The sequence below is a fragment of the Chlamydotis macqueenii genome, chromosome 15 (genome assembly GCF_036417535.1).
Source record: "Chlamydotis macqueenii isolate bChlMac1 chromosome 15, bChlMac1.mat, whole genome shotgun sequence".
Lineage (NCBI taxonomy): Eukaryota > Metazoa > Chordata > Aves > Otidiformes > Otididae > Chlamydotis > Chlamydotis macqueenii.
The window spans coordinates 4,436,555-5,006,805 of NC_141570.1; the positions used below are offsets into that span (position 1 = coordinate 4,436,555).

General features: G+C 39.6%; 3 protein-coding genes and 1 long non-coding RNA gene across 4 annotated transcripts; 2 read left to right on the forward strand and 2 right to left on the reverse strand.

Moving 5' to 3' along the window:
• Positions 1-13,712: 13,712 nt before the first annotated feature.
• LOC104477935 (cytochrome P450 3A12-like) lies at positions 13,713-23,258 on the reverse strand. Its single transcript, XM_086760096.1, is given in 10 exon segments — positions 13,713-13,811; positions 16,021-16,169; positions 17,634-17,859; positions 18,071-18,142; positions 18,145-18,236; positions 19,559-19,662; positions 20,990-21,042; positions 22,158-22,203; positions 22,205-22,249; positions 23,188-23,258. Coding segments are annotated over 10 exon segments (957 nt in total).
• Positions 23,259-31,602: 8,344 nt separating this feature from the next.
• Positions 31,603-440,054, reverse strand: SDK1 (sidekick cell adhesion molecule 1). Its single transcript, XM_086759378.1, has 44 exons — positions 438,427-440,054; positions 324,006-324,165; positions 318,957-319,063; positions 314,775-314,922; positions 247,267-247,400; positions 192,966-193,077; positions 191,784-191,974; positions 183,604-183,687; positions 177,374-177,568; positions 176,061-176,177; positions 175,634-175,801; positions 173,477-173,579; positions 171,704-171,880; positions 162,904-163,040; positions 156,070-156,217; positions 155,083-155,223; positions 151,333-151,514; positions 143,151-143,266; positions 139,893-140,085; positions 136,567-136,665; positions 131,134-131,325; positions 129,216-129,337; positions 121,136-121,245; positions 118,564-118,714; positions 116,423-116,660; positions 110,578-110,693; positions 110,112-110,301; positions 108,003-108,101; positions 99,283-99,477; positions 95,109-95,310; positions 93,030-93,133; positions 91,202-91,272; positions 86,441-86,576; positions 82,409-82,510; positions 67,728-67,843; positions 66,115-66,301; positions 65,011-65,148; positions 61,766-61,927; positions 60,458-60,583; positions 51,115-51,279; positions 46,889-47,026; positions 44,811-44,931; positions 44,472-44,601; positions 31,603-37,823 (listed from the first exon to the last, which is right to left on the reverse strand). The coding sequence occupies exons 1-44, from the start codon at positions 438,890-438,892 to the stop codon at positions 37,551-37,553; spliced, it is 6,762 nt and encodes a 2,253-aa protein (XP_086615504.1). The 5' UTR covers positions 438,893-440,054; the 3' UTR covers positions 31,603-37,550.
• LOC147598829 (uncharacterized) lies at positions 78,992-82,019 on the forward strand. The gene is made up of 2 exons (XR_015260175.1): positions 78,992-80,296; positions 81,504-82,019. It is a non-coding gene; the product is annotated as an uncharacterized LOC147598829 (long non-coding RNA).
• Positions 440,055-504,939: 64,885 nt separating the features above from the next.
• On the forward strand, positions 504,940-551,312 carry CARD11 (caspase recruitment domain family member 11). The gene is made up of 25 exons (XM_086760152.1): positions 504,940-505,027; positions 505,372-505,497; positions 525,966-526,178; positions 526,802-526,939; positions 527,539-527,864; positions 529,129-529,308; positions 531,273-531,425; positions 531,518-531,643; positions 532,136-532,333; positions 532,829-533,008; positions 534,043-534,097; positions 535,331-535,446; positions 536,624-536,727; positions 539,434-539,486; positions 540,286-540,418; positions 541,008-541,209; positions 542,028-542,154; positions 543,274-543,514; positions 543,926-544,022; positions 545,096-545,191; positions 546,134-546,266; positions 546,813-546,992; positions 548,157-548,281; positions 549,121-549,236; positions 549,791-551,312. The coding sequence occupies exons 2-25, from the start codon at positions 505,485-505,487 to the stop codon at positions 549,993-549,995; spliced, it is 3,510 nt and encodes a 1,169-aa protein (XP_086616278.1). The 5' UTR covers positions 504,940-505,027; positions 505,372-505,484; the 3' UTR covers positions 549,996-551,312.
• Positions 551,313-570,251: the final 18,939 nt, after the last annotated feature.

Sequence of the window (570,251 nt, forward strand, 5' to 3'; positions counted from 1 at the left end):
ATCTAAATTGCATTTCTCAGCACTGTTGAGAAACACTCCCCCTTCTTTTAAAGGACAGATGAAAGCAGAACTCCTGTGATGTCTCTTCCCCTCATCCCTTCTCACACCTCCCCACCACCTGGGAGCTGCTCTCTGCTTCGGGAGCCTGGCAGCTGCCCAGTCACCAACCCACCGAACACAAATCAGGCTTTTCCCTCAGGACCACAATCACTGGTTTGGTAATATTCTGGCCTCTGCTTTGGCAATGATGGGCTACTTTGAGATCCAAACATGGCTGCTGGCATTTTTAACCCCATTCCAGTCTGGCACTGGCTTTGAGGGAGGAGGATATAGGGAATATGCTGTCTGCATCATCCTCTTCATCGGGTAACGGAGCTGTGCTGCATTCATCCATCCCTTAGACAGAGAGTGTTTCACCAACTGATTTAATTACACAAAGCTTATGCAGGAGTTACAGAAGGATTATCTGGGTTTTATCGTGGTTGTTATAGAAAATGATTGTATTGTTACTGTTACAGAGTTACAAAAAGTAAAGAGGAATCACAGGAAACTTGGCAAGAACTCATTAGCAGTGTGATGCAGTCTGCAGGAGCTAATTAAAAACACCTATACCTCATAATAACCATTTATCTCATCACAGCCTCCATTCCCTACGTCTCTTTCTCTAGACAGAGTGAGAGGGAATGATCTCTTCTCACCGGTGAATGCATGTCTGGCAATACATACGGAGAATAGCGTAATACAAATGGTTTTGTTCCGGGATACAAAGCCACCAGCTCTTTCCTTGCCTGCCTGAGCTGCGGGCTGACTGTCCTTGCCTTGCACACAAGGCCACGTGAGATGCTCAGGGATCTCCTAGAGTCACTTCCAGAAATATCTGAGCCAACCATGCCAGGCTCAACATGAGAAGATGGAGACTGTAATCCCAGAGGAGATGGTGGGTGGGAGACTTGAAAACAGTATTAAAGCAGCATAATAAAACCAGCACGTGCATTTACTGTGCTCAAAGTCTTACACAAGTTGCTGGTACCTCTGCTGTCTCTGTTTCCAGCAATACGTTGGTCTGACTCCCTTACCAGGATGGCAGGCTTTTCTCAGACAACACTCGTATCTCTTCTGTAGGATTGCTTCTTTTGTATGATTTCAAAGAAACAACAAAAAATGACACAGCTTGCAGTTAATCTGTGTTATCTGGAAAGATGAGATCAAGGTGAAATTCAGTTTCTCAACAGGGGTGTGAATGCCGGCAGGCGATGAGTCGGAACAGGCGAACACTACCTGTAGTATCACGCAACAAGTCGTTTCTCACACTCGTGACACCTGGATGCGGATGGATATTCTTGAGATGACATCTGATGAACTTGTTTTCTTTTGGGGTTTGAATTGGAGGGATCTGTAGGAAAAGCAAAGAAATAAATCTCAAAAGCCATGGTGGTTGTGATACCATTTTCTGTTCTGCTCCATGGTACTGGCCAGCATGGAGGAGACAAGAGCCGAGAGGCACAGCCAACCTGCCTTACTCTCCAGGGAAAGGAGGGTACTTACACTTCTTAATTCATCCCGAAATATCAGTCTCTTGGAAACAAGTCCCTTGTCATGTTTAATCTTTGATTTTCAGTAAAGCAGATGGAGTGGGTGCTGAATAACGAAGTCCTTGATCTTGCTCTAGCTGAAGTCAGATAGAAAATCAACCTCACCAGCGCCGAGATTATGCTTCTCGTGACAGCAAAGACCAAGTCTGCAGTCCATTGGCCTCCAGTGCAACCCAGCTGATCCTCAGTCCTCCAAGACATCGCTCCTCTGTGCAAGAGCTTACAATCTCTTGGCCGACTAACAGCTCTCCCGCTTCCCAGCCATCTCTTTGACACCAGTTGACCATGGTTTTACTGTGTGTCTATGACCAGATGGAGTTCATAGCCATAACCTCAGGCAGAAGCCAGAACCATTTTGCCCCAAACTATATTTTTTTTTAATTTTTCCATCCTAAGGAGAACCTCTGTTACCTCTCCTATTATTATTATTATTATTATTATTATTATTATTATTATTATTATTATTATTATTATTATTATTATTATTATTATTGCATGTGAACACAGATGATCAGATGAGTAGTGCCTACTCTTAGCTGGCATATGCAGCCTTGGCAACTGGGAACACTTTTTCTCAAAATCAAGCAATTAAACATCACCACTATGCCCATCAGCAGACCTCTCTGACACTCAGAAAAGTAAACCATGTACTGAAAATCCTGGCACTTCCCCCAGAAATGTCACCCTCCTTTTGAAAACAATACGAGAAAAATCAGGATTTTGTTCCTGCAACTTCTGCGCATTTTCCTTTTTTCCACTTTTCCTGCCAAACTCCAGCCTCAGATGCATTCCTGCCTGAACTGTGTTGTATCAGCCTGTCTCCCAGCCATCCTCTGCTTTCACAGGCGGTTTCAACAACACGCAACAGCCCAGCAGCTGCCCCAGATGGGGAAATCTCTTTTCACAACAGCAGCAATCAGTGAAGCTCTTGGTGGATGGAGCAACCCATGACTCACTTCCATGGCTTTTCCAGGAGATGCCGCAGACCGAGGCGGGACGTTGAACTTAACCGAGATTTCCCCACACAGATAAGAGTCGAAGAGCTGTTCTATTGTTTGTGTGGCCAAACATGAGTCATTTCTAAACTAAGAAACCCTCCCCCTGAAATCCGATTATCTACTAAACCAAACCAAAACAAATATTCCTGATGAAATAAAGCTGGGTTAGCTTTCCTGAAACGAGGACAGTTATGAAGAGCATGAACTTATCTCCCCTTTGAGTTTATCTGTCCTTGTACCTGGGACCAAACTGAGAAAAGAGGTGGGAGAGAGCTCATATCCCATCAGTCCCCGTTCTCTGAGAATGGCCCTGGGAACCAAACAGGGATGCAATGCTGCAAAATCTCACCTGGAAAAAAACCCAACCCCAAAAGTCTGGTGAACAATATAGATTTTCTTGTGGTAAATTACTAACACGGTAATTAAATGAACTATATAAGTTGTCTTAGAATTAGCAGGGACAAACATAGTGGTATAAACTGTAATCTTCAGGATTTTATGTGCGTTCAGTGCATGTAGCATGAGGTCTTGGCGTACATGTAGAGGGGAAATCAGCTGAAAGGAAGAAAGAGCACTGAGTGGTGAGAAATTAAGGGCAGAAAAGAGGGAGGGGCATTAATCAGCATTAGTGCTGCTTTTGATCACTGGGTTCTCTGTAGAAATGAAATGGCTTGACTCGTACCCAGTTACCCATTATCAATCCATGCCGTTGCTTTCGTTCCTCGCTTTCCTGGGCAGACGGCGGCAGTGCCCTTGTGTTGCAGGCTTGGCTGCAGTGTAAAGGGGGTGATTTGCTCTCACTCCCCGTCTCTTTAAATATAACTCATAAATTTGATTGTTTGCTTGGTTTTATTACAATAGCTGTTGCTCTTCTGGAGAAAATACACCTTGCACCAATGCGCTACAGTTTCCCAAAGTGAAGTTTAAGCCTCCTTCAGCAAATGTAACGGTCACAGGGTTTAAACCTTACGATGAGGGCAATAAGCTATTATTTGCCACAGCATAACAGCAAAATACAGGCCCTCACAATCCGCAGCTCCAAATTATGGATGTAACATGACAAACATATGTATAAGTAATCCTTTGTGTATCTGTCATATGTTACATAGGGATGGTACTCGCATACATCTGAATATGTATAAACACATACATATACATAGAGCTGAAGTGGCCACCAATGATATCCAAGAAAAACAAGTCTCTGTTTTTCATTACCACCTGGAATTCCACCTCAGCTCATTACTTCTTTCGCTGAAGTAATGAATAAAGCAATAATTCTCCCTAAAAGCTGCACTGCGGATTTCACTGCTGGAGCGCCAGCATGGCACATCTGTGGAGTGCGGGAACGGGCATTAGGAGTGGTTAGATCCAGGTGGAAGAGCCGAACTTTCCTCTCTACTCCAAGTTAAGAAGAAACCCAGCAGTTTCAGGAGTTTAACATTTATTTTCATGCTCTAAGCCAGACCAAGCTGGAGCTGGGTTTATTCTTAACCCCACTCCTAATGCCCGTTCCCGCACCCCATGGGTGAGGCTGCAAGCATCCGGAGGTCTTCATGAAGCCAGCTCTCAGTACGACCTGGGAACTTGGCCTTGTGTTCCTAAATAAGGCAAAAATAGTTCATCCATGGGGACTAACTGACCTCCGTGCCCCCTGCCTAACTTCCTAACTCCCTTTCTAAAATACACAATTTTATCTGATGAGCTTCAAGGGATTTCCTCTGATTATTGCAGATGCCTCTGGAGATGCATTCAAAAGGATCCTGAACGCCTGTAAAACCTCTCCCTGTGCAGTCAGCCTGCGGGAAAACCTCACGGAGGAGATGTAAATCTTGGGAGGTTTTATAGCAGCTCCTCCAGCATCTGTAATTCCTGTATCAGCAAACACTTTACACATTGCTCTGGGAGTGGGATGGAGAGAAGAGAGAGTTGTTTCAGAAAGCAACTACTTAATATCTACAGCTCTACATAACAGAGAAAAAAATGTAATCCCAAATAGCTTTCCTAATTCAGACTGTATTGCAATGTATATATACATATACACAAAATAACAGCATTTCACTGGCACGGTCATTTTTCACTGGCTGGTCATGGGTAAACCCTCAATCACGTCCAGACCCTGCTGTGCTACCATGAATGCTGGAATAGTTAAATAATTAAATACTCGTGCTGACTCTCTTCTAGTGGTTTTCCTTCCTAAAAAGAGGAAAATGATGGTGTTGGTTGGAGGATGTTGGTATTTTGATAGCATACTTATTCTGGGCCAGAATAAAAACTCAGACTGCTTTGGTTGCAGTGAGGTCGTGGGTTTGTAACCTATCCTACAAAACCTGGATGTTTTGTAAAAGGAGTGCGACAGCAATGAGAGGAATCAATACCGAGACGCCTCTGCGTGTGCGTGTTTTATATTAAGACTTAGTTGATAACTTCTCATCATTTGAAAGAAATGTTCAGCCTCAGTGCTTGAAATTCTCCAGCTGCAGCATTTTCTACTCAATCCAATCTCCAGTTAATTTGATCCTTCATTTATCTTGAACAAAACCTCCTAATAAAAACATTTGTATTACAAATGATACATTTGATCAATGGGATTGCTTTAGGCAAGTATTTGATAATTTGAACACTAGCTATAAAAAGTTCTCATTTAATCAACGTAGCTGGCCAAAATTTGGAGCAAGAGAAAGCCCCAAACCTGTACATCACTAAACAAGCCAGACTATAACTAAATACCAAGTTATTCAGATGTTCTTACCAACATTATTGTTAGAATTGGCTAGTGTAATCTGTGTGATATTAGCCCTAATTATTTTCAGTAACACGATTAATTATTTAATTCACTCAAAGTGACAAGACTGGAATGAATCAAAACAAGAAGCTGGCTGGGCACACAACTATTAATTTTCTTTCAGTCCTGTAATTCCTTTGGTCAAATCAATGAGGCAAAGGCACAAATGGAAAATGCCAATGATCATACACATGAACACTATCCAGGTCCCATGCAGGTCAGTAGACAGTATGAGATGTTTTGCAGGGGCTGGGAGGCTGCCCTTGGGAGCATTCAGGTCCCAAGGAGATGTTTTTTTCCAACATATGAGTGCTTTGAGGTCACAGGTTGCTTGGCTATGGGTGGTACGTTCTCCCCTCCCAGGCTTGGGTCTGAACTAGGAAACATTATCCCTTGGCAGCCAAAGTGGATTTCTGCTTTATTACATCTGTTGCTATCCCTGGCTGCTTTGAGAAGCAATCACGGTGCTTGGAATTTTATCTTGCATTTGTTTTCATTAATGGCGGTATTAATCAACATTTTCTTCTGGTCTCCACAGACCACGCAGGGAGGCACTTGGAAAGCAAAGGCAAATTCCAGGTCAGGATTCCTATTGTTTGCTATTATTGTAGGTGAAAAGTGAAACCGTTCCTCTCTTTGCTCAGATTTGTGCATGAACACACTGCAAAACTTCCAGCATCCCTCCTGCACCCTGCTCGAAGAGCTTTATTTTGACATGGCTACCAGCAGATGTATTATTAAAAAATTCAGAAGGTCTAAAAGATGCTCAGAGTGTACATCAGGATATTTTATTTGCTTTCTCCAACCCTTTTAAATTGGCATTTTTAGGACTTCATACAGAATGGAAGCCCAGGAAGCAGTGCGGTGAGGACTCTCTCCTGTCACATCGTGCATTGAGTTGTACAACACAACAGCCTCAAATCTCTTTCAATCCATCACTTATTTCCCTCTAGAAACTTCTTTTCTCTGTATTGTCTTTGACTGTTAGTTATTTACTTGCTTAGTTGACTTCAAGGGACATTTCTCCTGGCTGGATAAAGACATTTCGCAAACAAATGCACGGAAACATTTTTGATAATGCTGCAGAAACAGCCGGCACGCTGGGTCCCCGTGGGCAGGTAACGCTTTGTGTCATTCAGCAGCCACCGCTCTGCGCGATTAAGGAATGGTGGTTTTCACAGCCGGTGCGGCTGCTACAGCAACGGGCCCCAAGCAGCAGCCAGGACCAAAGCAGGAGGAATTAAAGGGCTGCTTGAGGTTCCAGAGGGCTTGAAGGACACCTCGGGGGGGGGGAATAAAAAATTAGAAAGGGCTTTTGTTGGTGAGGATATGTTGCTTGTGCTTTGATAGGTGCACAAAGGAGTGTAATTGTAAGTATGGGGAGGAAGGCTCTCCGTGGCTGAAACTATCATTTGTGCCCTGTCAGAGTGAAAAAACACCTCAGCTAAGAACCTGGGTGGATGCTCTGCCCCTTGTAATGTTTTACAAGCCACCTCAAAAGGCCCAAGGAAGGGCTACTGAAGAGGCAGAAAGGATTTATACAGCAGCAATAGATAGTGATTAATTTTCCCCCCATTTCACGAGCTCCATGTCTCTCAGAGCACCCCAAGACATCCAGAGGGAAAGATGTGCATCACCATCAGCAAAAAGTATTCTGCAAAAAAAACACCTTTGGGTGAGTCTGCGGCTGCCGAACGAGAGGCAAACGCAGCAGAGGCATCCGCTCAGCATCTGGAGAGGAGAGCATCTGCGTCGAGACGCCACGACGTTTCCTTTGAGTGAGGAATCGTCGCTCTAGCTGCAATACTTCACAAGCGAGACATATCAAGTGAATGGAATCCACACAAACGAGGTCGTTAGCATAACCGAATACTCTCTTCATTCTTTCAAGAATGAAAAATATGAGTAATTCCCTGGCAAGGCCCAATTACAGCCTGCCAGCACTAGCACATGGGTTATATCTATTATGAAATAATAAGATAACATTAATAAGATTCCCAGAAAGAACATTAGACAGCAAATCTCCCAACTGCGTACAACTGGCCTAACAATTCAGGCTGTCTCCTGCCTGTGTATCTCAACATTCGCCAGGTCTTTTTTGTCATCTTTGGTGGGAGAAGTTCAGGTCTACCAGCTTTTAAGCAGGAGGCTCCAAGCGGGAAATGGGGCAAGAGCTCTGGGAGCGCTGAGGAACACTGGGTAGCTGATCACTTTTAAGGAATTTCAGTATCAAACGTAAATGTGAGAGCTACAGCAAACAATCATACTGCTCATGAAATGTTACTGTAGGTACAGAGCAATGCTGGCAGCTGTATACTGGGCCATTAACTTGAGTGCACAGGCACAGCTCAGACAGGTGCTGGCAGTGCCTCCAGCCTCTCACTCCAAAAGCAGCTGAATAATCCTTTTTTTTTAGCCCATTTCCTTGCATCCTGAGGCTCACAACCCTGCATCCAGACCTGTTTCATGGGTGTATCAGCACAGGCAAGGAACTGGGCTCATGGTCTTTGAGATGAACGTCACCCCACGCTTCCTGAAATACCTATGGAGGTAAGCATGGGGAAAAAAAAAAAGACACACACACGCACAAAAATTATATATATCTATCTATATAGTTGAGTGTAACCTCACACGTTGCTCAGAAGCCTGGCAGGACAGGAGGCAGCTGTGATCTCCATCACTGTAATTTAGCAAGATGCATCTCGGGCACCGGCAAGGAGCATCCAGCTCTCCAGGACCAAGGGCACGTTGATACCGGCTGTCAGACACTGCAGGTTTGGCAGGAGGCTAAATTGGCTCTACAGCCTCCCTGGCCCTTGGCGGGGAAGGGAAGATGCTGAGTCTCAGCACAGAGGGCTGTAATGAGGATTAATAAGGCGTGTGAAGACGCTCTATAATTGTCCGGCTGGCTGTTTCCTTTGCACCTTATGTTATCGTTTATGCTCGTGCAAAGTGGCTGTAAAATGCTCCAGATCTGATTCAATGTAACTCCACAGACTCTTCGTACAGGGGGAAATTGCGCTGTGATGTTTAGCGCAATGTCTAAGTGCAAGCTAATCTGATCATCTCTATTGTCTTTTTTTTTTTTCCTTCTGTAAACTTCTCTGCAGCCAATTGAACATTTTAATGCCCAATAAGCAACAAAATAACAGGTATTTCATGCACGAACCTACTCTCTAGAAACAGAATTTGCAGGGCTGGGCCCAAGGAGGGCTGGAGCTGCGTCAGGATGCCGCGGCTGGGCCACCAGCACCGTGGTCCTGTGGGCTGGCCACACAAGACCAAGCAGAGGAACACTCACATCATAAACCTCAGGGGCTGGCGCACAGCGACATCAACTCTGAACCCAGGAGAAGCCACAAAAAAAATGAGGTAATGATGTAATTTTGGAAGGAACGGACAAACAACAATGCCTGACCCTGGCCAGACATAGGCAAAAAACATCTGCAGACCTACGGCAGCTGTAAAATGGGCCTGAACTGAAATGTGTGAGCTGACATTACAGGGAATAACCCTTAAGAGGTGGAAGGCTTTAATAGACGCACTCCTACAGGTAGCTTCAATCCCTGGCAGCTGCAAGGCTGCAATAATGAATGTCAGGCTGCCGGCCAGCTGCGAGGGGAATAAACACCTATTTGCCTTCAGTGGAAGGAGCATCAGTTTGACATCTGACATTCAAATGATATGAACTTTAAAAGAGTGGTTAAATGACTGCTGTTTGACTGGAAACCTCAAATCCACCGAAGCGGTATCGCAGCCGTTTACCTTAGCTCTGTGGGGGATTGAATTGCTGGGCTTAAAAATGAAAGATAAAGTGTTTCTGCAAATTCAGCCCACAGTATGTCGCGTGTCCAGCCGACAGCGTACGTGTGCCTCAGCGACGAGAGGGATAAAGATGAGCCCTCCCCTTGGCGAGTTCTTTGACTCTGCAGATGACTGCTGCTGGAGCACACGGGACTGTCTCTGTGCGGCTGGCAGATAGGGAGAGGGTGGCGGGGGGCGGGAATCTGGGGCCATGGGGTTGGAATGGCATAAGCAGAAGGAGTTCTCCCTGCCTGGTCCTGTCCCATGATCCAGCATCGCTTCGGGTATCCTCTACATTGTCTGTGCATCCTCCAACTCCTCCGTGCTGCTGGGCTTCTCTTCGAGGCCCTTCTGCATTTTGCCTTGCACGATGCCAGCCCAGTCCGCGCTGTGTCCATCACCAACTTGTTTTTGAGTTGTCCAAGAATCACAGAATCATAGAATGGTTTGGGTTGGAAGGGACCTTCAAAGGTCATCTAGTCCAACCCCCCTGCAAGGAGCAGGGACATCCCCAACCAGATCAGGTTGCTCAGAAGCGAGTGCTGCAAAGAATTTACCTCTCTATTTTAGGAGACCTTGTAATGCAGTTTTTACATTAGCCTGTCAGCTTAATACCAGCAGTCATAACGCTTTCATAACCTACCTGCTGAAGTGCTTCTGCTTGCAATCCTCACACTGAAACAAGAGCTCGGGACCAAAGCTGCTGCAGGAAAAAAAATCACTGCTTCCTGACCTTTGGGCAGACTCTGTGGGCTGATTATTCCATCGATTTTAACTGAATCAAGCATTCAATAAAGGTGTCTGGAGGCCAGTCTCTCTTCAGCAGCGGGTCCAGTACAGCACCAGCAGCAATAATGCAGACAACCTCTATGCAAGCCTAGGTCAGGGTCAGGAAACCTCCAAACGTCTTGCAAATTGTGGCAAGAACAACCAGTCTACCCGGGACCGGCCCAGGGACCTCTTGCTCACCGGCTCGCGCAGCGACTGGGAGGGGACCGACAGCCAGTGAAGCATGCGAGCACGCGTTAAGCCCGGCAGCGATACCACTTCAGTGAGTGAGCACCGTGTTGGGTGTAAGTGGGTGCTCTTGCTTGAAAGAAGCCTAAATTATTGAAGCAGGAGTGAAAGGGGCCACATTTGAATGATGCAACTTGATGGTGGACTACCCTTCCGGAAGGAGCTGCTGCTAAGCTGAAGCTGCGCTAAAGGAGGGGGATACGCAGAGCGAAGTTGATGCTGAGGGCTCTATGTTCATCCTATCTGGTTTTTAGGGGGAGTAGGGGACCTGCTTCAGGCTGTCAGCAGCTGGAGCATGTTAGATGAGCTCCTGAAGTGCTTCTGCTTTAGTGCCATCAGAAAGGAAACCTATTTGCTCACTCTGTGACTTTGCTGTCATCTGAAAGCATGGCATGAGGTGGACACAGGTCAAAGTTCACTATTGTCTAATTGTAAATTATAATAAAAGAAATTATATGCATGTAAATTGAGGCACGTGGCTGTTGAAGAGCACAGCTTTATTTCCCTCTGGCTACAGAGGAGCGGTGCATGCTCATTACCCCTGGAAATCAGACCAGAAAGGGCTGACACAGAACATCCCCCAGATAGCTGCTCAGTCTGAATGAAGCCAAGAAACGGCGTTCCGTGTCCTGTGCCTGCTGGAAAACAGTGTCTGAGCCATTCCTCACTGCAAGGTCCAGCCCAGCCACTCCACAAAGCCAAAACCTGATGACGAACCTCCCTCTAAGACATGTAGGAAATGGTGAAGGTGTGCACTCTCTGCTCTTAAGCACAACCTAATTCAGTGAAACGAAGACGAGATTTGGCACCCCTCAGCATCATTTTGTCCCTTGCCAGGATCCTGCAGAGGTACCAGGGGATAAAGCAGTGCAGTGCGTTCGCTGGCTGGTCCCTCCGCGGGTACGTCGGTGCTGCTGGTCACAGCAGCCTGCTTGTTCGCTTCATCGGTGTGGGGTGCCAGGAGATGAAGATGCCTTTGAACAGAGACGAGAGGCTGAAATTCTTTGACACCTGCAAGTGAACTGTATATTACTAAAATGTTAAGCAGCTTTGTGAGAGAGATTATCCTGAAGGATGTTTTCCATAGTGTTGACATTTGTATGTGAGTGATTAATTCCAGCACAGGCGTGGAGCGAGGAGGCAAAACCCTTCCCTCGCTGCCACCGGGCAAGCTACAGCCTTTGCTCTGGCAAGATTATTAATTCATCCCTGACCTGTGACACAGTCTGTGACTTCATCACCCTCATCGTCTCGATCACCTCTCAAGGCAGAGACCTGAGAATTTTCCATGCCCCTTTTTGTGAACCGCCGTGATGGTGCAGTCACTTTTTGGCTGTTTGTTCTCCAGGGCTCTGACCGCTTCTATATTTCGTCGTTCTCCCCTGAGATGTGCCATTGCAGTCAAATGCAGTGCCGTGGCTTTAAAAAAGGGGACAGCAAGAGCTGGAAAACAAAGACGAATTGTCACTTTTGCACACTGGTGGCAGAAGGGAGCTGCACTGCTGAAGGTGAGGAAGGCGGAAGGGGAAGCCATGGCTGCCCCAGCCACTTGGAATTTTCTAACCCTCTCACCCAGCTCATCGGGGACTCTCTAGAGGAGCAGCCTTACTCTTCCCGTAAACTTCCAGTCCCAAGTGTTTTTCACTGGGGATTTTAATCTGCTGCAGAAAGGTTGTTATGTCTCTTTTGGGGTTTTTTACTCTATTACTAAAAAATACAGAAAGAAAGTATAAAAAGAATATATAATAATAAGATATTATATATATATATAGATAGAAGAATATAAATGAAATATAAAACTTACTCTGTAGTGAATAAACTTCCTACGCCCAATTTTGCAATAGGAACCACTTTACAGCATCAATGACTCTGCTCAGCCATTTATTTTGGACTGTTGTATCTCAAACTCCATGTCTCCAGAAGCAGTTCTTAACTACTGACGATCCACATGAGGATTCATTCAAGACATGATGAGTTTTCTTCTCCCAGGAATCCAAGCAGCATTATATATGGTAGTGACTGGGTTGGATGCATATGCACATGCAAGTATTTCACCCAGTGCCGAAATTTGACAGCTTGGAAGCAGAAGACATCCTCCTGTGAAAGGGTACAGCAAAGCAGGTGTACGGGGTGTTTAGGAGAGAGCACGGAAAGCACTTTGAACCCTGCATGAGGACAGCTGGTCTGCAGCATGGAGCAGATGCTGGAATCACAGAAAGACAAATGCTTGGCTGAGGCTAGCAAGACCACAGCCTCAGTAATTTGTGGTGCTACAAGGTGACAGTGGAAGAACAAACTGCAAAAGAGACCTTCTGTCTCCACTCCATGGCACTGATTTTTGAGGATTTTTTTTTAGGATCCCATCAAAGAAAGAAGTGAGGAAGCCCAGCTGGGAGAGATGATGGGGCCACATCATCGTCTGGCCCATGGCTTATGAGATCTACAGATGGATTCACATGTGTATGGAGGAAAGAGCAGAAACAGAGGGTGGCATCAGTTGGTTACAGAAGAGGTAAGCGAGCTTTTTATTGCAGTTAGCCCTCCAGTAGCAGTTTCTGGAGAAATAATATGAAATGTGAGTGTACAGATCTTCTAGAGTCTAAAAAACACGACAAAATCTAGCAAGACTTTCCTGTTCTCAATGGCCAAAGGCAACACCCATCTTCCAGGACATCTGAAGGCTCTTAGTGCTGCACCCAGCATCATTATTAGTTCGGTTGAGTTGGTCTTACAACGGCCTAATATAAATCAGAGACTAAAAGGTGTCATGGTAGCAGTATAGATGATGCCTGTGTTGACAGTCCTTGCTATGGGAGATGGCTCCACGCCTGTGGTAAAATAAGCAAACAATAAGGAAATACATGCGGGGCACTTCTCTTCCACTCTGCAAATCTCCAGTCATCAGGGGTAACTGCTTGTCTCTGGGCTCCTCCAGTTAACTCGTCTGCAATCTGAGTCACGCAAAAGCCATCTAAAATCGCAACAAAATCTAAATAAATCAGCATCAGAAAATTTCCCGCAGGCGTTCGCTCCTGCAAGGATGTGACCACTTTAACACTTGTCAGGGTCATAGCACACAGCTGAGGAAACAGCCCTGGACAACTCCACATTCCTAGGAGAGTAAAACCAGAAGACATACAGAGTCCTCCAGCAGGCAGTAGGAGCAGGAGCAATGGTAGCATTATTTAACTGTGTGCAATTTGCTCTCCCTGTCTTGATTTAAATTACACTGCCAGAAAAGACTGACAGTGTCTGGAATCAAATTGCTTAGCAAAGTGCCTCTTCAGAGGGAGAGAAGAAAAAAAAGCCTAAATACCTTGAGTGGAAATGGTCTTGCAAAACGCCTCTTGTGATTGGGGACAGCGGGATCTGGGGCTCCTGTTCATTAAGATAATGTTCACATAATTATGCTGGGCCAAAGCCCTACGTCTTGTTGTGAAATGGGGGGGTTGTACCACTGACATTTTTGCAGCGCACGCGGCAATCTAGGCGTCCTCTCAAGAGTTAGAGGAGCCGTCATCAAACACAAGTCTCTGATCTGTTCCCGGGGTGGGCTCTGGGGACCATCTTTAGGATGATGGGCTGCATGAAACCTTCTGTGTCCAGAATCACCGGGATCTTGAGCAGGAGGAAAAAAGCCAAAATAGCCATGTAAGCTGGGAAAAAGGACAGCCATGACACTGACAGGGCCCCTACAGCCCATACACATCTCAGCCACCCCTTGTTTTCAACACATTTCCTAACTAACAGATGTACTTACAGCAGGGCCATCACTATTGCTCATGCAAACCAGCTACGAGCTGGGGTTTAGTAGCCCTCAGCTCCTGAGTAAACTGGTTAGTGAATTCTGACTTTCACATGGCATGGTAGGAAGAGCTGCACCAACCAACAGGCTGCACAAATCAACGTGGAGGGAAAAGCAGCCAAAAATCCATCCGAGGAGCCGCAGCTAAGGAGGGGCACACAGTGCCGTTTTTGTCTAACGCTGAAGCATGTCAGCACTAAGGGGAGCTGGATCGTAATGGGAGCTGGAGGAGCAATAAGCTCTCTGGCAAGAACAAAACTAAGATTGCTGCTCAGACTGAGTACCACAGAAAAACCATCCTAACACAGAAAAGTGATGGGCTCCCTTGGGGTGGGCTGGAAATCTCAATAAAAAGAACACTTAAAACTGGTGTTGGAGGGACTCATCTTGTAGGGGAGGGAGGAGTGTTCTACCAAGTTTCCTCCATCAATCTGATGCTGCTCGTACCCCAGCTCTCCCTCTCCCCATCAGGACAAGGGCAATACACCCCCAGCCTGACGAGACACATTAAAATCCCCGTATCCCAGTAAGCTTCGTTTCAGGAAATTTAAGCAATATGGCTCGGAGCCCAATGTGCCATCAGTGGAGGAGCAAGAGGAGGCTGCAGCTTCCATATACATATTCCAGAGGGACTTTCCAGCATGAATTTTTCCCTCCTGCTCTGATCTGACGTACACGACATGTTGTGTAGAAAAAAAGGGCCGAAGGAGTCCCATAAACCTATGGGCACCAATAATACAATACATATTTAACCTGTCTCCTTTTAATTAAAGGCAGTTATAAAAAGAATCAATTTTATGGATTGCAGAGGACTAGAAAAATGTCATTAGAGTTGGGGGAGGGTGGATAGGTCACTGCATTGTTAATGGACTATTACATTCTTTCACCTCCAGGTTACTAGTTGAGTTGCAATCTGAATCTTGCAGCGATTCCAGCTGAGCACCTGTGCCAAGTAATAATTTAATAAGGATTTTTCTGCTCCTTACAACAAATGTCCTTTGAATACACTTGCTGTCCCCTCTGCTCTGATTTCCCACGCTTGCCTCGGGAACAAAATGTATTCGTGGCAGAGCCTTTTGTGGCAGTTGGTGCAGAAAGCCAGGCTGGGGCTAACACCAGAAATAGCTCTACCTGCCTCTGAGTCACAAGGGTTTACCATGTTTTCAGGAGGGCTTGCTTGACATGTAAGTTCCAACAGCCATCACATTTACTTTACGTCAAACAGTCCCGTCTTGCAGCGCCTGTCCCATCAAACGCCATGGGATCTTGGGCAAATCCAAAACCTGGTGGGATCCTTAAAAGGGGAGGGGGTCACCTATTCAAATTTAGCTCTGATTGCACTTGCTTCCACCAACATTAAATTTGCTTCTGCAGAGGCTTTAAAAAAAATGTATCAGTAACTTGTGCTGAACCATTTAAATTAAGTGAGAAGATTTAAATACAGCTATTCCCATATGCCTCTCTAATCATAGAATCATAGAATGGTTAGAGTTGGAAGGGACCTTCAAAGGTCATCTAGTCCAACCCCCCTGCAAGAAGCAGGGACATCCCCAACTAGATCAGGTTGCTCAGAGCCCCGTCCAGCCTGGCCTTGAACGTTTCCAGGGATGGGGCTTCTACCACTTCTCTGGGCAACTTGTTCCAGTGTTCTACAACTCACACTGTAAAAAATTTTTTCCTAATATCCAATCTAAATCTACCTCCCTCTATTTTAAAACCATTACCCCTTGTCCTATCACAACAGGCCTTACTGAACAGCCTCTCCCCATCTTTCTTGTAGGCCCCCTTGCGGTACTGGAAGAATCCACAGTGAAATCTCCCTCCCTGATCTCCATGTGAAGTAGGAAAACCCGAGTCTGCGGTCAAGGTCCAGTGGTCTCTGAACTCCTCGGGGAAGAGAGGGGTTTAACGTGCCTGACAGACTGCTCTCTTTGTCCTGAGATGCAAACAAAACCGAGCGTGCAGGACCATCTCGGTGGGACTAAAGGGCAGATCGTAAAACATGCCATCCCATATCCTCACCAAGGTGTCTTTGCAGGTTCTAAACAAGAAGTTTTGCAACAGGACCACGATGAGGAGGGCGAACCTCATTCCTATGCAGTTTCTGGGGCCAGCCCCAAATGGCAGGAAGGGGTAGGGGTGAATAGACTCTTTGTTCTCTTTACTGAACCCGATTACAACCAAAAAAAAAGAGTTAAGAAGAGCTACTGTTCCAGCATGTGTCATCTTTCAGATCTGAAGTGATGAGGGGTCTGGGAAAGCAAAAGCTTTTTGTGTTTCTGTGCATGTTAGAAGAACTCCGCACAGTCCCTCATTTCTGTCTCAATGTGCCTCTGCTTTTATCCTGCTGCTTGGAGTTGTCTGTGCATCTCCGGGTGCATCAGGTGAGGTGTGAATACCTGCAATATGCTAATGGATTTCATCACTACTCTTTTCTCAGAACTCCCTCTCAGCTCACAGACTGAACCCAGATCTCAAACCCTAAAAGACACAGGTCTACAACTTCACATCTTCCCTTTACATCAAAGGACTGAGTGAAGACAAAGATGTTCTCCCCCTGCGTGACCAAAAGGAGAGTTGCTTTTGAGACATGCCAGCCATTCCTCTCCTCATCATGAAAAATAGGGAAGAACAATCAGCTTCACAGAGAAATTTGCTGCTGAGCATTTTCAGTAATACTTCTTAGCGATCAGTTAGTTTTCATGTCAGAAAGCTTTTCATCCGCAGTGCATGAGGTCCAGGTACAAACCTCAGCCATGCTAAGTCAGCAGTGAAGTATCTCGCTACTGAGACACCAGCACATCTCTCTGATGAACTCCCAGCAAGGCAAGTGATCCCTAAAGAGCTCCTGTCCAGCTAACCATGCCCAGTTTGTCAACTGGAGTAAGGATGTAGCTACTGGAGCAAGTGGTGTAACCTGTCCATTGCCAGAGTACTTCCTTTTGGGTGGTTCCTTTTGCATTCAACACAAGGTGACCCTACAGGTCCACAGGTGATTTCAGCAGCTCCCATCTCCCTCCCTAACTTCTGCTTGATACTGCTGCCATGTTTTGCCCCAAAGGTCACCATATCCCCACATCGGGGTTGGCTTCCAGGGGTATTTCAACTCCTGGTGCAAGGGCATAGATCTGGCCCTGGTCTCTCTGGACCAGCCCTCAACGTCTTCGCGGCTGCCTGAAGACCAGCAGGCCCAGGGTCTCTGAGGTCTGCCTTGGACTATTGCCTTGTTTCTAAAGGTCTGATAGAGACTCCTAAGCAAGGATTGTTTCATAACTTGAATTGAAAAATTAAGCTTTATTTCCTACCCGTCTTTGCCCTTCCACTGCTGATTTGCACGGCATCGTGCCAGTCACCCAATGGCTCCTGTTATAATATCTGGCCATAAACCCCTCAGTGTTACAGCTGCTGGGAGCTGCTCTCACTGTCGCTCCCTTCAATGCAGTTAATTAAATTCCATGCACAGTTTATGGATGTAGATCATAAAACTCCCCTCACGGTAATGCTGAGACTAGATGTCAGATAATGATAAATGCCTAATTTAAATGTTATAATCATGTATTCCCCACTTTTGCTGCCATTTCCACTCCCAGGGCTGAGGTGGAGTGTGGAGCTGTTCCCCCCGACTGGCCCTCACCTCTCAGGCCAGTACTCCTCTGGCTCTGGCCAGTACTCCAGGTCACGATGCAGCACGTAGGCTGGGATCATGACCACCATGCCCTTTGGAATGGTCGCATCATTGAGCTCCACTGTCTTCTTGCAGATCCTCTGAATCCGGCCCCCAGGAGGAAAGAGCTGGAGGGATTCGTTCACCGCCATATCGAGGTACTCCATCTGCATGATGGCGTCGTACGTGGGAGTGGCCTGGGGAGAGGAAGGAGGATGGCTATGCATATGGGACTTCAACCTCCACCCCAACACCCCCCAACACTCCCTTCAGGCATCAGAGACCAGAGGAGGGGAAATCTCAGTGCCAGCACTTCCTCCAGTCTGTTTTTTTTCCAACCTGGCTTTTGGCTCAAGGTCTACAAGGCACAGGTGGGAACAACCCCAGCATCTCCCCACCCTCCTTTACCTTGTTGGGCAGGTTTGCATCGATTTTGTCCTGGAGTCGCTGCTGCACGTCAGGGTGGGTGGCCAGGTTACACTGGTAACCAGGTAGCTGAGGTTGGAGCTCGTGGTGTCATAACCAGCAAAGACAAAGATGAAAGCCTGGGCCAGCATCACCTCATCACTTAATGCTGAAAAGATGTGTAAAAACACATGCAAGAAGCTGAAACCTACAGTGATCCACCCTTGGGAATTCAGGATCCCACTCACCAATCTAGGTAACGCTATTCGTAACTACTTAACACATCCAGCTCACCCTCTGGTACCGCAAACAGGTGGGTCTGGCACTGTTGTACAGCCACAAAACTGCTGTCAAGATCAGAAGTGCTACACTTCTGTCTAAGAGCAGAATCAAAGTATGTAAAGCCTGAGCCTGATTCAGAAAGTCTTCTGGGACCACGCTCCTGGCCCAAAAATAATAAGGGTACACACCAGGAAAAGTTAGAGATGAAGAGATGTCCATCAGCTCTTCTAAGCCATGAGGTGAGCCTTGCGTGGCAGAGGCATTAGCGGCCCTGATCAAAATGTGGAAGTGGGAGTAAGGACAATATAGGACTTAATGCTGGTACTGCAGTAGTGTCCAAGCTCTGCCTGGGTGAGCCTGTCCTGACACCTCAGAAGTCTACAAGCATCCTGACTTAACATAGGTTTGATGGACTGGGACTAGGCCTTGGCTGAGCCATTATTTTCTTACTCTAACAGTTTACCTACAATGAGGATCAGAGACGAGCCCACAGATGAGCAAGGTATGTGCAGCATATGTGCTTTGTGTGCTTTATCAAATACAGCCAACACCGCTAGCCTTCGAAGAAGATAAAATAAGAAACAGGAGTAAGGAGATACTCACTCTGTTTACTCATTGTTGCACAAACAGACCTCAGGATTTATCTCACGAAATGGGATATAATAAAATACGGCTGATATGTGATAAGCATCATTACAGCCCCACTACTGAGACCTTGAATCTCCGGTAGGATTAATGACTAAAATCCTCTCCTCCTTCCTTCCTCTAACTCAACAAGGAACTACCATCCCACTCAGACCGAAGTTCTGCAAGGGGAGAATTTTACAGCAAAAGGGACACAGTTGTACAAAGGAGATGGGTGAAGGTTTCCAGCCCCCTTCCACATGACAGCAATGCAGAAATACCTCCAAACCACTATGGAGTGTTGACTTGGTCCCTGAAGTCATATCAGCTCTACCTCAACCAGCAAACAACAGAAATGAAAACCAAAGCGTAAGAGTCATAAATGACATCAGTCCGAGGGTACGTCCTGGCTGACGTCCCAATGTCCCAGCCAGAGTGGCCTCTACACCTCCCTAGCAGAGTTTCTTTGTTGGTACCATCAATAAACTGGGGCACAACAACTTGCTGAAGGGTCAGAGGAGGAGAACAGAAACCAAGAAGAAACTCTTTCTTGCTTCATGCACTCTGTACTGGAGAAAGCAACACCTGCCCGGCGATTGCTAAAAATGGTATAGCACTCTTCCACCAGGATGCTTTTGATGAGGACGGGGTCCAAACCAGCCAGCACAGGCTGCCTGCCATCAAAAACCATAAGCCAAGATAAATCCGCAGTCAGTCCATCGCTCAGGGTCAGCTGGAGCAAAAGCGGCCGACTTTGTCCGCGGCCAGAGCCAGGCACATTGACTTCTGGAGCCCAGAGGGTTTTGGCCAGAGCGGCCTCTGACAAAACAGCCGACGGAATGAGGCTGAAGCTGTTTTATTACGTAGTAAAACAGGAGAAAGGGAAAGAAACTGCCAAACACAGACAGCATGAGCGTTTCTAGCAATCGTCTGCGGTACTGAAGAATTGCCAGAGCAGTGTGGGTTTAGATAAAAGGCAGCTTTTGCCACAGCGTTGGTCCCCTGTGCTCGGGCTTTCTGAGCTCTGCCTCTGCAGCTGGTAGCTGGAGTCAATAAATCCACCCCAAATAGCCTACCTGTGGGGTAAAGAGGTGTCCCTGCCCAGCCCACAAGGCAACGAGAGGGGAAAAACTCATCTGTCTCCTCCATTTTCCAGTGAAGAGAGACAGAAAAACTTAAAAGCCGTGGTGTGGGCTAAAGGGCAGGGAGCCTTGGGCCACATCTGAGGGAGGCTGCGATCTTCAAGAGGCTGGAGAACATTTAATCTTTCGAAAAAATGTGCCAGGTTTTGTGAAGCCTCCCAGGATTTTTTTTTTTTTTGTGCAACGATTTTGCTTCGGTTTGAGAGGTTCTCAAAGGAAGCATGATAAGAGGCCCCTGCGCTAAACCAGCGCTGCGCAGGGAAGCGGGGCGGCAGGTTGAAAGGCATCGCGTGCCCTGGCGCTGGGAGAAGCAGGGAGCAAGATGAAAAACACCGCGGCAGCCGGTGGCTTGCTTTCTGCTCCAGACAGACGGAAGAGCAGCATCAAAGGCGTGAGGGCTCAGTTTGAGACCAAGCAGCGGAGTTTTCTGGGCAGGCTGCGTGGTCGGGAAGTGATTGTCGCCTTCCCTCGCTCACGCATCTGGAGCTGAGAGATAAAGGGTCGGCCGCGCCGATGCCGTGGATGCTGGAGGGCGAGGGGAGCTCCCTGGGCTCTCTGGTGCAAGCTTCCCCGGCCCCGAGGTCGCTAACGCTGCTGTTTAGTTTTTAATGCTCCCGAAGGGGAAAAGAAAAAAGGTTCTTTTCAAAGCTTATGCAAACAAATGACGCCCCCAAACTGGCTGCCATCCTCCCAGCAGGAGAGAAGCCTTGGCGGGATGGCTGGAGACTTTCCCACTGGTGAATCTGGATTTTTCCAAGCTGTCACTGCTGGAATTACCGTGCTGAGATGTGGTGGCAACATACCTTTCCCCATTCAATTTTAGGGCTGCAGAGAACCCCAAACAAGCAGTTTTGTTCTGCAGAAAGAAACTCACCCCCAGATTTTGCCATAATTTTCAAAGCACGCCTGGTCCAAATTCAGGACTCCCTGCAAAAAGAAGAAAGGAGGAATGAACACTTTGCCAGCAAAGAGCGATCAAAGTAGATCACAGCCAGCAGCACAGTGCATCCCACAGACCCTTTTGAGCGGCGGAGGTTGGGGGGTGCGTGGTAGCTCTTAAGAGTCACGTAGACATTTGGACTGGAGGGGAAAAAAGAGAGAAGAGAGAGAGAAAAAAAAGCACTTTCAACTTCCACTAGCCAACCCGAGCTAAAACTGTAATGAATACAAGGTATGACAGGATACGTGGCTTTCGCGCGAGCAGAACTAGATCCCAGGGCGTCCTTTCATCTTCAGCTCAACAAGTTAGAGCTGCCACTGCCACGTCCTCATGAGATCTTCCACTGCAGTCACTGAACCAGGGTGATGATGGCTTTTTTGTTTTGCTTTGTTTCCATTAAGGTTTTAATTGATGTTACATGTAAGGATGAAACTTATGGGACGCATAACACTCGCCATGCATCAACCAAAACATTTGTAAGACACCACATTCATGCTGTAAGGCCAGCAAACACAAGCTAAAACACCTCTTTCCTTGAAGCTAACACATTTTCTTCTGCATTTGCAGTCGGTTACCTGGGACAAGCTACTACCTAGTTATTTAGGAAGGTTTGGCAACTTTATAATATTTGAGTTTTATTTAGAAATCTATTTGTCTAGCTTAGTCTAAGGCTGGCTCAACAGCAAGTGGCTGGACTGGGCACCGTTGGGGCTAATTCAGCCTCCTCGTGGGGATGAGACAAAGCACAAAGAAACACGCAGTTCTCAGAAGTTATCAGTCTTGGGCATCTCTCCAATATTATTCTTCTTTGCTTCCAACAGAACTTCAGCTACTAGGGAGCAGGCAGAAATCCAAGAAGAAACCAATAACTTGAATTACAAAGTAGTTTAAAAACACAGCACACCTTATTCAGGTCAACCAGACCCTAGAAGTAATTTTTTTTTGGTTCTCTGTGTGTCCAAAGAGCTTCCTACCTGAAAGCATCATTTCCATCTGACCGAAACAAGGGCAGAAGAAAGAGATGCCCAAAGGATGGAAGAACCAGCACCAGCTACAAGTCAGAATCTAAGGCAGCTATGGAGCAGCCGCTGCTGGTACTCACGTGCCGGTACTCCAGTAAAGTTCCCAAAAACGGCAGAGGCCGTGGCTGGAATGCCTAGCTTCTTGAAGGCCTGGATGGGCCATATCCCATAGCTGCCAAGTAAAGAGCACGTGAGATGCATTTAGACAATGAAAAGAGAAGGTTCCTCATCCTGAGCACAGTGAACAGCTTAAATAGCTGATTCTTGTCACCCAGAGAAAGCCGAAATTATGCAGGAGACCTGTTGAGGACACTCTTTTTGTAATAAATGCAGGATCACTTAGGGTGCAAGATAATTCAGGGTACATTTTGATACAAGGGCTGAAAGGAGCTGCAGCCCAGCCTAGGCAAACACGGTGTACGTGGGTAGCTCAGCTCCTTTATTTTTCCAGATCAGAGATCTGTGACTCAGGTGACCGAAGAGAGGTCTCGGAGGGATTAAGTTCTCAAGCTAAACCTGCCCTTGTGTTTGTCTTTGCAAAGACCTGCTGCAATACTCAAGTGGTGGAGCCTCAGCAGGGACATAAATTATAACAGCAAAATTAAGTTTTTGCCCATATAGCTCGCTACAGCTCCCCTGAGCGACATAAGCAGAAAGGCAATTTTGCCAACATAACTATTTGAACAGGGGCTTCTGCCGACACAAGCAGACGGGCGAACAGACATCACCCGCTGCCCAGCTCCCAGCCCAGCCAGGGACACGAACCAGAGCTGGCTGCAGTTAAAAACATGGAAGTCACTTCGCCTTTGGATCTGCTGAGAGAAGAAAAAAAAAAATTTAAAAAAAAAAAAAAAGTTGCTTTTTATCTCCTTTCCCTCCCAGTCCAGCTTCCTCCTTCCCTTCCAGCTGGCACAGGGGAACCCCACAGCCCCTCATTTATCATCCCTCGCCTCTGCCTTGAAGGTAACACCAGAAGACCAAGGAGGAAGGTTTTTTTAACACTAATTCATATACCTGGGCACTTTGTACCCAGGGTGATAGCCCAGCCCCTCCCAGCTGCAGGCAGAGTGTTCTCCTCCTCATCACCTTGAGGGACCAGCCTCTACTTGCAGGGCCAGGAGGCTGAGGAAAAAGATAAGGAGCAGCCAAATGACAAAAGAAAAATTTGGCAAGAGATCCATCATGTCTCCCAGCCTCCCCTGAGAGTACCTGCCTCCTGCGAAGCTGCAGCCTTGGTTTATGATTCTTGTTTTTCTCTCCCCTGACCTTAGCAGCAGCCACGCTCACACGACACCGAAGGAGTTGTTGTCTTGTTTGCTCAGTTGCTCAAATCTTAACCCTTGGGAAGGTCTCTTCCTGGGTTGGGATGTTAATAAGATGCCCAGCCCCACACATCTTGAGATTTGAAACTGCTGAGAGGACAGTTTTTACAAGGGGAAAAGATAGCAAAGGGCGTCAGCTTCCTCAACCCCGTCCTCCTGCCTCTTGTTCAAAAGCCGTGAGGTTCATCTGGGGCTGTTCCCACAGCAGCAGCGATGCTGAGCCAGGATTGCTCCCCCTTAACCTGTCCGGCCTTGCTTTTGCTGGCTTCATCACTTTTATTGAGGGATGTAATCACGAGGGAACCGCTGCTGTCCCCCAACCCAACTCCCAGGGGTTTTCTGGCTGTGCATTCCCTTGTGCCTCCCCCTCCCAGCCCTATTTGCCTTGCCCTCCTGCACCTCCTCTTTAGGGTTTAGGAGGGAAGGGACTTGAGGAGACAGACCTGCTGGAAAACACTTCCTCAGGACTGAAAGGGGGATCTGTCATCCTTAGGCAGAGCCCTCTGGACCTCAGGCTTGGTGAAGAGCACAACCTGTGCACGCACCGGAGCCGATGGGAGTTTCTCTTGATGTCCCACTGCACAGCTTGGTGACTTTGCACTCGTTTGTCCCACACGAAGCTCCCTGGGCAGGGCCATCCAGGCAGGAGGTGGCTGAGGACCGAGCAATCCACTGGCATGGTGAGCACCGCGCTCGCAAGGAGGTCAGCCAGTGCTAACACTCCCCTGCCATGGCATTTCGGGATGGATTCCCATTTCACTTCTGCCCCGACTTCCTGTTTGCTCTCAGGTGTGGAGTTGCACAAGAAGACTTCTGTTGTTTGGCTTTAGGCAGCTCTATATCTTCCCCAGACACACACGCTGAACTGGCTGCTTTCTACCAGAGAAAAAGGGAAAATGCATTATGCATATGGGCAGACTGCGCAGTGGAGCCTCTGGCCAGTTTAGCTACAGGTGTGCAAACTCCCCATGCTGGTGGGCTGTGGGATGGGTCAGGACATGGTCTCCTTTGCCCCCATCACACCAGGAAGGATCATGAGTCTCTTCTTTGGTGCAGTCCAGTGCAATCCCCCTCCCTCTTTCCCCTGAGCCCACCAGCAGACTCACATGGCCAGGGGGAGACGAGCCCCGGCTGAGGAGTCCACGTGCACCGTGGTTGCCTGCATGGTTCCCATCACTCTTCAGCCTTGGGCACAGTCAGCCTTGAAGAAACCCCAGTGCTTCTGCAATTATCCACCAGTCAGCAGAGGCAGAAGGTGTTTGGCCATGCCCAGAGGCCAGCAGTGATTTTTGCCTCTGCCTAAACACTTATTTTGCCTCATAAGGAACACGCGGTGGGTGCCAAGCCGTTGGCAGTTCCAGGGGTCAGCTCCACATCCATGTAGAAGAGCCAAGCGGCAATGCTGCTATTTTTGGTAGGAGGACATCTCAGACATCCTGAGCTTTGCATGGCCACGATGTGCTCGATGACTCATGTAATCAGGGGCTGGCAGTAATCAATTAGCTGGCTTATGGAGGCACGTGCCTGATCCCTGATTCTCTGCACCGAAGATCTGTACCCCGGCAGCGTTCTGTGGCAGAGGGCTGCGGCAGGAACCTTATTCTCCATTTTATGGGGTGTCCGCATTCTAAGACACCTTAAAGGAACAGTACCCTGGGAAATACCCTTTATTGTTGCATTCAAAGGCCATTTCTCCCCATCACGGGGTCCCATACCAGAAGGACATGAAGGACTGTGGTGAGACATGAGAGGAGAAACCAGGTGCCAGGGCAGCAACTCCCTGGCCAGGATTAGCTTCATTTCTTCCCTCACACAAACCCATTGGTTTTCCGACAATCTCTGCTAAAAGGTGTTGTGATTTCCCAGCAGGAAGCAAGTTTGTGGATCAGTGTTTTCTCCTCCCTCAGACAGAATCTGAAGCAAAGTCAGACTTCAGAGGAGAATGAGGAAGTTAGCTACACCTCAAAAAAAGGAAATATACTGTCCAGCAACTCCACGTGTAAGGAAATCGCTCGTTTGTCCAAAATAGTTTTGAGTGGGGGCAACCTGCTGATCCAGAGGTGACACTCTAAGGAGCAGTCAGGACGCAGAGCCTCATCAAACCCGTGATGCTGCTCCACGCAGCCGGAGGGGGAACAGTGACACCAGCCTCTTGACCCATTTCCTATCAGGAACGCTTCTCTTCCCGGCAGCGGCACACTCTGCTCACCGCCCCGCGACCCCACGAGGATGAACACATCGTGGTCAGGAGGGGAAACCTGTACGGCTGGCAGCAGCAGGGATGTCACTGCGCAGAGCTCCCGCAGCCGGGCTTTACAGCATCCCTGACCAGAGTCACATCCGCGGGGTAGCTGGTGAACTTCAAAAACTCCTTATTTATCTGATTTTTGTTATGTTTTGTTTTTGCATGTCTCTCAGAGGACCATTGTCTCCCTGGCTCCACAGATTTAAGAAAATCATAGTTGATAAAAATTCCACCTCCCAAACAAAATTGCCACCACAGGTCAGAGCTGCAGGTGGGGTGATCCTGAACACTCATAAATCGCATAATGTTACACAAATTGAATGTATTAAAGTGATGCTTTTATAGTCATGCAGCCCTTTGGACCAAATGCACTGGTAGAGCATGTACTTACTGAGGCTATTTTTTTAATGTGAATATCACTGAAATGGCACCCAAGAGGGATAAAGCATATGGGGAGGCTCTCCAGATCAGGTTTTCTGGCAAAATTTAAAGAGTTTTAGCGCTGTGGGCAAGCAAGCCACACAGCAGTGCTGCAGGTGAGGCTGCTGCGGCATCCCAACATGTTGTCTAACGGAGAGGGAGAAAGCTGCCCAGGTCTGGGCTGGGATCCCTCCACAGCTCTCCTCTGCCCAAGGCTGGAAACACGCCCTGAGGTACTGAAAGGGGGAGCAGTGAGTGCTCCCCACCGCGCCCGTGCAGCAGATGTGCTAAACCAAGAGAAAAATAACAGCAGCAGCAGACTGCACCGAGTTGATGTGAATGCTCCTTTCTAATTTCATCTGTGTTTCCGATGAAACACAGATTTCAGGTAATAACTTATTTAATAGGAAATGTCTCCAAGAGAGCTGTTAAACCGCATTGGCATGAGTCCCACCAGCAGCCAGCAACCTCTTCAACACACAGTTTTACATCAGAGAGGGTTTACAGCCCTAGCGATGTTTCTGGGATTAATTATCTGTACCCGTTGAGGACGCAGAGTGGTCCAAAAGGAGCCTCCTCCTCTGGGTCACGAGCAGATGTGGCCCCAGCCCCTCCGGCATCGCCTTTCTCACTGACAGCACACAGTGCCATTGCTTTTCCCATTAACAGGAAAACCTGAGGACCCTAAAGAGGCGTGTGGGAGCCCTGACGATGCGCACAGTGCTATAAAAAGACTATATATTCTTACATCCTGGGGTGACGAGGAGTGGCTCAGCGTGAGTCCTGCTTCCCCCCATGGCAGGGTCTCCCTCAGTGGCTTTGGACACCGCTGAAGCCGTGGCCCCGCACGCGGTCCATCGCACTGAGGTGGTGTGTCTGCTCGTGCCGCACCACCCTGGTTCAATTTTAACTCACGTGCTGTCTACCTCTCCTCATCACAGCAGTGGCAGGGTGCTTGGCTTTTGTGCCTTGGATACTTTCCCTGCATTTGTGTTACTGTCATTCCGGAGCACAGCATCCTTCCACTGCGGCCAGCACTCCTCTCCTTTACGCCAAGAGGTGGCCAAACAAAGTAGATGTGGGGATTCAAATGCTGACAGTCACCATGGTTAAGAGAAACAGAAGGTGATTTGAGCTGCGATAGTGTCATAGCTGTTAAAATGGGACAACACATCTCAGAGCAACCAGGGAAATGATGACCGAATCGATGGGGCATAGAAGATGATAATAAACATCCCGCAGAACTTCAGAGGAGCAAGGCTGACAAACAAAAACCCCTTCTGTTTATAAGAATTCTCCAAGAGGCAGAAACTATTAAACTACCTAGTCCTCCCCGGGGGAGAGGTGGTTTTATTGCTGTCTGGTTGTCAGGACTGAAAGAGGCCAAGGGGAGAGAAGTCCTGTGTGGACACAGACCATCCCCAGGACACACGTGCTCTGCTGCATCTCAGGCTTTTTCTTTAGCGGCTGATTGTAGACCCAAAGGTTTTTCTTTCCTCCATATGCTATGGAGAAAATCACATTGTAACACACAACAGCCTTCTAATGGACATAGCAAAATGTCAGCCTCATTAAAAACCAGGCTTTTATTCACTGATTGTCCCATCTTTAGCAATTCTCTTCTTATGTTCCTCTCATCCCACAAATGGGATCACAAGCTGTTTATTTCTGGCTCTTCCTTACAGACCTTGCTCTCAAATGAGCCTCTTGAAAGGACTAAACGGGAAAGCACCAGATCCTCGAAGAGCTCCGGCAGCCGGGGAATGACCGAGGGCTGGCACTGCTTTCTGCCTTCCTTCTCTCCGAGCCCCAGCCCACGCAGCGCTTCGTGCCTGGGTATTTCTGCGACCTCTGCAGAGCAAAAACCCCACGTTGCTCCTTTCATCCAGCAACGCTGCTGAATGCTCCTGAAGCATCGACAGCTGAAACCCATCTCCCTTTCACTCCTCTGTAATTTCCGAGCAAGAACAGAAAATTATAAGCTGCAGCCAGCGTTACAGCGTAAAACCAATTACGGAAAGCAGGGAGGGGCCAATGCTGCATGCACTCCCCGCGCACTCGGACACCACCTCCAAGGACAGCCTCTCCTTTGCCCATCTCACGTTCTGCCAGAGAAGAACTCCTCTGTTTTTTCAGACCTCCCAGCTGGTAGCTCGGGCTCACCTGATGAAGCAGCCAATGCTTTCCAGAAAGTGAAGTGGCGTTGCCACCATTTGCAGTGGCCTCAATTTCTGCCAAGCCACTTCCAAATCAGAAGTCAAGCCAGAAACAAACAAAAATCATGACACAGCCCTGAAGACATCGGCTCTAAACACACAACATAAGGCTCTTTCTGCTGTGATCCCCTTTCCTCCAAACCCACCACCCTATCTCACGAGGACACACGTTAAAAACAGCCCAGTGGGTGTAATCCATTTTAGAGCGGGATCTCTGCTCAGCCAGACCCGGTGCTCAGAGTGGCCTTGCTGCTCAAGGACAGATTTTGGCCCATCGCTTCTGTCTCCAGCAGCACCAGTGCCTGGGCCGTGTTTTTTTTGGGGTGCGCCCTGCGCGTGGGCTGAGGGCAGGAATGCTGCTGTCTGGCTCATGATTCATTCAGCATTGCAGGCTCCCTATCAGCGGGTGCTGGATGCGAGCCATCTCGAGCATTTTAGGACACACTTCTTCCCAAGGAACCCAGCTGGTATGGCTGGAGGGTCTTCACCCACCTCACTGAGAGGATTTTCTGTAACAAATAAAGCCAGGCTTTGACTGGTTGGATTAACCCTTACTTACTTCACGAAATGAGCTTCATTGAAAAAGAGCATCTTTTTCTTACCTCTTTAATTTCTTCTGTGGTGCAGAGGTAGCTATGGATCAATGAAAGTGTCTTCATCGATCACTCTGGATGGTTTTTGCTGGATGGAGGATTGAAGTGCTGAATGCTTCCTCTGCCAGTCTTTTCCATGGCAGGGGGTAAAATATTTCCTAATTTCCATCAGGTTACGTGAGGTTTAATCCCAGAGGATACAGTCTCCCAGCAAATTAAGTCACAGTCTCATAAACCAATCTGGAAATTTGCCCTGCTTCATCCCAAATTTTCTATAGCTCAGCTTCTCTGATAACTCCAGTTGCCCTGCTCCTCCCCTGCCCCCACCTCTGGGGTGCTTAGACCAATCAGATGCACTTGTATAGACATAAAAAATAACCCAAAATTAAAACCCAAAGTTTGTATTTACAAGTTGAGTCTTGTACCGTTGGAATTAGACTCTAATTAGGTCAGTGGTGTTCCCCTGGTAGGGTGTGAATGATAGTGCTGGAAAACAGACAATTTAGAGACCCAAAAATAACTCATCCTGCTGTTTTATACGAAAGATGTGTTTTCCTTGCCCTGTGCTGAGGACGTTTGCAGTCGAGGCCACTCGGGCAGACCGACACCGGTCATACACGCCGTGGCTTGTTCCCACAGGCAAAGTTGGCCTGTGCCTCAATTTCCTCCTACCAAGAGAGAGATATTAATCCTTTCCAATTTGACAAGGCTGCGGTGAGGTCACCTGTGTTTGTAAGGCATTTTATCACTCTTGGCACGAGGCCCCAGCCTATATTACATATGGGTTTTTTTTTAGACTTGCCTTTCAGCCTTATCTGCACCATCTGTTTTGGGGCACAAAGTGCACGCGTTGCATGAACTCAGATGATCAAGGATCAGGGTGAGGAACAACAAGTCCACAGCTTCACCACTGTGTGCCCTGTTGCTTTGTGAGGGTGCCCATCCCAACCACAAATGGTGAACTAAACTCCCTAGAAGTTGCACAGTGCAGGGAAGTACCTTTGAATGCCACTGTGGGTGTTGGTCGCTTCCTCCTCTGACACATTACGGTCACCGACACGCAGTGAGAATTTGCGGTTTGCTCGTTTCTCCATATGCGGGTGCGCATTCTCTGATTGTGCAAACGATTTCACCGGTTTCAGCCCTGCTGAGAAATTTCCCTTGTAAAACTGTGCAGGATGACTTCATACATCAGACTCATCTGACTTAGGAATATCCTAGCTCGTTAATGAATGGTGATGAGTTGCCTACCTCATGAAGGTCTCTACTGGCGTGGGAAGCCAGTAGCCACATTGCCTTGGCTTAGAGTGACGTGCCCTGCATTTCCAGGGAAGCAAGACAGCAAAGCAAAAGGATTCCTGTTCTTGGGCCATAGTGGAAGCGAACAAAAACCCAACAACCACATGCGTTCAGATAAAGCTCCTTTTGATTTTGTGGGAAATACAGGTTTGAAATGAAAATAATTGATGAGGCAAGAGGAGGAGAAAAGAAAATTAAGAACAAGAGGCATGCTTAAAAAAAATGAAAATAAAATGAGCAAGGAGAAAAATAAATAACCCTGGAGCAAAAACGCAGAGGGAAAGAGAGGAAACAAATGAGAGAAATAGCAGGAAGAGGGTCAGTAATGAAAACCCAGATTACTCGATTCAGCCAAGGCGTTGTTTGTGCCGTTCAGGGCAGGGCGAGAAGCCAATCTGTTTTCTCTGGTATTGTTTAGGCTACAAATGCCATGGCAGATTTCCCATCCACTGCTGTGTTTGTGTCCGTGCTCCACTCCTAACCACAAAAACACGTGTGGAGGAAACGCGCCCTGAGAAGAGTAAGGGCTGGGAGCGGGAGGATGATACACTTCAGAGCTGAATGACCTCAAAAAAGCATTTCTGCATGTTATGGCAATTTTGCAGAATAATGTCTCATTCAAAAAATGCTACGGCCTGAGGATTTTCATCTTCAAAATGGGTACATTGCTACCTCTGGGTTATTACAAGCTACCAGTCACAGAAAGCTGCCTGTATTTATACAACACTGCATTATTTATAATATCCCTTTCAGGAGCAGAAGAATATGAGTTATTTCCTTCGCAGTTTGACTTTTTTTTTCGCCCTTTCCCACTTGGAAAACATTGATTTCTCACCCTCATTTCTCCCACCAAAGCTGTAGCTGACCTGACTGCGTTCAGTTTACTTCTCCAGGCCAGATGCTCAGCTGGCGAAAGCACCAGCCACCACCCTGGAATGAGAGCGCTGCCCTGGATTTCCACCCGCTGGGATCTGGTCCAGCCTTCCCACCATCAGCAGGTTTGTGGGAACCGATTAACAGCTGTGACAACGCTGCAGAGGGAACAAATGTTATTTGGGAGCGGACGAAGGCATACCAAATGGTGGCCCCGTGGGTCTCCATTTCTGAATGGGTTTTGACTCTCCTGTATTAAAGATCTGGAGGAAGTTTATCACTGCAAAATAACAAAATCTTTAAGGCTGATCAAGTTTTGGTTGGAAACTATTTGAGAATGTCATTTTAGTTGAAAAGCAGCGGGGGATTATAAGATCTTACAGTCCAGAACTAACAGCGAGGAATTTCAGCCCGTGTTACATTTTCACCATCCTGAGCTGTTAACTCGTGAACACGCTGGCAAGGTACCCAGAAACTTCTTCAATCCAAAATAATAGAAGAGGCTGAAAAATATTCCCCCCCACACCCTCCAAATAAATATACCAAGGACAAACACGTTCCAAAAAAGGGTTCTTTTAATTAGAAGCAAGTTTGCAAAAGAAGAAGTAACTTTCTTGTATAAAATAGTGGAGTGGTGAAAGTGAGACTAACAAGAGGTGCGGAACAAAAATCCAGGGCAAATCCCTACGGAGACAATGAAGTAAAAGCAACGATCTGATAACCGTAGTACACCGAAGGGTAGCTCAGACACAGCTGTGTAAGGTGGTCCTACCCCTAAACTGACAGCAGATACCAAACCAGAGGACGGCCTCCATCCCAAGAGTGGGAAAGTGACCAGCAACAAACTCACCATAATATGACATTCTTGCACCTTTCTGCTGCCTGAGAGCTCCCACTGCACCGTGACAGGTCCCAGCTCTGCCCAGGAGCTCAACAACACCAAAGGGGTAGTGCTGGTGGCACTTCCCAGTGCCCCACCTGCAGAACACCATCACGTTGCAGTAGCAGAAAGGTGTTGTTCCCAGATATAGAGAACGTAGACAGGAAAATACTTTGATATAAAGCTCTGTAACTCCATTCCCGTCTCTATATCCAGTGATTCAAGCCCCAAGAAAGTGCACAGTGATCAAACATCATCAAAATAATGAATTTCCTGCCAAGTATTGTGGCTCCAAGGCCATTTAAAATGGGCAGGTGGCAGCTTTGAGAAGATAAAATTCTGAGTCAGAGCCTGAATCTCAAGTCCCAGTGGTATTTCACTCCATGTTCAAACATATCTCACCTGTCCCACGTGTCACGGGTGTGCTTATTGGTTGTGCCTCTCTAACACCGGGGACAGCAAATTTACACTTTCACAAAGTGCAAGCCAACCGTATTTGTCTGGGAGGGCAGGGTGTGGAGATGTGAGGGAGAAGAAAAGGACTACAGAAACACAAAGAACTGAAGGGACTTGTCAAGTGGAGCCGTTTAAGGCCTGTGCCCAGCCCAACATGCTCAGTCTTGGGGTGAATGTGCTCCTAATTCAGGGGTGGCTTTCCGTAAGGAGGTTTTGATGGATACCGTACAACCACATCGTGTGGCTTTGTGTACACACCACAGCAGCATGCCTCTCCCAACGCAACCTCTAGTAACACCGTGATGATGTATGGACTCCACATACACTGGCAAAAACCTATAAAAACAACCTAAGAAATGTGGTTGAACTAGCAGGAATTCCAGGTCGAACGAAGCTGTTTGGAGTACAACCTGCCCATCTAGCAACTGTTCCGTGAAGGCTTTTCCTCTCCAAATCTAAGCCCTCATTGCACGTGCCCTTCGGGCTGCTGTTCATGAGAGATCACTAAAGATGGGATCACAATCAGTCTTACATGGCACAGGTTTCTAGGACTTCAAGATTTCTTATGGTCCTGACAAAGGTTATCTTTCTGGTGGGGTTTTTTTTTGTGTGTTTTGGATTTTTTTTTTTTAATTTCCTGATAAATTCCTTTTCTAAAAGGATCTTTCTGAAACAATTTGCCCTGCTTATCTGAAAACAGCAACTGGGAGAAGATGTCAGTGCTCTGTATGTATAAACAGCTCTCTCTCCTCCCTTTCTGGAGAGCAGATTGGATAATCTTTGGATGACCCAATAGATTTCTTGAGGGAAGCAATGACAAGGATAATAAATGTATCCCCACATCAAGACAGACCTGGATATTTATTCTAAACAACTGCTACGGCAGCTTCTGACAGAGACCTGGGTATAAGCAGGAAAAACAAGATCTTGGCCCATCTGCAAAGCATCACTGGCTTTAACACTCAAAATGAAGAGGAAAAAATAAATCCTTTTGGGTAATGAATTAGTTTCTTTTTCTCTATGTTTTTTTTTTTTCTTATTTCCAGTAATGCCGACTGCTTCCAAAAGTGGGATCACTGGTCTTGGTGTGATTCCTTTAGTAAATGCTGTGCTCTCGCTTCTCCCTGCCCTCCCCTTGAAAAGGTTTCACACGGAGTGATTCCCAGGGTGGGGAAAAAGAGATTGTCACTGATGGAAGTAACACAGTGCCCTCTCCTGTCCCTTCTCACCGCTGCCGCTCGCACCCGAGCAGCACTGGTCATGCACCAACATCGGAGCATTAAAAGGTGAGAATGGAAAATATTCCACCCAAGGGTGTGGGCTGTGGTGGGGGATGCACCACCTGTGATAGGACTTCTTGGGGGATAAAATTCTCCACGTAGAGTGGGCTGGAACAGCACAGCTCCTTCACTCATGTGCACTTCTGTAGGTGATTTATGACAGGGACAACCTGAAGTTCAGTGCCGTTGGGAGCGTCGGGAGCATCGCTGATGGTGGTGTCTGGTGTCATCTCAGCCCTGGGAGGTGGGTGAAGACTTTGGCACTTTTTTTCCCTGCAGGAAATTGGATATTTCCATGGCTATTGTATGCAAAATGAGCTCTAATTAAACCATTCCTTGAAATGTTTCCCTTGGTCATTTCATGATGCTGTTTTTATTTTTTAATAACAGCCACCAAGAGACCTGAGAAACATGGGGAAGTAAATAAATAAATAAAAATAAAATATCCCAAGAAGGCATTTTAAATATAAGCCTTCATTGTTCAAGACTGTTCTAAACAGAAAGATGGAAACAGAAGTGGATTTGATGGGTGAAGTTATTGTAACATGACAACTAATGTTTAAAAGTCGTATTTCAAGGCTGTGATTCTCAGAGATTACAGCTATGAAATAGAGCTTTCTTGCTAACTGATGGAGTGTTTCCTTCCAGACAGAACAATTTACCTGATATCTGAAGTAAATAAAACCTACCCATTAATCATATCTTATAAGTACAGCACGTTAACAAGAAGGAACAGGCATCATGCATGTAGGATCCACACAGGATCGTGGGCAGCAGACCACACATCCTCTGCTCATCTTAGGGGTGAGCAGGGCAGGGCGCTTCCACACTCTGCAAGTGCCTCAGTAGAATAAACCCAGGTGTAAGAAAAGCCAGCTCCTAAACAAAACATAACCGAGAGTGACAATAGCGTGGACTGGGATGGAACAGAAATACCTTTGTTCGGATGAACAAGTTCTAAAGGAATCACACCTAACCTGTTATTTTGGCAGCAGTCAGAAGAAAAGGGCCATACAGCCACCCCAGCAGGTCCTCAGCAAGCTCAGGCATTTTAGTTGCAGATGGTTCTGAGGAAAAAGAAAGTCTCTTCTCCTCGCTTTGTATAGATCGTGCTGCTCTCTGTGTTGTCCTTCAGTGCAGCAGTGGCCACAAAGTCCATTTCCTTTGTTCCCCATGGTTTCCTTGCTTTTTTGCTCAATATGGTATCAGATCAGCTTCGGGGAGTAACTGCACCTTACACCAAGTCTGGCAATATTCAGGAGATACGGAGCTACTCACACTATGCTTTCCTTTGGAGAAAACTCTTCAGTGTTTGATCTGCTTTCTACTAACCTATGTAGCTACGTCCTTAGTGGTCCTTGAAAGGCCCCTCCTGCAGCACTGCCTCTCAGACCTGTTGGATAAGCGCCATTAATATTCCAACAGCAATTGCATTGCTATGTCACATGTATATAAAACAAGGCGTTTAAAAATATGTAATCTGATGCAGGAAATAACAAAGGAGAAAGAAAACAAATCAGGAAGTCACATAGATAATTTCATCTAAGAAACAAAAAACTCAGACTGCAAACAGTTCGGTAATTAAAGCAAAGTCCATATGGCTTAAGAGAACAGTCAAAGTGCACAGAAGGCAGTGGGGTTCATGTTTGCTTTTCATTCCTCTTCGCAGTAAGCTCCACATCATCCTCTTTGGAGCCCCTTCTCCATCCCACACACATCCTATCCAGGTGCAGAGAGAGGGATGGCTCACAGGTTTTTGGCTCAAGCCTGTGTCTTTGCATATCCCTTGCCATCTAATGAGCTGTGGATAATTATCCCAAACTCAGAAGCCCTTAAACACACCCACTGGAGTTTTTGGTTTTGAACTTTTTCTTTCTGGAGCCTTTGGAGAGGAACAGCAATCCCATGCCAAAGCTATCCAGAATCTGTATGCACCAAGAGCAGCAGTGCTCAGAGGCAGTGACAAAGAGTAAAAGCAGTTCTGAGATCATTTGCCCTGTCCAAGAATAAAGGTGACAGCAGGGCTGAGCTTGCCCTTGGACCTCACCTGTTCAGGTGAGGTGCCACCAGGCTGCTTCTAACCAGCCACCGTGGGCAGGAACAGGCAGACACCATGATCAACGCTGGGCTGCTTTCAATAACCTGCCTTGAAGACACCACCACCCAATGCCACAGCTGTCCCACATCCCTCCAGATAGGACAGGGACAATTTGCAATAAGTAACAATGTCCACACATGCCCTGACCGGACATTAGCAAGCAGCAGGATACCAATTTTCCCGGCTGACCTTTCCTAACTTTCCCATCCACCCGGGAAGAAATGCCAGACAGTGGAGTGGGAAGAACTTGCCTACTTCCAAATCCACCTTTCAAACTCTCGCGGTAAAAAAAAACTGATGATCCAGGACTGTTGGTAGGTCCAAGGGCTGGACTTGGATTCTTTAAACCCCTGACAACTTCCTCGTGAGCAAACAACTTGCTGCTAAACATGAGACTCGGGAAAAGGATAGAAAAGAAGAAAACAAAAAGGGAGCTACACAAAAGGATGGAAAATAAACTAAAAATCCCCTCTCTTCTTTCCAAAGGCTGTAGCTTCAAGTGCACAAAGCAGCCTGTAAACGTGGACAAGGTAATTCATGAGCTTAATGCTTGAAAAATCTGGTTAGCTTTATTTGGAGACACTTTGCTGCTTCTCCCAGATACGAAGATAAAGGATCAATAAAAGGCACCTGTGGAGACCAGAACTCACCCAGTTTGCGTGATGTGTCTTTGTACTGAAAAAATAAAATCAGATCCGGCTACCATGTACTTTTTTACAGACCAGTAAGCAGCACTGCAGAGTCTGGGCGAGAAAGGATGCTCGACTTCCATTGTCTGGGCAGGATAACTTTGAGGATCAAAAACCTCATCAATTAGTAGACTGTCTAGCTTGTCACTGTAATCTTAATTGAAAGATTCCTCTGGCTTGCTGGGTTGTGTCCTTTGACTTTTAAAAAATGACCGATTCAAATGGCACACGTAGTCCACGAGGGAGGATTAGAGCCACACCAAAAATAAAATGACCTTGCATCTGAATACTTCCCTCTTGCTTCACCCACCACTGCCTGCAGTGCTCTTTTGAGCCATCTCTTCTTCTAAAGGCCCTGGAGTTGGAATATTTAAAGAATGCAGCAGGTCCCATTCGAACAAGAAAAATAGCAAGTCAGTAATTCAGTATAGATACACCAGTAGTGAGCCTACAGCAGACACATCTGAGCCTAAGTTGACCAGCCAGTGCTCCTAATGTGGGAGCAGCAACGAGAAGAGGAGAGAGCAGAGAGGAGGTGTCTGCTTTTCATGTAAAAATTTGTCCCTTTTCTATATTTTCCTATTTGACCTTGATGACAGGGAAAAAATAAAAAGAAAAAAAATAAAAGAGTAGAGAAAAAGGAAGAAAAAAGGAGCCTGGGAGGTTTTATGTTTTCTCTTCAAATCACATCACAAAGTCACTCATTGCATCTAGGGAATTCACCTCCTTGTTTGGGAATGGGGGGACAGGAAGGCAGAGAAAGAAAGAGGGAAGAGAAGGGCATGGGAGCTGCTTCCTGAAGCAGTGTTACAAAAAGCAGTTAAAAAACCCCTACTATTCACAAGTGGTTAAAATCATCACTTTTCAGAATTCCTTTTTTTTTTTTTTTAACAAAGGTTTAGCTAGTTCAGCTCCATTTTTTTAGAGTTGATTGTCTTCAGAAAAAAACCAAACCCAAACCCAGCCTCATTCGTGTTCCCATCCGTTTCTACCCTGATAGAGAAGTTACCCACAGTTCACCACACCGGTCACGCACACACAGTCACTGCGCCGGGTCCCTCCCAGTGCCGCCGGCGGTTCGGCTCTATCCTCCAGCCCCGTCTCAGACGAAGGAGGAGAACCCTGTCACTGGAGTCCGGGAGCCGGGCGCAGGCTGTCCCGTTGGGGTGTACACCCCTCCTGAGCTCTGTGTCGTGATGACAGTCTGGAAATAGGGTTCTGCCTCGCTGGCGGCGCACTCCTCGTATCTATAGGACGCTGGGTGCTTCACCCCTTTCTGCTGCCGCTTCCATGAGTTGTAGTAGGTGGGGTCGCTCATGTAATGGTTCACAAAGGAGTGCTTTGGCAACTCATCTTCATAATCCGAGTCAGTGGCCTGGAGCACCAGGAAAAAAAAAATTAAAAAAAATGAGCCATTAGCATCTATTATTTAGCCTGTTCCACTCAAAGACATTAGAGACAAGTTTAATATAAGCAGCTGACAAAGCTGTACTTTTAGGGTAGGATGGTTTGTAGTCCAAGTGCAATGCGTGCTGCACTGTTGAAAAGCACTGTGCTCTGGGTTTGCCAGGCTTTGCTGCTAGAGGGAGAGTCCCCCAACGAATGCTGGTGAAATGCAGAGAAATCCCTTCTAATTCACCGCAGAACGCTGCAGCAGGAGCTAGGAGCTCCTACTTTGACATAAGAGGCAGGGAAGCGTAGAGACGTCACAGGGAAACCAACAGCTTTCAATCACATCATCAACAAGATTGCAGTTGCAATCGAGAATCTCCCTCCTGACCCATGGAAAGAAGGGACGTCTTCCACGCAAACGCACTGAAGTTAGCCAGACGTGCTGCTGTTTGTGGCTGTCGGACTGGGCCACCTGCGTGGTGCTCTGCATTTGGCTTGCAAGCCCCGTTAAGTATTGAAAATTAGTTATATCACTGAAAGGGAATTAAGCAAAATCATATTGTTTTCAGGCAAACAACTCTATCTGTATGTTCCAGTTGACTATTGGTGGTACAACAAGGCGCACAACCAGCGGCGATGGAAGAAAGAGAATATGAAATCTGGAAAAGAAGAAGTGCCAGGCAGGAGAAGTTGCTTTCTTGGGATGGCTCAGGCACAGCCCTGCGTTCCGAGCAGATCTTACCCCTTGAAACATTTATGCATGGTGGCTGGAGAGCTTCAAAGCCCACATCAATATCGAGTGGGAGCTCTATTGAGACGTAACCAGATAAGCTTTGTGCATCTGCCCCTCCTCTGAAGCTGCTGGGGTACAGCTGGAGGAATCACAGAGGGCTCGTACATCCCCTCTGAGTCCAGGGACCACGGCAAAGCCTTGGCCACGGTATCTAAGCGCACATTTTCCTTCTGTTCCTGCTAATGTTCCCGCCAGTAACAGCCATATCCCATAGAGCACACAAACGTTTACCAGTCATTTCCATATCTCATGCCTTCCCTCAAAATCCCTGGTTCAAGCATGCAAAAGCTTTTATTCTGTTTTTTTCCCCTGATAATCTGCACAGGCAATTAAATATCAAAGTAGTAGCTGCCTAAGATATACGAGAGGGAAAGGGGTGAGCGCAGCTCGTAACTGTTAGTTGCTGCAATTAGTTTCAAAAGGTTGGTATCGTTCTGATCTATGCCACCACACAGCAAACACACATCCTTCTTGATCCTGCCTGCCACATAGTCTCTCCTCCTCCAAAGCTCCTTTTTAATGGTCTCTGAAGAACAATCCTCAAATGCCTTGCGAACCATCATTGGAAAAGGACACCGCATTCATCATAACACTTCTTTGCTTAGATAGCTGCTTCGATACTATTTCGTGCCTGTTTCCCAGCACAGAGGGCGATGGACAGGGCTCAGAAATTTTTCCCAAAGTTTTCCAAAAGTCTGAGCAAAGCAGCTTTTTACAGGGTTGCAAAATTTCCCTTCCACTGCTAACCATGACTTGGCTGTTTCAGAATTAGGTACTGTTTGACTGTTTTAAGAATGCAAAGCCTCAGGTGCCTTGACACGTAATTAATATTACAACAAAACCCTACCAGCATTTAATAATTATTCCAGAAGGAACTCAGCAAGTCTATCTCCTAGAACACCAGCTGCCAGCCTCAGGAAGCCAGCATCCGGCTCCCTCCAAAGACCTTCCGGAACAGGTGGTTTTTGCAGCATGCCTGGAATACCCCCAGGTTTGGACCGCTTCACAGGCAGTGGGTGCAGAGAGCAGCTCCAGAGCCTTGGCACGGCTGCAGGGAACGTCCTGCCAACACTGCCCTGTCTGTTTTTGTAAGGGGCTCCAACAAGAGTGCCTCTGATGACTGCAGATGTGGCAGCACGGCAGCAGGCAGTGATAGCACGGGCGAGTTGGTCCACAGCTGGAGAAGCAACCAACTTTACCTGCAGACCAAAAGATCAAGAGTCAAGGTGTTCCATTTTGCACCAGTCTACATCTCTGAGCATTCTGCTGCAGCTCCATCATCTAATGTTATGGTAAAAAGTGCCTGGGAAGCTGAGGGATGATGTGGACATCCAGAAGAAGTCTCTACAGCCCGAGCAGAGGTGGGTGGTTATGGATCACTCAGCAGAAGCGGCGCCTGAAGGTGTGAGCTCCTCTCTCCATTAAAGGCACAACACCACCACTGCCCTTGCCACGTCTCCCAACTCCTTTCCCCGTTACCATTGCTCTTTCTAACTCAGATACGCTCAGCCACCCCGCAAAGAAAAAAGCTCCTGCCGAAAAGATGGATCACAGCTGAGTTGAGGTGTCATAAGCATAAGGACAAAAAAAAACAAACCACAAACTTCTAGTAGCTCCTTAGTGCTCTTCCTGATGTCCCCACGGACATACAGAAACATAAAGACAACTAAAAGCCTGGAAGGTCTAAGAAGAAAAGCTGAGAAGCAGCTGTATCCAGAAGACCAACACCTGACTTGATAGGTATAATAATACTGACGCAGTCACTTGATTTCTGTCCATTGCTAGCAGAAAAATACTCGCCCACAAAACTAATATAATTTCTGTACCTAAGCCAAGCTCTTTCGAGATTGCCAGAAGTCAACATAATAAAGAGGAGAAATACTGGGAATGCTTTTAGATGGACTGCTGCCATTTGAAATACAACGTCACATGGACTTGCCATGAACAGAAAGAGGAATTTAAAACAATACCACCCGCTGATAATCTGTCTACTAATTAGTCCATTATATCAGCTGAAAGAAAACACTAATTTAGTGTAAATAAGGCTAGTCCCTTTCAGAAGCAACTTTCATGAAACATATAGCTGTTCTAACTTCAGCCTTTCGCCACCGTTAGCACTGGTGCTGGAAAGGATCACCTACTCGTTAGTGTCGATACGTGTTTTCTTTGTGTTTCCTTCAGAACAGGCAGGAACTGACCATTCCATCCATCTTTCTAAAGCTCTGCTTCGAACAAGGTACTAATAACCACCCTAACCAGGCAAGGAATTCTCTAAATTGCCATCCCACATCCCTCTCTGCCCTAATGAAAACCAGGGAGTAGCAAGATAAACTTGTTTTGCATGACAACACAGACAGCTTATACTAGAGGATTACTTTTTAGTGGTTTTTAAATTATTGAGTAAATAGAAATTCTGCAGGGCTTTTTGCTTTGTTTTCGGTTTCCTGCCTTCCTGCGACTGTGACTTTGTTACCTTGGAAACCTCCACAGACTGGGGCGTGATTGGGTGTGTGGTGACCTTACAGACTGTCAACCAAAGGTGCATGGAAGCCTAAGAAACAGCAAGTACAGAAAATTAGAGGCTATTTAAGCATTTTATTGATAGCACGAAATGCACAAGTGCTGTTCAGAGGCAAGCCGGCAACCAGACTTGGCTAGCTTAGTCAATTGGAAATTTGAGAATAGTTCCAATTATCATTTTTTTTTTTTTTTTTTTTTAAAGTGACTGCCTAAGAAACGACTTTATGAGATTATTTCTAAAAATGTAGACGGCAGCAGTTTCTTTTGGTCAACGTGAAATGAATATGCTGTAAAAGAGACAAGGTAACCTACTAGGCAAACAGATTTCTCCAGACACGGGAACCCTTGCTTATTTAATGTGTCACCTGCAGCTGGTTTCCACATGGTGCCCAACTTGTCCAAATCATCGGAGAACTTTATGAGAAACAAGTTAAATCATATTTCCTGTTAAGTGTTAAGTGGAAATTTACAATATCTTCCTACTGAGCTGAGAAAGTAAAAGTCAGTTAGACTGCAGAGAGCAGCTGGGAAAACCAGAGCATCTCCAGCATTCAGCACTGACTGATAATGTGTGCAATCTGTGAGAATATTATCTCCTGAAAACTGTTTTTGAGAGACCACAAGGACATGTGAGGACAAACCAACAAACACCACTCTCCCCTACTCTCCTGTAAAACTGCTCTTCCATGGTTGGATGACATCGCAGATATATCATCTGTACATGGTGAACACCAGATTTCTTGAGATTATCTGTCCAGAGCCTCGTCCACTTGACTCATTATCTAAAAGCCTATTATTATTAATCATTTAGAAATTACACTCTTAGCACTCTCTTGCTCCATACCTGTCAATTAAAGTACTTTAACCTCATTAATAGTACTGGTGCTTGGCTTTCATGACATGGAGTGAGTTAACCACTTGATTTATGAATATTAAGAGTGCTGCTTGGTCTGCTTGATTTCTTCTTTGTTTCTCTCTTGCTTTCCTCATCAGGCGGGAGCTCGGAGGAACACTCCCAGGCAGTTGTGTCATAAGTGCAGTCAGTCAGCCTCCGAGTTTCTCACAGACTTCTTCATGTTCAGTAAACCCCATGAGACTTGAAGCCAGTGAGCTTCCTTATAAAATCTTCACACCTCAGGCAATGGGGGTAAGACTAATCAGCAACAAGATGACAGCAAAAGCGTAGTTTTTGGCCCTGCCAGCCCTTATGTGCATTGTATTAAGTGGTATTTGAGATCCATGCAAAGATGTACCACAGAAAAACGGCATCAGGACTCCCCTTGCTGCAGAAGACCAAACCTGCGTAGAGCTCTTACATAAAAAGATATCTGTAACTCTTCATATAACGAAAAACATTTCTTCCTGCTAAGAGAGATGGAAATTCTGAAATTCTCAGAAAACAGAGCTTGTCTGTTAAGATCTCCTTTGAGAACAGAAGCAAAAAGAAAGGAAAAGACAAACAGGAAGAGCTAATAGGTACAGGAATGCTTGAAAAATGTGGTCAAACATCTATACCCACCTCTGCCCCAGCCCACCCTCACCTCCTCTCTGTACCAGCCAACATAAACAGCATTTTCAGAGTGATCAAAAGGCAGCATCTCCTACGGTAACTTCTACTGGGAGCATATTAACATTTCATGCCTAAAAGCACTCCCCATCACAAAAAAAAAACCAAAACCCAGGCATCAAAGACATGATACAGAAGGGCTGCATATCTAAGCCCCAAGGAAAAACAGGAGGCACATTTTGTTCACATACTCACATGCACACAAAGATTCACAAAAACACTAGAATCTCAATTGAGACCATCGGGCTCGACTGCAATACACAGTAAATAAATAATATTAATAATAGCCTGAGAAAAAGAAACAAGCCCCACTTTCTTCTCTGTTGTGCAAACAGTGCATATATAAGGCAGTAATGACACCCTGCAAGTAGACTTTTGCGCATCACCAGGAAACACCACACAGGGCACCGAAATTAATGTCAAAAGGTGTCAGCGCTAAATTCATGATCATGCTCAGCAAACGGCTTTAATGACAGGTTTAATGCTGGGCTGTTAGAGCGACGTGACCAAAGCACCACGCGTCTAATCTGGAGGGTAACGCTTGTGCACTGCATAGGCAGCAGCTTGAGCTACACTGAGGGAAGCTGCCTGCACCATGGGTTGGCCACAGGGCAGCAGGAAGCAGCAGGCTGTCCGTGGTAATTAGCAGGAGGTGAGAGCTAGGTAGCCAGGAAAAGCAGCTGTAGCTGCAGGTGCAGAAAAGCCACAGATGAAAACTGTCATCTTCTTTCACTACTTGCTGCTCCTGATTTATTCTTGCTGGAAGGGTCAGGTTTGGAGTGGTTTGGCCCACTGCTCGCTTCTTGCGCTGTCAGTTCAGATTTGTCAGGATCTCAGCTGACAACACACGATTTTAGAGACAGGTTCACCTTTCTGGTTATCCCTTTAAGTCTGTCTATTCACCCCTGGCCACTGCTGGGCTTTTATAGACCACAAGCACTTTTTTCCTTCTTAAAGGGGATAAAAGACACAAGACGGAGCACTGCCAGATGGATACCGCCAGCATACACCCACCTTCCCCAGAGAACAGAGTCTAAAGGCAACCCAAGCAGAAGGTTCCTTGTGAGTTAGACTAAGGCTGCGGGCCGGGGTGTTCAAAAATCTGAATGCTGGGTTCTCACAGCCGTGGCCATGTGCTCCCTGGCAGGTTACTCATTCCCCACTTACTCCCTCTGTAACAGAGGCAGCAGTTATCACTGCTCAAGACCACTCTTCCAAATCTTGGTGTTCACCGTGGCTGTCTAAGAAGGGCACTGTGAAAACTTCCATACTTCAAACATCCCATACTTCAGCCAGTGAAAGAATCCAAAGTGTGTCCCACCTGCAACCTCATCCAGACAGTAGCTGCAGCCAGTTGGTTATTCTGCAGCTTATGTACATTTTCCCAGAAGTGCTCCAAGTTTGCAGCCCACAGGCAGAAGGGGATGCGCAGCCCCTTCCAGAGAGGTCAGCACACACTTGCCTTTCTATGTAACACTGGAAAATTCTGGGTATCTGCCAACGCTAGGCCTGGAATCTGCCCTGGCTGGGTCCTGCTTGTCATTTTTTCCTTTGACATTTTAATTTGAAGATGTGACATGAACACAGCTTGGTGAATCAGACATTTTTAAGTCCCCCAGACAGACAAATAATGACAAAACAGTATAATGCACATATGGGATTGGGACATCAAAGACTCGCCAGGATTCAGTGGGGAAATTGATGTCTGCAGTGACTGGGCAATATTTGGCAAAGCAAAGGGAAACTCTTACCTCTGATTCCGACATTTCTAGGGGCTTCTCGTTCAAGCCCAAGCCCTCGGTCAGCACAGCTCCGTTGTACTTGTTACAGATATCCTCATCAGAGTAGTGCAGTCCCCCTGGGCTTGGGCGAGGAGGAGACCTAGGAAACGTAAAGGGTGAGTGTATGGGACGCTGTCAATTCTCTGAAATGACACAATTAAATCATGCTTAGAAGCCAGTATCACAGCCTAGGGCACTGAAGTCCTCCATACATCCTCCAGACAACAGTCTCTTCCCTTTTCCCTATTTAACAGTTGCTTGAAGCTAGATAAAAAGCCGTTTCCTAGAGTGGTGTTCCCAGCTTCTTACCTGGTTCCATTCTTCTTTGAGAAGGTATTCTTGATGTTCAGGTGCCTGCTGTTGAGCTCCAGAGCAGTGAAGCCTCCGTTATCCAGGGTGACCGACTCTTCCACATTGGAGATGGTTTTACCTGGAGCCAGGCAATGAAAATTCAGCTGAAACAAAGGCACTTTCCCCCCAAATACAACTGTAAGAGCTAACTTTTCCTTCTGTGTGTTTTATGACACCATTAATTATTTGAAAATCTCTTTACCTTTCTTACTGGCACATGAGAACAATCAGAGTGGAGGAGAGGAGCTTGTCAGGAGTGTGAACTGGCAGAAGGAGCCAAAAGAGAGGAAAGGAGGAGTCATGGATAGATGCATTTCATTTGGAGGTAAGTATCTAAAACAGCGCAGATGAACTGTGCTCCAAAAGTGCTTATTCTTGTCTTTTGACTATAAATAGAAACCAGGTGACTAATTCAGGTGGCCATTGAAGCAAGTGTGAATCCTGTTCATGCTGACTGAAGCAAAGCAAGAGAAAGTAAAACTAGGAAATGCAGAAAAAAAAGGAGAAGTAAAGGGTGCGGGGGGGGACAGGAAAGAAAGCAAGAGAAAAGGTAAGTGGATAGCAAATGGCAAAAAGATGTCAGAGCAGATGTAATGAGGATAAGCTATAGGTGTGAGAACTCACTGGACAATGTAAGGCAGGGAAAAAGGCAGGGGACTAGCAGCAGAGGGAAAATACAGCAAAGTATATTATTTCTTGTGATCAAATATAGCAAGAGCTTATTCTCTCTCATGCTCATTCTTTGTAATCCCAAAGGTGTGAGCTCAGCGTGTCCCGGGGAGAAGGACCGGTTGCATATTGCAACTTTGCAGCAGACAGGTACTTTATCCTCAGCTTCAATTTCAGCGCTACATTAAGACCCAGTGTGAACACTGATATCTGACAGTACAGGGCAGACCTGCCTTTTCATATCTGTCCCCCAAACACAGAGCAAAACTAAGATGATGAGAAGCTTCCTATGAGCTATGAATATAAATACATAATAGTATTAACTTGGTAAAGTGCCACGGTATTCGTACATCTTGTATCTCATGGGACTGAAATCTGATTTTCTAATACTTGTTAGAAGTGAATTATAAAGAAAGAAAAGATCTTCACTTTGAGACTGAATTACTAAATACTGCCTGGAAGACTTCTTCATTACATTAATCCCTAAGAACGGGTAGTGCAAAGACCCATCCACCTCATCCTACTCATTAATGTGCCTTTTTTGGCACCTCCTGGCATCAGAGCAATTTCTTGCTGGAGGCAGAGGCGGCTAACAGAGAAATACACATGTGAACAACTCTTCCAGGACTTTATTATGTCAGGAGAAGAAAAGGTAAAAACAATGTTCAGAGTTCAAGAACCAGGCGTTTTGAAAGGGGACTGTTTTAACATTCCTAGTAATAGAGCAGGTAGCTCCTGTTTCCTTTCAGAAAGGAGACTGGTGAAAATTGTAACTAAAGGAAAATTCAAAGCTCGATGCTCATTATGCCTTCAAGTCTAACAGGTCCAGACAACCAAGACACCTCCTAGCTGCTTGGCCCCAGCCCAGCAACTGCAGCTTGGCTTACGGAATGGATGCGAGATGCAGGGCACTATTTAATATACAGCAGTTGTGATATGGTCCTCACACACACAGACCTAGAATATTCGCATTGGATGCAGCTGTGGAAAAGCATCATCTTTCTCCTTCTTCCCATCTATCAGGGAATAAAGACAAAGCTAAATGAAGTCTCAGCTCATTCCTTTTTTTGTGGTTTTCTGCCAAGCATTTGACCCAGACTGCTTGGCTTTTGCTACAGCTCCTGGGACTTCCAGATGCTGTCCCATCCAAGCCCATGCCTGGTTAGTGTCCAAAACCTGATAAGATTAGGTGCTTTTTGCCCAGTATGGCTATGGGCAAAAGACGTTTCTATCAAATCAGGCAGCAAAAAGATCTGGGTCTTCTGCCAAACAAAATATCTATAAAAAGAGTCCACAGTGAGGAAATCAGGGGTTCTAATTCCCACATCTCTTGAGAGTGTGTGCACAGCATGGAGCTGATGTCTTACCTGCACTGCAGTTCTTGTACTTCTTGCTCTGGCCATGCAGGACCAACGCAAACACCACCAGGAGAATGAGGATCAGACTTGAGAGAGCCATCACCAGCAGAAACCACCACTCCTCATAGAAAGGTGCTTCTGTTTGTGCTGAAAGATCAAAAAATGAATAACAATTCCTCTTTATGCTCCCTCAGAATTTCCCCTTCTGCCCCACAGCATCCATAACAGTGTTCAGCAGAGAAGGGTGTTCAAAGGAGGTAACATAGTCCACCGGGCAATCAGACTTTCAAGAGGCTTGCTGACACGTCTAGATGGCAAAGAGAACCAGAGCATATCATGGGTCTGACATCTCCATAAGCATCTTTACGCACCCAGAGCAGCGCTCCAGAATCCCTTAGCTAAGAAGTTATCACCAAGCGAAGAGAGAGAGGTTTCTTCCCACAGCTCCACTTGACTGCTGCAGTATGCTTAATATTCCCTGGGTCAAAGGAACCGCTAATATATCTGACACGACCCATGATTATTCCACTTTTTAAGAAGCGTGCCCCGCCAAAATGCTGCTCAGTGGCTCTCTGAAAAATATAGCCAGGGAACAAAGTACATTTGGTTCAGTGTCTTTCAGTACCTCCGATAACTCTAACTACAGTATTCACTGCTACTCTATATTGTTTCCCCACCAGCTTAGCCAAGCCTGATGTGCAGCACATGGGTATCAATTCAGTTGCCTGGATTTTGTGCGACTTCAAGTCATTTCACCCCATTTGACCTCAACTGGAGACGCAAAATGATACCAGCTTCCCCCTTCTAGAGTTATCTTGCTAGCCTTGGTTTAAAGTAATAAGTATTGTTATCTTCTTGCAGTGATATTCTCTTTGTCAGCATCCCTCAGCTTTGTGAAAAAAAAAAAAAAAAAAAGCTACTGCTGGAGCGCAAGCCAGAAGTTGTATGCAATTTCCCTGTAGTCCATGAGGTAGAAGAACAGCTGGTAGGAATGGGCGATGCCAGGAGACTAACTTCAACCAAACCCCTCACTATCACTGAACGCAGGCGCTCTCTTTCCTTGACTGTCCTGAGCCCTGGATCTCAACACAAGTCTGTCGTAAGCCTGACGAAAAGAGCTCTGATTTGTTCCAGATCACTGGGTATTCTGCAGCAGTGAAAAGCAGCCACGATCTTTCTTTGCTAGGAGGCCAGTCTGGGCCAATAAAGTCCTGAAGGCAAACTGCACAAGCCATGCTGGGCTGAGCAGATTCTGTGCAATTTATACCTCCCTGCGCTAGCTGAAGTGGCCAGCCTAAAATGCTTTATACTTTTATGACTGTGAATCTCAACGGAAACCTCTTACTTTCATGCAGCAATTTGAGATGAACACTGAAGCATCAAAAGAAGGTGAATTAAATAGTTCTGTTCAAGTGCAGAACTTACAAACAAGCGGTTTATTTATCAAAAGCTGCACAAGAAGCTGCATGCCCAGCTCCAGAGGAATAATGTCTTCCAGGAAAGGAAAGACTGACATGATTACTGACCCTTTACATTGTGTTACAGCCTCTGTGAAACCACAGATAGGAAAAACACTGACTCTTGGTGTGTTTGAAGTGAGTTGTCTATGCCCTTGTCCTGAAGGAGAAAAGCAAGGGTAGCACTCACGCTGAGATCCATAGACAGCTCTCTCAGGCTAAGTGGTTAATTGTGTAAGGACAAACGCAGCCTCAACGGTGATAGCAGCATTTACTATACTCTTGCCTGCTGGGTAACTGTTGAATGGTGTTTATGCTTTTCACTGGAGGACCAAAGAGATAAAAGCCACTCCAGATACTGGAGCTCTGCCAGGTTCTCAGGACTCTCCAGAATTTTGAATCACAAAGCCGCTTTATCAGGTTCTTTTATTTCCCTTGTCTGTCTTTGCTGACATAGCAAGGATGAAACCTATTGCTCAAAAGCAACCTGGAGAACAGCTGTCTCTGTAAGGGCAAGAGGAGCAAAGCTTTCACAAGGGCAAACTCTCCCACTTCACAACAGGCCGCCGAACTCAAGCTGCCCAGACACGGCAAGCTGAGTGGAAGCTGCTTTTTGAGCTACTGAAGTTCCATCCCAAGTGCCAGGTTGCTCAAAGGGATTTTGGAAGCATGTTTAGGCTGTAGGACCTCTTTAGTGGGAATAAGCACAAGAGAGCAGGGAGGGTGGGAAGAGCCCGAGAGCATCGCTAATGAGCTGTTCTGATGAAGGGAGACTGGAGGCACCACATCGTACTGGAACTGCCAACATGGAGGATATCAGGAATAATTTTGTGAAACTACACTTTGATATTTGAGAGCTAAATACAAAATAGCACAGAAAACATTTATCAGAGAACCTTGGTGTCGTGGTTTTGTTAGTGAGGGGGGGCCTAAGGTGGTAGCTTCTGTAGGAAACTGCGAATTACGTATTTAAGAATTCTAATTAAAATACACACACATCAACAGAAAATAAAAAGAATTCCCCGCACCAAGAATCAAATTAATATCCTCAAAACACCAACAATGAATATACCATGCAATTTACACACAATTCACCACTTATCCCTTCACCACAATCAGAACATAAATTTCCCCTAATCATTTTGCTCTTTTGTCAAGTTCAATCCCTGTTTTGCCCGTTACCGCTCCCAATTACACTCAATCCTTATCTCAGATTCCTCGAGCCCCACGTTGGGCGCCAAAATAACTGTCGTAGTTCAGCCCCGATCGGACCAGACTATGCAGTCTCTCTCTCACTCCCCCCACCTTCCGAGAAAACAGGGGGAGAAAATATAAGGAAAAACGACTCGAGGTTTGAGATAAGGACAGGGAGAAATCCTTAAAGTTACCGTCACGGGCAAAACAGACTCGACTTGGGGAAAACTATTCATTTATTACTACAAACAGCAGGATAATGAGACAGAGAACAAGATAACCTCCATCCACCCCTCCCTCTTCCCAAGCTTAACATTATCTCTACTACCTTCCCTCCCCGAGCGGCACAGGGGGGGGGAAGAGGGAATGGGGGTTGCAGTCAGTTCATCATACGTTGTTTTACGCTGCTGCTTCATGGTCGGGGGAAGAACTCCTCACATTCCTCCCCTGCTCCAGCGTGGGGTCCCTCCCACGGGCCACAGTCCTTTGTGGAACTGCTCCGGCGTGGGTCATCTCTTCCACGGGTGCAGTCTCTCCAGAACAGCTGTCCCAGCGGGCCCTCCACGGGCCACAGCTGCCTTCAGGCATCCACCTCCCCCGATATGGGGTCCTTCACGGGCTCCAAGTGGATCTCTGCTCCTCCGTGGACCTCCATGGGCTGCAGGGGGACAACCTGCTCCACCATGGTCGTCACCACAGGCTGCAGGGGAATCTTGGCCAGGAGCCGCATTACTCCTCCCCCTCCTTCTGAACTGACCTTGGCGTCTGCAGCTGTTCCTCACAACAGGCTGGTGGATGTCTCTCAGGATCTCTTTTTTACATCTTATTCACTTCTCATCTCCTTTCCACTTCTTGCAGCTGGGCCGGACCGAGTCGGGCCCAATCGGCTGCCTGGCGAGAGGCCAGAGGGTGAGGCCTGCAAGGCCCATGAGGCCTGCGCCTCCCCCTCTGCGCCTCTGCCCCCGCTCAGCTTCTTCACATCTTCTCTCCTCTCTTTTTTTCTGTTTTCCCATTCTTAAATACGTTATCGCAGAGGCGTTATCACGAGACATTCTGCTACCAATCGGCTCGGCCTTGGCCAGCAGTGGGTCCGCCCTAGGCCCGGCCGAGTCCCGTGAACAAAGGGGAGCAACTTCTAGCAGTTTCCTACAGAAGCTACCACCTTAGGCCCCCCCTCACTAACAAAACCACGACACTTGGAAATAAAAAGAACAAAGCAGAGTAAACAAAACAACAGACCAGGAAAGGAAAGGACAAAAAGCAAATGAATTGTAGACAGTGTAAATTAGTCTTAGGGCAAAATATCTTACATATAAACACTCATGAAATTCCTGACAATGTTCTTTGTCAAATTTAAAGATGGTACACATGCATTTTTTCCTCTTGAGAGTAAAGCATACTGTTATAACAAGTCTTGATTCACCACCATATTACTCTGGTTTTATCCTAAAACAAGTGAAAACAAGCTGCAACTAGAGAATCAAGGTGGTTGTTTTTTTTTTTTTTCTCTGCTCTTCCTCCCTCCCAACCCCAAGAAATTCCATTGGAAAAGATATTAAAAAAAGAAAATAAATCCATGATTACCTGATACTGCCACAGAGGGAACACTTGGTTCTCCATAACCAAATTCATTGACAGCCACCACTCGAAATTCATAGGTTACACCCTGTCTGAGTTGGTCCAGGCCGACTGTGTAGGAGGTAGCACTGCGCGGGATGTCCTTCACAAACATATCCCACAGTCCTTCGTCTAGGAAAGCAGCAAGGAGAGAAATGGCATGAGCTCTGCGACTTGGCACTTCCTTCTGCCCTGTGACAAAAATGGTTGTTAATTGTGTGTTTCAGGCACAGGCAGTGGACGTGCTTACCTGAAGGCTGCTCAGTGATACACACCAACGTCAGAATGCTCTGCAAGACCCCATCTGTAACAGCACTTATTCGTGATGGGGGTCTTATAACTGCCCAGATGGAAGAGGTCTCCTCTAAAACCTGCAACAGCCCCCACAGTGATCTGAGCTGGAGCAGCTGCCAGTCATCTGAGTCCCTCCTGATCAGGTAAGGTCACCGCATCAGCATGCCTGTTACTTGACAGAGCAAGCAAAGCCCAAGCAACCTGCTACACGAATAACTCCCAATTGCACTGGTTTTGCCTTTTTTTTTTTCGCATTGCAAAGCCCACTTCACTACACAAGCGCATAGGGTGAACTTTGCAAACTAACGTAAGATCTGAGTCTTGGTGGGAAGTACTGTGGCCTTGCATGAACTGGTGCCTGGTGGACTGGTGTCACTGGAGTGCTGCTTGCTTCACAATATCGATAGTGATACGTCCTTCGCATGCGCTGGCCTGCAACGTGGCACGGCCCACAGGGCGAGACAGCCGGCACCGCTCTTCCATGCCATGCATTTTTAAACAGGAATGAGTTTTTGTTTGTATCATAAACCTTTCAAAGTTGCTAAAAACACAATGCCATTCCAATGAGAGTGTTTCACTGTGTTCCGACGAGAGTAGGGCAACCTCAGTTCTCAACAGCCACGCTGACATTGATTCTGAAGCTCATCCTGACCAGGCACCATTCTGATCCCTGATCCATACCTGTAATCTTATATTCACTTGACCACAATGGAAAGAAGTTTCAACAAGATGGATGCTGTTACCAGTAAGAACAAAACCAACCGTAATTAAAAATGTCAGTCAATAATTTTGAGTGCAGGAATCAAACATTAATCTCACCAGACTGCTTTTCAGTAACAACTGGAGGCCAGCACTTTCGCTGACAAAATGGAGTTACTGTCGACGCATGGGGCCTAAGCCAGCGTAGCTCATGCAGATCTGACCTCACAAATATCCCATTGGGCTTTTACTTTTAGTGATCAAAGCTGTTCGAGCAATGTCTGTTTTTCTCTGCATGCCCCACAGCAATGGGAATATGATGATAGCCTCTGCACGGATACGACTCCAGCACGGGAGCTGCCTGCTGTAAAAGAAAGCCCTCTGCACTGTGAGATGTGAGCATCAGCATGACTTCTGTAGCTTGAGGTGTTATCAAGGTAACAATAAAGCAGGAGCCAGCAGCACGACCCTCAGCGACTTGTTCCGCTGCCGCAGTGTCAGGCAGGGGTCTGTTCTCATTTGCTTTGCGTTTACCTGGGTGTAAACTAATTGGAGTCACCACAGCGATTCCAGAATTGTGCTGGTGTAACAGAGCAAAATTTGGTCCTCAGCCTACTTTCATGCATCGGGGAACAGCGGCAAAGATGGATTGATTAACACTGCAGGTGCATTTCCACGTGAATGATTTAACTTTGGCATCAGTAAATATTGGCGCGGTAATTTGTACCGTGCTGCACGTCTAGCAGCACACACAATGGCTAACAACCCCCAAACCACATCTTTTCTGATCATGAGGACTAGCAGTCTCAGTGGATGCAAAAAGCAGGCTGAAATGTTATTGTTGCAGCTACATTTGAGAAATACCAAAGAACAATAAAAATAGGTAATTTTTCTGTCACGCTTAAAATTCAGACCAATACATTATTCACCAGCACAATCAGAATATAATGAAGTTATCATAATGTACCATTGTTATGTATTAGCTGGATATTACAATGGCTATAAAACAAGAGATAAAATATTGACTTCCCTTTTACAGGGCAATAGAAGGCTAGATTATTTCTACCACGTAAACTTACAATACAATAAAAAAGGAGCCTGGGATTTAGTTTCTTGGAAGAGGGTGGGGCGAGGGATGCATTTTCAAAGTTAGATGGTTGCAACCGCCAATACACTAGGAAGATGCATCTCAGACTATAAAATATTGCCATAATTGCTAGAATTGCCTGAGCTTTCATAAACACTTTTGTAAACAGCAATAAGAGAATTTGAGCCCATTGTGAATTGTCTGAAAAGCAATTTGTTTGCATTGAAAGCCACTTAAATGAGGGAAGAAAAGGCAACAATAAAAATGAATGTTCAACACTCATTGCAACAAATACAACTGTTCACACACGCACTTTCGCACTCATTTTCTCAAACCTATGAGGGTGCACAGTACTGCACATCCAACAGACCAAGAAGTGTAAATTTAACCACTCTGTATAGCTTGTAATAAGTTGGGAAAGCTACCCTTGAGAAGTCAACGTTGCATTTCCACCGCTCTGTCCCCTTGGCGACGGCGGCCATGGTGTGGGGCAGTAAAGACTGCTGGTGAATGTTTCTTCGGAGGGGGTCCTGTCTCACGGGGACTCAGAGATGCTTCTCATTCATTGAAAGAATCTCTGCCCAAACCTTTTATCTGGGGTAGTGTCGTGGTTTTGTTAGTAAGAGGGGGCTTAAGGTGGTAGCTTCTGTAGGAAACTGCTAGAAGTCGCTCCCCTTTGTTCAGTGGACTCGGCCGGGCCTAGGGCGGACCTGCTGCTGGCCAAGGCCAAGCCGATTGGTAGCAGAATGTCCCGTGATAACGCCTCTGCGATAACGTATTTAAGAAGGGGAAAACAGAAAAAAAAGAGAGAGAGAAGAGAAGATGTGAAGAAGCTGAGCGGGGGCAGAGGCGCAGAGGGGGAGGCGCAGGCCTCATGGGCCTTGCAGGCCTCACCCTCTGGCCTCTCGCCAGGCAGCCGACTGGGCCCGACTCGGTCCAGCCCGGCTGCAAGAAGTGGAGAGGAGATGAGAAGCGAATGAGATGCAAAAAAAGATCCTGAGAGACATCTACCAGCCTGTTGTGAGGAATGGCTGCAGACACCAAGGTCAGTTCAGAAGGAGGGGGAGGAGTAATGCGGCTCCTGGCCAAGATTCCCCTGCAGCCTGTGGTGATGACCATGGTGGAGCAGGTTGTCCCCCTGCAGCCCATGGAGGTCCACGGAGGAGCAGAGATCCACCTGCAGCCCGTGAAGGACCCCATATCGGGGGAGGTGGATGCCTGAAGGCAGCTGTGGCCCGTGGAGGGCCCGCTGGGACAGCTGTTCTAGAGGGACTGCACCCCGTGGAAGAGATGACCCACGCCGGAGCAGTTCCACAAAGGACTGTGGCCCGTGGGAGGGACCCCACAATGGAGCAGGGGAGGAATGTGAGGAGTTCTTCCCCCGACCATGAAGCAGCGGTGTGAAACAACGTATGATGAACTGACTGCAACCCCCATTCCCTCTTCCCCCCCCCTGTGCCACTCGGGAGGGGAAGTTGGTAGAGATAATGTTAAGCTTGGGAAGACGGAGGGGTGGGGGGAGGTTATCTTGTTCTCTGTCTCATTATCCTGCTGTTTGTAGTAATAAATGAATAGTTTTCCCCAAGTCGAGTCTGTTTTGCCCGTGACGGTAACTTTAAGGATTTCTCCCTGTCCTTATCTCAAACCTCGAGCCGTTTTTCCTTATATTTTCTCTCCCTGTTCTCTCAGAAGGTGGGGGGGAGTTGAGAGAGAGACTGCGTAGTCTGGTCCGATCGGGGCTGAACTACGACAGGTAGGAAATAGGGCTTGGCCAAGATGGGACCCAGGGTGTGATCCCTGGGATCCCAGAGAGGTGCTGATGCAGCCGCAGTGGTCAGAAGTGCTGCAGGGAAAGAGGGATGTCCTCACATCTTCCTCACTTCTGGCTCCAAGCAAATGCCCTGCACAGCATAAGCTCTGGCTTCCCAAGTGCTGGCAACAAGGTTTTTAGTTCCAGAGCCTCAGTTAATTTCTCTTATCTCCACCAGGAACATCCAGGTCCCTTTTTGTACACAGAGATTGCAATCAGATATATCCAAACTAAAAAAGCATTCTATTTCAGTGGTGAACTCTGCGATTAAATATTGAACACACACTTGTGAATTCATTCACTGCATCTCTTGCCCCATCCCTCAAAACTAGGTTTAGCTCTAAATGTTAGAAGTTCAGCTGAAAGAGAATTCATTAGAAGGTCACCTGTGATAGCAGAGATTGGCCTTTAAGTTCAGCAGAAAATCATTAGTCCACTGTACACAGTATTTACCAGTCAGTTTAAGGAGGAAAGATGCGCGTGTTGTGGTTGGGATATCAACGGGGTATTAACTCACAGAAACCGTCAAGGGAAGCAAAGGAAGCCGCACATCGGGCTCCCGCAAAGGGATGCGAGGCTCGTCCAGGCCCAGTCGGCGTCCTGAGGGCTGCACTCGCACTGCTCATAAATGCTTTGCCTTCAGTGACACCTGTCCCTTTCTCCATTTCACATTGCCTTTCACTGGACACTCAGTGTCTTGAAAAAGGCCTAAACACGTGTGATGGAAAAGGTAGGGCTCCTCAAAAAAAAAAAAAAAAAAAAAAAAAAAAAAATTTTTTTCCTTTGCTTCTTGTTTCTATCAACATTTCGCCTGCCCCAGCCTTATTTCCTGCTGACGTGAGATTTGATCTTTATCTCCCAGCCTTAACTCCTCCAGCCAGTTTGGGAGTGAAACACATCCATGGGGAGATGATCTGAATGACAGGGGAAGGTGAAACCACCTCCGATGTAACACGATGTCCGGCCTGCCCCAGCCACGAGCAGCACTGCGGGCCGCAGCCATCCATAGCACCCACGGGCCAGCCCGGCTTTGCAGGCAATTAATTGGGGTCTCCATGCTGAATAAAACTGTCAGTCACTAACGAAGGCTCCGGCTCTGCTAACTCAGGCCACTAACAAACTGCTGCTGCGCTGCGGCTGGGGAGATGGAAAGCTGTCAGTTATTTAGGTCTTAAACACCAGCTCTCCCCTTTTGGAGTAAGAGGAGATTTGTGCCGTAAAACTTTCTCCTAATTACACATTAGGAGGTTTATGAGGGGAGAAGCAGCTGAGAGTTAAGGGCCGGCTGAACACTGGTAGTGTTCCTTCTACAGAGGACAAAATTAAAATATGGATGCGTTTGTTAGAGGCAAAGGGCTGGGTTATCATGCAAACTAGCGAAAGGACAAGAATGGGAAGTGAAGGCTGACAAACTGTCAGCCTCGGCATGTCGTTCACGAGGAGAAGCGAACCAAAGGCCCCATGGCAGATGCCGGCAATGCAGCTGCACCCTTCACTTTGAATTTACTGACTCTTGCTGGTTTGTGTCCATGTTTGACACTGCACTCCCTCATTTATTTAAAAAATAAATAGAAAAGGAAGAAAACATAAAAACATTACTCAAGACACCAGAAAGGAAACTAAAGTGAGATCTGCCCTTGGGGTGTGGAAAGTGAAAAACAGCATTTCTGGGAAGGGTAATCCTCACTCCAGATAGACAGGTCCTTCCCCAAAACGTCTGCTGCCTTCATGGAACAAATAATCTTGGGGAGCAAAATAAAACATTTTCCTGACTTACCTATGTCCTAAGCTCATGATTTGTGGCTCATCTGAAGCTGAAGCGGCTCGTTCATTCCAGCCAGAGTGCTAAAAATATTGTTGGAAGCATATTAAGATGCAATTCTCTCCCACTGGGCTTAAGTCATCCCCTGCTTGGGAAAAGCAAACAAGGAAAACCCAAAACACATCACGGGGAGAGGAAGCAGAAGAGGAAATCTGTATTGGCTTGTCCTGGGTCAGAGGCTTTTCCTGAAGCGATGCAAGCCATGGAGCAGATTGACCCAACACCCACAAGGCTGCCCTGCAGCTCAAGATGAGTCAGGAAGCAAACAGATGTGCGGAGGTGTCACGCTTGGCAGCGACGGGCCCACATGCACTCCTGGCACTGTGGATCCCTACGGCATCATGCAAAAGACCTGCTCTGTGCGTACGGGACATTTAGGAAGGCGAGTCTGTGCGAGACTGCTTGGTACTTTGCAGGCCACGTGCCCACCGTTAGAGCACAGTTCAGAGAGGAGCCTTGGACGTGGCCTGGGTTTGGGAAAAGAGGGGTGAAACCAGCTTCTCCACTCCCTTTGGCAACCCTGGGAACCTCATAATTGTGCCATTTCTGTCTTTTCCTCTGCAGGTAGAAACCGAGGACATGATCTAATACCCATTCCTTAGCCAGCCTAGTTGATATCTAGGGAGTGCTTACAATGGCAGTGACAGAGGCTGCTTAATTACATTTCTCGTAATGCACAAGGAGGTAAACTGGAATCCATTTCCCAGGGGACAGAGGAGTTGAAGGAAAAGAAAAACTCTTCTGTTTCTGTAATGTCTTCCTCTAGCACAGATCACTCTGGGAAAAATATCAGTTTGCCTGCTCCATCCCTACATCTGAATATATTCAAAATGCAGAGGAGGTAGTCAGCCTGGTCACCTTCCATAAATCCAGGCGAAAAATGAGGAGATCAAATGAACAATCTCAGCTGCCTGCTGCCACCGTTGCTAAACCCAGTAGGGCAGCTGGTGCCCCGGGAGACGCAGCAGGGCACCAAAAAATTCAAAGGGAAGTGACAAAAGCGGGTAAGGTTTGCCATTTCTGACAGAAAGCCACCCTCCTCCTCTGATGGAAGAGTCTTGGCAGGGAGCTACAGCAGGGAAAATGAGATGATACAGCGTTGAACGTTTGGGGTAATGAGGCCTATAATAGATGACACTTGAGATGTGAAACACTAAGGTAGCGGTATTGCATTTAAATATTGGCAACAAGCTAAAGCTTTTCATCTGTCTGTTCAATGCCCCTTTTTTGATCTCAGAAGGATGAATCTCTTTTTTTTTTTTCCTTGATTTTATGTGAAGGGCACAAGTCAACTGCTCTTCTCTTGGACAACTACTCCCTAAAAACAAAGGTTGCTCCAAACCACACTCTACTCCCCATATAAATCAACATGCAGAAGCAAATTCTTAGAATGATATTAAAACAGAAGCTCCTCTGAATGACCAGCCCTGACAGGAGGAATTAGTTCCCTGCTTTTGTTAAGCTCGTAATTCAGATTTCAAACTCCTCTGTGCAGAGATGAGGAAGAAAAGCAGCACAGAAAGGAAGGTGGTGCTTGGGTGAAATAAGTAAACGTTCCAATTAGTCTGTCTCCTCTCCTGGATCACATTTCACGCTTCCTACAGCTGCAACCAGAACGAAGGATGAGAATCCAGCATACAAATGACTAGTTCGTTTGCTACAGCAGCATGAATAGGATTAAAATAATCTGAAGAGGAATTAAATGCCTCAACAGTCAGGTTGCAAGAGCAGGAGAATAAGACCTCTTCTGTGTGTTTCCAGGACCAGTGGAGCGGGGCCAGCAGGAGTGACCCAGGGTTAATGTAGTTCAGACCTGCCTTGGAGGGACTATTTTTTTTTACTACTAAAAAAGAAAGGGCCACAAATCCTACATCCTTAGCCATGAACCGTGTAACGTTGGTTCACATCCACCGGTGAGACAAACCCAGGAACACCGGATGAGTTTGCAATGTCACCACTCACAAGAGTTGAATTTCCAGCTTGCAGACAATCTGTACGTGGGCTGCAGGTTTCCCTCTAAAATACTCTTACTCAAAAACTCTCTTTGGGGAAATGCAAGCTGGTAAGCGAACTTCAACGGACAGTTTCAGTTTAACTTGCTATCTAAACAATGCTGTTCAAATAAGAGAATTTTCTACCTATGAAGAAATAAGGGCAGAAATCAATAAGTTTATGTAAGGGAAATAGAAGCACAGTGATGTCCGTGTCTCTCATTAAAAAAACTCTTGATCACTTTGGGAAACTCCAGTGCTTTGAGAAAGCACACATTTTCCTTGACTTTGAAAACAGTTGTCAAGTTAAACGACAGAAATAAGGACAAAATTTTAAGGTCACAGCAGAGCCTCACTACAGAGCAAATTCTATCAGATGCAAGTATGAAAATCTGCATCTTCAGTGATGACCACAGAAATGCAGACAATTTTGTTACTGGCCTGGTTAAATGTAGCCAAAATAATTGGCTTTAAACACAACCTTACATTCAAGACATGTACAAGAAGCAGTTAGGATCCTTTATATAATCAAACAGATAAACATTCATTTAATCAACATATAATCAAGCAATGTGCAAGCACCTAGAAGTAAAAAAGGAAAGAACAAGCAGCCAACACGGATATGTCAAGTATAAATCATGTCTAATTTCCTTCTGTGACAGGGTAGCAGACCTTGTCAATAGAGGAGAAAGAGCAGACATCATCTATCCTGACTTCAGCAAAGCTTCTGACATTGTGACATTCAAACACGGCCTACATGAAACAAGTGTCTGGTAGATGCATCACCAGCTGGAAAACTCTGCCCAGCGAATGGCTATCAACACGCACTGTCAGAGGGGAGGGAAATTATCAAGTGAGATTACGCAGGGGTCTGGCAGCATCCCCCGTTTTTTCTTAATGACTTGGTCACCAGAAAGTGTCCGCTTATTGAATTTGCAAGGGGTACCAAGCTGGGAGACGCTGCAGACAGGCTTCAGCATATTCCTACACTTAAAATGACCTTGTCCAACTGGGTAAATATTCTGGAAAAAGCAGTGAGCAGCTTCAGTAAGATGCAAATGCCAGAAGCAAAGGAGCTCTGAGAAAGCACCAAGAAAAACTGTGGCGATGAGAGGATTCCTTTCCCTGCTAATGCCCTCTCTGCAGGACAAATGGTGAAACTGATGTGTATGTGGTACTACTAAAATCCTGGCCCTGTTACCCTCAGTAAAACAGTAATTAGCTGCTGTATTCTGCTGCAGAAAAGGACAGATTTTCAAAATACAGTTTGCAAGTACTTATTGGTCCTTGCGCATGAAAGATACTGTAAGCATTTAAGTGAGTTTTAATTATTAACTATATTAGCTCATCAGCTGGATGATTTACCAGTGCAGCAGTACCAAAGCACCCAGGGTAATTTTCTGTGACTACTCCTAAACAGGAGAAAATCTATTAAACCACATAATAAACCACCAACAGTTTAATACTGGCTGGTGACAGCATTCTCTTACAAAATCCCATTACAACACTGGGATGACAAACCACCTCTCCACCACAGGGTGCGTTTCAGCATGGACTGAAGGAAGGGAACTCATGACACGAACCTGTCCCTATTTCTCACGGCTTACCTGAGGGTCGTGCCTCTATAATGTACCCAGTTGTGGGTTTTTCTCCTGAATCTCCCTCAGTCCATTGTAGTGTCACCCCAGAAGCAGATTTTGTCACTAGAATTTCCTGAGGGGAGCCGGGAGACCCTGAAGGATGAAAAAAGAATAGCAAATGGTGGTGGTAGCACAGACAGACTGCAGTATTCATTTCTTCTACTGATATAGGGGAAAAAATACCTAGAAGTATTGGTCAACATATATGCAACATAAACCAGCTCAATGGGCAATTAATTTTTCACTAGTTCTAGTACCAGCAGTTAGATATCAATAGTAGAGTTTTCAGGTACTTATGTTAAAAAGGAAAGAGAAAAAACACTCTAATTTTAACCATTAGCATATCTGCAGCGTTTGCACATTGCCATTGCTATTTCTGACTTCGGAGGTGAAACCAGCCTCTGAGTTTCAGGGAGAGACTCCTGGGGACCATTCACTTGGGAAGATGCCACAGCCACGTCAGGATTCCTGCTTTATACTGTCTATGGTGGGGCACGAGAATTAGGCTGCGGATCCACAGCGCTGCTGGATAACGGCTACAGAGGGTACTGTGATAAAATGAAAGCTTGCTGGCACCCAGAGGGTTGAACTGCCACATGTGGCTCTGATAGAGGGAGTAAATATTTCCCTGAGCTGGAAAAGAAGCAAAAAACCAGAACTGTGACCACTGCAGTGATGTTCTGATTTACTGGACAGGCTGGTATCATTGGAGGGCATTCACCTTATTAGATTATCCATTCATCAAAATCACCGATCAATAAAAAACCAACTCTTTTGGTATGGACATTGAACCAAGCAGGGAATGCTGATGTTCAGCCTGTCGCTCCTCTTGGCACACCAGGAAATTTGCAGACCAATGCATAAGCCAAAGAGTCAGCAGAGAGTAACTGTAAACTCCTTCTGGTTTTACATCCAGGAACCTCTGCTGGTTTTGGCAGAGCTCTTCCAGTTCTGACTCCACTGCAGAGTGGCACAGTCAAAATTATGCACTGCACTGTCAGGCTGCAGCTTTGAAATCCCTGGCCAGCCCATTTGCGTTATGATTTACTCACACTGTTTTGTTTATTCACATCAAACTTCTAGGTTTCAGGAAAAAAGGAAACATGTTTTTAATGGGCACTTGCAAAACCCACTGAATCACATCCTGAGCTCCTGTGACTCAACTTCTCCTTGGCTTGGAAATTCACGTTAAGTCCTGAGTGCACTATTCCCTGCTGTTGGACCATGTTTGTGTAACCAATCTGGCTCACAACGTGGTTTTATGGATGCACTTACCTTCTGCTGGCCCAGATGTGACATTGGCTTGCAGTTCAGGTCCATAGGCGATGGTTCGGGCTTGCACTCTGAATAAATAGGTCACGCCCTTGGTGAGATCTCGGACTTTCAACCAGCGTTGCCAGTTCCCTTTAATGTCCACAGTCACCACCTTACTCACCCCTGGAACAGTCACGCAGATAAAAAAAAAAAAAAAAAAATTACAAGAGAAGGTTGCAATGCAAAAAAAGAAATCAAGTGGAGCTTATTACATCTAGATGGTAAGTAAAATTATCTAACAGTTTGCTAAGAAAGTATTTCTTACAATTAGCAGGAGTTTAAGTAGTGATAATAGCCAATTTTCAGCACTGATAAGTATAATTAGAGTTTAAGCTTGATAAGTGGGTACTGACAAGAAAAAAACCTTACAACACAACTGGGAAATTACCAAGACACTACATGCAACATCACTAATTACTCTGGGAAGAAAGGAGGAGGTAAACGAAGAGGACTGCACATTGCAGATTGCTTCCTAAGCAAGCATTTCTCCACTGCTTCTTTGCCAAGTGACCGGCAACATTGCCTGGAGGAGGAAACAAAGGCCAGGTTCTTTCCTTTCCTCTCCTCTTGTCACTTCCACCATTACTAAGTGAATGCAGAATGAAGGATGTGTATCTCACAGGTAACTCGTGGCTATAAATGCCACTGCAACAGGGGATGCGATCAAAGCACTCTTAGCTTGGACAAGGCTGGTCATGACTTGTGTTTCACTCTTCTCACTCTCTAAGAACTTTTCTTACATGGATGAATTAAAATAATGCAGTATGCTTCAACAAGGTTCATAGCTAGTTCATATTTAGGTTCTCAATTCTGCACAAAGGGCAGAGCAGCAATGAGTGCTTTGAAAACAAACAAAAAATGATTATTTTTCACTGAAATTTTCTAAAAGTAAATTGAAAGAATTTTATTTATAAAATATTTTACACAACAGAAAGTTCAAATTTACTGAGTCCTTTTGGCATTTTTCTGGTTCTGTGGATGGAGATAACACATTTCAAACCAAGAAGATAGGAAGTGGAAGAACGTTTTCCCCTCTAGAGAAGGCTGCTTGCTAGCTTAGCTTTCCAGAAAAAAATGCAAGAGGAAAATGCTTTTCAATCCAGATACTTATTTTATGCAAATCAAGCCGATGCTTTCAATTTTTATCAGTTAAATAAATAAAGGCCAAGCAATTTCTGTTCAAAGTTTTCTCCCAGATACAATTTATAACTCAGGGAATCTTTCCTTGGTTAACGAGGAAGCAGTAAAAGTGCTCCCTCCTTCCCTAGGTGTACTATTTCATTTCTCTGAGACAAATCAGGATGCATTTGTAATTTTGAAGTTACGTTCCAAAAAGAAAGGAACTGTTAAAAAAGGCTCCAGGGTAATTTTGTTGTCTATTACTGTGTAAAACACAACACTGTAAAGCTTAAACAATAAAAGGTCAAACAGGGGGAAGACTGTGCTAAAGATTAGATTGCTGTGAGAAAGTTTTGCAAAATGCGCAGGTTTTAAGCAGTGGCTTGCGAGCGGGAAGGCAGGAGGTGTCACAACAGCGAGGATGCTCAGCCGAAAATCACAAATAGGTGTAAAGTCAAAAGATGCAGGAAAAAAGCTCCAGGGGGTCTGGTCCATCCATAGTGTGGCATTGTAGCGCCTGCCATGGAGGAACGTGAGACCTGGGGTGGCAGGACTCTCCAGGATCGTGGTTCTGGCAGCTGCCAGCCTCGCCGCCTGCATTCAGGCTTTACCTTGCTCCCTAAATCAAGGAGTGTGGCTTTTCTGTCGGAGGAAAATGATGGCATCAAGGGACAGATTACTTACCATGGCGAGAGAATAAATATGTTTGCTGAAAGAAAAATGTTGGCACAAGAGCAAATGGGTAGAAACTGGAAAATAAATTTAGGCAAAAATTTAGAATCTGAGGAAAAGCCCTCCATAACCTCCCTGCTCACATCAGAAATCTTCCAGAGGGGAAAGAGACACAAACTGGAAGGAGAGACAGCACAGGCAGAGGTGGGGAAGAGAAGAAAAGGAAACAAAGACTCTGAGGATGTTAAGTCAAATGCATGCAGAGAAAACATGATCTGACACTTCCATATTTTCAGGGGAAAAAATGTTTTCTTAAACCTTGTGTAGGAATGAATAAAAGGCAGGCAATGCCCAAACAGCCCGAACCTCCTGCATACCCTGTGCACATTTCTTGGTCAGAATTAGAAATGCTTTCTGCATTAGCTCTTTGTGCTCAGACCTGCCAGCCATAAAGGCTGAAAGTGCTTTTATTCTCATGTTTTCGCTCCTGAATATATCGTTCTCAGTGCATGAGACATGGATATTCAGACAATATAGATCTTTATTCCTTACAGAAGAAGCAAAGACAAGTGATTGATATCCTTACTTCTTTGGAAGAGTTTAAAATGGATTGGCAATGGCTGAAATTAGTCTCCTTGCTGTCACTCTGTCAAAGTTGGACATCCTACTGAACTATTGGCGATCTACCAGGAACATAAGAACATTAATACGCCCATCCACAAACTTGGTAATTTTTTCTAATTCACCTTTGGAAAGAATTTACATTTGTTTTCAGACAAACTGCAAAATCGTTCTCTGTTGTTGTTCTAGCAAATTAAAGAAACATTTGTGGCCACCACATTGTGGGGGTCTAGGTTAAGTCTAGCGTTGGGTTAAAAATGTTGCTTGAAAGCTCTGCGTAAGCAGACACAACTAAATCTTTATCAGTTATTCTCCCCTGTCAAAAGCAGCAGCGGTACCAGTGATGACTAGCACATTTGATGCCCGGGCAATCTTTGCGATAACAGAAGTGACACATGATGTGATAAGCAACACAAATGTGTCTGACGACTATTCTGGGATGGAGCCTACTCAGCAATTTCCAAGTGCAACTCACAGAGACAATCAGGCGCTCTCAAGCTGAGTTTCCTCTTCACCCATACCAGGTAATGATGGCAGTAAAATGACTTTTCAAATCACACAGAATATAGTTTGTGCAAGAAAATGAGAGAGGACAGACAAAAGCTATATTCCACAATATTATAGTTTGCTGAACAGTTTTTTGGCAAAAGTGGAATTGTTTTACTTACCCTCTGCCACCTGGCTTATCTTGGAAAACGGTAGAGAGCAAGGAGGAAATTGGGCAGAGATAAAAGATACTACAGTGCTTTTCTGTCATTTCCCCATGAATATGTATGATCGGAGGTCTTTCTTACCCTGGACGGGAGCCAAAGGCTCATAGACTACTCGATAACCCTGCAGGACTCCATTTGCTGCTGTCGGCTCGCCCCAAGACACATTGAGTGTAGTGCAAGTGATTTCAGAGAACGCCAAGAAGCTGGGAGCACTGGGTGCTGAAAGGATTACAAACAGATTGAATTGCAGTAGGAGTAGTCAATCTGATATACATATATATTATAAAACATTGGTTTATTTGCCCAGCCTAAATCTAAAGGAAACAAGCTGAGAATGGGATTTGCCAATTGTATCCAAATATCCTGTAATCAATCAGAAACCCAGCCTGTCCTAAGAAAAGCAGCTGCTCAGCTGCAAAGCTGAACCTCAAAAGCAAGCAAGGAGACAGGACACAGAAGGAAAAGACCCTCACAGGGACACTAAGTTTGCCCTTTGCTCTCCATCTAGCTGCTGATTTTCAAAAAGGTCGCAAGATTTTAACATTTGTTATCCCCCATTATCTCTGGTGGAAATGTGCTGCGGGTGCTGAGATGCAGAAAAGCAGCTGAGATGCAGGGCTAAAAGAGAGAAGGGTGCTACGCGAGCACACAGCCCCAGTGCACGCCTTCTCTTCAGAGCCACCATCGAGGGCATTGCTTTCACCCCATGCTGGGGTCACCACCATGCTCACGTCCAACAGAAGCAGCTCAGTCTGACTGACTGGTGGCTTCAAAAAAAAAAAACAACCCCAAAACCAAGGAGGAATTATAAAAAGCACAATACTTCCCTCACAGGATTGTTTGGGGAATTTCCAGGCACTGGAAACAAGTTCCTTCAAGTTTTCAAGTGTGACAGCAGAGACTAGAAACAGACCCACAGACAGCTTCCTTCTGGGACAGCTTGTGAAGGGATCAGTCCTTCTGCCACTCTGTTCTGATTTTCACTGTACCTCTCACTTTCCCACATGGTCCACTTATTTGATCCCTTTTTTCCCCCCACCAAGACCATTAAACAATGTAATGACCCACCCAAAAGTTAAATCTAAACACCAGTGCCCTCTGACACCCATTTCCCTTTAACCACTGCCCAGTTATGTGCTGGTCATCACCAAGCCCATGCTTTGAGACAAGACAATGGTCCTGTACCCGCCTGGTGCGTCCTGCCCTGTGATGGGCTGCTCCTGGGGCCGTCCCCGGCTGCGTTGAAGGCGGAGATGCAGACCATGTACCGCGTGTGGCTGGTCAGGTTTTTGAGCCGGATGGTTGTCTCTGGGAGGAAGAGGACCTTCACTTTCTCCGTGTCATTTTGGATGTCGCTCTCCCAGTAATAAATCTGTTGAGACAGTGAAATGTTTTAGTGTATCCCACACCTAGAAAATCCCTGGGCATTGCAGCTACAAAAGATCAGCAAGGTGGCGCAGTCTTGCTCTGGACTCCTCCATTAAATGGGATGCTGAGGCTTTTCACCACATGCCCAGTCTTTTCTCTTCCTTTGGCAAATTCCCCTGAGTCCAGCACTGTGTAGCCGAGTACATCACTCAAAAATAGAGCACAGGCAAAGAATATGGCCTAATGACAGCAGATGTGAGCTGCCAGAGTTCAGCGATGAGAGGTCAGTTTTTAAATTCTCCCTGAAATGCTAGCTGCCTGTCAGCACTGGCATCCTGATACGATGCTCCATAATTCACCTCCACACACACACAATGGTTGCACCATTTGTGTTCACGGGACAGCTAAGCAAACGCCTTCCTGAAGAGGGTAATAAAGACTTTCCCTAAAGATCCTTGAGGTATTTTTCCCCATTCTTCTCTTACATAATTTTTATTCTGATGCCAGAAAATCAGGCTTTGGAGACGTTGTTTCCAAGAGGAAAAGTGGTGCCAGCCCTACTTATTGGACAGGCCTGGCAGCAAGAGCATTACAACAGGCCAAAGCAAGCCAGAAAGTTGAGAGAACGAGCCAAGGCAAGACTCCACCTTGGCTCTACAAGCCAAGCTGTTAGAGCCATCTATATATGTACAAAAGGAAAAGAACATGAATTGATATATAAGGATGCTTGTTACTGCCAAGAAGGGATGCCAGATTATTCACACTGGCTTGGCTTTTCTTCGCTTATGGACCTAAATTCACGGGGAGAGGCAGAGCCAGACATTGAACGCAAGCCAAGCTTCAGTGTTTGTAGACTTGCCCATTTCCACTCTCTGAGGGTCCATTCTCATGCTGGGGAAGCTAAACATCATGCCTCTGCAACGTGCTCATCTCCTATGAACCAAATGCAATTAATAATTTGATTTAATTTTGTTAAAGTTAAGGAAATGAGGTAATTGTTCCGAAAGCTGACCTGGCTCAGCCTTCTAGCTTGGTGAAAGTTCTACTTTTCCTAATGGCTTTCAACATTTGATAGATAGAAAGCTCAGTTAATTTTTTTGAATACATTTCTTGCCGCTAGCTCTTGTGTGTCTGTTGCTTTTTGCAGCAGATATGTTGCTTGCATAAGAAAACAGCTCCACTTATCTGTGCACTCTGTTTCCCCATGCTCTCCTCCTCCACAAATAGAAACACACTTTTCCTTTTCTTCCCTTCCCAAACCTCAGTCCCTTTCTTCTGGTTTTGGGACTTAGCGCCGTTTCCGTACTGCAGTCAGAATGCTGTTTTCATTTGCCTTATGCAGCGAGGGCAACTGTAGTTTGTAAGCTATCTCAGGAGTAATAGCAATGCCAAGCAAGATAAACGAAACCAGAGGAAACAGGAGGATTTGCCTTGTAGCCTTGGATGTTCCCATTTTGGCTGTCGGCAGGAGGGGGGTCCCAGGTGAGCTCCAGCTGGCTTGCAGAAAGGGAGTTCACTTGGATGTTCTGCGGGGCCAGCGCTGGTGCTAGGGAGAAAGGAGGACAGAAGAATTAACAGTGACAAGCAGTCCATATCCGAGTTGCAATTTGCCATTTGCGGGAGGACCCAGGACAGACTCTGTTCATGGCACAAGCTGGGTACCAGCGTCAGCCCTGGAGGTATCTCCATCACTGAGGAGCAGCCGAGCCTCCGGAGCTGGTTCTGTTCTGTCCCACGCAAACTGGGTTAGACACTGAACCAACTCAATCCTGCCATCAGCTTTGGAAAAGAAAGGAGAGATTTGTCTTTGTTCCACAGTCACATTTGGGGCTTGCCTTTGGCAGTGATGCCGCGCTCCTGCCCCACCACTCCTGAAATCCTACCTGGGAGCAAGGCAGCCCCCGTGCCGCCATCAGCCCGACTTCCCACTCAGCAGCAAGTCTGGATTACAGCCTGTGCGCACGGCTCTGGGACTCAGGGCCAAAGCACTGCCTACAGTTACCTCCCAAACCAGCCGGACGCTAATCAATTGAACTAATCGTTTATGTACAACAAAATTACTTTCAGTTTGCTACTTGTTAGCTCTGCCCTGATTATTTTTATTATTATCACATACACATGCTGGCCCTCTTTGGATCCTGATGGTATTTCTTCTCTTCATTGTGCTGTGCTAGAAAACTAATCTTGGAGCGCACCTGGGTCACGGCATCCGTCCCTTTGTCGGGATCCAGCTCGGTGCAGGTGGACTTTCCTTCCCCAGCGGCTAGCGGGGACGGTCTGTCTTCCAGACCGGCTGTCTCTGCCTGCAGCACATCTTACCAAACCAGCACATGTTCTGTTTACAGAAAAGGTGCCCAAGCGTGTCCCGTGCAAACTCCAGAAGTCAGAAGAGAAAGGCAGGGCAAAGGGTACGCTTCTCCTTTCTCCATGTTCACAGTGCCGTAAGCCTTCACCCTGACCACCTGAGAAGGCTGCCTCTCTTCTCTCTGCCCCTTGGTGGGCCATAAATAGAAGTGATAAAACATTCACTACTCGACTTAGCCCCACTTATCTGCTCCTCCAAGACTTCTTTCTTTAGAGAGAATGACCTTCATAAGTCACACTTTCCTACCAATACTCCCTCCCCCCAGAGTTATAAAATAAAATAGTAATTAACACCCACTCAGCCTGACACCAACTATTTATTTTGTTCTAACTGTGTGGTTTCCATATTATCACTGCCCACCCTGCCGTTAATGGAAATGTTAATAACCAGCGCCAGGTTGTTGTGACAGATGCTTGGGCTCATTATCAGAAATTCTTATTTACCGCTCCATTAAACGACAGAATCGCACAAAAAAACAATTCAATCAAAACTAACTGGAGGAATTTTAACAGCCACATTAATAATCCAAAACATAAATAAAGTTAATGTCTTTTGCATGTTTGCCATCGGCAACTCTATTGCGAAATTATTGCTGTACAATTAAAACGTGAAAGGCAAAATTGAAAATAGCCTTTATCCCCAGTGCTCAGTTAAAACTATTTGTTTATTATATTTTTTTGTGTCATTTTTGGCTGGATGTAGCGAATGCAGGAGGTGACAATGACCATCAGTAAAATACAGCCCGTTCACAGGGGTGCAACTCATCTAATTGCCGCCCCGTCCTCTCCACTTTGCCTGAGGAGCGGAGGGAGCAGCGAGCCGGCTGGCTGGCGGTGTTCACTGCAACACAGTGCTGTTCTGCTAAGGAGCAAAAAACTCCAGATTTTGAGACTTTCACAGCACACATCAGAGTGCGAGGCCAAACTGATCACACAGTACAAACCTGAAAATACATCTTGGAGATGTGCAGGTGATGACACACTCAGGGAAACGGGAATACGTACAAGCGCAGAAGAAAATGGATCCCTTCAGCAATGTATTGTCTCTCCAGGCAGTGACACCACTGTCTGTCCTGAACTGACAGCGTCAAAGTGCTCTCAATACCCAGGTCTGAAGCAGCGTCTACAATAGCGTTTTCCTTTGGATCTCATGTGCCAGCCTAGAATAGCCGCTTCCGAGACGCGACCATTAAAGAGCCGCTGCACACAGCCTGCTGCCAGAAAACGACCGCTTTTCCTCAAACCCTTTTTGGAGCACGTCTAAGAAACACAATGGTTAAAAACTGCCAGCGATCAGTCTCCACTGACACACTTGCTGCCAGAGCTGCACTTTTGCTGGCACGGCAGTGGAAAATTTGATGGGAGGGGAAAAAAAAAAAAAAGAAAAGAAAAGATGATGTGGAAAAAGACATTTCTCTTCACTACCCCAGAGCCTTGACAAGATGCAAATTGTTTGGTTTTGTGCCCCTGAGTCTGTCCCTCTGTTCAACTTTCAAAGGCTGATGTGCCCCTCCTCTTCTAAGCATAGATTTCTTGTTGACAGCAAGGGACAGCAGAAAAGCGCTGTGGATGCTTGATGTGGCTCTGTGCAGACAGCACGTTACACTAAGGGTGAAATGAAATATTTTAAAAAGAAGGAAAAACATCCCTAAGGCCTCTACCTGTTTGAAACCCCAAACTGTTCACTGAATGTATGGACAGCCCGTGCCAATAAAAGCAAGTACATTTTAAAGGTGAATTCAAAAGCGCCTTTTACCTTCTAGGAATGCAGTTCAAGATTCCTGAGCTCTCAATTTTTTCATGGCTGTTGAAATCACGAATAAATCACATAAAAAGCAAGGTTAAAGCTGCATACCTCACGCTGCTTTAGGTGCTAGTGACATTATCAACTAGAGCAGCAGTGACACAGACCCCTGAGGGTCCAAACGCAGCTCTTGGCAGGTGGAAAGCTTTTCACTTTCCCCCCAAAAAAATGTGTGTATTCATGAAGTCTAATTCTGTGCACATATCCTGCCTTTGAATATCATGCAAATATATGTAAACATTTATTTTCTTATCTGATTTCAGTTCACCTTTGAGATTGTCTCCTTGAGACTCACTCTCAGCCAAAAAATAAGGAGAAAGGCTGTACAGCAATTAGTAGAAAAATAGTAACATCTATGGACCAGGATGATGTTGGCAGGATCATGCAAAGACAATAAATCTATCATGAAATGGAAGAGAGTGTCAAAATGAGCCCATGAATAAAGTCACACATCTAAATCCACATTTAAACGTATCACTGCCCTCATTTTCCAGTCGTACTGAACAGCCTCTGCTCACACTGCAATCAATTTGAGCTTGCAAATGCTTATAACCTTTAAAGAGAAGGTGCTTAAAATCCCCAGTGGCCGGCTCGCACCGCAGCTCCGTGCATCGCAGAAGGTTCACCTCAGTTTTTCTCACTGCTTGCTTGGGATATTTGCTCTCTGGTCTGTGTGGCACCGAGAGCTTTCCATCAATATGAAACTACTACTCCTTTTTTTAGTGACAGTTGCCGTGATGCTCTGTAGCACAGGTAGGCTACAAATCCTCGCGATTCATTGGGTAAACTTAATAACTTCTTACGAAGCATTCCTTACTGCTCTTACATCTGCTCCAATTTCTGGGTAGCAAAGGATTTATTCTCTGCTGATTTTCTAATTATTTCTATAATGCCAGTATTATGTCAGGAAATTCACAGACAAGTCTGGGACAAGATTCTCTGGTATTCATGCCATTTAAATAAACATGCAGGCAAAAACAAGCAGAAAAATGCAGTGAGAGAGACCGAAGATTTTCTGTGCATCAGCTTGATCCCACAGTTCCAAACAATCCCAAGCAAATTTCTGTTTTGTAAAGACCTCTGATCCTTTGGTATCTAGCAAGCATTTTCTCCTCAGTTCATCAAAGCATCCTTTTGCTAACATGCCTGCTTTTATTCCCTGATAATCAATATATTTGCATTTGGTGTTAGCACCTAGAGGCTAGAATCTCATTGCACAATGTGTTGCATAAACACAGAACAAAGAGACAGCTCCAGGCCTAAAAAGCCTCTTATCTGTACGTCTACACGCTACAAGGGCGGGGTGGTTGCAGCATGTTCTGACAGATCAGCTGTAATCTTATCTACCTAGTCAGTAACACCAAGCAAGAAGACACACCGATATTCCATGTAGCATGTGCTGACAACTACAGCACGCACACCCAGAACCTCCAGAAGTTTACGCACGGGTTCCTGGCACACGTAGTCATGGAAAATAGAGCTGGGAAGGATTTGGAGAGGGCTGAGACATCCCTCCTCCTACGTCACCCCGGGATCAGCTCAGCCAGTCAGATGTTTGTGTAATCTTTCTGACCTCTTTCCAGACTCCCCTGCCATCCCCAGACAAACTGTGCCAGCATATCCCTATTCTATTAAATCTTAAAATAACTCCCAGGTTACTGAGTTTTTAAAAAACGTTGAGCCTAAACCACCCTCACCAGATTGAAGCTCTGTCCCTGCAGTGGCATGGAGAACAAATTGGTTTTTTCTCCCATTGTAGGCACTGCCCTAAAGTCATGGTATAGATAAGCAACAGTTAAGTGGATTATAAAAGCCAAACACAAGACGACAAAGAGAAGGTCACAAGACAAAACAGCCAAACTGATCTGCAGAACGGGCAAAGCGAAACCCAAGGGGTTTTCTTGCAGTGTGGGCTTAGGGAAGGAAGGCAAGGATGGTACCTCCAGGAAAGAACAAAGCGGTGAATCTGCAGATGTTTGCAGTCGCTCTTTCCATGAAGGAAAAGCAGTGGGAGAGAAAAACGTTTGGTGTTTATTGGCCATTTTCTTACAGCGTCTGCCAAAGAGAGTTGGGAGCGAGGAAGGCTTCCCCTGCGCAGCGGTACCTCTGCGCCATCAGGAATGCTGCGTGAGCGATGCTGATTAGTTCAATAACAATTAGTTAATTGTGCTTCAAACCCAGTTACTGTGAAGCCGCTTTCCACTGTGACAAAGCAGCACAAGCTATATATAGAACGTAAAAGATGTTTCCCACCAATTTCTGGCTGCTTTAAACTAGGCCACATTTTGTGATGGAAATATGCGCTTTTTCCAAGGACTGGACTTCCTGGGGTTGCTCAGATGTGTTTTTGATACAGTAAGACAGGCAGGGATGTTGATAGATGTGATACATGTGTTGATTTACATGGTTGCATAGATCAGCATCAAAGAAATTGAAACATTTCCTAGCGTACAAGAGACCAATGGAAGTCAATGCAAGAAGAAGTTGAACAGCATCTCTCTCGTCCTCATGAATACTGGTGCAAAAATAGAATGATAAAGAGACAAACCTACCTTGGTAGAGAAGAAAGGGTGGGGAGGAGAAAGAGAATAGCTGTTCGGTTGGGGACTTTGGGAATCCAGCACACTTGCAACTGCTTTACTCTGTGCCATGTTATCCAGCTAGGCAAACACTTGGCTCCCTCCCTGTCTACTACACTTAGAACAGTAGCTGTGTTTTGCCACATCAATTTTTAATGGGTATTAAAGTCATGAAAAAGCATAAATAACAGCAGCTGCAAATGATACCCAAATGAAACATCTCCAACTTCTTTGCTTAGCACTGGGAAGCTTCCCAACATTGACTAGGCATGTCTTCAGCATCTGCAGAGACATGAGAGGGAGGCGGGGGTGGAGGGTGGAAGAAAGGAGAGATGACATTCACTGCACACATTGGAATATGACTGAAACGAAACAAGGACTAGAAATGGAGGATCATTTCCACGGACCCAGACTCTAGGAGATTCTGTGCCAATGTCACTTTTTTGAACTGGGGAGGCAATCATGTTCTGAGGAAACTTCCATGGATATGACTTACTCATGAAGAACCTTTGTAAACTTGGGAAGTGACTCAAGCAGAAGTAATTCTCATCCTGTCCCTCACCATCTCTTCCAGCGGTGGTGAAAACACTGTTGCTGTAATTACTGATTTTTTGATATGGGGTTCAGATTTCCCAATGAGCTATGTGCAATCCAGGATTTTCCTGGGACAGACACATCTGAGCAATGAAGAAAAAGTTACCATGATTGCATTACGATGCTTGCAACTGAGGCAAAGCTCACGGAGCAGTACTGTGAAATAGAGCTTCTAAACAAAAACTATACACTTTCCTTTTGCTGAGTCCCACGGTTCTACTTCGCTAATACAAACCTAAAATAGGCTATCACACTGCATACTGAGATTATCCATCAAGGGACCGAGAGCGTCTGGCCTGAAAGTAAAGCCCTTACAGAACTGTCAGACTGCCTCTGGAAAGGGCATACGGGTGGTTAAAACAGGAAGGGGGAAAATAATAAAATGGACTTTTTCCTCTATTTCTTTTGTGTCAACGAGGATATGATCACACACAAGCAGGCAGCCTGTCAGTCAGCGGAGATGGACCCACGAGCAGGAATAGCAAGAGTCTGACAAGCATCAGGTATGCGCAAACAAACACACAGGCATAAACCTACAAGCTGAAATCTCCTCTCATGTCCATGCAAATTCCGGTTAGCTCCACAGAGCTCACCCAGCGTGAAAGTTGTGCGACTGAGAGCAGTGCCAGCTCGGAGGAGCACAGGAGTCACCCCTCAGGTTGTTCAAGGGTGCAAGGGATGTGAAGAACTGCTGAGTGTCTGATCCTCTGGCCTGATCCTCCCTCATGTGCACTGGGAGGAGTGGGAGCAGCACCATGTGGGAAAGTACTGCTCTCAACTCCCTTACAAAAGAAAAATCTACCTGTTAAAGGCAAAATTACCTACTTCAGCCTATTTCCCCAGGCTCTCCGGTTCCCAAGACCTCTCCTCCTCCATGTAGTCATGTTCCAGTCGTTATAATTTGTTAATCCCACACTCTAATATCACAGTACCACAAGTTCACGGCAGCCAACAAAAGCACCCATTAAAGCCTAATAAGCACCGACAACTCTTTATGCTCTGCTGAAGCCAAAAGAGCATATCAAATAATTAGGGTGAATCTCCACTGGGTTTGCCATATACCAAATGTTAAAAGCCATATCGGAAAAAAGTCAAACTGAGCAGGTGAGATCTGCCACTGCGATAACCTTTCACTGTGATTTTAATGCAAGTTTGGGCAGCAGACCCACATGAGGGATTAATTTTGGATTTACAGACTGCAATGGTCAGGGAACCCCAGGAAGCCCATAGAGGGCTGTGATCTTGTGCTCCTGAAGAGAGAGAGATTAAATTTACATTTTCTTGACTCAGAGAGAGATTTCTTTTTCTTTGTTTATTTTGCAGGCATAGCATCCCTGAGTTCATCGCTGTGGTCCTATGCCCCCATATCATCTCAGTGTCCAGGTTGCCATGGCCAACATGTTTTAGAATATTGCAAATTCATACTTTCATAAGAAAAAATGGCAACTTTTTTTTTTGTTTTCAGTCTACAACAGGCAACCTGAAATGCCTCCAGTTCCATGATTGACGATGGATACAGCAAACAGATGTCAGAAGAGAAAACCAACTGCGTTTCTCTACAGCTGGCTTCACAGCAAAGGCGTGCAGAGGAGGCAAAGCCACGGGAGTTGAGACCCCTATGAAAATACTTACAACATTTTGCTCACATATCCCAGGATGACTGAATACAAGCAGAGAAGGACTGCACAATTAGAGGAAATAGAAAACTGGCTGCAAATATAACCCTTTATAGTCATCAATACTCAAACTCCAGCCTGTGTCTGCTTGAATATGAGTTATCAGCCAGGGGCTTCCCCACTTCTTTACCAGTGCAATTTATGGCCCGTTTTACTTTACTACTGATTGCTCATGTTTTTGAAAGGAAGGTTAATTCCTTTGCTTTTAATGGAGTAGCTGTGCTGTCAGCTCAGCAAGGCTTTGCATACGCGATCAGGCTTCTCATCCTTCCGCCCCCTGTGTACTGCGCAGGGATGTCCCTGCATTCGGTTCTTCACAGGCCATATAACGCCGCGGCAGAGCGGCTCATTTGTCCTACCACTCCCACCAGCTACAGAACAAAGACAGGGGTCCTGACGATGAATTTGAGTACAGGGAGTCTGTCGGTCTCCGGCTACGGTCAGTACTGAAAATTGACATCAAGTTGTTGGGTTTGTGAGTTGGAAGTTCATCATTTGAGCCAAACATCACACGACAATTGCAGCCCAACGCCACCCACATCAGCAATAGCAGCGGCAGGGATAAACAAGCACAGTTGATCAAAAACCGATGATATTTTTGCTTGGACAGAGACATCTTTCCTACATTGAGACGTGATAAAAAGAGGCAATTACACCAGAGCTAAGCAGGAGCTGCCGCACTGTATAAAGCATTGTGCTGTACCAAAGGCTGCTTATGACCAATATTAACAACTTAATGAGTTGTTAATGAGGCGCGCATTCAGCTTTTACTTGCAGCATGAAAACATTGCAAATCATTTTAGGGAGCTTCTGGCTTGTCAATGGAGAATTAAAGATGTCAAATAAGCCCATCGAATCTATGTCTCAATCTGGACACTGCTTTCCAGTGCATTCTCTTAAAATTCCTTTTCCTGTAATGGTAGAATAACTTGCTTTGACAGCAGTATGACTCTCACTTAGACTTTGCTTCCTTCTGCCTTGACATCAGATTTCAGTCTCCAGAGAGCTGCGGGGATGTCTTTTTGACATGTTGACATTAAGGACACTTCTTCCACAGACTCACACTGGCACAGTTTCTATTTTACCATTATAAGAGCAGCTACTGAGCTAAGCTACTAAACTTGGAAGTTTAATTATAAAACCTTTGTGCTTAACTGTAAACAGATTAAGAATGTAAAACTATCCTCAACAAGAATCGCCAGTTTGAGCAGGAAAGGGAGCCAAGGTTTATACAGAAAATTCATATCCATAATTCCCCAGCAGTACCAGTAACACACAAGCAATGACTAATGCTCTAATGTAGGCACCCTTTAGTTTGTTATTTTTTACTATCCTGTCACAGCCCGGCAGGGTTAGATAACGCAGCCGAGTGCGATCTACACTGCTATTACCAGCAGCGGAGCTGCATTCATGGGAACAACAAATCCAAATTGGCCTTGCTGCAGACCAGCCCCGAGTGGAAACCATGTACAGAGAGTCTGGAGGAGCTTAAAATCCCCCAAGAAATACCTGTGAGAGGTACCCAGTGGCTGATCCTGCTCTCAGAAACGGAATGCTGTTGGGATACATGTGTAATGGTTTCCAGTAATGCAAGAGAAACTGAAAAGAGGTTTCTTTCCCAGTCTAAACAGGAAATGTCTCCTAATTTTCTTTTTCCTCTCTGTCTTCCTATACTTTCGATTTCTTGCTCTGCTCTGTTTTTACTCTCTCTCAGTGCACTGTTGGAGAACATGGCTTGGATATGTATCTCTGAGCTCAGAGGAAAACTTCTCCTTCCTTAAGGAGAAAGACACCGGGGACAGGATGAAAACCGAGCGTCAACCCTGGAGCAGGACCACTGTGTAGAGCTCATTCACAATTCACCATGATATTGGAACAACTCTGCAGACTCTTTAAATTTAAAGGTGGGGCCGAGGGAAGGAAAAGCAACATTTCAAACACCCTGCCACCCCCAAAGTAGCCTTTTGCTGATGTTCAGAAGCATGAACAATTAAAAGACAAATGCCTTGGCATTTCAAAGGCTCGGTGCTTTTAAAGTGTCAACGAAGGTCAACCCCTTTGTTTAAAGTTTGAGCAAGTAAAACCAGTAATTTATTTATTATGCTACTTTCCTCCATCCCCTTTTTTGTTTATCAAGGGAAGATGCTGTCCCCAGGCTGACAGGTTTTAGACTGCTGCAATGTGAAATGGCCACGATAATCCTTCTCTTCCCTCCTCCAGTGGCATCTGGGATGGAAATGCCCACCCAGTTCTCCTAGCTCCGCCAGCAGCAACGCGTTCCCTATCTGCATACGCGCAGTCAGCCACTCAGAGACACGGCCCACGTGTCCCAAACTGATAGGAGAAAACAGCCAAGGGGGACACCGCAGACTGATTGGAGTTGCCAGCTCCAACGCATTGAAATGTTGTCATTCCTCTTGTAGGCTGTTAACAAGGAGGCACAGGGGACTTCTCTGCACGGCATCTTCTCAGCTACGTTCGGGGCAGGGGAGGAGATAAAGCTGCTGTGCTGTAAGAGAAAGGGGGGCCCAAGGTAATGCTGAGGGACTGCCTTCTCCAGACAGCGACCTACGATGCGGAGGTGACACTGCGTAGGGTGTTTTGTATTAACACATGAAAAGAGTGAGGCAAGCAGAAAGATGAAAACACTCAAGGACAAAGCAGCCTTGTTCTGACAACTTTTTCTAGCGTTAGGATGAGAGACAAAGGAACACCGCCTGACCAGAGATAACCAGGTAAGAAGGGACAGGAGCTCTTTGCCAGAAGCATATTATGAAGGGGAGACGAGTGCCTGGAGTCAAGCCTTTCCTTCCTTCCGAGGCTTCTTTCTCCTTAGCAAGGCTTCTCTCTATTTGGTCTTCTCTTTCCCAAACCTAAATCACTATTTTTCATCTTGGAGCTTTCCAGATGGTTTCTATTTCTCGCCTGCAAAATGCTGGAGGTGGCTAGGCAGTGTCCCTCCATGTGTCAGCTACAGGTGGACAACATAAAGTTTGTGAACTCCATGAACACCTGTGGAGCTGCAGGAAGGAGGGCAGATGAAAATAATTGCAGGTCACAGTGGGAGGTTTGCTTTGGAGTCTGCTAGCTTTGCACCCAGAGGTAGATTCAGGTTTTTTTAAGACGGTAAGAAAAGAAAGATAAGAAGTGATCATCCCTCTGTCCCACTCCTGTTCCTTTCAGTTTCACTTGGAAGAAAGTGAGACGGCCAGGAAACCTTTTCTGAAAGATGATGGTACAACCAAGGCGGCATTTCAACAGAGGATTTCTAAGAAGGGGATCTCTGTAAAAAGAGCTCTCTTTAGTCCTTGCCTATCCCATTGCACAGCCAGCTCTCAGAAGTCATTATTAAAAAGAACAACAACAAACCAGCCTCATCAGTTCTTGTGAATTCTGAAGGTCACCAGTGTCACCATCAGTTACAACGACACACATCGCTCCCCTCTTCACACAAATGGATTTAAGACCTGTTTAAAGGCCGGTGTCTCTGGGTGCACCTCACTCCTATGCTACCTCCTCTCCGCACACACGCGCTCTCCCGCAGCAGCAGCAGCTGCTGGAAGAAATTATGAATTCCATTATTTTTCATCCAGAACAGCTTTGCAGTATATGGGAGAAGCACTGGAGACTGCAGGCTCATTAGCACAGGATTTGTGTTGCTGCCTTCCATTTTATTCACCTTCCCAAATTAGGTGAAGCATGCCTGCCCCAAACATGTGATTTCTGTTTAATTAAAATGCAGGTACCGGAGTCTCCTGAACTCCAGAGCCCACCGCACTATCAGACAGTGACAGCGACCTGGTAGAATCATGCTCTTGATATAGTGGCTGCTCTAACAGAGACTTAATTTCAGCTGAGCAGAACAGCACCTCTGGTAGCAGCTGCATTTAGGGCTGGGATGAGTACCAGTACCCAGCCTTTTGCTGAGGACTCACTGCCTTCCCAATCAAAGCCGGCATCCCTGACAGCTGAACTGTTAAATGAATTAACAAGGCGAGAAGGGGGCTTGCCGACGGGGCTGCGACTCCATTCCTAATTTCTGCAAGTGGCAGCTTTCAATTTTTCTGTCATTTGTTGGGAGATGCACGTGGTTCTCTAATGAGCGGGGCAGAGCTGCAGCCAGCTCTAAAAAGGCGATGTTACGAGGATCTTCTGGTCAGTGGAGGAGAGGGATCCAGATGCTTAAGGCAGGTCAGGGCTACTATAACAAGAAAAAGATTTTGCTTCACCTCCACCGAAAGCATCCCCCCAAAAACCCAAAACGCTTGCAACCAGCTCCCTCATTCACCAGGCAAGTCAGGATACAGAGGTCTGTCCTTGTGTCTGGCCCGTTGCCTACCACCAGGTTCTTCTCTCCCCAGCTTTCCCCCTGCCCATAAGGCAGAGGCAAGTCAGACTGGAATGCCTGGGCTGCCAGAGGAGGCTGTCGGCTGGGGTACAGCTCAACAGCTCCAGGGCTTGAGGCAAACTCCCCATTCGGGTGCTTTTTACTCATTTGATTGGCAAAACTGCCAGAAGGTTGGTTTTAATGGTCTTTTTTTTTTTTTTTTTTTTTTTTTTCGCCCCCCTCCCTCCAAGTTTGTCAGGGGGCTCCATTGCCTACTGGAGCTTTTCTTGTAAAAATCCAGGTATGATGACAGGAAAATCTTCAAATCTAAATCTAACAGGGGAGAGCGCAAGAGGGAAGGAAGGATTTACAGACACTCCTCCTCCTGCATTGCTCGTTTGGCTGCCCCAGACATAAAAGTTGAACAGTACATCAGCTGTCAGGATTATCTCCAGGTGCCCCACACTGTGTGAAATTCCCACCAAGACTGCACAGAATTGAGTATTTTGGCTGAGCTTGCCCAAACCCAGCACATTTCCCCCAAGGCACGTGCTGTATATTCCTTTTTACAGCCGAGAGAGGAACGTTCTTGTACCTACCAGAATTTACTGCAACCCTTATGGCAGAACGAAGCACCGTTTAACAGTACTGAGACGTAAGTTATCTGGGGCCTTCAGACTGGGGACTGGTCCCCTTCAGTCATTTTGTGTTCAGTGCCATGCCTGTGTTTTCAGGATTTGTTGTTTATTGGGAAGGTTTTCTCTATTTTTAACATGGATGCCCATTGCTGAGGCTAAGCAGACCCATTTTTTCCAACTTGCTGCTTAACTGCTTTTACCATGGGTAAGAACATCAAGCAAACAATAACAACAAAAACTCGTATTTCCACAGCACACTAACTCAAAGGTGTCACAAATCAATTTAAAACTTAAATTGCAATACCAGCTCCAATCACTTCACTCACAGCGTAAATCGCAGCCAGTTCTGGAGGTGGAAGAGGCAGTTATATGACAAAGCTTAATAACTTCACAAAACAAGAGTGAAAATCGGCAGGAAGATCCTGTGTTCATCATTTCTACTGTATGAACCTGGATTGTCCCTCACCAGAGGTAAATCCAGTATCTCTAAAAAATCTGAGTCACGATATACCAGCCTTGCCTGCCTCTTAAATAAGGTCTCCTGCATGTCTCAGTTTCCTCCCAAATTTGGCTCCTTCCATTGCCCTGTTCCCCGTCTGAGTTACGATAAGGAAGACCTGGACCATGGGATTAAAAGACATGATATAACAGCATTTCCTCGTTTTCCCCAGCTGATTTTCTGTGCTGTGTACAAATGCATGTGCTGGCTCCATTTGCAGCAGTGAGATATTTAGCTCTGAAACAAAAATGTATTTAGAAGCCAGATACAGTTGGCTCCACTTGGGGCTTTTCTTTGCTGCAGTTGCAGAAGTAAGTTGGAGCAGCAGCAAGCTAGAAAAAAAAAAGTAAATATTGCCAGCTGTCTCTCCAGAACCACGCTGCTCTGATTAATTTATGATGTTTTCAGAGAAAGATATGAATGTTACACCATATTTGAAATGAAAAGGTTAAGTAGAGTTTAAAAAAATGTGCAGTAGAGTTTAAAGAAATGTGCTTTTCTTGGTTTTGAGCAATAGAATATTTAATGAATAATAATAAAATGAATTAGCGCTGGGTTTGATAGCTTCTACATCCTAGCTTGGAGACAGAACAAAAGCGCAATCAGATTCGTTCACGGCAGCAGACTGAACAACAGGAGGGTGCGTGCTGCCTATTCTTGTTCTAAGCTTCAAAAGATGCTGCTGCAGAAATTGACACCATAACTAACAACTATTTCGGTGCCAGCCTCTCTCTCCAGCTGGGGTCACCATAAATACGGCACCGCCGTCGCGGCTGTGAGGAAGACGTCAGCCATTCCAGTTCCGCACTTCTCAGCCAGAGTAACTGGGAAGAACAGACTCAGCTGAAGGTTATCTGGGCTCTGCAAAATCACCTGCTTCACAAAGCACTCAAAGAAGTGTCAACTTAACTTTCTTGTCCTGATTTCCACCTCCGGCCATCCGATGAAGGGATTTTACAATGATCAGTAAGTTACATTTTGTAACTACAGCCTGGATTCGTGCGCTAGATCCATAATAAGCAAAGGCATGAATGGTGCCACCGACCCTCAGCTTCTGTAGAGGCTGGATGCAGTTAGAGTCTGCCGGTTCCTGACAGGAACCATCACCTGTGCCCCCACCGCCAGCATTAAACTGGGCACAGTGGCTTCTTGACTTCAAGAGCATAAAAACACAGCAAGGTGTGGTGCACAGGCAATATCTCCACACAGAGAGCTATAAAATAAAATAAGCAGCTTTCCAAGTCTCCCTTGTTTTGTAGTTTTGTTTCTTTTCCCTTGTGGCTTTCCTGTGCTCCACTTTTCACTTCTTTAACTTGAGTCAATTTTTCCCTCAAGCGAATTTGGTATGAACAGTCATCCTCCTGCAACTCCAAAAATATTTTCTCTTCTTTCTTTCAAATGCCCTTTCTCCCCTTATTCATGTAGACCAACTGGCTTTGAAATGGCAAGAAACTGTCAGCGCCAACCTATTCCAGGAGAGGACGCTACCAAAAACTGTTAGCGATCGTGACTGGGGAATCTTTCAAATCATCCCTTTCCTGGACAAATATTAAATATTATCAAGAGAATACTAAAACATGTCAGTAGTTAAAAAAAAAAAGAAAACCAAGCTAATTTTCCTTTTACCTACCGGCTTCACCCACAAAGACTTCCACTGGTGTGCTGGTAGGGCTTTCACCAATTACATTGTATGCTGTCATTAACACTTCATATCTCTTGTATTTCTTCAACTCTGAAAAAGTAAAATATTATGTTACATATAATTATTTATACTATATTATAGATATTTTTTAAACTCCATCACCTCTTTATCACCAGACATCTCTCTCACAAAACACAGCATTAGAACCCTACAGTAGTGCAATGTCTACTTCCATCCTTCCTTAATTCACACATCAGAGCAGGATTTGCATAATTATGAAAGATCTTTGCAATGAAATGGCAGGATTTTCCAGTGTTTCCTCACAGTGTTGCTCCAGCAAGAGGAACAATTCCTGATGGGTAACTAGCTAGAGGAACATCTCTGCATCACTCTTACTGACAGAAAAAGGCAAGACTTTGCTTTGAATGTTCAACATATGGGCTCCTTTTGATCTCTACTGGTAGGAAAGAACATGGCCTCAAGCCTTTGCCTAATCCTAGGGACTTTCATCTAGGGAATCATTTAGCAACTGCACTGCTCAGCAACGTCACTGCTGGAGCAGAGCGCTGACGATCTGCAGCGAGGAATCTGGAGTCCTGTTCCAGTACTGCTTGGGGGTCTCTTCTTCAAAGTGACCACAGCCTGGACATCAATCACAAAGGGAAAGGAGAACTCAAAGTCTGGACTCCTGGCTACCAGGCAACCAATTTCTTTGCTGATATACAGAAACTACTCTGAAAGATGAGGTGGGAGAGCAAGGGCAGTGTGAAAAAAAACCTAGAAAACCCAATTGCATGAGGGTAATTAGCAGATGCAAACAAGGGTGGAGCAGAATCATGTCAATGTCATTAGGGGAGGCAGCGCCTGAATAGTTTCATTTCAGACATTCAGGGTGGAAGAATTAATCCTTCCACAAATATTTATCATCTAAAATATTTAACAGTGAAATTAGAGTAAGAGAGCTATCAATAATATAAATCGCCGTATTTAAATGAGCATTGAATTGATTAAGACATGCATGGCCGGAGGTCCAAATTTCTCCCTTTGCCAGTAATTTTCTCTGCTATCTATGAATCACACAGTACTCTTAACTCTGTGACTGACAGTATGCTGTCAGATTGGTAAGGTTCAATAACCCTAATCGGACAGGTTCATCTAATTTCTGCCTCATGGAAGTGTTCGCAAGTGTTGTGCCCCTATATCTGACTCAGAGTCCAGCATCACTCCCCAGTCTCAGGCATACTGTAAATAATATCCGATACATCACTGACTTTTTGATGTGACACCACTGATCTCAGATGAGCTACAAAACATGTAGCAAGGAAATCAGCGATAATGATGCTAAGTTCATAAACAAATAAAAAATACTAAGTTATATAGGATGTAGTACTGGGCAGCTTGTACAAGGAAACTTTAATTGCTGCTGTGAAAAACCACAAGGGAGATCTTAGTGTTAACTGGATGTAGAAGAAAATGGAACACATGAGAGTTCACGCATGCAAGTTTCAGTGGGGATAGGGCTTCATTTTTTTTTTTTTTTTTTAGCCCGTCACAATCTGTGACTCAAAAGCCCTGGGCAAAACCTATCTAGTGAACCATCATCACCACAAAGCAACTTGCCTTTTAACTCTGTCGAATGCTATTTTATTCATTTCCAATTGAAAACACCTCTGGAGATGCACATAAATTCATTGGGCCCTCTCTAAACTGGCCTCCTACTCCATGGAGTGCCCGAGCATGGCAATGCTTGAATCATGGCCCTAATGATGTGATACAGCTAACCTCAGACAGACTGCAAAATATGTGGCAAGTGAATCAAAATTCATTTAGCATCAGCAACACTGGATTGTTACAGGCGATAATATTTCACCTTCCCAGCAGCCACATTTTCACAACAACTACCTACTTGCATCGTCAACGTCTCTTGATGTGGGGAAAGCAAAGGCTTAAAGAAAAAGAAACTCAAGAAAGCAGAATCACTAATCTGTGTTGATTTCTGCTAGATCCACTGAGGAGAGCCATAGGAGTTTGCCTGTAGTGTATCTTGAACCATTACAAAGTCTCATCTAAAGGCAATGTGCACTTACGTGTTAATTCATACGTCGTTAATGCAGAGCTGCTGTTCACTGTCTTGAAGCTGCTTTGGGCTATTCAGGGTAAGCAAAGCAGAAAGCTTGTTACAGTGCAAGGAAATAGTTACTGCAAATGATGTACAGCAGAGACAGAGGCAAATGATGCAGCACACACATACACAGTTTGAGCTGTAGGACTATACCTTGAAGGGCAATAAAATCACATCGCTCTCTTGTAACGCATCAAAAGCATCTCACTCACACGGGCCCTTTTCATTTCCTCCTCAAACAGAGGATCTCACAAATATACAACACAGAAATGTTCTGACTCCTAGATTAAATAGAACAAATGAATAAAAACGAAACAATTTCTAGGGGGGAATCTCTCGACACTGTATTACATCCTTATTTCTCAACATGCAAAATTTGAAACCTGAAGAGCTGCAGGGTAAAGACGTGGAACACAGGCCACAAAGAGGGAACACTTAAAATAGGAAAGGACCTGCTTTTTAAACGTGTGCTTGATTTCCCACAGTTTCACTTACAGAATACAATATTCCTGCTGTGAGCAAATTGTAATAATATGCTAAGCTGTGCAGAACCACAGGTCAGGGAGGAACAGAGGTGTACTGAGGTGAGAATTGCCATATGAGGAGAAAGAGGGAAATTTCTCTTAAAATACACTTGTTTCCACCCCTTTCTCTCTCTCTTGACTCCCTGGAGAGGCACAACACGTTTTTTCCTACTATACAGCTATTGGGAATATAGCTGCAGGGCCAAGCAAGAAGAAGGAAGAGAAAACTAGGAGGTTTCAGAGGCTCCCTGGCTTGTGAGACTAGAGAGCATCCAAAGTCATTATTTCAATATAATATACATAGTCATTCATTCAGCTTTTACCTGCAGAAGAAAGTCTTATGTACACCTACACCTATAGGAGCTTTACATCTCTACACCATCCTAGTTAAAACTCTGCACAGTCTGAGAACTCTCATTCAGCACCGATGAGGTCAGAGTTAGGTGCTTATGTCATATTTAAAACATCCACTTTTCCCACACTCCCATAAAAATCACTTGCTTTCGTAGAAACCACTTTTATGAGTTCAGGAAAACACGGAAGACAATTTAAGATATTAAAATAGTCTCACTGAAGCGTATTTTGCTGCTCTTCGAGTGAGTATTATCTTATTCTGAATATTCCACTGACATCAAACAGGACAAATGCTGGTCCCTCCGTGAGCAGGTCTCATTACTGGACCATATCTGTCAGGCTACTGAGTGTTCACATCTTTGCCTCCCATCATCTTATTCTGCTTATTCTTCCCTCTGATTTCCTTTCTAGCCTTTCTCTAAAAATCCTTCTCATTTTTCTATTATTCCTCTCCCTCTCGATCTTCTTTCCATGTGAGCCAAAACCCCCGGTGACTAACACAGCAAGCGTGCACCTTAAAATTCTTGCTCATTTTTGCTATTTTCTTCCAAAATTGGGACAAGCATTATGAAATTGTAAAAATTCTGTTTAAAATTTCTCCTCAGTTGTTTTCTTATACTGTAAAAAGAAAAACAAAATGTCAATTACAAAAACTGTTAAAAAATAGGAAGAAAGAAAAAGGTTCCCAGCTGAGGAAAATGAAGTGCCTCTCTTTTTTGTCTGATGGTGGAACGTAATCATGAAATGAAGGTAGCAGAAAGCAGGAAATCAGAAGATACACAGGGGACAGAACATCAATTCAAGCATGCTGGCGTAGATTAGAGCGTACCATTACAAGCGATGCTGATCAGAGTTATTAGCATTGTTCAGCATCTTCACCCTGATTGTGTAAAAGCTAAATTATCCCCAGCACTCAGACACAATTGTGAGTTATTTCCATGGGGCAAGAAAGCACGCAGTGTCTGGTATAATGACGGATTACCATTCTGGGATATTATAGAGTCCAAAACACAGGCTTACGTGTGAGCTCTGCTCTTAAAGCTGAGGGGTTCTGGATAGTTTTGGATTCTGTTCCAGATCCGGTGTCGTAATCCAGCTCGCGATAGTAGATCCGGTATCCCAGCAGCAAGCCGTTGAGACTCTCGGCTTTGGGTGGCTGAAAAACATTGGCACAAAGAACAGGATTGTTAAGATGTGTGTCGCTACAAACATCCGTCACAGTAGGCAGTGGCTTACACCCTATTTCACCACTATTTCACACTCTGGTGAAAATAGCCATTAATAATATATAGGGTCAAAAGTACTGAAATTTGAAAAACGCAAGTTGAAGGCAACTTTTATGATTTCGCTCAGCTGTGGCAATTACAAAAGGCTCTTTACTTAAAATCTGACACCTGATGCACTACACTAAGGGTTAAGCTCCTCTCCTTCTTGGTCCACAGAAACTCGCATGTGATAAACAAACATGTCCCTGAAAATGCACATTGCTGGCCACCAACAGTGGCATAAGCAAACCAGGATTTTATTTCTTCTGAGATGAAAATAAACAAATTATTTTGTCAGAGACAGAATTTCTTTAGCGGCTATTTTCCTTGGGGACAAGTTCATAGATCATTCTTCATTTGGCATCATTTTACTGAAAGATTGATGAGAAAATACAAAGCACTGGCATATTCTGGCTTTAATTAGGAAGAAGAAAACAGGTCTAACAGCCTCAGAGAGGCATTTAGAGAGCAGTCACGGTACGATGGACTTGGTGTGTTGCACAGGTCCAGTCCCATAGGCAAACCCAGGTCTCCTTGTAACAGCCTGTAGCAGTACGGGGGGTATGGCCGTTGGGCCGGCTCAAATACGAGGTTTTTTTCCTTCTGTAACACGCTGGAAGATGCTCAAAGACATTGTGCCTCAGCAAGGATTCTTCAGCAGCCCCTCACATCTCCCTTAGGACACAGACACACAGCCAGCACACTGAAAAGGAGATTCTTGTCCGAATGGCTGCTTAAATAAGGGAAAATAAATTACTTTCATGAGTCTAATACAGGCTAAGAACTGCAGAGAAGAAAAGACGCCCCTGAGCCATTTATCTTCTAAAGATTCTTGTACTGAAATTTAAGGGGCTGAAAGTATAAAAGAAAAGGATTTTAATGATGATCTCGCCTTTAATCCAGGAAGATCCCTAGCAGTCTTTAGAACTTTACCAAAGAAAATCGTCTGTCCTTTGTGCAAAAATCAACCACTGGTGTGAAACACTGTCACAATAGAAGGTAACGCCACATGTAATTTTAATGAAGAAAGTAAGAATATTTTTACAAGAAAAGGAGGAAGATATTTGGTAATAAACTAATATTCCACTTCCAGAAATGACAAGAATTTTCCATTACTTCATTATGATGGCAAGAAGAGAGAGAGGGCTGTCCTGCCTCAGTGTAAAGGACTTTGCTTTGGGTGAGGGCTGACGGAATTAGCTAGGAAGATTGTAGTTTATGGAAGCAAAAAAAGAAAGGTATGTGGAACCAGAGTATAAGAAAGCTGCAGAAGGTGCTCCTGCAAGCAGCCTGCTTCTTTTGCAGTTGTCCTACCCAGAGTCTGCTGAAAGCAACCCACATAGTCCCAAGACCTTGCTGTATTTGTTCTGCATGGTTGGAGAACCTCATTCATCATTACATTCATGCTCATTACAGCTCTCCATCCTTTGGAGAAGGTCTGTCCGCCTTTCACTGTTGTTTAGCATCTGCCTTACAGAAGGATCTAGGAACACGGGATTGTGAGGGACCTCAGGAATCATCAGAACTAGGCCCTTCAGACTGCAGAACCCAGCTTCTTAAAGTCCTTCTCACAAACAGAGCAAGCTCCACCAGAAAACAAGCTAATTTTTCTGCTTCCCAGTATTCCTACTGGAAAGCTGTTCCAAGCCTCACTACTTGGGCGGTTAGAAATCTTCATTTAATTTCTAAACTGAATAATTCATAGCTAGTTTATAACTGTTTGTTCCTGTGCTAACACTGCCTTTTGGGTTAAATTGTTCTTCTCCCTATGGGGTGTTTACTCCCGTAAGGTATTTTAAAAAGGGCAATCTTACTCCCTCTCAGACTTCATTTTAGAACGCAAATAAATCAACCTCTTGCACAACAGCCTTTCCCAGTCTCAGGCTGAGCCCCTTGTTCAAGGAATTGAGCAGAGACCAAACAAAGCGACAGTCTTCTGCAGGGCTGCCTGGTGACACGGTTGTTCATGGACCAGCTGAAACCGTCTCCTCTGCAAGGCGAGGAAGATGAGATATGGTTTACTGGCAATTACTAGTATATCTGTCATAATCTTATTTTTTTATTTTCCAGTCTTCTTGACTTGCCTCTTTTGTTTTCTCTATTATGCTGAAGTTGGATGATGCCCTTGCAGAGAAGGGCTCCGCAGCACGGCGGTGTCCTTGCCTCCCTCTGTCCTGGCACAATGCAAAGCATGGGGACCGGCTTCTCCATAGGCAGGGTGAAGGGAGGCACTGTCCGGCCAAGATACATCTTGAGGGCATCACCACAAGGGAAGAGAGAGGTTGCAAGAAAACAAAGCCTGTCCGGTATGGAAATAAACTTCACGCAATGAAAAAAAACACCGTGAACATTACATGGATTTGTATCTCAGTTAATTCTTATCTAGAAGGATATCTGACTTGTTGATTGCAAGCATTGTTTTTGTACGCTTTCATGCGATTTTCCATTTTTTCCTTCCTTTATATTTAGGACAGGAAAGCTCAGAAAATAAATGGCTTGAAATCCGTCTTTCTCCTTGCCATGGAAATGATGATTCTTTCCTGAAAAGGGTACTCTGCTGAAAGGTCAGGTCTTCCCCTTCCTATCTGTCTTTCCTGGACAAAACTCTGCTTTTGATGTAATGGATTATTTAGGATTTTGTAGGGAGGCCCGAGGGATGTGTTGAAACAGGTAAAATGATTATGAGTGGCAGCCCCTAGTGTTGCACAGAAGGAAGAGAAATACTTTTGTGCTGTTTAAAAATAAAATAAAAAAAAAAAAGACTAAGATGTAAGTCTGAATAACTGTTATCTCTAAGTCAGAAGCAGAACAGTGCATGATCCTGATTGTTAACTGTACCATCCTCCAGAACATTTGAAATAACCTTGCATTATTGATACAACAGACCTCAATGGAAATTACTTATTTTCTTCCCACTTTAAATTTAAAAATAATGGACTGATTGGATCAAGCAGCTGAAAGCACAGATAGTGCATCTAGAGTTTGTTTTGTGAATTATTAACACAGCTCCAAGTTAAAAATTTAACTTTGCTTGGAAATCCACTTTCCCATTTAGCTTGACCACTGTTTTCCGTTTACATTATTTCTTAGACACTGCTGTGAAACTTCCTCTTAATTGGAGGCTATTGTGGGACTTGAAGATTTTTGTTTATTTGAAAAAATATAGTACGGCTGAATTACCAGGGCCTATTAATATACATGTAGTAACAACATATAATCGCCCACAACTCCCTTGAGATGGCTCCAGCACAACAACCTCATTTCATTTTCATGAAATAAAAAGCATCCAATTACCTAAACAACCACCTATTTCACGTTAACTACACACCAATAATCAGTCAATTGGGAGAATGTTTACTTCCACAGTACATCATGCCTCACGTCCTCCTTGTCTACCATTTCTCCTTCACCATGGGCTTTATTTGTAGGTGGGGCAGTAGATTCACGTATCTCCATAATTCCTTTGGTAAAACTGTTCAACATGTCTTCTATTTGTTCAACATGCTGTAAGCAATGATGTTGCTTAGTATTATGCTACGTGAACTTGGGCCAGCAACCCAGCAGTACAGCCAGGCGTATTTTTAAAGTGCTGCTGCATAGCAGTAAACAGACTCTCATAAATATATTTTTTTCCAAAAATGCAAGGAGCCCCATCTGTACTGTAAAGGCGTATGTACATTTTTCACCATAATGCAATCTGTCCAAAGTTATCCTTATTATATGTGTGGGATATTGTTTCAGGAGTGGGATGGGCAGAGGCTTTCCAGGATAGGTTATGGACAACGTCCAGTACCCCACTGGGTTCCCTCTATTAATGCTCACTCTGCAAAAAGAAGCCTCAGGCACTGGGTCACAAAATGTTCCAGCGTCTCCCAGGAGGCCAGTATTGAAAGATAAAGGCAGGAAGACGAAATGCCTATAGAAAACGCAGACTTGGCATGAATGCTTTCACATCCAACTCAGAGATATTACGGAGAGCTCAAACTTCCTTTCTATTCTCTGAAGAAATTGCAATTTTTAGCACTCAAAGAGCCAAAAGGGCACGTGGAGTTCCTCAAAGGTACAAGCTAGATCTCAGGCACGGCGTACGCTTCTGATTATTTCAGCAGCTGAAGGAGGCAGTACGCGATGCAAACGAAGGTGAGCTTTTGATTACCTGATCCTTACCAGTGCTGCACTCCGTTGAATGTTTCAATGTAAAGATGCACATCTATCGACATCAATAAAAGGATGGGAGAATCTGTACAAGTAATGATCTCTGGCATCGCTACAGAAACTCCTTTACCTCCCAAGCTTTCCCTCTTGGGGCACAGAGTAAAAGCAACTGCCAGACACTTCCATGCATTACTAAAATATATGCCTAGATCAGGAAAATAAGGAAGTAGCTGCAGTCCTTCAACTTTACTGCAATACTTCCAGCTCAGGAAAACATCCCTTGCAATGTACCATTAATGTCAACAAGTCAAAGCAAGGAAAAAATTGTTTGAGAAACATCAACATTTTGTATTTTACCTACCTGCCACTGCACAAGGACAGATGAAGTCGTGTGGGGAGTCACTAACACAGAACTGGGTGGTTCACCTGGAACTAAACAAGAAATAAAGGTAATCAAAGCAGTTATAGCAACAGGGTGGAAAACAGGCAGCTTTTATTCATCAGATTTTCTTTCTTTGATGCTGAAGAAAATCTTCTATCCCAGCTGCTACGTGGCAAGTCTCAAAAGCAATGTGGTGGATGTGAATACCGCAATCCAGGCAAAAGCCAGGCACTTCTCTTACATCCCTTGCTCCACCTGTGGCCTTGGCAACTTGAGCAGGAATCAGAGAAAAGCTGAGGGCATAAACCTGGAGGAAGCTGAAGCGCGCCAGCCGCTCACAAAAAACTGGATACACATTTGAAAAGAACTTAAACCCGCTGCGTGCGTGCTTGGAAGTGTGAGCAAACCGCTCCCAAATTTTCCATGATGTTTTTGCCACAGTTAAGGTGAGCCCACCTTGGTTTTAGGAGTCTATGTCACATAGTCATAGACTACTTCAGTTAGAACAGCTTGATTTACCAGTGGTTAACCCATTTCTGTCCCCATGGTGCGCACACACACACATGATAGCAGGTGAAATACGGAGGAGGGAAGGCTTATCAGGAGCTGACAGCCCTCCGCAGTGCAATGCTCTGGTGGCAGCACCAGGTTTGCTCAGCAGAATAAATGTTCAGTTTGTTAAGGAGGTGAGAAGCTTTCACAGTGTTTTCCCACTGTATTGTGAGGAGGCCAAGCCCAGCTCCAGATTCACTGTAGATAAGTTCAAAGAGAACTGGAAATAAAATTTTAAATTCCGAAACAGTGAGTCAGTGCTGCCTCATTAGTACCAGTTACAGCCTGCACTGATGGGGCAGCTGTCGTTCAGGAAGGTGGAGAGTCAGAATGTCTTTAGGAGGCTGGTAGGCACATTTTTTTGTTAAAAAATATTAGATGGGTTTTTGTTTAACTTAGGATATTCCTGAGTTCTGACCTCTGGTTTTCAGATTTCAAGATCACATTCTTTAAACATTCCTTTGCAAAACTGTTTCCTATTTTTGTATCTCAATGCCATATTTAACTAGTCATTCCTTGCACTGTATTAAATACTGGCTAATTTCTAGCACTATATATATATATATTTTCCAGTATTACCCCATTTCCCAGCCTAAGGGTAAAACTGATGCTTTTCCATACTTTGCAGAGTTCCTTTCTCCATTCAAGACATCAGAGCTACTTCTGCATTCAGGCATTGACTTTATACAATCAAGGAATTAGAAGCTAATCTTTAAGGCTAAAAATAAAAGCCTTGTCAATGTCATTCACAGTTTATTAGCCCTGATCTGCAGGATTAAATGCTCATGTTTCCAGGAGCTTCATACTCTTTCTTACTTATACCTCAGCAATTTTGCCATATTGCAGACTGATGTGGCTTGTGAGTGAAAACAATTGAAGAAACTTCTTCAAATGTATGCATGATTCTACATTTATTTTTAATGACCTCTTGTAAATTATTCAATTTCTGCAAAGATAATGGTTAGTGCAGAGTTTGGAAGCCAATCAAACGGAGTTTAATTCCATTTTGAGACTTCTGAAAGTATGATTCATTATCAGAGGGCACAGCAGGACACTTAAGGCTGCCTGTTATTAATTCAGCCACATCTCATTACTACCTGTATCAATCTCCTCTGAACAAAACTGCATTGGCTGTTAAATTTTCACTCCACCGTCCCAGTGGAAAGCACATTGCAGCGGGTCCAGCAAACCTGGGAGCACTGGGGAGCGCCCATCCCACAGCGATACCCCCAGCATGCCTCTCCTCCTCGCTTACCGTCCTGCAGAGTTGTGATTGCGTCGGTCTCCGCACTGAAGTCGCTGTCTCCGATATCGTTGGTTGCTTTCACTCGCAGTTTGTAAGAGGTGAACGGGTTCAAACTGTGGAATGTAAAAAATAAGGCTGAGGGACAAAATCTCCCTGCATCACCACGGCTTGCCTCAGAACAACTCTCTACAGAGAACCTGGCAACCAAAGTCATTGAGCAGTTTGCCTCTTCTCCACATCGCCTTTTCTTTGCAGCCTCCCTCAGCTTCCTCACGACATGGGGGTGTTTGCACCCCTGCTGCCATCAGCAGCATTTCAGATTTCCACTGGCCTGAGGTTCCTGAAAACACACACGTATTCGCAGCTGAACCAGGCTCCAGAAAACAGCCGTGAAGTTGCAGTTCACAGAGCAGCCTGCGACTGGGGCTTGTTGGAAAGGACAAGATGTGAGCTTTGCCTGAGACTGCCTCAAAACTGGTCCACGGGTCAGCTCATCCTCACCGCGAGGATAGGGATGACAGGTAGAGAGGAGGCAGGTGACGTGCCCAGGGTTGGCCGGAGCGCAGCAGGCACTGGAATTCAGATCACCAGCCTTCCGACTAATCCTCCAAACCATAGGGTTTGATCAGTGCGTTTTATCCCTACTGAATTTCAAATTAATGCTATTACCTGGATTATTTAATAAAGCCAGTAACAAGAGGTTCCCTGCAGCTCTTTTATCTGAGCAGTGTTTTAAGATATGCAAAGAGTGATTTCCAGCTGACATAACGTTTGCAAAGATTCTTCTGTCTTGGCTTGGCAGGGAAAGGTGTGGGGGAGGCTGCCTTCTGAGTCACATGCAGAGGCTGGAAACGTAGAGCTGTACGTTATGGGGGATTTAGCTAATTAATTGGTAGTGTCTAGCCATCAGCTGGCAGATGTAACACTGACTACAAACCCAAGTAAAGGTACTTGTAAGGAATGATTAAGCATCAAGGGATAAAACATTCCGATGGGCAGCACATATGTACTACTCTTCCGGACTTCCACAGGGAAATGCCTTTCGCAAGGAGGAGAAAAAAATCTTTTCAGTAGTTCTACCTTATTAGGACACTAATACTTACCTACAGCAACTTGAATAATTTGAAGCATCTTTCTTGATCTTTTGTTTTCAGTAATGCCAATGTCAAGTCTAAACAACATAGTTGGTTTCCTTGATTTTACAGGTTTTGACTGGAAAGACACTGGGTATAATTCAGAGCGGGTATAACACCTCCAAGGTCAATGAATCAGGTACCTATTTGTACCTATAATGGTAAAATTTTCTTTTTTTTCTGCACAATTAGACAAAAGAATAGCAATGTATCTGTACCTTCTGGCCCATGACCAGTGAGTTGCCCTATACCACAGCCACTGATGTTTTCAACAACAGATCTGAAAAATCTGTATCTGGATGCTTTGAATACTTGATTCTCCAAAAGCTCAAAGCCTTTGAGAAATAATCTGATTTGTACTAGCTGGTCAATAGAGGACATGGACAGCAAAACAAGTACCTTCTCATAGCCATTCAATTGCTTTCGCAGATGTTACAAGGACTTTAATTACAACAGCATCGCTGAGGATATAATGAAGCCTGGATAGCAAAGTTTAAACATTCTGATGCTATCTATAAACTTCAGTATGGAAAATACAGATAAAAATGGTTCCCATTTCATCTGGAACAGCTTGTAGAGAGATAATTGCAATGCAGCATTGAGAGTGGATTTTAACATCAGTCACTACTGAAAGAATTTTTAACTAGTTGTATTTTACAGAGCACTGTGTAGCTACATAGGGTTTAGCCTGAGTAGCATTACCTACCGTGCTGAGCTTTCAGGAAGGGCTTCAAAAAGATGCATTGCAATCCAACTTTAATTAGATTTATTGCATGACCTTCAGCAAATCTTTCAACTGCTGTTCATAACACCACCTCTAAAATGGGAGCAGCGACCTCACTTAACCTCTCTCCCCCTAAAAGACCGTGAAGCTGAGTGATGCTTCCTTCGGCTTCCTAACTGTTGGAGGTGGAAAGTGTGGGAATTTCTATGCTAACCTGGGATCATATGGTACCTTTCAATAACACAGGATCTTGCCTCGTGGCTGATGGAAGAGGAATAGGTTTGCCAGTCTCCGTTTGGCAGTTCTCGCACTTGTACTGTAAAATATCGTATTGGTGAAGATCCGTCACTTCCAGGGACCCACTTCAACAGCAGACTCCGTGACGACACGTCACTCTGGGGCGTCATCAGCTGTCTGGGAGGTGCTGGCCGATCTGCAATTAAAATAACATAAAATGTGACAGCCTGATTGGATTTTCATAGTGGTAATGCCACACGAGATTGAACTTTGGGATTTGCCACATGAGGTATACAAGCCATCCCATTTCTTAACCTTCTGCTGTAAAGAAGGGCAGTAAAACCGGGTCTTATCTCCCTGCATAAAAGGTCACCATTGAATATACACTTTCCTAGCAACAGACCTCAAAGCTTGGGGGGTCTCAGGCTGGCAGGTGAAGGAAGAATCACTAGGACCAGCAGCCAAGCAAACCTTGAATGAAACTCAGCTGTGCTTCCAGTTGCAATTGCTCTTTTGAGAGAAGCTGCCTGTAAATTCATTCACTTTTTAACCTGTGCTTACTTCTTGGTGCCATGGGACTACATTCTCTCTGCGCTACACAGCATCCGCTTCCACCAGGAAGGGATGAGCTGGAACAGGCTGGTTCTGTAGCAGGGTTCAAGCGCACGACTTACAGTTGATACTGAATTCCCGCACCAGCTCTCTCTGGCAGGCAACCAGGAGCCATCAGCAGCTCCTGGTACTCAAGCTGGGGCTGGAGTACCTGCTGCAGTTTGCTTCCAGGCCTCCCTGATCCTTCCCTTCATACCCACTCACCTTGAACCTGCAAAGTCAAACCAGCCAGTGGCAAGGCTGGGGGAGATCTCTCCAGAGTAATCAACTGTACGCCTTTTAGACGAGGCAGGGAACGGTAATGCAGGTGTAAGCATGCCAGTCCCCAACTGTTTCAGTATAGATCTCCTCTCCCATCACTGTGTCTCCACACTCCATTGATTTCAATAGAGAAACTCTATAGAGTGAGGAATAATTGTTTAATTGTTTATCATGAAGATTATTGATTGTGATTAAAATGTGTGGCATGTAATAAAGCAGAAATTGATTGGAGACACCACAGCAACTCGCTTTTGAGAAGCAATTCGATTCAACTTCATCAGCACTTGTTTCCATAAACACACCTCTGCGTGCCTGCTTCCTCGCAGCTCTGCATGGCGAGCACTCCATTTCCCTGCCATCCTGTAAAACCATTTCCTCGATGTTTTGGGATTTCTCTACAGTGTGCTCTTGCTGACATCAGTGCCCAAAGATTTGTAAGCTATCAAGCTGTAGGAAGCCCTCGGTGCCAGGAGCCTGCGAGCCGGAGTGCAATGCAAAAGGTCAATGCCTTACACTGACGGGCTGAGACAGGTATTCAGGGTTATTTTATCAGAGGAAGCAAGTGGCGTGCGGGGATTTGATACTCTCTGCTGATGATCTTTAACCAGTCAGCAGTTTTGGGCAGGTCAGATCTTGCAGTCAGTCTTACATGATTGAGTTGCCTTCTGCTGCTAACGGGAGATCTTAAAATCTCCTGTGTTGCAAGATACACGTCCTGACTGTTGGTACAAAACCACTAGCACAAAGAGTTTATTTGTGGGAGTTTAGCCACAAGCGAATGCTGAGGTGAATGTTTGTGGAGGAATGAAAGGCCAGGCCATATGACTCAGTGGACTCCTTTTAATTTCTTGCTACATTTACGTCTTTTGACTCAGTTCTGCCCTGATTGCTGGTGTTAAGTATTCTGAAGGGTATCATACCACTGTGCAGATTCCAAGCATTACAGAAGAGCCTCTGCAGAATACAGCTACAATACAACTTGGGATCTGTAAATCACAGGTGGCATTGTAAAATGTAAAGATTTATATTGTGATTATCCAACAGACTTAGAAGGACAAGAGTGACCAGTTTTGCTAATTTTCAAGGGAATTTTTGTGCCTGCCTGCCTGCCTTAGTATCAAGGACTACAAGGTTGTTAAATGCATTAAATACTTCTCCACTCTAGAATACTTATTGTCATGCATACCAGTTTTAGGTTTCTTTGTTTATTTACTTGTTAGCAGAATAGCTGCCCTGGATAGATTTCTTTATCATCTCCTCATATCAATCTTGCTGATGGGAGATTACACATTTTTCTCTCTACACGTTACATACGGGATCACTTCAGTTAACTCTCAGTGCCTTGGGACTCGGTTCAAGAGCACGCACAGAGACACAGTAGAGTCATCCATCAAAAAAAGAAAGGGTTCGTTTTATACTACGACTTGCCTATTCAAGATAACCCTAAAGCATTGATAGCAACGAGGGATCAGTGTTCCCGCAGCGGAGCTGGGAGTTCTGCCTTGAGCTATTGTGTAGCCAGCAACAGCTTGTGCACCAGCTGGGAAATCTGAGCACATTTTATTGAAAAGGAGAGGCTCCCAGCTTTGAGTATTCACTTTATCGGGCATGGTGGGTTTTTTTTTTTTTTTTTTGAAACTTCCACAGGTTGGACTTTAAACTTCCACTTTGACAGCAATCAGACAGGAGTGGAAGAAAACTTGAGCTGATAAATCTCTTTGATGGACAGTATCTTTAGCAGAGGCACTTGAAGTTTCCTAATACAGTGCTAGAGGTGCTGTCCCTGAGGACTGCACTGTTATACACTAGGAAGACTGCACATGACCTGGAAAGCTGTGCCAGCGAGAATTTTAATACCAACCAGACAGGCCAGAAGTAGTGGAAATGCATCCCACAGGTCCTTGCTGCTGGTGGTTGAACATCTGGCAAACGTTCTCTCTTCTTAAAGGTGTTGTAGAAAAATAAGAAGAGAGACATTGTGGGCAAATAACAGGGGAAATCCTTACTCTTGCACCAAATGATTTGCAAGGTGTAGAAAGGACTTGAAACAAGAGATTGCTTAGCGGGTACATGTTAAGAACTAAAAGTAAATAGAATGGGTTGTGTTACAGTGCAACAGCAGGCAGTCAAGCACGTGCAAAAGTGCTAACAATAGCTGAAATATGTCTGTGGAGGTTCTGCCCTAGTTACCTGCTGGAGTGTGCTTCTCTCTGAACTGTGATTTTTATAAACACTTCTAATTTCTGAGGGAGAAGTTTTCTTAAAAATTGATATCCAGACGGCACAATGGGCCAGAGTGGCACATGGCACAAAATCCAGTGATGCACAAGGGTGATGCTGGTTAAGTTACCCTGGCTAGTTTTGACTGTGCCACCCCAAGAGATCAGATATCTGCTTTGCAGTGGAACATGGCATACGGTACAAGGTCAGAGGAAAACCTACACTCCTGTTCTCTACCAATGTATTCTCTTTTAGCTCTGAATTTAAAAAAAAAAAAATCATGTACAAGTAGAAAACACAACTTTTCTAACTGGCAGCTCTAGAGGTCTGTTCTAAAACTGGAGAATCAAGCAGTTACTTGACCCAAAGGATAAGAAACAAGCAAGGGTGCAGAGCAGATTCTGTAAACCTTACATGTCTGTCACATTTTTGTATGTTTGGTATCTTAGCATCTGGTTTCATTTATACACATGCAACTCCTGCTTTCTTCAGGTAGGTTCCCTACAGAATAGAATTTGATTGGAGAATCAGAATGCGAATAACCATTTTATGGCTGATGCAAGAAGCAGAAAAATTCTGGGCAATCCAGATGCAAACACTCTGCTCAAGTGCTGGGCAGTGAAAGGCCAGAGTAATTACTAACACATTAGGTCAGGCCTGAGGTACAATGGAGAAGTCGTGGAGAAATGCTGCAACATCACTGCCTCTCATTTTGTGCTCCTTAATCAATATAATTCATCCATCACTTACTTTCTTAAGATTGCAATCTTTCTAGAAAATGAGAGAGCTGAAAAAAAAGATCTGACTGCAAAAGGAGGCTGCATATGGCCAATATAGCAGCTGATGGAAAAATCAATCTCCAACAGCCCGGCAGGTTAGAAGAACTGTGTCTCATAAAAGTCTGTCTTGCTCACCAGGTTTCTCAAATCATGATGTTGCTATGGTTTGGGGCAAGTTTATGGGGTGAGAGGAGGAGGTGTGCAGGCTGTAGCCTGTTATTAAAATTCCCCTAAGTGCAGCACAGGCTCCAAGGCATGTAACAGAAAGTACCTCAACCTGTGGCTGCAAGCATTACCTCTTTTTTCTGTTGTGATCACTGTGGCTTCCAGAGGCTCCCCCCAGCCCTGCCTGGTCTTGGCAGATGTCCGAAAGATGTACGCTGACTCAGGGGTGAGATCTGTAGCAGTAAACTGCCTGACTGTTGAGCCAACCTCCACCGTCGTGAACTTGTTGGGGCTGCTGCTGGCCAGACGGTAGGCAATCTGATACCCTGAAATCACAGCATCCGCAAGAGAGAGAACAAGCGTTAGGATTTTTTTTTCTAGCAGGGACAAAAGAGCACCAAACCTATTAGTTTACCATAATTACTTGTTTATCTGAGACCAGAAAAAAGCAATTTTCTTTCTCTAGTGCTATAAAACTCTGCTGTATGGCAGCCCTCGCCCAGTCAGGCGCTGTATCTTCTGAGGGAAATCACACGGAGCAGCGCACACAAGGGTTTACTCAAGATTATCTGCCATGAAACTTATTTCACTTTTCATCCTTTATTCCAACCTGATACAAAACCAGTTTAATCTTTCCCAAGCATAATGGTACCTTTTTGGAAAGGCAAAGGAACAAACAGAGTCTGTGCAATTAATGTCACCTTGTTAAGTCGGTTCAAGACAACACACTCTGTTTCAGCTTTCCACCCAAGCACACACGTGTACGCACGCACGCCCACTTGCGGATTTGCCCTCTCACAGTTTCAACATTGGCTCCAACTAAAGGTTCTTCAGCCACAGAGCAGCTGAATTGCCCAAACTGCAGCCTTCCTAAAGGCTGCTCCTGCTTTTTGCACTTGCCTTTTTCTCAGCTCTCCCGCTCCCCTGTAACTGTACAGCGAGTGGCAGAACTGTCAATAGAAGCATCCTCCCTCTGTCACTCAACATCGCTGCCTGCCCACAGCCCAAGGAAGAAGCCTGCAAGCTGTGAGGTCCTGCCTCAACCACGCGGCACTTAATAATCAATTTGGTGGATGCCTGTAAGTGATAACCCCCATTCCAACCTGCCTGACAATTAGGAGTTCGCAGTTTAGCCTGTATTATTAATGATCCAACTGCGAAAGGAGGGCTTCCAGAGCTCTCATGCACCACTAGCAACAACTGTCCCCCAAAGAGGATCTGCCAAATGTTCAAATCCATTCTGTACACCCAGCAATTGAATCAGGCTCTCGCTTCTGGAGCTCGACGGTAACTTTCAGTCCAGCTGCCAACTTCCAAAATCAGTTAATACCAAAACTAGTGTGGGGCTTTATTGCCCGAGCTGAATACAGTTGTATGATTAAACGCTTCATGGAGTTACGCAGGGCAGAGGGCAGCCAACAAATTCAAATCCAACCAGCTGAAAACAAAGCAGTCATGACATGATTGTGCCAACCCTCTGCTCATCTTCTGAATGATAAAAGGGTCTGCAGCACCTGAGACCATCTCTTTCTCTTGGAATTAATATCCCAGCTCGAGTTGAATTCCCACCGCATTTTGGCTGTAACAAGAACAAGGGAGCCAAACCTGGCGTGCTTCAATCGTGAAGGTCAGTGCATGAAATCCGCGGTTTTTATCTTACCTGTGACTATTAGACAAAAATCAGTGACACTTACTTCCCACTGTGAATACGCAACAATTGCCGCACGCCCACTCACAGAAAAGGCACAAACAGTTCCTGCACTCTCTTGAATGAATGCCACACTCGTGCGTGGTGCACGCTGTCACAAACAGTGGAATTTAACTGGGATACAGATGGTGTTAATTTTGGTGTGCTGACTCTCACACTGCTGTTGATGATGCACCAGCATTTCCTTGTCCTTTTTTCTTGAGCAGCTGCTAGGGGATGTGGGGCAACAGCCATAGCAGCCTCACATGGGACAAATTTGATTGCACCAACATCTCAAGAGGGTCTTGGCTTTTCCAAGCACCTGTGACTCCAGGCTGAGCTCCCACAGGCTGTGGTTACAAACAGGTTTGGGTCCAGAGCCGATTCCCTCAAGCACCTCAACGTGCTCTGGGGTGCCCTCCCACTCCGTGGCAGTTGGTGTCTCAGGCACGTTCCTACAGCAGCATTTTCACTGCTGGGTGGATAGCATTAAACTAGTAGATAAAACGTAGCCTGATTTTTCAGAGCTCCTGAGCATGCTGAGATCCCAGCAAAATCTTAGAGTGTTACACTTTGAAATTTTCATTTTTCCACCTGAAAACTACCTCCTTTTATCCACGGCACCAGCTCTTCCGTTACTGGTCCAATATATTTCACCAAAGTATTTCTGTATCTTCAGTACTAGAGTATTTTGATCTTTTTTAAAGTCCACAGAAAGACAGATAGCAGTGGGGAGAGGGAACTGATATACTACAATCTTTTTTTGTTTATACAGATGTGAAGAACATGGGAGTGAAAACCCCAGAGCAGGATCTCAATAAGGGGGGAAAACAGGCAAAGAAAAACACTGGGGAAATTTTTACAGGAGCAGAAAAGATGAAGGAAGAAGCAACAAAGATGGGTAAAGAAGGCTGATAAAGGGACATGAGACATAAAGAATAAGACCTGGAGGGAAACAGGGAATATTAAAAGAATAGAAAAGTTGATTTATCTAGTTATTAAAAGATAAGTCTGATAGCTGGGATACATCCTTGTTGAGCAATTTCCTCTCTTTTCCAAACCTTTGTAAAATAGAAAATGCAGTTAAAATGTAAGGAGGGAATAGAAAGATAACTATTTACTGCTAAATGGCGGTACTCGTGCTGGAAAGCCAATTACAGGCACGCTCAGATTAGGCAAAGGAACAAATACGTATCTAGGCCATTGTAATAACTTACAGAAGAGTGGATCCTTGGCTAGTGCAAAAACTAATTTAGCCATGAGAAAGAAGAAATCACTTGTCACAGCCTGTCTCTCTGACAGGCTCCGCAAACTCCCTTTCAATGCCTCCCTATGAAAAATAGTATCAGCCTTCACTGTCCTCTCCTACATCTGCCGTGCGGGCTGACAGTCTGGGTAGATATCTGTTTTCCTGGATATCTCAGGCAGAGTTTACACAACCAGAGCTGTCACCTTTACATATTTCCTCAGAAACTCAACACTTCCCTCCATCTGATCGAAAGGTACCTATGCAACCTCTGCGCCCAAACTCAGCTCGCTCTTATTGCTACCTACAAACCACAGGAGAGATACCCAGTATCTTAATTTTGATCCCCTACATCACCTTCTCCCATCAGATAGTTTGGGACAGCTAGACTACATGCTGGCATAAAAAGCATCGCTTTCCTTTTTTTCCTGAGTGACACAGTATTTAAACCACAGCTTGGATAATAATTAGGGCTAACACAAGATCAAAAAGATAAAATTATTAAGTTGATGAATTTCAACAACAAGGGATGGGAGAAGACAGGAAATGTTAAGTGAAATCAAACAAGGCAAATCAATAGAGGTAAATGGAAAGTGTTCAAAGAGAAATTAATGTATGCTCCAGGGCTGTAAGAGGCAATAACCGCAATTGCTGCAGCGGAGGAATAAGGAAGCTTCCTTCCCTTACTAGATTATGACAAGATGATGTTACAGATATCTTAGATAATAAAAAATAAAAGCAAGAGTTATGAATGAAAGTAAAATCTTTAAAAGGTGTTCAGAGCAAACTTTTGGGAAAGGAATATCTTACAAAATATGAAGTATTTGGATAGTCAAGCAGATGACTTCTTATTGTTTTTCTTAATTTTTCTTATTTTTCCCCATATAGTATTAGATCCCAAATCTCTTCTGCTATTGGAAGTTCTGCTGTTCACTAGGCCAAAACAGCATTTAAAAAGCCATGAAAGATCAACTGCTCTTCAGGAGTTTATTTATTCATTGAAACTACGCTTATTTTTGCATTAGCATCTTTTACAGTATTTTTTTTTTTGCAGAACTGCAAGCAGTTTCAGGAGCCACGCTTTCTGAACTCAATAAATGGCAACACTCTGAACTGCCTGTTAAATGTCAGGTCATTGTAACACCACCAGTGGATTCCCCAAAGCGAACAGGCAGGAAGATGACAGCACCCCGTGAATATAAAAAAGCTTTCAAGCTCATCACCATACAAAGCCCTTCAGAGCCGCCAGCACCCGTTCACGCAGGCCATGGTGCAGTGGAGATACAAACACTTATTAATTTGTCACAGAACTTCGGAAAAGCCAAATGATTTTGGGAGGTTACGGTCTGCATCGTGCAGCAGCACTCCAGTTTGTTGATTTTACTGCTTATCTGTTTAAGGGCCAGTGGGTGTGCAAATGCAGCCTCGGATCAAAATATGAATTTGCAAACATGGATTACATCCTATTTTGGTTCTAATTCTCAGCAGAGTTCTTACAGTCTTTTGCAATGAGCTTCAGGTAAATGCTAAATGCAAGGCTGCTCAGCCTGGAGAAGAGGAGGCTCTGGGGATACCTTACAGTGGCCTTCCAGTACCTAAAGGGGGCCTACAAGAAAGACAGGGAGAAACCCTTCAGTAGGGCCTGTTGTGACAGGACAAGGGGTAATGGTTTCAAAATAGAGGGAGGTAGATTTAGATCAGATATCAGGAAAAAAAAATTTACGAGGGTGGTGGTGCACTGGCACAGGTTGCCCAGAGAGGTGGTGGATGCTCCATCCCTGGAAACATCCAAGGCCAGGTTGGATGGGACTATGAGCAACCTGATCTGGTTGGAGATGTCCCTGCTTCTTGCAGGGGGCTTGGACTGGATGGGCTTTAAAGGTCCCTTCCAACCCAAACCAAATGATTCTATGATACCATGAGGAATACTAACCAGGGCCTCGAAGGATGCTGGCTGAGCTCCAGTTTTAAGGGGAAGCTCATAGCTAGAAGTGCACGTATGCACATTAATCCATCCATTTTTCTTTAGTAGTATTTGAAGAAACTATGTTGGGTGCTAGCTGAACTGAGCTCAGAAAAGAAGACAGCGAAGCCTCAGATGGTTAGCATAACATTCCCAGAAGGAGAAATGGAAATATCTAGCAGTCTTCCACAGTAAAATATTTAAACAAACAAACAAGTAGTTTTCCCTCTTGGTGCCCGCCAGTATTTCATCCTGTTAAACTCTCTCTGAAATGCTAGAACATGTTTTGATATAGATTACAAAAATGTTAGCTGCAAAGGTGCTTGTATACTCAGAGGACAAAGCTAGCAGAGCAGGAACATTAGTTCAAAGGCTCTCAATAGAAGTTGCTCTTGTAAAGCAAGTATTTTTTCTTTCCAGCTCCACTAGTGAATAGAAGGGCACCATGCAAAATTACATTAACTTATTTTTTCCAAACAGTTCTACTTGAGTGCACTTGATCATGGTGGTTACGAATGTGTTTTGAAAATTCATTACAGTAATGAGATTTAAAAGGTGTACAGGAAAAAAGAAACCCAAAACATCTCATGAACTTTGAGTCTTTTCTTAGAATGCTACACATTTTTTTTAATCTATTTTTGAAGCACTCCTCACTGCTTAGGAAAGATCACAGAAGTACCCAGTGTGAGCAATTTTTACTTTTTCCTCTTTGACATTGGCAGCTAACTACTTCCTCCATGAACCTCAATGTTTCTACTATAAAAAAAAAAATAAAGGAGTGAGAACTGTTGAATAAAGACAACGGACTTCAAAGAGGTGGACTGGGGCAATTGGCAGGTAACGTCCCCCTGGAAGGAATTCTAAGGGAAAAAAAGAATTCAGGTTAGCTGATAGTTTTAAAAGAGACCAAAAAAAAGGTACAACTATCACAATGCAGACAAAAGATGTTAAGAAGCCAATATGTTTGCATTCAAAGCTCACTAATGACCTGGAAAATCAAAACAGAATTGGACAAAAGTTGAAACAGGACACATGTCTAAGGGAGTGTATAAATAGACAGGACAAGCATCTAGGGACAAAACCAGAATGGCTGAAGTGCAATGTGAGTTATAACTTAAAGGGCATCAAAGGCAATGAGAAAGATTTTATAAATACAGTAGAAAGCTGAGAGACAGAAGGAGGACAGGCCAACTACTGTGAAGAAAAGATGTGCACAAGACAGGTGAGACAGAAAAAGAACGGAAGGCTGATACCCCCATTGCTTCATTTTCACACACAGAAAAAGTTGACGCTGACTAGATACTTAACACAAATTAAAACTGACAACAATATAAGTAGGGATGTAGGCTAGAATAGCGAACAGGTTAACAAATATTTAGTTAAGCTAGATGTAATCAAGTCAGAAAGGACGGATGAAATTTGCCCTGCAGTGCTTACATAACTAGCTGGAGCCATCTCCAAATAATTACTGATTATCTTCAAGAACTTGTGGAGGACAGGTGACATTCCAGAATATTACAGAAGGGTAAATAGAGTACCCTAGCTTTTAAAATGGAGAAAGAAAAATCAGAGGAATTACAGACAAATCAAGCTAAAGTTCAACACCGAGAAAGATCCCAGGAAAAAAAATATGAGTCGATACATAAGCATCCACAAGGATAATAAAGTGCCAAGTAGTAGCCAATATGTATTTGTCTGGAGCAAATAATAAATATCAGATAATCCATTGCCCATTTTGACAGTGTAATCGGCCAGATGGGAAGAGTAGATACCATTCACATTGACTTAAAGTAAGGCTTTAATACGGTTGCACACAGCTCCGTCAAAAGCAAACAAGAAAAACAGAATCTAAGAAAAATACTACGCTTGAACACTTGAAAAGAAGTCAAAATGTTGTTATCAGTAGTTTGCTAACAAACTGGAAGGACATATTAAGTAAGGTCTCACAAGATCGCATGAATGAGCCTGGTTCTGTTCAATATGTTCATTAATGACCTGGCTGATGGAATTGCAAGTCTACTTGCAAACTCCAAAACAGAAACCACATTGTGAGTGGCTGCGAGCCTTTTAGAGGAGAAGAGTGTAATTTAAAGTGATCTTGATAATGAGGAAAGATGGCCTGTAATCAATAAGATGAAATTCAATAAAGGCATCGGGAAATTACCACACTTGCAAAGAAAAAGCTTAATGTACATATAAAAGAGGGACTGACTGACCTGGAAGTGTACTGCAGAAGAAGGGTAGGAACTAATAGTGGGTCATAAACCTACTTAGTTACACCATCAGTGCTGCAAATAAGTCAAGTCAGGACAGTATCAATTATCCCGGGATGTGTCACTGGGAATGCACTATGCAAGACATCAGAGAATAGTCTACATGCTAACAATGCCAAGCGTTCTTCACAGGACACCCTTCCCCTTTCCTTCCACCCCTGCATTTGTGTGATTTTACCATCAAGGTAATGAGTAAGCATCAACTGAGAAGGGGATGCATCGCACAAAGCACTGTGCAAAGACAAAACAAAAGACAGTTCCCTCTCCACCGAGCTTGCTGCTGCAGCAACAAGGCTGTCGGAGTGCGGCAATGTGAGACACTGGAACACAGTCAGGAGAGCAAAATCTCTTTTTGTACTTTCTCACCATTTCTGTCAAATGATTTTTCTTTTTTTTTTTCCTCCTTAACCACATCCTGTGATTCAAATCCCAGTCTCTACTGAGAGCAAGTTCTAGTACACACAGTTCCTTAAAAAAAAGCAACAAATCAAATCCACAAGAAACCTGGAAGCCAAGCTTCCTTGAGTTGCAGAGAAACCCTGCGTGGATCTGTCTCTGGCAGGTAACCGCTGCCAAGCTTCACGCAGACTCCTTCTCGTGCTCAGAAAATTCCTGCAGCGGCTGCCTTCGGATGATTTCCCTGCATCTTCAGGTGTCAGGATCACTTTGGGAATCTACACAGCTAAGCAAACACTTTGAGTTTTTGACTCAAGATTTAAACACAGTGCAAGACCAGTCCTTTATTTAAAGGGATGCCATCAACGCAGAAGCATTTGAAGTAGGCACCTTCCACCCAACAGTGAAGGCCTTAGGAAATATTGCTGAAGGACTACAGGCAAGCCTGAGCAGTGGCAGTAAAATTAGAAGCAGAAAGGCCTGGCAGACTGAGAATTAAATAAAAACCAAAAGCTTTTGCTTCTGTTTTCAGAATTGAGAGATAAATCTTTACTCACCATCTAGAACTACCGTAAAATGTGTTTAACATCAGCAAAGAGCACAAAATTGCTGGGTAACTATTAGCTACTGTAAATTTAGAGGCAAGAATGGATTCTTACATTGTAGAAGTCTTCATGTTTTAAGTACAAGTAGTGGCTGGTGTACATATTTGCAAAGGCAACCCAAGATTTACAAGAGCAGGAAGGTAAGAAGGTTTTTCATGAATTCCTGTCGTGCCTTGCTGCCTCTATTTCCCTTCATGAAAATCCAAATATGAATTAACTCCTTGCAACCTGTCAGACAGTATTATTCAAAGGAAGCAATAAAATGGAAGCACACACAAAAATGAAACATTTGGCATGCCCAGTAACAGCAAGTCAGGGGAAAGAGGGGAAAATCCAGCTCTCCCCTGCTGCCAGTCTCCAGGAATGTTGCCTAATTCCTTGGGTTGCCTACAAACCCAAGTGCAGCTGGGAAGAGAGATGAAAATTCAAATGCACTGCTATGAATGACATGTAATTCTGGCTCAGGAAAACACACACCATGGAGCCGGGCAGACTTTTCCTCGTCACCACAGGGTACCACATCTCTCAGCTGACATCAATGTATTTTATTTTCTTCAGCCACGGGTTTGCTTACATGTGGTTTCTAATCCAATGTGCAAGGGGAAGGAAAATCCAACAGCCAGAACTCGCCCTGGTCTCCAGCCCTCTCCTCCCAGCCCTTGGTTTGCTGCTGCCTCTTACCCAGAATAATTCCGTTGGGCTCCTCTGGCGGCTGCCAAACAATCCGTACGGATGTCAGCCTCACCTCGGGGAACACCAGCCTCACGGGCGGCCCAGGGGCTGGAAAGACAGACAGAGATCGCGCTAGCAAGCATTGCATGTCAGAGGAATTACAAGTTCTGTGCTCACCTTGCACAGAAGGCAGCCCAAGCCGTATCTCACCAATAATAAGCAGATGGTTAGGAGCACTTGTGTACATACATAATATAAATTTATTCTGAGGAATCTTGTCCATCGCCAAATGCCTCCAGTACCCACGGACACCAAATACGGCACAGAACCAGCGTATCCTACAGCGTTTTGCCCCACCTGTGAAATGCATTTAGCGGGATGCTCTGACCTCTGGAAGTCATCTCCCAGCAGCATAGTGAGGAGCCCCAGCACCGCTAGGTAACGGATTATACCCTGTGAACAAGCCACTGGGATGCCTTTACAGTCATGTGTCAGCTTAATCGGCTTCATACCTGTTGGAATTGAATAATATCACCCCTCTGTCTCAACAGCACCAGCTTTGAACTGCCTTCTGATTTTACATGTGCATTTTAAACGCTCGGGTCTGAGCAGGAGAACCTGGGGCTGGTGAGATGCACATTAACACGGGCGGCTGGTGGCTGCATTGACCATCTCAGGTTCACAAGGTGAGGAGATGCTAATTCATACATTAGCATGTGCAAAATTTCCCCTTCAGCACAAATTCCACCTGCATTACCCCTGATGATACTTTTAATTAAGTTGAGCCCAGAGGAGACACAACAGATTTATGTCGGGGTATGGAGATGGAAGAACAATTTGTATCATTTGCCAACACACACTTAAGGAGGGAGCTGCTGTAATGGGGTTGCCTAAAACAAACAGTTTTAAATATTTCTCATTATAGTCCGATATGTACATTTCAGTGAGCGCTTTTTCTCTCCCTGCAGAGTTCTGCTAACTGTAATTTCTCTCTGTTTCTTTTTTTTTTTGCTTAGAAAAGCTAAGTCCCCACAAAGGCAATGTGCTGAGAAAATGGTTAAAAAGATGTCAGGGAGCTGCTGTCCCTGTTCCCATCCCCATTCCCGTCCCTGCATGCTATTACTCCTTCCCTGCACTCCATAGAAAATATATTGTTAAGCCAGAAGTCTGAATGTGTTTTCAGCCCAACCAAATTACCTTAATGAAGTTGCTTGTAGAAACCAATATTTATTCCATTACTACTAAAAAGATTTTGATGAAAAAACAGAGAGGGTTTTAATATTCATCTTCACTAGGAATAATAAACAGAAGCCTCTCACACTGACATTAACCTTCATTTAATACTGAGGAGATAATGAAACTAAAAGAAACTTTGGCATTTGCAAAGCCAAAAAGATTTTAAGAGTTGAATTAAATTTCTGTAAAACCCCACCAGAATGATGCTCCCACCACACCAATGTGTTCAGAGAGCACCAGGACGAGGGCTCACCCCGGTCCTTCAACCCATCAAACCACACTCGGGAGTCCCCGAGTTCATAGGAAGCACTGGAGGCAGTTGCAAAAGCAAGCTGGTATGATCATCTTCCAGGGTCAATGCCTTATTCTTTTGGGAAAAACTGAGAATGGATTACTGAAGTTGCAAATTCTGTATCTCTCCTTCAGTCCAATCTGGCCCAGATTTGTTTATCGCTTTCAATTGCAATACTCTACTTTTTTTTTTTTTTTTTTTAAGCGCATGACTGAATTTCAATAGGAATTTATAATTGGACTCTAAAAATGGTCTTCAATAGAAATTGTCTGTACCGAGCTTCAGAGTACAATTTTATAAGTTTTTTTCCTCTTCATCAGCTGCAGAGAAAGAAGAAATGGGGCACTCTGTTTTTCTTTGGGTTTGCCAAATCCTCAGCCCCTGACCAATGGAATAGCGCTGGGTTACAGTAGGGAGGCATCCGGTCCTTTAGGTTCAAAGTTGCAAAAAAAAAATCCCCCAAACCCAACAAAATCCAAAGAACAAATAGCCTTAGTTTGGGCTGTTGTCTACGCTTGTATCACTACAAGAAAGCAGTGTTAAAAGGTTGCATCAAATAAGATACTTATTTTGGTAATCTGTAAACTTACCATCATCCTTGGTTCTTTCTATAACTGCCGGAGAGCTGGGGACTCCATCTCCGATACGAGTGAATGCCAACACCTGGATCTCATAGCGCACGTATTTCCGCAAGCCAGACAGCAGGAAAGACTGAGTGTGGTTACCTCTTACTATTTGGCTCTTTGGTTCAGCGTCTAAATCTTTTGCTTTGAAGAGTATCTACAGAAGAAATGTATATGAAATACAGAAATAAAAAGATTGGTACATGAGGACTGAAAAAAGGAGTATGCATTTTAGATTCCTCCTTTTTACAAGATATAAAAGGAGATCATATTCACTGGTCACCCCTTTAGAAAACAGCACACTCCCTATATCTTCTCCAGCTGATTTATGAATAATATAAATATCCCACAGGTGTCTAATAAATAACAAGTGCAAAAACATAGCCAGGTAATGCATTCAAAATTAACTGGGCATGAAACTCCAGTTGCGTACCTTGTAACCCAGGATGAGACCATTCTGCTCGGACTCGGGGACTGCGGTCCATGTCAGAAGGATCTGGGTTGAACTCACAGCTTCAGCAGAGACATTCTCAGGAGGAGCAGAGGGAACTGGAATGACACAGCACAGGCAAAACCAGAAATTGGTAAGACTTGCTAAATCATTTTGTTCCATTCTCCCTACCTGCTTGGGATTGTTCCATGATCCCATAGCAGAGTATTCAAATCCAAAAGGACTGCAGTAGGTTTCTAGACAATCCCTTCTTCTCTTGTATTCATTTTGCATCTTCTTCATATTTCAGCCTCCTTCACAATTTCTTGCCAGTTCATCTCAGAAATCAAACTAATTGTAAAGAGCTAAACATTTAATACTAATCAGTGTCTACAGACAGACAGTAAATACAGACAGATACAAATAAATTTCAGGTTCTCTGTATTTTCACAGTAATTAGAATCAAGTTTAAACTACTGGACTCCTACAGAAGTCTATCTCCTAGTATTTCTTTCCCACACATTTTATTTCCCTATGCCAAAAGCTAGAAATCTTCCCGAATGGGAGTTTATCTTACGGTACGATCTGTTCTAACAAGAAGTTTTATGTCACCTATATTATCTGAAAGGAAATTATAGCATCTTGTCTAGCGTTAGCAATAATTCCAACCACTGGATTGCACTCCCGGTTCAGTAAGAAGTTCTTTAACCTCTAAGCCTTTTGATTATGTGATAGTGCTCAACATTTGCAACACATCAATTACAGACGGATACATTAACACAAGGTGTATTTTCAGGGACTGATATGGTGTAAATGAAAGATATGCCTACTTCATTTATGTTACAAAATTGGCTCTTATGAAACGAGAAACATCATTAGAACTGATGGCACAGGAACACTGTAATTTTCTCTGACTCAAGAGCAAACTTGCATTTTCTCATGCCATTAAAACTCTAACCACTGCAGAACCCCCGCACAACTGCGAGCTTTTGTAGGCAAGCTTAATAGCATGCCACGCTACGCATGCAGAATTTAAGGCTATTTTTAAGAGTTTACATTTTATGCTGCCCTTTTGCATGTTTTTTTTTCCTGTACCATTTCCGAGATCTGAAGGGTACAATCTTTTCTAAAGCACGATACACCTGTCAGACCTCAAGAGAACATTTCACCAAGTTATATTACACGAGCACTTATGGACAGTAAGGCTTGATTAGGTCCTGAATATATCACAAAAAGGAGCACAAATCTCTGCCAAAAGTAATGCTTTCCTGGCTGTCCGAATGAAAGAACAGATCTGTTGTTTTGAAGGCGAGCTCCTGAAGCTCCTAGCAACATGAAAGAGATAATGAGTATGACACCAGAATTAATATAAATTGAAAAAAAATGCGCCGCCCTCCACCCTTGTGCACTCAAGGTTAACCACAGCGATAGTCATTTCTGAAACAATTTCCCTGTTACCAATTATTTGGGACATGTGAAACAGAGCACCATCACACAATAGTGCAGGAGACGAAAATCCTTTTTTTTTTTTCCCCCTCCAACACTGAAGTGCCTTTCTTAAAAAAAAAAAAAAAAAAAAAAAAATCTTCTCCTAGATTTATCCCCCACAAGGATATAATTACGTTAAAGGAAAATAGATTGCCAGGAGCCATGAATGTCTTTGGATAGCTGCCATCACTTTATCTGTAGATCTTCAAAAAGAGCTACTCCCGTATGAATCACTTCTGGAGAGAGAAAGGGTGGAGGTGGGTCACAGGAAACCAGGATGCGTAGAGGAAATAAGCCCTTTCCAGCCACACTTATTTTTATTTTATCTGGTTTGAAACCTTTCAAGAGAGAAAAAGTTTCTTTGTTTTACAAATATTTCTTTTTCTCTTTGATCAGTAGCCACGAGATTTCCCGAATTCGCAAAAGGTGGGGGCTGTGCCCGCACTGGCCCTTCGTGCGCGCTGGCTTTGAGGGGTGTGTACGGTCACGCTGCTGGCAGGGCGACTGGAAAGCTAACAAAGGAGAGAATGGTCTCTCTGAAGACTTATTAGCCCAGACTCCTCTTAATTCCCAGTGACAACCAGAGCGGCTAAACGTCCCCTCGCACTGGAAAGAAATCTAAGCTCAGTGCTTAAATGGTAAAAAAAAACCAACTTGTGTTCATTGAGTGCACTTTAATTCTCTAGTTCTCATGGTAGCATTGAGAATTTTATTTTAATACAGATGTATAAATTCAGGACCTGCAAGGGATATTATGGATCTCATTGCTGGCAGTCTTTTATCAAGTAGCAGACTTTGATTGACCCTTTAAGAATGAATTGAAATGTAACCTTCATTTCTCCGACCCCTCTCCTCTCTCAGGATACAGTGATTCAAAGAAATTAGAGTTTGCTAAGACTAATTAGTGGCTTGAGTGAGGCATATAGATCCCTCTTTCCTCTGCAAGCTCCCTTCTTTAATGCTGATTTCCTTAACTGTTGCACTGAAGACTTTGTTATAAGCTCCAAAGCTGGGTTCTCATTAGCAACCTGCAAGAACAGTACAGAAGCCAAGCAACAGTGTCCAAAAAAAATCTCAGAGCTTTAACAAAATGAACCGGAAACACTGAAACTGAACGATGAGCTAATCCAGCAAACTGCCAGCAGCACGCTGTACTTCAGAAGATCAAACGTAGGAAATTATAGAGTTACTGGCACTTTGCACTGGAACTTCAGTAAGAACTCAACTTTTAAAAATTATCTGTATTGGCATCTAAGATCACGCATCCTCTTTCTACATCTGACACAGCCATATTTGATATATGTTTTATGTCTCGAACGGGGCCCAAAGCAGCTTTTAATAAGCTAGCCTGTATTCGGGTTTCTAAGAAAGTTAGATAATGGGATGCAGTGGTTCTCTCCACTTTTGCAGCTCGTTTTAGTTGAACATCCATCACTGTTATTTTAAAGTAAAAATTAAAGTTGCATATTGTACCTCTGATATCAATTAAGAAGTGCAGATTTAGAGCAAGGGTTGTGGCAAAAGTAGCATAGCTGCAGTACACAGTCATCTTGCCTACAAAATTATATACCACAAGTCAAATTCTCAGCTTGTATGAACTGACAAATCTCTGCAGTGACATTGGACCATATCTGAATTATCAAGTGATGCTTTATCACACCACAGTAACCGCTTCATGAAGGTCAGCCTCTGAAACACCAGGAGATTGATCCTTCCCGTGGATATGTGACCGTGCCTGAAGAGTGGCTGATTTTGTAAGACAAGTATATGCATTCATGTAGCTGAATACTAGCCCAAAAATATTAAGGCATTAGGTTAGGTGTATTTGAATTGTTTGAAAACAAGAGGGTTTATATTTGGAAGGAAGCAGCCCTGTCAAGGCTGTTCTAATACATTAGAGGTCTTCGCATTTTCTTGCTTGCTCTATATTGTACCTACTAGCATTGTCAATTTATTGAGTGGAAACAGAACTTGTAACTCTGCAACTATTTTACACTGTAACATTTAATGAGTTATTTAATTTCTAATATTATAAAAACATTTTGGATTGATAAATCCTGCCCTGTCTAAAAACCCTAGTTCATACCCCTCCATCTTCAGCTGCTTGCAACCCTATTCCAGTTTCTCAGTTTAGGGTTTCCCAGTTGTTTTTTTCAAGCCTAGGTTACCAAAACCTACAGCATTAATTGTTCTCACATGGTTTCTTTGGTTTCAAGAGCTTCAGAAACTGGAGACTACCTCGAATGGCACACTCCTTTATTGTTAGCATGTGTGCTCAGCTGTTAGTGATACGATCGCACATCCTAGAATAAACAGAAGTGCTCAAGTACAGCTTTATTTTCAGTATAGGTTTTGGACTCCAGTGGCCATGCTGTCATTGGATACCACAAGCTGATTTAGTGCCCGAGCTCTAACTTCAGCTCCTTGGATGGTGAAAAAACACAGAACCGCGAGTTCTGCCAATGAACCACCATATGATTTTGGCCCAGGCACCTCTGGCCAGCTGTGAGATGTTCACATTCTGCAGCACCAGGTAAAACTAACTTTCCTCAGACTCTGTATTTACAAAATGAAAAAGATATGTTTAGATATCTTTTATTTGCTTTTAAAGCCCATTTGACTGTGCTTTTTGACTGTTAATTGCAGATTCCCTAAAGTTCTCTCACGCAGCTCACCACTATGCCAGCATTCCTTGTGTATTCTAAACGTAAGAAGATACAGCCAAGAGTCTGAGCCTTGACTTGCTCTATTCAAGAAATCAGATGTTAGTATCAAAGAAAACACATGAAAAAAAAACAAATGAGTCCTTATGGCCCAGATCACAGCTTTGTGTTATTTTGATCCTGGTTTCTATGTGCCTCCTACAATCAGTTTCAAGTCAACCTTCTTTTAATACTGCAAGAGAAAATGCCAAATACACACATAACCTCTGATCTTTAGATGCTGAGCACTATAATCCTAAGGTTTTATGAAATCACTTAATCTTCGTATTTACTACATTTCAAAAGAAGTGTTTGAAGAGCAGCAGAAAGGAGAAAGCAGAGAATGCAGTATCTTTTTATTATGATACAGAACACTTCAAAACTATTTCATCTGGGTCACGCTATCTCTAACTCCAGCACAAGCATGTCGTGTTTAAAATACCTCTGGCAATAGCTTTCCAATTACTGCTTCCCAAAAAGCAGCACATTAATGGAGGGGGACGATTTTGTTTAGCTTTCTCCTTGGCTAGTTCAAAGGACAGTTATCTGAACCAGCAGACCAAACCCCGCTGCGTACAGCACGCTCACACTTCCCACCAAGTCACGCTGCGCACTACAGAGTGCAGAGACACGCATATGTGTGTCTACAGGGGTAGGATATGCAGAGGATTAAATTCCAAAACATTTTTAATGAAGAAAAATATGAAAAAAATAATAAGAAAAAATATCAGTGATGAACCTTGCATAAATACAGGCCACAGAGTTTTTATTATTAAACTTTTAAACGTATATGTCATCCAATTTGTTATTCATTTGCAATACAAATTTTAATTTATAAGATGCACGCAGGGTAGGTTTGGAAATCTGTTTTGAGGAACTTAACAGCTAGAGAGCAGCTTTTCAAGATCTGTCTTTACAGTTGCTATGAAGCTAACAATAACTTACTGTTGCCTGAGATTGAGAGTTTGCTTCTGATCTTTGACGTCTCTATGGTAGTACGGACAATCCAGCCAGACAATACAGTACCTGTACTCCAGGTCTGCACGCAGGTTATGTCTACATAGCCTTGTACACATAATTTTAGAAGGCAGTTTTGAAAATGTGTAATCAAAAGCTTGGATAATTATTTTATTTCTATATGGGTAATCAGCTCTCTAAAATAACTCGTGCCCTTTTAGAAATATTTGGTGCTTGAAATTAAATTTGAGATAACCACGACTGTAAGAAAATTTGCCCCAGCCTGAAGGCAGAGGTGAAAAGGCGGAGAACAAGGGGCAATGGGGTACCAGGGAAGGAGAGGAAGCACACGAGACGTGCTCAGCAAGAGAAGGCTGTATGCAAGCTGCTTGCTGTGTTGTCCACGCTGTTGCCAAAAAGGGACAGGAATGGAGAAAGGTTGTTTTGTTTGCTTGAAATAAATAACCTGCAGATTTATGCATGAAAGCAGGGTAGGAATAAAATAAGTCCCTCAAATGCCTATACATCTTTTTGCCTTCAGTGCAACTAGAGATTGTGGGTTTTATTCTTTCATTTTAGATTTAATGGATCAACAAGCAAAAAAATGCCAAACAAAACAAGAAAAAAAATTGAGCAAAAGAGCAGAAAATGCTGAAGTTCTCAAACATGTTCTTCACAGCAGACATGGTGCCTTGACTCACCTGACTCGCGTGTCCGACCTCTCACTACTTCACTCCATGGTCCCGCCCCGATGGCATTGAAAGCCTGGATCTGCAGTTCATACTCTGTCCACTCCTCCAGATCTTCAATCGTGTACTCTCTTTCCAGTCGGTCCTGAACAACCTTCATCAAGGCGGGAGACTGCAGATCTACACGCCAGAACTTTATCCTGTACCCCACTGACTCCGGATTGCCATTGTACTGCGTGTCGGGGAGGGGCTGGCAAACGACACAGAGAGAAGCAGAATATTCCCATACAGAACACATTGCCATGGTCTTCCAAACTATATACCAAGGCTGTCTGAACTTATACAGGGCCATAAAAAGGAAAAAAAAAGACTGAGAGGTTGATTTTCTGTTTTATTTATGTTTAATGATATTTAAATTTCTGTGTTGCTTGAAATTTTCTTTTAATTTTTACCTTAATTTTGAACCAAAATAGATTTGCTCACAGAACTATGCCATTTGCCGTGGGTGTTTCAACAGAAATGATATGAATACAATATATTTCAGAACTTTGTGATTAATTATGGAAATGAATGATAAATTGCTGAAGCATGTGACAAATTAATTTATCGTACTTTTTTTTTTTTTTACTTTTTTCCCCGACTCTCTGACTACTCATTTATCAGCAGAGATTTATTCTAGTATTCTAACTCCCCAAGCAATTTTAGAGATTAAAATATGAAATAATTAGCCTACTTCATGAAGTTTTGAGTTTTTCCCCGTAAAACTAACTACATGACGCCATGGATGGCTGAGATTCAGTTCTGAATCACTGGGAAAGTTTGAGACACATTAACACTTCACAGCTTAGAAGACTGTATCCTGCAGGCAAGCAGGGCTAAAAATGTGACCCTTATTTTGCAGGAAGGAAAGAATTCCCAGCTCCCGGGGGACACAGATTCATCTGCAGGTCTTGAAAAAAAGAAATTAAACACTTTCAAATACTGGTGGTGTTAAGCATGAAAAAGGTGCGCTGGGTCATTTTTAGCTGTGGCTGTTGCTCCTCCTGAGCCCTGCACAGTTTGAATCACGGAAAACAGGCTTCCAGGTAGCACAGCAAGGAAATACAAACTTAAAAATGTTTTAAAGTTTCATAAAACAACCTTAAGTTAATTTTGAGGGAAGATATGTAGGTCTGGCTATAGTACATTGTGAGTGTGTTATTCTCACGATAAAGCCATGAGTGAGTTTTGTGGGTCCTATCAAATGATCTGCAATGGCTTTTCTATGGATACTGAGGTGACACCTTCAAGTTTGATGCTTTGGTCTCTCAAGGTTCAGAATTAAGTGCAGTGTTCCATGGAGAAACTGGAATGACTCCTTTCTGACAGGAGAAAAACTCCCTTGTTTCTAGCCTGATTTTGACTCCCAGCTATAACGAGTTTATGCATGGAAAAGCTAACATTTGGGCAAAAGGAAACCTGTGCTTCATCAACTTCACACCACAGTAACCCCAGTGGAAAATTCTGTCTAACAGGGGAGAAGAAAAACCATTCTGGAGCAGGTTAATTGCTGGGTAAATCCCAATGTGGGAACTCTGCAGGTAACCGAGACAGTCAAAGGGGCACAACAATGTCATCAATCACTGCATCTTCGCAATTAATCATTTCTTTCTACGTTTTATCACTTAACTTCACACCCTTCCACATAAATATAATCTTCCCACAGGAGCGTGACATGCAAACCCTGCTGCCTTTGAACCACAGCTGCTCAGTACCTGCAGGACAATTGCCAATGGTGGGTGTGCATCTTCTGGGGACTATTCTGTACAGAGCAAGCACCTGAGCCCCAGGAAAATGCAAATTGGCTCAAGTATTGTGTTCCTGTCCCACATGTTGACCCAGACTGTGAAACTAGAGAGTCTCAAAAGCCCAAGTTTTACACACAGGCATATATTCCCCTGATGAAGCAGCAGAAGTAGTGGCAGTAGGCAATTTAAGTGATTAATAAGGCACTTAAGGTAAGTCTCAGATTTCCGACTATTCTGAAAAAGGAAATAATTTTGCTGTTACTCCTTTACACCGAACGCAAGGAAAAAGCATTCTTGAGTGCTGGCCTGACTCCCTGGGGAAAAGCTGCATCCCAAGCCCCCCACCGTTCCTGCTGGCCGGCTCACCACCCATCGCAGCCACAGGCTGGTCTCACTGGCCGTGCGGACGGTGACGCTCCCGGGGGCCACATCTGGAGGAGCCTGCAGCGTCTGGATGACACGGGAGGGCTGGCTGAGCGGGCCAGGGCCCACCACGTTCACCTGCCGCATCCGGAACCTGGCACGGAGGAAAGATGCAGTACAGGCTGTAACAGCTCAGTGAATTTTACTTTTCTTTCCAGAAGAGGAAAAAAAGATGGGGAAATACAAATTAGGACTTTCTAAATGTTCCACAAAGGTCATTGCATGCAGGTCCCCTTTGTATTCACTGCTGAATGCTTTATGGTAACGGCTTTCAGATCCTCTCAGGTATTAAAAAAAATGAAATGAGATTAGCTTAGGGTCTATTAGAAACTTAGGTATTTGTGTGAGAAATTTATGTTAATTATACCAACCCTGATGAGCTTATGCTAGCAGTAAGTGATTTTCTCTTGCGATGCTTGTACAATACAGTCAAAAAGGTATTAAAATATCAAACTTTGGATATTCTCATTCCCTGTCAATATAAAAAATACACTAGTGATAACATTTCCCCTCAATTACTGGTTGAAAGAAGCTGATTTATCCCTGTGCTGCATTTTCAGCCTTCCTGCACAAGAAAGATTAAGCTATTTAATATGGATATGCGTCTTTAAAAAATACCCTGTCTGCTTAAAACCATCTCTTCTACAATAGAAATCCCTACTGGGTAACAAAAGATTTAGAGAAATCTTTTTTCAGGAAGTACAAAATAATTAAGAAGTCCTGTACATTTCAGATACTCTCACCTGCCACAAGCAGTTGGAGGTATCCAGCACTTGCACATAAATACATGACCTATTTATACTAAATACTTAAATTTTGGACCTAACAACTGAGCTTGGAAAAAGGGTGAGCTAGTCAACACAGCAGGGTTTATTTGTCTGCTCTGATGTCCCTAGAAAATGCATTAAACAAATACTGTCCTTGATTTCACTCTCAAATATTGGCACAAAATACAGAGAAGAAGCTGGCCGCTAAAGATGTGGTCCGATAATTAGCTCTCATGATGTATTTCCTCAGTGGGCAATGACCAAAGCTGACCAGAGGACCGCAAATCCATCTGGCAACAACTCTCTGCATTGCAAAAAATTATATAAAATTGCTCTACACTGAAATAAAATTAAAAAAGCCCACAACTGTACATGCATGAGAGAAAAAAAATCTAGGCAAAATTTGAGAAGCTGCTTCAGTGTACAAATTACGATGAAAAAAAATCAGAGGAGAACTGGAAGTGAGAAATATCTAAGCATAAACGAGGTCACTCCAGAATTCAGTGGGAACAAGAGACAAATTAGATATAGCAGAAAACAAAACAAAAAGTTTAACAATAGGAAAAAAAAAACCCAACCACCTCAAATTTGTCATATACTTCCTCATTACTTTTTATCCTGAAGACATTTCTCCATACACCTGTTAGGTGTGCAAGCCTTTCTTACTTTGCACGGACACTGAACATTGACCGTGGTACGACCTGCACTTTACGATTCACCTCTGCCTTTTCAGCTTCAAGGATCCACCTTTATGAGGAGAGCAAAATCTTCTCAACCTGAAAATAATTTCCCTAAACCTCTGCACCAGAAATCTCTGCTCAAGTTCAAAAACGTTCAAGGAGCTTTCAGTAAAATGTTTAGCTCTTGAGGATGAGGTGTAAAACACTTCAGTGGAGAGTTTGTGAGAAATTCAATATGTTCCTAGGCTTCTAAGGGAAGAAAATTAGTGTACCAGCACTGAGCGAGTTGTAAATTATATGAGCTTTACTTTGTTGCACCTGCTACTAGATCACAACAGCACTTGGGCTAGCCAATAAGCCCTTTAAGCAGGGCAAAATGGACAAGTTTCTAGAGAGCTGATTTAGCACTTGCCACTATGACTCCTTGCAGCCAGCCTTTACATTAGCAAGCTATTTCATGAAAGTATTTTTCATTAGGACCAAGTGCCTCGAATTCTCAAATCTTGTCTATACTAAAGCAACGTATCACTTGAATTGAATTGATTTAAAAATCAATCTCATTTAACTGGGCTGCACCCATAAGGTAGGTTCACTTCAATTAGTTTAAGCATTGCATATATCTATTAAGCTTAACTTGCTAAATTCTTATAAACAAAGGCTTCATCTAACTGATGTTACCAAATTAAGCTAAATCAATGAAACGATGTTTAAACTGATGTAAATATGTAATTACAAGTTTGCATCAGTTTAACTACAATTGATTTGTCATTGACTGCTGCTACCCTGGTGCACCCTTTAGATGAGGGAAGTCACAGGGTATCAGTTGCTCATGAAAGCATTTCACTGTGCACTTGGATTTCCTGTTTAATGGTATGAACTGTATTGTGTGTAAATTACAATTAACAATATCAGATGGGTAATTTTAAGTCTAAACTATGAAATCAGCAAACCTTTTCCCTTTTGTTCAGATTATAAAACATAGCCAGCTGTTTCTGATTAGGAAAGCTGTTCCATGCTGCTATTTACTCATTTTTTTTCATGCCACAACTAATTACCTGCTGTTCTTACCTGTAGTGAGTGTAAGGAGTAAGGTTCGGTACCTCCAGCATCTGAGCATCAGGTTCATTCTCCACCTCATGAAGACTCACCCACTCTTCTTCGTCACCCATTACACCAACCTGTACATGGAGAAGGTAAGAAGGAATACAAAGCAGATTATACACATATACAAAGAATTATATATATAAAATCTCTTTTGCAATGAGTGTCATCACAGCAGCGGAAGGATAAATGCTTTTAAATACATACTATCGAGTTCATTTTCCTTTTTATATGTCAAGGCATTAGTTATTTGTAAAGTAACAACACAGCCCAGTTAGCCAAGTTTCCTTGTACCTGTTGGGACTTCGCTGGAATCCTCTGATAAGATCTATTCCAGAAAAATACCATGAGAGCATTAATACCTGTTCAGTCTCGCTGCCACAACACAAAACCATCAAGTGGTAACATAACAAAATGAAAAATAGCTGTGATAGTAACTTGCAGAAACTGACGCATACTAAGCAAACCTCAATGGAGGGAAAACGCCACAGAAATGAAGACAGAGAAACAAGAACAAAGTCAAAGAACAAAAGTGTTTAAACCTCATGTACTGGTCTGCACTTAGACCAGGCTTTTCCATGTGCAAACCTATGTAGTAATTACTTGCAAGATGTTGCCCAGCACAGTGCCTCAGCTATGCCAGTGTTAGAAGGGACAAAATGGTGATGAGAATTGAGAGCATTACTTTGTGTACTTTCCAGAGGTAAAATGAAGATGAATCAGGACTTAAAAGGAAGTCAACAAGGCATGACAGAAAGGCCAGACTCTGACCTGGGACCCTGGAAGATGGCAGCACCAGTAGGCATTCACCTTGGAGATTCACAAGTGCTGAAACCTCGGGCATCTTAGACAAGACTCCCTGGTATAACTCCCTAGCACTGCGCTCATTTACTCTGGTGTTTCAACTCCAATTCCCTCGCCCAGCCCTGCTGTATCCACAATCACGGATACCAGAGGGTGCACAGGCAGCTATTCCCTTTAGTAACCTGTTTACAGACTTCATATCCATGAAGATGCCTAATCCTTTTTTAACCTACTGACACTATCTACTCCCACAGACTGCTGTGGCAACAAATTCCAGAAGCTCACAACCCACTGTGTGAAGAGCTATTTCCTTTCATCTTTTTTAAACGGATCCCTTACGAGTTCTGTATACCAGCTACAGCCAGAGACACTGTCAAAGCACTCCATAGGCAACGTAGCCCAAAGTATTGAGCACACCCCCAGTACTTCAAATAGAAAATTAGGTTTCATTCACTCTTCCCCCAACCCCCCCCCCCTTCAGGAGAAGAAGCCTGATTTATTTATAGATGTTTTAGTTCTTCGCTCACCCAGGACTTGATGTGCTGCATATTTATGTTTGTGCATGAAGAACTGACACAAGGAAAATTAGGCCAAAGAAATAAGTTCTGCACTGCACTGTGAAAAGAGGCCTCTGTGGTCTTCCTAGCAGAGGACTGCTCTCACGGAGGGATGTGGTTGCACAGGTCTTGATAGGCCTTTCAGTCTTGGTGGTTATCAAGGACACTGCCACACACCAAACGCATAAAACAGATGTCAGTGAAGATTATGAGCCTTTTAAAATTCCCAGTCAGAACGGAGCTCCATAAATTTTAGTAAGGTCCATGGATGCAGAAGCTTAAAAAAAGCAAGGTGAGACAGGTCTGTACGGTAAAACAGAACAGCCCTAAACTGAAACCAGAGGGTTCATTTCAGTCAAGGAAACAGAAAACACTTTTAATAAAAAGAGTTTTTAATTAATATGGTAGCAAGTATATAGTTAATGCTTATTTTTGCAAAACTCCTTGCTCTTAACAGCATCACTTCAAAGTGCTGCAGTAATTGTATAGCAACAATCTACAGTGCTTTGGAGGCTGCAAATAATCTCCAGTAGGGAATTAGTCATCTTTTTGTATTCTAAGAACAGTAAGAGCTTTTTAAAATATTTCTTGCATGAAAAAAAAAAAAAAAAAAAAAAAGGACCACAGGTTTAAATTGCTGGGCAGCGGCAGGCAGGTCATTAATACACATTAAGGACCACATGGTTCAGACCCAGAGGCCCACAGAACTGTGAACAATTGACATTGACTCAAGCTTGAGAGGTGTCCAACCCCCCCCACCTGTTTTGCAGCTAGACAATCACCAGCTGGCTGCAAAAGTGGAAATATTAACCATCTTTTACTGATTGAGAAGCAGCAAAAGCTTCTATGTGCCCAGGACTACAGCAAGCCCCTGGAAAGCCATCCCAGGAGACAGCTTTCCAGTTGTGAATGATGATTCCCTGCTAGGAATGATGGGTGCTACCCACAAAGAAATGGCAGATGCCAACCGAGCCTGGTGCACTGGTTGTTCCCAAGCTCAGGAGCCAGCTGGTAAACAGGTGGCCACTACCTGTACTGGGAGGCTGGGGACCCTGTGCAAAGCAGCAGCACAGACAGTCACAATTAACTGCTTTTGGACTCATTTTCTGCCAAAAGGTAGTGACAGAGAGACAGAAAAAAAAAAAAAAAAAATTGACCACCGGCAAAGTTCTGCGATTCAGCAACAGATTTTAAGAAAAATATATCGGGAGCTTGCTTTAGTTAGAATAATACTTTGTAATGTTCTCAGGATCCAGTTCCTGTGTTTGAGAAACTAACTCTAAGGGTTAGATCTTCTACTGAAATCAGTAGTGTATTTTAACAGAGTACTGCTTCGGTGGGGAGTTTTTCCAAAATAAGAGGATTGAAGGGAGAACGGCAGCAGGGTAGCTTGGTGAACAGCCTGGGGACTTCTGCATGACCTGTGGCTTGTGCAGCCAAGCAATTCTAGGTCAATGTCACTCAAAACAAGTTTCATTTATTTAGCAATAATCTCAGAAATGAGTCTCAGAAGAAAGCCTTCAGTGATGGAGTTCTATATTTTTAACTTCTGCAAGATCTATAGTAGATTCCAAGTTTCAGGCTCTTGAAGGAAAAGGAAATTATTTTTGCTGAAACACTCTGATGTCAGATCAGAGGAAGTGTATCGGTTTCAAGAATCAGAGTACAAAGAGATTCCCACAGGGCAAAACGAACTACGGGCAGTGGTGAGGATAAAAGAGTCCTTTGAGGGGCAAGAGAGTCCACTATGGGCCTCTCTGCATAAAATAAAGTTAATTTAGAGACTTCTTTCTTGTAGCTGTTTTTTGGATAACAGTGTAGGCAAACTTCAGAAAAGGATTATGTTTGTTGACAGAAGCACACACATTCCTGTGTGCATTGTTTTAGGAGGCAGATGAGAACATCAACTGCTTTTGTGTTACCGTCAACATAAAAACTCCTTAAGAAATGCGCTCTGCATCTTAACTGTTCTCCGTACAATAGAGTCACAATCCTCAGAAGGTCCCAGGACTACCATAATGAAACCACGTATGTCCACCAAGACACTTGATACGATTCTCGATAACGATCAGCCATCACAAGTTACCACATATTCATTCCCATCTCTCAGCTGTTTCCAAGGCATTACATTCAATAAAAGGGCATATTCATTTATTATTACAGAAATGAGACATTATAAAACAATACTGGAAGTGATGTCAGAACCCTTCACTTCTCTACGCATTAGAGTTTCTCGACTTCTAAAAACAAAAATGTTACATATCTTATGAAATGACTTAACATTTTCTGATGGAATGCACTATGTGAGCAAAGTCACAGAATTTTGACTCAAAAGAAACCAAAATTAATTAAAATTTGGAATGAAAAAATAATTCACTGTGATATTTTGTATAAGATAGCAAAGCTTCCAGAATTTTGAATAGTTATGAAGTACTAACTGCAGGAAAGGAAAACACAATGTTTCTGTACATTATAGAAGTATCCTGTATTCTACTGTTGTTCAAGATATATCAGAGTTTTCATTACAGAGGCCCATAACTCACACATTTGAAATCACTTTGGGAAAAATTCGGTTCACAGGATGTCAGGCTGGGTGCAATTTTTTTTCTTACAAAATCCTTAAATCGATTCAGCCATTTTTGATTTAAAGATTGGCAAAGGCATAAAATTGTCAGAGTTTCAGACACTTTATTTATCAGCTCTAAAGTAAAAACGACACCAAGAGAATCACCTCGTACAATGGATGAATCCTATCTGGGTCACTGGCTCAGCCCACAAAACCAGATAAATTCACGGTTAAAGTTACAACGTCTTTCCCAACTCACAGTTTTACAAGCGAATAGAGTGATAATACTTCAAAGGTTTTACTACTGTTACTTCTCACCATGATATTCATACAAAAACTCTCTAAGACCAGCAGAAAAGCTTTAAGCAAAACCTCTCTACGTTAGCCCATCTACCCACAGCTCCATGACTTGCAACACCTCTTCGTAAGTGGCCTTCAGCCGTTCCACAGGTCTGCTGCTGTCTGCACAACATTAATCACCAGAAAAACACACCGAACTCAGAAGCTAGCCCAGCTTCTCTAATCAGCCACTGGAAAGCTCGATGCTGTGGACTCAGCGCCTACCAAGGCACAGTCATGATGGTATCGTTTATGTACTTCTCTTGACAAAACCCCAGGAAAAATCCAACATGAGAAAAATAAGCTGAAACTGGATTGCAGCAGATAGAGAGTGCAAACACGAAATCATGTGAACAACAGCAGGGAGTCAGTGCCATTCTTGGCTGCAAATTGCCAGAAAAAAAATGTCTATAATATATACTCTAACTGCATCTGAGAGTACAGGATGATTGGAAGGATTTACTGAAATTCTTTGGGGATGAACTTGTTATCTGTGTGTGTCAATGCTACAGGACAGTTACTGCTGGTCCTTCTGAACAAGTGTCAGCAGAACATATATTACATTAGACCCTCTTCTCTCTAGATTATACTGTATGTAATGGAAAAACAATGTTAGAAGTACTTTTTAAAATGGTATTAGTACTTTTTTTGTAGTTCTCTGTTTGGAAATCTAGTTTCCTCCAGTCAGGAGTCTAGATAGAAAAATGGAGGAGAAACACCTTAGCAATTTTTCAGAAATCCCTTCAGAAGTACAGAATGTAGCTTCACTAGAAACACAGAAATGGGATTTTTAACGCTTGATATTTCAGTACCTACCAACACTAAAATCCTAAAGACCTGATTCTCCTCTCATGTTCATTGACATAATTGAGAATTAGTTCCACAGTGGCTCCTGTGAATTTATACCCCAGCACATAAAGCAGAAGCCAAGGCCAGATGTACAAAATTTCACGTCAACTGGAATTCCCAGCTGTGTTTTTCATCCAAATTGTTCATGAAGTATCGTGCTTCAAAAATGGCACTCAGCCAAAGTGGAATACTTGGAAGGTTTTCTAGACCTCACCTATCAAGGAAGCTTTGTGCCACATAAAGGAACAAAGAAGAAAAACATGTTGATGGCAGCTCATTTGTGTGAGTGAATATAAAATAGCCTGGCTGTAAGCACTTGTTATTCAGAGTAAAAGGTATATTCCCAGTAGAGATGGAAGAGAAGGCACAACATATAACAGAATCATAGAATGGTTTGGGTTGGAAGGGATCTTTAAAGCCCATCCAGTTCAAGAAGCAGGGACATCTACAACCAGATAATGTTGCTCAGAGCCCTGTCCAACCTGGCCTTGAACGCTTCCAGGGATGGGGCCTCCACCACCTCTCCAGGCAACCTGTTCCAGTGTTCCACCACCCTCACCATAAAAAATCTTTTCCTTATGTTCTCCCTCTATTTTAAAAGGGACTTCCAAGGCAAAGCCATCACCCAGTTGTACAAACAGAGGGGGAACACAGATGAAATCCACAACAGTACCATGTATTTGTTGGTCATGCTTTGTCATGAACCCACCGACAGAATTACAGCCCAGAGGGAACAGACCTGTGTAGGGACACTGGCCTAGTCCTCCTCCTTCCAGGCGAGATCATGCTCTACAAGGTCTTAGTAAACTCCAACATATTTTTTTTCCCCCAAGCTATCAGCTGTTTTCAGCTACTCTGCATGCTGCTGCAAACTTTCAGAAAGACTGATGTTCAAAAAATTTGCGAATGGATGGAGATGTAGGCCCTGTACCTGCCTGGACAGATCCTTTATTCTCTAATTCAACTGATTAATTGAAAAGTACACTAGAACATATAGATTAGTGTTTTATAGTTAAATGTGATCCTATCACTCGGCAATACCACCTGTTTTAAAATCACAGTGGGCAAAACCAAGCCTCACTACCATGTTCTCAACCCCCACACCTTGCAATGATGCTCTTCTGATTGCACACAAAGGCTGTGCAGGGAGTCAATCTGTCTGAAACTCATTTGTTCTTGGCTGGATAAAGGCTCATAGCAGCTCCAGGTACCATCAAGCCAGAATCAGTGCATGTGGAAGGCAGGAGTAAGAAACTCTAAAGTAACAGTGAAGGGGATGAGGAGATGGAACGGGAGCAGGACAAGGAGAGCTCTGGTTTAGATTGGCTAAAGGTGCTGTGAAATTGCACTTTAAGAGAGAGTTTGAGTCGAGCACTGGCAGAAAGGGGCTGTGAACAAAGGATTATATTCAGCTGTCATCCTGGAAACAGGATTTCCTATATCCTTAAGGAGTCACCAATTTTTCTGCATACCTGAAAAGATTTTTGTTAATCACATGAGCAATAATTTTTTTTTTTTTTTTTTTAAATCCACTTGGAACAAAATTTCTCGCGTCAAAGCTTAACATTGAGGTATGATGCAGAAGAAACCTGCAGGGTAGCTGTGGTGAAAATAACTGCCCAGAGTCTGCAAAGACTTTGGCTGTGCTCCTTCCCCAAATGGAGCAAATATTCCTGGATCAAGGATCTATCAGAACCACTAAGCCCTTGACTTTTCTAGCAATGCATCAGATGTTGATGCAGGTTTGTGAACAAGAAAGATCCTCCCTTCCATCCCTGCACACCAAGAACCATTCAACCACTATCTGTCTCCAGGGCTCTTCAAGGATGCAGATGAACTACATGGTAATTATTACTGCAGTTTTGAAGCACTCAAATTTATTTCTCTTCAGCGGTGTTCTGAAACTCACAGAAGTAGCAAATTCCTAGCAATATATCTACATGGTGCTCCAGCACAAAAATGCTTCTCAGATTGTGCCAAGCCATCATATTATAGGATTTCAGTGTTTAATTCCGTAATATGAAATAATGTGTATATAAACGGTACAAAATGTACCAACTCATTCACAACAATCTCATCGCTAAGTGAAGTGATTGTATCAACATGTCTAAGTGGTGATGGTGATTTAAGAAGTCCAACATTTGGTCTTAAAAACAGATTGTATTATTTATAAAGATCCGTGGGTGGAAAGGAAGAAGCAAAGCTCATCTGTCAGGAGAACAAACGAGGGATATATAACTCCTCCAAGGCATAATGACAGCAGAAAGAAGGATATTGTTTAAAGCTGATGAAGAAGAGAATTCATCCTATTTTTATCTAGAGGCCTGGATAGAAAACCTCAGTCTATTCCCTTACAAGACAGAACAAATACACTCAGTCTTATGAATAATGGTATTTTTACTGTTCAGTGTAATTCTTCCTGTACTTCCGACTCTATCAGATAACACTTCCAGTTTTGCATCTAGTTTGAAAATGCACCTAACAGAACCTAAACACAAGCTTCAAACCCTTTTTTAAGTAAATGGATGGACTTAAGTTCTGCTGCATGTATTGCTTATGATGCATCTGGTCATCTTCTGAACATAAGCAAAGCTACTTTACAAAAATCCATGTGAATCATTTAAAGGATAAGCATTCTGTCATATATATATATTATTCTAGAATATTTTTCATTTGTTCCTTTGAACAGAATTGACAGCATTCATATGACCCTTTCCTCCCTGGCTACCGCATAGATGTTTCTCAGCTAAGCCTCTCGAGCTCCCTTGCATTCCAGCCTTCCCAGGATGCCCCAAACAGCTACCACCAGGCCATTTACTGAAGAGCTTTGATCCAAAGGTAAATAAAAACTGTAATCCAAACAGCAATTCACTATTTAGACCCTTTTCAACCCCTCAGAAACTTCATTACGAGTTTTTTGTCAGGGACATACCTGGCCTTCAACTATCCACTTGGAGATGGAGGTTTTGCCATCGTACCCTGGCCGGAACTGAAGGGTGGCAGAGCGAGGGCTGATGTTGGAAATCACCAGGTTGGACGGAGCACCTGGAAGTTCTGAAGAAACAGAAATGTAAATGAGCGGTGGAAATGCTCTTTGTCTATGGCCCAGTACCACAGGTAGACATGCAGTGTTTCAACACATAAAATACCCAGGTAACAATTATAATGGAGCAAATAGCTGTGGGGTGGTTGTTTTTTTTTTTCTTTTTGGCAGAGTATTACATACAGCATTACTATTTCTGCTGCTCTGAACGTGCACCACATTTTTACAGATCAAACGAGAGAAGAAAGAGCCCATCTACAGAATTACAGCTAGTGTTTCAGAGAAGCTGCATAACTGACAAAGCGCGGTGGCTCGGGGGGAAGGCGCTTCCCAGCTCCAGATCTGCCAGTCACTCGCCAAGTCACCCAGTTCCGCTGTACTCCTGTTCCTCCAGAATTAAATGACAATAAGTTTTACTTACTTCTTAAAGTACATACAACTTTAATATATTTAAAACAGAAAAGACTATTTTTTGGGTACTGTACATGGAAGATTTTGTGATTCTTATGTTGACCCATAATAGACGGGTTTTAGAGGGCACTTCTGAGGCCTGAATAAAGGAGATGAATTTTTTTAAAATTTCTGTTGCAAATAAAGAGGGTGACCTTCTATGGGGAAAAATCTGCAGCCCCAATCAGATCTTTGCCTCACATCAGTCAAGCTTACAGCAGCATTTACATTTTTAATATTATCTGAATTATCAACAAAAGCAAGCCCAGCAAAGAGATTAAATATAGATTGTTTAGAATAAATTCCCAGTAGCACCTGCACTCGTAAGTAATGAAATTGGTATTATAATCAGTAATCATTCATTATGTTGTACTTTGTGCAAATGCAACAGGCAAAAAATGGGCAGCTTTTTGGCATACATTTCACATATGCACGAATATACAATATTCCTTGACTTTTACCTCACATTTTTGGAACTATGATCGATAAACTAACCCTGAACAAGCAGGATAATGCTGTTATCTGGCTAACAACAGGGAGCATGGCATTGATTTGGTCTACAGTTTGTCACAATTACCTATGATTAGGGAAGAAAAAGGCAAGCATACTTTAAGATATACAGGAAAGTTCAAAAATACCGGAAAAAGGAAAAACTGGATTACTGTCAGTGATGTACACTAACTGCTCCACTTCAGAAAATTCTGCTTGTATAACCTATAAATTACCTGGAACTGCTTATTTGAAGTAAGAATTGCCTTTTTAGTTTGCTTTCTATACCAGATAAATGGAAGTGCAGAACTTAAAAAACAAAATGCAAAAAGGTCAAATTCACACGTGCCCAAACGGTGACTCAGACAATGCAGTACCTCCTCCTAAATCTTTCTCAGGTCACAACTCCCATATCTTGTAAATAAGACTTTAGTTTCATTACACAAACGTCCTCTCATAGGTGACATAAGCTGCACTACTTACAAATGGAAAAACCTTTCCCTTTTAAACAGCATGCAGACTCTATTTTTGCCCCACAACAACTGTAATTGATTCAGGCTTCATTCTTATGTTACCTTGCAAGTGTCAAGAGATTCTGTATTGTATCCACTTCATTACTTTGTCCATTCTTTTTGTCATCCCTACAACTTTTTTTTTGTATTTGTATTTTTACTAAACAGCCTCAACTTCCTGGTAATTTCAAATTGCAACTGTGTTCATGTGAAAGTTTTAAACTGTTCTAAAAATTAAATTTAAATTATGTAGTAAAGAATTCCAATGCTTTATAAATAAAGTAATTTGAGATCTTTGGAACATAGAAAAATGAAGAATCAGTCCATTTTTATTTGTTTCAAGGAGTTTTACCAACCTGGGGGCACACCGGAAGAGATGGTGGAGGACGTGACCCATCCGCTCCCTTTTGCGGTCACAGCTGCCACCTCGATTGTGTAGGTGGTGAGAGACGACAGCCCCGTGATCTTGTACTCCAGCGTTGTGTTGGGCAGCGCGCGGGCAAGACGAGATTCATTCCTGCCATACACCTCCCAGGAGATCTGGTACCCTGAAAAACAATCACACAGAGGTCAGGGGGCTGTAGCAGTAGTGGGGTGTAGTTTTCCTTCTAAAGCATCGTTACACAGTAACTCGGAAACTGGTAAATTCCTGCTCTGCAAGACTTGCCTGTGGTCAATGGTGGCATGACTTCTTTCCTACTCTGCTCCATTATGGTCACCTTTTATAAGCAGGAAAAAAAAAAAAGCTGAAGTAAACACTGGCTAAAACACCCAAGTATTTTTCTAATATTGCTATTTCCAATGAGCAATTGACGTAGGTATTCCATGGGGTATCATCTGCCCTTCAGATTACAGACGAGGGAGGACATGGAGTCCCAGCAGTCTGTCTCTTTCTAAGACTGCACAGTCTTTGCTATGAAATGACTAAGAAACCTGGGGATAATCTCACAGAGGGTGGACTTCCATTTTGTGAACTCTACGAAGCGAACAGGAAGAAATACTGGAAAATACAACATCATCTCAACAGCTAGAATATCTAATTAAAAATCTATATGGACTTAGTAGGGCTAGTCCCTTTCCAGGCTGAAATAGCTTCACTGCTGTATGTCTAGAAAAGATTACAAATCCAACAATAACAATCAGGCAGGAACATTGTGGGAATCTTCTAGGAACTGAAAAACCTCTACTCCCCACTGCTTGTTCCTCGCACAAATCCTTCAGCAGGGTGAATCACTACCCTTTCTTTCAAAACCATAGTGTAGCCAATGTATTGTCCAAAACTGCACTCCCCCTGACCTCCATACTATTCTTCTATCATAACCAGGCTTTCCTTTTTAGCACTTTTATCACCATTTGCCTTCCAAGAACTTTTGAAACTTTCTACTGTCTGATTTGCTCAATTTTACCTCCAAATCTCCTTGTCCTCCTCCTGCCCAGTGCCACTTTATTCTCGCTTGTACCCATTTGAACCTTACTCTGCCAAGTCTCTAGAGAGCGTGTCTGAAAAGTCTGCTTGATTGCAGCTTGCTTTGTGATTCGACTCAGGGAGGGGGGGAAAAAATACACATAGCTTTTGAATGCCGGTGGAATGGAAGTGAGTGAAAAGGACTAACAGAAAGGAACCCCACTGAGTGAACCGTGCACGAGGCAAGCTGGCTAGAAACTCCCTACTGGGTTCCTGTTCCCATCATCTAAGATAAGGAATTCAGACCCATTGTGGGGCTTGAGGATTTTTCCCTTTTTTTAAAAAAAAAAAAAAAGAAAAGAAAAGAAAAGAAAAACAAAACCCGAAACACGATGAGCTGATTAACATACACAAATTGCCGTAGCAAAATACCTTATGGTATTGATCAACAGGCAAACATCATTTCATGAACTAAAAAACATGGTGAGATAAATATTTCTGCGAGCGTTTGAGAGGTGTGAGACATTACCCTTCGTCTGGTGCTAGCTGCCGTCACTGACAGAGACCCCTGTTAGCCTATTTTTGCATGAAAACGGGTTCAGAGTACTCACAGAGTCACTAATTACATTTCAGGTGAGGGAGCAGTGATAAAGAGAGATGATACCTCAACCACTCCAGCTACACTGCAACCTTTTGTCTGACTCCGCACTACCTAGGGAAAGGGGAAAAACTCCTGAATGCTCATCTGGAGCCCGTTTTCAGTAAGTGTCTGATTGGGAATTAATAAAGTCAGTGATTTACTGATATCTCAGAGACACTGTGGTGTTTTGATGCTCTCTGAAAAGGCGTGAGAATCATTTACCAGCGATGAGAGTTTAGGCGGCACAGGCAAGATCGTACTCTGTGTGAAGATTTTGACAAAACTTGAAGACTTTATTGCCTTTATTAATGGAGAGCAAACAGAAAGGTGGAGGATGACTATCCACTCTATTTGATGCTCGGTGAAAAGGCACAAAGGAGCTGCAAACAGAATGGCCATCACAAACACCCTTTCCTTCCAAAAGCCATGGATGCTATGTTTGCTCCAGGCAAAGCAACGTGGAAGAAGGAGAAAGAGTTGAAGGAAGGTGCAAACGTGCCTCTCCCCACTTCCCAGCAGAGGACACAAAATTAGCAGCCGTGTTCCCAGCAAGCAGAACATCCATGTACAGCCGGGCTGGAACAGAAGATGGGCAAGGGCCATGCCGCGGCTCATGTGTCTGCCCAGGAGCTGGGGACGACCCTGCTACGCCTGCTTTGAGCCCTACACAGGGTCTGGCAGAGAGAATCAAGGAGCATCACCTCAGAATAAAATAAATCAGGTTGCTTGAAGCAATAAATAACCAGAAGAAAATAAACAGAGGACTTTTAATGCTCCCTCTATCCATTTGTTATTACATACAATAGAAAGTTTCATCCACCACGCACTAGGCAATCTTAAGCGACTGAGATATCTTCTCTCCCACCAAGATAAGCTTTGGAGATATATCAAATGTTGATGATTATTCTTTGAACACGTTATGTTTTCTCCCTTGTGACTATAGGCATGAGACCCAGCTTTCCCACCCATTAGGCAGATAGTCTCTCTGTGAAAAGATGTTCAACTGGGAAAAATATCCTGAGTTCACATGCAAACTGAGGAACAAGCAAAGAGGCAGCATTTACTGTTGGATATTTCACTTCCAAAATTCTAGTCAGATAAAATACAAACTGAAAAATACATAAATACTGAGCAGACACAAAGCCAAATATAATCATGCATAACAAAATTAGGTGAAAAAACTCTGAAGGAAGGAACAACTGTACCCCGACATAGCACTTAAGCCACAATGACTGACAGATGGGCACAAATTTAGGACATGTGGTTGGTAAAGACGCGCGCTCTGTTTTACAGACACCACTGCCAGAAACACGCACGGGGGAGTCAGCGGCCTGGGCCGAGAGCGTTTCCTCTGGCTTCAGAGTCAGTGAGAACAGGAGAGGTGCCGCAGAGCTTCCCCGCACGCTTTGCCACTCCTCAAAACGCTGCCTAACAGAAACTAACGACCAGAGGAGTTTCAGAAATAATTTTCCGTTGATCTGGAGTAAATTCTCTACAAGAGAGCAGTACATCCAATCACAAACTGTCCGTCTGCATCCAGGCCCTCATAAATCAACGTTTACGGAGAGAACGAGGAAGATACCGAAATTTACAGCAAGAGTAATGGGCAATTTCCCAGAGCAGGCTGGCTGCCCGGCACCACCCTCCGTGCTTTCCTCCTCCCGGTGCTCGTGCACAGAACAAGAAGGACCAGTAAAGATATCAATGAGAAATGATGAATAATTGCCTCCCTAAGCACTCAGATCTCCAAGCAGCCCTCTATAAACCTTCGAGGTACTCAGGGGCATGAACAATTTTGCTATTCTTTTCATCTATCCAGAATGCAATTTGCATCGTTAAGGACATTTATTTTTCCTTATAAACTTTGCGGTGCATTCTTACACTCGTGTTTCTTAATAAACAACAGAGCTTCTTGAGTTCATTCTTTCTGAAACAATTTGCCCCAAATATAACATGGTCCGTCATCGTGCTCCACCAAGTTTCAATCCATTCTGGGAGGCAGCAGCTTGTTTCTAGCAAAGCAATTCTGCAACACTAAGCATAGTGAATTAACTCTTCAGCAGGGCCTGTTGTGATAGGACGAGGGGTAATGGTTTTAAAATAGAGGGAGGTAGATTCAGACTGGACACAAGGAAGAAATTTTTTACACTGAGGGTGGTAGAACACTGGAACGGGTTGCCCGGAGAGGTGGTGGATGCCCCATCTCTGGAAACATTGAAGGCCAGGTTGGACAGGGCTCTTAGCAACCTGATCTGGTTGGACACGTCCCTGCTCCTGGCAGGGGGGTTTGGCTAGATGGGCTTTAAAGGTCCCTTCCAACCCAAACTATTCTATTCTATGGTTCTATAGTGCTGCTAACTTATGCTTAACAAGGATGAGTATTATATTGTCTACTTAGATACCTAGACGTGGATTTAGGTACCTAAATTTAAGCAATCGGGCTTGAAGGCTTTGGCCATCTTCACTGAATCAATACTGCTCTGCTTTCAGAAGTCATTAATTTCTGTTCTCAAACCACTTCAATCAATACATATTTCAGGAAGCTTACTATGGTATAAAGGCATATGATGATCTGCATAAGGACTTCACATGTACTATAAACAGCACAGAAAACACATGTACAAGTGGTCCTTGTTACATATACACAGATAAAACACTGACAAGTGCAAGTCCTATCAAAATACTTCGACCTATCAAAGGTCTAAGGTCTAATAACTTAGACCTATCGAAGTTAAAATGCTTCAGAAAATTAAGACTGATGTAACATTCCGATGTTCAGGGGCCAAAAAGTCTGACTTTTTTTTTTAAAACTCCTAAAATGCATTTCATTTTTACAAAATATAATATAATTCAAAAAAAAAAAAATTAAACATTTCTGTGTCAATGCTCCTAAACCAAAATATTTTGATCCATGTGAAATGATCTTTTCCCTTCCCAACTATGATATTTGTCTCCAACAATTTAAAATTTGGGAGCTTTCTTGCACTTCGAAACCTTGAAAGCCTTTTTAAAATGGAATGTCCATCCTGTGGAGCTGTAATAGTTTCCCGTCTGAAAACAATATTGCCTCTGTTGATAAGAACTAGAGTTTTTTTCTCAACTATTTATAGCTTACTTTATGAAAAATAATGAAGTTGCTGATGTTGTACACTGGCATACAGTAAACAGATAAATAGCTTGTCAAATGGCAAGCTCAAAGAGAAACAAGGGAGTTCTGAACCCTTGTGATAGTTTATACAAAATTAAGTAATGACATGCAAATTCTGCCCTGCAGTCCACAGCCACACCACTCGATCACACATGAAGGATACTGCCGATTTCAGGCTCGGTCTTGATTGCAAGTCTTAGCAACGCTAATCCAGATTTTGCAGCTGTAAACTCCAAGCAGCAACCCCCCCACCTTTGAGGCAAAGGCCAAACACCATCGCACCAAGTTTCAGAAATTTAGTAACACAGGTGGAGGTCACGGAAGACTTAACAAGACCAGGAACTCCATGGGGAGTTGATTTCTAATACAGGCTGCCTTTTCTGTGGCCACAATCATGAGCTGCCTGTAATTGGACCGTACTTTCCGTAACGTGCCCTACCTGACATTTCAATTACCCAAAAGAGGGACCACGAAACCAGTGCTCGCAGTAGCCAGTTCTCCCTAAATGCTCTATTACGCAAACATCTTTTCACTGCAATGATACACACTCTTAAAAAAAAAAATAAATTAAAAAGGAGATAGTGTCTGATACTTGCCTGTAATTATGCCATTTTTCTCTACAGGTTCTTGCCAGCTAACCTTGAGAGACGTGTCCAGAATCTCAGTGAAACTCAGGTGTCCCACCGCTCCTGGCTCTGGCAATCAGAAAAGGAAATCTGTTAACAGGAGAACCCCACTTACTTTTGATCTAATTCACGTGGCAAGGTTAGGGCTGAAGAAATAAAACACTGAGTCAGGGCCAAGGCAAGCCTGCTAGAAACATCAGTGAGAGCTGCAGGGGAGAATGCGAGGTGTTGAGAAGCATTCTGGCTATCATCACACAAATTATTTTATCCCGTCATCATCCTAACTGTGCAGAGAACTAAACAGAGTGGCAGCAGGAGACTTGCATGCACCTTGTTCTCTGCCTCTCTTCTTGATCTAATTTAATTAGAGCAATCAAGTTGGCAATCCTGGAAGCGATTGCGTTTGCCGTTTTCTCTCAACGACAGCGTGCAGCGTTTACTGGTGCCGCCATGCGTAGCTTATCCGGCCTTAGGTCTGTGGGAACACCACCAGCACCCCCCTCACCCAGAAAAAGCCTTGTGCCTATGCAAGGTCAAAGCAAGGACAGAGTCACCGAGCCACTGCTTGGATAGATTCTCTCAAGAAAACTCTAAAAACATCCAACATAATGGCAACTGTCTTCTGTAAAATGAATACAAGTGTGTGAAACTTTTAAAGGATTTTTATGATGTAGCTCAAGAGCTCTTAAAAATTTCAGCTCCCTAGTGTGCAATGAAAGAGTATAAAATGGAATGACTGTCAAGAACATGCCATCCTCCCTCAATTTTGATCTTCAAGGAAGACATCCTGACTGATTTTTGATCCAACTGCTGTTCTGTCTTCAATCGATGTACTGGAAAAAGGAGTTTTTGTTCACTTTATATTCACTGTGCTTCTGTTATTGGATCCCTGCCCGAGTATCCTCCAGCTCTACTGACATCAGTTGTCAATTTCTCATCTGCAATTTCATATTTTGTTTCCTCTTCACTTTAGTCCAGCTTCTCATTCCCCTCCAGCTATGATAAAAAAAACCCCTGCCAGTAGGTCGGCTACAACCGCATTTGCAATTCTGCAGTCCTAGTGAGGAAAATTTCCAAATCCATTCTGCGATATCTGGTAGTCAAAGCATTACAGAAAGAACTGCTGATCCGGTAGCGATCTCAGGAATATCCAACAAGAGCACAGCAATTATGCCCGAGTCGGGACCACGTATCCGCATACTCACAAAGCTTTACTGCAATTAGCTCCTGCAGTTGAAGTCCAATTTTAATGTCATAATGAAAAACAGGTGCAGGTTACTCCAAGCCAGGACACATTGCTTCTGACTGGATGTCAGATTTTATTTGACCTACAGTTCATCAGCAAACAGATCTGTTTGCGCTATTTTTTTTCTAAAGGATTGCCTAACTTTGCTACACAGACAGAAAATTACCACCTGAGACCACGAATGACAGTCCTTTCGTATCTTTTTTCCCTACCACATAAATCCTGAAGCAACTTAGATCCAATGAGTTCTTCGCAAAGGTGCACTACACCATGCTGCACTTAACTTCTCAGCCACCATGAAAACCAAGGAAAGCAATTGTGAAGGATCAAAAAAAAAAAAAAAATTCTGCCTATCTGTGCTGGTGAGGCTCCTTGCAGGACATAGCTGCACATACCAAGAAATGTTTTAAATGTTTTACAAAAACACAAGTCTGGCTTTCTCTCATTTTATGTTTCACAACGGAATTTTCTTGTTTGAAATGGCACACGATCCCCACAGTTCCCTGAGATACTCCCAATGCCTTCACTGCACCCCTTCGCCCACTTTGCTCAAAGTCATTAATGCTCCTTTCTGCAGCCTTTCCTTCAGCAGAAACATTAATTGTTTCTTTCCTCTTCCCAGCTGATTAATTTTCACGAAATCTTAGGAGCCTCATATCTTTGGCTTCTTACTCTTCCATACTCACTGAAATTAGCCACAAGGTTTAAATGTTGTTGGAGGGAGAAAGACAGATGGACCTAAGAGAAACAACTGAACACATTTACAAATCAGCATTGCCAAAAGTCTCAATTTCCTCAGTGTAACAGGCAAAAAAGTTAATACTACACACCTAATGCATGTTATTCTTCCCTCCCTGCCTTTTGCTTTAACCCCAGATAGACATGTATGAGTTTATATTAGTCATTCACATAGATTTCTGGTAGTTAATCTTTGTGATCTTCTAGTTTAAGTCTACAATCTGCTGTTGAGGCAGAAGTCTAGCATATGGAAGAGACTAACCACAAAAGGAAAATCCATGGGAAAATGCTTCATTTTCTTCATATCCTTTCAAGAGTATCTCATGAAAAATTGGATTAGCACTTCGAGACTCACTTCTCTGAATGTTAATGATAATCAGATTTTTCTTTACGGGAACACTGACTAACCCAAAAGATCCCTATTAAGGTAAAGCAGTATTTCTAAAAACAATACCCTAATGGATGTATTAGACACTTCTTAATTCTGATTTGGATCTTAAAATGTGCAGCAGTGTTTATGATGCTCTGTGGCAGGAAGATACTGAAGTGCTGGCCAGAGCCAAGATCACTGTGGACACACAGTTACCTCTGAGGGCCACTGCACTTCAGTTATCTGCATCAGACACGTGCTAGGCTTGTTAGTACCAAGTATGTCTTGAGCAAACACTTCTAAGGGGTCACAAAAGGGGTCCAAAATGTTTTCTGATGCAGGAAATAATTTATATGCTAAACGATCCAGCTCATTTTATTTCATCCTATGAATTTGACTCCAGTTTTGCAAAATAAAAGTTACTGCATTGTTACGATCCTGGTTCTTTTATAGAAACACTTGCAATATAATATAGATAAAAACGTTTTCAATAATTGAATAACAGAAGGAAACAATTGTAAATTAATCATTGACCTCCACGGGAAGTTCAGTGCTCAGTTCCTAAGAAGATAAATTCATATTTATTTGGATGCCTGAACATGGATTTAAGAGCATAAGAGTTCACAGACATAAACAACGTGTTGTGTGTTAGCTGAACCAGACTATGAAGCTTTCAGCTTATGACTAATGTAAATAAATTCATCTAGGTTTAGTCCGTAATGAAAAAAACCATTAAATGTCTTTTGTTCGCCACAGGCTAGAGAACACACAAGGACAACTGGCTGAGGTCATTGTCTGATGCAAAGTAACTTGACAAGAGATGACAAACTGTTTATGAACCTGAGATCCAATTTTAAGTGCTTAGATTTGAAAATTCTGACTTTTATATCCAACCAAACAGAAGTGGAGTCCTGAGATTCCCTACCAGTGCTGACTACTCACTGTCTTCAAGGGTACGCAGGAGCTGGGGTGTGCTTCGTGGTCCATCGCCAGGTGTGGTGAAACACAGAACTGACGCGTAGTAAGCAGTGTATTTCTTCAGGTTGGTGATGCAGCCACTATGAACCCCATGAAAATCTGGAGCAATGGTGACCACAGTCACAGTCTCTGGAGCATCCACTGGCCACGCTAGAAGCTAGAAAGTTTAAACATGGAAGAGCTCTCATTAGAAGCTGTGTCTATTTGGAATCAAAGTATCTTTGGCAGCCAAAACTATCTTAATCGGACTGTAAAAAAACCCCAGCAATGCTGTGAAACCACTGTCAGCTCTGATGCTGAACAGATGGATATAACGCTGTTACTACGATAACTGGACGGGTGTGTATAATAATACTCACTAGTGATGGGGGATACATTGACACCATGGAGGTATTGCAATTCCAATAACTGCTACTGAACAATGCCAGAATTATTGCCAATGATTATTTGTACGACATGAGTCTTTTCTCTCTCTCTGGGCTGCTCTGACCAGCCCGGACAGCCTCTGCTGCTGAAAGGAAGCTGAAGGAAGAAAAGTACTTTCAATGCGACTCTGAGCTAAATATTATTTTGGGGTTCCTTTAAAGATCCCACTGGCTGGGGAGGTGGGTGGGATAAGGGGCAGGAGGGATGGTGGTAAATCCTCCTTCCCCTCCCACAGCCCCCCCAGTATCCCATCGACCTGCCTGGCCCAGTAGGCCAGGAGTATTACAACGGTCGGTGGTTTGGGGATATCCATGCTGTGAATGATTCAGGTGGTTCTGGAACTACAGAAAGAATAGAAAATGGTCCTAAAAGATTATTACTAAAATTTTCAACACCTGGGTCCCAAAAGTTATACTTCTAAAGACATTTCCATGCATTTAAAATAGTGTGCTTGTTGAATGTGCTCAGCTCTTCCAGGTTTCATTCATCTCAGTGGATCTTCTGAGTGAACAATATTTTTTAGAGTGGAGTACCTGATGTGTAGATACCTAAATGAGGATCTAAAAAAATTCATTTTTGGCAAATGACTTGGACATTTTAAAACGATTTTTGAAATTGCCTTAACGGCTTAGGAGTCTAAAGCTTTAAAGTGCTTATGAAATTTTTATTTTATCCAAAAATCCTTATCATGTGGCTTATATAAGCATGTTGAAATTCTAGGCCTTACTCAGCACCTGTGTAAATTGTGCTACTTGTATTGATTTCAGGCTCATAAACATGAATAGATGCCTGAAATTAACGAGCCATATTTGACACATTTAGCCAACACTTATAGTTTCTGATAATCAGAAAGCACAGTTAGAGGACTATAAAGGAGTAATTCTGTTAGGAATATTTCATATTTTAAAAGGTGCACTTTAAAACTTCTTGAAATGCAAATAAATTTCAAAGAAAAGATAAAAGTGGAAAACGGTTGATGGAACAGTAAATTTTATTTTCTTTTCTAAATTACTTTTGTGGACTACAATTGGCATTTATAACTTTGGAGAACTGAACTTCTCTTTTTGGAGCACATTTCATTGCACAGTCTTCAGGAAACATGTAGATAATAAATGTGAACAATTCCATCAGTTAAAGGAAAAAAAAAAAAGAGTTTAATCATTAAGAAAAGCAAAGGCCTAGCTTTGACTACTAGTAATTTATAAATCATAAAAAAACTATGCTATAGAAGTAACTGACAGTGTTCTTACAGTCTTTGTACTGCAATTCACAATCCCTATGAGAAACAGAAATGGTAAAGCTGTTGCAATCTACTGCAATCAAAGAAATCCAAGGGAAGAGAAATTTTGACCATTTCAGAAGTTTTCAGTGACCACTGATAGTTACAAATTGTAAGTGTAGTTATTGTATACCACTGCTAAAGAAACTGAAACGTAAATGATAAGTAGCTATGCGATGAAACAGAGAGTCTTTAGACTGAAACTCTGTTGGAATAAGTCAAAGAATAAAAACCTGAAATACGATTTTCGCAAATCTGACTGAGCTCACCATGCTTGGACTTACACCAGAAAATTATAATGCACTGCAGTCCACTGAGCCCCCCAAAGTGCTTTTATTCTCCAGAGTCTGAACAGAAGCCAAGTACTACTTCTGTATTGAGGCTTCAAGGATACGCTCCTGCAGCCCTGTCAGTCACTTCGCCTTGAGAGCTGATTCTGTCTCTAGGAAGAACATACCCAGAGACTACATGTGTATAGTACTGCAGCAGCGGGATTCTGAAACAATCACTGTTGTTTATGATAAAAATATAGACGTGAAAAATACTAAAACTCCCACGCATACCTCTGTCTCAGTTTCTCCATCACTTTGAAAAATTCTCACAGAAGGATCAAGTCTTCCAAAACTTCTGAAATGCACCCACAATCTCTCAATTCACAGCTTGTTTCTGAGCTACATATCCTTCTCAGCTCACCCAACACTCAAATCAACCCTCCTCTTCCCTGCTCATAAAAGACACCCATCTTCCCTTTTCCTGCTCTGTGATTCCTACAAGATTACTCTTTGTTCTTTCCATGAATGTTTTTAAACCCTTCGTTTATTATGCCCCTGCTGTCAAACCATTGAAGGAGTCTCTATTAAGCAGTCCTTCCTGAGAGACAGAAATAAACCACTCCAGCTAACTCCTTAGCACACACTCCACTGGTCAAAGCACCAACAAGTGCTCCGTTAAGCACTCTCTACTCTGCGTGCTGTAATAGATACCGTCAGTTGCCCCTTCAACAGGGACTTATCATGCTAACTCTGTGTCATCAAGCATGATTAATAAATTTTACGTTCTTACATCTCCCAAATCATCACAGTGGGAAAGTTAAGATAAATATTTAGCGTGATGTCTTGTTTCCTAAGGAAATGAATGGGAATTTTGCATTAGAGTAAATAGAAATCTCAAGGTTGATTTTCAAGTGGCACGGTGACATATCTCCTGTGCTGACTTTCCAAAATGCTTGACACTGAACTGTTTTTTGGCTTTGGAAATTCTCCAGGTAAATGACAAAAGTATTCGGACTGGTAGCCCATGACATATTTCCTTTTCAGAACTCTACACAAATCAGCAAATGTTATGTTAGGAGGCACAACTGCTCAGTTCTCTCTTCATTTTACTCATGTAAGATAGCCCTGAAAATATACAGTCACTTTGGAGATTCATGGATTACTAGATTCAATTTCTAATTGTTATATACCAGGACTGTTACAGCAAACCTCATTTGAAGTTACAGAACTCTTGTTTCTGTTTACCTTATATCCTTGGTTAATACCATTGATGAACTGCTGCGGTGGAGGGTTCCAGAAGAACTGGATGGTTGTGGAGTTCACGGCTTCAACTTGCACATTCTGTGGTGGAGCCGTAGGCACTGCTCCCAGGCAGCAGAGACAGGAACAAAATAAAACAGAGCACAGGAGGGATGAGGGGACAAAAGAGAAAGATGAATACAGACGCTTTCACTGCTACTCACGAGTCACAAATAACAACAACCTTGAGAGAAGGATGAACATCTTGTGAAACAGTAACCAGCAATGGTTTGGAAAGAAGAGTAATTGGGTTAATTTCTCATTCTGTATTGGAGATTCTTTCAAGGGGAAGGGATAAAAGGATTTCTGTAGCTTATTGTTCCAGAGATGGGTTGCTCATAAAGACTTGAGACAGAAGGTAGGTAATGATAGGTGAATGCATCTCTTTCAATTACCCATGACTGCACAGAAAATGAACAGTTTCAGAAAGAAATTTCTTGAGTCTTCTAATACTGCACAATTCTCCAGATCAGACAAGCAAATACAGAGTCTGCACAATTAAAGTTCTAATTGCAAATTATAATCTGGCAATAGCATCTGTTTATTATTTACTGCTGCTTAAAGAATTAGGACCAGTCATATAGCATGCAGTAAAGATTCTTCTTTGGAATTGGAGATGTTCTTGTTTCCTCTTGATATGATATTTATTCATGTCTATTGAATTGATTATATATATTCTGAGCCAATATATCCTCTAATCTACTAAAAGTTGGATAAACATTTTCTGCCAAGTATTTAATTAGACAGATGTTTTCTCAATACAAAAGAAAGTATAGAATATAAAGGCATACTGCTTTCAAACAACAAAAATTAACACCTATATATTTTGCCATTTAATATAATGTATAATATATTATTATATATATTATATATATAATATATCTTCCAGGCAATTTCTCCAACTCATTGTTTTAGGTTGTCATTTCTATAGTTCTCAGAAGAAACTATACTAACAGACAGGTCTATTTTTCTGAAATTACCAAGCCCATAGTAAGATTAAGAAGAAAATTTATATTTAATTATAAAAAATGGACTAACACCTTTTGAATCCTATAAAATAAGTTCAATAAAGCTTCAAAATGCTACTATTGACAGCCACATGCATTTGTATTTTACGAAAGAGGAACTATCCAGAAGTGGTTTTGAAGTCTGGAAAGCTTTGTTCCTTCTGCTTCCAAGGGAAAATTTCTACGAAAGCCCAATGACCTACGCTTCTAAAAAGTATCCACAATTCCCACTGAGAAACAGTGGTTTGCTCCATATTTTTCAAGAACAGGTCCCAAACTTTTAAAGCTTCAAAGTATTTTTGGAAGATGAGTCTTAGTATGGAGAAGAAATCAAGACATTAAGTTCAAAAATATAAAAATGCCCCCTTTTCCATCAAAAGCTTTGTTTGTTTGAAAGATATATTACATAAGGCCAGAAAAGGAGCATTATTCTTAACTGGTTCACAAGCTATAGCGAGACTGCAGCCAACAGAGCAAGGACAGTGTACACTGCACCAAGACATTCACAACCTGGAAACATCAACACAGAAAAGAAGAGAAATGTTCAAGGATGTCAGGTTTGAAATTACAAGAACATCCACTTTCATGCCCTGTGTCACTGAAACTCCCTGATGTTCACCATGGCTTGACAATTCAGCTCTCCACATTTTTTTTTAACCTCAGAAAGTGCATATTACTCAGAATTTTCTTGCCCTGATTTAAAACTCAATGTCACAATTTATGAACTACGCATAATTATTGAGTTCTAAAACCAGAATTTATCTGATACTACTCTAAATTTTCATTAGAATCTGGACCCTACTTCCTGCCATATACCGTAATTCCCTATATGCTTTTGGAAGGTTATAATATTATCTTAATGACCTGCAGACATCATAAAGTTTTTGTAGTTAAGAGATCCACCAAATCATCCTGATATACAGTCATATATATTAAAGTCACTCTGCAGTCATAATGAGCTGGTCTGGCTACATTCCCCTACTAAATTCATTTTTTTAGTCATGTTCTTTGATGAAACTGTTTATTATGAGAGCCACAAGTTGTATTTCAGTTTGCTTTTGTGTGCAATACTGTGTGCAATTAACGGTTAACAAGATTAAGTTTTTTCTAAATCAAAATTCTTACTTTCTTGCGTATTTGCATATTCAGATATTGTAACTGCCAGAGATTTGTTATTGCAGAAGAAAATTGTATCAGAAGCCTTCAAGTTAGTTTGCTATCAGAAAGTCACCTGCATACCATCGATAGATTAATCTCCTTTTGTCATGAGGGCTAAATCAGCCAAGCATTGTCCTCTCCACTCATTCCTCTTCCTTCTGTTGAGCTGCTACATTAGGACTCTATTTATACGTGCTAGCCTGATTTTGTAACACAATTATTGTACAGAAAATCTACATAGAACCCACTGACAGCCACACTTGAAGAAATGCGGAACTTCGGCAGCGGTAAGAAGAGGCTGGTTTTTCCAGAGCATAAGAAACGCATACCAGTGACCTGAGAGCTAATGGCACCAACCCCAGCGGGACACTCCACTGCCTTTGTCATTTTCCTGAAACACGGATTAGCACGCGCATTGCTGCTTCATTTCTGTGGGCATTATTTTCTTTAGTGGAGGATCCTATGGATGCTGTACAATGAATAGCAAATTCCCAGTGATTTCCAATATCACAAGGATTTTATCATAAGGGTCTGATGAGTCTTTTAGATACCATTCAAAATATTACAATCTTTTTTTTAAAGAGGAAAAACATCCATCAGCAAGCTCCAAGTTTTCATTTTTTTGCAGTCCTTACAGTCCTCAAAAAAACCCAGGCAAGCACTTTCAGATAGGTTTACTCCAGTTTTAGAAATGTGGATAACCAAATGCATTAGTTATTTATTTTAAAAAGGGAGCTATTTTTCTTTCATTAGGAGATAATTTCCTGAAACAAGAATAAACCATCACGGCACACAAAGTACCTGTTACAAGAGGGAAAATGGTAAAAATTACGAACAGAAAACATAAAACCTTCAGAATGTTGGAAATCATGATTTATATTACAATTCCTCTTTGAACATTTTTATTGAAAAATCAACATTTGCATCTCAATGAATGCTTTTAAAAATGGAAAGAACATGGTCCATCTGATATGCATAAGCTTAATTATTATGCAAAAGTTCTAATATAATACATTTTAATCATTTTAATCAGTAAAATATTGGCATTATAATCTCAAATTTACTTCAAAGTGCCAGCATAAAGTTCTCCTTTTATGTCCTGATATTAAAGACTTTCTTGAGTATCTGAACAGTTTTGCATTTAAAAAAGAAAAGAAGTTTGGCAGAAGCTAAATCAGAATTGACCTTCTGGTCACTTCAAAAATCAAATACTTTTCCAAGATCACGGTTAGTAACTTACTGAAACTGTGACTGTCCACACAAAGGATTTTCTAATTTAGTGGTAGATATCTATCCTCTTCCTACAAGTTCCTTGTTGTCAAGCGGTACAGAAGCTATCAATGTCAAATAGGTGTTTCAAGAGTAATTCCCAAGTATTTACACACTCAGTTTTTAAACCTGTTCTTCATCATGTTTGCAAGTATTCTTAAACCATCTCACAGTGGAGACCCATCTGGGAGTCATCTCAGATCAAACTGGTCAGACAAAACCAACTGTTACTTTCCTCCCAATAAAGTTCACATGGTTGGAAATCTGTTAAGAGCTCAGCCCCCGGGACTGGAAGTTAATGCACAGCATTCTAAGTAGAAAAGGTCATGGAAGCACTCTAGATAAAAGCCATTAAAAGGGTTTGGCCGACGAGATAATTGAGAGAAGAGAAGGCACTAAGGTTAAGCATGTGTACATGTAATTATTCTGTCTCTAGCTATGTGCAAATAGCATGTAAACCCCACAGAGATCCTGACAGCCAGACTACTGGTCTCAAATATAGATCTTCAACAGATGCTTGTAGAAAAGTCTCCTATTCCTCCGGAGCTCCTGACCTTTGAGGTGGCAGCTTCTATGTCTCAATAAGGTGAGCTTGGAGAACTGCAGGTTTTCCTCTACAGGAAGATTTGGTGGTTCCCTTTGCACTGGCTTCAGGTGCTAAGCTGCACATCCCTGGTGGGAAGGGTGGGGAGAGTCCGCGGTGGAGGCACGGGATTCCTCCTGTGAGGCCTGTTCCCCTGGGCTCCCGGCCGACACCCTTTGCTGTGCTACGAGAATTGGCACTAACTGACGAGTTTTGTTTCTTGCAGCTGGGAAATGCCTTTTTCCTTTCTTGCATGCCTCTCATAAGGCACTACTTTATTAAGAACTGGGAGTCAGTTCACCAAGACGACTGCTAACATAGCCTCTGTGAATCATTTAAAAAAAAAAAAAAAAAAAAAAAAAAAAAAAAAAAAAAGCAGTAGATGGCAAATGACACCTAACAGTGATAAAGCTGAGAGATATAAAATCCCACCAGTACAACTCCAATCTGCTCCTGCACAGGAGCAGCTAGGCCCAACATGTTACCAGGGTTGTTGGTAGGTTCCCCAAAGAAAAGTGGACAAGGATCTTCAAAATGCTTTTGCCAGGAAAGCCTGAAGGAAAATTGATGGAAATCTTTTCACTGAGACAAAATTGAATGCTTGTAAAGGACACTCCTTATTAAGAGATTCCTGTTTCAAGACTATTTCCTACATAAAATAGGAAGTTTTCAGTTAACTGGGTTCTCTCCAGCTCTTTTCAGTCCTTATACATTTCTCTGATTTATCCACTACTGCCTAGGAAGAAATCTCTTTGGACCTGGCTGAAGAGGCTCATCTTGCTTTTATCCTTCTCTCCCCACCATTGAGACTCACCAGTCTGGTGACTCTCCCACCTTTTTATTCAGAAGGGTCTTTTGCTCAGACTTTCGTGGCCTTTCAAGGTGTCCATGCACAGCACAGAAGGAAAAATAAACCGATATTGAACTACATGTTGAGACCTATGAGCTTTAGGACGTAAGATTGGCTTTTGGGATATGCATCAGAAGAAAGATGTAGCACCTAAAGCAGGCACAAAAGTTGGTTAATGCAAACACCAGGAGCCCAATGAAAGCCATCTCTTATAAATCTTGCCTTGCCTAAATCTGAGGAGTGGTGGAAGTTTTTCACAGAAAGAGAAGTTCAGCAGTATTCATGCTAGTGAGATAAAAGGGACACGCTCAAAGTGAAAGATGGAAGCTTCTGTTTTCTCAAATCAGCCTGCAGGAAAAGGTAAACATGTCCAATATTACAGAGCAGAGACATCATCACCATCCAGAAAGATGTTTCTACATCTCACAAAGCTACTCGTATATGAAAAGGTATTAGGAAACTTCGTTTTTTCATATGGCAATGAAAAGTCCTGCAGGACACTGTTTAAATAAGTAAAAATTGCCCTATGCAGAAGGCTGGCACAAATCCCTGTGAAAAGTAACATCAAAGTAAGGAACAGCTGGAGAAACTCTGATGAAGAAAGACCTATATATACAGAGCATCAAAGGATTAGGCTGAATACCATCCTGAAAAGACTTTCGAGATTTAGAGACAGTCAAACTGTCTGACCCTGGTGCTAGGATATTCAGTGCCTTGCCAGTAAGTCTTTCTGACATTTTATCTCACTGACATTATGTGCCAGTTTCTCTACAAGTTTAGATCTTTGCAGGTTTGACTGCATTCTAGAAGGTGGTGATTTTTGAAGAGCTTTGAGTAGCTGATTAGTTACCAGTGGCCAAAGCAACGCCAGTGGACTAATAAGGGATTAATAGACTAGGCTCTGGTATAAATCCACATGGCCAGTCAATATTCCCGATGACAAAGATATCCATGGGCTGATCTGCTCCTGCCAATGGGTTGATCATCTCCCAGGGTTCATTTCCTGCCAGGCTTTGACTGCACAGCACATTTGATTAATACGAGGTATTTCAGGTATTTTTCATCTGCAGACAGACAGGTTCTTGCCAGCATAGCTCACATCATTTAATGCGTGTCAGAATAGAGGTGGCGATGGTGGTAGTGGTGGAGAGGGGGGTGGAATATAGATGGAAGCGTGTGTCTTTGACATTTATCTCTGCTCATATTAAATTCAGAATATGATTTACAAGGCAGTTTTACATATGGCTTTTTCTTACTCCTGCTGGTTTGGTTTAGGAAGGACATTCTGGAGCAAGGAACAGCCACTGGCTTTTCCTGTCATTTCCCAACTACAAGAAAGATAAAGAAGCAGAATTTCAGACAGTAGAGCATTACATATGGACACTTGATGTTAATCCAGTTTCAAATGATATGGATGCCAACCAGCCTCCCTTTTCAACTCTAAATGTAAAAAGGCTTCAAGCTCTTTTCAGATCGGACTCTATGCCTTTGGTGATTTGCACAGAAACCCAGCAAAGCATTCGTTAGGCAATGGCAGCATCCGTTAAGTAGTTAGTTACTGCTATTATTAAATACTGATATAAAATAAATAAGAAATATCCAGTTTTTCTTCTATGTCTACTCACCATTGAGCATTTAGGAACTACATGGAGACAAACAGGACACTGCAGGTTGTCCTGCAGTCTAAACACTCTTGCTGATTAATGTGAATGCAGGACTGACTACGCTTAATTTATAACAGAGGATTTACATCCTTATAAATGACAACAGACAGTCAATCAATAAAGAATTATAATAACAGCACATAATATTAAGGGAAATTAGAGTCAACTGCAAGGTTTAAGAAAGTGTGTGAAGTGCAAACCTGAGTCTTAACAGATGGAAGGTTAAGGTGCATTTGCTTAAAATGTGCAAATAAACAAAGTAATGAATTACAAGCATATTCACAAAAAGAGATTCAAACTCTCTGTGCAAACCAATTCTCAGCAGAGATCTGGTCTTCAGTGGGATACAAAACATTAATCCTGGCTGCAAGGAGAAGACTTTAAGGAAAACATTTCAAGGGCTGCTATAAATACTTCGGGAAAGAGGTTGAGTGTGTCTAGACTCCTCTAAACTGTAAGACTTCACATGCCCTAAGACAAAATACAGACAGCTTCCTTCTTTAATTGTTGTGGTTCATTAATGTTGCACGTGAACAATCTCTTCTTAAAGATTTCTCTACACCTCAAACTGTATCTAATCATGTTATAATGTACTCCTAGTAACAATTAACAAACAACTGCATGTTCTTCACTGATTATAAATTAACTGATGTACTGTAAATCTGCATGTTTTAAAAATAGTTTGGTTTATGACCAATAAAGTAGAGACCATGTACTGTCCAGTGCTCAGAATCCAGCACAACTCTGCAATTATGGGAATATATGAAAGCTTTAAGGGCCTGGTACTTAATTATCCTATGGATTTTTATACCAATCCAGAGGTGTAAACATGCCTTGCACAGGTTGTAAAAAGTAATTACATATCCTTTTGTTGATGTAATTTATACTCTTCTTAAAGCACTTACCAGAAAGGTGTGGAGGAGCTGTAGCATAAAATTCAGGGCTTTAATGATCATTTTATCTTCCTCTTTGCAAATGTCTGCACCATTCCTGAAATGCTACAAAACACTTTTTCCACAGGTTGTATTTCTCTCCCTACAGTTTCCTTACAATTTATTCCATATTTCTAAAACAAGGTATCCTGTGATTACCAGAACTAATGCAGCTGGTTTACTCAGCATTTGTCTCCTGAATTGCGTATGTGGTGCATCACATATCTCTACTGCAATAAACCCAATCCCCTGCCATATTCTCTCTGTCTCACCTACCAGAGTAACCTCAGCCCCTGCCTGCCCCGCGTCCTATAAATCCATTCCACGGGACCCTAGCTCTCTTCAGCATCTGTTCATTACTTATGCTGCAGCAGACTCTGACCTGCAAGTGTGGTAAAATGTCATCAAGAGGGTCAACAAAAATAGATAATTTTTGAATTCACTCACAGCGTTTTCTAGAACAGAGATAGTAGCAGAGTCTCACCTTGTCTCTACTTAGGCATTTGAAATTTGTAGGTGTCTCTTTCCCCAAGCTATCGAATTTGACTGAAACGACCATAAATCTTACAAGTTGTTCAGTGGGACTACCACAGAGTGCATCTCCTCCTTAGGAAACTGCATTATAAACTGCAACTATAAAGGATACATTGGTTGGATTTGCTCACCTCCCTGTAAAGTGTACTCTGTCACAGGTCTGCTGAATGCTCCCAGCCCAGCTCCATTGTAAGATGCCACCTGGATTTCATACTGGGTCCAAATGATCAGGTCTTTCACTAAGCAGTAGTTAATTTCTGCACTGGTGATGTTCTTATACTGGTATTCTCCAGGGAGGCCAGCCAGGCGATACCTACCATATGGGAAGAAAAATTGCTAGTTAATTAGATTGTATCAGCTATAACAAATACCCCGACTAACAAAATAGCGTCCTTTATGAATAGGCAATATGCAAACTTTTATAGCAGAATTATAAAAAGAATAATGAAAAATAATCAGAAAGAACAGACTAACTCCTGATAAGACCATATCGTGTTTGACTGCTATAGTATTTATAATCTGATCTCACTCAGATTACATGCTCAGGGCTAAACAAAACGAGTATTTTATCCTGTTTTACGGTCGCAGAAAAATTACAGCTTTTTAAATGTGGCTTTTCTAGTAAAAGCTGTGATTTAGTATAAAAAATAGCCCAGATGTGATTTTTATCAGGGTGCTGCCATAAATCAGCATGAGAAATGTTTTTTTTTTCCTTCTCCTCTGAATTCTGAAAAGGAAGAGCTCAGAGGGCTCTGACCTTCTAGAGTCTCAGGCATTGCCATCTCTGGCTTCCACCAGGATTTACTTCACAGAGCGATTAAAATAAGGATGGAATATAATTGAGACTGAAGGACTGGTTAAGCACTGGAATTCCTGGAGAAGTGCTGTACCAAATACAGATAAGTGGTAAACATCCTGACAAACTTTCTGCTGAGACATGGAAAGCTGAAACAATGAATATATTTTCCCATGTGAAAACAGAGCCCCTTTGATGTGTCTCTTTAGGCCAACAAACTATGGAGAAGAGCTAAACTACAGAAAACAAACCAACCTTGCAAATCAGTGAATGTGAATTACACTATTTGTTTTCTCTCCTTTAGGAAAATGGTACAATGGATGCTTATAATATGATAATTCACAAAAAAAAAAAAAAAAAAAAAAAGAAAAACAGTGGACAAATAAGGGGCACAAGGCATTACTACATTACTATTCCATGAAAGAAAAATATGGAAACATTTGTATTTTTATTCACCATACAGGTTTTATGCACTCTTATTCATCTTTTGCTTCACAGTAATCACCAAAAGCTTACTGACATTAAACAATTTCATTGACATCTTACAGTCTGATTTTAAATTCACCTAAGCTAAATTGGTGCAATTTCTATGACTAGACAACTCCATGCATTTCACTCATAGATTTTCTTCTAAGGTCTTCTTACAAAGAGATCAGTTCCTAATCACTGACAACCCCATTATTTTCTGCTGTGGAGCTGCTTGCCTGACCATACTTTGGCATGATTAGTATTTGTAATGCTACACTGGTGTGGCTCCATTTAAGAAATACAAACAGAAATAAAGAAATACCAGCCCTCAGCTGAGTTTCTTGAATGTCTTGGTCTTTTTCTACTTTATGCAGCATCTACCTTTTTCCTTCTTTTGTCTCCTGGGAAGGGTGCATGCTTCCTGGCAAAGTCAATTCTTTGTGCAGCAATGTTTTGTCTCACACCTAGCAGACAAGGTGTAGAGTGCTCCTGTGATTTAATCTACTATGCTGTTAGCATGGCAGTCCTCTAAATGCAATACTGCCAGTGAGAAAAAGGGCAGAGGAAGGAGGCCAGTTCAGAAATGTCATGTCTTCATGATTTTTCTCACTATGGACTTTGATGTATACTCCATATGACTTGTGCAGTGCACCTTTGATTTTAAAGATCAGGTGTTCCATCAATTTAGTATCTTGCATGTCTTGAGCATTGGGTCTCCGGGATGCATGCTGGTTTTCATTTTGTTATATCCTAATTCTACAGAAATCAGTACAGGAAGGTTTTTCTTCAGTGCACATTGCTGTGACCACACAATTTGACTTGAAAGAACAGCCTGGCATACTACCTGGAACAGTTGTGCTTTTATATTGTCATCTTAAATTCCTGCTGAATAAATAGTTTCACTGCCCTATAGTCAAGACAAAGCACGTAGACATCAAAAATGTTCACAGACTGAGCATAATGATTATGATCACTCTGTATCAAAATTGAACGAGATGTTACAGTGAGGACAGGGATCAATTATGCTGATAGATGTTGCAGAAAATACTTAAGTTAAACATTATTGAAAATGCTATACGGAGAAAACAGAACAGATTGCCAGAAGTAGGAGGCTATGGGATTGCTTTCTCAAAGGACTTAATGCTGAGGCCAGGTAAGACTCGCTGAGAAGAGCTAAGGAATTAATCCCCTCATCGAGCAGACCAGTTTGAAGAATAAAAACTGTACAAGCCATACTTGCACCCTGTGTGAATAGGTACCCAAGTCTCACAACAAGGTTCTAGCTATAGACAGAAGTTAAAGCACCTTTTCCCACCTATCAGCGATGACCAGCCCAGCTTTCAAACTGAGTCCAGCTCTTAAAACCACAGGCACTTGCACAAGTGGCTCACCACCGTAATAGGCTCTGTGCAGGTGACAGGGAGATTAACAGACTTCAACTCTGCCTGCAGAGAGAAGGAACTTTCCAGCACTATTTTGGGAGCTCACCAACACTCTTAACATCACAAAAGCATTTCCATCCATGCCAGCAAAAGTAGGAGCACAGCATGAACAGGATGCCGACATCTGAGCTGTAGCATTTAGTTATCTTTGAGCAGGTCTGGAGGGCACTACTAAAAATGTCAGCAACCTGCCTACAATAGGCTGCAACCATCACTTGGAAACATGTCAGTGGTGGTGCAATGCTTGGGAGTTTCCCACAAAAGCTCTAATTTAGATAATGCCTCCCTCACTAAAGGTGCGGCCCTAGCTGGCTGCTAGCACTGCAGGATTTGTAGGATGCCAAATGAGCAAGTGAGCTGTAGTTGAATTGGGTAGGAATGAACAACCAAGTCCCAAAAAAATTACAAAAGGGAAATGCTCTGTAAAGTCTCTCAGTGTGGCAACACCCTTTCCAACACAATAAATCCTGTGTGAGCAGAAAGACTGAATGTATTCAGGATTCCCAGTCACCTGCCTGAATCTGTTTCTCATTAAGAAATACAGAGGGTGCTGAAAGAATCTTACTCAACCGACTGATTTTCAAAACCAAATCAAGGTCTGCCATGAAGCACCTGACCTGTCATTCGCTTTCTCTATTTTGTTTGGCACAAAACTGAAGTTTATTGATTCTGTTCTTCCTCTTCCGTAGTGCAGGAGCCCTGTTGTGTCTTTGATAAATTTAATTAACCTTTCTAGCAGGAAGCTGAGATTGTAATAAGCAAATACACATCTGCGATGCATAGGCTGCACTGTACCAACTTCCCATGTTAACACTTTTAGTACTCGGTGTTTCACTTCACTATGAAAATGGAAAAAAGCTATCTGGATGTTGAGTCTCCATAGGGAGCGAAGCCACTTAGGCAGTCCATTCGGAGCAGCTAGCAGAGACCCCAGCTCACTGACTCACTAATGTAGACAGGATAGAATTTAAGTGCCTTCACCCTTGCGGCCACTTGAACAGAGGTGCTTTCTCATCATTAATAAACCAGGGCAGCCACAGCATTTATAGATAATAGCTACTACATTTAATGGAATTAGAAATGGTTGTTAATACACTCTTAAGTCACACCATTTTGAATTCCCTCATGCACACAAGGATCTATCTCCAGACTTTTCAGGTTAGGAAATTGCTTACCTTAGGATGTACCCATGAAGAACTCCGTTATGTTCGCTCTCAGGAGGAGGTTGCCACTGGACCATGATTGACTGATTGGTACGGCCACTGGCCACAATGTTTTTAGGTGGGGCACTGGGGGGCTCCTCAGGTAGCATCAACCTAAGTACAAAAGAATGTGATGGAGGTGGGCATTGAAATAAATGATAGATAACATTTCTATTTCATGTATCCACTCCATGTGAACCAGTTTCGTTTATCAAAGTCTGATGACAAGAAAGAAATATAACGCTGATCAAACTGCGGAAGACATGCATGAAATAGTTACAACAAATCAACATAATAGGAAATCAGTTAAGCAAGCAACAAGACAGACAGCTGAGGTAACCTTATTCTCTCTGAACCACCCAGGCTGCTACAACTCTTTAAAAAGATTACAAGCCTGAATGAGTTAGAGCTCAGGTCCAGTGTCTGTGACTCCTTCCAAATTGTTTCTTTCAGCTCTTTCAATATTTTTCATACCAAACTCCCACATTTTGAAAAAGCCATTTAGAGTTCAGCTGTTCTGCAATTCAAGCTCACAGCAAGCTTTGGTTCACAGAAGAAGGGGGATGCATTTGAAACCAAATTTGATGAAGCCATCCTTCTATGTCGCATCTGGGTGAATTCCAGAAGTGACATTGCAATGATTGGGTGAATGCCGTACTCCTTCCCGGGCTAAGTGCTGTGGCTTAGCACAAGATTCGGCTCAGCTGATGCTCTGGAAATATGAGGGCACCTCTCCCATCGTGTGCTGATATCCTGCATTGCCTAATTGCCATTATCACCAATTACTGACAGCTGCAGAGCACTCTCCAGAGGCCTGGGTAATGCTAACTGCTCCGTTCCCCAATTATTGTGCAAAAGACAACTTTATTTTATTCATTCACAAACAATCAGCAGTTTTTTTGCCACCAATAATTTTGGGTTATCATATGTTTGAAACACATATATTTATTTTTACTGTACCTGCTGGTCTCAGAGCTGTACTGGCCCTTTCCCACCTGGTTAACCGCACACACCCTAAACTGGTAGGTTCGGGCTGGAGTTAATCCGCTCACAGTGACACTGGTCATCTTTGGGTCAAGATTTGATAGGTGAACCTTCCAGGGAGAATCTGTTGGAATAATTTACATGTGAAAAAAAAGCTAAAAGTGCTTGTTAAAAGCCCTGTAGGAGTGAGAAAACGCCTCTGACTGCTCAGAGCTCTTTGTGCTTGTTTTCCTGAGAGGAACTTCGGGAAGAAGTTTCTCTTCAGCAGAAGAAACCTTCCTGTCAGCCCACACGGTTATGCAGATTGCACATTTGTCTACTGGAAAGTGATGCTGCACATGTCATGGCATAATAAATAAAAACTATATTCATTAACATTTTAATAAAAGAGGAAACAAGCATGATAAAGACAGATGGGCTGTGTATTTCACAACCCATCTGTTTGGCAGGCCATTACACCACCACACCCATGAGTGGCTCTGGTGGAAGGACTGTAATGAAATTTGCAGGCAGTTTGGAATATCTTCCTACTCAGCTTGCAAGCAGGTGTAGAAGCGTAACTCTCTCTGCCAAGTCAGTCCTTTGCTGTGAGACCTGAGAAAGCTTCTGCTGCGGATTCTACATGTCTGCAATTTTTTTTTTTCCTAGAGACAGTATAAGGGATTCAGGCTGATAATTTCCTAGGAAGATTCCCTGGTACACACAGCCCCGGCAGCACTATAAAACCCTCCCTGTCAGTTCAAATATTTGACATACTGAGCTCCTCTGAAGCCCAAATTACATTTTCAAGTTTTCAAAGAGGTCAGAAATGAAACATGTTGAAAATTAAATATTCTGAGTTCTTTTCTTCATAGCCTGGTGTCACACATTCTCCCTGAAGTCATGACTGAAATATTCAGGGAGAGGTGACATTTGGTCTGTGTTGCAACAGTACAGCAACGGAATCAGCCAATTTAAAGATTTGTTCAGTTTTTAAATAATACCAGCTGTTTTCATGCTCCCTGCTCGAAATTACTAACACTTCTGGAAATTGCTGAGGAGCTAGCTGTAGATTTTGGCAACGTATCTGTGCATGTTGCTCATCAGAAGTGCATTGCAGCTCCTGGCAGGTCACCTAGACGTCTGCCTGAAAATGAAGATGAGATGTCCCAAATGTGGAAGGCTGCTAAACTTCACACCAAGATGTAAATCACTAATTTAGTGTTTTTCTGGCAGATTTCTTAGCAAGTTTAAGTCCTCTGGGAAGTGATGCCAGTTGGGCTATAAACACTGCATCTTCAAATTATTCAAAGCATATTTATTCCAGTAAAGGCTTCCGGAGAACAAAGACATTTTAACAGGAAAAATGACACGGCAGAATACTGGGGGTGCTGGAGAGGGACATTTGCACAGCAGTCAAGTTCTGTCCTTGCCAGTTGTTAATAATTTACCAACAGTCACTTCTGCTGCAAGATCTTGAAGGCAATTCATCTTAGCTGAATGTTGAGCTTCTTTTAGAAAGACCTTAGAGGAAGCACACCTATGCTATCTAGAAAAGCACTGGTTAGGAGTTTTTGGCACCCGAGTTCTTTCAGCATTTTATCAAGCTTCTCTTGAGACTTCACAGACAACTGTGCACCTTGTTCCAGCCAGAGCGCACAGTAACAAATCACTGCAAGCTGAAGGTAAGGTATAGCTGACTCAGTACATCGCCTGAAGCAGCTTCCTGAGGAAAAAGGAAGAGCAGACACCAACAAGTGAGTGAAATACCCTCGTATGAGCTACTTGGGTAGTGGTCCATTTCCCAGAGCATTTCATTTGTTTACTGCCAGTGTAAACACCACCTGAGAGTGCTTAACCCCAGCAGCTCAATGTAGTGAGCAGTTTGATTCAACAACAGGGCCTATTAATCTCTTCAGCACCTTGGGGCTTTGCTCTGTTTATATGCTGCATCTGTAGAATACTTTATTTATTCTTTTTCCTCTCCTGGTGGAAGATAAAAGATCTGGCAGGAAGAGAGATTAAACTGAAAACTAATATAAACGAAGCCTATTCATCTCCTGGGCACTCTGATTCGTAAAGGAAAGTGGTTTGGGGAGGATTTGCTCGCGCATGGAGCAGTGGATACAGTGAGTGTGCAGAGTATCTTTAAAATTTAAATGTCAAGTCTTTTTTTCAACAATCAATAAACCAAACATCTCAAAAGGCTGTTCTCCCTTGTTAAATACACAACAAAACCCAGAATTGGACAGGAGCTCGTTTTACTGTAGAGAAGAGCATCAGAAACATGCCATAAAATTTTCAACGCCGACTCTCTTCTCCTCCAGGGATGACTGTCACTCGCCGGTCCCAGGAAGCCTGGAGAAGCTCCATGCTGACAAAAGACTTGCCAGGTCACACTATTAAATAAGCCTCTGTTAGATTGAACAGACTGTACTAATCCTTCATTTAACTTAAGCTGCCCAGAATGTACTCTGGGCTTTGCTTGCTTGCTCTTCCTCTGTAATTGCTACTGTCTGAAAAACTTCCATGTTTAGTGATCGTCTCAAGGATATTGGCTATTTTGAATCAGCTGTGATTGCCTCTCGAAGTTAATTTATTGGAAACAAAGAATCTCACAGGCTACTCTCTAGGTTACAATGCGATTTCGGGGGTTTTAGAAATTATTTTTGTTCTGTCAAGAATTTTTGGATGCACTTGTGATATGTTTCATAACACTAATTACTCACCAAGAGGCGTTTCTTCTATATTTCCCTATCCACCTTATAATTCATATATTAATAGCAAATTCCTCAAAAACCATTTCTAATTTGATATTATAGATTAGATCTATTGCTGAAAGCTGGTTTTTGCAGGTTTTGAGTACACTTCCACCTCCTTCCTTCTCAAGAGGGTTTTGGATAGATGGTTGTACTGCAATTTGCCAAACCACTGGAGTTTACTTAAAAAAAATCTTTCAAATCTTCCTGATAATATGATATTGCAAAAAGTTAAAAAAATATTAAATGGTTCATCCTTTGTTTAGTAGGACTCCAGCAAGGCCTACCAACAGCCTGAGAAAAAGCATCTTTTACAACTGGCATGTATAAATCTGAGTCACAGTCCTAATGAACAACATAGTTTTACTTTGATTTTTGCAAAGATTTATCAATGTGTTCAATATTTATATTTCAAATATTGCTATAAAATTCAGGATGACAATTCACAGGCTTTAGGTTAAATGTGTACAGATGCTTTTCATAGGAGCTTTTATTATCTCCTCATTGGTACAATGTGATGAATCTGAGTTATGTCATTACATCACACAGCACAGATATCCCAGAATACAATAAAACAAAAATGGGCTTTTATCTTAATTGTACTCAGCAGAATTCTTTAAGTATTAATTCATTTATTGAGTTAAAAGACTATTCAGAATATTTTTTTTTATTAATCTCTAAAAGCTAAACCTCTTTGGAATAAAATAAGCGTATTCCCTTCAAACTCCATGAAGATATTTCATTGGAATTCGTAGGTATCTTGCAACAGGGGCTTAACAGGTCATGAAATATCCAAAAATTATATTGGCACAAATGACAGCAATGCATGGTACTATTTATTTGAAAATCCTATTTCAAATTAAGGTTCACATTCCTGACTCTGTGTGGGCAGGAATGCTTAATGACTGTGTTTCCCTGGAACTGTGTTTTTCAAATTAGATTATAAATTTGCCCCCAAATGTTTAAGGCCATATGTCTCAAGTCACCCACAGACATGGTCTGCTGTGAATACTTGTAAGATGAGAATTATTGCTTTGTGCCAAATACATTCATTCTAAAAATCAGCTGACTAGTCGTTCGTATTTCCAGCAATTTATGTGCACTATCTACCACTGTTTTTTCCTCTAATTAAAATAAGGTTTTTATATCTCTTTACTGAATTGATATTAATGAAATGGAGTCCTAACCCGTGCCAGGTGGAGTGACAGGCCTCTCTCTAACGTAGCTAGTAATTAGTCCCCTGAAACGTACAGTCATTATTTTGAAGCCTCTTCAGCTATTTCTCTGAAACAGATACTGCTATTACGTATTCATTTATGGTACGTGCTTCAAAACGAACGATGGATCCTAAAGCCATTAGAAAATGATTCAAAGCAAAACAGCTCAAAAAATAAACAAAACCAGGCCACGTTTTGGTACCTGTAACCGCAAAGCAAAACCCACGTATTAAAACTCCACAGAACGAAGAACAAAGTCTTCTGTGCAGCTTTACTAACTGGAAAATAAATTGTAATTCCGATGTCCCTCCCCAAACTTTATATGTATGAGAGCAGACATGGATTAAGATGTTAAGCATATTGCGCCGCTGCCGACAGTGCAAGAGCTACAGACACAAGCAGATGAGCTCATGGAGGGCATATGCCGACTCCTTGACAGTTGCTCTTTCTGCAGCACAAACAGGACTGACGGGAAATCTGAAAGGAAATTTTCTTTGAAAAGCAAAGAGAGATGCTGCACACTCGTATCAGACAAAACTATACCTACACAAGATCAAATGTCAGCTCCATTCACAAACATCACTCAGGACAGGGAGGGAGCAAAGGAAAGATGCTGTTTTCCAAAGGAGTAGGAGGACTGTAGAAACTAAATATTAACCACACACTACTGAGATCAAAGTATCTCTAAAACCCAAACACTTCAGGAAAACAAAAAAAAACCAAAACAAGACAGTGACAGTATGCAGACATTAAAGTCAGCTTTCCAAACCAAAGTCACTGTTGACATTGTTCCACTATTCTGGTGGCATCCGTAAAGCTGAGCAATAATACATGAAATGAGAGAACGCAGCCACAGCAGAATATTCATGGGCTTAGGTTCCTCTCTCTCCTACTTCTATGAGTAACCATTTAGACACTGTGCATAAAAGCAAAGTAAATGAAGGTGAAAACTGAAAGGACAGCAAGATCTAGAATATTTCTGGGAGTTAAGATGCTCAGTTCACAGCAAACCTGTGTTTGGTTTTTCCAGCTGCAAGCTTGCTGAAGTACATATACCTATGATTTGTGATAATGAGACTCTCTCTCAGTGGTAGATTGCAATGCCATCAGCCAAAATTATTGTATCTGTCATGGAGTGAGCAAAGGTTCACAGGATCCTGTGGAGTTCTGAGGGACTGTCTGCATGATTTCTGGAGAAATATTGTTGATTTTTGTTAGCCTTCTACAAATTACAATGAACGAATTACAGCATTTTCAAAATGATGGCACATTTACCCCATTCCTATACTGGAACAGTCACAACGCATCCTTGCTGGGAAGGCACTTGAAGACTTTCCAAACTTCTCTCGGCACAAAGTGAGCTGCCTCCTTTCTTAGGGACTGTTCCCAATCAGTGCAGCCCAGTGCATACGTTCTGCCAGCTCTGTCCTGTCTCTATATAAACACTAACTCTATGTTCCCAGACTGGGAGTTTGTTAGCTTGTCATTGTCAAAGCCATCGGGAAACATGAAACACAAGGGTAACGTCCTTGGGTGAAATATCAGGGAAGGAAAAGCAAATAGGCAGTTACTGGCCTGGAGTCAACAGGAGGGGAAGGAGAGAAGAGTGATAATAAAAAAAAAAAAAAGAAGTTGGTGATAAAAAGGTAGAGGGGATGTGAGTGCAGAACACTGAATTTTCTGAGTCGTTTGTTCCAAAACATCAGGAGTCTCTGCTCAAAAAGCACTGTTCTAAGGACAGCAGTCCTCGGCATGACTCGGGATTCCTGCTCAGGTTAGAAAACTGCACTTTGCTTAACAGACATCAAGCTCACCAGTTCTGGGACCTCCACATCAAAAACTTATGCACTCCAGCCTGCAAAGCAAAAGGGTTGTATGTGATCTGAAGCTCAAGTTTCATCTCTTCAGACATCTCTGTGTGGCAAAACAAAATGCTGCTCTCTAGATAATCAGAAATCAGGACTGCTTCACATTCAGTTATGCAGCGGCTAATTTCCACATGTCAGAAAAAGTGATGCTCTTAATTTTTTTCATCAAGAATCAATTGTTAGGCTTGAATTTCCAACTCCTAGGGTGACAGAGATTAGAAAGTATTGCCAAGGTGACCGATTTCCATATAACCTCATCTTTCCGTCAGCTCCTAAAGAGGCATTAGCAATGTCCCTGAATAACCTTGCAAACTGAGAGCCACAAAGGACCAGACACACAGCGTGACAAAACTGTGAGAAGCGGCAATTCGCAAGGACCAGGTCTGTAACCCATGAAGCTAGATATCTGGATATCTTACAGTCAAGCATCCTCAGCCACCTACCTAAAAGGGTGTAAAATGATAACCTAGGAAAAGTGAAGAAAATAGATAAACCCATATACAGATAAGATAGTAGCTCCTATCGACATCCAAGTTTGTTCCTCTGACAGCCCATTCGTTCCTTGTATTATCATACTGCCTGCATTTTCCAGGTGAAATTTGGGCTCTAAATGCATCAGAATATCTATGAACCCAGACCAAAAAGACAACAATGGGAAAAAATAAAATATTACTATTGCTATTTTACAGGTTTCGAATAGAAGCATTGAGGAATGAGCTGCTGAGCCTCAAGTCTGGCTGGCAACACTAGAGGTGGAACTAAGGCTTTCCTTGATAACAATTCCACCATCTCAGGCCTCTTCTTGTTTAACTCTTTCTGCATGTGAATAGTTGAGTGTAAAATCCCAGGCTCCCCCTTTGTGCATGTTGACTGTCATTTAGCAAACAACAGCAGTATTTTGTCGGTAGCCCTAGCAAAAGCTGAGTCTGAAAGAAGGCTGAATAATGACGAAAAACATAAGGCTGAAACTTATTTGATTTTACTCACTGTTCTCGGAAAGCTCGACCATGTAGTAGAGAACAGGGCTGTTTCCATCAAAGGGGCGTACCCAGGAGAGCATCACGCTGCGGCTGTACGAGGAATTCAGAGTGGCCAGAAGATTCTGAGGGGAATGAGGCAGCTCTCTATTAAGGAAAAGAGAATGGGAGAAAAAACAGCACAGAGAAATCAATCTACATTTCATTCAGCTCCAGTCTTACAGGCAGTTACAGCCACACGACATCAGACTTGTATGATGATAGATATAAATCTACCAGCAGCTGCTGTACAATTAAATAAATGAGAGACATCTCAGAATTCTTCACAATTTTATCCTATTTGGAAAAAAAAAATGCCAGAAGTCCCAAGGCTGATGCTTAGAATAACTAATGGAAATGTTGATAAACATGAAAAAAACCTCAATATTCATACTGGTTTTGATTGAGACAAGTTGGTCAATAAATTTCCTCTCTCACTTTTTTCCCCTTCTTACGATGATGTCCTGGCAATGTGACAGCAGTAATACGCATAAACAGTAAAACACATGGGAGATATGATTTAACATGGAATTTTTCATACTCAAGGAAGCAGAAGACATTGACACTACCCATATAGAGCTACTAATCAAAATTATCATACGTATTCTTAGGCTACAGAACAGCTTGATTCACTTGCAGATTCACGCTTATCCTGTCATGGGTAGAATCTTTCCTTCCTATAATAAGGATTTTTTTGGAAGCACCCAACCAGAAAATGTAGCGAAAATGCGTGCAGAAACCCCATGGAAATACAAAATGAAACATTAAAAAAACAAAAATAAGAGAGCAGCTCAATTAAAACGTGTAATTTCTCCACATAAAGGCAATTTGTGGAAAAACATTTCATTTGTACTCATTGGCTGGAAGTCGGAGGTTGGATGGTGCAGTGAGAAAACTAAATTCTGCTACAACCCTTAAACGCTGATCTGTATTAAACGGTAACAGCCTTTCAGCTATAGTATTTGAGCCTGATTTCTGCTCCGTCTCATCCTGGTTCCTAAGGAGGACCAGTTTTCATCCACTCAAATCTCCTGCATCTCCCCAGGAAGGTGAAGGGTAACCCCTCCTCAGCAAACAACACTACTAATCTGCTCTGACCAGACCAGAAAGCCACAAAGGTACTTCAAGTGCTTAATTTCAAAAGGCAGTAATTTCTGGTTGTAATGTATCATGCTTACTGAAGGCTTACAGTTATTTAAAAACCACAACTCCTTAGCCACTCACAAAAGTAAATACAGACTCTGGCTTTAAGCCAGAACAATAAATATGTCCTGGATTTGGGTTTCTACTGGAAGATCGAGGAACATATAACATGGTAGAGAAAATAGTTTTTTTATTTTTCTGTCTAAACTGTGTATGGTTTTGTTAACATGTTTATGATGGCTACATGCTGTTGAGCTAGTGACAAACAAAACAAAACAAAAAAGTTGTTGTTGAAAGAAGCAAAGAGTGACAAGAAAAACACACAGATAATGAAATAACACAACTGGAAGAACCTTAACCTGCCCACCTCTCTAGGCTAGAAGGGTTGATGCTTCCTAAGGCTAAACCTGAGACTCAAAGTCTTGTCTTGTCTCATTTGGCTTTAAACGCCTAACCTAATTAGCAGCACAGTCACCCCCGGCTCTTGCTGTAGTAAACATGAAATGACACCTCAGGGTGTGATTCAGCTCTTAACTTCATTAAATCGCTCACTCACGATGCCTTGATTATGAGGAGTTTTGGCTGACTACATTCTTAGATATGGGCACACAGCAACGGGGCTCTGGACTTCTGATGCAAAGACAGCTAAGACACGGTCACTTTTGGGCTAGAAGAAACATCATGCACAGGAAAGAGTACGTACAGGCCCAACGGAAGCAGATTTTGAACAGAGCACTGCAAAATCTTGGATAAACAAGTTTAGGGAAAAGGGGGACCTGGAAACAAAGTAGGAGGGTGGCTGGCCTGCAAGACAAAATGGCAGAACGAGCCCGTGATTCAAAAAGTGTAGAGTGGGAGTTTAAGATACGGCCATTTACCCAGGGAATACATGAGTGTGCTACTTAATTTTGAATGAAACATTAAATTACAATAAACATTAAGCCACCACTACAATTTATCATTATGTCCTAAGCAAGCTGGTTGGAAAAGTGCTTTTGTGATTAAGCTGGCAAAGGAAATTACTGAAAGAAAGAAAGTGAAACGTCTTGTTGTGACATGGCTCACAGAAGTCCCAGTCCTCACTTCATTTATCACCAGGCCCCGTGGGGAAGAGCTCAGAGATGGGCTGTGGCTCTGGTTTCTTGCAGGAGACGACGCTCACACGGGGAACAATGCAGGAGGGATGGCTGAGGGGGAGCTCACAGCAAATTTGTCCCTGTGTAACTCCTTTTCAGCAAACTAAAATTTCTGGGAATATATCAAGGATATTCTCAGTGTGTGCATTTACTAGTTAATCTTGTTTCCCCATAGATTTAGAAGGGCTGAATTAACAGCTCGTTTGAGGACAGAGGCTATATAACTAAGAAAGACTTTACAGCCCGGTCTCTTTCTCTTAGGGTGCAAGTCTCAGAAGACTTTTGGAGGAGAGGGGACATACCCTTCTTCATGTTTTTTTTTAAAGCACAAACTGAGTTTAAACATAGGAGATTTTTCGCTTAGGACTTGGGTTTACTTGATGAGTCTCTTAGATTGACATAAAGTGGCAATTAGTCAGCAGCGCAAAGGAAACAGGCACTTTCTGTTCAGACAGAGATTGAGTAGCGTGAGCTGCAGCAGCCTTACAGTACAGCTATCTCCACTAATATCATATTCTTTAGCCATATGTGTCCACACCGAACAGCAACAGATGGTGCTCACAGATCTAAATCCCTCAAGGCAGATATAACAACTGCCGAAGAAACACACCTGCACAGAAATAAATATTTAAAATCACAAAGATATTTCAGTACAGAAGTGTACTTCTCTCTTTGTGGTATACAAAAGCAGAGATTAATAAATAGTAATTCCGACTTTAGCAAGCACTTACACTTTGTCTCGCTCTCATTTGCTACCACATACCATGTGGAAGGGATGATAAATAACACCTGTACCACCATTGTGAATATTCGTGTTCCCAAAAGAGATCACTGCTTCTTTTTTTTTCCTTTAAGAGAATTAAATTTCCTTGCTGCTAACATCCAAGAAATCATCGCAGGGAATGGTAAATTTCAACTCTTCTTCAGAATGAGAAGAACCTCAGACCTGCACTGCTGAACTTCTGATACACCAAAAAAGCGGATGACGTTTAGGACAACAACACACAAGGCACAGAACAGCCCTTGATCAGACACTGGAAGGTTAATTCCAGCATTATCATCTCTCTTTTACTCACTGAAGCCCCAAATAGGAAATATCTGAAGGTTTTCCAGTGTAGGATATCTTAAGACCTCACTCCTCTAATGACGAACATTTGCACAGAGCAAGTTTTCCATAACTAACTGTGCACGATAGCAAAATATGCATATAGACACTTTTAAATCTGTAATTGATAGATAAGCCCAGGGTTAATGGCATAGCCACCAAGGTCACCTGAGGGGACTCTGACAAAGCAATTAAAATAGGGAACTTGCAAGAAAAGAACATGGAGTCATTGTGACAATCTAGGAGAGAAATATTAGCTAGTTACAGATGATACATGTTCAAAACAGAAACCCTAATGTTTTCAGTCAGCTCACCACTGCCAGAGGGCAGCTGAAAAATTCACTCAGCAAACACAGAGTGTTTTATAAAATTAGCTAAAAGCAGACTATTTGCTGAGAGAAATAAACCAGACATGGTTTGGAGATATTTCTGAGAAAAAAATGGTCCAACAGCAGGTAATTAGAGAGACTGTGACTGAAGAAGAGATAACAAAAAGGCAAGGGTGATTAAACAAGTTTTCTTGTCAGTTTATAAAAAGCCCCGCTCTTATTTCATAAATGATTTCCTAAATCAGGAATGGTGATGTATGGTGATACAAGGGAGCAGGGGGTTTATCTGCTAGACCTGATAGTGTTGTAAGAAAACGAGGCAGGAAGCCTAGGAAAGCACTCAGCCCTGATGGCTTTGCTCATGAAAGTTTATAATGTTTTAAATTAAGAGATGTGTCATCTGCCGCTCAGGACTTCCCAATTTCTCTTGCAAAAGAGCCCTCTCCAATTTCTAAACACAGGGATGACTCTTGCAAGGCATCCATTAGTTTTGAGACTTGTCTTTCTCAGGCCTATGATGAAGTGGATTTTTGAAATTAAAGGCTTGCCAAGTTCCAGAGCATGTAGATTTATTTTCCATTTCATTCTGGTGGTCACCACAAGCTCAAATCTATAGATGATTTAGGAAAAGCTTTTGAATTTCATGCTTTCTTTTTGCTAAAGATGCCTACATTTCTCATATACCTTCAATGATGAACAGATACAATTGTATTTCTGAGTGTATTTCCAGGAGGTATTTCTTTTTTGAGTATCAAGTGCATTTAGACTCAGCAGTGAACCTCACTTCTTGGATGACATCTCAATAGAGGGCTTAGAAAAAAAATAAATAGAATCTTTCTTTCTAGCGAGGAAGGAATAACATATTTTCAAGTTTGACATCCTTCCTGTTTTCACTCCCTGCAGAAAGGAAAAGAGATGGGCTATCAGAACAGAGGGATTTGGGATCCATATGCAGATAAGTCTGCAATGAGACGTTATTTTGATTTGTTACTGTCTATTGGTCTTATTGATTTCATTTTTAGCAAGCAAGCTATTTTTATGGGGTGTATTGGGAAGAAATTGGAAGTAGCAGCAATTAGAAATACTCCTGTAAAAAGGGTATCAAAATTCACGTATAAATGAGTGACAAAGGCAATACTGTGGATTCTTGGCAACCCGTTGGGTTTTATTATAAGTGGTTCCCTCCCCTCTCCTGCTTTTGAAGAAGACAGAGCAATAATAGTTCTTTTTTCTCTGGTGAAAGAGAACTGAAAGAAGATGAACTTGCTGCCAGGAATAAATTGTCTATTTTTGTATCACATTGTCCTCCCCATATTTTTGCATAGAGAAAGAGCCTAAAAGATTTTACTATATGTTGTGACATAACAGAGGCTCGTACAGGGCTTTGATTTTCCAACAATGCAGCATTACCAGACTTTTCAGTCACATTTATACAACAATGAGATTCTTTAGTATGGACTGCAGACAGGCTGATATTGAGCAGCAGGTATCATCAGGCATAGAAAGTGGTAATTCTGCATATTTTACATACACTGAAAACCCTCAGGATACTTTGAGCTGGAATCAGCACAGTTTCCCATCAGGTGAGTGATCCATTGTGATAACTCAGCTTGTGCAGCTTTAGGAAGAAGCGGGTTTTCCTCTATACGTATTTCAGTACGGTATTTACGGGACTATAAAAGTCAGCTAAATGAAGCTGGGATGTTTCATACCATACAATTATATTCAGGATCAAATCCTATGACTTGGAGAAATGCAAGAGAAGCCTAAGCTCATCATCAAAAGATCTGCAAATGTTTCTGTATTTGCAGTTGAGAAGCTCTGCTAGGAAAAAAAAAGAAGTAAGTAAAAAATTGAAATCTCTCTCTTGCAGAAGAGAAACATCACTTGCAAATGTTTTACCTCATGCAAATCAAATCAAGTGATGTACATGAAGAATAAACACATTTAGAGGGAAGACAAATGAATGAATGGAGTATCTTGACTAGCAATTAGTTTCTGTGCCCAAGTACCATCAGAGCAAAATTGATGAGCAAGCTAACCTTTGGCTGCACTTTAGCAAGTTCTTCATTAGTTTCCTGGCTTTCCTTTTCAAATATTTTATTTCCTCATACACATGCTGAGAAAAACGATCCATCCTGCTTGCACCACCAATGTACACCACACTGTGCTATCAGTGTACGTTCTTCTAGCAAGAAACAGTACCATTTTCCTCAAGTCTGTCTTCCAACAAGGGAAGAAAAAGTTTTCTTTCCTTCTTTTCACAGGTTAGAAAACCAGACCACGCAGAGATTAAATAACTGAAGGTCACTCTGAAGGTCAATGGTTTTGAATTGAATCAGTTTGAATAGAAATCAGTAATAAACTTACTTGTGCCTTTGGAAATTTCTCCTGACATGCCTAGAGGTAGAGGAGGAGGGACATGCTGGTTCCCAGGGGGAAAGAAGTGGTGAGACAATTGGAGTTGTCAGATAAAGCTAGGTAGGCGAGGATATTATCTGTTGGTAGACTGCTCCAGTCTGTAATTGGTTGAGAGGCCTCCTTTGAACATTTGTCTGACATTAGTGCTACTCAAGGCACTGAAGTGTAAGTGCTCATCGATGGGAACGTACATGCCCTGTTTGTTAATGTTCTGCACAAGAGAATTATCCAGGAGAATAGGGAATGTTATAGATCTGTCATTCGTATACGAGCTAGAATTTAATTTAAGCTTTACTTCAGACATTTCCTTTCCACATATTTTCTTCTTCATTTCACTTCTGTTGTATCATGTATCTCTATTTCTCACAGATCTGTGCTGCCGAGCCAAAGGATAACGATGAAAGCTGCAAAGGAACGCAGTGGTTTTTGGCATTATTGCACTACCTGCAGCTCTACTTTGAAATCAAATGTCACAATTCAAGGCATGATTGAGTGACTTATCAGTTACTGAAGTCCTCTAAAAGAGCGGGTCTGATATATTTCTCCAGGAAAAAACAGGTTATAGGTAATCAGCAACAGAAATCGAAGGAAGCGGAGATACAGGATTAAGAGCCAGTCCCAGAGCATGCAGAGCCAGCCAACACAACTGGAACATCTTGGGTGCAAGAAAGGCAGCCTCAGCAACGTACACAAGATGTGCCTCTCCCAGCTAACTTCTGGTCCAAGTTTTAGGCAGTATAAAGCTGTCCCTTACTGGTCAACGGGGAACTGCAGGTAAATAAGTCTGCTGCACTGTACTGGGTTCCTTTGCTATTTAGGATTAAGAAATGGTCAGACTGCTGAAGTGTTTAGCATATATTTAGAGCTTTGCTTCAAAGTCCAGATTTTAACATTCTTTTCAGTCTTTACTCCATAATTTTCTGCCCTCCATTCAAAAACCGCCTCAGAGAAAAGCAAGTATGGTTATATAGCAGCAATATATTTTGAATTGTCTTCTGCTCTTGGATTCAAACCAGCAGTAAAATGCACTCTGGGAGGAGAGCTGAGGAGTGCTTAATTAGAGAAAGAATGTGTGACCGCTCTCTGAAAATGGGCATCCGATCTAGGCTTGGCACTGTCAGAATAATGCTCTATCAAACAGCCCTCTGCATAGCAAATCTCGGAGGTGAACTCATTACACTGCCAACAGCATTAGTTGCCATCTTCTCAGAGAGATCAGGCATGACCAGCAGAAACAGATGCAATTTTAGTTAAATTAAAGCATGCGGCACCACTCAAATAAATAAAAAAAAAAGTCTACATAAAACATTACCTTCTTATTCAGTTGGTCTGCACCACACATATACTAAAACCACAGTCGTTGCTTTTAGGGATAAAAATAAAATGGAAGTGCACTTCACTCCAGTGGAATGACAGAAATAGAAAATATGGAATCTGGTAATGACATTTATATAATCCTTTTTCAGAACTGAACTATAAACATTTTCTTGTTTTTATTTTTAAAGATCTGTAGGAATAAAGGCAGGCATACATAAAAATATCTTTCCCCTGAAAAGCTGTGTATAAAGAGAATGCAAAAGTAAGCAATGCCTGTCCAGGGACCAGCTATTCTGACATATGTTTAACAGAGAAAAAATACTAAAAGTAGGAAAATATTTTCCTACAACCTTGGCATCACAGCACAGCACCTGGGCTTTATGGAAAAGCCCTGCAGCATGGGATGACAGAAGGATTCAGGTTGGAAGAGACCTCAGGATGTCTCTGGTCCAACCTCCTGCTCAAAGCAGGGTCAGCTATGAGATCAGACCAGTTTATCCAGTCTGGTCTTGAAAACTGGAGACAGTATTCCAGCTGTAGACTAATAAGTGTCAAATAAAAGGCGGTAATCGTGTCCATCAATCTACTATGCTCATGTTAATACAGTCCAGGATGCTGTTAGCCTTTTTTATTGCCAGGGCACACAGCTGGCTCACATTCAGCACCTGTCTACCAAGATCCCTAGGTTCTTTCCAGCAAAACTGCTACCAGCCAGTCAGTGCCCAAACCGTTTTACTGCAAATGGTTATTCCTCCCCAGATATGGACGTTGCTTTTGTCCTTGCTGAATTTCACAAGGTTCCTGTTGGCTCATTTCTCAGGTCCCTCCGAATGGTAGTCCTGCCCTCGAGTGTACTTCAACCATCCCCCACCCATTTTGTGCCACCTACAAATCTGATGAACATGCAATCCAACACCTCCTTCAGGATCACTGCTAATGATGCTGGACAGGATGTGTCCAATTAGATTCCCCTGCAGGAGTCCACTTGTTACTGGCTTTGGGTGGACTGCGACCTCTTAATCATTACCCCTTGAGCTCAGTCACCCAACCAGAGGGACACGTACAAATGGTGATTCAGAGAGATGCAATTACTTGGAAGTAACTTCCAAGGCTCTAGTTACTTGGAAGTCCAAGCAGCATGGCAGCACGTAAAAGGGAGGACATATTTCAAAGCAATTTAATTAGGCTTAATTTCCCTTAAAAAACCCACATGAAAAATGAAACTTACAGATTCCACAGATCTCATAGAATGAAATGCTAGAAAAATGCCCAAGGGTATCTGAAACCAGGCGCAGTGTATATTTAAGATGGAATACTCACATCACTTCCAGTCGAGCCATTCTGGAGTCATTTCCTCCAAAAGAAATGACCTCGCAGGTGTAGTCTCCAATGTCACCTGACCATGTCTGGCTGATGAGGAGGGTTCCATCTTTCTCTACTGTGATCCTGGAACTGCTGGATGGATTTATGACGACGCTGTCCTTCTTCCAAACATACCTGAGTATTACAATACTTCAGTTAATAATTACAAGAATTTCAAAACGTATTTATTTGAACCACGCAATACGATACCAGCTGCTGTAACCTCACATTAAACATTACAGGCCCCTACAGTTGCTTTCAGGAACAGTGCCTTTCACAAATTTCAGTTTTAGACCAGCGATCAGAATAAGAAATGTCATTGCATCCAAGTTAGTATATATTTTATAAACAATACTATATATTTTACATGGCAAAGGTCAAGTCCAGAGGAGGGCCACGAAGATGATAAAAGGGCTGGAGCACCTCTCTTATGAGGACAGGCTGAGAGAGTTGGGGCTGTTCAGCCTGCAGAAGAGGAGGCTCCGGGGAGACCTGATAGCGGTCTTCCAGTACCTCAAGGGGGCCTACAAGAAAGATGGGGAGAGGCTGTTTAGTAGGGCCTGTTGCAATAGGACGAGAGGTAATGGTTTTAAAATAGAGGGGGGTAGATTTAGATTAGAAATTAGGAAAAAATTTTTTATGATGCGAGTTATAGAACACTGGAACAGGTTGCCCAGAAAGGTGGTGGAGGCCCCATCTCTGGAAACGTTCAAGGCCAGGCTGGATGAGGCTCTGAGCAACCTGACCTAGTCAGGGATGTCCCTGCTCCTTGCAGGGGGGTTGGACTAGATGACCTTTGAAGGTCCCTTCCAACCCTAACCAGTCTATGATTCTATGATTCTATAAGTATTCATGTCCAAGTTCTAAAACCCACCTCCACCAGTATTTTAAACTCAAACATCATACTCTGAAGTTAACAGCTGAGGTGTTGGACCATCTCTGCTAAGACTGCAATAACCTTAGACTGCCATAATCAGTAACATCTTAAACTGCTGTGACAAGGTTTACTAGAGCTCGTCCATTAAAACACATGCATACCAACATGTCGGAGATGTGTATAGCCCATGGCCTTACACTTTAGTATCTCTACATGAAATGGTGACACCTATATTTCTCTTTCCAAAGTTCTTTCTGCAGTTCATCCTTCTAGCACCTTCCAAGCTACTCCTTGCATTTTCTTTCATTTGTGTTGCTTTCAGACTACATGAATTTTCATGGTAAATGTATTTTAAAATGGTGAGCTTCCTCTAAATGCTTTAGCATCAATTTTAGTGATTCAGACAAATTCTATTTTCCTTTACACAGTGAAAGCAGAATACAGCCCCTAGTTATTGACTTGTTTCCAAGAACATGGGCATCTCTTGTGTTGCTTTCATGCGCCCCAATGTAAACTCTTCTGAAATCCTATTCCCTCTCTTTGGTTTTTACTCTCATTAAGTATCAGCTTCTGACAAGCTGGTTTTATTGATAGTGTATTAACCTTGACAGTAAAATCATGGAAGGCTATACTGAAGTCATGAAGTGGAACATAGCTCATTGTAAATAATACATAAGGCTGAAATGGAAGATGGGATTTATATGATTAATGATACAGTGTACAACCTTATAGTGCAGTAATCAGGGGTCTGGTGTTAAAAGCTGGGGTCCTGAAACTTTTCACCTAATGCTATTCATATAGCTTATAAAATTAAGCTCAAATAAACCACACAAACGAGAACTGACACCACCAACCTGATTGAAATTCTAGGATCATGAGTCACTTCACATCGCAGAGTGGCTGTGGTTCCTTTGATCACTGTGCTATCCTCAGGAGGGTGAACAATGAAAGTGCGATCTGAAAGGAACACAAGCCATAGTTCAGGTGAAATTACAGCGTTTGGACTTGGGTATTCACTCAGAGAGCATTTGTCTTTCAAAGCAAGCAGGCCATTCCTCTTCAAATCTCTGCTGTGAAGGCTCCCCTTCCTCTCATGTCATTGTGTCAAGAAGAGGTGGTACGCTGTGGGGTGCAGGGAAGCAAAAGCAGCAGAGGGCATGAGTCCGAGTTGGCGGTGATCTGAGTAGGATGAGTGCTAAAGCTGTACTAACTCTCACCGGTCTGCTGGCAAGCATCTATGGCAACTCCCTAAAGCCGCATGGCAGCAGGTATGTTTGTAATGTGTTATGAATGAATCCAAACATGCACTGAATCAGGAAACAAGTCACACTGTTTGGAGCAGGGAAAACAAAACCAAACCCAAAGAAAATCTGTGCAAAGAATACACTAGAAAAATATCTAGAAAGAGGAAAACTTAAATGGCACCCTACAGTTTCATCAAATCCAGGAAAGAGTTTAAAAAAGGGGGAGGTTCTAGTAGTCTGAATTTTCCGTATAAGAAAGATATGCTGTTTACGCAAACGTTTCAGAACATCTTTATTCAAGCACCTCCTGGAGACCCAGAACACAATAATTGCTGTAACTACAGCAACCAGATCTGGTGTGAAAGATCTCTATTATGCCTAACACAGTAGCAGCAGCAGATAGCATCAGCTGAGGCAGGTAGACAACTAGGATGATATGCGGATAATGTTAATCAGTCCCAAATCCCTACAGAGATAATCAGCGTCTATGGAGATATCTCGTACACACACAACAAGGAATCATCAGCAAAATCAAATGCTAAGTCTAATAGCACGGAATTTTTAGCATTATTCCTGATGTACGTATATACGCCTTCTAGCTTTATAATGGTGCTGTCACTACAAAAATATTAGGTTGTATTCACTTTTCTTTTCCCCTCCAATGCAGTACAATGAACAGGAACTGTCTTTAATACATATGAGAACAACGCTTTTGAAAATTAATAGGAAAGATCTCCTTTACTTGATAACATACACTTGGATATTATCTAGTTAAAACATCTTGATATATATATACCAACTCTGTATTGTCAATAAGATATAAATATCATGGCCATATGACAGAAATATATTACATTTACTGCCAGTATTGTTTTCAGGTATTCCCAAATTCAAAAGGAAAAATGTTGTTGATTTTATTTGCACAGTTTTGGGATTAACAAATGCCACAAATAATCAGCAGCATAATCAGTACTTCAAGTATAGGAAAGGAGAGAGGGCTACAATACTTCTGTATTTATCATTATCATCTTCATTGTTTTCAATTATTTTTAGTCCCAGCTCAGGGATCATTATTTCCTATCTTTAGTAGCAAAAAAAAACCATGTTACACCTAAATTTAACTCACTCAAGAGTAACACAGGTGAACCTGTTGGATCTTCCACAACAGAAGAAATAAAAAAAAAACAAAACAAAACAAAACAAAAAAAACAAGAGATCAAAGGACAAAATCATTTCACGGGTTGTCCTGTGCTGTGCCAATCTGTAGCATGAGAGACTAGCTGAAGTCTGCTGTACTTTGGTTTGGCTTCCAACAGTGCCCAGGGCCACAAAGAAATAAAGGTACGAGGAAAATCATATCCATTGTAACTGCGGCCGCAGCCTCAGAAACAGCATGGGCTGGTCCATACTGCCTGCAGACTCCTGGAGGCAGAAACCAACTGCAAACAGCCAAATCCACACGTTAAAAGGTCTGATTTGCAGGGTGAGATTCACCAAGGCAAAACCTGAGCAGAATTGTAATTGTGATTGAAGCCCTATTTAAATACATTTCCTTTCACAAAATATAAAAGTTTATATGCATAATTTTACAAACAAAAAGGGTATTTGTGATAGGTTTCCTAAAATAGGTACATTATTCCTATTAAATCATACAAGTATCTCTATTAACTAGAAAAGCATAATTACTTATGAAAATTTCCTGAGCATGCAACAAAAACTGATTAATACTTGATGAAAGCTAGACTTTAAACAAAGCATTATCCTTACTCCACACTGTCAGCATCACAAAAGCATTCAGAGCTCCTTCAGAGTTGACTGCACAGCAAGTATAATTGCCAGCGTCCTGAAGGAAAACGGGTGTTATCTGGAGCCCTCCAGATTCAAGAAGAATGAACCGAGGAATCTGAACTGAGCCACTGGCTAAGATCTGGTTTCCTGAAACACAGAAGAGAAGAACAGCCTGATTAGCGTCACGTAGACTGCACAGATTAAGCACCACAATTCTAGTTCTTCCAAAAGACTCTTACAGCCTATCCAGACCACTGGCTCACAACAGCCCCACAGCAAACCCTCAGCTTCCAGAACCAGAGAAATGAAGAAATATGCAGTAGATGGGTCTATCAAATCTCAGTAATAGCAATGGGCAAGAAAACAGGGATTACAGCTTTTCCACATCATCTTAATAACTGGCTACCTTTCTTCCATGAAATGGCAGGTCTTGGAGCCCCTGAAACTTCACAGGTTAGCTCTGCGGTCATGCCCTCTGTAACGGTGGTATCCTCCGGAGGCTGTATAAATGCTGGTTTAATGTCTAGAATCAAAAAATTTAAAAACTCAGTGCATCAGCTATCAGAAAGATGCTTTACCTATTCTCATCAACTACTTTACATCCACTTTTATAGAGCTGATCATGGAGAAGGACATGACAATAATACATGAAAACCTTTCAGCAGTGACTGTAACCTTTCATTATTCACCTCCTAGGAATTGTCTAATTCAGTTTATTACCTACATGGAAAATAAAAATCTATCAGTGCTTATACATGTATGAGTAAGATGGCTTAGAGAAAAAGGAAGATTAAGTTCAAAATGAGTGTTTGGGGGGAAGTTGAGAAATCTAGATAAACAAAACTATTTTCTTTCATCTTCATAACAGAGCTCTTTAAGATGAAAAGCAACTTGAGAAAGGCATTAACTTTGAAACTTAAATGTCAGCCAAAAGAATTTAGAACCTGAGTCTCATCCAAGACATTTTCCAAGTTTCTTTCTCTCTTCTTTTCCTCTAGTTGCATTTTATTACTTTTTTTTTTTTTCTCCCCAGTTTCCTAGATATATATTGAACTGGGGCTGACCTATTTTCTGAGGCAAGTACGTGTAAACTGCTCTTGGGCTAAAAATCGGCTTCCTGAAGAGGAGTTACAGTATTACAGAAATGCCTGTTAATAATCGCTTTTAAAAGAGACTACTAGGATTTGTAATTCTTCCACAGAGAAGAGTGTACTTCATTAATAAAACCATTTAATCAGACTTTTGGACCAAAAAAAACCACTTAACTTGAACTTTCTTTCTTTCCCCTGCTAAATGTAGTTGTACACAAAAGGCAGATAAAATGATACCGTGCACAATGATGAAGCAGTAGCTCAAATTCAGGAAAGAATTACATTGGAGTGGAATGAAATTATTTAAGTATAACGGAAAAAGTATTTCACAATTAACCTTTCTTTTTTTTTTTTTTTTTTCCACTACATTCTCCTTTTGTAATGTAAAATAGGAGAGTTCACCTCAAGCATCACAGAAAATTTTTCTACAGGCTTCAGTAGATTCTGTTCAGGCCACAGAGGACACTTTGGGGTACCTTACAGCTAGGGCAGCTACACTTGATGAATATCAAGGTTCTGTGAGTCACACTAAACAAGCACAGAGCAGTGAAGGAATCTGATGGATACAGGGTCACCTACAGAAATGACAAGACAACCCATCGATCTCGTATCACAACTCATTACTCACTGGTCACATCCAGGTAGGTGTACGTCTGTATCTCCCCAGCTTTATTACTAGCAAAACACTGGAAGATTCCAGCATCCTGAGGACGCAGCGCCTGGATCCGCAGCCCACCACTCAGTAGTACTTTGTAGCGGGGGTTTTCCAGCTTGCTGAGGGGAACAGAGTCCTTGTACCAGACCAGGGTGGGAATGGGAACACCTATGAAAACAAACAATTTCACTATTAGTCTTTGCAAAACATGTTTTAGGTATTCAAAATACCCAGCACTGGTCATATCTTTGGTTTTCCATCCTTCTACATCAATCATTTACATTTTTACAAGCTGCTTTTGATAAATGGAGGCTGCATCTTACATTATCAATGGTAATAATACACTGCAGAACACGCGGGAATAAAACCAGCAAACAGTGAAAGGGGGAATATTGAGAAAACATGTTATCAAATTACTTTCTTCACCCAATCATATTTCATGCTACTACAAAATAAGATTTACAGCAATTTCACGTTGAAAGCCAGAATCATGCTACTTAAACAGCAGCAATGTGGCAAGCCTGTAAGACTGCTCCATCCCAAATAAGATTCTTCTTTGCTACTAAGATGTCAAAATAAAAAGGAAATAGTAAATTACACACAAAAAATGTAGTGTTCACATGGCTGTATTTGAGTCTTAATTTGGCAGCTTGGTTTGAGCTGATGTACAAACCACACGTTGCCAACAATGGGATAGATTTAAATTATTATTATTTTTATTCATACTCAGGCTTCATCTGTTATTTGAAAAATGCAGACACTAGAAGAAACAAAAATCCTACCCTAGGATTAGAGTAAAACTTACAGTGCTCTTTATTCCGGTTTTCTTTCATGTGCATGTTCTACAAACCCTGACAGAGTTATTTCACACATATTTTTGCTGCAGTCATATCCCAGTCAGCTGGGATGAAGTGGCTGTATTTAGTATACACAAATAGTGTAGGATTCTCTCTTCTTCAAGAGATGTCAGGGGCCTAGAACAGTCATACACAAAGGTTCCCGTCCCACTCCTCATATCAGAGGATGTTTTATCTTTATACCCCAAAAATTCCAACCAATTAAATGCCAAGGGCCTTGTGCAAGGATCTGAAGTGAAGCAGTTATTTTATTATGTGATCAGATAATCACAGGATCACAAGGGTATCAACTTGATTTTAGTTATCTCAGCCCCAAACATGGCATTTTCATAATTGGTAGTTATTTCTGAACACATATCACTTAAAACTTCAGAGCTTCACATTCCCTTGTGACAAGGCAAGGAACTATGGACTTAAATTCAAGAGTGAGTGAAATCTGCCCAAACAGAGAAAAGCAGAGAATCACAGAAGCATTAAGGATGGGATGTCACTGATGAATTGCGCATCTGCAGAGAATGAATTTCACCACAACGCTGGCAATGACTGAAGGTTGTCAGAGTGAAAGCGCTATAGGAAGATCCGTTATCATCATCGCTATCATTTTAAGAATCCCAAAGTTAAATACTACTGTATTATACCTCCATTCACACCTTCTCTCAGTGTACTTGTTCTCTTTATACAGACAAAAGCTACATTAACTCCTGGAAGGAATGTACAAACAACGTATGGAACGATAGAAAAACAACATTCAATTGCTGCTGTTGCTTTTATAAACATGTATCATTTCCTACAATCACCGCTGATGCTTTTGTTCTGCTGATAAAATAAAATGAACTCATAATCTAGAAGGCAATCATCTCAGGAAGAAATGCACTATGTAGAGTGCATTGTCTGATAGAGAATAGACGTAGTGTGTTAGCTTGCAAAAGGCATAATTTAAATTTCATACAACAGCCTGTATACAGAGTTAGCGTAAATTTTAATGTTCAAAATTCTCAGTGAGTGTTATTCATCTCTCGAAAATCCTCCTGGGCAAATACAAATTATCACTGAGTAATGAAGAAACAGATGATGCAAAATGGAATAGTTCTCCTGATGCTGAGAAGCCTGGAAAGGGTTTTAAGTTTAAATAATAGCAGCTCCATTTTCCCACACATTAGATTTGATAGGCACCTAGGAAATAACGAAATCCTGCGTTCAATACACTCAAACCCTTAACATTGGTGTCATTCCACAAACCCCGTTCTATTAACAGTATTAGCAAACCTACTAATCCTATAATCACTGTGAGATACACCTTCCTATCACCAACTCAGCTGACAAACTGAATATTACCATCTCTATTTTTCTACATTTCGGTTACGGATATCTTCCTCTACTCAAAGTTATGAGTCTGAATAATAGAATCTTATCTAGGCACTCAGATGCCTGTCAGCAGCATTCATTTGGGCTTCAGTGATCTTCCCAGAGAGATTTGTCTTCCAACTTGTATACGTTTTCTTTTATCATTTTGCTACCTCTTTGGCTACAAAAATGGTCAAAACCAGCTTTCTTCTCCTCCTCTCCTACCCCACAGCTTTTCCTTTTTTCCGCAATCTCAAAGGAATTCTGCTCCTTTTCCTCTCTAAACACTTCTGGTGAAAAAAATTATGAACAGACAAGAACACTTTAAAGACCTCTTTGACTACACTTTGCCAAGCAGTATCAGTCCTATCTTACTGTTTGAGAGGCCTGCCTTACTGTGGCCTAATAATAATAAATAAAATAAGCTTATTTCTCAGCATGTATGCAGCACTATTCATTTTTCACAGACAAAGTAATCCAGTGTTACGGAGGAGAAGGGAAGGCAGGAAACTGAGACTCTGCTTCTGGCTTTGCCACTTTCTCTATAACCTTGGGCAAAGAATTTATACAATCTGAGGCTCAGTTTCCCCATCTGTGAAACAGATGCTTGACTCTCTGCCAAATTTAACTTACTTAAGAACCTGGATAAAAAGACTCAAAATACTCACTGTGTCGTTTTTGTTATTTATTTTTTATAGCCTTCTCTAGATCCCAGTGGGCTACTGGGGAATCCCAAAAGCATCTTTCCAGCTACTCGTCTAAACAGGTAGAACTAAAGTCCAATTAACTGCGCTCCCTAGACACCACCACCGTTGCCTGCAGCTCTAAACGTTCTATAAGCAAATAAGAAAAAGCATTTAACGGAGACCCATTGAAAATGCAGGCAGCATCAGCAACTGCTGAAAGATATACAGCAGAGCACGGTTACTGCGCAGTCTGATACACTGCAACTCCATTACAGGGAAGTATAAAGCTAGTCTCTGCAAGTTGCAATTTTATTTACAGTTAATCTCTGCTTATATTGTGAAATTAATCTGTCTCTCACACATTCAAAGTGCACCAAGACTTGGCAAATGGGCTTTGTGCACAGAACTGGATGGGGCTGGGGGAAATACAATCTGTCTTCCTATTTGTAGCAAAGGTACAGAGCATCTTTGCGGTTCCCCTAGTGCTTTATCCTAACTCCTAGCTCGGAGCAGGGAGACAGCAACCTTCATTTACCCTCTTTTTAAACGCTGGCAATTGCCAGATTTGTGTAATAATGGATCAAAATTCCTTCACGTTTCATGCTAGTACCTGCCCCTTACAAATCTGTGTTATAGATACTCAGCAAAATAATCCACGTGAAGACAGGTTTCCATGCTCCCACACTTCATTCCTCAGCAAATCAGATGTGCACTAGAAGAGTTCAGCAGAAATAAATTGTAAGGGTTCCCATATCTCCAATAAGACCTCATCTATGGAGAAAGGTTACAAGCGCCCTATTAATCCCCTTGGGAGCCAAGCTGCTCAGAGGAAGAGTCAGGGTAGAAGGATGAGTTAGAAGTCAGCCTCTTCTCTCCCTGATTTCTCCAGGTTTTGGTTGGTTGTTCTGTTTTGTTGAGGTTTTTTTTTGTAACATATGAAAAACATTTGAGACAGCAAATGAGTGGTTGTTTTTTTTTTTTTTAAAGTGACAGTGAGATAGTCCAGAGATTCATCAGAGTTGTGTAGGATTGAAAAATTTTTCAGAAAAATCTCAGAATTTTTTTTAACTCAATTTCTGTAGTGATACAACATTCTGCTACTTCAAAAGTCCTCTCTATTAAAAAAACACCAGTATGTTTTTCATACCACATGCTGAAACATAAAGTTGGTGACACATGGCCAGAATAAATGTCTACCTAGTCACTTTTCCTTCCTTCGAAATTGCCTTGTCTTGGATGCTCAGACACAAAACGCAAGAACAGCCCAAGGACAAAATGCTATTTCCACCTTCTCAGCTCCAGTAATCCGTGCTTTAGCTATTTCCTGAGCCAGAGATTGCATACACACAGTTGTGTTTAATAGTACTTACTGGATTTTTCTTCCATAAATTTTGTTTGTTTTTCTAAGGAATTTTTATTTCTGATCTTAACTTCTGCCTGGACCAATGACCTCCACAGTTTATGTTTTCTGAAAAAGTGCTCTTTCCTTTATCATACATCCCCTATCTGAAAATTTAGCTGGGTGCCTCCTCTACTTCTTGCACTAAGCAATACAGAATCATTTTCTCCTACTCGTCCTCTCATGTGGCACCTGCCCTTCAGTCATCACTTTCACAAAGTGTTCCAGTCAATTTAATTTTTCATAATTCAATAACCATGGTAGACCTCTAATTACACCATTCCTAATTTTTTTTGTATCTTTTCTAGTTTTTCTAGAGCGATTAGAATTGTGTGGAGTATTTGCAATGGGGGTGCTGCCTCATGGATTCATACAGTAGCATTCTCTTTTTTTTTTTTTATCTAGTCCTTCCTTCCCAGTACCTGACATTTTGAACCACGGCTTGGCTCTGAACCGATGTTTTCAGAAGACATACCTTTTCTGCATAGTAATGGGTAATTTCATCTCTGCCAATAATTTCACCTGCCAGTTTATTGACCAGTCACTGCAAATCATCAGAACCTTCTGCAACTCTTTTGCAGTCAGTTTTAATGTTGACTATCTTGAATAATTTCATATGATCAGCAAATATTATCATCTTACTATTCACCCTCTTTTCCAGGGCATTTACAAGTATGTTGAAAAGCACGGGTTCCAGCAGAGGATGCCTGGGGAACTCCACTGACAGCAGGTCCTGCTGTGTTTGGTTTTAAAAGCTATTAATTAACAAGACCTTGTCTATTATAACCTGATAGTTTCATTTCTATAAAAGCCTTTTGGTTAAGAGGCCTCATCAAGGGCTTCTAAAATCCTAAATCAACCGGAGCACCCTCACATACATGCTTGCTTATCGCACATATTTGCAAAGCTTCCCTCTAGAAAAGTAGTGTTGACTCTTCCTCCACAGAGGATTTTAAAAATGCTTAAATCACAGTGGAAATAATATAATCATGCAATATAGCATAATTTTTTTGGTTCTGATCTGGAGAAAGAAGCCATTCAAACAAGCTGTTAGTCAGGTTTGGCTGGTTTTTTTTTTAACCAAGATTGTGTGCTTTCTACCCAAGGATCTCATGGCATTTTTATGTGCACTGCTTGCTAAACTCAGCATCAAGGAAAGAGAGACAACAAAAATTGAGTTGCTTGCTGAAGTCAGGTAGCAGTTCAGTGACACAGACAAACCTGCTCAGATCTCAAGACTATGACGCCTCCTGTCTTTATGGAGTGCTAAAATAGGTGGTGCTTCTATTTCTCTGGAACGAAATCTTAAAAACCACTTAAGTTTAGGTGGAATTCTAAACATTTGAAGCCTTTGAAAACACCTGCATATTACAGCAGTTAACATCTGCTGTTGAAACACCTGCAAAATAACACCTTCCTGTAATAGTTCTGCAGAATTCTTGACTACACTTAAATGTCAGAGTTTAGTGACATTTCTATTCAGTATAAAAGTCCATAATTTTTAGGGGAAAAAAAAGGCATTTCCACTGTTGACAATACTGACTGTTTGCATTGCAAATGACACATTCCAAACCCGTACCTTCACGTCAGCTAATTTTCTGGCTCAGGTTACTGATGTCTGTTATATAGCAACAGCTATGAAACAAAGGCAGGCTACCAGAGGGAATGGGGCAGGAGTTGCCTTGCCCAACAGACAAACATGAATGTGCCAGCATTACTCATGTCTAAACTGAACTATGCTGCAAGGGCTGCCCAGTTCTCCAAGAGCAAAGGCCATCCTTTTCCCTCGTACCTGGGATTTGCGATAATTAGCATTCATGCAGAGGCCTTAAAACATGAAAAGTTGATATAAGATGCTTTTGTCAGTACAAGATACACATGTCTTCCATCCCAGTTTGAACACGTCTGCACACCTACCCATCGCCTGGCACAGGATGTCCACGTCTTTCTCCGCTTCAGCCAAAATCACGTTCTCGGGCTCAGCCGTAAAATATGGTGGTTCTTTAGAAAAGGGAAAAGAAACAAAAGTAAACAAAGTCACAGCAAAATGAAAAATAGCTGTTGATTTAAAGATACTCATCATATAATGTCTCCACACGCAATGTATTTAATATAGTGTGTTACAAACAGACTAGCTTTTCTTAGTTTGTCCCTATTTGGAGGCGCTTTTGGTAATAAAAGTATCATAAAAAAGCCAACAATTTTTTGCTATGCTGAGTATGAATTCCAAAGGGTGAAGTCAATGTGAGTTGAGATTTAGGGTTTTGGACTGCAAATTAATACTCAGAGCAGGGGCTACTTTACATTTTAGAGGTGTGAATCATGGAACATTTTAATTCTTCATTCAGAAGGACCCTCCCAGGAGGTTTATAAAGGTTTATATTTACAACATAGCATTTTATAGGATAGTATGCTTCAGTATCTAAACTAAATTCCACCTCATGAAGGCATGAAGCATGTCAAATAAAGTGCCATGCCATGTCAGAGAGCCAGCGTCAGAGGATAAGTGCAGCATAATTTAAAAAAATTCTTCTCAACTGTTTTATTTCTTGAAAGTAAACAGATTTAATGCTTTAATTGAAGTTATAGTAATAATCATAAAAATCTGCACTTTATCATTAGGACTAAAGAAAAGATGTTAGACGTTTAATTAAACAAAGACAAGATTCCAGAAACTGTAGCATATACTGTCATGTAACTTTCTTCTATGCAGCATAAAATTGAAGAGCATCATGTCAAAGTCCCACAGGCATTAAGGTTGCAGTAATTATCATGGTAACTAAAAACTGTCATAGTCTGTTCAATGCAATTATCATCTGAGTACTGTTTCTGGAAGCATTTTATTTGGTTATAACTAGAGTGCTACTGTACCATAGATAAACTCACTGGTAAGTTTTAGAAAATACAGAAAAGACAATACAAGTAGCTTGTGAGAACAAATTACTTGTATTTTCATTTTAAGAAAATCAAGTATGTTTCAAAAAAATAGAGTAAGCTACAAGATCCATGGTCATCTGAGCTGACCTTCTCTCAAATCTCTTCACCAATCATGTCTGAAAATCAGATGTGCAGTTTGTATTACTGATAGGACATTAGTATTTTCATAAATAAAACCAAAATCATATAATTTTCTCCTGCAAAATCTTATTTCTCCTGCTACCACTTGTAGTACAGCAAGCGTTGCTATCATTTCCCAGGGATGGCACGACACTCAGCAGGTACACATCAGTAAGCACCAGATTAGAATGCAAAACCCCTTTTCCCAGCACTAACTACAATAAAATACTTGCTTGAGTGGACAGAACTGGGGTCTCATTTGAGCACCAATGGCTATTACAATTCTGTATTCATTCCAAATAAAGTCAATCAATATTAGTCTTCAAAATCTTGTGCAGAGGAGGAGGTGAGGTTGCAAAATAGCCTGGAATACTGATTTACCCAGCAAAACCAATAAAACAAGCTACCTGATTTATTGCATTCTAATAATACACGTGTTAACATTATTGATCCTCGCTGCCTAAATATAAAGCTATTAATAAACACACATAATAAGTTGTGATTTATTGCATATGATCTCATGTGTTAATCTAAACAACAAATTGAAAATCTGAACATTTAATTGAAATTCACTGATGGCACACTGTGTTTGACACGTTTGACCAACTAAGTTGCTGAGTCCTCTGCAATTCATCTAAGTTCACGTTTAACTCTGAGAACACTCTTGCTTCTCAGGCCATCCTCCAAAGCCTTGTCTGATGTTTTCCTTATGCTCAACTTTCCAGAATTTTATCGTTTTAATATCCAAACTTTTAGCCTAGTGTCCTTGTCCTTACTTACAAACCTGTCTGTGGACACACAAGTAAGCATCCAGCTCTTGAACTAAAACTTGAATCATTCATTCTTTGGCAGTTTAATTTGATTGTGTGGGGAGGCAAAAGAGAAAGGTGGCCAAAGCAGCACAGGAACATCCAGACACATACCCCCATATCCAGACATTCACTTCTAACTTTGGGCTTCTTCTCAATCAGTGAGTTTCAAGTGTATTTTCCCCCTTTTAGAGAGTTCCTGACTGTACATCTTCCACTCTCACCTTAACAACCCAGTTTCTAAACTTGGCAACCTTCAGCTACCAGCTCCAAACTTTCTCCTAGATCAGCGACATATCCACACACCAGTGATAAATTTGCAGATTTATCTTCAACGTGGGTCTGCAATCCAGCTGCAAAGCACTTAATGGGACCACAACAATCCTACTGGTTCCATGACCTCTGCTTCCGTGCTGCTGTCTCACACAGTTTCTGCAGTTACACTTGGCATATTTACACAGCCTGCTCTCCCCGTGCCGCTCCCCAGATCTTACCCTACAAGCTGTGCTTCTTCCTTGAAATCCCATACAGGCTGTTGTGCAACCCTTGAAGAAACTCACTACTTTAAGAGATGCTTAAGTGAGCAGGTATCAGGCAATGAATAACCTGACAAGGAACTTGAAGTTGGTGACAACTGTCACTTAGCAAACGGGATATGATGTTGTAACAGGAAGACTCACATCAGCTTCTTTTGAAAGAAGCAGGGAGAAACAGAAGCAGACAAGACAGAAAAAGAGCAGGAGCAGCAGAAAGATGCAATCTAAAGGCCGCAGACTACTCCCAGAAGACTTTCAGGGTGTAGCTGTGCCAACAGATGTGATTTCCATTCTCCATCAAGCCCAGATCCACCTTTTCCCTTACACTAAAGCCTGCTGAACTCCATTCTCCCAGCCATCCCAGCAGCTGGAAGCCCTGCCATCTGCTACGATTGACATAGAGGGGTCGAGAGGCTGAGGCAACAGCTGCCCATAGAGGAGTCAGATCTTGTTCTTGTGTGATAAGCACAGACACACAAAACCTTCCAAAAGCAACTCTACAATTTACTGATTCTTAACTACCCGCTTCTGGCGCCTGGAGATAGAGGCAAGCCTGGGTGAGAAGACAAGGCTAATTCATAAGGGAATTCTGGAAGATCTAGAATACCACGTAGACAGCAGTGCTGTGGCATGCCAAGTCTAACATACATGGATAATTAGCCTTGGTGATTCAAGGTACGAGATAATCACAACACTATTGGCATAGGTATACTGCTAGGGCTTTGAGGGAAATGAAACCGTGATCTCTGTTCAAGCTGTGCTGCTTTTTCACACACATGTCTAACAGGATGGATGCTGAAAAGGTCCTTTGCAGTAAGGGTCCATGGCTCCAACAGAACACAGGCTGTGGCAGAAATAGCTCTAGTTACAGGTGCTAGAGGACTGAAATCTAGGCTTGTCACTTTTCAGATGAGTCAGATGTCTCATCTGCAGGTCAGGTGTGTGCCTGAGGGCCTGCAGACCCAGTATAAAGTACAAGTGAAAAATTCAAGGTATCTCAATTTGGGTGCTGTACTCCACCTAAAGAACGACAACCAGAAATAGGCCATAAAAACACAGTAATATTTATAGGGGTCAGATTGCCCTCTGAAGGGGCAATGTCTGTATACATGACCTTACTGTGTATTTACAAGGCTTTGTTTGAATCACACAATATGAATGTGAACATTTATTGTCATAGGCAATAATCGTGCTGAAATTTAATATGTGTGGTGAAATCACAATGTCTTCCAAACTATATAATGTGCCAGACACAAGCCCCCAGACACAGCAGTTTCTAGGAATGACAGTAGTCTGCTGGTATCAGGTCAAACATTTAAATTTTTTTTTTTTAAATGATAGAATCACAACAGCTCCAACTGGAAAGAGCCCATTACAGCGAGTTCACCCTGCCGACAGTGTGGTGCGCTGTGCGACGAGAGGGGTCACACCTCATACGCACTGAAAGAAAGAGATGCTGCATTGTTCGGAGGTTGTACTGGTGTTTGACTGATCTTAACCAAAAGGTCAAGAACAAGCAAAAGGGAAAAAGAATATTTGAATATAAATGCATGCTTTGAATAGTTGTTAGGGTTTTTTTGCACTACAGACATCATTGAAAAGATTGCCTCTCTGCAAAGCCCTCGGGAGCCTGCAGAATTTGATACGGCTCTAACTTTCCCCACGCAGAGTTACATGGTCACTGATTTTAACATTCAAAAGATAGCAGTCAGCATCCATTACATTCCCTTCAAGCTGCACTGGAGATGTGTGACCTAATCCTAGATACACACATGAAAGTCAGCAAGACCAGAGAAAGCCCCAGGGGCTCCTCCAAATCTGAAATTCCTGCATCATTCAAATTCAGGCCTGCATATTTAAGAGGAAAATAGAGCCTTAAACACGGAAGCCTTTCTCTAGCATTACTATAAACTAATTTATTTGGTGAATGTCCTGTAGAGAAAGGAGAATTGGAAACCTGAGAGCCACTTGTAGGTCCATAACTCCAGACAGTCTGTCCATGCTGAGAGAAGCCACATTGCATACACATTCCTCTGTTTTCAAGACATCATTTGTAGTGTCTCAAAGTGTTGAAGCTACAGCCATTAGAACTATTGTTTCTAGAGATCTGAGCACAAGGTATCAAGGCAGATAGAGAGGAAAATAACTTCTGTTTTGGCAGTTACCTATGCATTCGGTGAAAATTCATAAACAATGGGCCATGCACCAAAAGACCCTTCAGCATCTCCACACTTGTTCCTGGAGAAGTACACTGAAGGAGGAACAGCCCTGTAGTTCATCTCAGAGCCCAACCAGGTGGGCCTCCATACTAATGTCAGAATTTTTCTGATGTGTTCCTGAATCCCATGACCCTAATAAAGCTGTGTCCTTTGTACCTGATGAGAACCAGGGTAGCCTTTAAGAGAGAGACAACCCTACAACACTCCCCTATCATCTTATTTCAGGAAAAAAAAAAAAAAAAAAAAAAAAAAAATCTATTCAGCTGGGATGTAAAAATTCTCTCTAGGAAACACCAAGATGAGAATAATATTTCTACTAGGGTAGGTCTGGGCACAAAACTGCTCCAAAAAGAAGGAAAGCCCTCTACTGTGATTGTGCTTTATTCTATCCTTTTCCTTTGGACAAGCCAACTGGTCTTCAGCACCTCATCGTACCAGGTCATTCTTTCTAATTGTTTTTCTACTCAGTTTGTTCTGATTTTACTTTATGACTGTATCTGATTTAAAGAGCAGTACAGATTTCACGTAGTAGAAGGGTTTAATTCCTCTTTCTCTTAAGCTCCTAAAATTAATAATTTCCATAGAACAATCACTTAAAAAATGACTATTGCAATTTTTCGCTAACAGAACTTGCACAACTGAAGCAAAAGAATTTAAGGTTAGCTCAGTTTTCAAATTGGTTTGCTCATGAGAAGACTTCTTAAATTACTTAATCTTCAAAGTGTTAGTGATAAAACAAATGTGCTCTTATCTAATCTGCAACAAATCTTTCCCAAAGTGTTACTCTGCCAATTGAGGAACATGCTACCCTTTAAAAATTTATAACAACTGCAGCTAATAAAACCAGGGTTTGGAACCACCTCAGTTTATCTTTGCTGGAACAATATGAAGATGTCAGAAAGCTGCTGCTCTTCACATTCAGAAGAAAATTGCAGTGCAGTACAAGACTAGAGGATTTTCTTCTTGCTTGTGCAGTACTATTTTATTATGTTAGAGATTTAGTTTTTTTCAAATATTATTGTGACTTTAATTTACAAACTTTGATGTACTCCTGGAGATATTCAGAAAAATAAATCATAGACAATATTATAGGTCACAAATAAAAATTTGAAATGAGTACCTGCCTTTGTACTAAGTTCCACTGCCTTCTAACAAAGCTCTTGTCACCATCTGAGCCACACTCAAGTTATGTGACTTCCCTTAGCTGGGAAAGGCAAGGACTGATATATTTGTATAAAAGCTTCAATTAATTCTGTATTTGTAATATTTTTGATGCATCTTTTTATCCCTGTTATTCCTGTTAACAGCAAAATATTTTTCTCTATTAATCCTCAAAAGCTCTCATTACCATACTGTTGAGGGTCTGTGTTTGATTTATCCAAATCATTTTGAAAACAAACCTCTTCTATTAGCTCAATTCCCTTTTTCTGTTAGGCAAGGCCCCTTAAGTCCACACTGTGTTATTCTCTCCAGAAGCAGAGCTCATTACCAGGTCACTACCACGATGTACACACTACAAATATTTTATACACGCAAATGGACAAGCATACTTGATTCCCTGTAAGCACTACTCCAATAGGCTATGAAGGATAGACTGCAAAAATCCTTAGGTTTCAATCTTGTCCACCCTTTCCTCTAGAACCCATCCCTTGATTAATTAAATGATGGTCAGATCCATCCAAGAACTGTAAGGCCGAATAGAAGTTACGCATTAACTACTAATCCTTTGATTTGGCTCCCTGTTTAGAATTAGAGATCCATCCTGCAGCTCAAGAAACTCATAAATAAAGAAATCTATCAGGCTCTGCTGACACGTTGAGTAAACACCTGCAACTGAAGTGTCTTGTTCCATCAGAAGGAAATAAAAGTAATTGGTAAGCAATTTGTTTCCGCTTTCTTTCATCTGCTTGTTCCTATCTACAGGCCTTCTCATAACTTCATTCCGTGACAGCCCGCTAGAACTGGGTAAGAAATAAATAAAATATTTAAAAATAAAAGAGCAGATAAGCTGCTAAAGAAAGGCAGCACTGCTAGTTTAATATGATTCCCCAATGATTGTTCCTCAGTTTTACTGTAACTGTATTAAAAAATCTCTTACATTAACCGAGAGGCTGTTTTAAGTATTGCATTAGGCTGCATCTGACAGCACAGCAGCAAAGTTAAACCAGTTACAATAAAATCTTAAGAATAAGAAAGAGTTTAAAGCAAAACTATAAATAAGTTAAATCTGCCTCTGCTCCTTAAGGGGAAGGGAAGCTGCAAAGTAATAATTCTAAGAAACAGAGTACAAAGAAAAAAGACTGGAACCAAACTTCATCCAGTAGGTAATAAATATAACGGAGACACAGTGCCACAAATGAACCTGGAACGGAGCTCTGCAGAGAGCAGAGCTGTTTTCTCATTTAGCACGAACTACAATAAATTGCTTTAGTAGAATACAGACCATACAGCAGAGTCTTTAAAATCGTATTTTCAGAAGGCTAAGAGAGTGCAGAGCACTGCGTGCTGAATTCCCTCTGCAGTGCTCTACAGAAATGCACGTGCATGAATTCTGATTGACGCTGGGACTTGTGTCATTGCCAGAGCAATAACCCCAGCAGGACACTTGCACGGTTATTACTGGGACTATTACGTAAAAGGCAGAATTTACACAATCGGCTCTGGCTTAAAACGTCTAAATGTCTCTGTTCTAAAACATCTCTTTTATTCTAAAAGTCCTAAAATGCTCTACACTGTGTGTAGCGTGCTCATTTGCGTTACCGTAGCAGGATATGGCAATGTGCGATAACTACCATTTCCAAATGACAACCTCCTCGCTACAGCAAATCTCCAACACAGAGCTGGCGGTGGAAACACGCAGTGAAAGGGCACCAACGCCTCTTTAAAAATATTAAGTCCAAACTTTCCCTTTGAGTCAAAGTTCTAGCACGTACTACTGATTTTAACGGTATTTCCTTCTCCCTTCTGTTACCTCAGTAAAGACATCTGCCTGCCTGGGCACTCAGGAATGTCCTTGGCCCCCTGACTGGCACTTGCAACAGACAACACACAGAAGTGCTCCTAAAAGGTTTCTTACGGAAATACAGGCACTTGACATATTAAAACTAGATGTAAGCAAGCTGGGAGTTAATCAGGATTTAATGCATCTAAAAGCCAAGATACGGAAGCTGCCCAATAAGGATTTTACTACTGTATTTCCCCAACTTCTGATTAAATGTGTAGTTTCACAGGGGATTCAGAATCACATCAGTGTTAAAAAAAAAAAAAAAAAAAACCAAAACTATTTGATTAATTTATATTCATGGGAAGAACAGCTGAATTAATTTGGAAGATAACCCTCCTTCACCTCCTTTGTTCTGTTCTCCGAAGAAAGTTCAAATGTAAGGTCAATGAAATATTAAAATTTCAATTTTATTTCCCATTATACCTCAGTCCAGAGCCTGTTTTACTAAAAAACACATTGCCTTGAGAATTACCCATTACAGAGAGGAAGGCTTTTGCTCTTGCTGGTTCCTCTGTACTGTTTCTCAATTTCACTTCACAGAAGTACATCCCCACATCAGCAGAGGTTGGGTTGGTGATCGTGAGTCGTCTCCCAAAATTGCTAATGCCACTGGTTATTTTTACTCCATTTCTCTTCCAAGTCATGCTTAGTCTCTCAAGAGGTCTGCCGAGGTTTTGAAAAAAAAAAAAAAAAAAAAAAAAACAACACAACAGCCAAGTGTGCAACAATAAAACATATCTATTACAGAATAATCTCCTCTGCAGTTATATACAGATTATAAAACTTCTCCAAGTCCTCCTCTATCCCTGACATTCAGTATTAAGAAGTAAATGCATATATAACTTCTACACATCAGGACTACAGACTACTCAAATGGAACTACGCAACTAGAGCTAATTGATACAGCAATCAAACTTCTAATTGATACAGCAATAGAACTTAAATGATAATAATTTGATTTCTCTAAGCAAAAGGAGTAAATGCTACTACAGAAATCACCTGCAAGGGAAGTGCTTTCATTATAACTCGATTACCAAAACAATATTACTCATGTCAAGAATATCTCTGCCCTCAGAGGGGAAAGTGAATCAGTTGGGCTTCTCATCATTCAAGGACCTCAACTATTCACTTCTGCTGGAATTCAACGCCATTCAAGGCCAACTAGATGGAAACAGAGGAGGAATGCTGTGAGCTCTATATGACGGTGCGGTATGAACAGTTGAGCAATAATTACTGTAAAATAACAGCATCTGTAATAGATTACTTAATAGGAGATCCTCGCCAATTTATTTGCTAGGAAGCACAGACAATTCAAGAATATCACCTTTCATGTCAATAAGCAATACAGGTGAAATATTATTAACCCTTAACTTAATATAACTTTTTCCTTAAGATAACATTTGCAGATTGAACACCACTGTGCTTCCTTTCCTTACCATGTGAGTAACTCTACCTATATCCCTATTTGGTGAGAAAAATCAATATGTTTAATTCAGGAATGTTGGACAAACAAGATTATTTGTAAGGTTACTTTGAAGAGAAGCATTCTGCTTCAATCAATTTAAAAAATTAAAATAACTTCCTATGTCCTTCTCAGGAAAGGACAGTGTGTTAAAATGAGTTCCTTATAACCCCGCCGGGGCTTTTACAATACCTTGCATTGGCCACACACTCCAGCATGACTTCGCTGCTCCCCGCTACTACGCTGGTGTTCTGTGGAGGGATGACGATGACGGGAGCCATGGTGTCAGATGGGTCCGTGGCACCTGCACGGGCAGAAAGAAACCTTGTGAAGACTCCATAGATCTGTCAGCCGCGAGGACTGACACGTTCCAGGCAAAGGATCTCATCAAGCCACACAGCTGCAAATTCCACTCTTCAATCTCTTCATGGATTTTAATCTCCTCATTAAGGGGAGATCTTCAGCAGGGCCATTCTCAATGGCTTTCATCATACTGTACAAACACACTGTTTCAATATACCCAGCTTGGTATCATTCAAAACACATAACTCGCAAGAACTACTCCCAGATGGAGTGCAGGGGGCCATTCTCAAACAGCGAGCAAATAAATTAAGCATCCGCAAGGTTTTCTATTGTTGAGCACTTTTACTTTTATCAAACACTTGCTGACTTATATTTTTAAGACCTTTTCATGTTTTGTTTAATCTTACCACTTCCATGCCATTTCAAAAGAGTCTGCCAATACTCATGTTAGTTCTTTAAAAAGATTTTACACACTGGGGAACAAATGTAAAATTAACAAAGCAGCATATCACAGCAATTTCAATCTCTTTCTCTTATCAGGAAAGTAAATAACCCAAATCTGCTACTCTTTTGTGAGGCATCATACTGTAAATAATTTAGCTTATGCAACAGTCAGCAGACACTTTAAAAATGGCAAAAAGGCTGCTTGTAAATTTTCTCTGTATACGTTTAGTAAGTGAATTAAAATACCCATGTATTCATAGGTACTTTGCTTCAAGCAACTCATTTGGGAAAGAATAATTAGCTATTTTTTAACTTGAATAACAGAGTAATAAAATTTTCTCAAGATACAGAATCCAATAAACAAATTATAGGGAAAAGTAATGAAAATAAAACTAAACTGATGGAAAAGCAAGTCAGTTTATCAAACATTTTCTGCAAAGGAGACTAACCATGCCCATTAAATAGAATCGGAAACTGGTAAACGCAGGGTATGAACCCTGATGTTTAAGGTAACTCCCTAAAGAAAATGGATAGAAGATTCTTTGCTTGTCTCATACCCAGCATGCCAAAAATCTGCGTTACATTTCTTTTCACTTGTTGGATAGGTTTTGGTAATGGGGGTCAGAAAGTTCACAAGGTCAGCAGATTTCTGAATTACTGAAAGACAAAATGTTGTTTACCTTTTGAAGTTTTTGTAATTGATAGCAAATGGGAGATGAAAGCATGTAGTATAGTTTTAAAATTTTAAGAATACCACCCACACATCTGAATAAAAATCAGGCATCTAAGAGTAACAGTGGTAAATACATATTTATTTCTTCCCATAAACTTCCTCTGATACCCTGACACAGCATCTACATGCAAGTTGCACAGGATCTCAAAAACCAAGCTTTTAGTCAATTCTACTTCTGCTCAACAACATTCCTGGAAACATGATGCTACCAGGTAGCAAATCTATTTTCTAAGAAGATTTCCACGGTGGTCTTTATAGGTATTCATGGCAGGAACTTTTCAGATAGCAAGTGAAAAAAATTGAAAACAAGCAGTGATCAGATTAGTAGCTTGTTACTGATGAGAAGAAATAACCTCAGCATCACTGTTCTCCACTACTTCTGTAAAAGACGAAGCTTTACAACAGTAAATGCTAAATGATCAACAAACAAGTTACTAATTTGGCAGTAATCATCCATCTGGAAAAGAGGAAACACACTTGTTTGACTTATCAGCTCCCCGAAGGATGGCTCAACCCCACTAAAAGCAGCCAAGGAAGAGAAGCCAGCTTTGCTGTAACCTTTAGGAGCTCGCCATGTGTAAGCGGCTCTTTGTGCAGCGAGCAGATAAGCAGGGGAAATAAAAGTGCACGATACTCCGCCTGCAACCAGGAAAACGCAAGATTTCTTTGACCTTTTTACCGACCGTAAGAAGAATCTAAACACAGTATGTGTTTATTTTCCATTTTGTACCATCTCCGAAACAAATCTATTAAAAGCAGGCTGTTGATAAAGATTTTGAGCGGCTGAATTAATACCGATGTCATACAGAAGGCTCATCAAAACAGTTAGTGCTTGGATTCTAAGTAATACACCTCGAAAGGTCAGCTGCAGATGTAACAAGCATATATAGAAAACAACAACATTTCAAGGTATTCTCTAAACAGTATGTAGACAGCATGCATATTCCTATTTCATATTCAAAGACAGTTTAAGTTGTCCTTTGCAAAGAAACCACTTGCCGTAATTCCTGGCAAATAAAGCCCAACAGGGACATTCCCATGGTTCCCTTTGCAGGGGGTAGTTTGCAGCTTGGTTTTGTGGCTAATCAAAATATCAAAGGAGGAATTTAGTTTTACTTTAGAGTAAAAATCTCGATAGGGATGTAACATGGGATCTGTGTGTCCACCCCATCCTTTCAGAACATCATCCTTTTGTAAGAAACCCACAGGTTGGAACATCAGAGTAGCCAGGCTCCCAATCTAGACAAGGAGTAACACCGTGATTTTGTTTTGATGATGTGACGCAGCAAATCAGACTTCAGTCGGGCTGTGGAAGGCAGAGAGCTATTTCAAACAATCAGATAATGAAAAACTACCCAGACTTTCCAAGTTTCTTATCCTACCTGTCAATAAAGCCACTCCATCGCTCTCCTGCCTCCTAATGCACTACACTGATGTGATTTCACTTGACTGGTGCTGCACTAAAATACAATGCAGAATGTCATTGTTAGTAAACAGACATTTTCTTTGAAAATCCTTTGTAGAAAACAATTGAATTTTTTTTCTCCTCTTCACTATTCCTTTTTTACTGCATCAGACTTTTTCTTGTCCCAGTTTTCTAGGTCTCTGTTGTTTCCTTCTGGCTCCCCATCACCTCTTCTTCCTCTCCCTCAAGCAGCTTCTCTGCATTCATCACTGGTCATTTTCCCTCCCTGTCATCCCATGGTCCACTATAGATGTTTCACATTATTTAAGATCTCCTCCATTTCCCATGTATCCTTTATTTTAATGATTGAGCTTTAGTTTCTCTGAAGGAAATATTTATTAAAGATGCTGAAATGGGAGCGCAATACAAACGCATACAAGAACACACTTACAATGAGATGAATTCGCTAATGGAGGACCACCATTTCCACCCTATTCTGTATTTTCTGAAAGAAGTAACCTTCCTTTCTATCTGCTTTCTGAATCCTTCCTCTCAGCTAAGAAAGCAAAGCAACGTTAGGGAAAAACACTGACCCTGGAACAGTAGCCAAGGGATGCCTCACTATTAGACAATATTCCCTTTGCTTCTAAACCTTCTCATTAGATGCTGTCTTAATTATTACCACTATCCATGAGGGTGCAGTAACAGAAGTGCTTTCAGGACCGGCCCCAACCAATCTTTGAGGCTTGATTGTCATAACACCAAAGACTCTGACTTACGACAGGAGGGAGCTTACCTTGGAGCTGTTTCAGTGGTTCCTATCCCCAGCTGCTCATGAAGCAGTTGGTGAACTGCTGCCATTTATAGCCCAAAACATTAAGGTAAAGTGGCATCAGTATTATTTTTTCCATACTAGCCTTTTTAGAAGAAGAGAAAAAAAAAAAAAAAAAAGACCCTATAAAGACAAAAATTGAGACCAAAAAAAAAAAAAAAAAAAAATGGAGAAAATGGAAAAGAGAATATCTGGACTTTTTTTGTCCATCTGAACATAAACATATCTCCTGACTGTGGAATTCAAGAATCTGGCAATTCTGCACAAAGCAGAGATGTATTGAGGGAAGAGAGAAAAATAAAAAGTAAACACCTCCTGCACGGTCTATTTGTTTTTATCACCAGTAGTTGTGTATGACTACACAACATCGATCTTGGACCACATTGAGCTTCCCCCTTCCCTCCTCCTGTCTGACCAAGGATGAAACCCATAAACCCATCCCATGTGGTCTGTAACACTGACCTTTTTTTTTTTTTTTTTTTTTTAATACTGATGAGCCATAGAATTTTTAATCTGCTATTTAAATACAATAATTATGTAGACTGCCCTATCATCTCTGAAAAGACAGTGGTCTTATCTCTCTATGTATGTTGCCACATAAGGTATAGGGAATTTAAATATTATAAATCCCAGTTTATAAAGATCACAGACTTTATCAAAGCCACTTGGGTGCTTAATTTTCCCAGAGATGAAATCTTACTCAGGCTGTATGACTGAAGATACAAAAGGTGCTTTCTCCTTCAGAAATGTATAAACATTAGGTTCTTTCCTAGATACAAACAAGGTGACCATGAGCAAGAGGAGGGAGGACTGCCTAAATAATCACCCTCATTTCCTTAGTATGGGGCAGAGCCTGGAATGTGATGTTGGCTGCTGGTCACTCCTACCCTTAGTGTTAGTTACTGCCACAATTACTTCTCAGAGTCCTGTTTTCAGTGAAGAAGGAATCCCACAGGAATCAGTATCCAAAAATGGATTTACTTCTTCAGATTATGAAATTTGTCTACGGGAGAAAAACACTTTACAGAAAAGATCACCAGTACGTTACCCTCAAACTAAGGGAGAAATTGAGTACTTCAACAGAACTTCAAAACCATTTATGAGTTATCTTGGGAGAAAAAGATTAGAAGACCATAAAGTTCCTCCAGACTTTCAGACTTGCACAATCTGCAGAAATGCCTTTGCGATTATTATGCAGGATACATATAAAGCTTCACGTCACCACATTATGGATACTTATACTTGAAAAAAAGCAGAACAGGAGACGAGTCAAATACAAATAGCAAAAGTATCGCAAGTCCGCCTGTGTAAAAAAAAAGAAATTACAGATACAAACTCTCTAATGGAATACATTTCACTTATCACAGATAGTTTGGATTATCCGCCCATAACAGATTAATGCCCCTTTCCCTTTCCAGTACGAGATACCCAACAGGAATTGGATCCTGATCAATAACAGATGAGTTTCCCTTCCCCTTTACAGGAAAAGGTGCACAACAGGAACTGGAGTCTGATCAACAGACTAGGAAATGCTGACAACCACCTGCGGGCTGGAGAGAGACGCATTTATGCAAATAATGAGAAAAAGTTTATTTCTCAATCATAAAACTCTATGCCAAACCATGGCTTGTCTATTTGTTCCCTGCTTACTAAAGTGATTATTAGCAGGTTATACAACGAAAAAGCATTAAGGTAATAAAAGCTACCGTTTCATTTTTCCACTTTTATTGCAGCAAGGATGATATGTATTTTCAAGAAAAGGGAAATACGTGGTGTTGCTGTGCATTACTGTGCACTGTACAGGTGCCTGCTCAGATTTCTAGATGTAAAAAATAAGAACAGAGACTTTCCTGTGAGGATTCTTGGTCAAATTTGTTTAGTTTGATGAATAACAAAAACTCCAGATGGAGTGTTTTTGAGTCAAAAGTATGTATTTATATAATAATTATCAATCTAACGGCAAAGAGTTGGTTTATGACAAATTAGGACACTTCAGTACCCGAGGATATCCTTAAGACTCCTCAAATATGTACATATTGACATAATTTATTATCTTTAATCTTTGAGAAACTAGTCTCTAGACTCAAAAAAGCAAATAAGCAACAACATAAAATCTTAGCTTTGTGCATCAAATTTATAGCGAAAACAGCCTAGTTGTTTGAAACCACCACAGCAAGTGGATTCTTATACATACGGCCCTCGTCTTGATCCAGACATCACGACATATGAATAAAACAGCAGATATGAAAAAGGTTTACAAAACATCATACAAGCAGAACAAGTCAATGATCTAGGTCAGTTACATTTATTGACTCAATCTACTCTTGTCATTGTGACTAAGCTTTGCCCACCTCAGATCAAACACACGATTCATTTTCACTGCAAGTGAAGTAAACAAGCAAACAAAAATGGGTGAATAGAAAAAAAAATAAAATCCAAACAAAATACAGCAAGTAGATCACAAATTAAACATTCAGTGTATGAAGGGGGATATGGCAAAGACAAGCAATTACAAAAGATTTCATCAACAACTGTTGAGGAAGCCTTGCATAAATTAATCTTGGCTGAACTGCCCGTGTTGTAAAGCGGTGTCTGAAAACCTGCGCTCCTCCTTTTTCCGTCCACCCCGTCTGGGCCTGTGTGATACGCCACATATGTTGCAAGAGTACTTCTGATCCATTTAACTTCGAAAAATAAAGTTACCCAAATAAATTAACCTATAAAACATGTGATTTACCCAGCCAAGCTTGCAATTCTGCAAGCAGTTTAAAATGCACTTAACTTCAGGTACTTGCTGGTTGGTTTGGAGAGTGAAAATACTCACGTTGCTAATTTAAATAGATATATAATATTACAGAAACAGAGTATTATAGGAGAACACACAAAAAAATACATTAATTACACAAAAGGTTAGCAAGAATATATTTTATGTGTATGGAGCTTCCTGCCGAATGTGTTTGGAGCAGAGGGCTCAAAAGCACATCCTCAGCCAGCCTAGCTCTGTCTCTCTGACATCCCATCTTGAGATCCCATTTCTGAATGTACTGGGGCCTGTGGTAAAAATATTGAGTTTTTTTTAATGCCACTTTTCTGGTTGGAAGGTTTCCTAGAGCTTTGCTGTTCTACCTGTTAAAAATACTCCTAATTTCCAGCTTAAATGTATTCATGGCCAACATACCCCATTTGTTCTTCTGCCAAAGCTGTCCTTTAGCTTAAATAGCTGTTTTCTCCCTCTGTGGTGTTTATCTCCTAAAGTATTTATAGAAAACAATCACACTCCTTCACAGTCTTAATTTTACTTAGCTAAACAAGGAAAACTTTTCTTGTCTGACAAGTATGAAAGCATTCACTGAGATATACACAAAACAAAACAGGAGCAAGGGTGAAAAAAAAAAAAAAAAAAAAAAAAGAAGCTAGCATCACACTATAGCTGTTTCCAAATGTTTAAACAAATAACAGCCACTTTTCTAACAGCTCTTTTCCCCTTTGTGAGGACTTTCACACAGGCTGCAAGAGCTGTTAGCTTTACCCCTAAGAAAGATTAATGGAGAACTCAACTCTATCCGGAAGATGACTTACACCCTTCTCTGGGTAGATGCTAGAGCAAAGAGGAGCTTTATATTTTTTATTAGATAAAACCTGATATACAGGTTGAGAAGCTTGTAAAACCTTGTAGAGAGTTTTTAGGGTCTATTCCGCGGCATAATGAGAGACAGGGGCCTAAACAGTTGATTTACACACAGAAAATGTATTTTTTGTAAACAACAGATACTGCAGTGCCCAAGGAAAGGCACCTTGCCGGGATGGTTCATGGTGACACGATCTCTCCAGCTTCTCTCTCATCAGTTCTGCTCCATAGACTGGGACAGGGATGGGAGATCTGGCTTTTTTTTCCTGATTTTGCCCTTTTTCTGCAGGCCATCAAGTGCAGCTGGCCCAGCAACTGCTGTTTGGGGCTGAGCCCTCTTTTCTACTACCTGAGGCCTACAAACCCACTTTGTACTTTAAGATCATTTCAGAAATAAATTTATAGTGGTGTCCTATGCAGTTTTAAGGAAATTAAGCCACTGCTTAGTTACACTGCTCCCTGTGGTGATTCAGCAGCTAAATTCAAACGCAGACCAGATTTCTGCTCCAACACTTTGAAATACCCTTCTCACAACTCTTCCCGCAAAAAGAGCAATTTGGAAGTTCAGTCTCCGTCACTGACCTGACCTTCCTCCATACACAGTGAGGGGTTTCTTTCTGCCTACAAACTTATCATCTAGCACATCATTAGAGCTTTTAACATGAGAAAATATATAGCCTCAAGCTATTTGAGCTAAAGAACACTCAGGTGGCTTTTCAATTCACCAGATAGCTTTAATATTGGCTATATAAGTGGATAGAGTGTGTAATCTTATTCAACAGCTGTTAAAAGGGGGGAAAAAAAACATCCATGGTCTGGCAGAGGAATCCATTAGCCTCAGAGTCATCTTCAAAGCGATGCGAGAGGCAACAGGTAGAGCTGCCGGCCGGGCGAGCGGTGCCTCTGCAGCCAGCATCTAGAACTTTGGGGTTTTAACGGTACAATCTGAAACATGCCTATGTTTAAAAAGATTTTAAAATAACTCATCAGTGGAAATGATTTTTAAGATGCTGTATATTTTTATGATGCACTTTAGTGCATCGTAAGAGAAGCCTCCTTTCAAAGATAAACAGGCATGCATGTAGGAGGAGGAAACAGGTTTGAGGGATCTGACAGCGGTTGCATGGGTTTCTGCAGCAGACAGCAAAAGCCACATTCTGCTGAGGACAAAAAGGAACTTTTAACATCTTACAGGCTTTGCGCTTCACGTATCTGGATATTTACCACTTGCTTTGTTAACAAAGGAAAATTAAGTTAATATACCACATATCAGTAATTGGATGTGAAATAAACTAGAACTGTCACTTAATCAGAATGTCCAGAAATGCAAAATTCAGAGGCGAGACGAGCTGAGAGAAGAAATGAAGAAGGAAGGCTGAGCAGGGGACATGGGTGTGCTACAGGAATTGGAGAATCACTGCTATTCCAGACACCGCAATTCTCACCAGCAGATTCTGGTTTATTGTCAAGGAGCAGGAAAGAAAGAGAAATGGAAGACAATAACATCTACCCTCTATTTTCAAATGTATCTTCACATGTGACTTCAATTTTTTTTTTTTGCTTTTGTAAATGCATTTCTTAACTCCTTTAACACAAACAAGATCACACAATTGACAACCTAGTTGCTGCTTCTCCTACTTGTAGCGAGTTTAAACACTCTTCTATTCAGAAATTAAAGAGTGGCAGCAGAAAAAAAAAAGAGAAAAGAGAAAAAAAAAAAAAGAAAAAAAAGAAGAAAGACGTTCTCATCTATCCTTCACCGGACTTAAAAAAAAGAAAAGCATCTTCAGTGAGTCTGGGGGAAAATTGTTTAAGAAATGTCTTCAAGAATCTGTTTTATGACAACAATAATTGAAGCTCTATTTACACAGGGAAGATTTAAGATCAAATGTGTTCTGTAGAACAGAAAACAAACATGCACAATTGATCATATGTGAGTTTCTAAGATCTATTTCTTTGTAACGTCTTTTAAAATGAACCTGATGTTGTGGTGCAGTACACTGGAAATAGACACTTGTGCACATATACTGATCTGACAAATAGTCCTCATAAAGCTAAACTAATACAAAACTTCAGTTAAGCTCCAAGTTTATAAAAAGTTGGAGTTTTCTAGTGTCAACTTAGATTCAGGAGAATGTTATTAGATACCTGGCAAATATATCAAAATAATTAATATAATTGCATTTCAGAAATTTCTTTATGTCTAGATATCTTCTGTACCTGGCTGCGTATTTAAAAACCTTTGATCTTCCCAAAAGATTAGATACAATGATTTAAACCTGTCCTCAGCTGAGAAGAAGCAAAAGAGAAATCTGAAAGCGTTCCACAGGTGACTTGTTCTTCATAATGAAATGAAGGGCTTCTGTGTCACAGACATTTAGTGCCAGTAAATGTGTACAGGTCACCAAATCAGCCATCGTTCCCTAAAACGTTTACACAAGAGACACCCAGTTAAAGCCACGAAAGCACATTTTTGCAGTTACTGGATAAGCAAGGTGTTGATCAATGCCTTTTCCAGAAAACCCACTCTAAGAACAAGGATGAAAATTTGCTACATAAAAACATCATTTGAACTTTAAAAGAGGAAAAAAAAAAAAATCAACCAAATTTAAAAACTTGTCCTCAGATCCTAGATGCTAAAGGCATGGAACAATTTATGAAGGCTTAAAGGAGAGCACTTCTACAGATATTTATAACATTGAACTAAATAGGCAGTTTTGTTCTTTCTTGCTGAACTACTCTTCAAACCAAGATGCAGTCACTGAGCAGCATTTTAAGCTCAAGGTCAACTCTTGCTGCTTTCTATTTATATATATGAGAAACATGTTTTGGGATCCAGATTGCTACCTTGGTCCCAAAGGTCTGCTATTTCCAAGTCTTTACATAAAGAGAGCAGATCTGAAAAACAAGAGGATACCTCACAGCCTTCTTGCAACAGCTAACTCAACCAAACATATGGAATGACTTGTCAAAAAAATATTTTGAGAAATAGGTTATCAGGGGCCTCAGGTCCACTCCATATGGTCTGGAGTTCTCCATCCCCCTGACCATATCATGCTACTTCTTTCTCTTTCTTCTATAAATGGATACAAACCTTAATAAAAGTAGAGTTGGTCAGGCCACAGAGATTCAGAAGCAAATAAAATTTCATTTATATATTTAGAGTACTGTAAAATAAAAAGCAGGGCAAAAATCACTCACACAGCAGAGCCCAGAATCCAAAGCAATATTTTTCTATCAAAAGAAAGATTTTTTCTTCCTCTTTATAGCACAGATGTTCTTCTAAATAAAGCGAGGCTTTCCCTTTGCAGCCTTTGTGATTATCAATCTTCGGTTATTTTATAATATAAGGTTGCCTCAGACCTCAGCAGGGAGAAAAATACACATTGCTGTATTTCCTCTGTAGCAAGAACAAAACAACTGTGAAAACAAAGAATGTTCCAAAAGAGCAAACAATAACCCAGCTAAAGAAAGTCTACAAACTTATTCATTCAAAAATAATTCCACAGATGGAGAAGCATTTCATTTTCTGAAGTGAGACTAAACCAGCATCTCTCCTCTCTGGAAGATGGAATAGGTTTTTGTGTCTGACTGACTATTTATACACAGTACATAAATGCATGCTCAGAGAATGCTGCAAGTACTGTAAAAAGAAATCTAAGGGGAAGAGATTACTCAAGGCTCTTTGTTAGTATTTCTGCAGCACAGGTAGTGTCAGCATTGTTCAAAATAAATTGTTAGTCGTACCGTACTTGGCCGGTACAAAAGTTGTTTGCATTAACATACTTATAATTCCATATCTGCTGCTCCCAGATAAGAGCAGAATTTAAGAGTATGATGTCTTTTCGATCTTGAATTGACTTCTTCCCCTCTCAGAAAAGGGCTGGGTCACTGTTTTCACCTGTATGGATGGTAAACAGCCTCTCCTGCACACGACAAGGACTCATTGCTTCAACAAGGAAAACCAGAAGCCGATTTCCACAGGGTGCTCTTGTCTCCCAACTCATCCAAAACTTTGCATTTCGTGCTGCTTCTTATTTGAAATTTCTACCATCATAACATGAGACAAGGATGTCACAACAGAATTACAGATAATAAGGATAATTAGATGGAATAAATGAAAGAAAATGAGAAAATGGTACATTAGGAAATGTACCAGTGCCTAAGACATGAATTTATATATTTTTGAGATACAAGTGACATCTATTTCACTTTGTTTTAAAAAGAAATAAATTCACCCCTTGATTTAGAAACACTCTGTCACTTCCCAAAAGGTCCTTTGGTCATCAGTTTGAAATTAATTGGCAACGTATGATGAGGCAGAACATAGCAACTTTGTTTAGATTTAATCAACCCATTTTATTCAGATTTGCCCCCAAAATAACACTTAACGATATGATTGTGCTATCCGTATGGTAACGGGCTGTGTTAGTGCAGAACTATCAAAGATCAGAGCAACTAAAACAGTAAGAAAATGTTGCAGGGTCCACTTGACAACAAAACACCGTTGCTTGCCATCTCTCATACGCACACAATCTCCTAAAAGTGCTTACACAGAATGAAGGGTGAATCACTTCACTGATACAGACACATGAAATGCATTTACACATGGATTAAAATTATAATAAGCAGCTAAAACAAAACTGGAAGCCAGGATGGGAAGAGCTGGCTGTAGCTGGCTCCTGGGACCTGAATTCTGTAGGGGATGCCATCAGCCCACAATGCAGAGCTGGTTTTGCCTTGGTCGGCTTTGTGACTCCCATGCCAGTTTTTTCATTGTGGTGTTGGTTCTGGGAACTCAGTGCGCCCACACCCATCTTCACTGAAAGACAACACTAAATTAATAAATCACATATAGTATCAAAAGCTTCTGTTGACCTCTACACAGGCTACTGAGAACACCCTACAGAGTGTCACACAATTGATCCATCTCCTCTTCCCCTCTTTTTTTTTCCAAGAGTAACTATAAATAAGACATTAAGGTGTGCCAAGCCACTTGGCTATTCAGGAGCCAAAGAATTTTACAGCATAGACCAAGTTTAAGACAATAAAATGTGTTACCTACTGAATCACAAAATCTCTGAGAAAACTCAGAAATACAAGAAGCTTTTCAAAATAAACTGCAATCTCTCCCTCCTATTGCCTCCAAAGCCTGTAACCCCAAACAAAAAAAACCCTGAGAAAAACAAAGCCTGGTGATATATAAAAATAAAAGTACAACTGAAGCATTTTTGACATTTTTCTATCACTCTTAAAAATAGTAATAATCTTGAGCTATCGAAGTTGCTGAAAGAAAACAAAAATCAATGCTTTTTCACTTAGCACTTTCAAAAAAGAAAAGTATTACTTGGTATTTCAGAAAAACGCTTTAATGCAGCTTTGTAACAGAGAGCCCACCATAACTTACAAATAAAGTTTTTCACACTCAAGCATTTACTGCACCCCAGATCTCGGTACTTGGAAGGGAACGCAGGCAACGCTGCACACTTACCAGTGTAAAGTGGGCAGAGCAGTTACTGGTGCCAGTACCGTGTCCAGGCTACACAACCCGCAGTGTTCTGGGGCTCTGTGAAAAGCTCTCGTGGGGTACACACAGAAGGCAGGGACTTGAGATATATCTACTGAGGATTTTACACATTTCATAAAGCAATTTATCTCACACAACATGGAAATTGCTGAGGCTTTATGCTTTCTTGCTTACCACTTCACCTCAATCCAGCAAGCAATGACGCACAAATTGAGATTTGGGCTGCGTTGCTGATATTTTTTTCAGGGGTGTTTTGGTGATTTTTGTGAGGGTTTTTGTTTTTAACAGCAGAAATGTAAATATTTAGAAGCTCCAACTGCAGCGTACACCCAAAAGTCTGGAAATGTTGGCTTTCGAGTATTTCTCAACATTTCCTATTTTTTGGCTGGTCACAAACTTTATATTTGAAACCATGGGCAGGATAAAAATGACCAGATTTCTGATAGACATTAAAAATCTTCTGCAAATCATTTTAATCTCCTCAAAGCCATCTTTGAAAGTGGAAAATGGCTGAAGTTTCTCCTAATACAGGCAGGATGGAAGTAAAATTGTGTATTTTATAGTGAATCACACGTATCGCTGAAAATAAATAACAGCAATAACCAATGTAAAAGATAACAAGAAAAAAATAGCATCTTACAAACAAAGCTATTTCTTAGCTCATGTAGGAGAACTACAGTCACCAAAAAAAATGCTTTAAAACAAATGCTTTTAAGTGCCAAATTTTTTTTTCTGTTTTTTTCCGATTCCTCTCTATGCATACAAATGCACAAAATGTAAAACCCAGCAAACAGGAAAAGTGGAACATTTTAAAAAGTTGATTTAATTCTGCATAAAACCTTTACTCCTACCATTAAAAAGTACAATTTATTACCACTGGAAAGCATAAGAAGTAGAAAGTGCTCTTGAAAAATAATAACTGCTTCTACCAGCACACCAGAGACCTCTAGAGAAGATGCAGGAACCATTATCCCCATTTTACGTGTGGTGAAAATGAGGCGAGGACAAACACTACTGCAATGAGGCTACAGCAGGTAAAAACCTGACCTGTTTATTGCGACCTTTTAACATTTTAGGCTATGCTCAAAGGTAGGATGGAAAACTTTTTTTTCTTTCCTGTATCCAACAGGAAGAAGATGATGCTCTACAGTATCCGTGGGGATTTTGCAAGCTGTGAAGCTGCCTCCCCTTCTCACAATCCCTTTTTTTGCAGGTCAGTTCTCAGTTGAAAGGTTTGTTAATGTGATATGGCAATCTAAATTAAATTCTGCTGCAAATTTTCAGACAACACTGGACAGTTATTCACAGCATCTCTGGTCAACAGCAAACAGAATTAAGGGGAAAAAGACAGCGTGTTCTCTCAGGTTTTATTATAGGCAATGGCAGTATGAGAATAAAACAGGCAATTTGCATTTCTCAGAGTTATTGTTTCAAGCTGCCTGCAGACTCTGGCACATGTCATCACACCAATTTAACTGAGCTTTGCTATTAAAAGCCTTACAATTGAATGCCTAAACCCTAGATCATAACGTATGGTAAGGCCATTCAAGCAGCAGGTTACATTCTAGTGTTAAAAGTCTGCTTTCCTGCTCTTCAATCTCTACAGTAATTTTCTTCCATATCTTTCTCTTGCACTTTTTCAAAGAGATCAAATTCAACCTATTGAAAAATAAATAGCCAAAATGACAAACTGCCTGAAACATTGCAGAACATTCAGTTGCCATGTAATTCTGCTGTTAGTGAGCACTTGGACTCACTGCCTGCCCTGTCCTGAGACGGAGCCAGCGAAGGAGCCTGGGTCAGGAGGAACCGCTGTTCTCAAGCCTCTGAACTGAGTCCTTCCAAGAGCAAATCAGCAGCATGTCTTTGCCTTCCCAATTTTCCTCTGAACAAAGACGCAGCCAGTGTCCAATGCTCAAAAATAAACTCCTGGCTGCTACTTATTTCCACAGAGGAGCTGGAGGAGCATCATTTCCAGCTGGAACGTGGGCCAGTGCTCTGTTTAAACCCAGGACCTTGGTCCTTGCCTGAGTTATGTTGTAGGTATGCTTGCACCTAGCTGTCCTGACCTCCTGGCTTTAGGCTGGACCTGTGCCGTCACCATGGATTTATCTGGTGGTGACTGGACTACTGGGCATCTCTCTTCCTCAGAGAGTGGAGGACTGCATCCCTTGCAGGGAGGACCTTGCCGCTGCCTTGCTGCCACCCTCAGCTCCTGACTCTCCTCGTGCAGACCATTTCATCCCGGCTGCTCCCTGACAGCCAGCACTCTAAGAGCAGGCTCAGATTTGGGACTTTCATGGGGCAGCAAGGTGATTTTATTTCTTAAAATTTGAGATCTCATTAACTTATTGCTCAGATGTAGCCATGCCTGTAACCACTTAGATTAGAAGCTCAAAAAAAATTAAGTACAGATGATGAAAGGAAATATGGCAGCATCAAAACAAACACACAAAAATAAGGACCAGCTACCCGACCCCTGAAAGCCTAAGCCTGACCCTTGATAGCCAATGGCAAATGATATCTCTTGCCTCAAAGAACATTCTTCTGAGAACTAAAAAAGATCAGACTCAAAATTGTTAATTTTAAATTTATTTTCCAGTGTATTTCCATCATTGTGATCAATGACAAACTACAAACTAAAAGGGTTAAACGAGTTGCTGGGTAAACTGCTGTTGCTTTGCTCCCCTTCGGAGTGCATCCCTGTCAACAGCTGGATGAGCACACCGGCTACAACAGGCTCGGTGGATAGGGCTACCAGCATATCGCTGGTGAGCTACACAGATGAATGACACGAGATGCTTTGAAGATAATTTATATTAGGGAATTCTCCTGGGTAGGAATTCAATTTTTTTATTTGCACATAAAAATTATTTCTGAAGACATAACTTAGGATGAGTTTGTTTCTCTCTAATCACTTGATTACCACAACCAAGAGTTGGAACTGGGACAAGAGTACTTAGAGAGCTTAAACGACAGATGTCAGCCCATTTCTGAGAGGATGTTAAGGGATATTTGAGAAGCTATATGACTTTCTCTGTAGAAAGAATAAAAAAAATAAATTGAATTTTCTCTCTGTAACCTTTATGAATCACAGTTTCCCATTTGTCTGTGGTGACAGATTCTTGTATTTCCCAGAGGAAAATACAGTTTTCCTTTAGGAATGGGAAGCAAAAGAAAAGGTGAATCAAAACATTTTGATTCTCTAAGTTCTTTCAAGGACCACTTTCTAAGAAAGCAACTTGATAAATTCATCCATACAGCTGCCCTTTCCCAGGGGTCTGGTACATACAGAGGTATCTGCAGGGTGGGATTAATTTCCCTAGGCCACCAGAAAGAGAAGAGACACATTAAATACATTACTGGTTAGTATATAACTCTCTGAAATTACTTTGAAGACTGGATTCAGCAATCCATCAAAAAACTTTTCCTTCTAATGGATGAACGGTAACATTAATTTGGTCTACATGCTCTCCAGCCCTCTCCAAACGTTCTTCTGGCCACCAGGTTATTCCCCCGCTCACGGACAGAGTTCATACTGAGCTGTCTCACTGAACACATACGTGTATACATCTGTGCACACCTGAACAGCTTTAGGGGGGATTTTTTTTTACTAGACCAAGGACTAAGAAAACTAGAGAGTACGCAATATCCTGAATGCTGGGGATGCGTAGAATGAGCTGCCAAGTTTCGTAAAATCTCCTCCCCTTCATAAATACTCCTGTTTTGGGGGCAAAAGTCTGTTTAAAAGACAAATTATTAACTTACTAACTTTTATAACAAAGGCTAGAATCCTCAGCCCTTCTCATATTACAGGAAAGGCATCCACAGATGAAAGGGCACATTCAACAGAGCACAAATATATGTTACCATTATTTGATGATCAGCTTCAGGTTAAACCTGTCTGCCTTGAGACTGGAGATTAATAGTGATAGCTTCTTTTAATGACTGTGGAAATGCCACTGTGCCTGCCAATAACAACTTGAGCAATGAACAGGTTGCTATAGAATGTATTGTTTATGCACCACTGACTGCAATCTCTATACAGAAAATTTAATAGGCCCTTTTTTCCCTCTCAGCAAGCTTATGTGGCTGGGGATTTAGAACTGCATTATTCCTTATGACCTGACTTATTTATCATGTCAATCATAATAATGATGTGTCAAAATTATCACAATTCTGACGCTTTCCCTTTATCATCATTTTGAGAGTGTTTTTTCTCAGCATTATAAGTACATATGACAGAAGAGACATCAGAAGCGTAGATTTCATGCATGGCTCTAACAAAATCACAGGGTTAAATAGCTACTTCTAGAGCCAAAGCACCATGGAATAACTTCTTCCATTTTTCTAATTCAGTTCCTGTAACAGCAGCTAGATATGCAGCTGCAACTGCAATTAAGGAGAAAAGATGGGGAATAAAACTGCCCAGAGTCAATTGCCAAAGGTCAAATTAAGATGCTGGAATTTGCAGGTCCTGACCCACCTAGCAGCATGCACTTGGCCTTCTGATACCACCAGTCAGATTTAAAATTACAACTTTAGCAATTAGTAAGACTGAAGAATTAGACAAGCAGGTTACTTATCGCTGAGATTGTCCTTTCCTCTCTAAACACAAAGCTTTGTCAAGGACTCCCGTTAGGGAAGGGAAAATTAACGCAGATGGAGGGATTTAGCCCTTGCTGGGACAGAATTTTCAGACAAGTGTGGATGCAAGGTCACAGCCAGGCCGGTAAAGGCGCAGCATTCCTCAGAGCAGGTTTCTGAACAAAATACCAGACTGCATCAGCACCAGGTTATTGACTCAGAGAAATTAAAGGATGAGAAATAGTTAACAACGGGAGTTCTGTCAGAGCTACAACATATATTCTTTTGGTTCAATTTTCTAGAGCCTGAGGTCTGAAAGAGATGGAAGCCTCTTTGAAAGGGTCTGGACAGCATTCTAAATTTCATGTACCAGGAGTTTCTCTCAGTCACAGCAGATTAATTCACCATTTATTCTGTAGGCTAGCAGGAACTTGGGAAGCAGGTAGTGTGTGCTGTCCTGGAGGAGAGAGACGGCAAAGCCCTGCTCCCTCTGGGGCTTGCGACTCTGGCTGAAACCATTTTTAAATGTAATTACAGTCAAAACCACTTTTAACAAGTTTGAATGCACACCTAACATTGTTACATCCCGAAATATGGATTGTCAGTGTTGCAGCATAATTTTTGCTACAATAGCTGTCTGAAATAAGGCTAAAACCAAGCTAGCCCTAGACAGGTTGAAAAATACCTGTCAAATACAGTTCCGGTGGCATCACCATGACGCTTGTTTGAAGCGTCCAACCCATGGATCAGCAAAAATACGTAGCTTAATACAGACTAATAAAACAGAAACAGCTTGTTCTGTGGAAACTCTGATGGAGCTGCAGAACACTCGCTGCTGAATTTCAAGGGTGAGCGTGTCTCAGGGGACCCCAGAATCAATAAAAGAGAAATGACGTGGCCCTCCATCAGATAGAGTTAAGACAGACAGGTCCACAAAATGAACTGACAACAGCCAGCAAGAATTGCTTAGTTAGGAGAAGTAAAGCTGTAGGACCTTTTACTCATTGTAAAGCGATTTAAGTATATAATGTAACGTTACTTTGAAAATAATTAAAAGCAAACAACCATAAGCAAGGAAAAAAAAACAAAAAACACCAAACAAAAAAAACCACCCACTATATTTCTAAAGAAGTTAAGATTTAGGTTGGAATAAATTTCACAATTTAATATGTTTTGGCGGTACTTTGGGGTGTTAGCTTCAGAAAATAAGTTACAGTGCAAAGGCATTCTCATGTTGCAAATTCACTGGACTTTTAAGCCCCAAAACCAATCCATCCTCCTCTCAGGGAAATCCATCTCCCTCAGACACTTCTTTGAATATTTAGGATTGCACACTTCCAAAGATAACCAATGCTGACACGACCACGTCTGGTCACCCATGCGGTAACAAAATGTTTAATGTAGTCATTATTTTAGTGTGCAGGATAGGAAAGAAAATCTTGGAACTACATTTCTAATTCCCAGTTAAAAGACAGATTTGCAAACCTGCACTCACAAAATGATATTTGCTCTCGTGTGCAGACACACACCTTTGTACAGAAGCCAAGATTTGCTCTTTGTCTCTATAACGGTTCACAGCTGCGCTACTAAATATAGGCATAACGGGTCAGATCCTCAGCCAGAATATGTTGGTACTGATCCATTTAAATTCAGGAGACAAAGTAATTATGTTTATCTTACAATTTTTTGTGTATCTATATCTGTATATAAATTCAGTCATAACAACTCCATCTCTTAAAGAAATGCTGTTTTCTAGAACGGAAGGAATGGTTTGCTGAACAAGTAACACCTGACAGAAATGAGATTTGTTCAGAACACAGTTTGAGAAAAAGGTGATGAGCACCAGCGCTTGGTTGGAGTTTTCAGGCTAGAAGTCACAAGTGCCTGCTTCACCGGAGAAGACATCCTAACGGGAAAAGCTGGTGAAGACCCACAAGACTGCCTGCCACAGCAAGGGTCACCTTTGCAATGCAACAGCAGAATTGTTAAAGGCAGGACACAAGACCACAGGTCTTATCTTAAGGTATAAATCCAACTTCCAACTAAAGGTTCATGGGTTACGAAAAATAAAAGTGAAGTCAAAACAGAGTTCAAAGGGAGATCAGTCTAGACATGCCTACAGCAGTTATCTTTTCCCAAGGCAAATGAGTTTGAGAATCACTGTTACAATGATGTTAACTATATATATAAACTCCATGCATATTTAGAAAACTATTCAGAATTCCTATTATACCATGATTTTGTGGCAAAGAAAATAATCAGCTGGCTGCACAACTGCAGAAATGCATTTTAACCTGCTCAATAGCACCACACAAACCCCCCTCCTTTTTCTTTTTGAGATGTTCACTAATTTGACAACCAGCTTTAATATTCGTAAGGTAGTAACTGTAACTGTGACAGCATTAAGATCAATTTTCATTACTGGTGCCATGATTACCTTTCATTCATCTCCCAGGATAGTCCTTCTAAAGGAGAAGTGTTTGCAAAACAAGTTCTGTAATCATACATTTGGGCTCTCTTGGTCAAAAATAGCAGCTGGAGAGTTAGCTTCCAACAGCTCTCAATCTTCTTTTAAAATTGATTTTTGTAAATGAAAACTGTAGCCTCCCTGTTTCAATACCTTAATTGAGAACTGGTAAAATTGAAACATACATCTAAATCTACTTAAATAAAAGGTAAATTCAGCCAAAATCTCTCCAACAACAGAATCTCTAGTGTAAATTTAATGTAATTAGTCTCCTGCCATAGGAAGGTCCTCAAATGTACTCTGGTGTCTCGTCTCATCTTCTGTTCCTATGACTCATTCCTGATTAATCGCTCAAAGCCTGGAGTACTTTGGTGTTGTGCTCAATATCTCAGTGAAATATAATGACCTGTTATATACAGAAGGTCAGATCAAATTATTGCGTGTTTTCATATAGCTTCAGATTAAGAAATCTGTCATCAAAAGAGATGCTTCGATATCTATGGAAACAACTCTACCGTATCCTCACCGGTTAGCGCTACAGCCACCTACAGCTAGATTGAGCACAACAAAAGCAAGCGGCAGTGAGGGTGTCACGTCTAGCCCTCCAACTCTCAGCCCAGCTCAAGTTACGCCCTGGAACAGCATGAGGAATGCTCCTGAACGCCTGTGCTGTGTCTGCTGGGACATCACACCAGTGGAAAGTCTACTATCATTGCTGCGCCCCTGTAGTGCTAGTAATGGCAAATAAGCTGTGGCATATTTCTCAGAAATTTCCAAATAAACTATCCTCTCTATTAAGAGCTCAGTGGACAACAAAAGTGTGAAAGTATTTCATGAGATAAAAATAATATATATAAAATTCACAAAACCAAGAAATCTTGACGTCTTCCTCAACATCATATTGAGACCGAAGCGGATTTCATGGTGGTTTAAACAATATAAACCCACTTTAAAAAAAATAACGCATCATCTTGAGTGACTTGAATCTACAGAAGTGAAGAAATTAGCCAATCCAATTGTACAGATCATTTCTCAACGTTCCATTTAGCTTTTAATTACCCAACAGACTGTAATAGCTGCTTTGGAGCTATTACACTCCATCGTGTCAATTTGGCTGCTACAAATGCACGGCACAAAGTCCTCAAGCTAAAAATCATTATGAAATTATTGTTGAAAAAGATTGTTGGGCATGTGCAATAGCTAGGTGTTGAACTTCTATGTTTTACAATTTCTCTTTTTTATAAATAGCTAGAGCAATTAGATGCTGTTATGGAGCTATTCAAAAGCTTTCAGTTTTGAGATCCAAAGCATTTCTTGAGTTATAGAACTGTAAAAATTCAGTTAAACGAGCAAAGTTCTGTTTGCAGTCTGTCATAACCTCATATTTTCTCTTTACTTCTGTATACAATCTATTCAAGTCATATTTTTTACATAATGTTCCATCAGATAGAACACCAGAAAATATTTCAGAAAGTAAGTGCAAGAAATCTTTGAAAGAAAATCAGCTCTGCACTAATAGTTGCACCATAATAAGAAACAGATGCATGTACAAATGAACAAAATTCAAGGCGTTAAGTAGTACACCTAGCCTTTCCTGGGCACTACATTAAAAATGGAAAGAAAGGATTCAGGAACGTGAGAATACAAAGATAAATGAACCTTCATGTCAATCACAAGCCTAAAATAATACGGAAATTGTATTGGTGGGATTTGCAGAGAATGAACAATTATATGGTTTAGGCATTTGAGAGAAAGCAGGCTGTATCTAAGTGAGACATTTTCTCAGTTGTGCTCCCCAAATCATGGCAACTCCAGCTCTAAGCACAGAATAGATTCAAACTGGAACGGAGTCCTGTCAAGGACACGGACCAGGACTTCACAGAGCAACAGTTCATCAAACAAAACAAAACAGACTGCCACTGTCTCAAAGATCACGCAGTGCAAGCATAAGACAAAAGTCTCCCTCCCAAAGATGATATAGCCAAACAAGAAAGCAGAAGGAAATTATTCAACTCAATTTGACAGCATATTAACTTGCAGGATCACGCTCAAAGTTTCTTGTAGGCATCCCAGAATAGAAACATTTACAGAAGGCGTTTTGTAGTACTAATGATGCAGAATTTGTTTTTCTTCTTGAGTATAAGTCAGGAGCAGCATAGGCATTAGAACAGGTGGGACTCTGAAAACAGAACAAGGAGGTAACGGGCTGGCACAGGGCTGAACGAGCCATGGGCTCATCTCTCCTTGCTTCCTCCAGGATGGGAAAGGTCCTAAACCACCTCAAAATGGGAAAGGGGAAGACAAACAGTGAGACACAAAACATGAAAGTAAACATCAAAGCAACAACCAAGAGCAGCTTTCTGAAGCCTTTAGACAACAATTAAAAATTAAAAAAAAAAAAAAAAAAAGGCATTGTGGTAATTGAAATCTGAGTTGTGGAGAGCTTGGACAAGAGTTTTAGATTTATTGGAAAAGCTGTATCATCACAAGAGTATTAAAAGGACTTTGTAAATAATAGATACAACATCAATATGAGGTACCTAGAGAGGTGACAGAATAAATAATCTCCAGGCAGTGACATCCTTTGGGACCAGCAGCATGTTTACATTCTCTGGGGAATTGGAAAAGAATGAGAGGAAGAGGCATGGCAGGATCTGTAAGAACTGCTATGGCGAGATAAACCTGAGTTTTCAAAAGTGGCTGACAAACAGTTGATAAATATCAAAGTGATTAAGACAAAGGGCAAAAAAGATACCCGGAGAAGAAAGCTGAAATAGGGATAAGGTGGGAGCTTTCTGAAAGAGTGATTAAATTGATAAGAAATCAAGCAAGGATGGTGTCAAAGAAGCAGAAGTGGTCAAGATGTCAAGGAAGATATGTACTAAAGCAGCAGAAGAGATTGCCACTCCTTTGTTATTTGAACTGGTGTTAAGGACCAATAGCAAAAAGTAAAAGATCAGGTAAAATGAGCCTCTGTACTATCAACTTTTACATAAAACTAATAAAATTAAATATCTTCGATAAACTGTGTACTTAAGATACCAAGAGGTTTACAAAATTTCTACTTGTTATTTCAGTATTTGTGTATTCAGAAAACCAAGAGAACGATAAAAGGTTAAGAGAAGTACAGAAAAGCAAGTCCTTGTAAAGAGCTGAAACGGGACCACAATTTTGAAATGGATGCAAAACCAACCAGCAAACAGAGCATCAAAGGTGAAACGTGACTGGGTACACTGGGGTGACAGAGAGAAACTTGCCAAAATACTTCCACTATACAAGATATAAATTAATGCCACTTCAACAATTAAGGCATCAAAAGTTTTCATTCCTGTAGCCTTGTATTTTAATGACGCTGACTGGCTTTATAACATACACACACGTTACTAGCAAAGTCAGTTCACCAGAAAACAGATAATGTCTCTGTAGGCAGGGAACAATTTTGGTGTCTGTAACACTGCTGGAAAACCAATTTTTTTTAATAAGAGGTGGCTATGAAACACTACTGTTGGAGAGTGAAGTAACAAGACAGTGTGCTAGTTTATTTTTGTTTTGTCTTTAAAAACGTGAGAAAGACTAACCCTGCAATTCTGCCCACGGTTTGCTGAACACAGACACAGAAACCTGCTGATGCAGCGCAGTGCAAGCAGCCAGGCACACCGCGCGCATGGCACTGCCTACAAATACAAACAAACAGTTCTTCCACTGCTACTTCCAAGAAAAAAAAATAATGACATTCTTGGATATCTTTTCAGCTGTCCAAAATACTAATTTTTACTAATCTCCCCTCTTATTTTGTTTTCAAAGAAATTTTACCTCCCAGCTCATACAATATACACAATTCAGAGAGTACACCTGAGGGGTATCTATAACTAAATGAATAGGCTTCATTTCTACCTGTTTTAACAAGTAAATAGGAGGGAATAAGAAAATGTAAAATTACATCTCAGAATATAAGAAGAATCAGCATTTTGCTTATCAAGCATGAAAAGGTGCACAGCTCAATACAACGGACAAATAAACACAGCGAGATCGCCAAACTCTCATTATGCTGAACAGAGATGTGTTTTGAGCAACAAACATAACGTGATGCTTTTTTTTAAGCCTCTACAGTCTTTAGGTGAAAGTTAATTTAGAAAGGTCACTGCCAACATCGGAAAACACGTTCTTGCTTAAAAATGACTCTCTAATGTTTAGCTACCATCATTTAAGATACAGATTTTTGCGATTAAACTACACTTTTTTTTCTTTCTTTCACAGAAGTACAAACCAATGCACTTTCCTCACTGCTGTCACAGCCCAGCATCTGTCACCTGATGCTCTCAGAGTTGCCAGTAGCCCCATGTGTATACGAGGCTTTCTCCCTAAGGTGCTCAGAAGAGTCTTACGCACTCCTATTCTCAGTACCAAGCTGAAGCCACAGCTTGGAATTGATGTACACTGGGAGGAAAGAGAATCTGCTGCTCGCTCTCCCGACCAACTCAGGTCACTGTTCCAACATGTTAACTTCAAGGGTTTGGCTAGCAGTCATAAATGCCTAACATTTCTTCCCTAGATTCTACAAATATCCTAAACATTATCTTATTTGAACAACAACAAAAAAAATAATTAAAGTTTTTGCATTTGCAGCCAAGTTTGGTACATACTTTGCTTTACAATATCAGTCACAAACATAAAAAAAAGGCCTAGTTAAACTCCCTAAAATATTGTCAAGTTGTTTCAAAAGATTTGGATGAGATCATGAAAGGACATCTTTCAGAAAGTCTTGATTTAAATAAAACCCTTTAATACTAATGGCAAAGGCATAATAAATCTTACAGCTTCCATCAAACTGACCTGTAGAAAATCCAGCAGAACTGCAGCACAGGTACCTCAAGAGATTCAGCTCTTTTTCAGAATAAGTACTGAATCCATGCTGTAGATGATATTTTCAGATCCAGGAAGTACAGGCTAAGACTGAAAATGGCACCGCATGATATAACTTTATTTGTATTTTCCACAAGATTAGTTACTCTAGCACTAATTTGAATTAGTACATGTCAGGCACCAGCTAGAAGCTCACATGAAAGTTCAGAGAGATGCAGAATCTTTTTTTATTGCACCCCTTAAACTATTGTGCAATTTGTTATTAAATAGATCACTAAAAATATAATTACAGAAGTACCTGTACTGTACAGAAAAGAAGGTAAAATGGTTCCTACATATAATCTTGTAGCATAATCAGGGCAATTGTGGATTACAAGTGATACACAAAGCGTACAATAAATAATACACAATTTTTAGATTAGCACCGCTGACAGCATTTAACTTTAGCACTGCCCCAAGACTTTCATCTAACATCAATATAACTGACTGCAACCCTTTTGCTTTATTGTCATCTACAGAAGAATCTAATTAGACCAAGAAATATTAAAATAGTTTTAATGATTCACATAAAGCTTCATAAAAACAAATCACCACTGGTTCAAGGACAATCAATAGCCTTTAGTTTGAAAAATATTGAGGTTACAATTATAACTAGACCGGCGTTCAAATCCATCCTCTCTCCTTTTTCATAAAAATCAGTACCTTAAAGAATGTTCCTATGGCTCTACATGCACTCTAATTTTTCACTCTTTCTCTAAATCTCAAAAAACATGCTGCAGATGGCCCCAGGAGCAAACACAGCAAAGATGAAGTAAGACTCGAAAAGGAGCTGTCTAGTTTAATCTATGAACGTTCACAGCAAGGGCGTCGTGTAGAAATTTGTAATCAGGATTTCCGCAAATGATGGTGGCAAGGTTTCATTGGAACTGGTGTTCTTGTCATCTGCGGAGCCTGTCACAGCAACCTGCAAGCATTTGCTGATTTGAGAATCCCCAAGCATCGTGTTTCTCCCCAGTGCCCAAACACACATACTATGTCTTTCTGTTTAGAAACCACCCCGGCTTAACAGCCACACATTTATTGTGCTCTGCAGGGAGAAGTGCGATATATACTCAAACAAGCTACTGTAGTTTCAAAATGCTAACCAAAACCCTACCAAATTAAATCTGTCCAGGACACAAGCTAGTCTGTCAATTAGGAGCAAACTCTTTGCATTGGTGATGGGCAGGTGAGGGACCAGGGACGCCTGGGAAGGAACACCAGTTGTCAGAGTTTCTAACAAAGATGACTTCACTCTAGGTACACACACTGCATAGAGACTCTGGGTCTTGCTTCCTAAGTATACGTGAGGAATAAAAATACCTCAGAATCAGGAAAACAAAAGCTATCCTTGATCTACTCCTTTCCCTCTGATCTTTTATTTAATTTGTACATATTTACTTTAATGTAGTTAGCTTTACTACATTGGAATGGGGTGGAATTTTCATAGAGATTTCAGGTGGTCCAGGACACTTCAGCATATCTGCTGAATGGCTGTGACTGATATGAAGAAAAAAAAAAAAAAAAAAAAAACCACCACAAAAAAACCAACCCAAGAAACAAAACACAAACCAAAAACCAGAAATGGTGACCTACACTTATCCGTAGTCACCTAACAGAATCGCATCCTGATGCTGATTCTCATCCACACGACTAGAGAAGAAATAACCACACAGCTTCAAAGGTTACCTTTCCTTGCACTTGCCAAACCTCAAATAGCGGCTACTTCAAAAATATTCTCTATCAAGTGAAAAACTAACTCAAACAAGGACAATCAAGTTAAACTGGTTCAAGAAAGAGGAAAATAAGTTCCTTACTGTCCTCCTTACATCAACCAAATCCTTCAGGCAGTTTTCAGCCTGGTTTTCAGTGATCTTTTCTCACCTTTTATTCTTTCAGTTCTCATATTTACCTGATGTACAGCCTGCCTATGAACAACATGTTCAGAAGCATCATCTCTTAAAGCACACACACCACAGGGAGCTATTCGCACGTTTGTATCTAGAGCATCGCCTCACTCTCTAAGGTAACTCTTCTCACCGTTACGCTTAGGAGAGGCTTCAAAGTTTGAACTGATGATGACTAGTGCCATGAGGTAATCATCATCCTAAACATGAAGGATTCTTAATAATGACGAGGAACCAACACGACCGAGGCACTCGCAGCCCTCATGGTCTGTTCTGTACCAGACCACTCGGCCCCACTGGTCCCAAACACTGGAGCAAGGAAGAAGTACAAGCAGCACATCTTTCCCCTTTCCCTAGCAAAGAGCTGCAGCAGAGAATCATCATTTTGTGTGGATCAGTAGATCCTAGAGAAGAACCAGGAGAAAAAAAGGAATTATGCTGGAATATGAGATTTGGTGAAACCTCCCCAGGGCAATCGCAGCTTGCACAGTCAGATCAGTCGAGCAAGGGTCAACACAGAAAAGACACAGCAATCTCTTGCTCGAAAGGTTTAAAACTATCACTGCTGTCACGTGGTATACTGGAACCTCATTATCACGACAGATTAAAATGGGCCATTTATCTGCATAAGTCGGAGCTTGAACAGTAATCATTACCTACTCAATATTTACTAAAAACAATTTAAAAAAAAATTTCCTTCAGATCTTCAGAAATCAAAATCCAAACCCTTCAATAGCACAGAGGAGTTGTTCTTCTCCAATAATTTATTCATACTTTGCAATTTCATCTCTGAGTAATGTGTGTGGGGAGAACATGAGGGTGGAGGACAGAGATGGGTTTTATATCAACAAATCCCATTAATATTGACAGGAATTGCACCAATAAAAACTCAGGTCACTGATACTTTTCTTTACTCATTAGCTAATTTTCAGCATTTTACTCTTCTGGTTTATGTTCTCTACTCTATAATTTTCAAGGTAGTGTTTAGATTCTGCCAAAAAGCTTCATTGTATGCTAGCTGTCGCTTGCAAGTAAATAGCACTGTGACGAACGTAGAAATATCTATTTCTCCCGTAATTGGTTGGTACCAGTCAATGCAATCCAGCAACAGAAAAAAAAAAAGTGAGAAAAACACATTGCAAAAAAAAAAATTAGCTGATGCAAATACTTCCTGAAAATATAGATATTCTACTACACATTCTCATTACTAGCAAAATACTAAGGAAAGGGTATGATTCTCTGTCACCAAAAATAGCTGTCCCCAGTTTGAAAACTGAAGGACAAAGATCTGTATGTACATTACTGCTTTCTGTTAAGGAGAAAATAAAGCAAGATCTGTCTTTTCTTCTCTCTCTAGCATCAAGACAAGTTGTTCAGTGATCTTGTGGAAAGTATGCTGGATATGGTACTCACAGTTCACTTGAAAATTCAGAATAAAATACTTTGTCTGCAATCAAATCTGTGACCACTATTAATTTTTCACTTTATTTATGTGTTTAATTTTAAAGAATTTGACTCTCTGAGTAACTGTTTCTGTAAGAATGTGTAGTGCACCGTGTCATACGCCAGGGATTACTGAATCAAGGAAGAAAGGGACTATTCCTTCCAAAATACCAGATATTTTTCAAGATGAGAATGCAAAAAAATTAAAGGTAATATATGTGGAAATGTCACTGATCTTCCAGGACCAGGATCCTTCCGTCATCTGGTCTTCAAGTATACTAGCCAGATCAAGTCACAACCACTGCTGACAATCATCCTTGAACAGAACAATGCGGATAAATTTTGATTTGTGAAGTGAGTCTGCCTTACTTTATTATACGAGGGTTTTCTAAACATGACAGACACGGAAGTGTTTTAATAAAACCCTGTAAAATAATTATCCTTGTGTTGTATATAGGAGTCAATTTTGTTAAGTGAGAAGAGCATGGGGTTGGGAATTACAAAATGCGATTTCTAACCTTGTTTCTGCCCCTGATTCTAGCTAAGTGATCTTGGCCTAATCACTTTTATCTTTCTGTGCATCAGTTTCCTCATTTTGATATTGGAATTAATGACATGTGCCTTGGTAAAGACTTTTGAGGAATACTGATGAAAAGCATTAGATATGAATCAGGCCTTATTATTAATAATAGTAAATTGCTTTGGGATCTTTGGATGATAAGAGCTATTTAAATTCAAAGAAAATATTAGTACTTTAATTGCTTCATCTTTCAGATCTACCCCAGTTTTACTTACTCACACACTGACAGGTAAATTGAACTCAAATTACTTCATAGGAGATACACAAAGTTAAGTGTACAAAAGATAATAAACCCCTTTTACATTATGACTGTTGCAGCTTCCAAGGCTTTAGAACGCCTGCTCTGTACTGCTGATGATCTTACGTGGCAGACATCCAAATTTTGTGCTTGCTGTTGGGATATCTGGGATATTCAGTATTAATAGAATTTTCCCCACAAATGTTGAAATCTCCAAATTCCATCAATAGTCAAACTTCAAACCTTCCATTTATGCAATGTTTTATCAAAGTCATTACATTTGTGATGAAACTGCTATTGTTTTGAAATGATATACTGAACAAAATGTCATTATCAAGTAGTTCCACTGAGTGGCAAACAGAGCCATAGTCTATTAATGTACTGCCATTGATTTATTCACTAATGTGCCCTATATTTTCAGACGCAAAAGCCTTTGTAAAATCCACAGTGTCTATTAGAGCAATTATCCAACATAACTACTCTGCAGGGCACAGCTCATTATGTTTGTTTTTTTGTTGTTGTTTTGTTTTTAGTGCTGAAAGCTGCCAACAACGTCCAGGCTCAGGAGAGCAGACTTCAGCGTGTGATGACAATAAGAAAACAAGCACAGAATTGGCTTTGGTCTGCTCTGAACAGGAGCTTCACCCGCGGTCTTCGTAACAAACTGCAGGGAAAACAACTGTAAACTGATATTATCCTCCCAGCAGTATCCAGTGACAGAGAGAGAGGCAATGGGCACAAACTGAAGTACAATAAATTTGGTTTAAGCATAAGAAATTTTTTTTTTTTTTTTTTTTTTACACTGAAAAGGTGATCAAACACTGGGAAAGGTTGCCCGGAGAGGCTGAGGACTCTCCATCCTCAGAGAGGCCCCAAACCCGACTGGACAGGGCCCTGAGCAACCTGCTGCAGGTGAGCTGCTTGGCAGGGGCTCGGGCTCCAGAGGGGCCTTCCAGCCTCATCCGTCTGTGATTCTATGATTATTAATTCCTCTTAGCTCACCAGGTTGTTGATGGGTGACCTGTATTCACTACTGGAATTTACAAAGCGCAGCTGCAAACACCAAGAAACCTGGCTGGTTATAAGAACGCATTCCCTTATAAAACCCTGCAGAGAAAGCTTTATTTTTCCTGTTTACACATCCTCCACCTGAGTGAAGTAATGCATAAACATCCCTAATTCTGGCAAGACAGCGATGACAGACTTCATTACTAACCAGCCTGCGTTTGGGCTGACAATTTCTGATGCAGGGTGCTGGATCACTCACGCAGTTTAATACTCAGTTTAATATGACTAGATCCAAATTTTTTTCATGTTTCAGAAATGTAGCTTTTCCTCAAAATTATCTAGTCAGAGATCGTTACCTTACAGCAGCATTCCCTTCCAGGAACATTATTTCTTCATTATAACCCAGATTCCAGGTTGAAAATGAGAAGAGGAAACCTCGCTGGTTGCCTGAGTCTCTATTAATTATTGAAGAATCCCTGCCTGCCCCCGTGCCACGTTCAGACAGCTTGTCTTCATGCTTCTCAGAAGCAATGAGAACTCCATGGGAAAATAGTAACACAGTTTTGTTTTGTTTAATAACAAACCAAATCAATTAGATTAGCAATGATGGCCTCAGCCCCTGGCACTCCTGAGGAACTTCTAGGGAATTAACAAGCAACCGGCATTTATGGCCTAAAGCAAAACTCCTTCAGGAGGTAGGGATCTGAACAAGCAGCCTAGTTTTTCAGTAGTATTTGCTTTTCAACAGGAAAGAAAGTGAAAATAACTAAGCAGGGCAATGTGGATAAAAGACACTTCCCCCCCACCCCACTTGAACAATAATAATTAAGCCCCTTTTTGTCATTTATCAAAATTGTGACACCAGACTAAAAAGTCGTCACTTCTGCCCAGTGTAACTTCTGCATTTCAATGGAAACTACTCTGGAGTTCAGGACTCTTACATTTTTTATAGTTTAAGGTGCTGCTATCACAAAATCAGCAAATCAAATAAAGCTAGCATGCTGTTTGGGGCTTGCACTATATGCCCTATACTAGTTCTGAAGTATTGCTGACGTCCATTTCACTTTCCAAAACAAATTTGAAAAAACATACATACGTAAAAAAAAAAAAGAAAAAAGAAAAAAGAAAAAAAAAAAAAATGATTTCCAGTATCTGGTTTCCCATCTAGAAGGATCTGGACAATGTGAAGTGCATTATTTAAAAAACAAAAGGGCTATGTTCCAGGCATACTCAGGCACTATAAATATTTCAGCTACTTTTATAATTGGGTTCATTTAAAATACTATCTACTCACAAAACATTGAATTCAAAATGTATTGTGGGGAATAACTACCATTTATTTCAGTCACATCAAAATATCACTCAAAAAACCATTACAGTATCTTTTTTGGGCTGTGATGCTGTAAAACACCATCTTCTCCCAGAGACAAAAAAAAAAGTGATGTTGTAGAACATATAATTCATCTCGCTTCTGGATAAAATTACTGCTATGAAACAACGCAAAAACTTCCACCATGGAGATAAAACAACAAAACCCCAAAACCTAAGTTCCTTGACAGCACCTTATCTAAAGCCAATGGTTAGATCCCAAATAGTATCCTGAATAACGATTTTTCTTCTCTCTCTTAAGAAAGAGTCAAATTATGCAATATTATATATCTAAATTTCCCAGAAAGCAAAGTTTTGTCTTCTATACCTTGAAAGCTTTTACCTTAAAGACCTGATTGAGTAGCTCAACAATTGCTGACCTAACTGGTCTACCCACGTACCACGCCAGGCAGAACAATTCTCATACAGTAGCACTAAAGATAACAGTGCAATAAAAAGCCTTTTCATTTGAACTCTTGGTTTTTACTGGATTAAGTTAAACTCTTCACATGTATTTTTATCCTGTTCTGCTTGACCGCGTGTTTGGTTTTTTAAATTTGCATTTAATATTTTGAAGTTAGCAATGAGGGAGATTGGCATGCTGAGCATCTGTATCAAATGGAGTATCCAGTGATGTTTTCTTTTTGTTGTTTTGGTTTTTTTTTTTGTTTGCTTTGGTTTTTTTGTGTGTGTGGGTTTTTTGTTTGTTTGTTTTAAACTCCCGTTGACTTTACATAGGAGGCTTCATGGTTGGGATGCTGTGGATTGCAACATAACAAAAAATAAAGTCAAAAGTTAGCAATTCCTAGCAGATACTTCTTGAAGAAAGGGTTTGTTTTGCAAAAGGCAAAAGTGTTTATATCCTCTGCACATTTCTTAACTTTTAGATGTTATCAACCATGAATGTGAGAAGCAAGAATACAGAATAATTTCATCGGATTAGCTGAAACATTGGCTGTAGGGGCAAAACTGAGAATTCCCCAACACTTTTTTCTCCCAACACCAACATAGCTGATATGTTTTCTCTTGAGATGAGCTCACTATTAACATCAACGAGTGTCAGCTCTGCCTTTTTAGCACTTTCAGACTTCTGTATCAGTGACAGACACATCTTTCACTATTTCTAATCTTGAAAGCACTGCAGAATTAAGTTAAATGTGATGGTAAGCAGCATTATTTACAGCATCAGCTTTTTACGGTGTTCAGAATGTCAGCTTTCAAAAAACAGCTAAAAAGCTTTTTCACCTCAGTTTGGAAACAGCCAAAAAAATTACTTTTTAAGTTTTTGTTTTGTTTTGTGAACTAAAATTGGAACAGATTGAAGTCACACCAGAAAATATATTCCGGGGTCCAGTAGCCTCCCTCCAGTTTGTGCATCTGTCCAGTATGTCAGGACCTAATGACTAGGGGGAAATGTTTTCACCATTACCTGTTACAATCCTTCTGCCCACCTGCTCACCTGCTGATCCCCAAAAACAGCCTTTCACCCCAGTATTTTCCAAAATAGCCTTTGTCTGTTGTGGCCATCCTGCTGCCCTAACCAGCTGTTAGAAAGTGATGAAAATGGGCCAATTATTACTCCAGCCAAGATATATTCTTCCACCAGGAACAAGAAATCACATACATCACCCCAGCCCCAAAGTACACAAGGAAAATTACGTTCATTAAAATCTTTTCATAATGACATCCTTAGTATCAAAAGGCTCAGGGATTATTGACCTTGGCATCCAGGATTAAGCCAGTATTATTTTTCCTGATTACCAGCAGCAGAACAGAGGGGAAATTATAAAGGCATTGAGAGGCTTAATACAGCCCTGATCTCTCTCTCCTGGCTCTTTATCTCAAGCGATTAAAGTTCTCCGGGGGGGGAAGGGGAGGGTGGGGAAAAAAAAAAGAAGGAAAAAAAAAAAAAAAAAAGTAAAGTAGCACACGCCTGCTGCCATGGAGAGACACGGTATCAGCCCCATGCATCAGCTGTCCATGACAGCTGGGGCAAAGGTTAATTATGCATTCTGTATATAGTTTTAATCACTTTAATCAGATCACTACTCGGCTCCATCTCAGGCTATAAACTTTCTAAAAGCAAGAAAAGTACTTCAAGCATGGCAATGTTTGTTTTAAAAAATGGGAGGAGGCAAAAGAGGAAGAAACATACTGCATTAACCACAAACAAATAAAAAAAAGTCAGTGCAAAACCTATTGACCCAACAAGAGGAATAAGCCCGATCGTTTGTGTGAGCAGAGCAGAGCGGCACAGAGCGGTCAGAGGACACAAGGTCCGTTTCCAATTTAGAGATATACCCAGACAGCTTTCCGAGACTCTGGAACAAGGCACTTTCAGTCTTTATGCTTCGCTCCACCTTTGTCTCCGCTCTCAGAGCTTTACTCTCGCAAAGGCAACGAAAAAGAAATAGAATTACACAGGAACAGGAAAAGCCGCTTTAAAAGAGGCGGAACCAACGGGCTGGAAACCACGGGAGTCACAGGTCTTCTACTCCAACATGGGAACAAAGGATCGCTCTTTTTAAAACTTCTGCTGCAATTATTACAGGCTCTGTTCAGTGTTTTGTGCTTACATCTTATGCAGACAAATCTCCCATTTATGGACATTCAGTTTGAGAAGAAAGAATTGAATAGAATTCTGTTGTTTTAAATTAAGGAATATTGGCCCTCAGGATGAAGGGAGGAAGTGCTGCCCTTGGAATGAGGTGGGAGAGAGAAGTCTGCCTTTGTTCCCTTTGGAGCACACAGAGACATTGTTATGTTCTATTTCAATATTTTCCCAAACGGGTGGTGTGAGGAGAGCATTCAGGCTTCTCACCAGCAGCTAATATTTATTACATCATAAAAAAATTGTCAAACATGGATGGGTTCTATTTTTTAACAATATGATCTCTAAGCCAAACTTATCCTGATTAAAGGCTCTTCACATCACCAGACATCATTTTAGCACAAGGCCACATTTTGCCTGCCAGATACAGTTTTCAGGGTACTTTACTTTTATAATCAGAAAGCAGAACACCAAGAATATTATTTGGCCCCAAATAAGCTCCTTTTACAAAAACATCCACAATATTTGAAAATTCATGTGGTCTCAAAGCTTCTGCAGTGTTTTATCGAGCAAGGAGAACTCTTAAAATTAATTTATTTCCCTTTCCTTCATAGCAGCCCATCAATTCTTCTATGTATGATGCTTTGGATATACCTGGCTATTAAACAGGGGACTTTAAAAATGTGTAAAGATAATTTATTAATTTTATTTTTAAATCCAGCCATCTGGAGCCATGAACACATTTAGCGAATTACATAATAAGACCAATATCTAACAAAATCCTCCCACGCCTGCCCAGAGAACTCCATCATCCAATAAACAAACTCATCCTTAATCCTACGGCTGTCATATTCTGTTGGTCCCAGCTTTCTCCCAGGTCATTTCACTGCATAAAAAAGCCCACATTTGAATTCCTTTTATTTCTCCTTTTTCTTCATAATCAAGGACCTATACATTTTACCTTGGAAAATACATGGTATGATCCAAACAAAAACCAAAATTCACATGTTTTGGGGGTCAGGAAACAGGAAGGAGACTCACCAGAGAAATTTTCCTATGCCTATTTCTAAAGAGAGTTCCAGATCTCTGACCTCAAACCTTCATAGAAATATCTAGCTCTGGAAGTGGTCTCTTTGGAACTACATTTTCCTGTGTACAGATGAAGAGCGAGGATTTTTTAACAGTTACTGATGCCCTAAGACAAACCGCGTCTTTCTCACTGTCTTACCAAGTTCGAAAATGGATGCCAAGAAGAGTAGATAGCCTTTTAGGAGCACCTCTTTCTACTAAAGAAGTTGTCGCAGTTACGAGGGGAGGAAGTTCTGGTCAGTTTTAAAACAGAGTTGTTCTCCACCTATATATTTCTGAAGCTAAAAACGTCGACCAACTGGAAGTGAAAGATTTCAAAATTCTTTTTCTGACATCAGTTGATAAAATAAAACATTTGACTTTCCAAAGAAAATTGTATGAGAGCATTGGTCACATCCAATGTACGATGGAGTTTATCTCCAGAATCTGATGGAGCTGATAGAAAAATAACAGGATAATTTCAGGGTTCTCTCAAAACTGGACTCAATAAGAGCAGGGTCAATTCCAAATGTCACCATCTCTTTATGCAACAAGCACTATTGCAGTTGCGAGATAAAAATGCTCCCAGCTCAAAGATTTCGCAAGTACACTATCAGAAAAATCACTTTAGAGCTTAGCAAGTAATGAAAACACTTTTCAAAAACAACTTCAGAAGAGGTGAGGTAATAGCCAGGAAAACAACTTTGCTTCTCAGGAAAGATGCTGTTCTCAATAAATAAAACAAATGGTAAAACCAACCAAACCCTATTGCACAGAGAATGACCTTTACGCAAGCCTAACCTCAGTTCAGTGTAAAGGAAATTAAAGTCTGTGGTACTGATGCAGACACAGTCAAGAGCGTCTTGTGCTGGCAGCAAGAATTCCTATTGCTGCTTTTCTTCCAACCTTTTGCATTTGGTAGGAAAAGAGAAAAGAGAAGGGAGACCATCTAGATTTCCTGTAGAAGAGATGTCTGTTAACATACATCACAACGCAGTTAGTAAATAAAGAAACTCTGCGATAGTCACAGTAAGCAAAGACCTGAACTGCTAATACAGTTTTACCAGGTGAGGCAGTAACTCTGCATATATTCCCCATTCTCAATCATCTGTTCATTGTCCCCACAGGAAATCAGATTTAACATTTGTTTGCCCTTTGGTTACTGGAGGAGCAGACTGACTGCAGACTGTCCTCTTCCCCAAGGCATTAGAAAAGCAGCCTCTCTAAGCTTGTTTCTCTAAGAAAATTGTTCTTTCATCTTTTAGGATGACATTAAGATGACATCCCTGGAAACGTTCAAGGCCAGGCTGGATGAGGCTCTGAGCAACCTGATCTGGTTGGGGATGTCCCTGCTTCTTGCAGGGGGGTTGGACTAGATGACCTTTGAAGGTCCCTTCCAACCCTAACCATTCTATGATTCTATTTGTCAAAAATGCTGTCTGTCCATCAGCATGGGAGAGGCAGTTAGCTCTGTGAATAACAGAAGAGCCCTACTTCCCACCAGTTCGTTGCCTACTGCAATTTACTCTCCTCCTAGAAATATATGTGCTCCAGACATCTCCTGATCTCACGCAAATGCCTTCTCCCTCCACACTTCAGTCTGTGCGCAACACTACCATGGCCAACCTTCTCAAGTAGATCCTGTCCAGGAATAATTTCAGAATCCTTTGAGAAGATAGTAATGATCAGTAAGAATTCCAAGTCAACAGCTCAAAGAAAATTGATACATCTCTAGAAAGACTGATTTTTTTTTTTTTTAAAGATTCCTCCGCCGCAGTAATTCCTATACTAAGAACCTGTGTGGAAGACTAACATAAAAACTTCAACTACCTTCTTCACAGAACAATTCCACTGCAACATATTTATCTGAATGGTGCAACACCTGACAGACTTAGATGACACTGAAATGTCACTATGGCCACAGAACTGGCCACAGAACTTTCCTCACAGTAAGTCCATGATACCTTCGTAATTGTTCATGATACTGTTGACAAATTCATGGCGATATCCATGCCGCTCAAATGGTCCAAGAACAAGGCACATCTGTATTATAGATGCCAAACTGGGTTACAGTTTGAAACTTGCTCAGTCCTTCAAATGCATCAAGAAATCTCTGCCTGGTTGCACTGTAAGTGGACAGACACTCCTTAATAGCACTTAAAGCCTCAGATGACTTCAAACTATCTTGTATATTCTTGGGGATAAGAGTAGACCTCTGTTTTGGAACTCCTGTTTTAATGTCTGTGATCTGGAATTCCCTCCAGTCTCCTAATCACAAAAGTCATCTTTGTGGGATTTGTTTACGTAAGCCTAGAGATATGTCCACAGCTTAATCTTCACGCTCTCAGTACTCTACACAGCATTCCATGAATACAACAAATTCCCCGTTTTAAACAACTGCCCTGTGAGATTTTGTGAAGCTATGCAAGGAAACTCGACACTGATGATTATCTGTCCTGCTGCGCCCTGCAAGCTTATAGAGCTAGAGTACGGCAAGTTGTCATTTCTTCTGCCTACAGAAATATCTGACTCTTCAGAAGAATGAAATTATCTTCCCCCTTCCTGCCCCACACTGGGCTGGCTTTGGCAAGTCGAATCTCTCCAAAGACTTTTCCTTGAAAAAAAAAAACAAAAAAAAACCAAAAAAAAACCCAAAAAACCAAAAAAAAAAAACCTTATTCATCTAGCCAGACTACGTAACAAAGGCAAATAACGTAAGTACAGTTATTCCTTGTCTCTGAAGAGGAAGGTGGTGTTCATGGCGGACTCTGCCAGAAGCAACATAACCCAGCAACTCTAGATAGCACGCAGTACTGAATTAAGAGAATATTAACGCTAAGGGTCCTCAGGGAGCATCATATATTTCTCTCAAACATACCTATCACTATGGATTTTCTTAATTTAAAAATGAAATGCAGCAGACAACACCAGTAATAATTACCTTTATGATAATGTCATAACCCATTTTATTGCTCCGAAAGTCAAATGTATTTATTAAATCTGCATAAATTACAATACTATTAAATTCTAATTTACATGATACTGTGTAAATGAGAGACTGGTTGGTCCTTTATACTAGTGTGTTCTAGCAGATAGGATGTAATTTATACTTGTACAGCGACTGTACTTTTATTTTATTTCATAACATAACTTAAGTTTCCAAATATGCTAAGTCATTAATTGAGTACCACCAACACTATAAAACCAGCCTTCTGTAAAGTAAATGTGGATGAGGCAGCCTTATCTCTTGTTACTTCAATAAAGTTCACTTTTCTTAAGGAGACAGTTTTAATCTCATTCCACTGAAAATTTTGTTCAACAGCAATTAATAAACCCAGTACTACCAAGAGACACATACGCTATGTAGAAATGATACCGTTTATAGGAGTAAGTTATACGGCACATTTTTCAAAATCAGTGACTGGTGACAGGCTTGTTTACCGCTCATTAATTAAAAAATAGATGTATCACTCCTGCTGGATACTAGTAAGGTTTCTTGTTTACTTTTCCTTCCAATTACTGTAATTAACCTATAACTCACTGGAGTTCTGGGCATCTATTCTGAACTTTGCACAGAACGCAGCAACAATCTTTCAGCGTGCCAGCCAAACACGTCAGGATTAACACTCTGCTAAATATTCAAACAGAAATTACGCTAGCCTTGTAAGCTAAGGGTTTATGAGAGGTTTCATGCAATTTGTGGACCTTGATGAGATCTGGGATGATACAAAGGGTAAGTAATGGAAATAAAAATCCTACCAAACCTAAAAGTCTGGTTTGAGAAAGATTTATGGAATAGATTTGGTGTACTTCTATAGGCTATTCTCATTTTAAGTCAAACAAAATATGAATAACTTCAGGTAATTCCACCCAGTAGCAGGCAGACACCACCACAGCACCATTAGACTTAGTTTGATCATGTAGAGATGCTTTTCCCTCCCCGTTTTTTAGAAAGGTTGTCATTGTATGGGAACTTAAACTTTCATTCCTGGCTTCACGAAATTGCAAGATTTTCTGTGATCGCTAGACATAAGGACCAGATATATGCTTGGACAAGTAACTGTAGATGAGTCTCAGCCTTGAAAATCCAAACTTATTTTAAGCAGAAGGAGGAAAAAAATGCTCTCAGTACTAGATCTTGTGTAGTAGGGTACAGAGATGCCAAGCAACAGCCTCCAAAGCTCAATATACAGTACCTGTACGACAGCTGCTGACCACAAACCCCTTCCAAAACTGTCCTGGCAAGCTCTACCTTGTGCCCTACAAACCTTTAGCAATTTAGTAGCTGCCTGAAATTGTTTTTCAAAGCAGATTTATCCTTTTACATAGCCATGGAATAAACACAAACTCTTCCAATTCAGCAATCAGGACAGATAATTACATGCCCTTAATTATTTTCTTTTTCCAGCTTAGGTTCATGTTGATAGGAGCTGGTAAAATTAGTCCACGAGCCATCTGAAGTTTGCTGCTTGCTGATTAAAACCTTAATTGATTCAGAATGTTTTACAAATCAATCTGAATTACTTCAGGATTATGGTGGTATATTGTAAAAAAGAATTCACACACACACACACTCCCCTTGTGAATGAGAATCACAGTCCCGTAAATCCTTAACTGCATAAAGAACTTGTTATGTTGTTTTTAAAGTTCACTCTTTGGTAAAATCAGAGCTAAATGGCAAAGAAAGAATCTCTTAGAATAGTAACTTGCTGTGACTTACAGAAGATTTTTATTCCTTCCTAAGCTTACCTTGTGATTTTGGAATGGATTGCACCCGACACATTTTTTTTGGGGGGAAAAAAAAAGCCCCCCTAAAAGAAACCTGTCCCCATCTTCTGCAAAGCTCATAAACCACGATCTACAGCCTGATGGAAGCAATGCATTCAAAGCCGTATGTATGTCTGTGATTCAGTGCTCTCCTTCCCTCAATCAGGACCCGCACTTTTCATTGAGATTTTTACATTACCTACCGTGCCGTTTTGGTGAGTTCTGCGCATTTCCAGAGACTGCTACCCAGGATTCCTTTCTCAAATATGGATTTTAACTTTCCCATGGTGATCGAGGATGAAAAGAAGAGATATCTTACATCGTTCTTAAGGGCTCATCAAAAGGAACAACGCTGGCTCTAAAGGCAAGCCCCCTCCTTTCCTATTGCTGAATTTGCAGAAGACACAGTAAGTATAAGAACTTTGATGCAAGCCTTTCTTCCTTATAAATTGATTGTTCAATTCAGTTCGCCTTTACCTCATTCTCACCACAAGTTAAGGATGTGGAGATCACTGAACACACACCACTGTACCCTTAAAAAAGGGGGAGCTTCCGTCATATATTTTCATATATTTCAAAAGCCACCAGATTTCACAAAATATCCTATTCCTTACAACACGCACACTGTCTATAATAACTATATTTTCTTTTTTTTTTAATAGCTATGTCTGAAAAAAAAAAAATGATAGAATGCTAAAATGAGCTAAATTACAGAGCCATTTTATTATAGGCCAGTGTTTTTCCAGAGACCATTTCTTCTGGACTCAGAAGGGTCATCAGCGCAGTCAGGTTTGCTGATGTGCTGTTTGCACTCATTGACAAAATTTTCTGTAAATCCTACAGCTTAAGCTGCACCACAAAGGTCAAATTTACTTTTGAAAATTCTGAGTAAAAGAGATGACTGACAAACTTCATATCACAAATATTACTTAGGTAAATCATATTAATTTCTGATGAATATTTTTAAAATATCACCCAGTTAAGGATAAACATTTATGACAAATGTAGTATCTTCAGCATTAACAAGAACAAATACCCGTTCCACTGGCATACTGTGTCAGGAAGCATGTGTAAACACTGTATCAAGGCGTTAAGAAGTCATCAAGGTTGCATGTGACATTACGAAGTGAAGCTGCGGTACCAGATCCACACAAAACTAAAACAGGATAATTGACTCGTTAAAACCCAGTCCTTTAAAGACTGCAATAAAGTCCCATCAGCTGACTTCATAAACCTCTGCTTTAAACACACAGTCTCCTTTTTGAGAAAATAGCTTTATTGCTTTAAAAGTAGTAAAATATAGTTCTGAAAAATAAGTTGCCTTAAAGAAACAGCATTTGCAAAGGCTTGCAGAAAAACAGCTTGGTCATTATTCACCGTAAATTCATAACTTGTATAGGTTTCACAACTCGGAAATATTTTGACAAAATTAAAAACACCTCCTCTGGTACGTGCAGTGAAAGAATAAACCAAGAAAAACACCATCTACCTGCATCTGCTAGCCATAAACTCCAGATAAACTGTTATTTCATCCCTCTCCTTTGCGAGCACATACGCTATAGCATCTCATACCGCCACGCTAATTAGAGGTCTGTCACTTCTTCTGTTACAAACACCCTTTGAAAGCATTTGTAACAATCTTGTAAAAAAAAAGATTTATCTGTGAATTTATAAAATCACAGTGCTTTTTACATCTTTAGACTATTAAAAAAAAAGCCCTTATCAAGTAGCCCAGCTGACTATTGCTGCAGCTTTGGTAATGGCAAGGTATCGGCACCATTACAAACCACACCAAAAATGTGGCACTATCCCAGACTCATTTTTTTTCAAAATAAATCCAGCATTATACTCAAGATAAGAATTCAGCAGTCACTATCAAGTTCAAAAAAGTCTGCCAGATTCAATAATATTTCTCTTCATTAGCCTATGAAGTGCAAATTGCCCTCTTCAACAATGAACATATCAGATCTGTCAGCCAGAATTTATTCAAAGGCAATCTTCCTCTCCTCCTCTCAGCACACCAAATGCAAGCCTGTCTTTGCTGACAACATGGCCAACAGTACTGGTTTTGAAAGGAACCCAGGCCCTCAAAGTCGCAACACGCTGTATCAATCTTATTAAAAATGTAATCAATATCCTTTCCAAACAGCAAGTGGCAACTGATCATCCAGATTCAATCAAGATGCCTTCCATTCTAAACAGTCTGCCACTTTTACTGTGCTTACAGCTCATACAAGACACTTCTTGAAGAGTTAAGATTCACATGTCATCTTGAGGATGGAAAAACATAATACTGTCATATTCTAATTCATTCTTCTTTCACTAGAAAAAAAAAAATCCTCTTTTTTAAAAATTCCTCTTAACTTCTCTGGTATTGTCTATTTGCATGACAAGGCGGAACTTTGTCCTTCCACAACTACAGGTAAGTGTTGAGCAGCTGTTTAAACCATCTCTCTCTTTAAAATACAACCTTAAAAAAAAAACCAAAAAACCAAAAACATTGACTAGCAGTGAACCAATAATAAATATTTGAGTATTTTTTTTAATAGTTTTTCAAAAGAGTTGAGTGGTACAAATGCTTTTGTCAAGGATGCCCTAAGACCAGTTCCTAAGCCAATATGGTTAGAAATAAGTGTTACTGTAGTGTAATAAGCAGAATTATATATCAGATTTACCAAGGGAATATCCCTAAGTGAAATAATATTAATTTAGATGAAGAATCAATACGCCACAAAACTGCTAACATAACAATGACCACAAGTTCCAGGTAAGCAGAAATATTGTCTGAAGGGGAAAAAGCTCCTTAAATGATTAAGCAAATTATTCCTGCCACACCAAAGGCAATAAACAATAATTGCAAAATATATTTATATAAATCTTCACAATAAATCCCATGGTGTTTTACAGCTTAAGAGTAGATTAGATAGGTCAGCATAAGGCTTGAGATCAATACAATAACAACACATTGAAGTATAAGCAACCATACAAAATTCTTCTATTTGAAAGCATGAAATTGGTCTGAAAGTGATGACTGTATAATCACAATACGCACAAGCAAACAATCCCTCAGGCTGTAGATTCACAGGCTATTTAGACACATGTGGCAGCTCTCTGCACTTGTATTAAAACATACCTGTAAGCAAGCTGGGCTCAAACTGAAGACATTTATTTTTCAGTTTTCTCTACCTTTATGTTTGTTTGCATCTCAAGTTTCTATTTTAAATCATGGAATAAAATGAACCTTAGATTTTTAAGCTAAAAAAAAAAGAAATATTCCTGCATAACCTTTGCTTTGTGAGATAAAGTTCACCAAGTGAAATTGAGTCACTCCGCAGTAACGCTTGGCCTTGTTCCAGGCGGATGTGGAAAGGAACATTTGTCACAATCGCTAGCAATTGGAAAAGAAAAGGAAAAAAATTGCTGTTAATGATACAGCATCGCATGGCACAGGGGACAGTGCAGACCCATCACTGCTCAGTGACGACAGCGATGGACCTGGGATAACATTCCATGCAAAAGGAGCAAGATGCAGCAAGTTCTCTGCACAGGGGGAGTTACAGCCTAAAAAGGCAGATATCTAGTTCCACCTCCTTTGATACAATAGGTCCACTTCAATTATTTGGCTTCTTGGGGTTTTTCGGTTGGCCGATTGAATGCCTGGGGGGTTGGATGAGCATAGCATGCCTGCGAGATCCCTCTTTTTACACAGCTATCCTCAGCACATTCATTTCTCGGTTTCATGGGCCTTTTCAGCTAGCTTTTACAGACTTGATTTAATATCCATAATCACCTTGAAAAGACCATCTGCAATTTTAATCACTCACTACCAATTACTTTCTTTAATAGCTATGACAGCATCACTCTCTGAGCTGATGAACCCACGAGGATGGGCAAAGGCAGCCCTGCGTGCGCAGTTTCTTTCCCAGCGTTTGCAGAATGTATGACACCGCTGGCTTTTTCAGCCTTTGCAGTCTTTACAAAGTCAGGTTTATGAGCACATGGCTTCGCAAAGCTGACTGAAATCTAGCCAACATGAAGTAAATAAGCAAGCTTTTCTTTTTATCCCTCCTTAGTGTGTAAGGAACAACTAGGGAATAAAAAAAACCCACAAGGCACCACTCCTCTCTTTCCTTCTTCATGGAATAGACCATCCGCTGCAATATTTTCCCTACAAGTAACAGCAGTAAACTACTTGTTCTCGGCTCGTAAACATACTTAACAGCAAATATAGCTGGGCAAAATTTAATAACAATTTTGTACAGAGCCTTAGAGACTAGGACATTGTGTGCACCTTCCTGGCTGCTGTACTCCTGCATTTTTATCACAGAAAGCTTACAGTCCTTTCAACATACACCATTTAACAATTATGTTCTCCCAGATTATAGAAGTTGTAACTTTGTTCCCATATATTCCATTTATCTACCATAAAAAGGCAGAGTTTTGGGTAACGGTTTATTTTTAAGAGACTTAAAAGTGTAGATGACAGTCTGCACGTGAAAAGAAACCGGTGTTCTATCACCTTACAGCACAGTCGGCAGGAAAAAAAAAAAGAATAAAGAAAAATCAGAACCTGGGTTGCTCCGATGTCAAACCACTTCCCAGATGCAAATAACAAGATGTGAAACAGAGTAGCGCAAAACCAAAGGATCACGAACATCCCGGACTGGCAATTTACAGCTCCCACGGTACAACCGAGTGGACAAGAAATCGATGCCGCTTGTACGTACGTCAGGTGAAGCAACCCAGGCTACAATCAAGTCAGAGTTTCTCTTCCTATTGCAACGTGGAAGGGAGGTCCAGTTATTCCATATAAATTTAAAATTCATAGCAAGTCCTTACTAAAAATCTAAAAAAGTTCCCAATACTAAACCTTTTTTGTTGAAATTAGGAGAAAAAAAAATTGGGTAGTTGATTTCAAAAAACAAACCTAGTTGGACAATGTATAAATAACTTATCTTTTTTTTCTGAACAAAACAGGAACAATCTAATTAAATGTCTTATCATACTGTTTCTATACAAATAAGATATTTATAGTTTTACAGATAACCTTGGATCTTGTGTGTCCTGACTCTCCAATGCTTACGTTGCAGCTGTAATCACTGTGGTTTTGGTTTTGTTCATACGCAGGCTATTGTGTGCGCTTTCGGAATTACTTGGACAAATCATGTCTGTGTCATCGTTCTGCCAGACAGACATGTGAGGGGTTTCTATCCTTATTCAATTTTCCTTTCTGTGATGTATATTTAGAAGAAATTAAAAGCATCTTTAGTATGAAGAGTTTTAAAAATGGTAACCCTCAAGCAACCGTATGTTTGTGAAAGCTTGAGATGAAAATTAGGTTTTATAAATACGCTGAGGTGGTTCTGCCGTGCAGACCTTTAGCACATGTAGTACAATCTTTAGGACACATTTAGGCTTTTGCAGAATCTGAGTAACTACAGAAGTTATTTTATTAAACATCTGTTTTGAGCATATTTAATTATTCCTTATCTATATTGTTTATATGACATTTCAAGCTTGTCTAACACTATGGAAGTTTAAAGAACACCATCAAATGGTTCCTCAATTACTTATTTTCTAGAAGAGCGAGTCCTACTCCTATTAAAAAAACAAAAAAACAAAAAAACCACCAAACAAACCACATGCTGCAAGTTTCTCCAACTCATAAGTAGCAATATGCTCCTCAGTATTTTCCCAAGTAAAAGCTTTTTATCCTTTTACCCCCTTGTTCAGAGACCAGCCAGCACACCCTGTCTCACTACAGAACAGTACAAAACTATCACAGCCATATATTACATGGATGTTTTTCTCTAAATATGATTTTTTTTTTTCTTAAAATAGCATGTTTAAGCTAAAGCTCCCTTCAGTAAAGTTACAGATTCTTAGTTTGTTGGTAAAAAGCACCTTCAGTAAGGTTTAGGAACTTTAAATAAATGAAAATTATATTTTAAATACATCCAACTTTGTAAAAATGGGAAATAAAGCAAAATGTTTCAAGTCAGCAACTTGGAATACTCCAGGAGCATGGCATAGCAGAACGGGACTCGTAAGAGATCAAAAGGTAATGTTCAAAAGGGGTAAATTGATATGCGAGGCTCCAGGAGCTATTCCTTTGAAAGCTTCAGAATTATGATACTTTATATAAAGTGAAAGGCAAAGCCCTTTACAAATGTCTACAAATCGCTATACTTCTGTCTCCTCCGGACGTTTTTAGAAAGTACAGCTTATCTTGGATGTACCTGATAACAAAGGAATAAACAGTTCCAAAGAAAAGATTGTTGGCCAGTCCTACCGTCCCAGGCAGTGGCCAACAGTGGATGTTGCTTGACTTAAATAAATCATCTGAGTTTAATGATTTCTGTTACCTTTACCATATTATTTATCATATCTATTTACTACATATTAATTTTTGTAATATTATCAGTACATATTAAAAAGCTTTTCAAAGATCTCAAAGCACTACTAAAACTTACAAGTATGGACAGGAACTACAGCACCACTACGACTCTCACACCAACAGCTAGAACCGATCATGAGCACAAAGTATTTAAATAAGAGTGAGAAAAATAGTTCACTTCTCACTGCAATAAAAAAGAAAAGGGAAACTAAAGAGAAATACTTTCATGGCAGAATGTGGTTAAGTTGGAACTGGACTATGCTATCGATTTTACCATTTTTGCCCATTAAAGCTGATTCAATCTGGAGTAACCAACATCATCCTTTTATGTCTGATCAAAACAATGTTTATCTCAGCAGCTTCCTTTCATCTTACTCCGTGCTAGAGTATTAGTACAAGACTGACTGAAGAAAAACACTTATCAAAAATGATACCTTTTTTGTAAATTCTGCAGTATTATTAAAAAAACATTGTAGGTGAACCAGTGAGACTGAAAAGTCTGTCTGTTGAACTAGCAATACTTTTCTGTCCAGAAAAGTTTTCTGGCATTTCTCTTATGTTGGTCTTCCAACAAATCATCACAGTTTGTTCAAAATGGCATTTTCCTGGATGGCATGTATAATTGATATATGTCACGTTTTATAAAACGATTGCAAGGTAAATTCAATTTTCTCTTTTCCTTGTTTGTGTCCTCTAAGAATCCCTAATCTCCACATATCAATTACAGAGCAGTGACAGAGATAGGATACAAATCACTGCAATGAATGTAATAGCAAAAGTGATTAGAGATAGGGAGAGATTAATTGCATGTGTCAGATATAAATAAAGGGTTTAGGAGACAACCCAGGATTTTGAGTGTGTGTGCGCATTCCAGATCCCTTACAGACATAAACCCCCAAGCCTTGTAAACAGACAACTGTGACAAGAAGCTATGGTAAAATAATGAGTTAGATTTTAGAAACTTTAGCATTTGCCATTTTTTTCATAGCAGTATGCATAATGTATGTACATATGCCAAAGGAACGTACCCTCAACTCGGGTTCATTACCCCAGCCAGCGATGAGTCCCCATAACAACGGGGTCCTGCTGCTGCCTTTGGGAGAAGGGGAAGGAGCTATTCTCTCCATAAACTATATATTTAAAGCTTTATTACATTCATTGATGCAACATGATGAAAATTAAGTGCCAGTTATTTAAATACTTTTTATGCTGATTTTGGTCAAGTTCTCTTCAACAGTAAGACTGAAGAAATCTTGCAGGATGTTTACTTTATTACCTTTCCATTGCAAAAACTGCTAGCAGAGGAGACATCAGTTGCCTGGGGCAGAGGCTGCAGCAGATGCAGAAATGCATCGTGTGTGGCAATAAGATTATCAAAAATAGTCCAGAGGAAGAAGAAATTGGAGACCAACCAATATTTCTGTTACTTATCAAAAAGAGCACTGATGGAATATTTGGGTAAACCCAAAGAAAAGCTCAGGCTGCCAGAGTTTCTTGCCTCATCTTTACTTTTCCTGCAGTTTAGCAATCTATGATTTTAACCACAGTTTTCCCTATATATCACTACAGTTAGAAGTGAGGAAAGTTTTCCCATAAGGACAAGAAAGGTAAAGAATTATGGAAAAGATCTGGCTGAAGCTTTAAAAAAAGCAAACAAACAAACAAAAAAAACCCAAACAAAACCAAAAAACCACACCCAACAATGAACTTCGAAGTATAAGAATGCTGATAAATCCTGAACATAATCTGTTATTTTCTTTGTAATGCATATAAAATGATTTTAACTAACATTAGTTCTAATATATCAAAACCAAATCTTTAAAACGAACTCAGTTTAGTCCTTTTTGTTACAGTTACAATTGTTACTAAAATCCATTTGACTTACATATATCCATATATATCTCTCTCAAAAGCATGATGAAGTAGTACTCATTCTATTCTCAAAATAGTAAGAAACAAAGATTTCCATTTAAAAATTTGTGCCCTTTAGTATTAGAGGGGATTGGAGCTACAACTGAAGAAAAAGCATTAAGGGAGACAGTATTTTTCCAGAGTATTAGAGATGGCATTTACACAGAATTTATCCTTCAGGTTCAGTTTTAAATCCCAAACACTTCTACAGTCTCTTTCAAATTAATATTTTGGATAACAAAAGAATGTTAAGCAGCCATCAAAGCGAAAGGCCTACATTTACTCATGAAACCACCCATGAGGCAACAACCAGTGTATCCTTCCTGGAAATTCTGCTTGACAAAAAGAAAGCAAAGCTGTGGAGAAAATGGGAAACGAAAATGTCATTATTTCAAAGAATGACTTAAACCCAGTGCACAGAGGGCTGGGCTGTGCTACGTTTAGTCCCCGAGTTTTTGATCAGAGCCTCAGGCACGTACAGTACAATCACAGCACAGAAAGGTAACGTCATGTCATCCCATATTCCTCCTCCTTCCTCCACCAAAAAAGAAAAAAAAAAAAAAACAAAGAAAACAAAAAAATGCATCACTACAGCACTAATTTCACCTCAACAGCACTGATGCAAAGAGGCTATGCAAAGTAGATTCCCTTGGCATGAACTAAAAGCAGTTTGACAAGTTTATAGAGCTTGTGTGAATTTGACGTCAGAATGGAAATCTCTGTTCCCTGGGGGTGCCAGCCCGTTCCTTATTTTTTCCAGCTTACACCTGAAAGCTGGAACTAGCTATGAAAAATTCATGCAGCACTATGCTTCAAACATATCCATGAAAGATCCTCAACATCTGCTGACTTGAATAAACCTTGATGGTTAATATGAAAAATTATGTTAGTGAAATACTCTCCTTGCAGAGAGGAAAACGTCTGCTCAGAATCTCCTGAAAACTTATCTTCTTAACAAACCCGACAGAAGGATGCCAAAAGTACTGACATACACCGACAGCTAACACGGCATTATTCCCCCTGTTTTCTTTCCCAACAACATAAATAATATTTCATTTTTACAGACACTGAAAGTGACCTAAACATCTTGTGCTATCATGAGAACCTTTATTTATAATAGAAAAAACCAAAAACTTGCAGGGCAAAATCAGTACCCTGCAAGTTTGAAATGGGAATCTTCCCTTCTGTAAAATTTATGTTTTGATACAGTCAACTAAATAACAAAAAAGGTTCCAGACTCAAACAGTGTCTACTCAGCCTCATGTTAATGTCTGCCATAACAGAATGAAATTCTTCTTCTTCTTCTTCTTGTTGCAAGTGGAAGCTGGGAAGAACAACATGACACCCTTGTGCTTTAAATTAATTGCACTGCAACAAAGCCAGGAGTTTAATTTTCAATCCCTAACTCTTTTTTTAATACTTTTTTTTTTTAAGCATTGCCAATGCTCCAGGGAAAAAAATTTATCTTCGTTAAATGATAATTGGCTTTATTATCTTTGACTCTTCAGAAATGCTGGCTGGCAAGGTTTTTAAAATTTTCAATCAATCTTGTTTTCTGTTTTCACAAAGCCTGCATCAGAAAAAGATGCCACTCTGCAGAACACTCTGTGTCTCTCAGTGTTATGAATAGGTCTTGAGACTATCTAATTTACTAATAAATCTATGGAAGCGACATGCATCTCAATATTTCACAGCTTAACAAGAAGGTCCAAAAGCAAGGCCCTGAATTGCAGTTCCAGATGATTAGCGCTGCAAAACTAATTGAAGCAGGAGTATCTAAGCTGTCAGAACAGCTTACACATACCCACCTTTTGCAAACTTGCCATTTAAATCTTTACTGCGGGACGCTATCTCCAATTTTTCATAAAATACTTCAACTAAACTCAGAAATAGTAGTGCATACTGTCAAAAGTTTCTACAACGGGGCCAACAGTGCTCACATCTACAGTGCTGCATTGAAGTCAATAACAGAAAAACCTCAGCAGGGATTTTTAACCTTCTTCTAGTGTGGTACCAGAGCCTTGCCATGTCATCACCTAATAAAGTAACAAGGACACGCATTGCATATATCATGGTGAATGCCGCCGTCAGCTCCTCAAAGTAATAAAAGGCTCCCTATGGATATACATGGGGTTTTTTTACCTACTCCCTAAGAAACAACTTCTTAAACTCTTGGCTGACATACTAGAAATCCTTATGGTTTCATTAAGAAACTCTTAACACCTCTGCTCCCCCTTTCCCCCGCAAAACACCTTCCTGCATAAGCGCCACAGCCTACAGCAAAGTACCATGTACCAATTTTTTTTTTTTTTTTAAGTTTCATACCACAACCATATAAAAGGCTTAGAGGTAATGTTGCAGAGAAACTTAGCTGTTACACAGTATGGCCTTCAAGGAAATAAGAGTTTTACGACGACCTTACTTTAATGAGCACTTCGATCTTTAAGTGTCCTGCCAACCCTGGTAAGATCAAAAGCACATCACTTTATCCCTCAACAAGCCAAAGCCTTTAGGAAGACATCTGACCATCCATGCTGCACTGCACATCTATCTGTGGGAGAACAGGCAGGAAAGAAAAAGCCGGAAGAATTAAGGATCCATTTAAGATACCATCATCAAATTTACTGCAGAATAGATGGAAACAGGATAACAACTGGGAAATCCTTAATGTTCTATTACTGAAAAGTAGTATTTACATCTAAGAAGCTTGCACTTCTCTAGTGAAGTTAGGAAGTTCCAGCAGTTGAGTCAATACTGAAATCCTCCAAAACAGTAATAGTGAATTTTCAACAGTGAATAAGTAATGTATTTGAGTCAAAAAACAAACTGAATTTTGTTACTGTTTCTGTTGCCAAACTCTTGACTTTCAGAGTTTCCAGTTTTCCTAGCCAAAAATTTGTGTTATTTACATGAAAGCTAGGACATATGGTTAAAAAAAAAGCCAAGATTTTCATTAGCTTAGTATACAGTTCAAGTGATTTTAAGACATTTTAAATTTAAGACTAATTTATGACATCTTGTACTAATTTCAGATGTGACATTATTCCCAACATGCTGCCTGCTGGACATCATTTTTATTTCACTGGAGCTTCCCACCTCAGGGATAATCTAATTCTCCTGAAATTAGTGGAAACACATCCACTTGAAAGAAGTGACCATTGTTTTAAAGTGTAGCTGAAATGAACCTTATGCTGTGAACTTAACTATTTTGGTGACCTAGAGATTCAAATGAAGACATACCATTTTGAGAGGGCAGGCACGCAGAACACAAGTTTTTAATCAAGCTAGAGACTCAGCTGTTACAGAAAAATATTGCTCAATATCTGGATTTTCTCATAGGGTGGCTGTATTTATTGGCTAATACATCTTTACGGCAAAGCATATTTAAGTAATGAACCATCAGATTAATGAATACCGGGTACATATCTGAAAATACTAAGATATTCTAAAGATCTGTTAATTTTCATTAAAACCAGGCATTCTCATGGCTACATTTTCAATATCTGACCAGCCTCAGAACATAGAGAAAAGCAAACCGAAGCACAGCAGAAGCAACACTGACAAGCTAGCAGGCTTCCAGTTTCCATGCATTAGGTTCATAATCAGGGGGCAGTGGGTGGGCATAAGACTTTGTGCTGCTTGGGACTCCATGAGCCATAGGTTAGACTGACAAGAACCCAAATGTCTTTACCTTTAATACTCGGAGCCCTGCTAGAGAATTCATTGTGACTGGGACTTTTCGACTGTATTTTTGAAACACATTCAATATCCTCAGGTCATCTTACTCAACATGTACCAAATACAGTTACTAATTGAAGGGCAGTACAGTATAATTGCCAGATGTTGCTCAAGCTCTATTTACTTTCAGTCACAATTCCAGGCATTGACTTTAACCTGCAATGTAAGGCCCTATAACTCATCTCCTGCTTCGCTCAGGGCTATACCTTTCTCCTACTGTCAGTCTTGCATTTTAGACCAGACCAGGACAGTTTACAGCTTTCTCAGCTGTTAGACTGATTCTGCAAATCTGCTTTTCCTACAGGCTGGAGCAAGTCTGACACCGATATCCTTCAAGGAATAACAAGCTATGCATATCTAACACTGTTCTCAGTGGATGACTGCCCTGGGAATTATCTATAGTTTTTTTTTTTCCTTTTGCCCTCACTGAAAGTAGCAATATGCATGCTGAGTCATGTAGCAAGGTTGTACTCAATAATTAATATATAATCTACTCACACGGAGATTGGATATTGCACTTTACTTGCAGTTTATTTGATTTTGATTAAACTGTTTTTAAATTTTATACATGTTCTAATGGAAAATGACAACCGTCATCATTCTTAACATCTCATAAAGCTCAGACAGTGGCAATTCAATATGATACCTTCCATACCTGGACGTATCTTTAATGATCTGTTTCCAACCACTTGCTGGAATTCTTCATTGCTCTTCCAAAACACATAATTTTTCTGCAACCATTCTCTGCATATTGCTTCAGGACTGTATTTTTGCCTGATTTTTTTCTGTTACTGGACCAAAAAGGTTTATTCACTTCTATCTAATGTATCACATATGTTTCCTTCTCGGATCAAAGTTCAGAACGACGACATTAACCTCATTTTCTTTACAGACACTGTAATGCCTTTTGGCCAGTGCCTTTCTTCATCACACACATAGCATTAATAATCTGGGATATCAAAATGACAATTCAAAAACCTCATTGGCTATTATTCATTTTAAAAAGCAAATCAATTCTTGGCTTTTCATGTTGCCTCATTCTTCATTTTCTTTTATCCATTTAATATTTCCTGGTTTTCACATTCCAGACAGATTTTGCATTCATGGTATCAGTCTGTGGGCAATTTGAAGTGTTTTCTTTTCCATGTGCCCGTATTACCTTCTGCTTTGCATAGCACTTGTTATGCATGTGTGATCACAGACTATTTCTAGCATTAATTAAGATATGAAATTAAAGTGGGAAGTACATTATTGGTCACATAATACAAACAATACAAATTTTATTTAAAAAAATGAAATTACTGAAGTGTTAGCAAACCTCTTTATACTGTCAGAAATAATAATGTTTACAATCTACATGCCACAGTACAGCTAGAATTCACAAGTGGATTTGGAATATTACTTCCACTTCAGAAAGACACACATAAAACCTCTGAGAAGTTCATTTAGTTTATAAACATATTTGGAAGAAAACACAGGTTTTCTCTGCAGCTGTTACACCATACAGCTTCTGCCCTCAGAGACCCCCGATCCCACTGACAGGGCTTCCACTGCCTGTGTAAGAACAGCTTTCCTTGAAATCTGATCAGGAATTTTAGCAGAAAAATATTTTCTTAGAAATTAAATGTTTCTCAGGAATACAATGTTTTTTATGAACTTCTGGCAAACATACATATTTCCAAAAGCAATTTTCCAGATTTCCTACCCAGAAACTGAGACTCCCAAGTTTTGCTACTGTGAGGAAACAAGCCATAGGGACTGTCTCAAATCTAACGGTATCCAAGATAATAGATCTTGGGCATCTCATCATGCCAACTGATCTAGAGCTGAGAATCCCGCACCTCCTAGAAGCCCACACCATAAGAGCAGTCTGTCAGAAAAGTTGCCAGTGTCATCGAACGTTTACCCAGTCATCTCTTGTCTCTACAATCAAAAGTAGAAACTTCCACGTTGACACACCAGACGAACACACTCCCTGTCTCATAGCCCTCAGAAAAGCAAACCATTCTACATGCTTAGAATATTAATTTTTCAAACACACACATTTACTAAATGTTTTACAATAGTTTACATGTGTGTATTTTTGCTGAATGTGCACACTCGTATATTTAGTGTGCAGTCATCTTTCTGACCCCACTGCTCTGCTGCTTTTCCCTCCCCTTTGCTGGGAAACCTACTCGTGGAACACCTCTGTAATGGTAGGTGTACAATTTGTGTAATGTAAAATAGTAAGTAATAACAATGAAACGCGTGTTCCCTGGGACTCTGCAATAACTCCAGGTAAAAATAATGCCATAGACTTAGAATAGACTCATTAATAAAACTGCACTCAGAAGAGTGACTTGTTTTCTTACGCACAATGGAAAACAATACATTATAAACCCCTGCATTAAAAAGAAATTATGATTACAACTTCACAACACACAGCGCAAGATATCACCATGTACTTGCCTTGCACAAAATAAACCATCAAACAAAAGGCTCTGAGGGTGATTTGTCGAGGGCATAAACTCTCTTAGGTCCCTCTTATTGCACAAGGAGTTCAGTGTGCTCCAAACCAAGCTGGAAAAGTTGACTTCCTTTAAAGATCCAATCCTTCATTACTAAGGTGCTTTTTATTAGGGCAGACTTGTGAATACTGTTTGCAACCTCAGGATGACAGCATATTAACCAGAATTCAGATACTCACTTGCTACGCTGAGGTGAATAAATGGACTTGTCTTGTTCTCTCCATTCTTTTCATTGACTGCCTGGACATAGTAGCCTCCTGCATCGGTCACTGATGTTGCAAGGATCACCAGCTGATTCTCCAGTGTGATGGCTCTGTTTAGGAAAGAGAAAGATTGCACTGAGATCAGAAGAATGGTATCCACTAAGCAAAAACTGTACAACACTCCAGAATTGACAGAATGATACAATATTCATTGGTCATCTAAATCAAGATGTTGAGGAATCAAAGCCAGTCTGATTTCAAACACATTCAGAAGTAATATTCAAGATCTTTGATGACTCTAGGCCTTTTCTCTGTTCAGATCGTGTAAGATGTTTCCGGTGATGTGCAGAAAGCTATAGCATATGAAACTAGAGCAGTTTAAACAGCAATAAAAGTTACACAAGAATCGGCAAATGACAGTGGAGACCACCAGCCTGCAAACTGCACTGTTACGGGTTGATGACAGTCCTGGTAAACATCACTATGCTGCAAAGTCAGTTTTATTGAAAATCTTTTTAACAAGAGAAAGTTAGCCTAGTCAATTAAAGACAGACACTCAGGGAACAGCAGCACCTAGTTTAGTAGAAGAAAAGAAAAAGTAAAGATCAGAGGCAGCAGAACCTCAGAAAGTAAAACTTTCTGTATTTATGGCATCACTAATTATCACAACATCACAGACAAGAACATCAGCAAGTTAGAGCCTAATTGATACACACAGATGATCTGTGCGTGAATAGGGAGGGAAGAGTTTTCGTCTAATCTAAGGCAGGTAGGAAAGCACAGCCCTGTAGTTAGCACTGATGTAGGCCTGAAGGAGTCAATAAATGTATAGCACAAGTCAGTTCTTGCTTAAGGCTGCTACATAACGAATGTCTCCATCAACTCCCTTGAAGGCATTTGCACTGCAATGGGGTTGGTTACTTTGCATTTTATGTGCATTAGATGGTCTTTTCTTGACTACACAAGATAAAAGTTTCGTCTAGAGACAGCATATAAAAATTTAAGGGCTTAACTGAACAGGACATAGGAAGCTCAAAAACCATATAAGAATAAATGATCACGTACAGTTTAAGAGAAGGCCTGTGGAGCAAAGAGCAGACTGGGATGGGCACAAACTTGGAAATCTGAATGCAAGACTTGGAGCAAGAAGCTCCTACCTTCACTTCTGTTACTTGATGAGAAGCCCCACTGAGTTCTGCTGTGCTATTAGTCATATCCTCAAGCATGAGGTTGAAACAACATATAAAATTATTATACTGGATGAAACCAGTTCATACGTCAAGAGGCCTCAAAAAAGAGTCTGCTAAGTCAAAGTATCCATACACTAATCAATCGATAATGAATGCTCCTGCATTTCTTCTTCCTGTTTTGACATGGTGTGGCTAACACTAATAATACACAACTATTTTGCTTTTGAAAAAGCATTTAAAGCAATAAGGGAAAATCACGCATTCCTACTGTAGCATACTACTTTTTATACAAAGGAGGGAGCATAGAAAATTACAGTGAGGACACAGAAGTGTACAAAGGCTGTGTGCATTTTATTTGTATCACTTCAATTTTCTAACATGGATACAAAGAACACAGAACTTCAATAGAGCTATCAGCAGATACCAATGAAAAAAAAACTCCTGAAAAATACATAAGGCTGTATTTTCAACTTTAAAAACCAGTCACTGCACATCAGCTAAAGACACAATTTACATTATGTGTATTGACACTTTTTAAATAAAAACTGTTAAAAAAACTCCACAGTATGATTTTTTCTTTATTCAGTGCACTTGTACTAGCTTAATTGACTTAGAAAATTAATCAAAGAAACTGTGATAGATTTACAGATATAAAATGCAATTATATGACATTTGGTAAAGCAAATAAAGATAAATTCCAATGAAGTGCTAATAATTGAATATTAAAAGACAGATACATTTACATTCATTTCTACTTTAGTTCTACAGAAACCAGCATTAGAAAGATTGCCTGAAAATACTGAAATATATTTCAGACTGCTTTGATGCCAGCTGCAATCATACCCAAAGTTTTAAAGGTGATCCTCGAACGCTGGTGAGATCCACACCACTACTGTCTGTATTAAATTGGCTGGAAAGTCTGACAATTAAACCATGAAGAGAGGGCTGGAGCACCTCTCCTGTGAGAACAGGCTGACAGAGCTGGGGCTGTTCAGCCTGGCTGCAGGGAGACCTCAGAGCGGCCTGCCAGTACCTAAAGGGGCCTAACAGGACAGACAGGGAGAAACCGCTCAGCAGGGCCTGTTGTGACACGACGAGGGGTAATGGTTTTAAACTGAAACAGAGTAGATTTAGACATAAGGAGGAAATTCTTCACTATGAGGGTGGTGGGGCTCTGGCACAGATTGTCCAGAGAAGCTGTGGATGCCCCATCCCTGGAAGCGTTCAAGGCCAGGCTGGACGGGGCTGTGAGCAGCCTGGTGCAGTGGACGGTGTCCCTGCACAGGGCAGGGGGTTGGAACTGGATGGTCTTAAAAGGTCCCTTCCAACCCAAACCAATCTATGATTATACTCATCAGACACTAATAAAAAGCAAAAGGAATTAAGATGTATTTATAAGAAAATTATTCAAAATTAATTTTTAATTTAATGCACAAATATTTATTGGAATGTGAGCAAAATAACATTTGTCAGTGAAATATAAGTAAATTTTAAAGATTAAACGAACATAAGTGTATTTGAATTTAACCAGATTAGTGCAGAAGGGGTAAGCATTACAAATGCCATGTTCAAAATAGTGTTAAAAGTTTTATCTTAATTTGTGTAGAAAAAAAAGAATTAAAAGACAAAAACTCCTGAAGACAACTCTTCGGCATCATCAATTACACAGTCAAATTAATGTTAAATTAGAAACCCCAAAATGAGTTATTGATACCTTAATAATTATGTGAAAAATGGAACATTTCAATTTCATTAACTAAAGACAAGTACAGAACAAGACAGAAGCCTTCTTAGGCTGCAGGCTCTGGGAGTTTTATTTAGATCAAGTATGAGCCCTGTGCATCAGGAAAATCAATTAGTCACATTTTAAGGACTCATTAATTCCAATGTTTCTAAACCTTTGATGATTCACGCCCCAGCCCTTACCAAGGTTGCAGTCACTTCGTGCACAACAGCTGCACAGAGCGCCCTAAAAGTGGCCTAACATGTCTTCCTGGGTTTATTGTTTGTTTTCGTTGTCTGATATAACTTTCAAATTATGACAGCACCACACTAATGTTCCAAGGAAAATCTGATTCCCGGCTGCTCAGTTTACCAGCGTATTTGAGGAAGATGACTGCAGCAGATGGAGTGGACCTGTCAGTAATTCATACCCAGCACAGAATTCATGAAAAATATAAATATTGGGGTTTTTTTAAAGCCATATTGAACTTAATTCAATCTAAGATATTCAAAGAAGGAGCAACCAGCAAGTAAACTAAGCAGACTGTTCCTTCGGGATTTTTTCAGCATAGGGAAAGGAGCATTTTAAACCACACATTTTAAGAGAAGAATTTTAAAAATTTCTCTGGAGCTCAATGGAAGCCTGTAGGGAACAGCAGTCAATCTAAAACAGCAACGTACACGTCTGCGAGTGGTAGGCAGTTATAGTGGTGGATTCAGCATTGTGATGTCCTACAAGCGTTTCAGTGATATCTTTACCGCAAGAGCACCCAGAGACTAGAACAGATTGATCTGAAAGCAAAGGCGAGCCAGGCCTTTGAACCTACCAGTTATGCTTACGATGTGCTGCCTAACCAAAGGCTATTGTCTGACAGGATGGGAGAAGGCAGCAGTGGTGGAGATCAGTCATTTTATGAACCCCATTTTTCTAAGTATCAGAACATGTAAACAGGCATCTAATGAGATTTTCACCACTTCCATTTATTGCAGCCAGAATTTAGCACATAGATACAGTCCAGGATTTTTAATTGCAGCTTTCCAAATTGTCCAAATACCGTTAAAAAATCTGGTACAAATAATCTCTAAGTTTGATCTAAAGCTTACGGAAAGTATTCCGTTAACATGAGTGGAACATGAATCAGGCCTTTAGAAGTAAAGGGAATTTTCCAAAGGAGATACCATTATTAAGGCATTTAATACAATGTTTTTGCAGTTCAATAAATTTTTCCTGCTCTGGAGATTCCATCATTTATTAAAATGCTGCAAATGAACTCTGCAGTATCTTAAATATGTGGATTTCACATAAAAAAACCACTATTAACAGAAAGTACCAAAATCCCCTCTACAAGTAGGTAATTCCCAAAAGTTCTGTATTTGTTAGGCTATTAGTCTACCAGATTACACAATAAACAGATAATACTAGGTTATAAAAATATCATAAAATAAAAGCAGAGTAACCTGATTAGGCTTTCTCTTACAAGGCCGCCATCTGCTCACGAGCCAGCATTCATTATTTTAATACACAGGCCTTCGTAAAGCCTCTTTTCCAATATTATCTCCAGCTAATATGAGTAGCAATCCCTCTTTACAAGATATTTACTAGAAAAACCCCTGTTTCCCTTTAAAAACTTTTGTCCACATTACACAGCAAGCGCCCATCTTTCTCCACCAGCCAGACACCACACAGTAACAGTGATGTTAATAGAAAAGGGAGAGATTACAGAAAAACAGCAACATAATTACCCAAAGACTTCCCCCACGGATTTCCCCTTTTGGAAAAACATACAGCTACACTGCAGTTAAAAACACAGCTGCTCAAGTGAAATCCCAACTCGGAGTAGCGCATGCTTGGCTTAGCAGAGTGAGCATTTCACCACCCATGTGTCCTCCAGTTCTGATGGTGAATTATTAAATCAAAATTATTTAAATAGATGTCTTCCGCAAACAGTCTATGTTTTTCAGGACTCAGTCACGGAGCAAAACATTAGCATGTGTTCTACAGAGCAGCACATCCATAGCAACAAAGCACAAAGAGCTGTGACTGGATGCCAGTTTTACAAAATACCATTCTGGTTCCAGGTATTACTGCAAATAAAACACCTATTAATAAAAATTTCATACTTACACAGCTGCTGAATATTAAGTATAACTACACAAATTAACACACTAATTTTACAATCAATGCTAGTTTATACCATCCCTTCTCCCAAGGCACAGCACGTTGTTCGGGAAGAGGTGAGGATTTCCAGTCACAAAAGCGTCCCAAGGTTACAGAAGAATAACCAAGACAGTCCTAATTACGAGGCAGAGGTTGAATATGATCGTGAAATGAAGGAAGACTGGCTATTAACAGCTTTAGCAGATACATCTCCAGGAGGAAGTAAGAGCTGCAGCAGAATTTCCATGTTTTAAGCTTGGCTTCCCTATTCTCCAGCACTAGTTTTTGAGCTCCATATGGTGTTGGTTTAGTAAGGCTCTAGACATTACTCCCTGCATTTCTTCACGAACACGTTACCCAAAGCCTCTTCTGTGTAAAGCGAGGGTAAGGCTGGAACTGAAGGGAATGGAAAATCGTACTTGACAAATCATCAGTGATCCACTACCTGACTGGAAAGTTATAGGAGTTAGAAACCCACAGGGTCTGTCTTTGGCCCGGCATTATTTAATATTTTCATTGGTGTTTGTTGACTGAATATAGATTTCACTTACTAAATCAGCAGATAAAGTCCCCAAGACTCTGGAAGACAGAATTAGAATTCCAAATGCAAAGACCCATTCAAGCCTCTCCACAAGACTGAGGATTACAGTTCAATGAACAAATTCAGAACATTGTATATGAGAAGGAATAACTCACAGCAAAACAGAAACCTTGCAAGAGGGTGTGCAAGCAGCAGTATCATCGGAAAATTTAAGAAATAACCTTGTTTCTCAACTACCATGGCCTCCACTCAGTTTTGGCTATCGGATTTAAACATGTGGGCTATTGAAGGAGAATTTAAAAAACCCCAATACCACACCAGAACCATCCACTCCCCCCCTCCAACCATTTCAAAGAATAATCTAGAAAACACAACCTGCAGGAAAATACTCAAAACCCAAAAGAGTCATCACAAGTGTCTTAATATACGTTTATGGACTGTTACAAAAAAGTATCTCCAGTTTAAGCAGAATCACAGAATATTGAGTCTTGTTATAAAAGTCTTAGCAGTTCACCCTCAGAAAAGTTTATTTTTAGTCTTTGGAGACAGAGGCTCTCAGAAAGGATGCTCAGGTAAGTTATCCCAAATATATATTTTAAATCATGCTCACGTCAAACAATTACTGGTCTAGAGAGTAAAAAAAACCAAACCAAAACAAAACAAAAAACCAACAAAAAAAACACCACAGAAAAAAAACAACAAAAAACAAAATCCAAGATAATCACTACATAACTGATCATGAGAGAGATGTTTGCAGTGAGAGACAATGCTACCAATTCAGAGGCAAGCAACTACAGTAACAAACTAAGGAATAATATTCATAACTGCGCTACTTCAGTTAAAATGTTCTTTTTCTCCCCCCAAGTTTTCAGCACCTTCAATTCTTATTTAATGTAACTTAATTATTACCACACAACTCTACTCCTTTGGGTTTGGGTTTTTTTTTTATTCTTATTAGATTTCAAGCAACAAGACGTAGTACAGCTGATAGAAGTACCTACATGTGCTTAAATCACAGCTCTTGGGTGTTATCTTACTGATTCACACTGATGTGTGCCTGGATGAGCTACTCCAGCAACAGCAGTTCTCAAACTAGAAGAAAAATCCAGACTTTCAAGACAAAATGTACATCTTGGTCAACAACAGAAACCAAAGAGTTGGAATAAAATAAGTCAATTTTCTACACTCTCCTCCTCTTATAAAACCCTTACTGCATTCAAGACATTTGTAAACAGAGTATCTATTTTCTTCTCTCTCCAGTTTATCATCTAATCAACACATTGAACTCCACTTGCGACACCACTCTCTGTTGCTATGGACATAGCTAGCAACCACTGGAAAGAGGAATTGTGGAAATTTTAAAATATAAATGGGTTATTTAGACAAAACATTGCCATTTTAAAGTGTCAGAGGTTGTTGATCTCCACAGCTGGCTGACTTCACTGATGGCAAGCACAAAGACTATAATCAAATGGGATTTTATAGTTTAATTTTTCAGATATAGACAGACATAAATATTGCTCCATTTAATGATATTTCTCCTGAATTGATGATTCAAGATATTATGGTTTTTTTAAACATTGATTTTTTTTTCTCCCCTTTCCTTCACTTTTAAAGGAAAACTTCTGTTATTAAATGATATTTTCACTTCCGATAAAACATGTCAGCATAATGGTATCTGGTACAGTGGTTTGTAGTCAAGTATTAAAGGGCTTCCTGCTGCATATTGTATCTTCATCCCATTATTTCACTGAGATACACACTATACAATAAAAATGAATGTAAGGCATGACTGTGAACTGCACTAACTAAAACAAATAAGCCCTGCCACAGGGCAATGCACTGAAGAGATAATTGATTATACAACAGTGACAAAGAACACTTCAGCCTCCTAAGGGCATATTTAACTGATACATTTAGACATGCCACAACTGTGCCTTCTTAGATGCTTCCAACCTCTGTTTATTCCTGTTCCTCAATCTGCCTCAGCACTATCTCTGCCATTTTATTCCTGATTCCACACATATCTCACTCGAAACCATCTCCATTTTCACATGGTGTAGCCGAGAATAAGATTTGGCACAGCTGGTGCTGTATAAACACACCTAGTTTCAGGGACTCAAAAAAAAAAAAAAAAATCTATATCACAGCAACTGAAGTATCCACACAGTTTGGAAATAAAATTTTAAGTATCCAACAGGTCAATGTACATCTCCAACACATTTGGTCAGCTTTCTCACTTGAAACAAGTTCTTCAGCAGCTAAATACATGCTCATGAGTATATTTAAAACTGATATACCGAGTACCCAGAGTATTGACAGAAATCACCTGGCTATAATCACAAAACCTCATGGCAGCTGCGTATCAGTGAAGATGAAACAGCACACACATCAAGGAAGGCCTCAAAAGGACAGCACCTGCAATGACTCTTTATTATCACATGAGCCAAAGGTTTTTTCTCATTCTAGTGCCAGAAAAATAGATATCGATCTTACAAACACTACATCCAAACTTACCACACTAGCCCTACAAGTGAGAACGACAGTGCCAAAGCAGCCGCTCAACTCCTTTAGGTGACCCTAAACACAAGTATAGCGAAATAAATGGGAGAGTTTTGAGAGACCGGAAAATTTGTCCAGCCATAATTTATTACACACTTGTTTTGAGGAGTAGTAGGGAATGTCACGCTCCGGAACTAACAGTCTAGTAGTCCTTTAGTGTTTAGATGTATTACTTCTCCTTTTAATAGTACCGAGTCTTTAAACAAAGAGCACGGATATGGTAAAAAGCAGCAAGTGACCCAAGCATCAACCTCTGCTGCTGCCATCTGTACAAAGAGCAGCAGTACTGGGTAGCATCAGAGCAAATTATTTCGACAAGTTTTACTATGAAAGATAATTAAAGATTCAGTGGCCTGGATCAATACAACAATACAATGCTGTCTACGTACAGTACTGCGGTTTGCTGAGACTAGCATTTGTGTTACTGCTGCAAATTCATTCTGTAATGTTATTATACAGTACCTTAGGCTTGCTGTCTACATCAAAATAGGGATTTTGTGTAGTTATTTCTACTCACACACCATTAAGACATACACTGTTGCTATGCAGGGGGAATTGAGCAGAGGCCCGGCAGCCAAGCATATCCAGGTTTTGCCAGCGATATCTAGCCTTGGGCGAGTCGTTCAGCCCTTCGGTCTGTATAATTTGCCAAGAGAGAAAAATGATAATACATGTATGTATTTATTTTTATGCTGAAAGATTTATCTAGAGGCTTAAATAGTTAATACCTCTGGCACTCAAAAGATGTGGAGGATTATGTAAGTGCTAAATCTTAATACTCTTTGGTTTCTCCCCTTGTGTTTCAGTTTGACTATCAAGCATTTTGTTACGACTTCAGGCAAAGCAACTTCTTGCCTTCTGATTTTCAACTGCTTTAACATCTCCTGCATTACACACACCGGGCAGGTGAGCATTGCTTTCCAAACACCAGTCTTCTAGTAACTTATGGTATTGCACTACTTCTTTCAGTAGAATCCCCTCACACTGAGTACAGACGCATTTAGTAACAAACACGTCTCCCACAGACTCTGGAAAATCCTGGGTATTATTGCAAATAATACAGCAGAAGAAATTTCAAGTAAATCAATCACAGGCTTTTTTTAAATGCCATTAATGCAAACATTTCAAAGCACTTCAAGTTAGTGACTATGAAACATTAAAAAAAAAGCACTAGTTAAAAAAACAAATAAGCAGAACTTCAGCAGAAATTTAAAAGGCATCAATGACTCTCAGTTTCTATCATAAACAGGCCGTGCAGTGACATAAAAGCAAAGCCAGGCTGGATGCATTCAGCCATATGTTGAACACACACATGAAGCAAAACACTGGAAGCTTTGGTATAAAAAGAAAAACGTGTAACATCACAGCAGCGTTCTGTGTTACGGTTTCCATCCAAACACGACTTCCTGTCAATAGCTTGTGAAACAAAGCACAGTAAATAACTGGAAAATATTGCTCTATCGATAGCATTTTATCTACTCAGTTAGATCTGTGCTATACATTACTGGTCAAAAATAATACAAGCTGAAAAATTCTCAGAAAAAAAAAAAGGGAGAAATACCTCTCTCTAATAAATGAGGCAAACATACACAAAGCTGTTGCATAGCACAGCTACAGAATTCTGAAATGTGGAAAGTGAAGTTATGAAAAGATTTATGTAAGAGATTGAGAAGATAAATGCAATTATATCTTAAGTCAACCATTTGATCATCCCTTTCCCAGACAAAGTAATACTACATATATTAAAATCTATGCAACCTCAACGTGAATATTAGCATATTTTAAAACAAAGCGTCCTGGAGGATAGCCCTTAGGCATCCAGAAGTATTGCTCCTTTTGAGGATCCATTTCTATGCTCTATTTGAAACCTGGTTGCACTCCTAAAGAACACTTCAGTGGCTAACTGAAAAGTAAATAACACATGCTTAAAAGAGCAACAGACCATACAGCTTTCTTTTTTTTTTTTTTGCTTTCAACTTGGGTGGTGTTGCCAAAACCAGGAAGACAGGTAACCTATCAACTCCCTGTATTTTTAAGTTACTTCAAATCACCACACAGGTATGTGTGTATGACTTACTGCTTATTTGACTCCCGAGTCTAATGACACAAATTTCCTTGCGGTGGAGCAGCAACCTTTATTCAGGACTCCTGGTTGTAAAGCTGAAGGAAGTCAGAAGGCCAAAGCTTGTGTAGTAAATCTTGCCAGCCCTCGGACAGAACGACACCAACTTCTACTTTAGAAGTAGTCCCAGAGGTAACATAGAAAGCAAAGAACTCCAACTCCCTTCCTTCCGATGCTGACGGTATACGCACCGCACATTCCCTCTAGTGCAAAACGATAGACGGTATGGGTCTGAGACACTGCCTTGCTTACATTTGCTGGATGATCCATAAACACTGTGCCCATTGAGCAGGCAAATGAAACCCTGAAGCATCAGTAGATGCAGTTTGGTTTCTTTGATTTTATGGCTACAATATGCTTTGCAGAGCATTTTTATTTTCAGTGCTGAAGAAACACTCAGCTACAAGTTACACAGCAAAAGAACTCACAAATCCTGGGAAAGACGCATGCGTACGAGCAGCCTAGCTTCTATTCCCGGGGTTGTGAACAGAATGTTCAACATCTTGCCGATGCAAGGAATTCTGCATAATAGCCAGACCGGAACAGAAAACCTCTGATGCCCCTGAAGTCTTTGCTGCAATCTGTCTTCACATATTTATCTCCTTACTTGCAGACATTTCTACTGCAGAGGTTTTAGGGATTTGCTCCTGCAACGCAGCAAAATGCTGCTCCCTGCAATTCCCCTCATCTGGGGAAGAGGTGCTATTACCGAGTTAATGGCCAGTAGACACAACAGTTCCATCACCTCCAGTTACCGACTCTTTTTATCCACTTCGCCCTGTAATGAGCATCTCTACTTGCTCATATTTACGTACCGGCAGCATCAGCTATCCCCTAATCCTGCGACACATTAAAATGGAAAGATAGATGCAGGAAAACATTAATATGCCCTTATCACTTGGCTGCAGAGGTATAAACTTAAAATAGGAGATTGTTTTTCTGTTGAAAACAAGCAAACAAATACTTTTACTTAATTTTCTTCTTAAATAATCCTTATGAGAGTTGAAAGGATGCTTTCATTATTACTGTAAAGATAAACAGTGAAACATTCCATTATAGCTTACCTACGTTAGATAGAAACAAATTCAATTCCTTCCCCAACATGTTTTTCCCAGGTGCATTAACACACTTCTTTACATTCAAGAACCAACTTTTATTACAAGCTGAGTGTGTAGGGACCAGGGAGATAGGGAAAGGAAACAGAATGAACAGAATGCTAATGAGAAAGAAAAATACACCCCCACCAGCCAATCCCTTTAATTAGTTGGACACCTACATTTTTAGCTTCCATGTTCTTAATCCTGTCGTTACTGAACTCAGAAGATGGAAAACAGAAACAACGCTCAAGTAAACCCTGCAGGCTACTTCGCTAAAGGAAATGGGAAAATTAACCTCTTATCTTCTAAGATTAAATACGGTACAAAAGAGTGACAAAGAAAGAGTCGTATGAGAGCCAGAGCAATGAAGCCAGTGATAAGTGATGTACAAACTTCAGATGGAAATCTGAACACTGAGCTAACGTTCCGTATTTCCTATTCAAGACAGTCATGCAGAATGGTCAGGTAGACTTCTTGTTTTCTTCCCTATATTCTTTACCCAAAATCTAATAGCTAAAACACGTATTTGTTTGCACTGCAGCCTTTCCCAAGTCATGTAAAACAATCTAAGAAAACACCATCTGCAACAAGTCTTCTAAACTTATTAATAACAAAGGAACAGAAAGACAGCTTCTTACAGGATTGCAGTACTTCGTACGATAAAGTCTCATTTGTTTATAAGAATCTTTACAAAAGATTCTTTACAAAAGAAATAAGCTCACAGAGTAGCCTTGTTTTGAGGTAAAAAAAGGACATTGTGCAAGTGCTTAATATTTAACCCAGAGCAGAAGCTGAACACGTGCCCTGGGATTGTAACTTTTCATAAAGCTAGAAGTTACACAGGAAGGCAGGCTCACAGCTACCCAATACATCCAAGTCTAGACTTCAGCTTAATACACTGCAGAGTCAGAGAGACCACTGGGAAAGAGAAAGTCATGGCATGGCTCATTTCTAATTGAGTAATTGTGCATGAGAACGAGCACAAGAGAGGGCAGGCATCCACACTGAAACACACAGATGGGCCTCTCAGGAGATGTGTCAGCTGCTTCTTGATTGATCCCGCTGTCAGCTGAAGTTCCTCCTTCAGCTTATTCAACAGCCTGAGTTTTTGAAGTAGATACTTTAAATTCTGTTCCCTATTGCCTCAAATGAGCTAGTAGTGCCTAGCTAGTATGGATTGTTATAATCACAGAATCAAGTTTTAAGACCTAATGATATTGCTCTACAGATAATTTCAGCATTCTCAGACTTCACCCAAAAGGTCATTAATATAAGGCATACCTTTTCCTCTCTTTTTCTTCACTCTTCACTACAGAGTGGGAACTGAAAAGGAATATTTGGGAAGAGAATGCAAGTTACCTTGCAAGAACAGAAGCACCACCAACATCACTCAATGGTTTCCCTCCTAAAGTAGCAGAAGGACTGTTAGTTTAGAGAAGCTTCTCACTCCAATAGCTCTGGAAACAAAAGGGGAAAACTCCATACCAAAACTGAACACTTCAGTAACAGATTATTTTTTTTTTTTCTTTATTCCTACTGCTGCCTAGAAGCGGAATCCCTGATGCCTCAATGATGTATCAAAATAATATTTGTTGATAATGCCTATGGCAAGAACAACATGAATATACAGCATTTTCCTAAGAACCAGAATTCTCTTTCTCATATAAAGGAGCTGGAGGTTTACTAGAGTTGCTGAGCCACCTGAAACCCTATTCTCCCACCCCATCATCATTTTCTGCTACACACGCTTCCAGCCCGTGACACAGCGGTGACTCTAAATGTGCAGCCCACGCCACTCAGTCCGTTACGTGTCCCAGCCCCGAGACAAACTGCCAGGGAACCCACCGATGGGAGCCTGCGGCAATATGTAAAGGACAATGTTAAGATGACCTGAGAAGATGGATGAGCAAACCCCAAAGCCCTGAATTTCAATACTTTATTGCTTTAAACCATATTTCATCCACTGAATGTAGATTTAAAACAAGTCCTTGGTACTGCTTTCAACCAAGAGTGTACTTTAAGAAAAAAGGACATAAAACATTTGCTGAAACACAATTTTAATTCTACGTGCATAACTTCATTACTTTCTGCAAATATTTACTTGCAGTAACAAAAAAATGCAAAATTATGTTTGTTTGTTGTCCAGCTGAAGTTACCTGACAGGGTACAGCGGCGCAGAGGCCGAGCAGGCAGCACTAACACGGCACTGCTCCGGTGCACTGCACTGCGGGAGCACACGTGGAGCCTGCGCTGCAAACCAGCACCTGACACTAGGAAGACACACAAACCATTTTCAGTACCAGAACAAGGCCCTTTCTCCTACAAGTTGCATATTATGCCCCTAAATCTTCCCACCATCACCAAAAATTAATAATTGACCCAAACACTTACCTACTTTAACATCTGGTACTACAGCCCCACTACTTCCAGCCGTAAAACACCCTGGAAGACTATCCACTCCACCTTTGATCCACTCTCCAAGCAGTTTTCCAGCAACCACCCAAACCCTCTGAGCACTTGCTCCCTCTCCACCGCTTCTGAGGTGTGGCTGAGTGAGCAGTGGCACCTGCAGCTCGTTTGGAGATTACCCAGGCTGCCAAACTCAGCTCAGCTGAGCTGGCCCAGCTGGCAGCAGGCTTTCCAGCAGTGGGGGAAGTCTTTGGGTTTTTTTTCCTCTAACTCAGCATCTGATTCCCACAAAGATTGGGGGACTCCTATTTGTACCCTCTGCTCAGTGGACAAACAGAACAAACAACACTACATAAGCTTCGGTCTTTTAGGAAGAAACCTTGTAAAGACGTCCACACCATGCCAGATCCCATTTATTTCTTTGTAGCTGTACTACTTCGCACAGCATTGCATTGACTCCTGTGGATAATAATCTGTCTTTTCACGACAAATTCCAGTGCTCCCGTCATCTCAGAGCAGAAGGATCCAGAACTGATAATCCATGCTTACATTACTTTTTCCTGTCTGGACATGGGTCCCTGGAAATTTCTAATCCCAGGATATATAGGCTATATATACTGAATATACCTCTCTATATATTCTATATCAATAAAATAGATATATAGAAAGATATCTATATCTATAGAACATATCTATAGATATTATATATCTGTAGTAATAAATCTGTAATATATTCTATATCTACAAGATACAGAACTCTGTTTGGAGGTTTGAGTTATGGAATCTAAGCTACCATTAATTAAAAAAGACACCACTCAAATTATATTTTACTTTAGTCTTTTTATTTGTGTCCCCACTGACTGTGTTTCACTCTTTAAATACTCAGGTTCTTCAAGAACTCTAGGGAGAGGAAAAACGTGTTACACGTGAAGATATGCCTGCTCTCCTATTTAAGCTCTAAACTTTGCTTCCCACAGCCGAATAAGTAGCAGGAAAATGGAAGGTTAAAACCTTTGCATTTAATCTCTGCCAAAACAATAAAAGAAAAATGAGATTGCCGAATAGCTGACAATGACTGCAGAATCAACACAGCGGTGATCCGCCTATAAGCTGCAGAGGGCAAAACCAAGGCATCTGCTTAAAAGCTTATACCAACTGCGGGATGAAAAGAGCAAGGAAGCCACAATAAAACATAATTATTACAGGAGCTATAATTATGGCATTATTCTTTGGCATAGTCAATGTTATGCACATTAAAATTTGTACACTGTGAATATTTAATGATTATATGCTTACTCAGAGCCCTTAATGTTCTTAAAATACAGGTATTTTTCATCTATTAAGAAGAAATTACACATAATTTTTGTGCTAAGGATCTGCAGTTGATATAGATAGACAACTTTCCGTGAGTCTTCTGCAAATTTAAATCTCAAAGTTTGGAAACTCTGTATGTTTACAGCCACTGCATGTCAATTTTCAGTACTTTTTGAAACAATAATCCAGCATCTTGACCTCAAGAAAACAAAGTGTAACCTCTGAGTAGTCAATTGCAGCAATGTTCTGTATTATCATCTGTAAGAATTACCAATAAACAGCCACCTCCAATTACACTGGTTGCAGGAGGTCTCTAAGAAGTCTAAAAAACTTCAGATACATTTAAACATTCTTCAGTAGTAACAAGCAAATTATATATTTCTGCACTAAGAAATAACAGGAAGCATGATTCACTAAGTGTCAACACAGCATAAAACACAGTAGTTTCTACCAAACTGCTTTTCTATAAACCATGCACCCAGCAGCCATATAAAGAAGACAGATTTTAGTATGCGATGTAGTATAACAGGGGCCAGACATATAGTTTTCAGTGTGGCATAAAGATATAGGTGAAAAATTATGAGACTTTTCTAGTGTGCATTGTGGCTTTAGTACAGTAAACACTGCCAGTGGATTTATTAAAGCACTGCAACTTGATGTATTTGGTTTTTATACCAGAAAATGACATTTTAAAACAGCCTATTTAGGTTTTTTTATCAACAATTTGGGCTGTTGTAAGATTGCTAATGGCTTTGCTCAAAATTTGACTTTGTCCAGACAGTAACCTTCTAATCACTGCAAACTCAACACAGAAGAAACAGCTTCCAAGGCTGCTGGTTGGCTCATCCTATCACGACGGGAATCTTGCACTTACAAATTATTTCCTTTTAGCAGTGAACTGCTGATAACTCTTCTCAAAGCACAATTTTGCAGTTTTCCATCCCTCTCCTAGTAAGTGCTAGCAGACCTGACTTTCTCACAGCTTACGAGGCAGTATCGAAAGCCTCACTGAAATTAAGATGCGTGACATCTGCTGCTCCACTTGTACCTACATAGCCTGCTACCAGCCCGCAGAAGGGTTCAACATAATACATTTCTGACACACGTATCTTGCTTGTTAAATGACCTTTCTTTTTTTTGTTTAGGAGATCAGAATTACTTTCTTTGGTTGCTTATTACAGTATTTCTCCAGGTATGAGAGGCAAGCTGACTGACATTTAATTTCCAGATTTCTTTTTCCCCTTCCTAAAAATAGGCATGACATTTCCTGGCGTTCTGTGTCCCAAGCTCACATTTTGCATTCATTCCCCAGGATAACTGCTCACAATTCCAAAATTGTTGAGTAGGTTCTCTACATAACCTAGATAAACTTCACCTGGCCAATTGATAAAGAAATATTTAAGGTACGACATCAAGTCAGAGGGATGGTTATATATGTAATAAAGATGAAAAATTGCTTGTTTTCAAAAGCACTATGATGTTCTCATGTTTTTTATTATTACTTATTTCCAATTTATTATCTCGGCAACACCGAATGCTCGATCATTCTAGCTAGCTGGAGAGCACTTCTGATCCTCAGGATATGGTTTGTGGCCTTGAAAGGATATTGAGTTAAAAAGAAAATTAATATGAACCAATGCATGCCGTATTTTTTAAAATGGAAGCTAAATCATGTTCGATAGTGCTTCCCTGTGCCTCCGTGGCTTTTGTGTCTCTGTGAGCAACCCAGCTATGGGTGCTCTGAGCATTTGCTGCTGGCTCTTTGCTGCATCTGCTCACACTTCTCCATCTGATGGCTCCAGCCATCCAAGAGAAGTCCCAAAGTAAACCTCTGATTCTGGGAGCTCCTGAGAAAGTAATTTTTACGCTTGCTAGAGTAGCTGCTAAAAATAAGAGATTTCTTGATCCCATGCTTCATAAAGTTCCATATCAGGACAGAGGGAATGAAGAACATGAAAACCAGTGAGAGTTTTCTACGTGCCCTGGGTGATGCCAGCAGATCAGAACGCACCAAGCCGCACATCTGCAAGCCAGACTCTCTCTTTCCCTGCTCTAGGAAATGTGGGGAAGGAGGGAGAGATGTGAAGAGAATTTACTCTTGTTTTCTGCAATTGCCTGGGGTCTCTTGACCATCAATTTCTTGCTATCAAACTAAAAAAGGGTTGCTGATGTTCTCTTTTAGAGTGATGAAAACTATTAAAACATTGATAAACCTCCGCTGTAGCTACACACAGAAAAGAACATCAACAAAGAGCAGCAGCATGGGAGCAACGCAGCCCCCCTGACCACCTGGGTGGGTTATCTACGGAATACTAATGCAAATTCCACACACGGAATTATTCAGAAGAATTACACAACTAATTAAAGTAACTAAACACCTATAAAGAGGCCATTTACATGGGTCTGGTTGTTTGTACAATTTTTTTCAAATGGCGTTTAACAAAATTTCAGTGCAGTAGGGCTTTCCGCGTTGGCACGGCATTGAAGAGCAATCCTGCCTGCAAAGTCTCTCCATTTCCCAGTCAGCTCCACTATCTGGGGTCACAGAAGTGGCCTTTTGTTTGGTGGACGGTTTTTTGCAACACAGTGAACAATTTAACATTTTCTAACAGCAGTATTTGTAGTATTGGAGGTTAGCCCAATACACGGCCTTGTTCCACTTGATATTTAAAGGCTTGAAGATAATTGTGGAGTATTTTGCATATTACTTGGTAATGTGTGTGCCGTTCATAAAATATGCATTACCTGGTACGGTGTGTGTACCATTCATAAAAGTTTAACAGCTCTAAGCATTACCTGAAGAAGTACAAGAATTGTACTACATATTTGTGCATTTATGAGCACATACATACTATCCTTGTAAAGATATTTGTAAATGAAAAGGAAATAGAATGGAAAAGGGATTTTTCTAATCATACCTTTGACAAAATAATGGCATCATTATCCTTCCTACAATACATAACTGTAGAATATTGCACTTTCAATTATGTATCTTCACTGTTTCCGTAAAACATTTTCTTATAGCTGACTGAATTGCAGAAATGATATTTTAGAAGTCTAAAAAATCTGGTAATTTTAGAATGCAGTACTCTAAAAATATCTCTGTTATCAGGGTTTTCCAGGAAGTAGATGTAGAAAGGGAGAACTAATTCTTAGATTATACAGTATACCAATATGAAATCCATTTGATTAAAAATATAGGAAACCTATTTTTTTTTTTTCACCAAGCCATACATTTGATTTGTCTCCTTCTCCCAGTTTTGAAACTAACAGCTCCAACTTGTTGCTTCATTCTAGCCTCTTTTATGCCTCCGAGTCTAATGAAAAAAACCTGTAGTCACCTAAAATATCCCATTTGTCACTCTGCAGCGTGCCATTGCCACTCAGAACTTCAAAGCATCAGGACAGACCAAATTGGGCTCCTTCTTTTTCAAAAGCACTGGCTCTGTGAGATAAGGGAATCTTCATTAGCTGCTTGCTTTGCGGAGACGATGAATCAATTAAGCAATTCTCAATCCACGCAATGAAGGGCAATAATATGAATGTATACACTAGATAACTAGCAGTTCTAAACTTGTAAAACTTTCCTCAGTTCCGATACTGCTGATATTGGAATTGGTTGTACGATAACTGTTTACTGCAGTCTTTGCAGTTTGACTTTTATTGAGCAGCAATGGCGTATGGCCGTAATCCAGACTGCTTGTTTTGTCCTTCTGGATGTTTTCAAAAAGAAGGATTTGGACGACTGTTTCTTATTTTCAATGAAATATTTCACAGATCAGAAAAATTCAGATGATGTATGGTAAACATTTGCATTCCACAGAAAGCATCTCAAGTGATAAGACTGTTCTTAGTTTTCATAAGTGGACGCATTCCAATTCACTTTCTGCTGTTTGCAATTGAGCTGCTGGAAAGATAGTACTCAAAGATTCTTACTGTGGGAAATAAATTTAAATAGTTCATTTTCTGGAAGAACTTGAATAAGTAGTTTTCTTATGCATTTATTTTTTAAAACTACTTAGCTTAATACAGTCACTGTTCTGTTGCTGCCCTTTTAAATCTATTTTTAGAACCAATATACACACAAAACATTATGACTACAAAAACCACAGGCTGGTTTAACTTGGAATAAAGAAAATGTAATGTTAACAGGAGCAAACATTAAAATATTACTTTTAAGTCACACAAGTAAAATAGGCAGAAGAAAAACAGGTTGCATCAGATAGGTTTAAATTCAGATACGATACTGCAGTTCTCAGCAGCATTTTGCAATACATATGAGCTTTCATAAATACAACAGTATGGCGGAATTAATAGAAATCTCAAGGTGAATTCGCGACTATGTATAATGCTGCAGAAGTTATTCTACTTTATGAGAGTGAAGCCTCATCTAGAAAAAAAATTATGCCTTGCCAATTTTTTTTTCTCAAAAGAACTACTAGATACTGATCAGATACTCGTTTCAGCTAGAAAACCCAAGGTCAAAGTAGTCTTGCGTACCTCTTGAAACAACTGTCACCCGTGCACGAAGAGGCCATCACTGGGAATTTTCCATGGGAAAGGAATTAACCTGTTTGCTACACAGTGTTACAGGGAAAGCTCCCTAAGTGTGACAGAAAAAGTTTTTCTGGAACAACAGTAGAAGAGAGAAAGTATCTTTTTTTCCTAATATGTAAGAATAAGCATTTTATTCCTGAATTATGAACCTGAATTTAGCATCTAACAAAGTCATAACTATTCTCAAAATCAGAGTGAGCAAATACATGATTAATGTTTTGGGCTTTTCTGACACCTTTGATTATGCACACAAGCTGGCAGCAATATGTATGTGTATGCAATCTGTATATGATCGTATGAATTAATCTAATCCCTCGATGAAAACAGAAATAAAATGGAAAATTACAATACATTTAATGTCAAGTAGGGCAAATACCAATTGCAGCTTCTATGATTAAAGCCAAATCTTGGTTCTTCTAATTGATATTGGCCCAGCTTGATTTGACCACTTGATACATAAGCAAAATTTGGAAGATTCAAACAATTGTGTAAATGGATCTCAAGTGTGACATGCACACGAGCAGATCGTTTTGTATTCTCGTTATAAATATCGATTTTCCCAGGACAAGTCTTAATGTCTTCATTACACTTTCATCTCTGTGCTTTCTCTGCTTCAACATTTAAACTTTTTCAGAAGAAGTTCTGAGGAATTGTTTAACAGCTGAAACGACCGCTGCAGATGTGGATTACAGGAGTACAGAACAATCACACTTCCTACATGGCATTAAACAGGCCTGAGCTACGTGCAAACATCTGTGTGCCTCTGTCGGCCTAGAAAAACATCCAAACATTCCCAAAATCTCTGGCCAGTACTTTATTTTCAAAACTTAGTATTGCAAACATACAGCATATCACATAGAACTTGGTTTCCAATAGTAAAAATGGAAGTTGTAGCTATATATGAAAACCAGAGAACTAATTAACGAGGATTTAAATAGGACTTTAAAATGCAAATACTACAGGTTGGACATCCCACGGAAGTTGGCCTGCGAAAGTCCTAAATCTGTAAGGAAAGAGGCAAAAGACCATCCATATCCACACACAGCCCCTGTGACACAGTTACTGGAGGTGCTGAGAGGAATCCAATTTCAGGACTGGAAGCAGAAATCTGAGGCATGAGAGGGGATTTCTGCAGAGGCTGGAGTAACCGCTTTGGCTTACAGACATCGATCAGAGCATGCAGATGAAAGGCAAACACATAGCTGGTCTTACAGATGAGCCAGAATGTTGTTACTGTAATAAAATCAAGCTATCTGCCTTTTCCTCTTTTTAATTAGATACTTCAAAAGGTATGGACTGTACAGATTCTCATCATTTCACCAGTAACTGGAAGAAAATTCTCTCTTCAGTTTAAATGCAGGATTAAGCTCATTGCTGAATCAGCTCAGCCTGCCTCTGGAAAAGCTCAGACTGCTACAAATTTAGGAACTACTTCTACAGATGCAGAGTTAGTCAGAATAAATCCTATATTACAGTTCCCTCAGTTGCTAGGCCTTTTAGCTTTTGCTTTTAATGGACACAAGCAATGAACTGCAATATATCAAGCTTTCCATGTTCTTTTGACATTTTTTTTTCTATTACTGTTGTTCAGTATTAGTACTGTTTGTTCCGTTACTCTATTATTCTATTACTCTATTACGATTGTGCCTCAGCAATATTGCCAGGAAGCCCAAAAAGCCTATCTGTCCTCTGGCCACGTCAGAAAAGCAGACATTCCTGCTTGACTCTGAGAGATAATTGGACAGACTCGTAGTATCCTGGAAGTACAGATAAATACACCGTACTAGAAGAGGGCAGGGCTGGGAATCCAGGGTTGGGGGGTGTCACTTCACCTGTGTACCCTCCTGCTCCATGTGGAAAGAAAAGAGCACGCTCTGCCTTTTCTTGCATATATATTTAAGCCTTAGAAATATGTAAACATAAGGAATTTTCTGGTGCACTGTTACTGCAGACAATTAATGTCCAAATACGCAATGTATCTGCCATAAAAAGCCTCTCTCAGCAGATTCGGAAGCTGCTTAGGTACTGTGCCATTCCATGAATCAGCGCGTGCCTCAGGCACAGCACAGGAACTTACCCAAATTGCTGCCAGGGTTCCTAGATCATCCTTTGGCTCCCTAGTACGTTTCAGAATGAGGATTACTCTACAGTTGCTATCCTATGTACCACATCCATTCATACAACATCCAAACGTGGGCAGTACACGCACAACAGACCGCAGGCAGTTGCTACTGTGCATGTGCGCTAAGTCTCCTAAGAGAAGGTGCAAGAAGAGAACATGACTTGTTAGAGACAGTAAGGGGTGAAGAATATAAGGCAATGGAGACTGAGCAAACATTATTTTATCCAAAATTGATTGTAAGCTGTAATTTGACAAGAATTCTGAAAATGTTGTTGGATAATTAGAGAGAGATGCTACAATTCCTGACTTTAAAGGAAGTCAAGAGCATTTAATACATTGCACAACCAGGATATTAAACAAATCTGATATGAGATGATTGTATCATATATGAGAAACAAGGGACTACGTTCTGCATCCTTACTGCAGCTCTATTAAAATAAAAAACCTTGCCTGACCTAAGGAATATTCAAAAGACTCAGACGTTGTGGTTTCAAAGCGTTTGCTTATCAAAGGTACATTTCTGTGCACTGCAATGAGTGAAAAAATAAGCTGCATAAACTTCAGATATTTCAAGCATGTCTTAGACTTGAAGATTATAACCTTCTCATTTTTAATTTTAATTCAAAAAACCATAGATTTTTCTTCTTAAACACATACCCATGCTCTGTAGACCCAGAATAATTAGAAATAAGAGTGCAATTGCTGAACTCTTCTGGCTCTGCCATTTATGCCTTGATTCTGAGGAACCTAAAGTATGACGAACTGATGTTCCCTGTTTTCTGTTAAAATCACCTCTTATTATTTCATATAATAATCTTCAGTAAGTTATATGGCCATTTAATTAAAATTCCATTTCAGAAATTATAACAGCGTCTAGAGATCTGTGTTCTTTAAAATGAAAAGGTGATGTTTAAATAAGCAATCTGGTAAGAGTGGAAGGCTGGGACATCTTGAGGAAGAGGATCAGAAGCCCTAACGGCCACTATATAATTACCAATTCCAAGTAGTAAAAAAAAAATCCAATGAATTAGGTTAAGAAGATAAAAGAAAAAAAAAAAAAAAACAACACCTAAAAGAGGAAAAAAATTCCAGATATTTATGGGAAAACGATTTTTTCTCTACATAGCAGATGAATATGAGATGGCTTTTGACATCAGCTCTGTCTGCTCAAAGAGCTTCTTTTGTATTGAACCTGCTGAAGCAGCTCTTGCTGACGAGTTATGGCACTGGAATGGGGCATTTTGATGATGTGTGATAAAAACTCTTCACCCTATTTGATAGCATGGTAAGGAAAATAGCTTGAGCAACACACTTTGAAAACTACAACAGTAAGGAAGTTTCATATGGAAAATTATTTGTGCTTTTGTTTATTTTTACACGTTATCTCCCACAAGTGTTAGACTGTTCACCTCCTGGCATAGACTAAAAGCTATTATTGAGTTCACAATCATCAAAGACTTGGTGAATTCCAACACATGGCTTATGCGTTGTACGTAACGGTATTTTATGATAATGCAGAAACACCACTAGCAAGTGACTGTAGTTTACCCATCTGAAAGATGCTACTGAGATGTGTTCAAAATTGCTAATGCTGTATAATATTCTTCCAGAATATAAATAACAATTACAGCTTCTAGAGGTTAGCTTGAATTAAAAATTTTCAATATACTGCATTGATACTATCGAAATCACCAGCTACACACCATTTTTGATCCCTGCAGAAGCAGTTGATGTTATCACCACTTTTTGCCCCTCAGGATCATTTGTAATTCTGGAGACCGTAACACAGAAGACAGATCTGACTACAGCACTCGCCCACACAAGAACAGGGATTTATTACAGAGTCTTTTTAAACAACTGCAGCCCTGATGCAATTCACCGCTCCAGCCTAAAAAAGACGGACAGCCTGGCAGCCTTAGCATCTGTACTTTTTCTATTCAAAATCTATTTCACTGATGGATGTCAAACCATATTGCAAGACAGATTGAATGTTTATTTCATAAAAGTCAATATACAGGATAACTTTGGGCAGAAGGGCAGAAAAGAAAGGGAGGAGGGAAAAAGCATTAATAATTTAGCATTGTCTTTGTTAATTTAATATTACTTTGAGGTATTCTATTAAAGTGTCATGTTCTAAAAGCACCTCTTCAAAGGGGATGCCAAATTCTTCTCAGTTTCAAGGAAGTTAAGCCTACAAAACAAACAGATACCTTCGTCTATGAGCATTTAGCTACTTTGTATTCCTGCCTGCTAATGTCTCCTGTGAATTGTTTTTAGTGGTAAAATTTTGTCTATAATGTGCAAGCATTGCAGCACTTTGAAGTAATGAAACCCAATGGACCCTTCAACCTGATTCTGTTTATGTTATATAATTATAAACTCATTATTTTTATATAAAATGCTATTCTAATCTAAAAAAGGATGCTGCAAGATACAGCAAACATATCTGCCAACCCTGCAAACCAAACATATATCTGTCAACTACGCTCTGATGACATCTGCTCTGTTTGGAATGGAAAAGATATTTTTTTTTATGATCGTGAATAGCAAAATTCAAAATTATGCTGAAAATTAAGCTGAGCTCTTTTTCTGCCTCTTTTTCATCCCCACTAGCAATAACCATTCCCCGCTTACACCGGTGCAATGCCGCTGTCTGCAAAGTGTGCCGTAAGGAGCTCCAGCACAACCACTGAGCCACCACTTTGCCACTCCCAGCAATTCTTCACATCGCAGTCCTGAGCAGAGAACTCCTGTTTCAAAAGCACTGGTTACTGTCCTCCCTTATACCGGTATTAATATCCAACTTTAAAGCCCATTACTTTGTATGTATTCAAATTATTTTCTCAAACGTGCATTACTTTTCACTTACTTACATCTTATTATGTGCTGCTTATAGGCATTCCCTACGCTATTTTGGCTAAATTAGTGAACAAAACTCTACGGACTATGTTTAGTCCCTTTTATCTCTCCTCATTATAGTCACTACTAGAAGAACAGCTTTATATCACTGGGATTTCTTATCAGCTGTGTAATTTTGCCAGAAGAACGGCTATGACAGCCACCACCACAGTCATTACGATGGTAGTTAAGCATCAGGAAGGGAATCTTAGTATGCTCTAGGTTTGTACTGCATAACAAAAGAGATAAAGAACAGAATATGCATGCACAGCAGTATATTTACTGCTTCACAGATAACTGCATCAATGGTACAAGACATATCAGCACTAGGAAATCTGTTTTCAAGGCAGCTGGATTCCGACATGTGAAATCCTTACTCATTCATGCAAGGAGGAAACATTTTTGTTGTAAATTTTCAGGAAACTGAAAGCTACTTGTGATGAAGCAAAGGTTTGTCTAGGAACCAATTATATGTGGAAGATAACAACACAAAAGTATAGAACTTAAATTACGTGTACACTATTACTACAATCAACACTGATTTTTTTTGACACTAACTCCTGTGAGATAACGCTGTACCTTGCTATAAGAATATTGTGCCTAGTACCTTGAATCAAGATCATATTATCCAGCAATGTAATTTTTCTATTCAAATCTGCTGTCAAAGCACATTTGTAGGCAAGTCTCAACAAAGAAATAAGGAGAATAATGCAGTTGACCAATAAATTATTTCTCTATATTACTATTTTTTTATCTTACAGCTTTTCTTTTGCAAGAATTTTAAAGCAGTTTATTTTTATGATTTTTTTTTTGTTCCGTAGAGTACTGCTTCCGAGTGGTGTCTACACTTCAGTTAATATTGAGTAATCCTGTTATACAATACAAGCCTGTATTCTCCAGAGTTTCAAAGTAACAGCTTTTCTGTTCAGACTCCAGAAGATATTATGTTTCCTCTGCTACTCTTCACACTTCCAGCTGCTTTGACAATGATGGTATTTCCAACTGGGAAAAAATGGTTAATAAAATTACAAGTATCTGCTAAAGAGGGATTCAGACAGTAAAGTGCTGTCATCTTGGTCTCACTCTGACATGGAAAAGTCATCCTTCCTCTGAAACCAAAGTCCTGAGGGAAGTCAAACCATACATTTCCAATTCCGCCTGGCTTTCACGTTCACTCTTTACACGGCAGGTACAATTCTTTTTTAAGACAGCACATGAATCAAGTCCAGGGAAGGACATATATGATCAGAAAGAATTGCCTCACCTCTCACACCTTAATTAATCAAATTTCCATTTTTATACCGTGTCCCCAGGTCCCTTTAGTAGTGACTGAGCATTTGAAGGTAAAAGCTGCACTTACTCCATATGCGCAGCAATGTTGTGATGGTAAGATCAGTTTTCTGTCGCCAGTGGAATGCAGAATTGTCTTCTGAAGATTACGGTATGCAGCAATTTGCAATAAAGAATGTATGTGTGGGACATAAAGCAAAATTAGCCTCTAACGTCTTTAATCCTAGACAAACATAAGTTACGTTGCAGTAAGGATGTGAGATGCCCATACATGTGTCACTGTGCCTGCTAACGGCTCTGTGTTTAGATTGATAGCTCTAGCAGAGGGTCCAAGATCTGGAAGGAATATTAAACCACGAAGACTCAAGATAAAGCATTGCCTGCCTCATAGGCAAAATCAGTAGGTAGGAGAGATCTCAGACACAAGAAAACATATCCACAGGCTTCCCCAAATAGCTTCAGACAATTATAAACAACTAAATCTGCACCATCCTCTTCAACCTGGTACTCAGAAACTTCAGTTGCTTCCATCTGGACTTTGGGCCTTGAGAAGAAAAAAATGGGTGAAAGAACAGAAGGAGATATTTGGATGGAATTTTAATTTTCAGTCTTCGGACGGGAAGACTGAACCATGTTGGTACACAAAACTGAAACATATGTTTATGTCTATGTGATATGGATATATAAAAATATATTGGGACACACGACTGTATTTTACACATCATATATACCAACACATTTTTATTAAATATAAATACCAATAAATACCCCAAATACCAATGTTTGATACATGTAACTAGATATCTAACTTGCTATTTAAAAGTAAATGGCCTTACTGCATTACTAATCGTTACCACAGGTGCAAATTTATCTTTTTATTCTGTAATATTTACAAAAACGGATTAAAAAAATGTATCATTTGGAAAACACGTGTCATAATGGCTTTACTGCTCCTGGATATAGTTTCTGTTCCCATGTTCAAATTAAAAAAAAAAAAAAAAGAAGTACATGTTTTCCCGTCATAATTATTATTTGTCATCCAGTGCCTTGTTCCCTAACCAGTCCCATTGTCTCATAAACAATGGCGTGGATGCAGTTTATGTTCCAGGCATTTTTAAGGTCAGTTTATATTTTGTGTGTCTTCTCAGCACAGCTTAGCGCTCAGGAAGATTCCTAAACAAGGCCAGTCAGTCTCTGAAGAATGCTTACTTGAGTAGTTTGAAATCTTAAGAAAGAGAAACTCAAATTGCCTGCCGACGCTGTGATACACACCTCCCAAAGAGTCTTTTCTTTGAGCTGGGTTTTGCCTGTAATCAGCATCCTTGCAGCAATCTTATCACTGTCAATCAGGATGAAAATATTAACTGGGGAAAAACATGTCTATTTAGATGTCCTTAGTTTCATCAACTCTCTAGAGTTTAATTATGAATAATATCAACGTATAGGTAGAGATGTAAGCACTGTGTGAATAATGCATACAGGTAACAAAAGAGAAGGCAGAATCAATGGTCAACTAAATGACAAGGGTCAGACAAATATTTTCAGGAAAGCTAAAAATAAAAGATTTACTTAGTCTTACTTACTCTTTAGTGATCGCTTCTGAATAAATTCATACTATCACTAAAAGTAGTATAATTTATTTAAAACTCAGTGGAAAGGTATAAGACATAAACCAGCTTTTAAGTGACAGCTCATCAGAACTACTACTGAAGACTACAATGTATTTTGGAAAAAGCTTTAAGGATAAGAAGAAAAGGATTTTTAAGGTTGAAATAAATATTTGTAGATATGAAAGTACACGCTCCAGACTTCTTGTTTACATATTGAGGCATATTTTGCCAGCAGAGAAAAGTATATTAAATAAATACTTTCCTGTTTTCCTTCATGCCCCACACAAGTTTACAGCAGGGAAGTGCAGGAGCAGGTGGCCAGCATGCACCACTCCTCTCCAGTATGTAGACTGCAAACCAGATAAAAGCAGTCGAATGAACCCCTGAGTTTGATAAGCACACTCACAAAATCAAAGCGGTATTTTCCTTGCAGTAAAGATCATGATGTGCATGGAAAGAATCTACCGTACTGTACCAACTGGGACAAAGACTGACAAGAACGGGAGAGGAGAAAAATACAGTGACTGCGTTTCTAAGGTCGCTGTGCATTATTCAACTAAAAATCTGACAAAGTCACATACAACTGACGTGAAATTACATACTAGTTCTTCAAGTAAAGCTCTAGCATAAAGTTTAAGCTCTAGCTTCTGTCTCCTGAGACCCCAGAATCATATTCAGATCTTCCTCACAGTTCACAATTCTGATGGCAGTTCCTCTTCCCACTCCACAAGCCAAGGAAAAGGTGTTTTTCTTTGTGCTCTGTTTGATTTGCGACCATTTAAAAATAAAAGTAAAATCTTTGAGAAACACCACTCTGCTTTCTGTATTGCCCAAGCTGCTTCTAGCTCTTCCACACAAAATGTCTGGACTTAAATCAGTCTTTAAACTGGGTCAGAAGACCCAAAAGATAGAGCAGTATTTTCTCTCCAGTGGTTTACAGCGTAGCCAACAGGAAGCAACACCTAAAGAACCGACAAATTTCAAAATTCAATGACCTGATTTAAAGACCTGGTAACTTTTTTTCTGGGGTATTTTTGTGCAAAAGAGAACTAGCAGAAAGCATGGTTACCAAACTCCTGGGTCAGACATTTCTAGTCCCTTCTCACTGTGAATTAGACGAGCCAAACAGGAAGGCAGTTTGCAGAAAGAACAGATTCTGAAAAAGCTTTCATCAGCTGCACTGGGAAAAGCTGTTTGAATTTAAAAAAAACATTTTTCTCTATCCCCGCAGCACCAGCAAACGCTCTAATCTCAAATCTTTAAAATAAAACATCCAAGGAATGGGAGGACATGCAGTTTGCAGGTAATGATATTTGGACTGCACATCTAAGATGGATCAGATTACTGAAGCATGAATTCAGAAAGCATTCAAACTGAGAGGGATGAAAAATTAGTTTGCATATTTTATAGTACCAGTGTATATGAAATACTGAGGAGGTAAAGCTGATCATCTTACAGAGCGACAGTGTTCTGTGTACATGGAAAGGTCTGGTTGGCTTGTTTGTACGATGCAAGAGACCAGTCTTCCAGCACACAATGTTCTCTCTGTCCCTGCAAAATGTGGCAAATTTGTCAGTGATGTCCATCTCTGAACACCTATCAATGTTAGGATCTTCTATAGTCATTCGAAGCCTAAAAAGTGCCAAACACCCAAAAGCCCTCGTGAAGTAACGTCATTAAAACTGTATGTAGATTGTTTGAGAACTGTACCTCTAGTCTATGAATTATCAGCTAATGTATTTCTTCTTTGGCCTACAGACAACGAGTAACAAAGATTTACTTCAATGGATTTCACATTTGATTGTTATGATTTTATAAGGAAATAGTGAAAAAATACAGTTATGCCAGAAAATGTTAGAACAAAAGACAAAAATGTACCTCTCCCAATCTTAAAGACATATTCAAGTTTTATACCACTATAAATGGAATTACAGCATAAAGTTTGAGAATCCATTCTGAAGTATAAAAGCTGAAGATTAACAATTGTTCTAACAACCCAGTGTCTAGCAAACAAACAGGCAGAAAAACTGTGAAACTCAGCATCTGACCTATCTCTAATTGAAAATAATTTAATAATTTTAATAAAGCAAAGATCCCCATTAGTGTGTCAGACTACCTTCAATATCACCAAAACACAGAATACATTGTATTCATTTGAATGAGCAATGCTCAGTCATCTGCCACTTGATCGATTCTGTCAGGGACCGATCCCGTTCCAACTCAGTGGAAACAGTGGGTTCCTCTAAAAAATCAGGTTTACTTTCCTCTTTTTTTTTTTTTTAAGTAAGCAAGGAAAAAATAGTAAAGAATCTTAACGTACCATTTCTTTTTGTTATATCCCATAAATTCAATGATCACTCTAAAGACTGGTTTATTATAATATTCAGCTTCTTTAGGCAGACAGCCATTTTAAAAATAGATTAAATTAATTCTCTTTTTACCACAAGACTTTTACATTGTCTCCTCTATCTGAAAAATATTAATGCAGATTCATAAAGCTGGCTGGATGCTAAGCTACCCTTGAAGCTCACAACACTGCGAAGAATTGTGTTCCTGGGGCTCCACTGAGCCCACTAAAGACAGAAGTGCTCGCAAACTCATCTACAAAATCCCCTCTCTTTGCTTATCCCTGAAACTGTTCAGCATTTTTCAGCTCCAAATAGCAGACAAACATAATCCAGTCCCTCTAGGAGAAAAGTCAATCTTTACAATTTGCTCAGTTTAAGAAATCTTCAATATGAATGAGCATAATACTGAGATTTACTGTATTATGAAATTCCAAAGTAACAATTTCATATTCCTCCATTCATTCCTCCTAGAACTTCTGGTATATTAAATGCTACATTATCTTTCTACACTTAAAGTTCAACTCCTTTAAAGTTTTGAGTTTTTCACCACCAATTACCATAATATCTGTGTGGCAAATGGGTTTTTAAAGCTTCCTTTAGTCACTGACAGGGCAATACGAAAAAAATTGTTGCCAAAAATTTTTGCTAATTTGAAGAGAACTCCATTGTTACGCAGCCTCACCTTTAATCCTCCAAACCCAATGGTTATCACAATCTTCCACTCTAGCACTAACACTGAAAATGGGAAATGCTGCGCAAAGCCCACGCAATGTCCCCATACACATAAAACCCAAACACACGTGTTAAATCCTAAACTCCCAGCACTCCTCCTGCACTCTGCACTGTCCTTTTTGTACCCTGAGATGGAAGAGTACATGACGATGTAAATTAGCTCTATTATTATATTTCTTTTGATAAAGCCTTCTGGACTAACAATGCCTAATTTTTGCCCACTCTAATTTCTTATTGTCCAAAAACTACATTTTCATCACTGTTTGATGAAAGACAACTTCAGCTGAGGATGTACAGAGAAAACCAGAAGATATGCTAAGGTAGAAAAGAACAGTCAAAGCCCAGGTAGCAGGTTAAAAGGGAATAATCAGCTCCATAAGCAAGGGAACTAATAAAGCCTTGTCTCTTCTCAGTTTGTACCTTCAGGCTGAGCTCCCATGTGCATTCTCTGAAGTCTAAAAAGGGCTGTAGCTTTTCTCACACTAGATGCAATATTGGTCTCTTGCTTCCATCCAGCTTCACATTATCATCAAAACTTTTTAGAATTCAAGACATCTCTCCCTCTGTCAGCTTTCATTGAAATCAGCCACGAGCTTCCAGAAGGATTTTGGAGGCCAAGAGCAGACAGGGTCAGAGAGACAGAAGGGTGTGGGGCTGGGTGAAACCAAATAGGGACAACAGACAACAAGAGGGGAAGTAGAAAGTTGGAGGGCTTTTTTATTATTATTATTATTATTATTTCTTCTTAATATTCTTTTGATTGTTAAACCCAGTTTAGCATTCATCTTTACTATTGCAAGCAAAAATAAATTTCCTTATTTTTCCAGTTTCAAGTTTTGGGGATAAAATAATTGTTCCTTATTTAAGCTTTTTAAGAGACACACTAAAGGGAAGTGTAGTGGAAAGAGATGGTAGCTCATTAGCCCGCTTTTACTTTTCTGTTCAATACACTTCCATCCTATGTTTATTTTGGCATTCGGTACACTATCTATTCCTAATTTTTGTAAATTTTATCTGATTTTTTTTTTATTTAAAAAAGTAATTACATAGATTATAATGTCTGGATAGAATATGCTTCTTCTCACTACTGGTTTAGTTCCCCCATGTCCATAGATGCTAGTAAGAGTTAAAAAAAAAATATATTCTTCAGCATTATCTGCTGGAGATATCCCACATCATAAACCCATTTCTTACAGTTTGCCAAACTGCCAACATAGGTAAGATGTAGGTGTGTCATTTTGGTCACTCTGAGCCTTGACTGAGCACCAGAAGTGAGATGCCCTCTGAGTCCCTGGTTCCCAGCCCCATGAGCCATCAAACCTCTTTCACGGGCCATCAGGCCTCCCTAGCTAAATTCCATTAAGGTGATACTGCTGCTGCCTGATTAATTCATTTTCATATCATTTCCCACTGTGGTCTACCACTCCTGCTTTATTCCACCATCTGAATATTTCAATTTTACATATTTTGCTTCCCCACTGAGTTGCTTCTATAATTTCTCCATCTTCCCATTTCTTTTGCTATACATTGCTTTCATGTTTCCTACTGCTTCTCCAGATCTGAGTCTGTTGAATCATTTCAGTCCCCTCTGCACATGTTCCACTTTTGTACTGTGAGATACTCCCCTCACTCCTTTTGCATTCCTTCAGAGCAGCAAATTATGGATTTTGTGACCTCTGATGTAAGCGGCGATGCTCAGCAGGAGGAGAGTCAATGTACCAGGTAACGGAGGGCACTGAAGTGCTGTGTGGCACGCCTGGGGGAGAGCCACTAACTACACAATCGTGGCCAGCAACGTACTTACTTTCTCATTACACTCGGCAGTTTTCACATAGCTTATTATAATTCACATTGTTAGGTACGTTCAGTAGAGAACAGACTCTGTTTACTTCGGAGACTATGCACGTCTGCAACTAGCCGTAGCTGAGAGCAGAAAGAGATTAGGAGCAATAAAATAATAAAAACTGGCTACCAAATAAATAGAAGACATAACAACCCATCTTTGAAGAGGAAGCCGGTGATGGCTCCCTGTGCTGCAATTCGCTTTCAAAGTCACAAAAACCCTTTTGAACCTCTTGTATTCCCCTGACTAATGCCATCATTATTTCAACACTGGCTGTTCAGAGTGAAACAGGTGCTATCTTGTCAAACGAGACTCTCCTGCTTTCATCATCCCGGAGTTATTCACTGCGTATTGTTACCGCTGACAAGGTTTTGGGTTGCTTGGATACCAGGTCATGCTGATATAACTGCTAGTGATCTCTGCATAACCAAACTTTTTTGGTGAGAAGCAAGCGAGGGGAGGAATGGCGTGGAAAAGAATTGTTTTATTCCCAGATGTCGTCCTCCTAGCAAAAGAAGTTCCACAAGTTCATCTCGGAGGGCTGTGGAGAGAGGGCTGGTGGAATGCTTCCAGCGCCTGATTAAAATTATTCACTCCATAACAAGCTAGCATTTGCAGTCTCATTTCTAAAAGCTTTTCTTCCCCACTACTTACAACAGTCTGCTAGATTCCTAAATAGAAGGGAAAGATTAATCTGTGCTAAATTACCTGATGTGGATTTTAAATTATTCTGACAGAAAAGTAGAACAAAGTTTGCCCAAGGAAGCAAAAAATGCTGTATCCACCCCCCTCCTCCAGTTCAGAATTCAATTATGAATTCACATGAGCCGCCAGCACCATCCAATTCAGATAAATACTTAGAGTTACCTTAAAAAAAGTACTTAAATTCAGTTGAATCAGATTTTTGTTCTGAATTTTCTTTATATCTCTTACAACAGATGGCTTTTAGAAATAAATGTTTTTCAGCCACATGCTTGCCTAAACTTTCCCAGAAACTTTTTCTGTAAACATGATATGTGTAGAAAGATTGTTTTAGAAGAGGGGATTTTTATGCAAATTACTTTTTGTTTTCCACAGCAATGAAGTTTTATTTATAAAGCATCATTTTCCATTGAGATGCTGGACGCTTATCTTGTTCTTGTCCTGGGACAGGAAGGGTTTTGGTAGTATCACTTTAGACAGAAAAAAGCCCAGCCTCACCTGCAATTTCCTGCACAAAAACCAACTGTTTCTTTAAATGGATCAGACTTTCAAGACACAAATTGCAAATGTGCAAACTTCTGAAAACATACACAACAGTGAAATCCATCTTACTCAATCAATGGCACTCATTCTCATGCAGCCAGATAAAAAGGTTTTACCTAAATAATACACTTTGGCAGCTTGCTCAGGCATATCAATGGAAACACTGAAGTTGATTGAAATGCTCCTCAAGATTTTAATGTTTTAAGCTAACGTTATATGGAAGCCATCATCTATCATACACACATTTAGAATAAGGCCGGCTTCGCCAACTAACAAGTTTTTCTTGGATGATGCCCTGATGATTTTGGGCAGGCAGGGTTTAAAGGAGTCATGAAAACCACTGGCTCTTAATTGGAGAGAAAGATATCCAGCCACGCACTTAGTTAATCTAGTCTGTTAATTAAAACAAATTTTCTCGGTACCTTCAATAAAGAAACTATTAAACATAGCAATTAAAAAATATGGATAAATTCTCTTGGCCATAACTGGCACTAGAAAAGATGCAAAATGGGTGAGGTAGTATGCAAGAATTAAAAACATAATTTAATTTCCAACCAAGCAAACAAGAGTTCTTTAAACTCCTGGATATCATAAGAAAATTATGATATCCAAAAAAAAAGATATGAAAAGGAGGCAGGGAGGGAGAAAGTGAAGGATAGAAAAGAAGAAAGAGAGCTGGCATGTGGTGGAAAGGACAGAAACTGAGAATGAAATGATACAACAAATTAGTTAAATTAGACGTGATTTTAAATACATTGATACAAACAAATTGCAAAGAAATTAATGGATCATTTTACTAATTGAATGGACAGCTGTTTACAAAGCTGTTTATGTCTTCAACAAAACATGGCATCTCTTTCATTCAGAAAGAGATGTCAAAATACAGACATTTGTGTCAGAGACAACGTGTATGGTATATCCTGAATCATATAAAAGGAGTCCATTTTACTTCTTCCTCCTACGGCTGCTATGCAGCTGTGTAACTAAAAGCCTACGTAGGGAAAACAGTGATGACGCAACTTTAAAATGCAGCAGTACAGATTTTCAGAACTGAAATGAACTGGGAGGAAAAAAATTTTTAAGCAAATGTACACATCAAGTGACTTGCTGCCCAAAGTCATTGAGATTTTATGAAGGTGGACCCACGACTCAAGTAGAGCCATAAAATTCCCTGAGCCCCTGATGGGCAACACTAATAAGCATGCAACTTGCAACACTCCTTAACATGTGTTTTGAATTTAATCCATTAGAACCACAAAGGAATAATATATGAAATGATAAGTCTGTACATCCAGTAAATAAATATCAAAGTGAAAGTCGTTAAAGTCTTACAAAAAAAAGCAGCCAGAAAAGAAAAAAAAAAACCAAACTCAAAACCAAAAAGCCCTTGAAGGAATACATCACAGAAAAAATAAATTGATCTACTAAATTAATTAAGTAAATTGATTGTAAAAATTACTACCCTATGCAGTATAGAATGTGTCTCACGGGAGGTAAGTTAGTAGAGTCAATCTGAGCCTTTCAGCCCTGAGAAACTTGTAGAGCACCTCATAAACTCTTTCAATAACGCTGTAGAAGAAAAATAAAAACTTTCTATATATATGATAAATACCTCAAGTAATAATCTACAAAGTACCTTCCTGCGTTGCTTTTTTGCCAAGTGTTCCTAGCTTGTCCATTTTTATTAAAGCCAAAATAACAAAATCTATCATTCTTCCAATGCACATTTGTTTAATTATGCTCACACTACGTGAAAATTCCTACATAAAAAGTGCCTACTTATTCTCCTTCTTGTAGTTGACTTGTTGAGCCTCTTATTCATTAAAAATAACAAAAATCATAACTCACTGGTTTTGGGAAGCAAGTGCTTTCCTAAATCTCCTTTTGACAGGAGAACTGCCTATGAATAATAACCCATTCCTCTTAATCAGAGAACCATCAACCATAGAACCAGCTCTTTCTAGACCATCCAGATAAATCCTCCGGTTTAGGGCACTACAGCAATTCCCAGATTATTCCAAAGAAAAAACTGTCTTATCATACTTACAAAAATGACCTATAAAGGATAAGTCAAAAGCTCTTCTCACAGAGAAGTATGAGCATCCATATTTTTTGGGGGTAGAAAAAAAATCTCCCAAACTTAAATCTTCCTCACCATAAATTATGCCAATTTTTCTCTTCTCTATTTCCTTTTCCCACCAGCTACACAGAAAAACTGATCATCATTCACTTAATAATCTGTGCTAGAAAATGTTATCATGTTCCTTCCTAATCTTCTAAAACTAAACAAATCCCATTCCTTCATCTTTTCATCATTTGCCAGCTCTTCTGGGAGAACTGCTAACTCCACAGTGACAGTGTCTCACATCTTTGAGGAGATTTGATCTTTCTCCAGTTAACCTGGCAACAGACGCAATGGAAGAATTTTAAATTCATAAAGGACCGGCTGTGATCATAAAAAGCACTTCAGTCAATGCTTTTAATAGATATGCTAATTAACAGAGATAACCAGCCCTAATCAGACTAATTACATTACAGATTAAAGGTATTTGGAATCTAACACAGCTTGATCTACGTAACTACATTACATTATGGTGACCTTAAGCAGCAACTTGGAATAAATACGGTAATCTATTTCTTTAAAGAATTCTTAACACATAATTTAACTGTAAAATTTAAAACATAAGAAGACATCATGGTTTTTATGATTTCCACTCTTGTTTAGAACTGTAAGGGGAAAAAAAAAAAAAAACCCTGTCAGTTCTGGTAAAGATCAAGATATTTCACTGACTTGAATTCCAGTTTCTTGCTATTGATCCATGGACGGTGCGTGTCAGGCCACTGCGATGGCTCACGGACACAGGGGAGCTGGAGGCGATGTCAGGAATACATAACCTGCTCTTCCTGGGGCATTGCAGCTTGACTATCGGCGTTACCTGCCACCCTGGCATCCATGTGCAGCTTTGTTATGACAGATGATGAGATCATTTTAGGGGAAGATGGAGGCCATGCATCCTAGCAGAACGGACCGAATTCAATTAAGGCGGCGCAATTGCTTTCCCAAAGCTGCTCCATTCTTTACATCACTCTAAAGGTTCCAGAGAGCACACTGGAACAACGTCAACAAAGGCAGACGAACACCACAGTACAGAAGTTTTCTGTTCACTTGAGGGCATGTAACTTCCTTCACAGCTCCCATTGTCCATCATGAGGGTTTTCACTTGAATTCAGCATTTATTTCTCACAAAAAAAACCCTGACATCTCTCAACATGCCCTGCATAATGTTTTATAGGAAAACTGCTCCAACAAGGTGATTCTTAATTGTAAAGTGCATGAAATCACCGTCTGTGCTGCGAGAGGTATTTTGTTTATCAACTTTGTTGCAAAAATCTCACTACTCCTCTTAGTTTGCAACCTCTTTGCTGTCTCCATTTCTGATACTGAGTGGTGTCCTCCTTTTTGACCTTCTGTACCAGAGCTTTACACGAGACCATCTGACTAAAATCTGAGCTGCCGAATGATAGAACTATGGCCTATAAAATATTCTCCTTAGCCATTTTTTTTTTCTGCAGTGTATTTTGTTTGTTTCCTCATTTCCACAATAATAAATCCCATGACAGGATCACGGTGTCATTGACGCCAAGAGGTTTCCACGGTAAAGAAAAGTAGGAACATAAAACTGTTAAATGTCTGCAGAAGCTGGAAGGAAAACAATGTAGTAATTTAATTTTAATTGCTACCCACACATTGTCTCATAAGGTCAATTCGAAATGCATATATTTAAACTAATTATCTAACTTGCTTGTAAACATTGTATTTGTTCTTATTTCTTATTCAGAGAGTAAGAGCTGAAAATGATAAGGTAACTACAGCTTCTCTGTGCTACATAAATTAATACACACACACAGACATGCATGGAAGAGCAACTGTGGGAGAAAGGAATGGTGTAGGAATCCTTTCTGTACATTGCAAGTATCCTAGTAGATAAAGTAAAAACATTAACATTTCTCAGCATTCTTGATGTAACTCTGGAATTAGCAAACTCAATTGCAAATTGAGTTTGTATCAGATGCAGATGAATGATGCACCTGTTGACACTTTCACCCCAGCTGTGCCTCTGAGATGGCTGCTGTATGCTTCTGTGGAGCAGCACGCAGGCAAGCTCTCCTCTCTCCAAAAACATCTCATAAGCTGAAATAGTTTACAGGTATCAAGAGTAATCAGAACCAATGTGCTACCAATCACACGCAGACACACAAAATTTGTCCTCCTGCCTTTTCCACCTATCGTCACAGATGAGGAAAATTATTCTTTATTCTGTTATTCTTTATTCTGTTACTACATTGGATCAAGAGATTCTAGGTCCCAATTCTGCAAGAAAACCAGCAAACACTTCCATTCTATCTTTGTAGATGTTTTCCTACTCTCCTAAATTCATAAGCATATCAGGTTCTTGTCTAAAACAGACAACATTCTGAAAATAAGTTCCATGTCACAACATCTCTCAGTAAATGCAAGAAGCTGGATGAAGGCTTTCTCTAGTCACAGAATACTTCTACTGATTTGACTTAGATGGTTGGTGTCATAATAACTCATCATCTTTTTAATGTTATTGTTTCAGTTCAGGCTTTCTTTGTACACTCTGAGGCCAGAGAGTGTTTTAAGACATTCAATTCACGAACAAGTTCAGTATTTTTAGGCCCAAATCACCTTGTCTACCTCACCCTGTTCCTTGTGAGATGTGCAAGAGTATAAAATGGCTGCAACACAAGACATGCACATGTGATGAGGCAAATTAAATGCCTTATTAAAGAAGTTACTACCCTTGCTGTTTGTTCTTGTCCTCTTCTTTAACCAGCTTCTTAACTGCTCACTTGTTCAAGCCAGCCTGCTAACAGAATTATATCTTCACCAGCTGTAAAGGAGCTTATACTTCTACATATACATGCAGACACTTGGATTTAGATTTCTTAAGCTGTTCTAGATTGATTTCGTCCTGAGATTTGAATCACCTGCCTAAACCCAGGTGCCTAGTGCCATTAGAGGTGACCTGGGATATGACACTACACATGGCTGAGCACAGTCTGGCTGGAGCTGCAACTGGAGGCAAGCAGGACAGTGGAGGTTGTCTAAAATGGCACCAGACACTACCTTCAGGCAACTGGCTTATAACTTCAGTCACTGTCAACATGTGTAAAAGCAAAGAAGCTGGAAATAAACGGCAAGAGACATAAAGTACTAAAGAACTGATGGCTGCTTAGACAACATGCTTCTAGGTGTCAGGTTCACATGGGCTCCCTCAGCCATCAACATGGCAGGTCCAAGCCTAATAAAACATAGAAGGGATTCCACTAGAAGCACAGAATGATGTCAGACTATAATAATTTCTAAATGTTATCATTTAATTCGTTATTTCCTGTAAACACATGCTAGGTATGCTTGTTGGGTCTTTACAAGTAGTAAGATTAATCCAAATCCTATTTCCATGTAAACGTCCTTTTAACTGGCAGGTAAATTTGTGGAGTCTATCTCAAAGCACCAACTGAATTTTTTTGCTAGCTCAGAGGATGTTTTTTTTTTCTATCCTATCACTTGTTTCAGAAGGCCTCTGGCTTGAACATCCTTGTCGGCTAAGTAATCTGTTCAGAGTTACTTTCTCACAGAACTAAAAATTTACTGCTATTTTTTCTTGCTGATGTTGATACAATATCAAGATGGGAATAGAGTTTATAAGAGAATGCTAGAACGTGCTCAAGTAACCTGAAGTTAAAATGTAGCCGCACAGCTACAGGCAGCAGTGAGAGGCTGCGAAGTACCACATGCTAGAGACGCTCCTGCACTCACTTCATGTGGTTGGTAAGAACTTGGGAGCATGAAGGCCTCTCCGGAGCTAGGCTGAACGCACCACTTCTCATCCCCTGCCTCCCAGGCAGAGGTTATTAAACCACAGGTCACCTCCCTGCTTGTACAATGTCAATTCAAACTTATTGGCTGAAATCTTTCCCTTTGGTTTAAACCAGGACAGCAGACTTGGCCTGTAAGCTCTTGGGGAGCGTTCCTGGGGCCAGCTCTGCTCTAGGATGGCAACCTCTAGCTGAGCAGGGACACTGACAAGAAAAGGCACAGTAACTTCTTAAATCACATCAACCTATTGAAAGTGAACATAAGCCTAAGTCCTAAGTGACCCTGTTATATTTTTTTAAGTAGTCAGTGTTTGCTCTCTTCCATTAATGGGAATCTGGGCAGGACACTGAAGCATCTGTCTTCCTCTGAGGTGTCATGTTTACCTGGAAAAATTACTCCAAAGAAAGGTCAGCTGTAAACTTCAGTGTAACAAATCTTTCATAAAAGCAACAAACAAGACCATTCCTATTTTAAGAGATAGTAATTATTCTGGCCAACTGCCCCTTCCGTATACAAGTCCTGAATTTTGGAGGATCGGGAAGACTGAAGGGGACATTTCCTATGACACTTCAGTTGACTGAGCACTAATCTATGACTTCAGTCAATTTAGCTCCTGCTGATTATATTATTGGTGATTAGATGAAACTACTATAATATACTAACTACTATAATATACTGACTCTTTTGTTGATACAAAGTTTCATGTGCAGAACATATTTTTCCATTATCTGACATCATTACTAATGACCTATCCTGTTACCCTTTAGTAAGCTAGAGCAACTCTACGAACGCTGGTTTTCTTCTATTAAAGAAGAATGCTTATTAAAGGCCTCTACATGGGAATCTGCTAAGCTCCCTCCACTTTCAGACAGAGCTGAAAGCATTCCATAGCTGGTCGGAGAGGTGCAATGAACAGCCAGCAGATAAATATTTTTTAAGTGCTCTACAATTGCTTTTAAACTAGGAAGAATTAAGCTTAAAAAAGGACTGGAACTGAAGTACCTGGTGCAAACACCAAAATCTTTTTACAAGATGTAACAGCATGCAGAGGAAGCTGCTGACAAACACAGTCTCACCAACTACCACTCCACTGAAAACATACAATGAAAAAGTATTTTTGATTTTTTTTTTCCTTATTCTGAATGACAATAGGTTTGTGATGAAAAAACTACCATCCTTTCCAATAAGTTATGAGTGCCATTAAAAGAAAACACAAAATAGCTGCTTTAATTAGTACTTCTGATTGTTGTTAAATTAATCAATTTTAAAAGTTTGCAAAAGGTCAGGAAGTTTGTATTGTTTCTTCACGTTAACAAAAGTACCCAACTTCTACTCCAAGCTTATCAGTAACATCTGAAGAACATCTGTGCGGAGTCTTGTATAATGCAAGCTGTATTCTGAACTAGCTTTCTCTTCTCATGTCAACAAGTACCTCACTTGTCCTCAAGACACCATGAAATCTAATCCAAGTTACTCCTGCCCTATGCCATTATCAGTTATTCTCCTGTTAGATGTTACTATAACCTGAGAATTATTATTTGATATAGGCTAGCAACACAGCACCCGATTCACACACATCATTCTCCTTAGAATCCACATCTGGACTCTCTCCTTAACCGGCCTGCAGCCCTCCTCCTTATTTAACAAGTACTTAGAAAAACTTCTTATTACTGATATTTTACCTCCACAATCTTTTATTTAGATCAGCTAAAGACACAGTGTTCAAGTTATATTCATATTCTTGTGATTTCTGTCATCTTATTGTAGGAGATGACAGGTTGACTGCAAGATATGAAATTTATCTACATAAAGCCCTTTGTGAAGATGCATAGGAAGGTGAATCTCAGTTACAACATAAATTAAAACATACTGCCTTTGAGCACAACAGAATTGTGACTGAGCATGTCACAGTAGGCAAAGGAAAAAGTAAACCTGTCATCGTAACAACTGTAAGCTTCAAAGGTGCTTATTTTCATTTCACCACATTAACCATCAGAAAATGAATATGAGGGAAAAAACCTCCAAATAGTAAGTACTTTGAGAGCTGGTAATATTTAAACCAAGTAGATTGTGCCAAACTGACCTCTAGAATTACAGAAAATGGTTGCCTTCATTTCATTTACGGCCTAGGCGCATCCATAACACCTGGCAAAATCATTTCCCCGTTGGCCTGTTTCAGAACACAATATGTTTGACTGCATTAGGGAGGGATTGTGTTTTCCAAACATATCAAATAGCGTTCATAAACACAGCCATTAGAAAAACAGAATCAACTTGTTAGCTTGGAATAGTCTTCCAGTAATCCTGATGCAGCTACCAATAGTTTTTTCATCTTTATTGATATATTCATTATTTCTATAAAACTTCATCAGTATATGGTGCCAGTGTTTGTAATTGCTGGTTGTTGTAATTCCCCAATATTAATGTTTCTGAAATAATATGAGGTTACTCTGTTTATTTGAAACCATCTCCAGTTACTCAGATCTCCAAAAAGTCATTTCACATGTCACCGTCCTTACATTGTCACCCTGAGCCTTCCATATTTACAATCCCCGTTCCACTGGGCCAGTTCACAGATCTCAGTACACGGACAGAGGATCAGAAGTGACAAATTACTGCAGCTTAGAGAGCCTCCACTTGAGCCATGACAGTTGACTGTGTATATCCTCTTCATCTGCTCAATTTACCAAGCAAGATAAAGCTACCTATCTTCAAGGTGGCCACCAAAGGCTTGTAATTATGTATAACAAAAATAATTTAAGGTCATACGTTTTACTTTGTAACTGGAGTGAGTAAAGAAAAAAAGCATAGTTAATAAATTTCACAATAACCTTTAGCTTCTATTTTAGATTTCTAAGAAGCTCATAGAGATCTGGTTTGTTCTTCCTCTAGAAGGGGAACTCTGTTCGCAGTTTTGGACTCAGACTAGCTGGTAAGATACTAAAATGAAAGCTTTTCAACAGATTTCTCAAAACTCAGAGAGCACTGTATCGGAAATGCTGCTGGTCCTGGGATCTAGACAAACCAAAGAGCAGAACACTGGGCACTGTTAGCTCCGTTCAGGAACCGGTAAGAGATGGATGTCAAATTAGGTAACAGAATGGAGTATCCCGAAGGATGTGAAGAAGCCACTGGAAGACCAGCAGCCTTTGATGATGTCATGGTGTTCAATGCAGTGTGAAATGAGGTTAAGCAAACAGCTCTCGGGGGAAGGTTTCTTGAGGTCTGCCCTGTATCTCCGGCTGTATAACCTATCTTGAGCAATTCCTCAACTACACAATTTTGAGAGACTTTTGTGTCTGTTTTGCCAGTGAGTTAACATGATCAGCCATAATTCAATGGCATGACTAGTGAAGAGAAATTTAAGGAAAGATAGAGACTGCTGCTGCTGCTTTTTTGTTTTGGTTTTTGTTTTGTTTTGTTTTCACATAAAAGCTTACATTCTGGAGACCAAGTTGATAACCGCTGCACAACACCTGCAGCTGCTTTTCTGCTACAGACCAGCTTCGTGCGAACTTTGAAGGGGACAGCTCCATGGAAAAAAAAAAAAAAAGCACTTTTGGGGGAAAGGAGGTGACTGACAGGAAAGCTGGAACTCAGGTATCACAATGATGAGGAGTCTTATAAAGATACTCTGTTCTTCTTTTGACTGGCTGGGGGGAAAAAAAAAAAAAAAAGAAAAAAAAAAAAAGCAAGCAGCTCAGGAAAGAAAAAAGTCTGTACAAAGATCTATAGTAAAACAAAAAGAAAAGATACCAGAGAGCTCCCAGCAGAGCAGGGGCCTTTGCCATTTCTTCTGGGCTCATTACTGCAAATATGATCTAATACTCAGGAAGACCTCCTGAAAGGATGACAAATTTATGGATCGTGGTTAAAAAGTAGGCAGGGGAAGATCAACTGAAGAAATGATAGATGAAGAGATGAAGAGAAAATACGTGGAAGTTAAAGGAAAACTAAATAAAGGGAAACTGAGACATGTAAGAATCAATAAGGAAATAATAAGGATTCATACCAAAAGGCTGGGAAAAAAAGGCGGAGACTATTAAAAAAAAAAATGATCAGCAATGTTTTCCATCTCTTTAAGTCTCTCTAGCACACCATCTTTCATTCTAATTCTGGGCTTTTCTCCTTAAATGCCAAAGAAGCTTTCCAAACAGGTTTTCATCTGCTTAACTGGATGAGAAATACATCTCTCATCTCTCTTAAGTGGTTGCTTACTTTCAGTTCTTTATTCCTGTGACACTCTCCTTCAAGGACTTTTCTGTATTAGAAGAAACTGAATGACAATTAATTTAGCACACTTATCACATTTGTACCGGCTAGATACTCTCCAGATTCCTGAGTAGGAATAATTTTGCTCTCAATGAAGGCAGAACCACCATTTTTGGTGCAACAGAAAGAATGTGTTATTTAATAACTGAAAATTCTTCCCAAGAGATTAAAAAAAAAAAAACCCGTGAAATATTGGTTGAGATAGTAAATTGCTAAAAATTTTTATTGGAAGTTCTGTTTTTTTCTCAGGAGTATAATTCTGTGTGACAATTTGAGCATAAATCTGCCTATAATGCAAATGCCCGCAATGATTGAATTATTTAGATGAAAAGTCTTCCTATTTTAACAGACATATTTAACACAATGAGAAGCTATAGAAATCTACACCCAGTATTTAAGGGAAAAATATGTGAATAGATCTCAGAATTTTCATTTCCTGGTCAAACTGTTTAACTGCTAACATTTTTCAATGGCTATTTGGATAAATTAAAGCCAAATTTTATGTTATTGTTCTAAAAACTGATCTTATGCTTTCTGCTGCTGTAAAACAACATACAATGCAATCTGCTGTGTTCTCTGTTTAGTGATTCTGATTATATATTAGATCTGTACACAGAAACAAACAGCAGTCAGATAAAATCAATGCAGCAACAAGATTCTCTTTTAAATGAAAAGCATCTCAACTCTCTTTTTCCATGCAAACAATCATTGAGTGGTACTTTTTCTCAATGTCTATTTATGATGCAAGCCAGAATGAAAAAATCAATGCCCTTCAATAGAAGGAGCATCAGTGTCTCTTTGTAACCACAGTAAACGACCCATTCTTGTTCCTTATCACAGCCATGCCACTCTTGTAAAGCTTAAAAAACACATTCCAAGAAATGTCAGTCAGAAGAGGAAACCTCTTTAATGATCCTTCAGTAGGAAAGAGATTATGAACCTTTTAAGAAACAGTTCTTATGTTCTACTCACAGATTCAGAAAATCTCCTAGGATATTGATCGGTTTGTTTTATCAGAAAGTAAAAAATATGTAAATATAAAAACCCCTGATACCACCAAAATTCACTGGAAGTGTTACATCTCTTTTTTTAGTCTGTCGATTCTTTGAATTTGATCATACAATTAATCCTTATTTCTTATAAAATAATCATCTTACCTAGATCATTTGAAAGGCCTCACAATATATTAGCAATTGAGAGAACGGTAGAAATAAACTTTTTCAGGATATTTACTTCTAAACAAATTTGTCCAAAAAGTCTTGCATTTGAGCCTTAACAGACACTACAGAACGTACACGTTTGCTACTGATTGTAATTATGTTCTGTTGTACATCTTGCTGATCTTGATTACGTTTGCAAATGAATGGGTAAACCAACCCATTTATCTCTAAAGTCATTAACTGCTCCAGACTGTTCAAAAAGCTACTGAGAGCATTGCTAAGATTAAAAAGAGAACAATTTCATATAATTTTCGGCATCAGTATAGAGTGTAAAAACACTGAATGAAGGGTTAATTTGCAGTAGGAGAGAAAGCCAAATAAGAGATGACACTTGGGCTATGAGACCATCTTCAGGCTGTGAAAAAAACAGAATATATTTTCTCATAGCCCTAAGAAGAGCTTACAGCTGAAATGTCTTCTCTAATCTTATTGTTTATTTATAATCTGCATTTATTATCCTCTTTGCTTTTATTTTGCAGCTAACATCCTCCTGCAGGACTCTCTGTCTCCAGATGTTGATCAGTTGCTAAACGTCTTCTGGACCTAGAATCTTTTTCATACTGGGATTTGGTAATCATAACCTATCTATCTTCACAGTCAGTGTAAGCCAACTCCTCGCAGGAACATGAAGTGGTGACACTCACTGGAGTTAGGTGTCATGCAAGTACACGCGAGGGATTTTTTTTGTACGAGATTTTGCAAATGTACTTTACTGTAGCATTCGGACTGGCAAGCAAAACTGAAAATTTATAGTTCGTTCCAGTCCCTTTCTTAGCATCGTGTAAGTACATTCTAAAGCAGACTCAATTTAATGTTTTATGAGATTGGATTTTGACTGCTGTAATTTCAGATACTTAAGTGCAATTACAAGCTCTGTTTTTAAAGAAACTATAATTCATTAGAGTTACATGGTCCAAAAGGCTTCCTCCTGAAGAAAATGATAAATATAACATTGCCCAAAAATGTTTAGCTAATAATACCTTAGACATCTCTGCTGTTTACCATAGAAGGTAATCATCAAGCTTGGAAGTATTAGAAGTATTCAAGAAATGCCTCACAAGTGACATTTTCTGCTGTCATCTACTCTTCCATGACTGATCAAGGAGTTTTCAACAGCAGTTCCATAGCTGACATCCAAGTAACCCAGGAAAGCACTAGAGTTTGGAACCTCTTCAAGAGAGGAAGAAGCTGATGAACTGTGTTTTAACCCAAGGAAATACTCCATACTAAACATGGCTACTCAGTGCCGTTTTTGATGATTCATGCGTTACCGCTATGGGTTGATGCACAGCTAATCCTCCTCCCGAGTGGAGTGTCTTTATAACACATTAATCCTTAATCAGCTCAACGCAGCGATGATAGGGCAGATTGTGAAAATGCTTCAGCTGGTGTGCAGCAGAGTAAGAGAGTTCAAGAAATTTCTTGCACTCGTATTAGTAAAGGCTTAGAATTTTTGCCTACACAGTAAATTCAGTCAGAGATGTAAAGGTATTTCTGTATCAGCAAAAGCCACAGTGTATAAGTAGTTATATCAGTAATATCTGTATGGGGATGGGTGAATCCTAACCCTGAAAAAAAGGTTGGTTTTCAGTGATTAAAGGACAATTTATTTCAGGATACAAGTACAAGCATCCCTATACTACTAATGCACAGCTGTATCTGTTAGAAGATGCTGTTAGCATAACACCCAGGAAACCTTTTATAACTTAGTCCTTTGTGAATCATCCTAGGAAAAAAGATGAAAGAAATGAGAGAGAAATATATTGCCCTCTTTCTGAATCAAGTTTAGAGAGTCAGATGAATACCCTGAAAGATCATACAAGAAGTTTTTACCTTTTTTTTTTTCCTTCCAGAACTCCTGGACTCACTCTTCCTCTACCAGAGAAAGTGCTACCTCTTGATCATTAAATTGCTGGCTAAGCTGCTTCTTTTTCTCCTCTTTTGAAAGAGCTCCCGTTTTTCAACCAAATGTCATCTTGTATTTACCCTGTCTAATATCTCCAGAAATTTGCTTCAGTTCTTTAGCATTCCATCAAATTTAGTATAATCTGTGAATGTTACCACAGTAGTATTATGCTTAGTCTCTTTCCTAGACAATTTCTACAAACATTAAATTAAGAAAGACATTTTCACAGATCTGTGTTGTCATATTGAAATAGTTCACTGTTTATACTAAATTTTCCTCCATTTTTTCACTAAGTCTACATTTTTAAAGCAAGAAAATAATAATATAGTGAATCTACTACCCTCCTGCTTCCTAAGTGCACAAGGTAGATACAATCCTTTTGTTTCTTTGTAATATTCCTTATGTAATCTGTGTTAAAGAAATCACATTCACGATTACATAAAGCTGTATCATAATTTTAATAATATTTAACAATAGCAAAAAACTAGTAAATTTATGGAGGGAGACAATATCAGCAGGTTCAAAAGAGGATTAGACAAACTCACAGACAGCAAGTCTGTAACCAGATACTAAAAGAACTGGGCAGGAATGAACCTTCCAGTATCCCTAATCCAAAAATTCTGGAGACTGGAGGAGAACAAGTGAAAACAGCTGCACACTCTCCCTAAACAGCATCTCATTTTGCTAGTGGCAAGAAGAGTACTGGGCTTGATGGACCATTAGTCTGAGCCGATAGGCCATTTCTTATGTTCTAATGGAAAACCTCATTTATCCTTTCTAAAAGCCAATTAGACACTATAAAAGACAGATATTATTATCAAGTTAGGACAATCTGTAAATGGAAATTTAAAGTTAGTAGCAGTTAAGAGAAATGTAACGTATGTTAATTGAATGCTAATTATATGTGCAATTATTTTGGATTATACTGAGCAGCAAGACAGAGTGTGTGAAGTTATCGCGCAGTGCAAATCCATCATTTGAAAAAGTGAACAAAGTAAAATAATTGGATTTCACTATATCGTATTACGTGTATCTTTCTTCAGTTTTTCATGTTGCGTGATTCAAGCTCATGTACAAAACTTCCCTCCCATAATGGGTATTTCAAGGACAATGACAATGGACACACAGAGGTGGAGAGCTGCTCCCTTTTTACCCAGTACAGTTGCAACACAGAAAACACTAATGAAACGGGAAATTCCTGAGGCATACAGGGAGATGGGATATACTTCATCCTACTTCAGGTACTATTTTACAGAACTATCTGAAATACATCCTTCCTGGAGTAGCAGGGCAACACAGTCTGAATGCCATGATATGAATGTAAGCCAGTAAATTTCTGAAGATCACCTACAAAAGGTAAAATACTGATTTATACAGTAAATAATGAAACCGTGTAATCCATGCACTGCAAGTGAGATTAAAAAGGGAAAGAAAGGCAAAAGGAGTTAAAGAAGGAAAATAAAAAATTACATTTGGTATTAGGAAATTCTTCATATTTCTACAGTTCATGGCTTTGCTTCTAATCTGTATAATTTAATTGAAGCTGGTTTAAAGGACAATATTTTCTTACCTTTGTCTTAACTAAATTTGTTTACCTGACAATTTAAATGGGATTTCACCTGAGGAAATATTATCCTTTGCTTATCTTATTGCTAGATACTCTAGGTTTTTTTCTTAATTTAAGATGGAAAAATATCAGGTCAATCTGCAACAGAGATATCCTGGAATGAATGTTGCCTATACCAATTTAGCAACATTTTCATAAGCTTCATTGATCTGTCTTTGTGTCTGTGGAAAAAAGAAAAGATGTAAAGATTTTACTAAAAAAAAAATTCTTAGATCATAGACTATGGCATTATCATAACAGGAAAAAAAATTTAGTTACTGAAGTGTTTAATGCTACAGAGGAGGCCAGAGAATGCAAACAAGATGTCTCAGAGGGACATTAATGCTGAACATTTCAGACAACATTTTCAACCAGTTGCTTCCTTATTTCTGCTTCGTGAATAAAGCAGTGGCAGAAGCACTGAATCCAGGCACTACAGCTTCAAGAATCAAGTTGTCTGATTGGTCAGAGGAAACTCTCCATAATAAGCGGCTAAAAATGAATGTGGTACTGTTTTCTCTCCTAGCACCCACCATCTCACAGCTGGACCAAGGGAGGCTTAAGGGGAGGTAATTTACCTGTTACAGCCCCAGCCCAGCAGAAAAACAATGCAGTGACAGCAATCCACTCCCAGCACCAGCTGCTTAAGTAAGTGTCAACATCAGGCAACAGGGTCAGGAAAAAAGGAGAAAAATTACTCTAGTATTTCCACATTACTTCCAGAGTCTTATTACCTGAATCTGCATACATAGAAACAAAGCTTAGGCAGAAACAAACCTGTAAATGACACTGTAAAGAATTACAGTAGGGTGAATTTACCATTTTCTGTTGCTACAGTGCCAACTGAGCCATTCAGCTACTGTGCCCAGGACTGATGTCCTCTAATGAGACTGCCATTCGAGTCATTCTTTCTGGGTTTTCTTAAGGACTGGAATTACACTGGCCATCACATAAGACTTGGGATTTTACCAGGCTCTGCAAAATCTATTAAAAATGAATGTTAGCAGATAAGAATCAATCAGCTGGGTCCTTTAACACACTTGGAATAAATTACCAAGTATTACTGTTTAACTCATACTATTGTGTGAGTTCTACCTATCCATCTATCTGATTCCACAGTATTTGTTCTAAATAAAGAACACTCATGCCTATTCTAAATAAGTGTTTCTAGTTTGCGTCTAACAATAGACCCATACCAGATTTAGTTTAAATTTGCTCCTGCTGCATTGTAAAGCTTTTGCATTGTCCAATAGCTTGCAGTGAAGTCAGCTATTAGTTAAGTCCAAAATTTCTCCCTCATCAGAGCCACCAGTTTGCAATTTGTACAGAGGAAACATATTTTCATTCAATTTGGTAGCACAACAGTGAAGACTATAATAACAGCCCGTGATTCTCAGTCCATTTTTACTGAGCAGCAGAAATAGAGCAAAGTAGGTCAGCATCATCCCCCCCATCAGGTTTATCAGCAAGCTCCCTGAGCGAAAGCTCAAACACGAGATCAAAGCCACACCTAGACTGACACACTCGAGGATCCCTCTAGGATGTGCTTCCTCATGAAACACTCTCCTTAGGTTCCACAGCAGCATAAAGCCTGCACAAATGAAACAGAAACGCTTCCTTGTTGTTGTGCTTTACAGCTCCTGGAAACACGCTGCTATTCTCTCCGAAGACCATAATTGAAAGTTATAAGTTATAAAAACTGATTTATTCTTGCTGAAGGACTATTTTAAATGATCTGAACTAACTGGAATTTAAAGTTTAAAAACCACATCAACAGTTCTATCCTCAACATTTATTTAAAAGAGGTTTCGAACAGAGCAGTGTGAGATAATTTAAAAATGGATTCAACAGTTGTTTTTACTCCCTGAGAGGGCAGTTATTGCCTGTCATATAATTAAGTGAATATGCCAGTGACAGAATACACAAAGCAGCAGGGAGCACAGGAAAATACTGAAGCTTCTTGTAGGCCATGAGCCTTTTGGCTCACCACAGTGAGAAAAACCTGTCTAATATATTAGAAAGAGAGAATTAAAAGACATGACCAGAAAAACAAGAAATTGCCAAGGAAACACTCTATGAATATACTTCATACTGGGTGTGAATCAATCCAGACAATGCTCAGTGAATTTTATGACAGGCTACAAAACATACTGTAACACTTTATTTCACATAAACATTTAAAATCAATAAAAATAAGCTAAAAATAACAATATACCTTGAATAGCTATGTTGAATGAATGAAAGATGTTCTGTAGCTTCAATCCACACTGAAGACTGTAGTATCAAGAATTCATCTGCTCTACTCAAATCAGCCTAATGTGTATGTACAATTGTAGACATCTTTGACTTTTTTGTCTTCAATTATGAGACCTTCTACAATAAATAAAAGGAAATGGGAGGTTCTCCCTCATCTCTAGACAGGAACAAAGTGAATAGGAAGTTTTAGACTGTTGAACTTTGTTTCTGAAATAAATGTCCTTATCATTCTAAATATCTGGATTTTTCAAAACAAGAGGACATGGTTAATATCGCAACTACGAAGCCAGGAGGCTTCCCCATGAAATACAGAGCTGGCTTTAGCACACCATATTTTGGACACCATAGCAGTCAGTAATGCTTCCAAGAATATATGTTAGCCTGTCTTAGCTCCGTTGTCAGTGATCTGGTGAGACAGTATTCTTTTCTTAAGCAATGCCATCAGAGATCACTGTCTGTATTCAGAATAAAACTGCAAATATGTTCTGCTGAACACGTCTATAATTTTTTGAAAACACCTTATAAAAGAATAATTCTTCTTGGAAAAAAAAGGATCTTTTCACAGATTTGGGTAATATTTCATTAAGTTTCAAAAGATAATCAATATCCAACCTGTTCACATCATAATATTGTTCAGCATTTCTTTTATCTTTTCTTCATACATGATAAAGGCATCCAAGGCCAACATTCAAATCGCTTTTGAGGAGGGGTGTTGATCCTCAGGGAAACAACACCTTCCTTCAAAACGTTCTGCACTCTGTGTGCTAAGAGGCTGCTTGCCTTAAATATCGAGTGCGGACATATATATCACATTACTGGCCTGTATTCAGTCTATGGAAATTGTGAAATATGTACCAGGCAGTCTAGATTTCACATTGGTAGACTCCTGGCAGAAACGCTTCTCTGAACACCAAGTGATCTCTAACCAAGATTCATGAGAACTATGGCAAACAGTTCCTGAAAGGAACAGAAAGGGAAACAAAAAAACCAACCAACCAACCAAAGATTTAAAGTAACATTAACTCAATTTATCACAATAACTGACATCCAGGTTAGAATAATAGCACTGCTACATTGGCACTGCCTCTTCCCTTCCTTTCCGCTCATTTCATCTATTTAAATTCCTTAACCCCAGGACTAGTTTCTTCCTATAGTGAAGGACACTATTGGAACAAGTGGTCTCCCCAGTACAGTCAGTCAATAAAACTGCAGAGCTGCTGGCAGCCCCACGACCACAGGCTCAGTAAGACAAGGAAATGGCTGTGTCCACATGCATCTATAGGAGCCATGGAAGAGATCAGTAAAGGTGACAACCAGTTGCAGGTTTTTCACTGTCTTCCACTTCAGGAGGGCTTCACGGGGGGCATTTCTTCCATGGCGATTTTGCTATGGAATTATTTATTCCCATATCCTGTAAATAAATCTATTGGTTTTTTTTTTTAATGTATTGTTGAAAATTCTGAAAAAGTTTCATGAAAAAATGCCTTAGACTAAAGGGGCAGAAGCTAAAAATGAAATGTCAGCATAAAAGCGTATGAGCAAAGTTAGTTAACAGACTAACCGCTTTTCAAGAATTGAAGTGACTCTTCACGGCCTTGCCAGGGGAGATAAGCACAGTCACACCATACTAACCTCTGACACCAACCTAACGGGGCCACCAAAGTCACTGATACTCTCCGCGTGTGGCCATGTCCTACTGTTGAGGTATCTGGAAATAAGAGTATATTTTGAGGAAATATATGGCTTCTAACAGAAATTAAGCTGTGTTTCCCCAGAGATGAGCTGCTGTTGTATCACCTGTGATGAATTCCACCATTCAAAATCCAGAACTAACAAGCAAATTTTGGTCCTGTGACTCTTACTGCTGCAACGCTCCACACATGAGAACATTTTTCTGGAAGCTTCCAGTTACCATGGAGTTGTTCTTGGAGATGATTTTTGTACCATTGATTAAAGACAAGCATGAAAAGAAAACTATGGCTACTAATTGTTGAAGTTGTAAGGGAATATATTGAGATGATTATCGACTTAATGAAGCTGGCATTGAAATACATTTTCCTGATCTGCTTACTCTGTGTACTGTGTTTTCTAACTGGATAATACGCTGTGTTTTTCTTCAGCCTCAGTAAATAACAGACTGATCTCTCTTGTTTGCAAATGATAGCAAACATAGTTCCAGGAAAAATAATAAAACAAACAAGCGCAACACGCAATGCAAGTATCAACCATTTCAGTCTCAGTGAAAATAAGCTTTATAGAGAAATGCTTGTTTCAACATACTTAAACCCGATGCCAATTTGTAATTACAAATCTAATTCTGAAGTATTTACTAGCTAAAAATAATATGGGGTGAAAATTTCATATTAATGCCTTTTTTCAAGTGCAAATCCACACAGATTGATTTACAAAGCTAAATTATGCGTGCCTTCTGAGGAGGAAAAACTAAAACAGTTAAACCAGTCCACCCTTCCTCTGATTTCAGTAAAGGTTACTATTCCTGAACAAGTTTTTCAATGCTTTTTTTCTGGTTCTGTCTTTATTTAGTATGTGTATAGAGAATAACCCTTTTCCATGGAATGTGCATAAAAAGAAAACTGATCAGTTTTGACTTCCTACCACCAATTTACCATAACTGCTAAAAACTCTGCATGTGAACATCCACTCTTTTACTTCACATATGCATTCCAGCTTAGCTTCTCATCTTCCACCATTAAGAGCACAGTTGAGCGACTGGGTCATAAATGCCGTTAAAATCCAACTGTGTAGCTTTTCTTTACTGCTCAGCAACTTTTTCAAAGAACTGTTGCATTTAGGAGTGCAGTTATCCTGCAAGCACTGTTTATTCAACTAAACAATGCTTAACTACAGATCAGATCCTATAAATATTTATGGAAGTAAATGCAGTAAGTTCATCACATGCTTGAAGAGAAGTACATGGGTTAGCACTGCTCCACTAAAATACTGGGCAGAGATCGTGCTCGCAGTACAATAAGCAAAATGATTCAAGGACTCATTAAGTGCTCAAGTCTCCCAAGAATATAAAAAAAAATTTCCCTGAGAATCTGAGTTTTCACAATAATTAAAAAATGAAATTAACTTATTCTACATCCTTATCAATTTTGCTAAGTTGTATCAACAAAGGAACGGGTGAAGGAGAATGACATGGTATTACATTAGAGCTTTCAAAAACTCTAATAAGCCAGTATTAAGAACACTGCATTCTCACAGAATAAGTTGCAAAATAACGAGAGGGACTAGAATTTTGTCTGAGGTAAAAATAAACATTACATACAAATGGTCAGAGTTTGGCAGAGTTAATTCTGGACAATCCTGATGTTTCTATAATTGGCTGATGTTGAACAATTAAACTGTGATATGGCTAAATTGCAAAGCACAAAGCAGTATTTATCTGCTCATTACAATTGAACAAGGAAGGCTGAAAGGAAAAAGAACTAATGTAAAACTAATGTTAACTAATGTAAAACACTCTGGGGTTTTGGAAAGAATAACATAAGCCATTCACATACCCAAATGACTTAGAACAATTCTGATACAAATTAGTAGGCAACTTAACCTTCTCTTCTCATTTCTTCTATTTTAAGCTACTCTAGAAGGGTTTCCATCTTTATTCTCTTTAGTTATATTGCCACTGATTCTTCTCACTGCATTCGCTGAAGTTAAAATGCCACTGATACCACAAAACTGCCACTGACTCAGAAGAAATGGGTTCCTCACTTACCAGGACGCTGCGACGGAGCACCCCGGTGCTGTCACAGGCCACGACATGGGTTGGGGAAGCAATACCTCACTGCTCCACAGATTGTTACTTCCCCACCTGAATGTACTTCCAGCCTCTGCATACCTTCCCTTCCACTTTATGTCTAGCATAGTAGCGAGTAAAACAAGCTATAATAGTTAAAAGATTAAAGTACAAAGAGCTTCCTAAGTGTGACTATATTAAAGGAGTAGGAAAGTGTTGGAACAGAAACTAAATGTCGAAGTGAGAGGGCGCACCTTCAAAGATCACCCAAGGCACTATACTTAAAAATATACATTAAAAAAACTTATTAAAATACTAAATTTTATATTAGCATTTATAAAGCACGAGCTCAGAGTCTTTTTCATAATTGTGGTAAATCCCTTTGCAGTTTAATAAAAGAAGATATTCATCACTTGCATGTGAGCAAGACTCAATGGACTTTTTTTTAAGATCCGCATATGAGTAAAAAAATGCAACCCCTTGGAAAGTACTTTGATGTTATACAAAGGAAGGCTTTATTATTAAGTTGTTTCAGGGCATAAATGAAGTATTAGGGAATGAAAAAAATTAAACTACTAGCAAATTATCTGGCATCTAGCTGGGTGGCTTAGATTTTTTTGTCATACTACTTGAACATTCTGCATCATGCATATGCTCTTCACATTACATAAGTTACAGGAAAAACAAAGGGCAGCAAATACAATGTGTCATCTTTGCTTCTGGAGTAAAACAATCTGTCTGTGCTATACAAACCTAACAAAAGAACAAAAAAAGTACTGCATTTGATGAATATGCATATTTTACTATAGAAATTATTAAAATTCACACCTACCAGTAGCAGAATGTATTAGAACAGATTAAGTGAATATCCCATTGGGTGCCGCAGGCTTCCGAGTAGATGACAGCAGTCCCAGAGACCTCATAATTCATTACTATCTCCCAGCGAGAAAAAGAGAACTCTAAAAGGTGTTCCTCAATCAGAATTTTTCCTACCGCTGAAATAATTTTGCTTAAATAATTAAAAATATCAGGAATGATGTTCAGATTCTTTATTCATCCAATATTATGTCTATGGATTTCACAAGAGAAAGATATATTTTACACACTACTTTTTCCACTTTGTGCTTTGTATTTGTTTCCATTCTGGAATTGTTTCCTGAATAAAAGTGGCTTCCCAAAGAGACAAGAGGATGACAACTGAAATTGTACTTTTATGAATCTTGATTAGTGAACCTTCAGCACCATAAGGTTTTTTATTTAGTGAAATTAACACTGACAGCTATGGATTAGAAGCTATAAAGCGTTAAAATATTAAACCACCACTTCTCCCTATTTCAGTGAAACAAGAAGGTTTTGATAACTCCCTGTTTTTATTAAACTATCAGTGACATATTAGCCTATTTCTTGTACTGGAATTTTTAAATAATCAACATACAATAAAGGTCTATCTACAAAATCTCTTCAAGGCATTTTCACTACTCCTGCTAAAAGGTTTCTTGAAAATAAATAAATTTACTCTTCAGATAAAGCTGTTGAACCCATAGCTGAGTCCAGTCAATACCAGGTGTACGACTTAGCAAAGCAGCGGCACAATATGCTCTGCTCACGCTCTCTTGCCACGCACCCTTAGCCATTACTGAACAGGTATTTATCATCCCTCTCGTTGCATCATGTTTTTAATTACATGTATGTATGCAGACAAATCAACTATTTGAAAATACAGCTTGATCTTTTCATAATTACACTAAATGTGAAGAAATTACTGCTAAACACAAAGATGCGAGGGCAGGTATTTACTTTAGAAAGTGGGCTTTGTGGTAATTACCGCAACGGTGAATTACATGATCTAAGATCAGCTCCTGTGCTAGCACAGGCTCAGAACGCAACAAGAACTGGGAACTTTCAAGGCACTTCCACCACCCTCTGCAGACTTTAGATTTGGGACAAAGTTTGTGATGAGGGATACAAGCAAAGACTAGCCAGGCTTGCAGCACAACTAGCACTGGAGTACTTTTATTTTGGGATCATCCAACCAACCACGGAACTGTGTCATTTTACTAAAGGACTTGACCAAGTAAGGTACTTGCCGACAAACAGAGCTAGGGAATGTTTTTTCTAGCTTCTACAGTAGTTTTAGGAGATGCTTCACGTTAGTGGAAACTCTTTAGGAGATAATGTGAGAGCCCAGGGAAATCAGTAATTCTCCCCTTGTACCTCGGCACTAGATGGAGCATCTAAAAATTTCCTCTCTCCCTATTTTGCAAGACAAATGACCCTCGATTTTGTTCCACTGTGTTTATTAGTACATATGATCTATTTTGTCCCAAAACATTTCCTTGTAAGCCAACTTCCAGCTGTGATGACAAAAAAAAATAATAGTATTAGAAGATGGGAGAAGATGATAGGGTTGGTTGTTTGGTATAATGTCTTGTAATAGAACAGCTTTTCAAGATTTAAGATTTGTCTTAAATTGCTGCCTCACTTCTGAACCAGAATAATGACAAGTTACAAAAGAATGGGTCTCATTCTAAATCAGTTGGAAGAAAAGAAAAAAAGCTGGCTAGATATGTATATTAATACTGTATTCAATTAGTTACCCAATTACTCTCTTTGATACTCAAACACTCCATACAAATCTACAGCAAAACAGCATATTTAAATCCACACTGCTCCTACTTACTGATTCAATAAATGGGTTTTATAAACGGCGGTGTTATATCACTACCATTTTTCTTGTATTTGCCTCCTTTTCTTCCTTTCAGAGAGCTGTCTGTGCCAATGCACGGTCAGTGTAGACTGGATCCAGATTTCTGCTTCTCTTCCAGAATCAAAGGTTCACTATGCAGGGAGCACCAGGGAGCAGGATGAGTAGATGAGCACATCTGGCCACGGCCACCACAGAGAGGACAGCAGATGGGACCAGCAGCAGAGGAAGGGGACAAGGAATAGCTTCCATGTCTGGGCAGGAATTGAGCAGCAAGTACTGGACCCCTGAGTTAGGAGGTCCTGCGGAGAAGCTGACAGAGAGGGAAGAGAAACTTTGTAGAAGATTTAGGCAAAGAAGAGGGAAATGTTTGGGGGATATAAGGTGACAGCTTTGATAGGAGATATTTACGGAAAGGTAACAAGATGTCTAAGTGGAGAGGTGAGCAGGAGATACATCTGAGCTGGGAACAGCCCAAGAACCCGGCTGTGGATGAGAGGAATAGTTGGGAAGCAGGAATTACAGGCAGAAAAGTTTCATGGAGCTCTGAAATAGCAAGAATTAGGAGAATTTGAGCTCTGGAGCAGAAAAATGAGCTGCAGACTTGGGGAAATAGTTGTTCTGGGGCAAAAGGTATGGAAGAAACAAGATTTTGGAGAGCAGAAACTCTAGGATAATATTACCTAGGGACAATACTGTACCTGACACCCTTAAAAGTGGGAGCCTCCACCTCTCTCTTGCCCCCTCAAGGCAGGACATTTTTCCATTCTTTTTAATCACAGTCCTAGTTAAAAGAACAGTAAGGATACTTGACAGAAACATTCCGTACTGACCGCATACATTGGAGATTACTGACATTTTTTCTTTCCTTGATTATTTCTGCTAAGTTGAGAAAAATATGAATACAAAAATAAATACATTAAAATCAAATGTACACAGTATTTTAAAAGTGTCTTACGAGGTTGTTGCTGCAACGTCTGTTAGGTAAACAGAAAATGCAGCTGTTTAACAACAGCCATTGACATTTATAAGCATCCCAATAAACTCTGCTTCTTGTTGCTGCTAAGGCTGGTTTCAGTTCCCATGGAAACTGATGATGGATTACCAAAAATCAGATTTGATGTTTTAAAATAATCAGTGATTTGAACCAGTAATTATTATGAAAGTATTGCACTCTTCTCCTAGTAAAGAGATATTATGCTGGGAGTAGGAAAAGAACACATGGCAGCTGGCAGACAGCAACAGAGTTGTTAAAAATCTTGCAAATGGTATTGGTTGCTGAATGACAACAGCAAATGCAGTTTCTTGAAAAATGTTTGAGCAAAATCTAGCAAAACGCTATTTTAAAAAGTGAATTGTCTGAGGTTTTGGAGAAAAACACATAAAATGTTGTGGTACAGATCTTAGCTTCAATGCTTTCAAGTGCTTTTCCTAAATAACATCTCCTTTATACCTCTATTTTTAGAGTTCAAGTAGCCAGGAACACACAAGCTAGAAATTGCTGGATATTTCTTTTCCTGCTTTTTGAGCTATGAATTTATTTGTCAGCTACACATTAGGTTCCAATCCTATAAATAAGCCACTAGAAACAAATACAAAATGTTGGCAACATTCAGTTTTCCAGTGACCAGAGGGTAGGTCCAGAGGGGCCACACCTCTGGGAGGGGTCAGTTGCAATATCAGGGGGGCTTGGCAGGAGTTTGGATTGAGAGGCTCAGTAAGATTTTGGGGGAAGAAATTACAGAAGAGCAAGGCAGCTCATGGAACAGGTGTGGGGGCTTCTCTGATCTTTGGAGGGGGCTGGATTTTGTTCTTATGGAGCAAAACAATAGGATGGCGGCATGAGCATGGGCCATGCTTGAGGACACTGGCGTTCCCTTTCCGTGTGAGTGAAAGCTGAAGACCACCACTCCCAGACCACAGTCTTCCCAGCTCGTCCTCATCCACGCTCTCCTCCTAGGATTTGTGCCCATGTCCCTGGGCCATGCTACCTTCTAAGTTCCTCTCTCTGCATTTTCTTCCCTCCCTCAGGGTTGAACACCACAATGCATCTCTCTACCAGTATCTGCCAACTTCACACATACACCTGTCTTGACCCAACTACGGTTTCCTTAATGTCTCTGCCAACAGCATATATCAGCCAGGTGGAAAGGGAGGAGAGGCACACACATCTCCAGCATTTCCCTTTCTTATCCTTTCCCCTTGTCACAGTTACAATGAAAACTAGGCTGATCTGTCCTCTTTTCCCACTCTAGTGACAGGAGTTTAGAGGCAAAAGCAAAGAGAATAAAGCTGAGCAAGGAAGTGGTCACCCCAATAAACAGATGCCTTGTTTGTCTATGTGTGTAATTGGTCCTGACCGATAAACCAACAGATTGGTGTAATATATAAAAATAGTCACAGGCATATATAAATAAAATAAAAGGCAGTGCTAACATGCAGTAGATAAATAGATTCCATGTGAATATTGGCAGAGTTTGGCTGTTTTTTTTTCACTTCTAATTGCAAGATGCCTTTACAAAGTTTCACTGGAGCCAAAAATCACCCCGTTCATACAGATCAGATAGACCCATGAAACCTCAGACAGGGCATTTACAATTTATTTAAATTCATCTGGAATCTGTTAGATGGAGGCCAAACACAAAACAGCTAAAAGATTCCACTCACAACTAAGGATCAGAGATAAGCCATAGGCAGGCTGCCAGCTTTTTCCTTTCTCTGCAGCATTAATTAATGTAAGGTCTGCTTCACATTTGCTTCCATGTACCAAATTCTTTAAATTCAAGTTGAATACTGTTAACAAAGTAGACTTGATGCAAATCAACCACAAAAGCCACAATACATCCCCAGAGTGTAAAGTTCTGAGGGTTTTTTTTTTTCTTCCTGAATCACACAACAGTTTTTAACATGAAAGTAAATCTGGCAAAATTATAGGCTTTTAACATTATTCTCCATAAATTTGTATTATAAAATTAGAAACTTATATGTCTTAACACCCTTGTACATTATATAAAAATGCACTAGAACTATGAGAAAAGACAGCATTTGTCCATTTCTGCACAGAAAGAAAATTAATAATCCTTTGTAGTATACAGCCAGAAGTACCGATACATACATTTTACTTCAGTCAGCTTTGATTAATAAAAGTTAATTGGTAAACATAAGACATAACCTTCTGCTATATTTGATAAGTCGCAAGCATTTTGCATCTATTTCCACAAAAACAGAGATATGTGAGGTGTCATAGGAGACAAATTGTTCCCAGGGATTTGTGAACAATGGCCACTTTTAAAGCATAAAGCAATAGTTTTCTTTTGCATATTTGCTCTTAAGAATGACTGCAACACTTTCAAATAGTTTTATCTTGGCTGCATATTAAATATTTCCATTTGTAGATAGAGTACTTCAAAGACGGACAGAAAAATGTTTTTCTACCAAAGCACGTTAGTTGTTAAAGGATTATATTCATAATTTGTTCCTAATATCATAATTAGTTCTGATTAGGAAATGCAGCAGATGCAAGAAGTGAGCCTCAAAGTACAATGATAATGAGTCTTCATATTTACCTACCTCTAAAGTGAGTAGGATTTTTTTAAAAATAGTGTAAGTTCACTTTCAGAGTAACACTATTAGCACTTTTTTCATAGTCCATATTTTCTCTCTCAAAGTACATTTGTCCCCAGAAAGCAAGAAACTCATAAATCAATTTCTACTGCAAGCTGTGATAACTAAATCATACTTAGAGCAAAAAGGTTTCCTTCTAGTGACACTTCCATTCCCTTTGTTTTACAAATTCTAAATCTATGATTAATAAAATGTAGTGGCACATAAAATGATTTTGTTCTTTAAATGTGATCATCTTATGAAAAACAATATCCAACAGTCAGATTTTCCTCTTAGACAGTGATCTTTAAAGCTTTATTGAAATTTACAGCTGTTGAAGATTGTGCTGAAAGACACTGAGCAGCTGAGCCCCATTAAAACACAGTATTAGTTCCAAGCATCCACTCTTTTTCTATCAAAAAAAATACGGATTTTACAGTGCTAGTATAACGGCAGCAACTTCCCCTGGCTTATGAAAAAAATATACATTGAAAAACCCTTCTGTGGTTTGTGGTCCAAATTTGTAAGGAATCATATTGGTCAAATCCCAAAACACACCTCTCATCTCAGAGTGTCTCTATTGGGAGGAATCCACTTCCAAATGAGCCTTGCTAAAAGGCATGTTATTTGATGGCAATTTTTTTTTTCTCCTGTCCCTCTTCCACTCTGGGCTGTGTTCCTCTACAAACCCTGCATTCCGCACATACGTGGTCCCCAAAAATTACTCTCTCTTCCTTTCCCTTCGTCTAACCAACACATGAGATTTCACTCGTAAAGAGGTCTGAGCAAATTAAATTTTGAAACTTATGTTTAAAACCTGTGGCAAACAAATTATGAGCAGAGAGAAAGACAGTGAGGTTGAATCTATACAAGTCAAAAAACAGATTCAGAAAATAATCCTGGGATTTGCTTACCCTGAGGTGTTAATGTTTTCCTCTGCTGAACACAGTAGACAATCATACTCGTAACTCCACTGACAGCATCCCGGACTGCTCAAACTGAGTACTTGAAAAGATGATGGGAGATCTCCCTACAGTCTTTCATATGCATACGGGCCTTGCAGATAACATTAAAATTTTAGGTACAATGATTCCTAGTGCTGCCTATTCCTTTAAACTGAAACTACTCAATGCAGAAGTTTAGTTAAATAAACAAAAAACACGGTACTAATGAATTTCAGTTTAAAGAAATAATTTAATTCTACAAAATATTCTTCTTTTTCAGGTACTGACTTTAAAATTAATGTGGAGCTTGTAAAAGGTGTGGACAGATAAAAACAGCTTCTAGGTTTTTTTTGTCACGTCCTTTACTGCTGAGAGGTGTCACTCTAATTCATAACGTTGGCAGACTTATGAGATCTGCAAACTGTTGGGTTTGGTTTTCGGTTTTGGTTTTTTTTTTTTTTTTTTTTTTTTTTTTAAGTATTGCTCAGCTAATACACCGCAGAGTTGACAGTCTCTGAATTTATTGTTCACTAATGCTAATCGGCACAATTTTAATTAAAGTATTATCCAGTGTATGTGAAAAGTAATTATGTGCAACTAACCTAAGTTGTATGACAGGCTAGTATTCGCAGAGAAATGCATTGCTGTCACTGGAACTGCTCAAATAAAATGAAGTGGTGTTTGTTTTAAAGTGAAAAATGTATACATGGCACATTAAGTGAGCTGCTATTATCAAGGCAAGCCCTAATCTGATGCTAATATCAGCCCCAAATCTCATGTACTATTCCTAGATATTTTAATTTTTCTCTTCTTTATTTAGCTACAGCTACTTCCCGCCCCGCCCCCCCCCCCCGAGACTGTCACTAATGTATATACAATTTTACCTTAACAAATGGCTAGTAAATCTGCAACAGGTTTGCTTAATTGCAAGGTATTATGAGTGGTCAAAACCACAGCAAGTCATATTTGATGGCTGCCTGTGCCTAACACATCTTTGTTCCACAATCTGTCAGCACAGTCAGTCTCTACAAAGTTAGTAATGACCAGACACATTCAAATGCATAATGAATTGTTCTTACTGCAAAAAAATAGAAATTAAACTCGTGTATATGTAAAGGCAATGCAATTAATCTTCCCTGTCTAGTGGGATGAAGCACATTTGTAAAGTGTTTTGGTTCATTAACAGGTAACTAAGTGACAAAACATCCACCCAGCAGAAAGCAACAGCCCAGAAGCGCGTTTAAATGCCAAAAATGGACTTTCCTGTTGTGTGTCAGACATAATTCCACTAACAAAAGACATGAGTTAATATTCATCTAACTGCAGTTTACCAAGGGAAAAAAAATAGTTTCACTGTAAGAAAATTAATGAAGACAGTAATAATGTCTTCATAGTAGAAGTTTTCTTCTTAAAGAAGAAACAAATAATAAATGAATTGATGGCTAGAGTGAACCTTTTCAGTGAAAAAGTCCTTCCCCTAGAAAAAGGTAAAAATATCCTCTAAGAGTACTAAGAATTTAATTCCTCAGTATCACAACTGAAAGGCAATTGTAGACCTTCACGGCACTTCTGTCCTTTCTGCCTCTGCAAGGTATTGTACCTGCCTTGTGTAAAGGAAGTTAAATGCGCTCTGCTTTTAAGACTGATGAAGGACACCAAGGTAAGGCAAGCTAAAGACTTGACATCTCAGAGTACCAATTTCTGTCGATGCATTTACATTGTTTTCTGTAAGAGGGGAAACAGGCAAAATCAGCCCATCAGTCAAGACCCTGGATGATAATGCAGTTGTAATTCCACATTAGCCTACTGGTGTATTTGGAAACCATTAATCTGTCTAGGCGTAATGTGAAGTCTTTCTAAAACTTCTTGGGAAATTTTCATGTAAGATAAAAAACATCTCAAACCTAAATTCCTCTCCTTGCTTATCTTCTCTTGCTGTTGATCTTTTGGTCGTCTCTCTGATTCTCCGATTCTCCACTTCATACTTTTCTAGCATGTACACAGCTTCCTTCTGACAATCCAGAAACACCCCGTTAAAATATCAAGCTGAGGCTTTGGCAACAGAAAATGCACAAAAGCCAAAACGAATATACGTGCACGCTGTACTAAGCGGGGGGGGGGGGGGGCGGGATTCTAAGACTTAAATTTTTAAATAGACACCACAATGTCACACTCGCTCTGCTGTAGATTTGTTAGTTGCCTTAAGTCATAAAATATAACAACAATCCCATGAGCATATGCATGCCATTTGCTTCACTTTCGTATACTGTAGAGGGATTTGTGGACTTCATATGCCCTCCTTTAGGAGGAACTTGTCACGCTACTTTTGTTTTTATCTGGGGGCTTTAGCAAAATATTATGGCACCAGCACTACTAAAATGGGAATTAATCCATAGTTATTTGCTGCAAAATTCCACCATGAGTTACACTAGCAGTTAAATTAAACAGAATATGCAGTTTGAAAAAGACAGCCTATGTCTCAAAGGAAAGTTTCTCCCAGAAAATATCAGTCATGCACACTCACAGAGCAGGATTACCATTCTCACTAAAAAAACGTGAAACCTAAGCTAGGCACTGAATCTCCCCGCTGCCCCCCCAGCCCCCCACCCTCCAAGCCTAAACAATTGACACTTTTCAGCCTAATGATCAGTAAGAGAAACAGGAAATTACAGGTTTGTTACACCTCGTCATCAGAATTCAGGAATATTTGCTCTGGTGAGACCCCACTTGGAGTGCTGTGTCCAGCTCTGGAGCCCCCAACTTAAGAAGGACATGGACCAGTCGACGTGGACCAATTCTGTTACTGTGGCTCCCTAGAAATACACTGCTTTTGGAATGCTGAATAGCTCACAAAACCCCTCCCCACAAATGTCCTAAACACTGGTAAACAGTGAAGGGGAAAGACATCAGCACTTACTACCTTAAATCTGCTAGGTAAACCCTACTGCAGAGCCAATTAAATGACATTCCCTGAAACATCCTAAGAATTGTTTTTTCTCAGAACTACTTCTCACTTTTGATCTTTTGTATTTTTCACATAAAGACAACCCAGCACACTCTCTGTTTCCACATCAGTGAAACTAATTCATTCTAGCGGTGGCAGTCGCTCTGTGTAAACAAGCGTCATGATCATTATCACGGCATTAAAATGGCACAGCACTAAGTACTTGTACATCAAGCTTTACATGAGTAAGAGTTAACTTGCCCAACTACTTAAACGACTTGTTTTCTTAAAAGTTGCTACAGATAAAATATTGGGCAACACCAACTTCACCTGTATTGAACAGGCACTGATGAGAAACTACTTGGCCTCATACCCACCACTACTGTCCTCATTGTTGGCACGGCTTGTTTCCTCAGTCTGCATACAGTGAAGCGATGTCACTCTTAGAAATCGTTACTACAGCTAACGGAGTAGCCGATTGATTTGGCCAAATCACTGTAAGCTTGTTTAAGAGGATTAAAAAAGCTTTATATTGATTTAGCAATGTAAGGTACTTTTAATCAGTTTAAAGAGCATTCATACAAGGTGGTTGAGCAGGCGATCCCGTCTGACTAATGCATCGATCTAACTGGATCACCTGCTAAACAGACCAGTTAAATCAAGACACTGCTCTGTGTACAGAAAACATGATGCTAAATGCACAAATTGCTCCACACATACGAAAGATATTTTTACATTTCTCACAGTTTTACATGCATCCTCTCTGTGTCTCAGGCTTCCTGGTTTTTAGGGCTGCCATATTTACTTCCAGAATTTCACAGACAGCAATATGTGAGTGGATGCTATATGGTTTTTCCAATACTCCGAGGGAGCAGCAGACCTACTGCACACAGAATGCACTGATGATTGGTACGTGTACCATAAATCTGTCACTTTCTGAACTTACCAGGCTTACTATTCAACATACATCAAAATTCCAAGGAGGTTCACACTTTCAGCATGTGTACTTCTACTGCAAAGGTATTCAGTATTTCCTGCAAAGGCCAGACAAATGTCCTCAAATTCCTTTCAGACAAAATTTCTCACCAGGGAAATAAAATATATGTGGAAACCTTTAGGTATATTTGACGCCTACTACAGAACAGAGTTGTAGAGTTTTCCCATTTGTAAGCATTACCACAGTGCTATGAATTACAAGTGATTTTACCCTAACAATCTCAACACTGTAGGAGTAAGAGTAAATCATAGCATATGAAAATTAGGAATTTATATTAACAAATACACTTGCAATTTTCCCAAACTGTCAGAGAACTCATACAAATCTCATTTTCAGACACTGGATACTTGCCTAGGTCACTCTGCTCTGCTCCTCAGCAATAGTTCCCGAGAAACTGTCTGATACCTTGATAACAAGGCTTTTTCACCAGCTGGAAATTTTTGATTTGTGTATTCTCAGCAATGACAAAGGAAAATTTGTAATGTGGCAGGAGTGGAGAAAGTAGATTCCTAATGGTTAATAACTCAGGATTTGTCACTTAGCTCTCTTCAAGAGATTGCCCAGAAACCCATTGTTTCATCTTCCAGCTTGTTTCCCATCAAATCACTATTAAATTATTCATAAATTATTACACAGTTGCTTCACACCACACATACTAATTTGAACAGTTGCAAAGAGCCTGTAATACTAGCTTTCAGGTTCAAAAAATGCACATAAGCAGCAGTAAAATAGGGATTAATAAAATTAAAATCCAAGAAGAGTTTTCCCTTTCTAATATAAACTCTAAAGACTCACTATCCCTTCAGGAACATAGCAATATCCCATTACCATCAGCTGCTAGCACATCTATCCCTTTGAACACAAGAAAATGTAATATAAAGATAAAAATACCCACCAAGATTCTTGGCATTTCAACAATTTCCTAATAAATTAGGAAAGTAAAAAATATTTCATCTACATTTTTAAATGTTACAGCTAACTCCTTCACTCCTCTAAATAAAACTGTGTAGGTAAAATCACAGGACAGCTTCATGACTGTTCCAGGAAAGGATAATACCTTGAGATAATAACTAATCAAAGTGCAAGTACTGTGCCATTAGTTGGTGAGCTGCTAATTAGTAAAAAATAAATAAAAATGTCATTGTAGGCTAAGAAGATAAGGAAAAAATAAGCAATATTTAGCATTTTATCATGAAGAAAATAGTATTAAGCATAACTCCATGTAAAAAAAAATCAGACATATATTAAAAAAGAAAAATCTCAGGATTCATTAAGTTAGCCCATTCAAGTAAACATAATTGAGAGATGAGCATTTACTTTTCCAAAATGTATCATGAAAATGAATAGCGTGAAGGAAGTGCAGACATTCTGCATATCTACTCCCTTATGCTGCACCAGGACCATTAAAATCACATGAATTATTTTGTCAAACTGCTTAGGAAGTTCAGAGATGGTCTTAAAATAGTCATTTATCTCAAAGCTAGTATGAACAAGGCTACTTTATTCTCTTTAAACCTTAATTAGTGTACTTAAAATGTAAGTTGCGTTATCAAATGCAATTAATCATATTTTAGGATGGGGGTATTTTAGGCTGCAAACTGACTTACATTCTGCTGCTTGGCATAATCTTGTGCCCGTCTCTAAACCATGTCACTTGTGGTCTTGGGTAGCTGAATATGTGTAGGAAGTTTAGAACTGCAGCTTGTCCTTCAGTCACTGTTTTTCTCTGGTTTGTGTCCAGGAAATTTCCCATGTCTGCAAAGAAAAAAATAATACTGAGAGTCACAGAAATTCTCTCTCTCCCTATTTCTTTTCAGCGGATAGAGAAATAACGGTGTTTTACAGTAGTCATTGGCATTGCTATAATCAATCAATATGATCCTACAGATCAGGAGACAATTTTGATGAATACAGATCAGGATGGACATCAGGCAAGTGCAGGTGCTGCTGGTGCCCGCAGGAAGCGCCGCAGTCAGTGGGACGGCATGACCTCAGCGCTCGCTTGCGATAACCAAGTGTTTTCAGCTGATAGCGACATTTTCAAGGAGGTTTGCTTTGGGTTTTTTAAAAATAAATCTTTGCACAGTATAAAAGAAATTCCTGTGCAATGCAAAGGAACACAAATGGTGTGCATAATTTCATCCATTTTTTGGTCACCAATTTTTTTTTTTAGTCCTTTTATCCACAGTTACACAACTGGACAAGCAGCTGTATTACCTGTAGTCAAACCAGTGCACAGCCAGATCTACGATACCCACATGGCTATCAAAATAGCAAGGCTATACCAATGTGGGTAGCTATTAGTTCTTCTGGCACTACACCACAATTTAAATAGCACGTCTAGATCTCTGCCATTTACAGAGGCATCAGTAGCATTAAAGAGCAGTTTTTAACAAAAATTTTAATGAAGAAAGAAAACTACAGCTGCAGAACCTCTGTCTCTGAAGGTTTTATTTCATAGACAAGTTCACACAACTATGGAGTCCTTGTAAAAACTCAGTGAACATTTTCTTGTTTTTCTTTTGTCTTTTGTATCACATTCCTATCCATTAAAATAAACAGGCTGTAGGCTCCTACTTCTATGGATTTTAATTTACTTTAAACCAAGAAACTGACAAACACAGAGAACTATTTTGGTTTCTGCCACTATTTTTTTTTTTTTTTTTTTTAATGACCACAGGATTCTTTACACGTTCTCTGCTGCAGAGAGGGATGCAAAGGACATTGAAACATAGAAGACTACTATCAGGTCTGTGCATGGCAGGAGATGAGAAGAGACAGAACAAGAGCAGAAATTAAAAACACATGGTATTTTAAAGAAGCTTTAATCATCTTTGTGATTTTCAAGTTATTTATTCAGACATAATCAGCATTGTACTTCCTCTGTTGCTCCATATTTCTTACAACTGTAATCAGATCATCCACTTGAAAAGAAGTTTTAAACTGCGTAGGTGGATCTAATTAACTTCACTGCCACATCATTATTTTAGTTTTCACGATCCAAGAGTTTTTAAGCCCATTCCATAATTAAGATTTACTCAGCAGTTTTCTCACAAATACCTGTCACCATTCAGTTAAGTAATATGTTAGCACGTGTTGAGAACATTCTTTAAATAATTTAACAAGTTTCCCGCTACTTCAGAGATCTAGGACATGGAAAATACCTCAGATCTTTTTCAGTGCACAGTATAATTGTATCTTTCAATTTTTCACTAGAGATCTTGAGTCTAAGTATATTGCCACTCTATTCAGTGGCAAAAAAAAAGTCCATTCCCCTCAAAACTGTTGAGGACTGCGTAAGATTACTTCAGTAACCCCTTGCAATGTTGCCTTCTGATATGTTTTCAAGGATAGCCAACCAGTAAAATATGGTAAAATATCAGGTGCTTATTATATCTACACACACCTTAAGTAAATTAATTTAGATCAAAAATGTTAAAATACAGAAAACAATCACACGGCACCAGTAGCTACCCTGGCCAGAGGAGAAAGAGGATATTTAAAACTTGTAGAACACTTTAATCTGCAGGAATGAAGTGCAAGTCTGACTGACAGGTTTCACTGTAAAAGCCATATATGTCACTATACGTTCCAGACTAAACGTCTGCCAACTCACATAAGATCTACTTTGCTTCGTCTCAATGTCTATCAGTGAAAATAAATAAATAAATAGAATGCTTAATTCAGAGAAGTCCTAAGAGATAGCTTTTCAGCCTTGTTCAGCAACGCAGAACTATGAATTAAATGGGGGGTGGGGGAAATTAAAACTGAAGAAAAGTAAACAGTCACTTTTCTTTCTCTCTCAAGAACAAGCAAAAGCACACACAAAAAGGCCTGGAGAAACAAAACACTTCACCGCAAATCTTTCCCTCTTTCAGAGGGGAATAGAGCTGTCTCTCCAGGAGACAAAAAACTCTTTAGCACAGTATCAAGGTGAAGTACCCCTGTGCCTCCTTCTCACCATCATTCCCACAAACACTTCCTCAAGAATTGCTCCCTCCGCTATGCCAGTACAACTGCCTGTATGCTGCGTAGCAAATCCGACCAGGGTGGGAAAAGAACTGTTTTGGCAAACCCTACAAAATAATTGTTCCTTTTTATAAAAAAAAAAAAAAAAATTTTGGAGACATTTCCCAGTGTCAGCTGTACAAATACATTTTTCTGCTGTACCTACAGGGATAGTGCGCTACGTTGCAATACAAGAGTGGGAATGATGAGTGGGATGGAGGAGAAAATGGGTACATCTCTCTGATATTGCTACCAATGTCTTTGTCCCATTAAACCACACCTGTAGCTGCAACTCCAGAAGCATCTAGGCTAATCGAATGGCTTGCTGCTGCAGAATAAGCAGCACCTCACCCTCACCTTCCCCTGCCTCATCTTCCCCTCCTAACCGTGCTGGAGGTGCCCCACCTCACTCCACTACACTCACTGGCACCAGCTTCCACTAGATCCTTTGTGACCTGATGTAATTCCCTAAAACAAAAGAACACCACTCAGAAAAGTACTGGCAAGGGTCTGACACACATCAGAGTGAGCACAAGATCACTGGGAGGAGCACACAGCAGGGGCAGAAGGGCTGGTAGAAGGCAGGGAAGGAAAACCCCATTTTATCAGCAGTTTATCTTTACATTAGCTCCCAGCATCTCAGAAACAGCACCTCAGAGATCAAACATCAAATTACTGACATTACTGACATTACAGCTATAGCAACATAATTTACTGTAATACAGTAAAGTGGTAAACATGACACCAAAACTTCCGTAGGATCATTTGCAACTCTTTATTTTAAAACACAGGAAATTCCATGTAATTTCTCCCATGACATAGTGATTACCTTGAATCAGTTCCTTCGAATTGTGTTTGTAATAAATAATTCAATTTATCTGAATTCCACTTATCAAGTGATATTTACTGTTACTGAATTTCCAGTTATTGACCCTGAAATTTGATCCATGTATCAGATTGCTTACATGCAGTATACAAATTGGTCTTTTAAAATCTTTTTACGTTTTTACTTTGAAAAAAGAATAAAGCCTAATTTTAAGATTATTTCCAAACAAATTATCTGGATTATATTTTCTACATGTTAACTGAAAAAAAAAAAAAAAAAAAAAATCAGCGCATGTGATCTTTTCTAGGCCATGTTAACTAGCACTAACTGCTCAGAAAATCAATTTAACATTTCCAAATAGAAGTTAGATATCAAATCAGAGGACCCCTCTGAAAGATTCTGCAGAGTATAAACTAAAGAGGCACAAACACTGGAAGGTTTGGTTCAGAAAGGTGTTGAGAACAGACTTTTAGAGTTTGGTTAGCAAAGTTTTCACTGTGAAACCACTGCTTATTTTGTATCACAAGCATTATGATCTGAAATCTTCATGGAGCTATCTCCAGCTCACGGTTTTCTTTCAGATAACCTCTGCTGTCCTCTGGGCTGTTTTGCTTTGATTGATTTTTTATTTTGTGCTATATGGCCTTTCTTAATCCCTGTGTATTCAGGGAAATGTGTAATAGTTTTCTCATGCTACAGTTGCCTCCAAATGATCTCGGACTGATGGCTTTGAACGGCTCAAAGCTTGCTCTAAAGACTTAACATTGCATTGCTTTGAACTGTTTCCCAGAAGATAACTAAGTGTGAAACATCATGCAATAATTTTAAAATGTATTAAATATGATATCTAATAACTTCTCAGACTAGCAAATATTATTGGTATGTTGTTTTTTTTACCCACAGAAAAAAAATCTATTGGCTAATGAATGACAGAATAACTTCCATTCAAACATACATGCCACTTGAACTTCAGATCTTCTTTGCAGCAATGCCCCCATTCTGTTTCGTACGACACACTGATAAAAGCCAGCATCAGACCTCTGCAAAGCTGGGATGATGTACCTGCAAGACAAAAAAGCAGAATTATAGTGCACTTCTTCCTAAAGGTAGATCAATGCTACTTCATGCGGCATTTCTTGTTACTCCTCTAATATTTTACACATCGACTTAAGTGCTTATTATATGTTTTCTTACAAACAGTATTCTAATATAATCTCTGGTCTTTGGCTACAATATTGTCTATGTTACACGGAAAAAAAAAAACCACATAAAATACCTTTAGTTTTATGATCTACATTTGATAAATACTAATTAGTTCTCCACAGATTCTCTTAAAATACAGACTTAAATGTTTTCCTTAGTTTTATCTACCCTCATTCATAGGCAAAGGTGCCTGGTATTTATTTTGTTCAGAGGTGGCACAAGAAGACTACAATCTAAATGCAGGCATTAGCAAGACTTGCAAGAAATATTAAAGCTCTCCAATGAAAAAAGATGTTTACTACACTGTAAATCAGAAGAATGCTGGAAAAGGCACAGTGCATTGTATGTTGTATTTGTTCTGTCCTTCGCTGTACTTAGAAAGTCACTTGGTTCACTAACCTCATTCAGCTCACCTTCCTCATCCAACTATATCTGATTATTCAACATGAAAATGAGCTGATAGGCACAGATTTAATGTGAATAAAACACATGAATAATATAGATAATCCTGCATTAAACAAACATTAATCAAAGTGCATATTTCCCCGGTCACCTTCTGGAGATATTATGGTAGGATTAATGGAAGTCTTTATGAACAGATAAGGAAAAATAAAACTGCTGGATTTTAATCTTAAAAATTTAATTCCACTAAAAGAAAGCATCTCTTCTCATACTCACCCATACTATACACACCCACACACAGAGCTTAATACCTGAACAGAATATGACAGCATAAAAACAAAGGAGGTAGAAGAAATCTAGTTTAAGTGATAAATTAAGACTATAATCACTGCATTATAATTACAATCAAATACACTACAGCAAATAGGTCAGAGAATATAGAGAATTAAAACACAGCCCGACACAAATTTTAGCAATTTACTGGGATTCCTAGGAGACCCTGGCTTCCCAAGTACACGAGTTGTAGCGATTGTGTGGTCTGTCTGCCTGTGTGCCTACGCTGACTCCTCCTGACCTCCTTCGGAGCAACTGGCAAATTTCCTCCAGGGATTATGACAATTTGTGCTGGGAAGATAAAGAAAACTCAGAACAATTCTCTGTTTGGGACTTGAGTATTGTTGAGTAAACCCAACCATCAGCACACAAATACTCGCTGGCCAGTGAGTCCAGAGCTCTGAATTCACCATGTTGCCTCTTGCCTGATGAGTACGCCATAGGAAATTGAGTGGGAAAACAGGCGAAAATACAAGGCATCAGATAGAAATCAATAGGACATAAAGCTTCCCTAGTTCCTTACAGAATAATTTCCTTCACTGCCAGGCAGATGATTGTTGTGAAACATTATTACATTTAAAAAATAATAAAATTAAAGATTCTGACAAATAAATATTGACAACTCATTTTTATAGTTCATTTTACCAAACAGTTTAGAGCTTAACAAGCTTTTCTTCCTCCCATAAAGATTTAGTATTGTATTTAGGTAACATTTATTCCTCTGCTTGTCTATTAAATAGACCCAAAATTAAAGGCTTGTTTCTTTGGTAGTCACCTGTACCAAGACAGTAACACAGAGTTAGTTTTTCTGCCACTAGGACAAAATAAATCAATTAGATCAGAAGTGCCCTACTTTGGTTTTCTTTTCTAACTTATGAATGTTTTAGCAGGAAACATTCTTAATATGTTGCCTGAAGAAAAGAAAATCTTTTACAGTTTACAGTGAAAATCCCGTCTACCTTGGAAATTCCAAGATAGCCCAAAATCTACTGAACCATCGGCTTCTCAGTGGACCTACTGGGCAACAATGTGCAGGTAAGGCAAGTAAAATTAGAAGAATTAAATTTAAAAAGTAAAGGCCATCTAGTCCACCCCCTCTGCAAGGAGCAGGAACATCTCCAAGGAGATCAGGTTGCTCAAAGCCTCATCCAACCTTGCCTAGAACAGGCTACAGGTTTTTAATAGTCATAATTGTGAAGACAGAACTAAAAACAAACATATTTTATCAGAGATAATATATAACTTAACATCTACTCAAAATGTTTAACAAGGGATTTACGCATCAACTGATCTAACTTTTTAAATATAGACTAAAATTAAAATGTGTCCAATGTTAAAAACACAAATATAATAATCAGATAATTTAAAGTAGTTTAGGAGGGAAGTATACTGCTGCTCAGACATAACTTTTGTTTCTTAAAATCAAATAAATTAATATCTTTGGGCCACAAAAGTAAATATGAAAGACACACCTGTCCCAGAACTTAACTCCAAAGAAAAAAAAAAAAAGGGGGGGGGGGGGGGGAAATCACTACCAGAACTTTAAAGGCTCTTAACTTATAGACATAACGGAAATTGCTACTGCAGTCAGCAATATTGATATGTTTTCATTTCATATCTCAGATCACAAAGAATTTGCAAGGTTGTTTCATAAATTCTTAATACTAACTAGTGTATGCACAGTCACTATAAGAGCTAGGCTGTGCACATGATTAGCATTGTTATACAAAGAAAAACTGTTCATTCAGAGTCACCAACATCAATCCAATTAGTTCTTTACTCACTTGGCATGTTATAATAAGCTCGGAATGTTTTCACCCTCTTACAATATAGATATTACTTTAACTGAGACACACTAAGTAATATCAATTACCAGAAATCTTTGATTGATGATTCAAATTGCAGCAGAAGTCACTTACACAGGAAAGATTCATGCATTTAAACAGAGTATTTACTCAAGAGAACTGCAGAGCAAACTATTATGGGGTCAAAGTTTAAATTCTGCAACGGGAATTTTTATGTATAAGCATATCTTTTCCTTGCTTTCATTCATCCTAATGAACCTACGTCATACAACCCTTTTTGGAAGCTTAAAGCTTTGCATTTCTATAGAACCAAAATCCTGTTTGGCTTATCTCTGACTGTGGTACAGTATTAGTAGGGCTGGAACTTCTAAATTAATGTTTTCTTCCACTGTTATTTTATTATTATAAACCAGTAGTTTCCTATCTTCTTAATCACCTCTACAGTAGATGTTTTAATTAGAAAAAGAAACAAGAACAACATAGAAATACCATACACAGGTAAGTATATATACAGCTTGGGAAAGGTGTTCCAATATACTAATTCTAACATATACTGTGATACACAGTAAAATTATAAATTTGTATTAGGATGTGCTCTTATTTAAGAAATGCCATGGCATTCTGATCTTAGTTTCAAAATGTCACACGTTCTTACTCAAGTTTCCCCTAGTATCATAAGATGTAAGTCTCTCAGTGCCTAGCACATCTACAAAACTTGAGTTCTAACCTCTGCTTTTTGTTGATTCCATGTTCGTGTGTTTTGTCCTCCCACACTATTCCTTTGTCTCACTTTCTCAGCATCGTGCACAGTTAAGAGCTGTTGTCAGCTCCTTCTACAAAAAAATCTACAACAGACTCTGCTGTTGCTGATAAAAACAAGTGGCATTTACACAAAGTGACACTCAAATCTTCTGTGATTAATTGTGCTATTAGAGATTTTTTTTTTTTTTTTCTATAAAGTACTCACAAATCTCCTGTATACCTGTGTATGGTTCATTTTGATCTATCAGGCCTGAAAATTAACAGATGCAATTACTTAAGACTAAGCGGTCTCATCTAAACCAAAATTCTTCAATTTCTATGAAGGTTCACATAGAACTATATGTTTTATTAGAAACATAGTTGCTAAATACTTTACATGCCAAGTGACCCTAAGAAGTTTTAAAACGTTATTTAAGGGACTTTTTTCCCTACTGCTCTGTAAATGCAAATAATATCGAAACTAAAATTAGTGTTAGGTTACAATCTTGAAAATCGTCGAGAAAAGTAATTATGGACTACCTTGTGTAATAATATAGAACTTGATATCATTATCTGCATTTTTATACTAATCTATACTGTAATTTCTACCTATGTTGATGAAGCACAGCTTTTCCCTATCTTAATAAATGTAATTGCAGAAGTGCAGTACTTAGCTTGGTTTGCTAAAAATACAAGCATTATACAAAGGGCTGTGTCTGTCACATACCGACCCCTTATAACTTCTGAATTCACTAGATAATTTCAACAAAATTTGAAAGCAACAAATAAGTTGCATAAATGTTATATTTCTATAAGTTTATAGAAACTACCAACAGCACAGGGGAGACCCAGCTAAGGCTCCCTTTAAAGAAAAGCAAAGTTGGCTGTTTTACACTTGGATATTTGGCCAGACATCTGCTGCCTATCAGCAAAAATATAGCTCCAATTAGCCACGGTATGGTTTTTCTCCTGCTTGATGGGATGTCTTGTGGAATGAGGAGGGAGTCAGTGAGGGCCTGGGAGCAAAGTGCACAATTATAGAAGAACAGTCTGTTAAACTATAAGATTAATTTTTGCATTCTCAGAAGCTAAACCAAAATTTCATATGCAATTTGAGGTAGCCCACATTCCTCTAGATGTTAGTGAAAAGAACAGTCCCACTGAGCTTAGCTTTGTTCAAGGATGAGTAGCACATCACATGTAACATTTAGCTAAGGAATATGCCTGCTAGTTATTACAAATACATGCAAGGTTACATCTCCAGCAAAAAAGCATTTCTGGTACTTCAAAATTCTATGACCCTTGTTTCAAAGTGTGAAATATCATCTTAGCAAAGGAGATGCTCTCATAGAGACATTATTTGTTTAGAAAAAACAGTCATCTTCCATTATAAAAAATGTTACCGATGTATCAGTATCTACAAAGCTGCTTTGAGGTATTGGGGATTTTGGGGAGATGTGTTTGTTTTGGGGTGTTATGCAATTACACTTAAAGAAGGCTATTATGTAGCTTTTATTTACTTATATTCACTGGAGTAGGAGGTTATTTCACTGTCATTGTGTAACCACTTAAATTCCAAGGGCCAGCTGCCTTCGGCAAGGCACGTAAGCACGAGTCGATTTCCTTCCAAGTGTATCTGGGGCAAGCCTGGTTCAGTCTTGAAGTACGGTGCAACATCATCTGAAATACAGAGAGAAAACGGCTTTGTAAGCAATTTAAGCGAGTATAGTAAAAGCCACCAATATTTAGCTCATTTCTTCTCAAATGGCCATTGTAAAACAAGAGACAACATGATTCAGTAGTTGAGGCTAACACTGTTATATACATAACTAAGCTTTGTCTTTAGAGGCAGAATTCACAAGATCTTGGTAACACTAGTCCTTGGTACTTATTTGGAAGAGAACTGCCTGCTCAGACAAGCTCCTGTCCATGTTTACTGCTTATACATAGAGAATTCCAGCATTGTTTAATGTGGCAGGCAGTGAACAGCTCTATTGGCTTTTTTTTTCCCATCCCTCTTCTCTACGAGGATTAAAGCACTCAAAGCTTTTTTTATTTATTTCCTGAATAGAAACCAGAAGAATAATCTTGGATAGAAATGATTATCACAGCAGGAGAAGTCTCGGGGTAAATGAAGAATTTTGATAGAAAAAAAAAAAAAAAAGCATAGAAAAAAACCACCTCACAAAAATCGCAAGATTAATGTGTTTTTTAACATTATTGCCAACCAAAATGTGTTAAATTATATTACCTGAAACCACTAACAGATTTTGAATTGGGGTACTTCAATAATGTTCAAGGGTCACATGTGGTCTCAGACTCCTGTTCTCCCAAAGATCGCAAATGCTCAAAATACTCCAGGCAGCAAAATTCTCAACTGGTAAATTGCCAAAGCTCCACTCAAACACAGATTTATTACAAGTTTACACCAGTTGGAGACCCACCCCTTGTCACTTCTGGAAGACGACAGTTTTCACACTATGTTATATGTCAAATTTCTACTTGTAACTATGTAGGAACTACAGACTTAATCTTAGAAGTTTACAAATACCTTCTATATTCAAAATTAACATGTTTGTGTATAAATAAAAATACATAAATATAAATAAAAATACATAAGTTACATTCAAGGTCAGAGATTTAATACAAAATATGGAACAATATTTAATAGGTAAAACGTAACTGCATGCTGCTTTTTAGGAGTACAGTGCAGGGGTGAAGAGGGAGAGCTGTATAAAATTAAGAAAAATGTTGTCCCAGGGCAACTAGCCATTCAGGTAAATTGCTAATCTTTCTTTTAAAACTTATTTTAGATTAAGCCCGGGTATTTTTACATGTGCGACACAAAGAGTTAAAGCTATCTTTTACAGTTTATGGGGAGTGACCTCATGTCACTCTTCAAGGCTGGCTGAAGTTTTGAATCCACAGGTCAGGTACCACAATCTTTAAGAGCTGAGAGCCCAGGACAATGACGCCCATCAGGTAAGAAGGAGCTCAAGGCAAGGGGGACTTTCAAGGTGCCCTAGTGTTCCACCAAAGACGGGATGGCAGTGGGCTTGCAGCTCAGCTTGGTGGCATCAACCTCAGTAAGCCCTTATTTTTTGCTTTGCCTCTTATCAGGGAATTTTTCTTACTTAGCAAAGCACATGGTAACACAGACTCGTTATCAGCCTAATTGCCCAGTCCCAGGGCAGCAGCTGCGCTGCAGCCCAGCACGGTCAAGGAGTCACAGGTTGGCTGTTGCCAAACTATTTCCTACAATTGGCCATAAAGTTGAGCATCAGCTGCATACACACTTGCTGATTTGTATTGATAAATTGTCTCACTAGTTTTTAGACTTTAACTTCAGAAAGATAGAGCTATTTCTGCAGAGAAAAAGCACATCATCTTAAGGCAATATTTTCAAACTATTACACAAGATCTGACCTAAAACAAACTGAATTTAAAAATGTATTTTGAGGTAAGGCCCTTTTCTGATTTGCAGCATTTTAAGCAATTTGTTTTTCAAACAAATTGATTAATGGCCAGCGCAGATTAGTAATATTTTCTTTTATCAGGTACACAGGAAGCTAAGACAATTCAATGAATGAGAAAATAGGAACAGTTCCAAACTAACAGACGGTCCTAGGCAAACCAAAGAGGTTTTTTGCACTTCTCCACTCTATTACGCTTGAGATTCTATTCTGTGAGGCTTCTTTTTTGTTGTTTTAATGACTACAAATATTGTGAAGTCTTATCTCAATTCCCATTTTCTCCTAACCAGTAAAATCAACCAATATTTTAAAACTTTATAAAGAAAAATTTAAGTCAGAGTTAGCTGATGTTAGTGTAAAATACTGTTATTTTACCCAGAGCAAAAAGCAATCTTTTGCAAAGATACATCTAAACAAGTGAGGAAACGTTAAACCCTTTCAGAGGCTCCACATACATTTTGCGGAGTCTCCTGAAGGGATCATGAGACAGATATTCTTCCCTTGAAAGATGAAAGGTGTCAGGCTTCCTCTGGAGACGGAAAGGCAGTGGCAGGGAGCTGTGCTGGTATTTAGGGGAAGGGGCTGTAACAGAGTCCAATTGGTAAATTGACATTATTAGTGCCAAGTCCCCTGAAAACAATGATATTTACCTGCTAGTATACATAGGCTCGTGAAATGAGCTTGTTAAATTGTTCCTTCCTGAAGAAAGTTGAGCCACTCAGGGAGATTAAAATGAAACTGGTATCCGCACTATAAACCTCTACCCGAGTAATTTGTTGATCCTGTTTTTCAGTGATTTAAAGACTCAAGCAGCATACCTTCCTTCATTATTTCACTCAGAATTATCAGATTTATCCTCTTACTCCTTCTCAGTTATGTGTTTCCAAGGATAAATGATTTATTTGAAAGACAAAGACTGCTGCCCACAAGTCTGTCATTTAGCCCTACATTTCCTACTCAAATATTCCAAACCCAGTGATGCTGCAACCCGCTCAGAGCTATCTCCCATTTCGAGTATCGTAATCAAGCTGATATTACATGAAAATTCAAAATTCAATCAAATTCTGGCAGAAGCTAAAATCTAATAGACCTATGGGAATATTTTTATAAAGAATATAGCATGCTTTAAAAATTAACCCAGCTCTCTGGAAGATTTACTTAAACCTTTGAAGTAATTTTATCTTCTAATCTTTTATCCCTGACTTTCTTGTCAATCACATACCATCAGTTTATCAATTTCAATTATGTAATCAGAGCTCACTAAATATTCACTGAAAGCAGAAATGGAAAAAAAAAAATACTGAGCAAAGATTCCATGAAGAGAGGTAGCAGTAAAGCTTTGATGACTTTGGCATTTCTGCGGCACAGTGCTGCTCACACCTCAGACACATAACCAAAACAGTGCTGCACCCTAAGCTTTACGTCTTTAAGCTGTAATGGAAAGCAGAATTTTTAAAAAGACCTAACAAGGACAAGTTTGGTTGTTATAGAGCATCCCAGGGAAACAAGAAAATTGGCAGGAAAAAATGAAAGCCATTTCAGGACAAAAATTGTAGGAAAGGAAGAACTGGCTAAGGGATGGAAAATACAAGGCGGGCATTTAATAGGTATTTAAATACAAAAATGGTGCTGTATGCAAAAGTTATCTACTTTGGGCTTCCCCCCAGCCCTAGCAGACGAGATGCATCACAGAAAAGCTGAGAGCTCACTCATACTCTGTTCTCCCTGAAAATGGTGTTCAGGCACGGACTGACAAACACAACCTGTAAAAGGAGAAGGCAGTCTGACTGTACGGCTTTGTACCGAATTGAATGAAAATGGAAATTCCAAGAGTTGTTACTCATTAGTTAACCAAAGAAATGTAATCTCATAAGGATAGCATGAGTGAACATGACTTCAGAAACTGAGGAGAGTACCATCTCCAGAACTTCAAACATACCCTCCAATAAACACATTAACAAACTTGGCTAATCATTCTTCTCCATCTAAGAGCTTACATTTGTAAAAAACATAAACCAAAGTCAGATTAAGTAAATCTTTCACTTACTACAGGGTGACAAGATCTTGTAAGCAGTCTTGAAGTCCTATCCCTCAGGAATTCAAATTTTTTAATTAAAGATGCGATTTGATCTTGAAGACCTCTATCCTACTGAGAAAAGTAAAGTTACTGTACTCCAGAGAAGTATCTTCATCAGGGGAAAATCCTGCTAAAATCTCAGTGTTTTTTTTCTCCAGAAATGTTAGATACCAACAGTTACAGGCAAAAATCACGTGCTCACATGTGGATAAGATCAGTTACTGTAGTCCTGAACACACTCAGAGGAGGAATAATGTCATGAGCGCAGAGAACAGGGTGACAGATCCCCACTACCACTGCTATTTGTCTTTGTTATGTATCTCTACTTTTAAGACATTAAGTGAGCCAATATTGAATATTAAAAGTAGCTTAACCTGTTCATAAGTCAGCAAGTCAGAACAAATACAGTTCAATCACTAATATAATTTGAGCAGCTGTCTTTCTATTGCTCAGTTCACCCAACAGATAGGATATTGGAAAGAAATTATGGACTGAGACACGTTTTTCAATAAACTCAAACAAAAATACAATTGGTTTATCAAAAAACACACATATATCAATTTTAGCTTATTAGCCCCTAAGTCAAAGCATGATGCACATCACCCCTTCTTCATATGCACGTCTAACGCTACAACCAACTGACACAGAAAAACAAAGAAGATAATATCTCTGAGGAATTTTCCAGAAAAATGAGATTAGATAAATAAATGACATACAGAGGCTGAAGGGTCAGTCCAGAAGAGCAACAACGTAGAAATGCTTTGCTCTCCTTGTTTGCAAGGAAAAGGGACGTGAGCCATCTTCAGGTACGTTAATGACAACTGCCATCAAAAGAGTATTTCTAAAGATCCATGTAGGGCATTGAATGCATAATACAAAAGTATAGGTACATTAAAAAGGAAGCTAGAGTCAGGAAACCCAGACTAAAGACAGGAAGAATCTTTTCACTAATCCAAAGAAGGTAGGTACTACTATGGACAGCAGATTTTTTGTCTTTTTCCTTTTCAAAAAGACCTTTTAATCTTATTATCTCAGATCCTGACATGCATGCATGTACTAGCTCTGGATGCAAGCTGTATTCTCTTGTTGAGCTGAACTTCTATAGTTTATATGGCATAAGAATTTGGAATTATTACCTAGTAAATCTTGGGAGATGTACCAGGAAGTCAGATTGAATTCAGATATATCATCTCTTTTGAATTCAAACCTTCTAAAATACGGCGAAAGTTAGTATATGAGCTATTCATAAACGGTCAACAATGTCAAACATACATTAGAGCGTTCAGTCACTGTAACTGTATTGATCTGCAGGAAGGCTATTCTACCCAAAATATTGGGATACTGGAGATTCAAATTTTCTTAGTTGGAAGTGTGACATAAATCACCAAGTACAACAATTAAATTTAAATTCTATTTTACTACCTCATTCTAAGCCTGGATTTGAAAGAACTGATGAATCACAGTGACTATTTCATTAAAATATCAGGTTATTTTTCAGATATACTGCAATAGTCAAGAATTTTCACACAATGGTATAAAGCATTCCCTTAAAGTGGATTTCCTGAATTTTTATCAAAGACAATATCTGATTTTATATCAGAATAATACTGAAGCAACTGTATTTAAATCACTCTCTCTTCCTCAATTTCCTAAGTCAAGTAAATGAGCCCACTCTACCCATTTTTGACCTTCTAGAGATAGGAAAGATAACCTGCTTGTTGGATACCTCTACTATAGTCTCTGAATGCAAATACAGCATCAGCTGAGGTTGATGGATAGTGCTTTTAAAGGTTTAATTGGTGATGAAATTAAATTGTTTTAGGACTCAGCAAGTTCTATGAGAAAATCTACATATTTCTAGAATAAGTGACATTTATTTCTTTTAAATGCACAGTCACTGGGAGAAAAAGATTTTGATGGGTAACTTTTTTTGCCTTGAATAGGTCAAATAACTAATTGGCAAGTTAGTTATTGGGTAATTGCCAATCATATATTTGATTTGGATGGAAGAAATATTGAACTGAAGATTGGATACCTGTTGCACACTATCTCAAGAGGGAAACTAAATATTCTGTAATGTATAGTTATGATTAGCTTTCAACAATCCAATAGAACTGGAGTCCCAAGAGGCAAGAATGAGTGTTTCACACTGATAGTTAAGTAGATTTAATTAAAATACCTTCTTTAAAAAAAAAAAAAAAAAAAATTGAAGCATCAGTTCTGTATTTCAGTATTACTTAAGAGGCACTGCAGATTCCATTTTGCTTCTAAGCTCCTCATTTCTTGATGCAAACAGACCAAATGTTTTTCCCCAAAATGTGACTAATACATAGTATTGTTTAAGAGAACAAACATCACAATTCATTCCCTTAGAAACTTTTACAGTTCTAAGACAAACACCACAAAATGACTTGCTACAGGAAAACAAGTTGTAATATTTCCAATCTTTCTACCTTGTTTTAAGGCAGAAACATCTCCTGTTATATCTCTTACCCACCTTCCATTTTTCCCTACAAACAGCTTTAGATGAACCATAAAAATATTTTTGCATGCTATTCTGAGACAAGAGAAAAAAAGCTAGAGTAAGTTTTTTTAAAGTAAAAAAGAAAATCTTACTATCACCAGTTGCTTTGAAGTCCTTAAATACAACCTATTCTTTGCATTCATAAAATCTACTCCGTATCACTCTATCATCTATTTAAAGACCATCCTTTCAATCACTACAGGATCACTTCTTGAAGAAGAATTCCCTTTTGAGAAAAGATTTCTTGAGTTTTATTAGAAATACTCAAAACAGAACTGAAAGAAGGAGAGCCCATAGAAGAGCATTTTTACAGGACCTGGATTCTGACAGAAAAAAAAGACAATGGTCGGTAAGATCATTCTGTTTAAAATTCAACATAAAACTCTCTTGGTTATCCTCAAATACACTGAGGAAGATTTTCCCACATGCAACTGCATCAGTCTTTTCTTAAAATTGATTTCTTTAGAGACCAGCCAAGAAAGCAGGAGGGAGGGGGGAAGCTGGTATCATTTTAACTGAGCCTCAAGCAGCTCCTGATGTATTAAACTGAAGCCCCACTAAGGTTTCCTTTCCCTGTTTAATATCTACACCTCATGTTTTAGTTTCACTTTCTGACCTCCTGTAATACTTCAGTTGAGTCAGGGAAAAAAAAATTGGTTTGTTGTATATCAGAAGGCAATCACAATTCATAGTTTCATGAAATCATGGAACGCCTGCTGTAAGATTAAAAATCAATAAGCTACAGATGATGTTTCTAAGTTACATTTAGTGTTGTTCATTCTCAAAAATACAGCAGAATTATTTTTTTAAATATTCATGAGGATACCTTAAAGTTACAAAGGTACCAGCAGAAAGGGGCACGATAGTGTACAAAGTGAGCAAATCAAAGAGAACTCATTAACTATCAAAGCCAAAACAAAACCTCTAAACCTACAACGTCTCTGGGCTGAATCTGGTATCAAAGCATAACCTCCACATCTGTTATATTCTCTTCATAGCTGGTGATGTTTTCAGAGACTTGCGGAGCTCTCAAGGAAGTAAGTTGTTATTGTTTAAATCTCGGCACAGAGCAGGTGGAAGGCAAAACTGCCTTACAGAAAGAGAACACAAATACAGCAGGGTTTCCTTCATTATCTTAACTGCTAAGGAAGCTTCTGTTGCTGCTACATCATCTACGATCTCCAGCCACTGTAGGGCCAGTCTGACCGCACTGCTATCTGTCCATCGGTACACGTATCCGCTAAACGTTCCCACCGAAACTGGGATGCAGGCAGGATGAACCTCTACAGAACATCTAACAGGACAGAAAAGGTGAAAACATGAATGTGCTTTCCACACTTTTCTCCTTGGTATAAGAGGCATTCTCAATTGGTTATTTTGTAGAAAATAAATTAAATTAAAAAGGTAAACAGCTGATGAATGTCTGGAAGTACCAGAACAGAAGCACGAGTGCAGCAGGAGGAAACAATGGCACAGCCAGACTTGGAAGCCATGTAAGGACACCTATTTGTTATTTCAAGGAGAGAATTATTTCAAGATAGAAAGGCAGCTATGAATCTCCATAGAAGACAAAAACGTCTCTCTTGATGAGAGGGACTGAAGGGGAAATGATTCATGCAGAAACCTTTGTGAAAACCCAATGCCCGCTCCCTACTGCTATTGTTGTTTTGTTTACATGTAACTTGTAATTTTCTTTTTTTTGCCTTTCAAACTTGAAAAATGTAAATAGGTTTATAAATCTGATAAGGCCTGGCTCAACAAAGTCCACTCAAAGGCTCTCAGTGGTGCTAGTGAATTCGAGGGTGGTAAGCACACGATCACAGGCTATGCTGAATAGTATCCTTATGTGATCATAGAATCATAGAATGGTTTGGGTTGGAAGGGACCTTTCAAGGTCATCCAGTCTAACCCCCCTGCAAGGAGCAGGGACATCTCCAACCAGATCAGGTTGCTCAGAGCCTCATCCAGCCTGGCCTTGAATGTTTCCAAAGATGCTGAATTAGGACAAAAATGCAATCAAAGCACAGTCCAAAGTTCACAGAACTCAACTGCAATACTCTCATAATCTTAAGTAAACTCTTAAACAGGCATCTGGTTAGTGCTTGAGTCAGTAACAGAAGCGCAAAGTGATCCTTGCAGCGCTCTCAAAGTATCTCATTGCACAATTTGTGCAGACAACTGGGTCACATACGGACATGCAAACAGGGAGATTTGCAAAATTCCATGCAGAAGAGCAGGCACTAATTAAGGGCCAGATCAAAAGCTCTGGAAAACCTGACATAAATTGGCTACCTTAATCTTCCCTAATATCATCACTTATTTCTGCGTCTTCTACACTCAACCCTTTCAGAAGATCCAAGCGGTATTCTTTCATCACCTGAGGGATAATACACATATCTAGAGACCACAGAGTTATTTTCAACAATATGGATGAAACACATAATTTCTTCTTGTTAGAACTGGAAGAAACATATCACTGTTCTTGAAAACATAACTCAGCTTGGCATATCTGAAGGCAAAAAAGGAGTTAGTTTATTAATCTAGTTTATTATTTAATTTTCTTTGGGTTATAAATAAGCAGCCAGTTAATACTGTTTTCCTCTTTTGACAGTCCTAATGTTAATTACATGTACTGAATTTTATAAATCAATACTTCTTTCATAAAGTGTTATTTAACTTGCCAAGTGTAGCAATAGATCAATGCATTTACTGTTCTTGCTAACATTGATGGATGACATGCCTCAAAAAGACATGTAAAGGAAAAATAAAACATTTATTTGTAAGTTAGACAGGGTTAAATCCCAGTCAAGCAGAGAGGGAACTTAAATAGTGTTGTGAAAATAAAGTCATAACTTTATTAAGGTTTGAGAGGTTTTGTTGTTTTATTTTTGGAGGGGCTGAGTTTTAGAGAATTTTTTGGCTTTGTTTGGGTTTTTTGGGTTTGGGTTGGGTTGTTGTTTTTTTTTTTCCCCTTTTGCTTTTAATGCCAAGACTCAAACCTATCATAAGCAGGTTGCTCTGTAAATCCTACAGGATGTAGGAGCAATGAAAACCTCCCAAACCTTAAGTACATTTTTGTTAAAGTACCATATTCCTGTGTTCAGCACACAGTACCCCATCTAAACATGCTTCTACGTGATTTAAAAAAAAAAACAAAGCATAGTTGATAGTTACTTTACTGTTTGCAAACATACTACAGTTAACGTGCTTACAATTTTAAAGGATGTACAAGTAAAATTTTCATTGTAAATCAACTTCAAAAATTGCATTCTCTGCACTATGAACTGTAATAATAAACTCACTCAGTTAAAAATCATTCTAAGAGCTAGAACTAACGCACCGAACATCTTGAAGGGCTGTACAGCTCACAATGTTATTAATACTCATTATTTATTTGTGCCATTTGTAAAGAAGATGTTAAGTATGTTAAAGCTAGGAAATTCCAAAGAACTAAAAGCTATTACTCTGTATATAACAATAGTAAATCAATAAAATATTGGTTAAATCCTATTATCAGAAGCATGTGTATATACAGAATGTATAATTACGTACTGAAATAGAAGGGAAAATAGTCTTCCTCCTAGTAAGGATAAATTTCTCAGGACAGAAGTAATAATTACTCAATATATTATGTCAAAAGCACAGAACAGGCAAAAAAGTCCTTTTACATAAAAAAAAAAAATTATCATCAGAAAGAGCTTTTTAAAGCTACAAAACATTAAGGAATGTAAACGCGAAGAAGCATTACCCGTTGGAAGTAAGTAATTAATGTTGTCATTATATTTCAGTGCCATTTATCTGACTAGAAAATAAGAAGACACCTCTGTGTTATATCACCACAATACTAAATTAAGCACAAGTCGGCTGTACTTCATCAGCTCTGTTACCCTGGACAGTGTTCATGAGACGCAGCAAGAAATGACTACCATCTACCAGTCATGTTAGCATGTTTATGAAATAATTAACAAAAAGGAATAACTGAAAAAGTGTGGTGAGGTTAATTCAAAGAAAAAAGATAATTTATAAACTCTCTTTCAAACCCTATTTGAAAAAGAATAAATTCTATTTAACCAAAATTTTGAAAGTAAAAAAAATGAAACTACTTCGTCTGCTAGCTAAAGCATGTCTTGGAGGACAGTGTAATACCTTTGAGATCGTCAATTAACGCAAGAAAAGTCAGGAGATTGTCTTCAGAGTTTGAATATTTTGTCTCAAAACAATCAGACAAAAGACTTCCCTCCACAAAAATCATTCTTCTAAATCGGTAAAAGGAGTATAGGTATGAAAGGGGAAGTAGATCAACTGCTTTAGATAAAGCTTTGTTTTCTAAGTTTGGTAGAATTTTGTGCCAGCCCTCAGTCACCTTAAAGAGATTACAAAATATTATCTGAGTGAAATAGGAAAACTGTGCATGTAACCTCTCTGTCCAATTTCAAACTGAGTCAGAAGATGGGAAAAGCCCAGGAGTGACTGGCTGAGAGACAGAACACTGAACACTTACTTGCAGAAACACAACATAAAGCTTAGTCCCATCTCACTGGTGCATAACATACAAGTTGTCAAAGAAGAAAACTACTACCATACTCCTACTTGTTACATTTAGTATGCTATATCATAATCCTGCTCTCACACAATCCAACTCAGAAGCACCCGATCATTTCTGCTTCAGCCTAATCAAATACATACAGATAGTCTTGCGAAATTCTGCTTACCAGCATTAAACAAATGAAGAGCAAGCCTCTACTCTTCGCTTTGAACCTAGACAACCTGACAATAACGAAGATGAATATTCAAAAGGAATACAGAATAAGCCTGAACCTCGATTCCCAACAACTGCTGCAAGAGGTACGCCCTGGGCGGGTTTACAAGTTCTGTAAAACTGCTCACTGGGGGAAACAATCTGCCGACTCAATTCTCTGCAGGATTTCACAAGTCCCTCCCAAGTCATCTGTTTCTGCTGTATATATTCACATACATCATCAAGTTGACAATTTAGAAACTGGACCAGATGGATGTATAACCCAAAACAGTGTTGTTTGTTAAATCTAAAAGCTATTAATCAAAATAATTTCCTTTATTAAACTCCGTGGGAGAAAGGGACAAATATAGTCGACGTATCACACACAGTTACCAGGAGTGCATCACAGGACAATACAGACTGAGGTTATTTTCACAAGGCTTCACCAGAGAAAAATGTTGATAGCAGAAATGTTCTTCCTAAAAAAAAAATCAGATTATTGCAGGACAAAGAAAGCAGGAAAGGGCATCTAAATGCTTTCCTTGAGTAGATAAGGCATGTTATTCTTTTTTCCCCAGAGGAAATAATTACATTCTCTGAAAGGACTGGCAACTTCAAGTCATTTTTAAACAAAGAGCAGTTCTTTGTCTAACATGAGCACTAACTTGTTTTAGGAAATAAATGGGTGAGACCAGATGAACAAAATTAGCTTCACCTTTCACCACACATCTAATGCCAACCCAGCTGGAAAACAGCCTGGGCTATTTGAGGTTTAAGATTCACAAATAATATTTACTGCTCGCTCTCTCTCTCTTCTGCCTCTGCAATTCCTCACATATTTAGACATCACACTAAAAAATATCAATATATAATTTCTGCTTTCCTGACCTAAAACTTCACAATGACATAATTTATGTCATTTATGAAACATATGAAAATGTTTCAATTTTAAGAAAAGAAAAAAACTTGCAAAAATTGCAGAAATATAGTCCTCTAGAAATACCTGAAAAATGGTTTCTTAAATAGCAAAAGGAGGTTTACAAACAAAGAAAAGCCTGAAGTCTGTAGCTATTTGCTTAACAGACAAAACCAGAGATTTCTATAGATTAACTATTTTGAAGGAGGTCACTGAACCAGAACACACAGTTGTAATCCTATAGTGATACTCTGGTGCGCTATCACCAATAAATCCCATTTTGCAAGTTCTGATCGCGAGGCAGAACGCCCATACTCTGGCGCAGCAGAAATTGAAGCGATCCCAGTAAGTGAAGGTAGTGGGCAGCCTCCCGGGCACTTCTGTTCTCTTACTTCCTCTCATGATGTGAATAAGAGAAAAAGAAGCAAAAAGTGCATGTAATGTACCTGGTTTTATTCTTAAAAGAATTAGCACCTGAATTGCCAAAAATTAAGAGAATAGTTTGGCCCAAGTAGCATTTAACTTTCTGTGGTATAGTCCAAATATCCTACAGTTATTATTTTCAAGGGCTTATCACAGAAATACTCTTATTCTTACATTTTTTCACAATCAGAGCTTTCATTGATGTAGTTTATGAAAAAGTCTTTCACTAGCACAGATTTTAAAAGGCTTGTTTACAGAGTAGATCTTCCGAAGTACACGCTCAACCAGAAACCCTGTCTGACTTAAAAGTAAACAGGGTGAAATGCTACCACACTACTACTGGCTCATTAAGAAGCAAATTAGTTGTTTCTCTCTTTGTCTAGCAATACTCAACAGGTAGGTACTTTGACACCGTTTTAATACGAAAACACAGTAAATTAACATGTTCCATGGTCACAGGAAACATTTATTGGACAAAGGCCAATCCAGCAGCCTCACAACAGAAATAAATTCTAAATGAAAGTAACATACATTAAATTGCATAAGACACTTGTCTTCTGCTTCTTGCTGACCCAGTGGATCTGACAAAAGCTGATTATTTCTATCCTTCTACTTCATATTTACAATATACCTCAAATACAATTGATTATAAAAGTGACTACATAAAGTTAATAAAAATTGCATACACGACAAAAAAGCATGACCAAAGTTGACCTTCTCTATGTATGCCACCAAATAATGAAAACTGCGTATGCAAAGTTCAACAACAATCTCTGTTCTTTCTCTTCACTATGTATAGAAAAGAAGTTCTATTAATAAACAGCCTAAACTAGCATTAACATTATTTTTATTTAGTTTACACTTTTGGCCTTTTGTTTATATCAGCTTAGAAGAAAACAGAAGTGGTGCCTAAATTAGCATTAACATAATATTTATTTAGTTTAGACTTTTGGCCTTCAGTTTAGATCAGCTTAGAAGAAAACAGAAGTAGTGCAATAATAGCAAATAAAACAATGAAGGAGTAAAAATAACACAATGAGGGACTAAAATGTATTGTTCTAGTTGGGAGTCAATAGGGCAAGTGCTTTATAAAAATTATATTTTCCTTTGACAAAATCAGTACAATACTTGCTGGTACAAGTAATAAAAAAAAACAAAACTCCCATAAAACACTTCCGACTTCGCTTTCCATTTTAATGGCTGGAGGCAAAATTCAGAATACATTTGTCAAGTTGATATTATCAGCACAACAGGGGCATGCCTGACTTGTTCTACATTTGTTCTCAAAGTTCACTTTTAGAGGCCATCAGCCAAGAATGGAGAACATAGGAAACTGAAATCACTCATACCAGGCAGACACAGAATATACCTTCAAATATTTAAGAGGAGTTTCAGTAAATATTATCACATTATCGCATATTACTCTGCAAGGCATTAATCACATTCAGTTTAACATTAAAGACCAACCAATCTGAAAATTAAAGGTGATTCGCACTCTCTCTTTGCTCAGTTTAATGAGACATTGTAGTCTGATCTGTGACAACTAGTGCCAACATCTTTAACTTTTTTCCTGACATTCGAAATTTATTTCAAAGACAGATACTTGAGAAGGCAAGAATACTACAGAAAAGGACAAAAGAAAAGCACTGCAATAGAGAAAATCAAATGCATAGTCCTAGCTTCCCTGCCTCCCTTTCCTTTGCTACTTAAAAATCATCTGCATCATTAAGTAACCGAAACAAAAATCCATTAAAAATTCTTACATATATCTAAACCTTATTCCTGTGTCTTTGAAATTAATACCAAAGATATTAAAAACAATTCTTTGTTGTTATATGTTGTTCATGTTCTATTTTTGTTCTCTTTGATAATACTTGGACAAAGTTTTTTTCACATACTTAGTGAAAGCCTATTCTTTCATGAAAATGCATGCCCTTGTGCATGCATTTTTTTTATTTTAATTTCTTAGAGTTGTTCTTTTCCAGACTAAAATTTATATAGAGAAAATAAAATATACTATAGCGATCAAAATATAGCTTGAATTGTGTCATCCTATTATTTGCCCATATATTGAATGAATGCATGGTCAGTTGACCTGGATGATAAAAACAATATTCACAAAATTATTTACTTGTCAAAAAAAAGCCCAACAATCTATTAAACATACACTGGCTGAAATAAAATGAACCCTATGCATTGAGGCTCTATATTAAGAATCGCTACAGAAGACCACTGCTGTAATAAGAATTACACTATCATTTAATGGATCTCAAGGATAACATACAATGAGTTTGGGCTGCTTATTTTTAATGAGGGCACAATGATATCAGGGCAAGAAGCTTCACTTTGGCACCAATATAATGCTTGTAAGAGAGGGATTTGCACAGCTGTCCTACACAGATGGTTACTTTTACTTACAAAGCTTTGAACTGAAGAAAGATTAAATCTATGGATGAGGGACCTTTACCTTGCCGCCTTTCTTGCATAGTTGGCGAGAGAGAAAAAAATAGCTAAAAGATTATAATAAATGTCTTGTTTATATTATGCACAGAGTATTTTTTAAATACACAAAGCACAATGTTTATTTGATTTTAGTGACATGCAGTTTCCACTGAGCGCCATGGACTCCTTCTGAAAAAATAAGACATTTCAGCTTTCCTGAATTCCCATCAGAATGTCCAGTATTACCAAAATGGAAAAAACTAAACAAATACAAATTACACAGAGGAAAAGAATTTGAGTCAAAGTCAGAAGTGACCAGTATAAAAGCAGAACGCCACATATTGCATGACTAATGGTATACGCCTTTGTTCCAAGGTAATTAATCCAGTTTTTCATTGCAAGTTGAAAGTCTTGAAAGAGTCATTCCTGAGAAATACGTTAGTTTTCTTTAGAACAAAGCATAATATTGAAGGATTACATTTACTGTGTTGACATAACCTTAGCAAGCAGCAATAAACACTATTCAGTGAAAATGTATTGGTATCAAGCTCACAAAACTCAGAAAGTACTGTGCAATTCAGACCTGAGGTTTCATTTTTGGAAGTTAGTCTCCATGTTGACTTTTTAAAGATCTTGGTGAATTCCTTGGTTTACTACAACTGTTCACTGCAAATCACTGTCTGATAACAGCTGTTCACATGTCACAAGAATATCCACATCAGTTACAGAGGTTTTTTGAGCCTTAAAATTGGATATCAATACACTAGATAAAGCAATTAAAAAATCCATGGCAGCTATTGCACAGCTTCCAGCCTTGTACTTTCAATGAGTGCTTCTAGTGCACACCAAGGTTTAAAGGAAATACTCATAATTCTATTCTGGTAGCTGTATGCTACCTGGAAGCCAAAATGGATGGAAGCTGTAGGCTTCTAAGATGAAAATTTCTTTTAAATTATACAAGAAAATTTGAGAGCTCTAAACTCTCTCAAGAGATTTAAAACTGAAACCGATCCTTTGATTTTATCAACTGCATTTGTAAGATAAATACCTTTTTATGATGAGAAGTGAAACAATAAAACACCACTGAAGCACAGAAAACAGAATTCTGGAAGTCAAGGAAGTTGAGCTAATTGTGTACTCTTTCCAATTACAAACTTTGCTGGAAAGTAAAAACCCTGTGTTCCCCACCTTCTTACAGTAAACAAATATAAAATGTACCCAACAAGCAGAAAGTGAGAGAAGAGTGAAAGCTTTGAAATACGGTGTATTTCTCAATCTCAGTGCGTCAAGATATTGGCACAACTGATCTTTAAACCCAAAACAAGAGAAGAGCACTAGCAATTTCTTTTAATGGATGATTATATTTCACATAAGTGGATTCTAAATCGATTGCTTTCATGGTAACTATTGCAGGAGACCACATATTAGCTCCTTCCTTTTATAAAATCCACTTGGAGGACACAGTTTGTGGTATCAACTGATTGACAAATGATTTTTGGAAACGTGACAAGTTATGGTTACATCTTCACGTGTATCTTGCAGGATACAAACCTCAGCAGATCACATTTCTCCTCCTCCTTCCTCCCTCAGGGGAATGTAACTCATTTCAGGACAGCCTGGTTGTGAAGCTTTTTGCTAAAGTCCCCAGACTGATATAATTTGAAACTCTGAATCAAGAAACCATTCAAAACTACATTTTCTTCTCATTGTTCAGTGAAAGAATACTGCGTCAGTGGTTCCACATTTCCCTTCTGGTCTATTTAACTCAAACATGCACAACACTGTGCCTTCAGACGCCACTCATCATCAATACAGTTACAGGATGTACCAAACAACTGCGCCTGCTCCATCCACTGAGCACCGACCACCTGAGATCAGATGCCCACTCTGCATTTCAGTGCTTACTGCACACTTCTGAAAGTGAAATAAGGGACACAGAAGACACCAGACATCTTACAGGCCTAAACAAAAATACCCACAGCAACTACGCAAATAAAAAGAGCAATCTCCTCTTTTGTTCTGAAGGTGTCATCAAGGATAAGAATTATCAAGTATTTATATCGCACACTTCTAATAAAGAGTGTTGAATCATCAGTGGAAACTCTCTGTATACACATAATTTTAAACTGGTTTATGTCATCTAAAATGGATGCAGGTTTTCATGTTTAATGGCAATACTGGTTTTGCTATGTATTTCTCTATGCAAAAAGACGCTCAAGCTTTCAAAAAAAAAAAATTTACCCTCAAGCACAGACCAGCATAAAATATTTCAGCTCAAAAGTTGAGCAATTAAGAGCTTTCTGCAGCCAAATATGCCCTACAAAAAGTAAATGTATGTAGGCAAAATAAATTGGAGTAGCTACACCATCATAATGATAGACTTATAAGTAACAAGATACACAGTTGATGCTTGAATTCTTGTTAACGCTTGCTCTCTATTCACTACCAAACCCTGAAAATAGACTTCTTTTTCTCTCTGAAAATTAAACATTCCAATCACTAGATTATAAATTTCATCAAAATTAATTATTTCTTTCATGGGAAACTTTTGTTGGTCTAAACAAGCTATTTAAGGGAAAAAAAATGTAATAACAGTGTATCAGTTAATCCCTCTCTCTATTGACACAATGATTAGAAGTTACATACATGCAGATCTATATATATGTCAATGAACACATTATGAATCCCTTTATTATTAAAGGTTGAAATTACACATGAATTCACAGAGAAATAAATCAACATGGATCAACAGGGTTGACAATATGTAGTAATGCCACTGCTTGAAAGAAATCAGTAGTAAAACAAAAGATGTGTAAAAGATACCAATGCTTTAGAGAACACGAGGGGAAGCCGTAAGAAAACCAGCTCCACCAAGTTAAACTGCAAAGAAGGAGATCAGCAGAGATACTGCACAGGCTTAGCGCGAGAAGGGCATGTAAGGGAGGCGACTGCGAAATCTGCTGGGTGAAGTCGGGTTAGCTCAAGATCAGTGGAGAGATGGAAAACAGAGAATGAGAACAATCAGAAGCAGGCTGTGTCCTGAAGAAGGCACTCATGTCTGAGACAAAAAAAAGATCAAGAAGTTAAACCTGAATTCTTAAAGGAACATTGGCTCAAAATACTGAAAATACTCCAAAATAGTGAGGAGCATCATGGTAAATTTTCACCAGAATTTTGATTCTTTGTCTTTAACTCTCCTAAAATACACAATACACAACACAATTTCTCTTTGTTTCAACCTGAGACCCAGAACTTAGCACAGAAATTCCAAAATCCAGATAGGGTCTACTAATTCAACTATATTCCATTCCTTATGTCTCTGGTTAAAAAAAAAAAAAATGGTAAAAACCTGTCTGTCTTTAAAATCAGGGCAAAATAAGCAGGCATGAAATAGAAAATACGGATTTACAAAACTAAGTTATTTATTTGCTACTTTTTTCTTCAAAGTTTACAGACTGTCAGATGATATATGCACCACTCGTGACTACTTTAATCATGGTTAAATCTAAAGGCAGACTGATGGCGGGGGGGGCGGGGCGGTGTTTGGTTTCTTTTTCCCCACAGCTGCTGCAGCCACTGGAAGCTACTATGACCATTCCTTTCTCCATAGTACAGACCTTCAAATCCACCCTTGAAGACAGAATTTCCCAAGTGACTGTAAGCTATTTACAAAGTAGAGCCACAAACTGCCCTGATATAAAAAAGTTCATTTCTTTAACCCTGCTTGAAAAGCAGTTTCCTCCCTTTTATCTCTCCTTGCCACCCAAATAATAAATGACAGTCATCTGTTTTATATTAGACGATCATTCCCAGATCTCTTGTGCTGATTCATTCTCAGCTTTCACAGCACAGGCACGAGTTGTCAGGAAGAGCTATGTTGGCTTCATTTCCCATATGGAATCCAACAGCTGGAGTTCATTCATTAGAGCAAGCAAAAAATCCTGATATAAATTAAAGAGAGTAAAACAACCCAGTGACAAACATGTCTTCCAGTATCTCAAGTATAACACTGAAAGGTACTGTAAAGCAAGCACATTGTTCTGTCAGACACGGGATTAGTAAAGTCCAATTATCTGTGGACATGCTGTGTCTACGAAGTCTGCCCATTTTCAAATTCCAATAATCACAAAGTCTTCCCCTTCATTCTTGACTCCCTAAGTCCATTAATCCAGTCCCACATGTAACACCAGGTCCCTTCCACATCCCTATACCTCCATTCTTCATGAAAACTCCAGTTTGTTCTGTCTCAACCCTCAATCCCTCCTACTGTCATTTTATCAGGCTACAGAAATGAGGAGGTGCAGCAGGAGGTTCCTACTTACTGTTGGGCCAACTGGTATCAATACCCTGTCCGGTGAGCCAGTATGTCAACCACAGAAGATAATTGCTGAGACTGTATTTAATGGAAGCAGTAATTTGGGTCCCTTATACTACCTAGCCACCAATTTTCAGGAACTTAGGGAAAACTAAAATTGAAGCTTTCTCTTAGACAAACAACAATAAAATTATTTTCCTGTCTCTTATTCTCAAAAACTCCAATTATTTAACTAAATTTTATTAACTATCAACTTTAACAGCTGTTCCAAATCAACTGCTACAAAAACTTTCATTCTTAAAATAAGAAATTTTCTGCTAGTAACAGTTAAACATAGTCTGTAACACTTCAGAAGTGATATTGAGCTAACAAGCTACTTCCAAGCTTCAAACGTTCTCACTGGTATTTTTAATCAAACTTTTAAATTCATGTCAAGGAATTTCCTAAATTATAATGCTTTAGTATAGTAGCACAGAATTCTTTTCACAGTTTGGATTTTGTTGCTCTCAGAAAAACACCTTCTTTAACACAAAATTTCAGAAGCATAACTATTATGAAAATAATGAGAAAATCTACTAAGGTATTATTTTCTCTCAGAAGGGGAAACTGCCTAGAATACAGAAGATTATTAAAAGGGCCAGAAAGGTTAAACAGCAGGATAGAGAAGGCTGGTAAGAAATGGTCCTTCAAACCATTGAAGTTGGTAGAAAGCAAAAAAAAAAAAACAAAAAAACCCCACAAAGTCTTGTGTGGTAAATGTTAAAAAAAAACCAAAACAAAACAAAAAAAAACCAAACCAAAACAAAACAAAACCTACAGTGAGGGTATCCCTCCCCCACAAAAAATAGTTTCAAGAAAAAATTCACGAGGACAAAAAAAAAAAACCTAAAACACAACAATAAACCCCAAATCAAAACAAAAACTCCCCACACACATAGTTTTTCACATCCATTTGGAAATTATATATGTTACAGAACAAACCACTTAACCACCAGCTAATACTTCTTTTACAATGAAAAGGGACTACGGTACAAATAATAAGCGTGACCATTGACTGAATCTTTGATGTTACGCTACAGATTGCAAGACTAATCAAACATTTTAAGATAATTATTTAAATACAGGTATTTGAAAATTGGTGAGTCACCTGCAGATTTAAATACATGTATCTTTGAACAACTTTAACAAAAAGACTCTCCCATTCTAGGTTTAGTATGATGTTTCAAGAATTTTCTAGGCATGGAAACTGCAGGAGATTTTACATATGCCACAATATTGCAAAATGTAAGCACAAGGCAGCTGTTTGGCTTGTGCAAGAAGCATAGCGGATAGTATTTGATCCAGTGAAAACAGAGAACCATCAAAGCAACTTTCTGTATTCATCGAGAATGGTTTTAGTGTTAAATGGCCAAAAGAACTAAAAGATAATTTGAAGACTGCCAGATAAGCTCTGAAGCCAGGGAGCAGACAGTACCACTTCAGTTTTTTACTCTGTCCTTCAACAGAAAAGACATGTCTGTGTTTTAGCATAAAGAAGTTCTACTACAGCTCTATAGTTACTATTATTTCTACTGTAATAATTAATATATCCATATGAAAAAGTTTTAGTACTGCATTGAGAGTTACAATGGAGAAAACTAAGTTTAGCAATACTCCTCAATTTTCAACACCTTCATTTAATTTTTAGTGTTTTTCATTAAATTGATCATTTAGATTATTCTAGAAAAAGCTATCTGTATCTGATGTAATTTTTGTGTATGCTGCCTCTTTTTGTTCCAAGAACAAGAATCTGGATATTAAAATTCAATGTACTTACAGTTTATTTAGGTGGAATAATTTGAACTAGGAGATACCACTAGGAAGACAGCTCTTAGATGAGTCATAACTTTTACCTTAGCTGAGCAAAAACTAACATTGCTCTATTGCCAAATAGATTAAATAAGCGAGGTGGAAAACCATGAAAAAGTAGCACATCAATACAGAAATAAACAGAACTGTCCTTTAAATATGAAACAGAGGGAAGCGCACTATATTTCGGAGGGGTATTGATCTTAAGAAAACTGATGGCAAAGTGTCCTAGAGCCTTTATTTAAAGGAAGGCGTCAATGAAATTGCTGGTCTGTTTTTTAAAAAAAAATGATAAAAAGAAGCTATAAGACCATGCATGATGAATTGGAAAAACTTCTGATGGATGTAGCATATACTTGCGGATCAAAAGATTTAATGCAGTAACTGTAAAACTCAGTAACTCAGCTACAAGTCAGGCTCGCAAACACCAGATACAACAGTTCCGATTTATCGCCAGCCTCCACCCTCAGAATACCTCTCCTTTGTCAGGTTTTAGAAGTGACTACCATTAGTGGTGCCTTGGCCTTGACATTGTATCAGTAATAAGACATGATGCTGTGAGTGACAGTCAAAGTTGACTGATGAGAAAGGAAACACACAGAGAATGGCATGCCCAAACCAAGGGTTCACTGCTTGTAGCGAGAGAGTTGAAAATAGTTTGCCTAAGGGTAAATAAAAAGAGCTGGCAAAGAAAGATTATGGTATAAAAGAGATCTGGACATGGAAATTTGTTAATGCTTTCTGGTTCTTGCAGTGTGCACTTCGTACCTTTAGAGAAATGAGTAATTAATGTTTTGCTTTGGTGATGCTGTTTTTGAGTCATTTTCATCATGTTGCTAATCACAGACCCAGAAGTGAGACAGCTTACAGAGGCTGAATGGTAGTAAAACAGCTAGGAAAAACCACCCAAAACATCATGTCTGGGAAAATGGATACCAAAGTTTCAACTGAAAGTAGGAAGAGTGAAAAGTAGTATCACTCGAGGTATGCAGTGAGGGGAATATGGAAGTGTAAAGAAATCTCAGCCATCGCCATGACACACCTGATAAGGAAAGACCTAGAACTAAAGAAATAATTCTTTCTGCACTACAGGCAAAGAACCCTTTGAAATGGAACTATTTTATGAAAATATTAGATTTAAAGCCCATCTTCCCTGTCCAAACTATCAAGGGGAGTAAGAAATGCTTTAAAAGACCTGGGGGCTTCCTAGGTCAATTTAATTCAGTTTTGTAGCACAATCTTTTCAAGGAAGATATGCTGCCATTACAATTAAGAAAGTTACTTTTCCTAGTTTATTATTTATGATTTTAATATAAGGCTTACACTTGTACTATATCATTGCAATCCATATCCTTGTATCATTCTGTCCTTTAAAGCAAAACTGTTGAAGTGTTTAGCAATTTACCACTTTGAATTATATTACAAATTTGCCTGGAAGTTGGTTTTTATACTTTGATCTAAAACTATTACCCAAGTCTTGTACAATGTAATTAAATAAATTAAAGCAGCCCTTGGGGACCTTTTACTCTAACATGAAATTTTAGATCCAAAGAGTGCCTGTAACCTTTACTGTAACCATGTCTAAAACGCTACTTGTAATTTCACAACTAATCGGATCTTGACAGGCAAGCAGACACTTGTTGATGGAACTCCTGCTTCCTGATATCCCCAAGGATAAATTTACCACGTCAGGATTGAAACAAATCCTCTTCTATCAGAGCCCATATTTTAAAAAGGGTATTACAAGTTCTGAAGCAAGGCTTCTGGAATATTGCTGCTCAGTTGTAACGCACGGATATCGCTCACCCGCTATGCCTGCCACTGGACTGGTCAGCTCATTGAAAAAAAAATTCATATTCGTGAACAGATAACATTTTTCTTCCCATTCACACAAACTGAAAATCAGGCTGATTGCAATACCCAAGTTAGTAGTTACTAACCGTAATAAGTACCAGAAAAAGTACAATTGAAGCACTAGCATAAAAGGCCAGCCTTAAATATGAATCACTGACCTTGTGAATGGATGTAAATATTTTTTTTTAATCCTACCTCCCTCAAAAAAAAATCTATAATCACTAACTGAAAAGCAAGAACTAACTGAACAGACAGTAGCTTTTATATCATTATGAAAATACACAACCAAAATATCTGCAAAAAGCTATATTCCCAATGAATCTAAGCACACAATAAAATATTGGCTCAAGACAAACACAAGAACCAGTCACAACAAATTTCAAATTTTCACATGACACCTGAAATTTTCATCTTCTTCTCCCCTCAGTTCATTAGTCAGGGCGCTTAACACAGTAGTGCTACCATGTGCAGAGTACATGGTTTCATCAGTTCGTACACACATGATAACACGCCAGCTGAGCACAAGCTTGACGCTGTGATTCCTCCCCGTAGAGCTACTCTTGAGAAGCTCCAGCTGAACTCGGATATAGCATTGGAGCTGGGGTACCACAAGTCTGAATGTTAGCTGAGAAACAGCAACCCCCAAAAGCAAGAAGTGACTCCTATCCACTGCTACCGTACCCTCTGATGTTATTTGCTACTACTGACACATTAGAGTTTCACGGCTGTCAGTAGTTTTTGATCAAATATGTGGTTTTTGTAAACCTGCATATCACCAGCCAGCAAAGTGCAAGTCAGTAATCACTGCTCCAGACCTTGCATACTTCACTTAACATGTTTTTCATCTCATTAGAATGTCTTTTATATGAATGACATTGAGCAAGAGAATGTTCTGCCATCTGAAAAATTTGTAATTTTGTCCACTGAAATAGGATCATCATCTCTCAAGGGTAGCCTACCACCTTTGTGCCTCCGCCTGACAATCACCACGCTCATGTACTCTGCCATTAGCAGAACACTTGCCTTCAAGGTGTTCCTATTCAAGGTGGTACTGAAATTACATCAGCATCAGCTGTACTCCTTGAAGCTCTGTAAGACTAAGAGGTGATTTCTCACCCAGTATCATACCTCCTTTTTTTAGCAACTAGGCAACAGTTTGAAAAGCACAATAAATAATATTTTACAGCCAGTTGGACAGCTCTTACATTTTAACTTAAGCAAGAACTAAGTACTTTGCTAAACTGAATCTTAAGAGATCACTTCATTGTAACCAAAAATAAAATTATCAATGAAAAGATTCTGTACAAAAAGAATCCTTATGGAGATTCAAGGGAAGTGTTCTAATGCAGATATTTTTGTTTCTTCCAGCTACAAAAATAACATACTATCCATTGTGAAACACAAAGGTAACCAAGGAAGTATTATGTAATTTGCTAAATGTTCACTTCACTAGAGCAAAGTGAGTTTTTATTATTATTATTATTTAATTTCAGCTACTTCTGTATATTCATCTTTGAAAGCAATACCACACAGCGTCAAAGCATTTCTGATGAATAATGAGCCTGTAACAAGAATTATAAATTAGGAGGCATTAAGAAAACAGTAATTCCTCCATATGAGTACTTTCAAAGGTCATCTCTGTTTTTTTTCATTTCCCCAAGCATGATCCTACCTTGTGCAAAATACCTCAGGCTTCTATCCTATTTATTGAGTTTTGCTACAGCCTAGGAAAAACTATAATGCTACAATAATTTGATCTCCCTAGCAGATGAATCAATGTCTGAAGCGCATCACTAATTATCATAAAATTATGCTCATTAATAATATTAAGCATTTTCATGCATAACTGAATTTCAATTTTTCAAACATAAACCGCAAAGAATATACTTACAGTGTACCTATAGGAATACTGCAGTACAATATCAATGCGTAATGTCAATGTGCCTGCATTCGGGGAAGGCATATAGAAACAATTACATTTGTGTCATTACAGCCAGAAAACTACAGTCAGCATGCAGCAAACCAGTATGTTCAACAAAATAGGTAACTTCTGTCAAGCATGTAAACAACAGCCACTCCAAACCCACTTGCCACTACAGTTTGATCATGCCAGCCACTGTATTTAGTGGGTAGGGGTACAGAGGATCTTAGTTATGTTGCATCTTACAATAAAAAACCAGAAATCATCCCAGTTTTGCCATTGTTTTACTCTGCTTGTCCCCACAGTGAACTAAAATTCTGAGATATATGAAGCGTAATAGAAAGAGTTGGAAAGAGGCTTTTTGATCTCCTAGCTCACTGCTCCTTACAGTGAGCAAAGCACCAGAAGAAATGACATTTCACCTGAACGCCAATGAACCAGGTTACTTCTGTATTTGCAGTCTTATCTTTGTAGACACGATTCAACAATATGAGCATGCTGCCACATAGCAAACAACTTTACTGAAGGTCAGACATGACATAAGTCACCAGGAATTAAAAGACCTGTATGAAATAACTGCTGCTTCTTACTTACAAATCCATTAAATGGGTTAAAAGTGACTTAAACTATTGAGTCTCAGAGTGGTTTTTGTATCTTCCAGGTGATCTTTTACTCACATGGTAACAGCAGGTAACAAGATGCAAAAATTCCTGTGTCTGTTCCCTCATTCTCCAGAGGCCTAGTGCCTCTGTGTGACTTTGTACAGGTTATAACCTCACCTGGTTTCATTTACCCATCTCTAAAATATGAATAATGCTTAACTACCTCCTGGGAATTCTGTGGAGGCTTAGAATATTAATCCCAGTAAAGCGCTTTGAAATCAGTGAATTCAAAACAGCACAAAGCACCAAGTTATCCTGTGAATCCATTTCTTGCTGCCTTTACCTTGTCAAGCTCATACAGAATTAACTATGATTATTTAAATTAGTATAGCTTCTGCAATAATAACCTTGCCTACTTCAATAATAATTCAAAAAAAAGATCATAAAGGTAAAATAACTTAAACTGATACTTCAGGTTTTCCTATTAACAGGTGTGACACGTACTGTGATGTTACATCCTGCGCTTCTCTTGTGCCAGAGCTGTTTAACACTTAAAATGGCTGCTCCTCCCCGGCCTTCTCTAGCTAGATGAACAGTGTTTAAGGAGTCTTCTAAATGCGAATCTGTTTCGTTATGAAAATCTTCCTTAATATGGTTACGAAGCGGCCCTAGTAGATTATTTTTTGTGTTGATATCACAAAGCTTTTCCTTATATCTTTTTATGCATAGAATACATTAAGTACTTCAACTCTCTGGAAGATAAAATATTTTGTTAAAAAACTTAGTAGGCCTCACAATAAAATGTAAAATATTTTTCTAGTTTCTATATAAATTAATGACCTCATGTTCAGAGCTAAAGAACAATAAAAGTCCATGTTTTACTTAAACCCTGACATCCATTTTACATAAATACAGGTGGAATGTGTTGGATTTTAAAAAAAAAAAAAAGCTTAGAATTTACAAGAACTATTTATGTTCTGAAGCAAGCTCAAAGGACTAGAAAAACCTGAAGTTACCTTCAAAAGAAGTATTTGTATGGTATTGATTTTAAACAAATCCAACAGAATGCAAAATCAAACAAAACTCAATAAAATATTAGGGAAAAATCCACAATTAACCCCAACATTTGCAATATATATAGACAATTACCTAGAAATAAACTTCATGGGCTACACAAGCATCCAAATGAGCAATGATTTTTCCAAAACTTATCTAAATATTTTAGTACTTCTGTTTTGCTTATATCAAACCTTCTTCTGCCTGCATCTCTCCCAAAATTCCTGTGATTTCTGCATGAACAGGTCACAAACAAGCAATTTTATTCGCGCTCACATCAACGAGGCCTTGATTGTCAGTATCTTGACATTAGTTAAAACTCTTAGAAACGGTCACAAAATGTCAACTCTTTGCTGTACCCTAACTCCATCTTGATGCCATGGAATTTTCATTCCTGGTTTTTTGGGTTTTTTTTTTTTTTCCTGCTCCAAGTTACTCTAGATAGTACTTTTAAAATGTTCTCCAGATTATGAAAGGAGTTTACTGATCACGACGCCGCAGCAGAATCTGGCTGGCTGACAACAACAACCCCCAAGTACACAAGGCCACGCAGTAACGTGTTTACAGTGGAGACTGGGGCAGTAAGTCGGTTGAAATCAGAGACAATCCTCTGTGCAAAGGTGGTGAACCGAAGGGTTCAGTAACAGATCTTTCTCAATAATTGCATATTTTGATCTAGCAATAAACAGTAAGCAAACTACGTTTTTACATACACATTGTTGTGTTAAAAAAATAGCTTTAAAATCCAAATCTGCCTCGATAGGGAACATTAAGAAAGAAACTGGCAGAATTTTAGAAATAAACTCATCACAAACATCGATGAATTTGTGCTACAAAGTCACAAGTTTTGGCATTAGATTTAATAAATTTTTTAAACAGATTCCTTCAACAATGAAAGAAAACAATCTAAACATATTCATTCTCTGCAAACTACATAGGAAGGCATTCATCCAACTTTGCTGTAATATACTTTAAAAGCAGGCTCAATGTAATGGCAGTTAAATCTCTGAAAAGCTACTCCACATTGTTCTATATTGTTTTACTGAACCCGGGGGACTATGTCTTTCTGTGTGTTTTAGTGATGCACACAGCTTTGACGACACTTCAATTATCTCTGGCTGAAATTGAATCTGTTAAGAACACTGTAAACCGAATAATCCAATTCCTTTTAATACACCAGGCTGAATCCCTAAGCCCTAATGAACATTTTTCCTTTTTCATTCCCTCTCCCTAGAGCTAAGTAAATTGTTGAGTCAAGAACCTAGCAATTACGTATCATTTAAATATTTTTAGTTTATATGCATTCATCATTTGCAAGTGAGGACATGATTGCAGTAAGCTTCCCAACAATGTGATGTAATTTTAATTACCAGAAGTTTAACAAGGTAGGTGAAACAATGCCATCAATATCTAAAACAGTGCACCGAACACGGCTAGCAATATTGGAATTAGAGAAAAACAAGATTTATAGTACAGGCTATGTGCATGGGTTTTTTTTAACAATATATCTTTCTGCACTCTGTATTTCATATACAAAAGTTTATATTAAAAAGAAAAACAACAAAAATCAATGGCTACAACATAGATTCCTGGTCAGCATATGTTCTCCAGCAAACCTTAGAGTCTTAAAAACAACACAGCGTTGAGGAGACTTGATATTACTAAAAATTTTGTAAAACTCACCTGGACAAGATAATAAGAAACTGAAAAATAATAAGACTAAATAAAACCCCAACAAACCACACAATACATGATGAAAATTTTCTTGTGCAGTTAAAGAACTTAGTTTAAAATAGGGCGAGTTAGCAATCCCAAAATAGCAATTACAATACATCGTGATCTCAACGTTTTTGAAGACAATAAGACAAGCCCCAAGTTTCCAAAAATACTTACCAACAGTGATCAAAGTAAATGCACATTTAGTGAGTCAGTGTAATCTTCATTAAACACTGTCAATACTTATTTATCTCTTAAAAATACACCATAAACCCTACTAAGTGTCTTTTCAAAAAGCAAATGCATAGCATTTAGAATAGTACACGTTTGAAGTTACTAAAAGCCAGTTTAAAAGGATGTGGTCTCTAAAAGCACCAGCTTTTAGCTAGTAATTTTCACTCTTATAAGTTTTCAAGGACTTCACGGTGTATTCAGCCTGAGAAGTAAAAGCCAATCTTTTTTAAGATAAGTAGCAATGTTGTATCTGGGCGAAAAAGTTGGCTTCAAAATGCAAAATCTTGGGAACCAAAACTGAAGAGTGGGAAGACTGACAGGAACGGGCTCCTTTACTGTTAATTTTCTGCTTCAAAACAATTATGCAGTAGCTTTCCACCAATAATCAGATCAGTGGGATGACAAGACCCACCTGTTAAATCAAGCCTGCATACAGAGTCTGGCTGAATTTCAAGCAGAAGCTGAGTCAGGCAATTAAATAGAATTGCTCTTGAAACGTCCGGTATGGCGCTATTTTGGAGAATCCTACAAACTCTTGGGTGATTTCAGGTTATTGCTTAGAATCAAGGTGATTCAGTGATATCAATTACTGTAGTTTCTCCGAGCTCATTACAGACTGAAGCGAAAGCAAGAGTAAACTGTAATATTAATTTTCAAACAAGCAAAGCTTGTTTTGATCAATATTATTACATTGATCAAAAATTGATGATACCTTAAGTACCTAACACAAACTTCTCCAGGAAGTAATTCCAATCAATATGAAAACATTTGATTTACAAGGCAAAATCAGTTGGATCAACAGTAATTGAAAAATAGCAGCTTCCCAGAGCTATATTTTCCGAACTTTGATTCAGTAAGATCTTCAAGATACTCTGATGTCTTCATCCTTGCAGGTTACAAGCACTTTGCTTCGGAGAAGAGTAAAACTCTTCCTTTTCCTTTTGGTGCCTGTATGACCTATTTCAGCAGAGATGGATCTTTCCGTGAACTTTCCATTCTGTATCATCTGTACATTAAAAATCTGCATAACACAAACATATTAAGCCAGTCTAGAGAAATCTCCACCCTTCTCCTCTTAGGCAAATTGGAATATTTTGGTGGGGGGTTTTTTGGTGGTTGTTTGTTTTTTTTTTTTTTAATGCAACCATTGGATAACTTATGTGATTTTCATATTAGTTTAAATGACCCAATCACCATGACTAAGAATGCTCTTCTGCAAAAGAATTTCAAGAAAATATTTTTTCTATTCTTTTTTCAATAGCCAATTTAACGGTTAATCTGATGATACACTACAATCAAAACAAAGTCTCACAGCATGGGGGTATTAGTTCCAAGATTTACAGAACCAGAGAATCTTGAGTACAGGCAATTATCAGACACTGAGGACAATAAGAGTGCCTTCCTGCATGCTCATTAACTCTGTTTAGACAAATGAGTAATGTCAGTCATTTCCACAAGGAGGCATGTATAACCTTCTTCACAAAGTGGACATCTTAAAGTACTCTCATTTCTCTTTACCCAGAACTACATTTTCCTTAGGTCTAACTTCTTCATTTCCCCCCCCAAAAAAGAAGAAAATCTTATCAATTAACAGATTTTCAAAGAGTCTGATATCTGGCCTACTTTTGAATCATCATTAATTCTGTGCCTTTCATGCTTTAAATAATCTCCTTTCTTCTTAAAACCTTTCTCAGTGTAAGTAAAATATTTTCAGTATGTGATACCCTGACCACTTGCTTGTGCGAGAGGAAGCAATCAACAATACCTACTTTCCTCAACACTAAGAAACATCTGCAGCGTGATATTCTGCTCCCACTATTTCCATAATCTGAGTCTTCGTTTCCCAAGTTTCTTATTTCTTTTGACAGCATCTTAATATCCCACCTAACTCCTCACACCCACTCTAAAACTCCATTGAGATCACCTACCTCCTATTACCTACCTTACCCTTGCAAAGAACTTCTGGTTTTGCATACGCATATTTTGCCTACACTTCCGAGAAGCCTTGAGACAGCTATCAAAATGATGTCCTTGAGGACCATCCACTCTGTTTTCATAGTGCTTAAGACAAACAACATTTCCAGAGATCTCCCAGGTAACTCCTAGGAACACATTCAGCAGCTATAAAAGGACTGTGTTGTCATTTTTTGGATGAGGCTGAAAAATGAAGCCGTAGAAATTGATACCCGTTAAATAATCTGTGGAGTGGGGAGATTTGTGTAAGAGGATGGTATCCCAGTGAATTAATATCTGCTGTGTCTAACCCTTCAGGGTTTATCCGAGGCTCAGGACACAGGTCTGTCAGGGCTGTCTGCAAGCACTGCTATACTCATCACCTTCAGAACAGAGGGTGCTTTGTAATTGTCACCTCCATCTTAATTCATTCACAACCTAATAATGTACAATTAATACTTGCCTAACTGCCTTCAATTAAAATTCTCAATACGTGCCCCAGTCATTCGAGTCGGACAGTAGAGCATTCAGAGTAACTGAAGATGAGAATTGGAGTACTTAATTGTCATACTCCCCAAATTCCCTCCCTTCGGAATCAGACCTGATCTGCAAAGGATCATATGAGCTGTAAGTTTTATCAATGGACTCCACGATTCTAGATTCTTCTTGAATCTAGGTGGGCACCAATGCTTCTTTCATCTCTGTTTGCGTTCATCCTGGAGCCATCCATTCTTCATCCAACCTGAACTGTTCCCTCTACATTGTTAACTAATGACTCCTTTAAAATACATAATTCATTGCATATATACTTACATTATGTGATGTTTCATGTGCTGCCTCCTTTCCATTGAGACCACACATAAAACACCATTAAGACAAATGACACATAGTATTAAGTTATTCTGCTTTAAAATGGTTAAGACAAAAATCTTCCCTTTCAACAGTTGTATCACATACCTCAAGTTTCTCTCCAGTTTTCAGAGATTTTCAAAAAAAGATACGAAGGACAGTTGGGTCTTCCCTATGTGATTCTGAAAATCTTCCCTCTGGAATTTCTGAAAAGTGCTTAATTGACACCCCTGGACATTAAACTGTTTCATCCTCAAAGGAGGTACAAAGAGCAAAAAATACAAGTTTCCTTAGATCTGTCCTCCTGATGAACCTGAAGAAATCATCCTTAGGAATGAAACCGCACTTCAGCCCCCATGCCCATTCAGCTCTTGAACTATGCTGGCTGCTTGGCTACTTCAGCGAGACACCTCACGCTTCAGTTTCTTTGGCAAACCTCTGGCAGAGCACCACTCTACAAGAGCAGCAGCCCCTGGAGACAGCAGATTTTTAGTTCTCAGTGAAGCGATTCTTATTTACTGCTTAGGCGCATTTCAGAATAGAGAGAATTTCTGTATTCAGCATTACATGGTCAATCCATGACCGTGCTGTAGCTACTACACATGCTGCAGAGTTTCTAGTGCAGGATTTATACTTCATTAAAAGTAATAACTTCTAATGAAATGTTAAGTAGTATATTTAAATTACAAATGTAAAAGATGAAATAAATTATCAAGTTTTAATGTCAAATATATTGTAAATCTAAAGAATGTTACAACTAAAAAAACCCCACTGATTTACTGCTGATTTGAAAAATAAATAAGAAAAATATACAGCAATATACAGCTCATTTGTGCCTGTTAATTACAGCTATTGAAATATTGCAAGCTATTGTTAGGCTGTAGACAGAAGTATCTACATACGTGTAACATTTACACGAAAACAGTGACAGCTGGAGAACTGGATAAAATATTTATCTTTTATTTGGAAAATTATTGAAAAGATCCTATCGCTCGTCAGGACCAGGGAGCAGTTACTCGCTATCACAACCGCAGTGAGCTCCAGTTCTCTTCTTATCTTTCTGGAATTTGAGTTGCCTCAGATATTTAAGGCTGTGTTTTGGGAAGACAATAGCATTTTACCACCAGAAGACACATCTTCACATTGTGTTTTACAAATCAGATTGAAATGAGAGAAAAAACACCCTAAAGGTTCAAGTCTCCAAATACAATGTCTATTTAGCTGTGGGGTGTAGCAGCACCAGGCTTTGGAGGATCACTTCCTTTAAATCAATTATGATCAATACAAGGCAGATGGCCAGCCTGTCACGCCGGATAGAGCCGTCTGTCTGATAAGGTCACCGCGTCTGTCAGTGGGAAACCGCTGCAAAGGCGTCACATCCACAGCTCCCCACCGCCCAGCCCATCCGCTCGAGGAGAGCGCATGGGGATTTAGATGTGCAGTGAAGGAATGAGATGAGGTTACCACATTTGACAGCGTTTGTCAAATTATCTTTTAGCACCTTCGCAGAAAGAAACAAGATGCAGTAAAACTGCTGTATTACCCCTTTAGTCAAAAGAAATTTCTAACAATTTTCTCCTGTGGGGAGGTATTTTCTTTCCTTGTATTTTCAAACAACATTTTGAAGGAATTTCTTGCAGACAGTATAATTTTAATGCACACCATACTGTGTATCAGCTATCAGTAAAGTTATTACCATAATTAAATGTCATCTCTTTGAAGGGGACAGGAATTGCAAGTTCCTGCTGTATCATAACTGGTATTGTACAGCCACTTGTGAAATAATCTCTCCTGCTGCTCCAGAAGCTCACTCTAGAACAGCAGTGATTACCAAGCTACACTACTTTCACCATTACCGCTGCTGTATAGATGGTGCTACACACACTGTATCACCATGAGGAAAAAAAATCAGAGAAAGTTAAACACTTCTAAAATCAAATACTAAACCAAACTGTCTTCAAGTAAGGTTTGAAAACACCCAGATGTTTTCTTTGGTGTTTAAATGTGAGTTTTGGTTATATATACCAAATTATAGCAGAGTAAAATCTGCTGCTCTTTTTTTCACATTGCCTCACTTAAAGTCTTCCTCTGCTTCCCTAATACTGTAATTAAAAATAACACAACTGATACGACTCAACCGAAAATGATGTATCTTTTTTCCCTAAAATATGTTTAGAGTAAGTAGCTCCATGTTGTTTAATAGCCTGAGTACCAATAAATAATTTACTACAGAAACACTTTTAAATATTCAAAGATTGTCTGAATGGGACATTTAGTCCATCATTTACATACAGTAAATTACTCAATAAAACTTGTTTTCCATTCATGTTCTTTATTTCATTGTTTCAAAAGAAACTAGGAAAACAAAAAATTACAACTATACATCCTCTGACATTAATAAATGTTCCTACCACATGTGAACAAAGTTACACCCATAGCTGTATGGATGTAATATTACTGTTCAAAAACCACAGAAGTATTTCTCTGCTTATCTAATAGAGAATGTTTTACGTGTGCTACCAATTGCTGTGTATTTATTGAACTATATGGTTCTAACAGCAAAGCAGGCACCTTCAATTTTGAATGTGTTTGCAACACAAAATTTCTCAGATTTTCAGATACTGCAAATTTATTAGATTCGTAACAAACAACAAAACATGACTGTTAAACTTTAGACATGCAAACCAGGCAGTTTTAGATTAAATGTGTGAGCTAGGAAAGACTATTCATTGTATAACCCAATCTCAAAGTCTAAATTATTGTTTAAATCTCATTCCATGTTCACCTGGTTTCTTTCTTGATAACGAAAACAGCGTGTTCTTCAGGAAAACGTGTTCTGCGGGCCTACTTCTGAGCTTCCAGCAGAAGAATACTAACAAGACAATTTGTGGTTTCCCGAACAAGTAACTCTCCATTTATTAATCAGAACTTATTGTCTACATTTACCTACTAAACTGATAAGAGACTTCTGCATCTGCTTTGACTTATCTGGAAGAATTACAGAAACACTTTGGTTAAGCTTCAGAGAGTTGCTCATTTTTTTGCTAAATAATCTGAATTAGACCAGTGGTATTTTGCATTCCACTGACTTCAAACAAAGCTTAAAATATCTGGGTGAAAAGAAGAAAAGTCACCCAAGTAGATCAGAAAGTGTTCAATCTCTCTGGCAGTCAACCAAATGCCTTCTAATGCATTAATATTTTTCTATCATTTTAACCATACTCCATTAAAAGAGGTATGAGGTGGTCAGAGTTTCTCAATGAATAGGTATAAAAACCAACCCCTGTTATCACTGAACTTCTATAGAGTTCCAGAGCCCTGGGGTATGATAATACAACATTTGAAGTTCTTGCTGTAATGTCTCTCCCAGTCCCCTAGTCTATTTAAAGAAAACCCTAGATATTCACTGTTTACTGCTGAACACTTGGTTTGTATATAGAATTAGCAGAGATATATCTGTTCATAAATGAAAGTAGAAGGCACGAGAATTGCTTATAGTAAGCATTGTCATAACACATACACACACACTTTCAAATTTCTCAAGTCCCGTGCTCTGTATTTCTATTTAAAAATATTTTTCAAATTAAGTTACCATTTTTAAATTAACAAAAGACTTTCCACTGATACATCCCTCCAAATTTACACCTTCTTGAAGAGTTTGTATGCATCCATTAAATTAACAGAGGAATCTAAGAAGTCTTCATGGGAGAGGGAGAGCAGAAGATGAACAAATTAAGTACCGAGGAAACAAAACAGAGAAGGTGTCAATAACATCTCCCTTTAAGCAAAAGCAGACATCATAGGAAAGCACTGAAAGTATGTAGAGCACAGAAGTCACCCAGAGGAATTTATGAAAACTATAGCAGAATATACAGCTCTGTTGCTAAATTCAGAAGGCATTTCATGGCTTTGAAATGTAAACTCAAGTCTAAGCCAAGCGGATGGTGTGCTGAGGTCTTCTGCAGAAAGCGCAAGAGACAGGCTCCTAACTTGGATGCGTCAAATGTGGTTAAGATGTCAAAACAGGAAAAACACATTTCATGCTGATTTTTATAACCAAATGCAGCTTACGGTTCATATAATCACAGCCATTGATTTTAGCTGATATTGCTAAACGTCCAATTTAACTTTCTCTCCTATTATTTTGGGAATAACTTCAAATATCTACTTCATAATTTAGTAATCTTACATATAAATTTAGTAGTTCACTTCATAATTCCATTAATCATCAGTGCAATATAAAGCAAGAGTAAAGACAATTTTTTTCTATTTCTGTATAGTTACCACTAATTCCATTGACCCTGAACAAAACACATTTTTTCTTTGTTCTTTCATTTCTGCATGTAAAAAAAAAAAAAAATTTTTTTAAATAGAGTGTTAATTTTTTTCCTCTCATGAAAGAGTTTTAAGTAATAGTCTAGGGCTACATAATGGCCAGAGGATATTAAGTACTAGACAAATTGTCAGTATTAATATACAGCAACTAACTAAAAGGTAGAAATATGTTTTACTTTTACTCTAGTTTATGCTCTGAAAAAACTCTTAAAATTATTTCAGCTCCTCAGTAGATACTAACCACAAAAGCTTCTCAGAGGGGAACTGCTATTCTTTTCTGAGGTGCTTTCCTAATATAGTTGTCTCCACAGGATTGAGAAAAAAGCAGGAATTTGAGGAAAAAAAAAATATATTTTCTGTGATATCTGAACAAAGAAAAATGCTTTAGTACTCATTCACAGGTGGAGAGAGGAGTTTCATACACAAAAGATAGTTTAACTTTTATTAAATGGAAAGGTTGGAGACACATAAGATGTGCAGGGGAGACAAAACTGAAAAAGAAAAGATTATTTTCTAGAGTCAATAACCTTATTCCCTTAACTCAGGAGGTATAATCCTGAAACACTGCTTAATAAATCAGCAATTCAATCATATCAAAAGACTGGTGGGATCCTGAAATTTCAGAAAGCTTATGGGACATAGCAAGCAGCTCGATCTCTGTGACAATCTGAAGGCAGGTAAAGCACAGCACGGTGTCGAAGCAGAACCCACCTGGGGAGGAGACTCTGACTCCAACATGACTGAAGGGACTTGGTCTCTCTGTTTTGCAATGTAAGAGGTGATTTACAAGCTGTATTTGAAATGTCAGAAGACACTGGCAACACAGAGTGTGTTAGCACTACAGTGCTGAATGTGACCACAGCTTTAAACTTGCAAGCTTGGGTACCAGTAACAGCACATCCACAGGAGCACAAAGCTGCTGTGATTTAGAAAAATCTGTCAACGAACTTGCTGAAATACTCTGGTGGCTATCTTAGGCAGAATATTGGGCTGCTACAGCTATTTATGGCTAAACTAGTGCTGTTCTAAGTTAGCTACTTCTAAATTGGACCCAAAAAGCCAATACAGGCTGTGATGCTGGTGAGATCTTATTTGTAGCATCGGCATATCTTTATCTTACCTTCCATTTTATTTGGCAAACTGAACGTACAGGATGTCTTTGATACTCATCTTCCGGTATTTATTCATCACTCAGCTCTGTAGCTTCAACAGAGAATTACTGGAGGATACACTGCCTTGCTTTAAATACTGCATTATTTTGGCTCAGTCTGCAGAGAACAGTACGATATTTCTTGAATGGCTGGCAGTTTAAAGTTTGGGTCTAGCTGCTTTAAAAGACCTTCCTATGCCTATGTTTTTTTCAAGGTTAAGTTTTTAAGAGCACTAGCTCTTCTCAGTGGTCTGCCTTCTGGGAGAACGGGACGTTAGCCTGTTACTGAGGTGTAGAACTTGACCGATACAAAAGGGACCCTTAATGGCACAGAGACATTTATCTCCTCCAGGGATAAGCATGGTGTTGGTGTTTAGGAGCAAACAAATTAGGACTTAAAAATATAACTTACAAGAGGTCCTTCCCAGATGGCAAAGAAAACAGGACAACCTAGAACAATTTCTTTAGACCCAATTAAGCAAGCAAACAGACTATTTACATAGCAGTACAATATTATTTTCACGTTGGGATGTGATAACAGAAGAAAGTAGCAAACACCTATAAACACCTCAGCAAGACAGACAGCTGTCCTCTAAAAGATAAGGGAGGAAGTAAACAGAATCATTATTCTTTCCTCTAATTGCCATTTGATGATGAGGAATATTAATCTAAATTATTCCTAGTCCCTTTAAGAGACATTGAATATCTCAGTTTCTAAGCCGGGCTGAGGCAGCCTGGTAGCTATAGAATTAAGCAGCTACTGACAAGCCCACACTATGCTTGGGGTAATTTCTCTGAAGGCAGATTTCACAGCTAATTGGAGCTTAAACCCAAACATTAGAAGAAAAAATACAAACAAGAAGGAAAAGCATCATATATCATTCTTGATCATCCCTTCAATATCAAAATCAAAAAAAAAAAAAACAACAGCATTTACTGAAAACCATCCAGCAATTAGGTCTTTAAATATACTAGCCTCTTCTTGCTTCATACCCAGTAGAGATATTTGGCTTTAATGGAAGAACCTTTTTCAAGCTTCCTGCTAAGCATATTGATGTAAGAAAAAAAATTTATGTGACTTTTTACTTTTGCAAAAGCTTCTGTTGTGCATCTCTGGCTAAAAGACAGAAAGATCAGTGTCTAATTTTAAGTACTCATGGCTTAATACCCCTTCTTTATCAGCTTGTACTTACCAGGTAAATAATTGATATGGCTTTATTAAAAATGAAGTTGCTTTTCTAGAGTTTTCCTTATCTTTTATTTCAACAAAAAGTTGTTGTTTAATAATCAAAATCCTCAAACTATGGAACACTTAGTGAAATACTATTAGATATTTACATATTCATTTTCAGAACTGGTTTCTTCAAACTCAAGACAACGTACAAGTGCAAGATTTTTTTGAACAGAAAGCAGATCTACTAGTTTTTTGACCAAAATAACCCCCAAATCAACCATCTTCTGTCAGGAGTTCCAGTGGCAAAACCTCGCAGACACGAAATGTACAGTACTATTTGGAAAGAGATTTTTTAAAGTGAAGGACTGATGCCTAAGACACTTTCTCAAGGACACTACCGACATCCGATGACAGCTCTGGGCATTCACCTCAGAACAAGCTGTCTCATTCTTACCTGAGCTATTCAGTGCTAAATCCCACTCTGAAAAAGGACTGTGCAGTGATAAGAACATCTTCCTCCCTTGTGTCTTAATCAGTTAATAACAAAAGTAAGGTTAATAGTTCCAGTACAGTGTTGTCATGCTGCATAAATCCCTTCCACATGTTCGTAGTAAAATCAATGCATCATGACCTCAAAATCATCTTTATATATATATCTACCTATACCCTTAGTGCAAGTCTTTTAAGCAGTCAAATTATGGGAGAAAGAACTTGCTAGAAAGATTATTAACAGACATTTGAGACTGCATACTTAGATATCCATAAAGTCCTGAGCACGGGAAAAAGTTACAAATTCTTCTTAGTGTTTCCGAGTGTACTCACATCATAGTCACACTTATTTGTAACGTGATACAGAAGTTATTCATTTTTACCTCCAAGATAAATTGAAAAAGTACAATTACAAATTCATCTAACTCAACATCAAGCACTATCTTCACAGCAACCTTCTCTCATATGATGTTTATTCATCAGAAAGGCTATTTTATTTTGAGGGGGCTGGCATTATTATTTTGGCATAACAGTGGGCTGAATCCAACTGCTAGACAGCGCATCAAAAATATGCGGATAGACACACTGTACTGTGCAAGCCAGTCCAGCCACAAATCCCTGTTCTGCTTTTCCCTTCAAAAGCTGCCCTGCCAAAGACCCCACAACAAGCAGCATCTCAAAAGCTATTTCACAGCCGCTCCTACATCCCCAAAGCTTCACTGCATTCTGAACATGCTCCTACCCACAAAAAAAAAAAAACAAAAAAAAAACCAAAAAAAAACCACACAACTTTCTCCTACTTTGCATTAAATATTAGCAGTTGTACGCTTCATTAGTGAACAGCGGCTTTAGTGGAAGTGAAGCGCACCGCGAAGAAACACAGCAATAGCCTATCTAGGAGACGTAACGGAGCATTATTTGTACAAAAGGTACATTTCAGCCCAGTTACCGCTGCACAGCTAATAGAGCTAAAAAGAATTGATCGCAATTCCATTTCTTGGAATGGTAACTTTTATTATTATTATTATTGTTTAACATGAGGGAACTTAAAGAAGTGTAAATAAGAGGCAAACAGCATGAAATCTTATTTTACCAGAGAGACCTAGACAGAAAAGGAGCAAGAAAACACGAGATGTGCAGTTCTTATACATAAGAAAAATACCCTCTAATTTGAAGTCGGGGAGGTGAGGAAATGCTTGATTTCGTTTACATAGTACTGTTTTAACTTGTAAATCTGTATAATTAAAAAAAAAAAAGCAAGTTATTTCTCATAAACCTCACCATACAAACGATGCAGATAGAACAAACCTTTAATCCATCAATAAATATCACAAGTCAAGCAATTTGCAACTGAACACGGGGAGAACGTGGCCAGGTCACACCTGCTGCTTACAAACTGTTGACATTCTTGCCATGTTCCACAAATATACTGTCAAAACTTGAAAGCACAAGACAAATTTATGCAATTAAGTTTTTGTTTGGATTACTAAAACAAGCGGTAATTGATTGTTCATATTCTTTACTTCATTAATGACTCTCTAATTAGCTAAAACTTATCAGTATCTGTGGCTGGAGGGTTAGCAGTCAGTGACAGAAACACAGGTGTGAAATAACCCAATTTACAACGTTGGATGATGTTAATGATTTCACACAAAGAAGCAAGGTCCCATGAAATACACTCTCGATTCCTATTACCACCTACTGACAATCACAGTTTTATATCATGAAAAGATTACTATACTTACCTTCTCGTTAGTAGCTAATTTCACTCATTCCTTTTGCCAAACTAATTATACGAAAATTTTTCAGGCTGAAATGAATTAATGGGGCACTTGGACCCCACTCATTTTTCTCGAGATAAAATAATTAATAAGCACTTATACACAAAGATCAAAATAGTTGTGTTAACTAATTAGTTAACACCAAGGACAATAAAACCTGTAATACACTGGAAGTAATAAAAACTCCTTTCAGTGAGTAATAATAATCAGATTTCCCTAACTTGCAATTGTATGATCATAAAATCAGAGAAACTAAAGCACAATGTGGCTATGGTTATAAGAATTATTTCATTTTCAAAATCTCAGTAGCTGCTTCTCAAAATGGAAAAGGTTAGTAACAGTGCACTCCTGAAGTTAGTAACAAAACCAGTGGTTTGCTTCAGTTATTAATAATTTAGAGGGACTGACCAGTAACTTGATGAATTTCACTAACTAAAACACATTGGTTTTGTTAGAATATCAAAATGGAGAAGATTTTAAAACTCCATAGACACGGGGTAAAGGCAGGAAGACAAAACTTAATATCTTTTACTGAGTGGTATTTATCTCCTCCTGTAGCTCTACTAAGATCGCTCCAGTTACATCGCATCCGCACTTGGCGTACACGCCACCGTGCAGAGACAATTGGTCCATGCACGGTGATCAGGAACGCAGGTCTTACCAAAACAAGTCTTTAGAATGTGGGACTGTTTTGGTACCGACCAAAAGAGCCTACAGCTAGATGGCTGAAGCATTCTGTTGGAAGACGACGAAATTCACATGGATACATCAGGACTCGGAGAAGACCTAGGTCAAACGGTATGGTCTGTAAGTACCCAAACGGATCTGGTATACTCTCCTACCTGTCCCTTTCAGTAAGCCTTACACAACGTTCTTGGGCCTCTACACTTAAGAAGAAGCTGGATTCATTTATGTTTCTGAGACAGAGTTGCAACTGATATTATGATCTCATCAGTAATTAAAGTAAAAAGCAATAATGGAGAAAGTGTAATAAATAAGGAATCTATGGAATCTTAAAAATAAATAAATAAATAAATAGACATTTCAGCTTACACAGACCATGTGTCTCAGAAGAGCACAACTGGAGGTACCAGCACTCAACTGAAATGCGCAGCTGATACCTGACTGGTAGCGGCTACATTGCAGCAATGGGTAAATATGCTCTAATTATACGGGCTGTAAAATATTTCAGGATTTTTTTTTTTGTATGCAAAACACCTATTTGCAAATTATAACTATGAGGTCAATAATATCTACAAACCACATTGCTGCTGCTTTTCCCTGCTGAGCACTGGTTAGGTTACCTGAAAAATCCTTCCTTTCCCACCCCCTAAGCAGACATTCACAGCTACCGAACGAGAAGTAACTGGTTTCAGGGGTCTAAAACAGGAACGTAGATTACTTGAAATTTCAATACAAATATGCGTTCTCAAAGGAAGAAAACATGTAAACATACATTTTCAAATTAAAGGCACTGGAGGCACAAAGCTGCAAATTAATGTCTCGTTCAAAATTTTTGGATTATAATATTAGTGTGTAAGCACAGCAGACTCTGGTTTTAAGTTGCAAAAGCAAATTTTATCTGAACATCAGCACCTCAACATAAAGTTAAAGTCAGATTACTTAGAGACAGATTATTTTAATTACTTTAGTGGAATCAAGGCACTTGAAAGTCTTTTAAACATAATTTTGTCCAGAGGCTATCAGATTCATCATCCCACTGGATTTTAACTAACATTAAATGCTCCATAGAGAGCTACTTTGGTTTTTTGTTGGTTTTTTGGGGGTTTGTTTTGTTTGTTTTTTTGGTTTTTGTTTTGTTTTGTTTTCTTTCCAAAGGGCACCATACACATTTATATATTTTCAGGTTTTGGTGGTGGGGTTTTTTTTTTTTTTTTTTTTTAAAAACAAAGCTATGATCACAACTCTAAATCTCAATTCTCTACAAACAAACAAGCCCCCCCAAAAGACTATCTGACTGGAAATCACAGACAGTATTTCCACTGGGAAAAATGCCGGATAGCTTCTTTTTCATCCATCTTTACAAAGCTCTCTGAAGATCAAAGAGGTCTCACTCAGCTGCATTTTCATGCCAATGGCTAGCAGAAAGAATAGCCTTCAAGGAAACTGCTCAGTGAATCCCTAAGTAATCAGGCAGCAGAACAGAGTACAAAAACCTCCAAAAAGGTCAATGGATATGAAAAAAAAAAAAAAAAGCCTTAACTATTAACTTCAGGGTTTTTTTTTTGTATGAGTTTTTTTTGTTTGTTTAACTCCACTACCCTGGAGTTAACCGCTAACTGTGGAATTTAGCCATATTTGGCAGTAATTTCTCTACAATAAATAAATGTGTTAATGAAAGTAACAACTGTTGAGAAAGAACAAGAAACGTGCAAAATTCAAATCACTGCACTGTTTCTGTTCAAGATAAAATGTCTTCTGTTTCTTATTTTTAGCATTACTGCTTAAGCAAATATTTAAAGAACAACAGGAAAAATCCCTCAGGATATTAAGAAATCAGCTGAGCAGATGATTAAGCTCACTATGCACTTAATATAAACAATTAACAAAAAAATATACAGTGCTTCATAAGAATCTATTAAAATTGTCTTTTTGCAATATAATGGGAAGCTAACAAACTAATTCTAATCACATATCCGCTATTACAGTCTGAACGGATCTTATTCTTCACTATCACTTACCTTTAGGAGGCTCACACGTGTTGCTCGCACACATTTCCACGTGAGCATTTATGCAACACTTGTGTCTTGATTTTCTACGTATCTCAAACTTCCCAAGCCAAAGGCAGTTGCACTGTGTTAACGGCCTGGTCACGCGCAGTAATTCTGAATCAATTCTGCATGTGCCATGAAGTTCAACTGAGCATGGACAACTGCCAAAATTTTTCTCTACAAAAATACAATTTCCAAGTGGAACAAAAGAACCGGTGCAGAGCAACCAAACATGCAGAAGGCTAGAATGAGTCCATGCCCTTCATACGGGGCCAACAAAATAAATGACATTGAGATCATCCTTAAGAAGCTTATTAGCTTCCCCTGCATTGCATTTATTATTACATGTTTATTCCTGAACTGAAATAATTTGCAATTTTTTTTTTTGGGGGGTGGGGAGGTTGGTTTGTTTGTTTGTGGGTTTTTTTGGGTTTTGTTTGTTTGTTTGTTTGTTGGTTTGGTTTTTTTACAGAATTCTTTTCCCCAAAGTGAGTTGACACAACACACACGCCTGTGATTTATTCCAAAGCTCTGGCATGACGAAAAGTGACCTTCAACCTTCAAGATCAACACAATGAGCACTGCAGTCATATTAGCACCAGCCATGGGAGCACCTCCAGCTTCTACACCCGCCATCCCTTTCCTGTTCCTTATATTGTGAAGGGTCCTGCAGCAAGTTTTTCAATGAAACACCAGAATTACTTTAAAACATTGAAGTAATACCTGAACTATGAGCAGGAGTACATTTTCTAGCACCATTTAAACTGATAAATGGGAGGAGACAGCTCTACAGGATCCCTGACAGATCTCCTTGAAACTCTCTACCATGGGTTTCGAATGAAGACAAAGCAAAGTCCTTACTAAGAATACCTGGGAGTTTCAGACTACTTTGTATATAGGTCAAAACACACTTAGTGAGGTTACAGTTCTTTACACCAATCCTAAATTTAAGAAAAATACTCAACAGTATTAGAACAGGTTTAAATAAAATGTCCTAAGCTTACCTCAAAAACTCCCTTCATTCCACTGCCCATACAAGCTTTAGAGATGAACAAAGCATTACGGAAATGTTCTTGATGAATCACAACCATGTAAACAGCTCACATAGCTCCTGTAAACTGTTTTTCAGACAGAAGACTTGACTGTCACTGTCAAATCCAGCCAGACTTGCATCTGGGAGCTTAACCAGGGGTCAGGTCTCCTTTCTGGCTGGGCTATTAAATGTGGTCCAGGGACCACAGCCTGAAAGAAGCTGACACTGGCTGGCTCACATCCTCACTGCATCGGCAACCGATGGGTTATGTTACATGGTCCTGGGCTCTGAATCTCCCTGGGCTTATTGCAAGTACTCTAAAATAGCATTTTCTGGTCAAAGTGTGTGAAACTGTTTCAGAGTATTGCTTTTAGAACCTGGAACACAATTCTTTTTGGCTTGTCTGAAATAAGGACGTGATGCGAGGGTTTTTGACTGTTGTATTGCATTTTGCTCTGTTGTGTTAGTGATTCAAGACAAACCAAGTCTGGCACAATGTGAGGAGGAAAAGATATTTTTTAAAAAACCCTACTTGTAAGTATTACTAGGGAAAAGTAAAAAACTGGGTATGAATTAATTGCAGAACTACTATTTATAACACGTCACTTTCATCATAGATGCACTCCAACATTTCAGAATAGACTCAAAGTAAACATTAGGCTTCACAGTTAATTTTAATGGCAAGATTATCCTCATTACTGGAATAGCACTCAATCTCAAGCATGATCCACAAAGTACAAACTCTATAGCTGCTAGGAAGACTGAAACTTCTAGATAAGGTTCAGTCAGTTTTGAAAGGAAATCTCTTCATGTACCTAGCATTCAGCACTACTTCAAAAATATTCCTTGTATGCAAGATGAAAAACAAGATAATATTCATTGTTTCCAGGGATATTTCACTGAATTTTCACTGGCTACACACCAGAGCCCTGGGAAAGCAGTAAGGTCTCCCCATTTGAAAGGTTCTTATCAGGACTAACCAATGTTTCCAGCAAAAAGAACCTGTACCATATGCATGGTTGACTTTGTCATTCACTTTTTAATATTATACATTAACACCACCTCTGCAAGACAGTTTGCATCCTTCTTCACATGCCAGCAAAGTAAAAGAGAAATCAAAGCAGATGCTTAATGAGAGTTCTCAAGTTCAGCAATGACATCACAGATATTTCTTTCACCCTCCAAACACTGTTCCCTAGCTATAGCTGCCTCAGGGTGTGTAGCACTTGTTCTTCGATAGACAGGATGCTGTGAGCTTCACAGGTGTGACGAGCAAGAAAGTCACCTTGGACTCTCCTGACGTTTGAAGAAACCAACATGGCACCCAGCAAAATCTTTGAGATTCTACCTTTCGTCTGGTTCTGGAAACTGCTAGTTTAAAACAATAAAATGTATACATGTACGTGTGTCTCTGCTTTCTCCAGCTGCTGGATTCTCATCAAGCGTTTGCTCTGGGCCTTCACCTTTCCAAGTCACAGTGCTTTCTACCAACTGCACGCCTCAAGCCCCGTGTCATATGCCGTTCTCCTGTGCTCCGCAATCCAGCCATTAATCCACTAAAAACTTCTTCATAGCTCACTATGAACCAGTCACAGTCACACAGCTCCTTCTCCCCCAAAACTGATAGCATTTACCCCATTACATCACATTTCAACTTGCAAGAGAGAGACAGCAAGCATGAGAGAACGCGCATGAAAGAGTAAGAGCAAATGAAAGCACAAGAGAAACATCTGGTGAAAAAATTGTAGCTAGATTAGGAAACAACTGGATGCAAAAGTTATCTCATTAAATAACTGATACAGAACAGCTGATCTTTTTGAGGTTTCAGACCATCTGAACCAGGATCAGTCAAGCGAGTACAGAAAGGAAAGAAAAATAAAGAAAGGAAAAAAAAAAATTAGCAACAGGTCACTTGAAGAATTCCCAAAACAAGAAAACAATCAAACAGTAAGAAAAAAACATAGGAGAGAAGTTCCTCTTCTCTTCTGGCCTGAAGTGTTCCTTCTTCATTCTAATGCTGAACTAAGTCTGGAAGGAAAGGACGTCCCAGACTTGAGCTAGGACAGCAATCCTTCCGGGGCTGGGAGAAAGGCGAGGAGCCACCATGAGCTTTCACTCTCCTATTTCACTACAGGAATTCACAATCTTCTGACAACACATCCCATCGCTCATCTTCCTTAGCATAATACAGGGACTTGAATTACTGCCTCCCTGGGGCTGAGCTTGATTTAACTTCTCATACTCCGTACTTGGGGCAGGTGCTAGAACCACTGTCAACGGAATGAAAATTAGCTGTTGCCCTGACCAGCAGTACAACAGAGAGAGATCTAAAGAATCCTTTGAAGAAGCACAGAAAAATATTCTTGAGGAAGTGGGATGACAGGCTGCTAGTGAGTGAACTCCAAGTTGATGACTCACACTTTTTCCCTTAGATTAGCTTGTTTTATTTATGTTGAAAAACAAAAGATGTATTTCGCTAAATTACTCTGATTATTGCAATCCCATTCCTGCTGAGTCAGTTGTCGGCTCACAGTCCTTCTCAGATAAGCACAAATAAATAAATCAGGAATACATAAAGTAAATCAAAGAAAGGAAGCATAAAACAGCTTTGGAGTGGAATTTACTGTTCTCCCCTAGGAAAATTCTCTGCTGTGATTTTAGGCAGGCTGCAAAATAAAGGAACGCAGGAGTTTTTCCATGATGTTCTGTTTTAAAATTGCTCCAACAGTGTAAAATACAATAATCTGAGTTTCCGAAAACACCAAGCAATATTGGTAGATTTGTTTGTATATGCTATAACAAAACTGTCAGGACTTTGACTTCCCAGTTACTTCCTTTCACATTTTAATAAAACCATCTTAATATTGTAAGACTCCAGCTGTAATGTCATCTTGTCACATCAACATGCATTTCAAAACGTAGGTAAGTAAAAAACAATTCGACCCCTGGATCATACACATTTCAGCTTGCTTGACTTAACCTCTTTTTGAAATTCATCCATCTTTCGGTCCATCTCCAGTGAGCGTTCCTCTAGTATGCTGGGTAAGAGAAGACAGCAAGCCATTAGGAACTCTAAGAAAAACAAAACAAGGCAAAACAAAACAAAAAGAAAACCCCCAACACACAAAATACTGAAATACTACAGGAAAAAAAGGAAAAACAAAAACAAACAAAAAAAAAAAGACAAAAAACAACAACAAAAAAAAAAAAAAGAAAAAGAAAAAACCCCACCAAACCCACAAGGAACTGCAGACCCTTATCTCCCACCTTCCTTAGAATATCACTCAAGTCCCGAAACCCCCAAGAGGACATAACAGTTTTCAGCCGTTGTGTGGGGAATACTTCACAGGGTCCAAAAACAAGCAAGAGAAAAGCATACGCTATGCAGCAACTCATGCGTCATTTCTGAAATGAAGAGCCACTGCTCCAGTAAAGACGTGGTATTTATTTCAGGAAAATACCAAGTTTAAAAACTAGAATTTCAATTGCACATTTTCACCTATCATGGTGTGTTTGCCACTGAGTATGCGCACACTTTAATATATGCCACTTTACTAACACAAAAGGAACTATCAAGGCTTGGTACTTCACAGAGAAAAAAAAGCAGAAACAACACGAGACAGTTCAATGAAATTACGCTCCCTAAATACATTTTTATGAGTTTATAATGACAGGCCATAAGTCTAAGGGGTCATAGCAGCACCACAAAATTGTCAAATAATTCATTTGCACCAACTCAGATCCCTCCAGCTCATTTAAAGTTAACATTTGCTAACTTTAAAACCTACAAAAAGCAAAACCTGCAGAGAACAAACGACTGCCATAACAGCTCAGACCAAAGTTGAAGCTGCTCTCAGACCTCGACTATCTGGGACGCTTTCTGGGAGCAGGGACCACAGCTTACAGGCCCCATAAACATCTGCTCACCTGGCTGCCATTACCAGCACTACTATTTTATATTGAACATTCTTATGTACAGTCTAATTAATTCAGCATGCAAGGCCAATAGTTGAATCTCACTGACTTTCAGATGAGAAACAGTGAGTAATCCATAAAACACATAAACTAGAGTTTCTTATACTTTCACTAATGTATATTAATTGTGGTTTTTCTAATAGACCAGAAAGGGAAAGAAAATACATCCTTATTTCTTCAATAATCGTTCTGGTTAAAAAATTGAATTTAATTCTTAATGGTACCAGCTGCATGATGAGACACACACACACTTCAAATTCACTTGAATTTCTCCTTCAAACATCTTGTAGTTAGAGAGATTCCTTTGTTAGGAATCAAAGGCTTCCCAAAGATCAATGAACTCAGCACCAAGCTTTTGATTTGGAGACATTTACCTACTTATTAACAAAGGGAAACAATACAAAGCACTGATCAACAATAGAATACAAAATACGCAAAGCCAGCTTATTCATGATGGAAACAATGCAAGTGTCTCAATGCAAAGGAGTTTCTTTCAGGAAAAAAAAAAAGGCCTTACACACAATTTGTTTCAACACCAACAAAGCTAATAATACCTAATGTCCATAACATCTTGGGCTAGTTTTTCACTCTCCTTGTAAACTGGAGCTATGATATTTACGTCCCACTTGCTAGGGAAAGAGCAAGGTCTTACAACCTATCCAATGAAGTCTAAGACACATGTTTCTTTAGGAAAAAAAAAAACCCAAGTCATTCCAGCTATAAGACCGGTACACCTCCACTGAAGCAATTCCAGTGAACTAGACAGGGGACTACTGCATGCAATCTCACTGATGCTTTTGTCTAGACAAATCAAAGATCACTTTTATTTTTTTCTGTTCTTACTGCAGGTTCTGGACTGGCCCTCCATGGTGGGTTGACCCCAGTCAGCAGCCCAGCACCCACACAGCCACTTGCTCACTTCCCCTACAACAGGATGACGGAGAAAACAAAGCAAAAGTGAGAAAACTCAGAAGTGAGGATAAAGACAGTTTAATAAGTGAAAGAAATGGGGAGAGGGAACAAGCAAGTGATGCAAAAACAACCACTCACCACCTCCCACAAGCAGACTATGCCCCTCCAGTCTCCAAGAAACCTTGGAAGACTAAACCCCCACACTGTTTGGGTTTTTTTAGGTTTGGGTTGTTTTATTTTTTTTATTGCTGAGCATGATGTTTTATGGGATGAAGCGTCCCTTCGGCCAGTTCAGGTCAGCTGTCCCAGCGGCATCCCCAGCCTACAGAGAAGAGAAAGCCTCGACCCTGGGCAAGCACCGCTCAGCAACAGTTGCCCAAACACTGGTGGGTTATCAACACAGGTTTAGTCACAAATTCAAGACACAGCACCATATGGGCTACTATGAAGAAAGTTAACTCCATCCCACTATCTAAAAGGACAGGGTGTAAGTTATTAATATATAATACCAACGATAAGAATAGACCTGTTTAAAATTCTCTTTCCATCTGTCTTCTCTATACATATGTCAGTATTTGCTGTGAATTCCACTTGTCATAGCCAAATTATTTGAGAATTTCCTAAATCTGAAAAAAATACAGTCTTCCATGATTCTAGAAACAATCTCCAAATCTAAAAATGCTTTAAAAACCATCAGGAATTCTTTCTGTTATCCCTCTCATTTTAATCTTCCTAACAATGTAGATTACAAATATTAACTTATTTTTGAATCCCAAAGAACACAAATAAAATTCTCTCTCATCTCCAGAGTAACCACGAATTTTACGCTCACGCAAAAGGAACATGGACAGTACAGTACTGAGTCAGGTACATCATATTTATGTTAAGCCATTAAAAAGTATTTACTGTATTTATTTCTGCAAGTATCCTGCCTGCCTATGCATTTCAAAACGTTATGCTCCTATATGCAGCAAATATATGTAAATGGAGTATCCACTGTAAAATACTCATTTTCTGCACTGCTCATCTTTTTCTTGGCTGGGCAAAGAGAGAGGAAGTGAAGATCCTATCACCAGTTTGAGACAGAAATATTATATACGTTGGGTTATCTTGAGGAATTAAAATGTCCCTTGGTTATCATATTCCAAAGCAAAATCTATTACACGTATTCTGCCTATATTATGGAAGTTTCAAATCCCATCTGACATAAATTCAATTAAGCACATCCTTAGAAGACAGTTGTACAGGTAACAGAAGGACTCATAAGGATGTTTAAAACTTCATTAAGGGATACAGGTAAATTGTATTAAGATTTATTCAACTCATTCAGCACTGGAACAATTCAAATACACTCCTTAACAGGAATCATGTTAGCTGACTAAATCAGTGCCTTCTGAAAAGCAAAGGAAACGTTGAGAAGCATTCAGTTTCTACAGTTCCTTTAGGATTTCCTTGCAGAGCCTGAATGTCCTTATCCTGGAGCCAGCTCCCCATGAGGACACAGAGGCCACCATCAAACAGGTGTTACATGGACACAGATCCATACAACATCAGCTGTACTTTCATACTCTCATCTCCCCACACGCCCAGTACCTCTACGTTATTAACTAACGTAGCCAGTTCTTTCAAAAAAACATCCATAGCACTTTTATTTATAATTTTATATGCCAGGTGAGCTAGCAGTTGAGAACCTGACTCTTGGAAAGTAGTTTGAATGCCTTGGAGCCAGGAAATCTTACAGACAGGAACACAAAAAACCATGTTTTTGCAAAGGTCATGAGAAAACTTCCACATATGCAGGTTCCTCAAGTGATGCGTCACCTGGTTTGTGTGGAGACTGAAGGACAATACTGTACCCAAGTTATAAAACCACAGCAAGTCTAACACCACGCCACGGACAGAAACAACCAGCACAGGCACTGAGAGCTATGAGGGGTGGGAGGAACTGGCAGGCAGATAGAGACAGCAGGATCCCAAAGTCAGGATAAAAATCTGCATAATTTTAGTGAGATTACATACTCGCAAGTGAGAGTGATGGGGTTACTAAACTGAATTTTGGGATGTATTATTAACTGAATGCAAATAAAATGGGAGTACGTCACATTACCCATAGAAATTCCAGAATCAAAGACACAAATGCTTAGGTCACAACTACATTCTATGTGTCTACTGTCCAAAGCACAAAGTCAAGCAGATAAACTGAAAACCAATCAAACAAAACAAAAAACCCTCTTAGCTCTGAGAAAAATCATGTTTTACAACATAATCCTTTCAAGTGAAGAGTTGTATAAAAGTTCCTTCAAAACACAACCAGTGATTTCCCACTAATGCTGCAGAAAAATCATGCCCTTGATACTTCTCTGCCAGTTTACAAAAAGCCACAATTACATATTACTGAACAATATAATTGAAATAATTTCATATATACAGCGGTTTTGGAAAGACTTTGAAAATAGTTTTATTAAACTTGTTTCCATTTAACCCGTATATAGAAGCCACCAACCAAACTACCTTAATCCAGAAAGCAATCATCTACAGAACACTCTTGTATCAAAGGCTGGCTACTTGGACAGTACCGCTGGGGCTGATAATTAAGTACTCTATTGCTTTAAACACGGTCACTGGTACATGGTAAAACATTTATGAATACACTTCACTGGCACCCTGCTTAGGATACTCTACCATTTCTAAAGAAATTTCATCAGAGATCTTGAATTGGAAGCCGTGTTCGGGTAATATTCGTGTTTCCTTCTTCCTTTATGAGTAGTAAAGCAAAAGAATATCTTTAATAAGTATGCAACGTATCAATAATTCTTTTTACCAGCTCTCAGAAGTACCATGTATTTGGGTTGTGGTTAAGTGAGACTGAACAGATAAACTAGAACAGACTGATGAGAAAATTAATTGCATGATTAAGGTACATCTATAACTGTCTGCAAAATATATGTAGAAAATATTGGTAACAAAACATACTAAAGTGTTTACTTTACAATGTTAATTTAGCAGTCAGAGAAAAAAAATACTATTATTTATAAAGTACTACAGTTACTTTTCATATTCTGAGTTCAAATCTCGGGAACAATTTCAGTATATGCATTCACAGTGTCTCAAAAAAATATCTTTCCTTAAGAACTGTATAATTTCAACCACTCTGCCAAGTAACAGAACATCCTTTTCAAATCAGAAAAGTGCATTTGGAAGGGAAAAGCACTGCTGCTTTAAAGTTCTGTGTCTTCTCTCAGCAGAGCTGCATCATTGCCTTACACAAAATCTGTAAAACGATTTTTACCCCGTATAACGTATTGACTAGAGAAACCGCGCACTGGCAGCGGTACCTGCCAGGAAAGCTCTGCAAGCTGGTAGCTTGGTCTTTACGTGAGGGATGGGGTTTTGTCACAAAGATAGTTATTGCAGTTCCTGAAAGTCCCATTTGTTCCTGTAGGTTATTACAAACTACATGAACGCTGTGGGTATATATGCTTGATCTGAATTTTCATTCAAATTTGTTTCACTAACTGTTTAAAAAAAAAAAAAAAAAAGAATTCTAATGACTTCTACTGGCTTTGTCTTCGAACGTTGTTAATACACTACTGTCTAAAGATTTTTTTTCCTGTTTTAGCTATTTATTTTGCCATTTCTGAAAGTAAAGTGAGTTTATTCTGAGAAATAACAACTTACTTCTATGTTCAAAGACAATACATGGATTATCTGTAACTTATTGTACAAGAAATATATATTTTTTGTTGAATATAACTGTACCACAGATCTTTTCATCTTTCAAAACAATAATTTCACACTTGTTCTCTCTAAAAAAAATTCTGATTAAAACAAAATAATCAGAACAATGGCAACATTCACTGATATAAAGTTCAAAATAAGAAATTACTTTCAGTTGTCTTATATGAGAATATGTACAAACATTGGTTTTGAACAAAACCAAAATATCTCCAGCATTGATACATCCTTTTCTTAGAAGCTAAAAGGAAGTCAAGTCTTTAACGCAGTTCTTCAATAACCACACCAATAACAGATGCACCCTCTACCAAGGCAGCAAAGACACCCTGCCGTGCCTGTTCATCAAGAATATGAGGCTGTTACAACACAGGTACTTGAAACCTGTTAAGTTTAGTCTTAATTATGCTACTGGAAAGTGAAAGCTGTCTCATCCTTCCATACAGCTGGAGCCCTTTTTGCTGTCTTTCTCTCCTTTTAGGGAGAAGTTACAAGTGCAAAGTAAGACGACCAGGTAGAGCATAGCCAGTAGGCAAGGGGGGCGATTACTGCTCTCCAGTAAGCATCTGGGAGACGGCTGGAGCACTATAGCCAGCTTCTCATTCTCTCATACATGAAAGACGCTGGCAAAGTTGAGCTAATCAAATGGGAGACCATCGAGACAGTGGGAAACTGGAGAAAACACTGGCCCACGTTGCCCAGAGAGATGGGGGATGCCCCATCCCTGTAAACATTCCAGGCCAGGTTGGACGGGGCTCTGAGCAACCTGATCTGGTTGGAGATGTCCCTGCTCCTTGCAGGGGGGTTGGACTGGATGGGCTCTGAAGGTCCCTTCTGGCCCTAACTATTCTATGGTTCTGAGACTCTAAAACACTGTGTGGGAGGAGGCTGAGAAAGATGGATTTGTTGTACAGGCTGAAGAGAAAGTTCATCTGGGACACCATTGCTCTCCTCAACTCCCCAACAGCAATTACTTTTTAAAAAGTTTTTATACTGTGCTAGAAGGACTAGCTGCAACACTTCTAAAATTCCTGAAAAAGTCAGATCTGCTGACAGAGGGAAATGAAAAAGAGTATATATTGTTGACTTCAATATCATAAAGTAGCTATGCCTTAACCTCTCGGACAGTCACTCCCAGAACCCCAGCTCAATTAATGCTTGGAGTGTCTACTACCCAACACGTCTGAAACACATACGCAAACATTTTGTGTGCTTTCAGAAACCACAAAGGTTAATCAACTTGATCTTCAGTGGGATCATTAACGAACAGGGCTTTCTCTCAAATTGCAGGAGAAGGTTCTCCAGTTCCCGGCCAAAAATTCATTTGACACTTATATTTTGAAAAGAAAAACTAACAATTCCATTTCAGCAGCGATAGATGTATTTGCCACTAAAGGAAATGAGAGGAGTAGCGAAAGAATAAATGTATTCAAAACCCAAATATAATTTTGTCCAGGCTTTTTGGCTCCATTTAATAAGTATGATGATGGGAAGAAGTAAAACTCTTATTAATAGCACAGAAAGCAGACGTTCCCTTGAAAAACTACTGGATAGAGTTAATTACTGAAAATGGAAAATGTCCGGTTGTTTATTGATTATACTATTGTATTTAAGAACACCCTTACTTATAAAGTACCAGTCTGGGAAAGTGATATTGATTTTAGCTTGATAATTACAACCCGAATAGTCCCTTTGTAATACAAAGCTTTATTCAATAAAATATTTACCATTAAGTTCTTTGGGCCATACAGTACAATCAATTACCACCCATGGTCTCTTATAGCAGCAAAACATTAACATGGACATTTGAACAAATGTGGTGTGGGTTTGGTTTTTTTGGGGGGGCGGCGGCAGGAGGGGAGGGAAGGGAGGAGGGGAGGGAGTGGGGTTTGGGAGGAGGAGGAAGGTTTTTTGTTTTGTTTTGGTTTAGGGCTGTTTGAAGAGGGGAGGGTGAGTTGTTATTAATTCCTGGGGATAATTCTTTTTATTTGCTTTAATAACTGAAAGCATGAATGCTGAAAAGAAAAAAAAAAAAGAAGGAAACAAAAAGGTAAAAATTACTAAAATACTAGTAATTTTCTTCACCATGGCAGAACACACTTACATATTCTAAGCTTCCTACTTGCATTCAGTAAACAATCAGCCTCAAATGAGAGACTTCCAAATTCTTTTGAGATTAAAAGGTACAATTAACATATTAAATATTTAGTATTTTTTAATTTCCCAGTAGCCTACAGTACATTGCCTTTTAAATAAACTACAGTCAGTATAGTGGTCTAGGTATATAAAAACAAGAGAAACACAAACACAGGTAAACAAACATGTCATTTTATGTATATTAATTCCTATCACAAAGTAGTTTTTTCTGAAAGAACAGTTGATAATCTAATTAGAATGTACTAAAAAAGAATGATTGATAATTCAACTAAACACTACCTTTTCCTTATCATCATTTGCTTTACGATTACTTGTAATTAGAGATGACTTTCAATCAATTTGAATAAATCTGCAGGCACTTAATGAAAATAGTCTGGGAACATTCCTCAGTCTCTGTTTTTCAGCAAGGAGGGTCAGACAACTACTAGATCTGAATGGCTCTAAAACAGTATTCAGGATAAATAATATTTTATTTTTATCTAGCATACCAACAATGAAATGAAAATACACTTAACATACTAATTTGCATTCAAAACTGAAAATAAGTTTACAATAATGTATTCTAAGATAATCTTTTCCAGTATAGTATGGATGCACTGGTCCAAATAATCATTTCTTAGATACTATTTGTCTGAGCCCAGACAAGGTCAGTTGCCATGAATCTTTTTGGCAATAAAGTATAACAAGTTTTTTCAGTCAAGAATAATGTCTATATTAAATATTAATACTCTTTATATAATATAATTAATGTACAATGCCTTGTGAAAATATAAAATGCTCACATATTTGCTGAAAAAATATATAGATTGTCTTAAGAAGCTATTTTTTTTTCCTCTCTCTCCCTCAAATCACTTTACTCCTCTAATAGGGAAATGCAATGGTGCAGATACAAAGAAGGCAAGGACAGCCGTGAGAGCACATGTGCCGTGCTGGTCTGGTCCACTATATCAGAAAAGAATCCAGCTGCATCTTTGAAACCATACATCGCAGTCAAACATTCTCCTGGCAATTACACCAAGCAAACAACTGGAGCTTTGTCACTCCTCAGAAGTCCATTCTATATATGATTAAAATTGAAACTTTAAATCTTTATAAAAAGGCAATATTATTAAGTCTGTCACTTGCTTTCACCATAGGAGTACTTTTAACTTTTACCAGAACATTGTTGGCAACCTGAGTTATACCCTGGGGAAAAATAAATACAATTGGTGACACAAACTAATATTTTTTAGTGAAAACCATTTTTCCAAGGTAGTTGCATGAAATAGCATCACGTTTTACTTTACAGTATATAACATGTGATAAAGATCAAATTGGAATGGCATATGAAGTTACTCACATCTTCTAAATTTGCTCAGGATACTGACTCTTGCCCTGATTTACGTACTACGACGAAATGCTGGAGATGGCTACGCAGAGATCTATATCTTGGTGCAGGAAAATCTCTCAGCCCTAATGGTTCTATTCCATGTTCTCTGCAAACAAGCCTTTGCAAGTAGAAGTGGGAAACTATGAATCTACAAATTGGAAATGCTCACCAAATATTTTGTAGGAAAGTGGTAGAATAGTAGTCATCTCCGTTTTACTTCATAAATGCTAATGAGAGTCCTTCCAGATGAGATCTGATCACCATTTTTATGCTACCAACAGAATCAGAAGTTACTTGGAAAAGCATTTACCCTTGAAGGTCTTTCTAAGTTCTAATACATTACATTACTTTTAGAATTACTAGGAATCTTGCATTCACCAAACCTTTCTAACTTGAATTAGTACTTTTTAAAATCACACAGCAAAGTTCAGAAAAAATACAGTGTAACAGAACTGCAGGGCTGTAGTGGTACTCATGAAATGCCCAGTTAAGTAGAAAGAAACCAGAATTTTTAACCTGTACTTCAGATATTTCACTGAAGCTGACAAGAATCCAGTCAGGATTTTCCAACATTTGTGCCCAAGCTCAAGAAATCAAATAAAAACATACCTCCACTCCTCCAAATACTCATGTAAGTATTTTGATTATCTCTAAGCAATCATCTTGAAGTGAAGTGTGTACGTCAGATGAGGAAATGCAGAAGTGATGTCTGTGACTTCAGTTCAGCACTTCAGTCAAGGTGAATTCTCAGTGTGCAGCATCCTTAAAAATCCAGTCACTTAGGCAATTGTATCTTTATTTCCGTGTTAAATTTAGATAGGCATATATTTATATGAACATTATAATTTATCTCTGCAATGTCTGCTTCTAAGATGCTGCACAGTCAAAATTTTCAAAGTGCTACTCCTGCTGTATCTAACAGCCCTGTATTTTATACAAAAAAAGAATTGCTGTATTTTGTATTCCCGTGTGTTCATAAATTATTCTAGAAAAGATGAGAGACAGTACCCCCTCTAGGATGCTAGATCAACAAAGTTTTCATTTTTTGAAATGAGTACTCTTTAGGGGAAGGAAAAAAAAAAAAAAAAAAAAAAAACCACTGTAGAATATCCTACTGGTTCAGCAATTAAAAACAAAACCAAGAGAGATACAGACTCTTACCACATCTTCAAGTAGAAGTCAAAAGGCAGAATCTCTCTCTTTTCAGTTTTTAATGGAAGATTTTTTACCACTTAATACATATTCTCAGAACACCTGCTAGGTTTGTCTAATAAGACAGACACAGAATCAAGCTCTGTCAAGTCCAGTACCAGGTACCCTGGGATGACAAAACCCGTGCAGGGATCAGTTTACGGCAAAGCAGAAGTGCACAGGCTGCCAGCCTCCCTGCTGCACATCAGTCTCATTTCATCACCTACTTATACAGGAGGTTTCAGCTGCTACAGCAAGCAGAACACGGTAAAGAAAAGTTCAGTACCCACGGAGCAGTTTCACCACACCCTTTATGGTACCAGGCCAAGAGATATAAAAAGACACTTAACATCTGAAATCACCCTTTCAGTGTAACAGCCAAACATACCAAGCAATCTTTCTCCTCTCTCGGTAGCAGTTTAGTGTCACCTGTGCAACAGCAGTGCAGTTTTGAAACAGCCTTACAACTTCACTGCTTCCTTGCTAACGCTTCTGTCAAGTCATGGAGGTATGACTCTGCGTCTTGAGGACCGCAAGCAGACAGCTGCTACCACAGCTGCTTTTTGTTTGAAAGTCCTCGGAAAAGTCGAAAAACTCCTGCTTTGGGTATTACTGCTTTTGGGGGCTTGAATGACTCTTCTCTAACCAGGTTCTACGAAATCAGCAGGATCGCGGTATGTTCTTGTATTAGACAAAAACATCCAGATCAAAGTTCAGAGGCTGTTACTTCCAATAGACTTCTGTTTTTCCAGATCAATGGATTCAGTTTAGAACAGGACAAAACCAGTGACCTTATCAATTATTTTTATTTATCTTTTCATTTTTATAGTATACATTTAGTATTCTAATAGACAATGCATTTTAACATGGATCTTTATTTTGCCTCATGTCCAGTAAACAAGATAGAATATTAATGTTACTTCAGAGGACACCTCTGTATGGCCAGGTACGCCACCTGCACAACGAGCCAAACGGAACCCAGTCCCAGTTTGGAACTCCACGGGCAGATTAGGGCAGTGCAGACTTTCAGCAGGTCTTGTCAGCCCAGGTACAGCAACACACTAACACAGAACTTACACACTCCACGCAACTCCTGCACCCAGAACATAGGGATAAGCAACTGCACGAGACCCTGCAGTACTCTTAGACATATTAATCATCACACAGCTAATACTAAACAGAGCCCATTTTTCTTCCACAGTTTAAATGATGGCAATTATTTTAGCGCTGTGTATCCTTGCTTTTGGAGACTGTCGCTTTCTTTTCCCTCCATCTTTAGCTCCACATGAAACCTGCTTTTGTAGTCAGTGGTCTATACAGAGGAGTTAAACCACATTTTATTAGGTATTAGAAACTACAGAACTCTCAAAGAAAAGTCATCTCCAAACCTATATTCAGTTAATAACATTTAAGAATAATTCCAGAGAACTCGATAACTTGATTGAATGAGTTCATTTTCACTGTTCCTTATCTTGGCTTTAACCATAAAAGAACATGTCTTACTATGACAATAACAGCTCTTGCACCTTGATGCTCCTATAATTCTTCTTTGAATCACCATCATTCTTTAATATGTCCTATCATATATGCCTGAGGCAAAACAGTATTAAACTATCATTTTAAAAGTTGGAGTTTGCCGTGTGTATTGTACTCGATATCTGCACTAATATGAACCTTTTACCGAAGAAATCACGTGCGGTATAGGATATAAATGATGAGCTTATGCAACTATCGCAAGTATCAGTATTCTGGCCGCAGTAAGGACAGACAATGTTTATTCTGGATACTTGAAAAGAAAAAGAAAGTGACAGAGAAGCCTGAATGAGAACAAAGATAACAGAGGCACTATGTTGATCTTCTTTCAACTCCTTACAATCCAATTTAAAAAATTTAATTTTCTACATCAAAAATGTTGGTTGAGCTGTTGCTTACTCTACCAACGTCTGGATCGTATATCAGGGGTCTATGAGATACAGTTCACCAGCTGCTGCCGTGTCCTCACAGTAAGTTTGTGGAGTCTTAGCAAACAGACTCAGCTGGTGCAGAGAACTTAGTCTTGTTATTTGAATGCATCGCAGCACACTGTAATCTGTCTGTTTTCCAATGTATTAGATTAACATTTATCTCTTTAAGCACACAGCTTATCTGTCAAAAAAATCCTCTACAGTGTCTGGAGCTACGTCTCCAAACAGAGTGTCCTAGTTCCACACAGACTGTTATTTAGTGTCCCAATTTTCTTCACTTTGATAAAGAAGAAAACTATTCAGTTCTGACAAGTTGATTAACAACAATCAGCATTATTTTCAGAAAAACAGATCAGCTACTCCCAGAAAAACTGCAAAACTATTCTCATCTATTTTTGACATGGCAGAAATGTACATCAGCTCCAAATATGAACGGCAGTGATAAAGTCAAAGCAGAATTAAAGCAGGGTTACTTGTGCAAGAATTACACCTGCTAGCAAGTATTTTCGTGCTCCAAATGCGTGACTCAACCCCGAAATTGTCCTTTGAAAGATGAAGTATTTTCTACAGATTCTAAAGCTTTTATTTCAAAATAAATCTTTCCAACCTCATAACCACAAAAATAATCTCCAAAAACTAGGTTGACGCTAATATAGTGAAGTTTCACTATATTAGCAAGAGTATAAAACATACATTTGTCTTTGCCTTTCCTATTTCTATTCTCTCCTACCATAATAACGTGTAACACAAGTCAACCAATCTCAGGAACTGCGCCTGTTCTCATCTACTTACCTGCCTTGGCTGAATTGCTGCACTATGAATCGTTAGGTCGATTTTGACTTCTACACTCCCATACAACCCCACTGCTTTTTCAATTAATCCTAGAAGGAGGATGCAAAAGATGTGCTGCTTCACAATACGTCTGTTTCAAAAAGATACAGTTCTGCACTCATGTGTTTTTCAACTTAGCTGATAGCTATGGAGTTTCTCCATCCAAAAATGGATATTAAAGATCAAAAGGAAGCGTATCTAAAATCCTGAACTTGTTATAGACAATCATCTGCCCACAGAGGTATGGTTACAGTACTAGAGTATATATTTTTGAAATACTAAATTATGTAGTATTTTATTATTAATTGTAATACATTAGATTGCTATATATTATTAGTTATTATTAGATTAGGACTGGTGTTGAAAAAGTAGAATATTATTAATAATAAAATGAGGAATATGCAGCATATGGGTTTTGTTCATTAAATCATCTATTTGTATTGAAATTCAGGATACTGCTATCAACTCATATTACGCCATAACCTGTGTGAAGGCTAATGAATTCTTATTTGCCATGCCATTCCTCGCTCTAGATTGAAAAAAAACCAAAAGAGTGTATGACAGGGGAGGAAAAAAAAATCTGCAGGTAGCTCCAGATTGGATCTGCAGATTGAAATAGGCCCCAACCTCCCACGCCTATGGTCTAACAGCACTGTTCTGCTGCACCATGAACAACCGGGTAAGTCTTGATTGTCATGATTACACACCTAGTGTCCTTATACAAACAGCATTCCAGTAATTTGTAAGCAAGTTTCAAAAACATTATACCTCTGTAACTTATATCTCTAATAGATGTACTGCATCTTAAACAGAAACAAAGAGTGATCATCTAGAGAGATTTTTTTTTCTTTTAAGATGGGGAATTTATTAAGAGGTCAAGCACATTTATAGCAAAAAAGAATATTTGATTTCAAAATTTTCAACTTTGGCCCTGTTACTCAGGAGATCACTTTCCTCTTCAGAAAACATTCTTTTCTACTACTTGTGTACATTTCCAGTGGATTCATAGAAAGCGTGGTACACATTCAAAAACTTCTGCAAAGTAATAGAGAGAAATTAGATCTGATGATCACAAGTCAGTGTGTTCAAACTGGGAGGCCTTAAAGTTTGAGAACAAATAACATAAGCTTATTAATAAGCTAAAAGTTTCCTTCTAACATACAGAGGTTTATTTCTGTACCCAAGCCCAAAGAACAAAACTAATGCCAGTACTAGTATATTTAATTTTCTTTTTTTTTTTTCCTACAGTGGTGGGTTTTTTCCCCTCAGGAATTGATTTGATAGAATACTTCTATGGTAAGAGAGATACAATTTGAGGACATTACAAAAAAGACTCCAGAAAGTACTAATTAACAATGACACTGTCCACAGATCTCACTGAGATGTGAAACCCACCCATGCAGATCAGCACACTGTAGGCACAAAAAGTTTTGCTTCTAAGTATCCAATATTCTGAATGCCCCTCATATCCCTGTTTGTATTCAGAACACTCAACTCACACTACTGAAGTAATTTAAAGCAATATTATTCAGGTTTTCTTTCAGATTATGATGATTAAATATAAATAGGTCAGTTCTACTCTGCTTCTTCACTGATAGAAATTTTGGAAGCCAATTTTTATTTGATTATATAGAGAAGTCACATCTCCAAATAATCAAGACACTCTTTGAATATCAGTGGCATAAACAGGACTCAAAAATTCAAAGTTAAAAATGAAAAGCTAGTATGTGAATTTGTACTAAGCTGGAATCATATGGAATCCTAAACCACAACAGAAAGACAACAGCTTATAATATTCCTTTGTCCACATTAAAAAGTCACAAAAAAAAAATAATACAGCCTTGCTGGTAAGCTGTGATCTTGAATGTAATTGCGAAATACCCTGGTTGGGAATGATACAACACTGGTACTGCAACGTTTTATGAACACCAAACTGAACACGAAGAGCACTACACCTGTCACTAACCAGGGCTACGCATTCTCCATGGGAGCGATCACTGTAATTCAGTTATAGCTTAGATGTCGCAATCAATGACTTATTCTAGAAATTAAAGTTATGATATTAACAATTTAACTAAGAGTTCCTATTAACATTCTTAATTTCACATCCTCCAAAACACGTGCAAAGAATACTTTTTTTTAAAATCACTATATTTCAAAGGAGCAGTCACAACACGTGACAAGATTTCTCTTTTAGACCTTCTATGAGTGCAACTGTGAAGGCACAACAGGGTTTTTACTAAATATGAGAAAACTAATACTGCATTACTGACTTATTAAACTGAAAGTTTTTAATTGAACTTTCCCTTCATTTGCTTGCAAAACTGGAGCTGAAATCTCTTGCCAGTTGACCCATGCTTTTTTTCATACGAATACTTCCAATGTATTGAAAGACAATGCACAAAAATATGATAAATATAATTTGACAAAAAACCCAAAGAAACACAATTTTGCATTATTAGCAGTATGGGGGGGGGGGAATCTAATCTTTTCTATCTATCCACATATTTCTTTTCCTACTGGACATCTAAAATGCCTGATCTCAGTATGACATATCTTAAAATACTAGTAAGAGAACACTCTTTTGAGAAGAAGAAAAAGAATAAAAATTACAAATGGGTAAGCCAGCCTTATTGCCTCCTTCAGTCACCTTGTACTCCAGAATTCATTGCTACTCAAGCAACCAATTGCAAAACCAGTTACCATAAACAAAAGGGAAATCAGAAGCATCACGTAAACCAAACTAAAATGGAAAAAAGTTATAGGTCAGATAGCTGCATCCTTTAGATTTAAAGTGTTAAAGGACACTGCCTGTAGTTAATAATGAGCGAAAGATCGTAAAGTGCCATGTATTGTGGCGTAAGATAAATCAAGACATGACATGGGAGTTTCCTTCTACAAGAGAAAACAAAACTCCATCAGAGAAGAAGTGGGCATTGCACGCTGCCTGAAGGCTAGCAGATATCAGACAAAAATTCCTTCTTTAAAATTTCATTTTTATTCTTTTAAGCATAAAGACTCTCAAACAACCATTCTTTAAGAAAATGAAGTGACAGTGAGTTATAGCGCAGCCAGATCACGTGCAGGAATTCCTTTTATCTGACTTCAGCCATCTCCATTACCATGTTTTTCCTCAAATATCAATTTCCTGAAGTCTCTCATTTTCCAGAAAGAATGAGGATATGAAAAGAGGACAATATGAAATAGGTTTTCGAAAAAAAAAAAAAAAAAAAAAAAAAAAAGAAAAAAAAAAAAAAAGAGAAAAAATACAGTAGTTATTGTTTGAATTTTAAGAAATGAGCAGTATTATCTGTGAAAGATGAGCAGAAAAATCAAGTAGCAATGGAACGCAGAACACCTGGCTCTGCCAAAAGAGAAGCATAAGCTTTTAGCAGAACATCTTGTAGTGGTTAGAGAGAGAAAGGAACACGTACCAGAACTGTCAGTATCCTCTCATCATCATTCCAAGCTTCCTTTATTTTAAAGAGAAGTGAATTGCTTCAGGTTCTTGCTATTTATTCTCATTTAGGCTCTAATTCAGTGCTTTAAGAAGAGAATCATGCAATCATAATGAAATTCAGTGGAAATTTAAATACAAACAGAACAAATACACAAGGTAACTTCCATGACCAAGTTATAACAGCCCTCAAGACTAAAAGTGAGAAGGGTGAATCACTTTAAGATCTCTCAATGAATACTAGAAGTGTACGGAGCACTTCCGAGACTAACTCAAGTAGATTTTCTAGATATTTATATACTATGCCTGTTAATCTGTACTTAATAGACTAGCATCCTAATTTATCTCATGATAAGTCAGCTATCGTTAACTTTCTGACACTTTTATAGTAGAAGAAATTCAGTCATTTCCTGCCTTAAATTTTTATGTAAATAATGTGGTTTCTCTTCCTAATGAGGTATGTTCAGCTGATCAATATTTCAGTTTAGCAGTTTGGGGGAAGCAAGGTTGGTAGACACTGCAGTGAGATGCCTGCACCCAAGTAAAATGACATACAGTATAAATCTAAATTATTTATATATGCTTGAGAATACTGTGCGGAATCTACTGACTTGCGAGAATGCAACGGTGTTACACATGAATTCTTTGAAATGCCTCTATTTTTTAGTCTATCTTAGCCATAATGGTACTCTCTGAAGTGGTTTATAAAACAAGTTATATGACATTTTAATCATCACTGGCAATGCTTTCCAATCTGGCAAGCAAACCACCCACTCAACCAACAACTGACATAAAACACATGTGCACAGCACACAGAACACTGCTTCTTTCACAGCTTCCTGTCCAAGAGCAAGACTTGCTAGCATGTAGGCTACCAAAATCCAAAGTTTTCATACCTTTCTCTATTAATCTTGTTAGTAACATGCATTAGTTATTATGTATCCAATATTCATTTAATAAACACAGGAGAATGGTATACAAGACCAGAGATTCTGAGTCTAACTAGAGAAATAAGACTAAGAATTCTGAGTTAATTTTCAGTTCTGACTGTCATTAATCTCCAGTTTTGGTTGAATTGCCTTTTTTTTTTTTGGCCTCGGTTTATTTCCACGGACCATTCAAGGATTAGCTCAAGCTTATAAACCATTTTAAAGAAAAAAGGGATTTCTCTATAATTGCTAAGTAATACAATTACTGATGGCTTTCTTCTGAACTGAAAGAAAGGAATTTGTTTGAACAAGAGTTTACTTTTACACTACGCTTGTTCTGATCATAGTTTTTTATGGCCCAGTAACAATGAGAAAAGCATTTAAATTGGCTTCACCATTTATATTAAGTACTTTTTATTACATGTAATGTGTAACTCCTTGGGGTCCAATCTAGTTCTCTCTCAAAGAAAAATAAAGAATATTTTTAAAGGGGAAAAAAAAAAAAATCTTTAAAAGCTTTATGGTAGGCAAGAAAAAACCAAACAAAAAAATCCAAATCAATCAACCCGTCTTTGCTACAACATACAGCAATCAAGATTCTCAGATGAAGAGTTTTACTAAGGTATTTTCACAAGCAGATTGTTTTTTTCAACTTGCTTAAACAGGATAACATTTTTGTCTACAACTCAGTTCATGTCCTTAGAAACACTAGCAGTAGATTACTACTAACATTAAGGCACAGTTCACTGTATAATGATGGCAAAAGAGTAGCTCTCCATCTCCATCAGTAATCCTGGCAGCCACAACCCTAATTCTGTGCCAAGCATAATTTGCATAGAGAATCTTCTGCTAGATTCAGGTAAAAAAAAAAAAAAAAAAAAGAAAGGAAGCTGCATTGTAAAAAGAGACAGCCAGAACTGCAGTTCTTCATTTTTGAAAAACAAACAAAAAAAAAAAAACCAAAAAAAAAAAAAAAACCAAAATAAAACAAAAAAAAAAACCCCACCAAACAGATTCTACCCAGTACCACAGAACAATGTATTGACTAATTTAGCAGAGATTAAAAAAAAAAATAAAATAAAGGTGAAAGGGAGGATAAAAGGACTTCCTGGCTTTAAGATCTTACCAGCTTATTAGAATACTTCATTAGTGAATAACAAAAAAAAGGTGGAAAAGCACAAAGAAAAAACAGTACTTACATCGAATGGCCTTGGTCTGCTCTCTCCAATAAGGATTATAAAAGCATGGTACAGGAGTAAAAACAGAAGTACTTGGAAAAATGAATCTTAGCAAGCTCTTCCAGAGATTCACCTTTTTCATTGCAATTCCTTTTCAGCCACACAAGTGGCATGAACTTCTTCATATGAAATGAAGAAGAAAAGATATTGCAACAACATGAATTGTAAAGGCACTCCAACCTTCCACATTCTCATCCCACACAATAAGTAGTGTAAAAGATCAAATATACTCTCAAATCAAATAGACCTATCATTTTAAACAGAATTTGAAGCCTAAGCAAACACAAGATAAATACCAGGTTGTTAAGACTTGTAATAAAACTAAAATACACTAAAATAAAGAGGCAGAAAAAATACAGGAGGCATTCACTGAGAACTAAGAATTTCAGCTGCAGCCATGAAGTGATTACTGCTTTAATGGGAACTAAGGAGTTCCAAAGAAAAACACAGAAAGCAGGCAAAATTTTTGAAACCACCTCCACTGTAACGCCCTTTAGCACCCCAGCCCTGGCGATTCATCAAACAAAAAAGTAAATACTACTCTAGCTAGCCCCTCTTAGCTCTGTTTGCTTAAAATCCGTTAAGTTCAAAAAGTCAATTCAAAGTACACCCTCAGAGTTCAGAAATTATAGACTTAAAATAGAAGTAAGTGAATATTTCAGTATTTGTCTTATCAATGAGAAAATAATTTAAAACTTGGAATTTAATAAAGACATACATAATTTTTACATTACTGACACTTTTTTTTTTGCTACTAACATGCCAGGTCTCCTTTGGCCACTAAACCAGTGCAGAGCTGTTGCTCACTTGACTTCAGTCAAGTACAAATCCTCTACTTCAAGCAGATCAACTGCATGTGATGCCACCAAGTTCCTACCCTTTACGAACTTAAACATCTTGAACTACGTTTGAGTCAGTTCATGACTCCAAAGCCACAAACACCCTCTTAGAAAATCTGAAAACTAAGAACTAGTTTAGGGTTAAAATTTTTATACAGCCTTCATGCACTGTGGAAAAACACGAGATTTCAGCTAGAGGTTGATTTATGCTCTTCTGCACTTGTCATTTCCTTCCTGCGACATCAGCTCATTGCGTGCACATGCTTGCCTTACTAAATTATTGCTATGCTAACTTCTAATTAGATATAAGCTAACTTTCTTCAACACAAGTATGAAGACACATTAAGGCATGCAATGTGATTTTTACTTTTTTCACCCTTTATTTCCTTCGCCAGTCAATGGATCTCTGTTCTTCCTATCATGGATTATGAGCATCCCAACCTTGTAAAAATGTCTGGATACCTTAACCATTAGAAGAAAATTTCTTTTTTTTTCCCGTATCTTTTGCCTCCTATGCACAGCTGGAATTACAAGCTTCTATAACCAAAAAAAATAGAAAGTATCTGGAACAGCACTTATTTCCCCCACTGTCTCATTGCAGGACAGCGGGGAGGGGGAGACGTGGCAGCCCTGCGCCTCGCAGAGAGAGCGGATGGTAAGAACTGGGAGCGCACACCCTGAGACATGGCATCTAGGCCCATATATTTCCATTTTCAAGAGAACTTAGGGCTGTGCAACTCAAAGTTCTTGTCTTTGGCCACTGCTTCTCCTTTCTGGCTCTTCTAGCAAGCTGAAATAAAGCCGAATTCTGACTAAAGAGTTACCCATCTTGGGACATTTTGCAAACCAACCCATGTGATCTGTCTAGTGTGCAGTATTTCAGTGTTCTTACCAAATGGAAAACTGAAATGCACACGTCTGTTAGCAGTATTGCCCTTCCCGACACACTGTCCTCCATTTCATTTCCTTCACTGCACTGGAAGAGCAAGCCTTTAACAGGATTTTCTCACATATCAGATTCAAGTTGAGTCACAGTGAATTCATTTGAATTCCCTCTGCTGGCTCAAAATAGCTAAAAGTTAAGGGCTGGTAACTGTCTTCCCTAGATAACTCAATTCAAATGTTAATAGTTCTTTGTAATCCACTCCATTTATTTGGGCTTGGCCATTCTGTCTGACCAGCAACCTCTTACGCTTCTGTGTTCTCCTTCCCTTTCTTCCTCCACAAAATTGCCTGAGGCCTGCTCAGTTGCTACTGAACATGAAAAATAAAACAAAACCACACCACACAACAGAAGTCACACACCACAAACATTTTTCATTACATAGGAATTCCTCACATTATCCATACATGAATATGGTTTTTCTTTCCAGGTTACTGAGTAGAACATTTCTCCAAGTCTGCAATTTGGAAAACCACAAGCTTCCTGATAAACTCCCAGACACAGAGCAGTAGTGCACTTTCTGGTTTTTTAAACCAACTGTTGTAAACTTTTCTACAAAATTCAGCCTAAAAAACTGAATTGAACGGCTGTGTCCTCCCCAAGAAGTGACATCCCATTCTTTAAGGGAATAGAGAAAACAAAAGAGGTACAAAAAAAATTAGTTTACTTCCACAGAGACCAATAGATTTATTATAAAACAGTAGGAGCAATGTAATGGCAGTAGAACCAAGCTGTCTTGCTCCATGAAAAGGCAAGTCTAATTGACATTGATCCACCACAGCACACCAAGAGCCCGGGGAGCACTGGGTGTCTCCGTCTCGGAGCTGGCTGTAGGTATTCAGCAGAACTCCATACCAATAAGGCACATTTGAAAACAGAAATTGTGATTATCCATGGATTGTCTTCCTCTCTTCACAGTTGTTTGTGGAAGTTCTGGTGGCATGTAGATATCTTCAAGGGAACTGGTGTGACTAAAACTAACAACAAAGATTCTACTTAAAGTTACGTGTTGGCTTCTTGTAATTGCAGGTTTCAAATAGTTTCTTCCTCCCTCAGCTGTCTGCTTTACTAATTTGCACTGCTAGTAGAGACAAGCCTTGACAGATACACAGAATCTAATTCCCACTTAAGAGCCTCTTACTACATCACTCATTATCTTATTTATTTATTTTTAAAACAAGTACTATGCCTTATCGACAACTCTCCCAGACAATTCCCCATCCAGTTCTTCACTATATGATATCCCAGGATCAATAACAGACACATCTCGTGCGGTAGGAAAGTAAACATATTAAGAAACAGAAAAAAAAAAAAAAACCTAAAAACTGGAATGACTGATCTGCTCTCCTCTAGTGCTAGCAGATGTTTTGCAGACCAAACTTTTAATTTTTTTTGTCATTAAAAAAAAAAAAAAAACCACAGGTAGTATATAAATGAGGAGCAGTAGTGAGACCAACTTCGCTGTAAGTGGGATTACATCCAAATGGATTCTGCAGCCATTCCAATCAGTGTGGCTACATCAGCATCCACAACATAACATGATCAAGGAATAGCAGAGCTAGTCAGCTAGCTAGCAGCCACCCTCATGAGCTGGGCTTTCTAACACACTGGTGACACCTAAAACCTGTGCTCACTGTTCTTCACTGCAGGAATTGTCCAGCACTGGATAACAGAATGAATCTGTGCTCTACGAACTCTGTAAAGAGCTCAGTGATCAGGGAAAAGCACACCTGGGCTTCCAGCAGAAGACAAAACCTGTGGTAACTTCACAAGTGCATTTTGTAAGTGTAAATAAAATTTAGTATCTTTAAAACAACTTCAAGTTCCCATATTCATATCATGTTTCCCTGTGCATCTGAGCCATTTTGGAGGGATTTGGTTGATTTTTCCACCCTATCCTCAAATACACATTTCTTCTTAGGAATTCTGAAGAGCTTTATATAAGTAACTACTTTGGCAGAATTATATTCAGAACACAAACACAAAAAGAACACATGATGTTCTGCAAACTCCTCACCTCATTATTCCTGAGAAAGGTACAGTACAATAAATCTATTGATTTGCCTGTACATTCCTGAACAGGCAAGCTGAAAGCTTAACTTTTTTTTTTTTTACACTTGGAAGATTAGCGAGTTAGCCATGCTAAACCTTTTCTTTCAAAATTCTAGCATAGCTTTTACATTTGCTTCTGATTAAAAATTAGTGATAATTATCTCAACATTTAAAGGACTCAGACACGGTTGGTCAAATTCAGATCATTTACTGGGTGTGTATTGTTGATATCACAGTTACTGATCCCAGCCACATAACACCACTGACACAAGTTACTTATTTTTCAGCCTGCAAAACAGCATCTCAGCCTCTTACTATTTCAGTACCTTTCTCCCAGTTGCACACACAATACTTTAGTTACAACGAACAAAAAACCATAAAACTATTCTGTGTTAAATTTTAGTAAAACTCATCATGAATGTTATGGATACAAGTTACTAAATTTGTTTTGCTTTTCTTCTGTTTGAGCAATATAACATTTGTTCAAAACATCATGATTCAAAATGTTTTTTGAAATACCCTGAATTGTAATTAAAATAGTACCTCGTGCTGAGACATGAATAAAAATAATGACCTGCTAACGGTCTTAAATCTACATTTTAAAATTAAGAAACATGTAATTGGAGCTTTTAGCTTTCTCATTTATATAATCTGTCTAAATGAATATATGCTCACTACCTAATGACTAACAATTTGAAAGTTTACAATAACAGGTTACTCATGCTGTAATTTGAAGAGCTCTTCCTTACCTTTCCAGCACCAACATAAACCTTCACTTGTGAAAACTACATTTGGGAGACCTTTATTTTACACTTTCATCAAGATTTATTTTTAAAGAAAACCAACAAATGAAGCAAGTATAAACCAGTGTTGACTTCCTTATATCTGCATCACCCTGACACAACATCTCAGATCAGTGTGAAATTAATTGAAATCTGTTATTGACTCTGAAATCTAAAGATGGCAATTTAGATGTCAACGTTAGCGAACTTGATTTTAATGTTAACGTACAACAACTCTGACAAATGAATTGATGACATGTACAAATTCCTGACATCTGCAACTTTGGACAGCAAATGGAGTTGACAAATGGATCTGATGGCAAATATTATGTGACTCCATAATTAAGGATGTACTGAAGTTTGCACTGAAACTGCACTGGAATAACAGAGTGAATTTTCCACTGACTTGCATACTAGGTAGCTATTTTCAGCTGCGTGAAGTACATGCAAGTTAAAACATTAAAAAAAAAACCTACAATCCAATTCAGTATTGTTCTTCACCTATTTTCTACAGGTGCAAAGGAGAATCAGACACTGTGAATCAAACACGAACTCTCCGTCTTTGACAAATAAGCAAAGAATAGCTGAATATTCACCTCAATTATACTAAACAGCAACCACAATCAGTTTCATGAATATTCTATAAAATATCAATTATGAGAACTTGTAAAAACTGTTCACTACTTTATTAATTAAAAATAATTAGTTTAAATGATTCAAGAACAAATGTTTAAGTAACTCCATTTGTCACCAAGATGTAAATACAAACAGAACTTGCTTTCTGTAACTGAGGAGATCTATTTTCCTCATTATTTCTGTACCTTCCATTATCATTGCACATACAATTCCCCACCATAGACAAGGGTTGTAAAAACACAGAACAAGAGATAATAGGCAAAGAGCATACTAAAAAATTCCAAGGAGTTCTTTTCAGACCCATTTTTAAAGACGTAAATTCAGTAACACTTAAGCGTATACTTTAAATCATTATTAAGTTCATACATTAAGCAAAGTTTTTAATAAAATATCTAAGTTCAGTTGATCTTCCTGGGACACAGGCATCATTAGACACAGTCCCAACGCAAGTTGAGCTTTGTACACGTTGTCATGGGTAATACTGAGGCACACGACAGGAACAGACCTTCAGCACAGGACTCTGCTGCGAGCTACGAGCACCCCAGGAGCTCCTGTACAGCTGTTTGCCTCCCCAGGCAGGTAGGGCTGGTAAAGCTGGAAAGTAGGCACGATGCTACAGCAGGAACAGTGCTGAAGGGCAAGGAAAAAGGAAGCAGGGACTAATTCGGAAGGTTTATGTGCCTTTAGCTCCTCTGTAGTTCCAAAGCTGGTCTTAAGTACAAATTTAAATAATAATGTGGACTGGGCAATAGTCCTTCTGAGTCTATAAAAAACCCCAAACGTGCTATGAACAGTCACTTTTCTGTTCCATTTTTGGATTTCACCATTCAATTTGCCATTTCTAAACTGTAATCACAGATTATAAAGTCATAAAAATATCTTCAGTGAGTACTATTTACATGCAGGAGAAGTCTCCAGCTACAGAATCCTGATCTCTCTCTAGCTGTACTACCTGTTAATGACTCTGCTTGAGTTGGGTCATCAGAATTTAGCAAACTAAGAATACAGTCACAAAGCTACTCTACATTATGCTTTGTGCAATCATAATAATCAAATAATAAAAGTCAAAATCCTGCTATATTATAATTAGGACCCTAAATATGTTTTTCTAAAATAAAAAGTTCCCTCTTAATCTCCTCTGGGCATTTTTTTGGGGGGGAAAAGGTGTACTTTTCTTAGAGTACAGCTGATAATAACAGGAAAATTAGGATTCCAAGGTATCAGTCAGATTTATTTCACATTTTTTGGAATATCCAGCATAATCCACTGAACAGATTGTTGCAGACTTAAGTTTTGAACCTTCTAACTTCTGTATTTAAAGACCAGACCACATGGGAGAGAAATGGCTTAAGAATAAAAATAATCCATTTGATGCCTTTAGAAATCAGAATTGTCATCATGAACTATCCCCATATTAAAAAATACACTTCAAACTACTCTGCCTTCATAGGGCCTATTCTTGTTTCATTTGAAGAAATAGAATTGTATTTTTATGTATGACCTTTACAACCTTTTTGTCACAGTTCAATAACAACTTCCTGGTAATTTCTTTCCATAAAACATTCAACCTTACTTCAGGAAAATCATATAAACAAAGGCAATTCTACCAAATGTTTAATTTAGGCTTTTCCACCTCTCAAATTAATATTAGATTTGACTTGTAGGTAGTTGAACATACAGAAAGCATAGGCAGACTATGGTACTAATAACACTCTAATTTTAAAGGCATTAACAGTATGGCCACTCTGTTGTGTCAAACACTACTCATTTAAGTTACAGCTAACTGATATTTAATTACTACAAAAGATTTTGCTCTTGTGTATATTAGATGAGAGATTGTTAGTTCTAAGGGCTTTCACAATGTGCAAACATTTTTTTTAAATGAAAAGTAAATCTGGGAATCTCCATAAAAATAATGGGGAAAAACTAGTTTAAGCTATCTTCAGTTTTTTAACGACTACTGTAATCAAAAAGAGATCTTTCTTTTCCAATAAATACTGCCCTATACTTATGGTTTTTGCATTTGACCAGAATGACAGCATGAAAAAAGCTGTCATGCTTATTCATTCATAATTCTTGTTTTACATTATAGGTACTGCAGTCTTGTGAATCTGGTTGCAGAACACGTAACTACTGAAATAATCTGTAGTATTTAAAATAAGGGCAAGGTTCCACATACCTTTTCCTCAGCAGTAATGCTGACTAAAGGGTTTTCTGTGCCTCCTACTCTATACTCATCCTTGTCCCCGTTCTGCCCTTCACTTGTACTGCACAACTATTTGTAGGGCTGAAGGGTTGTATTGTGAATGTGACTTGGGAAACAAATCCAGGTCAGGAAAGAAAAGAAAAAGAAAAGAAAAAAAAAAAAAAAAAAGAGGGGAATGATTAAATCAAATCAGTTTCCTGATTCAGTTCAGCGCATACTCTCAGAAACAGCTACAGGAACACATCTAAAGGGACAAGGCGAGTAAGGGTAGGCATAAGCAGAATGGACAGTAGTATCATAAGCAAATGCTGCTACTGAATGCAATATACGGTAAAATTACTGATTAAAATACTGCTAAACATTCCAGAAATTCTACATTTCAAACTTCAAGTATCTTGGTGAGGGTTTTTTTTCCCCAGACTATTCATTGAGGGGAAAAAAAAAAAAAAAAAAAAAAAAGGCAGCCATTTATTCTTGCTACTAAATAAAACACATTCTCACGCCTTTCAAACAAAATACCTGCACGGGTGCATCATGTGAACAGCAAAGGGGTACTAGAAGGGAAGATTTCTTAAAGACAGCTCATCTTTCAATATTTATTTCTTATTCTTCTTCCATTCATAGCCACACACAACTTAAGACTACTTCCCACCCCTCCCAAATTATTTAAACCATATAGAATCAACTGCAATGTATGGAAAGATTTCACCAAGTTTCTCTCCTTAACCAAAATCACTGCTGTCCCACTTCCGCTTATCTGTTTTACTTCCTGGAATGGATTGACATTTATGCGAACGCTAAAATTTAAGTAATAAATAATTGCACAATATGATTAGAATTTACTATGAAAGTAGGAACATGAAACATAACATTTTAACATCTAGAAGGCCAAAACCGTGCCAAACTCTACTATATGTGAATACTTATATTCACATATTTTATTATGGTTTTATTGTCTATTTCTATGCATTAATTACAAAAATCTTGGGCAGCTCTAACTGTGGCCTTTGTAATCATTACATTTCAGTAATGTAAACACCGTCCTTTATAAAAAAAAAAAAAAAACCAACATACTTAAATGGAACAATTCTAAATAAACGTTCAAAACAAACGGCTAAGTTATAATAACACAGAACACCCTATGCTTCACCCTTTGAATCTTGAAAACATGTTACGAAGACTTCTGTAATATGTACCATATACAAATTTTAGATTATGGTTGATTAGGACCATTAAAAGTTAATACTAATAAAAATGGGCTTCAAAGAAGTGCAATAAATCAGAGGTCACTGCAGAAAGATAAGAAACAAGCCATAAAACCAGGAAATGTACGTTTCTTCTCCTGGACCTGACTTCAGTGTTCATGCAGTGCGTGCTCATCGATCTGTCTAGTTGAAGGCTCAGAGCCAACATATCCATAGAAGTACTAGTTCATAGTTAATTTAATTATATTGTATCTCTACAGAAGTTTTGCATGACTCATAGTAATCTTTCACCTTGACTAACAACTTTAGATTTAAACTATCTGGGCCATACACGTAGACTACAGCGCAGTTGGCTCAGTTAGGCTACGCATACTCTTCCAGACAGATAGATTCAGGCATCCACTGCGCAAAATACACACAATAATTTCAAAGCTGCCTAAAAATTCTCATCTTGCTCAGTGTGCATGAGTCAAATATAGACAGAAGTCCATAAAATAGTTTCCTAAAATATTAGACTTTCTACCTAGCAAATACTGAAGTTGCACAAAATGTCCAGTGGTGTCCAAAGGTAAATTTAGCTTTTCCACAGAGCACAGTTAACGTGCTGAGACTGTCTAGCACGCAGCGCTTCAGCTCTGATTACTGAGCATTGCTCTGTCCAAATATTGGGCAAACACAAAAGACATACACACATATAGACATACTATATAAACACATGTGCATGTGTGTAGTTTTCCATATAGATGGATCTCTCTCCAGGAAAGAAAGAAAAAAAAAAAAAAAAAAAACCAAACAAAAAAAAAACAAACCACACCACAAACAGGAGGAGGAGGAGAAGCTGAGGAATCGTGATCATGCATAGCACGATATTTACACTAGCAAGACTTTCACCCTCTGTAGTTCATATAGTAAATTAAATTTATGCTTACCTGACAATTTGTTTTCTGAGAATTAGTACCTGTTCAAGAGCTGAATTAAGTTCCTTCAAGGCCCTAGAGCAGTCAATATGTCTAAACAAGGGAAAAGGAACCCAGAGAGAGTGTTCATCTAAATCTAATATCTCCATGAATATATAATTTAGTACATCATATAGTAAAACTGAAGAACTGAATCTTGTAGCTAACATTGTTTCCAAAAATAATTTAGAAGCTGCATACATAATTACGTGAAGATGACATCTGCTTCTATGGATACTAATTTGAGAGAAACCAATGAGATTACATTGAAATACTGGAAAAAACAGCCATAAAATTAAACAGGAATTTTTGTGTTGTCCTTCCTATTAGCTTCTATTAAGTTTTAGTTTTTTGGTTTGGTTTTTTTTTTTGTTTTGGTTTGGTTTTTTTTTCATTTATTTATGCATCTAGCAACTTTACAGCAAAATTTTGCCTTTGGGATCTATTTAAAAGGTAGCTACATTTCTGTTCAAAATTTGCTATTGTACAAGAGCATTATACAAAAGATGTAATTACACTCCCTGGCAGAAGTGATGCTGTTGGAAAGATCAAACATAAAATTTAAACAGCACACTAAATGTAGCTTCAATTATAGACATAGATCTACTTGGATAAAATTCAATCACTTCATATTTTTAAGGGTACTTCTGCAAATAAATACTCCGAAATAATAAAATTACACTTTTAGAAAGCTAGTCTTAAAGCACATTACATTACGGTGTGGCTGCTTCTTTTCATAACTAATGTGGCCCAAAGAGGATGAGGAATAACTACACAGGAAAACACAGCATGGCTGTGAAACATGTAAGAACACTACGGTAAATTTAACCTAGCTAAGAAAAGAAAACATTCAGCAGCAACATGGCAGCACAGGCTACTTGGATTCCATTAAACGACTTGAAGACAATGAAAATAACAGGAACTACAGAGATTTTCTTTGGAAAATTAAATGGCTTCTGTGTTAGAAGTAGAGTAGTCTAGAAACATGGAGGAAGAAGTTATTGTTCTGAAAAAGAGTAAGTAAAATCGATACTCTCACTACAGCAGAAGCTGTGCTCAAGGCGCCTGTCCTCTGATCTGAGCCCGGCCCTGCACCACTGCCCACTCCCAGCTCCAGGACTTGACCAGAGTCACTGGTGTAACCAAAGAATTAAAACCACAACAGAGGCTTCCAGCTGAACTTCTTTGGAGAGCAACATTGGCAACTGCTTTATTAAACAGCCCCTCCTCCCTCCTCTTGATGACTGTCTCCCTCCTCCCTCTTCCTACCCCAGACACCCTGCCAGTGCTATACACCAGCACCGCTGGAGCAGCTCATTCCCTGAAATGGTAGGGACAATGGAAATTTAAATCTAAATTGTTGGAAGAAGTATACAACCAAACTGGAAGTTTATTCAACAGAATAAACACTGGCTGAAATGATCTCTGATGTAACATGCAAATTTTGGAAAAATGTTTCAAAACATAGGCAAGATTTTTACAGGCATCAAGGATGACTGATGTTTTCTGTAACATTCTGCAATTGAACCAAAACAAGTATCGAATCACAGGAGAGCAGTAGTTCTGTCAAGAGCTGCGTATGAAAGAAATCAAAATTCCCTAGTTAAAAACCTGCTGAGCAGATGAATGCGTCAATACTTAATACTGACATATGCAACAAGCCACCCTTTTCATACAGCCATGCAGCCCAAAAGAAATAGCCAGTGCAGCAAACACTCGGTGCAAGGTATCTCTGTCTCTTAGGAAGGGTTACATAGCACAGACACCATGACCTAAACTTTTCAGTAGTGCACACTGATGCAAAGCACAAGGAATTATTTACACAACCTGAATTAACCACTAACAGTTGAAAACTGACCATTTCACACCCTGCAGGTCAGAAACATTGTGTAAATATTTTCAGTCAGCTGTAGGGCGACAGGAGGGCACACATCACCTTACAACTTCACTAAAAGCATCATAATACAGGCTCAAGAGATTATTACAAGTGGTTGGGGAGTGGGGAGAGATTTTGGTTTGTTTTAAAGATTAGAAAGGGAAGATCTGATACTATAAAATGGGAAAAAAATTCTACAAGAAAAGAAACCAGTTGAGATCTAGCCTCTGTGTATTTACAAAGTGCCATTTTTTCAAGAGTCTTTACAAAACTTAAATTCACTGGGGACAGAAACAAGTGTTGCTTAGACCTCATTAGAAAAGTATTTTAAGAACGAACAGTGTCCTTTTTTGGTTTTTTTTTTTTTTTAATACAATAGCAAAAATTTAAATTATAGATTTTAACAGCCTTTTCTTACCTCACAAGAAAAGGTTAGAGTACTACTAAAATAACAGTAAGGAAAAAAACACTTGTGTTACTATAATTAAAATTGAAGCATCAACTATACAGACATCTGCCTGAGAAAATAATGGGTCAATGATTTGCTAATGACACTTTATTCTATGGAATATAAAAGTATTGTTTGTGGTAAATTTTTATTATTAAAAAGGGCTAAATTGTATTTTACAGTGTTCTATCAGTTTTTAGTTGATCAGACAAATCTGTATAATACAATTAATTTTCATACAGTTGTTTGTTGATTTTTAAGCCCCAACGTAAGACTAACAGAACACTGAAAGGTCAAATATTGCTGTCTTATATTTTGCAGGTTATATTGATGATTTAAAGGTTAAGATGATAAACCCAAAATATGATGGGTATATTGGCCTCAGGCTTTTTTCAAACTCAAAAATGTGGAAGCAATAGGTATTTCTAAGTTATTAAAATCAACACTGTAATCTGATGCTCTTCTAAAGATCATTCCTTAAGTAGGTAGTGCAAACTGATAGGCTTTTTATGTTTCAAATTTAGCAAAGAAAATTTTCTTCTAGTAAACACTCTGTGAAATGTTTTGCTGAAAGGCAATATATTCTGAACTTAAGTTTATCCCATGACCTTTTAGTTTGCCTACGTCTGCTCATTTCATTACCTCCATTTTCTTTGTGCTACAAATATAAGCAGATCTGATCCTCACCATGTCTTCTGCCTTTGGCCCTTGCTCATTTAACAATAAAATGCATATTAATACATTACTGTTATCTACAATAGCATTATTTTTACTTATGTATACTTATGCATACTATCAGGTAGAATATTTGCTAAGCAACAAAGACTCTTTGCACAAGAGCCAAGAAGAATTTCAATCTCCATCTCATAAGACTGAAAAAAAAAATATTTAAAAATATGCCAAATATTTATATATAAACCAGGACTTTCTTATAAAGTAGTACTGACAGCTTCCTTTGAAGACTGATAGATGGCATCTTAAGTGTCAGTAAATCATAAGCAGCAATAAATCAATTATAGATTTAACATTTTTTCCATCACATGAGCTAGGACTATAAGTGAGGAAAAATGAGTGCCAAGTTCAGAAAAAATACTCACTGTAGATTTTCAAGTAAGCTCTTATACCTTTGAAACACGACTGCCTCCCCCTCGCTTCTGACTCCAGGCCTAAGACCCATTTTTTAATCACATATTGCCAACTAATGTTTATGTAAACCTCTGAGGTTCCTGGATCAGTGCTATCACAGCCTCTTCACTGTCCTTGTAGAAGCTGATGAAATTTATTCATTTATATATATTCATCAATGTAAAGAATGCTAAAGGCAGAAAGCCTATTTCATTATTATCTTAGAATACAAAGTAGAATGCCAGCAAGTAGCAATCAGCAACTTCATACTCCTACGAATCCTTAACTATTTCACTCTAGAACAAACATTTCTAACAATTTATTTACCGTAATTGTATTAAACTCAAATATTGATCCCCTTCCTTGCATCTTTAAAACATTTCAGGACATACATTTTAGTTCAGTTAACATAAACGTAAAACTGAATGACTTACTCAAATGTAGAAAAGTGTTTATTTGGAGATGGTACTGAATAATGATAATCACAGATTCATATAATATCGGAGGGCTTCAATCAAGTATTACAGCTCCTGCCAATCCTAAGACATCTTCATAACACTATTCCTTTTGGCTACACAGATTAATTTTACTTTATGTTTAGAGGTGAGAGCAATTCACAACTCCTAAATCAGGTAAGATACTACAATGTATAAAGTCAGAATAAATATTCAATTACATCTGGAACTCCTCGTTGATCGATGATGCTTTCACATGTTCTACTGAGGTTCTAAGCTTCTACTCGGCACAAACAAGTGTATGAAATTCCACAATTGAGAGCTTATGCCTTTCTTCTGTTCAACTAATAAAAGGGAACGAAAAGTGGGAGAAACAGGTACAGAATTTTCAGACAGCTTTCTTGTGTTTCTATTGGTCAAAAATATATTTCTTGGACTATTCTCTCCCTGATTGTACACTCAAATACTTGAGAAAGGAAAATGACTTTGACTGGCAAGATTACTCCCTACTTGGCAAATTCCTCCTTTCTACCTTGCTTCTTCTAAGGATTGCTCTGATTGCAAGAACAAAGCACTCAGCCTAGGTGATAGATTCACTGCCTGCTAATAAAGTGTCTTCAAGATTTCCCTTTTAGACACTTCGCTGCCAAAGTCTCATGATTCCTTCTCGAGGATGAATTAGTTCTCGTCAGATTGTGCTCTTCAGAGGAAATCTTTCTCTCTGAAAACATCATTATATCTTTTGCTAAGATTTAATAGTTTCAAATAATTTTGTTACTTGAATAAAACAAGTGTTTTCATTTTGAAACCTGTGATATTGTAAACATTAACTAATAAAATCAACTTTTTGCCACAAATTTCTCACTCAAAACTCAATTTTGTAATACTGCCCTCAAATAAATAGTTTTAAAAGAAAAGAGAGAGGAAGCTCTCTAAAACTAATCTTTTGAGCCTTCCTTAAGCTCCTGATTTACCTTTTCTCATATTTTAGCTTTTGCCTTGCACACTTAATAAAAATATTTTTTTTTTTGAAGCAGAAGTTTGATGAAACACCCAAAGAAGGGCAACATGAAGTATTTAGAATTATTATTTATCAGAACACTGCATAGGTACCTGAGAAATTTGTACCCTCAAAGAACGCTACACAAGCTACTCAGAGCAATGTTCACTTGCTCGTTCAGCGCCTCCAGCATTCAGCTTCATACTTCAGAAGCAAGCCTATGGACCTAGAGCCAGTAAAAGCAAAGCGCTATTAGAACTGACATTTTCACTTACTCCAGTGGTAGTTTTCTGATGCATCTAGCTTCTCCACAAGATGTTTTCACTGGATTTTTTTTTCCCCCAGTCATATTTTTAAGAGGTCAGCTGTTGCTCAGAAACAGCCTTACTTTTACCATTAACATTTCAGAAGACAGGCAGAAGTAGAAAAATTTTCTCTAAAAAGCCTTTCTCTCTGCATAATGTCAAAACTCTAGAAATTTAGCACAAGATAACATTTGCACACAATAGGAAGGTCTACGTCACTGACCAAAGTGAACCTCATTAACTAGGAAACTATATGGATTTCTGTACTTTCTTATCCCTCACTGAAAGTTAAAGAGGTAAAAAAAAAAAACCAACAAAAAACAACCAAACAAACAAAAAACCCTAACACCACCAAACCAACCAACTTCGTCTATGGCAATACTGAAAAAGTCAACACTCCCAAGTAACTAAACTCCTGAAGTTTGAATTTCTATAAATAAAAAGACCCAAGTTTTAGATTAAAAATTTTGTCTATCTGCTGTTTAACATATCTGATATTCAACTTTTTGGATCCTCTTGAAAGCAATCCATAGCTGGTCTATTTGATTATTTAAAGAATTTGCAATGTACACATTGTAGATTACAACTTCCATGAACTTATGCTAACATCAAATGAAAACAAGTGTTTTTCCTGAAATGTAGTTAAGTCTTGAGTTGACACTATTCTTTTCAAGACCCCTATTTTTCAGACGTGTTCCATGAAAACCACCATAGGACAAGAACTCTCTCTTCCCTTGCCAAGGGGTCACTATTTGTACAGTGAAAACGTGGTGTATTTTTACTTTTCAGTTCAATTTTTTTTTAATTAAAAAAAAAAATTCAACTCCCCTCTACATTTATCAAGACATACATAAATGAAGAAAATTACTCGGTGTCATTCCTTCTGACCATAGACCAAGGCCAGGAGAGAAAAGCTCAAGTGTGAGTGAGTTGACACAGTATGATCTCAAAAAGGCACTTTCACAACCATCGACTTTACTGGATATAACGACAAAAACTGACTGGAAACACGAGAGGAATACAGAAGGCTGGCTGCTGGTTATCACTACCATGAGTTAAATCAGAGTACGCTGACAAGCAGTTTGCAGAAATAATTTGTGCAATAAAAAAATTAGTGGGTATGCCAAAAATAATGTCAAGTTGGCTGTTTAAATAAACAAAAGCAGTTAAGCAGTGTCCAAAATAATAAAATCTTCACTGATTGTTGAAGTCACTTAAGACTATAAGCCTATCTGAAAATAATATCAGATGTTGCAGAACATCTGATATTACACTCAATTTTATTTTATTCATACTTACAAGTTATTGGGGGTTGGACTAGATGACCTTTGAAGGTCCCTTCCAACCCTAACCATTCTATGATTCTATGATTCCAGCATTTTGAATGAGATAACGCAGTTGTTCCTATATATTCAAGAAAAAATATAATCACATCCAAAATGCAAACATTTTGACTTGAAATATTTGCTAGCAGAACAAATCTATTACTATTCATAATGTGCCTTACAGTAAATATAAACACACAGTAATAACTAACATAACCAAATAAAATTGTAAACGAGCTGATGGAACTCAGGATTCATTTTCTACTAAAGTAAATTAAAAATATGCAAATTAAAAGGTACAGTAACTGCTGTGGTTACAGTGTAAAAACCAATCACTTATATTTATCTCAATATAAAGTACTTGCTATATTTTCTGGGGCAATTTTTTACTATATTAAAGAAAAATAGCCCAGAAGGTGATTCACCCTCCCTAGGAATCCTTTTCTCCTCCTATTCTTTGTACTCTAGTGGGAGTATTAGACAGTGCAGCAAGAACTGGAAGAATTTGAATGACTACAGAGCTTTTGCATAGTCTCAGAGCTACGCATGGCTTTTCCCACTCCTCTGACCCATTCTGATGCTATGTAAGTAAATCTTCAGGTTTGTTTTGGAGTAGAATACCATCCACTAAAAAAAAAACCAAAAAACAAAAAACAACCAAAAAAAACCAAAACAAAACAAAAAAACAAACCACCACCAAACCACCAAAACCAAAGATATAAACTAAATAAAAAAAAATTACTGATTTATCAAGGTGAGATAATCAAAAGGATATTAACGATGCATCTGTTGCAGTGTCGTGGTTTTGTTAGTGAGGGGGGGCCTAAGGTGGTAGCTTCTGTAGGAAACTGCTAGAAGTCGCTCCCCTTTGTTCACGGGACTCGGCCGGGCCTAGGGCGGACCTGCTGCTGGCCAAGGCCGAGCCGATTGGTAGCAGAATGTTCTGTGATAACACCTCTGCGATAACGTATTTAAGAAGGGGAAAACAGAAGAAAAAAAAAAAAGAGGAGAGAAGATGTGAAGAAGCTGAGCGGGGGCAGAGGCGCAGAGGGGGAGGCGCAGGCCTCATGGGCCTTGCAGGCCTCACCCTCTGGCCTCTCGCCAGGCAGCCGACTGGGCCCGACTCGGCCCGGCCCGGCTGCAAGAAGTGGAGAGGAGATGAGAAGTGAATAAGATGTAAAAAAAGATCCTGAGAGACATCTACCAGCCTGTTGTGAGGAACAGCTGCAGACGCCAAGGTCAGTTCAGAAGGAGGGGGAGGAGTAATGCGGCTCCTGGCCAAGATTCCCCTGCAGCCTGTGGTGACGACCATGGTGGAGCAGGTTGTCCCCCTGCAGCCCATGGAGGCCCGCGGAGGAGCAGAGATTCACTTGGAGCCTGTGAAGGACCCCATATCGGGGGAGGTGGATGCCTGAAGGCAGCTGTGGCCCGTGGAGGGCCCGCTGGGACAGCTGTTCTAGAGGGACTGCACCCCGTGGAAGAGATGACCCATGCCGGAGCAGTTCCACGAAGGACTGTGGCCCGTGGGAGGGACCCCACGCTGGAGCAGGGGAGGAATGTGAGGAGTTCTTCCCCCGACCATGAAGCAGCGGCGTAAAACAACATATGATGAACTGACTGCAACCCCCATTCCCTCTTCTCCCCCGTGCCGCTCAGGAGGGGAAGGTAGTAGAGATAATGTTAAGCTTGGGAAGACGGAGGGGTGGGGGGAGGTTATCTTGTTCTCTGTCTCATTATCCTGCTATTTGTAGTAATAAATGAATAGTTTTCCCCAAGTCGAGTCTGTTTTGCCCGTGACAGTAACTTTAAGGATTTCTCCCTGTCCTTATCTCAAACCTCAAGCCGTTTTTCCTTATATTTTCTCTCCCTGTTTTCTCTGAAGGTGGGGGGAGTGAGAGAGAGACTGCATAGTCTGGTCCGATCGGGGCTGAACATGCAGGTATAACTGCATAGGTGCACCACTCATGCTTAGGAAAGGAGTGACATATTAGAAAGATTTTACTGAAGGTTATAAAGTTCTCAGAGTAAGAGATGCCCTGGTAAGAAAATAAATATTAGTAAAATATTATAGGATGTGTAAATACAAAGATGAAGTGTGGACAGGTTCCAAGTGAACCCAAGCCTCAAGAGTTTGTGTTCACTCACTTTCCTCAAAAATCAGGAATTCAGATTATCCAAGAGCTGGCTGCACATCATGGCTGATGCAGCTGGGACATTTGAATCGCCCAACAGCTACATGATGAACTCCTCTGCTGTAAAGCCGAGAGCACAAGAAGCGGTGTAAAGCAAGCACCACAGAAGAGCCTTAACAATATAGAATGTTCTTAATAATTGGCTACATTTTGCATTCTACCCTTGCCATTTTCAATTAACACCACATTATAATTCATATACTGTTTATTCTTCCACAGTACTATAACTGTAAGTTACTGCTACAGTACTAAGTTGCCCTGTTAGTGAGGGTAGCAGAGTCCAGAAACAAAAAAAAACAGTGCAGTGAAAGGATAGAAAACTTTACTGAAACACTAAACCTTGGTACTAGTGAGGATGATAAACTAATAAACATAATGCTAAAACTAGAAAATTCCCTTCTATGTTCTGTACTGTTCATATTTTCTGCAAGTAAAGCTTTAATAACTAGATTTTTTAATTTGTCCTTCAAGAAAACTTTATTGCATACATATATAATGCAATTTAAGCTTGCATCCAAATCATTATTTAATTATACAACAAACTCTCCTCCCTCATGCTAACAGTAAATAACTTTTATGTAAGATTATTTTGCAATGTTTCCACACCATGTTAATTTTTTTTAGCATTTCAAATTTAGCTTTTTACTGTGAAATAACCTTGAAGAGCTAGCTGCAGCTATTTTTTTAAGCTTCACAAAGGCTACAGTTTTCCTTAGCTATTAGGCTCAAAATATTTTCCAAATGGACTTCAGTAGTGTAAGTCAAAGATTTATACTTTCAATTAATTGAACACTGAAGCCAATAAAGCATCAACTTTCTTCTTCATCAACATAATTTTTTGTTTTAGAAGTCCAAGGGTGAAGTTCAGATTAGAAATATTTGAAAAAGCAAATAAATTTTAAAAAGGGATGACATGAGTGTCTGAATACAAAAATAACTTACCCATCCTGCGAAGTTTATCTTTCAGAAATCTGAATTAATATGCAATTGCTATAGGAGTTATAGAAAGAACAGAAGTCGAATAGGCTAATGAATGGATTTCTTATTACTATGCTAGTTGGCTGGTAACAAGACTGATACCTACTCAAATGAGAGCCAAGGAAGCATGACTGCAACACCATCCAACTCTAACTGCTCTCACATGCTATTCTGACTTCTGAAGTTTTGTCTCACTGGGGGGAAGAAAACAGATTCCTAGTGTTTTCCAAGCTGTTATTCATTGACCAATATTAACAGATAAGTGATTAAAGAGACAAAATTAACATACACACAGAGAAGAACCACAAGTATGAAGTGAAGTTACTACTTGTGATGCAGTAAGTTAACCCACAACCTCAAAAACATACACATATAGATGCATAAAAGTCAGGTTTTTTCTGCAGAAAATTTAAATGTTCTGAAATATCTCAGATATTGAGAACACAGAGCAGCTTTCTAATTTTTTCCTACTACCCTGTCCACACATCTCATTAACATTTTCCCATATAAATACACAGGTACTGTAGACACACGCGGGGACAGTTAAAAGCTACCTATCCTCCTGAAACAATTAGAAAATTCCCAGGAACTTCAATGGGGTAGGAATTTAACCACAATTTTTCAAATTCAACTAAAAAAAAAAAAAACTATTCAAGTTCTTCAGAGCATCTTCTAGGCTCTACCATTTTCAACACATATTATAAGGCAATAAATCTCAGTTTTCTCCAAACTGCTACATGGCAAAACCTGCACTATGACACATAACTGATAAGAACACATCCAACCATCACAGTATTTGAATATTTTGAATGTTGTGAATATTTCCAATTCAATTCTAATTAAAAGTGGCGGTTTTAGGAGTGTGTATACCTGCTATTCTAGAAAAAGGACTTTTTAATAAAAGTATGATTTTATAAGAGAAGCATTAGAAGTAGGGGAAAAAAATTACTGAATACTTTTGAAGTTGTTTGTTAGTAAAGCTTTACCAAAATAAAGAAAAACTTAACTTATAAGCAGGTATACTTTCTAGATCATGATCGCTTCACTTGAGCATAAATCCCTTAAATTTGACAGGAATCCCATCTCCAATCACAAGAACTGAGCTTACTTTTTATGAAGTGACAATTTCTTGAATTTGCTTTTAAATATACAACTCATTCATCTTTCTCTAGCTGGCTGCTACTTCATCAATACACAACGTGACAGAAACAAATGGACTCTCTTCATCAAAGTAAAAAAAAAATTGCATTTTTGGAGATTCTAATTTATTTCTGTGGATAGAAGGAAGGAAAAAATATAATTAAGATACAAAAAAAAAATACAATGAAAATTAAACTAATGATTTAGGAAACCATTGGCAACAAAAATCTGGAAGTATGTGACAAAGTATCAAAGTTACTCTCTCCTAACAGAGAAATAAGAAATTAGGACATTATATTTTACATCTCCTTATGACAGTAGGCAGAATTTTTTTTTTTAAATATCCAGCCACATGCAGAAAAACAGAACCATAGTGCCCTGCTCTTCACTTACTACTCAATAATTTTATCTAGATATATTGGAATCAATGGAAAAAAAGTACATGAAGAGGGCACTAAAATGCACATTACAAAACAGGTCGCCATTCATTCAAGAGTTGTTCTCCTAAATAATAAACCAAATGTTGTTGGTTGTAAAGCAAATCATTCTATGTACAAAGGATACACTTCCTTACATCAGGTGGGGAACTCAGACTCAGCAGAACACCCAGCCAGCTTATTTCCAATCAAAATGAGTGCATGTTAAAAAACTTGGAACAAGTGTTATCTATTCATTTTTCAACTGCTGTATACAAAACTCTGTTCTGAACCACTAAACTTTGCATTAACCTCTGTCTGAATAATTTTCCTTTGGCATTTTATTTCATAAATAAAGACAAACAATAACTTCTTATTCTGTCTGCAGTATCTCAGAATTCCTTTCTCAAAAAAGAAAAAAATTCCCTTCTACATCTGTTAGTCAAGCTTCTTATCTAAATAAAAGCCCACCTAAAAATCCAGATAAAAAGAAAACTGCTTTCCTACTTCCAAAACCAGGAAAAAAAGATAACATTCATTTGAATGGGCACAGAATAGTATCTGAAATTTATTTTAAAGGTCAAAGAATTTCAAAGAATTTAAGTTTTGCTTTTAAATTACTACTTACAAAGAAAACTAAATCCTGACACTCAGAGGACACCACTGCAATTCTTCAAATTATTTTTTCAAGATCATGAGGTTTTAGGTCTATTTCGTAAAGTACTTATTTTTAGGCAACAGGCTTCAAAGTTTCAGTCTTGGTAAAGTATACAAAACAAATTCAAACATCAGAAAATAAATCTATTGACAGCCCATGCACAAGTCAATTTCACCACAAGTTACTGACCACTTTCCTTAAATATATATCAGCATCTTCATGATGCTGCAATTGATACTCACTTGACCTGAGACAAATTTGTTTTTTTTTCATGCTTCATTATCTACACAACCACATGTTGTTGTGCACAACACCAGCTAATCAACTGCTTTATATTTCTAAACACAAATACTTTTTCAAAGACAAAGTTTGAAAAGTTATATTTTAAAAACGGAATATGTTTCAGTAATTAGATCAAAATTGCTATTTTGTTTTTCTTTCCAAAGGGACAGTTGTGGAGGGTGGAGGGAGATTGACAGAGATTTCTCTATCCCTTAGGGGTTAACATTTGTATAGCTGTCTCTCTTTGTTGGCACAACCCAGTTTGAAAAGAAAGAACCATCTGCCCAGCTGTCTGGAATCCAGCCCTGTCTGATAATTCCCATGTCGAAAAATAAACATTTCACCCATGCACTAAGGAAAACAATTTGCTTTTCTTACAGCTAACAACTAGGCTATCGAGCAACAGCTATGAAAGCTGAACAAAAAACGGAAACTTTAATTTTTATTTGAAGCTCTGATGTTTTCCTTTACTTTTCTATTGCATACTATCTTTTAGGAGGTGCAAGTTCTGCAATTTGACTCATTAAATAGAGCAATTTCATTTAAAAGACTCAAATAATGCAGTTGTTCCAGTTTGCTTGATTACTACCAGCACAACTATGAATGCTCCCAAGGAAAAAGTGATACAAGTATAATATTTTAATAACAATTCTGGTGGGTAAAAATTAATTCAATAAAAAGCATATAAAAGTGGTAGTAATAACATGTTATGGAATGATTATCAGAAAATTTTATGCTTGGGTAAATAACTTAAAACAATTGCTGTTATTAGTCTTTTTCCAAACTTTACAATTACTGTTCAGACCAATTCCAGAGAGGGCAGAGAACACCAAATTACATACACATTCCTACACATCTTTAAAGAAAGGGCTTCATCTTTATTATTTTTTAATCTTCCTATTTCAGTCTGGGGTTTAGGGTTCTTTTAAGAGAGGGGATAGGAAAAATGGTTCTCTTATTTAGAAGAGAATATTTGGACATAGTGGATCCAACCAATTCCCTTGCTTTCTGAATTGGTCTCAAACGTTAGGTGTACAAAGCCTAGCTGTTCTCAGCTTTTACACTTCACTAAGTGTAAGACTGAACTAAGCGTACTTTTTGGCCTTTCTTTTTAAAGCTTAATAACAAGTAACGTTTGCAAGATTCCAGGAAAAAAAAAAAAATTAAAAAAAATACCCAGAGACATATTGCTTAGTTCTCAAACTAAGCCTGTCACAGAGGCCTGTACTGCAGGCAGCGTTTCCTATTGTTTCAATTATCATTAAACAGGGCACTAATAGCCCCCTCACATAGTCGGAATGACCAAATGATACCTTACGGCTGTGAAGGTTATGAAACTGGGAAAAGGGCTTGCAACTGTGTTGTATTTAAACAATCTCTGTATTAGTCCTTTACTATATCTCACGTATTCTCAATGAAGTTAAGTTTAGCATTAAATAATACTTAAGTTGATCTGTTTAAGTATCAGAAATCAAAACGTCCATAAACGGGCTATTACTGTTGTATACTAGTTCAGAATATAGATAATTATAATCTAGTACAAGACTATCGCAAGACTTTTTTCTTTCTTTTCTACTTGTTAGTGAACAGAGTTAGACATCAGGACGGGACACATTACATATTCTTAGATTTCTGCGTGCAGAAGCTGTATCACCATACGCACTGTCAGAGGGAACTAAAGTACTTACTAAACCACAACATATTTGTTTTCTTTCAAAGTGACGTTTGTCCAAACCGAAGAGAGTACACCGCTGTCCCCTTTGCCCCTGCGGCTGGGCCTCTCTCCTTGCCTGTTTGCCTCTGGCAGGGGGAAGTAACTGTTGAGGTGAGTGAGATATGTTTGCGAGGCCATTGTCTTTACTTGGAAGAAAGGTATATATACCAAACACCTTTTCCTTGAGCAGAACAGAAAGAAACAAGAAGCAGCAGTTTCCTTACCTAACATCTCCGTCTAATGGAATTTAGTTTCTTCTTCCAAATAACTTGCCGCCAGGGATGTAGCCATATTGCTTCTATGACTATTTCCCTCTTGTACTCCTGATTTCCGTTTTCTTTCACACACACAACTGCAATGAGTTGAGAACTTTTGCAATGACCATTTAAAGACATCTTTCCAGTTACACAGAGTTTGGGTAGTACATGCACATCAACCTCCTCATACAAATGGCCTTACAGCTGGGAGAGGCTCAGCTTCTATTCCAGCTCTGTCAAGCCACTCGCTCTTCAATATACCTATGAATTCCATGAGATAATTGAGAACTGCTGATATAAACATAACCACTTCTGTGATCCAATAGCACAATTAATCCGTTGTCTCATTTTTCTTAAGGGCTATCTTGAAATTTGAAAGTTGCAAATACCTTCACCTTTCTTCAGTGCTTAGTCAAATAGGAATGAAAAACATCACATCATTTAGCTGTGCAAGATTTTTCCACTCATCAAGATTAATTCTTAGATGGAAATAAACTAAAAGGGCAGTCATAATTTAACAACAAAAATAATTTAAAAAACCCCACCATCTAAACTGTTCTATAGACTAGAAATAAATAGTGGTGTGACAGCCACAGAAAAAAATAAGCAATAAAAAAGTAGCAGTAAAACTATTTTTCCCTTTTATTTCATTGCCATCCAAAAAAGGGATATTTCAAGCAAGATTCATGAGAATAAATAAATAAAAGAAATAGAGAAACTGCATAGTATTATTTGGTTTTAGAAGAGCCTCAATACAGATAAGCTAATTCTCCATCTGAACCTTGGAACAAAGAGTTGGGAAGCACTAGTTTAAGAAAAAAAGCTAGTCTGATTGCATTCCTTAAATTGGAGATTTCTTTTTCTTCCAAAAATGGCAACAGCTTGTAATATAAAAACATCATCCTTACAACTACTTTTAGTTACAAACTATTCTAGACAATTTCTTCTCATCTTCACCTCTGCATCCTTCCTATTGCAGTACACTTTCATCTGCTCCTCTCCATCTTCAAATAGCAAATGGAAATTTTAGGACTGAAATATTTAATTTTCCTCCTCCAACATTGTATGTGCTCTGTCCTGATTTCTCAGTCCAGCAGTAGCAATATGCTTAGATTTGTATGCATGTAAAATTCAAGATATAACCTTACCACATCATATGAAAAGGGAGACCACTCTCCTCTCTTTGACATGATAATTAAATAAGACAAATGTAACTGCACTGCTCTATTATATATCATCATATATCCAAGATTAATTCTTCACTTCAGTGGATGCCAGGCTAAATTCAGACAAAATATAGTAAGTTAGCTTTTGCACTTCATTAAGAGTGAAGCTGACAGTATTAATATCCAGTATATAAAAGACAGGAACCTTATGAGTTTAAAAAACAAAGAAAACCCCCAAACCTTCACCACATCCCAAAGAAAATCCACGAGATGACAAAACAAAGAAAACAGAAAGTGTATTTAAAATATCTACTTTTTAGACAAAAATAAGTGTGATGTTGAATTGCTAAATCTTAATTCTTCACTAAATAATGCTTTGCTATGTGTCACAGTTCCAAATTCAAAAGCATATTATTTTACAGCCTCTTAATTAGTATAGCATTCTTTCTTAAATTTCAAGAAATAAAAAAAAAAAAATATTGTGTTGATTCTTGACAAATCATTCAGTGGTCTCACACCAATATAATATTCAAAGAACACGTGATAAAAAAAGACAGAGCATGATACGCATTTGAGATGCTGAATTCTCTGGAACACTGTCAGCAGAGGTAAGATATTTAGAGGGAGGTAAGCAAGGCAAATAAAAATCTTATCCAGAACTTCCATGGGTGTAAGAGTCAGCTTCAGGACTGTGAAGTAAAAACTCAGAATGCCAGTACATAAATCACCTTTGCATTATGAATACCAGATATTTATTAGTAATCCTCTCTTTCTTCAGGAAGGTAAAATAATTCAATAACATTTCAAAAACTTCAAAGCCTAGCTGCCACAAGTTGCTTTCCAGAAAAAAGGCGAGAAAGCCAGTTCACACTTTCTACTTCAGAAGTAAAAGATGAGAATATGGAGGATGGGAAGCTGTAGACTCAATATAACTTTTTTGGAATTCTCATAAGTAGCAATGAAAGTCATGATATCACTGACAAATCAAGTTAAATTTTGACAAAATCTGACTGAAATAGATATCACAAAGTGTGATGGTTATCACAAGGTTTATATATTATGAGCATGAGTAGAATTTTTTGAGTCCTCAACTGAAACACAGACCAAAACCAGCTTACCCACACAGCAGTAGCTATTTGCCTACCAAGGAGGCAAAATCTCCGTAAAGATGGCTCCAACATCACCAGTCCTTTTAATAACACTGACAGCTGGATATAAAACACAGGCCTAAGCTCTATAAATAAATAAATCACTTGACTTGTGCGAGATGACAGACACAGAAAATATGCCGGACCATTTGGTATATAGCTATGGGAAAAGTGTCCTTAACACATCAGTTTCCTGTACAGAAAATGTTTCTACTTTCTCTTATTCAGGGACTAGACAAGATCCACAAGAAATAAACTATACTATATACTAAGTTCTCAAAGACAGATTGAGAGATGTATGGACACTGATTAAAATTTTTCCATTCAAATGAAGCAAAGCCACTTGATGCTGGCTGGTTACGCTGACAAGTCATTTAACTCCCTATATGCAAGCTAGGAGTGTGCACACTTGCACACATGTTGCCTGGGGAGTAGTTAGATATCTAGCAATGCTTCCTTAAGCTCCTCACCAAAGGGAGGAAGCTACATCCCTGCAAACGTCATAAGAGAAACAGTAGTACATTCTCAAATACCTGTTTAAAGATACATATACCAAGAATTATATATATATATATTAAAAAAAAAGTATTTCAAGAAAGTAAGAGCTTTGTGTGCTGAAAAGAAGGGAACTGGAATTACTAAATATAAAAACATTACTTTCAATTAAGTACTAATAAAATTAGAAGGATACCATCAAAAAGAGAAAATCCCTTAAAATCCAAACTAAGGACCTCAAGAAAAATTCCCGCTATCAAGATAAAGACAAACTAAACTGTCTGTTAGACATGAAACAGGACAAGTCCTGCAGGGGAGGGTCCTGCCAGCAGGCTAAATTACTCAGCCTTCTTATCCCCAGAAGCTATGTGACTAATCTATCACTGTTGTTAACAAACCAAACCAACCTGACCACACACAAAGGACTGCTTCATTCTCCAGTAGTCGGAATGCTAAGGTCTACCACCTACTAGAAATACCTAGAGTTGAGTGCTTCAGGTTCTAGCTACCAGAAAGGAAAAACTCTTACAATTCGTATCGCCATAGGAAAAAAGAAGAGGGGAGGGTGGGGGAAGTTCTAATCAATCATGTCATTTCACATTAAAAAAAAAAAAATTTATAAGTTTTAGTACAAGGTAGGAGTTAGGTAATACAACTGGCTACTTGCTGAATACTTAACAAACACAGGATATTTAGAAAAACAGACACATTTTGGATAAATGCATAGTTTCTTATGGTTGGTTCTCTTAAAAGTACAGCTTTGACGTCCACCTATCACAAAATCTTTTCTAAACTAACTGAACTGAACTTTCAAGCACAACAGCAGCTTTGCTCATTTTGACGCCCCCAGGCAGGTAAATAAACTGCACGGTGTATCCTTCATGGCTTCTTCTAGACAGTCAGATCTACGAAGGATAGTACAAAAGACAAGTTTGAGTAAAACTCTAACCCTCTTAAAGTTACTGGGACTTCAGCTGTATATTGGATGTAGTAGAGGATCTTGCATGAAACATTGCCTTCCTTGAAATGCAGAAACCATTTTCTGGGATCGTTTTCTCTCAAGAAGGTAACCAGTATTAGTCATCAAAAAAAAAGCTTTCTGTAATTCTTAGCTCATCAAATCCTTCAACAGGTTTAACATCTCTCCTCACAAATCATACGTGTGTTTTTATGACAAAAATCAAATGGATTATGATAATCTTGCATTTTTTGTTGGATTAGCCTGTACTGGTCCTGGACTGAAGGGAGAAGAAAAATCCATTTCACAACTGGAAAAATAATTTTAAGACATCCTCCTAGGAGATCTCTTTCAAATTTTAAGTTTTTCCTCAAACATTAAACTACATAAAATCGTCCATCTTCCTGACTTTAAACACATATAGCCTCGTACACTGTACAGTTACGAGCCCAAACACTCCTCTGCGAGTACCTGCGAGGATTCTGCGATCACTTGGGCTGGACCAAACCAGCCTCTACTGTAAACCCCTCCGAGGCGCTAACAGAGATGAACTGGCTCAGACAGGCCCATGTAAACAACACCGAGGGCGCTGGGACCCGCACCCGAGCGGGGGCTCCGCGGGGCCGCTCTCGGGGCCCGGGCCCAGCCCCGCACGGGGCCGCACCCCCGCGAGACGCGCGGGCCGGCGCAGCCGCAGCCACCGCCCGCCTTGCCCTCTGGCGCCCTCTGCTGGCCGTCCCGAGGCGGCGACGTCCCACCGCCCACCGCGCCCACGCCTCCTGCGCCCCACGCGTGGGGCTTTCCCCTTTGGGCACTCCCCATCATCCTGCCTCACCGCAGCCCATTTATCCACCCTTCGGGTTTCCTTCCGCTGGTTAAGCTCCAGCACTGGCTCTTCATTTTCTTCTGGCGATTTCAGAACTTTCCGGTACCTTCAGCAGCAGAACCGTGGTTGCCAGAGCCCTGTGACCCCTCAGACAGTGCAGACCTCCCACGGGCGGCAGGCACTGTAACACTGTTCTCTTCCAGAGCTCCAAGCCGTTCTGATATACAGCTTACTAACTCCCAGAGTTGAGAACTGGAGCACAAAGCAACTTCACACTTTAAAAGGAGTCATGCTTTTCAGAGTGTATGAAATATTAATAAATAAGCAAACAATTACCTTCTATTTGTCAGTTCCATTGCACTTTCCTCCTACTCTTGATTGTTCTCAAGAATTTAGGATTCCAAATTTCTTACTGTGGGCCTCTGAGCTTCTGGCTTCTCCTAAAATGCAGGCTCCAGTCCTCCGAACAGCTTTCTTTGGCAAAAGTATGACCTCCTATTTAATAAGGGGGGCGGGGCGGGGGGGAGGGGGGGGAAATCCCAGTCTAAAAAAAACCTACGCTTCTGCCCTTTTTCTGCATTTCATTTTTTAAATCCCACTCTGATACCTTTTTTCCTCCTTCAATACAAAGTACTGCTCCTCCCTACAGATAAACGCACCCAAACAGCCATCTTCCAAATGAAATATCTTTAGCAATTCCTTGGGAAAAAAAAAAAAATCAAACCCTATAAGTCAAAGTAACAAAACAACACAATTTTACTTGAGCCACACGTAATATTGCATTAAACACTGAATTCTCCTATATTCTCTACACTTAAATGTATTTACTTCACAGCTGGCCTGCAAGCATTCGATCCTGCAGAAGGCAATGCTTAATGCAACTACTACGAAGCAAGGAGAAGGAGCTAGATTTCAGGCTCTGAAAAGTTAAATTTTACATCTCAATTTTACCTTCAGGAACGGTGTTCCCTCCCCAGTTGAACAGATATACTGGGGGGATGCTGGGGTGTGTCTGCTACTCAGGAAACTAGTTCAGAACTAAAGGATTCTGATTAGACATCCCTGAAAGATGACTGACCTAAGACACAAGAATACACTGAGAACACATTAGACTGAAAAGAATCAAGTCTGAAAAGAGCATAAAACCTCACCACCCTCTCTGATCAAAGTCTGCAAAAGTGCAAGTGCCTGTAGAAAGTTGTTTTCTTATAAGGTTTTTTCTTTGTGGGGGCTTTTTGGTTTTTGGATTTTTTTTTTTTGGTTTTTTTTGTTTTTTTGTTTTTTTTTTAAATGAAGGTCCTAACGCTAACACTTCCCCAGCGCTCTTATGAGTTTCCAAATGGTTTCCCAAAACTTGGCTGAGTAATCTGTTGAGAACACAGTTTGGATACGTGTTTACTTCACTAATAAATGACAGCCTGGTTCAGTTCTTTTCAGATTTCAATGCAAGAAGCATAGGCTCATCAAAACCACAAAACAGAAAAGGCTTGTGTATAGCAGGTGTCTGAAATATATCTACGTTAGCAGCAAAAGTCATTAGACTCTGAAATCAAGAAGTGCTTAGAAAACAGATTAAGTAAGTATCTGTCAGGAATTGTGTTGGTATGATTGATCCTGCCATAGCCCAGGAGAACATACTGTTGAAACTTTGAATCCCCTTTCAGCCCCCTTGCTTTTATTTCTAAGTCAGTGGATTGCAGCATCTGCATCATTGTATTTTAGTTAATTTATCTTTTAAAAACTTACTCAAAATTAAACATATTTAATTCAGCCCTGAAGCAGCAGATGATTATAAAAACTCACAACTTTATGGTGGTGGTGGGGAACAGTTAGACTGAAAGACTAAGAAGGCAAGGTTGGCAAGGGGCTCAGACAGCAGGTACGAGGAGATGGAAAGGTGTACCTGCTGCCAGGAACCTGTACCTGAGCCACAGAGCCGTGTTTGCTGTTCCTGCCACTGATTAAAAAAAGAAAAAAAGGGCAAGAATAAGAGTATTTGCAGCCAAGAGGGAGAAAGTCTCTTTACCACAGTACTCATCCCAGAGCAGGATGCTGAACGTGTGGCTGTTCCCACAGAGAGAGCAAACCAGGAGCCAAGCGTGACCCCAGCACAGGGAGTTCCCTCCCCACCCAGGGTGCAGTCCCACACTGCTTGAGCACAGCAGGCTGGAAATGCAATCCATTGACAGTCCCAGGCCAGACACAAGGTGGTGATACCCAGGAAGACCAGCTTGAGTGAAAAGAAATGGGGACAGAGACAACACTAGACACAAGCTATAATGCATGCCTGAGAGGTCCATCTAGGAGACAATCCACCTACCACGCAGGGCTGATGTCCATCCAGGAGGCAGGGCAGATGCAGGCAACACCTAGAACAGAGCTCAGGCAAGAACTACACACCCAGCTCTGAGCTTAAATGGAGCTCCCGGGCCTGAGGGCAGAGACCGAGTGCCCTGGTGAGGCTGGTCAGGGAAATTAAGACCTAATGTCGTCAAGGGCCTGACAGGTAGCACACCTGATCTTCATGTACACCGAGAGAGACAAAGTTGACAGGTGAACCACAGCCCCACCTCAACAGCTCTAGAGAGCTGCTAATTCTGATTAGCTGAAGCTTAGATCTTACTAAGTGCAGATCACTTTGTGTTAAGATAAAATGAGACTAGAGATGTTGCTACAAAAAAAAGAAAATACTCCCTGACTATGGAGACAAAATGTGATGCTCAGTGATGCTCCTGCCAGTTTTTGCATAAATAAAATTAAACTAATGGCCCAATAGTACAAGAAATTCTACACACTCAAAATCTCAAAAGAAATTCTAGAGCAAACAAAGCCAAGCAAGACTAATAGGATGTTTTCCATTTACTAAGAATAATTTACAGAAACTTTTCATTATGAAAGACCTCAAATGAGTGCACTTTTTTTTATACAAATAATGATCCAACTTCAGTAAGATAAAGCATGCTTGACTTAACAATAATATCAATTCTCATGTAGCTGAAATTAAGCTTTTGCTGAAGTACCATACTGCATTTGGCCTATAAACAAAGTATTCGTTTCATTAGTTTTAATAAAATTGTATGGAATCATTGCTCAATGATTTGGGGATGGAATTTAGCTAAATGAAAATCATAATCAAATGAACCTTCCAAAACCAAGAATAATGAATTAATTCTTGGAAATGTTCTTCAGCATCAGTTTCTAGCAAAGAACCCTCTAACACCAAGAGTCAAGACAAACAGACTATAGTTCTCTTTCCCTGGCTTATAAATTATCTCTCTTGTAGCCGAGATAGAGAAAACATTTGTCAGAAAAGGCAGACGTATCCACGTAACAATACTTAATTGCTTCTAATTTGAACAGAACGCACTTAACAATGAAAGAAACTATTTTTAACATGTTCTAGTGTTTAAGATGTAACAAATGGGTACATGCTATACCTAACTTTTTGACATCTGCTTTCGGGCAGTTCAATTCACAAATCCAGCTTCAGTGTCAGCGTAGAAGAGCTCGGCACTTGAGATTCTCAGTAGCTACTATCAACAAGGAGTAGTAAATGTTAGGTGTAAGGTTAGATGGAACTAAAAGTTAACAAAGGGTAGGTTTGAAATCCTGCTTCTCCAAGACTCAGATGCTGAATCATTTGCTTATACATAACTGCCAAAAAATCCTTCTTGCATCAAAGCTACATGTGTACTCATAAATACACAGGCATTGTCCTGTGATCACCCACACTGACCTGCTGCTAACACAGTCCTTGCCATGGTTTTGGTGATGTACCAGTTCTTAGTCTCCCAAACCGTGCCTGGACTCTTCCAGTTTAGTGTGTCTAGTAGGGGCTATTTCCAACATCCAGATTGGATGTACCCACCTTGTTTTGATAGATAAAATAATTTAACAGGAATTCTATCGTATTATATATATCAAATCATGTTCTACGGAACATACGGTTCTATCACGGCAAATGGCTTCAGTGCAGAGAAACGGCCTGGTCTGGTTTGTTTACCAGCATAGATGTGGTATGAGATTCTGCAGTTGCCTCTTGGCATGGAAAACTAGTCACGCTGCTTTTTCCAAAGACTCAGTACTTTTCTCTCCAGGATACAAAATGTGGGCTCATAGAATCATGGAAGGCCCAAAAGAAGTGCTGTCTGAAAAGGAGCAAACATACAATTAACAGACCCTAAAAGTCCTCTTCAAATAGCTGTCTACTTATAATACAGATGAATCCTCCAGATACTTCTCAAAAGTTTTGAGTATCATGCCACTGAACATAAAAATTTTCCCTGCCAATTGTATATTTTTATGTAACAGTAACTAGGTTGATGTCAAAGAACTGAAACAAAATTATATACCATATGTCATACCAGAAGCAGCTTATAAAGATTAGCATATTTATAAGACAAAAAATGCATTTTAAGTAATGCAAATATGAAAAAAAAAATCGTTTTAATTGTAAAAGCATTTTTTCCAAATCAACTTAAATTATGCTTTTCTACTTTACTTCTACAAGATCAAAGAAACTAAATTCCATCCTTTAGGAAAGATCTTAGAAAAACATCTGATATTGTGCAAAATGTCAACAATCAATAATTTATCCTTTCAAACTGTAATGCTAGGGTCTAAACAATAATCCATTTCATCCAAGATAAGACAGAGAAGTCAGTCAATTTGGTAACAGTCAAAATGGCCCAAAACATTCGAAACTGAAAACCATGTAGGACAATAACTGAATAGAGAACTCTAAGTTTCTAACTAAAATCCAGTATTTTGGACATAAGCCTACTTTTACTCATTTCTAATTGGGTACCTCAATTCATTTAGACAAACTTTTAAAACTCTCTTAAAATCTGAAAAGTAATGCTAACTGAAGATGAACAATTAAAAGCACGTGTTTTCAGCAGAAGACCAATATGTAAATTCATATGTTATTAAAAACAAAACTAATGGATAATTAGCAAGCTATAGTTACCTCTATTATGGTCATTAACTCTCAAAGCAGCAATAAAGTCAAAATAATATTTGTCTACCTCCCGGACACACGGTTCTCTACAAAGCTGATGGACTAACATGTATTTCAATGTATTCCACATGATTTTGTTATAATCGATAACAGAATTAATAGGGAAGTTACCAGGAAGTAGGCAGTACAGCTACAAAAGTATTTTTGTTGCACCGTTCTTCCACCCTACTATTCACAGCTAAGAAAGAACTTTAATTTCCCAGAGTAGGTGTTCAGTAATACAGAAATATGCCTATTTAAATCTACTATTCTTCCCTTAAATTATGTCAGATTGTCAAACCGATACCAAAAAAAGGAATGAATTAATTATATTTGCAATATCAACACAATATTGATATTGCGCAAGGGCTTTACCAGTACTTGCTCGCATTATTTTTGTCTTACAAGAGTTTGCATAGGTTAATTGTTCAGAACTTAATAAACAATTCTGTGCATGATACATAAAGAGAAACAGGATCCAGGATGGTTAAACAGCCTGAAGAGGGTAAATGACAAAGGATTCCTCTGCCACACTAATCACAGCAATCAAATAAAACTCTTCTGCCTATCTCCAGCCTTTCAAGCAAGACAGATCTGAGGGGATCCGGGAGACGATATGTGGTAACTAAAAACCCTTTTCAAAAAAGTGATGGAATATGCCATACTTAAGCATCACAACACTGATCCTTGTCTGATGTACAGGAACTTGTGGCTTTCATGCAAACCCAAAGGTTCGATGCTCATTTTGATAAACTAACCGGAATCTGAGATGCTGAAGGGTGAGAGAGACAACTGCATAGGCTTCAGGAGTACAGCAGAGCTCTACCCCTCTGGAGTCCTCAGGGATTGTACCTCTACGAAAACTCTCTGCAAGAGCCAGCAGCTTTTAGCTGGTTTTCCTATTGAATCTTTTTCCCCTGTAACTAACAGTTTGTGAGATACGTATTCTATTCTCTGCCCAGATGGACAGTATCAGGAATGTATAGATAAGAACTCAAGAAAGATCCTTCATCTTCCAGTGTGGATAAAGCCATTTATGCAGTATCTATGTTGTCTCCCACACAGGACATCCTTTCTGCTAATAAAAATCCCTGCACTAGCTACAAAAGGAAAAAAAAAAACCACCAAAACCCAAACCAACAACAACAAAACCCACCAAACCAAAGGCAGGCAAAAAAAAGGAGCAGGGATAAGGGAAACCTCTGGGAATACAGGATGCTATTTTTTATAGGAAGGAATTTCTACAGAAAGGAGAAAGATACAGAAGGAAATAAGGTATCTTGAATTCTATCAGTGATTTCTTAAAATCATGGCAATTAGAGGAAGTCCTTTTCCTTAACTTCCTTGCACTTTTTGGACTGTGAAACATCTACAAGCAGGATAAATCTAAATATTTGAGTTAATGAGAATACGTATCGTTCCTTTGGATCTCGTGGAAGGAAAGGACAGAGTTTAGAGTACTGCCTTCTTATGATTGCAGATTTACACATCTGGAATAGCCAAGTACAGTAAAATGCAACTCAATTCAGTATTGCTGCTTCTGTCTAGAATACCTTTACAAGTAACTATACATAAGACTTAAGACTTGGAAAAAGTACCCAATTTTATTAAATAGCTCACATATGCTCCAGTAGAAGACTGAAGGTTATGGCTGTCTTTCACTAACTTGGTGAGCCATCAAACTGCTCTGTGCATCTTGCTAAGTAACATTAGTTAAAACGTACTTTTTTCTTTTTTTTTTTTGCTTACTACACACATGAAGATACACTCTCATGTCTTATCTTTTCCTGGTTCTGACAAAATGTCTGTTTAAAAAACCTTCCATGGTTTAAAAGCCTTTCATGGTTTTGATCTTCTCAACAACCTGATTCTGTTTACTTTCTTAAGCCTCTTACATAGAGCCAAAATACAAAATATATAAAATATAATTCACCATTTTATAACCATTTTTGGTTATAAAATATAACCAAAACAACAGAAAAACAAAAAAAAAAATCCAAAACATGAGACTCCTTGGCTTTATTATTATTTATTATATATCCCAGAAGACAAGTACTTGCATCACAGAATCCTTACACTTAAACTGAGTTTTACCTGGAAAGGATATTACTTCCACTACAACCTGAGTGACTGAATAGACTAATTTTTCCATTCCTGAAACCTGCTGAGGAACATGCTTTTTCACACACAAAATCCCCCCATTTACTTATGTGCAAAAAAAAAAATAGACCAGAGGGACAGTAAGAAGAGGAGAGCCATTTACACACAGACATTAAAGAATTTCATTGGAATTAATCTGTATAACTTCATTTATACTTATCAACAACCCCTACTATATACATTAATTCCCCTGCCAAAAAAAAATTTAAAACCATCCCAACACAATGGAAGCATTTTAATGCCTCAAGAAAAACTATTAAGAATTTCATAATAGCAATACAAATGTTTAAAGCATATAACCTTCAAAATATTTTCAAGTAAAAATTACCATGTCAGAGAATGTTTGCAACATGTAAGCTTTACTGAATATGGGCTAAAATTACAATCACCTACTTTTATACATGAAGTTTTTATAGCAGTAAAATTACATTAGTTACCATGTTCAACCAAGCCATACGAATCTTAACCTTCCTTTTTACGATGTTAGTTTAGATGGTCATTAGTTTCCTCCTACCAAGAGGATTCATTGTAATTAGCCTAATAACTTCTGTAGGTTCTAAAATACAGACGTGTACTATATAAGGAAAAAAAACAAGACTTTTCTGTGCTATATGAATATGTAATAATGCATTTTGTTATTTTCCCCACAAATTTAAAACCACACTTAAAAATGACCAATAGTGACGGCAGACCATCCTTTTCCAGGGACTCAAAGAGGCAAGGTTTCAAAGAGCTGGAAACCTGTTGCCTTTAGCTGTTTCTTCAAAGACGGTATGTCCGAAAGATCTGAACTCTTTGTTTCTGACAGAACTGCTGCACACACAGTGATAAGAAAAAGCACAACTACTAAGTGAATAACCACAAGTGTTATGGCTCTAACATTATTACAGTTCACAATGCAGATTTATGAGATTTGAGATCTCCATTTAAGATCATGCAATTTCATACAGTTTCTCTCAGTCAATACACAAGGTATAAAATGAAACTACATTTAGATGAGTTGTAAACACGAAGTATGCTTAGAAATCTGAAATTCAGCAATATATGCATTTAAATCACAAAAATTAATTTTATACTCTTTCCTCCAGTAAATTACCGCATCACACACAATAAAAGATACTGACATTAATGTCTCTATCTGAAACAAAAAAAGAAATAGTCCACCCTGTTGTATGTCATTTGGCTCAAGAACAGCATCTTAAGGTTTATTAAGGTCACAACATTTTAGATAATTACTTCTATATCATTATTTTCACATAGTTTTAGACAACTAAGAAATATTATAAAGGAGTATTATGTGTATAAGAGGAAAAACTGTGATCCAAATATGAAGCTAAAATTCTTAAAATACATTCAAATTTTTCACTAATATAAAGAAAATAAATAACCAGGTAATTTTGTGAGGGAAAGTTTGAAAAGTGTCTATACAACTAAATATGTATTGACCACACAGAGCAGAATGAGTTTTTCAAAACTCAAACACTGTACAAAGTTAAAAGTTTTGACTTAAAACATCAGAAGCATTTTTAAAGTAATGTTGATAAATTTATGTGAAATGGGGACAAATAAATCTGACAAAAGGCAGGATAAGACCTCCAAAATTAGTCTTTTAAAAACTGAGATGTTATTAGATAGTCTTAGTTAAGGCTGGGCACTCTTTATACTATTTCTGTAGCTTACCTTCATGGTTTTTTTCTTTGCTTTATCACCCCATTGCTTCTGCCAGCAAAATTTAGAGGAGCAGGTGAAGGCAACTGAGTAAAGGAGAAGCAACTAAGAGTGGAAATTATTTCTAGACCAATATTTTCCTTCTTGCACTGCACCCCGAGGGTCACAGTTCTGAACACCATAACGGTGCAGTTATTTAACTCAATGCCAAATGACACAAAACATTCTTTCAGATATGTTAAAATAACCTGCTAAAAAAGAATTATTAAAAACAAGACAGAGGCATTAAAATGTCATTTTGGAAAATATAATTATGCAAAGCCCTAATATGCCAAATAATGAGATGTTAATTTAAAACTTATTTCTAGATAGATGTAATACTTTGTCTACAAAAATCAGAAAATAACTTCTGAGGAGCGTCAGTAATAGGACTTCAGAGGGCTTGAACACACTGAAGGCTTCAAAAATCCCCCATATATCAATCACTATGGACAGTTCTTCATATGCACAGCTCATTCTACTTGTCAGCATACTATGTGAGCTCTGAATACTGTATCTTGTGTTTTTATTTGCCCTCATGCAGCATCTGGCCAGGCATGCATACAGTTATTCAACATGTGGCCACTTTTCCTGAACTTCAAGGCAGCTGAGACTGTTGGATGTCTGGAAAAGTGACTGAGCACTGCAAATAGGTACAAAATCGACATCTGCCTTTCTCACAGAATGTAAGATTTGACTGAACCATGAGAAACCCGTATCTGGCAACTCTAGTACTGGTTTTGGGAGCTCTTTCAGTCAAGGCAGTCATGTCCTTAGAACAGCACTATATCTACTCTTGTAATAAAGCAAACAATAGCAAACATTTTCTTTCGTTCCCAAGTTGGATAATATCCACTGTGTCACACGTTAATAGTTCCAGCAGAACTCTTCTGGTAAACACACCGATATGGATGTTGATTAAACTCATGTGTGAGTGACAACTAGATGCATTGCACATGCCTAACACCAAGACTAATTGATTATTAAAAAAAAAATGCAGTATGGCTTAATTTACCAAAACACCAATGCCTAATCACTTCTTGCTGTAATGAATTTCAAGTAAACATGAGTAGTTATGCCATTAATTCTAATAAAGTGACAGCTAACACTTGCTCCACTATAGTGAACATTTGCACAAAAGCTGGCTTATCAGTATTCATAATGTCCAGCAGCTCCATAGAAAGATATTTAGAACACTAGGAATTCTTGTGAAAGTTGTTCTTATACATAAGAACATTTGTTCACATTCAAGCGTGGAAATCCAAAAATACTCAGCACTTAATTTTTTATATACTATATGAAAGCTTTGACCTCATTTGTATTAAACCATGAGGACAGATATTAAATAATATCACTGATCATTTATGAATCTAATAACTCATTTGACCAGAGTGCACAAGCACAAACTGACAGTTACTCTTTTTTTTCTTGTTTGCCACGTCAGAGTGATCCAGAGGACCTAAGCTTTTTGCTCTCACCCAGCTGCACTAGCACATGATGACTGAAAACTTCTGGGGATGTAAATTTGTCTGAGATCAGAATACATCCCAGTGGAGAGGTTCTTCGCAAGCTGAAGAGTTTACACTGGCACTGATGTCACTGAGCCACAGAATAAGATTAGAAGATTAAAAATACTGTCACCTAACTCACCTGCCACAAATTCATACTGATAAATCACTTCCCTTTATTACTGTACTTGCCAACAGGTGAAAGCTTGAAAGCTTTTGTATTTTGTCACTTGTAAGTAGAGAAAAATAACTCTGACTTACTGATCCTTGATTTAATCCTTGACTTATTAACTACTACAATGAAACTAACAATTTAAAGGGCAATGAAAACACAATCCTACTTAGTGAGAGTAAAACCAAAGAATATCCTTCCTTCATTGAGCCCATTTGAACTCAGCCATTTCGGGGAAGCCACCACTGTTTCTTGAGGTAATTTTAAAACCTCCCTCTGCCTACAGCTTCCTCTGCTGACAGTTTTTAGTTTCATTTGCTTGTGTTTTAGTTGTGTTTATGTCTCTTCTCACTGACTGCCAACTTACAGAGGAAATTGCCTATAGAAAAGAAATATTAAAACAGATGTATTCAGCATAATGTCAAATATATAAAATAATTTTTTTCAAGTTCTATATCTCTATTCAGTCAAAGAGCATTTAGGGTGAAAGTGATACCACATTTGTGGGTGAGAGCTATTTTGCAGGCATCAAGCTCCCATTCTGCATTGTTATAGATGAAAAGTATCCATCTCTGCCCATAAGCTTAGGATGGTCCAACTGCAGAGCCATCTGGTATTTTCTCACTGGCTACTCCGCTAATTTTTTTAACAGTGGAGCTCAACGATTTCAAAATGTCAAAAATTAAGTTTTAGCTCTTACCTGGATTTCTGTAACAGAATTAATAAGATTTTCACTCTTCAAATTTTAACAGGCACAACAGTTAACATTGCAGATTTTTATTGACACCAGTATGCTGTAAATATGTCTGTTCAGGTTTTGGGTAGCAGAAGACATAGCTATATCCAGTGTACAAAACCTGAAAATCATACTCATGAGAAACCTGAACGGGACTGACAAGGCATCATTTTAATTATGATACATTTACATAATGAATGTAATGTTGTATTACCAACACTTAAAACTTTTGACATGACTCTCATTATCTCAGAATTCTCAACTGCAGATTCAGAAAAATACACAGGCATATTTGACCCATTAAATGCTAATAACAAACCATATATAAGGAAAAGAAATCAGAGGAAGATTACTATCAACACTAATATAGAGAAATTTGAAAGAAAGATGTTAGGTACTACATAAATGACTTCAGGACAAGTTTTCAAAACACACAAATATGAAATCTACATTGCTCTGTTATTCATTGCTACTTCAAACTTGTGAATAAATGGGAGATTTATCCTCAGAGTCACCTGAAATCTTTCTGCTGATGACGTCATTAAATAACAGCATCACTAGCCTATTTTGTTAACTGAATTAAGGTAAATTCAATTAACGTGTTCTCCCATTTCCATGAACAAAAACACTTTAGAGTTAAATTTAACCTTGTTGTATGGATAACGAGTACTAGCGTGATTTGGATCTGTGAACAGGAAACACCTTCTCCCGGTCTATAAATTTCAATAAATTACTCTATAAAATATGTATTCTTTTCAAGAGGAAAAAACAAAAACCCAAACACAGACCTCTCAGTAGTTCTTAAAAACTAAGAATTTTGTACACTAGTTCCAACAGAGAAGATGCCACAGAACTTATTTAAAAAATTTTAAAGTTTAAGATTAATAGAAAGAGTATTTTATTTTAAAAATGTGTTATTTTAAAAATTATAGTTGCACATTCTGATGCAGGAAATTAAGAATAATCCACATTTTTTTCTCCTTTTAAGACACATCCAATGTTGCTGATGATAAAAAGTAACTAGTTATGTTTGTAAAAAAAATAATAATAAATTCTAAAGGGAAATGCAAAATTGTTTGATAGCATTTACGTAAAAACCTGATGTTTGAAGTAGTAAGTATTAAAATGGTTTTTGAAAGTAACTCCAGTCTCTCCATCTTCAAAAACAAATTTAACTCTTCATGGCAATAAAAATATCAATAGGTGAAACACAGGAGTTACTGTTCTTGATCTCCTGCCCCTTCGGCTTATCTAACAGTTTTAAAAAACAATGCCTGGGATAATCCACCATTAAACAATCTTTCTGATTATCTGTTGTGAACAAGGTCTTCCAGCACAATAAAAGCCCTGCTTCAGATAATACCAGTGTCCTAGAAAAGCTATTTTGTGTCCGGTGGGAGGATAACTAAGGAATCTTCTACAGTTGGCAGGCAGAATCGGGGCGGGGGGGGGGGGGCGGTTAAACTACCACCTCAGTCTTTTACTAGCAGTAGGGATTATTTGTGTTGCAATAGCTCCCAGGAGCAATAATCAGACCAGAATCACATTGAGGTGCAGGCTCTATCAACCCAGGACAAAAAGATAAAGTGAATACAGAACAGGGAGACGCACAGATGGGCATGCATGAGAACGAGGACACAGCATTCATCATGAGACAGCAGCACTTCCAGTGCGTTATCAACTGAGTACTGTAAAAGTTTGTTTGGTTTTTTTTTAATGTATCATTGAAAAAGAGTGCTTAAAGACCTTAAAGAGCATATTTGTTCATGGACAAGGAGTTTCTCCAAAGTAAGGGGGACAGCAGGGAAGATAGCACAAGGATGCTATTTTGCAAGCATTATGTTAGTATGATAGGTTGGAAACAGTTTATTCAGCCTCTTGACACTGAAGGAAAGAAAACAGTCCTGAACGATCTGCAAGAAAAGTTAGTTGTACCTCTATATGTACAGATTTAAGAGGACTTAAAAATACACTAATCAGTACACACATTTAGAAATCCTGACAGAGAATTCCCCTTACCTCCTCCCACCCACTTCAGTACTACAGCAGCGCGTCACTTGCCGTGTGTTCCACGTTATGCTAAATGTATTATCTTTTAACTGCAAGTATGGCATAGCACCATATATTTATTTTCCAATCACCACATACCATTTAGTTGTTTCAGAAGCATTTAGTCATGAATGTCCTTTGCATTTCTTGACAGATAAGAAATAAGAAACAAGGGACATTCCCCAATGTGCAAGGAAGATAGCAATGACTGCGTCGTACTGAGTCAACACAAATGTTAGGTGAGCGAACAGTAGGAGTATAACAAAATGCCTTTTTTCTAAGTGTCTAAACATTCAAAATATATGCATTATTGTTCTATTATTTTCTTAGTGCCTTCCCTTAAAAGGTAGCACATTGCTACTGAGTAGATTTCCTATGAACTCAATGCCAAAAACACTTATGAAAGCCACAACATTCTCAGCTAACAAACAGACAAAGTTAGACAAACAAAGGAATCAGAAGATGGAAGTAGTGGCTACCAGATCTTCTGATTCTTTGTGTAATAATAAGTTACAAACTCTTCCAATATCAGCCAAGAATCAACGTGGGACCTTTTGGCAACATGTGCTGGAGCTATGTATCATTATTCTCTACTTTCTGGTCCAAGCAGGCTATAGCCAACAAATTATTTTTTAGGTAACTTGTTAGACTTAGGAGTTTATTAGAAAAATATATGGCTTAAGGCTTGAAAGACCATAAAGTGGTTTAAAGAGACCTATGGGACAATGATTTATCTACCAGAATCAACTTTCTCTTCAGGCTGCCGCAATAGAGCATGGAAATGTGAAAAACAGGATTAAGGATTCAAGTTATCTGCTTAAAAGCCACAGATGCTTTATCGTTTATCAAAAAGACACTTCAGAAGTTATCTGGATGGTGTGACATAAGATTGAGCAAACCACCTCCACATTTTGCATGAAGTGGTGGTAAAAACCTCCTTTTATCAGCGTTGTTGGAGCTCATACCACCATTTTTACCTGCTGAATTTGCGTATTGGATACTAATGTTAAAAAATAATACCTATGTAATTTGCAACTTAAGTTACAAAGTTTCTTTTTTTAAGAAAAAAAATATTCCCATTATAGCTCTTGAGAACTGTGATATAAAGGAATTACGGGGGAATATTCGTATTACTTCACTTTAGCACTTACATTACAAGCTGAGGTTAGAAAGACTTTCTTTAGGAAGACTCCATTTCACAGAGGGAGAAACTCACTGAAAAAGTCTGTTAGAGAAGAGATGCAAAGTTAAGTTTTCTAAACCACCCTTTTAAAGGCACTAACCTTTCTATTTTCTCCCCAGGAACAGTGGCCTCCACATGTTTGTAAGAAGCTCGGCAGTGTACATTCCCTTGTGTTTTATCTGAATCTGAAAACTCTCCAACAATTTAAACTGATCTTAGTGATGGCTGCCAGGGTCATGACCCCTGGCCATGCATTCCCGTCACCTCTTTTGCATTGTCCCTGATGCTCCTGTGACCCCAGCTTGAGCTAGTTCAGGGACCCAAACAGCTGAAAATTTACTTTAAAAACACATTTCTTAAAAAGCCTAGATCTACATTTTTAATATTAGTGAGAGTGCCATTTGTATTACACCTCAGGGGCATTTCACTGATAAAACATGTGATTAGCAACAGAGTAGTATATATTCTAGTAACAGATCTATTATTTTTTGTAGCAAAGGCAGAAAAAAAAATTAACTCTTAGTAAACCAAAAATACTAATGCTCAAGGTACAGTATACAAATACCATGTATATCTAGAAGCCAAGAATTTGTATAATGAATAGCTCTTACAAAAGCATTCATATATGTTTACAAGTAATTAAGTTAGTATGCACATTAAAATAAAAGGTTCTTCCCTTCTCAGCCATGTAACCCCTTGAACTCAGATCTGCAAGTGCTACATTAACTAATTTCTATGGAACTTATTGGAAGTTCCAGAGCTGTGACATTCAAAGACTGTGTCCATAAAGGAACTAGAAAGTTTTGCTTAGACGAAAAAAAAATCATTGCATCTATTTATAACCAATAAACTGAGAAAACAATATATTTCCCATAAGAAAGTCTGCCAGCTACTACAGATCTCCAATTTAATGAATTTAACTAGGCTATATGTGAGGCCAGTTATCAGAAGACTCGTAGGGAATGAAAATTTTGAAATTGTCTGAAATGGTTTGTAACAACTCCAACATCAGCACAGGTAGAAATAACTCCAGAAATCCCAGCTTCTTTGAGAACGGACCTTTCATAGAGTTATATTTTTGTTCCACATGAGCTCTATGGGTGGTGAAGGGTCATCTTGGAGGCACGTGGAGAGGAGAGTTTTTATTCACTAGAAAATACTCACTCGATAGTCAGAAATAGAAAGCAAGTCTCACCAATCACCTGCTTTCCAGCTGTAATAACTGTAAGTAATGTAAATCCAATGTCACACTATAGCTGCTAACAGTTCTTCCTTTAGTCCACACAAAACTCGTCTTGTGCTGAATTTAAAAGGTTTGAAGTAAATGAAAGATGGGGCAAGAAAACTGACAAGAAAGCAAAATACTGAAAACCTGATCAGTGAGCAGTATTCAGTCTTAGTTCTGTCTAAGGTAGACAGTAAAATAATGTGTATCAATTTAAACTTAATTGTAACATATATGGGTAAAGAATCCAGGTTAAAGATGCACAAGCTACCTTAGTTCTGGCATTTTCTAATATCTGCACAAATCTTATAAAAATTATTCTAATTTATAACTTCAAGAAAACACAATTTTGAAAAGACCAACAAATCATCAATTTGCTCATTAACAACTATTTAAATACATATTATGTATGTATATATGCAGACAGAGGAAGAAAGGTCTATGTCTGCAATGAACTCAACACAGAATCATAGAACGGCTTGGGTTGGAAGGGACCTTTAAAGCCCCTGCAGCCCAAGCCCCCTGGAAGGAGCAGGGACATCTCCAACCAGATCAGGAATGTCTCCAAGGATGGAGCATCCACCACCTCTCTGGGCAACTTGTGCCAGTGTTCTGCTACCCAGTTTGAAATTTGCTTGAAAACACTTCCTATACTTAGTACATTTATAGGTTACATCAGATCAAATATTTGAATTTAAAACTTTAGGTCCCAGAAAAATTTTATTCTTTCTTCCATGTCAGAGCTTCTGTCAAAGCATAATAGATATCAATATCATCTTAAATGCACATTCAGGTACATGTAGAATTCTGAATTACAGATTTCATCAAGTAGCATAAAACGATTACACTTCAATTGCTGTAAAACTAAGAAAAATCAGACAAGTTTATCTTAATATTTAAAGATACCCATCTCGTGTTGGAGAAGCTTAAAGCTTCGCATCACTTTTATCTGTTTTAAAATCATTCTGAACAACAGACATCAATCCAAAGAAGTATATTTTCTAAGTATTCTTTCACTCAACAAAAGCACAACATTGGGAAGGTACTTAAATCCATTAAGACGCATGTAGAGTAGCCTCTAGCAACTTCCAACCTATTTAAATAATCAGAATTTTTCTATTTCCATACAAATATTCTAGTATTTTAGTAACTATTTTGTACCTCAATAGGCATCAGTGCTTGTTAGTCTCATATTTAACTAATAAATTCCAATCCTGCATCGAGTTCTACGTATTCAACAGGATTACGCCCAGGCATGGTAGACCACTGAGCTAGAGGTCACTGCAGGAGAATGTTGTTCTACGTACAGTGTTGAAATTATTCACTTTTACCATCACCTTGTAAATTCTGATTTGATAATTATAGTGATTATCAATTAGCATCTCATCACTATTTGATGACACACAATGACTTCAGGCTAAGTAGCACCTAATCCTCAAATTTAACATAAACACCATGAAAAGAGCCAACACGGCAGAGGCTAGCAGGCATAAAGAACGGAGTAAAGAAAGAAATATGCAAGTGTTCAGACTCTTCCAGGTTATTTTTTCTGACAAGCTTCCCATTCACACATGGGCCAATGTGGTAAGCCAGCGAGACACACACAGGGTCTGAATGGGCTTCTGTGCAGTTCTGCGGCCATCACGAAGTGGGAGTGTCACTCTAGGCTATGTTCACGGGACAGGCCACAACCTTTGTCATCTGCACATCTTTTTTTCCAACCAGAAAATCACTCCCATAATGAGAAGGTCTGCAGTAACAATACTAAGGTTCCAAGAGAATACTTTATTATTTAGTACAATAAACCACTGTATGTTTCATCGTAATTAAATTCACTTTGAAAAGGAAAAAGAAATCAAATAAATCATTATATCTAATTATGTAACGCAACTACCAGAAGACAGAAGAGCTGAAGAGTTAAGCACAAAAAGAATTTACAAGTGGTTTTATCTACAGTTCGCCTCTAGATCTGCTTTTACATGGATGATCGTTCAAGTCTAGAGAATACTCAACCAACCTGTTGCAGTTGAAAACTTTTTCTTCCATCCACCTTACAGTATGAGATGGTTAATCTCAACAACTTTATCTAATCTGTTTCCTATCAACTAGGAACCTGCATTTCAGTATGCCTGAAATATTTCTTATTTCTTTAATGCTGAAATAGTTATTATAGAAACATTAGCTGGTTATAGCTTAGTATTACGTTTCATTCAAAATAGCCATGGCCCATATATTTAAAATGTTCAATTTTTTTATCACATAAAAAGACTGGAGTCATGTAATTCTCTCATGCATATGACCACATCATTCCATTAAAAACTTTCTGTGGCTGTAGCAGAATTTCCATTTTCATGAAGGCCTTTTATAAAAATCGTCATCTTCTCTCTAAAGTAAATTTTTGCATAAAAATGATGAATGTATTAGAATTCAGAGTGAAAAAGAATCTTAAGTTAAAAACTAATGCAAATTGTGTGAGAAACTAATAGAAGCACTCTGCATTAAGACCTCCACGCTGGTTTGTGTCAAAGAATTTTTAAAGGACTAACTGTAACTTGCATTTTCTGCATTATATAAAAATAAAAATGTATTTTGTTTCTACATTATATAATTGTTTTATCTTTCATTGTCTTCAAAACCCTATACCCTTATCTGCACCAATATTTCTCAGAAATAATGTATCTTACTCTCTTTGCTTCCCCTCCCCCTCTTAAATACTGATGGGGAAAACTAACTTGGTGTGAGGACTTTTCTTCAGGATACTTTGTAAACACTACATAATTCCCTGAGATATACTACCTCTAACTGATACTACTGCAAATGCTTAGTAATTTGAAATATGCTATCCAAAAATTTTTCTATACTATGTGCATAAGTTTCAATCCACTTTTTAATCCAATAAAGTGGCTACTTTACTACTAAACTACAGAAAACTCTTACATGGCATCTAAAGTGATTCCTGAATCACTGGCACTTAAAACTGGCTTACATTAAAAATTTTTGCATTTTAAATGTAAACAGCAAGAATCATCAGCATTTGTCTTCCAAAATGAAGCATCATGTTGGCATCTGTCAACCACAACTACCAAAAGAAAAGAAAAAGCGACGTGAATTTTAATTTGCAGAGAGAATTATTTCAGGTATGTCTTGTTTCCGAACAACAGTACCCTGTTCGGGCTTGCAGGCCTCAGCGTAAGTAGTCTGGGAGTAGCAATGACAGCATAAACAAAGCACTGAAAAAGGTTTATGAGGGTGGAGTCCATTATTAAACACTGAATTAAAACTCTTCTGTATCCTGCGGCTCCAAACTTTCTGAGGATGCAGCAGTCAAGCCTGAGTAGACAAACGACAGCAGACTTGGCTTATAACCCCTCTTCCTCAACACACAAGCCCATCCAGTTATTAAAACTGAATGCACCGTTGTTCCCTATGAAATACTTGAAAACAAAGAACTGAAAGACAAAGACCATTCCCCCTTTATGGAGCATTAACTTCCGCTTTTAATAACTAACTCATCGTCCCACACGATACAGTTCTGCATTGTCCAACACATACCACTTCACTCAGACAATGCACACAGCAATAAAACTCAACCCAGCAAAGAAAGTGAAAGCTGCATTTGTTCAGCATGTTATTTGGCGCAGCCAACTGTAATGCTTCTGCCTGCCATTTATTGTTTACTCTGTCAAAGGATTATTAAGAATTAGGCTACATTTGGCAATTTTTTGTGAAGGGAATTTACATGCAAAGTGACTGACACTTGATATTTAAAGTCTATTGGTCGACTCTGACCCTCCGTTTACAAGTGACTCATTTGACTGCAAGGATCTCTGATGTGGAAATGCTCAGATACGAATCAATTGCAGTTTTTGTCTCGGGTAAATGTTACTAGGCAATCCAAAAGGAATGAACAACGCTCGAACCGAGGTTCACATAGAATAGTACTCATATGTTTAAAGAATTCCTTTTACATGCCTGATTTAGTCCTAGGCGGCAGATTTATGACTCCCCCTCTCCTAATAACTTATCTCAGTGTACAGTGTTTTTAAACACACACACACACACATACACAAACCCAGCAGTTAACTCTTTTGCTGCCTGAAAGAATAGAAACGTACAGGCGTATTTAAGTAAATAAAGCAAGCAGGTTTGGTTCCGATGGGGTATTGATTCTCTGTGGGAGGTGGGGGTAGGGGAAGGATAGGACGAGAAAGGGAAAGAAACATGTAGGTGCAGTTTGCAAATCCCTGCTCCATAAAGAAACGATGATGTGTAAGAAACGACCATTCCTACATTAAATAAGCTCAGTGCGAATTCTGCAGTTTACCTGTGATAAGGATAAAGTCAAAGGGTTTCTCTGTACCAGAGAGATTCCCTTCCTTTTAAAAGGCAGATGCAGCATTTCTATAAACAAAAATGTCTCTAGCCCTACCTTGTGCCAGTGCTTGCAACATGTGGAGTCGAAGCAACAGAAACGCCCACCATCCCCGACAGAAGATGAAACAGAAGTTTAACTTTATCATCATTCCGCCTCGCCTGCTATTCCTTCGGGCAATAATTTCGCGATCCACCTTTCTTTCCACCGTTATTGCCTCACCGATCCCCATCCGATCCAACTGCCTGCCACTCCTGACAGGGCTTTGGTCACTGCTCGTTCCGCACCCCGGGGCCGGGCTCTCTGCGGTGGGCTGGGAACATCGCCCGCTGCCTTTGCCCCGGAGTTTGGAGGGAAGAGAAGCCCCCGCCGCTTCACAGACTCTTTGATTTGTGCTCACTTGGCATGCAACCCGAAAGCGGCACTGCCTGTGCCTCCCGGTATGATAATCGCCACCTAAGTCAATGTTTCTCGTGGAGGTATTGATTGCACCAAAACACCCAGTCAGAAACGTGAAACACATGTTTCTCTGCGCTGTCACATCCAACGCCTTCAACAGAGAGGGAGTAAGTTTATCGGCGTCAGTATTTCAGTAAATCCGGATCCTTCAGCACATCGCTAACAGAAACAGAGAGAGACTGATCCATCTTAGCCACCAGCAGACAATCCAAAGAGTATCTTTCATACCGCAACGATGATGGAAACTGCTACCCCTGTGATATTCATGAAGCGTGGAGAGTTTTCCAGTATGTGTCCCATTCTCCTTGCGATGAAAGTGTTAAATTCTCGCAGAAGGGGGGGGGGGGGGGCGTCAAGGAAGAAAAAAAAAAAAACCTAATTGAAAGTGTCTCGCTCTTCCTTGCGCTAAGGATTTATTTCAGACAATTTCAAGATTAGCCATGCAGACAGGGTAGTCTCCAGTTATCCCCGCAAAGCTCCGCATAGTTTATATTAATCCGATTTTCCTTTGGATACCAATCTCCACCGTCAACAGAGGGGTTTGCAGGGTCCTCGAGCAGGTAAATCGCGCAGCTCCGGGGTGACTCCGGCCGGCTGGGCAGGCACAGGCCGGCGGCGGTGGCACTGGGACTCCTGCGGTCAGCCAGAGACAGGGAAAACCTCACTTGATCCTATCTTCCCTCCTCCTCGAACATCGGAGCCGATGTCTTTCTTGCAGGGAGACCACGACAGGAAAAAAAAAAAAAAAAAAACACCTCTAACATGTAAAGCGCTTTGCTTCTGGCCGGCTGTGGACGCAGCAACGAAACAAACCCTCGGCTGGATAGTGTCCGGGGCGGGGGGAGGGAAAATCTCCCGAAACAAACAGCAACAAGGTGAAATCCTCCCAGCTTTGCTCAGATGGACTCCTGCTCTCCTTGTTTGTGCAGCCCAGGGATCCTGGTTCTTCCTGCGAGCGTCTCTCCCTCACAGAAGCTGTAAACACGAGAGGGAAAGCGCAATCACAACAGCGGCGGCGGCAATAAAACCGTACCGAGGAAAAAAAAAAAAAAAAAAAAAAAAAAGCGCTGAAGGTTTTACATTTACACAATGCATCGGGTATTGTTTCAGTCCCGCCTTCCGCAAAGGAAAAAGTTTCGAGAGAGATTCCCTCCTCCCCCCTTACTAAAAAGAAAGAATACGAGTAGTTTGAAAAGAAGTACACCCAGGTTAAGCGCAAGTTAAAAACAAAGCACCTAAGACGATCAAACAAAATTCCTGTCAGCTCTCCCCCCACCTCCCCCGAAAGGCAGCCTGAACTTTTCTCGCCTCCTCCAGCACAAGCGCGGCCCTGGCGCTGCCCCTCCTCCCCCGGCAGCGGGCTGCCGCTGCGCCCGCCGGCCCCCCGGGCGCCCACCTCCCCGTCCTCCGCTCCCCTCTCACCTCCCTCAAAGCCGGCAGACGCGCTCCCCGCCCCGGCCGCTGCCTCTCCTCCCGTCTCCCTTCAAGTCTCTCCCGCACACCCCCCCCCCTCCGCAAACACACACCGCCCCTCATCCCACCTTCCCCTGACCTACACCTCAACGGGGCTGTCTCGGGGGGGGGGGGGGGGGGTTGTATGTGGAACTGTCAGGACCGGGCGGGGCGGGGGGAGGTATTTCGGAACAGGTTGGAATAAAACGCCGGAGGAGGAGCAGCCCCCTCCCCGCACACACGCACTGCCCTGCCGCCAGCGCGGGACCTGCCCGCAGCCGCCCCGCCACCCCTGGCCGGTAGCACCGCCTCCCGCCAAGCCGCTGATTGGGCGCCAGGCGCGCGCGGGGAGGAGGAAGTGGGGGAGCGCAGGAGCCGCGCTCGCGCAAGGCGGGAGGGACGCTGGCTAACGGCTCGCGCGCGTGCGCGCCTGGCGGGAAGCTCTCCCGCGCTCGCTGCGCCCCCTAGGCCTGTGAGGCGCCGCCGGCAGGGCGGGCACGCCCGGGAAGGCTGGGGCGCGGCTGCTCCCTTGCCAGCAGCTACGGTTTTTGTTAACGAACAGGGGAAATAGCAGGTATGTGACAAAGCCGGGGAGCCTGGAGGTGCAAATTAACCCCCGCTTCCTGCTCTTTGTGTTGTGTTTAATCCGGCCGGTGAGGCTGGCAGCACGGCAAAGTTTCTGAGCTTGGTTTGGTTTTGCTCGATGAGTTCAGTGAATGTTTGAGCTGAAGAGTGGCAGCCAGCTTCTGCTCTTTTTTTACTCTTTGACAAGCCGTCTCTTATGATAGAGTCATACAGGCAAACATAGTAAATTATCACACCAAATGTGAGGTCGGATTTTTTTGTATTATTAGTGGTGGGCATTACAGGTTTATGACTGAGGTATGTTATTCAAGAAAGCACCTTTTCCTCATGTTTTTATTATGTTATAGTGTAAAAAAGGTAAGTGTCTTCACTGTTTCCACACCAGCCCAGTACAGGTGACCAGCAGGTACTGGTTCCCTGGCAGTGCACGTGCAACACGTGCTCCTCAGTTGCCCCTCTCCAATCCAAGCCATCAAACCCATGCAAACTACTGCTCAGTTTTTCTCTTGACCTTCCCTTTATATCTCACAGGTAAACCTCCTCTGCCACGTTCTCACCTACACTGGATGCCTGCTTCTTCTAGTATCTAACAGGTTGTTAAGGTTTGACATCCATTTTCTGCCCTTCCTTCTTTCCTGTACATGAACGCTTGTTGCTCCTACGCCCAAGAAGTTGCTGTACTTGAATTCTTCTCCTATTCTGTCACCTTTTCCTGGTAACTAAAGTATATGAGCTGTACTTCAATAGCTGTCTCTTCCTCGTGGTCAATAGAGTGTAAATAGCAATTCTGGTGTATCTCACATGTCACACCTTCCTTTTTTTTGTGTGTGGAGATCACATGAATAATTATCTGCAGATATCAGGACCCAGTGCTTATTACTTTCCCTGTTTTGAGATACCTGTTTTGAGAACAATGCAGAGTGAATGTAGATTGTGTTCAGCTGTGTTGAGAAATGACCTCAAGGAAATAACAATCTGTTTCTAACTCCCATTGTGCCATTAATAGTAATTAATTTACTGCAGCATGAGGAAACTTTTTTTATTTAACTGATAATTTTGGGTGGGACACATTTTCCTTAACTGGAAATGGAAAATATATTTAATTGTATGTTTGGTGGTTGGGTTTTTTTAAGCACTGATAAGAAAGGAGCATAGGGCGATTGACGTAAATTTTAGTTTAAAGTTTCAAATTCAGTTGGATATCTAAGAAAGTACTTGGTGCTTCCTTATAAGTTCTAAGGAAGGCAACTTGCAGTGGTTATGTTATTATTACCTGATGTCTGCTCAAAGAGTCCTCAAACTCTAGAACTTTAAAACCAAGGCACTACAGAAGAGATATACTGATTTCTGTTACTTTGTTTAATTTTAGTGAAAGCTTGTTTCCTCTTGGAATTCCCTTGTAGCCCTTCAGATTCCCTTGTAGCCCTTCAGATTCCCTTGTAGCCCTTCAGATTCCCTTGTAGCCCTTCAGATTCCCTTGTAGCCCTTCAGATTCCCTTGTAGCCCTTCAGATTCCCTTGTAGCCCTTCAGATTCCCTTGTAGCCCTTCAGATTCCCTTGTAGCCCTTCAGATTCCCTTGTAGCCCTTCAGATTCCCTTGTAGCCCTTCAGATTCCCTTGTAGCCCTTCAGATTCCCTTGTAGCCCTTCAGATTCCCTTGTAGCCCTTCAGATCTGTTCCATGTGCAAACGTAAGAATAGGAAGCTAACTTATTTTCATCATTCAAGCCTTGCCTTTTAAAAATTGTTTAAATGTACTAGTGTCTTTTATAGTTGCCAACTCCATCTCTTGGGTGAAATGTGGTCAGTTCTTTATTTCCTTAGTTTTACCAATAACTATGTCCCTTTGACATGGCATAGAGGACATTTGTGGGCTTTTTATTTGCTTTGTTTTGTGGTGGGTTTGGTTTTGGTTTTTTTGGTTTTTTTTTTTTTTCTATTTGCTTTGGTTGCAATAACTGTATTTGACAGTGTTCAAACCAGAAAAAAAAACCATCTGAGGTCTTGTTATCTAGATTAGTAAAAGCATTTCACCATTTTACTACATTTGTTCTGTACCTGCTTCTTCACTCTCCTACATGCATGTAACAAGCAAGGAACTAAACCATTAAACCATGCATGTAACAAGCTGAAGAACACAGCAGGAAGACTAGTAAGAGAACAGGTCTCCCACCTGAAAAAAAAAAACAGAAACAACAAATCTGATGTTCATAACGACAGAAAAAAAGGAGAGGAGGGGTTGGATTTTCAGGAATTTCAAAAGTAAGTAAAAGTAAAGAAGCAGCAATGTAGTTACTTTCATTTAAAAGTGGAGAAAATGTGCTAAAAGTTTTTTTTTTCTCCCAATGACTGTTGTGCTCTACAATGAGGTGTAAATATGATAAGTCTTCTAAGAGCTGCAGACTTTATAATTAGTACAGAAAGGTGGGACATTTTATTTACATAAGTGGTGAGACAAAAGAGAAAGGAATAAAAGGGTCCACTACTCAAAACAGGACACGTAATAAAAGGCAGCTTTTTAGCCAAGAAAATGGAATCATGGAACTACTTCCAGAGGAAAATCTCACCAGTGTTGTACAACTTGAATTCTTAGATACAAAGTTGAGTCTTTATATCTTCTAGGGTGTAGCTTATCGGCTCTTTCTAGCATTTAGCTAAGCACCTTTAGAGACAGCATTCTCATGTACAAGTAATTTTATACACTTCTTTGAGAGATGCAACAAGTTGCTTTGATCTGGTATATCTCCTGACGCAGTCTCTAATTCTTGCCGTCATGGATAGGTAATATCAAACTGGGGTGTAGATTGTACCAAATGCAAAATCTTTTCAGACAGGCTTGCTTTTCTGTTTTAGTCCTGTAAGCCAAGTAATTACTTTGCATTCATTCTTCTAAAAAAAAAAAAATACTGTTTAGTTTTTTTTTATTATGTGGTATTTTCCACCAGTGTACTTTCTTGGATGACGACTTTAGTCTACCTGAAAAATTTAACTGGTAAAGAAAAAACTCTTACCATAAACTTTGAAAATTAAATGGAGAGAGATATATGAACACTTTAACAGGGAAAATCATAATATACTGTTGCAACATAAACGTTTATATTCTAGTAAGGTCTTCATCATAAGTAATGTAGAAAGGGTCTCCTATAGAAGGTATAGATCATGTGGGTACCCTGAAAACACAGTTTTATGGTTTGGTTCTACACTTCTATTTTCCTGCATTCAAAAACTTAAAGTGCAAAATTCAGGGCGAGCGATTGCATTGACTACCATATGGTTGTCCCAGAAGATTTTTATATTGCCTTTCCTTTTCTCCCAAGAGGGACAGAGCTTTAGAAAACAGCGAGTATGTGAGTATAAAGTAACTTGCTTTCAAATAGGATTGTTTTTCAGCATACTAAATCAACCTGAATGCACTAAACTATTGGGAGGGGGCTAAAATCTTCTGTAATAAGGGTGTATTCCCAAGGGCCACTAGCCAGCTGCTTTGCTTTTATGGTGTAAATATGCTTCTACATCAATAATAAACATTGGAAGAGAAGAAAAAAAAAAATCACATTACGTAGCTGGAAGTCTCAGGGGAGACATTAAACAATGACTTCACACTTCTAGAAGTATCTTCTGCAGTGAACACTGTTGCAAGAACAAGAATAACTCCCCTTAAATTTTACTGGGCTTAAATAACTTACTGTGGTGTCAGTTATAAAGCCCTCAAACAAACAGAATTACAGATTTTTGTTTTCTCCATGCAGTTTGAATTTACATAAAAGAAATTAGAATTATATTTATATACCACTTAGGTCTGATTTTAAATTCAGACATGCTATGAAATTCAGAGTTAAATTCCTTCATTTACTGCTTAATATGATTGTACTTAGGAGTCTGGGAACAGACAAGGTACAGTTCTAAGGCACAGCGGCAAAAGTTGAGGGCAGAGTGAATAGATTGAAATGTATTTTTCACAGCTTTTATGAGTTTAAGTGCTATGCTGATGGAGCTGTAGCACAGCTGTGTTTATATTCAAAACTAGTTAAGCTGATACGGACTATGTCTGTACAGTCAGGAGAAGGGGCTAGTGTAGTTTCTGAATTATCCCATCTTCTGTATTATCCCAATGTCACAATAGGCTTTCCTATTTAGCTATCAGAAGAAATTCACAATGACCTAGCCAGGTTGCCCTGCTGTGTTTTATGGAGTAGAGAGTTAGCGAAGTAACATAAAAGATCAAGACAACACGTTCTGCGTTTTTGAAATGTAGACGTTTGAAAACATTCTTAGAGCCTCCCAGAGGAAGACTACAGGGGCTGTAATGATTCTACTCCAGACGAGTTTGGCTAGAATGTAGAGACAGATCTTATTTTAAGAAGTCTGTGTCTTCAAACACCAGCTGGTCTGGCTATCCCGCCATGGGTTGCTCTTTCATGATTCAGATGATGCCCCAGGCATAAGTGACCTGAGGACTTTAAGGAATGTCTGAAATTACCCATAAATACTAGGGAGGACTTTGGACAAAGAATAAAACTTCCAGTTGTACGTAACCTTTACACTTATGAGTGCCATCTTGGTAACTTTCTCAACCTTCTAGTTGATTGGGGCAAAAAATAAATAAAGCAGAACTTGAAATCATAAGTACAAAAGAAATGTACTAAATTGCAACTGAACCTGTAGTAATATTGCTACTGAAATGCATTAATTGAGAAATGCACAGTAATAGATGTGATGAGTTCGTTCATTATTACAATCCTGCGTTTTTTTTTAATTGAGCGACACGATTTTTAAGAATGACCTTAAAAGAAAAATCCCATTTATTGCAATGTGCTAAACAGATAATAAGGAGGAGGATGAGAACAGTTACCACAAGGGCTTGAGCAATCACACTGACTGAAGGGGATATAACTGGACATCTCAGCCGTATTACTGCTGTCATAGCCTACAATTTGCCTGTCATATAACATAAACAGGTCATGAAATGAGAAAGTAAGCTTTAAAGAATCCATAGAAGGTATGCACAGTGATTGCAGCATTGGCCACCGTAGTTGTAAATTATTTTTTTCTCCATAGGATATGAAAAAGTATTGATTAATAGGGTTTTAAATTAAGATTCAAGTCCAGAGGAATCTGCCACTATGGAGACTTCAGCGGAGAGTTTTCTGCCATAATAAGACCATTGCTTGTCATTCAATGACATTTTGACTTTATCAATCTTCTGGGCCTGCACACTTGGTATTGAAGAATTTTCCGGATTTATTGATGACTGAGCTTGAGAAATCAGGCTTAGATCCCATAACCCTGGTTTGCAAAAATAAAAAAATGGACCAGACCATGCCAGTTCAGGGACATGAAGTAAGAGGATTAATGTGAGTGAGCCAGTGTGTCAGCTGTTTTTTACAAGTACTGCTATTTTGGCATAAAATTAAAGTTGTCCAAAACATTTTTTCCCAGTTCTTTGGTGCAGAGGATCTTCACTAGCAGGTTCTTATCTCCAGCAGCTGAAATAATTTATTTGTCACTACTGTTCTCCTTGGCTGCATCCTTGTGTACGTCAGCTCACCCCTTCTCTTGACTGACTGTCTATAATTCAGCTAGCATCTAATCAGTGCTTCACTGCTTTTCAAGACTGGTTCTTCTCAGTGCTGTGATTCTTCCTTTCCTTATGCACTTTTTTTTAAGATGATCAAAAGCAATTATATTATATCTTTGAATCTGTTCAAGATAGGACAAGGGTCTAGATTAACACTGAAGAGCTTTCTTTTCCACAGGTCTCTTATCATTATTCTACTAACAGAAATTAATTTTGTGGAAATCCAAGCCGTGGACACAGACAGTACATTTTACCATTCTCATAGCTCTTGCTCAAGGTTATTATTGCTGTTCTGTGCTCAGAAGGGAAGAACGCATCCTAATTACAGAAACTTTATCTTAATTTCCATAGCAATTAAATGTTATTTTAGAAGGCTAATCTGAAATATTTTGTAAGTTATCCACTTGGGTAACACACTTGCACCATTTTTAGGAAAGCTGTGAAAATGTATTTAAATGTGTGCTAAGATCTTCTTACTTTACTTTACTTCTCAGATTCAAAATCTCACTTTTCAGTAGTAAACACAGTATGGAATGCATATTTCTTGCAAAAACCACCCACAACAAAGGAACTCACAGCAGTGATAAATTTAAACAGCAGCAGAATATTATGATAGCTTTGCAGTAGCCAAAGTATAAGAGAAATATTGGGCTAAAAATAAACCAATCCTTATTTTTTAAAAAGTATGGTTTAAAGTAGCAAAGCTTTGTGGTTATTTACATAGAAACCACTGATTTTTCTTAACTACTCTGTAATGCATCTCTGCAGTAATTTGGAATCCTTATACTTAAAACAGATGCCAGCATTATTCTTCAGAGAGTACTCAGAACAGAGTGAGTGCAAGACAGATGGACGCAGCAAAATCAATAGTTCAGAGAACTACATCAGATGCATGCATTTTGCATAGGTCAAGTTTGATGAAACCTAAGTTTCATGAATCAACACTTCTGATGTAAATAATTCATAGTAATGGAAAAAACCCACTATGCTTGGGATGAATGTAAACACACTTAAAATAATTATTAGTGGTTATAGTATGATCTAACTCTTGTCCATGATTTTACTCATACAGGTTTTGGGACAGCAGAAGATTAGAGATTTTTCTTTTTGTGATGAGTTTAGCAAGATATGGAAAACTTAATGAAATTTAAACTGAGTGGCAGTTGCAGTACAATAATGCTACAGGCTTTTTGCTCTTTAAATGAGTATATTGTAAAAAAACACTCTGTAAATCTTCATATTAATATTTAAATCTGATCTCATTCCTGACTTTGTATGCATATCATCAGTTTTTAAGTACTCAAAGATGACTGTAATATGACCTTCCTTTGGGAGCAGCTCCACAGCGCTCTCATAGGTACAAGAGGAAAATGTAAATACAAACCACAAGGTGAGATGACGTGCTATATAAAGCGCTCGGTAATCAGGACGGGACTCCTGTTGCCTTAGCGGTGAAATAAAGGAAGGCTCAGCCCAGTCTGGATTGCTACAAAGACTTAGAACTTAATTCTGATTTAATATGTTAGCTGAACTAATGCAACTTATAGATTTGGGTGTCATTATTTCTGGTTTATACTGGTAAGGTGAAAAAAACATGGAAATCCATGTCACTTTTTTTTTCCCCACAGCTAAAGTGGATTCCATATCAGACAGTCTGCAAGATTAGAATAAGGACAACTTTATTTTGCTGAAAATGTGTATAATTGCTTTTCATGATAGTGTTATAAAAGAGCTTTTAAAGTCCATTCACCAGGACAAAAATTAAGCAGATGAGGGTGAAACTTCAATATTGAGTTGTAACTTGGGTTTATTAATTCACAACTGAGCAGGCAGTTGAAAAGTGATAATAAATTATTTCAGACTACAAATAAGAGTGACGGTTGTCAACAGTGAATTTGCATCTGCATGATGACAGCTAGAAAAGCTCAGCTGAGGCAACTAAAAGTGTGAAACTAGAGAACATAAATTGAAGAATGATAAATCCCTTTGTGGATGCCATCGTTCCTGAGCAATGTGAACGCTAGTATGCTGGAGTTCAGAATTTAAGGGATTTTAACATCCAAAATGAAATAACCTACATTGAGTTTAACCAGTTTAATTTATTGCTGGTGTTCACCAGCTTAGCTTTCCTGATCTATCCACTTAGACCATTGCAGGTGGTAACTGGCTTTTGAATACCTAGAAATGCAGTGGCTTCCTGTCTGTAGAAGACTTTGTCGGTTATTTAGAAAATAAAGTGTAAATAGAATCTTTGCCATTCCTAATTAAATACTTCTCAATGTTCAGTGTTGTTTCTTAATAAAAATAATAATTGTGTTAATATTCTAACTCAAAAAAAGGAATGTTTGTGTAGATTTTCTTTTTTTAGCTTTAAAAGTTAGTGAGAATTTGCAATATTAGACCAAAATTGGCTTATCAAACCTTAAAGAGACTATTACCTCACAAGCTGGAGTAAAATCCTGACCTTATCAATGGGAGCTTAGCCACTGCATCAGGGAAAAGAGAGGAGAGGAAGCTGTTATCGCAATGAAGGGCATTTAAATCTTTAAAAAAAAAAAATTAAAAATCCAGTTAAATTAATCTGTAAAATACATTGCAAAAAAAAAAAAAAGTTAGTTTGGAGTCTCCTTATTTCTCTTATCTGACAAGAGAAACTTTGCTTTGTGGCATTCTTTGAATAGAATGCCTCCATCTTGCTTTTTCTTTCCAGATTCTTGACTTCAGCCTTTCAAAAGGAGATTGACACAATGTCTCAGACCTCTTACAAACATAGATTAATATGAAATAAATTGGCCTTGGATGTTGGCAAATCTCAACCATACGTTCAGAGAGTTCTTTCATTTGATCATAATTAATTTTTTACAAATGAGTAGCTTTAATCATTTGGATACCTGGAATCCTACTTTGAGTGTTTGGAGTCTCAGGGAGTTGCAGTAGATCAAGAAAAGCCTTCATAGATGTGGCCTTTGTACTTTGAATATATACAGCTGTTCTAAACAATATTGAGACTAATTCTACCCTTTGTCATGATGATATAAATCCAAAATAAAGCCTTAATACTGCAAGGTCTTAGTACATATACTCCACTTCAGGCAAGGGACAAATCCGATGTATTACAGCAGTAATATATACATGCTTAACTTCCAGCAGATGAATATCTCTGCAGGATTTAATTTAAGCAGACACCTCGAGTTTCAATGAATATCACCTTGAGCAGAACTTGGTGCTACAGCTGGAGACAGTCTTGTTTACTGTTATTGACTGATCTCTCTAATAAGTTGCAGGGTCTTACAGTCACTTAGCGTTCATTATTTCGGCAAAAATTAATTAAAAGGAATGCTAAAAATGCTGTAACATAGGTGATTATAAAAACTCTGAAAGAAAAACCCCACAATACATCTTAAATTGCTGCTTAAAATACTACAGATATAGAATTTTTAAATTACAAAAAACCAAAGGCATTTTAAATTATTCTATTTTTAGTTATTCTAAAATATATTTTGAAGTAATACATATAAATGTGTCCCTGGAAGAACATCAAAAGGTTAAAAAAAGAACCCTTGTTTTAATTGTAGTCCTGTGCTGACTAGTTAGACTTTGCCTTGACTCCCTCATAAACATTTAGGTGGAGAGTAATTCTGAAAAAGAAAAATGAAAGAGAAGCTTTCCTTCTAGCACATTGCAGTATATCCTCTTATGACACAGCTAAGTATAGCTAATTTATTTGGAGCAAAGGGGTTATTAAGATGAAGATTAATGCACAAATAACTCTTATTCCTGGAAGCTTACTGTGATGCATAAACTCACAAAATCTGTTGCATAGGAGGGTTTACAACTGTGCCAAGTGCAGCTGTGATCTTTTTATCAGTGTAGTAATACTCAAGGTACTTTTCCAGAGGGTGTTGCAGAATAAGGGAGGAGGGTCTGGAGTTTGTTTGATCACCACAAATGTGTAAGTGTGTATACTGGCAGAAGAATAATTGTATCTACAGTTCAAGATCGTTTATGATTGCAAGAATAGTTAGTACTGTGATTCCATGCTGATAGGAACAGCATAGAGAAGCCACTAAGCAACAAATGGGAATTGTTTGTTCTAGTTTTAAGTGTGTTTTATAAATAACTAGATCATTATGGAGTGCTTTTGTTTTATTTTGCCTTTCTTTGGAGAACTGGATATTAGGTAGAAACAATCTCACGATTTTTAGTAGGTTCAGGGTCTTGTCCCGAATAACCTTCCTGTAACTTTCTACATGCATCTTATGTGTATCTTATGTCTAGTAGAATAATTTCCAGTAATATATCAGAAAGTCCCTCTAGTAAGGTTAGGGGTAATAAACTGTTGTTAGTAGTTCCAAGGTCAAACAGTTCTTTCTATGAAAGTAAAAGATAGCGCTGCATTACCTTGTCAAGTTAATACAGTGTGATAGAGCATCTCAGACAGCACATCCTGAAAGACTGTAAATGTCTAGCAGATTTAGGAAAACTGTACCTCAGGGAACATATTAGGAAGAATTCATCAACGGATCAAACCTGTCTTGGAGCTTTACTTATTGGGGACCAGCACAGTTTTAAATTACTACTTTCTTAAAAAAAAAAAGCCTCAAGACAAATTGTATTTCTTAGATTAGTTTTACAAGAATCGGTCAATAATTTCTATTGGAGAGTTTTGAGGGTTTTGTTGTTTGTTTTTTTTTTTAACACTGGCATAAGCAATTTCAACAATTTCAGCTCAGTAATTAAGTTTTGAGTTTTTTCCCAAATGATTTTCAAATTGCTTAATGTGCTGTTTATAGCCTGTCATTCTTTAGAGATGAAATTGGACATATTTGTGAAGTGTCTTAGCAGTGTGCCTCTAATGACAAAGAACTTTAATTATAAAATATGGGTTTGTGAGTTTTGCATTAATTAGACACAAAATTAACAAAGTGTAAAGCTTGTACACATGTTCACACACAGAACATCAGCAAGTTTTCATCCATAGATGTGTCTCAATGTATTTAAACATTTGGAATCAATACAATTTTAAGGGTAATAGCAATTAATAAGAATTCTGTTATTCTGTGTGCTTTGAGTTGTTCCTTCTACAACTAGTCCCTGTGAAAACAGTTACTCTATATTTACAAGGTGGCCAAAGTAGAAGAAATTGGCCTCTATTTATTTCTCATGTATGATTGAATTCAAGTTCTCTCATGCAATGTATAGGGATTTTAGCTGTTCTGGAAAACTCTTTCAAACCAGCTGGCCAAGATTTTACCCTATGGACCTTATTCTCCATTTCATTTGGCAGCAGAATTTCCCAAAATCAAGTGGAGTCTCACCAACGTAAAAATGGTGTGATGAAAAGGCAGTTCATGCTCTGGTGCTTTCTAACAAGTCATGCAGCCAAAGAGCAGATGTAGATATGCACAAACATAAAGTAACAAAAGAGCGTAGCTTCAGATATTTGTAGGCCTCCAAGCTAATAGATTCTACGTGAGCTTGTTTTCCTACTTACATTCTTTATAGTTACGTTTTTGTCCCAAATGCCCAGAAGGAATTCCTAAAAGGAACTTGGGCAGACCTTGCATGCGCCAGTTCAGAACTGTGTTCTTTAAAAGTTTCACTTAAGATGCATGAGGTTTCAACAGAACGGTTTGCAAGGCATTTTAAAGTTGTCATGTTACATGTGCCCAGCAGTAGGCAAACCTGATCTTGATTAGGATCTTTCTTTTGCTGTCTCCTCTGATAAGGGGTGATTTCAAACCTCCAAAGGCTGCTGCTTACATTTAGACATCCACTGAATGAAAGTCGTAAATGTTCCTTGGAGCAGAGGCTGAAATTCACATTTCCCAAATCTAGTGCCCAAATCGGTGCCAAATTCTGTAACAAAGTTGCAGAATCATGCTCCTTTTGGCACTATCTTTTTCTGACATAGTTGATCCTTTCTTATAAAGTTGTGCTGCTTCAGCAGCAAAGAAGAATGCCACCCCTAAAAACTCCTGGAACCTTAAAAGCTTTGGATTTCTTCAGGCTAACCCTTTTGCAGATGCTTCACTTATTAGCTTGTGGTAGCATCAGTATCTATGTCCAGCAGCATTTTAACTTGAATCAGGAGTGGGCTTTTGAAGTGAATCCACCAGCTGTCCACATTTAGCATGTTTTGGTTTGCATTATGGAGTAGTCTTAGTTCATGTGAACTGAATGTATTTCAGATAAAACTAAACAGAAAGAGATACTCAAGTGTTCAGTTCATTGGATCAGACAAGAACAAGTCTGAAGTAAATCCCTGTGAAACATGCGTAGATGTTGGGTGAAACAAAAGCAGCAGTTGTTTCACTTTGTTGATCTACTCCTGTTGCATTTCACTGACAAATTTTTACAAGACTTCATTCTTCTAAAAGAAAAGCAGGGGCATCTGTTCGCTTTTTTAAACGGAATAGCAGTTAAGCTTGGGAAATATTGTAGGCTATCAATCCTAAACCAAGATAAGCATATTCTGGAATCTGCAATTAGAAGTCTAAAACCTGGAAAGAAATGAAATTCAAGACATTCATCTCTCTCTAATATTTTCAACTGACTGGCTTTAGCAGTTACCTTCTCAACTTGTTGGCTGTTTAAAATTCCATGTTGAGGTGCTTGATTTTCTTCCGTGCATTGTATAAATAGGTAAAGCACCTAGCATGCGGTTATAGATTCTATTGGTTTCTGAAAATTAAAGCTTAAAATGAGCATTTCAATGACTATGACTCTTTTACAAATACAGTCTTTATTTTAGATTTTGTGTTTAATAAGAACCCCTTAATGGCTGGCTGTAATGTAACGATTTGTTATTCTTCTGGTGCGCTCTTCCTTAAATAGAAATGTCACAGTTGAAACCTTATGTATTGTCACTCAGCTATATTAGCCCTACTGTGTTTATGCTGTTTAAAATCCTGATGGACTGTACTGCACAACTTAAAGAGGAGAGCTCCATACCAAGGAGCAGGTAAATAGGATTAAGTTAATAATTCTGCAGTTCTGGAGTAATTGCTATTTACAAACCACAAACTGTGGTCTACTGATGACATCATTAGAGACTTGCTTTAATTAAACTCTATATTGCCTGTGTTTTACTATGCCTCTTACTGTACTTTGATTTGTGTAGGGCGCTCATTTGTAAACTGGATATTGCTGCAGAGTTGGACTTGCTTATATTTTTGGTGGCTTATGTGCTATGCGGTAATTAAGAGCAAGTTTAAAGTTAAGCATGTGTTCAGCAGTTTTGTTGAACTGTTGTTTCTTTTATTCCCCTTCATTCAAATTCATGTCTCAACTAGACATGCTAAGGATCTGATTCTTGCAATCTTATTGATGTTGAGTAATGACTTAATTGCTAGACTGTCATTTTGGCATAGACTATTCTAATCTCAGAACAAGAAAAAACAAATGCCAGTTATTTAGCAAACTGTTTAAGCCTAGAATTCAAATATTTTGACAGTATCACATAGAAGAGGAAATAAGGTTTTATATTAGTCTTTATTATCAAATATCATGGTTTGCAGTGTGTGGAAAGGAATAGATGTGACTTCTATATCAAGTACCTATTGATTTTTAGTGTTATGAAAAGTGACCAACTAAAACGAATTTGGAGAAAAATAGCATACAGCTTTTTTTTTTTTTTGATACCTGCAATTGTCAGGTCTCTAATTTTTCCCATAACAACATCCAAATAACTGAAAGGTCTGTACCATTGCTGTCCATTGAACCAACAGGATGTGGCAGGCTGTTGCTCTGACTTCCTTGTTTCTCTGAGAAAGGCAAATGCTCTGGGAAGCTGACCTCACGTTTTGGTCTACAAAAAAAAAACTTTTGTTACTCACTGTCTGCATATAAAAACAACAAAATCAAAATAGCCAATACTGGGAAATTCTTACATATCATTTACAGTTCAGGTCTTTGTTCTCCTTTGAGTGCCCAGAGAACTACAATACAGCTATATATTTATTGTTTCAAAATTATAGCAACCAATAAAATAAAATAAAATATCCTTTTTGTTATTAACATTTTATTTCCAAGTAAGTTGTGTCAGCTTAGGCAGAACAACAGCAGAATCTAGCACATTAAGAGGCTGAGAGACTATTTCTTTAAAATAATTTTAATCCTTTGGGATACAAATGAATTAAGAGCATGTAAGTGCTTTAGAATGAGGAAATAATATTTTTGTGGCCTGCAACTTATGCTTTGTTAAGTTAGATATTAATTTCCCAAACCTGTTTTTTATTTTTTATTCTTCAAATAATAAAGCAGCCAGCTGCATAAAGAAAACCTGAAGCTGTATTCTGAGCCTTGTTTGGACAGAGTGGTTTAGTCCAACAAATTGACAGGACTCATACTCCATCTAGAATGCTGACAGTACAACTAGCTCATTCTGCCTTGAATCTGTTAAGGCATAAACAGGAAAGGGATTTAAACATTGGGGAACATTGTTTTGTTTATCTTGCTGGTGATGAAACTAACTCTCTAAATATCTGATGGCAACGTGCTATTTTAGAAATTAAAAAATGCCTGAACTGCCTGTAAAATAGTGAGTAGCCTATTTTGCAAGTAGCCATGATCTTTGATTTCTTTATTAAAGTTATTTTCATAGAATATCTATGTTAAACCCGACAGCTTGATCGCACTGGGATCTTGCCCCAGGGCAGCTATTTGGATGCATCATGGACATAGAATATCAACACAAAATAGTTTTGCTGGAATAAAAGTCTGTCTATCATGCTGTCCATATCTACTGTCTCAAGTGCACAATTCAACAGTTTTGTAAAATTGAATAGTATATGCTCCAATTCTCTCTTGGAATGTTGTGATGTTAGGAAACTATTGTATTTCTGTGCAGAAGGAGATGGATCTTTATTCCATAGCAAAGCCTTGCCTAGAGCATTACGATTTTCCCCTACCCATATGTTTAATGTGTGTTCCTATATACAGATTACTGTTAGGTCAAACTTTTTCACAACTGTCTTATAGCTGTCCCTTCAAAACTGTCTTTATGTTAATCAAGCAATTTTTGTTAACCTCCATACAAAACACTAAGCAGAAAGGAAATAGAGCATCCTTAAAATACACACAAACAAAGGTTAGGATTTATGTCAGGAAAGCATAATAGTTATTCCAAAAACAAGAATTGCAAACCTAGAGAATTGCATTACTGTTTTGGACTTAAATTGATCTAAGAGATATAGAAGCAGAGTTAGAGGACTGAATAATCTGTCAGCGAGGACATTCAGTGAAACTTAAGAATGCCAACAAAGGAAAGTATATCTAGAGTGTTGCAGCCTACTTCAGAGTGGTATGCAGCAAGGAAACATAGCATTGTCACCCTAGCAAAAAACAAAGAGGTTAAGAACCTCTGCATTAAGTAAATGATTATAATGGAAATATGTTTGTAGCACTAGTTTAGATAAACTTGAGTCGTAAGCATACTTTTCTTTTTTTTTTTTTTTCTTTTTCAAATATACTTTCTTCCACTTCAGGGTATGCCTACACTTTGAAACTGAATGAGGAACAGAGATGTCCAGTATAGCAGGAAAGCTCTGGAACCAGAGGTAGCTGAGGACTTGAAATTGTCTCTCCCAGTGCTACATTGCTCCATGTGGTTGTTTTAGCTTGGATTGGCACCAGCTCAGGTACTTATGTGTGGTTCTCAGCTGCCTCCTGCAGCATTCCATCACTGCCACAGCAACACAGTTGAGACCATTTTGATGTGTTAACAATACATACCCAGGTCATAACAAGTTTGGATTTCATTTGAGTCTTATCTGTACTGTTATTAATGCTGAGATTCATAATGCTGGATATAGTATTTGAAATTCATCTGTAAAAGTTTGGAACTTTACCTCCAATTTGGCAATAGACATGTACAATCTAAGTTACATTTTAATATGGAACTCAATTTTTCATTGGTTTTAATCAATTTTACCTCAGGAAATAACAAATTAGTTTACTTGCAAATTTTAGAATTCACCTTTTTTTTACATGTAGCAAGCAGTTGGATTCCCTTTTACAAATGCAAAATACAACTCCATCTGAACTATGAAACTGTGACCTGCTTCTCTGTAATTAAGAGTTTATCCATATGTTTGCTCCATGGTTTACAAGATACAGATTTCGGCTCCAGGCCTGCTGGGTTTTTTTCCCAGGGACTTCCTGCTCCATTCAGTGCAGAGGAGTGGTCATACTTGCTTATAGTATGTCTGCATAGCACTGTAAATTGGTATGCAAAAACTCCCATGCAAGCTGTGAGTAAGCATTTATGCCTTAGAAGCTGACAGTTCATAGCAGCCGAGAGCTGCAACTGCATTGGGAAGTCCAATTAGTTTTGACTGTGTGTTTAAAGAGGCAGTTGGACTAGATGATCCTCCTAGGTCACTTCCAACTGAACTATCGTATTCTCAATGTGAATTGAATCTTGGAGGCGTTGGCACCTAAAAGCAAAGTCTCCAGTAAACTATACAAGCTCATTTTTCAGAGATTTATAGCAACAAAATTTGGGCAAATTTTCAGAAAAGTGGCAAAAGCCAAATCCCCGAGGTGAGTATCAGGTGCTTGCTAGTACCTCAGTTCCATGTTCTAGCGCACAAGGCTCAATGTTGTTCATTTTGTCATTGAGTTTCTTCTTATATTTTTATAGCAAATTATACTCTGTATAAATTGCTCAGTAATCCTTTATTTTTCTTGCTAGATCCTTTAATGTACTAAAAAAAAAAACAAACCCACAGCCTAGAAAGAGCAATAAAAGAAAATCTTCAAATATAGATCTATTTTTAAGGTTTTCTAACTGCAGCCTATTTGAGAAGTGCATTGAAAAGTCTAGGTGAAGGAATAGCGAGAGTGCACCTGTCTCTTTTAGCTGACATTGGAATAATTAATTTTATGAAAATGACTTCTATTGGAGGTTAATTTATTTTAGCTGACAGTCACATACATTAGTAGATATATCTAATGCTGCAGTCAGTCTGAACTTTATTTAGAATAGTTTATTTATATCTTTGGGTGATTTCATTGCAAAGAGCTGGGGAAGACATTCAGGATCATCAAGCGTGAACATTTTTTCCCAGTTTAAAAAAAAAAAAACAAAAAACAAACCACAAACTAAAAATGCCAGAATTTTGACTGCTTGAATGTTTTGGCCTGATGTAAAAATAGTTAATTTCTTTCACCAGTGAAGCTTAAGCAGTTGCTTCAGATGACACAGCTGAGTTCTTTGTACAGTAAGCAAACACCAGGTATCTCTCCTCTAACCCTCCACTGTGTGGCTATAGAGACAAGGAGACATGTTGCACAGACTCAGTATATAAAGTAGTGTTTGTAGGCAACTCAGATGACTTACCTGCTCTTCTGGCCATATTTTGGTGTTTACAATCATCTTACTTGTAAATAATTTACTGACATAAAAATGGCCAGGCATGACAATATAGTCTATATTTTAAATGGCTCAGGTGTGGTATAATGGAATGACTCTATAATTTAGAAAGTGGAGCAAAACTGAGAATGTTTAGTGGGTTTATATACTATCCAAGCCTGAAAAAGCCAACTATAGAAAATAATTTACATGCCCATTTCAACTGTATTTTTTGAAAGTATGTATTATGACAATGATTTCCCAAGAGATAATTACTCCTTAGCCTTTTTTAATGCATAAGGATGGAATCTAAACCTAACTTCTAAGGCTTAGTTTTAATCTAGTTTATCCTTGTGTTCCCACTGACCTCAGCTAATCAACAAAATGAACCCAGTGGATTCTGTGTTTGTATAATTAAGGCAATGCTTGGTTTCCAAAGTTTGTGTGAAATGCAGGTTGATGGAGAGAGAGAATATGCTTATAAAAATACTTCTTATAAACTTAGACATGGATAAGTTGCCTGTTTTAACCATGTTGTCCAATTTTCTCATGCACTGAAAAATCTCCAGAGAGTCTGATGTTCTTCCAGGAATAGAAAGTCTCATGTTATCTGATTAGAGCTGGGCATTCTGTAGAGTGGAAAACAATGATTCTTCCTACCCTGACATATGAATGACATATGCTATATCATTCATTTTCATAACACTTTTCTGTGGCTAGGGTCCAACTGTTGGATGGAATTTATTAATTTTAGTGACATCAACCTGTTAAAGTGTCAGTGGTACAAAGTCAAATAATCTTTGTATGCAAGCTGGATTGAATGATGTTTACATTGTTCACTCTGCATCCTTCAGAAAGACATTTTGGGGCAAAAAAAAAAAGATTAAATCAGAAAAGAAGAAGCAAGAGAGAGTATTATTAAAAAGTGTTGTAATCGTCAGAGAATTAAAGAATCTTTTCCATATACTTAGAGGGTAACAGAGGGATTTTAGTACTAACAGAAACAGTGATCACAAGTTCAGAATAGCTCCCTAAATTGAGGAAAAAAATCTAAACCTAGGCCATTCCAGTTAGAACCTCAGAATTTATACTGAGGCCAACTCACCTCTATGATCTTGGAGGAACATTGAAAGAGAAATGCTTGCTCAATTATCTTGGAGCTATATTATTAAGCACATATTGAAGTATGTTCTTGTGTTCCCCAGGACTTCAGTCTGTGACCTCGGTTCATACAAACCACAGAAGAATCCATCAGGAGGCTGGCTGACAGCCAGTCGACATGAAAACAGCTGGCAATAGCTTAGAATGTAAGCAGTGGGGTTTGACTTGTTTCAGCATTGGCCTGGAACAAAATAAAAATATTAGTTCACACAAAACCAAAAATATGGCTGTGAAGCAGAGAGGAGCGATGTCAGAGTTCAAGGAGCGTCTGGGTGATGTTGTTAGTCACATGGTTTAGTTTCAGGTAGTCCTGCAAGGAGCAGGCAGTTGAACTTGATGATATTATATGATTCTGTGATTGATTTAGACATAAAGCTGAAAGACCTTTACTGTATGTTGCTGAACCTGTGAAACACAGAGGGCTGTGTTATTGATATATGCAAGAAGTAGGACTTCTACCTTATGATTCTACTTCAAAATAAGATTCACTTCGATAAAAAAAAGTTCTCTCCTATGTTTCCATCAGCTACACATGTACAAGCCTATGTACAAACCCAGTAATTTCTGAAGAACGCAAGAATTGCAGCAAGAATAGTATTTGCAGATAATAATAACTAAACCAATTCTTCAGAGCCATTGTTGCCTTTTGGTTTTGTAGTCATTTATGTCTCTGTGGGGTAGATACATATACTCAGAGATATTCAGCAGAGTCCAGTGGAATCTGGGTAGTAGCAGTACAATCCTTTTGGCATCCTGGTGGCAGGCAGTCAGAGTGAGGTCTAAGCTATTTAGAATCAGATTTATCTTGATTTAGGTACAATTTTTTTTCTATTTGCATGGAATACCTGAGATATTTAAGTGCAGAATGTGTATCCTGACTGTCTTCAGATTTAGGAGTGAATATGAGACCCTTGAACAGATACTTCTGCAGAAAATTAAGCAGAGATATGTATTTCCAATTACAATTCAGTAGGTCAAATGGTGGGTCAGCTGTTCACTCCCCTCAAAGACAGCCGAGATGAATGGCGCTGAGTGTAAAGTTTGACTAATGCTTTTCCCTTCAGAGATACTTTATCTAGGATGAGGCTGTGGTTCCCCTTGCTTCTCCCATAATGCTAGCCACATGGAGTTAACCTGATTTATTTTGTTTTAGTTATGCTTCAATTTCTCAATTTCAGGAGTCATAATATCCATTCATCATGGATTCTCGGTTATTAATCTGAAGTAAGAATCGATTCGTATTCAGGGAAACTTTCTTTAAAGCTCTGATCATAGTTCTTGGTGTAGTCCCCCTTTCTATGGGTTTTGCAGATTCCGTCATAAGTGTACAAGGTCACTGAGAAAGGGAGGGTGAGAGACAGACAATACTAATTCTGCTGCTGTTGAAGCATTAGGTTCAAACTGACCTGGAAAAATATTCCCTGAAGAGCAGTAGTGTGCCAGTGCTAACTCCTAAAGAAAACAGTGAAACTATTGAACTGTGCCAAGTGTCGTCCTTTTCATCTCCTCTAACTGTTAAAAGACCAAGTAGTGTTGTTCATGTAGTGAGAACCTATAAATCCTCTCACTAGAGGTTCCTCATTAGAAGAATGATTATTATGGTAGTATTCTAGCTAATGTTTATTTTAAAAATCATAAAATATATAGAAACTTTTGTAAGTGTATCATACTCTTTTTGAAAGACTTCTGAAACCCCCGCCGTCCGTAGGAGTCCTGTGGTGTCAGTTGGCAATACCATGATGTATTTGCAAGGAGACTGATGTTATACACATAATACAGCACATCATAATTGCTGAACTTTGAGGACTTCTTATGGAAAAAAAAATCCAGAGCACTGGAAATTAATTTTCTTTTTCTTCTCCCGTACCATCCTATTTCACTACTTTTCTTTTTCCTTGTTGACCTAATTATTTTCCACTGGTTTCCTCTAGGCTTTCCCTGAACTTGTGGACATAACGATTTTCCAACTGTAATTTTATGCTGGATATGAAAATTAAATATGTCACATGAAAGCACTGCTTTACTGGCTTACATTACAAGGCTAGTTAGAATTCAGACACCTTTTTCTCCCAGTATAAAATACAAGATCTTTCAAGAGCAATAGGAGAAAGGTGACCTTTGATCTAAGATCTATTTTGTCTGGTTTCTGTTGGGTCTTTAAGAAGTATAAGGCAAGTCTACCTAGTTTTCCACCATTCAGGAAACGTGTCTCAGCCTGGTGAACTGCATCAGCAAATCTGACTGGACAGAATATATTCCCTTTGGGTTAATGTTTACATGGATACTGCCTTACAGTCCTTGTACATTTGGAATAATGCAAGTTTGATGTCTGAATACTGTTCTGCATTTCAAAAGAAGGGGTGATGCTGACATTATAAAAGCTGGAGGAATTTATAAATGGCAGCAGAACCCTATGATTAACTTACAGGTTTACTATTTAGCCATGAAACTAGATATCAGTATTGGTCATGTGCGTTAAGAAAATACCAGTAGTTAGCCTCCAGGGGCTATAGTTTTTAATTTACTTTGCAGGTGGAAAAAGTTTATAGTTCAAGAAACTGTCTGTGTGTGAAATCATGTTTGTGCCATTATATATGAAGGAGAGGAGAAGGGAAAAAGAAAGATATCAGGGACTTTTTTTCAGTTTAATGCAAATTCTGTGGAGTACATGAGCATAAGGTAGAATGCTCCTCTTCTGTATTTGCACAGTTCACTGTTATCAGTGTAGTTCTGGAGTCTTCATAGCATTATGCACTTTTGCAGAGTAGTCCTTCAACTGTAGTAAGGCAGTTTCATGCTTGGAAAGATGCAAAAAGGTTTCGTATAAATTTTTCACTCAACTTCATTAAAATATACATGTAGCTCAAAAAATACACAGTACACTAAAGAACATTTAATGATTGTCATATAAAAAGTTTTGTGTGGTAACATTATTATTACATTTTAGATACCAATTAAGTGGAAGTGAATTATGTTACACACAATTGTCATGTTTAATAATTAAAAAATCAGATTAGAAATTCAATTAAAATTATTAACACTCTTGATGCTATTGTGTATTCATTTAAAACAAAAATAATTACTGCTGCTACTTAATTCCAGTTGATTTGGGCTTTCACAGTGAATATTGCAAAAACTTGTCTACATTTTTAAGAAGCTCACAATTGGCATGACAGGTCATACTGGCTGTTCGTTTAAGGCTGTATCCTAGCTGACATTTGCAAGTATAAAACATACTGGTGATGGGTAGGGTAGGAAAAAAAAACAACCCACACAAAGTTGACTTAAGGTCTGAAGCATGGGGTTTTGTATTCCTGATAATTAGTTTTATTCTATCTGATGTAATTATGGGTCTTTCTATGTAAATTTCTGACCCTTTATTTGAATTCTACTTAAACTGTGGCCTCTGATTTCTCGTAGCAATGAGTTCAGGTAGCAAATGATTCACTGTAGCAATGATTTCCATGCGTTGTCATGAAACATCACTAAGGAGAGATTCACCACCTTTTACTGGGAAAGTGTTTTTTAAAAAATTAAATTACTTTATGGATATTATATGCATACTTAACCAGATACAATGCACATGCTAAGATAGCATATTTAAGGGAGTTAGATAAGCATTTAACTTATTTATGTGAGCAGCATGCTTCATCATGGGGAGGAATCAACAAGCAGTTTATGATAAGAAGCTTCCACCTAAGTTGTAATGGACCATTCCACAACTGAAATTCTCCAAAATGATTAAAACGTGCTTATGTGTATACTTTGCAGAATCTGCAGTTAAAAAAAATAAGGCATAAGATTCAGTGGTGTACTGAAAGGGCAAGGGTTATCATGTCATTTCCAACAACAAAAAATTATTCTTGATGATCAATTAGGTAATGTTTGTACTGTTCTTTGGAAATGTGAAGCTTCATGGAAGTACTAAGTTACACTATTAAGCGATGAATTTTAGTTTTCTGAGTTCTATAAATCAATTCCTACCTCTAGCATTCTTTCCTTTGTATGATGTGATTTTTTTCCATTATCTACCACAATTTTTAGTCTGTTTTCAAGAAGCAATAGCCAGTATGCGCTGTAACCTCCACAAGACAAAAATGCTGACAAGAAATAATAATACTTAAGTAGCTTCTTACTATACGTCATAAACAATTCCAGCCTCCATTCTCTGTATGTCTCTGAGCTTTTCTTCCTCAGAAGCCTACATTTCCTACATGAGTTGACAGTGAACAGTCAACCCAAGATAACTGTGTGTGTATTGTAGGGATTGCAACATCATGCTATCCGCTGTAAGACCATGGCTTGCTTTTAATAAGGTGTAGTTTGACACGGCATACAATGCAAAGAGAAACAAAACAAAACAAAACAAAAAAAGCAAAAACAAACAAACAAACAAAAACCCTCAAAAAAACCAAACTCAGAACAGGAAATGAATTCTAGATGCGATATGGGATTAGGCTGCAAAAATATGCTATTTGTTCTTCTTTCATGTGCATTGTCGTCTTATAGTGGTTGTTGCGGAGGTGGTTAGCATCTAGCACAAAGCCATGTTTGAGCACATCATCCCCTAAGATCAGTGAATTGCAGTCATTATCCTGAGGGCTTAAATATTATGGCCATAAAAGCCATTGATATAACGCCTACATGCAGAAACTAAGTTGGGCATGTCTCGGGAGTTTGACCCTAGCCCACAGATTTGTTGACAGAAATCTTAGAAACTAAGCCAACTTCACTTACTTAGAAAGATCACGTTTTTAGCCCATTGTTGTCCCAGATCACCCATGCACTTATAAAATGAGAGCAGATGGTTCCTTGTGTTTGCACAGCTGCCAGTACCAGTGGTAATAACAGCACTGCTTTTCCCTTCTGTTAATACCTTCCATATGACAGTCTCATAAAGGTGCATAGGTTGCTCTGTGGGTTTTTTTTTTGTGTTATCTTGGGGACATAATTTACCAAAGGCTCCCAACAAGTTTTCTCTGTTTTGTGTCCCTGTGAGTAGGCACCAAGACAACACCGGGCTGCAGCTCTGCTTGGTATTTATGGCTTGTTGTTGCCTAGCTGCTTTTTGTTCTTACACAATTTTCGAATTGGTTTTTTGCTGTGTGTTTTGATCGTACCCTATTTAAAGATCTCAGGATATATTAGATGCTGCTGAAATGGTTAGAGGGCTTGACTACAGTGAACAGGCTTATTATTTAAATTGATGTTTTAACTGTGTCGCCGTACTACATGTAAAATGTAGGCCTGTTCTATGATTTGCCACTGCAAAACAGGAAATACATATTGGTAGATCCTTAAAAGTTTGGGGTTTTAATATTGTATGGGAGAATAGTTTAATTTTAAAAGTTTATGTGAATTCTTGCATTCCCAACTATATGAATCATGTATGAATGTGTATTTATAGATATACATACCTGTCAATGCATACGTGTATAACTATAGACACCCCATATATGGCATACGTAATGCATGAACTATTTGTAGACAGAGAAAGGACAACTCTGTCCAACACTACTATCAGCAAGCAGTGCTCTGTTCAAAACGAGGCAGAAAAGATAACAGCAGAACAAAACCCAGCATGTCTGAGACATATTGCTGAATGATCACCTACCTTCATCAGGAAAAGAGGGAGGACTTGCCACCAAGTAGAGAGATCAGTGCAATGAATGGATGAATGTGCTCTGATTTATTTCTACACAGCTGCAGTATGGAGTAGTAGGCTACTGGGAACACCTGGCCAGTAAGGAGTCCAGCCTTATCTCCCTCCAGTGGACCAGTCCATCCCACACTGTGCAGCTGAGCGGGGTTTTGATGTTGGAAGGCACTCTTCTGTGCCTTAGTGCTTGCTTTTTAATTTGGTCCTCATTGTTTGATATCATAAAGACATCCTATGAACTTTGCCTTGTTACTAGGAAGAACCTTAATACAAAAGTGGAGATTAATAGATACAATAATATTGGTTAATAGGCATTTGTGTCTGTACTTCAACTGAAAACTTCGACATGAGTTTGGCTTGGATTTACCTAGTATAGTTTTATGGAATTTGCTAGAATTTTCTTTGATTTGTAGTACTGGAGTTTAATTGTGATGTGATTTCCTTTCTTTTCTTTGGACTATTTTCTTATCAATCTTGCATGTTTTCCTCTCTTCCTTCTGAGAACAGAGTAATTCTATGTGCTCTGAGATCCCCAGACTGCTCATCAACCTACACATAATTTCCACTATTTAAATAATTAGAATTTAATAAAAATTAAGAATAAACATTTCTGTGTATGTATGAAAATAGTAATACAGTTTCTAATGAGGGATGTTTAATGTTCAAGGAAAACTCCAGTGTCTAGCTTAAGAGTAAATAAAAGCCTGTAAGTAGGCTTTCATGATACTCTATAAATGAAAACATGTGGGGAAAATTGGTTTAATGGGTTTATCATCCACTTTTTTTTTTTCCCTTTTGTTCCTCTTATTTCCTGCTTCTCAGTTGACTCCATTTTCTGTCCAGTGAGCAGCGTACTGGAGTTTTGTTTTGCAGAAGTCCAGCTCCAGTTTCACTCAGCACTGTAAGCTGAGCGTCCTGAGACTTGCTAATTGGACCCTTTCAAAAAAGACATGCCTTTTTTTCCACTAAAAAGCAGTCCTGCTAGTCTCAATGTACAGAAAGCCTCTAAAAAAAGCGAAGCCCTTTGCAATCACAAAAGTATTTTTGTTTTGTTTATTTAATAGGGTTAAGATGAATGCACTATTATTCAAAAAATTGTGCCCTATAGCTGCAAACCAGCTGTTCTGATAAATGAAAAAGCTCTGGACAGATCAAATATGCAACAAAAGCCAGAGCCTACCTTTTACTGTGACATTGCTGGAAGATTGCCTAGCTGTTATTTCATCCTTTTTCACTGGCACCAGGCTCATAGGTGTACTTATATTTTATTTTTCAGCATTTACTATCTTTTAAAAAATTTATAGAATTATTAAGAAACTGCCTATGTACAGAAAGTAATAAACTGAAGATGATACGGCTAGCAAGCTAAAAGTGAGCTTATTTTCCTTAAAAGTACACATGATCTAATATAGCTACAGCATCCATCAATAAGAGGAAAGTGTGACAGAGAAAAACAAAAATAGAACAAGGAGTTGGTTAAAGCAAAAGAACTCTGGTTGACAGAATTCCAATTGCCAGTATATAAAAGTGAACGGCATATACATCCTTCTGTGAGCGTATGCTATAAGTCCTATTAAAGAAGAAAGGGTTTTACAGAGCTTTTAAATATTCCCAGGGTTCTGGAAAAGATCCTGGAAACAGATCTGTAATTCTTTTCATCTAAAGATCTCAAAGCACTATGCAGAGTAATGAATTAGCACTCAGAGTAGTATTAATACTTACTCAGCTAAGAAGAATTGTGTGATGCTTTAGTGATCAAAAACATCCTACGTCTATATTAGACATGCAAGAGCACGATTTGCAAAATTGCTGAATACTCAGTATTTTTCAGGCAGGAGTGATTTACAAGTATAAATACTTAATTTTTTATATCTTGGACAATGTCACATATTACAGAGCTATCAGCAGTAAATTGGCAGATTTTTATACCAAGTAGGACTTGCACTTTAATGAATTAATTTACGCTCCAGAGTGGTTCTGTTCATAGGAAAATTGAATTTCCTATGAGGTTTTTCTAATAAAACTTTTATTAACTTTTGCAGAATAAACATTTTAAAACATTCAATATTTGAAATATTGTCCTGCCTTACTCTTTGTTTTATTCTTCCTGGGTTTTAAAGACAGCAGTCCCCACCACAGTAATCCAAGTCTTTGCCATTTCCAGAACTGATTGCTGATGTGTACTCTGCATTGCAGAGATTCTGAAATCTCAGCTAATGTAGAATCCTACTGCCTTGCTGCTTAGTGGAGCAAATTATCTTTGTCCTTGTTAGATCTAGTTGGCTTCCAATTTGTTTCTGGGCGCAATTTAAGCCATACAATCTTTGTGGTGGTGTTAATCCAACTTAACCTAGAGGTCATCTTTCTTTAAGTCTGATCTACTCACGTGAAATAACTGAGAAGCAAAAAGGTGTTTATCAGGAATCTGAGATTAGAGCATTTTCCGTTGAGGAGCACTTAATTTATTTCCTTGGTCCATCAGAGCATAAGTGTGTTAATGTTCATAGCATTCAGTAAAACCTTGCTTTTTCCCAGGGGCTGGTTAAAAGATAGTACAGTGGATTCAATGGATGCCATATGGAGTGACTGGAGATGTTCTGTTTTCAATTTGTATACAACATGCATACTTTCTAACTAGTGTAGATGACCATGAAATTCATTTGTAAATCTACTAAGAAATAAGTAAAAACTTACTTGCAAAATTAAGAATTGAAATCCATTAAGTTGTTATGGAAATTCATACCATTTTCTAATTTCATGAAAATAATTGCAAGTAAGCTTTCAATTGTGAAGTGGAGACTGTAGGGCCATTGAAGGCAAGTAACATGTATCACATAATGAACGTAGAAAGCAGTTAAAATCAAAGATGATGAGTTTGTTTATTTTTTTCTTTAATCATTTTACAACTATGTTCCCTGGCATTAAGGCACTTTGGCAGAAATTACAGCACTGGAGGGGAAACGGAAAGCAGTGATCTACAGGATTCTAGATGACAGTCCTGGGCAGTGAAAAGCACACAAATGCTAATTACATAGGCAACAGACACAATTGCTGATCAGGATTTATTAGAGCCTGTTTGTGGACAAATGAATATCAGGGTTCCTGGAACTGTGTACACATGGTGTGCTCTCAGGGTCGTGGTATCTCTGGAATCATACAGATTCGTGCTTTGCATCACAAGCAGTTGCACGTCTAGAACTGTAGGGACATCTGCTGTAAGCCCAGGGTTCTGGTGCCTTTGGCTAATTTGGCCTCATGTTTTATATCTAGAACTGTCACTTCTGGTACTGTAGTAGCCTATTATACTTCCAGAATGTTTGAAAAACAGCAAAAATTATAGGACAGACATGGAACAAAAAAGCAACAGTAACCAAAACAAATATGTGTTCTTAAGGGGGGGGGGATTAAACAAACCAAAACTCAACCACCTTACACCTTATCTTGGAGTGGTTAGTGCAATTCTTTCTTCTTTTTTTTTTTTTTTCCCTCATAAAGTGATCTAATGAAATCTATAACCTGCAACAAAACCATTTCCACAGGAAAAAAGAGTCTATGAAGATGTATTGTTTTTTTCAACTCTATCATTGGTTGATAGAGTTGGTCTAATCATAGGCAAGTGCAGTGTGATAGCCTATATCCAAGTTCTGATCTTCTGATAAGTAAATTGCTTATCAAGTATTATAAGTGACTGTTCAGCACATGACAAGTTAGATTGTAGTACAAAGAATTTTCCCTTTACAAAGGTATAAATTTATATATCTTCAAAATTTTGGTATCTTGTCTGTCCTAAATAATTTTATAAGGCCTGAAGGAAATGATGCAACTCAGCTGAAAAGAAAGTTAAGTAGTTTACATACATACATACATACACATCAGATTGAGTATGTGTACATCTGTACATGATACAGGACTGTTTGGTGTTGGGGTGAGTTTTCTTGACTGTACAGAGTTAAGTCAGAGAAGGTTGTTGGACCACCTTAAAAACACATTCTTGAGAAAATATTTGTTGGGCTCTTCATTGGGAAGGTCCTCCTGTTATTGCTCCAAGAAAATTAAGCCTTACTCTGTCATAGTGTAAAATCTAAAGGATGGTGAACAATTAAAATGCGTTCTACTGAAGGAAGCATGAGGTCATTTGTTAAAACCTCTGGGAGGATAAGCTGACTAACACAGAGGCCTTGTTGAAGGTGCCTGAAGAAGCTGGGCTCCTGAAGGAACATCAGAGGAACACTGAGATCAAGGTAGACAAGCTTGCTAGTCAGTACTTGATTTCTTGTGTTACAAAGTGATCCTATTGCAAAGAAAGAGAAGTACTTTGCTTTAACAGGCCCTTATGGTACAATCAGTGTATTCATTATCATAGCCTCCAAAGGACAGAGTTGTGGATACTGAATTCAAATTAGTCTTGTTGAAGAGAATACACAGGGGATTGATTATAACTTCAATCCTATTCTAAAAGTTATTCCATTCAAAAAGACATTTTGAGGCTTGTCATCAGTGAGAATGGACTCGGGACAATTTAGAAAGGGGAAAGCAGTTGTTTGTCCTGGCTTCTACATAAAATTCTAGCATTCTTGCCTTTACGTGGGCAGGGGAAGAAAAGAAAGCCTACTTACCTAAGACTATGCTTTTCTCACCAACTGAGGGAGGAAGAGTTTTGGTTCTGATCTGTTTTATTCAAATACTTGTGCCTTTTGCATCATGATAATACATAAGCCCGTTCTAGAAATCCAGTAGATCACTATAACTTTTAGCAGTAATTCATTTTGTCTTTCCCCTCCCATCTTAAAAAAATCATTAATAGATTAAAATAATTTTTAATGATTGTACTTTGGTTCATCCTTTAAAAACAGTATGTTCTGTGGAGTTTCTACTTGCAAAAGCCAGTAAAAGATTTGTACCTTACTCTTGCAATGGAATTGAGGAAGGTTAATGAAGATTCTGTGATCCTGTGGTGGTGTCTGAAATTAACTCCTGGGGGAAAAAAAAACCAATCCCTTCTGCACAAGAAAGCTATCCTTTTGGCTTAGATACCCCTGTGGTTCTGGACATCTGAAGTTATGATTACATGCCTCATCCTGTTGAGTAAAGAGATAATTTACATCAACTCCTCTGTCCAGCAAGTACCTGGGAAAGAAACATCAAGTCTAGATTTCTGTAATGTATTCTAAGTTTTCCTAGTTAAACAAACATTATTTGTCTCTATGATTGCTTATGCAGTCATAACATTTTATGCCTTCATGGCAGTTTCTGGTCAAGTATGAATTAACCAAGCACACGTCAGCATTGAGAGTAATGGGAGTTTGTCAGCTTTAAAACGTGCAAATCCTCATTTTCTCAACTCCTGTAACAGATATACTTCTAAGACATCATTTCTTCTCCACTAACTGAAACATTGCCACCTTTGTTTTCCAAATGTGTAAAGTGGAAATTGCTGTCAGGCTAAAAATTTATATTACAAATCTCTGCCTCCAGCAATTTTTTTACCGTTAAATTAAGCAAGGCTTATAATTTAAACACTGATAGACTTTTTATTACAGCCACACCAATAAGAGAATCTCTGGTAAAAGTTTTTTTGAGATACTGCTGAACTTGGAAGACTTGCTTCTGTCCAGCTTAGTTTTCAACATCTGATCACCTAGACAACAAATTAAGCTGGTAATTCTGAGCTGGAGTTTCTGTGTTTTGGCTGTGTCTATATGAGACTACCTATCTCAGCAGTGATAGTTTTCTATTTGAAAAAGAGTTGAAACTAATCTCACAGTGTTTGCAAACATTTACATTTCCAGGGGAAATTAAGAGATCACAAACATAGTTGACTCCTTCCTTAATTAATCTTTATCAAAGAACTTTTGAAGACCCTCATAGGGAAATTGGCAAAGATGCCAAGCAACAACACCTTACTTTGGAGAGACTTTTGCTCACTAGAAGTCTATGATAATTTTAACAAAATTGTAATCAAAGAATTAATAATATATTTACAGCACAAGTGTTTCTGTGTTAGTTTTGTTGAAAGAGGGAGGTAGCGCTCCATAGCTTCACCAGGAAAAGAACTGCATTCTGTAGCAGTGGGAAGTGTGGAAAACCCTCACCTCCGTAAATGCACTTTAAATCACTATCCCTAGTTTTCACTGGGGAGTTTGCAAGAGTGAGGACATTACCAGACTATTGTACTTAGATTTAAGATTTGTGCATACTATACACTGCAATTCTTTCAGATTATTACAGTTAAATACTGAAAATCTCTAAAGTCTAATTTTAAGGGCTGTAAATGGGGTTTTATTTTTGACTTGACCAGGGGCTGAACTCTCCGTATATACTTTTAGAGTAGCTCAAAGTTCAAAACTGTTTATTTCCTTGCTCATTTTTTTTTTGTGCAGAGAAAGCAAAACAAAATGCATTAGCTGTGAAATACCAGCTATAAATGGATGACGCTTTTTAATGAGTGAATAGTTCAGATTCCCTGCTCCTCTTTCTGTCCTCCAAACTTGCTTTTGTTAAACAATTTACATCTGAGTGTTTTGCAACAATATAGGTAATCTTTGGTTAGTCAGATTTACAGCAAGTCAAATAGTATGAAGAGTAAGGTATTGTGCAGAAATAAGTAGCATAAAGATGTCTAGTAAATGGGACTTTGATCTGTGCAGCTCACATAATTTGTTTCTTAACTAAGCATTGAAAAACAAAAGTCTGCATTTGAAGTTGAACACATGGAGCTGACCTCAAATGTTTCTTTATATCCACATCAGTTCTACAGTTGCTCCCTGCAACCTATCTCTCCGGGTTCCTCAGCCACCCATGTCATCACCCTTTGATTGCCAGCCATTGATACAGCGATGTTAGCTGTACGCAGTGATTTACAGCAGGTTGACTAGCACATACGAAAGCAAATCCCTGATTTCTAGATTAAAGGCTTGAGCAGTGTCCATATTCTGAGTTTATAAGAACCAGAATATAGAATAAGCACTACATACTACCCAAAAGTGTTGCAGAATTGCATGCTATGCAGTATTTCCACGACTGGGATCAGTTCCTTAGTTTCTTCACTTCAGCCCTTATCAGTTGCTTACCCTCTGCATGGCCCGTTTGTTATGTACCCTCCCTTTGCATGTAGCTTTCACAGCTTTATTATCCTGCGCACGCAGCCTTCCATAGAACTTGGCCGGCTATGTCTTCTTACTGGGGAGCCTGAGTGAGAAGAATAATGATAATGAGATGAGAATATAGATATCACATTGCTTTGAGTGACTGCATTGCGACCACTCTTGCCAAGAGCTGATTGTGAGCGCAGCTCTTGGTCTTTCCAGAGCAGGCTCAGTGATGGCTGACAGAGTGAGATTGCTGCCAACTGCAAATTTTGTGAACTAAAACAATGATTATGTTACAATGGACTGGAATTCTAATTGCAGCTAAATGCTTGTTTTGTGTGCCCTCTTTCTGCTCTGGCCTTGTCTCTAATTCTTAAAGCAGGAGCTAGCATGTACTGTTGATCCTTCTGAATTGTGCTGAGGGAGTAAAGCTGCCTATTGATGTACTTAACTTCTTTGAATGATGCTTTATAATGAGTGAACAATCCAGACTCCCTTTCATCTCCTTACATGCTAATTTTTGATGCTCAGTATGTGTATAAGAGCATAGCACATGATATGCAACTGAATGTTATAACCAACTTCTTCACGTTTGGGAGGGGAGAGCCAAGCGGTGGGATTGGAATGGCTGCATCCCAGGCACAGGCTCTAACTGCCTTCAGATTGTGCTTTGTGTCAATGGTATGTGGTGTCTGGGTAGTGATTTTCATAACAGGCTAATCTTGTTGGAGGCAAAAGCAGAAGAATAAATTCTAAATTGTAATAAGAAGTTATTCAAACAGAGCAATTAGCTTTTTTTTTCCTAAATGTATAATACAGAAAAATGGAATTTTATCTTTACCAAACTCTAAATGCAGAGGTCTGGGAGGGTAGAGCAGCCAACTGACAAGAGTAACATGAAGTCATGAGGAAATATTGAAGGTGAATCAGTTTGCAATTAATCCCTCAGAAAATAGCACTTGTTTTTTTTCCCCAGTTGCTTTCAAATATTAGGGGTCAAATGATAGTTGACTTCCTCCCCCCCCCCCCCGCCCCCCATAAAACTGCCTTCTTTCTTTGAGGAAGCACTCTTCACAACAGGCAGCTGAGAACTGGCGTGATTCACTTTACTGTTCTGTTCCCCACTGCCCTTCTAGCATGGTGTGGACCATGTTCTCTGTTGCTGAGTGTACTAGGAAAAGCAACGTTCAATGTTGCATCTTCCTGTGGTTCTAATGTAACATGAGAGCAAGAGACACTAAAAGCACCCGCCTTTGTTCATTATTATTTTTTTCCTGGAGCTTGCTAATTAAATCATTAAAATTTTATCTTCACTTAACCATGGATAAAGCCTTTTGAAACATTTAATTAGTATGCTGCAAGAGATACGTGTGAAACCAAAAGCATTTATATGGTGTGAATGACTAAGAAAGATAGATTGAGTATATGAGAATACATTTCCTTTCAACAAAGCTGCCCATACTTCCAAACAGGCTATAGATAAAATTATACTGTTGTCAGTAGGTGCAGTTCCAATCAAGACAGTGGCACTCACATGAGAATACCAATAGCTAAGCCATAGATTTAAGTGCAAATACATTATAAATATGTTTTACATTGCTATGTGTTGTGGTTTTCTTTTATAGCACAGTGAGAGCAGTTACAGCCCCTCACAGAACTTATGAACGTGAGGCAGGTATTGCAAAGGTATTCTTTGTCATGAGCTAAAGCAGTGCAATGGAGCTGAAAGGACAGTTTCTGTGTACTGCCTTAGAAGCTATGCAAAAATCGTATACTGTGCAGAAGGAAATTTTAACTTCATGATATAGTATAAGATTGCAGAGAGATGGGTTTATTGTCCAAGGCTCATTTGAAGAGTGCCTTAGCCAAAGAAAGGAAATGTAATTGTGGTCATAACGTTTTGATGCACCATACAGTAATTTTGCCATCCAGATCATATTTGTTCTGCAATTTTTTCACTTGTTTTATGGGGGGGTGGGGGGGAACGACTGGGGAGGGACTTTTGTCAAGGGCATGTAGTGATATGACAAGAGGTAATGGCTTTAAAGTGGAAGAGGGGTAAGTTTTGATTAGACATAAGGAGGAAATTCTTCACTATGAGGGTGGTGGGGCACTGGCACAGGTTGCCCAGAGAAGCTGTGGATGCCCCATCCCTGGAAGCGTTCAAGACCAGGTTGGACAGGGCTTTGAGCGATCCGGTCTGGTGGAAGGTGTCCCTGTCCAGGGCAGGGGGAATGGAACTGGATGGTCTTTAAGGTTCCTTCCAACCCAAACCATTCTATGATTCTATAAAAAAAAGCCTGGCAGTACAATTAGGTGGAAGAGAAAAATTCCAGTCTTTCAAAAACATTTGCAAGAAATTTAAAATAATAGCAATTAAGGGCACTGATCCGTAATTCTGGGGAAAGTCTGTGCTTGAAGTTGGAGTGGAGTTCAAATATGAGTTTCATAGATCTGCAGTGAATGCCAGTCTGTTGCATAAGGGAACTACTATATTACACAGGAGAAAGGTGGGAAATAGTCCCTAAGCAAGCATACATTTTGTTGTAGAAAACTTAGGGAGACGGCATATGATAGTTTTCAATTCTATGCTGAGTGTTGGGAGTCCAACTTCTTTGGGACAGTTTTGTTCAAGCAAGGAGGAAAGATCAAGAAAGGCTCGTTAGTCTACAGCTGCGTTTCCATCTTGTCTCAAAAGTATTTTTTATTTTCTTTTTTTAACTGCCTCTCTGTTCTTTCCATAAATAAATTTCTTCCTGGCTGTTTTGCTGACAGACTGGCCTCCTCCAGGCATTTCTCATATGTCAAAAAAGTTGCAAGACTTGGTCAGGAAACAACATTAAATTAGAATGAAGAAGAAAAACACTTCTGTTTTCCATCTCCTTTTCCCTTTCTAACCTAAACACTGCCTTTACTAAAATCATAAAAGGTCTGCAAATATCAAAACATCTTGCAAAACATCATTGCTGTTATTGTGTGAAGTTATAGAAGTGCTGTAATAGGGATGTGCGCCTGTCAGCTCTAACAATGCATAAGGATACAGCACTCTATTTAGAAATGGCAATGACAGCTATTAACCTGTTCTGTTTGTCATAGGATAATAGCGGAGAGTAATCCCTTGATTTTGGTTAAGCACCATGAGAGTTTAACGCTGCCCTGGAAGACAGAATCATTGGATTAATTTAAAAGAAGTTACAAAATACTTTTTGCCTACATCTTTATTTTTAAAATTCTGTATTCAGAGTTATAGTTCTGCAGTTTGGACCAAGATTTAAATTCACTGATGAAAAAAAAAGGGGATCTTACATAGTTTTATTTGGTCTATACTTTTCAGTTCTCAGTCCAGACATTCATTTTTTTCCTTTGGCGAAACTTGATTTGCATTTAGTCCTGAATTCTCTGCATCTTGATTTATCAGTGAAGCTATAACTCTGACCTAGCAAGACTATCTTGGCTGAAGCAAAAAAAAATGCCTAGCTTTTTTTTTTTTTTTTTTTTATTCCATACGAGTTTTTAAAGTCAGGGGTTCCTGAACAAACTCGGTCTTCTTTCCATTGATCTGAAGATAAATAATACATTTGCTAAAACAAATCAGGTAATATATTGAATCTTCATTTTCTTTCAACCTTTCTTTTCTGAAGCTGTATACAGTGGTATGAAGCTGAGATAACTTGCCTTGGATTTTAAAAACTTTTTCATGTGACAGGAAAAATACCTACATTTAAAGCAGCATTTCCTCCTTTAACCGATTATAAACTAATGATTTTAAGACTACAGACTTCATTAGAAGTGGATAGCTGTTGCATCAGCTCTACACATATTCTGACTTGGCATGGCACAGACACGCTATCTCAGCTCACCTAAGAGGGAGGACTAGATGGAAGCAGAAACGCTCCCACCCCCAACATTTCTCAGTGCCTCTGGATCACAGCTGGTTCATTATGCAGGCAGACTTGAGAACAAAGGATGCTCATGCCAATATAGGCATGTCCTATATTTTCCCTCTCCATGTATAGAATCAGCTAACGATCTCAGTCAGCATACAGAACTGAACTGTAACAATCAGAATTGAGAAGGTCCCCAGTGTACTTGGTTCCCCTCTGCCTGGAGAAGAAAGATAGGGACTATCTCCAGAAATTCCAGAAAAACTATGCAGTATCCAAAATCTTCTTTATAATGGTTTTATTTTGTTTCTGCCATGAACTTATTCACATCTCCTCTTCACAAACAGAATTGGTTAGTGTGATGTATGTTTAATTACCTTGCATCAAGCTGCTTGAAAATTCAAACTGAGAAATACCTAGATGGTATTTTCATCAGGTTCTTCTGTATTCCTCCTCCCCAAAAAATCATTTGTTCCAGATAAAGGAGATTGGAATGATTAAAAAAAAAAAAAACCCAAACAAGAAAATCCATTTGCAGTCCCCCTGAGGTTTACCCTGCTTGCGCATTCTGTCATTGGTGTATTTATTCATATTGGAGTCAGAGGCTCACAATAGAGCAGCTAAATATCAGCACAGCACAGCTGCAGACTCCAGCAGTATATGCGATGATTTATAAATTACAAATTCTACCCAGAGTTACATTTATGCAATGCTATTGACTTAAATAGGGTTGTCTGAAAGTACTAAGGACAGAACCTGCCCCCTCAAATCTTTCATAATGTTGTGACAGTTATCCTTTGATGACATCAATTTCCCATATACACTGTAGAAGAAAGTCATCATTATTAAAGCAGCAATACAAAACACTATCATATGTTATTTTTCAGCACATAGATAAAATACTATGTTTGTATTTGTTTTGTGATGTAGTTTATTTAGGGGGAATCACATTGTAAGTATCAAGAGAACTAGTTGCCCTTTCCCTTATTTTCCCTGACTAGAGTAAACTCTTAGGATGCATCAGGCTTTTATTTCTGAAACAGGAGTTCCTGCTTGTTCAGCTGACATCACCTCATTTGAGAACTATTCTCTTTCCTTTTATGACTGTCCAGTAACAGCTTAACATGCACAGCTGCTGCTCGGGATTCATACCTAGGCTCTCCTGAATGTAACATGGACAGTCATCCCCAGATTTTGATTTATACTAGGCTAGACAAATGCAGAAGTCAGCCCCATAGAGCAGCTAGAACAGAGGCTGGCTGCAATGTTTTTGCAGCTCCTGAGTATTGGGAGCATCCTGGATCCCAGGCCGTTCCTAGGATACGGTGCCAAGTATTTCTCCTGCTCTACAGGCACCATCTGCTATTGATGGGCAAGGTACTGCCCTTCCTGAGCAGACACTAGCATTCTGCAGTCAAGGACCCTGCCTCATCTCTCTCACGTACCGCAGAGGTGGCATAGGGATAGATAAACTAACTGTAGGACTAGGACCTTTTTATGCTGCTAATTGTTGCTATCTTGCTTGGGAGCATTTAAAACATGAGAATATGTTTAACTTTATTCAGGAATCTCAGCAGGCTTTTCCCTGAGTTGTCAACAGAATGTTCTTACGAGTCAATGGGAACAGGGCTTTTGTTGTTATTGTTAACTGACTCTTTATTAACAGTGGTTACTGACAGAGCAGTGTAGGTGCAGCCATGGTATGTGCATCCAGGCAGCTTAATGACTGCAATCTCTTAATGAGAAAAATATTTTGCAAGTTTCCTTCTCTCTTTCTTTTGGGAAGAAACTCTCTATCAAACGGAGATGCTCAAGATTGCCCCCACCTGGAAGAATTGTCTTCAAAGGATCAGCAGGTTCAACAGGCACATGTGTTGAAGCAAGATTCACTCAAAAGTGCTGAGATCCTTCTTTTGGAAATGGTTTTTGAGCTTACAGGTCACGTTGAGATAAGTAATATTGACATGAGTAATGTGAAAGTTTACAGCAACATTCTATAATTGCAAATTCTGTTCCGCTGAGCTAAAACTGGATTATTCAGATAACAAGATTCTTTGACTTCAAGAACTTTGGAGCATGATAGGGATGGAGGAAAGTCTACTAACTACTTGCTGTTGACAGGAAGACAATTAGTTCATTCCCCTACCTTGGCAGATATGTCAAATTTGAATTATTCACCTGTTTTAGTGACTTATTTTGCTATGAACTCAGAGCCATCCCTGTGCAATTACCATTTCTTCTCTGCATGATTAAATTAAGAAAGCTTAGTGTTTGTGCTCTGCTTTGCATCATTTTCTGAGCCTGATAAGGAAATCAAATTCTAGCCTCTCAAGCAGTTTTATCTATTTGCAAGTTTTGCAATCCCCTCCTCTCATCCCAGTGTGGCAAGCTGTCTTGCTAACAAGTGACTACCTAGTTTAAAACAAACAAACAAACAAACAAAAAATTATAACTTTTGTAAAGTCCATACGTATCTGAAGATCTTCAGTTTATTTAATTTTTTTCATTTCTTGTTCACAATTAAAATTTTGCTGGTGAATTATTTATGACAAGAGGAAATGAGAGGGGGAGTGGTGTGAAAAATTTCCGTGAAAACCTCATGTAGTTTTCAGTAGCATTCACTAAAATAATTTTTTCTTTTCTTTGCAAGTTTCCCTCATATTTTGTCACTAGAGAAAGCTGACACTGATTTAATTTAAATATTTATACAGAACTACAGTCTTGATATATGCACACATTATGAGAACCATACATTAAGGAAGTTTATCTCCAAATTAAGAGTGGGAAATATTGTATCGACAAACATCAACTGATTCCCTCTTTGCTAATGAGCAGCACCTGCAGTGGAAATAACTTTGCACTAAAGCTAAGATCTTTGGTCAATGTCGGTTGTAATGAGATGGAACAAATTGCACCTTCCATTTGTTAGCAAAAAATATACAAATTGCATGACACAGCAAATGAAGGATGGGATGGGAAGGAAAGGGGGGATGTCTTGTTCTTTTTTTCACAATAAAGGAAGTACAATACAACAGTACAATACAACTTCATGAACTGCAGCCATTCCCAGTCTTAATGTAGCCAGCCGTAGAACAGCCTTGGTTGTGATGAGAACTATACACGAACCATACCTTTTTTAAACTTCACTTCCCCAGAAATGCCTTGGCCATGACTTCATTAATTCTTCTTGGATATTCTCTCTTTATTTACCTTTCATTGTTTTAGTAGCAGTCCTGAGCTGAAAAATTGTGAGATAACATCCTTTCTGTTTGGCAGCCTGTCAAAGAAGTGAGATCTGAAACTGAAAGAACATTGCAGCTCAGGTTGGGCAGGGTTGGATGGCTCTGTGTGGAATTGTCCAAGCATGAATATGGAGAATTGAGAAAAGAGGAAGTAAAAACCCAGGTATCAACTACTTAGTTCTGTCATCTACCTTGACTTAACTCATTCTTGTTTCATCCTTTGCTCCTGTTGGCTTAGGCAACATGCAGAGTGTTATACCAACTTCATCATTATGGCAAAAGAACTCCAGAGTTTATAGTTAAGAGAAATAAATATTTTCTGTTGCACATCCTTCCATCTCTTATCATGATGGCAAATTGAGAATTCTGTGGTTAAATTGAAAAAGTACACCTTGATGCAGAAATGTCTTCGACCCTTTTCTTAGAAAGGAAGACAAACAAGTTTGACCATCTGTCCTTTGAAACATAGTTGCTTTTTGCTTTGTTGAACAAGTTCAGTTCTGTACAGCTTAGGCAACTCCCAGGCAGCTTCTGGAATGGAAACAAAACCCCATGGTATAGAGCAGCTTCCTTCACAGTGGGAAGGTTAGACTTCATGTTTCCTTGAATATTTGGTGGGAGGTTGCTTCAGGAAAAACATGCTTGGACTGAAGGATATAAATGCATCCTAAAACCACCATTTTGAAGGTTTCCCATATGTATTCTTATAGTAGCCCTTTCCACAGGAGTTTGGAATTTCAACATGAAGTGGCTGGAATAGCTTACCAGTTGCTAAGTGAACAGGCTAATTAAGTGTCTGATTAGGTGACAGGTACATAAATTTAGCTGTGTATTGTGCAGTTTTTAAATATTAGAGTAGAGAAGATAGTTTTGGTTTTTTTTTCTCCATTCAGGCTCAAGCTTTCTGAAATCTCTTATCAAATTGTAACAATAAAATCTCTTTCCAGAACATTATAGTAAACAGAGCATAGTCATTGCATCTGAAATCCAAGCATCTTTTTCACCAGTGGGGTTTCAAAATAGGTGGAAGGGTGTTATTAGATCTAGAGTGATTTTTATTTCCACCTCACCATCCCCAAGTTCTGAAGTATACAGAAGGGCACTAGACTTGAAATTGATGTGCATGCATTGATACACATAGAATGTATAATACGTACGTTGGGATGCATGGGATTTGAACATTTTTACTTAATGCTGTACTTAGCTATGAAGTTCCATTGCATCTCAGCTCATGGCAATTTATTGAGAGCACACTGCATGCATAAGCATTTCCTTATTGCTGTACTGGTGTCACTGATAGTCAAGACACTTCATCAGTAATTGTTCCTGCTAAAGCACCAGTTATGTATCATGGAGCTATTCGTAATGTTACAGCTCCATAAAACAGATATAATTGTTCTGTTACTACTGTTAACATCAGATAAAGAGAAAGTAATCTTGTGGTATGGGTGAATTTATCAGAATCAAAAAGTATCTATGGTTCTTCCTGCCTAAAGTAAGCAGGATAGTGAAGTAGATCTTGGAAAGAAAGGCACAGAATTCAGACGTGTTTGGAAAGAAAAGGGGAATTACTGTAAGTTATTTCAAAATGAATAATAAAACATTGTCTTGCCACACAGTTTTGTATCTGACAATATTTAGGTTTAGATTTTACATTATTAGTTAATGATAATGAAAAAGAAACGCTGAGTACATGTGAAAATAATTTGAATGTCAAGGACTATTTTCCATCCCTTGTTCAACTGTTGGCATACTGTGTTTATAATAAATCATTAATCCCATTCGAATGTGAGTATTTTCTGAATCTTCTTTTCAGGTGGTAGAAAACAGGGATTGGCAGTAAGCTATTCTAAATTGCAATGTAAATATAAATCCCAAACCTCCTTGTTAGTGTTCAGTTTCTGAGTATGTAACCAAACAAGTAACTCATTTCCTTAACCTATAACCCCATCACCACATTTGTAATGCTTACTTTTGTAAATTATTATAAAGTAACTATGTTTCCCAATATTAAATGTTATAGGAAATAAATTGCGTCCGTATTTCTCTTTTTTTATTCCCTTACAGTATTTTTAGATAGATAGTTTTTAAAAAAACTTTACTTGACAACTAAGTTCATTAGTATAAGCTACCATGATGTTTGTAACGTAATGATTTTCTGTTTGAGTTCGTGTGTATCACCATTGCAAATGTCATTCCGCAGCTCCCCTATTTATGCTTTTTTTTCTTGACATTTCTTAAGGCACACACCTATCTTGACTATTGCAGTGCATTGTTAAGCAGATGATATCAGCTACATTGAGCTTGTTTATGTAAGTACTTTAACAGACAAAAGAAATAACACATTAATTTAGCAGGATGGATCCATTGCTGCCACTCACCGCAACTTCATTTGAAATTGCAGTCATTTAGCAGTGAGACTTGGAGTAAACAGAGGCAACCAGGTATCCAAGTTTTTGGACAGCTTGTAACCTGTGAGGTTTTGACTGTGAGTTTGAAGTAATACAGAATTCTTTAACCTCATAGTCGTATTCAAATTCTTCTTTATCTAAGAAATTCTGAAGTGCCTTAAAGGAATTATTTCATCAGGCCTTCAGAATTAATAGTGAAATGTAGTGGATAGATCCTTCAGAAAAATAATTATAAAATTCCACCTCCACCTCAACAAATGAAGCTTCGCTTTCTTTAGATTTTATTTGCAAAACTTGTACTACAAATGCATCCTTGACTCCAGGGCCATTAGGTGGCACACTTGGGCTACGGGTTTGGCAGGGCATCCCATGAAATTGCGTGTGGAACCCAAAGTACAACTGATTAATCACACGTCTTTTAATTTATAGGGCATAAAGCAGGGAGAATGCAATAAAACGACATTTAGACATAAGACATTGTAAATATTCTGTCAACTGGAAACCAATGAGCTTTCTGCATCTTTCTTTTTAGGGCATTAGCAAAGTGCTGTCCAGGAACCTTACACTACTTGTATGGATTTCACTACTGCACTCGTTGAACTCTCAGGAGTACTCAAGTACACCTTGCAGTGAAACCAATGTCAGTTAGATGGACATATACTTGTAAAGACCTCCAAATGCTTAGAAAAGGGCTATTGGTTTTGTTGTTTAAAAAACAAATAGGCTGACGAGAACTTAATTATTTACGTTTTCTCGAGTTAGAAAGTTTATTTTTGGTATGACTGTGCCATAGGAGTTATATAAACTGTAAAAAAAAAAAAAAAGCATCTTTGGGATTATGTAAATTACTATACAGGGTTTAGTATTTCTAAAATTTGTGGAATTTCAGTAGGACAATTTCTCAGGTGAAGAAATTGAATAATTAATACAGAATAATGTTTTACTTGTATCTGTGAAATCATTTGGCCAATCGCATCCCAATTGCTAATGATTTCTAGAGATCTAATTCCCATTAAATTTGTTTCCTGTTCTCACAAGCTTCCTTCAGTTGACTTGACAGTTTCTTTATTCTAATGCAATGTAGCTGTCATGTGAACTCCTAATTATGGGTAAATTAAGTTAAATTACTTACTCACCTTAGGCGAAGAATGTACATATGGAGAGTTTGTAGAACCCAGCTTTCAGATGGCTAAAGTAAAACTAACAGAGAACTGTTCTGAACGCCAGGACAGACAGCTGGGATTTCACAAGCACATGGAATTTTTATTCTCTAAGCAATGTGGCACCAATATGAAAGTAGACTTCTGGGATGGCATCTTCATGGTATCTTGCATCTTTTGGGTTATGATGCTCTGCTGTAGTTTGAACTTGTTCACAGTTTTCATTAATAACAGAATGAGCTGCAGAAATGACATCTGAAGGACCCAGCGTGTTGCTGATTGGCTGAGGGAGGATTCCTAATGCATCAAAGCAAGTGTGTGTATGCCTCGAGTCTAGTGGAGCATCCATTTTCACTGGAAAGAGAAAGAAGCCCAAAAATTTTAAGTTTCTTTAGAAATCTAGGGGAAGAGTCCACCCATAATGAGGAAAGTTAGTGTGGGTGCACATTCTTTTTTTTGTTGTTGTTGGTTTTTTTTCTTCCCTTCCCTTATCCTTTAGCCAGCCTCTGGCTTTGTTTTAAGCAGCTGTTTTGTATTAAATGGCCATACAGCATCTAGAGCAATGGGGTCACACCCAGATGTGACTTGCAGTGTTACTGTATTTAAATAAATATCAGTCTTAGCATATGTGCATGACTATGACTCTGAGTTTCCATTTTGTCTGGAGAGAGAAGCTTGAGTTCCTGTGATTCCTGCATTTGGCCAGGGCTCATCATTTAAGGTTTTACATCATCTGAAATTCTTTTTGGATATGATTGCACACACATTCTCACCTATCTGCATTCAAATGTGAGAATTAGGTGTTTTGCTTACGTGAACTTTGGAATATTTGTTTACATTTAAAATTTCATGGACTTGGGTGGATGTTTGTGCATGACAAGAAATGAGTGGTGCTTGTAGCTAGCACGGAAGTTGTACTGTGACTTGAAATTCTTCTGGAAATAAGTATTGGTTTCCAGTGAATATCTTGATGGGGGGTGTAAACAAACAGTAAGTATACAAATAACTTGGCATTGCTTTTCATTGGTAAGGGAAGATTTTTAATTTATTATCAGGTTACAACACTAATATAAAGCTCTTAAAACACTTAGGTGGAGTTCTTTGAAATATTAAAATACTTAAAGAAATAAGCCTAGAAAGTGGTGGTTTTACCAATTCACCATTCATAGTCTCTCTGATGCTTCTGTCCTCATTAGAAATAAGTAGTTTTATCATAGCTAAGGGGGTACAGGCTGAACTAAGACAAGGATCAATAAGGACAAGACCAGTGTCCAAATGATAAAAGTTTCCATCTAGCTGCTCCTCTCTTCAATTTCCATCCCACAAGTACCCTCTTTAAGAGAGGTAACGGTCCAGCAGTGAAGTATACTATAAACCTGAGAAAGATGAATGATTCTTGTAATTTCTGTCATAAATCTGCCATGCACAGAAACAAGGTGGAATTCAAGCTCTGTTTTAATGATGACCGAAGAGGGAATCTGCAGGAGTGCCACATGTTTGGATTTTGGTGTGTTGACAAAGGGCCTATGGCTTGAATAAGAGGCAAGCTACAAACATCAGTCCCAAAACATATTAAAAAAATACAAACACTTTAGGACTGAAATAGGAGCAGGTGCTCCAGAGCCAGAAAGAAACACCTTACTAGGCACACTGGTTTACCAGAAAGGAGAGCAATGCCACTTAAGATACTTCAGCAGAGTTGACGAAGCTGGGACTTAGATGAGTTTCAAATCATGATTAAGGAGTTTTAGCAGAGCTCCTGAGAATGAAACAAATTTTCTAAAAATACAACATGAGGCATTGTGTGAAAGACAGTTGAAGCTTTTCATTCTAAAAGTGAGAAATGTTACCTTTTACTCTATTTGTATGAGAAAAGAACATTAACTAATTGGTATGCAAATAGTCATTGATCCTGACCCAGTTCCTAGCTGTCACTTGTCATCCTCTCAGACAATCGTGCCATTATTCCAGTTCACATGGCTAATATTTACACAACCTGGGATGGCAGCAGGAGGGCAGTTCACATAATGAGCTCTTGCCCACCCCCATTCCCTTGCATTTTAGTTAAATGCCTCTTCACACATCCGCACATTTGCTTCCAAAACTTTTCCTGTGGGCCTTTCTCCCTACATATGGCCAGCAGGACACCTAATTTGATATGGACTCAACAGCCCACGTGCTAAAAACATGCTGAATGTTCTAGCAACAGCAAAGTAGCTTTCTAGTGAATAGTAATTGTCACGCAGTGTTGGCTTCTGCTGAGTTACAGGACAGCACTGCTGGGAACATCGGATTTTGTTTCTTCCTATGAGAAGATAAGATCTCGGACACACAGGTATTAGAGAGAAGATGATTTATGCTGTATGAGCTTCATTTCTTAATAATGTGCTGATTATTTTGATCACTCTCTAAGAAATTAACTAGCAGTATGAAGGTACCTCAGTGCCAAAAGAAATGTGACAGCCTTTTTTGTTTGTTTGTTTTTGAGCTCTGGCAATGGATATTTTAGTGGATATTGTGATGAAGGATGTTGCAACTCTATTTCTGATGTAAGTGTTCTGCAATCAGTGGATTGAGAGCAGGGATGAATTTTACCTGCTCTTTCTAAGAGGTGAAATCCTCTGTACGCTCGATGTGTGTGCTGAGGACCAGGCACCAGGCAGATGAACTGCGGCATGAACACTGCAGCAGCTCTGCAACAGCGCAGGCAGAGCGGAAGCTGCCTGCACAGAACTCAGGTTAAGAACTGTTGGTTTGAACATATTAATTTCTAAATATGAAATATTTGTGTCTCACTTTTTTTTTTTTCAGGATGGAAAGAAGGAGGCTTTATTTTAGTGATATATTTCTGTGGTATATGCCATGACATTGTTCCACAGATGCTATCACCACCAACATGTTAGAAAAATACTCATTATCAGAGCTCTGTGACTGCTCAGAAGAAGCCCTGATCTCTCATAACTATTCAAAGATATTTGTAGAGGAAAACCATACTCTTGTGCTATATCTGGAAGAAGTCAGTGTTGTGCAATTCCTCTTGTGTGTTCATTTCAATTTCTAGTAGCTTGATGCAACAAGCTCCTGGTGTTGTTGCTTCTGGACGTAGTGTTGCTGCATTACTGAACCATTGTGAAGGTCTGCATAGTAATGGTACAGCATCATCCTGTCCTGTGTTGCAACAGGACAGTCCGTCTTCCAACAGGACAAGTTATAAAAGTGCTTCCTTTGCTATTTGTTCTTTGTGTGTATGTACGCACATATAAACACCTTGCACTCTCTGGATTTTTTGTATTTTACATGCTGTAGTTGTGTTGCGCGTGTGTTGTGTATCTTTGGGCATTATTAACAATAGCTTATTAAAGAAAGATACACAAAGCTATATTTGTAACACCAAATGTGTGCGCAGCAATCAAGTACATCATATTCAAATAATGAGTAAAAATGCCTGTAGTGGTATCCAATAATAGAATACTTGTTGCTTTTCCTGTGCTGTGGTGAAGTGGCAGAGGAGCAGTGGTGATGAAGATCAGGATAAAGCCTAGTAGCCGTGTGGCATTCCTGATGCGCTGCTTGAGGGTTGATAACAGGCTTGCGTTTAGAATTAGCAGAGTGAGTCTATAAATCAGACAAGTGGTTGGAAATTCTGATCCTATATGTTTGGCCTCTAGGATTTATTTTTGTTTGTTTGTTTTTTTATTGATTTACACACAGTTAATGGCTTGCTGGAATTTACTCTTAGTCTGATGTGGGATGTAGGGATATAGTATAAGGGAGATACCTTCTCGTTTGAAATCCCAGAGTTGCTGGAGGTTAAAACCTTGTAAAAAATGTGCAACAAAGGAGTCTTCGGAAAAAAATTGCCCTCTATTTTCTGATCCCAGGCACCTGACACAGGTCCAGGTTATAAAAATTGAATGTCTCCTGTCACATGGGTAGGTTATTACCCATAGACTGAAATGGTTGCTGTCAGTGTCTTACCTGTGATTTCCAAATTTCAATCACTTTGCTCTAGCAAGTGATAAGTAAAGGTACTGAACATAGGCATTTCTGTTGTGTAGTCTACACGCTAATACTGCAAATAACTAAGACAAAACTTTACTTCCCCTTTTGGAAATCTTATCTTCATTCTTTTTGCCTTTGGTCATTATGTGCGTTCTTATGTCTTCCTCCTCGTTTAACTTCTGAGTCCTCTTGCAGTTCAGAAAAGGAAAGTGATTAGATATGAGACGTTTTGCTCTTCTGCTTTCAGATACTATTTTAAAGTAAACATCACACCGCATCAGATCAGAGGTTCATTACATTCCTACTAAAGGAAATGGGATTTAAGGACATACACAAATTGAAGAACCTGATTACATTTGCTCAGATATTACTTCAGTAAGCACCATCTATCCTTGAATAAGACAGAAAGACCCTATAATTAAATACAGTAAGTGATACTTTTCAGCAGTTTCTAAAAGAGCTACAGAGCTACCTTCTTCAGAACTTCAGTGAGACTGGAGCATCTGATTTCCTTAGTTGCTTCTGAAATCTGTACCACTATGGATGAGAGGCAATACACACCTTCAGGCGAATCAAGGATGCAAAGGCAACCTCAGCTGTGCCATTCTTGGGCTATGAGGTGATCAGTTTTACAACTCTTTCTTATGCTCGCTTGAGGAATGGAGCATTATTCATTGCAATGTTGTGCACATTACAGCTCCAGAAAAAGCCCTCATAATTCCTGCGTATGCCGTTATACACCTAAACCAGCATTCATCCTGAAGCTGCGCTCATTGATTGCAAAAGGTCATGTACAAGAATATCAAACCTCTCCAGAAATACTTGAAAAGGATCTAGGAGCAGGGAAAGCCAGTGGACTCAGGTATCTCTAGGGTATGTTATTAAGGACGCTGAATAAACAGTTGCAGTAGCGCTAAAATGGTGATAACTGCACACCAATAGTACCAATATTTTGTCTGAAACAGAAAGCAGGTCAGGTTTGAATTATGGAGCTGTAATTTATGCTTTGAGTTCCGTTGATTACACAATCCACTAGATCTTCTCTCCCATAGTTTATGATGTCATAAGAAGCCCCCACGGAATTAGAGCCAGGTAGTTCACAGCACCTTTTATTATATGCACATGTACACACACACATTTTTTTTCTATTTAGTATAAAATTACAAGTGAAATTAAGGCCCAACCTGAAACGGAATTAAATTCCTGTGAAAATAATGGGTCATACAAATAATACTTTATTAGATTTGAATTATTTGGTGTCTGTAGAATCAAATGTATACTTTGAGAACAATGGCAGCTATGATTGATTCCTGGGTTGTAATCTAAAATTTTTTTTAAAAGCACAAAATCACACTCCTTGAACCAAGCATGGGGAAGTGGACTTTAGGTAGGGAGGGGTGAGATAGAAGCTTGTAGTTTTTGAGTACATTACCTTGGAGGGGAACTGCTCATCCAGTTGTGGGCTAGAATAACTGCTGCTATCTAAACGTGACACTGTGACATTTATCAGTCCTGGGATCTAGGTAAGTGCAGTTCCAAGGAACAGTTTCAGCGGTCGCATAGCTGATGAGCAGGGGAACCCAATGTGAGTTTTGCAAGTCTTCCCGTGTACCTGACAACCAGTCACACTAACTTATGTGTGGTCTATACCATAGTCTTAAAGTGAAGATTTTGAAAATCTTGATTCCCAGCTCTCTATGAGGATGAAGTGTGCATTCTGAGATCCCATACTTTGCAAATCAGTAGATATAAGAAGTTTTTTGGTCATGTGATGGCAGAAATATGAAAATATTTGCATCGATCATCAGGTGTATAACCAAAGCTGCCAGTGATCAGCACTAACTTTGATTTTCACAGCTTTTATCAGTTTAAAGTTACATTTATAATGATGTTTTAACATAGTTTTCCAAAAGTAATAGAATCATAGAGAAGAAATTATACCATATGTCACATAAACCTAGATGTGAGAGGTACAATACTGCAGTAATGGGACTTCCAACCTGCTGGGATACCTTTGTAAATGGAAATTGATTTTCTCAAGGATTCTTTACTGGATGAAATAAATTAAATGTACATTTAATTTTACCAGTTTAAAAACCTATTTGTTAAAATAAGAACAATGATATAGAGACACGTTCTAATAAATTAAAGCAAGATAAATTATATCCAGCAGCTTGCTGAATACCTCAACTTATGAGTTTTTTTAAAAATCTGAAGAATACAATAGGGACCTCACAGGAAGATAGCCTGTGGATGTCACTGAGACACTTTGGCTAGTTATAGATTATTTCAGCTTTGATTATGTAACCATGTGTCAAGGCTCTTTCCTCTTTCGCTTTTTGCTTTTAACTTGATAGGATTCTTCTTGTGAATATTTGAGTTGGAGTCAGTTTGGTTTAGTTCAACAGGCCCAAGTATGACCTTAGGACTAAGAGAGTCACCCTCAAAATGCTACACAGCTTCTACTCAGAAACTTAAAACGTTTCTAGGACACAGATGAAACTGTTGGACTCATGTTGCTGGTATAATTTACTACATTAATGATCAAAAAAAGAGTGAAAAAAACAGAGCAAAAATGTTAATTTCAAGCACCATTACAGAAATACAATACAATAAAATGAAAAATCAGATAAATATTCATGTGCTGTAAACTGACTGTTGTTAAAAGCCCGTTGCCCTACAGCAAGTTATGCTTGTAGCAGCAGCAGACCTAGGTCACTACCATTTGTGAAAAGCAGATTACTTAATGGGTATTTTTGTTAATGTTTTACTAGAAAAAGAGGGTGATTTAAAGAGTGTTTCTTCAATAATGAAGACTCAGCATTGTTATGGTGGTAGTGTTAATACACTGCTGCTTGTTGCTTTCGTGGCTAAGGCATTCTTGAATAAATCTAACAGACTCAAGTCTCAGCGTAACTCAACAGTCAGGGTCTTCTGCATCCCAGCCTGGTGCTGGGTAGCCAGCTCTCCAGCCCCAGTTGCTCTTGTTCATGGTCCTGCTTCTAGAGCTTTCCCTTTCAGCCCTGCCTTTGTTAGCAAATGAGATCTGAGCTGTGCTGAAAGGCACTGGTAAGCTCTGGCATAACACGTCCCTCGACTGACTCTGTGCCTGTTTGCTGGCAAAGCTGATTCTCAAGCTGAAGATGGAGAGTCACGTATTCTGCTTTACTTGTTACTGGTTCAAATGTTGGTTCATCATTTAACTATCACAGTAACATAACTATGTCTCCTCAAGACCAAAACTGAACTGCAATCCCTGACAGAGTTCATATGTATAAAAAATTTACAGTGCTTAGGTGACCACAGTAGTTCTTCCTGTAGCTGCTTCCCTCTGATGAAAATTATATAGAGAGTAGAAAGTAAGCAATACCAAATATGAGGAGCATTCAGAGTTAAAATATGGATCATTTGTTGAAACATGGGTCCTTTGAGAAGTTTTCAGTCTCTGCAGCATTAGTCAATTCAAAATAACTATCAGAGCTGTTTCTCTAGTAAGAGCTAGAAGGCACCTTAACTGTTCACATTTGTTTAAAAATTCAGGTATGACAAGCTTGCTCAGGTTAAAGCTGCTGTGCGTATTTACATCTCAGTCTGGATCCAAGTCTTGTTAATCATTTGGTTCACTTATAAATATCTAAAAATCAGTCCAATTTAAAAAAAAAACAAACTAGCTGTGGAGTACTGCAAGTATAGTAGGAGAAATGTAATTTGGAGTAAATATTTTTTAAAATAAAATAACTTCTCCAGTGCTCTTTTGCATACCAAACAGGCCTGGTGACACTTCTGATATACTTCATGCATTCTGACATTTTTACATTTTCAGCCAGATAAACATGCCGTACACAGCAGAAGTGATTGTATTAGCTTCTTAGTTTCTGCACTGCCTATTGTATTAAATAATGGCTTAGAAAAATAAAATAAATCAAGTTCATGCATAAAGATGATTGGAGTAGAATAATAATTATGTGAATAAGTTCAGACCCTGAGTGTAGTACCTTCTGGGAGAAGCCAGGCTCCATCTTCAGTAAATACCTGCTCCTGTCCTGTTGAACACAAAGGAAATTTATTTCTGGTGTCTGAGAGCTGTATCGTGTCCTGTCTGTGGAGACAAGGACACGGGCATTTCTTGCTGAGGGATTCGAGTGAGCTCAACTGCTCTTCCATGAAGACTTTCACGGTGGAGGCTCTCTCACTATGAATTTCTCTCTCACTCTGAATTAAAGCAGATGATCTGCTTCCTTCAGTCTCCTTACATCTTAACTCATCAAACACTCATTGCTTTGGATCTCCTTCCATAAAGCACCCCATTGCAAAGCAGAAAAGCCCCACTCACTGTGAAGTATTTTTACTCATGACAGTGAGGAATAAATTTTTCTGAGACTTCTTTTTATGCAAGATTGACTACACTTTGCAGATTGTAGGGCTACGTGTGCAAATATCCACTCTGGGGAGCCCTGCACCTGTAATTGGTAATTTGCCAAGGTATCAAGGAGCTCTTTGTGCTGGGAAACATCATGTGTGGCAGCAAGTTGTTTTCAGAATTAAAGGACTAATTTAATAACTAATTCTTCATTCTATTCACTTTTATAGCTGTTTTTGCTGTGATAAGGCAGCAAGATTAAATCCACTAATTTCTGTGGTGCACTTGGAATGCAGGTAAGGGTGTACTACAGTTTCACGAATAGGGAAACTACCAGAGAAGGGCAGTGACTCTGGTCTACAAACATCTCCACTTTCAGTGTTGTGAAAAGCATAGGAATGGAATAGAACAGTGTAGAACAGTAGAGAAGAGAACAGAATAGAAGCCAAAACTTTGCTTTCTTACCTGCTCATATCCATTTTAACTTCTGAGAATATATTTTTTCTGTAAATGGTGAGAAAGATTAGCCCAGAGAAGCTCAGAGAAACCTTAGGAAAGATTTAAAATATTCCATCTGTGAAACTGTTTGCTGTTAAAGTATTGACACACAATCAATAAACCTATGGAATTCTACCAAAAATAGTTCTGCAGTAGCTGCAAAATTTTGTAGTATAATTAATATTGGAATAGTATGAATTAATTCAATCACAGTATGAAAAATACATGCATAGAGATTGGAAATTTTTTTGGCAGAATAGTAAGAAAAGACACTTAAGAGAGAGGAACATTTTGCTTTGTCATGGTTTTCACATAAGTTTGTGATTTCCAAATTTATTGTGCACTCTTCCAGTAAAGAAAGCCCAGTGATCTCTTTCTGTTATAGGAGTCATTGCTGTCAGGGACTGAGCTGTAAGGAGAAACCTGGGTTTGTGATTAGGTGAATGGAATTGGAAGGGTCCAGGATTTTATTTTGCCACAGGTGCCTATGTATTTGTTCTGAAATAGTTTTAAATATAGTTTTTAAGCTCATCATGATTTTATTAATTTTTAAGAATTATTTCAGTGTTTAATACAGGAATTTGGCTATGCAAATCTAAGTTTGCATATGCCTCTACCCAGAATATATTTTAAAATGAGATGAAGTGAAAAAGCAGGGGGTTTGGACAGTGTGGCTTTGTGTTTCCAGCAGTAGTTCTGAGGTGATATGCTTATTTATCCTCTCCTTTATTGGATCATAGCTTTCTTGTGGAATATAGCAATGATACAGACAATGACAATAGCAACAGCAATAAGGGAAGAATCTGTTCACCCCCACCATAACCTAGACCCCCAAAAGAAATCCTCACCTTGTGAAACTGAAACTTTAAAAAGAAGCAGTGTTATTTATGATGCTTACGAATAAAAATACTGGAAGTCAGGGAGCAGCCAAGATAGTATCAGTCTCTCAAAGTGTAGATATTAGCTATAACTGTATTTTAAATTATTTCTAATCGCAGTGTGATTCTGCATATTTTCTACTCCTATGCAAATTCAAAATGCAGATAAGGTTCTTAAAAAGAGACATTCAGAATAGCATACACTTGGAAAACACAGAATGTGAAATCCCAAAGCAGTTGCTTGTTAATTTTGTGTATTCTGTGTGGTTTTTATTGACCCAAAGTGATCTGTTCCTTTAGGAACCTAAAGAAAAGAGACAACCTCAGTAGCATCCACTAACATTTTGGAGTCCCACTCTGTGTGGACTGCTGGGTTTTGTGAATTAGCAAATGCTCTAAATGAATGCAATAAAAATAAATCAGTGACGCTGCATTGCAAAATGGGCTTTGTTCATTTATTTCTGACACGAATGGTTTAGCTTTAATTATTTATTATACTTCACAGTGCACTGGTAAATGTACTACAACATATTTTGTAAAAGCAATGAAGTCTTTGAAATAGCAGCCACAGTACGGCTGTCTCACCTGTTTGGTACAGCGGCGAGGGGACAGGGGAGGACTTGGTTTTGGAGGCAAAGTTGCCTTAAATAACACTCAGTCTCCTTCATATGATTTTGCATGGGAACTAAGGAATGGAATTTTCTCTTTTCATGCAGGAACAGAGTAGAGCAGTGGGGGAGGGGAAAAATATGTCAAAAAGAGGCAAATATAATAATTTAATCTACAGTAAATACAAAAGAAATTAGCAATAGTATATTTTAATCCATCTTTCATTTTATCCAGAGACTGAAAGTTCACTTTTTGAGTCTGACTCTGCTAGCTCCTATGAGTTTGTAAACTAAAACCATTCAATTTACATTTTCTGGGTTTTATCTTTAGTACTTTCTGTAGGTTTGAAATCATTAGCTCTCTGAATAAAAAGCTAACCTATGAGATGACCTGCTCTGCATCCGAGTAGAGGTAATGGAAGATACCTGGTGTGAGGGGGCTGATACAACTTGCCTGAGGCAGTGAAAACAGCCATACAAGCACACCATGGAAGGAGTCTTATTTTTACGTTTCATGTCAAAAAACCTTTCTCATTTTCTCTGCATCTGTTGTTGCATTGATAATAAAGTGGCTAATGTCTTACCCTGACTTGGATGAAATGCTGGATTTGCACAGCTATTTATGATATATGTTCTTTCTCCTTTCTCTCTTGCTTTTACCTTGCTGTTTTACACTATTGATATATACAACACTAGAAATAATCCAGAGAAAGGAGTGTCTTCTTTTTACCACTTTATGATATCAGATATATCAATAGAAATATGGAGATGCTATACAAAGGCAATCAAATTTAGTCTGGATTTATACCAATGTAAACATTCTATTTCTCAATAGCACTTGCAGCCCTTTCCAGGAGCAATCATGTTAATCTCTGATAACTTTGGAGAAGACCAGAAATGTTAATGAATAGCCCAGCCTGTGCAGGTTCTAGGATCATAGAATTTCTGGAATGTGCTTTGCAGGCTACTTTATTCTAATGTCTTTCTCATTAAGCCATCTTCCTGGATTAACATGAGATTCAAAATACAAACTTTGCTTTGATCCTGATCCTGCAGGGACTTATTAATGGCCTTAATTTTGTGCACTGACACTTCAGTAGGACTGTTCCCAGGATGGAAGGGTAAGAACCTATACAAAACTTTGCAGAATTGAGATCTAGAATGCTAACTTTGTCTTAGTCTTCTTCCTTAATTATAATAATGCACTATCTGGGGGGACAGTTGTCAACTATCTCAATTACAGATAGCTGCAGAGCAGCAGGTTCTGTTTGTGCATTCATCCTACAGTCTCAGACTTTACAACCCTGGTATCATCCAGCCACTGAACCTAGAGGCATCGCTTGTTCTTATGTTCTTTTACTCTCTTTTGCACCATGACAGAATTAATTGCCCTTTGCTTCTGACTATTCCAGCAGCATAGCTGGATACTGCCTCCTCTTCCTCCTTTTCCTTTCCACACGACTCTGAGTATTCATCAGAAAAAAAGAGAGGTGGTGTCATACCCAAAGGTGTCTCCTCCACTGAAAATTTCATAGTGGGTTAATCTAATTTCTTTAATTAAAACGAAGCAGTTAGCCTTTGTAGTGTCACTTTCTCTGCTCTCAGAGTCATGTCAGAAAGAATCTTTCCTTACTGCACTACCTTCACCTCTTCACAGCATACGGAGACATTCTGAACTACTAAAAAGAATGTATATGCCTCATTCCAGAAATAAGATTTGCCCAGTGTCACATCATATACACATTCCACTACATATCCTGATATTTCTCCCAATCGCCCCTCCTCTCTTCAAGGACAGCAAGATCCTACAAGGTCTCCTGTGATGATCATGCTTTCCTCTAGGCTTGTCATAGCAGACATTGTGTTCCTGCTTCCCTATTGTAAAATTGTTGAGATTTATATAAACAAAAGTGGCTGTCCCTGGTGCACTGATTCATCCAACTGATGTAAAGCTAAAATGCTACAGATAAGCCTGCAGTAGTTTTGTAGGGGTACCATGTAATGGGACAATAAACCACCCAGCTCCTGCATTCTCAGATGTCATTTACTTTCTCCAGGGCAAGGAAAGCCAATATAGGGTGAGCAGTAATGGCCTCCAGCAACTATAAAAGCAAAATGAAAAGTGACACTTTTCAACTCAGCAAAAAATAAAAGTGAGCTCTCCTTCTCCACTCCTCTGAACACTTGAGTTTTAGCTCCCAGCCAGGGCTGTCAGTTTAGACTAGACTCAGCAAAGTGAGAACCTCTACTGAAAGCATTGTATCATCATCTTAATCGTTCTCCTCACTTTTTCTTTCTTTTTAGTTCATCTTTACTAGACCTTTATTTACTTACTAGCATACTTATTTTCTGCCTCATACCTAAGGCATCCACAATGGCTTCCCATATGGAAGAAAGGTTGGACCTTGATTTTCATGTAAAAAGGATCGAGTTGTGCTATGTCTTATAAGGGCACTTCTTGTTTGCCTGTAGTAAGAATGTCTGTGTCTGTTCTTTAAAATTTCAAATCCTATGTTTTTTTGCATGTGTAGGTCGATATTACTGAGCTTCTTCCTATCTTTGCAAAAAAAAAAAGTAACTGTTGAGAACCTCAGATGAAGGGCTCATAGACGTGTACAGTAATATTTATAGCAAATGTGAACTTCTTAGTTCCTGCTGAAAGCAGAACACTACCACCATCTTTAGAAATGTAAACTAATTCCTGGTCTCTTTCAAGAAATCACTACAAAATCTTCCCCATTGTCTGCATATTTGTACTTTCACCATTACTGATTCTTCTACACCTGCTCAGAAGCCCGTTTCACCAATGCTCTGTGTCCAAGGTTTGGTTTTGCGTTCTGCCCTTTCACTCTCATCATCTCACGTGCAATATTCATGTATGATTTTTGACTGTCTGCAGATTCCATATTTAGAGCTTTCTCTTCTTCCTTGCTGTCATCTCTATTCTCTATGAAACCACCAAGTACCAGATTATTTCTCATGCAGGGCTTAGGCCGGTGACTGCTGTCTAGTTTTTGGACCAGAATAGTGTTCTGTATGTATGAAATAGTTATAAGACAATTTCACTACCCTTCCTTTTCCATTAGTTTGGGGTTTTTTTGCTTCCTTGTCTATACAGAACTATGCACAGCTATAGCTTTTGGCCAGCAGATCATCTGCTGGCTACTAATGGCTTGTACATTTGTCTTTGCAAAGAGTCAGCTACATTTTCTGAAACTTATGTACCCATCTTCACTACTTCTCTCTTGTCTCCAAATCCTGCCTGTTTACTACGTTATCACCTAGTTACTTTGCTTACATTTTCATACACAGGCTGTGTCCAAACGTGAAATGTTTTCTAGACCTTCTGTATTAAAAAAGAAATCAAGTGAGATTATGCCCCTACGTGGAGGATTATCCACCCTCTTTCTCATCCTTCATTAGATTCCAGAAAATCACAGTCCATCTTTGTGCCACTGTTACATGTTGGGTTAACTCTCTGCAGAGAATATTTCATGTGTGCTTGCTATTACAGTAGGAGATTTTTTACCAAAGTTAATTTTACTTGTGCTGCAGCATACTTGAAAGTACATATGCAACTTTTAAACGTGTATAGGAATCCTCCAGTGAGTAGTAATTTTAATCAAGTGACAAATGGTCAAGAAGTCCACACTAAAGAGAAGACCAGAAATATCTTGCTGGACAAAGTTGAACTCAGATACAGCCATGCACCAAACCACTGTTTTTTTTCAGGGGTCTCATGAGAGGGCATCTGCTGATGGCTCTACAGGCTTTGTGTGGTAGTTTTTTTCAGTTTCACATACTGGTCACAGTTCTGCCATCGTCTTACTGCCTCTCTGGCAGGCAGAACTAAAGATAGCATTAGTGTAAAGGTTTCCAGCTTGTTAGAAATGCAAGCTTTTTTGTTTTCTTCCTACTCCTCTTGCCTGCAGAGTCAAAGAGCCAGGTGAGGACTTTGTGTTTTTCTTAGCATGTGCTTTTCTTTTCATGTGCTTCCTGAAAGTGGATCCTGAAGTGCTTAAGCTCTGCTGGACTCTAACCCCCAATCACATGCACTAAACCAGTTCAGTTTAATTGCCTCAGGCACTCACTTTTTTTCCTTTTTACTTACTTTTGAATTCATTCCCATACTGGAAATAACATATACTTAATTTAAGAATGTACTTCTACTAAAACCAATTTTTATACAAAAAGACAATTTTTAAAGCTAAAAGCTCTCTTTCAGCTCCTCCTTTCAACATTTTATGAGCATCTTACATCTAGCAGTCAGGCTGTGTAAGAACAGAACAGGACAAAGATTTCAGAGAAGGCTGAGTAGGAAACCAATTCCCTAATGTGTCACTATAAGACTGATAGTTTTCTGAGTACCTTAGCTCTCAGCCTTCGTGACAATCTATTGTCAATTTGTGAGTCTCTCAAGACTCAAACCATAGTATTGTTGCAACACTTGACTTTTTCCGTGGCAAGCTAGCACAGCTAGAAATGGATTACTGACCATTCCTGAAGGAAGTTTTCCATCTTGTTTGTTGAGTGGATGATGCTAAAAAAAACTTTAATCACCTATTAGTGAGCTATTAAATACAGTGAAAGCAAATACACTCCCACATAGACATTAATTTTTTATGATCAGATAAATACAACAACAACCTGTGGTACAAGACATGCATGACTTCTGTCCAGAAGAAAGGAGGGCAACTCTCTAACTACAGGTATGTAATTAGTAAAAGACTGCATGGTGGTATATCACGAGAAACAACTATTTCATTGTGGATAAATCTTCAGGATTAGTGTGAGTAACAATTAAATTCCTCAGTTGTACTGGAGGAGAGAAAGAATTCAACAAATCCATGATAGAATATAGAATATAATTTATTTCATCATGTAAGGATAAGAATTTGATGCAGTAGTTGCAAGGGCAATATGTAATTCCCTAAATCCTAATATAAAATGGTAGTTCCCTCTTTTTGTCAATACTCTTAAGATTATTGCTTCTTTGTCTCACCGAAAGTCCAATTTAGGAGTCACTGGGGTTTCTTAAAATTTACAAATTTACTTACTGGAAGTTTAAGCCTAAAAGTTCCTAAGCAGTTTTTCATATTCCGGTGAGCTAAACTAGGATAAATGTATAATATGATGTCTTTTCAGAAACAGATAATATTTTTTCTTTGCTTTATCCAAAACTTTTTAGACTCTTAAAGGACAGCATGAAGTACTGTAAATTTTAGACAACTTTTTTTTTCAGATTAAACTCTTACATGAAGGGACTATGTCTATCTCTATGTTCTTTCCCTCCTAAATACAAAATACTTCTGTGAAGGAATAGGGGTCAGCAAGCTCAGCGGTGGTCTTTTGTGTTTTACACAAGAATCAGGTAATTTACACATTGAACCAGGTAATTAGTGCAATGTCTTGTAAAACCAGACTTTGGAATTATTAGAGATCATTAGCTATTAATAAATTTGAGAAACTATTACAATCATGGCAATGTGGATATACAGACAAAAACCTAGGCTCGGCCTATGTATGCTTAAATTAATTTATTTTCCATTACTTATTTTGATATGTCGTATCTGCCTTCTATTACATCAGGTGAATCAGAAGTAACTCCATGAATGGCAAGTGAATTACTGTTTATTACAAAGTTTATGGCCTGTAATGTCTGTGGGTATATGAGTATTGGAATGGAGTGAAATGAAAATCCTATATATAGATGTAAAAGTATTTAATATTCTCTCGTGCAGTGAGAAAGCATAGCTTTCAGAAATCTATACCATTGTTTCAAAGAGAAGTATTAAAAATTCAAACCCAGGTATTCATTTATGGATTAATAAATAGCAGTCATAGAGTTTTATGGCTATGTTTAATCTCACATATGTAAAATCTTCAGTGATATATGACCACTATTTATATGCATTTTAAGAGCTCTTCTACAAGAATGGTTAGCGTCCTTCCCTTGGGAGCTAGGCAGTTAGAAGGAAAATGAACGTGAGAGCCTGGAAGAACAAATACATCCAAAGATGAAAACATAATTTATAAGTAACAAGTCATAGAGAAATCACACATACTGACTAAGTGTAACACCAAGAATTTTGTAAGCTCAGGGTGGTGCTGTAAGCCGTGCAGGGCAGTTCAGTCTAACAGACTGTTAAAAACCACTCGAGAATTCTCCGCTACCTGCTGCTTCTGCTCTCTTTTCCAGTGCTGCACTGCTCCTGCTTCAGTAGCCATTCCTATCTCTTGCTCCGAACACATCACAGGTTCATAACCTGCCTCTGAAACCTTTGCTTTCAAAAATGATCACTGATGTTGTGGCAGAATACCTGTACATATGATGTTGGCTGAATCTTGTTCCAGTTTAAAGAAACAATAAGGGGAAATAAGGCATAACAACCTGGCGATACCTCGGTCTGACCTCTGGTCTCCGATAGATTTTCCATCAAATTACTGACTTAGCCCAAATTCCTTTTGGCAAATTCCTGTTTCATACCTTTATCCAGTCTCCTCTGTAATGAACCAACTCACGTTCTTTGCAAGAGAGGAAGTGTGTTTCCTTAAGCATTTGTTCAGCTTCCAACTTTGGGAAGATACAGTTTCTGTTCTCTAGCAGAGATGGATCTTTGGTTTAACTCAATATAGTAATTCTTGTTTTTATAACATTTACTCACATGGGGGATTTTCATGTTCTGGTTTTGATACATCTCATTTATAGAACAATTTCAAGTTCAGAGATGTCATGATTCTCTTTACAGACGAGGAAAGTGAAGCACTCTTAGACTGTGTGAGTCGCAGAGGATGTCTGCACAAGAACTGTAACGAAAGTTAAAATGTCCTTAACCTCCAGGTCTGTGCTGCATTCACTGAATATTTAAGCTATGGAAAATATCCTCTTACCATTCAAATTATGTGGATTAATATATAATTCTTGGTTTAGATATTCCATCATTTATATTATTAATTAACCCTAATATTATTTTTTCTGTGAGGTATATTGTCTCTCTGAGCACAGCACTTAACACAAGTTTTCCTCCTTCTGACCTTTAAGGAAGCTGTTCAGAATAAAAAGGGAGAAAATGTTGAAGAACATGAGCCATTAAAACTCTGCAGTTGTTTTCAATTTGTCTCTATTAAAAATATGCATACATTTTTAATTAGAATAAATGTTGACCTATAAAGAAGACAAGAAGCCTTCTAATTTAAAACAAACAAGCAAGTGTAAGTAACTCACCTCTCCTTGCATCTACTAAATTCAGGTTTGATAGGTTATTCTTCAGATTACAGATATGTTAAATCCTTCGCGGTTTAGTAATAAGAATACATATTGACAATGCTACTATTATGTAAATGGAGAAAGATGAGACTGTGTTTGAAGCAAAAGATGAGATATGACACTGATTAATTTATTTAGAAAAACTTTTAACAAAAGTTGTTGAGCTAAAATTATTTTTTCAGTACATTTTGTAGTGACAATGATCTGAAATCTGTTGAAGTGTTTTTGGAACAATAGGGATTAGATTCCCTCCTGTCCCCCTTTGTTTTAACAAAAAATGTTATTTTATAAGTTGATTGTTTAAATTTTGCCAGGTTTATTTTTTTTTAGCAGTTCATAAGAATTTTTTTTTAAAAGTAAACTATGGAAAAAACCCATATTTTTATCACTTTTAAGGAGGAATAAATATTCCTTTCTTATCTCGCCAATACTTCATCTCATCGTCTGCTGAGTATGGGTGTGAATTTCTTAACTCATTTCTTGCTCTGAAACTAAATTATTTGTCTGGAAAGTTTAAAGATATTTCGATTTTAAGGCCTATGGACATATAATAAAGAGCATAAGGACCTGAGCTATGGCTCATACTCAGTTTTGATGAATAATACACGTGTAATGAAAAGAGAATGGTTGGAGTAATCACTAAATTAACTTTGGCTTTTCTGGAAAGAGTATCCCAGACTCTGGACCTTCCTTCCCTTTGTCCCCAAGATCTGGGTTCTTTGTTTCAGTGGAAGGCAGCTCTTTGGGCAGGACATTATCCCCCGCGCTGGGGATTGTGAACCCAGCTCCTGGAACAGATTTGAACCTAACTTTTCCATAAAAAGGAAGGTGAATAACAGACAGATAAATCCCATAATATTCTCAAGCTTGACAGAGACTGTACATTTTGTGCACAAATACGTAAGCCCCAACACTGTCAAATGAAAGAGAGAATTTTATACTATCTGTTCCCCACTGATATATGTTTGGCTGTCATCTTATTTCATAGTTCAGGCAATTGAAACACTGCTTAAACGTGTCTCATAAGCCCAGAGCCGAGAACATTTCCCTACTGGATTTAAACCATTACCCCCAAAGGTGTTAAAGAAACCCTGGTGTGTGTTGCTTTTTAAGATCAAGGGGCATTTTTGATGTTAATGCCTAGAAAAGGCATATGAACACTAACAGCTGCTTATCCACAGGCTGGTGAATTGAATAGGGGAATACTTCTGCTCTGGAAGTGAGATCTCCAGAGAGAAATGATAAATTGTGAGCTTCTGTAAGTAAGAGTGATAGTCTCTAAGGATAGTTGAGCAAGGCTGATAATGTAAAATATGTAAAATGTGGAAAATATTTAATACTTCTGTTTCATTGCTCTAAAGAGTTGGAGGGGTTGTGTTAACAATATATACGGTGCTACTGTGCTCAGGCATGCGGGGGAAATGCAATACATTAATTCTCAAATCACTAGTTTGTGAAATGCGTTTCTGGTATCCAGGGATTTTCAGGACTGTTAGACGGATACAGAGTCAAGGGCAGTCTCCTCATGGGCTGGGATAGCTCTCCTGGGGGAAGAAGGGAATAGGAGAAAGGAAGATCAGATTAGGAGCTGGACAGTTTAGTGTTTCTCTGCTTCCAAATGATGATTTTTTTTTTCAGCTCTTCATTCTGGAACTAATTAAAGCTAACTAGCAGCTTCTGTGTTATGGCACAGAAGTCACTATGAGCAAAATACTCAGGAGGCCAGCAACAGTGTGGAGGAATATCTAAGATGCCAAGTCTTCTCCACTGTTTGATCACCCTAATAGAGTAATGGAATAACCTCCAAATTTTGCTGACTTGTTTAAGGAAGGATCCCAAAGTAAAGGCCTGGAGGAAGGGAAGGTACAGCACCATCAAAGGGCTTAAGATGCACTTGCTATTCAGGTTTTACCATCAGGGCTCAGATCAAGTAGAATTAGAGCAATTGGAAGAACTAAATATGCACTCCTTTTCCGAAGTCTCTTTGGAAGATGGAGACAACAAACATACCGGGTGTGTTCTGCCAGGTCACTTTCATGTGAGGGCAGATTCTTTGCAAGCAGAGGTGCAATTTATTGTTTCCTGTGTCAGGTTCAGTGAAAGAAGACAGAGAAGCCATAATGAAAAAAATATAATTAAAGAAAAGACTGGGTAGGTAGTTAAAATAAAAGCTCCAGTGGATATTTTTGGTTACAAAATAAGAAATAGATTACAAAGCCAGGTATCTCTTTGAGGCAATTCCGTTTTCTTACCAAAAAAAAAAAAAAAAAAGGAAAGAAACAGAAGAAATCTGTTTAATCAAACTTCCAGCTGTTCTTTTTTTTTTCCAGCCAGACTGCTTAGGAAAGCCCTTTTGGGACTTTTTCTCAATACCATGTTTCCAGTGCTTATTTTAGTTGTCTTTCCAGCTTTCAATTTTGTATATACGTCTCTCTCGCTGCTGCTCTCTAACAGATATTTAACTCTACCAGCCAAGGCCCTAGACCCTACATTTGGATCACAAAACCTCCTTGACTCAAATTCAGCAGCTTTTTGCCATATAATTGTATTTTAGGTGGAATATATGGATTTTCTGTTTTCTAGTTCCCTAACAGAACTGTAACTTCAACCGTAACATTTTTATAGCTTGAGAGAATTTTTTAAAACTGAAAACTGAGATTAAGATTGTAAATTCTCATAAAAGAAAGCTGATGCTCAGCTACATGTGGCTTTGTGACTGTTGACTGGATCGCACTCAGCTGATCTCAATGTGCCAGTAAAGTCTTTATGATCAGGAGAATTTTAGGTCCTTTGAGTTTCATTGATGGATTCCTTAAAGCCGCTCAGGCTCCACTGGATAATCGCTTCATCTCCAGGACATCCCTTTAGGCCCAGGGAAGTGTGGGATCTTCTTTAAAACACTTATTGTACTTTTTGAAAGCAGAAACAAAAGCAGAAACAGGAACAAATGATATCTAGTGCCTTGCTTGGCTCTGCAGGGCAGTTTTGTACTCTACTGTCTGACATCCTATTTGCTGAAGAAATCAAGGGCAGGAGAAAGATGTTACACGACTTGGTGAGTTTTGACTTGAATTTCTAGTATGTTTTTCCTTTCAGATTAGGAATTATGTGTGGAAAACCTGTGGTTTTTAAATTGAAGTGAAGCCACAAAGCCTCCTGGCAGCAGAGTTAATTTCTCTGGTTGTGCTTAAAATGGTTCCTCTGTTGCATGCACAAATCAACTTCCTCTATGAAAGCAGTAGAAAGCTTGGCTCAGAAATAACTTATATTGATTTTGATGGAATAATTGTAGGCCACAATTCTTATAGCTATATTTCACAGTTTGTCTCCAAAGTATCCCCGGCTTTCCCTCCGTCAGAAACTGCAGAACCTCTCTCACGCAGTTATCACATGGATAGATTTTTGGCTGCTCAAAGCAGGAAGCTTTCCTGCACCTTGTCACATGCAGCTTGCAAGTTTGTTTGAAGATGAATTTTGGTAAAGTTGCACAAGAATATAAGTATCACCTAACAGTACAGTCCTCACGTGAAAAAAAATCAGCAGGGGAGTAGGATGTTCTGCTGTTGCTCAGTGGGAGAGAAAAAATTCCCACCTTCCTTAGTCTTTGAGCTCTTGATTTAGAGAACTGGAATCCCTTCCAGAATCCCTTTCAATATCATCTAAACTTAAGCTAGTCCACGTACAGGTGCAAACACATGAAATTAGAGGAACACAAGGGAAAATTAGAGCAGAGCTGCCCCACACATTTTGCTGCCTGGAATATATTCTGCTCCCTGATGATTTTCACAGGGTTCAAGTTTTGAGTTTGGTAAGAATACTTGAGTGTTATTGTAATGACACTTTGAGCTATGTATTTTCTCTCTTGCATTTCTTCTTTTTACTTTATCATCTCACTTCCTCCATTCTGTTATCTTTGACGCTGCTGTATCCTTTGATGCTACTGTATCCTTTGATAGTTTTTCCACTGTACTTTTATACTTACTTTCCATTTATTGTGTTTTCCTTTACTCTCTAACAACTATTTTTCCTTTCTCATTCTCTCACTCCATTGTTATCAACATGCTTTTCCCCTTCCCACATTCCTGAATTATCTATCGTCAGTCATGTACGCTTATTCCTACTGTTTCTGCTTTTCTTTCTGTTAGTTTCTCTTATGAAATAGAAACATATCCATGCACAGATATACCTAGTTGCTTTCTTCTGGCCACAGTCAGCCTTGCATCCAGGTATCCCTATAACCCACACGTGATTCCTCCTTTGAGGGGTCTTTCCTCAGTTCTCACATATTGAGGACCTATTGCTGACTCCAGTGAGGCTTCGCTTGTGTGCGTCTGTCCACTGCAAAGGGTAAAACCTAGGGAGCAAACAAGACAGAACAATAAGGGAGAGGACTGACTTTGCTCTCGTTGGCTTGCCAGTGGAGGGAGGCTGTAAGTTGTAGCCCAGCAGGTAAATGTCCTCAGTGAGACCCACCAACAGTGGGATTTGCACGCGTGGCCTTAAGCCTGGAGTCCAGCATTAAAGCAATACAAGGTACTGCAGCTTCTTTATATCAGCAGAGAATCCCTTTGGAAAATGTATTGTTTAAAGTATCATTCAACTGTAAAATAACCTAATGCTTGCATAAAGTAAACCTTACTGGCTACCTTTTTGGCAAAAGCAGCTATTAATAAAACAGATGCTTTCTTGAAAAGCCTCTGAAACCTTGGGAAAACCCAGAACTCCTTCTCCCTGGAACTGTTGTTCTTGAAACTCTGTTTTGTTCAGTTCTTTATTTTTTCTTGCCAGCCTGCTTTCTAGCCAGTGTGCGCACTGAGAAGCAAGGGCTGCTGCTTTGTGGTCAGAGAGGCACAGCACCAGTACGGCTAGCGTTCAGCGTGTCCCCTGTTGCCTGAGGGAAACATGCACTAAAAGTCTCGGGCACGAGAAGTGAGGCAGTGGACACAGCCTACTTTTTCTGTCTGAGCCAGTCGTTCGTGCTGCTGCGGACTCTGCCCACTGTTCTTCCCAGGTGAGGGGCAAAAGTGCCTCTTTATTTGCTTAAGTGGTGCTTCTGTGCCCTGCTGTCACCTGCATGCAGAGTCATTTGCAAACAAGCTGTATCGCTGGGGAGCAGAAATGTGTTTTTTTTAAACCCTAAGTAGATTTATAGTCTGGTTTCCTGTTAGATCTTTGCATTTTCCTTCTCCGCCCCTCCCAGCCTCTGACACATTTTTTCTTACTTTCTGTGTCGCCCTGTGCTCATTCTGAGAGCAGTGCCCTTGCTTCCTTCATTCCTGATTCTCCCTAAACTTTTGGCACTTTCAGGGGCCAGGGAGTGTTTTTGCTCCTTGTGTTTCCTTTACTTTTCAACAGCTGCAGAGCACAAATAACCTCTCCAAGATTCCTGGAGGGACACCAACAATTGCATGGAGGCCACATAGGGAGTTTCAGCCCACAGCAGCTGCAACGAGAGCTCCTGGTCACTCATGAGCACCCAAGGTAAGGAAAGCAGCTGTCAGGTCAGCTCCACCTCACCACTGGCTAGAACAGCACTTGACTCTGATCACTACAAGTTCCACTTTCACCTTTTTTGTGTTCATTTTCAAGAGTATGTTTCTTTGGAAATGATTGTGTTCGTGCCTTGCTTGTCCTCAACAGGTCTCGTGCTTTGCGTGCACCGATACTTGGAGTTCAGGGTTCAGTGAGGTAAAACAGGCTGGAGCTGGAGGTGCAAACCTGTTGTTAAAGAAAGCGTGCACCGGGAAGGAGAGTTGTAATGGAGGTCTGGAGAGGGGAGGTGAAAGGACTGATAATCAGCACTGGCCTCCTGTAAATTTCTGGTTCTACCCATAGTGCGTTGTGCCCTAGTCTTTTCTTTAAATCCCCTCACGGGATTTAAGCTATTAAATAATAAAATCTTTCTTCTTTTTTTTTTCTCTTTTAATTTGTTCTTCTTGCTTCCTTTATTCTTTTCTCAATCCTAATGTATCTCTTACTACCTTTTTAACAATCTTTTATGCTTGTTTTTCATCAAGCATATTTTCTGCCTGTCAAATGCTCCTCTTGTTCGTTCCTTTCCTTTCCCTCCGCCTTCTCTTTCTTGCCTGTGCAATAGACTGTACATCCTCCCCCATGTTCTTAACCTTTCTCTTCTTCCCCTCTGTCAGTTCCTTCTCTGTCTTGTGTTCCCCTTTCCCATTACTCTTCTACCTTCTCACATGCACTCCTACTTCCTACTCCATCCACTTTCTCATGTGCAAAGCTGCCGTTTTGACGTTGCTGCCCTGCACGGTTAATTTTGCACACACAGTGGTGTTGCCTCTCCACTGGATTGCCCTTGCACACATGCTGCTTTCCTGCCAGCCTCTTTCATGTACGTGTGCAGGATTTGCATATTTGCAGGTTTGGGGATGCGTCCCAAAATACAAGACTTTTATACTTGCACAGCTTCCTTCCAATTCTCAGGCTCATATTTAGTCATTCACAACAAATAACTACTGTCATCCTGTCTCTCTGTTTCTTTCTGTCTCACAAACAGAATTTTCTAACGCCTATAACACACCATGGCTTCCTCTCCACTCACCAGTACAGCCTGCTCTGACTTTGTACATTTGATCCCTTCTCTTTCTATCATCCCACTCCTTCCTAAGACCTTACTGCAACTCTCCACCAGGTTTCTGTCTGTTTTTATCTTGATGTTGCATTCATATTGGGAGGAACTACTGATGCAGATGGTCTTACTCTGCTGTCTTAGCATCCCCACTGAGTACCTGTAGGAGAACTGGAGGAAGTATTGCAGTCTCTCAGCTCCCCTTTCCTTTGCAGAAAACGCAGGCTGCAGCAGAGTAAGGGCTTAGTGATGGAACTGAAGGTAGATGAAAAAAATGGGAGAACGTAATCCAAAATGGCTTTGGAAACCTGTAAAAATAGTTCTAGGTGATCATAAGCCTTTTTACTAAGATTAATAAAGTTTTAGTCTTCCTGCCCCACAGCAGAACTTCTGGTCTGATACTGATGTAGTTTTTGTTCTGCTGATTCCTGTGGGATTTCAGATCTCAGAGGCAGAGGTTCTCAACTCTAATGCTGTAGTGGGAGTAACTTTGCTCCTAGGATCTGGAAAGCAGCTCATTTCTTTTACAGCAGCTATACTGGTGAGTCACCAAGATATCAGGTATAGCTAAAAACTTCATCCAAAGACAATATCTGTTACTATTCCTTATTTAGGTTTCTAAGCTTTGAACCAGATATGACAAATAAGTACATTTCTTTAACGAAGCCTTTTAGCCTCACCTTCTTAAGCAGGACTCTTGAGACTGAAGATTTATTTCTAGGGATGTTCTGATGTAGGCTTTTGGGGACTGAATAAGGATCACATATTAAATTCAGCCGAATTAATAACAGAATTATTATGTGGGAGAATTCTCTTAGCAATCTGTCCTGCTCTCTCAAATTGTCCATCTCCTTATGTCTGAAAGGAACTTAAATTTTATGTTTGCAATTATAATATATCCTTTCTGATTCAGAGCTGGAAAACTGTGGCCTTTGAGCTGTGAGCATTCTCTTCTGAATACCAAAGCAGGTACATTAAAATATTTTTGTTTTTTGGATCCTGCGAATAGCCCACAAGCCTAGAACAATATAATGAGAGATGTTCATTTTATGACTATTTCTTACTCTGTTACAACTCATCTTGTGATGTGAAAAGTTTCTGTGTGCCTTTTAGTCATCCTGCAAAACTTGTGTGATGATTTTATGCTTTGTTTTTTCAGTATTCTGTGCCGTGTTACTGGTTCTTTTTGTAAGACCTTGATATCTTCCAGAAATAAATTGGCTGAGACAACATCTCTTCTCTCTCTCTCCCTGTCCTTTTTCTTTTTCATCATCATAGTTTGCTGTATGTTGAGTTAAACATTGTCAAAGTTGGCTTGTGACAGTTGCAAGGGGATGTGGAGCCAAAATTTTGTGTGTGTGTGTATGTGTCTAGTTTCCTGAGTCATGTGTCTGACAGAGGAGAAATTTCAGCTGGAAGAACCCTGGAAGTTTTCCATCCTACCCAGCAAATTGCTATATTGAGAGGGCCAACCCCAGAACAGAAATTCAGAACCACAGGTTTGACTCCCTGTTCTTATGCAAATAATTATTTCCAGTAAGATTTAGCTCTGAATTCAGAGAAAAATAAACTTTCAACATAGGCGAGAAGAGAACTGTCCATCTGCATGTATCTGTTAAATTAAAGGCAATTTGAACCTTCTCTAGAAGGATGAATCCAAAATAACTGGATTCCAAAAATGTGAATGTGATACATCAAATGACCTTCGTTTATATACTGTTGCTTGGTGAAATTTTTTATGAGATATATGGAATGATTGTTCACAGAGGATGAATTTTTGAGAGATCCTTATTTCTCCCAATATTATCCGTATATTATTGAGACAGAACAAGCTAGCCACTTTCTAGCAGATGTCTCAACTCTCTCTTTCATAATGAAGTGCATGTTTCATTATATATGAAAGTTTTCCTTAGATGTGGTCATTAACACTGTGTAACTGATGGTGGAATTTGACCTATGGCAGCTTTCTTTGTAAGCTGCCTCAGGAGCAATCTCAACTTAAAAGAACAAGGAAACTGGGACCAGGCCCGTGACTTTCAAACGGGAGGGTAGAACCATAAACCTCACCAAGTTTAGTGCAGCTTTACCACTGATAGCACTGAGAAATTATTTTTGGCTTGGCAGTTTTGTCACTGCTGTCTGTAGGATTTGCATTCTCAGAACTCTGTCCGCTTTGCTGAGAATACAGTATCTGCAGTGAATCTGCAATTCCTTTTCAGAACAAATGATGGGGTTTTCTCAGATGTACATGTAATAAGGTTCTCCATTTCCTCCCTTCCCCCAAACTCTCTAAAGTGCTGCCTTCACCCTCTAGTCTGGGTCAGTTATTTCATGGCAATGAACGTTTTCAGGAAGGTAACCTTTCTGCTTGTGATTTGTTCAAGGACTCTGGAATTATAATGGTCGCTGTCAAATGTGTATAATTGGTCTCTGTGGCACACATCCAACGAGTGATAAAAGCTTCTTTCTCTTTACTTCTTTAGTCAGTATTCTCTCCCTATGTTACCCTTGCACGTTTGCTCGTGTCAGGCAAAAGGAGAACACTGTGCCAGTCTGTTTAAAGTGCTATTTGACAAATTTGCCATATACCCCGTCACGGTGCAGCCAGCTGTGGGCAGTGGATTACTCCTTGGCTGGAGGTTTTCACGCTGACTTTAGTTAAACATAAAGGTATTTTCTGAACTTTGATTTTGAACACCTCTCTTCCTTCATAGTCTTCTGCCAAATATTTGGGATCTAGGAATGGTGATAGTTTGTGAATACCATGGATTCACATGCATAATGATCTACAGGGGATGCCTTTAAACTTTTGCCAGTGGTTAAAGGCTTTGTACTTTTTTATACAAAATGCAAAGATGCAGGGTTTTTGTCACAGCTCATAAAAGTACATTACTAATAGCACCAGAAGTTGGCGACATATTGTGCATTGTCTGCTATCACTGCTGAATATGTAGTGAAGAAAATATTCTTGTTGTGTTGGTCCCACAAAACCTATTTTATCTTCAGTGCTGGATGGGGCATTCCTTTCTAATGCTGTCTACTTTGGTGAATCTGTTTAACACCTCAAGAGGAAAGAGAAATTTGTCAAATCTCACTGGAAATAATCTCTCAGAAATGTCAAACAAACTGCTATAACATTCTGGTTTTGTCAAAAGGATAAATGTATATACAGCTGTGTAAGTGATATTATTTGTAGTAATTGGTGCTTCAGTGAATTTGTCTTTGTAAATAACATTGGGTAGTATTAACAGTTAGGTTTGTTCAGGTCCCTGAGGGCAGTCTGGCCTTACACTTGTTATTTGCCCAAGTCTAATAGTCTGCCCTTGTTTTTGTAGTCTGGGTGAGGAATACAGCGTTGTTGTAACCAATGGAAGGATTCCCACTGGCCTTTTCAGTGCTGGTTGTTTGCTGGCAAATTTTCCTCAGGTTGTAATTGTGGTGCTGAAGAGTAAATTTAACATAAGGTTTCTGTTTAAAATAGGATATGGATTTTTTTCTTCCGTTTGAATGCAGAAAACGCTGTATGCTAGCAGTACATATATGGTTATCATTAGCAGTTAATGGATTGTTTCCACTTCATTTTTACTGCTCTATATGTGCATAAACATTTCTAATCTAGCTGTGCCCATACTTGAAATCAGTATGAGTATGCTTAACAGGTAGTTACACACATTTAATATATTTGAGCACAAAAGTAAGCTCATCCAGGGTTTGAAACCTTTCAAATGTGTCCCCCTGTGATTCTGAATCCTGAGGAAACTGGGAAAACACCCGAAGGTTTCTTCAACTCTTTTTCTAAAGATTACAAATACACTTCATTTCCAAGCTGTAGTGCAAGTGTTGATTGAATCTGTTCTCCGTGATCATCAACTGAAAGATGATCACATTTATAAGGTCATTTGAAGGCTTTTGGCTTTTAACATCATGTTTAAAATACCAGTGACACTCACCATTCACTGACCAAACTGGTCTGTTATGTGAGATCTGTGTTTAAAAGAGCGTTTCCTCCCTGGTTGCAATTTTGCATGGGTCCTCTTCAAACTCTACTAGTGCATCCCTGTCTTTTAGAAGAACAAGTCACAGTGTCTATCCAGCAGCTGCTGCCTGCATCTCTATTTCTTGGCTTTTTCTGAATCATGGAATCATAGAATAATGTAGGTTGGAAAAGACCCTTAAGCTCATTGAGTCCAACCACTACCAAGTCCACCACTGAACCATGTCCCGAAGTGCCACGTCAAGGTAGTTGCCATTCCATAAGGTTTTCATAGTTTATAATGACATAGTTAGCAAGATCACCAAACTCATTTTGCTAATGTCTTGCACTGACTGAAAATATAAAAATCCATAAACTTTTTCCACCTTCTGTACAATTGCTTGAGCTGATTGTCTCCTAGTAAAAAAAACAAACTTAAGGTAAGACTCTTCTCTGCTACTACACTGCTAGTCTTCCTTCACAGTTCCTGCAAAAACAAGTCAGAATAAGTCTCAGTATTTAATTGTTTAAGGAGATTTTTAGTGTGTTTTATCCTACCAGTAACATATTCCTATATTTTCAGTTGCATATATTTCAGGAAGACCCAAGACTAATATGTTTTGTTGTAGAAGGTTTAATTTCCTTCTGTCTTTTATTATCTTGTTTTGCATTTATGCCATGAAAGATATCAATGCAGTATGAAACAAAAAAAAAAAATTAAACTGTTGTGTTAGTACAGAAAAGAGTGTGTTTTTCTTCAGCTTTGGTTGTTAGAAAAAAAGTGAATGAGTATTACATTTCCTGTAAGGCTGGAAACACTGAATCAGGTTGTTTTTGTTTTTTTTTTAATCTGCAAGTCTGTGGTCTAAAGGAAAAATGATTCTTGGACATTTTCATATGGAGTGTTACAATACGGAAAGGTGTTTTTGTGACTTGTCCACATCTCTAGTGAGAGCAGTATCCAAGCAGTTTTGCTGGATTAAATGCTGTTGACAGCAACAGCTTCACCGTATCACTTAACATCTAGGGCTGCACACCTGGGAGAGCGGTGTGTGGCTCGGTAGTAACTTTAGAAGCCATGTGAGAACACACAGTTAGGAAGGACTGAACTTTTTCACCTGCAAAGAAGAACTGGAAAATGCTAGGTCTGAAACAGAAATGGTCAGAATCTGAATGCCACTTTGAGGGCTGTGAATTTAATGACAAGCTCCTGGTACGCTGTAGAGCGTTCTGCAATGCTGAAAAATGCAAACTCATTGCAATTGCATCATTATAACATGGTAATTGTGCATAAATCCAAAGCTATTTGAGCAGGATGGTATTAGAAATACTGGATGCAAACCTATTAAATAGCTAATACCATCAGCACAGACCTAAGTACAGTTTCTGCACAAAGGGCCTAGAACAGTAAAGATAATTTGAACATTCAGCTACTGTGAGGAAAGAACATGAGAAAAGACAGAGGGTGGTTTGTTACTGTTATTTTGGTCCTCACAGGATATCCCAAGTCCTCCCTACCTTCGGTCTGATCTGTTTGTCTGACTTGCATCGTTTGTCTTGCTTTATATGTCCTTTCCTCTTCCTTTCTGATTCTCCCATATACGGTAGTTTCACCAGGTGAGTAAAGATAACTAACAAACTGCTCGCTGTACAGCATACTTCAGAAGTGAAGGTATCTGTCACCTCCAGTTTGTGACTGATCCTAAGGAAAATAAAGCAATGCCCCAAGCACAGCAAATGAAAAAAAAAAAAAAATCGGAGCGAGGGCAGAGATAGACTATTATGCTTTAGCATAATGTGGTTTCTAGACCATGCTGACAAAGTCATATGTTCATCTGGGGGATTCTTCCACTTCCTTTCTCTTGTGGAGAATGCTTAACACATACAGCTGGCTGTTGTAGGACGGGTTGTTGTGCTGTGTTTCAGATGATGTGGTCCGAAATTGATACTCTGGTCCTGCGTGTAGAGCTGCTGTAAAGAGATCACAGCATCAGGCTCTGTGGGCTGTGCAGTGCCACATCCTGGCGTTCTGTGGTACGCCTTACATGTCTAGAAGTGGGTTACTTCCCATCTTCCTCCTCCCCTTATGTGGAGGCAGTGAACTCAGTACTCTCAGACCAGAAATTCATTCTGTCCGAGAGAAGATGTGCAATTGTCTGCTCCCCAAACCAGAAATCCTTATTTTCTCCAGAGGAAAAGAGAGTAAATTCACTAAACATCTTCTGATGATTGTATGAGGGTTATGAGCCACCAGCTGGAGCATTCTTTCCTGAAAAGGAATGGCAAAAAGTGCTAAAAGTTTGCATATAAGAATCCAAAAGGAGAATACAGTTATTGCTTTAAACTTGTTTTATCCTTTAAAAAGATGCTTTACCAAAATTAACCTTTTCAGATCCTCAAACTGTGGAGTGAGAGTTTAATTCCTTTTTTTCCTTGCTAGAGTGACATCATAAATATTGGAAAGAAACAGAAAGAGTTATTCTGGAAATCTGAATTGAGATAAGTCTGATTTAGAGAGAGTGACTTCACCAGATGGAGGTCCTGCTGTAGGTACAGCAGGACAGCTGTCATCAGAACCTGTGGACTGTGACCTTGGTTTTGGCTGTGTGGATACATGAGCATCGCTTACCCACTGTCTGCTGATCCTTACAACTGGTATGAAAATACTGCTGTACTCATTGGCAGCTGCCCTGAAAGCTGGACAGTACTTTTAAAGCATTATGGCATCATCAAGAGAAAATTAGTCTGACAGCATCCAAGAAAGCTTCCCTGTCCCCGAATTGTTCCTGCCTTGCTACATAGAACATTGCTTGATGTGTAACTTCTGCTTTCCATTACTGACAATCAGGAAGAACCGGTTTTGTCACGTTGCAAAGCAGTAAGCTTTTATAATGCTGTGACCACAGCATTGGATGTTTCCAGCTTTCAAGTCGCATCAGGGAGGGCGTGTACAAGAGTTAAAAAGTTGCCCACTCATAAGTAACCAGGACCACCACTAATAAAGCCCTTTTTACCCTAGAGAATGTTGGCATCGAGAGCAACCGAGGGGCATGCCCACACACAGAGTTACTCCAAAAGCTTTTCTAGTAACCAGGAATTATTAATAATTACTTGCTCTCAAGGAAGGTCCTGTAAACACTTCCTCCCACACTAACTTGCTGTGAACAATTTCAGTGCGAGGAGAAAGTAGAGTTTTGTGGTTACTGTAGTTCATGAGCCCTTTCAGAGCTCTCCCACGCTACTTGCCCACTTCTCACCGAGTCCTCTCTTCTGTGATGTTCTGTATTTTGTGCTCCCTCACCAAGGCACCTCGTGGAGCAACAGTAGACGAATGCCTGGCCCTGCCTTCACGTGTGTGGCTGGGCAGAGACATGTACTCTTGTAACCCTCCATACAGGCATGGGGGGCAAAGACGGATCAAGAGCTCCTGTCCTCTCAAGAACTCTGGAGAGAAGATGGTAGAGGTAGCTTGCAGTAGACAGAATTTCACCCAGTAATGCCAGCTTCAGTGCTGATGTCAGCCTAGGGCATACCTTCTAGGAATGCTAGTAATGAAAAGGTTGGACACATTTCCTATTTTAAAGAGCCTTTTAAAATTCTCCATATGCTTCCTTTAAAAAAATTCCTTTAATCTTTCTGATGTTTGCAGTACCCTGGAGAATAATAGGAGGTTTTTTTCTCAGTTGATGATTGTACTGCTTTTATAGGATTTGAAACACTGACCTGGCTAGCTTATGACAAAATAGGGTTTTGAATTCAGATCGAACTCAGCTCTATTCTGCTTCTGTTCTAATCAACAGCTTATCTGTTGTTGTTTTGTAATTTGCATGATGCTGTATCATGCTGGAGTAATTAGTCCATAGAAGATAGAAGGGCCTTGCTGTCAAAGAAGAAAACCTGTGAAAACAGCACATGATTTTTAAAAGATCTGAAACCCAAGTGAAGGAAAGCAGGAGTTAAACTGGCTGCTGCATAACAGTTGTTTTGTTTTATGCTTGACGTTCCATCCATGTGCCTAATTCCTCAGTCTCATCTTCCGTAGTCACTTCGTTAGCAATGAGATGCTAATTAAATTTCATATTTACGATTAGAAAATAAAATCATTGGACCTTTTTTAAATAGATTTTTATGAGTTTTGGCTCAGTTAGCTGAGTCAGCAGTATAGATTCTGCAAGGCTGAACTTACCAGCTTTGAAAAAAAAGATAAATAGAGCAAATAATGATGGAAGGAGAGTCTAATCTAAAAGCTCATACAGTTTCTACACTGTATTAATTTTTGAGCAGAAGAAATAGTTAGTCATGTAGAAAGAACCCTTCTTTTATTATATCTCAGAGGGTTCAAAGCTTAAAATTTCATCTAATTCTTAAAATCTCAGTTGTAGTTGGAGGCAGTATGCTGAAAAGAGATTGATGTATCAGCAGTGTTTACCATCACCTGTTAGCTAGCAGAATGTTTATTTCGTGGATGCAGAAGGGTTAGAATTAACGCAGGTGAGCACTGACACGCAGCGCCTGCCCTCTTCCCTGGGGAACGTGTGCTGCTGGAGAGTTGATGCAATAATGGAGAATCAGAACTACTTAAATACTGCTGCCAGCCAGATTTATAGGTGCTGTATAGAACAGTTTCCTATTCATGTAAAAATTAGCACCTTACAAAGCTTTAAAGGCCCATTTTTCAATTACTTAGCATTTGAAGAATGTTCCAGTTGCAAAAAGATTTTTGAAAGAACTCAGCTTCAATTTAAGCGTGTAGAAAGACCTGATTTTTAAAAGTGCTTAACGCTCAGCGGCTCTGTGATTCATAACGCTATCTTATCCCACTCTCCAAGGCAAGTCTTGCAAAAATCTGGCCGTTTATTTTGATGCCTAAATGCCACCTACACTCATTGAAAATCTGACCCTAATTACGAGTTGTGCCCTTGAGTAGGAATGAGAAATTGAGGAAATCAATCCTCACGTGTGGGAGCCATTTACTGATACTCAGATTACGTGTAACCTTACTTCATACACAAATACAACCCTGCATTTAAAACAAAGGCTTTTCTGCACATTCTGCAAATGCTTCCGTGGTTAGCTTGCGACACTTTATGCTACAAGGTACAGTAAATGCAGATAGCACATAAGCAATTGTTATGCTTCAAGGCATAAGTGAGGAGACTAAAACAAAACTTGCACTGACTTTTAGTTGGTTACCGCCCTCTGTACTGTTAAACATCTCCCAAAGATCAGGATTTGGGTGCATATAATCCTGCAAATCTCGCTTTTGTAATGATGTTTGTAGATGTTGTTTTAACAGCAGCTGCCCATGCTTAAAGACTGGGATGCTCACAGATGGAGTGTAGTTCTGGCATCACTTTACGCTTGCTATTTGCACAAATATTTATTTCCACAGTTAGCAGAGAATTCAATAAAATTCTCAAGCGTCTCCTTATGTTGACTCATTTTCAAGAACCACACGCAGGTGAAGACACTTAGTGAGACTTCTTGTGATTTTAGTACTTTGCTTCTTTGGTCTTTACCAGACCAGAGTTTAGTCTCTTACAATGGTTAGTTAATTCTGCTGGGATCAATTTTCCACATGAAAGCTTTACAGGATTTTATTCTAAATCATCAGAGCAATTGACTCAGTTATGGAGGAAGCAACGGAAGATGCTTAATACCTCCTTGCAACACTTTGAAGGTAGGAAATATAGAATTGCCAAGTATTTGGAATTATCTCTTCCCCAAGACAGCAAGACAAGGTCATAGAGAGGTTGCTACTTACAGAAATAAAGTACAGTCCCATTAAGTAAAGAATCAGACAATTTTTGATTTAAATTGCTGTAGAAGTGACTAAAAGGAGCCCTCCTGCAGGATGGAAAGTGAATTGTCTCTCTGGTTTCCAGAGACTGCTTTCCTGCTCTTAATTGCAAGCCTTTCAGTGAGGCATCTTTGGTGACACAGAATTGTTAATGAACCCCAGCTGTATTTTCTGCAGGAAAGGAGGACCTGTTTGAGGTTCTCATCAGGTCTCTCCTGCTCCACCCAGAGCACGCAGCTCTCTGTGGCTATGAGAACACTTCCTCTAAGGCTTTCTTCTGCAATGGACGTATATTTGAAAGTTGCCCACAATTCTGTTCAGAAGAAAAGAGAAGTAAGGCAGCCCCCAACACCTTTCTCTCTACTATATATAGACAGTAAGTTTGAGAGAGAGGATTGTGGGTGTATGTTTCCGGAGCTACGTGATGCTGTCCCACGACATTGATAGAAGAAGAGGGAGGACACAGACCAAGTAGAAGAGGAGGTGACCAGAAAGTATAAGTGGGAAAAAGCTATTCATAAAATCTATTCATAAAACAAGTATGTTTTCCATGTGAAAGGAGAATTCTAATTTCCAGCAGTGAAATAGCGAGCACTTTCTGATTCCTGGTGAGGTTTTCTACTTCCTAGGCCAGGCTGCTTGTGATCTGTTGTAGACTTTTTCTTGTCAGATGGCATCCAGTTGTCTTTTGCGTGTTTTGTACTCTGTTGGCTGAGACATCCCTGCAAGCTTACAAGGATTGAGGATTTTCTCAATGAGCAGAACATCAAGAACTGTGGCAGTCTGCAACTAGGAGGGCAGCTTACTTCTGGTTGCTTTGAGGTAGAAGGGTATTTGTTATGTAAGGCACGTATGCCATTCTTCAAGCGACCGTCAAACTAGCATGTGCAAGACAGCAGTCTGTTCTTTAAAATCTATTTTAAAGTAATAGTTACAAAGAGGTCACAAAATGGAATACGGTATAGATACTTGTTCTGTCTATGTGAAGTTGTGCATTTACATAAAATGGACAAAATGTATAGGCGAATCATAGCAGTCATTGCCCTTAGGAGCCTGGACAGTGATCCAACAGAATACATTGTTAACACTTAAGAGCTAAATGAATGGATAAGTCTTCACAGAGCTAGATGGGGAGCTATTACACCTTTGCATAGTGCATTTAAGGTACTTAACTGAATCGTGTTCTCATCACAATCAATGCATGTTGTTGTTTTAATGCAGTAAACAGTTTGCATGTGGGTTATTTTTATGTGTTTGGAGAAGTGTTGTTTGTTAATGTTGATCTTTGTACGAGAGTTATGAGACTTGGCTTCTTATTCATCAATTCTTTGTATTTTGTGTATTTTGACTAACTGTAGGATTCCTATTATAGGATTCTGTCTTATTTTCCTTCCATGTTATAAAGCCTGCTATATAAAATACTATTTTCTTGGGCCATGGTGAATTGCAGTGAGATTATCTGACGGTATTCAAGATGAGAGTGCAACCTTTTCTGTTGTAAGAATGGCCTACACATTTACTGTCAATTGTGGCTGAATTTGGAGATTGCTAAACTAGAGTGCAGTCCTCCCATCTCATGTGTTCTGCTTTATCCTTTGACTGCTTGGGCATGAGAGTATCACCTACAAGGAATCATTGACTGTGTGGAAGCTATTCTTCTATGAGTGGTTTTTTTTGTAACATAAGAGTTTGTAGAAAGTATTTTTTAAATAAACAGACTAAGTAGGAGTTTTGTATGGCAGAGCTTTCTCTTTTCCTGTTTTATGTGACTTGTCTTATTAATAGAAGTGAAATGTTAATAACACTGATGAGAATCACGCTATCTGTGCAGGGGTTATGCAAGTTTCATACCTACATATCGGCTGCTGAATCTTTGTCCTTACCAGGTTCCTGTGTAGCTCAGTCTATGCAAATCCCTTGTGAACATTACCTCTCTGTACAAAGAATGTGCTGGTTTTTGTAATGTGAGCACACATTTATGGGGACCTAACCTATGAACATCAAATCCATTTGCATGTTTGGGCAATTTGAATTTTTAATTTAGGACTCTTCCTAACCACAGGACTATCTGCTTTCCACAGTGGTGCCGCCTCCTCCTCCTAAGCTAGCGAGAATCTAATTATCAATTGTAAAACCAGCGTGAGTCAGTCTGAAGAAAAAAATTAACCTGGGACCTAGTAATGACTTCTGAAGCATTTGTTGGACCAGCATTCTCATGAGCCCTCAGCAGCCTGAGGATGACAGGTTCTTTTTTAGATCTTGGCTTTTAGCACACATTAGTTGAAAGGAAATGCTCGTGTCAGTAGCTAATGCTGCGCTCAAGAAAAAAAGGCCAGCTATATAAACATGTTTGTACTGCGTTAGCACAGTGATTTCTGTTGTCCTCCTCATCATGCATAACAGGATGGAGGATGTGGAGATTAAAGCATTTATTAAATGTCAGGCTTTCAGCTCTCCAGTGCTGCTTTACAAATCCTTTAAAATAGATGCACTAAATTCCTGTGGTAAATTATTTATTTAAATTATTGTGCCATTATCTTGATTTGCATGCTCAGAACTAACACTAATTCCTAAGGTGTCAGGATCCATGGCAGTGCCTTCCGTATTTGTCCCTTTATTTGCTTTACACCTCACATTCCTTCCCTTTGCTTTTACTAAGGCCTTTCCTGTTCTCATCTCTGTCTCACTTCTGTTCCTCACTTTCATTCTGTTGAGTTCCCCATTCTCTAGTTTCCTTTTTCTTTTCCTGTTCCTTTTTTTTTATATTTCCTTTTCCCTTGACCTCATCATTTCTCATTCCCAATCCTGGCTTCCTCTCTCCTTTTCAGTTTTTTTTTTCCTCCATCTCTCATTGCTCACCTCTCTCATTTCTCATTTACTTTCACATATATTATCATTTCATAGTGGTAGTACTAACAGTTTCTGAAATCTGGGTATCAGGTTCTTAAACAATATGGGAAAACAGAATAATATCCATCTCATCACCAGTGCAGACAGTGCCACCTGATGTGACAGATCTCTCTCCGTAGACGCCAGAGGGAACCTAAGCAACTAGTAGTGGCTGGAAACTAACCTTTAGAGGGCATTCTAAGGTAAAAGTACAAAATGGTGGGATGAAGTTTTGAACAGATCATTTTTCCATTTGCTAGAGAGGAACTAGATTTCTAGTTCCAAATTGGTGGATAATCCAAATTGGTGAGATGAATCCACCCTCTAAATTTGCTCCTCTATCAGCAGTGCTTAGACCATGTGTTACTGAGGGAGCTAGAAGCATCTTCACTGTATGTAGAAAATAGTGACACATAGAAAAATGACAGATTCATCAAAACATCATTTAAGCTATTTGTAGAGGAGGATTTTTCCATTTTCTTTGTTTATTATTGGTAATAGATATTCTACAACCAAATCTGACTGGATGTGGCATGTTCGAGGTAGGACAATCTGCTGTTGGTTTGCTGTTGAGACAAAATTAGTCATTTCCATCCTGTGTGGTAAGATGATAAGAGCTCTGAAGTTCTAAAGCTGGCAGACTTGAGAAAAACGTAGACTTTAGATATTCTCACCAGATGGAGTGCAAAATGGGAAAGCAATGACCTCAGCCTTTTATGAAACAGAGATCATTACAGGATCCGAATAAGCATTACTGCACTGATTAAGGTATTTTGCAACAATATTTCATTGGGAAAAAAAAAAAGAACATTCTTAATGTAGAAATATTTTTTTTTCCTCCAGAAAGTGCTAAGTATTTTATAGACTTTCATATGCTATTTCAAAAGCAGACAAAAGCTAACTGTAATAAGTGCAGAACTCAGTGCCAGGATTGTTCAGCTCTTAAGCAGTGTTACCCTGCAGTACTGAAAAACTTGTGTGTCTTTGTTGCATACAGTGTTTTCTGGTTTAAGTGATACTAAGTAAACCATGGGATGTACTGACTAACAGTAGTAATAATTGATCCATGATTTATGTATGCGTTACCCTTTCTTTTTTCCTGAGATGGAGTTTCACATGGATCTGGTTTTGGGAGAGTAAATAAAGGCAAAGGAAGAGATAATTAAAGGGAGTTCCTGTAGTATTAATTCTTCCGGCCCTCGTCTCTTAGGACAGGAATAGTAATTAGAGACAAATCTCTGATTTATTCTGTTGCTTTCTTTTTTAGAGCAGAGATACTGAGTAAGAGCAACGTGATAGAATTCTTCATTTCTTTTTCTCTCGCTTGGTTGTTGAGCTAATAGTTATGAAAATGAGAGGAATTTTCTTTCCCTCTTCTGCTTGTGGAAGCAAGAAAAATATGTCTCCAGAGCTCTTTGAACCAGTTAGAGAGTTTGTTTTGGTTATCGCTGTCTCTCTTCTGTTCAGAAAAGAGGAGCGGTATTTATGACTATGGCTATCATCTGGCTTCACTGAAGATCTGGCTTTACGTCACTGAAGCCTTGCAAGTCTGCTAGTGTTTGGGGGGGTCTGTAGGTCGTGTGTAACAGGAAGATTGGCTCAGTGGAATAGAACAGAATACTTTTGTGTGAAAATAATCCTATTTTGTGATTAAAGCTTTCTGCTTCTCTATTACTTTTGTATCTCTTATTCTGTACTTTTCTTTTGTATTTTGTTGAAACCGTGGCATTCAGTAAGCTGGTTGAATCTTTTGTATAAAGAGGAGGTTCTGATGTATACAGAATGGTTCTTTCCTTATACAGCCACTATGACCTAAACCAGAAATACAGACCAGTTCATCCAACAGTGCTGCTGGCTTCAGAGAGCGTTCTAAGGCCTGCAAAATCTGAAGTGATAAAACTGCACTAATAATAAATGTTTTCCTAGGGCCTCCCCATCTTGATGGTTCCAAGTGCTTTGCATTCACTAATTAATGAGCCCTGCCTTGACATAGAAACACTTCTTACCAGCCTTGTTTTCAGGTGGAGACACTGAGGTAGAAAGAACGAATATGAAGTGCAAATTCTTAAAGGCAGGTGAAGACATTGTCTCCTCTCCTCCGGGAGTCCAGATTTAGGCACCTGTATGGAAAAAAATTGCAAGTATAGGTAAGCAAATTTTGTCATCTTAATCGATGTTTAAGCCTTTTAAAAGTGAACATCCAGCAGTGCAGGTAGCACAACTGGAAACTGCCGGTATTCCGGATTTCAGAAAGCCAGGCATGCAGATAGAGCTCTCCTGTCCGTAAGCAAAGGAATAGAATTTCCTTATCACACTCTAAACTGTGACTTTCCTCTAAAATTAAAAATAGCTCTAAATCCCTTTGTGGTTTTGTTGTTCTCTGATATTGCAAATCTGCACATATCCATACAAGCAGTTTTTGAAAAAATCACCCTGTTGCTACACTTTGTGTGGTGCTAGACAAACTTGAGGGAGAAAGGGTATTGCCCCATGAAACCTAGAGATATGCATAGAAAGAGGATGTACTACAACACCCTCAAAATGGTGAAGATAATTATATACATGGCTTTAAAGTGCTATTTTCATCTTTATTTTTGCTTTAAGGTGTGATAATTTAAATGCAATCCTTTCCTGGTTTATATACACATATTTAGTATTTGACATAAACTTCTGTTCTTACTAACTTCTAATTTGCGCAAACATTTTGTGTGTTGTGGTTTCTTTTTAAATACTGCCAGCCTGTGAACATCTGTGACAAATGCAGAAGTCCAAAACATTAAAATAGATCAGCTCTTCCAAAATAAACTTCCTCCTGCTTCTCAGTGTGAGGATAATACCTTTTTTTCATATTTCACAAAGGAGATATCAAGAAAATCAGAAAACCCAGCTGAAGCCTGCATTTGCAGTCTGCGACATCGTGATTTCTCAGGATCAACAGTCTGACAGGGATTCAGAGAAAGGGGATGCAATAATTAAATGGCTGAAGGGTTAATTTCTGCACCATCGTGAAATGAATCAGAAAAATGGAGCTTTAGATGCGACCTGGTGATGAGCAGGTTACAGAACCCCTGGCTGTGAAGCCTGCAGGCTTTATTCCCCCGATCAGTGGAGAGTCACTGACAAATGGACGTGTGGGGGCTGAGGGGGAGCAGAGAGCAGCTGTAACTGCACGGTGATTTGTTCAGTTGAAAAATATAACAAAAAAAATAGCAAACACATAGAAAGATTCATTTGTGTGTAGCAGCCGAGAGAAGGATAGTCCCTGAGCGAGACAAGGAGATGAGGGGAGTGGAGTGTTTCTTTTAATACAGAAAGGGATTCTCTCTTTTATTTGTCTGCATCTACAGAGACCTTTGAAATAGATGGGCCTAGCTGTGATTATTACTGGATTAAGATCTCCTGCCGTTAAAAGCTATGTTGTACACTAACTACTGAAAGGAGCAGCAGGAGAGCATTTTTTAACAGCTGTGGAGATTATTTCTTTTTGGTTAATGTCTGTTGAAGTTAGTCCAAGCCTGTGACTTCACACCTGTGATTTGTAATGGGCGCCAGGGTACTTCTGTGACATATCACAGCTCCTGCATGTGTGAGGTTACAGCTCCAGAGGTGCTGGAATCAGAAGCTGGATAATGGTAATGAAGGTCAGATGCAATAAGTAATTACACATTTGGAAACTTTTTTAATCTGTCATTTTTAATTTCCTAAGTGAAAACAACTTTTCTGCAATATCATCACAGGAAGGAGGGACAGAAACAGGGAATAAGTATTTGAAACACCTAGAAAATGCATGTACTGCTGAAAATCTTTTAAAGTTAAAGCCACTTGTACGGTACCTTTATTAGTTTCCCACTGTGTTTCAGTTGTCACAGCTGTTTTTTGCTGGGCTAATATCAGCTCTCCATTGCTATTTTTTCTGAAATGGCTCCACAAGACAGTGCAGCTACCTGAGGGTTATACTCCTAGACCAGGTTGGCCAAAGAAACACAACCAAGGCAACACTGCGAGCTCTAGGGAAGGGAGGAACGCTCCCTGTTATGCAGCAGTAATCCCTGAGAGGTGATGAGCAACAGCACGGTGAGCTCAGAGAGAGCTTAGCTGTGCTTCTGTAGGGCATTTCCAAGGTGGAAATCTGAAGAAGAAAGCAAAAGGAAGATTCTGAAACTCCTACATGGCAGTGAGGGACCACTCCACTAAATACTCTTTCTAAGGGCTCGCTCCTGATTATAGACAGGAGTTTAACAGGAGTTTGCTACCAGAAATCTCCTTTTAAAATTCTTAGCCAGTCATGCAATATACTTATTACTTTCCCATTAAAAATTATGTCCCCAAAATAACAGAATGTATAGTGCCCATACACGAGGGACTATTTGATAAAGGTATTTTTAATGTCAGATTAAAAAAAAAGGAATTCATGTTGAGAATTAATGCTGATGAGTGAACTTTTCTTTGAGAAATCCCTTACTAACGTCCTGAGGGAACTGCTGACAGCGTGTAATAATTTCTGGTTCAGTGCAGCAGATTACAAGATATCTTGCATTTCATAAAATTCAGGCAAGTGCTTCTTTTGCACTCTGAGGTCCATCTGTGAGCTTCCTGGTACGCTCCCCAAAATTAAGGGGCCTGCAACACACTTTTTGTTAGGTGCAATAGATAGCTGTGGCTGTAAAATGACTCAGGTACTGTATGATCTTCTCCCTTGCTGCCTTCTACTCCCAAAAGTTCAGCTTCTCCAATTATGTAACATTTGTTAAATTCACCTTTGAAGTGAAATACAGTTATTTCCAGAATAAGTGGTGGAGAGTAAGGTTCATGAGAATGTACGTGTACTTCAGATGAAGCTATTTCACCTTTAGTATTTCTCCTGCTGCTTCCTACTTTATATAGCTTTTTCTACTGTTTTACCTTCATACTGTTCGTTACTGCGTCTGTACTACACGTAAATACTGGCATTCAGTAAGAATTCCATCCAGCTTGTGAGGAGTTCGTAAGACCAGAGAGATGTGCCCATAACTACAGCCGTGCCCCCATGATTCTGGATCCCACTGAGCCATGCCGCCCCGATTCTGGATCTCCCTGAGCAGACCTGGGCATCCTTGTCCTCTGAGGGCTGTTGTGTCTCCAGGCCCATTTAATAGCAGTCACTGGAGTGATGAAACCTACATGCAATCAGCAGAGCAAATGCTAAATAGATGGTTCCTAAGATGTGAAATTACAAAGAAAAGAACTCTGGGAGAGCTACCGGAGTACAGGAGAAGAACAAAACCCCTGCAATACTCCCCTAACCTGTCTGTAGTGTGAGGAACCCATCCAAATTTTTCTCATAGAAGTATTGAACCCCAGCGTAGGACTTTGGACAGTTTGGGAAGGCTTTGGAAAGCATCAAGCAAAGAACACACGTTTTTGTAGAACTATTCTGTATTTCATTATGATAGAACACTGACAAACGCTTTAATTAGCAGATTAGCCCTTTTGTATTTGGTTTTCAGAATGAGGCGTTAGTAGCTCCTGGCCATGCAGATTAGTAGCTGGTTCTGCCTGGTGATGTTCAGTGATGATGTAACTGCTTTGCAGTCCTGAGGTTGGAAACAGAGGAAATTATAACACAATGGAGAGAACTCTTCTGGTCCAAGAAAAACAACATATTGCTTCCGAGGCCTGTAGTTACTGATTACCAGCAAAGTCTCATAAAGCATAGCTCTCCTCTCATATGACCTAAGAACTGCACATTCTTCTTAGACAATGGTCTCTGATGGGGTAAAGTAACTCTTGAAATAGAAGCTTATCTTCCTTGTACCACCTGGATCACAAGATCTTGAAAAAGCCAGAATGCAAAAATAAGACTTGTTGCAAAGGTTAACATTTATTACAAAATTAAGAAAGAGAGATTTTTACAAAGTTTCTTTACTTTTAAATTTAGTACAAGTTTCCTGACCTCGTTGCCTGCCTTGTAACCTTCTCTAATGAGGTGGTTACAAATTAGGAGCTGGCAGGAAATTGCTTAGCAAGCACTCAGAAATAATATTTGCATGAGTCAAGAACATTTTCAGACTTCAGTGATACGATGCTCATACCTACCCACTCAGGCAGAGAAAGGCGAGGTCTGAGCTCACATACCTGCAGTCAAACCCACGCATCCATCGGTCTGTACGCAGCTGCGGAAGGCAGACATACATAACTGCTGGTTACGAGTTAACTCTTCCTGTGGTGCAGTCATTTACATGTGTTAGCTCATCACACATGTGCAGGGAAAAGAAATGCAGGTTCAAATCAGTACAGCTGAGAGGAACAAAGGAGGTGAGAACGAAAGCCTTAGTTGCCTGCAGAAAGTATTTGTCTTTGCTCTGAGCTCATACTCTTTCTTGCATTGCACTGTGTCCTTTACCATTGCTTCTGATATGAAGAGGGATTCTCTGTCTTGTAGAAGCCTTCATGGAGTTAGCTGAGTTACGGATTCATCGCTAGAGAGCAATATGCAATAGTTCATAGACTCAAGATGGCACTTCTCTGAACTGTCACTTCCAGATGAGCTGTGGACAGGCTGCACTTCAGTTCAAACAGTTTCAATATAGGGCACATTCAGCATTAGTCAGAAATGATTCTGAGCTCATCCTATGTGACATGGAAGCACAAAAAAAAGTAACAGGATAGAAACTGTACTGTTTGATGTTCATTTGCCAATTGTTTCCCTTGTTAAGGAGGAGAGCCAGAGATGGATGACTGCCTGGAAACGCTGAAAGATGAGGAGGAAGCTTTGTGGGAGAACGTAGAATGCAACCGGCACATGCTGAGCCGGTACATCAATCCAGCCAAACTGACCCCGTACTTACGGCAGTGCAAAGTAATCGATGAGCAAGATGAAGATGAGGTGCTTAACTCACTTATGCTGCCCTCCAAAATTAACCGAGCAGGTAATTATTTTGTGAATGGCTACGTCTGTATCCCTAGCTGAATAGTATTAGTTTGATAAGTCTGGGAGGAGCCTGTATCAATTTACAGATTATCAAACAGAAACCCTATATGTCATTTGCAGGAGAGTTAATGTGAACGGGGGAGTCTCCTGCTGCTATTTTGATAACAATGATTCTTTTCAGTGCTGTGCAAATTAGAGCTCATGGGGTTCATATTCCCATCCTTTGGCAGATATTTCAGTTAGCACACGCAGCAGCCAATGCCATTCCAAGAATAAGTTTTCAGCTGTCTTGCCGTGCTTCATGATTTGTCACTGAAGGGTCTGCCATCCTAGCATTTCAGTGCTGCCCGGTGAAGGCTGCACTGAGTAACGTGTCTTTTCAAATTGCTGTTCCAGAGACCAATTTGCCCGCACTCCTTCAGAATAACGATCAGCATAAACATAAAGAATACGTGGCACCACTTTATGAGTTCAGCTGAACTCAATTAATCAGCCAGATTTTCCACAGCACATCGCTGTGGCAGAGATGAACCTTAAGCAGATTTGACTTCAGGGTGACAGCACTTGCATATGCTGTCATAGTGCTGCTATGTCACCTCTCCCTCTGTTCTCTGTCCTTAGGCCGACTGCTGGACATTCTCCACACCAAGGGCCAAAGGGGCTATGTAGTTTTCTTGGAGAGCCTAGAGTTTTACTACCCTGAACTCTACAAACTGGTGACTGGAAAAGAACCTACACGGAGGTTTTCCACTATTGTTGGTGAGTAGAATCAATCCCAAAGGAGCCTGATAAAATAAGGACTATCGTGAAGACTGGGTTTGATTTTTTTCAGGGAAGAAATGGGAATAAAAGCTAATCTTGTGTCAGCATTCTGCAGTTTTCCAGTCCCCTTCAATGCAAAATAGGCTAACAACAGGTAACGTGTAAAGAAAAGGAATATCTCAGTTGTCTGAATGAGGCTGAAAAGCTTTAAATTCAGTGATAGCCATGACAAGAAATCTCAGCAGAAGACCTACACATGTTCAGCAAATCTGCAGTATTCAGATGAGTTGTACTTGTATAGATTCATTTCACAAAGTTTGTGCTATTTCTACAGGCCTGTCAGCTCAGCTGAAACAAGGCAAATGTAAAGGCTCCATGTTCTATCCAGAGCCACATGCATATATTGTAATTCTGGTAATAGTGTGCTGTGCAGTATTTGTGCTGTTGCCAGTGAGATATACAAACATGTATGTATTTGTGCATATTCTGCGCCTCTGTAAATATTCTGGGACATTCATTTCTTACTCAATTCTGCTGATCCTACTTAGTATAAAGTTACTTTAGTAGACATTGATAAGCTGTTCAAACATTTTCAGTGGAGGAGGGACATGAAGGCCTTACCCATTTCCTAATGAATGAGATCATTAAGCTTCAGCAGCAAGTAAAGACAAAAGATGTGCAGCGCTGTGAGCTCTTGGCTAAGTCTCGCCAGTTGGAGGATGAGCGAAAGCAGCTAAAACTGAACAAGATAGAGCTGCTGACCTTCCAGGAGAGATACAACAAGATGAAGGAGGAGAGGAACAACTACAATGATGAGCTGGTCAAGGTGAAAGATGAGAACTACAATCTGGCCATGAGATATGCCCAGCTGAGTGACGAGAAGAGCATGGCTGTGATAAGGAGCCGAGACCTCCAGTTAGAGGTGAGATAAATGCTCTGGGCAGCTTTAATCAGGAACAGCAATGGATGGTGCCAGTGGCATCTGTCAAAATGAGACCTTCCCTGACAGTAGAAAGGTGTAGAGCTTTCATTTGCTTTGCTTATCCAGATGATCAGAGGCATCACTGTACAGAAGTGCCAACTGCAGTGATGTGTATTAATAGCAGAAAATTTACACACTTGTAATGAATTAACAGAACATAACATACTTCAAACCAAAATTTTAAAAACATAATTATGTGCTAAAAATGTAATTTTAGCTTTTCAGGGTCAATAATGTCTTGGGGCAGTTATCCAGGTTTGCACTACAGCTGCTGGTGGTTTATTCAAAAAGTCTTGCATAGAGCATTGGAACAGGTTGAGGCCATTTAGGAAATAAAGAAAAATGCTTCAGGTTCCATAAAGTTCATGCTTGTGTGTGTGTCACAGATGAGATTGAGTAAACAACTACCCATAGTGGGTCTGGACACTGGAGTTTATTTTTGAGCCAATGATATCAGACATTTTACCCTACTTTGTTTTTTCACTGTCATTTGGTCAGTTCCCCACCTTGGCGCTGCCTTCTCTCACGCCCAGCATCGCTTCCCTGAAGGGAGATCGCTGCTGGTGCGGGAAGATTGGGCAGAAAGTCATGTCAGTTCCTGCTGTGCAGCTGCTCGTAGTCACCAGTCGCAGGCGTTACTGGCCAGGGTCCTTGGGCATCCCCTGGCCTTGATTCCCACATGTCTCCCTGATCTCCAGGATATTCTCCTGCTTTCAAATCTTTCCTCCAGCCAGGATCATCACCACCCTCTTCCTAGGCCACCTTCTGTCTGAAATAACTTTTTCTTTTTGGGAGACCCTCTTTCATATCCAGCAATCAAAGCCCCAGTTTTTCCCAATTCAAATAGTCTATGTGCAAAACCACAATGTGTGGTCAGCCTCCTGTGTGGTAGTTCTGGTTTGTATCTATTTATTGGAGGATTGAGGATGTGCTGCTTTTTTTTCAGCCCAGATATTGTCAAAATTTACAACCAGCCCGTACCAGTTTTAGCTAGCAAACAGCGGGCTTCTGAGAGTTCAACAGTTCAATTGTGGACATTCAACACAACCACACCCCCCGCCAATTATCTGCTGCTTGTTAGCATTCACAATTTAAGCTGCTTTTTCCACCTATGACCGAGCGTTTTCACCTGGAAGTGAGAGTGTTTTCAGAGCAGTAAATATCAGAGCTAGGAATGATTTATTTCTTTCTGTGGCTGCTCCAGATTGACCAGCTGAAGCATCGCTTGAACAAGGTGGAAGAGGAATGCAAGCTGGAGAGGAACCAGTCTTTGAAGCTGAAAAATGATATTGAAAACCGACCCAAAAAGGAACAGGTTCTGGAGCTGGAGCGGGAAAATGAGATGATGAAGACTAAAATTCAGGAGTTACAGTCCATCATTCAGGTACAAAAGCAGATTGCTACATTCAAAAATCCAGACACTTCAGCTTACCTCTCCTGCTTACCCAGATGATGTATTCAGGAGGCTTCAACCACTCCTCGCCTGCAGGCACCCCCACGCTTTCCTCCCATACTGTGTCACGTACCCCACATCTCTTCGCAGCCTGCCTTGGTGGCTGCCCTTCAGGATCCAAGTGTCTGGAGGAGGCTGTTTGAGTGGGACAGAGAGGCAGGAGGTGGTGACAGCTCCCATGGATTTTCAGTAAGGGACAGGGAGTTAAGTACATAACAGCGAAACTGGTAACTATGGACAAGGGGAGGTGGCGTGGTCTCTGCTACCACTCCTCACCTCGAGCTCAAGGCGTACTCCTGTTATAGTGCTGGGAAGTGTTGGGTGAAACTTCTGCCTCAAAGGCTACAGTGAGCGTGAGTGCAAAGTTTGGAAAAAGAGAAGGTTGGTTATATAGCTCCCAGCTGTCTGTAGTACACCTTGTGCAAACGCATACACGAGGACGAGTTCTACTAAAAAAAAAAAAATTGTAATCTAATAAATCAAGCAGTACATGAGAGATTGGCTCTTTCAAGGTGCAGACTACAGCTGTTTAATTGCTGAGCATTCAGCCCCATGTTTTAGCCCTGCTGTGGTTCTTTGTACCAGTCTGTCACTACAAAGCTGTGTTAAATAGCCAGTCCAGAAATCTGTGACTGGCTCTGTGTACCCTGTTCTAGCCTATTGTGACATCTGTGCCAAAAGGTCTTAATGAAGCAGAGGGTAACAGAGGTTTGTGTCCTTGGGTGGTCACTAGTTACCAGATTGCCCCGTCGAACGCTGCTGTAACTTGCACAGGGATCTTAACTAACCTTGGTTGAGGCAGATGGGGAAAAAGGATGATACGCAGCAAATTTAGCACTGTGTTACTCTGTGAAGAGCTTAGCCAAATATTGGGATATATGTGAGAGCGCTTAGCACTTTGCTGGAGAAGGCTTGTGGCATTTTCAAATGACACAAAAAATTATCAATAGCATGCGTTTCAGAAATGGCTGTAGCCTCTAGCAGCACTTAATGATTCTTAGTTCTAACACAAATCCAATTCAAAGGTTGAAAAAAGGTGTAGTACAGAAGGTTCTGGGCATTCTGGTCCATGTAGAAATTTATATTAATTGAAATGGTCTTATAGCACCTAAAGAAACGGAGAAATGATAATGAAATAGCTAAAAATAGAATTGAAATATTCCTAAGTGAACATATACATAAACAAAAGGCAGTTTGTTTTAGAAATACCTAGGTATACTTAGAAATATTGGGTAACCAAAATGTCACTGCAATCTCCAGCTTAGTCTAGGTATTTCAAAAGTACATATGCATATATTACTTGCTTGCATTTTATGCCTTTTTCATCTTCCATTTATGGTTAATTTTGGATGGCAATTTATTTGTTGGAACCTGCTGTGGTAATCTTGTTAATTTTGAATTTGAAAGAAAAAATATTGCTGGAAACTACAGAAAACAAAGCAGTGGTACAAGCTACTTCAGGCATGTTTAATATTCTCTGAGCACAGCCCTGCAAAGCATGCTTTAAAAATTCTCCTGAATGTTTTCTTAGGCCCTGCTCTTTGGCAAAGGGTGATTTTTGTGCTCAGTGAGAGCTGATTAATAGAGAAGAGTTTGAATGCGGGGCTTGGAGTGAAGAATTGTCACTGCATCCAAAATGGATCAAATTATAGCCAGTACAATAAAACAGTAAAACAGTCCCTTCATCAGACTTCTCTGACAGCAAGACAGCCTTTATTCATCTTTTCTGACACTATTTTAAAATATGAACAAATGTCCATCTCTTCTCCTGCTTTCGCATCGCAATACCGTTTTCATTTTCTATTCCTCTTGCTTGTTACTGTCTTTGTAACTTTTCTCCCTGCAATACTATTTTCTCATTCCCTGGCCTGTCTCTTAAAAATGTCTTTCCTCAGGCTGACAAGCGGAGTTTGCCAGATTCAGACAAAGCCATTTTGGATATTCTGGAACATGACCGGAAGGAGGCACTAGAAGATCGTCATGAGTTGGTCAACAAGATCTTCAATCTCCAAGAGGAAATTCGTCATGTGGAGGACTTGAGAGACAAGGTGAGAAATAGAAGTATAAAAAGATGGAATTTCTCGGGCTAGTACCCAGAAGACCTCTGAGAGCAGTGGTGGTTAACAGTATGTCCTTTCAGTATCTCGAAGAGAAAGAAGATTTGGAGTTAAAGTGTTCAACACTAGGAAAAGACTGTGAGATGTACAAGCACCGAATGAACACTGTGATGATACAGCTAGAAGAGGTGGAAAAGGAGCGAGACCAGGTATCTAACAGTTAAAGTGGGGAAAAACAGTAGCAAAAGCCTGTATCTCATATGTGTCACTTTGGGGAATTGTGGGTAATTGGACCCAAAATACCATTAAAAAATAAACAGTTACAAGAAATTGCTACATGTTGGAATTTGCATTACAGTAATTAAACACAGGATGATATTGCGTTGTTTCCACAGCGTAGCGTCTGGCAGGCAGGACCAAGATCTTAACAACAGCTACTGCAGGCTTTGTTTTAGTGTCAAGTCATCCGGTTTGCCCTCTGGAGCATTTTGCCACCAGCCAAGAGGGAGCTGAAAATGAACCACCCTCATCATAATAATTTTTAGTCGTACTACTGTGGCACATCCCAGTCCTAACTGCTGTGTTAATTGGTGAATGGTTACCAGTTCTGAAGTCCCCGTTCCAAACACCTTACAAACAAAGCCAGCAGGAGGAGGTAGCTGGTGGCCAGGTGCAAAACAGGTTTCTTCTCTCCACTGCAGGCATTCCGCTCGCGTGATGAGGCTCAGACACAGTATTCCCATTGTCTGATTGAAAAAGATAAATACAGGAAGCAGATTCGAGAGCTGGAGGAGAGAAACGATGAACTCCGAATTGAGGTGGTTCGGAAAGAAGCTTGCATTGTCAACCTAGAGTGCAAACTCCGACGGCTCTCTAAGGACAATAACTTTCATGACCAGGTACTGCTGAGGAAGACAGACATGAGTTCTTTTTTTAAGATTTGCTCTTAAAAACATTTGGTGTGGAGGGGAGATGGGACTGTTTTCATTTTAATTTCATCCATGCATTAACTGAAAAAAATAACCTCCTCCTACTAAATGTCAATGTTCTGAGTTCTTCAGTAGAGTGGGGTTCAAGTTGTCTGTGTCATGCACATAGCTTCCAAAGGCTGGCATTCCACAACTTGATTTTAAATAGAAAGGAAAGAAATGCAGAAAGACAATTAATTTCTACACTGGGGTAGAAAGTAGAAATGCTTTTGAGGAGTGTGCTCCTGTGAACAGAAATCCCCACGAATGTCAATCTAAATTACTGATTTGGGTCCAGAGCCACATTCTGTGTGAGCTTCTGAAGCACTGGTGTCACAGAAAATTCAATCAGGTTACTCTAAAAGGAGGTTGTGAGGAGTTGTACTAAGCTGGTTTCAGAAGTAAAGTGTTTCTTCTGATCTTTAGAGTTTGCCACGGAATCTACCCATTACAATTATCTCTCAGACCTTTGGGACTCCTAGCCCGAAAGCCAATGGTCAGGAGGCAGATGACTCCTCCACTTCTGAAGAGTCTCCAGAAGACAACAAATTCTTCTTGCCTGATCAAGCTCGACTCAAGAGAAGAGTGAATCTAAAGGGAATCCAGGTGTGTCTTAATATGAGGCTGGAATGATATAGAGCAGGGATGTTCGAACTAAGAGACATTATACATGTTGCGGTCATAAGCCTGAAAGTGCTGTGCTATAAAGATAAGGATAAATTGGTATATGATAGTGAACTGTCAGTTTTTGCCCTGTGGTGATTTGCATCTTAAGAAGCAGATATAGTCAGGCTTCATTGACTATTTTCTGTCCCTTCTCCTCATTTTGTGTATTCTCCTTGCTTCTGCTGTTCATTCACATTCTTGGAGTGTTGTCAATAAATTGATTCTTTGCCTCCTTAACAGTAGTGGAAAAAAAAAATGACATAATGCCCAAAGTCCAGCGCACAAGTAACTAAAGGTGGAAAACGAAGTGTTGGTGGAAAAGCTCACATCAGCTGGAAGGAATAATAGAAAAAAATTGACACAATCTAGAGCAAAATTAACTGCCTAATTTAGAATTAAATTATGGCAATTTCCTCTTGCTTAAGAGTAACGGGTAGCGTGAGTTAGGTCCATGATTTCCCTGACTAGCTGCATTCATACATCTATTATCTGATGCTATATTCATGAATTGTAAAAAAATATACGATCTAACATTCGGGGTTTTGAGCTTCTCTTTCCTTTCATCTGCATTTGAATTCTCCCTGCCCTTCATAACCTTTGTCAGCTTTGACTGTCGCTATTACTCATGGCAATAGAGCTGCATTTTTCACACTGCACACTCCAAAAGGATGCGTGTTGTATTAACCAGCTGCCTGAAACCAGTCCCAAGGCGCCCACTTCACCTTTTGTCTCTTTGTTCCCTCAGCAGAATCTGGAAATTGCAATGCATTTGGGCCAGACTGTTAAAAGTAGTTGGGGAGCTAACTCTCATTCACTGCAGTGGCATTCAGATAGCTAAATATCTTTTGGGTCTTGTTTAAAGGAGGACAAATACATTGCAGGATAACAGTGAAAAAAAAGGGGTGAAAATATCTGGTTTACAGTGTGTGGCAAATACTTGGTGTTTGTGTTGATTTTTGTCCTCTTTCTTTTAGATACATCCAAGAGCTAAATCCCCTGTCAGCATGAACAAAACATCAGAGTTTCAAGGTCAGAAAGAGCACCCATGTCCTTATTCTTTTTCTGTTGCTTTGTCTCACTCACTTAATCTCTTTAAGTTGTTTTAACGAATATGCCAGCTGGGGAAATTCTTAACTAAGTCCAAGTTGGTAAAATAGACAGTTTCTCTCATAGTGAGCACTGGCATAATGTAAAGCAGTCAAGCGTTCTGCCTGAATGTCCTCCATCCAAAGATGCCTCCACAGACACACAATATTGCATCCCGTATCTTCCCTAAATTTTCTGTTTACTTGATTTTCCTTTTAGTTTACAAAAATGTTGAAGTCATCGGTGTAATACCTATACTAAAAGTCACTGTACTATTCTCTTTTTGCTGTTGGAAAAAACCTGAAAAGACCCTAATCTAGTGATCGTCTAATGAGTTCCTTTGTCCTTCAGCAAAAAGGAATTAATTTCAAATCCAAAGCATTACAAAGGCTGCAGGGAGGGAGGTTGACCCACCCATTAGCCAGGTGCCAAGTTACTAAATTAGTAGCTGTATACTCGTGTTTGAGCTGCTCCTAATTCCTCTTATTTATGTAAACACTGTTCTCAAACCAAACACCAGCACTTCTTTTACTTGTTATGTGCAGCAGCATGCCCACTGTTGTACAAAATATGATGGGAAACATGGTTCCTGCTGCAAGATATTGCATGTTGAACAGTATGTTTGTTATCAGGTAATGTGCAACACTAGTACAAATTAGAGGGGCTGAGGAAGGGAAGGAGTCCGCAGAGACATTCACACTGTGCTGCCTGGGGCTGCTGAGGGATCTCAAGCTTTCTGGTCCCTGTTGTAAATCTTTTGTTGTAAAAAATGCATAATTCAGTGAGCCAGTCTTATTGAAGACTACCAGATCCAGATGATGAAGTTAGAACATAAATGAATAGAACAATCTTTCTTTAATTTTTCAAATAATAGTAACAGATCTAATAAAAACATACAGGACAGAGTTGAAAGAAAAAAGTTGGCAAGAGGCTGTCAGAGTGGCGTGTGTTTCTGTACTTTGTCCAGAAGCCAATGGGGAAGGAAAGGGAGCCAGAGCTGCAGGGCGCAGAGCGCTTCCTGGGGCCTCTGTCCAGTACAGGGTGGGGGAATTGAGATAAGCTGAAATGGAAAGATAATCTTAAGCATTGTTGCAAATCTGTGAAAGACTCTATTGAAAGTGGTCTGACATCATTTTCTCCGGTATCTGTATTTTTCTCTGTTGTCTGTGAGTGCAGCAGTCAGAGCACAGGATGAAGATGGGGCTGATGCCAGCAATGGCCGCACAGACACGAGTTCCTCTAATTCTGTTTCCATCAGTAACTCCATCAGCAGCTGTGAAGTCAGCAAAATTGTAAGGAGCCTTCAGATGCCCCTTGTCTGTCTACGACCGTCTCTCCTAATGTGGTTCAGAGCTTTCACAACCCAGTATTAGCACTTCGCCAGCATCCCAGCTGTGATCACATTCAAGGCCCTTGTCAGAGGCTCCCTTAATCCTTTTACTAGCATTTTGTTAGAACCATGTTATTAGCCTTTTCCAAAATCACAGAATTGGTTTATGTTTATTTAAAGATATTTCAAAGGTATCTATGACCTCTTGCTGTCTCCTTATGCCATTTCACATTTACTGTTAGAAGGAAGATATTTTCTTTAAAAGCTGCTTTGTAATTTATTTAAGAAAAATTTCAGGGTTTTTTTGAGTTCTCTAATGCTTTTCCTGTCTATAAGTAACAGTGAGTGAGAAAAGGGGTGCAGATCACAGTTGGAAATTTCTGCATCCCGTAGCCAAACCATTTCTTCCCTGCTTGCTGTATCCCCATAATCTCCCAGGGTAGATGTTCCATTACACATATGTGAGCACTGACACAGCAGGACAAGCAGACAGAGTGAGTGTTCTTGCAGAGTGTTAATAACAAAGAACAAAACATCTTCCTAGAACACTGTGAAAATGCTGCCCCCGAGAAATTAGAATTATACCCGAGAATAGCCAGGAAAGAACTCCTTGCCACTCGTAATAAGCTTAGCTGAGTTAGGAGTATTCTTTGAAATATCTGTTGGATATTTAGGTGACTTATACTCTCTTCTCTCTAATCCAATTCAGAGTTTAGTTTCCAGTGTATTAGGTTAATAATTTAATGTATGGAGATCTATATTTTTCTTCCTCGTTCTTACTGTTTATCTATATAAAGTATACATATATTCTGCTTTTCATCCTCTTCCTCCTGTATGTCAGCTGTGTAACACATAGGCCACACATCAATGGTAAAGTTAAAATTGTTTGGTAACTCAGCCAGTCATGTGGTCACAGAAGAAGGTACTGTGCCAGCACACAAGCTGTGCATATTGCTAAAATACTGGGATATATGAATGTGAATGCTCTTGTATGTAGCATTCTGCATGTCTAGAATCAATTTTTCTTACTGTGGTGTGTGCTTCACAGTGCAGAGTGCCACTGGTGAGCTTCTCTAAGTTAGAAATGATAGCACATTTAAGACAAATAACCTTTCTGTCACTTTTTTTTTTTTTAAAAGCAAACCCTGAGAAATCGCAATGACAGTATCATGTCTACCACTCCTGAGCCTCCAGGAAATGATTCCATAGTCCGACGTTGCAAAGAGGATGCCCCTCATTGCAGGTAGGTAGCCACGCTAGTGAAATATGTCAGGAACTGGTTGTCACAAAGAGGAGGTAAAAGGCCTTAGATGTCCTCCTGTCTGTCTGTAGTTGGAGAGGCTTCTATTAGACAGCAGGACTGACGCTGAACTTCTCAAGTCTGCAGTCCTTCAGCCCTCATTTTGTCCAGCACACTCGGGAGTCTCTGATAGTTCAGCTGGGACAAATGACACAGTGATAGCACTGCAGCGCTGACTTTTTTAACACACATAACAAGAAACTGTACTGAAATGACCAGGCACCAATGCTGTTGGAGAATGTGCTTTGCCTTTGTAGCATCCACTTGTTGCTTCTCAGCCCCGTGCTGCCTGTGTCTGTGTCCCTGTCCTTTCCCCTTCTCTCAGAACCCCTCCTTCTCCTCCGTAAGCTGTCAAAATAGAGCAGAGCTACTTGAATATCTGTGAGGAATCGGGGGGAGAAGTGGAGGAGGGAGGTGGGTTTTGTTGGGCTCGAGGCTTCTGTATCTCAGCACAGCGATGAGAGAAGAGAGATGCATTGCCGTCTGCTTCACTTTCTGCTGCAGTTTCAACTTTTGCTGGGTCATGGCCCTGCGGACTTCCCCTGTGAGTGACATTGGATCAGCTGGGAAACGGGAAGGTAGTGGTGAGAAGGAGATCCTGCCTGCCCCGCTGTCCCCTAAATGGCTCCGACCCCTTGTCGTAAGGTTTATAGCAGTGCAATACTTGGACATACTGTTTTTGTGTTGGTGTCAGGAGCATCAGTGTTTGTATCAGAAATAGCAGAAGATACAAATACATTCCCTAAAGGTCCCAAGCAGAAGGAGAAAAGAACAAAGCCCAAGCAAACTGATTTAGAAGAAAGCAATGTATGCAGAGGGTTTAGATCTTTATTAGGTCTATTTTTTAGATCTAATCTTTATTAGAACTTTATTTAGATTTTTAATGTTTTTCAAAACAAACTCATCTCTGGCAGACTCATGCTTCTGCCTTTCTCTGTGTGAAGCTTTTCAGGACAGCTTTCCATTGAGGGCATCCTCAGCTAGTTCTCCCACACAGTTTTCTAGGCTGCTGAGGATTTAGGCAGAGTTTATTCCAGTCTCCCTTAGGTTCTCCTATGCTGTCCTCCAAGCTCCTTTTTACAGTGTGTTGTGTTAATTCAAGATGGAGAAAAAGGGTTGGTTTGGTAATGATTTGAGTGTTTCATGTTTCAGGTGCTTAACTTGAAAAGTCTTTGGCATGCCTGAACATTTAAATATTTGCAGTATATGGCAGAATGCAGTAAAGATTACATGGATATTATTCATCTTGTGGACTTATTTCACTGCAGCTCTGACTGTATCTTGTTCCATATGTTAAGGCATTGGAAGACTAGCTGTATTGAAATGTGAAAATTTTCCTCATATTAGATACTCTTTCCCACAGGCATGTGGAAGGAAAAGGTACCCTGGAGCAAGGTCTGAATGTGGCCTTAATTTGTGGAGCTAATAATCACTAAAGTCAAGTAACTCAAGAGCATGCCCAAAAGTTCACTTTGGTTTTATAACTTTATAATTAGCCTGCTAAGGTTTTTTAACTTGTTTGTGAATATAATCCAAAATAATTGCTATTTGCATGCCAAGTTGCAGATTTCACAGTTCGTCTCACCTTGATTTGTGGGGAAAAAAGTGAGATCATAATTTAATGTGTAGGAAAAAGTGTATTATTTGCCTGCTTATGCGTGGTGTAAAAATATCTGATTCTCCCCAGACTGGCTGCAAAAATTCACCCTTCACCTGAAGATAAATATGAGGAATATCAGCTCCACAGGAGACATACAAATCATTCTGAATGGGAAAAACAACAAGCTATTATTTAAACAGCTTTGCAACCCAATGACATGCATTAGTGAAGTCCTTCTGGTGAAACAGACAGGTCACTCACTTGGCTGGACATCCCCAATATCCCTTTAAGAGCAAAATTTGGCTGAATTTTAACTGTTTGTTTTTAAGGCCAACCAATCTAGTCACCCTTAACAGGAAAGGTTGTGTCAGTAGGAGCTGGAGTGGGACCAGAGCTGTGGCATAAGAGTTTCTGTGCAAAAGCTTGGTACACCTTGCCATTCTGTTACTGTAGGTATCTGAGTAACCATGTGAGGTACCATTAAGCTGTTATAAAATGCTTCAAGGACTTTAAACCAGGCAGGTAAATTACTCCTTTACTGCTGCATCTCAGTCACTTCCCTTGCATTCACTCTGTCCATCAGTGAGCTTCTGACATTTTTGATCTATCATGGAAAAAAACCATGCTGCAGTATATATACAGCAGGTTATTATGCAACCATTTATCTCCGTGCTGGAGCAGGTGTGGTGTAAGTCACCCATGAGGCCATCAGTCAGCAGCTTCCCTTTGTTTTCAGCAATATCTTCGTTCCCTCACTGCTGTTAGCAATTCTTCCTTCTGAATCTTCTTGCTGCTTCACATGCTTCCCCTGTTGGCTGACACATACTGTCTTCACATCATCTTCCTTCTTCTTCCCTGAGCCCACAAAGTATGTGACTTGTTTATTTTTTTGCAGATGCACTGTTGCCTGATGCAACACCTCCAGCATCTTTCTTTTTCACGGGAAAAGTTCCTCATTCAGAACCTAATGAAATCTGTTGAAAGTTGGAAAGTGAACAACTTTTTTCTCTCTCTCTCCTCCATTATCTCATATTTGTTTTTAATTTCAGCCTGCTTGAAGAGGACAATGACAGCTTTGGATATGATGCTTTGGAGCTAGATGGTAAGTGAGAGGATATCAGGTATATAGTTTAACTATGAGATCCGTGTGATTAGTTCACCAGCTACAGACACTGTCAAATAATCAACTCCTCATCTAAATAAGATGGGACACAGTCTGAGAAAAAATCAAGTCAGTTCATCATAACTAGAAATAAAGGGGCAACTACTGGTGAGAATAAGAAAGCAGTTATTCCTGAAGAACTAAGTGGCAGAAGGATTGGACGAAATGAATAGATGGAGAGTGCTTGGCTGACTTTTGCAGGTCGATTAGAACACCTCCACCCTTAAAATGAGGAAAGCGTCAAATTGAGAGGGGAAAGAGTAAAGAAGACAGAGCCAAACTCTTCTCAGTGCTACCCAATGAAAGGAGGAATGGGCACAAACTAAAGAACAAGCAATTCAATTCAAACAGGGAAAAAAAAAAGAAACTTTTTTACTGTAAGGTGGTCAAACACTGGAGCAGGATTGTCCAGAGAGGTTAACTAGTCTCCATCCTTGGAGATATTCAAAACCTAACTAGATAAAACCTAAGCAGTGTCCTCTAGCTGACCCTGCTTTGAGCAGAGGAGGTTAGACAGTCTCCAGAGGTCCCTTCCAACTTGCTGTTCTGTGAGAGTGATCAGGTAGGTTCATTAAGCAAGACTGGCATTCCTTGCTATGGCCTGTGGACGTGAATCATGCCTCTGCATCAGGAATTTCTTCCTTCAGCTTTGTCTGGGATCAATCAAACATTCATTTTCCCCTTTTCCATCTTTGTCACTCTCTCTAGGACTCATTTTCATTCTTGTTGCTCTTTTCAGATGACAGTCATGACAGGCAGTCACACGGAGCTCCTTCGGTGCACTCTTCCTCTTCTTCTCATCAGTCAGAAGGCCTGGATGCTTACGAGCTTGAGCATGTCAACTCCATATTTAGAAAGTTCTCTCTGGAAAGGTATTTGAGATGCCAGTTTACCTACCTTAGGCAGAGACTGAGGGGAAGGGCTACTGTAGTAGAGATCCTGCATTTATCTATTGGTTGCTGAAGATACAGTGGCAGGAATATGATGTCACAAGTTGTTACTTGGCACAAATATCTCATGATACTGTGCTAAGTCTTTACTTCTTTATGTTGGCAGCAGTATAACATGTTATTTTGGAGCCCTTTAATATTCTGTAAACCAAGGAAGGTCTTCCTAAAATTTCAAAAACTTCAAGGCAGACAAAATATTCTACAGGCTTAACTTTATCCTTGTGATCTTGTTATCTTGCTGCCACAGCTTGCTAGGTGAGGTACTGCTACACATCTGAATGTGTAATAGACATTTGGCCATGTCAGAGCACTTGAAGCTATGCAGATGCTCTTCTCCAGAACTTACACAGTAATGAGAAGGATTTTTTTTAGAGTCCTTAGATCCTAGAGCTTGATAACACTAAAAGTTTATTTATATATCTCTCTCATTTATCATGCATGCATTTAACTCTGGCGGAATAGTTAAAAGCTGAGATAAGTGTCTAACTGTTACTTCCTTTCATGAACACAGACCTTTTCGTCCCTCTGTCACATCCGTGGGTCGCGTTAGAAACTCCTGCCATACCGTGCAGCGCGTAACACTGAATGGAGACAGTCTCAATTCAGAAATCACTCTGGTTGGGGGTAATGATAAAGGGAGCTTTATTAGCTCTGTCAAGACAGGATCACTTGCAGAGAAAGCAGGCCTTCGGGAGGGACACCAAATCCTACTGGTGAGCATAAAATAATGAACAAACAGTGGATGTCTGTCCACCTACATACAGGCACACTCACCAAAATACTTTCCTTTGTTTCTTCTTTCATCTTGTATTAATGACAAAGCATATGACTCATGCAGAAGAAAATCTGCTATTGATTATGAAAATAGGGGAGAATAGTATTTACGGTCATCCAAGACACACACACACTTTTGCACTGATGCTTCCTTTAATGCTGTGTTATGTAGTACAGACCCTTTAAAAAGACTAGAATGGGATTTGCTCTCAACTTCCCAGTACTTTCCTGCCTGAAAGGATGTTCATGCTACTTAGCTTAGCATGATGACTCCTAACCTGTTCTTTAAAGCAGCTTGTCCTGGGACTGGACATGTTATGAACAGAAACGGATGCAGCTGCAATGTGAATGGCAAGAAGGGCTGCACACCTGCCTAGCTCTCCCCAGCATCACATAAGCAGGAGTTCAGTGGTGCTTCTGCTAAGTTGCTCTTTGCTTAGTTTTCCCTCTGTTCCCAATGTTCCCAAACCATTGTCCTATTAAAATGCCTCCAAGGGGAAAAAAAAAAAACCCACAACTGATATTCCTGCACTACTTAATACTGGGAAGCCTGGGACTGTGAAAGAGCTACAGTTCTGTTGACAGCTAGCATTCCTAATTTGAGATAAATGAAATTAAATAATTAGAATGTAATCTGCATCTTGATAGCAAAGTATCTGCATTTTTTAATCAGAAAAAGATTGTTGGTTAAAAAAAAAAAAATAATTGACTCAGAGATTGAACTCGCACTGGAAAGTAATATTTCTTTCATATCTAGTTGGAGGGCTGCATCAAAGGGGAAAATCAGAGTGTTCCCTTGGATACTTGCACAAAGGAAGAAGTTCACTGGACAATTCAGAGGTGCAGTGGTCCAGTAACACTCCAATATAAGGCAAATCATGAAGGTAAGACCAAAAGTATTTCTCATCTCAAATAGTCCCAGGTCTATTATACTAGATAGTCTGGATGAGAATGACAGAACAGAATATCCTTTGTATTGGTATAAATCTGAAGCATGTCCACTGGTGTTAATTATAGCTGCTCTGTGTAACTGCTCCAGCTTTTAGCTTTGTGACTGAGAACAAAAAAAAAAGCCCATATGCCTGTCACTACGGGAGTCTGAAGAATTTACATCGTGGGCCAATAATGACATGACTTACAAAGCACATTGAGCTTATTTTTATGTACAGTTTTCTGTAACACAATGTGGGGAGCCGAATCATCTTTATCCAGCTGAAGCCAGTTTAGCATTTGCCTGATGGAGTTGCTCTGTTTATTACCTTTGTGGCTTTATCTTATCTTTAACAGCTGGAGTGCATGTGTGGTGAACAGAATTTGATTTTAGTGTTCATGGCCTGTAATGATAATTTCAGGTTATAGATCAAAAATTACATTCCAAAATCCATTTTTTTACTGGTGTATATAAATTCACAAAGGTTTTTTTTTAATGCTGGTTAGAGGATTTCAGCTTCATAGATCACACAGGAAGTGATGTCTTTGATTTTCTTTGATGTTTTCAAAGGTAGGAAAGACTATTGCAATTTTTTTTGAGCACCACTTAACTGCAGATAAAGCATGTTATAGATTGTGGGAGTGCCAATTAGAGCTAATAATAAAGGGAATAGTCTGTCATTAAAATTGGTGGCAGAACTCAAGCTGTACTGACAGGATACATCTATAGCTGTGTCTGCATCTTTGCTGAGAAGTTCTCTGTTTCACAGGTCATGTCTGGAGTACTGAAAATGGAGTTACCTAAAAGTATCATTATAATGAGAATATTCTCACAGATTGTGGTACCAGCAGCATGAGCTGTTTCTGAAGCAGTGCCCCATTAGTGTCTCTAAGGTGCAGGCCTCTAACCTTGTTGTAACTGGTGTAACTAGCGCTCTAGAAGTATAAACTCCCTCTCAGAGGAGCCTCAGAAGTCTATGCAGTGTGCTTCTCCCAGAGGATGCCCAGGAATGCAGCAATACTAGGGTCTGACCAGTAGCAATCATGCTTCACCCCTTCCTTTGCTCTTGCAGGTTACCGAATACTGGTGTCGGAACTGGAAGAAGGGCTGATCACATCGGGGGACTCATTTCACATCCGCTTGAATCTGAACATATCCAGCCAGCTGGACTGCTGTTCGCTGTCAGTGAAATGCGATGAGATTGTGCATATTCTTGACACCATGTACCAGGGAATGTGCGTGTGGCTGTGTGCCAGAGTTGATCCGTTCACCAACAAGGACCTGGAAAAGGGGACCATTCCCAGCTACAGCAGGTGAGTGTAACGCTGGGCGACCACGACTGAGAGCAGCGGTTCTGCAAACAGGGAAATGAGTAACTGCTGTAAGGAAAGAGGTATATGTCTTAATTTTTGAGATAAGGCCTGGTGATGTTAAACTGTAATATGAGCTATAAAGCTTTAGAAAGGAGACTCCAGATCTTACCTGTAGGAATAATGTGAGTTTCTCAAAAAATATCATAGGAAACTACACCATGGAGATTCTTTAATCCTTAACTGCGTTGCAGTCCTGCTCATTATTTTGTTCCTGCGCTTACTGTGTGGTTCAGGCAGTCCTCACTGCTATTTCTATTTAATCTTTTCGAAGGCACAGACCCATTGCAATCCAGCTTTCTTCTAAGTGGTTTCAAGATATCTTGATCTATGTCATTCCATCCTTTCTTTCAGAGCCCAGCAACTTCTTCTGGTGAAGCTGCAGCGGTTGATGCACAGAGGAAGCAAAGATGAGACAGAAGGCTCATATAATACCCTTCGGGCACTCCGGGTAAGGATCTACAAACAAGGTCTTTTTAACACCTGATACTCCACTGCTACTTGTTGTTCATTATGTTAATTTTACAGACAGTCCTGTTTACACTCTGTGTAGGTTTTGATTGTGCGAAGCAATGGGCATCGTATGTTTGCCTTCAATAATATTGTTGCTGGCAATGGACCTAGCTCTGGCACATGATTAACCTTTCCAGCTATGAGGGAGTACACTGTAAACATCTAATATCTGTTCTGTGTCTTAGTTAATCCTTTTCATTCTTCTCTGCCTGTAAGCCTCTAATGCATCTTCATATCCACATGAGGAAGAAGCTGTGTCCTCAGGGTTAATAATCAGAATTATTTCTCTCCTACTGTGAACAAGCATCTAATCCACAGAGCTATCATTGTCCCGTGTTAGAAAGACCTGTCTCTTCCAACCTACACGCTATGGAGAGAAGTGAGATTATCAGGTCTTCACATACAACAGCCCTGCTGATTTCTCCTTTTCCCTCAGTGAAAGTAATTTGATTTTTCTTTATTTAGACTGAAGAATTCCATCTTTACATAATTAAAAACTAACTTCCTGGTGTATTAGTTACCACAAGTTATTTTTAGCACCTGGGAGACAAATACGCTTCAAACATTTGCAGAAACACTGTAGCCCGTGCTTGTATTTGATTTCAATCAAGGTTAAGTGTCATACATTCCTTCTGTACTCCAGACTCCACTGATCAAAGGGACAGAGATCACTGGCAGAGATGCTAATGAAAGCAAAAACTTTGCATGCTATTTCTTGGTGCAGAAATAACCTCTTTCATAAGCTGTGGAGAGCAGTCTCCTGTGAAGAAAGGAATGTGGAAGAGCAGCAACAGAAGTGGTGTTGCTCAGGGCAGGCCATGCTATCTCTACAGTTTGCTTAGAATATTGTCTTTGGGAGAGATGTGAATCAATCCCTGTCTCTTTTATTGGAAATACGAAATATCTGCTTTTGCTTGTTGCTTCTTGAATGCAGTGATTTTAAAAAAATATCAAAGAAACTGGAAAAAAAAAAGGGAGGGAAAAAGAAATTCCTATGTTATTTTTTACTAGAATACATTGCAGCCAGAGGAGCCTGCCCCACAGAACGACCCAAAAACCAGCCCTCGCCTGTCCAGAGCAAGCTTTCTTTTGGGCCAAATATTACAGGTAATAAAGTTCAAGTCCTCAGTGCAATGTCTGAAATAGTGGATCTGAATAGCAGGTATTCTCAGGCTATCCTAATCTCCTCAGAAACCCCACCTCGGGTATACAGGTTGTATAGGGATTTCTTCCAGTCCAAAAGAGATTTAATATATGAAAAAGATCAATGGGTTGTGTTTTTGTAGCTGCTTTTGTGACTTTGGGTGTTTATTTTTGAGTGCATGCCTTCCATTACTAAGGTAGCTTGATGAATTGAAGATATCTGCCATCACAGGCTGAAATGTGTTTTGCTTGAACCATAAGGACAAATCTAGACCAAACCTCCAAGTCTCTGTGAGATGAGGTTCGATCAGAAAATAGTCCTTTAATTTTAGGTCAGTGACTCTGAGCGTGACAGAAACTGTGTGGGTGAAGGACAAAAAGTCTTGTGAAGGAAGATGGTTATGAAGATTAGCAAATATACAGGAGGAGGAATTACTATTTGGATAGAGGAATAGTTGGGTGGGTGGGGAATGAAAGCGTGAAGCCTATTTCTCAGTGTAAAAATGTGCCATTTGGGAGGTTTAAAGTCTCTCTAGCACAGCAAAGAAGAGGCAGAGTTTTGGGCGTTAATCTGTGATACTATTGTGCAAATACTCAGTGTGGGTATGTTACTCTGCTGTGGAATAATCAGTGATTGAACTGGTGATAGCAGGGAGCTCTGCGAAGAAAAAGAACATGCCACTTAAGAGCAGAGAACAAAATAAGAAATCCCAAAGGGGATTAGCAAAGGCTCTGAATCAGATTTGTGATATTTAAAGAGCCTTAGCATTCAGTCAACAGATCCATCGAGTCTTTGATAGACATAGGTAATTCAGATCTCATAGATAACAAGTGTGGGCTGATGAATACATGGGAGAATAAAGAATCTAAGAAATGAGGTTCAGATCTCTTTGTTTACCTTTTCAGTTTGTCAGTAGGTCCGAAAACAAATATAAGCGTATGAATAGCAATGAGCGAGTCCGTATCGTCACTGGCTGGCCCTCTGGTCTGGCACGGACCTCATCTGAAGCAAAGAAGCCATTGCCTGATAAACTGGAAGGTACGGATATAAAATAGTAACAGCTTTTACACACATGGCACTGATATAAAGGCCACCTACATAACAGCATGGCTGTGAAAAAATGTCATGGGTCTTTGCTATTGCTAGCTTCTGTGGCCCACTCTGTGCAAAAATTGAACAGCATTTGTGACCAGAACACTGATTTTGCTAAAAGTGCTTGGAGCACTAAATCTTCATGAGCAAGTTTAGACACTGAAACTTCCAGTTTGGTTGGCAGTTCATCCTAGGTGCCTTCTTGCTCTTTGTCCAAAAACATGTAGCTCAAAGTAAGCCAAGGTAATAAGTAGAAAGATTCTCCAAGCAAGTGTCCTGTTAAGCTATGAAATAATCTCTTCAAAGCAAAAGGCACTTGAATTATTTAGTATTAGGTTGGACATCATACTACTGGATATAAAAACGACCCCAGCAAAAGAGAAGGGAGGACCAGTATGACTATGTCATTTCTGCTTCGTGTGTTCCTCTTTCTTTTTCTCCAAATACTGATGGAGAGGAAACCAGAAGATAAATGTCTTGTTCTTTACTCAGATTTGGATTCTGAAAGTGAAATCAATAAGAGGCTCAGTCTGATCCCTTATAGCTTGGTGAGACCAATCCACTGTGAGCGCAGGCGACCCGTACTTTTCACTCCCACCATGCTTGCCAAGACCTTGGTACAGAAGCTTCTCAACTCTGGAGGTGCCCTGGAATTCAACATATGCAAGCCAGGTAATGGGATAAAAGAGGACCATGACTGCGAACCCTCGGTGTTGGAAATATGCACATATATATATATGCGCGCACACGTAGAGGCATGCACATGTGATAGCTGCTTGAGGTACTTCAAGTCACATCAGAGTTATGTGATGTGTATCTATAAATCCTGCTTTTTGAGAATATCTGAGATATTTGAATGTTTTTCAGACAGCCAGTGCACATGGTTATGAGATTCTGTGTCTATGAATATTATCCATGTGTATGCTGTGTGGTTGCTAGGATGCCCCTCAGAGACTGAAATGCTGTGAGTGCTCTTTCTGTTTGCATACTGTTTGCATACTGCACATCTAGGCAATGTGAAATTTTGATTAATTTGTTTCTAGTATTTGCTATTATGAGGCATATCTTCCCTAGAGCGACTTTAGGTTTCTATCTCGTCCAAGGCTGTGAAGATTGTGCATTTGATCTACTCGAAAGACTGATTTTCTCCCATGCTAAGTATTTACTATTAAAGCAATATGCAGTGCTGTGATTGCTGTAGGGCAAGATTCTATACAACACAGCATTAAACACAGCTGACGTTTCATTTTTACACTAATATTGAATACCCACCACACAGTATGCAGTCTTATAGTTATCCAGACAGAGAAACTGAAAAGTTAAGTATTATAATAAATATCCCCTGTCTTGCAACATAAACCAAAAGCTTTGATGTAGAGCTGCAATTCACAAGGGGGCCAGTACCACGCATTGCAACCTAAGCCAAATTTTTACAAACTTTAAACACAAATGTTGGAACACTAAATCCTTGTTTTAGGAGGCTGCACTGAAGAGACTTTCCTTTTTTAGCAGTTCTCAGCTTCCACCAGCCCTGAAATGCTACTATATAACATTAGGTGCTAGAATTGTATTTACTGTTTTAATTTAATGTCTTCATAGTGTTGCAGTAATTGCCCAAGGACTCATTGGTGCAGGATATAGCTGAGATGCTCAGCTGTGATCAGATTAAGCTTTAATTGAATTCAATGGAAGAAATGAGGCAGCTGTTAAGACAATTCATTGCTTGTCTTCTTTCCCTGAACCATCCTTACATCCTACGTGACGTACTATTGGATATTTTTCTAGGTGTTCTCTTGCTGTAATCTTGATTTTGTCCTCATCCATGTCTCTTTCCAGATATTGTAACAAAGGAAGAGTTCTTAAGGAAGCAAAGAACAGAGACTATCATCTTCAGCAGAGAAAAGAATCTCAACATGTATGAATGTATTGTACCTGCCAATGTCGAGGCTGTCACTGCCAAGGTGCTTACATTTCTCTGTATCCCTTCCATAGGCTGCCTGTTCATCTCTCTGCAATGTATGTTTCTTCCTGAATAAGACTGACTAATTTATAGTCGCATATTCTTTCTCTTGCTCACCTTCAATCTCAGATTTAGATTTATTCTCCCAAATAGCTTTTATTTTTGCTTTTGTTTTTCCTTTTCTTTCTCATCCTCAGCCATATCCTTTTATATTCTCTCATTCCCTGTAATGACCCACACCGATGCAGCAAAATATCCTTTCATTTTCTATGCTACATCCCTTTTTCAGTTCTTTTTCATATCATACGGATATATGAATGTGTGAGAGAGTAAGAGATACAAGGACCTAGACAGAAGAAAGGATAGCCTGAAATGCAGGCACAGGGGTGTACAGTACAAAGATAACAATGTCAAAGACAGAGATCTCATATCAAGTAGAGCAGATTTGATGCACAGCATGGAAAAAAAGGAGAATTAAACAGTTGGTTTTTTCTCTCACAAGTAGTTGCAGTAGATGTTCTCTCTGAACAAAGAACAAGTATGTGTGTTTGTTTATATGTGTAAAACTGTTGTTTTATCATACTCTTCATCTTTAGATCAATCCATTTCTATTTTAAACCTTTTCAGAAAGCTATTAAGCTCAGCTGTTATTTGACTGACTAGTTTTAAACCAGTAGGAGGAGTTTGGACTTTAAATGTATATTTGATTAAAAGGTTTTAAATCAGTACAATGGTAAATGGAGAGCTTTTCAGCTGACCCCATAAGGTATGGATCCCTTTATCTTGAGATTCCACAGCAGTGAATGTTCCCTTGTGATGCTGTTATGACTTTGTTTTTAGAACAAGCATTGTCTCCTGGAAGCTGGAATAAGCTGCACAAGGGATTTAATCAAAGCCAAGATATATCCTATTGTTCTCTTTATCAGAGTCTCAGAGAAAAACATCAAGAGGTTCAGGTAACGTATCAAACCTTTTGCATATTTGATATTCTGTCTTATTCAGTGAATAATTCTTGAGTCCAGTAATGTTCTCACTGAAAGAAATAAAGAATCTCTTCTCATCTGGTGCTTCCATGTGCACTATTTCCTCCCATGACTCCTCCTGAAATCTTACAACTGGGGAAAGTAGGAATTCCTCAAATCTAGCATTCTTTCACTGTCACTGATAGTGATGAACATTGTGGGAGGATGAGGCTGAAGAATATGTGGTTCTTTCCATGCCCAGCACTCCCACAGCATTTCTTAAGGTAGTGCTAGCTGGAAGAGGAAAGGTTGTAAACACTGGCACTCTCCCTACATTCAATCCTCTTAAATAGTTTCTCCATAGCAAATATTTTTCCTTGGGGGCAGCGTGGACATAGGGGGAGGATAGACCTGGAGTAGCTGTATTCTCCACTGTTTTTATTGTTTGTATATAGTCCGTAGAAAATAAATTCTTGATGGGACAGCTGGGACTATAGGATTAACTTAAAATGTCTCACATTTTTTTTTGGTCTGCTTATTTGATACAGAAAACTATTGCCAAAGCCAGAGACTGAAGATGAGTTTTTACGTATGTGCCGTCTGAAGGAGAAAGAACTGGAAGCGCTGCCATGTCTTTATGCCTCTGTAGAGGCAGATGCATGGAGCAGTATTGAAGATCTCATCCGAATAATAAAAGACAGGATCGGAGAAGAGCAGCGTAAAACCATCTGGATAGATGAAGATCAGCTATAAAAAACAATAAGTAAAATGGAGCTCTTTGGTGACAAAAGGACATAGCCAGGTGGAGCAGGGGCTTGCAGAATTCTCTGGTTAGGTGCCCAGTGCTCACTCCTGTTTCACCCTTGGTGGCTGGGGACTTCCTGCTGGCAGAATGCATGTGTGGAATGGTACTGGAGCTGTGTGGAATAGCCAGTGTCTCAGATGCTGGGGATCTAGGATGTGAGTCAGACCACAGCCACCACCACAACTTCTGACCCACCGGCATCCCTTAAGGGACAGCAGCTGTTTAACATGTGAGAAAGACAAAGATCTTGAGGGGGAGCTTGGGGTAATTTATTATGTTACAAATATGGATCACATTTGGCTCATTGAAAAGTTCTGATGAAACCAGGTGAGTGGAATCTAAGAGGAAAAAAGCATGGGGATTGGGCTAAAGGTTATGGAATTGAGATGTGCCCCACGCACACCTTGAGGTGAGATTCTGAACATACTCAATTAAGGAAGCTGAAGGCTGCTTGGTGGCAACAGCAACACTACTACTGATGGCCATAGCAGCTCTGTAGCCCTGTTTTTCCATAACCATCTTAATCAGAAGAGAAGAAAACAGCTATTTTTCCTGGCATTAATTAAAATAATGATTTTCCCTTCCTTTTTATACCTCAGTTCTATGTAACAGTTTTGCAGGTTTCCTTTGTAGTCCTGGCACTTACAGGAAAATAGGCTCCACAGTCCCAGTGGCACATCAAACCTCTCCGGGTCTGCCAATGCTTCATTTAGTTTATCCCTGCCTCTGCATTGTATTCATTTGTACATCTCCCAGTTTTTAACATTTTTTACTTGTGGAAAATACCATGGTGCTTTCTCCAGACAACAGGTTTCTCTGTTTTTCCACTGAAATCTGTATTTCTCTACAACATCATCGCCTGCCAACATGCCTGCTCTCAACAGGAGGGACTGTTCTGAGAAGAAAAAAAGGAGAATTTCATAAGCCAGTAATCTCTGTGAGCCACTCAGTCCTTGACCTCTGCTGTGATTGACAGCAAGGAGACCAGCAAGCATCACACTCTGCTGTGGCCAAGTAGGATATTTTCAGAAGTGTGTACATGCCTTAGAAGACTATGTCCATTTTCAAAAGCATTTAACTCCTCAGAGAGTTTAAGTTCCACTGGTAATAAGTGGGACTTAGACTCCTAAATCTCTTAAATCTTTTAAAATTTTTCCTCTATACATTAGACACTGTATTGAGACTGCCAAATCGATTCAATAAAACTGACCAGATAATGACTTGCACAATTGCTGATCTGAGATGCAATAAAAATTGACCTACAGATGAAGAGTTGTACATCCCATGATCTTTAGATCCTTCATTCCTTGCAATATCCCTCCCTTTTAAGATGCATTTAATAACAAATTTACCATTGCTTCTGTGTTCATCCCAAGTCCTCCATCTTGGTGCTTCAGGCTGGCATGCAGCAGCTGGCAATAAAAAGATAAACAGAATCCAAGCAAAACATCTGGCCTGGTTGCCCTCACTGGATTAACTGCTGGGTTGTCTTTGCCGTGAGCTTCTGATGTTGAGTGTCTCTCAGGTAGATTGGGTCAGTTCATGTTGGCTTGTGTGGTTGTGCTTTTCTGCTCTTCTCTTTTATGCACATCATTTTTTAACTAACGGTATCTTCTAGAAGTCATTTATGTCACTTTACATCTAACTTTCTGCTGCTGTGTTTCTCAAATTATTAATGTTTGAAAGACTATTCATAGCTAGCGTTTCTCAGAGAATAGCTCTTTACCTGCCCAAAGCCATCTGTTTGGGCTGTGCAAGCAGGGGGATACTACTTGCCATCTCTTTACAAAATACAGGCTGCATACAAAATTTGCAACTCCCTCCAGGGCAGAGTAACAACCAGTTGGGGTATATACATAACAAACTGGATGATTCTTCAGAGATCCTCTGTAGCTCAAGCAGAAATAAGAAAGTATCAGCTGGAAAAGCTAAGCCTTCCAGGAGCATTTTGCATTCATTCCTAACGTCCTGATAATGCAACCTTGTGTAACAGCTGCCTGTGGTTTGTTACTGCTGCTTTGGTGGTAGTGTTTGAGTCCACAGCTGAGCAATGGGAGGAACTGTAAGAAAATTTCTCAGCTGCTTCAGCAAAAAGTTCAGCCAGGTCAGCGTCAGATCCCTTCAGGAGCAACCATCTGACTGCTCATCGGACAGAACTTGTAGGATGTCCGTGTCCCTCTGGCTTTGCCTCAGGGATCAGTAACATCTGGTGGAATGGCTGGAGCAGACGGTAGTGGGGCAGAGGGGATCAAAAGTATCTCAAATTGTCATTGTTGTTTCTGCAGTGATCTTCTCTCACCACAGCTTTATTTCTGAGCCCTCCTTACACAGATGGCAGCTGTGGCTGTGATTTATCTCATTTAACTTTAGACATAGGGAAGGTATATGCCAAAGTCTAAAGGAGGTTCCTTTTACAAGGAATGGAGAGACACTTCCAAAGAGCTATTTGTCTAACTTACTGTAGATGGCCATCTAAGGATGAGATTAATTGCCCTCTGAACTGTCTGTGGTTTTTTCATGGACTATAGAAAGATACTAGAGAATTAGCCTGGCCTTTAGCATTTAGCTTTTTGATCTGTAATTTAACCATCTCAAACCACCTTATGGGGAAAGTGGAACAAGAGATTGAGGCAGAGAACAAGAGATCTAATTATTTCTGTGAAAAAAAGAGGAGTCAATACATGGAACAGACTTTTCTTCTTGGTATCTGAGCACATCTCCCGTCAGTTCCCAGCTCTGCAGACACTATAAGGCATTGTGGTTGTCTACTCGTGTGATGCAAAGCCACCAGACTCTGTTAAGTGATGTTCACCGACAGAGCTGTTTGCAGCAGCCTGCATAACCCTCATTGCTCTTTGACTGGTGGAGACGGACTGAAAATGATGTTCCCCCTTGACTTGTGGATGTGAACTCGAAGAGCAAATCTATAGCTGGAGCCCGTTCCCGGACCTGCAACGGAGTGAAAGCGGCCATTATCACTCACGCTAGCTGAGGAGCTGCTTCTGATGTAGATCGAAATGTTGTCCATTTAAACTGGAAGAAATTAACCTCTACATCTTTTGAAGTATATTCAAATCTACAGGCTTGAAAGGAGGCCATGAATTTCCCTAAATGTCAGAGTGTTGGAATCGGCGTGGATTCCAAGTCCTGAACTGGCAGATTTGAAGTGCAGACTTGGAACTTGGGCTGCGATCGTATTTTTCATTCTGCTAGGACTCACTTGTGAGGTATTGCTTTAAGCTTCCAAGCACTTCCCTCCTCACGTTTACGTGTAACATATACAAACCTGGGCTCCTCATCACATGTACAAATGCCCACCTAGGCACAGCCAGCTTCAGTAGTGATCATACGGTTGCAAAACTGGAAGCAATGATTTAAGAAAACAAAGTGGAAATTGGAAATGTTGTAAATATTTCTTGTTGTAAACAGCATCACAACTGAGTCCAAAGCAGATTCTCAGCTTGATCTCATCAAAGTGTAAAGATGTGACAAGTTTTATGGTGGATTATTCTTTGGAGGTTTTTGTATTGCTAGGCAGTATTTGGTACAAGATTTGTGATCAATAACAGAACTCGCAGGCACCACTGAAATTCAGATAAATTCTTTAACTCAGTCTAATTAAGTGATAAGTTCAAGCTGCAGACCCAAGTTTGAACTGGATGCCATGCTTGGACACCAGAGTTCAGACCAAGCTGCCTGACAGAGACAGGGCTGGTTACCAGTTGTGTATGTCCATCCAAGGTAAGCAACATTTACATCAATCCCTTTTAAAAGCAAATCACTCAAGGCTTTATATTGAAGTCTGGCAACGTTTCTCAGCAATTTGTATTTTAAGTTTCAAAAAGAGTTAACAGAAAGTCCAGGCAATTGCCCTGTATTTGGTATGCTACTTTTTCTGTAAAAAGGTATAAAGCATAAAATAATAACTGCCTTTCAAAATTTATTATGGAAAAACTACTTCTTCATTCCTTTAAGAGCTCATAAGAGCTTGGTGAAAAATTTTCAGATGTAGATTGTTGTTTGGGAAATGTCATTGAAAAATTGGCCACTAGGAAATACACTTGCAAAATTTTTCAATGGAAAATTGTTCTGTTAGAAAATGTCTTTTCATCCAAAGCAATTGTTTATGGAAGTGTTTCCATTCTAACATTTCATTTTAAGAAATTTAAAGTATTTCAATAATACTGAAGCAGTCCTTTTCAATATTTCACGTACTTTCAATCCTTTATGTAAAAATATCTTTTGGTTGGTTTTAATTTTTTTATTTTGATAGTTGAAATATTTTTAAAGTCTACATTTAAACATTTGACTTGATTGAAACAGTCATTGAAGAAAATTTGGTATTTGATGTTTATAGACCTCAAAATAACGGAAGTAATGGCTTATAGCTACCAGATGCAGTATAATGTCTATGATCATGAGGAAAAAATCAAACTGAGTCTGGCTTTGCATTTTGTTTAACTCTGCTGCTAAAATGATGTATTATATAAGGCAGTATCATGCAGTTCAGCACATTGGGGAATTGTTGCAGGTAAAAATTTTGTGCAAACTTTATTACAGAGAATTTGATACTCCTTTGAATCAGAATTCTGGCTGGAGGCTAAGCTGTCAATCGGTCTGTCTGCAGCACAGACGGCTCTGGCAGCACAATTTGCAGGGGAGTAGGAACACACACAAAGCAGACTTTTGCCTATGAACGATTGTTGCCAAAGCTGGAAAAATGCCTGTAAACCTGTTAGAGGTTTCTGCATTCTTTTATGCCAAGCTATTTTCATGGCTTAGGGTTCAAAAACTCTGTAGCAAGGATGAAGTCAGAGAGATGTTCTTCAGGTAGAGTGACCAGCGCGGAGGGGTTCAGGGGGTGTGAGCCCCAGCACTGTCACGCAGCGCTGCATGGGCACGTAAGGCTGAGGTGTTTAAGCAGCTGTTATCGTGCTGTCCCCTGGAGACTGGAAAAGCAAGACACAGTTAGGGGTTTGGGACTTCTGGGAGAGCAACATTCTAGGATTTTGCAATTATTTGAATTGAGTACTCCAGTCATTCAGCATTAATCGGTTTGTACTGTGAAGCCTATGAAATGTGTTCCCCTTTGGTGCAGTTACTGTCTCCCTTGCTCTCGTTCAGTTCTGAGAACTGACTCGTACAGCGCTATTTTGTGCTATACACCATGAAAAGGCACACGAGAATTCAATGAAGAGACTGTGATTCCTTTCTTGTGAGTTACTTTGTTTTCCCCATTTCTCCTGCTTGCTCAGTTTCCAGAGTTCTTGTTTGCTCCCCTCTTCATGTAATGCACAGGCTGATTTGGAGTTTGTAGCCCTGAGATCCTTCATCAGAGCAGGACTAGATGCAGTGGTCTAGTGCATCAAACAATTAAGGAAAGTGTGTAAATTGAAACTGTAATTCCAAAAAACCCTTGTGCTTTACCAGCCTTGTTTGTAGAAGAAAAAGGAGGCTCTCCCATGGATCAGTGCAATGTGCCTTTTGACTTTGGAGACCAAGTGCCGGTGTGATTTTTGGTTCAAGCAGAGTGAATATCATTCTTTCGCTCTGGGAGCTTGGATGGCAGCAGGGCCATCGCCTGCGACATTCCTCCTGGCATAGCAGGAGTTACACCAGCACCGCTGTGCCGGAGTCTTGCCCACACAGTACCTGGAAGAACTAGGGTAACCATTCTGTCTGACGCTTTCCTGAACAGAAAATGTAATTCAGCCAACGCAGTGCTGAAAGACTATGACATGAAATTTCCTCCCGTATCTTTCAGGTACTGCAGAATTCTGCCATGCTTCCAGAAATCACACTTGATATTTCTGCAAAACTCTCTCTGGCACTCAGGGATGATCCTTGACCCAAACACTGAAGAATCTGTGCCATTCTCACGGACTTTCCTCTGACTCTTTCTAGTGTAAATTTTGATCTCTGTCTCTGAGCCTGCAAAAGCAAACAGAAGGCCTTCCATCCCTGCAGTTTTCATCTGTAGAACTAACGCTTCTTTATGAAGAAGGTGGTGTTAACGTCTTTGTACAGACAGAGCGAGTGGACAGGGAGCTGACGGGGCTTGTCCGCACAGGTCAGTGACACGGCCTGGCTCCCAGCGCCTGCGCCGCGCTGGCTGCCCTTGGTCTGCGCTGCTCGAGTCTCAAGGCTCTGAGCGAGAGTGTAACGCCAGCCTGGCCGCTGTATCGAGGATTGCAGTGGTGGCTGCCTTAAGCAGTGAGATTTCTAGTTTGATTTGAGAACTCTACCAGTAAGCTAAGTTAGAACAACAGGAAGCTCATCCACCCTCCCTCCCCCGCCTCCTTTTTTCCGTTCCTCTGCTGTAGAAACTTTCTGATGTTCAGATCAGAGGCTCTCTGGGGTTAAATGCACCATTAGTCACTGGGAAAAAAAAAAGACACTTTAAAAGCAGATGATGGGTGATAGAGAACTTGTTTGAGAGTAAGTATCTACAACAGCATGTCTGCTTCATCAGATATTAGCATCAAAAGCTGTCTGACAATTTAGCAACAAACAGCAATATTGATTTTCTTCCAAACAGCAGATACAGAAAGACAAAGATGGAGAGGTGGCTCTTTCACAGGATCCCCATCATGCCTGGGCAAATAACAAGTCAGGACTGCCAGACAGTACAGTACCCGCAACACCCAATCTCCTCAGGGCAGTACCAGCAGTCTGCAGGTTATTAAGGGATACACGGGATCCTTTGGCTCCAGGCTGGTCAGGAGTGTGTGCAGGATGGAGTGTTGCCATCCCAGGGATGAAGTACTGGGACTGGGGCCAGGACCAGGCTTTCCCCAGCAGAGAAAATGGGAAGTAGTGTAAAGCAGCGGGGCTGAGATGGAGTGTGGAGGAGCCCCAGGATGCAGCTTGCTTCCCTTCTGTTTTCAGAGGATATGTGAATTAATTGCTGCACAGCAGTCTGAACAGTAATAGCTACCACTCCGCTGTCCCTCCCTCAGATACAGCAGCCATCCTGACTTTCCAGAGCACTGGCAAAATAGCCATTTTGCCACCATGGCAATCTGCAAAAATTCCACCTGAGAACGAAGATGACACTGTCTTCTCCTTTACTCTGTGTCCCATTAACTTCTTTTTCACAAGTTGGTAGAAAAGCCTTCTTGCGGTCAGCAGTCAGATCTTGGAGTCATTTCTTGATGACAAGAGTTTGGTATATCCAGTCCTTTGGTGAACAGCTTCCTTTTTCTAATTTAAATTCACTGCAACTAGTGGTCTCCCATCAATTATGTACACTTCTCCTTGTCTCTCTGTCTGAAATGTCAGTGAATCTCATAATTTTTTCTCACAGAAGAAGCAGGGAACTAACAAGGATCTCTGGCACTGCAACGATTGCATCTACCAGGGCATTAGCAAAACAGCAAGGAAACAGAAACAGGCACTGGAATGTGCTGAAGTTCAGTCCCCTGCTCAAAATCTAGTATTCAGAGAACTAACATAGTGCTTAAGCAGGCACCAAGGGACATCAGGACAGTGCTCAGGAAGGGCTACATAAGGCAATCTCTACCCGTGGTCATGGGGACATCTAGAATGTTCAGGAGAGATATAAACATGGTAAGAAATAAGGAATAACTCATAATTAAACTAATTTATTCCTGGCATAAATGGACACGATTCCGTTACCTTTCAGTTCTGTCTAAATATGCACCAGAAGGAACTGAGCTGGATATCAACTCTGCCCTAGTTGTAGTTCTTTAGTAACATTACTGAATTGTTAAGATACTGTTTTAAGAGCCAATTTTTTATTGTTGCCTTCATTTTTACACCCTAGAGAAAGCCAGTGGGGTAAACTTCTATTAAATGAATGTCAAAAATTGATGCCTGGTTCTAAGTGCAGATTTTATAAATATAACATCAAATCCAGTGGCTTACCACAGCTTCTCCCCAAACAGCTCTGCCCTCCAAGCCCTCCCTGCCCTGCTGTAGTAGTGGTCTTTCTCTGACCGGTCTCCTGAAACAATCCATCAGCGTTCCAAAGCCAACCTGATGCTGGTGAGATTCAGCTTTGTCCTTGCAGTGTGTCTGCAGCATTTACTTCTCCATATCCTGGTGCTGAGCTGATTTGCTCATTATCAGATTGCTGTTTATTAATCAGGGCAGTAACAATGGGACAGAGAAGCTGGAATACAGCACAGACAGTGCTTCATTTGTTCCAATTGATTTTCCTATCACATTTTATTACTACTATTTACTTGGTATGCCTCAGGAAGATTGAACTGCACTGTGCAGTAGGGGTACATGTTTGAATTTCTCTTCTTTTTAGCTCTTGTTTTTTCTGTGATGATAGTCAGAACAGTAGGTTCTTCCAGCAACTAAGCCATGACCTTCTCTGCTATAAAACAGCGTACGGAGATTTTGTGAAAATTAGACTCCACCAGTGTGTGAAGTCCTGCCGGTGGAGTCCTAGGGAAATCCATGAGAATCATGGATGCTGAGCACATCTGAAAATTAGATCTCTGAGATGACATCTTACAAATGCGCAGCACTGACCAGAACCATTGCTGTAACTAAAGCAGCCAGAAGGTATAATGAAAGAACACGCGGAACAGGCATACACATACGCATACGCTCAGGCTAGGATGACCGGATGGTTTCAGGATGAGGTTTTGTCTTGCAGTAAAATTAATGGAGATTAAGATGATGGTACACATTTTTTTCTGCTTCTTCCTAGCTCATTTCTAATGTCTTAGATCACTGTTCACAAGCTGGGTCTTGCAAACTTCAGCCAGCACATCTAAAACATCAAGGAAGACTAGATGACCAGGAAGCATGGGGTGGTTTATGGAAGTTGATGCGTGGGTCAACAAAAAAGAAACCATGACGGCACACGCTGTAAGATTGCATTAATCATCTTTCCACAAACAAGGCTCACTGGGAACCAAAAGCAACTTAAAACCTGCCTGAAGAAAACTATTAAAATCTGTGGTGAAGCTCCTATTTTCAGCACAGCTAGGATTTCACTCTAGAGATTTATAAGCGTCTGAACTATATTTATTCTGAAATTGCCACATTCAGTGAGTACAACAGGAAACTCATGGTTGGCTGCAACTGTAGGTGTGAGCTGTAGTTGCGTGGGGAGGTGATGAGAATATATTTTTTTTAAAAAAAAAAGCTTTGTTTTCTACATTAATTTTATAATTAGCCTAATTCAGGAGTTGAGGAGGCAGCTAGCAGGTGGTAGCATGTGTCATTAATAAAGTTCAAAACAGAAACCACAAATAGTCAGCTGAGCTGAAAGTTTCCGTGGGCTCTTCACTGTTACTGGAAATGTGAGAGTCCCTCGCACAGGAATTTCTTTCTTATCACGTGTTTTATCTTGCGGAGATGCTGGTTTGTAACTTAAGCAGAATGTGTGAATGCAAACACACATCTGTGTGTGTATGTGCACCCCAGAACAGCAACATTGCCCTCTTTGGGAGCATGCCACGTGACATCAGGTATAATTACTCTTTTTTTGTTGTTGTTTTTTTTTTACTAGCAGAACTGCTTCTTTTGTTCCAATAGCAGAAACTTTCAGTTTTTAGAGCAGAAGATGCTGCGTTGGAGTGCCCTGACCCCCTCTCTGAAGAACACACATAGACTTGTCACTTGTCCAACAGCGTCAGAAGCAGTATGACTTTGCTCTTGTCTGACGGTTCCCTGTCCTCCTGCAGCTGACGACCTTGAGCTGCACCAAATAATTATTTTCTCACTGGGTTTTTTTCAGCAGCAGTAGGGGTAATTGAATGATTGTAAAATAGGACACTAGGCCGCTAGGGGTTAAGTGAAAACTAAAATAATGCCATCTGCAGGAACATTTTTTGGTCACACTTAAGGTCACAGTCAGATAAAGGGTTAGGAAATATCAGCCTGAGACTTTAACATCACAAATGGGTTTCTGCAAGCACAGCGTGTGAGTGATGGGAGGGGGTGAGGAGCAGGGAGGACAAAATACAGATCCTGGTGGTGGATTTAACCTGGGCTAAGCTCAGACACCTGGATAAGAGTCACTTATTGATCGGAGTGGAAACACTAAGTATCTTTTGTTAATCTGGCACTGTTTCTTTCATGCTGTATTATTATTGTTATTAGAACCTGTGATTTACTGTGTCCAGGCTGGATCAAATTCAGCAGCTGTATTTCTCCAGATTATTTTTTCACCCTTTTTTACTGAAATGCATTTATGGCAGCAGAAGTTTTTCAGCTGTTTAAAAGAATGATGTCTCCCTCCAGTGGTGACGTGATACAGCTCGGTTTCAAAAATCTATTGGGCCATGTGAGTCTGAGTAAATGAGTGTGCATGACAATACGCTTTTATGTGGAATAATTCTGTGATAGGTAAAAGAAGACACTGACCCTTCATTATTAGCCACCTCTTTTTATAACGTTTCTCCCAGTAGAACTATCTTGTCCCTTTGAAAATCTTCTCTTGTATAGCAAATACCTTTTTAATACTCTTCGTTTTAACAAAATAGTTTCAGATATGCAAATAGCACTGAATCCCCACTCAATTTGCATGTTTTATAGTTGAATAGTACTAGTTTCTGTCTGCTGATTCCCAGGTTGTACAGTAAAATGCTGAGCTGGGTCCCATCACCCTGTGGCACGAGGTAATACAGCGCTTTAGACATTTTGTAGAAAAAATCTCTTTAGATTAAGCTGTTTTCAGTTCAGAAGAGACATGTTCAAGCCCTGGTCACCTTGTAACAGAAAGCCATATGATACAAGTGCACTGGGGTGAAGAGATATTGATTTACCTTCTGTAAAATAAATGTAAAGTCAAAAGCCTGGGCATTTTTCAGCACCTCTCCAGTGCTCTGCCTGTTTTGTGTGACCCTTGCTACAAGCCCCAAGTCTCAAGACCTTCCACTCTGCATCCCACACCTTTCTAACAATCCCTGATTTGCAGATTCATATTATGAGTTGCAAAACTTGTGTGGCCTGCATTGCGAGCCACAAGTACTCTATTATTCATCCGTCTTGCGTTCCTCACTCAAGTTCTCAATTCTTCCCCTCTCTCTCCTCACATTTCCACATGAGAGGAACATCATAAACCACTTTTCTTAACCTCCCTAAGCCTTGCTGTAGTCCCAGTAGAAACAGTGCAATATTAAAATGGATATTAAAATACCAGTGGTACCTCAACACAGGAAACAGCAAGAAACTTATTCTATTTAAACCAGTGGTTAGTATTAATTATGCTTTTTCCTGCCCATAGTGAATAACCACCCAGTGCTGAAATTGGAAGACCTGCCCAGAAAGGGTTCCATGTGATTATTTTATTATAATATGTCAGCGGGGCTGGCAGTGACCACTCTGCTGATTTCATGCCAAAACAATGGGCTGTGATGGCTTGAGAGTCAGCTAAACAGTTCCTCTTCTTCTGAGTATCATAAATGGATTGGAGAAAACATTTGAGCATTTTCTTTCTGCGCTCTTTTATCATCAGAACAGTGATACAGAGCAGCTTTCTTCAGTGCTCACTGTATCACAACTGTTTGCTAAAATATGAATATATTTTTGAAGAGAAAATGTTATCTTGTCTCTTGCAGGAGAATGCATTCTCCTTCCATTTATTTTAGGTTTCTGGTTGTACTTTTGCCCTGTTACCCACAAATATTCATTGTATGTTTCTTCCTTCTCTTCTAGCCAAGGTTATAAATTAAAAGTCAATTTCATTAAAATGGTAAGTAATCATTCTCTGGCTCTCATTAGCAATGATTCGGTGCAGGGGGATCCCGGCTGCTCCCACAACTGTAATTCAATTGGACTCACCAGCTCTTGTTCACAAATCGCTTGAGCTGCACTTTCTTCATGAATTTATGGCATCAGCACTGTCCAGAGGTTGAATTACAGCTGCAGGTTTGATCAGGGACTGCATTATTCTGCATCTAATCCCTGCGTTCTGACAGCAGCAGGGGGGGAGCACTGTTGTTTTACAGGAACTGCGCATTGTTCCTCTGCTTTATGTCAGGGGCTGGATTGCCTTTGGAATCAGGGAACTGTCAGCCCAAAGCTACAAGCAAACAACAAGCTCAAAACAACATGGTGTATAAATAACAGACATGGAGACACTCAAAAGCCAGCACTCTCCTAAATTACTGGAACGGTGATTGACCGCAGACTGTGCTCTTGCATCGTCGGATGCTATCTGAATATATTGTTGAGATGTGATTCCCAGCTTTTACTCAAAATGAGGAATGTTGATATTCACTGGTGGCATAAAGTCACTTAAACATTGATTAAATATTTCAGCCAGAAGCCATAGTCATGCATTCATTCCCATACAAGCCTTTCCTCTCGAGCAGTGATCTGCAACCTATGGCATTCTTGGCAAAAAGGGTACGTCAGCAGATCTGGAATGGCACGCAGTGGGACCTGGGCCATTTTCCACAGAGGTAATGTGTCACCCATCAGCTGACAGCCAGGACTTTCCCTCCTACAGGGCAATACGCCCCCAAATCCAGTTGCACCCATGGTTTAAACCCAGGGGAAAACGGATTTACCACTCCTAGAAACACAGTATTGTCGTTCAGCTGACTGAAGCAGAGACTCATGGCTCTTAATTTGGAACTGATGTTCATTAGGACTAGAGAGGTACACGGCCTGACACATTGAACCTCAGCTTGGAACATGGAAAAAAAAAAAAAAAGGAAAAAAAACGTGTGTTGCCTTTGGAAGCTTCTCCTGCTTTCGTATATCCATATGCATGTGCTCCAGCAACACAGAGCAGATCCGTAGCTGGCGTGTTTCGGTATCTTCTCTCATTTGACTGAGCTTTCCTGTTAAATCATTCATGGAAATCACTGAACACAGGGCAAAAAGGTAGCTTCACCACCGTTCTGCTTCTTGTGGCTTCTGCTAATTTTCTTGTGTAGTTTTCCTTGTTTTAATAGCAAAATCTGTCATATTCTGGTTTTGCACAAATTCTAGGAGGCAAATTACAAGAGATGTGGAGCAATTCCTGTTGCCTTTAATGAGGGCTGTGTTTTTTAAAAGCTACTTTCAGAGGAAAACTGGGGTCCTTTTATTTCTTTATGCAACCTTGCCTTTTTTATATGCTTTGTTGTTGGAGAGACTCTGACATGAGACAGGGTATGGGAAATGATCTGCTTTCATATGACAACTCAGAGCAGCAGCATTTGGCTACCGGACTGCGGCTCTCAGCTGAGCTGAGTCACCTGTTGTGCGCGGTCCCTTGCGGCTGCAGAATCCTCGCGCAGGATTCTCAGTCACTGTTTCCCAGGTGTGTTCCAATATGTATTCAGTGTGTTTGAGTTCCTTCATTTGCTCATTTTTTATTCCTTTCCAAACTGAAATATATTTTTTCTATTCCTAATTAACTCCCTGCCACCCGGCTTGTGGTAAAACCTGATTTATTTCTCCTTCTCTGCACTGAGAGGACAGGATACTTAATCTCCTCCGGGTGGACGCCAAAACACCGGCTGAATAAAATGCTGATCACTCATCTGGTTAGCTCCTGCCAGCTCTTCTCTGCATTCCTGCCACATGGGTTTTGCATAATTTGCTGTCGTTTCTTTAAATGACAGACTCCCTTCCTTCTCCATTTTTTGAGACTAATAATTCCTAAATTAGCTAGTAGTCACATTTAGGTGAGTGTCTATCCTTTTATATTATCTGTAAGACCATGAATATTCACAGGCTAAAAAGGATTGTTTGGATAAATACTTCGAAAGGAAATTGACAATTTATTGCACTTGCTGTTCTTTTGGGGCATGCTTTTTGTTGAGGGGGACCCACTTTTTGTGTTAATGCCCACTTGGTAGCTGCAGAGGAATAAAGAAGGCTTGCGATCCCCCCATTCAGGGAGCAATGCATAAACATGTTGCAGAAACAAACAAATACAGCAGCCCAATGAATTAGCATTTTGAGAGCCTCTGTGTTTGATACCCATCTGCAAAGTAAAGAATGAATATCAGATATATGTGGGTGCATGCATATGTGTTTGCAGTGGCAAACACTCACTGTAAGTGCCAGTGGTTTTGCACATCTTGAACATATTTGTATAAAATGGAAAGAGAAAAGATTTCCCATCTGCAATGTGTAGTGGAAAATGATGTGGGCAGAATGCACAACATGTGCTCAGCGAAGGGAGCCAGGTGAAGGAGGTGAAGAATCAAGATTTTTCTTCATGCTGAAGCCTTGGGAGACCCATTTAGTGACATCTCTAATAGCGCACTTTTCAGATGCACAGCCGTTCTGCCTCTCCTTTGAAACTAACCTGGGCTGAGAAACTTCACGAGGAATTCAGCCAGAGGGCTTGGAAGCCTGGCCTGCCAGCCCATTAATGGTCTCAGGCAAACACGGTGGACACTGTGTTGTTTATTCATCCTCAAGTGGAGGTGTTAAGAAATATGAGGCTGGTAAGTGGGTGACAGGCATCTGCAAGCGTCACCTCAGCAATTCAGGTTAGCAGAGAGCCTTGGAGTAGGATTGTAAAAATTGCATCATTTGTAACCTTTTCAGCACCAGCCTTTAAAAAAAAAAAAAAAAACTGTAACCAACAGCTTTCCTTTGGACATGAAGAGAATAACTAAAGAGAACATCTGTTTTCCCTTTAGATGTGGAACTGCAATAGCAAGCCATGCATAAATTTTATTAAGGCTTGCTAATTTCCTACGAGTTTGGGGAGCTGCATGTTACCCGTGGAGATACTTGGCTCTGCCTCACCAGCCGAAAAGTCATTTTAAATACAATGCAGAAAAAAATGGACATAGCTTGGCAGCAAATATCTTGGGTTCTGTTCTCAGGGAGCTCCATTTTCTTTGGCTTTGGTTTTGCACTTTTGTGCCTTTTTTTCCCCTCTTAATGTCATTCATCTTGTTTTCCGACGACTTTTTATGACATAGGTGACTAAATGAAACATGCACCTGAACTGACAAAACTACTTACTGCTCGAGTCTTTTGTACTCAAAATCAGAGGTCCAAACACTTTCAGGAGTTATGTCTGCTTTTAAGTTGTTTCTGAGATGCCAGACTTTTTCTGGATGCCAAGGACACATCCTCAGCCAGCATCTGCCTGTTCTGTCCCTTTGTGCTCCAGGAATACGTTTCCAGAACTCAAAAGCAAGGGCTGTTGAGACGTAGCCCAGCTGAGAGACCCCTGCCCCAGTTTCTGTGCCCTCTGAGGGAACACCTTCGAGCAGAACCTCACTTTCTGATCTTTCTGCACTCTCAGAACCGAGCTGCACCGTCCCTGTGTGTGATCACAGCAACTTCACGCTATGAACTTAGAGCCTGCAGGACGCTTGGCAGGACATGCCTGCAGTTACACAGATCATGCCTTGTTGCATGAAATAAGTAGAAAAGTCACAGGCTGTGTGTTAAAAACATGCTTGTCTTCTCTCAATAATTAATTGTTTGGGGATTAATATGAGGTCTTGTGTTTTGAAAGTAAACTGATCTACTTGTTGGCTAGTGTGTAATGAAGGAGAACAGGCTACTGCCAAGCAGTCTGAAAACAGTGAAAATTAACTACCTGAAGTGTCACGACTCACATATTTTATGTATGTGAGTAATGTATCCTCTGTGGGACAGAAGATGAAAATATCACATGGAAAAGAAAAAATGGTGGCTACAAATTTAATAAAAGCAGCAGGCATACTTTGCTTTGGCATAATTCGGCATTTTTACTGCTTAGTGGCAGGTGGGCTGGACCACTGCAAGAGAATCCACGTTCATGAGCTCACAAACAACACGAAACAAGCATTCTGCAGCCTCTGTACTCACAGAGCTAGCAAAGGGGAAAGAAAATATAATTAAAAATCAGAATACACTGAAATAAAACAATGATAATTTGAAGGACTGTTTGGTTATCCATTTCTCTTGCAATCTTACCATTACAAGGCATTGTTCTCTAGTTCTTTGTCTGGACCTACTTTTTAATGTCTTGATGTCAGTAGTTAGAAGCTCAATGAGTTTAGGCAAATCTGGATCCAAAAAATGGATGCATGTCCCAAACAACTGTATATTACAGCTATGTTAGAAGGGACAAGGCAAATACTGAGATACAAATTCACTAGTAAGTGTATTTTTCCTTGAGAGGAAACTACTTCAGTTTTGTTTGGCTTCACAGGAGTTAAGACTGCAATCACTTCAAAGAATTGGGACTTCTCAGAAAGAGCATATTACAATAGCAATCATAAAGCCTTGCAGAAAACATCCAGCCAAGCTCTCAATACCTATAACAAAAACCTAATATATTAGTACTGGAATGTTCCCATATACTCAATGATGCTACTAGAAAAGAGTTGATCTGTCTGAACTGTTCTTGTTTCATTCCTCCACAGGAGAACATTATTCACTTTGTCTCTCTCCACTTTTTTGTTCTACTATGGGGAGTGTGCAGCGAGAAGGGCATTGGAAAAGCCATATAAAACCTTTGAAAATGCAATAAGCAGAATATGGCTCCTTTAACACAACAAAACTACCAGCTTAGGTAAGGGCTTCAAGTGCGTATAAACGCCAGCACCTCCTCAGGCTGAGAGAGTCACAGTCTCAACAACAGAGAAGAAGCAAAAGGAGTTTAGATCATAAATCTTGTTCAGATCTACAAGCTTTGCTATCTGAATGCACAACAAGTAATTCATGGGCCCTAATGTCTTTAAATAAACCAGACTAGCCCAGGAGGGCTTCTGCCCTGTGGTAACAGCAGTTCAATATTCTGACTCGGTTTGCTCATCTAGTACAGTGGTCAGGAAGGAAAAGGTGGATGATTTATCAACTCAGGTGATTCCATTAGTGCATACTTTTTCTTGTGGTTGTCTTAAGATTGCCAGGTTCTTGCCTAAACTCTGAACTTTAAATTACATTAGCACTAGCTCCGATATTGCTGCATGGTGCTGTAGTGTGAGGTGGTAGGCATATCCTCCTGGTTGTTTATTTGCTTCTCAGTTTCACTGAGAAAATATTCTTCCTAGCAGTGACAGTGTCCGGTAGAGCTCAGGAAAACATCACCAACGTCCCAGCTATGGGCAAACATTAGCTGCGTTCTCAGCTGAAGTGGTAGCACCTGCTTCCCACCGTGCCTCCTCTGCTGATGTTGATAATACACTTTGAGAGGAGAGAACGCAGGCTTTAAGCTACGGGTCACAGTGGACTGGGTGAAGAATGGCCCATCCTCTATGCGGGGACTTGGGAAGACTTTGGCGTTAGTCAGCTACGAGCTTCAAGACACTGAAATGATAGCTCTGCATCTTTTCAAGGGCTAAATCCACATATCCTCTGCATGCTTGACCCTGATAGAAACAAGGAGGGCTTGAAACAGATAGAAAGAACCAAGGTCAAGCACCTCAGCCCTCCTCGTTTCACAGACTTTGTGCCAGCATTCATCAGTGAGGCCATGTCCTCTTCTGGCTTCCTGTAAGCAGAAAATGGGACTTACTGGAGTAATATCAGGGCTTCTTCCATAACTTCCTCTTCATTTACCTCAGCGGCCCAGATGTCACTCCCATCTGCAATAAGGTCTTCATGTACAAGCAGTCCAGCAGGTTCTCCAGCTGCCATTCACCTTTCAGTTTAATGTTCTGCCATCTTATTTCAGGGCCAGGGCCTCAGAAGTTCATGCTCCAGGCTTTCCCCCAAGAGCTCCCTGTCTTTCTGCTCATAATTGAGCTGCTTTGTAGCCAACAAGGGAAATGGAAATAATGGAAATAATGTTGCCCTCATTGCCTCTTTCTTTCTATCCTCAAGTCCCCTATTTTCTTCCATGTTTCAGTCTCTTCTCCCTCTCTATATAGCTGTGGAAGATGAAGGAAGGAGAAAGAGAAGCCACCGTACCAGTTTTTCTTCATCTCAGCAGAAAGAGAACAGGAATTACAGGAAGAAACAGAGATGGGGAAAAGGAAAATAAAATAGAAATTTTAAAAAAATTGAAGTTGGAAAACTGAGAAAGTAAAAGAAGGAATAGTAAAATTAAGTAATTAGTATTATTTTGTTTTATTTTGTATCAATAAATTGTTTTAATTTCAGTCTAAACCCAGCTAAGGGAACTGGAAATCCTGAAGCACAGAACTGGGCAGATGATAAGGAAACAGAGAAAGGGAAGGTACTGAGACTGCGTACAAGTCTCTCTCTTAAAAGCTTTTACTGGAATGCTTACAACTATTGCTTATGCTCATAACAAAACATCTGCAGAAACATCAGTAGGGATCATCACGTGCCTTTGCGAGGTTCTGCCCAGCCCCTCAGCAGAGCAACGGAAGGCATACGGCTGCAGATCTGGGGTAGTAAACAAAATTCTGTTGTGTCCTGGTTTTAGAACAGCTTCTGAGTGATTAGACAAGGAACAACAGTGCTGCGGGGGGGAAAAGAAGGAGGGGCAGACCTTTTCCTTTTGGCAATTAGATGTGAGCTGTTGAAAGCTGCTTTTATGGATGAATGCATAGAGAACTGAGGACATCTGGCAACTGATTTGTTTGATTAGTTTATTGTACACCATAATTTCACTCTCGCTTAGAGATGAAGCAGGCCTATTGCAGGAGCTGGACTTTACAGTTGTTGGAATTCTCTGCCAAACCTCAGAAGTCTGAAGAGGACCTCAAGTAGGGCACAGACAAAGCTGCTGAGGCAGGAGTAACTGAGCTAATCAGAATACACCAATCTGGGCACTCCACAGTTACACGGGGTCCATTTGCAAGCAGCTTAGCATCTGTGGGTTCCAGCGGGAGTCCTGAGCGCTCAGCTGTTCAGAAAATCAGGCCTAGAGAATAAGGGGCGGTTCCGGGGTTGTTTGTCTCCATCCTACTGGTCTGACTGCCTTCCTGTAGGGCAACGATGACATCCAGTGGAGAAACTCCTGAATTACAGCATTTACAGTCTTCTACGTGGAATGGGGTGCTGCTGAGTCTCAAACTGCAATCGAAGAATAAGATCCTGGTAGAGAAAATAACTTTCTCAATAAAGGTTCTGTGCTATATTGAAGGACTCGTGATTAAGTCTTGTGCTGTTCTCCTGACTTCTGCAATACCTATAGGTGTTTTTAAGTGTCTCTTCTTGCTAAGAGGCCCCCCCTCACTAACAAAACCACGATATTAGGAGAAAAAGATTTGCTGTTTGGGGAACGGTTGACAACAGCGTTGCACTGTGGTTAAGACTCACATGGTGTATTCTCACTTCCTTAAAAGGTATTGTTTAATTGTTTTTTGTTTTCTTCCTAAATCCGTGACTCCCCAATCTTTTGGGACATCTTAAGGCTTCTCAACAACCTTAACTTTCTATGAAAGCCCACTCATTTTAGTAGTTTCCCTCAGCGCCCTGTTTTTGTGTTACTTGCCCCAGTGTTTAGTACAGGCCTGGGGCAGGACAAATTATCTGAAGCTTAAGGTGGATTAGATGTTTATGACATACATAATTGGAGGCACAGACAAAAGAAGTAACACAGAAAGGACTGTATAATCTCCTAGAACTGAGAACATGTGCCTGTCTTTTATGATTTCATTTTGCAGCGAGAAGGTCTGGGATCCCAGCCACTGCTAGGTGATCACATACCAGCTGCTTCCAAAAATGTTGGCGATTTTTTCCCCTCTAGTACCTAGTCAGGAGACTGAGGGGATTTTCTTTCAGCTGTGTACTTTGATACTTTAATCCCCAGCCCAGTACTAGATTATTTCAATACGCTTTACAAGGAATTACACCTGACATCAATCACAAAATTAAAATTTCAGGCAGAGAACCACCCGCCGTTGCAGCGTCCTTCAGCAGAGCACAGAGGCCAGGCGTCGGCTGCGCGGTCACAGGCCCAAGTCGCTCGGGAGCAGCTCGCAGGGGCAGCTGGGCCTCAGGCTGTGGCCTGCAGAGACAGACCCGGGTAGGGTTGTAACACCTGGCCTGGTAAGGCATTCCGGACACCGAAGCGCCCTGACCACGCCTGCTCGTGTGCTGGTGTCAGCGATGACACTTTTCTACACCGCGTGACTTTTGCAGCTTGATTGCTGAATCGCTCCAATGCAAAACAGCCGCCGCTGTCTGGAGTTCCCCAGCACGTTACTAACGCCGCGCCCCGGTTACCGCCGCCCCAGGGCGCCGACGGGCCGCTTACGCTCGCGGCCGTTACCTCCCCGCCCGCCCCGCTCCAACGGCCCGTGACGTCACGTGACGTCCGCGCGGCGGACCCGCTCCTCCCACAGCGAGGCCGAGGCCCTGGATCTGGCCCAGGCCCCGCCCCCCGCGAGACCACCCGCCCTCTCGCC

What these genes read in the sequence shown, in the direction of transcription:
- SDK1 (XM_086759378.1), bottom strand. Translation starts at nt 438,892, where the DNA reads ATGTGTTTCACGTTTCTGACTGGGTGTTTTGGTGCAATCAATACCTCC. An exon ending in ATCTGAAGTTCAAGTGGCAT is followed by an intron (nt 314,923 to 318,956) that starts GTATGTTTGAAT and finishes TTTTCTTTGCAG; the next exon opens with ACATGGGAAATTTCCTGGAC. An exon ending in GCCTTTGGCTCCCGTCCAGG is followed by an intron (nt 61,928 to 65,010) that starts GTAAGAAAGACC and finishes TGACTGTTCCAG; the next exon opens with GGGTGAGTAAGGTGGTGACT.
- CARD11 (XM_086760152.1), top strand. An exon ending in CTCCAAAATTAACCGAGCAG is followed by an intron (nt 526,179 to 526,801) that starts GTAATTATTTTG and finishes CTCTGTCCTTAG; the next exon opens with GCCGACTGCTGGACATTCTC. An exon ending in AGTTACAGTCCATCATTCAG is followed by an intron (nt 529,309 to 531,272) that starts GTACAAAAGCAG and finishes GTCTTTCCTCAG; the next exon opens with GCTGACAAGCGGAGTTTGCC.